This window comes from Geotrypetes seraphini, chromosome 7 (assembly GCF_902459505.1).
Source record: "Geotrypetes seraphini chromosome 7, aGeoSer1.1, whole genome shotgun sequence".
NCBI lineage: Eukaryota > Metazoa > Chordata > Amphibia > Gymnophiona > Dermophiidae > Geotrypetes > Geotrypetes seraphini.
Window position 1 is genome coordinate 170,732,340 of NC_047090.1, and position 523,785 is coordinate 171,256,124.

Sequence of the window (523,785 nt, forward strand, 5' to 3'; positions counted from 1 at the left end):
TACCTTCAGAGGTGCCCCTCCCCCGCCCTCATCTCCAACCCTCCCCCCTGCTCCTTCCCCAATTCCACCTACTGCACGCAACACCCCCCCCCCCCCCGCCCTTGTACCTCTAGTTGAAGTTGTTGCTCATGGCAATCAACAATGTGCTCCTTATGACCTTGTCAACTCTCTGATGTCACTTCCTACGTATGGTTCATGGAAGTGACATCAGCAGGAGAGCCAGCAGGGTCACAAAGAGCACGTTGTTGACCGCCGTGAACAACTTCAACTAGAGATATGGGGGAAGGGAAGGGGCGTGCATGTGGAGAGGTGGAATGGGAAGAGGCGGGGGGGGGGCAGAAAGGAGGAGGGGTGCTGGTGCCCCCACCAACATGGCACCCAGGGTGGACCACCTCCCCCTTACTACACCACTGGCTACCTTGGTGGATTGGTTGTTTCTTTTTGTCCTAGTGTAGAAGATACTGAGGGGACATATATAGAGACATTCCAAAGAAGAAATAATCTAATTCACTGGAAAGTAAGTTCTAGAACAAGTTGGTCCCTTGCCAGTCAGGTTTTTATGATATCCACAAGGGATATGCATGAAAGAGATTTCATGCATAAACGTCTCCCTCCATATTCGCGATTTCAGCAATCGCGGTTTCGATTATTCGCGGTTTTTCGCTTGCTGGCCCCCCCCCCCAAGTTACATCAGAGAAACCACTGATTCCCACCATTTACAGATAAAATCGCTGATTCCCAGCACTGCACAGATAAATTGCTGATTGTTATTCGTGGTTTCACCTTATTCACGATGGATTTTAATAGAAAACCGCAAATAACATATAAAAAAGTTATTTGCGGTTTTTCTGTATTTGCAGGTCGGTAAATCCCCTATCACCGCAAATATGGAGGGAGAAGAGTAATGAAGACAATGTATGCAAATCTATCTCATATTCATTGTGGATATCCTGAAAAACTGGCTAGCAAGGTGGGTACTCCAGGATTGTCTTGGGAAACACTTTTAGAATGATGGTTCATTTTATGAACCTTGCTTAGAGAGAATAAACTCAGAAACAAGACCAGGAAGTGCATACTATTTTTCCCAGTGCAGAATGCCCTCCTGGACAGGCAATGGTGGGTAAAATATTAATAGACTTTGAGAAGGTATGCAAGCAGCACAGACAATCCTTATTTGTGAAAAGAAAAAAGTGGAAAGGTTGCAGAAATCATTCCTACTATCAGAAAACCAGAATGTTTAAGTCTGATCGGCTGCAGTCCTTCAATCTACACTTCCCCCTCCGAATCCGCAATTTTAACATCCGCGGATTCGGTTATTCATGATTTTTTTTTTTAGGGGAGAAAAACCCCCAACAACTTTATTTCTGACCTTCCCCGCCTCCCTCCCGCCTCCCTCATGTTTTATTTAATATATGTATACTTTGTTTTAAAATCAATAAAAAAATATTTGAACTTAAAAAAGAAAAACATACTGCTTCAATGATTAAACAATGACTGTTGGGGTTGCCGGAATGAGTGACAGTGCGTAATGTGAAACTAAAAATTCCAATAGAAATTTAGGCAACTGCAGAGCCAGCTCTGTCTGGCAAGCTGGAGTGCGATGACAGAATTAACTAGCGGACCAATCTGGCTGCTGGCTGCATGTAATACCTAGAAGCACTAGTGGAAATGCAGAAGCTGAGGCAGGCTACACGGGATGCTTAGCACACCAGCTCTGGTAACTGCTTAGATTAGATTATTGCGACGCATTGTGATCATACTGGAGATAGAGCCCAAAAGGCCTCTATGATGAAAACAACAAGCCAGCTCAAGGAGTCGTGAGGAAAAGATGACAATCAATCAGCCGTGGACTATTCAGGATGTACTTTATTGATAGTAGCACTATATAGACTTGACACTGACAGTGTTTCGGCAATAATGCCTTTACCAAAAGTCTATTAAACCATACAAATAAAACCATACAAGATCACATAATATAATAAATATTGCACAATAACAATAGTGCTACTATCAGTAATGTGCATCCTGAATAGTCCACGGCTGATTGATTGACATCTTTTCCTCACGTCTCCTTGAGAAGCCTTGAGATCAGGCAAAGGGGCTGGGGGTGCTGGCTGTTACACACGCAAAATATCTGTCCCATAAAAAAAAGAAAAAATGTCCGCCACTGCCGATGACAGCCCTCCCCAATGACCCCGACAAAGGTGGCCCTCCTGAGCCAGGCATCTCTGAGCCATTGTCACCCCAAACCCAAAACAAAAGGCAGGAGGGATTCCCACTCCCTCCTGCCACGAAGGCCCCCCACATTAATCACCACCCTGCCACTCATCCCTTACCCCCCCCCTGAAAAAAAGTCAGTAGGGATACCCACTTCCTCCTGCCACTGGAGGCCCCCCTCATACTTTTTAAGTTGGGAGTAGGAGGGGTGCTCACTCAGTCCCTCCTCTGAGACCACCAAGTCTACAATACCAGGCCTTCCCCTCCCCGGTGCATCATGGGATGCACAGGGAGGGGCCTAAGGCCCTGATTGGCTCAGATGCCTCAGGCCCCTCCCCTTGGCAGGGGTCTTCAATGTCTGAGCCAATAGGTGACTTCTTTAAGCTCCTTCTGTATCCCGGATATGAGGGGGAGGAGCCTAAGACCCTGACTGGCTTGACTGAGCAGGGGCAGGCTTTTTTCTTTTTTTTTTTTTATGGGACAGATTGTGAGTGTGTAACACACACACAACATCTGTGCCATTAAAAAAAAGCCCTAACAGCAGTGACAGGAGGCTGCTTCCCCTGTCAGCATCCCTGGATACACACACAGCTGGCTTCTATACAGTGGCGTAATAAAGTGGGTACGGGGGGTGGTCCATCCCAGGCGCGGTCTTCCTAAGGACACGGCACCCCTTCTCTCTGCCCCCTCCCGCTCCTCTCCTTGCCATGCGTGTGCGCCCCTTGCCTTCCCCTGTACCTTTTTTACTTCCCTGGCGCGAAGTTATTGCCCGCGTCAGCATTGGCGCTGTCTCTGACATCCCTTCCGGGACCCGCACCTAGAAAATGACATCAAAGGGTGAGCCGACACCGACATAGGCATGCTGCTTATGCCAGAGAAGTTAAAAAGGAAAGGGGAGAGGGAAAGGGGGGCACGCTCGTGGCAGGGGGGCAGGGAAGAGGATGGAGGAAGGGCGCCACTACTACACCACTGCTTCTATGTCCTGTACAGTTATAAAGAGGAATAAACTATATAATCTTACTAGCAAATCCTAAAAAATAGAGAGAGTATATCCAGAAAACTGGCTAAGCACATTAGCAACTAAATCAGTAGAGACTGCACAAGTTTCAAATAGTGGAGAAAAAAGACCTCCAATATCTCACTCCAACAAATCCCAACTTCATGAGAATGAATATACAGTACTCCTCCGAAATTCACAGGGGTTCCGCTCTAGAAACCCCACGAATTTCAAAAAACCGCAAATGCAGTTTTTCGCCTGTCAAAAGGCAGGGGAGTCAGGAGAGGGCAGCTGGAGCACCGGCAGGTGAAGAAAACCACTCGCGGTCTGCTCCGACCACCTCTTCCTGTAGTAAAGTCGGGCTACACCAATCAGGAGCTGCTTTGACACGCAGCTCCTGATTGGCGTAGCCCGACTTTACTACAGGAAGAAGCGGGTCGGAGCAGACCGCGAATGAGCGAGTCTGTGATTCGCGAACCACGAATTGGTGGGGGAACACTGTATTTGTATTTTATATATATAGGAGCTTCTCCAGTGATTGGTCAAAACAACTCCACTGTAAGTATACCACTCTATTGCAGGCTTCAAAAAATGGCAAAAAAAATGTGTCTTTAAGCACAGTTCTCATAGACCCAACTCCATATCATTCACAACTCACAACCATAACAGTTGAAAAATAAAGCTATGTCTAGCCATATTCTTTATCTTGCATTCACAAAAAAGCCCAACAGCGGCCCTGTTTCGCCTCCAGCCTTATCAAGGGCTGCAGCATTAATTCTCCACCAGCAGTCTTTGCCAAACACAAAATTCTTCACTCTCACTAAGGGATTGCACCAAACGGCTCACAACACATATGAGTACCCCCTTGCCAGTCAGGTTTCCAGGATATCCACAATGAATATGCATAAACTTGATTTGCATACACTGCCTCCATTATATGCAAGTTTCTTTCATGCATATTCATTCTGGATATCCTGAAAACCTGACTGGAAAGGGGGTTCTCCGGGACCGAGTTGAGAAACACTGCTATAAACCACTTTAATTGTACCACAGAAAGGCAGTATGTCAAATCTACGACTCTTTAACCTCCCCCACTCCCCCTTGAAAATAAATCTTATCCCAAGGACAAGCAGGCAGGTATTCTCACTAGTGGGTGACGTCATCCGATGGAGCCCCGATGCGGACGTCTCACAAGCATACTTGCTTGTAGAAACTTTAGAAGTTTCGAGTCACATAGAAGATGACGGCAGAAAAGGGCTATAGCCCATCAAGTCTGCCCACCCTACTGACCCATCCTCTTAAGTCTATACCTAGCGACCGATATTCCAGTTCGACCCTCGTAGGGATCCCACATAGGTATCCCATTTATTCTTAAAGTCCAGCACGCTGCTGGCCTCGATCACCTGCGCTGGAAGCTCATTCCAACGGTCAACCACTCTTTCTGTGAAGAAATACTTCCTAATGTCGCTATGAAATTTCCCGCCTCTGAGTCACCCGCACCGTGCATGCGTGAGTGCCTTCCCGCCCAGTGCACCGGGCGCGTCTCCTCAGTTCTTACTTTTCCGCGGAGCCGAGAAGTCCGTCTTCGACTCTCTGCATGAAGTAACTTCACTTGTGTCTTCTGAGTCCGCGGTTTTGGGTTCTTTTTACTCATTATCGTCGGTTTTCGTCATGTTTCTTGTTTTAAAAAAAAAAAAAATTTCTTCCATCCGTTCGACCGGGCAGGCCACGTGGCCGCAGCCTCGCGGCTTCGATCTTGCGGCGGAGCTTTTTCGGCCTATGTCCAGGCCTATCACCGGTTTTAAGAAGTGTGTCAAGTGCCAGCACGCAATTTCGCTGACGGACCCTCATCGACGCTGTCTTCAGTGTCTCGGGCCTCAACATCTTCCGAAATCGTGCCGGCCTTGCTCCACACTTACAGCACGTGCGTTCAAGCGTCGCTGCATCTTGTGGGAGTCGCTGTTCAGCATGGAGGCTTCGACGGAGCTGTCCTCCTCGAAGAGCGTTACACCTTCGACTTCCTCCTCGACCATTCAGCCTTCCACCTCTGCGGCTCCGAGTCTGCTCAAGCCTACAGGCTGTATGTAATGCTTCTGTTTATATTATGTTCTGCCAAGTGGTGATTCTGTCTTGCTGTAGCACGCTCTCTGTTTCTTATGGACCGATCGTGGCTTCTGGTTTTTGGGTGCACCTTGTGGATTTCTTGCTCAGAGGTGGTTAGAGCACCCTTTAGAGCAGGGATCTCAAAGTCCCTCCTTGAGGGCCGCAATCCAGTCGGGTTTTCAGGATTTCCCCAATGAATATGCATTGAAAGCAGTGCATGCACATAGATCTCATGCATATTCATTGGGGAAATCCTGAAAACCTGACTGGATTGCGGCCCTCAAGGAGGGACTTTGAGACCCCTGCTTTAGAGGAACAGTGAAGAGCCGCCAGTGCTTTCTACAGCTGGTACACTGAGCTTTGAGTCATGACAATAACACCCCCGGGGCTTTTAGTCTGTCCCAGATTACTTCATTCACATGACTGTCTCACAATGGTTAGACAGTGACAGCTTAGAATAATACATGCCTCGTGGCTTCTTGCTGAAACAAACTCCTATATGAATTATTAACACAGCTACACATTGACTGGAGTTTGTCTACAGACTGGCATCCTAAATAATTTATCAATAAATAACCCCCTCCGTTTTTATTTATTCAATTTTCTATACTGTTCTCTCAGGGGAGCTCAGAATGGTTTACATGAATTTATTCAGGTACCCGAGCATTTTTCCTTGTCTGTCCACAATCTATCTAATGTAACTGGGGCAATGGGATTAAGTGACTTGCCCAGGGTCACAAGGAGCAGCGTGGGTTTGAACCCACAACCTCAGGGTGCTGAGGCTGTAGCTTTAACCACTGCACTACTCTATAAATCAAAATGTAGTAAAAATGAGCCAAGTTTAGGACAATCAAGCCATTGTGACATCACTGATGAGGTTGGCTCTTAGGCATTGGTGGAATGAGGCATTATGATGTCACAATACCAGCTCTGGTTATCAAAGCCTGAAACTTTTCACACTATTTATTTATTCAATTTTCTATGCTGTTCTCTCAGGGGAGCTCAGAATGGTTTACATGAATTTATTCAGATACTCAAGCATTTTTCCCCTGTCCTGGCGGATTCATAATCTATCTGGGGCAAGGGGGGGATTAAGTGAGTTGCCCAGGGTCACAAGGAGCAGCGTGTGTTTGAATCCACAACCTCAGGGTGCTGAGGCTGTAGCTTTAACCACTGCACCACTCTAGAAATCAAAATGTAGCAAAAGTGATCCAAGTGTAGGACAATCCAGCCATTGTGACATCACTGATGAGATTGGCTCTTATTGGTGAAACGAGGCATTATGACATCACAATACCTGCTCTGGTTATCAGAGTCTGAAACTTTTCACACTATTAATTTGTTCAATTTTCTATAACATTCTCCCAGGGATCGGTTTACATAAATTTATTCAGGTACTCAAGCATTTTTCCCTGTCTGTCCCTGTGGGCTCACAATCTATCTAATGTACCTGAGGCAATGGGGGGATTAAGTGACTTGCCCAGGGTCACAAGGAGCAGCGTGAGTTTGAACCCACAACCTCAGCCTCAATTGATCATGTAGTTCTACTACTGAGAAATCATCGCTGGCTCCCTGTTCATCTTAGAATTCGATTTAAATGCGTTTGTATGATATTCAAAATTATCCATGGTCTATTTTTGCCTATAGTTCTCTAACATGGAATTCTCTTCGGTCTGTTGTTTCAAGGAATTCTCACAAGTACAAACTTTCATTTCCTTCAGTGAAAGGGATAAAACTTGTTGGTAAAATCTCTCGCTTCCTTTCGTACAGGTTTACAACGATTTGGAATGAAAATCCTAGTTATCCCCCTCCTTTATTAACACGTAGCGTGGGTTTTAGCGCTGGCAGCGGCAGTAACCGCTCCGACACTCACTATGAGCAACGGAGCAGTTACTGCCGCTACCGGCGCTCAAATCCACCCTACGCATTAGTAAAGGAGGAGGTTTATTAGAACTCTTTTCTCTCTCCAGATTTTTCGTCAATCGATGAAAACAATGCTATTTCAACAGTTTTGGAGAAATAATACTAAGGAGTGTTAATTGTCTTTTGTTTAGTAATTCACGTTAGTTAAACTGATTTCCCTGTTTATTGAAGTCTTATGTAAACCAAGTCGAACCCCTACTTTAGGAGATGACACGGTATATAAATCTAAGGCTTAGATTAGATTAGACCTGGGAAATACGATTCAACCATCAGCTCGTTAGTCCCTAGAATGCAGAATCCAGGTAAAATGACATTTGTTGGGGGGAAAACAACCCCACAGTCTCGGCCCACACTTCCAGTCACTTGAGAAGTCATACCCTTAAATATGCTAATTGATTTTTTTTATACCTATAAATTGATCATTACATTGCCTTTTTAATGCTATGCATACAATTCACCTTTCCTTTATTTTTTGGACTATTTGGTAGGTTGAGTGTAACAGACTGACGTGAAGTGCAGTTAAGAACTGTGGTTCCCAACCCTGTCCTGGAGGACTACCAGTCGGGTTTTTGGGATAGCCCTAATGAATATGCATGAGAGAGATTTGCATATCATGGAGGTGACAGGCATGCAAATCTGCCCCATGCATATTCATTAGGGCTATCCTGAAAACCTGACTGGCTGATGGTCCTCCAGGACAGGGTTGGGAACCACTGGTTTAGAATATCTCATTACACAGGCTTACCACATCCTGGATGAAGTGACCTACAGGCGTTGTCGAGAGCAGGATTATTTATTTATACAGCTGCTTCCTGTCCCTCAGAGGTGGTGGCTCTTCCCCTGAGGGGCTCAATGAAAATGGGTGACATCTGGATAGCTCTAGGTCATGGAGGACATTTTGAGCCAGTCTGGGTTTTATTTCTATTGAAAGCAATAGAAGTAAAACACGAACTGGCTTATTTTCTCTTCCATGACCTGGAGTCATCCGACAACCCTACAATGGGGCACAAGATGAAACGTCATTCAAAGATTTTAAAGTTCCCATTTATAAACTCATCTGGTGGCCTTTAAAAGCAGGTTTCTCAAACCGTGGCATAGGTGCTTCTGGAGGTACATGAGACATAGGAAGAGGGTAGGCAGTGGGACCATTCTCCTCCCCAAACTTAGAAACATGATGGCAGATACAGCCAAACGGCCCATCCAGTCTGCCCATCCACCCTACTAAAGGGCTGACGCCGAGGCAGGCTTCTCCACCAAAGGGCCCTTTGTGTGGCCCTTCATGTGGACCAAGGAACCAACCAGGAAACTATCTCCTACTGGACAACGCCATCACTAACCTTACACATCACTACTACACAAATCATGCCTCCAGCCTTCCAGGCCTCCCCCCCCTCCTCCCCCCCCACTCCCACTACATCTCCAACTCTACTCACAACACTATACTTCACCATCTCCATCATCACAGGCCAAGGCAAACATGGTGACCTGGCCTCCCAATTCAGAAACAACCGAACCAGAAACCCTGCTAACCTCATCCCCATCCTACCCTCCCCGCCAGCCACCTCCAACAGCCCAATCAAATTCGCACTCATCAACGCCAGGTCAGTCTTCCTTCTCCACAATCTTGTCCGTGACAACGCCTGGGTTGCTCTCATGGTCACTGAAACCTGGCTCCGTGACAACGATGGGATAGCACTAGGTGAACTGTGCCCTCCAGGCTACCAAGCCCTGGCCTGTTCATGCACCACTGGGAAAGGAGGCGGAGTGGCTGCCATCATCATGACCACAACCATGCTTTGTGAAGAGAAATGCGGCTAGGAGGAAAGAGCCAGCCAGACCCTGCGAACTGCCTGAAATATAAATAAAATAAAAATTTCTATGCGGCCCAGTTCGGCACAGCCCACGGAACAATGGTTGGTGACCCCTGTTGTAGAGCTTTGTGTGTCTGGGGCAGAAGCATAGCCAGATTTTAATGTCAGAGGTAATGGACCTTTAATAAATTAGGCATTGATATGAAACTGGAGGGCTGATTCACATAGGTGCCATTTTATTCAAAATCTGCTCCCCTTGCCTCTAGTTTGGAGAGAAGGAGGGAGTTTATGTGTCTTTTTTTGCCCTCTCTTTCTTTCCCCCTTCCTTTTCCAAAACTATAGTGAAAAAAAATTGGCCCAAGGCACTTTGCACAGTGCTAGCAGTGACCCTCCTACTAAGGGCACTTCAGAAGTTCAAGGGCACTTGTTTCTTAAAAGGTTTAGAAATCCTGCTTGATTCAGAACACATATTTAAAGGTGAATGATATTCTACATTCTGATTGGAATTTTCCCCCAGGACAATCTGCTGCCAAGTCACAAGCAAATCTGCAGACAAGTGCCACAGTTCAGGTGACTAAGACACACACCTGCATGGATGTTTTAGAAGACGGATGTTCCCAGTTCTGTCACACAGATGTCCATGTCCCTTGCTTTCCTCCTTTCATAATTTGGATTTTGTGGTTTGCAAAATGGATGTTCGTGCTAGATGTCACCAGCATGTGGACATCCTTCTTACATGTATTTAGAACAGGTTGCACCCAATCTATATATTTTATTTTTATTTATTTATTAAAAATATTTATATCCCACATATCCCAAAATCTATGCGGGTTACAACCAAGATGCATAAACATAGACAAACAGCAAAACATATGCACATTAACAAAACATTCTCTTAAAATCTCCTCAAAAGTAATAAAAAAAAACCTTTAATATCTCCCCTATACACTACCAAAGGCTTCCTGAAAATAATAAGCCTTCAAGCATTTACGAAAGGATAATAATACAGGAATCTTTTTTATTTTTTTAATCTTTATTAATTTTCCACAATTAATTCAAAGTGCCAAGATTTATACAAACATTAATAATCAAAATAAGCACTTATATTCAATCAATAACAATGCAGAAGAAAAATATCCCTCCCATCCCTTCCAACACATTTAATCAAAGAATAAACCAAAGAAATATCCCCCCCCCCCACCCTGTCCTGGATGTGTATGGAAATAAATTAAAATTAAAAGACAACTATAATGAAGTAATGAAAGATGTCAACAGGCTCCAAACCAGTTTAAATAAGTTACTTTGCCCCAACATATCAGCATTCATCTTCTCATATCTATAGCACAAACATAAACTTGCCCACCAAAAAGGAAAATTAAAACGATTGCAATTTTTCCAATTGCGAGTTACCATTTGCATGGCTATCCCTGACATAATTAAGAAAAGCCTGCATTTATAGCGGTCCATGGAGGGCTTAATATGCAGCAATGTTCCACCTATAACTACCTCATATGTCAATGGAATTATTGATTCCAATATGAGATTAATCTGTCCCCATATTGACTTCCAATATAATACAGGAATCTGACGAATCTGCTCAGGGAGTGCATTCCACAATTGTGGACTTGTCACACTGAAAACTTGACAGATAACACTGATGAAAATATAAACGATATGTATTAAAACACCACCATCAGCCCGCCATTGCTATGTTTCGCCTCTCGCTGCATCAGGGGCTGAATCACACCAAGATCTCATTAATCTGGCAGTAACTGGCATGCTCTAGACTTGAATGGCAACAACTTATGAGATCTGGGATTGGCAATTTCTGGTGTGATTCAGCCCCTGATGCAGCCCCAAGGGGGAGCGAAACATGGCCATGTCGGGCTAATGGGAGTGTTTTAATAAATATCGTTTATATTTTCATCACTGTGACCTGCTGTGTTTTTGTTCAGACTGGATTGTACAGATTTTGCAGATCAGTTGGCTGTTTGTTTTTTTGACACTAAAAACTTGTACATAGATTGTAACCTTTGCAATAGCTTGTAAAGAAGGCCCTTCTAACAGGTGCTGAGATCCAGACCTCAACAAATGAGAAGGTACATATGGGGCAATGAAGGTACCCACAGATTTTGGCCTATCAAGGTTACCTAAGTGGTTTACTCAAGCATTTTCCCTATCTGTTCCTGGGGGCTCATAATCTATCTAATGTAGCTGGGGCAATGGAGGATTGAGTGACTTGCCGAAGGTCACAAGGAACAGTGTGGGATTTGAACCCATAACCTCATGGTGCTGAGGCTATAGCTCTAACCACTAGGCCACTCTTTCCTCCTCTAAAATATATGTGAGATGGATGTCTATTGGTGAATTTCTGAGTTGGACAGCCTCTCTAAAATGCCGCTCCACTCATTTACAGCAGGCAACCAATGTAAACTTTTTAAACTTGGAGTAATATGTTTGCCTCAGTGGCCTCCTGTTAATAGCTGGGCCCTAGCATTTTCCATCAGGTGGAGTGACATCAAAGATAAAATTAGTAAGTTACTAAAACAGAATTACAATAATCGAAAGCTGATCTAATCAGTCCTGAAATCATCATATGTTAAATACATTCTCATCTTATATTCACAGTTTAAACAATTAATTACTTGCTAGACCCTGAATATGTGGGAGCACAGACAAGAAAGAGTCTATCCCAGTACCCAGGGACGCACAGGGAATTACGAGGGGTGCTGAAAAGTTCTCAGCCAAACTTCCTACATTCTGAGCGTTATTTTGCCACTGAAGCTGAAAAGAGTGTTATCTTATTTTTTTAAAATGTTAATTTGCAGAAACAAAATTCTCTATTTTAACATTGTTTCAGATTATTGTTTGAACCATATCCACTTCATTCTCTTCTTGGTTGGGTTCAGAACTTTTCAGCACCCCCTGGTAGTGTGAAGACTTTCAGTCTCTGGTAACCAGAGCTGAGATTGTGATGTCATAATGCCTCATTCCACCAATAACAGCGAACCTCACCAGTGATGTCACAATGGCTTGATTGTCCTATACTTGGCTCACTTTTCTTGCTGAAAAGTTCTCAGCCCAACCACCCAACTTCCTAAATTCTGAGCATTATTTTGCCACTGGAGCTGAAAGAGTGTGATCTTATTTCATTAAGTGCCAATTGCAGAAACTAAATTCTATGTTTTGACATTGTTTCAGATCATTGATTGACCCATATCCACGTCATTCTCTTCTTGGAACATAACAAGTTATATTTCTAAAATTGCAATAATAACTGTTTTTTTTTGTTTTGTTTTTTTTAATTCAATTTTCTATACTGTTCTCCCAAGGGTGCTCAGAAATGTTATGTTCTGGCATAGAACAGATTGTCTTTGCAATCTTAGAAATGTATCCAGTTATGTTCCCAATGCTGTCACACTGACCTGATAATCTTGCTAGTTTGGCATTTGAGGGGGGGGAGCAGAAGCCACTAAGGGATTAAAAGGACAACCCTCCTAATCCCTCCAGTGTAGAGCAGTTCAGTAGCAGCTGTTAACCAAATCCTAAACATGATTGGAAGCAGGTGGAACTCCTGATGTTGATCATTTAGGACATTGTATCTGAAACTGTGTGCCATGGCACAGTGGCATGCTCTGAAGAGATTCCGTATGTGCCACGAGAGATTCCAGAATTTTACTTTATTTTTTAAAAATTCCCTTTGTAAGTATACACTAGAACGGATGACATGTACATCGCGTACGTATGGGTCTGTCAATGTTATAAGCATCCGTGTGCATAAGGATACAATCACCAAGACAAGCATCATTCTTTGACGTGATTGGCCCGTGAAAACTAACGGCGAGTAATTTTAGTTTTATTTTTTAATGCAGTAGTTATCCTAACTTGAGCAACAGAGCAATCAAGGCTTTGTTACAGCTTGGATCTTCTTATCTTTGTGAACTTGGATTTTCAGCTTTGACAGAAAATAAATTGAAAAAAAAAAAAGGGCGACTGCAGATGGTGGACGATGAAACGCGTGTTTGCTTGTCGACTGTCGAGCCTCATTTTGAGTTAAATTGCACTCAAAAACAAGCTCATCCATCACATTGTTTACTTTAGTATCACCAGTTTTACAATTACCCATATATAGTTTAAAGAACTTGAAATAAATAAATCTCAAATTTAAATTTTTGTTGGTCTTGAAATTTTATCATTTCAATGTGCTGCGAAAAACATTTGCTCCGTTTGGTGTGCCGGAGCTAAAAAACTTTGCCAGACACTGGTTTAGGACATAGATGTTTGGCTCCCGTTGCAGTGGAGACATAGCCTAATAATGAGAACATGGGGGACTGGCTTCAATTCCCATGACAGCTCCCTAAGACACTGGGCATTAACTCTCCTTTACTCCAGGTAGAAAAACAGATTGTGAGCTCAGTAGACAGAGAAAGCACCTGCACACATAGGCCACGGGGGCCATGGACTCTCCCAAAATTGGCGGTCAGTGGATGGTGCCCACCCTCCCACCTGTTTCTCAGTGTTGTACTTTACATCTTCGGGGCAGCTGCCGTACAGTGTCAACAAGCAGGCATGCCCCGGAACCATTCATTCTACTTCCGGGTCAGGCCTGCTTATTGACGCTGTGCAGCAGCTGCCCCAAAGATTTAAAATACAACGCCAGGAGAAAGTAGGGGGTGGAGTCGGGAGCTGGTGATGGGCCATGCCACAGGATTCCGCTGGGACTACAGCGGAATTTCTGGACCCCGCCCCCTCCCCTAAAAACAAATAGCATTTCGCTGCCTATGCCTGCACAGAATATATAAACTACATTGGTTGTACCACAGAAAGTAGATCAAATCTATGGCCCTTCTGAAATAGGAACTAAATACTTACGAGAGGCAGCTCCTAATTGGTGATGCCCGACTTTAGTACAGGAAGAGGTGGTCAGAGCATACCACGAGTGATTTCCTTCACTTGCCGGTGCTCCGGCTGCCCTTGCCTGCCTCCCCGGCTGCCCTCTCCTGTCTCTCCCGCTAAAAACCGTATTCGCGTTTTTTCCAACATTCGCGGGGGTTCCTGGAACAAAATATGAATTTATTCAGGTGCTCAAGCATTTTTCCCTGTCTGTCAAGTTTCAAGTTTATTAAAATTTTGATTAATCGCTTAATCTTGCTTCAAAGCGATGTAAAAGCGATGTAAAAGAAAATATTTAAATTACAACTTTAGAATAAAATTGCATTTTTAAAATTAACAATAAAACAATAATTAATATATAATCATTAAATAAAAAAATAAATAAAATGCAATTTAACAAACATGAATGAAGGGAAAAAGGGGAAATGAAATACAATTTATAATAGAAAAGAAGGTAGGGAAAAACATAAGGATGGGAGTTCAAAGAATTGTCAAAAACAGCATTATTGAATTCAAGGGAAGAACTTGTTAGTCAAAAGCATCTTTAAATAGGAATGTTTTTAAATTAATCTTAAATTTCTCAAATTCCTGGTGGACTTACAATCTATCTAATATACCTGGGGCAATGGGGGTATTAAGTGACTTGCCCAGGGTCAGCAGCGTGGGTTTGAACCCACAACCTCAGGGTGCTGAGGCTGTAGCTTTAGCAATGCAGAAAAGTGTGCTAGGCTTTGTTCTCTAGTTGGTTCAGCTTTGGTGTACAATTTTGTAGGTGTACAATATGAAAATGAGTTTTGTACCTGTGGACAAAGCTTTGTGTAGACATCACTGCACAGCACATTTAAATCCTTGCTAATGAATCTTATTAGGTAGTCAGTGCAGATGCAGAGAAGTGCAAAGAAGATTTAAAGGCTGAGCTCAATGTCAGGGCTTTAATGCAAGGTCTGAGGAGGCTAAAAGTTTAGCTTGTTCATGCCTTCTGGTTCTCTACTGTGAGCGTACAGACCCACAACTTTTTTCTGGGTTCCAAACAGGGTTTAAAAAAAAATAGATAGAGAACTGAGGGGGGCGTGCGCTGGAATACAAAGTGCTAGATTTGAGAACTGCATGTGGACACAAGTCTGAGCACAAAAAATTGTACTGACAGCCAGAGCTGCAGGCGTATACTGTACATGTGCTGCAATAGTATTCTAACTCGTCAATTCTTTTTTATACTATCTTTCATCTTATCTTCAACCAGAGACCTCAGAAACACCACTCCTCCGCCCCATACATTCAGTCTTTTTGCAGGGAGATTTATGTGTTAAATCTTCATAGGTCAAGGTTAGAAACATAGAAGATGACGGCAGATAAGGGCCATAGCCCATCAGGTCTGCTCACTCTACTGACCCACCCCCAAGTCTACTATCCTAGGGATCCCACTCCTTGGCTTAACTCTCTAAGCCTAAGGGATCCCACATGGGCATCCCATTTGCTCGTAAATTCTTGCACGCTGTTTGCCTCAATTACCTGCAAAGGGAGCTCGTTCCAAGGATAAACCACTCTCTCGGTGAAGAAATATTTCCTGGTGTCGCCATGAAATTTCCCGCCCCTGAGTTTGAGCGGATGCCCTCTTGTGGCTGAGGGTTGAGAATTCTATGAATGTATTCTAACTATTCCCTACCCCTGACCTAGGACACCAACACCAGCCATTGACCTATTGCAGGGGTAGGCAATTCCGGTCCTTGAGAGCCAGAGCCAGGTCAGGTTTTCAGGATATCCACAATAAATATGCATGAGATAGATTTGCATCTCAAGGAGGCAGTGCATGTAAATCCATCTCATACATATTCATTGTGGATATCCTGAAAACCTGACCTGGCTCCGCTCGCGAGGACCAGAATTGCCTACCCCCGACCTATTGCAACTGAGCACACCTAAATGTTTGCATAACAGCTTATTTAGAAGCACCTTATGTGTCATTTCAGTATTTGCTCTAAGTGTGCCCCATTGTGGCATCTACTTAGTGCCAAATTATAGATGTGCCACTTATATAAATATAACAACCAGCACTTAATACCAGGAGACTTCCTATCGCAGTACTCTTTGATGAAAGGCTTGGGGGGGGGGGGCAATTACGACCCCCCCATCCTCTGTGTGTGTGTGTGGGGGGGGGGGATTCCTGCTACTCTCTCTCTCAGCAGCCTAGCTCAGGACAGAAAGAGGGAGGTGTATGGTAGCAAGAACCACATGCTTGAAGGACAAGGTATTTCTCAATACATGAAGAGAATACGTTTGTAAATGCACTTTCTTGAGGATATGCCCAATGAAACGTATGAAGATGTGCAGGAAAGGATGGATGTGGCTGATTCACACACTAGTCAGCAGTATCAGTCCCCATGGAGGAAGATATTTGGTTGCTCTCCTTCAGCTTATTTGAGTGGAGTGGCCCCAGCTGAAAAACCATAGAAGATCACTGTTCTTCTATTGGGACATACAGTTTGGAGAATGTCTCTGGCTGGGGTGTGATAGACTATGTCCCCACACAGAAACTACATGTTAGCAGAATGCCTTCATAACAGAAGCAAAACCACGGAATAAGTGACTGCCAGACTGGAAATACTAACTGCAAAGCCCAGAAGTGCTGTGCCTACAACACTGGAGAAAGGGCCCCCTGAGAGAAACAGAGAACCTTGTTCAAAATACTAAAGGGTTCCTTTGACTAAGGTGCGCATGCACAAAATTACCACGCGGTACGCTTCTAGAATAACGCCAGCTCAATGCTGGTGTTAAGGTTTACCTCAGGGGTGTCCAACCCTGGGCCGCAATTGGCCGAAAAAAAAAAATGTTTCTGGGGCCGCGCAAACGCTGCAGCAAGACAGAAGAGGGAGCCGGCAAGACGGTAAACACCCGGGGGCAGCAGAGGAAAATCAGGGCTGTGGAGTCGGAGTCGAGGAGTCGGAGGAAATTTCGGGTACCTGGAGTCGGAGTCAGAAGTACAAAAAACTGAGGAGTCGGGGTCGGAACATTTATCTACCGACTCCATTTTTGAACTTGGCATACCAATCACGAGCGATTCTTTCAGCTATAGCACCCACTATATACACAGCACAAATGTTGCGAGCAGCTTCTGCGGCCTTAGAACCTTGATTAAAAGCAAAAAGAAGTTGGTGTCGAAAATGCTCATTTCTCTCAACTTGACATTCCATTTTAACGATCTGAAAATGAACCAGTGCTGTGGAGTCGGAGGAAATTTCGGGTACCTGGAGTCGGAACATTTATCTACCAACTCCATTTTTGAACTTGGCATACCAATCACGAGCGATTCTTTCAGCTAGAGCACCCACTATATACACAGCACAAATGTTGCGAGCAGCTTCTGCGGCCTTAGAACCTTGATTAAAAGCAAAAAGAAGGTGGTGTCGAAAATGCTCATTTCTCTCAACTTGACATTCCATTTTAACGATCTGAAAATTAACCAGTGCTGTGGAGTCGGAGTCGGAGGAAATTTCGGGTACGAGGAGTCGGAACATTTATGTACCGACTCCACAGCCCTGAGGAAAACACTGCATCGCCCTCGACAGGGGCCACACAAGGGCCACACAACATACTTCATGGGGCCACAAGTTGGACACCCCCGGTCTAGCGCGTGTGGCAATATAGCGTGCGCTATTCCGCATGTTAAGGCCCTAAAGCACCTTAGTAAAAGGAGCCCAAAGAAATCTACAGTACTTTCCAAAGCTGAGAAAATCCCAAACTGCCACATATGAGCAAAAAACCCAACAGCAACCGAGAAAGAGCATTGCAGTTCCCACTCCAGCAGCTAAATATGTCTACGGTGTCCTGCCAGCAGTCCAAGTCAGTCAAAAATACAATTTTCTTTTTTTTTTTCACCCAGCTTCAATTATTGCTTTGCCAACAACTGTTCGGCCCCTAAAGTTTCGGGTGTCGTTGGGTGGCTTCGGGGGCCGGATTTCAGGGGCGCCTGTCACTAAGGAGGAGGGCGGGAGGCGGGGACGAGCCGGGCCGCCTCCTCCGTTAACTTCGATCCTCGGCGTCCTAATCCCCCGAGCTCGAGAGGGGGAGCGAGAGAGGCCAGCGCCGGATCCGGTAAGTGGACCCCCCCCCCCCGGCTGCCGGGGGAGAGCCAGCCTCGACCGCCGCGGACGGGTGTCGCGTCTCCTCCAGGCGGCTGCTTGCCCTGGAGCATCCTTGGGGGGCAGGGCTCGAAGAAGCCAGTGCGAAGCCGAAAAAGTGCGAGGAAGCCGAAATAGCATGGCTAGATGGGGGGGGGGGGGAGATACACTGCAGCAAGGAAAGTGAAAGCGATCCCCCCCCTTAAGGAAAACCTTTCGCAGTTGTGTTTTGCAAATTTTCCAAGCTGGTTTATAGACGATTTATACTGTAGCGCCGGAGCTCGGGAGGAGGAGAGTGTCAGATCGTGTAGCGGGTATTTATATCTAGCAGCAGAGGGAAGGAATGGTCAGCTCTAGGGGGTGGGGGGTTGAGGTAAGGACTCGAAAAAGAAATCCTTGGTTCTGTGGGTGAAGGGCGCATCGCTGCTTTTGAGGGGAGAGGGCGGGAATTTTGAGTGTTCTGTGGGGGGGGGGGGGGATAGAGGCAGTTTCGGTTCTGTGATGAGGTGGGGGGGGGGCTCTCAAGTTCTGGGGATACTGGTGAATCTGCATGCTGAGAGTAGAGGGGATCTCCCGGGTCTAGAGGTAGAGGTTCCGGGTGGCCCCTTTTTTTTTTTTTTTTTCACAGGACATGTGGGGTGTTGTTTTTTTTTTTTTTTTTCTTTTCGAGTTGCATGTTTGCGATTCCGCTGTCGTTGTGACGTACGCGTGGGGGGGCCGCGCGCACCAATCCGAGCGCTTGGGGGTGACTTAGCAACGTTCCAGAATGGTCGGGCCCGGGAGGAAGGCGCGTGATAAAAAAAAGAGCGCGTCCGGCAAGACGACTTTGCTGAGCTCAAGGCCAGCGCTTGACTGGCAATACGGAGGGTTCAGAATTTGCCCTTAATGGCATCCAGTGGGGGGGGGGGGGGGAGTGATTGTACTGATCCTTTTTATTTACTGTAGGCGGGACATTGTGTGCAAATGAGATTGCAGAAGCCACAATTTTTGGAAGTTCATTTCCACAGTTTATAAAAACTAGAAATAGATATTCATAAATAAGAACAGCCTTTCCCTCCGACAAAAAGAATATATAAGCACACGGTGTCCTATCTTTCAGAAGTTGTTTTGGAAGATGACTACGCAGGATGTAGTTTTTTTTTTTTAACTTATTGTTTTTTTAAGCACATTATTTTTAATACTTGCATTTCTCCCTCTTTTTTTTTTTTTATAACAATTCCACCCTTGTAACTTCCTGTGACACACCTTGAGTCCTGTTGATCGGACACAAGCTTATGTACAAATTGCATTTCTGCAGACAACCCTGAGGCAATTCCTCCAGTGCATTAGTTGAATATTTCTTTGCTTGCTTTGACATCTGGCTCTGGCAAATACATTCCTCCTCGTTAAAAGCGTGTTGTCTAGTGCTGGATGATACACAGGTGCAGGTTTAGGATGTGATTACAGGCGGACTGGGATTTCTTAATGCAGGTGAATCATTGAAGGTGCTTCCCCAAGAACCAATCAGAGGCAGTTCTTCTGGAGTGTTTCCAAAATTAGTCACCCTTTACCTGGCAAATGAAAAAAAAAAAAATGCATACAAACCATTTACTAGTAAATGGCATACTCAGAAAGCATTGACATACTTTGGCATTATAAATAAAAACTTGAAATATTTACACAGAAATCTTCGTGTTGATCCAGACTGGGCTGGAATTTTTACATGCTGCATGTTTTTTATTTTATTTAATTATTTAGATTTTATTAACCACCCTTTTTATGAAGAGATTCACCCAAAGCTTTTTACAATGCATTGAATAGTAATTAGATGCTCTTAAGTCATTTCCCTATCTGTCCCTCACAGTCTACCTGGGCAATGGGGGGATTAAGGGCCACATTTTATAAATAGTACCTAAATTGGCAGGCACCTTGAACAAAGGCACCAGTCGTGTGTCAATCACAGGCACTGTTTACAGAATCATGTCTAACGGCGCCTATCACAAAACTTAGGCCAAGTAATGTAGGCCAAGGTTTTGAGAATCACGCCTATCTCCACCCCCAAACACACCCAATTAGAATCGGAGGGGCGCCTATTGACCAATTAAACGTTTTTTCCAATTATGAGTTTGTTAAAGCCTGTTTAGGTAATTAATATAAGCCACAATTTAGGAGCCTCTTACAGAATCTGGCCCTAAGTGACTTGGCTGCCTGAGAGTCACAAGGAGCAGGCTGGGATCAATTTCACAATCTCAGGGTGCTGAGCAGTGGCGCAGCCAGCGAGCCAATTTTGGACGGGCCTGAGCCCAAAGTGGGTGGGCATATTTCTCTCTTTCCCTCCCCGCCCCCTCCCCAGCCCATGCAGCCTCTCTTTCTCTTCAGGTCATCGGCAGCAGTTCCTACACGCTGCCAGCGGCTGACCCGGAAGCCTTCCCTCTGATGCAAAACACAAATGCGTCAGAGGGCTTCTGGGTCAGTCACCGGCAGCATGTAGGAACCGCGGTGACCTGTTAAATGCACGGGGGACAATTGAGCAGTGACAATTGTGCCCTGACATTTGCACGCACGGACAAATGTACGCAGCAGCGGTGACCGCCCTGAACTTTTTTGAGGAGGGGGTTGGGGGAACCCCCCACTACACTCAAAATATTCACTTTCAATCTAGTGTTAAGGTTAGGTTTACGGGGAGGGGGGGTTTAACCCTTTTAGGGGTTAGGGTTAGTGTTAGGTTTATGGAGGCCCTGATTTGCTCATACTCCTCAGGCCCCGTCCTTGGCATCTCTGTGCCAGCAGCTAAAACAGAGCTGCAAAGTTACCCATTCCAGGAGGGAGACATTTTGGCCAGTCCTGGATTTCTGTCAACCTCATCCTGGTGCATTATGGGACCTACATCATTGATTTCAATGGATAGAAAGGTGGACCAGAAATACTCCACTGCTTTGAGATGTAAGTTTAAAACCAGGACCAGCCAAGAAGTCTCCCTCCTGGAATGGTAACAGCAGCTCTGCTGAAACAATAAAATACAGAACTTGCTGGAGTGAGGACCAGCCGCAGGAATGAATTAGGAGAGCTAGAAATATTGATCAGCCAATAAGCTGCAGGTGGTAGCTCTGTATTGGACTACGTGAAGAACTTAATATAGCTCAATTGCCTTTACTGGGGTCATGGCAGAATGAGCTAGAGACGGTGGCGCTGGAATAGACAGCAAAATTACACTTTGGCGGTGAGGGGTGTTTGTTTTCAGATCTGTAAAACACCACAATGAAAGGGATTAGGGGTGGAGACGTGCAGGTGGAGGAGTGAGAAAACCAGCAGCCCAAACAGAATTTACAACTCCATAAAGCTTTAAAAACACCCACCACACCACCCTTGCAGTATAGCCTATAATCTCTGTGTACGTTTGGGCTATCCTGTCCCTAGCTCATTCTTCACTGGCCTCGTAAAGGAAGCGTAGCTTTCCAAAGCTAGTAAAATATATTGAGTTAGTACGTGTGTGTAATGCAGCACTGTACAGATGCTTGGTCCAGCAAGCTTATAGTTTAATGAAAACAGATCAGATAAATAAGTGTTTGAGGAGAGGAGGGACCAGATTTAAAGTCTGAAAAGTAGCAGACTTTTAATTCAAGAAGGGGCGCTTTAGCTAGGTGGGTTAAGTCCCCAGGACAGATAGGGAAAAATGCTTGAGTACCTGAATTATTTGTGATCCGCATAGAATTGTAGGATATGCTGAATATAAATAAAATAAGTCTGCAAGAAGTTGTTTTAGTTGATTGGTTTACTCCATTAAGATCGTTCATTAGTGCCTTTTAAATATGTAGGTGGAGAATATACTCGAATATAAACCGAGATTTTTGGGCCAAAAAAATGGGGGTCTCAGTTTATATTTGGGACAGCATTGACCCCCCCCCCCCCCCGAACCTCTTGCAGGCCTCTGCTAGACCTGCCGTGAGACCTGGTGGGCCAGGACAAGAGGGATCCCTTCTGTCTCCTCTCCTGACTGACTCTACTAACTTTTACCTCCCTCCCCCTCCCCTGTGTACCTTTTAAATCCCTGGTGGTTCAGTGGTGGGCCCCTGTCCCAGCCAATTCTAAGAATTTTTACTTACCTCCCGCCTCCCCATGTACATGTAGAATCCCTGGTGGTCCAGCAGTGAACCACAGCAGGAGCGACCTTCCTTCGCTCCTGCCCATGCAGAGCCGCTAGCTGATTGGCTGCCCTGAGCTCGCAGTGAGGGAGCTGGATGCAGAGCCTGGCAAAGCAGGGAGGGAGGGGAACAGGGTGCACAGCCTGGCATGGCATTGCACTTGAATATACATATATATTTTTTTATTTATTTATTTGTTACAATTACATAACAAAAATACAAGAATATCTACTTCAAACATGACATACAAATGCTCAAAAAAGTCCAAGGCAATAATTGTCAATGATCAAGTCCACAGAAATGCCAGAGCTTAAAAAAGAAAGCAATTGAATATTAAACACCCCCCCCCCCCCCCGGTTTATATTCAAGTCAACCTTTTTTCCTCTTTTTTTTGTGGGGGGGGAAAGGTTACTTCGGTTTATATTCGTGTCACAGTATATTTGAGTATATACAGTAACAGCTTTTAGTGTTGGGCGATAACTTTCTGTCAGGGGAGGATTCTGTGAAGGATCAGGTGGACCCAAGTGATGTGTCAGGAGTTCCCAAACTTGTCCTGGGGGGAAACCCAGCCAGTCAGGTTTCCAGGACATCCACAATGAATATGCTTGAACCTGGATTTGTATACCAAGGAGGCAATGTATATTCAGTGTGTATATCCTGAAAACTGGCTGGGATTCCTCCAGATACAGAACAATGAAGAAGGAAAAGACCTTATCAAGTTTCAAGTTTCTTAGGATTTTATATACCGCCTATCAAGGTTATCTAAGCGGTTTTTACAATCAGGTACTCAAGCATTTTCCCTCTCTGTCCCGGTGGGCTCACAATCTATCTAACGTATGTAGAAACTGAAGAATAGTGAGGAAATATGGTGACGGGGCAAAAGCGCGCGAGACTTCGGCGTGCCGACATTGCAGTGCAGACAATTAGACGCAAGACCCCCAGCGTGCCGTCTAAAAAGTTACTTTTAAAGAGCTACGACGGGGGGTGTGGTGGGGGAACCCCCCCACACTTTACTTCATACTCTTCAGAATTTACTTTATACTCTTCGTGCTGCCGTTAGGGGGGGTGCGGGCAGTGCAACCCCCCCACATTATAGAGAAAACTTAACTTTTTTCCTAAAAAATCAAGAAAAAGTTAAGTTTACTCTATAATGGAGGGTTCCAACCCCCCCCCAACGGCAGCGTGAAGAGTATGAAGTAAATTGGGGGGGGTTCCCCATTCACACCCTGTGTCGGAGCTCTTTAAAAGTCACTTTTTAGGCAGCGTGCTGGGGTCTTGCGCTGATTTGTCTGTGCTGCAATGTCAGTGCGCCGAAGCCCCGGTGCGAATGACTATGAACTGGAAATAGAGTCCAAAACAAGTCATTTTGGTTTTTGTTTTTTTTTGAATGTTTGCTTTTCTTTTATTAAGTAAATATTGCATAAGGACACAATAGAGGAGCTTTCTGCAGTTGAGTTACACAGGCAGCAGTGTTAATTATTTTACCTCATTTTAATTAATTAGTCCAATTTTTAAATGCATAAAACAACAAACAACCCCCCCCCCCCCACAAAAAAAAAGCCAAACCAAACAAGTGCTGAGCACGGTCAGCATAGACACTGATACGAAGCTTACCATCTTTATGTTAGCGGTTTTAATTACAAGCAGAGATGTACCACATATAACTGCTTGACAATAACTTTGGACTGAGGGCTCCTTTTACAAAGGTGCATTAGGGCCTTAACGCGCGGAATAGTGCGCGCTAAAATGCCCAGCGCGCTAACCGCTACCGCCTCCTCTTGAGCAGGCGGTAGATTTTCGGCTAGTGTGCGCTAAAAACGCTAGCGCACCTTTGTAAAAGGAGCCCTGAGTGACTCCTGACACAGCTGCGTCAAGTCCAATTCTTCATGTCGGGAACGTATGTAGTGAAGTGTAAGTTCCTTGTCTTTCTCACAGATATCAATGAACTTTTTTTAAGGACGTACAGTTCTTTTGCCGTTTTCGTTTTGGATGGCATTTCATCACTATTCTGTTCGTGGGGTTCCCTCAGGTTTGGGACTCACTGTCTCACTCACCAGGTGATACTGCTCTTAAGAGGATCAGGATCGTTATTCTGCTTCTTTGTTTTACAGAGGACCTGTATTTGCTCAGGCAAGCAGGGCGCAAGCTGGAAAAGGATCGGGTTGTACGAAGATAGGAGAACTTATCATTTATATCTAAATATCTGTAATGTGGGCCAGGCAGGAGAAGAAGGCATTCTTTGTAAAGAAAATGAGATTGTCTCCTAGTAAACCAAGAGAGTTATTTAGGACTAGTCTGTTGTGAGCCGCCTATAACTTTTTCGGTATGGTGGTATATAAGAATAAAATTATTATTATTATTAACAGGTGCTAGAATAGATGTCTGTCTGTCTGTCTGTCTTTCTGTCTGTCTGTCTGTCTTTCTTTCTTTCTGTCTCTCTCCTTGGCCGCTGTTTGTCTTTCTTTCTTTCTGTCTCTCTCTCTCTCTTTGGCCGCTGGCTGTCTTTCTGTCTGTCATTCTTTCTGTATGTGTCTCTCCCTGGCCCCCTGTCTGTCTGTTTTTCTTTCTCTTGCTCTCTCCTTGGTTATTGTCTGTCTGTCTTTCTTTCTTTCTGTCTCTCTCTCTCCCTGGCCCCCTGCCTGCCTATCTCTCTCTGTTGCGCCATGCCTGCATGTCTCTCCGTGGCCCCCTTCTGTCTCCCTCCCTGCGCAAACGAAGATTGCTGCCTGCCGCTCAGCACACCCCTCCCCCCAAAGCAGCCCCCTTTCCCTCTCCCCCTCCACTTCCCTGTGCAGCAGGAGCAGCCGGACGCCTCACAGCACCCTGTCCGCTTCACTGAAGGACACCCTCCTGCGGTTGCTCTCGGCACCGCTCCAACCGCCGCATGCACCGCAAGCCGCCGCACACACGGCAAATCGAACACAGCCACGGAGTCACAAATCATGGTGGCAGGGATCACGGAATCGTAAGTACGCATGCGCGGGTAAGGGTTTTATTATAGAAGATTGTAAAGAGGCTACTACGGCAGGATGATGAAGGGAAACTATGTGCCCTTAATGTATTAAGGCTGATACATTTGTTGTATTTTCTGGAGATAAAGTGAAAGTAACTGAGGCAGTGAGTAGAGTCTGGTCCAGAGTTTGTGATCAGGGTCCACACCTCCACAATAGTTGTCATTCTTGTGACGCTGTGACCCAAAGACAGGTTGGACAACTTCAAACAAACAAAAAAGTCTCAGGTGCTCTTAGTGAACCCATAATTGCTTTCCTAGTTGCATAATCTGTGATTTTTTTTTTGCTAGTAGGTTGGACTGTTAATGTTTCTTTGTAGGAAGGATTCTTTTTTTTTTCAGCTCAGAGAAAAGAAGCTATTGTAAGGCATGTTCTGAAGGACAGTGATTTAAGATCTATTAGTGCGACAGAATTGCAGGCAGATTTCCAAGCTGGCATTCCTTGAGAATTTGGTTGAGCAAGCGGGAGCATTACAGTTAGGTGAGATTTTAAAAATGAGACAGCTTTGTTGTCTATTAGAGAATGACACGGGGACAAATTTTTCCCCGCGGGAACTCATTTTCCTGTCCTATCCCCGCCCGAGTTCTTTTCCTGTCCCTGCCCCATTCCTGCAAGCTCCGTCCTCATCTGCACAAGCCTCAACCACTTTAAAATCATAAGTAGTAACATTCTAGAGCTCAGATTGTGATGTCATAATGCCTCATTCCACCAATGCCTAAGCTCCGTCCTCATCTGCACAAGCCTCTGCGTTAACTGCCCCGAAGCTCTAGGATTTAAAGGGCTTTGGGGCTTTTGCCTAGCGGCTTTGTAAAAGGGGGTTGGGGGGAATTTGGTAATGATTCCATTACACATGTTGCCGTCTTTCGGCACTGTGAACCGTGATTGCCTGATTAAAGGGCCTTAACGTTGAAAGCAATATTTTAAAATAGCCTAGTTCATTTTTGACTGGCAGTTTAGAGGGACATAATCCAAAGAAACGTCTTAAGTCCGTTTTGGGCCTTAGTCGCCAGTCGCCCAAAGTCAGCAGCATTTAAAGTCCATTCTTGAAAAATGCGTCCCCAATTTTTTTTTTTTTTTTTTTTCCGAGAATCGTCTAATTGTACGTCCAGCCGTTTCATTGGCCAGACCGCTAAGTCGTCTAACTTTATACCCTGTTCTCGTCCAAAAAATTGTCCAAGTCAAAAACGCCTAGAACAAGACCTTTTGGACTTGGGAGGGGTCAGCAAAGTGAAGGACTGGACACCCAGACATGGCAACAGAGCAGTGGGGCACCTTACAGGGCACAGCTGCGAACTTCACAAAAAGGGTGCCACATAAACATCTCACCACAACTCCCTTATAAGGTCATGGTGAGCCCCTCCAAAACCTACTAGACCCACCTGTCTACAACCCCAATAGCCCTTAAGGCTGCAGGTAGCAACTATATGGCAGTACAGTAGGGTTGGGGAGTTTTGGTGAGTGCACATGTTTCGCCATGAATGCAGTGCTTAGAGTGGCTTATGGGCCTGGGTCCTCCTCTATGGTTCACTAGCCCACCCTCCAGACTACTTAAGCCACCTCTGTTCAGCTCTGTTCAGTTTTTATTACGATTTTATGGCAGGGGGGGGGGGTATATCAGTGATCACTGGTCACTGGTTGAGTGTGTGGGGTCTGTACTTTCTCTCTACAGTGGTTATCTGGTCATTTTGGATACCTTCTGGGCACTTAGACCTGGTTTTAAATTGCCTAAGTTGCTACGTATAGTTCCGTCTAGGCAGCTTTGTTAAACTTTCGGTTATACTTGCAGTACGACTAAGGAGTAGCAACATTCCATGTCTTAATTCAAGAAAGCGTGGGGTAGGCGCATGGTTTAGGCACATGGGATCTCTTAAGAGAGAGGAAGAGATAATGGTTACTGCGGATGGGCAGACTGGATGGGCCATTTGGCCTTTATTTACCATCCATGTTTCTATCTGAATCTGTATTTAAAATCCATTGCAGATGTTTTTGAAAACCACTCTGAATTGACTCCCCAGTCATTACATTACATTACATTAGAGATTTCTATTCTGCCATTACCTTGCAGTTCAAGGCGGATTACAAAAGAGTTATAAAAGGTGGGTTACAATATTGGATCATTGGTAAATTCAAGAGAAGTTGAGAAGGCGAATTACAAAAAGAGATATAGGATGGGCGCGATGGAATGATTGTGGGTGAGACGCTCTTGGAATAGTTCCTCTACTTTACCTTTTTGCAAAGTGCCGAAGAGAAGGGGTAGAAGCGCAGTTGGAGCCTCGCGGCGTTCAGATACCCCTCCTACGGTAACCATAGACGAATTTCTGAGGCGCTTACAACAGGACCCAGCCTTGTCGGGGATTCGCCCGCTGGAAGTTCCGGCAACGAGTGAGGCGGCAGTGAACTTCCCTGGGCTTGAGTCGACGCTGAGCCCCGACGTAAGATCCCCGCCTCCACTGCCCCAGAGAGCCAGCTCACCGAGGGACGACAGTCTAACCGAAGTGGTGGACTCTCTACCCCGGGAGGCTATTCTGAGCTTGGCCCCGGAAGTCCTTAATCCTGAGGCAGAAAACAGCGGTGGAGCAGTCAGAAGAACAAGGCAGAGGAGAGACAAGCCCTGAGACTGGAGGAATTCAATCAATACAATCAGGTATATTTGCTTCAATAAAACCTACTAATGTCACCCTGGATTCAATTTGGGACCTAGTTGCAAGCTCGGGACAGACTTTATCTCCACAAATATTAGAATTGGAAAAGAAAGTTTTGGAACAAAAGGAAGAATTTAAAGTTGTGAAAGAAGATACTTCTCTACTGAAAACTAAAGTGGATTCAATTGAGAAGGAACTATTAGAAGTAAAACAGGTACAGGGTACTTTAATCAGAGATAATACCAATTTAAGAAGGAAAGTTGAAAGTTTAGAAAATACTTCTCGTTTAAATAATCTCAGAATTTTGAATTTTCCTAAAACTTCAACGATATCTGCAAAAGAAATGTTGAAAAAATATTTAATTGAAATATTAAATATTCCTGAAGATATGCTTCCTCCTTTCCTACAAGTATTTTATTTGCCGACTAAAATAAAAGAAGAATCTTCTCCGTTGGAACAAAATCAGAATTCTCAAATAGATGTAACAACAATTTTGGAAACATCTCTTAAGGAAATAGTAAAACCTGCTACTCTTTTACTTACGGTGGTATTAACACCTGATAAAAATTGGTTACTGAAATTGTTTTTCAAAAATAGAGACAAAGAATTTCTTGGTCATAAGATATAGATGTTCCCAGATGTGACAAAGGAAACCCAAAAACGTAGACGCTAGTTTTTGCTTCTTAAACCAGGGGTGGCAGCAGTGGGGGGAGTTTTCTTTTTACGATATCCATGTAAATGTATTGTAAAATATAGATCCAATACATATATATTCTTTGAACCATCTCAGTTAACAGGTTTTCTCACCATGAAACGCCTTGAAGGGGGTCCAATAACATCAAGTTAAATTTAATAGTTAATCCTGTAACCACAGTCAGAAAATTGCTATCTTATTGTTTAATTGGATGATTCCATTTTCCTCTTTTCACTCATTAATATTCTTGGATCTATAATAATGGACTAAAGATTGATTAAGAAAACTATTTTCTTTGTATTATATATTCATTTATTATATATTGTAATGTCTTTCTCAATATTCTGAACAAGAAGTTTTTTCTTGATTGTTTTTGTGTTAAATATAAATAAAGAATAAAAAAAACAACAACAAAAAAAACAACAAAAAGAGATATAAAAGAGATATAAATGGTGGGATACAGTAGATCATTGGTGAATTCAAGAGAAATTGAGAAGAACTGGTAGTATCTGTGGGGCGGGGTGAAGGCAGGAGGATGGTGGGTAATTGATATGTTAAGAGTGATTCAGTGATTTCTTGAAGAGTATCGTTTTTATTTCTTTTCTGAAGATCATTAGTAGCGGTATCGAGCTTCCAATAACGATTAAGATTCTATAAAAGGCACATGTCATGGGGCGCCCTTTATAGAATGCATGGATCTTTCTGGTGCCTGACTTTCAGCGCCATTCACTGAACCCAGCCCATAATGCTGCTACTGGATAGCTTTGTTGGAAAAAAATACTTTGGCATTCGGTGCAGTGCCAAACAGCTGATTGCTTTGTGATTATCATTTTCCTGTTGCTTAAGGTTGGAAAATCATAGTTGTTCTGTGCAGGATACCTCAGTGAGCTTAGAAGCCCTACTCCCTCTCTTCCTGTACATTAACAACACCGCCCCTTGAGCCCTCTAAAGTTTCATACGACTAAGCAAGCCTTTGAGCTGCCGCCTGCATTTCTTTTACTCATTAGCCCCCACCTAGCCTTACCACTGTACTAATTCTGCCATGAGTTTCACTCCCTGTTTTTATAAGCTTCTACTACCTCTGCCAGCTAAAATCCATACGTGCATACTTCTCAGAATCCAAATTCGCCCAGCTACTTTACGCTTTGGTACTATCCCGCTTAGACTATTGAGGTTGGCTCTGAGGCACTGTGCAATGATGACATCACAATCTCAGCTCTGGAATGTTGCTTTCATTGGGGTTCCGGAATCTTGCTATTCTTTGAGATGCTGGAATGTTGCTACTCTTTGGGTTTTGGCCAGGTACTGGTGACCTGGATTGGCCACCGTGAGAACGGGCTACTGGGCTTGATGGACCATTGGTCTGAGCTAGTATGGCTGTTCTTATCCTCTTACGTGTGCCAAGTAAGGACAATCAAGCTATTGAACATCCCTGATGAGGTTGGCTCTGAGGCATTCTGGTCGAATGAAGCATTATGACATCACAATCTCAGCTCTGGAATGTTGCTCTCATTGGAGTTCCGGAATCTTGCTATTCTTTGAGATGCTGGAATTTTGCTACTCTTTGGGTTTTGGCCAGGTACTAGTGACCTGGATTGGCCACCTTGAGAACGGGCTACTGGGCTGGATGGACCATTGTTCTGACCCAGTAAGGCTATTCTTATGTTCATATTGAAGTTTGTAAGATATATGACTATGTCTGTCATGTCCCCTCGTTACCGAATACAGTTCTCGAGCGCTCACCTTGTGTTCCCAGGCATTCATGTGTGGTGTGTAAGGGACAAAAAAAATGCTGCTTCTGTCCCTTTCCTACGTATTCTGCTTTATTGCAGCGTTTGGATGTTTGATTGTAGCTTTATGGTTGAATGTTTTATCAGTAAGATTTTTATTATTGCATTTAAATTTATATTGTGAAGGCTTTTGTTGTAAACTGCTTAGAATTTGTAGAATTGCGGTCTATAAGTGCATTAAGATGAATAAATAATTGAAATAAAACTTTGGCCCTTCAGTGCATGGTTAGAACCACCTCCAATCCTTGGTAAAAAAATGCTTTTTCAGTCTTCACATGCTGAGGAAAGTTAGATCCTGCTTCCATCAAAAACATTTTACCCTCTTTGTCCAATCCATCATCCTCTCCAGATTGGACTATTGCAACTCTATCTACTTAAGCCTAACTAAGAAAAACCTCCACAGACTCCAACGGATTCAGAATGCCGCGGCCAAGCTCATTTTCACTAAAAGTAAATTTGACCATGTCTCCCTGCTCCTGGCCAAGCTCCACTGGCTTCCGATAATCGCCAGGGTCCACTATAAATGCGCCTGTTTAACTTTCAAAATCCTATATGGTATCCTCCCTCCCTTTATCCCTCTTTCTTGGAATTCCTCAAACCCTAATACCACCAGATCCTCCCAGAAATTAAAACTATCCTTCCCCTCGCTAAAAGGCATTTCCCACACAGGAAAGCTAGGGACCTCCCTCCACTTCAAAATCACTGAGCTCTGGAACAACCTTACCTCCCCTCTTCGGAACTTGAGCTCTCTCCAAGTTTTCCGCAAACATCTGAAAACCTAGCTTTTCTCAAAAAAATGTAAGTCTCCCTCCAACTTAGGAATCAAGGAAACTCTTATATCTTGCCATCCCAAGTCCTGTAAATTTTCTTCCCACTTCTACCTCTAACCCTCTGTTGTAGTTCCTTCCTATTTCTCCTACTGTAAACCGCGTCGAGCTCTACGAACGTGGAGATGATGCGGTATACAAACCTAAGGATTAGATTAGATTAGATTAGATTAGATCCACAGCACTAAACTGAATCTGTGATTTCTAATTTCCTGCCTTCATTTAATGCTGACTGTCACATATTCATTCACATGAGCTGCAGACATGTGATGCCTCCTGAGATATTATGTACCTGTTGTAGGGCAAATATTTGCAGGCAGCTTAAAAGTCCACAAGTAAAACTGTTTTACATGTTCACTTTTGTTTGAAATTCACAAAGACGTTTTCATCGAAAGACTTGGCATGTTTAATTTCAAAAAAACCCCACATCCTGCTGCAGTTGTTGGTCGCAACTCGGTGAAGGCAGACGTGACCTCCCCAGACGATCTGGTTCTTCAGGAGAAGTTTAAGATGTAAGATTAGGGAAATTGGATTACGTGCTTATGCAGATGCTGCTTGAGCCCCATCTGGAACATGTCATTCTGGTGTCTGTAAGCTATGTCAAAAGGATTAAAGGGTGATCTGAGCTTAGACGTAGCCAGGTCCTCAGACATTGAAGCGTAGAACATCGTAGAGAAAAGGCAGAGCAAAACTTGTTCAGCTAAAGCCGGGGTGGCCCACCCTGGCCCTCAAGGACCGCGACCTAGTCGGGTTTTCAGAATTTCCCCATGCATGCACTGCCTCCATCACATACAGGTAGATCTCATGCATATTCGTTGGAGAAATCCTGAAAACCCAACTTTTGACATTTAAAACATGCAATGCAAATCTTCCGGAATTCCTAAACAGACTTTTTGATCCCTCATACCCAGGCTAGAACCCTGAGATCTAATGCCTAACACCTCTTACATATCCCGTCAATACGCCAGTTTAGCATGCAGCGATCGTCAATCTTTTCCATTATATCTCCCACGCTCCGAATGCTATGCCTGCAGATCTACGAGAAGAATCATCTTTTGGAACGATTTAAAACAAAATTAGAAAGATTTCTATTTAAAGACGCTTTTGACCTTTAAGATAACAGGCCACATTTACATTTTCTTCCCTTTATTGTGATTATTACTTACAGAAGGGTCCCATCCAATTGTTCGTCCCTTTATTGTCTCTCTTTTCTATAGGTTGTATGATTCTACCCCTCTTCCCTAGTGTACCAGTAAGTTACTGGAGGATAGCAAACGTCATACCAATATTCAAAAAAGGATCAAGAGGTGAACCAGGAAATTACAGACCTGTGAGCCTCACATCAGTTCCTGGGAAGATAATTGAAGCACTAATTAAAGACAACATTGTACAACACTTGGAAGATCACAACTTAATAAGGGCTAGTCAACACGGCTTTAGGAAAGGGAAGTCATGTCTGACAAATTTGCTTCAATTCTTCGAGAAGGTGAGCAAACAATTGGATAGTGGAGATCCAGTGGACATAGTTTACTTGGATTTCCAGAAAGTGTTCGACAAGGTTCCGCATGAAAGGCTTATGAGGAAACTACTGAGCCATGGAATAGGAGGAGAAGTGCACAGATGGATTGGCAAATGGCTAGAGAACAGAAGGCAAAGGGTGAGCATAAAAGGGCAATTCTCGGACTGGGAGAGAGTGACTAGCGGCGTGCCCCAGGGTTCGGTTCTTGGGCCTATTTTGTTTAATATTTTTATAAATGACCTTGAAGAGGAAACAACATGCAATATAACGAAGTTTGCAGATGATACAAAACTATGTCGGGTGGTTGGCTCTCTAGGGGACTGCGAGGATCTCCAGAAGGATCTAAACCAGCTGGAAACTTGGGCGAAAAAGTGACAGATGAGTTTTAACATAGACAAATGCAAGGTGATGCATCTAGGAAAGAAAAACAAAGAACATGAGTCTAAGATGTTGGGGGTGACATTAGCCAAATGCGAACAAGAAAGGGATTTGGGGGTACTGATAGAACCCTAAAGCCTTCAGCTCATTGTGCGGCGGCGGCGGCAAAGAAAGCAAACAGGATGTTGGGCATGATTAAGAAGGGGATCACGAGTAGATCGGAAGAGGTCATAATGCCACTTTACAGAGCAATGGTCAGACCTCACTTGGAATACTGTGTCCAACACTGGTCTCCATACCTTAAGAAGGATATAACTCTGCTGGAGAGGGTGCAGAGACGAGCCACGAAACTAGTCAAAGATATGGAGAATTTGAGCTACGAGGAACGTCTCAGAAAACTGGGACTGTTCGCCCTAGAGAAGAGAAGACTGCTAGGGGATTTGATAGAGACTTTTAAAATATTAAAAGGATTTGATAAAATAGACCAGGAAGCAGCATTGTTAACATTTTCGGAAGTCACACGGACACGGGGTCACAGCCTGAAACTGAGTGGCAGCAGGTTCAGGACAAACGTCAGGAAGTTCTGTTTCTCACAGCGAGTGGTTGGAGCTTGGAATGCTCTCCCGGAGGAGGTTGTGGCGGAGACTACTGTTCTGGGTTTCAAGTGCAAGTTGGATGCACATCTTCTTGAAAACCATATTGAGGGATACGGGAAATCCGGGTCTCCCAAAAGGTGTACTTAAATGGGCCACCGAGTGCGTGGATCGCCGGACAAGATGGACTTCGGTCTGATCCGGTGAAGGCATTTCTTATGTTCTTATGTTCTTATTGTTCGTGTCTACCAGATTTTACTTTTTAATGTAAATTTAATTGTACTCCGCTTAGAAATTCGATAAGCGGAATATCAAATTTTTAATAAACTTGGAGGACATAGGTTGCCCACCCATGAAATATAGGCTGTTTACGTGAAGAGGTAAAATTTTAGGAAAACACTGAAAATATTGGTTTTCTAAGAAAGTGGTTAGGACAGTGCTTCCCACACCTGACCTGGAGGCTCCATAGCAGTCGGGTTTTCAGGGTATCCAATTATTTCCTGCATACTCATTTTGGATAACCTGGAAACCTGTGGAGTCTCCAGGACAGCTATGGGAAGCCCTGGGTTTGGATGCAGTTTTTTTTGTAAACTCCAAGTTTCCGAGTTTCTTTGGTTCTTGATATACCGCATTGGCAAATGCATCTATGCGTCTTACATTTAAAATAGAAGATTAAAATCAGAGTAAAGATAGAAAATACAGTCCAGTAAGAGGAGAATTGAAGTTACATTATTCATAATAAAAGACAAGTTGTGTATAATAAAACTTAAGTGGGTGCTTCTAAATCCATATTGATCCTCGTTAAGTCCTGTCTGGAATATAAACAAGTTAAAATGAAAGCTATTAACTAAATGCATCTAAAACTAAAAAAAAAAGATTTTAGAATTCAAGTTGAATATGATTCGGGAGAGTGTTCCACGGTTGTGGACCATTCACCGAGAAAATACGTTCTCTAGTAGATGTGTATATGGCGTGTCTTAAAGATGGAATAGTAAGAAGATTTTGTTGGAAAGAGCAAAGCTTATCAAGATAAGGTGGAGTTTGAGCCAGTCGTGTCTTAAAAAATCAAAAGCAGAATCTTATATTTTTTCTTCCTGACCAGCTAAAGTCCTCTCTGGAGTTGAAAAAGATGACTTGAAGTTTTGACCCAAGAATGGCAAGCTAATTGCGTTAAAACCTTTCTTTATATTTTCTTTTCTTCTTATTTAATAAGCTTCTTATAACTCTGATCCAACTCCCTCCCCCCTTATTTGTGGTCTAAGGAAGGATAATCAGATATGCCACTGTTTTTGTTTTCTTTTGAATGTATAATATGTTTATGCTGTATTTCTCTAACAAGAAGTTAATTTTCTTGTAAATTGTTGAAAATATAAATAAAGAATTTAATTAAAAAAAAAAAAGAAGAATCTTATATGTCAAACTATGATTAATAGGTAACCGACGAACTGACTCTATGTTTGAGTGGGTTCATAAGTAAATGGAAGAAAGTCCACCCTCGTTTTTGGCATTGGAGGGCTGCATTTCATGCTCTTATGATTATGGAAGCTAGGGCGACCTCCCCATCTTATAAAAAACAGAGTAAATTTTGGATGACCTGGGAACCTTATATACAGCAATTATCAGTCAGAGCCCACAGTTTTATAGTGAACTCATTACATTTGTAATCATAAAGTGAAGCACTATTTATTAGTAATATTTGGAAATGGGATGGGAAGGGAGGAGGGAGTGTTGGGAGGTACTTTATCGTGTTTGTATTGTGATGATAATTGATTATTGATTTCTTTGAATTTAAATATCTACAATGTATTAACTGAGTTGAGATGATATTCTTTGTAAGATTTTTGTTATGTATATTTTATTTCTAAAGCTCAATAAAAATGATTGAACATTAAATCACTTTGAATCTTTACATTACATTACATTGCATCAGTGATTTCTATTCCGCCGTTACCTTGCGGTTCAAGGCGGATTACAAAAAGGATCTATCTGGCCATTTCCAGAGGAATTATAGGATAGTTAGGGAGTAGTCAACTTGGTTCATAGAGATGAGGTGGTTCTTGTGGCGTTAGGTTGTTTTAGAGAGTGGGGAGGCGTTAGGTTGGTTTCGATTGTTGGGTATCAGGGATTTTTTAAATAGTATGGTTTCTATTTCTTTTCTAAATGTTCTGTAGTCAGGGGTCGTTATCAGCAAAGTAGAGAGTTGGCGGACTAATCTCGCTGCTTGTGTGGCCAGGAGGCCATTATACAGCTTTTTCTGTTTGACTTCTCTGATTGGGGGGGTATGTGAATGGAGCGTGGGTTCTCCTTTGTCTGGTTGAGGTAGTTCGGATTAGACGGTTTAGGTATATTGGTCTGTTTCCGTTCATTGTTTTAAATCGAAGACAGTAGAACGTGAATTGTATTCTGGCTTGAACTGGTAGCCAGGGTGAGTGGAGATACGCCTCAGTGATGTGGTCATGTTTTCTCAGAGAGTAGATGAGCCTCAGGGCTGTGTTCTGGATTGTTTGCAGTTGTTTAATCATGGTTGCGGGACAGGGGAGATAGAGGATGCTACAATACAAGTGTATCGCAAATGGTGTGCTGCCCAAGATTCCAGGTGTGCCGCGAGACGCCAGGGAGGAGGAGAGGCGCCGGTGCCGGCGGACAGACCACAGGAAGTGCCTCTCGCGAGAGGCACATCCTGTAGGCAGTCAGCTGGCACTGGCGCCTCTCCCTCTCTCCACGCCTCTTCCCTTCCAGCACCCCTCCCCCACTGGCGTCTCAGGGCTCCGTCTAGAGGGACGTCGACCTGATGATGTCATGCATGCGCGTGACATCGCGTCAACATCCATGCACTTCCGGATGCCTCGAGCTGTGGCCACCACCTATAGTGAAACATAGAAACATAGAAAATGACGGCAGAAAAGGGCTATAGCCCATCAAGTCTGCCCACTCTATTAACCCTCCCTAACTACCCTCCTAGAGATCACACTCAGGTGGCAATACCTTTACATTGCCCTCGTAGAGATCCGACGTGGGCATCCCACTTATTCTTGAAATCAGGCACGCTGTTGGCCATGATCACCTGCTCTGGGAGCTTGATCCAACGGTCAACCACTCTCTCTGTGAAGAAATACTTCCTGGTGTCGCCATGAAATTTCCCGCCCCTGAGTTTCAGCGGATGCCCTCTTGTGGCCAAGCGTCCTTTAAGAAAGAAAATATCACCTTCCACCTCTACACGAGTGTGCTGCGGCTTTGCGGGCACAGAGCGATCCGCAAATCCTAAATTAGATTAGATGTGAATAGGGAATTTCACGTTGTAGAGTCCCTCTTCAAAAGCGAATGGCTGGAATCTCTTTCAGACATTATTGTGCAGCTGGATTACAGTAATACTTTTTTTGCCTCAAAGTTTCTTCTTTGTCTTTTTTTTTCTTCCAGTACTGAGATTCTAGTACCTTGGGGTTTATTTTCCCTGCTCTATTAGGCCAGCCCTCTTATTGTTCCGTCATTGCAGCAAAGATCTAGAGCAGGGGTGTCAAAGTCCCTCCTCGAGGGCCGCAATCCAGTCGGGTTTTCAGGATTTCCCCAATGAACATGCATGAGACCTATTTGCATGCACTGCTTTCATTGTATGCTAATAGATCTCATGCATATTCATTGAGGAAATCCTGAAAACCCGACTGGATTGCGGCCCTCGAGGAGGGACTTTGACATCCCTGATCTAGAGCCAGGAACCATGTACCTCGGTGCCTTTTGAAACCTGTATCCTGGGCTACAAATTCAGCCACAAGGTGTCACTCTTAACAGTGACGCTGACTCCCTTCCCCTACCATGGGCTGTAAAATCGCTTTTGCGGCACTCCAGGCCAGCTGACCCCATATGCAAAAGGCCCAGCAAAATAATCCTTCCTATAACAAGTCAGAAGTCTTGGCTGTGGGAAGGTTTGTTTTGAATGCTGAGCAGCTGTAGGTCACAACTCCATCAGAGCTTGCCTTTTTTTTAAAAAAAAATTTTTTGCCCGTGTGAAAACCAGCAGACAAACACATTTTCAAACGCCACTGAATTCTGCATTAGTGCGCTACTTTGCATATACCACTTCTGAAGCTTGGATATTGTAACCCCATTACTGAAGCTCTCGAAAACCGCTCAGAATTGACTTCCCAGTCATTAGTAGCGGTGTAGAAGCTTCCGATCAACAATATAGAACATCACAGCAACTCTTAAATGCAAAAATATTTTTAAAACTTTGCACATAGCAGACTTTGCACAAAACTTTACTGTTTACCAAAGGGATCTTTGCTTGTAAAAAAAAAAAAAAAAAAAAATCATTTGGCTTTGCAAATTTTTTCACATAAGCATATCGTTTGTAAAATATCTTTACAGTTTAGCAAATCCGCCTCCTAAGGGTCTTTTTATTAAGGTGCGCTAACCGATTTAGCACGCGTTAAATCGTAAGACATCCATTATATTCCTATGGGCATCTTAGCATTTAGCGCGTGCACGCTAAATCAGTTAGCGCACCTTAATAAAAGGACCCCCTAATGAGGTCTGCGGGTTCACTGCTTGTAGAAGAAATGTGACTGATTAAACTTGTATTGAAAATTATTCACGGTCTGTGTCTGTATATGGCCGTTCGGAGGATGGGCTGGGGAGGGCTTCAATGGCTGGGAGGGTGTAGATGAGATGAAGTAAGTCTTAACAGAGATTTCGGCAGTTGGAACCCAAGCACAGTACCGGGTAAAGCTTTGGATTCTTGCCCAGAAATAGCTAAGAATAAAAAAATTTAAAAATTGAAATTGAATCAGGTTGGGCAGACTGGATGGACCATTCGGGTCTTTATCTGCCGTCATCTACTATGTTACTATGAATTGTTGTATGTAGTGTTTTGTATTCGCAAATTTCAAAATAAAAATTTATTAAAAATAAAACAATACAATCTCACAACGGCAAAAAAAACCCCAATCCTACAAACAAACTTGTATTGAAAAAACTTGTACTATAACTAACTAGGACAACTTGTAACCCGTTAACTGTCTGGTCCTTTTACTGAGGCGCGCGCCAAATGCTAACGCACCCATTATATCCTGTGGATGCGTTGGCACGCTTTAGCATTTAGCGTGCGCTAAAACGGTTACCGCACCTTAGTAAAAGGTCTGCTGTATGTTATGTCTGTTAACCCGTAGCCCGTTCTGAGCTCTTTGGGGAGAACGGGACAGAGAATGAAATAAAGAAAGAAAGAAATGCAGTGTTTGACTGGGATACTCTCCAGATGAAAATTTATTTCCAAATGACAAAGAAAACAGAGCGGACTGACTCGCGCAACATCCACTCACTTCTCTTTTTGTATCCTCAGGAAGTCTGGCAGGCTCCTGTCAGCCGTTCATTCTTCTTCAAACAAATTAGCCATATTGTATTTGCATCTTTTGCAGCAGACAGGCTGGCAGTAGTTTGTTCACGCGAGTGGAGGAGGGGAGGGTCATGCCATCTGGGGGAAGGCGGTCAATCTGCAACCAGGCTTGGTTATTAGCAGTTTTGTTAACCTAGGTGTCAAATCCCAGCCTGGTAAGCAGTGGGTTCTGTATTAATGGCCGTTGCTGTGGGATTGTTAAGCTCTGCAGAAAATAGGCCGGGGAGAGAGAGACAGCAAGAAAAGTAGGCGGGATTTCTAAACAAGAAATCATTAGGTCCTCATATTTTCAGTTTCTGCGTGGGTGTAACTTGATGTCTTGTGCTGCCAAGATTCAGTTTTCATGGTGTCGGCTAATTAGTCAGATGCCTTGTCATATTTTTATAAATATTTTTATTTTTGTCATGGTTTGTGTCTTCCCATGTCTCGCCTGTTGCTTTCGGATATGACATTGTATGTATGTCATATGCATTACGTTGCATTTTATTGTGTGCTGTGTCCGTTTCGAGCTTCTGGGGAATGAATTTTGAATGGCAAACTTCTAAGACACGTGAAATGGATTGACTGCCAAGGCTCACCAGTTCCCCCTCCCTTGTTGTTGGTTTTTTTTTGCTATGCTTCCCATCAGTAATGTTGGCTTTACATACATGGTGATATGCATGAGCTTGAGCAATACCATACCCTGCGCACGGTCTTGAATTTCTCCTTGATCTCACAGACTATCCCAATAATTGATCTGTCTGGTTATCTTGGATTTCGAAAAGCTTTAAAGACCTGGCTTTCTGAATGTTCCTTTGCTGGATTTTAGGTCTTGATTTTAAGTTGTTTGGCAATCTTTTCTTCTATTTTTACTTGTATAAACTGCTTTAAAACTTCGGTACTAGAGCACAATTTGAACACACTCTCGAATTTCCTTATATTCATACCCATAGGAACCCTGAGGAAGACTTTAAAGATCGAAACACGGACCGTGTTGGGTCCTCTTCATTGATTCAATTTGTGGATGAACGTCACTGTTTCAAAGGTTGTGGATTAAGTTCTTGTTTCAATAAAGCCTGCATCAGTAACATCATATTCCACAGTTTCTTTTGCTTTGGGTTGTCGGTTGTACCAATGGGCAGACTGGATGGACTGTTCAGGTCTTTATCTGCCGTCATTTATTGTGTCACTAAGGACTCCTTTTACAAAGGTGCGCTAGCGTTTTTAGCGCACGCACCGGATTAGTGCGTGCTATATTGCGTTCTACCTGAAAAACTACCGCCTGCTTAAAAGGAGGCGGTAGCGGCTAGCGTGCGTGGCATTTTAGCGCGCGCTGTTCCATGCGTTAAGGCCCTAATGCACCTTTGTAAAAGGAGCCCTATATATATTACATTATTAAATCAAAGCAATTGGGTTAGGGCAGTGGTCTCAAACTCGCGGCCCCGCCAGGTACAATTTGGAGGCCCTCGGTATGTTTATCATAATCACAAAAGTAATATAAAACAGTTTCTTGATCATATGTCTCTTTAGCTTTAAATAACAATATTATTATTAAGACTTAGCCCAAAGTGTCGGCATCCATGAGACAAACTTGGTTTTTTCTGTTACATAGAGCTTTATGGACCCCTGTTCGTTTACAAAAATTGGATAGCTCTAAGTCTAATGAATGTTGGCACTGTCATCTCGAAGCAGGGACTTTACATCATTTATTATTCTATTGTCCATTCATTATGAATTTTTGGAAATCAATTTGGGACCAAATTAACTGTTTATTAGATAACCCTGTGGCATTATCATATGATACTGTGCTGTTTGGTATGGCAATGAGAGCAAAAAGTCAGATATCTACAAATAATAATAACTGGGGTTGCCTTTCAACAAATTACATATAATTGGAAAAATTGGAATAGATTAAATTATAATTTTTGGTGGAACTCCTTATGTCATATTTATAAAATGGAGAGACTTATTGCAATACAACAGGGTTGTTTCAGGAAATTTCAAGATATTTGGGAGCCATTAACAAAGTATTGTAATGATTAGAAAAAATCTTGTTTCCCTTAAATTTACAAATTCAATTATGGGGTGGGAGGGAGGGCATTTTTATTGTTACATGTTGTATAAGTATTGATTATATGATAGATAAGGGTGGGGAGGGGGGGAGATAAGAGAATATTATATGTATCATTGTTGATTATTAAGTGATATATTTATGGTTATTTGTATGGATATGTTATCACACTTATTATAAGTTTAAAAATGAATAAAGATTAAAAAAAAAAAAAGACTTAGCCAAAAGGAAAGATTAATAAACTATAAAGAGTTTTACTTAATGCAAAATTGTCATTTCTTTAATAAGATATTAACTATTTTTTTCTGAGGCCCTCCCAAGTACCTACAAATCCCAAAGGTGGCCCTGCAAAGGGTTGGAGTTGGAGACCACTGGGTTAGGGGCGTAGTTATCAACGTGAGCTGCCATTAAGACACGCTATTCTACCGCTAATTTGCGCCATTTTACAGCCGGACAACAATAAAATAATCTTATTATAAGTTTAAAAATGAATAAAGATTAAAAAAAAAAAGACTTAGCCAAAAGGAAAGATTAATAAACTATAAAGAGTTTTACTTAATGCAAAATTGTCATTTCTTTAATAAGATATTAACTATTTTTTTCTGAGGCCCTCCCAAGTACCTACAAATCCCAAAGGTGGCCCTGCAAAGGGTTGGAGTTGGAGACCACTGGGTTAGGGGCGTAGTTATCAACGTGAGCTGCCATTAAGACACGCTATTCTACCGCTAATTTGCGCCATTTTACAGCCGGACAACAATAAAATAATCTGTCTTAGCAGCTGCCCATGTTGATAACGTCCCCCCTGAATTAAACAAACAAGAAATGCCTTTAGAAATCAAAATCACTGCTATAATGTATATAAGTGAGCCATGCATAGGGCAAGGAAGCCATTGTGACATCACCGATGAGATTGTCTCTTAGACATTGGTGGAATGAGGCATTATGATATCACAATAGCAGCTCCTGATACCCGAGCCTGAAAGTCTTCACACTAAGGGGGGGAAGTTAACAATGTAGGCTCCCGTTAAGAGGTGTTAGTTTACCACGAACTTGTGCTATTTTAGCACAGGTCTCATTTTATGCAATAAAATCTAGTTATTAATAACAGGTTAATAGTAAAATAACCTGTCTCAACAGTAGCCCATGCAGGATAACTCTTTTCCCCTCCCCCACATCTTAATCCCCTATCCTGTACCTGTAGCTATACCTGTACTTTGTAATCACTCGTTTGCTTCAATACTGTATACCGTCTTGAACTGAAAAGGTATGACGGGATATAAATAAAGGTATTATTATTATTATTTTCCCCCCAGCATTGAGAAGTTGGATGAAGTACATCAGAATAGCTTTACTGGGTCAGACCAATGGTCCATCTAATCCAGTAGCCCATCTTCACTGTGGCCAATCTAGGTCATAAGAACCTGGCAAAACCCCAAATAGTAGCAACATTCCATGCTACCAATCCAGGGCAAGTAGTGGCTTTCCCCTTGTCTGTTTCAAGAGCAGATTATGGACTTTTTCTCCAGGAACTTGTCCTAACTTTTTTTTTAAACCAGCTACATTAACTGCTGTTACCACATCCTCTGGCAACACATTCCGGAGCTTAACTATTCTCTGCGTGAAAAAATATTGCCTCCTATTGGTTTTTGAAATTATTTCCTTGTAACTTCATCAAGTGTCCCCTAATCTTTGTAATGTTTGATGGAGTAAATAATTGATCTACTTATATCCATTCTGCACCACTCAGGATTTTTAGACTTCAATCATATCTCCCTTCAGCTGTCTCTTTTCCAAGCTGAAGATCCCTGCTAACCTCTTTAATATTAATTTCCTCATACGAATGGAGTTCCACTTCCATCCCCTTTATCATCTTGGTTGCTCTTCTTTGAATCTTTTCTAATTCTGCTATATCGTTTTTGAAATAAGGCAATCAGAACTGAATGCAATACTCAAGGTAAGATTGCACTATGGAGTGATACGGTGACGGGACAAACGCACGCCGACATTTGAGAATGGACAATTGAGCGCAAGACTTCAGCATGCCGCTCTAAAAGCTTATATTAAAGGGCTCCGACAGGGGATGTTGGGGGGGACCCCCCACTTTACTTAATACTGTTCGCGCTGCTGTGTTGGGGGGTGTGTGGGGGGGGTGTTACCCCTCACATTATACAGAAAACTTAACTTTTTATCTATTTTTTCGGGGAAAAGTTAAGTTTTCTGTATAATGGGGGGGTTACAACCCCCCAAGACCACCCTCAACGGCAGCGCCAACACTATTAAGTAAAGTGGGAGGGGTTCCCCCCCACCCCCCGTCGGAGCCCTTTAAAATAAGCTTTTAGAGCGGCGCGCTGAAGTCTTGTGCTCAATTGTCCACTCTCAAATGTCGGCACGCGTTTGTCCTGTCACCGTATCACTCTATAGTGCAACCTTACCTTGAGTATTGCATTCAATTCTGATTGCCTTATCTCAAAAAAGATATAGCGCTTCTGACTGTGAACCAGTGATACAGAGGCATTATAACATTCTTAGTCTTGTTTACCATCTCTTTTTTAATAATTCCTAACATCTTTGATTTTTTTAACCACCGCTGCACATTGGGTGGAAAGTTTCAGCATATTGTTTACAGTGATACCCAGTTCATTTTCTTGGGCACTAACCCCCAAGATGGACCCTAGTATCTGGTAGCTATGGTTTGTGTTATTCTTCCCAATGTGCATCACTTTGCATTTATCCATATTAAATTTCATCTACCATTTGGATGCCCAGTCTTCCAATTTCCAGTCTGCCTGCAATTTTTCACAGTCTGCATGCGTTTTGACAACTTAGAACAGTTTAGTGTCATCTGCAAATTTAATCACCTCACTCGTTCCAATTTCTAGATCATTTATAAATAAGTTAAATAGCGCCAGTCCCGGTACAGATGCATGGGACAGATTTGCATATCATACATATTCATTAGGGTTATTCCGAAAACCCGACTGGCTAGTGGTCCCGCAGAATAGCGTTGGGACCCACTGATGTAGAATAATAGAGAACCAATCAGAGAAGAGAATAAAACCAACTTAGATAAGTCGCAATATCCTACAGGCGGACAAGTCTGTATGACTAGCATCTGGGAGATGTCTTGAACCAGAACACTGGAGATGGAAAGAAACAAAATGGATGGGCTAGCTCGGGGTATTCCAATGTCGGTCCTCGGGGGCCGCAATCCAGTCGGATTTCAGGATTTCCCCATTGAATTTGCACGAGATCTATTTGCATGCACTCCTTCCATTGTTTGTGAATAGATCTCATGCATATTCATTTTGGGAAATCCTGAACACCCGACTTGGCGAAGGCTGCGCTGTCATCTACTATATATTTTACCAGGCTGGTGTTTGGAGCACAACCTTAAGAGGTTTATTTTTGAATTCATTGTCTTACCAAATGTTTAGGTGCTTGTTAGGGCCGTCTCTCTCCCTCACTCCATTTGGGTCAGGGGAGACTTTTTATCCTTACAACTAAGGATTAATCATACGTATCATTTAAGAAGGTGCAAAAAAAGAGATGGTGTTTCTTTTTCATAGATTTGTTTACATGATAATAACAATAAAATTTTATTTATAACCTGCAATACCTTAACAGTTCAGAGCGGTTTACATCAAGAGAATCTGCCAGACGCAGATGAAAGGTATAAGGATAAAAAGTCTCCCCTGACCCAAATGGAGTGAGGGAGAGAGACGGCCCTAACAAGCACCTAAACATTTGGTAAGACAATGAATTCAAAAATAAACCACTTAAGGTTGTGCTCCAAACACCAGCCTGGTAAGAAAGTTTTATCCAGAGACCTTTTTTAAAATATACATTGTGTTTCGATTCCTGACTAGTTAACTGTGGGCGGTAAGGACTGGATGTGTTGCAGTTATTCAGAGAATGACACATGTCCTTAGACTGAGGTATGTTGATGGTTGTTTCATGTTTTATTTATCTATTTAGAAGTATTAACCACCGTTATGAAGAGATTCACCCAAAGCGGATGTTACAGCATTGGCAGGATGCCACTCCGCCTGTGTTGTCATCCGATTTGCCGTTCATACGTTCAGGATGGGAGGAGGCTGGGCAGTGGGGTTTGTTTGCAGTTTGAAACAGGTTAGGTTGCATCAGCAGATGTTTCCCAGATCCTGTTGTCAGCAGTGAACATGTTTCTCTTTATGGTGTCAGTCTGGTGGCCAGTACAAACTGTCATACGATTGTAGCCACAAGTCTTTCATCTATCTCTCAGCCAACACATGCAAAGGGTTTTCTTCCCACACCACCTCTGTTTATCGAGCAAACAACTTGCAACAGAGCGTAGGCATCTGTATTCAAGCCAGAATCTCAGCGAACGAGGTTAACGATCATCAAAGCTTGAATGTTTTGTATTGCATGGACGTACATTAATTTTGATGTTTGATCTGCTTTGAGAGGTTCTGATAACATGGCCTTTAAGTTAAACAAATACATAAATTAATAGACTACTGAGAATTACAAAGCGCTGGACAGCATCCTTCCAATTTAGCCAAAGAGTTCCCAACTACCGTATAACATCCTCATAACTAACCTATTGGATACAGATGTCAGCAGTGTGTAAACCCCCATAGTCCAAGCAGGTCTTTAGCTGCCATCATTTAAGAACATAAGAACAGCCTTACTGGGTGAGTCCAGTGGTCCATCAAGGTCAGTAATCCGTCTTCACAGTGACCAATCCAGGTCACTAGTATCTGGGAAAAAACTATAGCAATATTCCATGCTACCAATCCAGGGCAAGCAGTGGCCTTCCCCCATGTCTTTCTCAATAACAGACTATGGACTTTTCCTCCAGGAAATTGTCTGAAACCCTTCCTAAAACCAGCTATGCTATCTGCTCTTACCACAACTTCTGGCAATGCGTTCCAGAGCTTAACTATTTATTCTCTGAGTGAAAGAATGTTTCCTCCTATTGCTTTTAAAAGTATTTCCCTGCAGTTTCATCGAGTGTCCCCTAGTCTTTGTAATTTTTGACGGAGTGAAAAATCGATCCACTTGTACCCGTTCTACTGCACTCAGGATTTTGTAGACTTCAATTATATTTCCCCAAGCTGAAAAGCCCTAACCCTTTTAGTCTTTCCTCATATGAGAGGCGTTCCATCCCCTTTATCATTTTGGTGGCTCTTCTTTGAATCTTGGAATCGCTGTATCTCTTTTGAGATACGTCAACCAGAATTGAATGCAATACTCGAGGTGAGGTTATACCATGGAGCGATCTTTCCTTTTATATACCACACCAGAGGTGTACCAAGGGTGGGGGGTGGTCCGCCCCGGGTCCAGAACCTCCTGAGACCAGCACTTCAGCACGGCTGCCGGTCCACCCCCACCACCAAGAAAAAGGCTAAGAAGCCGGTGTGAGCGGCAAACGCATCCTTTAAGGAACACCCTCCTGATCTGGCTCTATCCCGCCCCCTTCGTGACGTCACCAGACAGCGTTCTCAGCCATTGGTCGACTTTACCTGAGCGCTGCAACCCAGGCAAGGTTGACCAATGGCTGAGAATGCTGTTCGGTGGTGTCACGCAGAGGGTGGGATAGAGCCAGATCGGGAGGGTATTCCTTAAAGGATGCTTTCGCCACTCCCGCCGGCTTCTTAGCCTTTTTCGAACCGTAGCAGTTGTGTGCAAAAAAATAATGGGCCTGGGGTGTGTGTAAAAAATGATGGGCCCCTGGTGTCACATACCCTAGGTACGCCACTGTACCGCACCATCCTCATTTATCATGAAGCTTGACGCGGTTTACAATAAGAAATAGATTAGCCAATCTATTAATCAAATTTAATTTTAAACAAATCTGTTTTTAACTGCTTCCAAACTATTGAATAAGACTCGCATGTTCTTAACTGTACACTTCTTCCTCCGTATTCGCGGGGGATGCGGGCATAACATAGCCATGAATACCGAAAACCCGCGAAAAACTTTTTGTAAGTTATTCACAGTTTTTTGGTAAAATAGACCTGAAAAAGATAATAAATCCTGAATAACCCGACCTGCGATTTGCTCCGTAAAACACCGGGAGCAGCGATTTCTTCCATGAACCACCGGGAGCAGCGATTTCCAATGTGAAACGCCGGGTTCAGTGACGAAAATTAGGGGGCGGAGTCAGCAGCTGAAAAATCACGAATAAGCGAATCCGCAGATACGGAGGGAGAAGTGTAATGGTAAACCATTCCACAAAGCAGTGAACATAAAAGAAACAGAAGTATCCAAACCTTTAGGTTGAACACCCTTGATTGATAGAAATCCTAATGAAAATAGTAAAACAGATCTACGAGGCCTTTGCCCTGGTGTGTGAAAAGACAAAGATGCAATTTGATTACCTACTTGACCAAATATTAGCTTATAAACTATACTAGAGGTCTGCATGGGAACGGGGATCGCGGGAATCCCCCCTAACCCACGGGTCTCCCACGGGGACACCCCTTTAGCCAACGGGACTCCCACGGGGATGGAAGGCTTTGGAAGCAGGGTTCGTCCATATAATATAATGGACACGTCAGCCTTAGTAAAAGAGGGGGTTTATAAGTTAATTGCCTGAACAGAAAACAAAAAAATGGGTTCCACCAAAGAGATTCCACAAGGAAAACAGCAAAAGAAACTATGGAATTGATGATCCTGTCAGAAGTAATTGCTACTTTTTATGGGGACGGGCGGGGATGGAGGTAATTCCTTGTGGGGATGTGTGGGGATAGAGAGGATCCTGACGGGGACGGAGAGGATCTTGGCGGAGACGGGTGGGGATGGAGAGGATCCTGGCGGGGACGGAGAGGACCCTGATGGGGACGGGTGGGGACAGAGAGGATCCTGATGGGAACGGGTGGGGAGGCAGAGGATCCTGGCGGGGACGGAGAGGATCTTGGCGGAGACGGGTGGGGAGGCAGAGGATCCTGGCGGGGACGGAGAGGATCTTGGCGGAGACGGGTGGGGATGGAGAGGATCCTGGCGGGGACGGGCGGGGATGGGTGGCATTTCTGTCCCCGTGCAACTCTTAAACTTCACCATAGATTCAACTGGCAGTAATGTAAAGTTCTTAGCAAAGAAGTAACATGGTCAAATTTTGTTTTTTTGTTGACTATCAGTCTTGCAGCTATATTTAGTAGCAGCTGTAATCTTTTTAAATTCATTTTGCTAATCCCATAATAAACTGCATTGCAGTAACCCGGTTGAGCTAATATAATCGAGTGAACAAGGACAGCAAAATGACCTTGATCAAACGGTCAGCGTACCGATTTTAGTCTCCGCAAGCTTATAAAAGCCTTCCTAATCAGGTTGCCAATCTGTTTAAAAGATAACGTTGAATCTAATCTAATTCCAAGAATTCAAGATGATTGTTCAATGGATAGCTGTTCACCTGTCTCAAGAGGGATTTTGTCCGGCAGGTTTGGAAGATATGGGCCAAACCATAATAATTTTGTTTTAGTAGGATTTAGGGCTTCTTTTACAAAAGTGCGCTAGCGTTTTTAGCGCACGCACCGGATTAGCCTGTGCTATAGCGCACGCTACCCAAAAAACTACCGCCTGTCCAATAGGAGGCGGTAGCGGCTAACGTGCAGGGCATTTTAGTGCGCATTATTCCGTGCGTTAAGGCCCTAACGCATCTTTGTAAAAGGAGCCCTTAGTGTCATTAAAAACTGAGTAGACCAATTTGATAATCTTGAACTACAAGAAATTGTCTTTGCTGTAAAATAATTAAACTCCGGATTCACTTCTTGTAAAATAAAAATGTCATCTGATTAAGTTAAAAGAAATTCATCGGAACCTAAAGATAGCATAAAGAAGTCTTGTAGACATTTAAACAGTGTTGGTGACAAAGGGGATCCCTACGTACTCCGCAGCCTGGGGACCAGGATTTAGACGCTTTTTTTTTTCCGGACTGCACAGAATAAGATCTTAAAGTTAAAAACCCATGAAACCATTTCAAGAACATAAGAATTGCCGCTGCTGGGTCAGACCAGTGGTCCATCGTGCCACTGGTCAGAGACCAGTGCCCTAACTGAGACTAGCCTTACCTGCATAGGTTCTGGTTCAGCAGGAATTTGTCGAACTTTGTCTTGAATCTGTTATAGGTGTTTCCCCCTATAACAGCCTCCGGAAGAGCGTTCCAGTTTTCCACCACTTTCTGGGTGAAGAACTTCCTTACGTTTGTACAGAATCTATCCCCTTTTAACTTTAGAGAGTGCCCTCTCATTCTCTTTACCTTGGAGAGGGTGAACAACCTGTCTTTATCTACTTTGTCTTGAGTCCCTGGAGGGTGTTTCCCCCTATAACAGCCTCCGGAAGAGCGTTCCAGTTTTCCACCACTCTCTGGGTGAAGAACTTCCTTACGTTTGTACAGAATCTATCCCCTTTTAACTTTAGAGAGTGCCCTCTCGTACTCTCTACCTTGGAGAGGGTGAATAACCTGTCTTTATCTACTTTGTCTTGAGTCCCTGGAGGGTGTTTCCCCCTATAACAGGCTCCAGAAGAGCACTCCAGTTTTCCATCACTCTCTGGGTGAAGAACTTCCTTACGTTTGTACAGAATCTATCCCCTTTTAACTTTAGAGCGTGCCCTCTCATTCTCTTTACCTTGGAGAGGGTGAACAACCTGTCTTTATCTACTAAGTCTATTCCCTTCATTATCTTGAATGTTTCGATCATGTCCCCTCTCAGTCTCCTCTTTTCAAGGGAGAAGAGGCCCAGTTTCTCTAATCTCTCACTGTACGGCAAGACATTTCCACCTATACCTAATTGAGAGAAGAGATAGTAATATCGTATAGTCCACTACGTCAAAGGCAGCTGTTTGCTTTTTAATCCACCGCTGCACACGGGCGCAGAAGATTTCAGCATATTGTTTACAATTACACCTGGAACCTTTTCTTGGATGCTGACTCCCAAGGTGGACCCTAGCATCAAGTAACTGTGATTTGGATTGTTTTTCCCAATGTGCATCACTTTGCATTTGGCCACATTAAATCTCATTGCCATATGGACACCCGATGTTCCAATTTCCTAAGGTCTTCCTACAATTTTTCACAGTCCGCATCTGTTTTAACAAGTTTGAAAAGTTTGGGGTTATCTGCAGATTTAATCACCTCACTCGTCGTTCCGATTTCCAGATCATTTATAAACATGTTAAATGGCACCGGTCCCAGTGGCACTCCACTGTTCACCCTCCTCTACTAAGAAAAAATGGTCACCCAGCCTTACTATTTTCTGTGCAGTAACCAGTTCCTAATCTACAACAGAACATTGCCTTATATCCCATACTAGCTATAATATTCTTATTCTGTGGCTGTTTCTCCATCCCTTTAATTTGTTAACTTTGTAAAGTACCTAGATTTCTCTGGATAGATTAGGGGCAAATTAAAAAAAATTGAACTTTATCTTGATCTTAAATTGGCCTTCTGAAAAAATACACTGTGACTTTGATCTTCTGAAAGTGTTCCTTCCACATGTCTGTTTAGTTCAGGAATGTAAAACAGCATGTGTAGACAGCATTTTAACTCATCTCCTCTCTCCTCTGCTAATCACACAAATAGCAAGCCCAAAGTCTGTAGGTGGTTGTGACAATTGCTGAGTTTCCAAAGGAAAACTACTTGAGCAGTTTTCTAAGAACATAAGAATAGCCTTACTGGGTCAGACCAATGGTTCATCAAGCCCAGTAGCCCGTTCTCACGGTGGCCAATCCAGGTCACTAGTACCTGACCAAAACCCCCAAAGAGTGGCAATATTCCATTATTTAAGACTAAGCAAGATTCTGGAACCCCAAATAGTAGCAACATTCCAAGCAGAATCCTCAAAGAGTAGCAAGATTCTAGAATCCCAGAGAGTAGCAACATTCCATGCTACCGATCCAGGGCAAGCAGTGGCTTCCCCCATGTCTTTCTCAATAACAGACTATGGCCTTTTCCTCCAGGAACTTGTCCAAACCTTTCTTAAAACCAGCTACGCTATCCGCTTTAAAGTTCATGTGGTATCTGCACCCGAGTAACTTGCAACTGGTTGAGCTGTTCAGAATTTCTCCCTCGGTGAACCCTTGACACAGGCCGTTGCAGTTTTAGAAGGGTCTCTTCTTTCTGTGTTTTTAGGATTTGATACACCCAAATTCAAGTGTCAGGCACATTTCCAGTAGAAAGTGAATTGCCAGTTTCTAGTGTTGAAAAACAAGTCATCTCGTGAAAGGAAAAGCAAAATATAGCCGACTGAATGAGATCTTTTAAAATGTGTTCTACAAAATCTCATCAGCAGGGCAGAGTACGGTATTGAGGGTTTAAGAAAGGATTGGACTATTTCCTGCTGGAAAGGGGGATAGAAGGGTATAAATAGAGGATCACTGCAAAGGTCCTGGACCTGTTGGGCCGCCGCGTGAGCGGGCTGCTGGGCGCGATGGACCTCAGGTCTGACCCAGCAGAGGCATTGCTTATGTTTCCATGTTGGGTAGTAAAAGGCTTCTGAGCATGCTCAAACTGTGAGAAACTCAAAATACGTCTCATAAAAAAACATGTTCAAAAGCATTTAAGGGGCTCAAACCCATAGATGCAGTGGGAAGGCAAATAAAGATTAGAAATCTTTCCTATACCGTGCCAAGAAAATATTATTCTGTTTGTTAGGAGAAGAGAAAGAAAGTGATATTAGAGTCAAGAAAGCTTCTCCTTAACACGTCACACTTTTGAAAGCTCTCGGACTTTGCTAATGTTGGTTTGGAAAGAAGACCTGTCAACCTCCACAGATTTTGTGAGCAGTTATCCTGTGGCCCCGTGAAATCTAGCTGGTTTCTCAAAAGTTCTTCGTCAAGACGAGGAACAGGCCCAACACCTGCTGAGACGTATGGTTGTGAAGTGGAGGGGAGCTGTCAAGAGGTTTGATTAGGACTGGCATGTGGCTAGAGTAAGGAGCTACTAACTTCAGCTTGATTTCTCTCAGTCGCTGTGTGACCTTCAGCAGTCTCAGGTCATGTTCCTGTGCCCACACATAGCTCTTCAGGACATGAATATTAAAAATGCGAATTATCATGCCTTTGCATTTACTCTTCAATATAATCCTTCAATGTTAGTGGACATCAAAACTAATAAGAAACCCATCAAGTTCTGAATAAAATAATATTTGGAAGCCAATGCATCCATCCTCATACTTTCATAAGTTATTTTTGTACATTTTGTAAGGAAATGCTTAGGAATTATGATTAACAGAAGCCTTAGACATACCCCCCTTTTACAAAAGCGTAGTGTGGCTTTTTGCACCGGCCGTGGCGGTAACACTCATAGAATCCCTACGAGCGTAGGAGCTGTTGCCATGGCTGGCACTAAAAACCATGGTGTGCTTTATGTAAAACGGGAGGATAGTTTTAGAAAAAATTTTTGCAAACAACAAATGAGAGGTTTCTGGACTCTTAGAACTGAACTGGAATCTTCTTATTGCACCATCAAAATCGAATAGGTTATTACCTGGCTAATGACATCATAGTTTGCTACTCTTCATTGGTTGCTAAACAGTGATGTCATCGGTCTGTGACAATCGTATTACTTTGGGGGGGTTTATTTATTTATATTTTATTTTTAGTATTTAACAAAGAGAAGTAACTGAAGCTAAGTTTTGGAGAAAACATCTTCTTCCTTAAGTTCTAGTCACATTGGGCTACTGTTGCAGCCACGCGTAGGAATTATATGCCATATGGCAAGCGTTTATTTTTTTTGTTTCCTGTCAGTGAGTTACAAAGGCTCACAGCTGTTGACACTGTCCTTAAGTCAGACGTATGCATTCCGTGGTGTGTACCGACAGTTTCCTGAAATTCAGAATAAATTACGGACAGAATTTATCAACCCATTCTGTTTTCAGTAAAGAGCACTGAAGGCTAATTCCTCTTTGACAAACATTTGTCAGGGGTGAGAAGTTGCAGCATTCAGTCCCAGGATGCCTGCGAACACGTGTTTCATGAACTAGCTTGTTGGTGATACTTTGTAGTAAAGTCAGTTACATGGGAATTTTTACTACTAAAAAAAAGAAATATTACCATCAATCTCTCCTACCAGTTATATCTAGCAGCACTGGAACACTTTCCTGCTGTTTGTGCAAAGAGGCAAGAATGTTGGTTATTCTTGTAGGGTTGACGTCAAGATGATGAGTGATAGTGTTAAGAAGTCCTTGTTGGGAGCCAAGAGCTGATGATATTTATTTATTTATTTCGATTTCTAACCCGTCCTCCTGGGAGCTCAGAACAAGCCAACATTCACAGTATGTTACATTGGACGGTATGTTTGGCAATACAATACAATATACTACAATACAATACCATACAATACAGTAGCATAATGACAAGGCTGGACAGTACAGTAACTTAAGGACAGCTTGGGAGGGGACATTCATAGGAAATTCCTGGGGAGGTAATACAGTAGTTTGGGAGGTAATATAGTAGATTGGCCATCTTCCAATCCTCAGGTGCTATGGCTATTTTAAATGATAGGTTACTAATTCATGTTTGAGCTCTTCCAGAACTCTGGGGTGAGTACCATCTGGACCTGGAGGCATTTTACTCTTTGATCGGTTTTTCAATACAAGGCCCATGAATCAATGGTGGCACCTCACAGACCTTTTGAGTGGCCCCCCATTGACCACTTCTCCCAGTCCCTTGGGCATGATCCTGACACTGTATGAACCTCCCAATCCTCCACCACCTTCTAATGGCAGGAATGATGCCCAATTAATCCTGTTTCCAGCATCACTATCTTTGACGCCCAATGCATTGGTAAAGATCCACCATGTTGAAAGACGGTGGTGCTGGAGCCAGGATTGATTGGGCATTGCTCCTGCCTTTAGAGGTGAGTTGGAGTCTGGGTAGGGCGAGAGCATCTGATGGAGCGAGGGAGGAGCAGAGAAGGATAGCTGTTGGACATTGGAGCGGGGGAGGAAGAAAACGAAGAAGGAGAGCTGTTGAATCTAGGAGGGATGTTAAGCAGTATACCAAAGGACAGAGTTACATATGAGTTATGTATTTTCAATGCTGAATTTGTGTTGCAATTTGCATGTCTGTTTCAATGAAAACTTTAAAAAAAAAGAAAGCGTGAGACAGACTTCAAGAAAGCATGGGACAGGCACGTGAGATCTCCTAGGGAGAGGACGTTGCTGCGGATGGGCAGACTTGACTTGATGGGCCATTTGGCCTTTATCTACCATCAAGTTCCTGTGTTACTAAGAACCTTTTCTATTTTCCAGATTATCTATCATTACAGCTCTGTTTCAAAGTAGCAGCAGTAACAAAACTTCCCTTTTATGCATTCCCGGTCTAAATCATATATGGTGCTAGCTATTCTGATGCTGAGAGAGACCCCATTTCTTCCAGTAATACAATATCTACAGCTTCTGATTTTTACTCAGCAGTAGAGAATGACATGAGGACAAATCTTCCCCCATCCCCCAGGAACTCAATGTTCCTGCCCTGTTCCCGTGAGTTTTGTCGCTGTCCTTGCCCTACTCCTGTAAGCTCTGCCTTAACCACACAAGTCTCAGACACATATGATTTTAAAGCGCTTGAGGATGTGCAGATGAGGACGCAGCTTGCAGAAATGGGGCAGGGACAGGAAAAGAACTCGCCAGGACGGGATGGGAAAATGAGTTCCCGCGGGAGCGGTGAAAAATTTGTCCCTGTGTCATTCTCTACTTGGGAGAACCGTATAGAAAATGGAATAAATAAATAGTGTGAAAAGTTTCAGCCTCTGATAACCAAACCAGAGCTGGTATTGTGACATCATAAGGCCTCATTCCACCAATGCCTAAGAGCCAACCTCATCAGTGATGTCACAATGGCTTCACCGTCCTTTACTTGGCTCACTTTTACTACATTTTGATTTCTAGAGTGGTGCAGTTTAGAGAATGACACGGGGGCAAATTTGTCCCCGTCCCCATAGAAACTCAATTTCCCCGCCCATCTCTGTGAGTTTTGTCTCTGACCCTGTCCCTGCCTCATTCCTATAGGCTCTGCCTTAACTGCACAAGCCTCGAACACTTATGATTTTAAAGTGTTTCAGGCTTGTGCAGATGAAGTTGGAGCTTGCAGGAATGGGGCAGGTGCTGGAAAAGAACTCACGGGATGGGAAAATGAGTTCCCGCAGGGATGGGGAAAATGTGTCCCCGTGTCATTCTGTACTCAGCAGTACTCTCAGCAATGGGGGACACGAGAATTATGGTCTTGCTACAGGATTTTCTGACTCTTTTTTTTTTCATATTCAGTAGACTGAATAGGAGAGAAGCGCTGGTGAGTGAGTCAGTACTTTTGTGCAATCGAAGAGATTTCCCTTCTTTCCCCCTCAGACCTCCCTCCCCACTTCAATATTTAGAAAGTCCTTTAAGATTAAAACCATATGCCTGTTCTGTTAGGGCTGCATGCAGGATACAAGCCTTAAGAATAGAAACTGCTACAGCACAGGCAGAAATGAGTCACAGGAAGACAGTTCCATGCGTTGCAGTCCAAAAATGCCCACAACCGTTACAAGTCATGCAAAGCAATTGCTTTGAGTGGCAGCTTTGTTTAAAAATGTTTGCAGTGCATATTTCGAGTTTTGCAGGAGGGGCTTGGAGGGATACATGGCTGCCATCTGTTGTTCTTCTGTTCTGCAAATCCTGGGCTAGATATAAGAACATAAGACCACTGGGGGGGTGATAGTTTGTCATATGCGATGACGGTTAGTCAGGCAGATCTTAAAGAGTAGTTATCAGCTGAGCCTGACTTGGCGTCTGAGCTAGAGAGTTGCACGGGGACAGAAATCCCACCCATCCCCGCCCGTCCCCATAAAAAGCAGCAATTACTTCTGACAGGACCATCAATTCCACAGTTTCTTTTGCTGTTTTCCTTGTGAAATCTCTTTGGTGGAACCCTTTTTTTTTTGTTTTCTGTTCAGGTAATTAACTTATAAACCCCCTCTTTTACTAAGGCAGACGTGTCCATTATATTATATGGACGAACCCTGCTTCCAAAGCCTTCCATCCCCGTGGGAGTTCCGTTGGGCACTGAGTTTAATGTGCCTCGGCGTCAAAAAGTTTCTGGGATGCTGCTCTAGAGAAAGAAGATGTTCTCTGTTGAATGGCTCGTGTTTATATTTTTAATTTTTTTTTTTACTACTAACATAGTAACATAGTAGATGATGGCAGATAAAGATCCGAATGGTCCATCCAGTCTGCCCAACCTGATTCAATTTAAATTTTTTTTTTTATTTTTCTTCTTAGCTATTTCTGGGCAAGAATCCAAAGCTTTACCCGGTACTGTGCTTGGGTTCCTACTGCTGAAATCTCTGTCAAAACCTACTCCAGCCCATCTACACCCTCCCAGCCATTGAAGCCCTCCCCAGCCCATCCTCCACCAAACGCCATATACAGACACAGACCGTGCAAGTCTGCCCAGTACTGGCCTAGTTCAATATTTAATATTATTTTCTGATTGTAAATCTTCTGTGTTCATCCCACACTTCTTTGAACTCTGTCACCGTTTTCCTCTCCACCACCTCTCTCGGGAGCGCATTCCAGGCATCCACTACCCTCTCTGTAAAGTAGAATTTCCTAACATTGCCCCTGAATCTACCACCCCTCAACCTCAAATTATGTCCTCTGGTTTTACCATTTTCCTTTCTCTGGAAAAGATTTTGTTCTACGTTAATACCCTTCAAGTATTTGAACGTCTGAATGTTTAATTTGTGCTGCATCAGCACATAAGCAAGTACAACATACCACAAATTAGAAATCGGATGAACACAATGTCACAACTGGCTTTGCTTTATATAGATACACAAGGACAAGAAAAGTCTAGTGATTTATTTTCTCCTGCACCTTTTGGTTTCACCCTTTCAGATTCCTCTCGTGCGATGACTCAGCAGCTGCAGGATGAGTTTGAGACGAGCATGGAGAACATCGAAGCCTGGATGAAGGCCATCCATGAGAGGCTCCGGGTCAATGACAACACCCAGGGCCCTCGGGCTGCCCTGGAAGCCAGGCTGCGGGAGACGGAGGTGAGAGGAATAGCTGAGAGTGACAAATTTTGGGTGTTTCAAGTATTTTCTTTATTAAAGTAAGCCCCAGCTGCAAAGAGTTATCATAGCAGCATAACAAATAACAGCAGATAAAGGGGAACTCATTATGAATATACTTTGCAAGTAAGCAAGCTTATCATAAGATCTGGAAGTGTTTGAAAGCGAGCAGAAAAGTACCGTATTTTCGCGGATATAATGCGCACCATTGTAAAACGCGCACAGGGGTATAGCGCGCAGAAATCACGATGATATGTACAAAAACTTTTCTATACCGCGCTCAGGCATATAACGCGCATGCTGCCCGACTCTCCTTTCGCCCGCCCTGACTTTCCGTGCGCTGTCCTGACTCTCCGTTCACCCCCCCCTGACTTCCGTGCACTGTCCTCCCTTGAAGTCCTGTCCCCCCTTGAAGGTCTGTCCCCATCCTGAAAGCCTGATGCCCCCCCCCGACGTCCGATATATCCCCCCCCCCGGCAGGACCACTCGCACCCTCACCCCGAAGGACCGCCGACTCCCCAACAATATCGGGCCAGGAGGGAGCCCAAACCCTCCTGGCCATGGCGACCCCCTAACCCCACCCCGCACTACATTACGGGCAGGAGGGATCCCAGGCCCTCCTGCTCTCGACGCAAACCCCCCTCCCCCCCAGCCGACCCGCGACCCCCCTGGCCGACCCCCACGACCCCCCCACCCCCCTTCCCCGTACCTTTGGAAGTTGGCCGGACAGACGGGAGCCAAACCCGCCTGTCCGGCAGGCAGCCAACGAAGGAATGAGGCCGGATTGGCCCATCCGTCCTAAAGCTCCGCCTACTGGTGGGGCCTAAGGCGCGTGGGCCAATCAGAATAGGCCCTGGAGCCTTAGGTCCCACCTGGGGGCGCGGCCTGAGACACATGGTCGGGTTTGGCCCATGTGCCTCAGGCCGCGCCCCCAGGTGGGACCTAAGGCTCCAGGGCCTATTCTGATTGGCCCACGCGCCTTAGGCCCCACCAGTAGGCGGAGCTTTAGGACGGATGGGCCAATCCGGCCTCATTCCTTCGTTGGCTGCCTGCCGGACAGGCGGGTTTGGCTCCCGTCTGTCCGGCCAACTTCCAAAGGTACGGGGAAGGGGGGTGGGGGGGTCGTGGGGGTCGGCCAGGGGGGTCGCGGGTCGGCTGGGGGGGAGGGGGGTTTGCGTCGAGGGCAGGAGGGCCTGGGATCCCTCCTGCCCGTAATGTAGTGCGGGGTGGGGTTAGGGGGTCGCCGTGGCCAGGAGGGTTTGGGCTCCCTTCTGGCCCAACTACACAAAGGTACGGGGAAGGCGGGTGAGGGTGTCGTGGGGGTCGGCCAGGGGGGTCGCGGGTCGGCTGGGGGACGGGCGGAGGTTCTTGGGGGGGGGCGGTCGTTGGAGGGAGGGGGGTTTGCGTCGAGGGCAGGAGGGCCTGGGATCCCTCCTGCCCGTAATGTAGTGCGGGGTGGGGTTAGGGGGTCGCCGTGGCCAGGAGGGTTTGGGCTCCCTCCTGGCCCGATATTGTTGGGGAGTCGGCGGTCCTTCGGGGTGAGGGTGCGAGTGGTCCTGCCGGGGGGGGGGATGTATCGGACGTCGGGGAGTCGGCCGGGCAAGAGGGCTTGGGCTCCCTCTTGCTCCGATCGTGGATGCGGGTGCGGGTGGGAGCGCGTGCGAGCGGTCGTTCGGGGTGGGGGTGCGAGCGGTCCTGCTGGGGGGGGTGAATCGGGCGTCGGGCGGGGTGGGAACTATGTTTAAAAACTTTTGTATACCGCGCTCAGGCATATAACGCGCGAGGGGTATGCGCGGTACGTAAAATCACGTATAACGCGCGCGTTATATCCGCGAAAATACGGTACATATTTCACTTCTCATTGCTATTTTGGGTGCACAATTGAGTTAAAAAGTTAAGCACAACCGTGATGCACAAATAGAGTGAAGTATAAAATGTTTGCTACACCATATTCCAATAACAGTGATAATTTATTTTAAAGATTTATATAGCGTTACATACATAATTCAATAAAACAAGTAAAATCAAACAAACATTAACATATAATCATCAGAAAATCACTCTTCCCTGCCCCCCCTGTCCAGCAGCATCTCTTCCCTGCTCCCCCTGTTTAGTAGTAGGCCTTTTCCCCCCCTATTCCCCCTGTCCAGCATCATTCTGCATAATTCGGGTTAGCTGGTCCAATCAGACACTGAACTATGTGTGATGCCACATGTGGCTATTTAAGTTCTTCCTTGAGAAGCAGAAAAATTGCAGGGTGTCACTCAAAGAATAAAGCAAGGAAAAATTACTTGGGCTTAAAAAAAGGCTAAACGGAGGCTTATATTTAGATCCTAGAATCATTATAAGATGGCAAAGTGAGCGCATTATCATCGTTGTTGTCTGCCCTCCTCTTCAAAGCTGCCTGGTGAGGATCGTGGCCGGCTGTAGTGAACCTCGCAGGCCGCTCTCCACATTGGTAGCACGTTCCCTTTGACGCGATCCCATGCGTCAGAGGAAACGTGCTACCGAGGTGCAGAGCGGCCTGCGAGGTTCGCTACAGCCGGCCGCGATCCTCACCGGGCTACTTTGAAGAGGAGGCCAGACAGAAGAGCAGCAGCGTGCTCCCTGGTTGTTTTGGAGAAGTTTTCCGCTTCGATGGCTGGAGAGCAGGGAGGCCCGTGCTTTACAATCGGCTACTGGCACAGCTAAGAACACATGCGCACTCCTGCCGGCCACGGACCTACGGATCATGGATCACGCAGGTAGGAGTGTGCATGCGCGCTTAGCGTTTTATTATAGTAGATAAAGTACTAACCAACTCTGCATCAGTAATGTTTTCTTCAAATCTTAAGTTGAAACAACCTACCAGAGCCTTGAGATCTGCTCATAAACATTTACTGGACATTCCTTCTAGTCATTCAGTCAGACTGGAAGAATATAGATCTTAACTTTTTCTTCATTGTTGGACGTGGATTCTGGAATGCTTTACCTCTTGAGGTACATGAGTTGCAAGCATAAAGACATTTTAAGAAAGAGCTTAAAACAGGGGTATCAAAGTCCCTCCTCGAGGGCCGCAATCCAGTCGGGTTTTCAGGATTTCCCCAATGAATAGGCATGAGATCTATTAGCATACAACGAAAGCAGTGCATGCAAATAGATCTCATGAATATTCATTGGGGAAATCCTGAAAACCCGACTGGATTGCGGCCCTCGAGGAGGGACTTTGACACCCCTGGCTTAAAACTTTTCTCTTTTGACAGTTTTACGGAATAGTTTGAGATCTAATGAAGAGACTGGTTTAGCGAAAACTTGGGCCCCCTTTTATGAAGCCGCGTTAGGCTTGTTTTTTTCGCAAGCTGCGGCAGCATTATCTCCGACGCTCACAGGAATTCTATGAGCGTCGGAGCGTTTGCCACCATGGCCAGTGATTAAAAAAGCCTGAAGGGACTCCGAACTTTGGAGCAGTTTCTACAGATGGATGGTAGCGCTGTTCCTTTTTTGACTCTCCAGGCGTCCTGGTCTTTGGGGGCGACGGATCGGTTTGCTTATATGCAGCTCTCCCATTATGCAGCCTCCTTGCCCAGGGACTCATTGACCCAGTCTTTTGCTATCACTGTACGCGATTTTTTCTTTGATGCTCAGTGGGATTGGCTTTCTATCTCTCAATATCATCGCAGATTGGTGGCTCTGCAGCCTCGGCGGGATTATCAGCGGCTTTTGGCATCTTGGGCCCGGGACCTGGGATGTCGCCCGCGGGTGGCGTCCTTGGCTCCTCTGGTGCGCCGGATACCTCGGGTGGTGCAGAGCGCCGAGCTCCGGGAATGTCACTTTCGGGTTTTACATCGGGGATATGTCTCTCAGCAGCGGGCCTTTTATTTCGGATGTGCCCCTACGGCTATTTGTCTGAAATGTCACCGGGTTGATAATTCTTTGGCACATGGGGTGTGGCTGTGTATTTCAATTTCTGCCTTTTGGATGGAGGTCCGCTGTTATTTGGAATCTTTGGTTGGTTATCGGCTCCCCTCATCGGTGGAAGGGACTATTTTTTTGGCGGAGGGCTATTTAGGCGGCCTTTCTGCAGGGGATAGCCAGCTCATTCGTAAGGGATATATTGTGGGAATGAAATGTATTCTTACTCATTGGCTTCAGGACTCCCCGCCCACCATCTGGTATTGGCGCAATAAATTGCATCTTTTAATGGTCTGGGAGTCTATGTCCGCTCGGTTCTCTGGATCTCGGAGCAAGCTTTTTCTGTCTGTTTGGGCTTCTTATTTGGATACTCTGCCCCCTGTGATAAAGAGCCAGGTGGTCAATCGCTTGCGGAAGCCAGTTGCCCCCGTCTTGCCAGTGGGTTGAGGGTGGGGTTTTGGGGGTGGGGGGTGTTGGGATGGAGCGGTTGGGGGGTTGTGTCTAGTATGGATTTGGAGGGCTCCAGGCTATCAGAGTACAGGCCTGGACTCTCGCTGATATCTGAGATTTCTAGTTGGGTGTTACCATGTTAATCTGTATTGTGGCATTGTACTGAGAAAATAATTGTGTTCTCTCTGTTCTGTGTATATCTTTCATGTTGGTGAATAAAAAAGTTTATACTAAAAAAAAAAAAAAAAAAAAAAAAAAGCCTAACGCGGCTTCATGAAAGTTGGGGGCTTGGTCTGATTCATTTTCGGTCAGTGCTGGAATATGCGAGGTGATATTTTGTTCTGTGTTTTTGCAATTGCTTGTTGGCTGTTTTATGTTTTAAACTTTTTAAAGTTTGTTTGTAGTTTGTTCTTCGCTTTGCATATACAGATAATGCAGAATAATTAAGCCAATAAATATATAAATCTATACCGTCCCCTTATGTATTTTTGTCATTCATCTGCAGACCTACACCAACCCCCTCTTCTACTAAACCGCGCTAGCGGTTGTCGTGCGGGGAGCCGCGCTGAATGGCCCGCGTTGCTCCCAACGCTCGTAAGAACTCTATGAGCGTCGGGAGCAGCACGGGCCATTCAGCGCGGTTTAGTTAAAGAGGCCCCAAGTTTTTTCTTCCAGGAATACTAAACAGAAATCTTCATGGAGCTTTTCTGCTTTTCCCTCATCACGTTCTTCACATCAACCCTCAACACCTCTGAGTCTTGCAATTTCACCTCTGGCCTTCTCTCTTTCCCTAATGTACCTAAAAAACATCTTGTCATCTTGCTTTTTGGGCTTTTTTTTACTAAGGTGCGCTAGGGTGCATTGAGCTGGCGTTAGTTCTAGAAGCGTAGCGCGCAGTGCAGCGCGCGGTAATTTCCCGCATGTGCTAAAAACGCTAGCACACCTTAGTAAAAGGAGCCCTACATTTTTAGCCATTTTCGCTTTCATCCTTGCTATCCAGATTTCTTTCTGCATGTGGTATTCCTGTTTGTGGTCTTCTCTGTTTTGCGAACTGCCCTTTTTGTCTTGAATCCTGCAGCAACTTCCTCTTGGAGCCATATTGGTTTCATGTTCTTCATGCTTTTTATGTGCTTTCTTAAGATTAAGGTCGGTTGCCATTTTTACAGCCTCTTTCAGCTTTGCCCACCGTTTTTCCACCTCTCTTATTTCTTCCCATCCTGCTAGCTATCCTTCAGGTGCTTCCCCGTTTTACGGAAGTCACTCCGCCCAATATTCAGGCTATTACATTACATTAGAGACTTCTATTCCGCCATTACGTTGCAGTTCAAGGCGGATTACAAAAGAAGATTTCTAGTCATTTCCAGAGAAAGTAAAGAGTAGATCAGGTAGGTTCGAGGAGTCAGGAAGAAAATGGGAAGAAGGAGGTACTCGTGGTTTTAAGACTTTTTCAGGGATTTCTTGAAAAGTATAGTCTTTATTTCTTTTCTAAACATCTTGTAGTCTGGGATCGTTATCAGTAGATTGGCGATTTGGTTGTCTAGTTTTGCTGCTTGAGTGGCTAGGAGGCTGTCGTATAGTTTTTTTTCTGTTTAACTGCTTTGATTGGAGGGTGTGTGAATGGGGTGTGGGTTTTCCTGTGCCTGGTTGAGGTAGTTTGGATGAGGCGATTGTTTGGGTAGGTTGGGCTGTCTCCGTTTATAGTTTTAAATAGGATACAGTAGAATTTAAATACTATTCCTATGAATATGCGTGAAAGAGGTTTGCATGCACACTATTTCAGGTGTATGTAAATCTCTCTCCCGCATTTTCCCAAGCAGTTGGTGTCCACCCAAAGTCTGGTAGCACTGTTCCCTCTAAGCCAGTATATCGCAAACTGCCGCGGCACACCGGTGTGCCTCCTGAGATTTCAGGTGTGCTGTGACACACTGGCGAGGAGGAGAGTCGTCCACGCCGGCTGACTGCCTGCAGGATGTGCGAGAGGCACATCCTGTAGGCAGTTAGCTGATGGAGATGATGCTCCTCCTCTCCCCGCAAGTCCCGGATCCCTCCACCGAAGCACGCCGTGGCCAGATGGGCCTCTGTGCACTTTCTTTTTATTTTTTAAGCTCATGAAATTTTATTAGAAGATTGATATAACAAAGGAATACAAAAACATAACCACAAGAACAATCGTGAGAGAGATATCGTCACATACAGCTTGTAATAAGGCATAAATGAGTAATCATAGAGCATGTAATGCATATGAGAATAGCACCCCATGTGAGAATCAAACAACCTGGAGAGGGAACAGAGGATATCTCAATAATAAAACATTACATTACATTACATTACATTAGTGATTTCTATTCCGCTTGTGCCTTGCGGTTCTAAGCGGATTACATTAGAAGATGGCTGGACATTTCCAGGCGATGACAATACAATTATTTGTATAACTTTACAAACTTTGCAAACCTAACTTTACTTAACTTTTCGTACATAACTTTACATAACTTTACGTGGAGTTACTTTGTGTTACTTTACATTATCCTTACCGTGCTTGCATAACTTGCATTAAGTTTACATAATTTATCTTACATAATTTATCTTACATAACTTTACAAGACTTTACGTAGAGTTATTTTATGTTATTTTACCTTATTATTCCAGTACATTGCATAACTTACATTACATGATATTACAACGCATAACCTTATGTTACTTTACATAATATTACAACGCATAATCTTATGTTACCAAAAAATCGTCTGTTCCTAGGTTGCTATATCTGATTTTTTCGGTATTTGGGGAGACTGTGTTTCTAGATATGAATTGGCTTTTCGCCCGATGCAGCTAGATTAGATGTTGCCTATGGGGACGAAGTTGCAGTTGGTTGTGAGTTGCAGTAGGTTATGAAGGGAGGGAAGATGATGGTAGAAGGTATTAACCCTTGAGAGATCATAACAAAGATCAATATGAAGGGTGACAGCGAGAAAAAGTGTACAAGTACAGTGGTACCTCGGAATCCGAATGCCCCAAAACTCTAAAAACTTGGAATCCAAACTATTTTTTTTTTTTTAAATTAAATTTTGCCCCGGAATCCAGACGCTGCTTTGGAATCCGACGCAGCTTCCTGTTTCTGCCTGGGCGGTTCGTGTCAGAGGGAAGTTTTGGGCTGAGCACCGCTTGCAGTTGCCATTGCTGATCTTGCTGTTTATGCCGGGGGGGAGGGGGGGGCTAATCTTGCTGTCCATGCCGATCCAGTGTGTTTACTGTTAAATTTATTGGAAAATCTGAGTTTTTGGGACCAAGGAACAGATTAATCCAATCTCTATTATTTTCAATGGGAAAAACTGTCTTGAAACTCAAACGTTTTGGAACTCGAACGGGGTTCTGGAACGGATTAAGTTCGGATTCCGAGGTACCACTGTATAAGAATGGTGGTAAGATTATTGAAAAAGACATGGGGGAAGCCGTTGCTTGCCCTGGATTGGTAGCATGGAATATTGCTACATCTTGGGTTTTGGTCAAGTACTAGTGACCTGGATTGGCCACCATGAGAATGGGCTACTGGGCTTGATGGACCATTGGGCTGACCCAGTATGGCTGTTCTTGTGTTCTTACATGTGCCAAGTATAGGACAATCAAGCCATTGTAACATCACTGATGAAAGTGGCTCTGAGGCACTGGTCGAATGAGGCATTATGACATCACAATCTCAGCTCTGGAATGTTGCCCTCATTGGGGTTCCGGAATCTTGCTATTCTCTGAGATGCTGGAATGTTGCTACTCTTTGGGCTTTGGCCAGGTACTAGTGACCTGGATTGGCCACCGTGAGAACGGGCTACTGGACTTGATGGACCATTGGTCTGACCCAGAATGGCTGTTCTTATGTTCTTAATTGTCATGGTGAATATTATGCAGCAGGTATTTTATCTATTCTGCGTTGTCTATTGGAGATAGTAACTGCTTTAGATTCATGTAAGTGAGTTTCTGGCCACTTACATGAATCTTACGGGAACTCCCCACAGCCATTTCCTATTGGCGATCTACACGGGGCAGGAGCATAGGAAGATCGCTCCTGCCCCTAAAGCCTGCTAGACCACCAGGTGAGCCCGGGAAGCCGGGAGGAAGGCTGAACTATGGGGTTTTTTTTCTTTTTTTCCCCCTCCTCAAAAAATCGCGAATATGTGAAATCGTGATGCTGAAACCGCGAAAGGGGAGGGGGGAAGTGTATAATGTTGCTCTCTACATTGACAAAGTAACAACTTAGGGCTCCTTTTACTAAGGTGCGCTAGCGTTTTTAGCGCACGTGGGATTTTAGCGCACGCTAAACCCGCGCTACGCTTCTAGAACTAATGCCAGATTGATGCTGGCGTTAAGGTTTAGCACGCGCAGCAATTTAGCATGCGCTATTCCGCGCGTTAACGCCCTAACGCACCTTTGTAAAAGGAGCCCTTAGTATCATAAGCAAAAAAAAAAAAAAAAAAATCACTTATCTCGGATTGAAGGCGTGGTTTTCAGGTTAGTGACGCCGTCGGCGTAATTCTCTTTAACTGTGCGTACCAGTCTATTCAATAACTGATGACTCCCAGATCGACCTCTCCACGCCGGATATCTCTACAGGAGTTCAGGCCCGAATTTCAGCCTGCCTGTCCGACATCGCCGCTTGGATGTCTCGCCGCCACCTCAAACTGAATATGACGAAAACTGAACTCTTTATCTTTCCGCCTAAACTCGCCTCCCGCCGTTCTCTATCTCTGTGGATAACACTATCCTCCTCCCTGCCTCTCTCTCCTTCTCTGCTCAGATCCAACAGACTGCCAAATCCTGTCGCTTCCTCCTCTATAATATTACCAAAATCCGTCCTCTTCTCTCTGAACACACAACCAAACCCCTTGTCCACAGTCTCATCACCTTGCGCCTAGACTACTGCAACTTCTCTTGGGCCTCCCGCGCACCTGTCTCTCACCTCTTCAATCCATTCAAAATGCTGCTGCATGACTCATATTCCTTCAGAGCCACTATTCTCACATTACCCCTCTCCTCAAGTCACTTCATTGGTTCCCCGTCCCTTTCCGAATGCAGTTTAAACTCCTCTTGCTGACTTACAAGTGCATTCGCTCTGAAAACCCCCCAATATCTCTTATCTCTCCCTATGCTCCCTCCCCCCGTGATCTCCTCTTATCTGTACCCTTCTCTTCCACTGCCAACTCCAGACTCCGTCCCTTCTTTCTTGCGGCACCGTATGCCTGGAATAGGCTGTTTGAATCAATATGTCATGCTCTATCCCTGGCAATGTTTAAATCTAAGCTAAAGGCCCACTTTTTTGAAACTGCTTTCAACTTTTAACTCCCCCTCACTGCTGTCAGATACCTAGACCCACTATAATCTCCCCAATCCTGAAATGTCTTGTCTAAATTAGATTGTAAGCTCTTCTGAGAAGGGACTGTCTATTGTATGTTAAAATGTACAGCGCTGCGTGCGCCTTTCAGTGCTATAGAAATAATAAATAGTAGTCGTGTGGCATTTTTCCCTCCGCAATAAATCTTCCAGACTATTTAAATAACTAATTTGAATGTATTCCTTTTGTTCTCTTATTTAAGAAAATCTGCGATTCGGAGTCTGAAGGTCGATTAAAGATGGACATGGTGCTGATGAAAGCGGATGCTCTGCTCCATGACAGCGAGGAGGACGAGAAGCATGAAATCATGTCAAAACTGAAACACATTAAGGCGCTTTTTGAAGACACAACAACGTACATGACTCACTGCCATAGGTAGGATAGAGTCCCATAGCAGCTTATTAAAGTGGCCGTGTCACAGGTTTGCACTCTTTCACTTCAGTAGCACAAGGGGGGAGGAGAATGACCAGCATGGTGGAAATTCTGCTTCACAGCCCCTATACGAGGGCAATTCTGGAAATGGATGCCTAGAGATAGTAGATACTCTCTTAGGGTTTGCTAAATTGAAGAGAGGCTCAAAAACTGAAGGAAAAGGATCTCGGAAATCCACGCCAAAGATCATTGCAATCTCAAAGGCTTATATGTGGATGGGGGGGTTTCTTCATCGATCCTAAAAAAATAAACCTTCAGAGTCATTGAATTGCTATCTTTTTTTAATAAAATTTTTCTTTAAATCAATTTATTACTCAAATTTTTCAATACTAATGTGTCCCCAAATGAAATACTAATGCTTTATTTCCCAAAAATATAATCAAATGTGACAAAATATTAATGTGCAAGAAAAGTAAATCATAAAGCGCTTAGCTTATATAAAGCATGTGTTATTTTTGTTCTTATTCTTTTCAATCTGACGACACGATTCCTCATAAAACCAAAAGATAGGGGAATACAGCCGTATACACGGCCCGGATTCTGTAAACTGCGTCCCGATGGTAGGCAGCTGTAGGCGTCCTACAGCTGTCTGATCAGCCAATTGTGATGCACGTTTTTTAAAAAAAGAAATGCTCCCCAGGCAGGCCGCCTATGTTGAAGGTGCCTCTCGGAGTCTAGGGAGGCTCGCCTAAGGCTAGGCTGTAGCCTTAGGCGAACCTAGGCGGCCCTACGTGTCTCACTAGTAGAGCGGTAGACGCTTACAATGTAGGCCACCAAAATGCTGACCTACATTGTAAGTAGAGCAACTGCTATGCTTAATCGCGGCAAAGGATCTCCCTGCCGCAATTAGTGTAGCAGCTGCAGCTGCGGCCACCAGTCTCCCCCCCTCCTCCTAAACGAACGAGGCAGTAGGGATGCCCAATCTGACAATTGCCGGCAGGAGGGTGCCCAACCCCTTCTGCCGGTAGGCCCCCCCCCCGTCAATCACAGCAGGAGGATGCTCAATCCCTCCTGCCAGTAGGCCCCTCACCCTCCTGCTGGACCCCCCCCAATGAACCCCCATCCCCGAACCCCCCTAACAAAACACCCCCCCCCCCCAGGCTCACCTAGCAAGTTGGACGGACGGACGGGTCCTCGCACCGGCCGGCCAGCAGGTGCCTAAGGTCCCACAAAGACTACCGGACAGAGGGATTCCCAGTCCCACCTGCCAGAACCCTTGAAGCCACCCTCCCCACCCCCCCAAATGTCTGCGGCAGGAGGAGTGCCCAATTCCTCCTGCTACCACCTTGTCCAGACATCCACCAGCAGGAGAAGTGCCCAATTCCTTCTACAGGTACCCCCACCCCTCTAAGATCACTGGCAAGAGAGATGCCCAGTCCCTCCTGCTGGTACCCTCACACACACACCGAAGGTCCCTCCCCCAAGCCCATCCGACCCCACAATATCTTTTTTAAGTTGGCTGGCCGGAGGGATGCTTCTTCCCTTTGGCCAGCAGGCCCGCCTCCAACTGATGGATGCGCTGGGAGTGGCCTAAGATTCCGACTGGTCAGCTCATTTAGGCCACTCCCTTTGCGCCATTAATGCAGCTGATGTGATTTATTTGGATAGTCAAGGTTCTGGATTTTATGAACATATTTTTCCTATCAGACTCATTGCCTCATTGTTTTACCATGCCTGTATTTAGCTAACAGTTTATAGAATGAGGGGGCATGTTCTTAAGAATATAAGATGTATTTACAGTCTAGCTTTAAGATTTTTAAGAGTAGAGCATTGGATTACAGCTGTTAGGGTTTGCTCACTGTAGGATTTATTATATTAAAAGAGCTAAACTTAGTTTTGGAAACAATGATGGCAGATAAAGGCCAAATCCAGTCTGCCTATCTGCAACATCCACTATCTCCTCCTCTCCCTTGGAAATGCCACATGCCTGTCCCACGCTTTCTTGAATTCCTATAAGGGCTAATAATGGTGACTAAATATCCACACCTACCTACACTGTGATCCAGTGGCATAGCAAGACAGCCAGTTTTGGATGGGCCTGAGCCCAAAGTAACCGGGCCTGAGCCCAAAGTGGGTGGACCTCTCTCTTTCCCTCCCTTCCGCCCTCCCCCCTAGCCTGTACAGCAGATTCTCTCTTCCTTCCTTCCCACCCCCAGCCCTTATAGCAAATTCTCTCTCTCTCTCTTCCCACCCTGTGTACTATTTTTTCAGGTCACCGGCAGCGGTTCCTACACGCTGCCAGTGGCTGACCCAGAAGCCTTCCCTTTGATGCAAAATGCAAACACGTCAGAGGGAAGACTTCCAGGTCAGCCTCCAGCAGCCTGTACAAGCTACTGCCAACAGCTTGTAGCTACTGGGTGACTGGATCTGAAACCAAATTGGCTACGCCCCCTGCTGTGATCCTGGGCCCCCCCAAAAAAAGAGAAACTTGTTTGACTTTTAGTGTATATGAATGAAAATATGGCCCTCCTCATCAGGAATTTTCCCTTTCCCCAACAGCCGCATTGAGTGGGTGTGGTTACACTGGAGTGAGTACCTAAGGGCCCGAGATGAGTTTGCCGTGTGGGCCCATAACATGAGGCTGACTCTGGAACCGGAGGTCGAGCTGCAGCTGGGCCTTAAAGAGAAACAGTGGCAGCTAAGCCATGGCAAGGTCCTGATGAAAGACGTGAGGAACCAGAGCGGGCTGATGGATCGACTGCTGGAAGAAGCTTCCGCCTTGTTCAATAGGATCGGAGACCCCAGTGTGGACGAGAACGTGCAGAAGCAAATGAAGGCCGAATATGAAGAAATCAGGGCAAAAGCAGAGGTAGGATGAAGCCCAGAGGCATGAGCCGTTAGTCCAGGGAAAGGGAAATGTTGCACAGTATAGCAGTGGTCTCAAACTCAAACCCTTTGCAGGGCCACATTTTGGATTTGTAGGGCCTCAGAAAAAAATAGTTAATGTCTTATTAAAGAAATGACAATTTTGCATGAGGTAAAACTCTTTATAGTATATAAATCTTTCCTTTTGGCTAAGTCTTAATAATAATATTGTCATTTATAGCTAAAGAGACTTATGATCAAGAAACGGTTTTATTTAACTTTTGTGTTTATGATAAACATACCGAGGGCCTCAAAATAGTACCTGGCGGGCTGCGAGTTTGAGACCACTGCTATAGGCTGAGACTCTTGACATCTGCATTGTGATGTCATAGAACTTTATGGTGATAGAAACACAGTAACACGATGGCCATCCACAGCATCTACTATCTCCTCCTCTCCCTATTGGCTAAGGCTCTTAACATTTGCATCTCCTCTTCCTATAGGCTAGTGGTCTCCAACTCCAACCCTTTGCAGGGTCACATTTTGGATTTGAAGGTACTTAGAGGGCCTCAGAAAAAATAGTTAATGTCTTATTAAAGAAATGACAATTTTGCATGAGGCAAAACTCTTTATAGTTTATAAATCTTTCCTTTTGGCTAAGTCTTAATAATAATATTGTTATTTATAGCTAAAGAGACATATGATCAAGAAACTGTTTTATTTTCCTTTTGTGATTATGATAAACATACCAAGGGCCTCAAAATAGTACCTGGCGGGCTGCGAGTTTGAGACCACTGGTTTACAGGGACTTGCTTCTTAAATGACCAGATTTCTTTTTCCAGAGCAGGAATTGAAATCAGACCAGCCTTTTTGGCTTCAGCCATGAAGGGAAACCTGGCAACTCTGTGTGGCTTATGATACCACAGTCCTTAGTACACAGAAATTGCTGCAACCAAAACCAAATGCTTTGTTTTGTTATGTGCAAACTCATATCCCGTCAAATCCTTGTTAATTAGAGTCCTAGGCAGGTTACAAGCAGTATAGTGCTATGTAGAATTCTGTAAAGAGTTAAACATGTTACAAAGAATTATGCATGCTATAAAGAATTATATATGCTACATAAAATTATCAAATTGTGCACCAAATCACTGTGCTCTTCACCCACACCGTGCTAATGATGAAACGACAGGATGACCATAAAGTTCCAGCATTAGTTTTGCATCAATGAATTCTTAGTTGCTGTATCTAGCAGGGGTGGCCAGGGGGAGGGGGGAGTGAAGGAATATGGGGCTCATGTGAAAAGACTGATTGTGGGTGGAGCTGCATTTGCATATCTCAGTAGGGCCGTGTGCAAAAAACATAGGCCCAGATGCACTAAAGTCAGCGATGGTCTAATGATTGTTGCTAAACTGGTTTTGACTGGTTTAGCGACGATCGGATTTGCCGACCTGATGCACAAAACAGCTCATCGTGTGGTTTTCTGCACGATCGCTCATTCTCCGATCCGGCCATATAAATGAGGTCATTAATATTGAAATGCCATGTAAACCAGCTGAGCGATTGATGCTCTAACACTGCTTTGTGATGCACAAAAAAAGGTGATCGCTTTTAGCGATCCGAAAAAAGCGACTGGTTAGGATCAGTCGCTTGCAAAAAACAAAAGGAAATGACCCCAAAATATCCACAAAGAAGAAAATCCAGAGAAAACCAAAGAAACTCTGTGGAGTGACGATGTTCCTAAATGGACTTTATTTGAAAGTATCAAAGTTCCAAAGGTACATTAAAATCATCCACATAAAATAATTCCATCCACATAAGAGCCTTAAAGGACCTAGTCCGCTAGGGATACAGGACCCAACACGGTCCGCGTTTCGACAAAAAGTCTTCTTCAGGGGTCCCTGGGGGTCCTATAAAGGTGAATACGTGGGACACATAAAAGCCTTAAAAGACCTAGTCCGCTAGGGATACAGGACCCAACACGGTCTGCGTTTCGACAAAAAGTCTTCTTCAGGGGTCCCTGGGGGTCCTATAAAGGTGAATACGTGGGACACATAAAAGCCTTAAAAGACCTAGTCCGCTAGGGATACAGGACCCAACACAGTCCGCGTTTCGACAAAAAGTCTTCTTCAGAGGTCCCTGGGGGTCCTATAAAGGTGTGTACGTGGGAAACAATTGTGTGGTGAACCGGAAGTGAGACACTGCTTGCATTTGCAATGGAAAGGGCTTTTAGTCCATTTAGGAACATCGTCACTCCACAGAGTTTCTTTGGTTTTCTTAGGATTAGTCGCTTACCATAGTTCAGCCCTGAAATTAATATATTTATAACATTTACCATACTTTTTTTTAATCTGTGTCCATTAAAAGAAAAAAAAAAAAGATTTCATCCCCCAAACAGCTGAGTGGCAGGAGGCTGCTTCGGGGGTTCCCCTGCCGGCTCTGCGCATGTGTGAGAGTTGCTCTCACAGCAATTCATCAGCGGGTCCGGGGCGGTGATTGCGACGAACCTCCACTCAAATCATTGGCATGCAACCTTGTTTGAGCATCAATCGCGCTTTTGGAATCGCCCAAAAATCGGACCCCCATGCGGTCTTACCGACCCTGTTTAGAGCATCTAGGCCATAATGCTAGGGTTGACCCTGGTTTCCAGATATACCATCCGCCTCCGCTGACACAGAAAAGGAAGGGGGAGAGCCCCCCTCCGGTGATGTGGCCACCAGTGATCTCCTTTGAGCTGCACAGAATTCGTGGCAAGGTTGGATCCTTGAGAGTGGCGGCTTGGCACCCTCAGTGGTTCCCTGTCTCATCCCTCGCTTCTAATTCTCTGGAGCTGTGTACTGACTCTTTTAAATGGGACCATGTCAACCAAGGTGATAACTAGAGAATGACACAGTGACAAAATTCATCACCGTTCCCGTCCCCGCGGATAACCGCGGGAAACCATCTTCATGTCATTCTTTAAGGAGAGAGGGAAGAATCAGAGTATGAATGGCCACAACCACTGACCCGCAAGCTTTGCTTTGAAGAATGCTGGGGTAGAAGGACTGAGGTTGAAACAGACACTACAGAATGACAGTCTCTGGTATCCAGAGCAGAGATTGTGATGTCATAATGCCTAAGAGCCAATCACATCAGTGATGTCACAATGGCTTCATTATCCTTGGCTCACATAAGCACAGCCACTGACCCGCAAGCTTTGCTTTGAAGAATGCTGGTGTAGAAGGACTGAGGTTGAAACAGACACTACAGAATGACAGTCTCTGGTATCCAGAGCAGACATTGTGATGTCATAATGCCTCATTCCACCAGTGCCTAAGAGCCAATCACATCAGTGATGTCACAATGGCTTCATTATCCTTGGCTCACATAAGAATCAGAGTATAATTGGGCACAACCACTGCCCCGCAAGCTTTGCTTTGAAGAGTGCTGGTGTAGAAGGACTGAGGCTGAAATAGACACTAAAAAATGACAAAGGATTATTTCCCGCAGTTATCCGCGGGGACGGGAACGGTGATGAATTTTGTCACCGTGTCAGTCTCTAAGAACAAGCAGTTAAGAAAGCAGAGCTCCATAGGGTTCCAGAGCCCTACATCACCATCCACACTGCAGTTTTTTTCCCCCTCTTTCTCCACATCTCTCTCCCACAGCCCCTTGGAAATCACACATGCCAGTTAGAGTAGATAATACTGCATGCTTTCCCCTGACTTTTGATGGCGTTGGTTTCCACGCAGCAGGGCCTTTCTGTTCTCAGCGTGATCCTTTGAAGAAGGGCATGAATTTTCTGCAGGGCTTTTGTTTGTGTGTTTTTGATATATCAAAGACTTCTCTCCCCGCAGACTAAGAATGGGGAAAAGCGACAGCTGTGATGCCTCATGGCGCAGGTGTGTGTGTGTGTGGCTCCCATCCCAGGTGCAGTGTGGTGGGTGTCACGTGGAGGCGGGGGCAGGTCACGCTCAGCGTCTGCCAGCAATTTCCCCAGGCTCTCTGCATGCTTTCGCTCACCAGTCCTATCTCTGGGCCATTGGGGGGAGGGGGGGCATGTCTTCTGTGAGCCTGGATTCGATGACATCACCACTACACACTTTGCCTTTGCCATACTGAGGTGTACAGGTCATTAACCTGGTTTAATCATTTTTAACGATCAAATTAGTTTCTCCAACAGTCCACAGACTGGGAGATGGTTGCAGGACTGGATCTTGACTGATTTATGCGGCTGTTTTATGAGGCTTGTCAGTACAGTCTGAACTCTGAAAAGCAGGTTTTCCAGCTTTTTTTTTTTCATTTAGACAAAGTAACGTCTGCCCTCTCCTCCCATTAAAACTGACTCCTTCCAAATGCTGTTGAAAACAGAATTCCTGACTCTAGTATGTATCACATATCTCTCTTTCATCAATATATATCAAAGACTTCAATGCTAAAAAGTGTAAGGTAATGCTGGGTAAGAGAAACTCGCACAGAACTTACATACTAAATGGTGAGACCTTGGCTAGGACCACGACGGAACGTGATCTAGGGGTGATCATTAGTGATGACATGAAGGCTGCCAAGCAAGTGGAGAAAGCTTCCTCCAGGGCAAGGCAAATGATGGGTTGTATCCGTAGAGGTTTTGTCAGCAGGAGACCTGAAGTCATGATGCCGCTATACAGGTCCATGGTGAGGCCTCACTTGGAATATTGTGTTCAATTCTGGAGACCACACTGCCGGAAGGATGTGCTGAGAATCGAGTCGGTTCAACGAATGGCAACTAGGATGGTCTTGTGGCTCAAGGATCTCACGTATGAAGAAAGACTGAATAAACTGAGGCTGTACTCACTTGAGGAACGAAGAGAGAGGGGAGACATGATTGAAACGTTTAAGTACATCATGGGTCGTATCGAGTCGGAAGAAGATATCTTCTACCTCTTGGGACCCTCCGCTGAAAATCAGGGGAGGGAAGTTCCATGGCGACTCCAGAAAATACTTCTTCACTGAAAGAGTGGTCGATCATTGGAACAGACTCCCACTGCAGGTGATTGAGGCCAACAGCGTGTCAGATTTTAAGAGAAAATGGGATATTCACATGGGATCCCTAAGGGAGTGAAACCAGGGGGGCGGGTATTTGGAATGAGCAGACTTGGTGGGCTATAGCCCTTTTCTGCCGTTTGTTTCTATGTTTCTAATCTCATATCCTGTGCAGATTTTAATTTCCATGTTGGACAATACAGCTCCAACAAATCTTGAAAACATCCAGGGGTGCATGATATAAAACTTGATGTACAATCAAAAGCACTTTTATATTGAACTCTCTGTTGTAAAGAAAGTCAATGTAACTTTGCCCTTTGTGCAGAACTGCGGCTAAAATTGTGTTGTGGATCTTTTTAATATTCTTTGGGTGTATTAGCTAAATATTTGAGTGCTACAGTGTGACTACTACTACTACTAATTATTTCTATAGCGCTACCAGATGTACACAGTGCTGTACAGAGTCACAAAGAAGAAGAAAACAGTCCCTGCTCGAAAGAGCTTACAATCTAAGCAGCCAAGACAGACAAACAGGATGTCATGGATTCAGTTAAGGGGAAGGGTTAATCAGCTGGCTGGGTTGGAGGGCAGAGGGGAGTACGGGACAATCAAGCCATTGTGACATCACTGATGAGGTTGGCTCTTATTGGTGGAAGAGCCATTATGACATCAGAAGCTCAAAGATAAACAGGATGTCATGGATACAGTTAAGGGGAACAGTTAATCAGCTGGCTGGATTGGATGGCAGAGGAGTAGGGTTAAGGATTGAAGGCTATATCAAAAAGGTGGGTTTTCAGTCTGCTTTTAAACAAGGGAAGGGACTTGACAGACAGTGATTGAGGGCTTGTTGTTCCCCAAAACTTCACTCAGTTGCAAAATTCTGGGGGCCATTGCCTGGTTAGTCATTCCCTGAAGCCACTGTTGGTACCTGGGATAGCAAGCGCTTGGCATAAGATGTCATGTAGGGACTGCTGTACACCCTTTCTTATTTTGTGTGTACAATGGGGAGGAACTCTAGCGTTGCTGTTTTCAGGAAGGCGGGGGTGGGGGTGGGGGTGGGTGGGAGAGAGCTGTTATGTTATTACATTACATTACTGATTTTTATTCTGCCATTACCTTGCGGTTCAAGGCGGATTACAGAAGAGGATTTCTGGACATGTCCAGAGGTGTTACAGAGTAGAGCGGGTTGCTTCAGAGGATTGTGATGTTTCATACGGTGTTATGGCACAAAATATCCAAACAACAATGACAGAATAAAAAACCCGTTATTTTTGGTGTAGAAATTCAAATATGCAAATTTTGGAAACGTGAAATGTACCGTATATACACGAATATAAACCTAGATTTTTGGTCAAAAAATGGCCCCAAAATGGGGGGTCTCGGTTTATATTCGAATCTTACTGCTTAGCATTTCTGTAGTGCTGCTAGAGGCACACTAGCACTGTACGTTAAACATGTAAGAGATGATCCCTGCTCCATAAAGCTTAAAATCTAATTAAGACAGATAAACAGAACAAATAGGGGTTAGAGAAATTCTCTTTTAAAAAAAAAATTATTTATTCATTTTCTAATTTAATCACCAAACATAACGTGTACAGAAAGCAAATATTAGCTATTTATATACATCAAAACATAACCTTTCATAAACATCAAAAGAAATAAAGATAAATTTTTAGCCAATCATGCTCGAGTCCTCAATAGGATCCAAGATAATAACATTAGCAAGTGAAAACATACACTTTAAAGCATAATAGTGGCTACAACGCTGGGTACGGAGTTATATTCATTAATCAATAGGGCCTAAGATTTTTCTGTCTCCAGACGGAATAATGCCAAGAAAGATGGCAACTGGGTTGGCTCAAAGAAAACGTATTTAACAGTACAGTAACACACTATACGCTTACAAGGGTGTCACAAGTAAAATGTAGCACCCAAAGATATAACCCCAGGTTTCATCAAAAGAAATTCACAGCGACGCTTCTGCATCTCCCATGAAAAGTCAGGGAGTTCTATATCTATATTTCATATCCCATAAGAACATAAGCAATGCCTCCGCTGGGTCAGACCTGAGGTCCATCGTGCCCAGCAGTCCGCTCATGCGGTGTCCCTTAGGTCAAACACCATTGCCCTAACTGAGACTAGCCTTACCTGCATACGTTCTGGTTCAGCAGAAACTTGTCTAACTTCGTCTTGAATCCCTGGAGGGTGTTTTCCCCTATAACAGCCTCCGGAAAAGTGTTCCAGTTTTCTACCACTCTCTGGGTGAAGAAGAACTTCCTTACATTCGTACGGAATCTATCCCCTTTCAACTTTAGAGAGTGCCCTCTCGTTCTCCCTACCTTGGAGAGGGTGAACAACCTGTCCTTATCTACTTTGTCTTGAGTCCCTGGAGGGTGTTTCCCCCTATAACAGCCTCCGGAAGAGCGTTCCAGTTCTCCACCACTCTCTGGGTGAAGAAGAACTTCCTTACGTTTGTACGTGATCTGTCCCCTTTTAAATTCAGAGAGTGCCCTCTCGTTCTCTCTACCTTGGAGAGGGTGAACCACCTGTCTTTATCTAATAAGTCTATGCCCTTCATTATCTTGAATATTTCAATCATGTCCCCTCTCAGTCTCCTCTTTTCAATGGAGAAAAGGCCCAGTTTCTCTAATCTCTCGCTGTACAGCAACTCCTCTAGCCCCTTAACCATTTTAATCACTCTTCTCTGGATCCTTTCATAAGAACATAAGAACATAAGCAATGCCTCCGCTGGGTCAGACCTGAGGTCCATCGTGCCCAGCAGTCCGCTCACGCGGCGGCCCAACAGGTCCAGGACCTGTGAAGTAATCCTCTATCTATACCCCCCATGAATTCTTTCTGTCTATTTTTAAAGAAAAGTTTCATCAACAAACTTTATCAATGGAAAGAGCTACAGAAATAATCAAAGTAGCTGGGTCTGCTGCCTCTTTATCTGATTTCTCCAGTAATTCTGATACATTCAGTAATTCTTGGTCAGGAGACCATTTTTGAGATTGACTTTTATCGGGCAAATAATAAATTTGAGATAACGGGGGTAACATTTCTTCTGTGACCCCCAATACTTCAAGAGAATACCTCATAAACATTTCTCTGGCCGTTACTGCTGTTACTACTATTTATTATTTCTAAAGCGCTGAAAGGCTTACGTAGCGCTGTACATTTTAACGTACAATAGACGGTCTCTGCTCAGAAGAGCTTACAATCTAACTTCCCAACCAACGTTAGCCTAGGGAAATTAATCAGCCTTAAATTATTGTATCGAGAATTATTTTCCAGGTTTTCCATTTTTCTCCTAAGACTAATGTTGCCTTTCATTAAACTTTCTTGCATTTGTCTGGAAGTTCTTATTTCCTGTTCAAGTTTCTGAAGAGTGGAATTAGAAGCAGTTACTTCATTTTTCAAATCTTTCAGCTCTTTAGTATGTTTACGTTGTTTCCCTTCAATTTGTTGGAAGTTTGGACCAAGCCGGCCATAAGATTCCCATAGTGACTCCAGGGTTACCTCTGAAGGTTTCTCCAAAGAAATTAAAGGATAGGTAGTGGAATAGTGCTCACCAAACTGTTGCATAGCTTGTCGTAGTCCCGGCTGGCTCAATCCTCCCTCCGACATTGAAATTGCCCCAGAAACTTCAATTGGGCTCATAGTAACATGAGCACCTTCTTCCAAACTCTCCGATATACTACTGCTTGCCTCAGGAGAATGAGTCAGCCCGACTTCCGGGGTTTCCGCGCCCCTTGGAGAGTTGGTTGTCTGAGGCTGCGGGGGCAGAGCCCTTATGTCAGGGCTTAGAGTAGTTTCTAGCCCAAGAGGAACTGCCACGGTCTCGCCTGTTCCCTGAGTCCTCAGCGGGCTGCTTTCCGACGCCGACACTCCTGATATCCATCTGAAGAGCTCCTCGATGTTGCCAAAAAGAGGCATCTCAGTGCGCTGCGAGGCACCAGCGGCACTCTGGCCTCTTCATTTCGGCATACTGGTAAGAAGAAGATATCTTAACTACAAGAAAAATCAATTCAATAGAGCATTTCTCCGAGACGGCTCTCTCAGCGCATCTAGCCTGACACCATCTTGGATCGAGTTAGAGAAATTTTTACAGAGGGAATGATAAAACAGACATGGACCCATCTCAGGCCTCTCCCCAGGCCTACCTTAAACTCTGCCTGTCCAGTGGTGAGCCAGGGCAAGAACAATAATCCTATGCTCCTGCCCTGTGCAGTATTACTACTCAAAATGGCTGCCACAAGTTCCCATAGTAACCTTGTAAGACTACTGTGAGTTCCGAAGAGCAGTGAAGGCCTTTCTCTTCAACTAAAGGTCCATCCACAAACAATTCCCTCTGATCTCTTTCCACCAACAACTACCAGCTGGCAACCCCCTGGTTCAATCTTCTATAATGCCCCTTCATAAATTCCCTATGAATGTCCTCAAGTTACTGTACTGCCCAGCCTTGCCCTTTTATGACTGTATTGTATAGTATTGTATTGCCAAATGTACTGTCCAATGTAATTTCAGTGAATGTTGGCTTGTAACCTGTTCTGAGCTCCCGGGAGGATGGGATAAAAATTGAATCAAATAAATAAATTATATTCAAGTCAACCTTTTTTCCCTCTTTTGGGGGGGGGGGGAAAGCTTACCTCGGTTTATATTCGGATAGGTTTATATTCGAGTATATACAGTATATCATCTCTTCTTTGTAATGGGAATGGTTGAGATCAATTTCTGGCTCTGTTTCTCTGGTGTTGCACTACATGTCCAAGCTGGTTTCTTGGATTTTTCTAGTTCGGTGTTTGCACATCTCTATTTCTAATTTAAGGTGCTTATTTGATGAAGGTCTGTCCCTGTTTTGCTTGTGACTGAAGTAAGATGTTCAGCTGGTATAGCTGGTCAGGCTTCTTCTGTTTTCCCAATAGGAGGTGTGTTAGCGTTCTAGAAATTGTTTTATTTTTTTTAACTCTCTTTAATACAAAAGACGCAGTGGTTTCTTATCAGTATACCAATCAAAACATTATAAACCCAATTAAGAACAAGAATGAAACTGACGGTTGACCAGATTGGCAACATTTTCAGTTTCAGTGTCTTTCGTTTCCCTCTCCGATAACCCAGGTGCCTCAGCTGATGTCATACCTGTTAACTAAACTAGGCATAGTAATCCCAGGCTCCTTCACCCACCCTTCCTTCTCCCCCCTTCTCCCCTTCCCTCCTCACAGCAATCAAGTCCTCCCTTCCCCTCTACCTCTTTCTCCCCTCCCCCCTTCACAGCAATCAGTCATTTACAATCCTTCAATTCACCAGAGATTTGTGGCACTGATATATTCTGCTACAGGCAAAATAGCTCACTGATTTAAAACCCAGCTCCATTCCTTATGAGAGAGTATCTTCCAGAAAGGCCTTCATACTCTCATCTGGATTGGAAAGCTTCTGACATCTGAGTTTTCCCACACTCCTTTGCTCAGTTAAAAGCAGATTGAACATTAGCTTGTGCCTCTGTACCAAATCCAGAGCTGCCGCCAGTAAAATTACTTATTTATTTTTATTTTTTTTTTAAGCTAGCAGTAAAGCTTCTTAAACAACAGTCTTGTCCCTCTGGTAAAGCACTGGCTTCTTCCCCTCCTTGAAAAAGCATGCAGGTGGGTTGCGTAGGTATTTCCTAGTGAATTAGCATCTGCATTTTATCTTGGATCTGTTTCCAAAAGGACTTAACCCAGGGACAGTTCAAAAACATGTGGGCTAGAGTAGCTTTAGCACCCCTGCATTTAGGGCACGACCCATCTTTGTTGAACTTAACTTTAAAAGCTTTCTAGTGGAATATATATACTCTCATCAGGAACTTATATTCTAACGCTCTTAATAATGTACAGTACTATTGCTTTAGCCTGTTATATTCGTTACAGTAACGGGTGCTAGAATAGCCCCACCTATACCCTGACTCTGACCCCACCCATGCCCCGCCTCTATATTTAAGCAGCATAAATTTGTTCTACTCTTTGTCCTCCCTATCTCTCCTCTTTCCCTCCTCCCTCTCTTTATCCCTCCTATGGTCTGGTATCTTTATCCTCTTTCCCAGTCTGGCATCTCTCTCCCCTCTTTCTCTCTCCCCCCTTTTTGTTCTGGCATCTCTGTCTTTCCTTTCCCCTCCCCCTGCCTTAGTCTTGAACCTCTTCCCCCTCCTTTCTTTCCCTGGTCTGACGTCTCTCTATTCTCTCTCTGTCCCCCACCCCCACCCCCTTTCCCATCTAGTAGTCTTAATATCCCCTTTCCTTCCTCTTCCTCCCATGGTCTGGCATCTCTATCTGCCCCTTCCCTTTCTTCCCTAGCAGGTCTGGTCCTTTACTTTACTTTTCTCCCCATCCCTGAGGTCCAGCATCTCTTACCCTCACCATGCTATTCCTCCCCATCCCTCACTGTGTGATCCAACCCCATCCCTCACTGCTTGCTCACCGATCTCCTTGCGGTGCTGCTCTAACTCTTTGGTCGTAGGCAGCATGAGTGAAGTAAACACGCTGCCTCTGGTGACCTGGAAGCTTTCTCTCTGCTACTGTTTTCCGCCTATGTGGGGGCAGGAAGCAGTAGCAGAGGAAAAGCTTTTGGTTCACCGAAGGCAGTTTGGTTACTTCACTCATGCTGCCTATGGCCAAAGAGTTAAAGCAACAGCACTGCGAGAACGGTGAGCAAGCACCGGATTTTGTGAGGGGGGGGGGGGGTCGGCAGCAGGGAACTCCAGATAGGTGCGTTGGCCTTGCAGTGGGGTGGGTGGGCAGGGGACCTATAGCCGCCTGCAGCCGCGGCGGCGAACACTTTCATCTCGGCTGTCTCGCACAGGAGCAGCGCCCGACCCTCCGCCTGGCCCTGCTTGCTGTTCCGAGCTCGGGGCAGTTGTAGGCGCGCATGCGCACTTCTTCCGGCCACAGACATACGGAACACGCAAGTAGAAGTGCGCATGCGCGGCTTAGGGTTTTATTGTAGAGATTAACAGAAATTGAATTTATGCTCTAAAGAGTAGATATTCAGCCAGTGGCCCCGAGGCCATGATTCCATAAACGGTGCCTAGTTCCTAGACATTACTCGGCGCGGTTGTCAAGTTACTGGCTAGGCACCATTTATAGAATAAATTCATGCTGCGAACTATGAAAACCATCTACTTTGCATAGAAAATCTGATAGTTGTAAGTTAACGCAGAATTCTAACAGTTTTGTTGGCCACGGTATTCCCACCACTGGTCTAAAGTTCTCCGTTTTCAATAGATCTAATTCTATGGCCTTTGGTACAGGAGTTAGTATGATGGTGGATAAGGTTTCTGGATTCTGACCGTTTTCTAAACACGCACTAACAAGGTCTGTCAGCCATATCAGAAATTTGGAAGGGATACTCTAACATATTTGATGGACGGACTTCTGGACAACAATATATTTTTTTTTAAGTCTCTGCATAAATCTGAGATTATATCTGGCGTGACAATAGAAAATTCTTTCCAATATCTATCAACTGGAATTCATGTTTCCATATTATTATTGGAAACATTGGGAAGAATAACCTGAATCACAGTTACTAGATGCTAGAGTCCACCTTGGGGGTTAGCACCCAAGAAAAGTATCTGGGTGTCATCATAGACAATACGATGAAACGATGTGTGGCGGCGGCAGCCAAAAAAGCAAACAGGATGCTAGGAATTATTTTAAAAAGGGATGCTTAACTAGACTAAAGATATTATAATGCCTCTGTATCACTTCATGGTGTGACCTCACCTGGAGTATTGCGTTCAGTTCTGGTCTCCTTATCTCAAGAAAGATATAGTGGCACTAGAAAAGGTTCAAAGAAGAGCAACCAAGATGATAAAGGAGACGGAACTCCTCTTGTAAGAGGAAAGACTAAAAAGGTTGGGGCTCTTCATCTTGGAAAAGAGACAGCTGAGGGGAGATATGATTGAAGTCTACAAAATCCTGAGTGGAGTACAAGTGGATCGGTTTTTCACTCTGTCAAAAATTCCAAATTTTTAAAATCTTGAAAAAAATCTAGGCGTTTATCCTAGTCTCCTGAATCCTGAGCAGATATCACAGGGCCCAAAACCTGAATCCTGAGCAGATATCACAAAACCTTTGGGCCCAAGGCACAGTCTTAGTTTGTCTGTGCCTTAGTCCAGCTCTTATGGAATGGATGGAGGGGATAGACTTTCGCTTTTCCTCACCCCAAATGAAAGGGATTAGCATCCCCCCTCCAGGCTTGGGAGTATAAGTGACCCAGATTTACTATAAAGCTGGTAACTGTACGCAGATGAAAACACCTCTGGGTATTAAAACTGTCTCACAGAAGCAGACCGGAAATAATCACCATAATTAAAAGCCATAGGAGAAGTCTGTACGGGCTAATTACCCTAGTAACCAGAAAGGACAGAACACATTGAAGGTTTACATGGGGGCAATTAACAGTTGGATGACTCGTAATAACTTTCCTTAAATTTGTCCAAAATGGAAATAATGTTAATTGGACAAGATATTGTAAGTGCACAGCATGCCCCTGTTAGGTTTCTTTTCCTAGTAGCATTATAGGAATTATTAGTTGTAATACTAAGAGCAGGTTTCAAGCTTAGAGATTGTGTTACGATTCTCAACTTAATAAGCAAGCTCTAGTTACTAGGGTTATCTAGACTTTCTTTCATCAAATGAGGGCCTTGAGTAAAATAAAACCAATGTTGTCAGATTTGACTTTCAGACTGTAGTTCAGAGTAGAAAATGACACGGGGACAAATTTGTCTCCATCCCTGCAGGAACTCAATTTTCCTGTCCCGTCCCCATGAGTTTTGTTGCTCTCCCTGTACCTGCCCCATTCCTGTGAGCTCTGCCTTAATTGCACAAGCCTTGAACACTTATGATTTTAAAGTGTTTGAGGCTTGTGCAGATGAGGACGGAGCTTGCAGGAATGGGGCAGGGACAGGAAAAGAACTCGCTGGAATGGGATGGGAAAATGAGTTCCCGCAGCGACGAGGAAAAATTTGTCCCCATGTCATTCTCTAGTTCAGAGTTTGGTGTTAACATAATTTGATTACTCTAAATATTTTGTACATGGGTTTAACACAAGGCGATATGAGGCACTGCAGGTTATACAAAATTACTGCTCTAAGACTGCTGACAGGTCTAATTTGTCTTGATCATGTTACCTTGCCTATGTTATAATGGCTTCCTATTAATTCTAGAATTACATTTAAACTATTATTACTTGTTTATAAAGCATTGGCTGGTAGGGTGCCTTCTTATTTGATTCAAGCTGGAGAATGACACAGTGATAAAATTAATCACCGTTCCTGTCCTCGCGGACAACCACGGGAAACAATTCTGTGTTATTCTTTAGTGTCTATCTCAACTTCAGTCCTTCTATACCAGCGTTCTTCAATGCAAGGCTTGAGGGTCAGTGGCTGAGCCCATTCATGCTCTGATTCTTTTGTGAGCCAAGTATAGGATAATGAAGTCATTGTGACATCACTGATGAGGTTGGCTCTTAGGCATTGGTGGAATGAGGCATTATGACATCACAATCTCAGTTCTGGATTCTGCTACTCTTTGGGTTTCTGCCGGGTACATGTGACCTGGGTTAGCCACTGCTGGAAACAGGATACTGGGCTTGATGGATTTTCAGTCTGTCCCAGTATGGCAACGCTTATGGACTTATGTTCTACTCATCCCATGTCATTCTTTAGTGTCTATCTCAACCTCAGTCCTTCTACACCAGCATTCTTCAATGCAGGGCTTAAGGATCAGTGGCTGAGCCCATTCGTACTCTGATTCTTCCCTCTTTCCTTAAAGAATGACATGGAGATGGTTTCCCATGGGTTATCCGTGGGGACGGGAACGGTGACGAATTTTGTCACCATGTCATTCAGTGTCTTTAATTACGTTACAGTGTGGCTAGAAATGCAGCTTTCTCTATTGCTGGGCCTTTGCTTTGGAGCAAGTTGCTTCAGAGACTTCGAGAACTTATTCCTGATTTATTGTGTTTCAGCGAACAATTGAAAGCACGTTTATTTCTTCCAGCATTTTAGCCTGGATGAGGAAGAGCAGCTTCTGTGCTGATGTAGAGCAGTATAAGTATCCTTATGTGAAGTTTTGTGATTTTAATTATGTGTTTGTATCCTGCCTAGCAATGTGAAAATAAAGAAATAAAATATCACAGATGAACATTTATAATAATGTTAGGGCTAGCTAGTCTGTCATAATTGAAGTGTGCAAAAACAAAACAGGCTGTGGAACCAGCGTTCTGGACGGAAAAAGGTTTCTTGATATGGCAATGTTAGGAAATTCTACTTTACGGAGAGGGTGGTGGATGCCTGGAATGCGCTCCCGAGAGAGGTGGTGGAGAGGAAAACGGTGACTGAGTTCAAAGAAGCGTGGGATGAACACAGAAGATTTAGAATCAGAAAATAAGATTAAATATTGAATTGGGCAGACTTGCACGGTCTGTCTGTGTATGGCCGTTTGGTGGAGGATGGGCTGGGGAGGGCTTCAATGGCTGGGAGGGTGTAGATGGGCTGGAGTAAGTCTTAACAGAGATATCGGAGTTGGAACCCAAGCACAGTACCGGGTAAAGCTTTGGATTCTCGCCCAGAAATAGCTAAGAAGAAAAAAAAAAAATTTAAATTGAATCAGGTTGGGCAGACTGGATGGACCATTCGGGTCTTTATCTGCCGTCATCTACTATGTTACTATGCAAATATAAAACAAACCACACAGTATGGCTAATGTACAAGATAAAGGTTGCAAAACAAATTCCATTTAAAATAGCTGCTGTCGCTGCTAGAAACACCCAACTATTGCCGACCCGACACGGTCTGTGTTTTGATTAAAAAAATACCCTTTTTCGGGGCCAAAATATGGAAGCAACCATTTTAATTTGAATGTAGGATAGAATCCATATGTGAAACTCAAGGGAATCTCTGCACGCCAGCTCCCCCTACAGGCTACCACCACTAGCGCAGCAATTCCATTTTTGGAAGCTATTGATTGTGCATTAGCCATACTATTCGATTTGTTTTATATTTGCGTATCAATAAACTTTTTCATCCAGAACATCGGTTCCACAGCCTTTTTTTTTTGTTTTTGGACTTTCTCCCTACTGTGGAACCTCAAGATGTTTTTCTTATAATTAGATTGTAAGCTCTTTCAAGCAGGGACCGTCTCTTGCGTGTTTAATGTACTGCGCTGCGCGCATCGCTATAGAAATAATAGTAGTAATAGCAGCAAAGACAGGGTGGGAATGTAGCCGAATGGTTAGTGCAGCTGATAAGTTTAAGATCGATCTTAACACTTTCTTATTTGAAGACATTTATAAATTATAAAGCTGTAAGACAGACACTATGATATATAATGGCAGATCTAACAGCACAGGTAGAGTTCTGCAAAAGATAAAATTATCATATTGTGTTTTCCCACGCCTTCTTTATTATAAAATTATGTAGTTCAATTTATCCTAAATTTCTGTATATGTGAAACATGAGATTGTTTATTATATGTATTACGAGACTAAAGCAGCAGAATTTTCCAATAGAGCTCTTACTGTTTCTCAAATATGGGAATTTATACGACATTTTTTTCCATAATCGTTGACATTCTGGTAGATCAGATACGACTTTTCCTCTTCTTATATATGTATTACTGGATTTTAGATTGTAAGCCACCTAGAAGGACTATCCATGGTGCGGGATAATAAGATTTTAATAAACTTGGAAAATAAGAACCAGAATAAATGAGGCCCCGATGCTCTAGAATCGCCTTTAAAATCCTGTGGGTCGCTGTGGTGCCGGTCAATTGTCTGATTTGCAAACGACAATCAATGTTCAAACAACTTCGCATGCAGTTGAGGTTCACGGAATTCCACCGTAATCCCATTTGATCGCTCACAGGAGAAAGCGACTAACACATGCGCAGAATGGTTTAAGGATAAAGGCACAAATGTAATGTAATGTAATGTAATTTATTTCTTATATACCGCTACATCCGTTAGGTTCTAAGCGGTTTACAGAAAATATACATTAAGATTAGAAATAAGAAAGGTACTTGAAAAATTCCCTTACTGTCCCGAAGGCTCACAATCTAACTAAAGTACCTGGAGGGTAATAGAGAAGTGAAAAGTAGAGTTAGAGGAAAAATAAAAATAAAATAAACATTTTAACAAGACAGCATTGATCTAAATACTTTGGAAGATAGAAGAGAGGAGAGAAAGGAATAGAAGCAGAAGGGGGAGCCGTTGAACAGTAGAATTCTGGAGAAATTTAAATGATAGAAATAGAACAAAACAAAGACAAAAGGCAAAACAATAGATAAGATTAAAGATAAATCATAAGCTGGAAAGAAAAATAAAATAAAACTTTGTCTTCAATCCACGGTTTCAGCGTCAGTGATGAAGTGGAGCAAGTAAGTTTAGGAGGAGCGATTGACGTTTCCATGCGTCAGGAAAAGCGTGCCTTGGATCGGTAGTATGGAATGTTTCTGCTCTTTGGGTTTTGACCAGGTACTAGTGACCTGGCTTGGCTACCGTGAGAATGGGCTGCTGGGCTTGATGAACATAAGAACATAAGCAATGCCTCCGCTGGGTCATATCTGAGGTCCATCGTGCCCAGCAGTCTGTTCACACGGCGGCCCAACAGGTCCAGGACCTGTGCAGTAATCCTCTATCTATACCCCCTTTTCCAGCAGGAAATTGTCCAATCCTTTCTTGAACCCCAGTACCGTACTCTGCCCTATTACGCCCTCTGGAAGCGCATTCCAGGTGTCCACCACACGTTGGGTAAAGAAGAACTTCCTAGCATTCGTTCTGAATCTGTCCCCTTTCAACTTTTCCGAATGCCCTCTTGCTCTTTTAGTTTTCGAAAGTTTGAAGAATCTGTCCCTCTCTACTCTCTCTATGCCCTTCATGATCTTGTAAGTCTCTATCATATCCCCTCTAAGTCTCCTCTTCTCCAGGGAAAAGAGACCCAGTTTCTCCAATCTTTCTCTATCTATCTCTCTCTATTTCTGTCTCTCTCCCTTTCTCTCTCTCTCCCTCTCTATTTCTCTCTCTCTCTCTCTCTGTCTCCCTTTCTCTCTTTCTGTCCCTCTCTACTCTCTCTATGCCCTTCATGATCTTGTAAGTCTCTATCATATCCCCTCTAAGTCTCCTCCAGGGAAAAGAGACCCAGTTTCTCTAATCTTTCTCTATCTATCTCTCTCTATTTCTGTCTCTCTCCCTTTCTCTCTCTCTTTCTTTCTATCTCTCTCTCTATTTCTCTCTGTCTCCCTTTCTCTCTTTCTGTCCCTCTCTACTCTCTCTATGCCCTTCATGATCTTGTAAGTCTCTATCATATCCCCTCTAAGTCTCCTCTTCTCCAGGGAAAAGAGACCCAGTTTCTCCAATCTTTCTCTATCTATCTCTCTCTATTTCTGTCTCTCTCCCTTTCTCTCTCTCTTTCTTTCTATCTCTCTCTCTCTCTCTCTCTCTCTCTCTCTCTGTCTCCCTTTCTCTCTTTCTGTCCCTCTCTACTCTCTCTATGCCCTTCATGATCTTGTAAGTCTCTATCATATCCCCTCTAAGTCTCCTCCAGGGAAAAGAGACCCAGTTTCTCTAATCTTTCTCTATCTATCTCTCTCTATTTCTGTCTCTCTCCCTTTCTCTCTCTCTTTCTTTCTATCTCTCTCTCTATTTCTCTCTGTCTCCCTTTCTCTCTTTCTGTCCCTCTCTACTCTCTCTATGCCCTTCATGATCTTATAAGTCTCTATCATATCCCCTCTAAGTCTCCTCTTCTCCAGGGAAAAGAGACCCAGTTTCTCCAATCTTTCTCTATCTATCTCTCTCTATTTCTGTCTCTCTCCCTTTCTCTCTCTCTCCCTCTCTATTTCTCTCTCTCTCTCTCTCTGTCTCCCTTTCTCTCTTTCTGTCCCTCTCTACTCTCTCTATGCCCTTCATGATCTTGTAAGTCTCTATCATATCCCCTCTAAGTCTCCTCCAGGGAAAAGAGACCCAGTTTCTCTAATCTTTCTCTATCTATCTCTCTCTATTTCTGTCTCTCTCCCTTTCTCTCTCTCTTTCTTTCTATCTCTCTCTCTATTTCTCTCTGTCTCCCTTTCTCTCTTTCTGTCCCTCTCTACTCTCTCTATGCCCTTCATGATCTTGTAAGTCTCTATCATATCCCCTCTAAGTCTCCTCTTCTCCAGGGAAAAGAGACCCAGTTTCTCCAATCTTTCTCTATCTATCTCTCTCTATTTCTGTCTCTCTCCCTTTCTCTCTCTCTCCCTCTCTATTTCTCTCTCTCTCTCTCTCTCTGTCTCCCTTTCTCTCTTTCTGTCCCTCTCTACTCTCTCTATGCCCTTCATGATCTTGTAAGTCTCTATCATATCCCCTCTAAGTCTCCTCCAGGGAAAAGAGACCCAGTTTCTCTAATCTTTCTCTATCTATCTCTCTCTATTTCTGTCTCTCTCCCTTTCTCTCTCTCTTTCTTTCTATCTCTCTCTCTATTTCTCTCTGTCTCCCTTTCTCTCTTTCTGTCCCTCTCTACTCTCTCTATGCCCTTCATGATCTTATAAGTCTCTATCATATCCCCTCTAAGTCTCCTCTTCTCCAGGGAAAAGAGACCCAGTTTCTCCAATCTTTCTCTATCTATCTCTCTCTATTTCTGTCTCTCTCCCTTTCTCTCTCTCTTTCTTTCTATCTCTCTCTCTCTCTCTCTCTCTCTGTCTCCCTTTCTCTCTTTCTGTCCCTCTCTACTCTCTCTATGCCCTTCATGATCTTGTAAGTCTCTATCATATCCCCTCTAAGTCTCCTCCAGGGAAAAGAGACCCAGTTTCTCTAATCTTTCTCTATCTATCTCTCTCTATTTCTGTCTCTCTCCCTTTCTCTCTCTCTTTCTTTCTATCTCTCTCTCTATTTCTCTCTGTCTCCCTTTCTCTCTTTCTGTCCCTCTCTACTCTCTCTATGCCCTTCATGATCTTATAAGTCTCTATCATATCCCCTCTAAGTCTCCTCTTCTCCAGGGAAAAGAGACCCAGTTTCTCCAATCTTTCTCTATCTATCTCTCTCTATTTCTGTCTCTCTCCCTTTCTCTCTCTCTCCCTCTCTATTTCTCTCTCTCTCTCTCTCTGTCTCCCTTTCTCTCTTTCTGTCCCTCTCTACTCTCTCTATGCCCTTCATGATCTTGTAAGTCTCTATCATATCCCCTCTAAGTCTCCTCCAGGGAAAAGAGACCCAGTTTCTCTAATCTTTCTCTATCTATCTCTCTCTATTTCTGTCTCTCTCCCTTTCTCTCTCTCTTTCTTTCTATCTCTCTCTCTATTTCTCTCTGTCTCCCTTTCTCTCTTTCTGTCCCTCTCTACTCTCTCTATGCCCTTCATGATCTTATAAGTCTCTATCATATCCCCTCTAAGTCTCCTCTTCTCCAGGGAAAAGAGACCCAGTTTCTCCAATCTTTCTCTATCTATCTCTCTCTATTTCTGTCTCTCTCCCTTTCTCTCTCTCTTTCTTTCTATCTCTCTCTCTCTCTCTCTCTGTCTCCCTTTCTCTCTTTCTGTCCCTCTCTACTCTCTCTATGCCCTTCATGATCTTGTAAGTCTCTATCATATCCCCTCTAAGTCTCCTCCAGGGAAAAGAGACCCAGTTTCTCTAATCTTTCTCTATCTATCTCTCTCTATTTCTGTCTCTCTCCCTTTCTCTCTCTCTTTCTTTCTATCTCTCTCTCTATTTCTCTCTGTCTCCCTTTCTCTCTTTCTGTCCCTCTCTACTCTCTCTATGCCCTTCATGATCTTATAAGTCTCTATCATATCCCCTCTAAGTCTCCTCTTCTCCAGGGAAAAGAGACCCAGTTTCTCCAATCTTTCTCTATCTATCTCTCTCTATTTCTGTCTCTCTCCCTTTCTCTCTCTCTCCCTCTCTATTTCTCTCTCTCTCTCTCTCTGTCTCCCTTTCTCTCTTTCTGTCCCTCTCTACTCTCTCTATGCCCTTCATGATCTTGTAAGTCTCTATCATATCCCCTCTAAGTCTCCTCCAGGGAAAAGAGACCCCGTTTCTCTAATCTTTCTCTATCTATCTCTCTCTATTTCTGTCTCTCTCCCTTTCTCTCTCTCTTTCTTTCTATCTCTCTCTCTATTTCTCTCTGTCTCCCTTTCTCTCTTTCTGTCCCTCTCTACTCTCTCTATGCCCTTCATGATCTTATAAGTCTCTATCATATCCCCTCTAAGTCTCCTCTTCTCCAGGGAAAAGAGACCCAGTTTCTCCAATCTTTCTCTATCTATCTCTCTCTATTTCTGTCTCTCTCCCTTTCTCTCTCTCTTTCTTTCTATCTCTCTCTCTCTCTCTCTCTGTCTCCCTTTCTCTCTTTCTGTCCCTCTCTACTCTCTCTATGCCCTTCATGATCTTGTAAGTCTCTATCATATCCCCTCTAAGTCTCCTCCAGGGAAAAGAGACCCAGTTTCTCTAATCTTTCTCTATCTATCTCTCTCTATTTCTGTCTCTCTCCCTTTCTCTCTCTCTTTCTTTCTATCTCTCTCTCTATTTCTCTCTGTCTCCCTTTCTCTCTTTCTGTCCCTCTCTACTCTCTCTATGCCCTTCATGATCTTATAAGTCTCTATCATATCCCCTCTAAGTCTCCTCTTCTCCAGGGAAAAGAGACCCAGTTTCTCCAATCTTTCTCTATCTATCTCTCTCTATTTCTGTCTCTCTCCCTTTCTCTCTCTCTTTCTTTCTATCTCTCTCTCTCTCTGTCTCCCTTTCTCTCTTTCTGTCCCTCTCTACTCTCTCTATGCCCTTCATGATCTTGTAAGTCTCTATCATATCCCCTCTAAGTCTCCTCCAGGGAAAAGAGACCCAGTTTCTCTAATCTTTCTCTATCTATCTCTCTCTATTTCTGTCTCTCTCCCTTTCTTTCTATTTCTCTCTCTATTTCTCTCTGTCTCCCTTTCTCTCTTTCTGTCCCTCTCTACTCTCTCTATGCCCTTCATGATCTTATAAGTCTCTATCATATCCCCTCTAAGTCTCCTCTTCTCCAGGGAAAAGAGTCCCAGTTTCTCCAATCTCTCAGCATATGAAAGGTTTTCCATCCCCTTTATCAGACGCGTCGCTCTCCTCTGAACCCTCTCGAGTAACTCCATATCCTTCTTAAGGTACGGCGACCAATATTGGACGCAGTACTCCAGATGCGGACGCATCATCACCCGATACAACGGCAGGATAACTTCTTTCGTTCTGGTAATAATACCCTTCTTGGTCTGACCCAGTAAGGCTATTCTTATGTTCTTACGTCATAGTTATGAACGAACATCAATCATAGGCCCCCGTCATAGGCAGGCGTCATATGAGTTTATAGCTGGGGAGGGAAGGGATGGAGAAGGACCAGAACTGGGAGTCTGTTTTATACAAGCACAGGCACAACTTGGAGAAGAGGTGATATGATAGATGTCTACAAAATACTGAGTGAAGTGGAAAGAGTAGATGTGAATTGTTTGTTTACTCTTTCCAAAAATACTAGGACTAGGGGGCATGCGATGAAGCTACTAAGTAGTAGATTTAAAACAAATTGGATAAAATATTTCTTCACACAACGTGTAATTAAACTCTGGAATTCGTTGCCGGAGAATGTGATGAAATCAGTTAGCTTAGCAGGGTTTTAAGAAGGTTTGGATATTTTCCTAAAAGAGAAGTCTATAGGCCATTATTGAGATGGCTTGGGGAAATCCACTGCTTATTCCTAGGATAAGCAGTATTAAATCTCATTTCCTACTTGGGATCTAGCTAGGTGCTTGGGACCTGGATTGGCCACTGTTGAAAACAGGATACTGGGCTTGATGAACTTTTGGTCTGTCCCAGTATGGCAGCTCTTATATTCTTATGTGAGCCAAGTACAGTGGTACCTCGGTTTACGTGTGCATCGGTTTGCGAGTGTTTTGCAAGACGAGCAAAACATTTGCAAACTTGGTGCCTCATAAACCGAGCTTGCCTCGCTGTACGAGCGCCCCCCCCCCCCCGCGATCCAGCATCCCCCCAGCAATCTGGCATCCCCCCGCTCGCGTCTGCCCCCCCGATCATACATCCCCCCCCCGAGCACGGCAATGACATCCCTTGCCCCAACTGGGCACCAGTGCCGGTGCCCGAAGATCCTCCCTCTTCTGGCGCGGCCTGGGCCTGGGCTGGGCGGTGCGTCGGAGATCCTCCCTCTTCTGGGCTGGGCCGGGCTGGACTGGCTTTGAGCATTTGCACATGCTCAAAGCCTTCTGGTCTCGCTCTCTCCGAGTTTCTCAGATTCAGAATCTCAGAGAGAGCGAGACCAGAAGGCTTTGAGCATGTGCAAATGCTCAAAGCCACTCCAGCCCGGCCCAGCCCAGAAGAGGGAGGATCTCCGACGCACCGCCCAGGCCGCGCCAGAAGAGGGAGGATCTTCGGGCACCGGCACTGGTGCCCAGTTGGGGTAAGGGATGTCATTGCCGTGCTCGGGGGGGATGTAGGATCCCGGTGGAGGGGGGGGCAAAGCGAGCGGGGGGGAGGATGCCGGATCCCGGGGAGGAGTATGGAGCAGCATCGGTGGCCTCAAGGGGGGGGGAGGAATGGAGCAGCGCCGGTAGCCTCGGGGGGGGGGGGGAGGAGGTGGAACCAATCAAAGCGATTTTCCCTTACTTCCTATGGGGAAACTTGCTTTGATATACGAGCAATTTGGTTTACGAGCATGCTTCTGGAACGAATTATGCTCGTAAACCAAGGTTCCTCTGTATAAGATAATCAAACCATTGTGACATCACTGATAAGGTTGGATGTTAGGCATTGGTGGAATGAGGCATTATGACATCATAATCTCAGCTCTGGAATGTTGTTACTATTTGGGTTTCTGCCAAGTACTTGGGACCTAGGTTGGCCACTGTTGGAAACAGGATACTGGGCTTGATGGACCTTCGGTCTATACCAGCATAGCAATTCTTATGTTCTTATATTATATTCTTAAAGAATAATAATCGAGACATTGGCTTCTCCAGTTTTTCAAAGGTAAATTCTTGAATTGCATTAAATACAAAGATTGCTGATAATGTCTGAGGATCTGAAGGTGACGAAACAGTGCGACAAGGAGGTGGCCTTAGCTAGAAGAATGCTAAGCTACACAGAGAGATCAAGTTTTCAAGTTTTATTAAGATTGTTATCTACGCAATATCATATATTTCAATGCGTATAACATTTTTTTTAAAAAAGAGGAGGACAAAACAAAACATTGAGTACAAATTATATACGTTCTACTATTTAACTGGTACAGAAGGCAAAGGGGATGAACTATAATCTTTAAAGAAAGAGAGGAAACATTTAGGGAAGAACACATTTGATGGGAACACATAAGAAAAAAAAAGAAAAGGAATAAAAAGGATAATTTTGCGACCTACTCGTAGGGTTGATTAAGGTCTAAGAGAAGTTTTGTTGCCCCTGTACAAGTCACTGGTGAGGTCCCTGTGCTTACGTAAGAAGTCCAAAAAGTAACATTTATAACTCTTATGCCTTTTATAAAGTAGTCTTCCAGTCCCAGGAGTGTGCAAATTCTGTTGTACAAATTTACATATGCTCCAAAATGGGTTTAAATGTCTGTATGTATTCTCTCCATGAGTATGAGCACAGTTTAGAAAATATGCACTGTGACAGGCCTAGGTAGTGCTCTGTCTCAGACTTGCCACCAGAGGGAGCTCTGGTTCAGTGGTTTTCTTAATTCAAGCTAAAGTAGAACAAGCAAGAAATGGCATTTCCCCTTTAATATCTGGCAGGCATAGTCAGGGCCGCCATCAGAAATTTCTGGGCCCCTTTCTGAGCAATCCTATTGGGCCCCCCCATGCACCCCTTCCCCTCCCGACCCCCCTTCTTCCATGGGCCAAATACACACATACTTTTCTCTGTCGCTGCACTCTTTGACCAAAAGATTTGTAAGCCTGCAACCACGTCAAGGTAGACTCTTTCAGCAGGGCCCTAACCTAACCTAAACTAAACTAATCTATTCTATCTATTCTAAACTAACATATGTCTAATACTGAACTAATAACAAACCAACAAACATCTGCATAATAAATAACTAATAAATAATAGTGCTAGTAGCTATAATTCACTTTTGAATGTAAAATCTCAGTTAAGGATTTCTTTTGACCTTTGTAGGCCAGAAGTTGATCACAATTGCACAATATTTTTGTAACAAGTATTAAATGTGTTTTTATAAATACTGTAAGCTTAATAAATATATCAGAAAAAACTACATATCTGAACATACACATCTGTATGATCCCATCCTCCTCAGCTTGCCTATAGCTGCATCATGCATGTTAAAAATGTACGATATCTTGATATGTGCACCTTCCTTCCTTCCCATCCATCCTCCTCAGCCTGTCCTTACACATCCACAGCTGCATGTTAATGATGATGTATATGTTATGATGATAAATAAGTGCATATGAGCACATCATTAACATGCAGCTATGGATGAATATATAATGATGTTATGAGTGTGCACCTCTTCCTTCCCATCCTCCTCAGCCATTTCACATACAGCATGTTACATTACACAGACTTTGTGTAATGTAACATGCTGTATGTGACATGCTAAGGAGGATGGGAAGGAAGAGGTGCACACTCATAACATCATTATATATTCATCAATCAATCTGATAATCATCACCACCGGGCTGTGTGTGTTATGGGATGGAGGAAGAAAGGTGCATGTTTAAATTGCGCGGGGACAGAAATCCCACCCGTCCCCGCCAAAGTCCCACCCGTCCCCATGAGGACTCCCACCCGTCCCCGCGAGGAATCCCTCCGTCCCCACCCGTCCCCGCAAGGAATCCCCTCCGTCCCCGCCCGTCCCTATAAACTACAGAAATAGTTATTTCATTTAATTATGCTACTGAATTAAAGGCTCTGGTAGAAACCCATTTAAAAATAAGCAAAAAGACTTTATTAATTTGGAAATATTAATTGGGAAGAATACATACTTTGTAAACGGGTTTCTACCAGAGCCTCTAATGTTTATAAATTTTTATCAACACAATTAATATACTACTTTATCCTGAAGCAAAAAAAAAAAAAAAAGAATTTTTTTCCTACCTTTGTTGCCTGGTTTCTGCTTTCCTCATGTTCTCATTTAATTCCTTCCATCCACTGTCTCTCTTCTTTCTGCATCTTCCATTTGCTCTGTTACTGTGCCTCTCCCTTTCTCCCCCCTCCCAAATTGGTCTGACACCCATCTTCTTCCCTCCGCTCCCCCCATAGTCTGGCATCTCTGTCTTCTTCCCTGCCAGTGTCTTCTCCCCATTCTCTCTTCCCCATTTCCTTTCAGCGTCCTTCTCCCCCCATCTTCCCCATGTCCTGTCATCATCCTTCTCCCCCCTCTGTCTTCCACATTTGCTTTCAGTGTCCTTCTCCCCCCTGTCTTCCCCATGTCCTTTCAGCGTTCTTCTCCCCCTCTGTCTTCCCCATGTGCTTTCAGCGTCCTTCTCCCCCCCTGTTTTCCCCATGCCCTTTCAGCGTCCTTCTCCCCCCATCTTCCTATGTCCTTTCAGTGTCCTTCTCCACCCCTTTGCCTTCCCCATGTCCTTTCAGGGTCCTTCTCCCCCCTCTGTCTTCCCCATGTGCTTTCAGTGTCCTTCTCCCCCCCTGTCTTCCCCATGCCCTTTCAGCGTCCTTCTCCCCCCATTTTCCCATGTCCTTTCAGCGTCCTTCTCCAACCCTTTGTCTTCCCCATGTCCTTTCAAGGTCCTTCTCCCCCCTCTGTCTTCCCCATGTGCTTTCAGCATCCTTCTCCCCCCATCCCATCTTCCCCATGTCCTTTCAGCGTCCTTCTCCACCCCTTTATCTTCCCCATGTCTTTTCAGCGTCCTTCTCCACCCCTTTGTCTTCCCCAGTGCTTTCAGCGGCCTTCTCCCCCCTCAGTTTTACCCATTTCCCTTAAGCGTCTTTTCTTCCCCATTCCACCTTACCATCCTTTCTCCCTCCCTGACCCTTACCTTTGTGGCGCTTCCCCACCCGACAGACAACAGAACAGGCCCGGCCGACAAACCTCCCTGTCCTGTAGCCGCGAATCTAAATTATCTTCTTACAGCAGCTGGAGTATTGAAGCTGCTGTAAGAAGGTAATTTCGATTCACTGCTACAGGGCAGGGAGGTTTGTCGGCCAGGCCTGTTGTCGGTCGGTCGGGGGAAGCGCCACAAGGCTAAGGGGACCTGACCGGCTGTGTATACTCCCCCCCCCATGGCTGCACACGGGGCGGACCTCCCCCCCCTTCGGTACACGACTGCCTTTTCCCTACCTGCCCTGCCACAAGCAGCCGACCGGAAGTCTTCCCGATGTCAGCGCTGACGTCGGAGGAAGGGAGGGCTTTGTTTAAGCCCTCCCTCCAACGTCAGCGCTGACATCGGGAAGACTTCCGTTCGGCTGTGTGCTGCGGCAGGGCAGGTAAGGAGAAGGAGAGGAGACTATGCTTGCGACCCTGGGGGAGCCCGGGCCCCCTGTCAGCTCTGGGCCCCTGAATGCAGGACTGGTAGTACTGCCCTGATGGCGGCCCTGGGCATAGTACCTGTCTACTGGAAGAGTCATTGCCCTTTTAAGAGGGGAAAGGGGGATGCAAAGTACTAAGCCCCAGGAAGCTTTGCTAGGGCCAAAACTTTCTGAAGCTCAGAAGGGGGAAAAGCAGTTATGAAAGATTGATTGTTGCAGTTGTCCAGGTCTTTCCAACATTTCAGCCATCATGCTGTGGCTTTCTTCAGGTCAAAATGTCAGTTCTACCTACCCAGACATGACTAGACCAGGACAATTGTAACAATCATGACACCAACCGCGGAAGCCTAAGAGAACAGCAGGTAAGAAAGTTTTGGTCCATGCTGAAAGAAGGGTCCAGTAGGTAGGACGGTTAAAAGGAAGGGAGAGCTCTTGAGACCAGAGCCCTATAAAAGAAATTCCCAGACAGAATGCAGGCTGGAGAAGAATAGGAGATGAAGATGGACCCACTGACTGCTACTGGAGAAGAACTTGACTCTGAAGGACTGGATCTAAGAAAGTACAAACCTTATCATTTAAACTATGAACTTTGTTTTTGTTTGTTCAATTGATTGATTGATTTAGATTCATATCCTGTCCTACCCAAAGGGCTCAGGATGGGTTACAGTTTACATTTTGAGTTGGACTAACAGCTTAGGGTGGAGGACAGGACCATAAGGTCATGCAGAGGTTTGTCCTTTCTAGGGTTGGTTGCTGTTGGACTGTACTCCTAAGAGTTTGGTCCAGAAAGGAGTCGGTCTAGGTTTGGAGTGTGAAGGAAGAAGAGTTATCTAAAGTAAACATTCTTTCCTGGGGAAGAAAGTAAATTTGCCTAAGAGGTGGAATTTGAATTGATTAATTTGCATAAACCTAAGAATTTAAGACTAGCCTGTTTGATGTACCTTTGCCTGATGGAGCAACAGAGACTTGGAGCATTAAGGGTCCTGGTGTTTCCAAGTAGGAGCAGAAGTTTCTGGTGGAAAGAGGGTCCAGAGGAGTAGGAAGAAAAACTCACCCTGAATGGACAATGTGCAGGACAGAGGAACTACTGATGCTAGTTGGACTTTGAACTTCAATTAGAGCAGTAATTCTCAACCATATCCCCCTCCCCCTAGCCAGTCAGGTTTTCAGGATATTCCTAACAAATATGCATGAGGCATATTTGCATGCCCGTCTCCTTCATTATATAGAAATCTCTTTCATGCCTCTTCATTGTATATATCCTGAAAACCTGACTGATTAGGGATTCCTCAGGACAGAATTACAAACCACTGAATTAGAGACAAAGGTTCTGTTCCTACCATAGTATTGAAGGGCTGATGGCTAAACCTGTCTTCTAAATCCAAGGTAATAGGTTCTTAACTCACTTCTTTATGTGCTAAGGCAGGGGTGCCCACACTTTTTTGGCTTGTGAGCTACTTTCAAAACGACCAAGTCAAAATGATCTACCAACAATAAAAATAGTAAACATATACCCCCTCTTGTACTATGGTGCGCTAGCCGATTTAGCGTGTGCCCATTGTATTCTATGGACGCGTTAGCATTTAGTGCACGCTAAATCAGCTAGCGCGCCTTAGTAAAAGACCCCCATATTTATTTATATATATATCGAGTGCACCTCTTCTGTCCTCCAGACCTCGCTCCATTCCCCAACCAACATCTCTCTGTCCTTCCAGCTTTTCTTTCTCTCTCCTCCACCCCTATTGGCAAAATGTCTCCCTCCTCTGTTCTGATATTGCAACTCTTTGTTCTTCCTCAGGGTCTCTCCCCTTCTGTCTCTTCTGTCCCATAGCCCAATATCTGTCCCCTCTCTTCTGCCTTCCCTTTGTTTCAGGTTTCTCCCTCTCTATCTTCCTTCTGCTAACATTTTGAGTCCTCCCATCATTGGTCCAGGTCTTTGTGTCTCTCACTCTCTTTGTCTTCCCTCTCCCCAGGGCCTGGCATCTCTCTCTCCTCGGTTCAGAGTGTTTCAACCTTTCTAAGCCCTCTAGTAGTCCAGGATCTGCCTTATCTTCCCACTCCCTTTTTGTTCAAGGCTGCTTTCCTGCCCCTCCTCAAGGTCCTTTTGTCTCTTCTCTCTCCCCCCCTCCCCGATCCAGCGTCTCTAAGGCAATCTCCCTCCTCCTTCGCAATGGGCCCAATTTTACCCCGACATGTGAGACCTTATCTCTGCTGCTTCCATCAGACTGGATCATCGAGCTGCTTCCCTTAGACTGGATCCCTCACCTCCGTTCTTCCCTCTGGCCTATCACAGTTGAAAGTTCATTACGGCAGCCTGCAGAGCGAACGTAGCATGCTGCCATCAGCTTCTGTAGCACGTTCCCTCTGCCGTGGTCCCGCACCTCCTCTGACGTTGGGGGCGGGACAGCGGCAGAGGGAACGTGCTACAGAGTCTGACGGAAATCTGCTATGTTCGCTCTGCAGGCTGCCATAATTCCACTAGTTTAAAGGTGAGACAGTGACCGGGGGAATGCTAGGGAGAACATTGGCTCTGTGAGCTACCGGCGTTGCCTTTGCGATCGACCGGTAGATCGCGATCGACGTTTTGGGCACCCCTGTGCTAAGGACTAGGGGCATTTTTCTAATGTGGTATCTCTACCCTGCTGCATCCAAAATATGCATTGGGAATACCTATGTGTGGATTGTGTAAAACAAGATGCGCATATATAGAAGTCCTTTTCTACATGCATAACAGGCTTTCTGTGTTTGCAAAAACTTTTTAAAATTCGACCCTTTGGGCGTAATTCTAACATTTATACACCAGTTGGGCATGGAGTGTGTGAGTGGGTATGGGCACAGGCGAATCGATTTCTTACTCTATCAAAAATTACAAAGACTAGGGAACACTCAATAAAGTTACATGAAAATACTTTAAAACAAACAGGAGGAAATATTTTTCACTCAAAGAATTTATTATTTTTAAAATTTATATACCGTCTAAAACTAAACGGTTTACATGGCTTACATGGCTCCTTTTACTAAGCCGAGTTAGGGCTTTAACGCGTGGAATAGTCCACGCTAAATTGCTGCCCGCACTAGACCTTAATTCCAGCATTGAGCTGGCGTTAGTTCTAGCCACGTAGCGCGGGTTTAGTGTGTGCTAAAAAGCTGCGTGGGCTAAAAACGCTAACACAGCTTAGTAAAAGGAGCCCACAGTGTTAAAATGATAACAGAATAAAAACAAATAAATAATAAGATACTCATCTAATAAAGGTAAGATTACATTCAATCCTCAAGAAAATAGCATGGCGTAGCTAGCAGGGCTCATGGATAATTCATCAATTTTAGCTAAGTTAACTAAAAAAAGGCATCTACGAAAAGCTGCGTCTAGTAATTTTTTGAACCTACCCTTTTCACAGCAGTTTCATATTTGTTAATTGTTAAACTCTGGAACTCATCGCCAGAGGATGTGGTAACAGCAGTTAAAATTAATTTGGACAAGTTTCTGGAGGAAGAGTTCATGGTCTGCTGGTGAAAAGCCACTGCTTACCCTGGGATCGGTAGCATGGAATGCTGCTACTATTTGGGTTTCTGCCAGCGTCCTGGATTGGCCACTGTGGGAACAGGATACTGGCCTAGATAGATGGACCATTGGTCTGACCCAGTATGGCTATTCTTATGTGAGCCAAGTATAGGGCAGTCAAGCCATTGTGACATCACTGATGAAGTTGGCTCTTAGGCATTGGTGGAATAAGGCATTGTGACATCACAGTCTAAGTTCTGGAATATTGCTACTATTTGGGTTTCTGCCAGGTACTTGGGACCTGGATTGGCCACTGTGGTTAGGCAGACTGGATAGGCCATATAGTCTTTATCTGCCTTCATTTTTCAGTGTTGCTAGGATACTGGGCTAGATGGGCCAGTGGTCTCTCCCAGTATGGTGGCAGTGGCGTAGTGAGGATGAGAGGCGCCCCTCCCCTGCCCTCGTCTCCGCCCAACCCCACATGCTGCACGCCCCTTCCCTTCCCCCGTACCTCTAGTTGAAGTTGCTGCTTGCGGCAGTCAACACTGTGCTCCTCGCAACCCCATTGGCTCTCCCTCTGACATAACTTCCTATGCATGGCACCCGGAAGTGATGTCAGTGGGAGAGCCGACGGGGGTCGCAAAGAGCACGTTGTTGAGCACCGCGAACAACCACTTCCATTAGAAGTATGGGGGAAGGGAAGGGGGAAGCGCGCGTAGTGGGGAGGAATGAGAAGAGGCAGGTGGAGTGGAGAGGAGGAAGGGTGTCGGCACCCCAACCAACATGGTGCCTAGGGTGGTCCACCCTCCTTGCCCCCCCAGTTACTACTTTATGGCTGTTCTTATTTTCTTCAGATATATGCCATTCTGTACATATCTTAAATACAGTAGGTCACGAACTGCAAAATCAATGCAGAGAAATAAAAGGATCAGTCCGGCAGCTCAAACAAGGATCAACTGAAGTTTTATTGAAAGGTAATCAAACTGGAAAGTGGTTCGAAATACATATATCCAGACTTCAACCCAGCCCAACATGCCTCAGTGTTCACAGCTCCTGCATCAGGGGCAAATGTTACATAAGGCGAATGGGGACAGACTCAAAGACCCCAATCTGTATACTTTGGAGGAAAGGCGGGAGAGGGGAGATATGATGGAGACGTTTAAATACCTGTGTGGTGTAAATGCGCATGAGTCGAGTCTCTTTCATTTGAAAGGAAGCCCTGGAATGAGAGGGCATAGGATGAAATTAAGAGGTGATAGGCTCTGGGGTAATCTAAGGAAATACCATATTCTTCGCTCCATAAGATGCACTTTTTCCCCCAAAAAAAGTGGTTGGAAATGTGTGTGCGTCTTATGGAGTGAATCCCTCCCCCCCCCCTCCCCTGGTGCCTTCTTTTTTATCAGCAGGAGCTTTCCGCACTCCTGCCCCTCGCTGGACGGCTGCCTCCTCATCTCTTGCGCTCCTGCCTGGCCCCACACCGCTCCCTGAATGGCTGCCTTAGTAAAAGAGGGGGGGGGGTAAGTGTTTTCCTATCTGTCCCACTGGGTTTACCAATCTGACTTTGGTACCTGGGGTGATGGAGGGTTAAGTGACTTGCGCAGGGTTACAAGGAACAGCACTGGGATCGAACCCACAACCTCGGGGTGCTGAGCCAGCAGCTGTAACCGCTTGGCCACTCCTCCACTCCAATTAATTTGCAAGCGCATCTCAGGCGCTTTTGCTGTATATAGAATCTGATGGTATATACAAGGTGGGCCAAAAGTAGGTATACAGTATTTACTCATTATTTTTTATTTTATTTTATAGGCATCGCTTGGGTGTAATACACTAATCTAATCTAAGCTTTAGATTTATATACTGTGCCATCTCCTGAAGTAGGGGCTTGACTCATAGAAACATAGAAGATGACGGCAGAAAAGGGCTATAGCCCATCAAGTCTGCCCACCCTACTGACCCTTCCTCTTAAGTCTATACCTGGTGACTATTTATTCAGATTGACCCTCTTAGGGATCCCCTATAGGCATCCAACACGATGCAGGTCTCGATCATCCCATCAAGTCTGCTGACCCATCCTCTTAAGTCTATACCTAGCGACCGATGTTCCAGTTCGACCCTCGTAGGGACCCCACATAGGCATCCCATTTATTCTTAAAGTCCAGCACGCTGCTGGCCTCGATCACCTGCGCTGGAAGCTCATTCCAACGGTCAACCACTCTTTCTGTGAAGAAATACTTCCTGATGTCGCCTTGAAATTTCCCGCCCCTGAGTTTGAGCGGATGCCCTCTAGTGGCAGAGGGTCCCCTGAGAAAGAAGATATCATCTTCCACCTCGATACGTCCCGTGATGTATTTAAATGTCTCAATCATGTCTCCCCTCTCCCTACGTTCTTCTAGACTCAGTCAATAAACAGGGAAATCAGTTTAACTAACACGTGAATTACAAAACAAAAGACAATTAACACTCCCTAGTACCTTTCCCCCTAAACTGTTGAAATGGCGTCGTTTTCATCGGTTTACGAAAAAATCTGGAGAGAGAAAAGAGTTCTAATATGACTAGGGATTTAATTCCAAATCACGATAATCAAGTCAAAGCAAAATGATGTAACTGATAGAAAAACTTCACGCGGATGTTATTCGTGACACCTGTAAAAAAAAAAAAAAAAGAAATAATAAATACTGTACACCTAGGGCTCCTTTTACGAAGCCGCTTTAGCGGTTTAACGCGCGTAATAGCACGCGTTAAATTGCCGGCCGCACTAGACGCTAACGCCAGCATTGAGCTGGCGTTAGTTCTAGCCGCGTAGTGCGGGTTTAGCACGCGCTAAAAACCTGCGTGCGGTAAAATTGCTAAAGCGGCTTCGTAAAAGGAGCCCTTACTTTTGGCCCATTCTCTCTATAAATTTGGCAACTCATGTAAAACTGTCGTGCCTCAAGCTTTTTGCACACCATCATCTTTGTATCTCCGCTGTGGTTTGCTCGTTTCCGTTTGGCTTGTGGAGGACTCTCTCCTGGTTTGCTTTTCCGTGCCAATAATATTGTCAGAAGCTGATTCATGAGCAGGCAGGCAGGACTGTGCTTTTTTTTCAGGGCTCTCTGCTGCGCCGCATCTCCTATATCGCACGAAGAGCAGACCGTGCACGTTTGGGGTTTTAATTTGAGTACATACTTGCCTTTTCCAGATTTTTAAGCTCAAGAAAAATGCAGTTGCACAAGTTCCATGGAGGAGTGCAGGGCGAAGTACCTTGCCCAAGGTCACAGGGAGTGTCAGCGAGAGAAGCAGGACTCTTGTGTTGGCTTCTGCGGTGTTTAACCTGCTCCTATAACCACTGGGCTACTCCGCCACTCGTAGAGCAGTCATCACAGTCCTGGGGGGAGGGGGGGACTGCTCTAGGAAGTCGGAAGAACAGACTGGTACTGGCACTTTGAGTGAGACGGGAATTGAAGGGTTTCCAGGTAGTGAGGAATGGGGAAGTGAATTCCTGTGCTGTCTGAATTCCTTCGCGCCCACAAGTCTGTGTCTTCCTGCTTTTAGCTCCAGTGCCTTTGTGCAGGTAAGTGCAGCGTGGACTAGAATCCCTGTAAAACCTACACTCGAGCATGCCAGACCTGCCTCTTCACTTAACTTTACTGGCAATGATGATTTTACACCTATTGCCAAAGGAATGCATAAAGCGAATCAAAATAAAAGTTCAGGGTACGGAGGGCGATAACAAGGATGGCTTCTCGGTTCTGGCGCTGGTCCATATTGTGCCTGGTGAGGTTACGTTTGCTGCCCAAAGGCAGAATACATTATGTTTTGCTCCTCTAGCTGCGTTTCTACCCCCCCATCCCCCGGATTATACAGAGTTTTCACTATTTGTTCTTTTGTGAAGAGTCTCAAACCACGGTTTAGGTGTAGGCAAACCAGGCAGGTACCTCTGGTACCAAAATTTCCAGGACGCTGGTGCCTTGGTCTTTCTCTGAGCCTACCGGTAACCACTGGACTTCAAGGAAAGAGACCACGAGGCCTACAATTCAGGATACATCCTGTCAGGCCTTGCAGCAACCCAGCCCTGGCCAGAAGAACCCCATGTGAGAAGAGGGAACAGGGGGCTCCTTTAGGGCCTCTACTGGGTCACCAACCCCATGGGGTCTTTCCTCCAAGTGCTGCTGCTGTTTTGTGGCCTGATGGAGATCTCAGAGGGGAGAATCTGGACAAAGTCAAGTTCCTTATTCTGTTTTCTGGGTGTGGGCATCTCACTCTGCTCCTAAGGCGAGTGGGAACAAGTTTTTCAAACCTTGCCCTGGGAAGTCTTTGGTTTTCTTTCTCAGCTTTTGGAAATGTGCATATCTTATGTTTTTGTGTTTTGCATAGAATGGGAGCAAGTGCTTTTTTGTAGAGTCTAGGGGGCAGATCTATAAATGGGCGTCCTGATTGTAGACGGTGGTAGGTAACATAGTAACATAGTAGATGACGGCAGATAAAGACCCGAATGGTCCATCCAGTCTGCCCAACCTGATTCAATTGAAATTTTTTTTTTTTTTTTTCTTCTTAGCTATTTCTGGGCGAGAATCCAAAGCTTTACCCGGTACTGTGCTTGAGTTCCAACTGCCAAAATCTCCACTGTCTGGCAGCCAATCGGGATGCAAGTTTAAAAAAAAAAAAATCCCCGAGGCAGGCCCCCCTACACTGTAGGCGTTTGTCACGGGTGCAGGGAGATGCCTAGAGCCGCTTAAGCTTGCCTAAGACTGGGCGTGGCTTCGCCTGGAAGTGACTTTGGGCAAGCTTAAGCAGCCCTAGGCATCTCCGTAGGGCTGCGACAGATGCCTGAAAAAACGCAATCCATTTCAAATAGACGCGGGCGTTGAGCTGATTGCAGCAAGGGACTCCCCGATCAGCTGAGTTGTCAGGCCTCCCTGAAGCCACGGGTTGGGTTTTTAGCTGTTTCTTCAACCTCATACGATCTTTACACAGTCTCCAAAACCCCAGGAAGTGAATTCCAAAGTTTTGCACCAGCTATAGAAAACATGGAGTTCTTCGATCCTACATAATGGATTCTTTCTTCCTTGTCTAACGTGACCATTTATTTTTTTTCCTCAAATCGGGACTGGACCCCCGGATCCATTCATCTGGATCCCGGGTCCATTCCGGATCCCATTCAATATAGTGCAAAATATAGACAGCAGATCTCAAAAGTGACACATTTTGATCACTAAATTTAAAATAAAATCATTTTTCCTACCTTTATCTGGTGATTTCATGACTGGTTGCATTTCCTTCTGATTGTGCATCCTCTCTTTCATTTCTTTCTGTCTCCCTGCCGCCCCAAGCCACCCTGCTTTCCCTGCCCCCGACAAGCCAAACCAGCCTACTTCCCCAACACACCCTAGCCAAGCCACCCTGCTTCCCCGACGCAGCCTGCTTCCCTTGCCCCCCGAAAAGCCATCACCCTTCTTCCCCTGCCCCCATTCACCCTGCTTCCCTGACCCAGCAACATCAAGGTATGTGCAGCGACTGCACTGCACAAGCACCAGGCCTACAAGTCTTCTCTCTGCTCCCCCCCCCCCCACCAACATCAGTTCTGATGTTGGAGAGGAAGTTCTGGGCCAGCCAATCCCTGCCTGGATGGCCCGGAACTTCCTCTCCGACGTCAGAATTAGGAAGAAGGCTTCTGGGCAGTGGTGGCAGCCCGGGGAGGGGGTTTGAATCAGCGCTGGAGGGAGGCTGGCTTTGGTGCGGCAGGGAGAGAGGGGTTTAGGTCTCTCTACAATGTTTCGTCTACAGCTTTGCTAGGTGGGGGGGATGGGTGGAAAAATGTAAAAACTTGGGTTTGTTTGAGGCTGGGGCTGCTTGTTTTTGGGAATCTCCCCTTTCATGATGTATGGTTTGGTTTTTAGTATTTTCTGGTGTCTGTAAAGTGGACTGATGTTTTTGCTTGTACCTTGTCTCAAGTTCAGGTGGTCACATTAGGTGTCCTGACACTTTGGGATTCATTGTTTCACAGTGTTGCTTTTCACAAATTATTACTTCTAATGGCTTAACAACTTTGAACTGGACAGTAACTTGTCCATACATGTCCCGTACTTGAACAGAGCAGATGAAAATCCACTGACATATCAAATTCTGTGAAGCTACCTCTGTGTTCCAAGTAGAGATATGCATGGGAATGGGGATCGCGGGAATTCCGTGGGGGTCCCGCGGGAATCCCCCCTAACCCACGGGACTCCCACGGGGACCCCCCTCTGGCCCATGGGACTCTCACGGGAATAGAAGGCTTTGGAAGCAGAGTTCGTCCATATAATATAATGGATCCTGACGGGGACGGGTGGGGATGGAGAGGATCCTGGAGGGGACGGGCAGGGATGGGTGGGATTTCTGTCCCCGCGCAACTCTCTAGTTCCAAGTCAAAGGTGTTGTCAGAAAAATACAAAAAAAAAATGACGTACCGATAAAACTGATTCCATGTCAGTAAAAGGTCTGTGTCTCCAGCTCTTGTGAGGCTGCATTATTTGAGAGCTCATAAAGGGGCATCTATCGGCAGACTACCATAAATACCCCAGTAGGAAATATTAAAACATCAGTGAGGAAGTATGGTAAATTTAGCTGAGCTGGAAAAGTAAGCCAGCTTTGCCTTCTGGAAAGATCTGACAAAACTTGAAGAAAGTTGTTTGACTATTGCTGAATTTCCCACTGCTAAGAAGGCAAGTCAGTACCACAGTATTTTAGTTGAATGATAAAACGTGGGCATTTGGTTAGGCCTACCGGACCTCCGGATTTCCCCGGACATGTCCCTCTTTTCGAGGACATGTCCAGATGGTTTTTCAAAACCCAGCACTTTGTCTGGGTTTTGAAAAGCTTCCTCAAAATCGTGTCATGGATGCCCTCCTGCCCGACAAGAACAGACCCGGGGGTGTGTGTGGCTGGGGCAGAGCTAGGAAGGGATTGGGGGAGGGACTGGTCTGTACCAGGGAGGGGATGGGTGGAACTGGGCGGGCCTGGAGGCGGGTCTAAGGTGTCCGGATTTTACTAAAGTAAAATCTAATAACCCTACATTTGCTTAGACTCTTGGTTAAATGCTGACAGAGCTGGTCCTGTTCTCCATTGTTCCCGTGACCTGCACTTTCATACAGTGAGTTACACGCCAGGCCCAGTGCAGACATTTATCCTTTTAGAATGAAAGAATTTGGTGTAGGGGTTGAGTTTAGGCCTAGAAGAAGTGCCAGAGTCCCTCGCCTGAGTGATGCTCTGACACACAGTCGAGCAAAGCTTCCACGGTTTGTTCCCAGTCTGGTCAGTCAATGCTGCACTTCTCTGAACGAACCACCCACCTGCAGGGCTGGGCAAAGCATGTCTTATCACTGTTTTGAAAGCAAAATATGAAGTTTGCAGAACCTGTTGAACCAGGTCCTAACATGCCGTCCACATAAATGTGTCTCGTTAACAGGAACGCGTGAACCTGCTGGGAGACATCGCGAAGGACCATGAGCAGTACCAAGAAAATATAGAGCAGTTTCGGCAGTGGCTGAACAGTGTGATCGAAAAATTAAAAAACTGTGTTAGAAGGACTACAGAATCAACCGCAGATAGGCTGAAGATGCACCAGGTACTTATGGTACAGATGTGAAGAATGTGGCGACCTCTCACGTCACTGAGGCTGCTTACTGCATAGTTCAACTAGAGCACATGACCTTATCCTTTGAAAGATTCATCTTATCCTTTTAAAATAAGAGAGGAGAGGGCATCTGAGAGCATAGGAGCTCTGTCTCAGACTCTGAAATTCATTCTTTTGTTGTGGATAAGAAGTATGGAGACCAATCAGGAAGGTGGTAAATAAAGACTAATAAATATATGCCAACTAGCTAGGTGGGGGGAGGGGGTGTTTCTGGTTTGTTAACACTTCATGGCCGGGTCAGTTCATCATATGACACTTCTTCACCGTGGAACGAACAAACCAACAGTGGAGATATTCAAAAATCCAGGCCTGCTGATTTATTTCAAAACTCTGCCTAATTTACGCATGTGTTTCGGCCTAAACAGCCTGCCTCAGGAACCTACAATTTATTGACACACAAAAAAACATAAGAAAATGTTTTAGGTTCAAACAATTTTTATTGATGCAAACAACAACAAAGACAATGCCAAGGCACCCCAAGGTGCTCAACACAAACAAATATGCATCATATATAATAGCATAACAAGCATAGACAAAAGGAAAGGAACATCAACCAAACTCCCCCCCCCCACCCAGCCTACTCTACTGAAGGCGAACGAGAGTAAGGAGAGCAGAAAGGCACTTCGAAGCCCTGGACTCTTATAAGCCCTGAAATGCCACTCCACCCCCTCCCCCCCCATCTAATCCCCTTACCCTGTCCATATCTAGATCCAATATATATATTTATTTCATTCGTTTTCTATCCCTTCCTTCCCAAAGAGCCCAGGACAGGCTACAGGTCAGCATACACAATGGAAGATTAGGTTTCTATCTTTGATAATCCTTCTGTTAGTCCCTTTAGGACTATATCAAATTTTTTATTTTAGAATTTTTAGACCTCAGTAGTGAGTTCTAAAAAATTATAAAATAAAAAAATTTGGTATATCGGACATTATGTTATAATTGCTATATTAGTGATGGAAGTCCGCATATTAAATAAGCGTAATTATATAGCCATACAGTATTGAACACTGGTTAAAAGCGTGGCACGCACAGAGGGAGCTCCTGCTTCCAGACCCTCATCCAGCATGTCAGATTATGGCAGTGTATCTCAAACTGTGTGCCTGCTAAGATTTCAGGTGTGCCACGGTACACTGGGGAGGAGAGGTGTTGACTTCAGCTGACTGCCTACAGGACGTACCTCTCGTGGCGAGAAGCACGTCCCGTAGGCAATCAGTGGGCACCAGCACCTAGCCTTCTCTCTGGCCCTCTTCCCTTCTGGCACCCCCCACTAGCATCTCAGGGCCCCCCTGGAGGGCCTTCACACACAAGCGGGCATCGACATGATGATGTCACGTATGCGTGTGATGTCATCATAGCGATATCCGTGCACATCCAGGTGCCTCAAGCCAAGGCTACTACCTTTAGTGTGCTGCGGCTCCAGAAATTTTTGCGGGGACACTGGATTATGGGGAGCAGTAACAGGGTGCCTCTTTCTGTTCTTTAACCTGCTTTCTTCGCATTTTCCACGTAGGGCATTGCTGAGGATGTTAGACATGGGGAAAGGCTGCTAGAGGACCTGAAAGTGAAGTCTGCAACTGTGATTAGAAATACCTCGCCTCTGGGAGCAGAAAAGATCACCGAGGAGCTGGACGAACTACGGAAGGCCACGGAGAAGCTCAAGCTAATGAATGAAGAGGAAGAAGAGGAGCTTCAAAGAGCCCATCAGTCTGAAAGCACTTATCAGGCCCAGGCCAAACAGTTAGAGGCAGCCATCCGTGAATTTCGGAAAGGAATACAGAGGTTGGAAAACAATCTGGACTCTGGAGAGCAAGCGAGGAGTGCTGAAGAACTGGAAGCACTGTGGAGGAAGTGCACTGTAAGTTCCATGGTTTTGTCTGTAAAATACATAACACCAGGTAGAAGCGGTTGGCTTAGCAGGGCTTTAAAAAAAGGTTTGGTTAGCTTCCTAAAAGAGAAGTCCATAAGCCATTGTTAAGATGGATGTGGGGAAATCTATTGCTTATTCCTAGGACAAGCAGCATGAAATATGTTTGACTCTTTTGGATCTTACCAGGCAGTGTCTTAGTGAGGGTAGGTGGTGCCTCCCCCTCCCCCTCCCACTGCTCCGCTCTTTCCCCGCCATTCCTACAACAGACATGCCTTCCCACCCCCTTTTACCTCTTTAATGCTTCACCAGTACAAGCAGCACCTCCATCCTGCTGCTCACATCAGCCTCGACTCTCCCTCTGATGTCACTTCCTGGGTTGGCCACTGTTGGAAAAAGGATACTGAGTTTGATGGACCTTTGATCTGTTCCAATATGGCAGCTCTTATGTGAGCCAGGTATAGGACAATCAAGCCATTGTGACATCACTGATGAGGCTGGCTCTCAGGCATTGGTGGAATGAGGCATTATGACATCACAATCTCAGCTCTGGAATGTTGTTACTCTTTGGGTTCCTGCCAGGTACATGGGACCTGGGTTGGCCACAGTTGGAAACAGGATACTGGGCTTGATGGACCTTTGATCTGTTCCAGTATGGCAGCTCTTATGTGAGCCAGGTATAGGACAATCAAGCCATTGTGACATCACTGATGAGGCTGGCTCTCAGGCATTGGTGGAATGAGCCATTATGACATCACAATCTCAGCTCTGGAATGTTGTTACTCTTTGGGCTCCTGCCAGGTACATGGGACCTGGGTTGGCCACAGTTGGAAACAGGATACTGGGCTTGATGGACCTTCGATCTGTCCCAGTAGGGCAATTCTTATGTTCTTATTCTATAACCTGTATGCATAAGTGCTAGACATACCCCTGACCTACCCAAGCCCCCCTCCCTCTTGCAATTACATGTTATGAATTTTGTGCACTCAGTTTGTAGAATCCAGGACTAAAGGCTGTTACAAGTGCAATTGCAAATAAATGCCAATTAATACTAATTATAGCCAATTATTGGTTGATGCCAATTAGCATATACCGTATTTCTCCAATAATAAGATCTACCCCGAAAATAAGCCCTAGTTGGATCGACCTCCGAAGCCCCTTCCGAATGTCCCCGACACTCCCCGATTCGCCGATGGCAGCACTTTCTCACCCCCCCCCCCATTCCTCCCCTACTCCCCTGTGCAGCATCTTTCCTCCCCTCTCACCCATCCCCTTGCGCAGGGGGGCAGAAAGATGCTGCAAAAGGGGATTGGTGAGAGATGACCCCCCGAAAATAAGTCCTAGTGTGTTTTTTGGACCCCAAATTAATATAAGACAGTGTCTTATTTTCGAGGAAACACAGGAGTTTAACAATTAAGTTACACCTACAACTGACAGCATTCTATAAATGGAGAGTGCAATTTTGCAAGGCTAAGTGTTAATTGAGGCAGTCCTGAAAACCTGACGTGACTAGGTGTGTCCTGAGGACTGGCTTGAGAACCTCTGCTATAGAGTAAGACTGGTTGCAGAAGTTCTGTCCATTGATGCCTAGGGACGAGAAGGGTAGGGTTTGGTGATGGAGGGAAGATTTTTGGTTCATCCCTGGAAGGGGGAAAAGGCAGAGAGTGGGTAATGCCCAATCCACTTCCACTCTTGGGATGACCGCAACTCTAAAGTTCCCAGGAATGGCGGAGAAGAGTTTGGGTGGGGAAAGGGGCTGGGTGGAGGGATTTTTGGGGAACATAAGAATTGCCGCTGCTGGATCAGACCAGTGGTCCATCGTGCCCAGCAGTCCGCTCACACGGCGTCCCTTAGGTCAAAGACTAGTACCCTAACTGAGTCTAGCCTTACCTGTGTACGTTCTGGTTCAGTAGGAACTTGTCTAACTTTGTCTTGAATCCCTGGAGGGTGTTTTCCCTTATAACAGCCTCCAGTTTTCTACCACTCTCTGGGTGAAGAAGAACTTCCTTATGTTCGTATGGAATCTATCCCCTTTCAGTTTTAGAGAGTGCCCTCTCGTTCTCCCTACCTTGGAGAGGGTGAACAACCTGTCCTTATCTAGTAAGTCTGTTCCCTTCAGTACCTCCCTCTCAATTTCCTCTGTTTGAGGGAGAAAAGGCCCAGTTTCTCTAATCTTTCGCTATATGGCAACTCCTCCATCCCCTTAACTATTTTAGTCGCTCTTCTCTGGACCCTTTCGAGTAGTACCGCGTCCTTCTTCATGTACGACGACCAGTGTTGGACGCAGTACTCCAGGTGAGGGTGCAACATGACCCGGTACAGCGGCATAATAACCTTCTCCGATCTGTTCGTGATCCCCTTCTTTATCATTCCTAGCATTCTGTTTGCCCTTTTCGCCACCGCCGCTGCACATTGCATGGACGGCTTCATCGATTTGTCGATCAGAACTCCCAAATCCCTTTCCTGGGAGGTCTCTCCAAGTACCACCCCGGACATCCTGTATTTTTTCATGAGATTTTTGTTACCGACATGCATCACTTTACACTTATCCACGTTGAACCTCATCTGCCATGTCGATGCCCATTCCTCGAGCCTGATTATGTCACGTTGCAGATCTTCACAATCCCCCTGCATCTTCATTACTCTGAATAACTTCATATCGTCTGCAAATTTAATCACCTTACGCACATTATGTACAGATATCATACAGAAGAACTGTAACCAGATCTGGCAATGTTTTCTGAAGTAGGTTAAGTGCTGGTTCCATTCATAGATAAAAACAAAGAGGTTGTTGGGTTTTGAAATGAACCTGCGTTGAAGGAGGCCCTTGTGGCCAAAGGAGAATTCTAATGAGAGAATAAGGAGTGAAATGTGTCTAAAAAGTGGGTGAGTTGGCCAGTCAGGGGTGTGGCAGAGAGCTCTATCATACAAAAGCTACAGGTGAGGAGGAGGGAGGGAGTGAAGACCCCATTAGGAAAGGGAGAGCCCTCCCTCTTGATAGCAAGCCAGTTTTTTTTATGCCAATTCAGTGTTATAAGTTCAAATTCTGACAGCAAGGATCATCCTGTGTGATCTGTGAGAGGGGCTCGCTCCCTTCTCTTCCCCACAGAAACGTTATTTAGACTAGTGAGCATGACAAACCCTGAACACAGTGGCTTAGCGACGGTAGGAGGCCCCTGCGTCCTCCTCTCTGCCTCCCACTGCTCCTTCCATGCCAACCTTCCCCCCATCCCCTCCTCTCCACCCCGGCTCCTTCTGTGCCCTCACTCCACACTCATGCCCTGCCTTCCCACCCCGTTCCTCTTTAAATCTTCGTCAGCTCAAGCAACTTCTTCGGCCTGCTGCTCGAACTGGCATTGGCTTTCTTCTGACATCACTTCCTGGCCTCGTGACCTGGAAGTGATTTCAAAGGGAAACAAGCCGTCGCGAATAGCAGGCTACAGTAGTGGCGATGGTGATGATTTTAAAGAGGTACGGGAGGCAGGGAGGGCACGAGCGTGGCGGAGAGGTGCCCAGGGTGATCTGCACCCTCGCGACAAGGACCATCCCTCCCATCTTGGGCCTGCCGGGGCACTATTTATGCCATTGCCCCAAACCTCTCCCTATCTGAAGAGGGAAGGATGTTGCTTTTTTTTTTTTCCCATTGGGTACTGTCAGATGTCGTCCCTGCCTCAGGTGATCTGCTTGCTGTCTTGTCCTTAAGGCTATCAGCTCTGCTCTTGCCGAAGAAAAGTCTAAGGCGGAGGCGCTGAAGACTCGGCTGAAGGAGCTGTTCCGGTTCTCCCAGGATGTGGAGCCGCTCTCTGCCAGTGTCCTGTCTGCAATCCAGCAGTACCAGAGGTAATGGACTGGGGGGGGGGAGGGAGAGGGTCCGATTTAAAAAAATCAGGAAACTTTGCCATAGTATTGAATTTCCAGTTGGGTTGGGCTGCTCATGGAGTGAAGTTTGATTTATTTTATTTAACACCATTCATTGGACGTCTTGCAGGGGTTTTCAACCCAGTCCTTGAGATCACACGAGCCAGTTAGGTTTTTCAGGATAACCACGCTGAATGCGCGTGAGATAGATTTCCATACAGTGGAGGTGGTGCATGAATATTCATTATGAATATCCTGAAAACCTGACTGGCTAATGTGTCCCAAATATTGGGTTGAGAATTCCTGGTATATCGCAAGTATAATTAGTATTTACTCAACTCCAGAGGGTTATTGTCTAAGCATTAGATTTATTAATTTGTATCAGTGTACATGTTTTAAAATAAATTTTTATTAGAAAAAGTTTTCATCACGAATAGCAAGGATCGAACATTATATAACAACCTCTTCCTCCCACTCAACCTCCTCTCAAAACTTCTCCCCCCTCCCCACTTCAAAGAAAAATCAACAGTTGGGGGAACACAGTTCTGCAGTGCTCCCCCCCTGTCTGAATCCCCCTCTTATCCCCCTCCCCATCCCATCAGTAGTTATAGTATTAAGCTGGATTCATTCCTCCTGCTCATGGTCTTATCGTCAATAGTGCCCGATCAGTCAACTTTTCTAAATCCCCCAGAACTTTCAAAGGCTCGGATTCAATAAACGATGCCAATTATCGGCAGCCGCCTAAGAAATTGCCACTGATTGTGGCTCTGTTTGTAGAAACAAAGCTTTTTTTTTTAACACAGGTGCCTTAAATGTAGGCCATGTCTTTTGTATATAGCAATTCAATCCACTCAAAATTACTAATCCAAAGACCCACTACTCAAATAATCAGTGTACACTCGGTCCCTATGGATATAAACTTATATTCTTCCTAAAGAAGATTTTCATGGACCTCAGTGGTACCTTCTGTATGTATTAGACTTTTTTCATAGAGTATTGGCACCCAAGTTCGTCATTGATCCCAAAAGTATATCTCTCTATATTTTATCTCTATTCTTAGTTCTATGTCGGAGTTCCTGCCCCCACCCGCGTAGACTGAGATGAGTATTTATCTTACTAAGAATATTTGAAAATAGAGATAAAATATATAGAGATATACTTTTGGGACCAATGACGAACTTGGGTGCTAATACTTTGTATGAAAAAGTCTAATACATACTGAAGGTACCACTGAGGTCCATGAAAATCTTCTTTAGGAAGAATATAAGTTTATATCCATAGGGACCGAGTGTACACTGATTAAATGTAGGCCACCATTTTAAAGGCCTACATTTAAGGTGCCAGTCTCATGCCTAGGCAGGCACATAGGGATGCCTAAGGCCACTTCCAGTGCAAACCACTCCCCCGCTGGCCCTAGGCATCCCCATGCGCCTCCGTAGGCGCGAGACCAGCTCTTTAGAACAGTGCCTTTGTTCTCATTTCTCAGAATCTCATGATACCTGCTTAATTGTTAGACAGGGCTTCCCTGACGATATAATTTCAGCCCACACTAGCTGCTGATTTCTTTTACAGCGCTAAGGGGACAGTTTTTAAGCTGCGCACCACGGCAGAATCCGACCTGAAGAGGCACTTCAAGAAACCACTACGCGAGGTCCAGTGCTGGAAGGCAGCAGCTCAGAGACTCCTGGAAAGTACATCCAGCCTAAGTGATCCCCCGCTGATTCAGAACTTCTTGCCGCAGATCGAGGTAAGCAGTATTTCAGTCATGCAGGGAGAACAGTGTCTCCCTCAAGTCCGAAACGGTATTTAACATGGGTCATTTTAGCAGCTAGGAGACTTATTTCCCCAAGTGCAAGGAAAAAGTATTGAGGTTGGGAGCAGAGCCTCTAGTAGCTAAGCACCTGGGTGGGAGCAGAAGATTTTCATGGCTTCAAATTTTTCTGTTAGTCCCAAGTAGTGCTACCCGATTTCCAATTCGAATCGATTCAAGTGAATTGATTCGAATCGATTCGTTTGTACAAAAAAACGAACTCACCAATTCAAATCGGCTACTCGGCCCCTTTGTAGAGACCCATTCGGGCTTTCCTTCTGCTGCTGGAGTCCATCTAATGTAAATTCTGCTCTGCACACGCTGCCAAACCAGACGCCACGTGACTTGCTGAGATACCAGTGCAATGCGGTGCTTGTGGTTTTGGGCGGGTTCCTCCTCTGACCTTGCGGGCTCGCAGTTAGCTTAGTGCAGGGCAGGCTGCTGTATTAGCTAAAGGTAAGATTGGGAGGCCAGGAGGGAACATTCAGGCCTTCGGGGGGGGGGGGGCAGGCCTTCAGGGGAACATGCAGGCCTTTGGGGGAGGGGACCAGGCCTTCAGGGGGGGGGACACCAGGCCTTCGGGGAACATGCAGGCCTTTGGGGGGCATGCCTTTGGGGGGGGACGCACCAGGCCTTCAGGGGAACATGCAGGCCTTCGGGGGGGCCCTGGTGTAGAAGTACACGGAGGGAGGGAGGGAAGGGGTTTCAAACAGACGTGCATATACCAGACTTGGGAGGAACGGAAGAAATAATGGGTGTAAAAACAGAGGCGAGGGAGAGAGATGGTGGACAATGGGATGGAGGGAGGGAAGGAACAGAAAGAGAGAGAAGTTGGACACAAGGGATGGTGTGGAGGGGGGATAGAGATACTGTATAGGAGGGTAGTTGGGAAGAGAAAGGGAGAGATGGTGGACCCTGCGGTGGTGGGAAAGGAGGGAGAGATGCTGGATTAAAGGGTAGTTGAGAAAAAGAGAGAGGGGGGATCTGGGGATGGTGGGGGTCCATCGCTGCAGCTGCGAGGATGGAGACGAAAAAAAGGAAAGATGCCAGACCTCCAGAAAACAGGGTTAGCGCTTGATAACATGTAGACGCCACGTTGATCGCACCATGGACCGGCGGCTGAAGAAAACTGTCTTCTGCCCAGAGGACATGCCGGCCCTGTGGACCGGCACCGGTCCACGGACTGGCAGTTGAAGTTTCCAAGTTTATTAGTTTTTAATATCCCGACCATCAAACAATTGTCTGGCCGGTTAACAATAAAGTTAATAAAGAGTTTAAATGTAGTAGAATGTGCATAAAGATGTCTAAAATTAAACATAAATGACAAAGACTTGACGTACTGGAGTGTGAGGGCAATAAGGGGAGGAGAGGGAAAAAGTTACATTGTATAGATGAGATGGAAAGGGTGGGGGGGGATTGAACGAAGGGAAGAGGGAGCGTTAAAATGATGGATGCTTGCCTGATGAAAGAAAAAAAAAAAAATTTAGGTTTGATTAAAAGCGTCCCGAAATAAGAAAGTCTTTAGATTGGTCTTGAATTTGGCTAATTGTTGTTCGTCGCGGAGGTATTGTGGAAGAGAGTTCCATAATGTAGGGGCGGTTATAGCGAAATTTGTTTTGCGAGTATAATAGAAGTCTTTTAGGGATGGAATATAGAGAAGTTTGGGGTCTGATGATCTTAATGTATGAGTGGAACTTTGAGGTATAAGGAGTTTGTCGAGAAATGTAGGTTGGTGTAAGAGTTTGATTTTGAAAGTGAGTAGAATAATTTTATAAGTGATACGGTGGGAAATGGGAAGCCAGTGGGCTTCCTTTAAGAGAGGAGTGACATGATCAGATTTGCTTTTCTTATAGATAAGTTTTATTGCGGTATTTTGTATCAGTTGAAGGTGTCGTAATTCTTTTAGAGGGAGGCCGTTAAGGAGAGAGTTGCAGTAGTCTAGGTGAGAAATTACTAAAGAGTGGGTCAAGATGGTTATGGAGTCAGTATTCAGAATGGAAATTAATGATCTGATGATGCGGAGTTTAAAGAAGCAGACTTTTACGACAGAGCTAATATGATCGTGAAAGGAGAGATCTCTATCAATAATGACGTCAAGTAATTTAATTTTAGATTCCATATGTAGTGGGATGGATTTGATAGAAATAGTTCCTAGTAATGATTCGGATTTTTTGATGGGAAGTAGGAGCCCACAGGATTTGTCAATGTTAAGTGAAAGTTTGTTTGTGTATAGCCAATCGTGTATAGCCAATCAATGTATGAAGAACATTGATCTAAAGTACGTATACCTGCCTGCAGCCAATGCTTCCAGAGGATCTTAGACTTGCCAATTTGAATCTTGGAGTGGGATTTGTTTGTGAATTATGTCCGATTTTAAATTCTGGTAAGCTAGCCTTGGTGGTGTTACTTGATCTAGCTTGAAGGTTTTCTTTTTTTCCCCCTTTTCCCTAGTTTTCCTATATAATTTTTATTGTAACATTGTTTTTTTCCTTAAGTTTAATGATGTTTGTTTTTTCCCAATTTATTCTCATCGTAAACCACTCAGATTTTAACCTTGATTTTATATTTGCTGTATATTAAATAAATTGAACTTGAACCATAGGAGATATTATAATTACAGTACTTGGTTTACTGATTTCCTTTCAGGACAAATTTTTTGGTGATAGAAGGTATAAAGGTGCCTACTCCTAAACAAATTCTCTGTGGAGCAGCCCAAAGCTCAGCCCTCTCTGATTTTATTTCATATTTTAAGTTTTTTATTGCATGTTCTTTGCCCCTAGGTTTAAGCAGATGAACTTCTTTTGTTGGCACAAGTTTCAGTGAGTGATTATGATATAACTAGTCATTAAGCCCGTTACATTAACAGGTGCTAGAATATGTCTATCTGTCTTTCTTTCTTTCTATGTCTCTCTCCCTGGCCCCCTTTGTCTGTCTGTGTATATTTCTTTCTGTCTCTCTCCCTGCCTGGTAACTTTCATTATCCCAGGACAAGCAGGCAGCATATTCTTAACGCATGGGTGACGTCACCGACGGAGCCCCGGTACGGACACTTTTAACTAGAAAGTTCTAGTTGGCCGCACCGCGCATGCGCGAGTGCCTTCCCGCCCAACGGAGGAGTGCGTGGTCCCCAGTTTCTTCGTTTCCATGGAGCGAAGAAGTCGCATGTGTTGCAACGGCTGTTGAAAACTTAGTTCTGCCTTCCCGCTCGCGTACTTTTTTTCAGTTTTTTTCCTTTCGGATCCCGTTAATTTTCTTTTTACAAATTAAAAAAAAAAAAAAAAAAAACCGTCAAGTTTTCTTTATTTTTTAGGGCCGGCCCCGGCGGGGCCTGTTGCCACCATACAGGCCTCCGGCTTTGATTTTGCGGAGGCCGTGTTTCCCTTCATGCCCCCTCAACCGGGCTTTAAGAAGTGCCAGCGGTGTGCACGCCCGATCTCTCTTACCGACCCACACAATTGGTGCCTGCAGTGCTTGGGTCCAGAGCATCGGGCGGATACCTGCACCCGCTGTGCTACGCTTAAAAAGCACACATTAAAAAATAGGCAGATCCAGCAAAATTTTCTATTCGGTACCAGATCTGCCATGGAATCTGCCGCGACGTCGACGGCACCGCAAAAGTCGACACCGACTACTTCGACTCCACAGGATCCTTCTTCGGGGTCGCTGGCCCCAGGTAAGCCGGCTAAGAAGCCTTCCACTTCCCTTGAGCGCCCTCCTGCCACGGTTGCGACACCGGCAACCCTGGCACCGCATCGACCCCGCAAACGCTCCGCTCCGATATCGGTGAGTGCCTCGTCATCGGCCTCCTCATCGCCGGAGCGTAGAGCGGCACCTATGGTACCGAAAAAGAAAAAAGCGGTACCGGTGCCCCCCTGGACGACCGCATTGTGGCCATACTCCAAACCCAGTTACAGGAGCAGCTGCAGCAACAACTCCAACAACTGTTGCCGGCGTTACTGGCACCGCACCTTCCGGTACAGGACCGGTCCGAGCCTCGCACCATTCCATTGGTGTCGACCCCCTCAGTACCGCTCAACACTTCCATGTCGGTCCTCTTGGCTGAGCCACATCTTTCTCAACCTACGGTACAGACCCGCTCTGACGCCGATCCTTCTCGGTACCAGGTACGGCACCGGTCTTCCTCTCCCGGTACCGCCTCGGTCCGCTCTGGCAAGTCTCTCTCCAAAACCCGCCATGCCGAGCCCTCCACACCGATGTCCCGCTGTGCGCACCCCGACATCAGGGACCCAGACTTATGGGAAGAATCCCCACACGGTACCGAGGAAGACACTTCCTCCACGGAAGAGGAACCTTCAGTGACTGATACCGTTTCAAAACCTGAACAGTCCTCGTTCACCAAATTCCTCAGGGAGATGTCTGCTGCTCTTTCCATTCCCTTAGAGTCTGACTCTAAAAAGTCACAGGCCTTTCTCGATGCCCTAGACTTTGAGCAACCTCCCAAGGAATTCCTCAAGTTACCCGTACATGACATCCTACGGGAAACTTTTTATAAGAACTGGGAGAACCCCCTCACTGTCCCTGGGGCCCCTCGCAAATTGGATAGCTTGTATCGGGTCATTCCCATTCCAGGGTTTGACAAGCCTCAATTGCCCCATGAATCTCTCCTGGTGGAGTCCACCTTAAAGAAAACTCAGGGCTCCAGTGTCTATGCCTCCACCCCTCCTGGCAGAGAGGGAAAAACTATGGATAAGTTTGGCAAGCGCCTTTTCCAGAATGCAATGCTGGCCAACAGGGCAAATAATTACACCTTTCACTTCTCCTTCTACATGAAGCATCTGGTGCAACAACTCTCCGCCTTACAAAAATACATCCCTGAACGTAAGGTACCTCTTTTTCAACAACAAATTTCCAGTCTGCTCCAACTCCGGAAATTCATGGTGCGCTCCATTTATGATTCATTTGAGCTAACCTCTCGAGCGTCTGCCATGGCTGTTGCCATGCGGCATCTGGCCTGGCTGAGAGTTTCTGACCTCGACATTAACCATCAAGACCGCCTGGCTAATGCACCTTGTCTTGGTGATGAACTCTTCGGAGAGTCCCTGGACTCAACAACTCAGAAACTCTCGGCTCACGAGACCAGGTGGGACACCCTGGTGAAGCCTAAAAAGAAGACTCCGCCGGCTCGCCCCTACCGACAGCAGTCTTCCTACCAACGCAGGTTCTCGGCCAGACCTCTCAACCCGCCTCAACAGCAGCCTCGCCGACCTCGGCAACAGCATCAAACTCAGGCTCGCTCACAGTCTCACCAATGTGCCAAGCCTCTCCCTCCGTCAAAACCATCTCAGCCTTTTTGACTTCTTCCTCCAGGGCATAGCCAGTCTCCCACCATCATTGCCTCTTCCTCGGAGGTCGCCTCCAAATCTTCCTCAGCCGTTGGGAAGTCATCACATCAGACCAATGGGTCCTCAACATCATTCGCCACGGCTACTCTCTCAACTTCCAGACTCTTCCACCAGACAATCCTCCCGTAGAGTCTTCTTCTCACTCCTCCCAAACCCCCCTCCTCCTGAGGGAGGTCCAATCCCTCCTTCTTCTCAATGCCATCGAAGAGGTGCCTCCGGATCAAAGGGGTCAGGGATTCTACTCCCGCGACTTCCTGGTTCCCAAGAAGACTGGAGACCTCCGTCCCATCCTCGATCTCAGGGACCTCAACAAGTGTCTGGTCAAGGAGAAGTTCAGAATGCTCTCCCTTGCCACGCTTTACCCTCTTCTCTCTCAGCACGACTGGCTATGTTCCCTGGACCTCAAAGAGGCCTACACTCACATCCCAATCAATCCGACTTCACGTCGCTACCTACGGTTTCAGATACAGCACCGTCACTATCAGTACAAAGTGCTACCTTTTGGCCTCGCTTCATCGCCCAGGGTGTTCACCAAGTGCCTTATTGTGGTGGCGGCCTTCCTCAGGTCTCACGACCTCCAGGTGTTCCCCTACTTGGACAATTGGTTGGTGAAAGCACCTATGTCTCCACTTGTGCTACAAGCCACTCATCACACTATCTCTTTCCTCCATCTCCTGGGGTTCGAGATCAACTACCCCAAGTCGCATCTGCTTCCCACACAGCGACTTCAGTTCATTGGAGCAGTTCTCGACACCACTCTGATGAGGGCGTTTCTCCCCTCCGACCGTCAACGGACCCTGCTCCACCTCTGTCGTCAGGTGCTCCTTCATCACTCCATTCCAGCCCGACAGATGATGGTCCTCCTGGGCCACATGGCCTCGACGGTCCATGTGCTTCCTCTGGCGCGACTCCACCTCAGGACACCTCAATGGGCTCTTGCCAACCAATGGTCACAGAACACGGATCTTCTTTCTCATCCCATCTCTTTGACATCGTCTCTTCAGCAATCTCTTCAATGGTGGTTGAACTCCTCAAATCTTTCCAGGGGTCTGCTCTTTCATCTACCCCCTCACTCCATAATCATAACCACGGATGCCTCCCCCTATGCATGGGGAGCTCACCTGGGAGATCTTCGCACCCAGGGACTCTGGTCCCCTCAGGAGCGTCAACATCACATCAATTTCCTGGAACTCAGGGCCATGTTCTATGCTCTCAAGGCCTTCCAGCACCTTCTCTACCCTCAGGTTCTGCTCATGTGCACAGACAACCAAGTCGCCATGTACTACATAAACAAGCAAGGCGGCACCGGATCTCCCCTCCTCTGTCAGGAGGCCATCTGCATCTGAACCTGGGCCACGGCCCACAGTCTCTTCCTCAAGGCTGTCTATATCCAGGGAGAACAGAACTCCCTGGCCGACAATCTCAGCCGCATCCTTCAAACTCACGAGTGGACTCTTGGTCCTCCCACACTCCACTCCATCTTTGCCTGCTGGGGCACTCCTCAGGTGGACCTCTTTGCAGCTCCTCACAACCATCAGCTGCCCCAGTTCTGTTCCAGACTCTTCTCTCCTCATCGTCTGGCCCCGGATGCATTCCTGCTCGACTGGACGGATCGGTTCCTCTATGCCTTTCCTCCACTGCCTCTGATGTTACCGACGTTATCCAAACTCCGCAGGGACAGAGCCACCATGATTCTCATCGCTCCTCGGTGGCCTCGCCAACACTGGTTCTCCCTCCTGCTCCAGCTCAGCTCCAAGGAACCCATTCCTCTTCCTGTGTTTCCTACTCTACTTACACAGCAGCATCAGTCTCTACTGCATCCCAATCTGTCTTCGCTCCACCTGACAGCTTGGTTTCTCTCGGGCTGAGCTCTCCAGACAATCTGTCTCAGCCTGTCCGTCGTATTTTGGATGCCTCCAGGAAACCGGCCACCCTCCAGTGTTACCATCAGAAGTGTACCAGGTTCTCCTCTTGGTGTCTCCTGCATCACCACGATCCCACCTCATTGGCGGTGGAAACTGTTCTGGACTATTTGCTCTATCTGTCCGACGCTGGCCTCAAGCCTACCTCAATCAGAGTCCACCTCAGTGCCATCACTGCGTTTCATGAGCCTATCCTCGGAAAACCTCTCACGGCTCATCCACTGGTTTCCCGGTTCATGAGAGGCCTCTTCAATGTCAAACCACCTCTGAAGCCTCCTCCAGTCGTCTGGGACCTGAATGTTGTTTTATCAGCCCTCATGAAACCTCCTTTTGAGCCTCTTGCCACAAATTCGCTCAAATTTCTTACGTGGAAGGTGCTTTTCCTCATTGCCATCACCTCTGCCAGGAGGGTTAGTGAGCTACATGCACTGGTTGCCGACCCACCTTTCACTGTTTTTCACCATGACAAGGTGGTTCTGCGTACCCATCCTAGATTTCTCCCCAAGGTGGTCTCGGACTTCCACCTCAACCAGTCCATTGTGTTGCCTGTCTTTTTCCCTAAGCCCCATTCTCATCCTGGGGAGCAGGCGTTACACACGCTAGACTGTAAGCGCGCCCTTGCATACTACCTTGACCGTACCAGGGCACACCGCTCGTCACCTCAGCTCTTTTTGTCCTTCGACCCTAACCGTCTAGGTCGTCCTGTCTCTAAACGGACGCTTTCCAACTGGCTTGCTGCCTGTATCGCGTTCTGTTATGCTCGGGCCGGTCTCTCACTGGAAGGTGCTGTCACTGCCCACAGGGTCAGAGCTATGGCTGCTTCTGTGGCTTTCCTCCGTTCCACGCACATCGAGGAAATCTGCAAGGCTGCCACTTGGTCCTCAGTTCACATGTTCACTACTCACTACTGTCTGGATGCCTTCTCCAGACGGGATGGACACTTCGGCCAATCTGTGTTACAAAATTTATTTTCCTAATGGCCAACCATCCCTCCTCCCTCTCTGTTAGCTTGGAGGTCACCCATGCATTAAGAATATGCTGCCTGCTTGTCCTGGGATAAAGCACAGTTACTTACCGTAACAGGTGTTATCCAGGGACAGCAGGCAGATATTCTTACGTCCCACCCACCTCCCCGGGTTGGCTTCTTAGCTGGCTTATCTTAACTGGGGACCACGCACTCCTCCGTCGGGCGGGAAGGCACTCGCGCATGCGCGGTGCGGCCAACTAGAACTTTCTAGTTAAAAGTGTCCGTACCGGGGCTCCGTCGGTGATGTCACCCATGCGTTAAGAATATCTGCCTGCTGTCCCTGGATAACACCTGTTACGGTAAGTAACTGTGCTTTCTCGTGCGCTGCCTGCCTGGCTCTCTTTTGTCTCCCCCCAAAGCAAACCAAGATTGCTCCCTGGCCCCCTTTCCCTTCCCCCCCTCCCCCACTTCCCTGTGCAGCAGCAGCAGCATTCCCCTCCTTCTCTGTGTAGCAGCAACAGCATTTCCCCCTTCCCTGTGCAGCAGCATTCCCCCACACTTCCCTGTACAGAAGCAGCACTCTCCTTCCCTGAGCAGCAACATTCCCCCCTTTCCCTGTGTAGCAGCAGCATTCCCCCCATTCCCTTGCACCCACCCCTTGCCTGCTCCCCCTGTTCCCTTCCCCGTCCATCTGCTCCCCCTGTCCATCTGCTCCCCCTGTGCATACGCTCTACTTGCCTCAAAGAAAAGCGCTGCACTGCGCTGTTGCTGGCCTCGGTGTCTTCTCTACACTGCGGCCAACCCTAGCGGAAACAGGAAGTTGTGAGAGGGCGGGTTGCAGTGGAGAGAAGATAGTGAGGCCAGTGGTTAACAGTGTTAGTAGGCGAGAGGGAAGAGGGGGAAAAATAGATGGCGGCAGGGGGGTTTGGAGGTCGGGGCGCATGCGGCAAGCCGCCGCTCGTGCCTGAAGATTTTAAAATCTCCCCTGGATCGGTCTGCCCAGCTCCTTACCTTAGTTGAAAGACGCGGCGGCGGCGCCTCTTCGCAGGAGCAGGGCAGACCGAAGAACAGCACAGCCGACAGCTGCCGCGTCCGACATCCGCCTCGGGGGAGGAGAGAGAGTGTTTCGCGCGCATGCACACTCCTATCTGAGGTGCCCTATAGCGCTCGGAAAACGGAACACGCGATGGGAGTGCGCATGTGTGGCTTAGCCTTTTATTATATTAGATGGGCTTGCTGCGCTGTTTGCACACGGTGGCTACAAGGTTATATGAGGCTCAGATGGTGTTGAATAAGACTGTGGCATGCTGGGTAACTGGGAAGAAGGAACAGTCCAATATACCTGTGACATTATTACATGATACTGTTCCTATACACTTCTCCCTCTGTATTCGCTGTGATAGGGGATTAAGAGACCCGCGAATACAGAAAAACCGTGAATAACTTTTTCATATGTTATTCGCGGTTTTCTATGAAAAACCATCGCGAATAACATGGCGGGAGACCTGGCCTGTTCCTGAAGGAGAGGCAAAACACGGTGAAGAAAGTGCCGGGAATTGGCAGTTTTCTCAGTAAACGCTTGGAATCGGCGATTTCTCTATGCAGACTCACATAATTTAGGGGGGAGGAGCCAGCAAGCTAAAAAACCGCGAATACGGAGGGAGACGTGTAGTTGATACATTTAAGTATTTGGGGGTCTTGATAGATTTATATAAATGTATTTGGGGGTCTTGATAGATTTATATATGCAATAAAGATGGTAAGTGAGACCCACTGGAACAACTCCAAATAACAAAAAAGATCCCATTGTTCAAAACTGTGGCTGCCTGCAACATTTGAGGAATAAAGAGTCATAATAGATTTTTTTTTTAAAAGGAAAGGGGGTGGGGTTTCAGGATCAATGAATGAAACGTGGAACCTTGGCTGAGGCTTATTCCCTGACACCAAGCAGGTTTCTGAGATTCTTTTTCTCCCCTTTTTCTACACCTTATGCTTTAAACAGGGTAATGAGTCAAAAGCGCGCAGGACAGTTGCGCACCGACAAAGCCGCTCAGACAAATACGCGCAGGACGTCAGCGCGCCAGATTAAAACTTAACTTTAAAGCATTCCAAGCGGGGTGGGGGGAACCCCCCCACACACTTTACTTAGAACTTTTGTTGCTGCCATTGGGGGGGAACTCCCCCACACACTTAGAGAGGAAACTGTAATTTTTCCCTAAAAAAGAGGGAACTATTACACTTTCCTCTGTAATGGGGGGATGGTTCCCCCCCAAACTCCCCTCCCCACAGCAGCGGCAAGTAAAGTGGGGAAGTTCCCCCCCCCCAAAAAAAACCCTCGGAGCACTTTAAAGTTAAGTTTTAATCCGGCGTACTGACATCCTGCGCGCATTTGTCTGAGCGGCTTTGTCAGCGCGCAGTTGTCCCGCGCTCTTTAGTCTACCTTGAACAGTGGGATCTTTTTGTTATCTTGGTCTTAATAGATTCTTATCTTACATTTTCTGCCCATTGTATCGGCTAATTACGGCAGCCTGCAGAGAATCGCCGGTGCTGTAGCGATCCTAGCAGGCTGCCGTCAGCCTCCACAGCACGTTCCCTCTGCCGCGATCCCGCCCCCTTCTCTGACTTCAGGGGTGGGATCGCGGCAGAGAGAACATGCTGCGGAGGCCGACGGCAGCCTGCTAGGATCGCTACAGCACCGGCGATTCTCTGCAGGCTGCCGTAATTAGCCGATTTTTTTTTAACGAATCGATTCACCAGAGTGAATCGACGAGTTGATTCGAATCGGCAAATCGGGCAGCACTAGTTACGGGTGCTCCTCCTAGCTATGATCAATGCTTTTGTTTCCATTCTATCGGTTTCCTATTATCCACTGAGCAGGAGAAGATTCTGGAGGCCCTTTGATAAACTGCAATGCAGTGTTCCCCTGCAAATTCACGGTTCGCGGACTCGCTCATTCACGGTCTGCTTCGACTGCCTTTTCCTATAGTAAAGCAGCTTCCTGCGTGTCAAAGCAGTTCCTCATTGGTGTAGCCCAACATTACTACAGGAAGAGATGGTCGGAGCAGACCGCGAGTGATTTTCTTTACCCGCTGGCGCTCCAGCTGCCCTCTCCTGCCTCCCCTGCCTTTTCCTGGAACAGAACCCCTGCGAATTTCGGGGGAGTACTATATTTCTAGTTGTTAAGACAAAATCATGCCGCCCTCGTGAAACCCATTTGAAAATAAACAGAACACCGTTTGACAGATTATTGCTCTGTTTCTGTCCGCTAGGCTTCCTTGGAAGATAGCTGCCGCCTGAAGGAAGAGCTTCCAGTTTTGCAGCAGAAGAAGGACCTGTTGGAAAGTCTGTTGAATGTGGAGGAAGTGCAGGCTGTTCTGGAAGAAGCAGCACGCGCAGCCCAGGAGGTGAAGGCCCTGCACGCCAGCCTCCTGCAGCGGAAGATCGACTTGCAGGTAGAGAGCTGCACGGGAACGGGGATGACGGGAATCCCGCGGGACCCGCGGGGATCCCGCGGGTTCCCCCTTTGGGTCACGGGGATCCCGTGGGGACGCCCCCTAGGGTCGCGGGGATCCCGTGGGGACGCCCCCTAAGGTCGCGGGGATCCCGTGGGGACGCCTCCGAGGGTCGCGGGGTTCCTGCGGGGTTGGATCGCAGCGGGGTTGGTCGAGCCGCGAGGGTAGTCTCCTTCTCCTTACCTGCCCTGTCGCAGCACACATCCGAACGGAAATCTTCCCGATGTCAGCGCTGACGTCGGAGGGAGGGCTTAAGCAAAGCCCTCCCTTCCTCCGACGTCAGCGCTGACATCAGGAAGACTTCCGGTCGGCTGTGTGCGGCAGGGCAGGTAGGAAGAAGGCAATGGCGTACGAAAGAGGGGGGATGGGGCGGAACGCCCCGGAGAATGTGCACAGCCGGTCAGAACCCCCGATCGACCGACAACAGGCCCGGCCGACAAATCTCCCTGCCCTGTAGCCGCGAATCTAAATTACCTCTTACAGCAGCTTCACTACTCCAGCTGCTGTAAGAAGGTAATTTAGATTCGCGGCTACAGGACAGGGAGATTTGTCCGACCGGGCCTGTTCTGTTGTCGGTCCGGTGCAAAAGCGCCACAAAGGTGGAGGCAGGGAGGGAGGAAAGGTGGAGTGGAGAAGAAAAGACGCTTAAGGGGGGAGAAGGCCGCTGGAAGCACTGGGGAAGACAAAGGGGTGGAAGAGAACGCTGAAAGGACATGGGGTAAACGGGAGGAAGGGGGGGGGGAAGGACCCTGAAAGCACTGGGGAAGACAAAGGGGTGGAAAAGAACGCTGAAAGGAAATGGGGTAAACGGGAGAAAGGGGGGGGAAGGACCCTGAAAGCACTGGGGAAGACAAAGAGGTGGAGAATGCCACTGAAAGGACATGGGGAAGACAGAGGGGGGAGAAGGCCGCTGAAAGGACATGGGGAAGGCAGAGAGGGGAGAAGGATGCTGCCTGACAGGACATGGGAAAGATGGTGGGGGAGAAGGACACTGAAAGGAAATGGGGAAGAGGGAATGGGAAGAAGACGCTGGCAGGGAAGAAGACAGAGGTGCCAGACTATGGGGGGAGCGGAGGGAAAAAGATGGGTGCCAGACCAATTTGGGAGGGGGGAGAAAGGGAGAGGCACAGTAACAGAGCAAATGGAAGACACAGAGAGAAGAGAGGCAGTGGATGGAAGGAATTGAATGAGAATATGAAGAAAGCAGAAACCAGGCAATAAAGGTAGGAAAAAAATTCTTTTTTTTGCTTAAGGATAAAGTAGTATATTAGTTGTGTTGATAAAAATTTATAAATTAGGACAATCGATTTTTAGCTGTATTCTCTTACAAGGTGTTATTGATTATTCCTCTAAGGTGATATTGTAAGTCACCCTTAATACCTTGTAACTATAGTTACAAGGTATTAAGGGTGACTTACAATATCACCTTAGAGGGATAAAAATTTATAAACATTAGAGGCTCTGGTAGAAACCCGTTTACAAAGTATGTATTCTTCCCAATTAATATTTCCAAATTAATAAAGTCTTTTTGCTTATTTTTAAATGGGTTTCTACCAGAGCCTTTAATTCAGTAGCATAATTAAATGAAATAACTATTTCTGTAGTTTATAGTGACGGGCGGGGACGTAGGGGATTCCTCGCGGGGACGGAGGGGATTCCTCGCGGGGACGGGTGGGGACGGAGGGGATTCCTCGCGGGGACGGGTGGGGACGGAGAGATTCCTCGCGGGGACGGGTGGGGACGGAGGGATTCCTCACGGGGACGGGTGGGGACGGGTGGGACTTTGGCGGGGACGGGTGGGGACGGGTGGGATTTCTGTCCCCGCGCAACTCTCTACTTGCAGGTTGGCAGTCACTTTTGGGCATATGGACCTCTGCGAAATCACCCGCTCCTCTTTGGGGGATCCCTCACACCAGCGGTGTAGCGAGAGTGAGAGGCACCCGGGGCGGTGGGGCCCCTCCCCACCCTCTTCTCCGCCCCCACCGCACCTTTCTCGCTCTGTGTGCGCACACCCCTTCCCTTCCCCTGAACAGCATCGCCAAATTGCCGCTGGCGTCGGCTCTTCCCTCTGACATCACTTCTTAGGCGCGGGATCCAGAAGTGGTAACCCTTTTCGAGGACACGTCCGGGGGTCCGGATGACTTTTTCAAAGCCCGACCCTTTGTCCGGGTTTTGAAAAGCCTCGCTTCAAAATCGCGTCTGTGCGGACGCAATGCGGTGACGTCACACACCCATGTGCATGATGTCATTGCTTCGCATCTGCGCATGGGCGGATGCCGTCTGGGGGTGGGGCTGGGGCTGAACAGGATGTTGATCAATCAAACCAGTTCCAAAAAAGAAACAGATTAACCAAAACTAATAAGATCCACACAGGGTTAATAAAAATGGAGAATAAGTCAATTAAATGAAGGAAAAGAATCTCAGAGGTGCCACTCCATGGATCATAATAATATTACCCATATAAGGAATTGTGGCATGGGTGTCTTTCATAGATTCAAAAAACCTTCATATATTAAAAATGACTTAATTCGTCATATTTTTATATTTTTAATTACTGCTCAAAAACATTTTATTAATTTTTATTTTTTTCTCAAACCTTTTATCAAAAATACTATTATAAGTTAATAAATAGGCAGCTGATTTGTAGTTTTACTGTCCTAGGCAGCTCAAAGAGTTTGCTCATTTATATTTCAATGCTTTTCTTAGCAACTCAAAAAATTGCAACCAGCAGTAATCCTTATTTAGAAAGAAAAAAAGCACTTATCTTTTAGCTTTAATCTTTAGTGTGATGGTAGATAGCAAGCCGAAACAGCCGCTATAGCCCTCCTCGACGGCTTCTTCAGGTTTTTTACAATGGGCTTGCTATCTACCATCACACTAAAGATTAAAGCTAAAAGATAAGTGCTTTTTTTCTTTCTAAATAAGGATTACTGCTGGTTGCAATTTTTTGAGTTGCTAAGAAAAGCATTGAAATATAAATGAGCAAACTCTTTGAGCTGCCTAGGACAGTAAAACTACAAATCAGCTGCCTATTTATTAACTTATAATAGTATTTTTGATAAAAGGTTTGAGAAAAAAAATAAAAATTAATAAAATGTTTTTGAGCAGTAATTAAAAATATAAAAATATGACGAATTAAGTCATTTTTAATATATGAAGGTTTTTTGAATCTATGAAAGACACCCATGCTACACCCATGCTCGTCTATTCATTGAAAAAACATGATCACATTACTGAGGCATTCATCAATTCTCATTGGCTTCCAATCCAGGAAAGAATACAATTTAAATTCTACTGTATACTATTTAAAACTATAAATGGAGACAGCCCAACCTACCTAAACGACCGCCTCATCCAAACCACCTCTACCAGGCATAGAAAAACACCCCCCCCCCCATTCACTTACCCCCCAATCAAAGAAGTAAAACGGAAAAAACTATACAACGGACTACTGGCCACTCAGGCAGCGAAGATAGACAACCAAGTCTCCAACCTATTGACAACAACCCCAGACTACAAGATGTTCAGAAAGGAAATAAAAACTATACTCTTCAAGAAATCCCTTAATAAAGCTTAATACCATGATAAAGCTTAACCCCCCTCTTATCATCCCCTCCCTAACCCCAGATCCTACTTTTCCCTCTCTCGGAAACCTTCTCTGATCTAACGTTGTAACCCTTCTTCCATAACTCTTTTTGTAATCCGCTTTGAACCGAAAGGTAATGGCGGAATAGAAATCTGTAATGTAATGTAATTATTATGATCCATGGAGTGGCACCTCTGAGATTCTTTTCCTTCATTTAATTGACTTATTCTCCATTTTGATTAACCCTGTGTGGAGCTAAACAGGATGTGACAGACAGAACAGAGGCGGATCTCGGGAAAATCTGGTAACCCTAGGTAGATCAAGCATCCATAAAGCACTTGCTTTCTGAGCTCTTCTGCCACTGAGATGCAAATTGCAAAGCTGACTTTTCACGTGCAGAGAAGGAGTGCCAGGTGTAACAGAGAGCATGCTGAACTGATTTGGGTGTCACCCTCACCCTCTGCCCTCTCAGCTGGCTCTGCATTTCATAGCAGTAAGTGGCAGACATGCCCACCAGGCCCCCAGTAGAGCAGAAGTCTAATGCCGATGGTCCAGGGAAGCGTTTTGGCGCTGGGAAGAATGTCTACCTAGAATTGGCAGTTTATAAATGTTTGTTTTCCCATTTGAGTGTCTTCAGCGCTGGCTTCCCACTGAACCGAGGCTTCTTCACCAAACACTCTGAGCTTCCAGGATTTTGGAACTTAAAGAAGAGCCTGATGGGATTTGCTCTTCCTTTTTAGGGCTTGATCGATGAGAGTGCGGACTTTGACTTCACCCTGGAGTCTTTGCAGAAGAGACTGGCTGCACTCAGACAAGACGTGACAGCAGCGAGCGAGAAGCAGCCTGACCTGGCAGGGAAAGAGAAGCAACTGCAGAGCCTGCAGGTCAGTCCTGGTGTAAGACCCCCCCTCCCCCACTTCCAGGTCCCCCACGATGGACCCACAGCTTCCTGCCCTCTCCTTGCCATACATTAACATTTCTAATGCCGGTCCACGTTTTCGCTGGTCAGTTTAGCCTGATGGCCCATAATTCAGCAGTACCCAGTGGCGTCTTAAAGGGGGGATCCGCACTGGGCGCCATGTTGGTGGGAGCCAGGCACCCCTCCTCTTCTCCCCCCCATCTCTTCCCTTTCCTCACCTCCACGCACATGCCCCCCTTCCCTTCCCCCATGCCTCTCATTGAAGTTGTTGTTGTTTGCAGTGGTCAATAACGTGCTCTTCGCCACCCCGTCAGCTCTCCTGCCGATGTCAGAGGGAAAGCCGACGGGGTCGCGAGGAGAATGTCGTTGACCCCCGTGAGCAACAACTTCAACTAGAGGGGAAGGGAAGAAGGAGCATGTGTATGTGTGTGGGGGGGGCGTGTGTTAGGCGGGATCGGAGAAGAAGCAAGGGGGAGGGGCAGAGACGAAGGCAGGTGCCTCGCATCCTCACTACGCCACTGGCAGTACCTGCTAATTGGATAACTGCCGCTGACTAAGATATTCAACTATGGACAGTGCCTTGCTGCTGTCCAACTAGCGCTGGGCTGGGCGCAAAGTTACCTGGTTCGTGACGATCTTCGCTTCACTACTGAAGAGCCATCTGCATAAATTTAATAATAATAATAATTTTATTTCTTATATACCACCAAAGCCGTAGTAGTTCGAGGCGGTTTACAATAAAGAAGGGCTGGACAATCAGCGAATGGGTACAATCAGCAGATACAGATACAATTAATATATGTAAGCATGGAACAGGTACAATATAAGGGGTCAAATGTACGGTGAGCAGGAAGCAAGGTAAGAAAAAAAGAGATCTTAGGGGGCAAGGATCGGGTAAGGGGTCTTAGGCTACAAATCAGTTAAATAGGTTCGTTTTTAATAATTTTCTGAAGTTTAGGTAGGATGAGGAACGCAGTAAATTTGATCACGTCTCACCACTTCTGTCCAAGCTTCACTGGCTTCCAATAATCTCCAGGGTCCACTTCAAATGTGTCTGCCTAACTTTCAAGATCCTTCATGGCATTATTCCTCCCGTTATTCCACTATCTTGGAATTCCTCTAATTCTAATTCCACCAGATCCTCCCAAAAATTAAAATTATCCTTCCCTTCGACAAAAGGTATATCCCATGCTGGAAAACTAGGGACATCCTTCCCCTTTAGAATCACCGAGCTCTGGAACAACCTTACATCCCCTCTCTGAAATTCAAGCTCCTTCCAACTCTTCCGAAAACATCTGAAAACTTGGCTTTTCTCAAAAATGTAACACCTCCCCTCTCTCTGGTACCCAAAACCCCCCTTTTTTCTCCTTTACTCTTAACCCACAATCATCCTTTGGAGTTCCATTTTATCTTAGTCTTGTAAACCGTGCCGAGCTCTACGATCGTGGAGAAGATGCGGTATACAAACCTAAGGTTTAGTTTAGTTTAGTTTAGCTCAAAGACTTTTATGTGCTTAGCTGTTTGGATAGCACCAGCAGACATTGCCCTATCTGGATATTCAGCGTGAGGAACGAGATACCAACGCTGAATATTTTGATTTTTTTTTTTTGTGTAGCCATGGCACTCACCGCTGCGGCTGACTATCAACTAAAGCGCATTTTCTGCCACAAGCGCTGTTTCTCCCTCTTTTCCCAGGACACTACAGAGATTTCAGGCTCATTCCTTTGAGGGAAGCCTTTGATTTTCGCTCTCAGCTGTCAGAAATATGCATCTCTTGTGTCTTGTATTGTGCATGGTACAGGAGGAAGTGCATTTCTGATTTTATTTCTCCTGGGTCAAATTGTACACCGAGTCTGGTGTCTCAGGGTTTCTAGTTCAACGTCTTATTGTTTGGTTGGTGAGGCTCGGTCTGTGTTTTGTATGTAGGATTTATTTATTTATTCATTTATTTGGTGACCCGTCAAAAGTGCGCTGGACAAAAGTGTGCCAAGAATCACGCGCAGACAATTCCGCGCAGGACAAATGCGCACCGCCTTAAAACAGTTCCTGTTAGCGCTCTGATGGAGGGGGGAACCCCACTAAACTTATAAATCTTCGTGCTCTCGTTGGGGGGTGGGGGGGAACCCAAACTCACCCCCATTACAGTGGAAACTGCCGAATACCTCCAAAATGAAGGAAATTGGCAGTTTCCACAGTAAGAGGGGGGTTTCCCTCCACCTCCCCCCCCCCCCCCCCGCTGGAAGCATGAACACTTGTAAATTTACTGGAGGGTTCCCCCACACTACCACCCCCCTCAGAGCGCTAAAAGGAACTGTTTTAAGGCAGCGTGAATAAGTCCTTTGCGGAATTGTCCGCACGCGATTGTCGGCATGCTCTAGTTACGGTACCATTTATTTAGTCCTTCCTCCCAAAGGAGCCCAGAACAGGTCACAAGAGTGCAGTCACAGCACAAGCAGGACAAACTTTGGTGGGAAATACAGACTTGGTGGACATAGAGTGGTTTTTCCTTATACACATAGCCTGACATTTTTCCTTATAGACATAGCCTGACATTTTTTTTTATTTGGATTTAATACATTTACAATATTATAAAGATATCAAAGAAAAAAAAGTTTCCATACAAGTTTTCAGTACAACAAATAATACAAAAACAATCCTTTACAAGCCCACTAGAAGGGGAAGCATATTGCTTATTTATCAGTTAAATATTAAGGAAAAACAAAGAAATGGGTTGAGTTCCATTGAACCCAAATCATTCCCAACTAAACTTAGGACATTTTGACATTCCTACCCTAATTCCTCATCAATAAATGAAAAAAGAAAAAGAAAAGAAATCTCACTTCTGTTCACGAGCTACCAAAAATTGTTGCAATTGAATGGGGTCCCAAAAAACAAATTCAGTGTCTTGTATTTTAACCAAACATTTACAAGGAAACTTCAGATAAAATGAAGCCTCAAGTGCCAATACTCTAGTTCTCAATTTCAAAAATTCTTTTCTTCTAAACTGAGTAGCTCTTAAGACATCAGGAAACATACTGACCAAATCCCCACAGAACTTGGTCAGTCTATTTTTGAAATAAAGTTTCATTAACAACATTTTATCTGTTTCACTCGTACATGTTAGAATCATTATCCCAGGACAAGCAGGCAGCATATTCTTAACGCATGGGTGACGTCACCGACGGAGCCCCGGTACGGACCTTTTTAACTAGAAAGTTCTAGTTGGCCGCACCGCGCATGCGCGAGTGCCTTCCCACCCGACGGAGGAGAGCGTGGTCCCCAGTTTCTTCGTTTCCGCGGAGCGAAGAAGACGCATGTGTTTTCAACGGCCGTTGAAAAACTAATTTTTGCCTTCCCGCTCGCGTATTTCTTCACTTTTTTTCCTTTTTCTTATTGGATTCCCTTTATTTTTGTTTTCAAAAAAAAAAAACTCGTCGAGTTTTCTTTATTTTTTCAGGCCGGCCCCGGCGGGGCCTGTTGCCACCATACAGGCCTCCGGGTTCGATTTTGCGGAGGCCGTGTTTCCATTCATGCCCCCTCAACCGGGTTTTAAGAAGTGCCAGCGGTATGCACGCCCGATCTCCCTCACCGACCCACACAATTGGTGCCTCCAGTGCTTGGGTCCAGAGCATCGGGCTGACACCTGCACCTGCTGTGCTACGCTTAAAAAGCGTACTTTGAAAAATCGGCAGATCCAACAAAATATTTTGTTTAGTACCGGATCTGCCATGGAACCGGCTGCGACGTCGACGGCACCACAAAAGTCGGCACCGACGACATTGACACCACCGGACCCTTCCTCGGGGTCGTTGGGCCCAGGTAAGCCGGCTAAGAAGCCTCCTACTTCCCTTGAGCGCCCTCCTGCCACGGTTGCGACACCGGCCCTCCCGGCACCGCACCGGCCCCGCAAACGCTCCGCTCCGATCTCGGTGAGTGCCTCATCATCGGCCTCCTCATCGCCGGAGCGTAGAGCGGCACCTATGGTACCGAAGAAGAAAAAAGCGGTACCGATGCCTCCCCTGGACGACCGCATCGCGGCCATACTCCAAACACAGTTACAGGAGCAGCTGCAACAACAGCTCCAACAACTGTTGCCGGCGTTGCTGGCACCGCACCTTCCGGTACGGGACCAGTCCGAGCCTCACACTGTCCCATCGGTGTCGACCCCCCTCGGTACCGATTAATACTTCCATGCCGGTGCTCTTGGCAGAAACACCTGCAGTACATACCCGTGATGCTGCCGACCCTGTCCGGTCCCAGGAACGACATCGGTCTTCCTCACCCGGTACAGCCTCGGTGCGCTCAGGCAACACTCCTTCAAAGACCCGCCATGCCGAGCCCTCCACACCGATGTCCAAACATACGCACCCCGACGTTAGGGACCCAGATTTGTGGGAAGACTCCCCTCACGGTACCGAGGAGGACGCTTCCTCAACCGACGAAGAACCCTCCATGACCGACACCGTCTCCAAACCAGAGCAATCCTCTTTCTCCAAATTCCTTAGGGAGATGTCAGCAGCTCTTTCCATTCCCTTAGAGTCCGACTCTAAAAAGTCTCAGGCTTTCCTCGATGCCCTAGACTTTGAGCAACCTCCCAAAGAATTTCTGAAGTTGCCCGTCCACGACATCTTACGGGAAACTTTCTATAAAAACTGGGAAGCTCCCCTCACGGTTCCTGGAGCCCCTCGTAAATTGGATAGCTTGTACCGGGTTATTCCAATCCCAGGATTTGATAAGCCTCAATTGCCCCACGAGTCCCTCCTGGTGGAATCTACTTTGAAAAAATCTCAGGGTTCCAGTGTATATGCCTCCACCCCTCCTGGCAGAGAGGGAAAAACCATGGATAAATTTGGTAAGTGCCTTTTCCAAAATGCCATTTTAGCCAATAGAGCCAACAACTACACCTTCCACTTCTCCTTCTACATGAAGCATCTGGTGCAACAGCTCTCCTCCTTACAGAAATACCTTCCTGAACGTAAGGTCCCTCTTTTCCAGCAACATATTTCCAGCCTCCTCCAACTCAGGAAATCCATGGTTCGCTCCATCTACGACTCATTTGAGCTGACCTCTCGTGCATCTGCCATGGCGGTGGCCATGCGATGTTTGGCATGGCTGAGAGTCTCTGACCTGGACATTAACCACCAGGACCGCCTGGCTAACGCACCTTGTCTGGGTGATGAACTCTTCGGAGAGTCCCTGGACTCAACAACCCAGAAACTCTCAGCACATGAGACCAGGTGGGACACTCTGATTAAACCTAAAAAAAAGACTCCACCTGCTCGCACCTACAGACAGCAGTCTTCCTACCAATGCAGGTTCTCGGCCAGACCTCTCAACCCGCCTCAACAGCAGCCTCGCCGACCGCGTCAACAGCATCAAACTCAGGCTCGCTCACAGTCTCACCAACCTGCCAAGCCTCTCCCTCTGTCAAAACCATCTCAGCCCTTTTGACTTTTTCCTCCAGGGCATAGCCAGTCTCCCATCATCATTGCCTCTTCCTCAGCCTATCGGAGGTCGCCTCCAAATCTTCCTCAGCCGTTGGGAGGTCATCACATCAGACCAATGGGTCCTCAACATCATTCGCCACGGCTACTCTCTCAACTTCCAGACTCTTCCACCAGACAATCCTCCCGTAGAGTCTGCTTCTCACTCCTCCCAAACCCCTCTCCTCCTGAGGGAGGTCCAATCCCTCCTTCTTCTCAATGCCATCGAAGAGGTGCCTCCGGCCCAAAGGGGTCAGGGATTCTACTCCCGCTACTTCCTGGTTCCCAAGAAGACAGGAGACCTTCGTCCCATCCTCGATCTCAGGGACCTCAACAAGTGTCTGGTCAAGGAGAAGTTCAGAATGCTCTCCCTTGCCACGCTTTACCCTCTTCTCTCTCAACACGACTGGCTATGTTCCCTGGACCTCAAAGAGGCCTACACTCACATCCCAATCAATCCGACTTCACGTCGCTACCTACGGTTTCAGATACAGCACCGTCACTATCAGTACAAAGTGCTACCTTTTGGCCTCGCTTCATCGCCCAGGGTGTTCACCAAGTGCCTTATTGTGGTGGCGGCCTTCCTCAGGTCTCACAACCTCCAGGTGTTCCCCTACTTGGACGATTGGTTGGTGAAAGCACCTACGTCTCCACTTGTGCTACAAGCCACTCATCACACCATCTCTCTCCTCCATCTCCTGGGGTTCGAGATCAACTACCCCAAGTCGCATCTGCTTCCCACACAGTGACTTCAGTTCATTGGAGCAGTTCTCGACACCACACTAATGAGGGCGTTTCTCCCCTCCGACCGTCAACGGACCCTGCTCCACCTCTGTCATCAGGTGCTCCTTCATCACTCCATTCCTGCCCGACAGATGATGGTCCTCCTGGGCCACATGGCCTCGACGGTCCATGTGCTTCCTTTGGCACGACTCCACCTCAGGACACCTCAATGGACTCTTGCCAACCAATGGTCACAGACCACGGATCTTCTTTCTCATCCCATCTCTGTGACATCGTCTCTTCAGCAATCTCTTCAATGGTGGTTGAACTCCTCAAATCTTTCCAGGGGTCTACTCTTTCATCTACCCCCTCACTCCATGATCGTAACCACGGATGCCTCCCCCTATGCGTGGGGAGCTCACCTGGGAGATCTACGCACCCAGGGACTCTGGACCCCTCAGGAGCGTCAACATCACATCAATTTCCTGGAACTCAGAGCCATGTTCTATGCTCTCAAGGCCTTCCAGCACCTTCTCTGCCCTCAGGTTCTTCTCCTGTGCACAGACAATCAAGTCGCCATGTACTACATAAACAAGCAAGGCGGCACCGGATCTCGCCTCCTTTGTCAGGAGGCTCTCCGCATCTGGACCTGGGCCACGGCCCGCAATCTCTTCCTCAAGGCTGTCTATATCCAGGGCGAACAGAACTCCCTGGCCGACAATCTCAGCCGCACCCTTCAACCTCACGAGTGGACTCTGGACCCTTCAACACTCCACTCCATCTTTGCTCGCTGGGGCACTCCGTAGGTGGACCTCTTTGCAGCACCTCACAACAATCAGCTGCCCCAGTTCTGTTCCAGACTCTTCTCTCCTCATCGTCTGACCCCAGATGCATTCCTGCTCGACTGGACGGATCAGTTCCTCTATGCCTTTCCTCCACTACCTCTGATGTTGCGGACGTTATCCAAACTCCGCAGGGACAGGGCCACCATGATTCTCATCGCTCCTCGGAGGCCTCGCCAACACTGGTTCTCCCTCCTGCTTCAGCTCAGCTCCAGGGAGCCCATTCCTCTTCCTGTGTTTCCTACTCTACTTACGCAGCAACGTCAGTCTCTACTGCATCCCAGTCTGTCTTCGCTCCACCTGACAGCTTGGTTTCTCTCGGGCTGACCTCTCCAGAAAATCTGTCTCAGCCTGTCCGTCGCATTTTGGATGCCTCCAGGAAACCGGCCACCCTCCAATGTTACCATCAAAAGTGGACCAGGTTCTCCTCTTGGTGTCTACTGCATCATCACGATCCCACCTCATTAGCGGTGGAACCTGTACTGGACTATTTGCTCTCTCTGTCCGATGCTGGCCTCAAGTCTACCTCAATCAGAGTCCACCTCAGTGCCATCACTGCGTTTCATGAGCCTATCCTCGGAAAACCTCTCATGGCTCATCCACTGGTTTCCCGGTTCATGAGAGGCCTCTTCAATGTCAAACCGCCTCTGAAGTCTCCTCCTGTCGTCTGGGACCTGAATGTGGTTTTATCAGCCCTCATGAAACCCCCTTTTGAGCCTCTTGCCACAACTTCGCTCAAACCTCTAACCTGGAAGGTGCTTTTCCTCATTGCCATCACCTCTGCCAGGAGGGTTAGTAAGATGCATGCACTGGTCGCCGATCCACCGTTCACTGTTTTTCACCATGACAAGGTGGTTCTGCGTACCCATCCTAAATTCCTTCCCAAGGTGGTCTCGGCTTTTCACCTCAACCAGTCCATTGTGTTGCCTGTCTTTTTCCCTAAACCCCATTCTCATCCTGGGGAACAGGCGTTGCACATGCTGGATTGTAAGCGTGCCCTTGCATACTACCTTGACCGTACCAGGGCTCACCGCTCGTCCCCTCAGCTCTTTCTGACCTTCGATCCTAACCGTCTAGGTCGTCCTGTCTCTAAACGGACGCTTTCCAACTGGCTTGCTGCCTGTATCGCGTTCTGTTATGCTCGGGCCGGTCTCTCACTGGAAGGTGCTGTCACTGCCCACAGGGTCAGAGCTATGGCTGCTTCTGTGGCTTTCCTCCGTTCCACGCACATCGAGGAAATCTGCAAGGCTGCCACTTGGTCCTCAGTTCACATGTTCACTACTCACTACTGTCTGGATGCCTTCTCCAGACGGGATGGACACTTCGGCCAATCTGTGTTACAAAATTTATTTTCCTAATGGCCAACCATCCCTCCTCCCTCTCTGTTAGCTTGGAGGTCACCCATGCGTTAAGAATATGCTGCCTGCTTGTCCTGGGATAAAGCACAGTTACTTATCGTAACAGGTGTTATCCAGGGACAGCAGGCAGATATTCTTACGTCCCACCCTCCTCCCTGGGTTGGCTTCTTAGCTGGCTTATCTTAACTGGGGACCACGCTCTCCTCCGTCGGGCGGGAAGGCACTCGCGCATGCGCGGTGCGGCCAACTAGAACTTTCTAGTTAAAAAGGTCCGTACCGGGGCTCCGTCGGTGACGTCACCCATGCGTTAAGAATATCTGCCTGCTGTCCCTGGATAACACCTGTTACGGTAAGTAACTGTGCTTTGTGGACCGAGTCTGAATAACATCTTGAGAATCTTCTAAGAACTCTGTCAAGTTAACATCATCTGTTACCAGATGGTCCACTTTCTGTACAGTTTCTTTTTTTGGGGGGGGGGAATAGCCTGACATTGAAATATTCAGTCAGTGTGTGATTTCAGCGTAGGGGCCTGGCGCAATCCAGCTTGTTCTGTTTTCAAGTCTGCATCTCCCAATAGGAGGTATATTGGTGTTCTCGGGCATCATTTGTCAAGTCACTCCTGGAGTATCCCCCCCGTGCCAGTCAGGTTTTGGGATATCCGCAATGACTCTGCATGAAAGAGTTTTGCATACAAAGGAGGGAATGTATGCAAATCAATGTTAGGTGACGCTAAGCATGATTCTATAATGGGTGCCTAAGTTTTAATAAAACTGGTACTGATGTCGGTGCCTGACTTTGGGCGGGCTTTGTAGAATCAGGGCCATAGCGCATGTTCTATACAGGCAGTTCCCGAGTTACAGACGCCCGACTTAAGTACGACTCGTACTTAAGAACGCGGTTGCAGCTTCATTTGATGTCACTGAGCAGTATTTCCAGTGGCCTAGACTCCTACACATTAAGAACAGGGTGTGGTTGTGTGTGCTCTACCTCAGAGGGAACACTGGTACAGACGGTTGGCCCTTTCGTCAGCTGGGAGCAGAGGGAAGCGGCAAGAATCTTAAAATCTACATGTTCTGAGTCACGCAGAAATTCAACTTAAGAACCGCTTTAAAAACATGACTCGTTCTTAACCTGGGGACTGCTTGTAATGACAATTGTACACGGAACTACCATTATAGAATTCTAGCGTAAGTTCGCAGTTCTGCGCCTAATTTTTAGTCATGAGTACTTATTCCACGTCGAAGGCTGGTGTTCTGCCCCCATTGATGAGAGCAGATTGCTTAAAATATGTAAACAATGTGCACTGCTGGAGCCCCCCTGCTCCCAGTGTGCTTTGCAGCGGGCTGGTGCCCCCCCTTCTACCTAGGCTCGGAGAAGGCTCCATCTTAGTGGCACATGCTGTGCAGAAAATATAGAGAGGGTATTGTTTGTTTCCCAATCTGTTTTTACTCTGGGATTTGCTAGCCTTCTAATTTTGCATTTTGCCAGTCTCTTAGTTGTGAGTCTGTTAGTTGAGCTCAGCTTAGTGACAGAAGCTGTAAGAAACTATTGCCATTTCACTGAAAGGATCTGTGAAAAGACATCCCCAGCGTACCCTGATCTCAGGAAAGCTGGTTGGGTGTGACTGCCGTGAGAGAGAAATTCTCGAGATCATCTAACTGTAAGTCTGTTTTATTTCTTTAAGTTTTATTAAAGAAATCTGCTTAAGAAATCACAGAGTCTAGCCTGGTAATATTTAGGCTACAAGTTCAAAGTGTTTAAGCTGATTGACAATCGCTCGGAGCCAGTGTGAGGTCTTTAACAGCTGGTGTAAGTTCTCGCACCTATCTCTTGGCAGTTAGGCACATAAGGCCCTATTCTATAAAGTCCGCCCCTAAAATAATTGCTCAGTAGGTCTAATCAGGGCTGATATTGGCACTCAACAGCTCACAATTGGCTTTAACTTGAACTTAACCGAATGTTAGGCGCCTAACTCAAAAAACTCAGTTCTATAAAAAGTAGGCGCCTTGCCCAAAGCGCCTACACTAAAATTGGGTGTGGTTAGGGGGGCGGATTATGGGCATGTTTTCAAGTTAGGCACCTCTTTATGAATTAGGTGTCGATAGGCTCTGATACTTTAGGCATAGAAAAGCCTGGCATAAATTGGAGACGCCTAAATATAACGATGCTGAGCAACACTGAGCATGATTCTATAATGAGGGCCTAAGCTTTTATAGAATCAGTGCTGATATCGGTGCCTAATTGTAGGCGGACTTTATAGAATCTGAATAGGACTGAAGAGCATAAGAATAGCCTTATTGGGTCAGACCAACGTCCATCAAGCCCAGTAGCCCATTCTCATGGTGGCTAATCCAGGTCCCTAGTACCTGGCCAAAACCCAAAGAATAGCAACATTCCATTCAGAATCCTAAAGAATAGCAAGATTCCGGAACCCCAAGGAGTAGCCACATTCCATGCTACCGATCCAGGGCAAGTAGTGGCTTCCCCCATGTCTTTCTCAATACCAGACTATGGACTTTTCCTCCAGGAACTTGTCCAAACCTTTCTTAAAACCAGCTACGCTATCCGCTCTTACCACAAGCTCTGGCAATGCGTTCCAGAGCTTAACTATTCTCTGAGTGAAACATGTGGAGGAAGTAGGAAAGCAATGGGCTTTGACACATGCTGCCCTTTATGAAATGTTCACTTCTTATTTTGCCGGCCTCATTCCTCCTGTGATAACGATTTATTCATCACAATCAGCACGTGAACAGTGTTTAATCATTCCTCCTGCTTCACAGGCCTCTTTAGAAACCACACGTCGTTCAGCTTTTTTTTCTTTCTTTCTCCTTCATTTTGGAGCATCTTACCGGTTCATAGACAAAATTGCGCGAGACAACGGCGCGCCGACAACTGAGCGCAAGGTTGACGGCGCGCCGAAGAAAAGCACTATTTTAAAGGGTTCCGACGGGGGGGGGTTGGTGGGGAACCCCCCTATTTTACTTAACAGACATCGCGCTGGCGTTGTGGGGGGTTTGGGGGGTTGTAACCCCCCTCATTATACTTGAAACCAAACTTTTTGCCTGTTTTTTAGGGAAAAGTACAGTTTTAAGTATAATGTGGGGGGTTACAAACCCCCAAACCCCCCACAATGCCAGCACAATGTCTGTTAAGTAAAGTGGGGGGGGTTCCCCCCACACACCCCCTTCGGAGCCCTTTAAAATAGTGCTTTTCTTCGGCGCGCCGTCAATCTTGCGCTCAATTGTCTGCGCTCAGTTGTCGGCGCGCCGTTGTCTCGCGCGATTTAGTCCCGTCACCCATCTTGGTGCAGAATTAAAAAAAAAAAAAAAAAAAAGTTTCAATCCATGTTTAAAAAACTCATCTATTTTGTCTGGCTTTTGAGGTTCATCCTGGGTGTGGAGTTTCTCTGCGACCATGAAGCCTGTTAAAATTTTAGAACAATTTTAGAATAGATTATGGACAGTGAGGTCTTGTTGAGTGTTGCCTGTCCTGTTTTAATTGGAGTTCTTTTCTAAGCCTTCGAAGAACAATTGTGGGGGGGATTTTTTGTTTTATAGGTGATACAGCAAGTATAAACAAGCATAAATCTCTTACGTATTCATTGTGGATATCCTGAAAATCTGGCTGGCAAAGGGGGTACTCCAAGACCGACTCGGGAAGCAAAGTTGTAGGGCATGGTGGAAGGTTTGCCATTTGTAGTCCAGGATGTAAGTGTTAGGGTCCTGCCTCCATTTTGCCCAGTCCTTGGCCCTGTCTCTGGCGCACAGGGCTGCGGTAGAGCCGAGCTCTGCCTGCGCCGCTCCCCATGTTTTGTTGTGGTGTTTCATGTGCCACGGAGCACCGACATTGTCCCACAAGAATGCAGCGTTAATTGAGGAAGGAAGCCAGGTGACAAGAGGATATGAAAATGAGGGCTCCGGGCGCTCGGTGATTGCGTTGTTTTCCTTTCCTGCCGCAGAAGGTCGAGAATGAGCGGCTGAAACTCGGACTTCAGATTGAAGAATTTGAGACCTCGGCTCAGTCGCACCCAGCCCACCGGCACAAAATCAGCCAGCTGAACTCGGACCACCTGAATCTGAAGAGGTTGCTCCAGGTTAGCTGGGGAGTGGGCAGCGGGGTGGGGGCGGGGAGCTGGGTAGGTCACTGGAGTGAGCCACTTGCAGGATGCTTGCTGTGTTAGATTTTCCCCCCCCTCCCCCCACACTTTTATCAAGATCTGGCAGTTGGGTCAAGGTATCTCTTTAGCTGTGGGTAGAGTAATGCAGTGCATGACTTCCCTCCATTGCCAGCTCCATTAGAAGTAAAGGTATGGGTATTTGTGGTATTCTCTCTGTCCCTAGTGAGCTCACAAAGTTAGTTTTCTCCCCTCTCCAGGCCCCGACCCTTTAATCTCCCTCCCAACTCCACGATTCCCCTCCCCCCATCCCTTCCTGGGCCTACTAAACTACCTGGTGGTCCAGCGGGAGTCTTTGTGGCCAGAGCGCAGCCCTCTGACTCCTGCCTCCTCGCAGCTGCCTTCTAAAATGGCTGCTGCGACCTCTTGTGGCAGCTTATGGTACTGCAGGAAATGCCTCAAACGAGAGGTTGCAACAGCTATTTTAGAAGGCAGCCATGAGGAGGCAGGAGCGAAACGATCGCACTCCTGCCACAACGACCCCCCCACTGAACCACCAGGTACCTCGGTAGACCCGGGAGGGGGGATCGTGGGGTTGTGAGGGAGATGAAAGGGTCAGGGCCTGGAGAGTCGCAGCCACATGTGGTTCGTGAGCCGCAGGTTGCCCGACCCCTGGGCTAGTACAAAAGTTAGTGCTAAATTTAGCACCATGTACACTGCTTAGATAATTTATACAGCCTAAGCTACACCTTGCAGCTCTTTGTAAATCTTGGGTCAAACATTTTGGATAAAATGGCTCTTTGCTGTAAAAAGGTTGCCGATCTCTGTACTAGCCCATTAAATTCAAAAGGCTAACAAATGCTTTTGACAGTCACTCTTTAACTGTCATAGAATTTAGGGCTTACAAATTTAACTACACAGATTTGTCCAGTTAGAGGATCCATATTTTTACCAGATTTAACCCTATTAAAACCAAGTTCTAGACTAGATAAATCTTTTGCAAGCTGACCCCAGAACAAATAGCAATCCTCAACTGAGTGTAGTTATACTGTGCCACCTAGTGGAAGGTCTCAGAAAAGCATACTTGCATCAAATTAGGAGTAATGTATTCATCAACACACAGTCAGATCGTTAAGGCATGTGAAAAAAATGCACACAAAATCAGTTTAATGTACATTAACCTCCTGATGCCTGCTTATAAACTTCTAATGTACAGTAAAAAAAAAATATATATATATTGACACCCTGGAATAGGCCTGTGGGATCTCTTAGAGAGAGGAAGAGATAATGGTTATTGCGGATGGGCAGACTGGATGGGCCATTTAGCCTTTATCTGCCATCATGTTTCTATAACCATAAAGCTCTATGACCTCACAATGCAATTGTTAAGAGCCTTAGCCTATAACCATTTAGCGCTAAGACCTCACAATGCAGGTGTAAAGTGCCTTAGCCAATAGGGAGAGGAGGAGATAGTGGATGCTGCGGATGGGCAGACTGGATAGGTCATGTGACCTTTATCTGCCATCATGTTTCTATGCTTCTATAACCATAAAGCTCTCTGACCTCACAATGCAGGTGTAAAGAGCCTTAGCCTATAGGAAGAGGAGATGCAAATGTTAAGAGCCTTAGACAATAGGGAAAGGAGGAGATAGTGAATTCTGCAGATAGGTAGACTGGATAGACCATTTGGCCTTTATTTACCATCATGGTTCTATGGTTCTAAGTTAGAAATGGATCGAGGTGACTCAGTCTTTCCAATTGGTCTGGATATTATGGCTGCTTTCATTAGAGTTTCACATGAAATCGTAGTAAATTGCCTCCTGTCGCAGGGATTTAGATTTATAACTTGTGTGTTATGGATTTTCAAGATTCATAACACAGTCAAAAAGCATGATGCACTATCCCATATCTCCAAATTCCCCCAGAACAACTTCAGTAGGACAGACCGAAGAACCATCAAGTCCAGTGTCCTATTGTTTTGATCTTTTTATCTGTGGAGGATGACTTGACTATTGTAATGCCTTATTTCAGGGCATAACTCAAAAAGAAATAAAAAGATTACAGGTAATACAAAACACAGCAATAAAAATTATCACTAATTCAAAAAAATATGATCACGTTACACCACTTCTACAAGCAGCCCATTGGTTACCAATCACACATAGAATAACCTTTAAAATTTTACTGTTAACCTTTAAAATTCAACAAACTCATGCTCCAGTTTTCCTGCATCGTCTCTTGATACCGTACTCTCCATCTAGGGTACTTAGATCAACACAACAACATCTTCTGCAGTCTTATTCTATGTTTCTATTGACTATCCCTTCATTAAAAATACACTTCTCCCTCTGTATTCGCTGTGATAGGGGATTAACAGAACCGCAAATACTGAAAAACCGTGAATAGCTTTTTTATGTTATTTGCTGTTTTCTATTAAAAACCATCGTGAATATGGTGAAACTGCGAATAACATGGTGGGAGACCTGGCCTGTTTCTGAAGGAGAGGCAAAACACGGTGAAGAAAGTGCTGGGAATCAGCGATTTTCTCTGTAAACGCTTGGAATCAGCGATTTCTCTATGCAAGCTGATGTCATTTGGGGGGGAGGAGCCAGCAAGCTAAAAACCGTGAATAATTGAAACCATGAATGTTGAAACCGTGAATACAGAGGGAGAAGTGTAATAGGGACCAGGAGATGTACTATTTTCTCAGTCATAGCGCTCCAGCTTTGGAACAGTCTACCAATATATATTCGTACTGAATCCTCTTTAGAAAAATTTAAGCATTCCTTAAAAAGTTTCTTGTTTAAGGACGCATTTGAAAAATAGACAACATAATTTATAAAAGTAGACAACACTTTTTTTTGTGTGTGTGTTACCCACCATATGTGTTTTCCCTTAAATGTTTCCTTTCTCTCTTTAAAAATTGTAGTTCATCCCCCTCACCTTCCGTGCCAGCCATGTATTGGAATGTATAGAATTTGTATGTAATTGTATTAAAGAATTTTGTTTTGCCCCCCATTTAAAAAAAAATGTTATACGCATTGAAGCATTTGATACTGCGTACATAACAAATTGAATAATAAACTTGAAACTTGTTTGCTGGATGGAGGGATATAAATTTTTTCTTTCAATAAAATGTTATAAAGTAAAATTAATAAAAATTTTAAAAGTTTAAAAAACTAAAAAGTCTAAAAGTGAATCAGAAACGTTATCACAAACATCTCTACAAACTATAATCAGGTGTATCAGACATAACAATTTTTAGATTTTTTTTTTGCCTCTTTTAGTAGTCAGAAATCATAAAAGTAATGTTTTCTCTCCTCAAATTTGCTACTGTTCCATCCATGTATTCTCTCTGATCCCCCTCTCATTCAGGCAAAGTTAAAGATGTGTAAACAGGGCATTGGCGAGTACCAGCTGTTTGGGAAGAGACTCGCAGGCCTGCAGCAGTGGCTCACATCGACCTCAGGGAAACTCAAGGACATGACGGAGACGTGGGAAGAGGAGACCAGACTGAGGGAAGTGGAGGTGAGATATGCTCAGCGTACAATATATAAGGAACTATGCCGTGAACTGGCTAAAGCGCTTCTTGGCATGATACTGATAAAAATAGCGAGGTATGCATGAGGTAACGTGGTCCTAAGACCCAATTTAAAGAATTTGGGGAATCGAGGCTTCACAAGCCTTTGCTAAATATTCATTCTCAATAATGGCAATTCACTCAATCTCGCTATACTCTGAGTGATCAATCAAACATCCACACAGTAAGTCTGAGTCACACTTGAGTTCCCAGAATTAAAGATAAATTAGCATGACCTCAGTGACACCACTCCACGCTCAATAAGTTTATTTATTTATTATTTATTTAAAACATGTTTAATCTGCCTTTATCCAAGGCGGCTCACAGTATCACATACACATTTCAGGATTTAAACATCTTAAAAATCATATACATTAGCAAAAATCTTAAGATTATACTATCTCAACTTATAAATTGCATCTCAACCACTCATCTACTACTTAGCTTCAATAAAGCAGCACAAATCTGATAACCTACAAAAAAGATGATATTCAGAAGAAAGTATTAACTTAAAAAGCAGGATATTAGCTTAGAAAAGCTTGAACAAACTTTCTAAATTGCAATAGATTTCGACAAAAGCGGAAGGTACCAGCCTTATCGTCATAGGTCTTGGCTATAATTTTATAAATTTCATATAGTAAAGTATTATAAAAGTTTCACCTAGCTCTCATAATCATCTCGATCGCAAAATTCAGCATATAGTTGAGAATAGTTATAATTGTTATATATTTATTTATAGGGGAGTGTCCTTGATAAAGCTTTATGCGAAACATGTTGGACTGCAAATCTTCCCAGATAAAAATGATGCGATTATGAGAGCTAAGTGAAACTTTTATAAAACTTTACTATATGAAATTTACAAAATTGTAGCTAAGATCTATGACGATGAGGCACATAAAGCTTAACGCATGTTTTGGCGTCTTAGCCCCTGCATCGGGGGTGTCATTCACTAGACATGCAGATGACAACATATATACATTACACTGTTCAAAAAAACAGAGCCTTTCCCAGAACTTAAAATCAGCGATTTTGTTTTTAATTTCTTCATAACGTTGGAAACTGAATAACAAATGCAAGTGAATACAACTGCCACTTAACAGTTTCATCATTATACTTAATATAAATTCCCAGATTACTAACCCCTGTCCCCCCCCCCCTCCACATTGTACAGGTATCCCTCCTTTCGGACAGCAGGCAGTAGAGTACATTGCGCCCCACTCCAAGTCAAAAGTAATATCAATCTCATCCTAACGGCACAAAACCCTATTATTAACTAGTCCTGAGATAAACTCCCTCCAGTGAAGGAATAGAAGAAAATTAGCTGGCCAGTGTTAAGGGCGGTCAAATTTGTTATCAAAAAGATGTAATCCAACTTGCTGTGAACAACCACAAGTGGGGAGATGGGGGGGAGATGATTTTTTTCCATTCCCTAGGTAAAATCAATGATCTTCTATAATAAAACCCTAAGCACGCATGTGCGCTTAGGGCTTTGTGATCCCTGCCACCGTGCTGTGTGCCTCCATGCCGATTTCGATTTCCAAAACATGGGGCGGCTTGCAGCGCATGCAGCAATTTGAGCGGCGGTGGCGGTTTGACTCCTGCGCTGCCGCTGCCGGGACGCTTTTTCTCACCTCCGGACCAGCAAATGCAGCAGCCGTGGGGCATTTGCTAGGCCGGCCCACTTCGAGGCTGCCCGGGCTAGCAGATGCTGGACAGGGGGAGCAGGGAAGAGGTTCTGCTGGACAGGGGGGAGGTAAAAGGAAGGGAGAAGGCCTACTGCTGGACAGGGGGAGCAGGGAAGAGGTGCTGCTGGACAGGGGGGAGGTAAAACGAAGAGAGAAGGGCTGCTACTGGACAGGGGGGAGGTAAAAGGAAGGGAGTAGGGCTGCTGCTGGACAGGGGGGAGCAGGGAAGGAGTGGTGGTGGACAGCCAAGGAAAGAGAGAGAAAGAAAGAAATAAAGGCAGACACACACATCTATTCTGGGCTTAAAGACTAGTTTTGACATAAAGCATTTTTTCACATGCAGTGGCATAGTAAGGGGGGAGGGGTGGACTACCCTGGACCCATCTCTGTGGGGGTGCTGGCACCTTTCTGCCCCCCCCCCACACCATTCTCACACCCTCGCTTTCCCACCACACAACCCCCCAGTACCCGTTTTAAATCTTTACCAGCGCAAGCAACTACTCTAGCCTGCTGCTTGCAGTCTGGCTCCCTCAGAAATCACTTCCGGGTCAAGGGGCCAGGAAGTGACGTCAGAGGGAAAGCCAGCACAAGCAGCAGGCTGGAGAAGCTGCTCGTGCTGTTGAAGATTTAAAAAGGTACGGGGGCAGGGAAGGGAAGGTATGAATGTAGCGTGGGGGTACGGGAGGAGCTGGTATGGAAGGAGCGGGGGAGGGGGGATGGAGAGGAGGGTACGGGGGTAAGGTTACTAGATTTTCCTGAACTAAAATCCAGACCCATGGCCCCGCCCCCAGGCCCACCCAGTTTTGTCAGAAGGGAATCGGCGCATGCGTTGCTGTGACGCGATGATGTCACACACATGCATGTGACATCACTGCACTGCTTGCGCGGATGCCGTCCTGACGTGGCTTCTAGCTGGAAGCTTTTCAAAACCCGGACAAACTTAGGGGCCTGCAATGGACGGGAGGGTTTTGAAGGCCTACATTTCAGGCCCCTAAGTTTTTGGAGAATCGCACTTAGCGGCGCCTAACTCATGCTCCGCCCACAGGAACGCCCCCTTAGGCGTTAAGCACCATTAAGCTATAGGCGCTGCAATAAGCGCTTAGATTTTCTAGAATCGGAGAGGCGCTTATCGCCCAATAAAATTTTTTATAACCAATTATTGAAGCTGTTAAGGGTTAGGCGCCTAACTTAGGGGTCCTTTTACTAAGACGCGCTAGCCAATTTAGCGCAGACTAAACGCATTAGCATTTAGCGCACTCTAAAACAGCTAGCGCGCCTTAGTAAAAGGACCCCTAAGTTAGGCGCCTAATTTAGATGGTGTCAGGTCAAAAGCGCGCTGGGACAAAGGCGCGCCCAGACAATTGAGCGCAGCGCGGAGGTTCGCGCCGCTCAAAATTCATGTTTTTAGGGCTCCGACGGGGGGGGCGTGCCCCCCCACTTTACTTAATAGACATCGCGCCGCGTTGGGGCGTTGTGGGGGGTGTGGGGGGGTTGTAACCCCCCACATTTTACTGAAAACTTCACTTTTTCCCTGTTTTTAGGGAAAAAGTTAAGTTTACAGTAAAATGTGGAGGGTTACAACCCCCCAAATCCCCCATAATGCCGGCGCGATGTCTAGTAAGTAAAGTGGGGGGGTTCCCCAACAAAACCCCCCGTCGGAGCCCCTAAAAACAGTAATTTTGAGCGGCGCACGCCTCCGCGCTGCGCTCAATTGTCTGGGTGCGCCTTTGTCTTTCGCGCCGTTGTCTATGAACCAATTTAGACGCCCTTTATAGAATCAGCCCCAGTACATCTAGTTCAGGGGTCTCAAAGTCCCTCCTTGAGGGCCGCAATCCAGTTGGGTTTTCAGGATTTCCCCAATGAATATGCATGAGATCTATGTGCATGCACTACTTTCCATGCATATTCATTGGGGAAATCCTGAAAACCTGACTGGATTGCGGCCCTTGAGGAGGGACTTTGAGATCCCTGATCTAGTTCAAGTTCAATTTATTTGATATACCGCCAATAAAACCAAGGTAAATCTAAGCCAGGGGTAGGGAATTCCGGTCCTCGAGAGCCGTATTCCAGTCGGGTTTTCAGGATTTCCCCAATGAATCTGCATGAGATCTATTTGCATGCACTGCTTTCAATGCATATTCATTGGGGAAATCCTGAAAACCCGACTGGAATACGGCTCTCGAGGACTGGAGTTCCCTACCCCTGATCTAAGCGGTGTAAAATAAAAATATAATAAAATGTAAAAAGTAAAAAGTAAAAAATGGTAGGGAAGAAAAGTTATAACAAAACACAAAACTCAGACATTAAACAAATGGCTATGGAAACATGAGAGAAAGGGATGGATAGGTTACAATAACCCCCCCCCAAAAAAAAAAAGGTTGGGGGAAAGGGAAGAGAAAAATGATATGATTGAAAACCAAAACATTTTTTTCAAATCTATCTTTTTGAACAATTAAAAAAAAAAAAAATCGTCCTCAAATGAAAAATGCAGAGAACAAGCCACGGGGACGTAGGAGGGGCCAGCATTCTTACTAGTTTGACCACCGGCAGAGCAGTGGGGGAACCTTAGGGTGGTGGGGGCACTGCAGTGAACGCCATGTAATAATAATCATAGTAATTTTATTCTTGTATACCACCCCCACCACATAGTTGTGGGTGGTTCACATCAAAAAAGACTGTACAATCAGTGAACGTACATAATCGTAGAAATAGAATAAAAAGTAATCAGGTTACACATTTATCAAACAAATAGATTTTCAACAGCTTCCTAAAAGAATAATAAGACTGAGCTTGAGGAATTCATTTTTCCTGCCTGAAATGCAATTGGAAATTTTCTAAAAAAAAAATCTCTTATAGCGACAAGCTTTTAGGGTTGGAAACTTAAATAAGTTGATTTTTCTTTTTTTAAAATCTTTTATTCATTTTAAACCCAAAAATAAGTGCAACATATTATACAGTCATGTTATGCTTTAACAGCACTTAAATTCAATCAGAATTATATTCTACGACAAATACATATATCACCCCCCCTTCTAGATATCCGACAATTTGCACTCAAATTAAAAATATATCTTCCCACCACAAGTATATTTTTCGATTAATCTTGTTAGAATTCTACAATTCAAAATGAGAGGAAACCAAACAATGCTTTGAAGTAAACGCAACCAAATTTGAACAGCATAAAAGCTCCCCATCTCACCATAACCCCATCTGCCCCGTTGGCATGTCAAAAGCGTGTTGGACATTGGCGTCCGACATCTGTGCGCAGGACCAATGCGCCCCGCTGGTTCCGCCACTTTCACGCCTTACCGTTAGCGTTCGGGGGGGGGAACCCCCCACTACACTGAAAACTCCCAAACAGCGAGAGAATGGAACTTTTCAGTGTACTGGTGGGGGTTCCCCCTTCCAACCCCCCCTAACGGGAACACGACCAGTTCTAAGTGTACCAGGAGGATACCCCCACCCCCCTCAAAACACTAACAGCAAGGCGTGAAAGCGGCAGAACCAGCGGCGCGCATTGGTCCTGCACACAGATGTCAGCGCACCAGTGTCCTGCGTGCTTTCGTCGGTGTACCGTCTGCCCCTGTATGCCACTTTTGGGCCATTTTTTTTCTTTTTACAAAATGAGCCCCGAAGCGACTTGTCCCAAGGTCCCACCGGGAATGGCAGAGAGGAGTCATGACACCCGGGCGCTGGGCTCCTGAACTGTCTCGCTCTCAGGTTAACTTCTCCGATCTGCTTGAATACCAGCCTGACTTTCACCCCACTCACTCTGCGTCACAGAGCCTGCTGTCCGACCTCCATAACAGAGAGATTCAGCTGCACCAGCTGGAAGCTGGGGCCCAGAACATCGCGGGAAGCTCATCTGACGCAGGGGCAGCGCACATCCTGGGACGGCTGCAGCGGCTGAGGAGCTCCTGGGACTCGGTCAAGGAACAACTGGAAGCACTGGCAGGGTAATTACCGATTAATTCCTCTGCGTGCCAGCCTTTCCACCTACATGTAGGTGGCAGGTACACACATGAATGACAGGATTCTACCGATTCCTTGTGATTGTGAACACATATGTGCTTTTATGAGCAGTTTGGTATTTATTTGTTTTCTATCCCGTTCTCCGCAACAAGCTCAGAACTGGTTACCAGTTAACATGGGGAGAGTGTGGTGCAGTGGTTAAAGCTACAGTCTCAGCACCCTGAGGTTGTGGGTTCAAATCCACACTGCTCCTCGTGACCCTGGGCAAGTCACTTAATCCCTCCATTGCCCAAGGTACAGACAGGGAAAAATGCTAGAGTACCTGAACAAATTCATGTAAATCATTCTGAGCTCCCCCTGGAAGAACAGTATAGGAAAATGAATAAATAAATAGTGTGAAAAGTTTCAGCCTCTGATAACCAGAACTGCTATTGTGACATCATAATGCCTCATTCCACCAACCTCATCAGTGATGTCACAGTGATTGTCCTATATTTGGCTCACTTTTACTACATTTTGATTTACAGAGTGGTGCAGTGGTTAAAGCTACAGCCTCAGCACCCTGAGGTTGTGGGTTCAAACCCACACTGCTCCTTGTGACCCTGGGCAAGTCACTTAATCCCCCCATTGCTCCAGGTACATTAGATAGATTGTGAGCCTGAAGGGAAAAATGCTTTAGTACCTGAATAAGTTCATGTAAACCATTCTGAGCTGTCCTGGGAGAACAGTAAATTGAATAAATAAATAAAAATTAAGTTAGGTTGCAGGTACACATACACAGCAGAAAGCCACATTTAACAGCTCAGAGTAGAGTTTAAGAGGATCAACTCGAATTGGGGATTGCTTTTGCTATATTACAGATAGAAATGGACAGTGATCAGATTTTTTTTTCTGCTCGTTGGCATCACATTTTTTTTTTACGGTTGCTCTTTCCTTCACCTCATGTGCAGCGCTAGGCTCTAGTGGGGAGCTGTAGAGCGCCACATCTGAAGCAGAGTCAAGCCGGGGGAGGGGGGTCTCGGTTTACATTCAAGTCCCTTCTAGCCACATCCCCTCCCGGACACACTGCAGGCCTCTCCGCAGGCAGCTAGTCCTGCCCTGATGGTCCAGTGGTGTGGGGAGCTGGAGCTATCGATCCCTCACAGTGATTTTGCCTCTGTAACTAACCAGTCCACCCCTCCCCTCCCTGTCCCCCTGCAGGCCTACCTTAAGTCCCTGGTGGTCCAGCGGCGATGCGATGCAGGAGCGATCCTTCTATGCTACTGCCCATGGCAACCTTCACGAGACTGGCTCCTCGCACCACTGGACCACCAGAGCATTGTTGAAGTCCCGCAGTGTCTCCAGGATGTGGTGCGGATTGGCTGGCTGGCTGCAGAGCCGGCAGATAGGATACCTCAGGGAAGAGAGGAGGAGTTGCTTCTGCCCTTGTGCTTGAATATAAACCACCAGTTTATATTCGAGTTCAGATTTTTCCCCCCCTTTTTTTTAGGGGAAAAATGTTATCTTGGTTTATATCGGAATACATATATATTTGAGTGTATACAGTATTTTGTGAATGGTCTGTGGGTGGAATCAGGACTTAGTTAAATCCTGATGTTCAGCACCTAAGTTTGGTGGTTAAATCGGACTGCATAAGAGTAAGTCCTATCCTTATGCAGTGTTGCTTAAGCACTTAAGTGCTGAATTTCACACTTGAAGAGATCATTAACTGCATATTCAGTCCCAGTGCCTATGAGTAGCCCAGCATTGAATATCCAGGACTAATAATGGTGACAGCTAAAAAAAAAAAAAAAAGCTGAAAATCGAACACTACCCCCTCCCCCCTGTTTTTCAGAACGTGTGTGAGCAGAGTTCGTGGTAACATTCTTTTTTTTAACTAACAGAGCTTGCGAACACGGCTGACACATCTGGGTCTTTTTCTCTCTTTCAGTCTTCCCCAGGCAGATGCGCTGGGCTCTCCCTCCAAGAATTCGATGGATTCTCGCAACCCAGGAGAAAGGCAAAAAGTCCAGGTTGTAATTAAGTGTCACTATGCAGCGTAACAACCTCTCTTCACCCTCAGCAAATTATGGAGACAGGAAATGAGCATGTGGTGCAGTGGTTAAAGCTACAGCCTCAGCACCCTGAGGTTGTGGGTTCAAACCCATGCTGCTCCTTGTGACCCTGGGCAAGTCACTTAATCCCCCCATTGCCCCAGTACATTAGATAAATTGTGTCCACCGGGACAGACAGGGAAACATGCTTGAGTAATGAAGACCCTAGGCCTTCACAGACAGACCACTCAACTCTCTTTATGCTGGTCCAAATAATATGAATTTAATAATTAAGTAGTAATAGTTTACAGGAACAAATCACACAGCATACAGAGTGATAGAGCATACACCAGGCTGGCCAGACTGATGGAGAACTTCCGATGAGTTCTGAATCCTTGGTTCAAGGAGCTTTCTTTTATATGATTCTGGCAGCTCTGGCCCACATTGGTGTATGTTACATTTCACACTTTCATTGGTTAATCATATTCATTATTTCATATACAGTGGTGCCTCACACAACGAACTTAATCCGTTCCAGGAGCAAGTTTGTTATGTGAAACGTTCGTTGTGTGAAACGCGTTTTCCCATAAGAATACCTGTAAAACAAAATAATTCGTTCTGCAGCCCTGTTGTCCCATAAGAATACCTGTAAAACAAAATAATTCGTTCTGCAGCCCTACATTTCCCTCCCTCCACCTCACCTCACATGCAGAGCCTGCCAGCCTTCTCCCTCACCCAGCCGCACGATCTCAAAAAGCTGTGCACGCGCAGCTGCTGGAGTTGATCAATGTTCTCTCTCCTGCAACTTCCGGTTTCCGGTTGCGTCAGAGGAGAAGATTGAACAACAGAGCATGCGCGCATGTGCTGCTCTTTGAAAGTGTGTGGCTGGCCGAAAAAGAAAGCCGGAAAACTCGGTTTTTAAGGTAAGGTGGAGGGAGATGATGGAACACTGCATTCAGACAGGAGGGTGCTGCTGTTCCCGGCTCACATTAGAAAGCGGCGAGAGTAGTTCCGCCCCCTCCCGGGCCCCTCGGGCGACTTCGTTGTGTGAAACGAAGTTCGTTATAGGGAGCAAGACAAAAAGTTCGTTATGCGCAGCGTTCGCTGTACGAGGCGTCCGTTATGCGAGGCACCACTGTATTAAGCTATGGATTGGTTAATATAATTGAGTGATTCTGTGCCATGCCTTTCCTCATATGCTTCTCCCTCACTTCCCCGTAAATGTCCTTTTAATATACCAAGTTCCTCTTTTGAGCACCTGGGCCTAACGGTTTTCCGGCTGTGTGGTTGGTTTTTTTGTACACTTCTGTCCGTGGTTCGTCTTTCTTCTGGTGAAACTTTCATAAAGTTATCATGCTACTTATATTTTTCATCAGAATTGTTTTTCTCTATAACTACGCCCTCTGTTTCTAAGAAAAGGCAGAAGTGCCTTTCAAAGTTCACAGTGTCTTTCAGAGTTGACAATTTCTAGTCAGAGAGCCTATTTTGCTTTTTCAGCAACCATTTTAGGTCTTAGCTGTATTGGCCTGCTACTGCTGTGACAGGGAAATTCTCGGGGGTCCTCACCTGAGCTTACAGGACTTTTCCTCCCCCTCCTCAGTAACTGAATAAATTCATGCAAACCATTCTGAGCTCTCTTGGGAGAACAGTATTGAAAACTGAATAAATAAATAATAATAATCGCTTTATTTATATCCCGTCATACCTTTCAGTTCAAGACGGTGCCGATAACAGCGAGTTAACTTCGGTTGGAATTGGGAAAGGGTAAGTGGGTGGTTATGTGGTTGGACAGCATAGAGGGTGGGAGGGGGAACATGTAAGAAGCGGTAGGTGTTGAGCTTTTTTGGAGGTTCAGACAAATTTGTCGAATAAGTGTGTTTTTAGTGATTTTCTGAATATGTGGTATGTTAGTGAATTCGGGATTAGGTCGCTTAGGGTGTTGTTCCATATCCCTGCTTGGAAGGCGACAGTCCTGTTGAGGAATCTTTTGAATCGGCATCCTTTGGGGGAGGGGAATGTAAACAGCAGTGTCCTGCGTGGGAAGCGGAGTATGTCCTGTAGGATGAAGTGTTTCAGGAGGTAGGTGGGAGCAGTGCCGAGGAGTGTCTTGTCAAAAATGGAAAATAATCACTCAAATTCTAAATCATTAGGTACTTGCAATGATATACAACTGATAATGAATTTATATGCTCAGAGAAATGGAGGTGATAACAGGGAAATCCCAACACTACCACCTCACCGCCCAATCATCGCATTATTCACAGCACCAGCTGTGAAATTTTTAACTGTTGTACACGATTGCCTTCAGTGTGCCAATCGTGTACAACAGTTAAAAATTTCACAGTTGGTGCTTTGAATTATGCGATGATTGGGCGGTGAGGTGGTAGTGTTGGGATTTCCCTGTTATCACCTCCATTTCTCTGAGCATATAAATTCATTATCAGTTGTATATCATTGCAAGTATTTTCCATTTTTGTCATTACTTTTTGATCACTCTACTCTCATCTTTTTGAGAGATATTTGCCCTATTTTTGTTCATTTGAGGAGTGTCTTGTAGCAGGGGTAGCCAAATTTGAAGATTATTCTGGCCTCGATGGGTAGCCAGAGGAGTTTCTTGTAATATGGGGTGATGTGTTCAGATTTTTTCAGGCCAAAGATAAGTCGAATAGCCGTGTTCTGGATCAGCCTCAGTTTCTTGATGGATTTTTTGTGCGACCCTAGGTAGATTATGTTGCAGTAATCCAGTGAGCTCAGGATCAGCGACTGGACCAACAGTCTAAATGATGCGAAATCAAAGAATGGTTTTAGTGTGCGTAATTTCCATAGTAAGTGGAAGCATTTTTTGATTAGGATGTTGGTGTCAGTTGTTGATCTAAGGTGACTCCTAGGATTTTAATGGTAGGATCAATTGGGAAGTTTCTTCCATTTAGGTTGATGAAAAGTTTGGCAGGGTTGTTCGGAGGGGAGGCCATAAATATTTTGATTTTTTTCCGGGTTTAGTTTTAGTTTGGAATTTGTGGACCATTGTTCTACTTGGTCGATGATTGAAGAGACAAAATGCCTGGTTTCGGTTGATAGGGTGGAGATGGGTACTACGATTGTGATGTCATCTGCATAGATGTAAGATTGGAGGTTCAGCTTGGTTAGTTCTTGGCCTAGGGGGGACGCCGCAGGGGTTGATCCATGTCTGGAGTAGGTTTGTTCACTGATGACTTGATAGGATCGTTTTTTTAGGAAGCCTTTGAACCAGTTGAGTATGTGGCCCGAGATACCTTTGGAGGCCAGACAGCTGAGTAGGACGTCACGGTCCACCAGGTCAAAGGTACTGCTGAGGTCGAATTGGAGAATTAGTGCATGTTTCCCTGAACTGAGTAGGTGTGAGATGTGATCAGTGATGGAGGCTAAGGCTGTTTCGGTGCTTGAGCAAAATCCAGATTGGTAGTCGTGAAGTATTGGGAATTTTTCCAGATAGTTCGTAAGGGCAGCGTTGGTCAGGCCTTCCATGAGTTTGGTGAAGAAGAGGATGTTGGCTACAGGTCTGTAGCTGGAAGTTCCTGCAAACACAAAATTGCAATCAAGGGAAGGCTTAGACCGGTGCAAGCAGGGGGAATGTATTGCTTCTCATTTCCAGTGAAGGACTAAAGGATTTAACGATACTAGGAGGGTCAAGAGAGTGGCATTAAGTGACTCTCCCAATCTCCTGGAGCAGGGCTGCCCAAGTCCAGTCCTCGAGATCTAGTGGCAAGCCAGGTTTTCAGGATATCCAAAATGAATATGCATGAGAGAGATTTGCCTACACTGCCTTCTTGGTATGCAAATCTCTCTCATGCATATTCATTATGGAGATTGTGGCCTGCCAGTAATAATAATAATAATTTATTTCTTGTATACAGCTATACCAAAAGTTCGAAGCAGTTCACAACAAAAAAAAATACATACAATCAATATCTAAAATATAGAATAAACAGTTGATATCTGAATACAATAAAAAGTCAGTAAAGGAATGCATCTGATAAAAATCAATAAAAGTTAAGACAATAGAGGAGTTAAGATATAAAAAATTAATAAGAATTCGCGGTAGATTATGCAGTAACGAGACTAAGAGGAAAACATGTCAAACAAGGACCGGACTTGGGCAGCCCTGTCTTGGAGGAAGAGGTGTTGGGAGTCTTTAGATGGCAGGGCTTGGGGATCCTCACCAGCCACATCACTGTTGTGTCGCTGCTGGTTGAGCTTGAGTCCAAAGTGGGTGGATCTGGGCCCACTCATTGCCACACCACTGCTAAGTACAGGTTAGATCAGGGGTGGGCAACTCCGGATCTCGAGGGCCGGAATCCAGTCGGGTTTTCAGGATTTCCCCAATGAATATGCATGAGATCTATTTGCATGCACTGCTTTCAATGCATATTCATTGGGGATATCCTGAAAACCCGACTGGATTCCGGCCCTCGCGGACCGGAGTTGCCCACCCCTGGGTTAGATACACATTAGATCAGGAGGTCCCCAAGATGAGTGAACGGAACAAAACCCCCCGTCGTTGACATTTGATGTTTCTTTTTCTGGCTGCCGTTGTTTGCCTGTATTCAGACTGTATTTGCTTGTCTCCCTTGATAACTCCTTAATAAATATGATTTAAAAAAAAAACAAAAAGATCAGGGGGTCCCCAAAGTCCCTCCTTGAGGGCCGAATCCAGTCGGGTTTTCAGAATTTCCCCAATGAATATGCATTGAAAGCAGTGCATGCACATAGATCTCATGCATATTCATTGGGGAAATCCTGAAAACCCGACTGGATTCGGCCCTCAAGGAGGGACTTTGGGGACCCCCTGATCTAATGTGTATCTAACCCAGGGGTGGGCAACTCCGGTCCGTGAGGGCCGGAATCCAGTCGGGTTTTCAGGATATCCCCAATGAATATGCATTGAAAGCAGTGCATGCAAATAGATCTCATGCATATTCATTGGGGAAATCCTGAAAACCTGACTGGATTTGGCCCTCAAGGAGGGACTTTGGGGACCCCTGCATTAGATACACCTGTGTACAGGTTTTGTGTTAGAAGCATTTTTCAATTTGAGCATATTTCACCTGTCTTAATCCATCTTCATTGGCTGCCTATTGAATGGCAAATTTGCTACAAGATTCTTTTTATAATCTTCAAAATTGTCAATTATAATGCACCTGCAACTATTGCTTCAAGTTTGCCTACATACTAACCAACCCGGCTTCTCAGGTCAGCAACCTATGAGCTACTGCATGTTCCTTCTTTTTATTCAATTCAATTTCATTCAGTTAAACTGGATAAATATAGAAATTATGGGGTCAGTATTCAGCCTTTTGCTCACCGTTGACATTGTTATTCCCAGTGTGTCTGTCATAATTAGTGTAGATTGTAAGCTCTTTTGAGCAGGGACCCTCTCATGCGTGTTTAATGTACAGCACTGCATGAGTCTGGTAGCACTATAGAAATAATAAATAGTAGTATGCAAAGCCAGGATCTGTAAGGACTTTGAATATCCAGTTATTTTTAAGCTGGCTCACACATAGCTGCTTATTTGGCACTTAAGCAGCCATGGGTTAGCACAAAAAGATAGGACAGACTTTTATGCAATGCTATTTCCCCCCCTCCCCACCCTTTTACAAAAGCGGTTTTTAACGCTGGCCAGCGCACTGAATGTTCTGCGCTGCTCCCGACGCTCATACGAACGTTGGGAGCAGCAGAGAACGTCCAGCGTGCCGGCTGGTGCTAAGTTCAAACAATTTTTATTGATGCAAACAACAACAAATACATTAAAACTTGTATAACAATGATGATGCATCAAAAGGTGTAGTTACTTACCTGTAACGTAGGTTCTCCGTGGACAGCAGGATAGTCAGCCACATATGGGTGTGAGCTGTTGGGACAACACCCATATGTGGCTGACTCATCCTGCTTGTCCTAGGAGAAATAATAATATGATGAACATATTGATGTGGTCAATATTACATACAAGACCAAGGTGCTTAGTATAATAATGAAACTCAGAAAAATAGTGCACCAAGATTCAAAGACTAATCAATAAAGATTAATAAAGTTTAAATTAGCCACAAATTAGTAAAGATATATAGAAAACTAACCACTAGTTCCTCAGTTTGCCACACTATGATAACGTATGGTAGCTGTCCTCATAGGAACATTATAACGTGTATAGTTTTCATTATTTTTATACTTTTCATTTCCTTTATTTTATATTTTATTTGCTTATGAGATACTTGTGCCTAGTATAATAGCATTTATAGCAGAAGTGATGATAATAACAGTCACTTAGCTTTTATCTAGCTCTGGGTCTAGCTCAATCCCCACCGACGCGTTTCACGATTTCATCAGGGTCGGGGAAGGAGAACGCTGAAAAAAACAACAATATCAAATACATTAAAAAAGAGAGCTTTGAAAGTAGAAAAGACCCAGCAATAAAAAACAACTTGTAATAAATGCTACTAAGTTTACCAGAGCAGAATCTTTTCCTAGCAAAATGCTAGATCCATAATTAGAAAGCCGGAAGTGTAACCAACCCGATTTAAAGGGGCTAATAAACTAAAAAAAACCCGGTCACATGACCCAACCTTAACCTATGAAATCACCCCAAATCGATCTTAGGAAACTAAACCCAGTCTGTCCTGAAATCACAGTCATATGCTCGCTGTTAACCAATCACTAGATTGGTTCAATCCATGAGGATACATAGTGTTGAGATTATGCATCCACCGAAGTTCTTTAATATTTAAACTATGCTCATGATTTCCACCCTCCCACCCGACATGAACTGTGTCAATAATACGCCACTTGAGGTCCGAGATTTTATGTTTCATTAGGGCCCAATGGCGAACTAATGGGGCCGTTTCAGTTCCCGTATTAACACGTGATTTATGTTCGTTTAGTCTAATGTTCATAGGTCTGCTGGTGCGCCCAACATAGATTTTTGGACATGGGCAGACGATCATGTAAATAACATGATCCGTTTTGCAATTGGTCCTAGATTTAGCAGTGTATATTTGGCCTGTTTGAGGGTGACACCAAGATTCCCCCTCAAGAGCATATTCACACCATTGACAGTGGCCACATATGTAGTGGCCGTTGGTAATAGAGGAATCAATATGTTTATGGTGACTAAGCCCAATGAGTTCCCCTAAATTTTCCTATGAGGACAGCTACCATACGTTATCATAGTGTGGCAAACTGAGGAACTAGTGGTTAGTTTTCTATATATCTTTACTAATTTGTGGCTAATTTAAACTTTATTAATCTTTATTGATTAGTATAATAATGAGGCATCGAGTAAAATACATCCCATATAAACCTAGAAAATACCTTCATCCCCCATCAAACCCCACTCAATCTATATATGACTACATGTTTTAAATCATTTAATACCCTCTACCTTTCCTCCCCAAACCCTCCCTTCCCCATTCAAAGGTACTCTCCTTCATCCCCCATCAAACCTCAATAGGACTACATGTTTGAATCTATTTAATACCCTCTACCTTCCCTCCCCAAACCCCTCCCTTCCCTTCCTCTTCCAATGGTACTCTCTACCCATCCTCAATCTCAGTTAGGACACCCATCTTAAAACCACACTATGGCCTTTAGGAAATAAGGCTTGCAAATATGGATCCCATATTTGCATAAACAACATCTTTCGCTTCCTCATCCTTCCAGCATCTCTAGCTTCGAGGTGCTGGCCGGTGCTAAAAACCGCTTTCACGGTTTTGTAAAAGGGGGAGGGGAGGGGGGTTATGCGCTAAACCTGGCCACAAAAGGGCTGAATGCCAGCACTTAAGCAGTCAAGTGGTTTGGATGCCCTTTGCCTCTTTCGCTTCCTCAAACAGCTTCTTCCAGTGCCATGAGCGTTAGGAGTGCTCCAGCATATATTACATTTTGCTTTTCAGCCTGGGCGGGGGTGTTCATGTTACAGGACTCCAGAACTAAGAGCTGCTTTATCTGTTTTGCAGAGAATCCTAGTGGTGGAGAACAATGAAGATGATTACCAGAGGCGGAGGAAGGACTTTGAAGAGTGGCTGCAGGGGGAGAATGCCAGTCTGACCTCCATTCTGGCGACGGGCGCATCCTCCACTAGCAGCAATCCTAAAACGAGGCTCGGCACGCTGCAGGTAGGTTTTCGCCCACGAGGGCCCCGCTAGACCGCGTCCCAGGACAGCGATGTCACTTCCTTAGCCGTCACAGCACTTTTATGCACTGACCCAAGCATAAAAGCATTTCCTGTTAGGAACAAGGGCAGTGCCTGTTTTTAAAGGGTTTACAGAGCTTTCTTGAAACATAGAAATGTGATGGCAGATAAAGGCCAAATGGCCCACCCATCCGCTACAAAACAGCTTTTGGCCTTTTACCTAGTTACCTCAATCAACATTTCACTCTGAATCTCACCAACAAGAACTCCCGCAGAATCCAGTTGTTCGTCTTCCCCTCCATAAAATTATGTCACCTCAAAAGATTCCTTGACAAAACCTTTGCTTGCCAGGCGGCTAAGCTGAACCCTTGGCTAGCCCAATTGGTACTCGAGGCCCCTACCTACCTTAGCTTCAGAAAACTACTCAAAACGCACCTTTTCCGCGAACAGCTCCTATAACCCCTTTCCACCTGCAACTACCCCTTTCCCACTCTCACACCGCTCCTACTGCTCTCCCCCTTCCTCCTCCCCCTATCCTTGGTCTCCTCTCTCGTTTTCTCTTACCTTCCATCCCTACCTTCGATGCTCCTTGTACTTTTGATAAAACTCTGTTAAAGCGTCCCCACGCTCCCTTCTTCGTTGCTTGTAACTTTGTCAAAATTTTGTAAATCCGTGTGTCATCGCGGATCTTAATTAACGGATGTGAACCGCCTAGAATTTCTTGGATATGGCGGTATACAAGAATAAATTATTATTATTTATTAACCATTATCTCTTTCTCTCTCCGAGAGATCCCATGTGCCTATCCCAGGCCCTCTTGAATTCAGACACAGTCTTTCTCCACCACCTCTTCCGGGAGACTGTTCCACGCATCTACCACCTTTTCCATAAAAAAAGTATTTCCTTAGATTACTCCAGAGCCTATCGCCTCTTAACTTCAACCTATGCCCTCTCATTCCAGAGCTTCCTTTCAAATGAAAGAGACTCGACTCATGCTTTAAATATCTCACATCTTTACTGTAATTCTCTTGACCAGGGTATCTCTTAAAAAGAAATCCAAAGACTACAAATAATGCAAAATACAGCTGTAAAAATTATATACAAGGCAACGAAATTTGATCATGTAACCACTCTTCTTATAGACGCCCACTGGTTACCCATCGCTCATCGAATACCATTTAAAATTCTATTTCTCACATTTAAATCAAGGCTAGTATATTCTCCGGCTTTCAGTGACAGATTGCATTTTCCATATACAGTGGTACCTTGGTTTACAAGCATAATTCGTTCCAGAAGCATGCTCGTAAACCAAATTACTCGTATATCAAAGCGAGTTTCCCCATAGAAAGTAAGGGAAACTCGCTTGATTTATTCCCCCCCCCGCCCGAGGCCAGTGGCACTGCTCTACCTTCCCCCCCCGAGGCCAGTGGCACTGCTCTATATCCCCCCCCCGCGAACCGGCATTGCTCCCCCCCCCCGCTCACGAAGGCCCCCCCCGCGAGATCTGCCATCCCCCGCGATCCGGAATCCTCCCCCGCTCGAATGGCCCCCCCCCGCCACGATCCGATAGCCTCCCCGTACCCATCACCCACCCGAACGCATCACTTACCCCCCATTGGCACCCGGCACCAAGGCACAGGACATGCCAGTGCCGGTGCCCGAAGATCTCTTATCCTTTTTGCTGGGCCTTGAGCATCTGCGCATGCTCAAGGCCTTAGTTCCTACTCTCAGATGCTCAAGGCCCAGCAAAAAGGATGAGAGATCTTCGGGCACCGGCATGTCCTGTGCCTTGGTGCCGGTGCCGGATGCCAGATGGGGGGGTAAGTGATACGTTTGGGTGGGTGATGGGTATGGAGGATATCAGATCGCGGCGGGGGGTGACACGAGCGGAGGGGTGCCGGATCGCGCGGGGGAGGTGCTCGTACATCGAGGTAAGCTCGGTTTGCGAGGCACCAATATTGCGAATGTTTTGCTCGTTTTGCAAAACACTCGCAAACTGGTGCACTCGTAAACTGAGGTACCACTGTAATACACCCAGAGCATTATGCTCCAATCATCAAAACCTTCTTTCTATCCCCTCGTTGCATCATATCATTTATGACACTACTCGGAAATCCATTTTCTCTGTTACAGCTCCCTCCTTATGGAACGCCATGCCTTTTCCATCTTAGACAGGAAAACTCTCTAGCCAAGTTCAAATCAAACCTTAAATCTTTCTTGTTTAAAGAAATATTTCCCCCTTCCTGTTCTCTACTTTCTTTCGTATTTCTTTTACCTCATTCATAAGAACATAAGAATAGCCTTATTGGGTCAGAACAATGGTCCATCGAGCCCAGTAGCCTGTCCTCACGGTGGCCAATCCAGGTCACTAATACCTGGCCAAAACTCAAGGAGTAGTAACATTCCATTATTTCAGAGTAAGCAAGATTCCGGAACCCCCAACTAGTAGCAACATTCCATTCAGAATCCTAAAGAATAACAAGATTCCGGGAGGGAGGAAGTGACGTCATCCTGCCGAATGATCGCTTAGAGCAGGAGCTCCATCGGGGCTTTTGTGCAATATTGAGCATTGGGCTTCCCGAGCAAGTTTTCTGCCGGTATCTTGGGGAAGTTGTGCTCTCTTTGCCATGGTGACTCGGAAACGGTTTGAAAAATATAAATATTTCAGCGAGGCTGAGGACAAGCCGAGCTCTGCGGGGTCTGGAGGAATGGTGGAGGAAAAAAAAAGATGGCGGCGGGGCCGTCAACCCTCTCAGAGTCCGAAGATGAGGGTTTCACTGATCAGATGGGGGATGACTGCGAAGCGCCTAAGAAATCCATGACTTCATGGTTCAAGGAGTTGAAAGCCGAGATTATTGGAGTTCGAGGCGATGTTAAAGCGGCGTTAGCGGAGCTTCGATCAGAGGTCAGTGAGCTGGGAGCAAGAGTGTCGGCCTCAGGAGATCAAGTGGCGACCCTTTCTGCCTCAGTGTCCGCCACTAAAGATAACATGGATAGACTCTCCACCGAGTTACAGGATCTCCAGAATCAGGTTGAAGACCTTGAGAATCGATCTCGGCGCTGTAACTTGCGCTTCAAGGGTATACCTGAAATCGAAGCTCATAGAGACTGCAAGGCGGTAGTGCGTGATTTTTGTGAGCACCTCCTGCGGGCGGATGGAGCTGAAATACCTGCTTCTATTGTGCTAGTGCGGACCCATCGCAGTTTGGGACCGGTGCGGGGTCAGGGCACCAGAGACGTAATCAAGTTTCAAGTTTATTAAAATATTTTTTTGACTGCTTATTCTAATTTCTAAGCGGTTAACAAAATAAAATTACATAAAAACAAATTATAAAATTACATTGAGACGTATGAAAAACAAGGAAAAAGGGTGACGTACACAGACATACGGCAACATTATGGGATGGTAGGGAAGGACTACAATTGATATAGAATAGGCAAAACATAAAAGGATAAAACGATAGGTGGGTAAAAAAAATAACAAAAGGTTAAACTTTGATTATAAACCTAGCCCTTAAAAGGGCATTTTTAACCTAAAGCATCTTGGAATAGAAATGTTTTTAATTTTGTTTTAAATTGTTTTATATGTAATGTAATGTAATGTAATTTATTTCTTATATACCGCTAAACTCCATTAGGATTCTAAGCGGTTTACAGAAAATAGACAATAGAGTGCATTAAAATTATAAGTAATATAGATATCAGATTCGTAACGGAGATGAGTGGGCAATGAGTTCCACAGAGAAGGGGCAGTAACAGCAAAGTTATTGGAGCGCAGAGTATTGATTGATTTTAATGAAGGTATAACTAAAAGATTTTGGGAAGTTGAACGAAGGGATTTTGATGTGCCCTATGGGATTAAAAGACTATTAATAAAGTCAGGTTGGTTATTCATTAAACTAAACTAAACTAAACCTTGGGTTTGTATACCGCATCATCTCTACATTCGCAAAGCTCGACACGGTTAACAAGGGTTAGGGTAGAAAGGAACTCCAGTGAAAGGAAAAGACAAAATGACGAGAAAATTTAGGACAGAGTAAGTTGTAAATGTTAAAAGTAAAATTTTATAACTAATCCTGTGTTCAATTGGCAGTCAATGAGCGTTGATTAAGAGAGGGGAGACGTAATCGTATTTCTTTGCCCCGCTAATGATCTTAATCGCCTTTGAAGGAGCGCGTTTTGTTGGTGGGCCGCCGACAAGCAACGCTCCGGTGGAATGATCATCTTATGTACTTATACAGGAAAATGCTTATAAAGTGTTCACCGGGTGGTATTTCACTCCGGTGCGATTGCACCGTATGTTTCCCGGAGCTTCTGCTTTGTGCTGGAGATGCGGGAAGGCCTTGGGGACCTTTTTACATATTTGGTGGGAATGTACAGTATTGAAACCTTTTTGGAAGCAAGTGGTCTCAGTTGTTGCAACTAGAGAGTTGCGCGGGGACAGAAATCCCACCCGTCCCCGCCAAAGTCCCACCCGTCCCCACCCATCCCCGTGAGGAATCCCACCCGTCCCCACCCGTCCCCGCGAGGAATCCCCTCCGTCCCCGCCCGTCCCTATAAACTTCAGAAATAGTTATTTCATTTAATTATGCTACTGAATTAAAGGCTCTGGTAGAAACCCATTTACAAATAAGCAAAAAGACTTTATTAATTTGAAAATATTAATTGGGAAGAATACATACTTTGCAAACGGGTTTCTACCAGAGCCTCTAATGTTTATAAATTTTTATCAACACAACTAATATACTACTTTATCCTGAAGCAAAATAAAAAAAAAGAAATATAATTCTTTTCCTACCTTTGTTGCCTGGTTTCTGCTTTCCTCATGTTCTCATTCAATTCCTTCCATCCACTGTCTCTCTTCCTTCTGCATCTTCCATTTGCTCTGTTACTGTGCCTCTCCCTTTCTTCCCCCTTCCAAATTGGTCTGGCACCCATCTTCTTCTCTCCGCTCCCCCCATAGTCTGGCATCTGTCTTCTTCCCTGCCAGCGTCTTCTCCCTACTCTCTCTTCCCCATTTCCTTTCAGCGTCCTTCTCCCCCCATCTTCCCCATGTCCTGTCAGCGTCCTTCTCCCCCCTCTGTCTTCCACATGTGCTTTCAGTGTCCTTCTCCCCCCTCTGCTTCCCCATGTCCTTTCAGCGTCCTTCTCCCTCTCTGTCTTCCCCATGGCCTTTCAGCGTCCTTCTCCACCCCCCCATCTTCCCCATGTCCTTTCAGCGTCCTTCTCCACCCCTTTGTCTTCCCCATGTGCTTTCAGCATCCTTCTCCCCCCTCTGTCTTCCACAAGTGCTTTCAGAGTCCTTCCCCCCCCGCCCTTCCCATGGCCTTTCAGCGTCCTTCTCCACCCCTTTGTATTCCCCATGTGCTTTCAGCGTCCTTCTCCCTCCTCTGTCTTCAAGTGCTTTCAGAGTCCTTCCCCCCCCCTCTTCCCCATGGCCTTTCAGCTTCCTTCTCCCCACTCCTTCTCTACCGCCCCGGGTGCAGCACAGCCGGCCAGGTCCCCTTACTTTTGTGGCACTTCCCCGACCGACTGACAACAGCCCTGGTCCGACAAACCTCCCTGCCCTTAACCGCGAATCTAAATTACCTTATTACAGCTGCTGTAAGAAGATAATTTAGATTCGCGGCTACAGGGCAGGGAGGATTGTCGGACCGGGACTGTTGTCGGTCGGTCGGTCGGGGAAGTGCCACAAAAGTAAGGGAACCTGGCCGGCTGTGCTGCAACCGGGGCGGGGTGTGGCGGGGCTGACCGCCCCCTCCCTTGGTAGCCACTCGAACCGCGAGGCTACTCTCCTCCTTACCTGCACTGCCTGCAGCACAGAGCCAAACGGAAGTCTTCCCGACGTCATCGCTGACGTCGGAGGGAGGGAGGGCTTTGTTTAAGCCCTCCCTCCCCTCCGACATCAGCGCTGATGTCTGGAAGACTTCCGTTCGGCTCTGTGCTGCAAGCAGAGAAGGTATGGAGAAGAAGAGCCGCGCGACTGAGTACATCCAGCCCCGCAGGAACCCCGCGACCCTCGGAGGCGTCCCCACGGGATCCCCGCGACCCTAGGGGGCGTCCCCACGGGATCCCCGCGACCCTAGGGGACGTCCCCACGGGATCCCCGCAACCCTAGGGGCGTCCCCACGGGATCCCCGTGACCCAAAGGGGGAACCCGCGGGATGCCCGCGGCTCTCTAGTTGCAACTCCTTTTACGTTTTACTCCACGGGGTTGTTTACAAGGCCTTTATAAAGTGTGCACCCATACCTGGAAAACTAAACTTAGACGATGGGGCTTGGCAGAAGCTAAATGTTTGATTGCCACTCACTGGAAACAGCTGGCTGCACCTACCAAATTGGACTGGACCCTAAAACTTTGGACCATTAGTAACCTGGAACTTTCCATTGCAAAACGACACGGCTACTACTATACCTATACTCGGACTTGGACTCTGATTATGGACAAAGTAGATTCAATGCTTTGAGCTTACCTGTGTGGGAGGGGGGTGTTGTAGCTTGGGGGTGCCCTCCTGAAGAAACAACAGGAGGTTCCTCATTGGCGTGCTTAGGATTTTGGGGTTTGGGGAAGGGTTGTGGAGTTTGTTTGAAGCTGGATTCACGAATATTGTTGCACAGGTGGCTTCGCTTCTTGTGCTTTTTCTGGGTTTGCTACTTGTTTCTTGATTCTAGTGCTGTTTGGTATTTACGCTGTCAGTGATATCCACATTGATGTTTTATATTTCAAAATTTTCAATAAACATTTAATGATTAAAAAAAAAAAAAAGATTCCGGAATCCCAAAGAGTAACAAAAGATTCCAGGACCAGAACCCCAAAGAGTAGCAACATTCCTTGCTACCGATCCAGGGCAAGCAGTGGCTTCCCCCATGTCTTTCTCAATAACAGACTATGGACTTTTCCTCCAGGAACTTGTCCAAACCTTTCTTAAAACCAGCATTGATCTGCTTTTATCACAACCTCTGGCAATGCATTCCAGAGCTTAACTATTCTCTGAGTGATAAAATATTTCCTCCTATTTGGTTTAAAAGTATTTCCCTGTAATTTTTACTGGAGTAAAAATATCGATCCATTTGTACCGATGGCTCATATTATGCCAATTCTGAAGCAGTTGCATTGGCTTCCTGTACAGCAAAGAATACAATATAAAGTGTTATTGGTTGGTTGATTATTACGTTCCCTGTAATTGTCTTTTTAAATATTTTGATTTTATTGTAAACCGCTTAGACTTTTTGATGAGCGGTATATCAAAACTAATTAAACCTGAAACTGCCTGTGTATTGGTGAAGACTTCTGGTGTTCTGTCCAAATTCTGCCCCGTACGCACTTAGTGGTAGGATACACACATCCAGGTAGATTCGAGAAAGAACGCTGAAAGTTAGCAACAAAAAATTTGATTGGTAAGCAAGTACAGTGGAACCTTGGTTTACGAGCATAATTCGTTCCAGAAGCATGCTCGTAAACCAAATTACTCGTATATCAACGCGAGTTTCCCCATTGGAAGTAAAGGAAACTCGCTTGATACGTTCCCACCCCCACCCCCCGAGGCCAGCGGCGCTGCTCCACCCCCCGAGAATCTCGGAGAGAGCGAGAACCAGAAGGCCTTGAGCATGCGCAGAGGCTCAAGGCTCAGGCAAGAGGCAGGAACTTCTTTCACCGGCACCAGCATGTTTTGTGGGCATCGTGCCGGTGCCAGATGGGGGTAAGGTTCAATGCTGTTCGGGTGGGGGGGTGCTTGCAAATCGAGTCAATGCTCGGTTTGCAAGACAAGATTTGCGAGAATGCTTTGCTCGTCTTGCAAAACACTCGCAAACCGCGTTACTCGCAAACCGAGGTTTGACTAGTTTGTAACAGCAAAGTTGAGTGTTGAAGCCAAACTGTAGGCACAAGCATTTCTGCCACGTCAAAGGCTGGGATAAACGCTCACGCCGAAATACTGGCAGTGGCGCGCATAACTGACAGTTTTCTATAAAAAGCGCGTACTGTAAGGGCCTGATTCTCAAAACCGCACTGAAAGTTAGGTGGCTATAAGCGCCCTACCGTCGCTTAACTTAATTGGTTTAATTGGTGAGAAAAAAGCATCATTTAAAACCATTGTTGACGATACGTTGAAACCCTCGGCTCAATGTGCTGCCAAGAAAGCAAATAGAATGTTAGGAATTTTCAGGAAAGGAATGGAAAACAGAGATGAAAATGTTCTAATGCCCTTGTATCGCTCTGTGGTACGGCCACACCTTGAATACTATGTACAGTTCTGGTCTCCATATCTCAAAAAAGATATATCGGAATTAGAAAAGGTACAGAGAAGGGCGACAAAAATGATAAAAGGGATGGGACGGCTTTCCTCTGAGGAAAGGCTAAAGCAGCTAGGGCTCTTCAGCTTGGAGAAGAGTCGACTCAGGGAATTCAGGAAACGCCTAAAAACATACCTGTTCCAAAAAATACCTAAACAATTGACCCGCTCTCCCTCTCCCTCCCCCCTCCCTATTCCACCTGAAGTTACAGCACTGTTATAAATATAATCTGCTATCTTCATCTTATCGTAACTTTACGTTGCTATTTATCCCCAACAGGTCCTGTCGGACATTACCTACTAAAATGTATATATTACATTTTCGCTCAGCAAATTGTATTTCTATACTATTGCCTCCGGAGGTCTCTGATCTCTGTATTTCCTCTGAATATCTACCGTATTTTCGCGGATATAATGCGCACCCGTGTAAAACGCGCACACGGGTATAGCACGCAGAAACCACACTTGTATGTACGGAAACTTTTGTATACAGCGCTCATGGGTATACCGCGCATGCTGCCCGACTCTCCTCTGGCCACCCCGACTCTCCTTTCGCCCTCCCCGACTCTCCTCTGGTTGCCCCGACTCACCGTTCACCCGCCCTGACTTTCGGTGCACTGCCCCGCCTCTCCGTGCGCTGTCCCGACTCTCCGTTCACCTGCCCTGACTTTCCGTGCACTGCCCCGCCTCTCCGTGCGCTGTCCCGACTCTCCGTTCACCTGCCCTGACTTTCCGTGCACTGCCCCACCTCTCCGTGCGCTGTCCCGACTCTCCGTTCACCTGCCATGACTTTCCGTGCACTGCCCCGCCTCTCCGTGCGCTGTCCCGACTCTCCGGGTTGGGCCCATGTGCCTCAGGCCGCGCCCCCAGGTGGGACCTAAGGCTCCAGGGCCTATTCTGATTGGCCCACGCGCCTTAGGCCCCACCAGTAGGCGGAGCTTTAGGATGGATGGGCCAATCCGGCCTCATTCCTTCGTTGGCTGCCTGCCGGACAGGCGGGTTTGGCTCCCGTCTGTCCGGCCAACTACCAAAGGTACGGGGAAGGGGGGTGGGGGGGGTCGTGGGGGTCGCTAGGGGGATCGCGGGTCGGCTGGGGGGGCGGTCGGAGGTTCTTGGGGGGGGGGCGGTCGTTGGGGGGAGGGGGGTTTGCGTCGAGGGCAGGAGGGCCTAGGATCCCTCCTGCCCGTAATGTAGTGGGGGTAGGGGGTCGCCATGGCCAGGAGGGTTTGGGCTCCCTCCTGGCCCGATATTGTCGGGGAGTCGGCGGTCCTTCGGGGTGGGGGTGCGAGCGGTGGGGGTGCGAGCGTCCTTCCGGATGATGAATCGGGCGTCGGGCGGGGTGTGAAATATGTAAAAAAAAATTTGTATACCGCGCTCAGGCATATAACGCGCGAAGGTTATGCGCGGTACGTAAAAACGCATATAACGCGCGCGTTATATCCGCGAAAATACGGTACTTATTGTATTTCGCTGAATGTCCAGCACTCTTGATTGTAAACCGCCTAGAAGTCGCAAGATTGTGGCGGTATAGAAGAATAAAGTTATTATTATTATTATATGATAGAGGTCTATGAAATGCAGAGTGGAGTGGAAAGGGTAGATGTGAATCGCTTGTTCACTCTTTCCAAAAATACTAGGACTAGGGAACATGCAATGAAGCTATTAAGTAGTAGATTTAAAACAAACTGGAGAAAATATTTCTTCACACAATGTGTAATTAAACTCTGGAATTCATTGCCAGAGAATGTGGTGAAATCAGTTAGCTTAGCGGGGTTTATTATTTATTTAAAAATTTATATACCAAAATTACATGCATATATATTAAAAATACTAGAACATGTTTCAACAGAACAAACACAATAAAACATTAACTAACAGTATCATTATTAAAACCTTTTTTCAAATTCATCCAACAAGATGGAAAGACAAAGTCCCATAAAAACATTTACAGGACGGTAAGGCTTCAGCAGCAAATAGCATTAGCACATGAAGGCATTAACAAATAATTGCGTTTTCAACATTTTCTTAAAATTCAGTCTCCCGTCACAAAATCGCAGAATACCAGGCAGCTCATTCCAAAGCTTGGCACCTGCTACAGACAGCATTTGTGCCCCAATCTTCACCATGAGAGACTAACATCTAACCCTCCAAATTAAAAACGGTTTGGATAATTTCCTAAAAGAGAAGTCCATAGGACATTATTGAGACAGTTTAGGGAAATCCACTGCTTATTCTTAGGATAAGGAGCATTAAATCTCATTTACTACTTGGGATCTAGTTCTGGGTTGGCCGCTGTTGGAAATAGGATACTGAGCTCTTATGTTCTTATGTGAGCCAAGTATAGGACAATCAAGCCATTATGACATCACTGTTGAGGATGGCTCATAGGCATTGGTGGAATGAGGCATTATGACATCACAATTTCTGCCAGGTATTTGGGACCTGGTTTGGCCACTATTGGAAACAGGATACTGGGCTTGATGGACCTTCAGTCTGTCCCAGTATGGCAGCTCTTATGTTCTTATGTGAGCCAAGTATAGGACAATCAAGCCATTATGACATCACTGTTGAGGATGGCTCATAGGCATTGGTGGAATGAGGCATTATGACATCACAATTTCTGCCAGGTATTTGGGACCTGGTTTGGCCACTATTGGAAACAGGATACTGGGCTTGATGGACCTTCAGTCTGTCCCAGTATGGCAGCTCTTATGTTCTTATGTGAGCCAAGTATAGGACAATCAAGCCATTATGACATCACTGTTGAGGATGGCTCATAGGCATTGGTGGAATGAGGCATTATGACATCACAATTTCTGCCAGGTATTTGGAACCTGGTTTGGCCACTATTGGAAACAGGATACTGGGCTTGATGGACCTTCAGTCTGTCCCAGTATGGTAATTCTTATGTTCTTATGTAAAACTTGCCAAAATTAACCTTTAATATAAAATAATGATGAAATTTAGGGGTCCTTTTACTAGCCGTTTTAGCGCGTACTAAACTCTAATGCGTACAGAGACTATAATGGATGCGTTAGCTTTTAGCATGCCCTAAAACGGCTAATGCGCCTTAGTCAAAGGACCCCTTAATCCTTCTTCACTGACTCGGTTGAGCAAAGTAATGTGATGGTTGTTTTGTGGGTAACTCGCTCTTTCAGAAACTGCATTCCCGGATAGCAGACGGGCAGGCGCTCTTTCAAGCTCTTCTTGAGCCGCAACCGGTCCAGGGGACCACAGAAGACCTGCAACTGGAGGACCTGCGTTATCGCTGGATACTCTACAAGTCGAAACTGAAAGAAGAAAGCAACGTGTCGGTAAGAGGCGCTCGGAGAGGATGGAAAACCCTATTCCAGCCGAATTAGTAAATCAGAGAGAGAAGAGAGAATGCGGGGATTAGGCGACGTGTAAAGAAGGAGGAAAATGAACGCTCCAGGGCTGGTGCACAATGGGAAAAATCTCAGATTAGTCCCGTGCTGCTGGTGCTAATTGAACCTAGCATAATGATTTCTATACACTTCCCCCTCCATATTTGTGGTGGTTCGAGACAGAGCCGGCCTATGAATATGAAAAACCCACAAATAATATTCGGGCCGGTTCTGCCCCTAACCCCCGCTTCCCCTGGCTATTTTAAGCCTTGATAGCCTTTAAGCCTTACCTGGTGGTCTAGTGCAATGTTTTTCAACCTTTTTACACCTATGGACCAGCAGAAATAAAAAAATTATTCTGTGGACCAGCAGTTGAAGAACACTGGGCTAAGTCGTGGACCAGACCCCGCCCATCTCTACCCAATGTCCACCCCAGACCCTGCCCCCATAATTGTACTAATTGCACCTTGCGCATCCCTTGCCTCATCTGGAAGCCTTCCCTCTGACATTGCAACGTCAGAGAGAAGGCTTCCGGTTCAGGCGCAGGATGCCCGTAGGAGCCACTGCCCGTGGCTTTGTGCATTGAATCAGGAAGAGGGAGCTGGCTCGAAGATAACACCGCATCGATCGCACCGTGGACCTGCGGTTGAAGAACACTCTTTTGGGCCTGATGCACGTGCTGGCCCTTTGGACCGGCACTGGTCCATGGACCGGTGGTTGAAGAACACTGGTCTAGCGGGGTTTTCAGGCAGGAGCGATCTTCCCACGCTCCTGCCCCATGCAGATCGCTCACAGGAAATGGCTGCCTTGAGCTCCCATAGTCTCTCGAGCCATTTCCTGTGACTGATCCTGCCCCGAAACTTGCTAGACCACCATATAAGGCTTAAGGGGGGGCTTACAGGGCTTAAAATAGCCTGAAAAATGAAAATGCATTTTTTGGTTTAAAACCGCGAATAAGCGAATCCGTAGATACGGAGTTCGCGAATACGGAGGGAGAAATGTACTGCTACAATGAATGACTCGGGACGCTTTACAAAACCAGAATAAATATAAATATATCCCAAACCAAGAACTTACAACAGCTTAAATACAATAGTACTGTATATGAAAATCCTTTGAACTTAAGTCAAATGGATGCTGGTCACCTTCAATCACTCTTGAAACTATCAAACTCACCATAAATAATAGTTAATCAAAATTTTAATGATGGCCCTTATATACTACTACTATTAATTATTTTTATAGCGCTACCAGATGCACGCAGCGCTGCACAGAATTACATGGAGTAAGAAAACAGTCCCTGCTCTAAAGAGCTTACAATCTAAACAGACATGACAGACAAACAGGATGTCATGGATACAGTTAAGGGGAACAGTTAATCAGCTGGCTGGGTTGCAGGGCAGAGGGGAGGACAGGACAATGAAGCCATTGTGACATCAATGATGAGGTTGGCTCTTATTGGTGGAAGAGCCATTATGACATCACAGTCTCAGCTCTGCTTCCCAAAGACAAACAGAATGTCATGGATACAGTTAAGGGGAACGGTTAATCAGCTGGCTGGGTTGGAGGGAAAGGAGTAGGGTTAAGGACTGAAAGCTATACAAAATATATGTGTATGTTCTTAAATGTAAGGAAAAAGAACCCTTCTGCAGGAACCAAACTTCTTTGTCTTTCACTGCTAGGAACCCTCGGTTCAAATTTCATTCATTGGTCCCAAACAACTTTTCTTTTTTAATATTAATTTTGCTTAACTCTTATATTTAAATTTCATTCAGAAAGTGCTTCATTTTTAAATCAAACGTCCCAGTGTGTAAAGGTTTCATTCAAAGAATTACTTTAAAGTCAGAATTCCTGATGTGCAAATTGAACTGTACAGGGGCCCGTTTTAAGGCTTCATCAGGGCCAACACTAGCTTCCCTAGTTAATCGAGACCTTTCACGCTCAGTGCTTGAAAAGTTTACGTTTTGTTCCTCTAGAGCAGTGGTTCTTAATCTTGTTGAAGGTACTGTGAACCCCACCAGTTTCATATGCGTGTTCACCGAACCCTTCTTTATTGGAAAAATAAAATATGATTTTTACAAATTCAAAACATAGGTATACAGTGAGGGAAAAAATAATATCAATTTTGAAAACAAAAAAGTTCTCCTATGTTTCGAATAATAATAACATAATAATGAAATTTACTGCAAATCAGTGTGACTTCTGCTGTTGCCTCTCAGAGACCAGTTCAGAAATGCGCGGTTTTACCTTGGCAGGTGCCACTCTCATGTCATTTTCGCAACAAAGTCTGTTCCTTTTCTTCGTTTTTATGTCCAGCATCCTCGAAAAGGATTGCGCGCTATATGAGTCGGAGGTGTGTTTTGACCTCCGCCGAACCCGCGAGACTGACTCACCGAACCCCTGGGGTTCGGTCGAACCCAGGTTAAGAACCACTGCTCTAGAGTTTTGAGTCCTGCTCCGTATAAGTGCACAAACAAGTTTGGAGTTTGTATTTCCAACACAGTAGCGCCATCTAGTGGACCGGCTCCCACGCCCTTGAGGCATGCCTCCGACTGGAGGCTGAAATACAGACCGTGTCAGGTCACCAAAGACAAAGGATTCTATATTCATGTATTTATAAATGCATTTATTTTGACTTGAGTTTATTTGAATAAAATCTGTTAGTTCCAAGATTGATGTATTCGAACCCGCTCCCCACTTTTTTCCCCCATTTGTTTGATTCCGCGTGCGGTTGTTTCTCCTAGTATTCTTTGGTTTGTATTAGTTTCAACAATAGCTTCAACACATATTGCTGGTTGCTCTTTAAGCGACAAAGTGAAGGAAAAGATCTCAGAGTTGCCACTCCTAGGATCAAAAATAATATCATCCAACATGGAATTGTGGCGTGGATATCTTTCATTGATCATAAAAACCTTCACCTATGTGTAAAGATTTGACTTAATTCATCAACATTATTTTTGTTATCATTATGTTTAAACCACCCTACACTATGATTGTTTAGATTTATCTTGTGAAGTAAATAAATAATTAAATAAATTTTTATCTCATCTAGTTTTAGGACCGTGCATATTGGCATACATTGAAGCTAATTCATATAACATTAAAGTGGCTAGTGCATTAGCTTACTCACTGATTCCAAAGAACTTACGCATTTAAGCATGTTATAAAGCTGTAAAAATAGCAGCTGTAACATTAAAGTGGCTAGTACAATAACTGGCTCACTTATCACAAAAAAGATTGTGCAATTTAAGCAAACATCTAAAGTGGCTAGCAAACATCTAAAGTGGCTAGTGCTTTAGCTAGCACACTGGTGTCAAAGAACTTGTACAGTTAAACAGTTAGTAACTGTGCAAATAGCATCTAACAGACCGAAATAATAATCAGGCCACAAAATGGCACTTATCTTTTTTAAGTTCGATGTAAGAAGACTAAGACGGCATGACTTATATCATCAGAATTATTGCTCTTTGGATTAACTTTTTGTGGATCTAATTATTATTAGTTAATCTTTTTCTCCTTTTCTGTATTATTTTTTTTTTTATTTATTTATACAATTTTATAAAATTTTTCCAAGCATAAACATCTTGTACAGAAAAGTACGATCAAGACACTTCTATTTTAAATTAATTTTCAATTCTGAAAAGTAATTCATTCAAATTATAATAGGAAAAGAAGAAAAAATTCAGCTTCCCTTGATCACACACCAGTCCTCTAAATTAAATTAGATCCAAGATTTAAAGAGTATCTTAATTAAATGCAAACAAATATAAAGAAGCACTTTAACTACTACTAAAACAGAGAACTAAATTATTTTTTGATTAATGCTCTTTAAGCGGCCAAGACCAACCAGTGATATGTGTTGAAGCTAGTGTTGAATGAAACCTTTACACTGGGACTTTTGATTTAAAAGTTACGTACTTTCCGAATGAAGTTTAAATATACAGTACTCCCCCCAAATTCGTGAGGGTTCCGTCCAGGAACACCCACAAATTTTGAAAAACCACAAATGCGGTTTTGAGTCTGTAAAAAGACATGAGAGGGCAGCTGGAGCGCCGGTGGGTGCAGTAAATCATACCCGGTAAGCTCCGGGGTGGGGGGGGGGGGGGAGAGGAGGAGGAATCGGCAGTGCAGAAGGCTGATTAGCTGACCGGGGGGAGAGGAGGAGGAATCGGCTGTTCAGAGGGCTGACCAGGGGGGGAGAGGAGGAGGAATCGGCTGTGCAGAGGGCTAATTGGCTGACCGGGGGAGAGAGGAGGAGGAATCGGCTGTGCAGAAGGCTGATTGGTTGACCGGGGGGGGGGGGGAGAGGAGAAAGAATTGGCTGTGAGGAGGGCTGATTGGCTGACCGGGGGGGAGAGGAGGAGGAGGAATCGGCTGTGCAGAAGGCTGATTGGTTGACCGGGGGAGAGAGGAGGAGGAATCGGCTGTGCAGAGGGCTGATTGGCTGACCGGGGGGGGAGAGGAGGAGGAATCGGCTGTGCAGAAGGCTGATTGGATGACCGGGGGGGAGAGGAGGAGGAATCGGCTGTGCAGAAGGCTGATTGGCTGACCGGGGGGGGAGAGGAGGAGGAATCGGCTGTGCAGAAGGCTGATTGGCTGACCGGGGAGGGAGAGGAGGAGGAATCGGCTGTGCTGAGGACTGATTCGCGGACTCATTCCCTGTATTTTCTGACCGGAAGAGGCAGTCAGAAAATACCGCGAATAACTGAATGAGTTAAGCAAAATTAATATAAAAAAGAAAGGTTGCTTGGGACCAATAAAAGAGATTTGAACAAGGGTTCCTAGCAGAGAATGACACAAGGACAAATTTTCCCCTGTCCCCAAGGGAACTCATTTTCCTATCTCGTCCCCGTGAGTTCTTTTCCCCTCCCTGCCCCATTCCTGCAAGTTCCATCCTCATCTGCACAAGCCTCAAACACTTTAAAATCGTAAGTGTTCGAGGCTTGTGCAGTTAAGGCAGAGCTTACAGGAATGAGACAGGGACAAAACTCACGGGGACGGGAAAAGTGAGTTCCTACGGGGACAAACTTGTCCCCATGTCATTCTCTAATTCCTAGCACTGAAAGACAAAGAAATTTGGTTCATGCAGGGCGATTCTCTGAGGTCCCTTTTTCCGTTCATTATTTTGTATATAACAGCCATCATGTAAACTTTACTGCTATTTATACTATAAGAAAATCCCCATCAGCAAGATTAATCTTATCCCAAAACAAGACTCTCAGAGCTTAAAAATAACACTGAGTAAAATGCCAAAGTTTCAATCATTTTTAAACTTGAGAAAACGTGTTTCTGCACAGATTGTGACCGGGAGAGAATTCCATATACAGTACTAGGTTCAGCCTCCTTAAACACTACCTTGGATGAACTCCGCTTTCTCATCATAGAAGCAGGATGATGAAATTGGTGTGTATAAATCTGATGGGAAGAGTGAGACTAAGATTGAAATATTAAACACCAAGATAAATACAAAGGGCAAATACCATGTGTAATCTTGAAGGCCACACATAAGATCTTAAATTATATATGTGCCTCAATGGATAACCAATTGAGTCATAAATAAATGTGTTACTCTATCATATTAAGTCTTGTGTAACATAGTTTTGGCAACCGTATTCTGAACTATTAAAACGGCCTAATTGAGAAGAGGTCAAGGGCCTGAACAATTGTAAATCATCCCTAAAGAAATAATCATGAATTTGTTGTAAGAATTTCAGTTTACAAAATCCGATGAAAAAGTATGTCCTTATGGAATGTATCACCCCCCCTCCCTGTACATACACAAAATCAAGGTCTTATCTGTATTCAGTTTAAGAAACGAGTCCCTCACTCAATTTGCTATCTTATCAAAACAAACTTTAAATAAACCGCAGCGAGAATGATTACAGGAGCGGCCTGGGATGAGCATATTAGTTACCGACTGAAATGAGGATTGAGGATAAGGTTTTGATGGTTGTGCCCCAGGTGATCTATGGGGTGGCTCCCTGGCATTTAACTCAAAACGCTGAAACATTATACTCCTCCGAGAGCTTTGAGATCTCAATCGAAGCGCTTGGAGAGAGACCCTATAGGACAGCACAGAGGTGTGCAATTTCAGTGGCAGGGCCACGTTTGTGGAATGCCCTGCCAGGGTACCCGAGATTACGTAGGGACAAAATGGCTTTTAAAAAACAACTGAAAACCTTGTTATTTGTAAAGGCTTTTTATTGGCTTTACTGAGAAGGTTATTTTAGCATTTTGCTAGTGTACGTTTTACGGAAAACGTTTGATGAAATTGTTTTGCTATGTTCATATGTATTCCAGCAGTGTATGTTTAAAATGAATAAATAAATACATTCATATGATTTTTCTAAGGAATGGTGCATGGGAAATATAATTTGAATATCATCTGTGTAAATAGAAGATTAAGGACTCGACATTCAAAGGGGTTTAACCGAGCACACAAGGAGGCACCCGCTCAAACTCAGAGGAGGGAAATTTAGTGGTGACACCAGGAAGTATTTCTTCACGGAAAGGGTGGTAGATCACTGGAACAAACTTCCGGTGCAGGTGATCAAGGCCACCAGCGTGCTCGATTTTAAGAATAAATGGGACATCCAGTGGGATCCCTACGAGGGTCGAGTTAAGGAACTAGGTCACTAGCACTCAGACTCAATGGAGTGGGTCAATAGAGTGGGCAGACTTGATGGGCTGTGGCCCTTTTCTGCCGTCATCTTTCTATGTTTCTATGAGCAGGAATGGCTTGCTGAGTTGGCCACTCACTGATCATCTGCAGGTAGTACCGCTGAATATCTCCGCCCACTGGTTAAGTGAGGGGCGGTCTGGAGGCAGAGCCATTACTTAGCGGTCTGCAAATGGGATAAGTAAGAGCATAAAGTTAGGACAGCGCAAAGGCTGTCCTAGTTTTATCTGCCAAGTTAACTGGGAGGGTTTTATTTCCCCCTCTAGGCTTCGTGTCTTGCTGGACTCAGTTAACCTGCTCAGGAATCAGTAGTTTGCCTCTGCGGTCTGCTTTTCCAAACGTGCAAAAGAAAACAGTCCTAATGCACATCTTTCCGACTATAAATTTTTAATGATAATTACATTTCTCTCTTCTCTTTTTTTTTTCCCCCTAACAGTCTCTCCAAGCTATGGAAGACACAACAGACTTCGAAAAGGTATCACATTATTTTTATTGTGTCCGTTCTAAATAATGAGCAGGCGTGGCAGAATTTGTCCAGTAATTTGTGAGGCAACGGAAGTAAACAAACGCCTCCATCCGATTCCTCATACTGAGCTCAGCATTGAGATGAGGTGTCATGAGTAGATCCCAAGCTGACACAAATTACGACATTGCGTATGGGAGACAGTGCCCTCTGGTGGAAGGGAGTATAAAGACTTGTTGCCACCATGAATACAGGCCTGAAACATATAACCATTTGCTTTACCACAGTGTTCTGAATTCAACAGTAGATCCAGATCAAAGGTTCCCAGCCTTTATGGTTGTACATACCGCTTAACCTCCAAAAAGTTTAGAGACCACAAGTCATCCCCACAACTGTTCCCAGACCCTCTTCCTTTCTCTCAGTGCCAAACCTGTTCCCGTTAGCCCCCTTTATCTCCCATCCCCTACCTGTCTCTACCAGTCTCTTTCTCTCTCTCCCAGCCAGTCTCCAATAGTCTCTCTTCCCCCACCTGTCTCTCTCTCCTCCCCAGCCATTCCCCAAAAGTCACTCTTCCTCCCAAGCCAGCCACTATGAGTCTCTACACCCCTCTAGTTCCCAGCAGTGTCTCCCACCTGTATCTCTGTCTTCCCCAGCCAGTCACCAAAAGTCTCCCCCCCAGCTAGTCCTCACCAGTTTCTCCTCCCCCCACCCACCAGTCCCCAGCACAGCTGATACTCTAGTTCAGTGGTTCCCAAATCTGTCCTGGAGGACCACCAGCTAGTCGGGTTTTGGGGAAAGCCCTAATCAATATGCAGGAGAGTCATGCAAATCTTCTCCATACATATTTGTTAGGGTTATCCGGAAAACCTGACTGGCTGGTGATCTTCCAGGACAGGATTGGGAACCATGTGCTGGAAACCTGGAATGGAGCTTTGCTTCATGCCTTGGATCAAATCACCCCCGTACAGAGATTTACTACTTGGAGGCATCATAAAGTCCCCTGGTTTAATAGTGATCTTATCTCTTTAAAACGTACGTTTAGATGACATGAACATTCTTGGAGAAAATACCCCTCCAGCAATACATTGGAGAGATAGAGCATATCTCTTTGAAATTATAGAGCTCTTATTCTTACTACTGAACAGAACTACTTTAACAGAATCCTCCCCAAGCCAATCCAAAGAGTTATTTTTCATTGTATCCACTCTCAGTTCACATAATGGGTTTCCTCATTTTAGCGATTCACTGAATTGTCAGGGCTATGCCAATGGTTCCTCTGCCGGGATCTCCTCTATTAACATGCGTTTGCTACCAAAACCCTGCCCAAGGAGCCTCCTCCACCTTCTGAGCCAGAGCTACTATGGGAATCCTTCCACAGAGTAACGTCTCAAGATATTGTCCAAATCTTCTCATGAATCAACAACTCCCGTTGTGTTCTCGATATCTAATCTCCCGCGTTAATAAAAGCACTGAAAGGTCTTCCTGCCCATTTCTTTGCTGATACTATCAACAAATCTCTTCCAAATGGGAATGTCCCTGATGATCTAAAGTTTAATGGTTGTGAAGCCTCTTCTTAAGAAGCCCTCACTTAATCCCAACATAATGGATATTTATAGACCTTTATCCTCTTTACCTTTCCTAGTTAACATTCTTGAAAAAGTAGTATTTGACTAATTGATTGATTTTTTTTTTTGCATACTAACTCTATTCTTGACCCCTATCAATTTGGTTTCTGCTTACTTTTCACGACCCTGAGACCCTTCTTCAACTTTCTTCATCTTGGTTTTAGACAAGGCAAACACTTTCTCCTGGTAAGCCTAGACATCTCTGCCACATTCGATCCTATTCACCCTCAAGTCTTGCTAAATAGGCTACTGTCCATTGGTCTTTTGGGCAATACTATTCTGTATTGTCTTCTCAAAGTAGGTCTAAGGAAACCCATATTTCCAGTGGCGTTCCTCATGGTTCCATCCTCTCACCCGTTCTATTCAATATCTTTCTTCTGCCACTTTGTAAACTTCATATGAACCTTGGTATTGTTTACCCTCTCTATGCTGATGACATTCAGTTTTTGTTTAAAGTCAAACCCAATATGGATGAGACAATTACTGAGTTGCATTCGCACTTGAAATCGATAGAACATTGGCTGCATGATAGTTTTATGAAACTTAAGGGCAAATTCTATAAGAAGCGCTCAAAAGTTAGGCTCTGGTGAGACCTCATTTAGAATATTGTGTACAGTTCTGGAGGCCGCACCTTCAAAAAGATATAAAAAGGATGGAGTCGGTCTAGACTCTAGAGGAAGGCTACTAAAATGGTGTGTTGTCTTCGTGATAGGCGTATGGGGACAGACTTAAAGATCTCAATCTGTATACTTTGGAGGAGAGAGGGGAGATATGATAGAGATGTTTAAATACCTATGTAATGTAAATGCGCATGAGTCGAATCTCTTTCATTTGAAACGAAACTGCAATGAGAGGGCATTGGATGAAGTTAAGAGGTGATAGGCTCTGGAGTAATCTAAGGAAATACTTTTTTACAGAAAGGGTGGTAGATGCTTGGAACAGTCTCCTGGAAGAGGTGGTAGAAACAGAGACTGTGTCTGAATTCAAGAGGGCCTGGAATAAGCACGTGGGATCTCTCAGAGAGAGAAAGAGATAATGGTTACTGTGGATGGGCAGACTAGATGGGCCATTTGGCCTTTATCTGCTGACATGTTTCTATGTTTCTATATCTCCATGCCTGGCATAAGTGCTCATGCCTAGGCACAGATGTGTGCATACACCTGCTTATTCTAGGGTTCTATAAAGGAAAGTAGGTGCCTACTTTCCACTGTAGAATATGCACCCTCTGGGCACCTATGTATAGGCATATATTTATAGAAGTCATACCTAGTCTGACCTGTGCAGTGACAGTCCTCGATTGGGCACTATGGGCCAGAGCTCCTTCTGGAAGCCTGCAGTCAAGGATTCTGACTCCAGCCACTAGGTGTCGCCCTTGCGCAATAAGCATGACTTGATCCCATGCCTCCTTGAGTTTGTGAATGCTGCTTCTGCAACTTCCCCACCCCACCCCCCACCTTAACCTTGAAGCTAAAACCTAACTCAGGGATTGAACCATGGACCTTCCACTTAGTAATGTACCTCACTGCCAATAGGACACCTCTCAGACCTTGTTTCCACACAGACAGCCATTGAGTTTGAAGTGCTATCATATCTGTTTCAGCATCCTTAATGATAAAAAGATAACAGAGCAACTGGGATTCCTTTGCTCACGAGTGCTGAAAGTCTCTTTTCCTCTGTTACAGCGGAGATCGGGTCGGACGTGCGCCTTCCTGCAGCGGGTCTGCTGTGCGGCACTCCCACTGCAACTTCTTCTGTTGACGCTGCTGCTCGTGGCGTTTCTGCTGCCCCTGGCGGAGGAGACCCACAGCTGCACGCTCGCCAACAACTTTGCTCGCTCCTTCAAGCTGATGCTGCGGTATGAAGGCCCTCCGCCGACATAAATGCCCCAGCGTGTGTGGCGCCAAGGCTGGGCTCTGTTCAGAAACATATACTGGGCTCTGCACGGCCTTTGTGATGATCCTCTTTCTCTGGAAGCTCCTAACAGGTCACAGGGGCACTATCTGAACTGGAACTGTGGACAAATAGCACTGCTTCACATTTTGGCCTCGATAAATGTTCTGTCTAATGAAGCCAGGGTCATTTTTTTTGGGGGGGGGCTAAGATGGACTGCCCTTCCTAAGGAGTAGATGGAGGGTGGTGTGATGAGTTAGAAGCTCCAGAGGCTGTTACATTCCAGCCTTCCTCTTGGTCTTGCTCCTTTTTATCCAATGTGTTCCATGGCCTGGTTTTACCCCAGTGCATGAGGGGGAAGGGTCGTAGGCCTGCTTTTCCTGGAGAAAACCAGAGAGACTTCTCTATGCATGTGGTGGGGGTAGAAGCAGAACAAGCTCGACCTATCTAGGAAAAGTGGAGTCAGCTGGTAGCCTCATTCACTCAGCCATGCGGCAAACTTGGGCAAGTGACTATATTTCCCCATTTGCACAGTTTTTATCAAGGAGGGTAATCATAACACTTGCACTCTCTCTTTCTTTCTTTCTCTCTCTCTCTTGCCTTATTAGAATCCATCATGCACTTCCAGCACCAAAACTGGTAGCTGGAAACCTCAGAAGTAGGGTTACCAGATGTCCGAAAAAAACCCGACACGTTCTCTTTTTAGAGGTCTATCTAGGTGGCCGGAGGAATTTCCAAAAATCGGTACTTTGTCCGGGTTTTGGAAGGCCCCGAGCTGGGGGGCCGCATCCAGAGGGCCTCTGCGCATGTACGGACAGCAATGTGTCATGGCGTCAACATCAGCACGCACGCAGAGGCGCTCCAGACACGGCCCTGAGCTCGGGAAAGGAGAAACGAGGTTCGTCAGGGGGGCAGTACAGGGCGGGGCTTAGGACAGAACAGGACGGGATCAGATGTCATGGATTTTTTTAAGAGGAAATCTAGTAACCCTACTCAGAAATATCATTTTGAAATGCCTCAGATCTTTCCTGAAACAAAAGATTGCATAAAACTTAACAAAAATTATTTTAAAAAAAATAGAATAAAGGCTTCTAAATTTTTTTTAAAAAGGTAATAATATCTAGAAAACGCCCTATCTAATTTCTCTCTACTGGTCCCCTCTACTGGACTCATGTATAAATATATTTTTTTATAATCCTTCTTATTAATTGTACTTAGCTTGAAAGTGTGGAGGGTCTCTTTTCGGTAGTGACCTAGCAAAGCAGTACTTGCGGTTGTAAGCTACAATTCACCCAGACTGTTCTGGTACCCATGGCCTGGATTGGTCACTGATGGGAACCAGGATACTGGGTGAGATGGACCTTTGGGTGTCAGGTCAAAAGCGCGCCGGGCCAAAGGCGCGCACAGACAACTGAGCGCAACGCGGAGCCGCGCGCCGAAGAAAATGACTGTTTTAAAGGGCTCCGACAGGGGGTGTGTGTGGGGGAACCCTCCCACTTTACTTTATACAGATCGCGCCGCGTTGTGGGGGGGTTTGGGGGGTTGAAACCCCCACATTTTACTGAAAACTTCACTTTTTCCCTAAAAAACAGGGAAACTGTTAAGTTTCCAGTATAATGAGGGGGGTTACAGCCCCCCAAACCCCCCACAACGCCACCGTGATCTGTATTAAGTAAAGTGGGGGGGTTCCCCAACAAAAGCCCCTGTCGGAGCCCCTAAAAACACTCTTTTTTTCGGCGCGCGCTTCCATCTTGCGCTCGGTTGTCGGCGCGCGCCTTTGTCTTCGGCGGTTTTGTTTATGAACCGGACCTTTGGTCTGGTCCAGTGTGGCAGTTCTTATGGTTTTTTTGGGTTAACGAGGGAGGAAAATACAAAAGTGTTTAAAGATCAAAAGAAAAGCAAGACAAGATTTTGCACAAGATTTTGGGTGGGTCTTTGGTTAGCTGCATGTGACCATAGGTGTCGGAACGGGAGGGGGGCACAGGAGCTATGGCGGTCAGAAGTCAGTTATGGCAATACTCCCCCACTTACCTCCTCCCAGCCGCTGTAATTTTAAATCTTTGGGCAGCCGCCACGCAGCATCAACAAGCAGACCGGCCCCAGAACCCTTCATTCTGCAGCATCCCGCCTTAGCAGGAACAGGAAGTTGTTCTAGAATGAAGACTTCCGGGGCAAGCTTACTCATTGACACTGCGCAGTGGCTGCCCGAAGATTTTAAATTACATCGACCAAGGAAGGTAGGTGGGGGGGGGAAGCTGGAGAAAGAGGTCGTGCTACAGGATCCTGCTGGGGCTAGGGTGGAACTTTTGGGTCCCCCCCCAAAAAAAACTGTTCCGCTGCCTATGCATGTGACAACCATCAACCCTACATTACCCAGGTCAGACACAGATTGTATGGATTTATTTGCAAGGTAAAATCATGACCGACATAAAGTGCCTATGTAGGTACGATTCGCAGCATACATAGGCGCCGGAAATGTAGGCCTGGAAAACCCTTGCCTACATTTCTGGTGCCTATCTTTCGGGGAGGTGCCATTCTTTATAGAAACATAGAAAATGGTGGCAGAAAAGGGCCATAGCCCATCGAGTCTGCCCCTGCCAAGTATCCGCCCCTCTGAATTTACTCCCTCAAAGATCCCACGTGAGTATCCCATTTTCTCTTAAAATCCGTCACGCTGCTGGCCTTTATCACCTGCAGTGGGAGTCTGTTCCACTGATCCACTACTCTTTCGGTGAAGAAGTACTTCCTGGAGTCGCCATGAAACTTCCCTCCCCTGATTTTCAGTGGATGCCCTCTGGTGGTCGAGGGTCCTACGAGACAGAAGATATCATCTTCCGACTCGATGCGACCCGTGATGTACTTAAACGTTTCAATCATGTCTCCCCTCTCTCTTCGTTCCTCAAGTGAGTACAGCCGCAATTTTTTTAGTCTTTCTTCTTACGTTAGATCCTTTAGCCCCAAGACCATCCTGGTGGCCATTCGCTGAACCGACTCGACCCTCAGCACGTCCTTACGGTAGTGTGGTCTCCAGAATTGAACACAGTACTCCAAGTGAGGTCTCACCATGGATCTGTATAACGGCATGATGACTTCAGGACTCCTGCTGACAAAACCTCTACGGATACAACCCATCATTTGTCTTGCCTTGGAGGAAGCTTTCTCCACCTGATTGGCAGCCTTCATGTCATCACTAATGATTACCCCTAGATCCCGTTCTGCCATGGTCTTAACCAGGGTCTCACCATTTAGTGTATAAGTTTTGCGCGGGTTTCTCTTGCCCAGATGCATTACCTTGCATTTTTTAGCATTGAAGCCTAGCTGCCAAGTCGTTGACCATCGTTCCAGCAGCAGTAGGTCCTGTGTCATATTATCAGGTAACAAACTTTTGCCTACTATGTTGCAAATTTTCGCGTCATCGGCGAACAGTGATACCTTTCCGCTGTTACGTGATTGGCAAGCGATCGGCGGCCACTTTATAGGCAGCCGCGGATATCGGCGCCCTGCAGAGAATCCGGGTCTTAATGCGCGAAAACAAGAGGTTGTACACATGGGCAGGTCGCCGAGTCATGCCCACGTCTTATAGAATTCTATCAGTGGCGTACGTTGCAGGGCGCCTCTTTTCGCCTGTCATCAGGGGGCGCACCTGACCATCACTGTGCCAAAACCGTTGCATTCTAGTATTCCGAAATGTTTTAGGTGCACCTAAGTCTGCTGTGGAATTGTCGCTAAGTGCGCCCCCGTTTGGGCGCCAAGTTCTAAAACTGCCTCACACGTTTCTTTCCCAAGAGCTTACAGTCTAAGTGGCGACAGGAAATAAGGGGCCCCTTTACCAAACGGTAGTAAAAAGAGGCTTAGTGCACTTACGCGGATCATTTCCTTGCGTTAAGGGCATTTTTATTGCCGGGATAAAATGGCTGATTTTATGATTTTTTTTCCCTATTAATGGCCATGCGCTAATTTTCCCATTAGAATATGAGCCCCTACCGCTACCCATTATGAAGGCGGTAGGGGCTCGTGTGATAACCCTATGCTAATCGATTAGTGCACAGCAATGCCAATCCGCTAACTGATTAACGCAGAACACATCCATTCTCCGTCCCTAGACACACACTCGGCGCTAAAAATGTCATTTTATTTATTAGAAAAACACAATAAAAGTCTCCCCTAACCCAAAGATAGGAAGAAGGGCAGAGGCATCCGAACCCAAAAAACACCTAAAGCAAATAATTAGTGGTGGGTTTTTCTAGTATTTTATTTATTAGAGCATGGATAGCACACACACCTGCAAAAATTACTACGGGACACCTGAGTGCATCCCGTGGTAAGCCCTCTTTTTCCTGCAGAAAGCACCCGTTAGTTAAAGGGCCCTGAGTGATTTACCCGGCTCATAAGACATGGGGGAAAATTCATCTTAATCGCAATTTTCTGGTTCATGGCCTATTACTTTAACCACTAAGGCCTCCTTTTACAAAACTGCGATAGCAGTTTCTAGCGTGGGAAGCTGCGCTGCTCCCGATGCTCATTGAGTTCCTATGAGCGTCGGGAGCAGCGCGGGCCATTCAGCGTGGCTCCCCGCGCTGGAAACTGCTATCGCAGTTTCGTAAAAGAGGGGGTAAGCTTCTCCTCCTCACCTGGGTTGATCGTCGCTACCTGTGAAATTTCTTTTTTTTTCTCATCAGCTGTCTTGAATTTCCATTGCACACAACTGGAAAAAAAAAAATGCAATTTTAAGAAGCACGGTCATTATTGAATATGTCTATAACAGTATTATTATATCTCGTACACACACTGTATAACGTGAAACCATTTTAAATTGTAAATAGAAAGTTGAAAGATTAATTCCACATTCATTGGTATTTTAATTCCTGAAATCGACCTGCTTCTGATTTATGAGGTGGGGTCCATGCTAACTGTGCTTTAACATTTTATCTGTGGATATATTTGTGTTATATGTACTTATCAGAATAATTGTAAAACCACTTTAGAAACTTCTACTAAAAAATGTGTTAAATGTTGGGTATAACACATAATTTTAACATGCAGCGAGCCAAAACCAGTGCCTTATCAAGAAAAGGCCTTAATTGGCCAGGTATTCCCTTAGAAAAATCAATATATTATTTTATTAAAAATGTTTCTAAGGTACTCATCAAACTCCCCTTCCTAATTTAGTGAATGATTCAACCATTTCATTAATCAATTTCTAGAGACCTCGGAACCACCACTCCTCTGTCCCACCAAGGTGTTTCAACGGGGAGATTCCAAGTGGTGAAATCCTCACCGGTCTACTGTTTTTAAGTACTGTATATTTCTTATCATTTTTTACTTGTGATTACTTATCTCAGTAATGTTGAGTTATTCGTTTCTCAGTATGGACTAGCGGTGAGGATTTCACCACTTGAATCTCCCCGTTGAAACACCTTGGTGGGACGGAGGAGTGGTGGTTCTGAGGTCTCTAGAAATTGATTAATGAAATGGTTGAATTATCAAGAAAAGGGGCATTCCTAGCGTTGCCAGATTTTCCAAAAAGAAAATCCGGCCCCCCCCCCAGACCCGCCCTCCCGGTTCCACCCATCCCGGCCCTGTTACGCCCCAGTGTCACCCCCAATCCCACTCTAGCCACGCCCCCTCCCCCCCCCCCCCCCGCTGCCTGCTCTCGTCGGGCAGGAAGTGCGGATGCCCTCCTGCCCGACGGCGATTTGTTGGAAGCTTTTCAAAACCCGGACAAAATGCCGGATTTTGAAAAGCCGTCCGGACCCCCGGACAGGTCCTCAAAAGGACATGTCCGGGGGAATCTAGACATCTAGTAACCCTAGGCATTCCCAGTATTTTTTTTTATTACAGGTCAGCATTCAGATTAACCTATTGTACATGCTCCAGATTAACCCTTTAATTGGCAGATGGTGAAAATGGCTGCTTTACTTAACTTGAAGTTGAACTAGAGCAACGATGCCAAATAAAGGGTTAATGTGGAAGCATTATGTTCTTCCCATGTAGGAGGCAGTAAGGGCTCCCACTTTAACTCTTTGTTATCCAGTTAGCACATCTAATATAATAAAGCCCTAAGCGCGCATGTGCACTCCCACCTGCGTGCTCCCGTTTTCCGTGTGCTTTAGGGACCCTCAGGTAGGAGTGCGCATGCGCGCGGCAGCGCGGAGCCTGTCGACCGTGGCGGCTCTTGCGTTCTGAAGGATGTGAACTGGCCAGGGCGACATCAGCGGGGGCCGGAACGGACTTTAATTCCTGCCTCCCAGGCTTCTCCTGCTCCGGCTGGGCCCGCGTAAAAAACACAAATACCCCCAGAGCTCGCTTTGGGTCCGGCAAGGGCTGCGGGACCTGAAACCTTCTGATTCAAGCAGAGTCTGCAGCACTCTAAACACACTGCTTCGGGGCCTTCTACTGTCCTGATTTGCTGGGCAGTAGAAGGCCCCGAAGCAGCAGTGTATAGAGTGCTGCAGACGCTGCTGGAATCGGAAGGTTTGTCGGGACCGAGGGAAGGGAAGGAGGCGGCAGTAAGGGATTAAGGGAGCCGGCCAGACCGTGGGAAGGGAAAGGGGGGTAGGGGAAATGCTGCTGCTGCACAGGGAAGTGGTGTGGGGGGAGGGAATGCTGTTGTGGCTGCTGCACAGGGAAGTGGTGGGAGAGAAATGCTGCTGCATAGGAGGCTGGGAAAGAGACAGATAGATAGAAAGAAAAGAAGAAAGACACAGGGGCAGGGAGAGACACAGAAAAACAGACAGACAAAGGGGGCCAGGAAGAGAGACAGACAGCGGGAGGGAGAGAGAGACAGAAATAAAGACACACAGACATATATTCTAGCACCCATTAATGTAACGGGCTAAAATACTAGTAGTAATTATAATGCCCTAGCTGGCAAACACTTCCATGCCTATGCTTTGCCCATTCCACATCCCCTGACAGAAAAACTAACAGCAGCAAAGGCCTCCAGGTGATGGCAATCAATGTATATTTTATTGAAAATGAACCGACATGGGTTGTGTTTCGGCATATCTGTATGTCTATGAGATCAATACTAATATTTTACAATGACAACACCTCAGCCAAGCATTGTCTAGTAGTTGTAATAAAAAAAAAAGAATCTAAATCACAATTTTGCATGAGGTAAAAACTATAGTTTATAAATTTTTCCTTAATTGCTTCTGATAAATTCAGCTAAATGCAGCTGAAAGCAGTGCCACAAGCAGAAAGTGAAAAACTATCTAAACTTCACTTTCTGAATGTTGTACTGCTTTCAGCTGTGTAAAGCTGAAATTATCAGAAGCAATTAAGGAAAGATTTATAAACTATAACGAGTTTTACCTCATGCAAAGTTGTCATTTCTTTAATAAGATATTAACTATTTTTTTCTGTAGCCCTCCAAGTACCAACAAATCCAAAATGCGGCCCTGCAAAGGGTTTGAGTTTGAGACCGTTGATCTAGATCAGGGGTGTCAAAGTCCCTCCTCGAGGGCCGCAATCCAGTCGGGTTTTCAGGATTTCCCCAATGAATATGCATGAGATCTATTAGCATACAATGAAAGCAGTGCATGCAAATAGATCTCATGTGTATTCATTGGGGAAATCCTGAAAACCCGACTGGATTGCGGCCCTCAAGGAGGGACTTTGACACCACTGATCTAGAGGAATATTAAGGAGCTACAGGCAGCCATCTTGGGGGTGGAGGTGGTTGAAAGAATAGGCTCATTACAGGTGACACCATATAAAACCTTGTCTTCAATAATTTCCCGTAGAGTATACAGTAATTAATTCTGTGATTAGGAGTTTTAGCACTTAATGTAAATATTAGTTACAACCCCAATTGCGTAAAGTAGCGTAGTTGCAGTGTTAGTCCAGGGCACGATGGACCACTGGTCTGACCCAGCAGCGGCAATTCTTATGTTCTTATGTTAAAGATTAATAAATAGAAATACAATTTTAAAAAAAGAGAAAGAAGATTATGCTTTTTTATTGGATTAAATATATTATTCAGTGAGCTTTTGAAGGCCAGAAGCTGCTTCTTCAGGTTGGACAGTATGAGCAAAAGATGACAATATCAAAATATGTAAGCAAGACAGTCTCAGGGTAAATATCTCTGGGAGGGAGCACTTTTTGGGACCAGAGCATCTTGTCAATGACCTCATGGTCAGAATACTAAGAAGAATTTCGTTTTAAAGTCCAGGAACATAAGACAAGTGAAATTAAGACGATTATGTGCTTTGCAATTAACAAGAAAGACTGTCCGGGTTTTGGAAAGCCCCAGGCGCAGGGCCGCGTCCGGAGGGCATCTGCGCATGTGCCGAAGGCGACGTGATGATGTCTTGTGCATATGCGTGTGATGTCATCGCATCGGCACACGCGCAGAGGCCCTCCGGACATGGGGCGTCCTTTCGCATTATAAACCATTAAATTCTACTTTTTTGTCACCCTCTGATCTCAAGTTTAAGTTTCAAGTTTAATAAGGTTTTTGATTGATCGCTTAATCATATTTCTAAGCGATGAACATAATAAAATTACAATATTTGGGGAACAATACAATACTTAACAATAATTAAGTCCGACAGGACTATTAACAAACCCATAAACACAAGGAAGGAAAGGGAAGTGAACTACAAAATATTTAAAAGAAAGCAGAACAATCAAGGAAAAAACATAAGGCAGGGGAAACAGAAAATTTCCATAATATTATACAACAGAAATAGAATTAGCCAGAAAACTGGCTAATTAGTTATCAAAGGCATCTTTAAAAAGAAAGGTTTTTAAATTACTCTTAAATTTCTCCAGATTGCACTCTTCCCTTAAATAAATAGGAAGAGAATTCCAAATTTGAGGTGCTGTAACAGAAAAAAATAAATTGCCGTCTCGTATTAATAACCTTAAGAGAAGGGATCGTCAATAAATTCTGTTCATTGGATCTCAATGTTCTATTTGAAGTATAGGGGATTAATAGTTTATAAATAAATGCGGTGGTTTTGAAAGTAAGTAGGCATAATTTATATGTTATCCGGTGAGATACGGGAAGCCAATGCGCCTTCCTGAGAAGGGGAGTTACATGATCAAATTTCCTAGTTTTTGATATGAGTTTAATGGAAACATTTTGGATAATTTGTAGAAAGGGCGTTGCAATAATCAATTTTGGAAATCACCAAGGAGTGAATGAGAATGTTAAGAGATTTTGAGCAAAGAAATTGTGAAAGTGAACGGATTTGACGAAGCCTGTAAAAGGCTGCTTTAATAATACTACTAATGTGATCATGGAAAGTTAGTGTATAATCGAAAATAACCCCATCCATATCGCCCTGTTTCTCACCCCCCTACCCCACACCTGTCCTTGAAGCTGTTATTGGAACGATTTTATATTTCACTTATGTTTTCTGATATTGTCACCTTTTTGCTCATCAAGTTTCAAGTTTATGATTTGATAACATCGCTTTTTTCATAGATTACAAAGCGATGAATCTAATTTAATTTAATTTTTGAGTTTATATACCGATTCATCCCAACAGGCGGGCTTGACATGGTTAACAAAATATTAATAAAATTATACAGGAGCTTAGAACAGAAACTATATCTTTTAGGCCAGGATTTTATCTTTTTATGATTGATTATTTGAAAAAGAAGGATCATTAGTAAATTTCTGAAATAAATATATCTTCAGTACTTTACGAAAAGTGGGTAGATGAGAGAGAACTCTAATTATAGAAGGAAGGTCATTCCAAACTTTTATGAATAAAAAAAGAGAATGATCAAAAATTGCCCATAATTTTTATTCCTTTAACAATAAATAATGGGGGAGACAAACAATTTGGGGGGAATCACAGACATACTTTCGACAAGAGGGAAATGGAGGGAAGAACTACAAATTAGTATAGGGAAGAGAACAAAGATGGGAAAAAAAACAGAAGGAAATTTAGATTGATCAAAGCTTGCCTAAGTCAAGTGGAGATGTCTGGTGGACTCCAAAATCTGATTAATTAAAGGCTTTTGAATTTTACTTTGAACTTTTCAAGGGTTTTTTCTTCCTTTACCAGGGCTGGTAGTAGGTTCCAGATTGGAGGAGCAGTAACTGAAAAAGTGTGTTTCGCCTAGTGTTTATAGTTCGTAGGGATGGAATTGTGGGTGTCAGGTCAAAAGCGCGCTGGGACAAAGGCGCGAGCAGACAACTGAGCGCAGCGCGGAGGTGCGCGCCGAAGAAAAAGACTGTTTTTAGGGGCTACGACGGGGGGCGTAGGGGGAACCCCCCCACTTTACTTTATACAGATCGCGCGCGTTGTGGGGGGTTGGGTTGTAACCTCCCACATTTTACTGAAAACTTAACTTTTTCCCTGTTTTTAGGGAAAAAGTTACGTTTTCACTAAAATGGGGGTTACAAACCCCCCACAACGCCGCTCGATCTGTATTAAGTAAAGTGGGGGGGACTCCCCAACAAAACCCCCCATCGCAGCCCCTAAAAACAGTCTTTTTCTTCGGCGCGCGCCTCCATCTTGCGCTCAGTTGTCGGCGCGCGCCTTTGTTTTCCGCGTTACTGTCTATGAACCGGAATTGTGGGAAGATTTTTAACTTCTGATCGAGTTATAAGGGATAATGACTCTCCAGGAATAGTGGGGCTTTGGATATTAGGACTTTGTATGAAATTAGTGCCAGTTTCAAGTTTATTTAAAATTTCTTATGCCGCCCAATCAGCCTTCTAGGTGGTGTACAAATTCGTAAAAACATAAAACAAACTTCTGTGGTTGATGGGGAGCCAATGCGCATTCTTTAATAAGGGCGTAACGTGATCAGATTGCCTTTTTCCTGTGATGATTTTTATTACGGTGTTTTGGATTATTTGTCGTCATTTTGTCCTGATCTGAGAAAGGAGATTTCTGGCCCTGGAAAGCTAGTCACAAAGGGCTCCGTTTACAAAGGCGAGCTAAGCGTTATAGCGCGCGCTAACCACCCGCTAAACGCTAATGCGTGCATGTTAGTCTTTGGACGCGTTAGCGCGTGCTAAAACGCATAGCGTATCTTAGTAAAACAGGGGGACAGCACAATATAAAATGTATCATCTTATTTTTACTTTTCTGTATTTGTATTTCTATTTATTCAATCACAGTGCTATAAAATCTCAGAGGTATATGAAATATTTCAGGCCACCGCTATTGTGTATCCAAGCAGGGTTGGAATGCTGGTGAATTGCACTGATTTCCTCTCACTAACTTCCTAGCGAGCCCTTGGGATTTCTGGTTTCATACCTGAGTGGTTTATTAGGGGAGGGGGTTGGTTCAGGCGTAGCCCACTACAGTTATATGGTATCACACAAGTGAAGAGCATACTTTAACCCTTTCAGGACCAAGGGACATATTTGTCCCATAACTTTAAAATCCTATAAATTTTGATTGGGATAGTCTACAGTTCTAAATTTGATATGTACGGATTCCATATGATACTGCCTTTATGTAAACAAACTGGTTCCGACATTCATTCATTAGCGTCGTTGCCAGATTGACGAGAAGATTCACTTGCCACACTGTCCATAAGCCAGAAGTGTGATTTTTTTAAAAAAAAAATAATGATATTTCACAAAAAAATCAATTTTTTGGCATCTGCAAGCCCTTTTTACCATAAAAATGTCGTCAAAACCACAAAAATTGGCCTACGATCCTTATGGTCCTGAAAGGGTTAAGGGCTAATGTCAGACCCCCCCCCCTTCCTTGTATGAAAACCAGCATGTCTGTGCAGCTAGTAGAGATATAATCTGACCTGAATTTTCTATGCATTTTATATTATATAAATAATCATGTCCGTTTGATAGGGACCATATTTAACATTTTTTTTATATTTTATTCTATTGATGTACAATATATTTTCTCCATGCTATATCAGGTTCATGCTAAACAATTTTATCCTCTGTAGGTGGCAACAATGAGGTCAGTTTTATAAAGGGGGGGGCCTGAGTGGAGCCTGATTTATAAAGAAATATAGATGCATGCTATGCTGTATAGAATACTGGCAGGTATGGGGGGTTAGGAATGATCACTTACATCAGAGCTTGCACGAGATTACAAAGAGATGCATAACCTATGGAATTCTGTGAGTGATGTGCACTAGTCCCGCCCACGCTCTGCCAAGACTCCACCCATGTGTTCGCCCACCTGTTGCAGCCAGATTTTTTTGTCATTTACGTGCATAGGTAAACATCCGCACACTTAGGGGATCAATATTCAATGCAGTTTGACTGGACAGGAGAGGCTCCTGGCCAGTTAAATCACCCACGTGGGGCTATCAGGCAATAATCAGCAGCTGAATATCTCCTCTCATTGGCTAAGCCGAAGCAGGCTATGTGTGGGTGGTCTGGAGCGGAGTCAGTACTTTTGTGGTTAAGCGCCAATATTGAGCACTTAACCACATAAGTTAACCAAACAAACACAGTCCTATCTTTATCTGGTTTCACGTATCTGGGTCAAGGACTAAATTTTGTTCTTAACTGTGTTATCCATTCACACATACCCAAATTTCAGTGCCAGTGCCCAGGCATCAAACGTCTGTGCCTCTGCTATTCTAGTCATTTTCACATGTATTTGACACTTAAATAGCAGTGCCTTCTTTATAGAATTACCCCCAACGTGTCCATTTGCATCACATGGGTTTGGAATGCTTTGGTCCATTTCTCTTCATGCAAATTGTGAGCCTTGCAGGTTGGAGGGGTTTCTTTTAAATCAACCCGTTGTACTGTCAAACGTCACCTCTGTACTTTTACATTCTAAGGGCCAGGTTTAAGCTATGAACAAAAGCGATTCAAGGAAGTAGCACGCGACTTGAAGGTAGTGAGCGCATTGTGTAGAAAACAGTGCATCACCTAATCAAGGATTTCAGTTAAAGAATTCACAGACAAGACTTGTGTAAGCAGAACATCTTCAGAAAAGTCAGGGAGGGGAGGGGAGTTCAGCTTGAAAATACAAAAGGGGAAATTAAGCAGAAAGGCCCAGCTGGGTGACTCAGTGGTGACGGTGCACACTGCCATGCGAAGGACTTGGGTTGGGTTTCTAGGAGATCTGGGGAGACAGAATTCTCAGCCTACAGAAGGAGGGAATCTAAGGAGTAAGCAACAGTGACACCTAGTGGCTGGATTTAAGGGTGTTGGGTGTTTGACCATTACAGGGATGAGCTGGAAGGGGAGATAACAGAGGGGAAATAATTATTTGGGTACTTGTGAATGACAGTTTGGAGTGCTGGATACCAGTGCTCTGATTGAGCTAGAAGCCCAAAGAACAAGAGGAAACTGTTAAAAAAAAAACCCAAACAACTCCAAGCAGAGTTTCTTAACATAGATCTATATTTTTCCCTTCTAGAAGTTGCAGGGGATGGATTCTTTGCTATTTTGAAACTGCACAAACAAGTCCTCTGGCTGGCAAGTGCACTGTTACTGTTTGGTTTTGGCCCATAACTTATACCTGGCCCTAAACTATTACGAAAACTTGAAACAAACAGACTGTAACCACAGCATTTTTTTTTGTACTAAGTGAAAGTTGTGCTTTTAAAATATATATTTTTGTTTAAAGAAATGTAGTGTGTGCGTTTCCAAGTTGGCTTTTGACGGTCTTTTTTGCTTATAATGTAAACCTGTGTGTTTTGTGTCCTGGGACTGGCAGTGTGATTAGATATGAGGGTTGAGCCTTGGAAAAGATTTCCAAACCGAGGAATGTGTCAGTTGGGGAAAAAAATGGTACAGGTTTGGTGAAAAACATTTGGGATTTTTAAAAAGCAATATTAGTAATTACCATAGTAACACTACAGCACACTCACCAAGCATGCAAATGACATTAGTGATCAAAAACGAACGAGGGTTAGTTTCAAACACAGGAGAACAGAAATGGAAGACTGTGGGGAGCATTTGGGCTGCGGATTCTGTGTGCCCATGGATCTGCAAGGTCAGTGAAGTTCCGCTTAAACTTGACTGGCCACATACAGCTTCCAAGGATAATATTCGGCTCAAAGTGGTAAATGGCTTTCAAGCATGCATGGTTCCCAGCATTGAATATTCAGGTATTTATTTATTGGGATTGATTAACCACCGCCTTTTCACGAAGACATTCACTCAAAGTGGTTTACATTACATTGAATAGTGATCAGATACTCTTGGGTATTTTCCCTGTTAGCTTAGCAGGGTTTATAAAGGTTTGGATAACTTCCTAAAAGAGAAGTACATAGTAGACCATTATTGAGATGGCTTGGGGAAATCCACTGCTTATTCCTAGGATAAATAGCATAAAATCTGTTTTACTACTTGGGATCTAGCTAGGTACTTGGGACCTGGGTTGGTCACAGCTGGAAACAGGATACTGGGCTTGATGAACCTTCGGTCTGTCCCAGTATGATAATGAAGCCATTGTGACATCACTGATGAGTTTGGCTCTTAGGCATTGGTGGAATGAGGCATTATGATATCACAATCTCAGCTCTGGAATTTGTTGCTGGAGAATCTGGTGAAATCAGTTAGCTTAGCGGGGTTTATAAAAGGTTTGGATAATTTCCTAAAAGAGAAGTCCGTAGACTATTATTGAGATGACTTGGGGAAATCCACTGTTTATTCTTAGGATAAGCAGCATAAAATCTGTTTTACTACTTGGGATCTAGCTAGGTGCTTGGGACCTGGGTTGGCCACTGTTAGAAACAGGATACTGGTCTTGATGGGCCTTTGGTCAGTCCTAGTATGGCAATTCTTATGTCCCAGCAGGCTCACAAACTCCTGGGGCAATGGAGAGTCAAGTGACTATGTGAGCTGACCTGGCAGATAAAATGCAAATGCTGTCTTTGGCTCAAGGGTTGGCCATCAACATGTCATTCTCAATGCTCAGGGAGTTGTATAACAATGGACTTGAAAGTTAGGCCTACCACCTCCCATGTAGCCTTCCCTGATCAGCTATTGCCTCCCACAGCAAGGTCCCTATTACTCACCCTAGCTATCTAAGGTGTGTTATGGGGCTAACCTCAGTCCCAAGTTGTCCTCTATTGCCTGTTGCTGGGGGATTTCTCCTAGGGATTTCCTCCTGCCTTTGACGAGATCTACAGTATACCTCACCACAGAGTGTTAGCAGTACATTTGAGAGACAGAGAAGGTCATTGCTGTCTTGGTATGCATAAAATTAAAACAAAATCTCAATGAATATCAAGAATATATACAAATTTAGCATAAACATATTCAATATGGCACTACACAAAATATGCCTCAATAAACCAGAAAAGTTTTACCAATAAATAATATAAAAGATGAAAAATAATTGGTAAGAATTGTCCAGGATAAATCACCATTGGAGGCACGTGGCACTTTGAAAAGTTGGAAAAAAATATTACAAATAATGAAATAAAATCTAAATATCCCCTTAAATGACCAGGTCATTTAAGGGGATATTTAGATTTTGATAGTTTTGGGTTCTTTTTACACGTTTGTATTTTTCTTGGATTCCACATTGGATGCATGTTGCACTTTAAATTCATTTAAGGTTACATGATGTACGGGGCAGGATTTATTTAGACATTGTTCTAAGTGCTTGTTTACTCATGAATACCTGCCCGGGGCTGCTGTTCATTCGGAGGGAAACCTAAGCCCGTACTGAAACCTTTTACTTAATTCATTATTTTCATTATTTGTAACATTTTTTCCAATTTTTCAAAGTGCCACGGGCCTCCAACGGTGATTTATCCTGGACAATTCTTACCAATTACTACACAAAATATAACAGGCATATTCTCCACATTGGCTTGTTTGCATAACACCTCTCTTTTGTTATAACATATTCTTGTATGTCTTCCATGCTATATATATATTCATATATATATGGCTCATAGAGGGAACCGCGCGAGACAATCACATGCGGACAAACCCGCCCAGACAATCGCGCAGGACGTCAGCGTGCTGGATTTCAACACTATTTTAAAGCGCTGTGAAGGGGTGTGTGAGAGGGAACCCCACCACTGTAGTTAAAAATGTTAGCGCTCCTATTGGGGGTGTGGAGGGGGGACCCCTATTACAGAGGAAACAGCCTTTTTCCCTGTTTTATAGGGAAAAATTACTGTTTGCTCTGTAATGGGGGGGTTCCCACCCCACCAACGGCAGCAGCAACATTTCTAAATCCCACACCGCTCAGAGCGCCTTAAAATAGTGTTGAAATCCCACGCGCTGACATCCCGCGCGCAATTGGGTGGGTTTGCCCAGTATATACATTACATTACATTACATTACATTACATAACTGGCTTATATTCCGCCTGTACCTTTCAGTTCTAAGCGGATTACATCAGAACGATAACTGGACATTTCCAGGAAGAGAAATACAAATTACAATTAAGGCGTAAGGTCTAAAGCAATTTTGATGAGTAGCTTCTAAGAGGGGGAGAGAGGGGAAAAGGAAGGGATTAGGACGTTTGGGTGAATTTCTTGAATAGTAGGGTCTTGATTTCTTTGCGGAAAGCCTTGAGGTCAGTTGATGCTGTCAGTAGGTTGGTGATGGAGGGGTCCAATTTAGCTGCATGTGTTGCAAGTAAGTTGTCATACATCTTTTTGCGTTTAGTTCCTTTAAAAGGGGGGAAGGAGAAAGGGGATTGGGTTCTCCTCTGTCTGGCTGAGAGGTTCCTGTTTAGACGGTTGTTTAGGTGGGTGGGTGCCGTTCCGTTTAAGGTTTTGAATAAAATACAGTATAGTTTGAATTGGATGCGGGCTTGTATTGGAAGCCAGTGTGAGTCTAGGAAGGCGTTGGTGATGTGGTCAAATTTTCCAAGGGAATAGATCAATCTGAGGGCTGTGTTCTGCACGGTCTGTAGTTGTTTTATTAGGTAGGTAGGACAAGAAAGGTAGAGGATATTGCAGTAGTCCATTAGACTTAGGACTAGGGATTGGACTACGAGTCTGAATTGTTCTTTTTCAAAGAATTTTCTGATTTTGCGAAGGTTGCGCATGGTGAAGAAAGCTTTTTGTGTGATTTTGTTGATTTGCACCTGAAGAGTGCAAATATAATTTGATATACGAGGGTAAATCAAAAAGTAAAGGCAAGATATATTTAATGGCTTTAATAGATGTAACGGTGAGCAATTGAACATATCGCTTTTTCACATAGTCCCCACGCAAGAAGTTGTATCGCTCAACTAGCTTCTGCATTCCCGCAGAGAAGTTTTCCGGCTGTTCCCGAAGCCAGGTGAGCACCGCTTCCTTTATCTCGTCGTCGCGTTGATTTGGCTCTCCGGGAGCACTGAAAACCACGCTACCGTTTTGTAAAAAGGGGGAGGCGCCGTTAATAGAAACAGCCCCTGAATGGTTGTCTCCTAACCAACCTCCAATTGCCATTAACGCAGCATTCAACGTCACAGAAACGTCGAGGTGAGATTCCGCTTGCAAAAGCGCTTAAACGTCATTCGCATAAATTATGTATTGTAACTTCAGTGCACACAATAGAGAAGTTAACGATGACAAATAGATGTTATTAAGGATGGCAAGACATACCCTTGGGGGACGTCATGTTTTAATCATCTCCAGCTTGATCCAGTACCATCATTAAGCGCTAGTATGTAAAACACGCAAACCATTTGCTCACTGACCTCATCATTGTTTGCCGCTTCAAATGGGCGAGCAGTAAAGTGTGATTTATAATGTCAAAAGTGGCCGTGATATCAGCACAATTGTAACCTGACCACCCAAATCCAATTATATTCGTAAAGAATCCATTAGAGAGGTGAGCTGGAGCTTGGTCTGTCCATGCAATAATAACTTTCACTAAGACACACTAACTGATTTAACACATAGAAACATAGAGTATGACAGCAGAAAAGGGCCAACGGCCCAACAAGTCTGCCCACTCGAAGAACCCTCCCCCTAAGCACTTCCTTGAAGTGAACCCATACGTTTATCCCATTTTTTCTTAAAATTGAGCACGTTGCTGGCCTCAACTACCTGAAGTGGAAGATCATTCCAAACATCAACCACCCTTTCGGTGAAAAAATGCTTCCTGATGTCGCCATGAAATCTCCCACCCTTGATTTTTAACAGATGCCCTCTTGTAGTCGTAGGTCCTGTGAGGAAAAAAATGTCTTCTACCTCAATATGGCCAGTAACATATTTGAACGTCTCTATCATGTCACCTCTTTCTCTGCGTTCCTCGAGAGTGTATAGCTGCAACTTACCTAGGCGTTCTTCATATGGGAGATCCTTGAGTTCTGAGATTAGCACGTGCTCTAAATTGGTTAGCGCACCTTAGCGAAAGGCCCCTTTATTTTCTAACCAAAAATGCAAAGGCACTAAATAGTACTTATGAACTTATACAAGTACCCAATAATGTCTGATTTGAAACTGAACTTTATCTCAGATTTTCAACAAATGCTGTGACAGGGGAAAGGTGCCATACTGGAATATAGAGGGAGATCCCCATGAACAAATAACAGATGCCTAATTATCCAGTTCCAGGCTGGAGGCTTTTTGGCCAGTCCTGGTTTTGAACTTTCATCGCAAGGCAGTGTGGATTTGTAATGTCTGATCCTGCCCATTGAAATCAGTGCAGCAGGTCCCATAATGTTGACGATGGGTTAGTCGGACATCCAGGAGTGTCTCAAAATCACCAGGCGGGAACTGGGTATCTTGGCATCTCTGCAAATATTTAGGGCCCTTAAGATAAAAGCAAATACAAACACAGCAGTTTAAACTTGATTCTATTCTCTTTGGAGACGCAACAAAGATATCGTGTAATCAGACACTCTTTCCAGAAGCACGAGGGGCTGCTGAAAAGTTCTCGGCCCAACCAAGAAGAGAATGATGTGGAGCCATGAAACTTCCGAGTCATTCCACGCTTTGCTTGACCCTTTTCATTTCAGTGAGGCAAATGGATCTAGTAAATGGGCACAAGTATAGGGAAACCAAGCCATTATGACATCACCGATCAGGTTGCCTCTTAGGCATTGGTGGAATGAGGCATTATGACATCACAATACGAGGGGCCGCTGAAAATTCTCAGTCCAACTAAAAAGAGAATGTGCAAGTAATTCCACACTTTTTTAAAAAATTCTTTATTGATTTTCAAACCTTCAACAGTGCAATACAACAAATGCAACATATAATGATACAATAAAAGCACATTCAACTTTCACATGTTCATATAATCAACCATTTTCCCCCACCCACCCAATAATCTATAATATAATAAAACGCTAGGCCGTGCATGTGCACTTCCTATGTGTGCGCCGGTTTTCCGTGAGCTGTAGCGACACATAGGAAGTGCACATGCGCGGCTTACGGTCTGGCCTGGAGTCGGATGTCGGCCGCGGTGGCCCGAGTAGGATGTCAATCCGCCCCTTCTACCAAAGACATTCTTTCACATCTAAGATCACTTGATCTATTTCCTCTACTTTCAGTACCTACACACATAGCGGGTCACACAATCGATATGATTCTAACTTCTACCTCTTCATTTAATGAATTCCAAATTCAATTTCACTCTTCTCAACCAGTACCATGGTCAGATCATTTTTTAATAACAGCCACTTTTGAAGTCACATTGTCTAAACTAAAAGAAACTTCTCAAGTTAGGAAATTTAAAGATTTAAGTAAGCTATCATCAGAGTTAATTTTATTAAACTTTAGCCTTGACTTCGGAAATCTTGATTCTTTTTCAATAGATGATCTCTTATGTAAATGGCACGACTCTACCCAGGTTTTAATGGACAAACTAGCTCCAACTCAAACTAAAAATATTTCACCAAGAAAGAAAACCAATCCATGGTTTAACGCCGAATTAGATTTAATTAAAAAAACAACTTCGCTCATTGGAACGAACTTGGAGGAATTTGATCCACTTACCTTATTAAAATTTAAAGAACAGGCAACATACTATAAAGAAAAAATAGTTCAAGCAAAATCAACATACTATTCTAGACAAATTATACAGGCCAAAAATACATCCATGTTATATAGTATTTTAAAATCTATTAACCAGCAATCCAAAAACTCGCCTTACATTTCTAAGCCCCTCCCAACAGCTCAAGACTTAGCAGATTGCTTTGTCGATAAAATCAATCATATCAGGAAAAATTTCATCCAAAATCAACAATCTATATTAACACTTGATCCTGATAGTTCTTCTTCATTAACTTCGAAATGTTCTCACTTCAATCTTCCTAGTCTTAAAGACCTAGAATTGATCATTAAATCTGTTAACCTTAAAGGATCCTTTACGGAATCCATTCCTCCCATTACTATCAAAAAATATTTTTCTATCTTTGGTCCCTATATACACACTTTAATTAACATTTGTCTACAACAAAGTATAGTTCCAATAGCTTGGAAAAAATCAATCATTCGCCCAGTTCTAAAGGATCAAAAAATCAGTCCTGATATAAAAACTAACTACAGGCCAATTGCCAATATCCCATTTTTGGCAAAAATAACAGAAAAAATTGTATATAATCAATTATCAGAATACATAGAAAAAAACTAACGTATTGCACCCAAATCAAACTGGGTTCAGACAGAATCATTCTACAGAGCACTCTTTGATTGGGATGACTACAACGATACTTTATCATTTAGATCACCATTCTTCGGTTGTATTGATCTCTCTTGATCTATCCTCTGCATTTGATACCATTGACCATACTCTTTTAATACATAGGCTTCAGTCCGTTGGTGTGACTGACCAAGTCCTGTGCTGGTTCAAATCTTACTTTGAAAACCGTCCCTCTATTGTCTCTTTTAATAATACAAACTCTAACAGTTTCTCATTACCCTATGGCATCCCTCAAGGCTCAATACTTTCACCAATTTTATTTAATATCTTTCTTGCTCCACTTATGACTTTATGTCAATCCATTGGTTTCTCGGTATTCGCCTATGCCGATGATATACAATTATTACATCCAATCGATCCCAATAATACACAGGAAATAGCAGCAATAAATAACAAACTGGATCAAATTCATCAATGGTTGGATACTAACAAACTATCTTTAAATATTCAAAAAACCAACTTGATGCTCTTTCCATGGAAGGACTGCTGTACATTGCTTACTCCAATTTCTATTAAAGGCACTCCACTACAGATATATCAAAACATTAGGATCTTAGGTATAACATTTGACAATAGATTATCATACCACGACCACATAAGTAATGTGGTCAAATCTACTTTTTTCAGACTACGTCAAATTCGTTCTGTTGCTAAATTCTTATGCGCAAAATCTCTCAATATTCTAATACATTCTTTAGTCATTTCCAAACTTGATTACTGCAATGCCTTATTCAAAGGCTTGTCACAAAAGGAAATCCGACGTCTTCAAATAATTCAGAACGCCGCTATTAAAATTATTCACAAAGCAAAAAAATTTGACCACGTCACACCTTTGCTTAAGGAATCACACTGGCTCCCTATTGCACACTGCATTTTATATAAAATTTGCTTATTAACTTTTAAAACTCTAATATTTCAAACTCCCGCTTTTATTTTTAGAGTTTTAATTCCATATACTACTTCAAGAACACTGAGATCTCAGGACCAACATTTATTGGCCATTCCCTCATTAAGAGTCATCAATACGAGACGCCTCACTATTTTCTCAGTGACTGCTCCCCAGTCTTGGAATGATCTCCCACTTTACTTAAGAGAAGAAAAGAATCTAGACAAATTCAAGACTCAACTTAAAAGTTTCCTTTTTATCGATGCTTTTAACGAATAAATGATCCCTTTTTACTTTTTAGTGCCTTGTTTTTCAGTTCCTTTTCCCACCTAATGTTTTTTCCTTTGTATTTTAAATTTGATATAGATTGTACCCTTTAAAGAACTCCCCTATTGTTTCCATATCGTACTTAGAAATTAATATTTTATTTTGCTTGTGGTTCGTTTTTAAACTATTGTTTGTATATGTAATTCTCTATGTTTATAAACATTTGTACTATTTTGTACATCGCCTAGAATGTAGAGTAGGCGTTTAATCAAACTATGTAATAAACTTGGGAAACTTGGACCGGACAAGTCGCCCCGCTGCGTCTCTTCTCGGGGCTCGGAGGACACCTCTGAGGGTGGTTGGGGCCCAGGCTGCTCGATCCATGCGTCTGGCTGGCTCTCCCACCAAAGCCCCCCACAATGGCTGCTCCTCCCGCATCCGGCCCCGCATCCAAAGCCTCCCCGAATGCGGCAGCCCCCCAAAGAGCCGCACCAGCGTCGGAAACCCCTCCGACGTCACAACGTCAGAGACAAGGCTTCTGACGCCAGTGCGCCTCTGGAGAGAAGCCGCCGCCGCCGCCCCAAACAGCAACACAACATTTTCATTGGAGCCAGCCCTTGGAGAAGGCCAAGAGGAGACAACACCATGAAAAGCTCCAACAAGGGAGCCAACCAGACCGCGAGTGCGGGGCCGCTGTAAGCAGGGATCGGGTGAGGAGCAGCCACTGCCTGCAGATTTGAAATTTGGCAAGGGAGCTGGGCAGAATGGGGTGGGGGATTTCTAAAATGTAAGGCTGCATGGTTTACAGATAAGGGAGAAGGGTTCCTAATGGACAGTGGGGAACATACAAGTAAGGGAGAAGGGCTACTGCTGGACAGGGGGGGGGAGCAGGAAGTAAAGGAGAAGAGCTACTGCTGGATATGGGGAGCGGGAAATGGGGGGGGGTGATGCTGAACAGGGGGAGATAAAAGGAGAAGGGCTACTGCTATATAGGGGGAGCAGGGAATGGGTGGGGGTGCTGCTGGACAAGGAAGAGGTAAAAGTAAGGGAGAAGGGCTGCTAGCACCCGTTAATGTAACGGGCTAAACAACTAGTCATTCAATAAAACACAAAAACATATATTACCATAAAAACCTTACCCTTTTCTAAATAATGATATCTTCCCACCCATCCCAAGTGTGAATATTCAAAAATCAATTAATTCCACACTTCTTGACCATTCACAGAAAAAAAAATGGCATCTCTTGACGTGCTCATGGACTATTTCCCGAAAAGATGGAACTATGAGGAGTTGTTTATTCGCCGATCTTAGGGCTCCTTTTACTAAGGTGCACTAGCGTTTTTAGCGCATGCAGGATTTTAGCACGCGCTAAACCTGCGCTACACTTTTAGAACTAACACCAGCTCAATGCTGGCATTAAGGTCTAGCGTGCGCTATTCCACACACGCTATTCTGCGCATTAAGGCCCTAATGCACCTTTGTAAAAGGAGTCCTTAGAGTTCTTACTGATGTATACGGGCTTAACAGATGTACAAGATACCTCAAAAGTTATTAAAAGTAATCTAATATAATAAAACGGTAAGCCGCGCATGCGCAGTTCCTATTCGTGCGTCCGTTTTCCGTGAGCTGTAGCTAGGAAGTGCGTGGCTTACGGTCTTCTTTCTCTTCCCCCCCTCCCTCCCCCCTGCCGGAGTGAAGGGCCGGAACTTAGGGGAAGGAGAGCAGGCCCGGGGATTCGACCGGACACGGCCAGGCAAGACCCTCCTTCCCCGCCGCACCCAGCCCCCGGCGGTCCCTGTCGGCAGAGAAGGAAAGACAGCTCAGCGGCGGGTTGCCATGACAGCGCTAAGGCGGGTTGAGGCACCGCCGCAGCTGTCGGCATCGCTCTAAACTCCCATGCAGCTGACCATGGAATTGCGCACGGGAGCCCCGCCCCGCCTGCCTCCTCCAGGCCGACGCTGCGCTCGGGCCTAAGTCAGCCACCCAAACTAAAGGATCCGACACTGCAAAAATGGCCGATCACCCACTGCGCATGGGAGCACCGCCCCGACCGGCTCCTCCAGGCCGACTATGCCTTTAATAAAGGGGGAGGGAATGCTGCTGCTCAGGGAAGTGGGGTGGGGATAGGTAAATGTTGCTTCACAAGGAAGTGGAGTTGGAGGACATGATACTGCTGCACAGGGGGGGGGGGAGGAGGGGGCCAGGGAGAAAACGTGCTTTGCTTTGGGGAGAGGGTTGTGCTGGGGGGGCCAGGGAGCAATCTTGGATTGCTTTGGGGAGGATAAAGAAGGGGGCCATAGAGAAAGACAAAGAAAGGCAGGCAGGCAAGGAGCCACAGAAAGATAGAGGACAGGGAGAGAGACAGAAAGAAAGAAAGACAAACAGTGGGAGGGAGAGAGATAGAAATAAAGAAAGATAGACAGCAGGAAGGAGAGAGACAAAAATAAAAAAAAGAAAGAGACAGGGGTAGGGAGAAGCACAGACAGAAAGAAAGACAAACATACATATATTCTAATTAATGTAACGGGCTAAAATACTAGTTTGTATATAATTTGGTGTTTAACAGGAATGGAGTGATGCGGTCAAATTTACGAAGGTTGTGAATTAATCTGATATCAGTATTTGCATAATCTGGAGTCTATGTATATCTTTTTGACGTAGAGTGAATTACAGCAGTCAAGTTGTTGGATCACTAATGAGTGTGCAAGAATGTTCAGAGCTTCTGGAAACGGAAATGAGCGAATCGAACCAATCAGACCCAATTTAAAACATGAATTTTTAACAACTTTAGAAATTTGTGGGCGGTACATTAATTTGGAATCTAAGATTACCCCTAAAATTGTAGTGCTTGATACAAGTGGGATCTGTGTATTTCCCAACTGGATCTCGGACGGTAGGACTAGTTGATCGCGTGGAGTATCAAATGATTGATGTTGATTTTGTTTGGATGAAGTTTTGGTCTTTGAGTAAATAACCAATGTGTCATAATAATAATAATAATCAATTTATATACCGCAAGGCCGTAAAGTTGTTAAAAAAAAAAAAAAAAAACCCAAAACAATAAAAGAAATTGAATGAAGGGCAATTCGATAACTACCCCATCCATCCGTGAGATATTTTATGACACAACTCGTAAAGCCATTTTCTCGGTCACTGCCCCCCCCCCCAATCTCTGGAATGCCTTACCATTAGAAATTAAACTAGAATCTTCATTAGACAAACAAATCAGAAACCAAAACTTTCCTTTTCAAAGGTGCCTATAGCTCTTGAGACGACACCCCTTATGCAGGACATGCCATCGCCTCAGCAAACAAAGATAAATGCTTCCTAAGAAGCAAACCACCACCACCCCTTATGAATTTCCCTTCGTCCTCTTTCTTTTATTTTCTATCTCAATGTTTTTTTTTGGGGGGGTTAGCTTTCCCGTCCCCTTCCTTCACATTGGATCCACTATGTATACTTTCATCCGAGCTCTGGAACAACCTTACCTCCCCTCTTCTAAACCTGAGTGCTCTTCATCCCTTCCGTAAACATCTGAAAACCTGGCTCTTCTCCAAAACCTAACACTCCCCCCTCTTCTGACACCCTAGCCCTCTAACATTCTTCTCCCCTCTGATCTTCATCTAGCCCTTCCATGGAGTTCCTTCTCATTACAATTCCTGTAAACCGTGCCGAGCTCCACAACTATAGAGATGGTGCAGTATACAAACCCAAGGTTTAGTTTAGTTTAGTTTAGTTCATCCATTCTCCTTTACTATTTTATTTACTATTCTTAATTTAACTTTTAATTGATACATTTTTTATATTAGATTACTGTAAACCGTTTAGCTATCCATTGATAGACAGTATATCAAGTGACAAATAAACTTGGAAACTCATAATCCAGCGGCCACATTTATATTTCAATAAGTTTTTTTTATTATAGTTTGAATAATACATTATCCATTAATAACAGGAAAAAAAGAGAAAATCTACAGTCAAAATACATAATTTCATCATGCATAAATCCTTTTTAAGCCCACAAAAACGAGGGGCAGGATACTTATACAACAAGAAAAAGTAAAGGAAAGATTCTCAGCCCGCCTTGGCGAACCTTATTCAATCCTTACTATTATAGGGACTCATTCCTCCTCAAAATCTTAGAGATGAAACAATACAAAAAGAAATACTATTTCTGCTCACGCGCAACAAGAAATTGTTGCAGTTGAATAGGATCCCAAAAAACATATTCAACATCATGTAACTTAACGAAACATTTATAGGGAAATTTTAGGTAAAAAGATGCCTCTAGAGCCAAAACTCTAAGCTTTAACTTCAAAAACTCTTTCCGTCTAAATTGAGTGGCTCTAGAAACATCAGGAAAAATCCTGACTAAATCACCCCAAAATTTAGTTAACCTATTTTTAAAGTAAAGTTCCATGATTAACATTTTATCTATCTCACTCATGCATGTTATCGCCAGGGTGGACTGACTCTGAATCACATCTTGCGTGTCTTCCAAAAATTCAGTTAAATTAATTTCTGTAGGGACCAGTTGGTCCACCTCTTGGGCAGATTCTTTTTTTTTTTTTGCGGTACATAATAGTAATTATTTATTGGAAAATTCTCCGCATTGGGCAACCCGAGTATTTCTTAAAAAAATTTTTTTTAGCAAAATTTCAGCAGCCACATTTAAGCACATGTGACACCCAAGTGCCTAAGCGCATTTCTGTACATATTCCCTTAACTAACATAGCGTGTATTTGCAAGGGGGTGTACCCAGGGCAGGAGAATGGGCGGGGCTCCCATTTACAGAATGGCACATTTAGGGGATCACAGTTATGCCAACTCTAGGGCTGATGTTACTGCAAGAGCCTAAATGCCAGTACTGGGCGTCCACTATGCATTTTATAATGAAACTAGTCTTTAAGCCCGTTACATTAATGGGTGCTATTATAGATGTATCTGTCTGTGTTTCTTTCTCTCTCTCTCCTTGGCCGCTGTCTGTATCCTTCTGTCTCCCCCTCCCCCCAGAGCAAACCTGTCTGCCCCCAGCACCCACCTCCCCCCCAAATGTCTCTCCATGGCCCTCTTCTGTCTTCCCCCCAGAGCAAAGCTGTCTGTCCCCAGCACACCTCCCCCCATAGCAGCCCCCTTTCCCTATTTCTCCATGGCCCCTTCTATCTCCCCCCAGCACACCCCTCCCCCCTAACCTTCTCCCTGTCTCTCCATGGCCCCTTCTGTCTTCCCCCCCAGAGCAAAGCTGTCTGTCCCCAGCACACCTCCCCCAAAAGCAGCCCCCTTTCCCTATCTCTCCATGGCCCCTTCTGTCTCCCCCCAGCATACCCCTCCCCCCAAAGCAGCCCCCTTTCCCTATCTCTCCATGGCTCCTGTCTCCCCCCAGCATACCCCTCCCCCCAAAGCAGCCCCCTTTCCCTATCTCTCCATGGCCCCTTCTGTCTCCCCCCAGCACACCCCTCCCCCCAAAGCAGCCCCCTTTCCCTCTCCCGCTGTCCGCAGGTGGAGAGCAGTGAAGGGCGCGCATGCTGCCTTCCCCGCCTCCCTCGCCGCCTGACTGCAGAGCCGAGATTGAGGAGCCACCACCGGCTTGAAAGTTAGGTGGCCAGGCAACTTCCGTCTCGCAGCGATTCAGTTTGGGGTCAGGCGCTGGTGCGGCTCGCAAGAGGAGCCGACAGGAGAGCAGGATGTCCAGCACTGGGGTCCAGTCTGGTGATTCGCGCATGCGCACTCATGCGGCCACGGAACTACTGATCATGGAAGCACGCAAATAGGAGTGCGCATGCGCGAGTTAGCCTTTTATTATATAGGATTTAGATGCCTAGGTTCTTCTACTATAGATACACTTCTCCCTCCATATTCGTGATTTCGGCATTCGCGGTTTCACTTATTCGTGATTTTTTTGCAGGCTGGCTCCGCCCCCCCAAAATTGCACCATGAATAAAGTTCCTTTCCTTTTACTGTACTGTAAAAAAAGTTTAACGTCTACCAACATTCACTCTGCTTCCATGCCTTCTCCCACAAAATCGAAGCTTCAAATCTTTCACCCTGAAAATCGCTGGTTCCCAGCGTGCACAGAGAAAAGGCTGCTTCCCAGCATGCATGGAGAAAATTGCTATTACCCAGAAAATCACTGCTTGCCTGCCGAAAGCTTTGTGAATCGCTGCTTGCCTGCTAAAAGCCCTAACAGATCTGGGATATTGCCTCTCCTTCAGGAACAAATATTGTTATTCCACCAAAATTGCAAATTTTAATAGTAATAATAATGGCCGTCTCCAAAAACCACAAATAACAGCTGAAAAGTTATTTGCGGTTTTAATAACAAAAACGCTGGCTGTTACAAAAAAACGTGAATAACATAAAAAGTTCTTTGTGGTTTTTCCCTATTTGTGGTTATGTTCCACCGCGAATACAGAGGGAGAAGTGTATGATCCTACCATGTGTCCTGGGGGGGGGGGGGGGGCAGTTATAAATGGCTTAAAGAGGTTTTTCAATGGAGTAGACTTAACTAATCTCAGTTCAAGGTTGCTGAAGTCTAAAATTGTCCCCCCCCCCCAAAAAAAAAAAATCCCACACACAGAGGTGGGTGACGGTAATTGACATCCAAAACTTGGAATCCAGACAGAAAAGAACTTGACATTTGTTAGTCTGATTTCCAGGAAAGATATGGCTGCTCCCTCGTTTGGATCAATGAGGTTTTTCTGTCTTCCAAAAACTGTAATCCTGCCACAGATGCAAATCGGCTGATAGCTAAAGTATATGGAGCAGCGTCTCGTTTTCAAGGGAAAGAAAGAATTGTTACAATTCCATGTCAACGTCTGCTATAGAACTTGCCCAGAGCTATTAGTCTGATCAAGCGGGCCGCTGAACTTCATCTTAGCAGGAAAGTACAAAAAGGCTAAAAACCTCATTAAGAGCAGGCCAAGGGCCAATGCAAACTCCTTCCCTTTCCAGCTCTCCAGCCTCTTGGCAATGATGCTGCTGTCACTTGACAGTACGATCTTGGTTCTTAATTTTAAACAGTTCCAAAACGTTCTCTTTATTAAAACAGTGTGCCACATCCAGCCTGTCGGTTATCCTGTTTCAGATTCAGGCGCTGGAGATGGGTGTCGCAGGGATGGGTTTTAAGCCCCGAGGCAGGCAGCCGTCACAGCTAGGAACCCCATCAGATTAGCCACAGGCAGACAACAGGAGGGCAGACGAGGAACCCCCCCCATGACCCTATAGCGGGTGGTACATGATTTGTGTTTGATTTGTCTCTTGTTTCGCCCTCCCCTAATTAGGATTCCTCTCTGCCTATCCCGTACGTTCTTGATTTCTGACACTGTTGTCTTTCTCCCTCCTTCTTTGCCTCTCTACTGAGGACGAGATTCTCAAAATTTTACTTTTTTTTTTAAGTCTTTATTCATTTTTAAATCTTTCAACAAGTGTAACATAAGATACAATTATTTTATACTTTAACATCACTTAAAATACCATCAAAGTTTAACTCACATCAAATATCCCTCCCCCTTTATATCCAACAATTGTACTTAAGCATAATAAATCATAAAATAGTTTCTCCCCCCCTCCCCACCCTGGACGTGTATGAACAAAGGGAAAAAATAATATTCATTCTGTACAATATTTTGTTAATGGCTCCCAAACATCCCTAAATTTCTTAAAATATCCCTGCTGTATGGCTATTACCCGTTCCATTTTAAAGATTTGGCATAACGAATTCCACCAAAATTATAATTCATCCGATCCCAATTTTTTCAATTTTTCATAATTTGCTATATGGCAACCCCTGTCATGATGAGCAAAAGTTTATTATTATTAGAAGAGATTTGACTCTTGACTCTCATGGAAGTCCCAAATAACACAGTGTCAAATGATAATGCCACCGGATTTTCCAGTAGATTATTCACTTGGGCTCAAATGGATTTCCCAAAACTAAGTATCAATGGACAATAGAATAGTAAATGGTCTCGATTCTCAGAACTTTCACGCGGTCGCAACACTGGTTTCCGACGGTTTAGCCTGCAAGCATTTTAGCGGCGGACTATCATAACGGTTTATCTCTGTCTTTAGCAAACTTTCTAGCCATGCAAATGGGCTCTTCAACATTGAAATAATAATTATTTATTTCTTATATACCACTATACCGTGAAGTTCAAAGCGGTTTACAATAAAGATACATTTTGTCAGTACATGAGATACAAGGTGAGAGACACATGCGGTCAGAGCTTGAGATACAGGATGCAAGAAACATACAGTCAGTGCTTAGGATACCAGGTGAGGAACATGCAGTCCGTGCTTGAGATACAAGGTGAGGAACATGCAGTCTGTGCTTGAGATACAAGGTGAGGAACATGCAGTCTGTGCTTGAGATACAAGGTGAGGAACATGCAGTCCGTGCTTGAGATACAAGGTGAGGAACATGCAGTCTGTGCTTGAGATACAAGGTGAGGAACATACAGTTTGTGCTTGAGATACAAGGTGAGGAACATGCAGTCTGTGCTTGAGATACAAGGTGAGGAACATGCAGTCCGTGCTTGAGATACAAGGTGAGGAACATGCAGTCCGTGCTTGAGATACAAGGTGAGGAACATGCAGTCTGTGCTTGAGATACAAGGTGAGGAACATGCAGTCTGTGCTTGAGATACAAGGTGAGGAACATGCAGTCCATGCTTGAGATACAAGGTGAGGAACATGCAGTCTGTGCTTGAGATACAAGGTGAGGAACATACAGTTTGTGCTTGAGATACAAGGTGAGGAACATGCAGTCTGTGCTTGAGATACAAGGTGAGGAACATGCAGTCCGTGCTTGAGATACAAGGTGAGGAACTTGCAGTCCGTGCTTGAGATACAAGGTGAGGAACATGCAGTCCGTGCTTGAGATAAAAGGTGAGGAACTTGCAGTCCGTGCTTGAGATACAAGGTGAGGAACATGCAGTCTGTGCTTGAGATACAAGGTGAGGAACATGCAGTCCGTGCTTGAGATACAAGGTGAGGAACATGCAGTCCGTGCTTGAGATACAAGGTGAGGAACTTGCAGTCCGTGCTTGAGATACAAGGTGAGGAACTTGCAGTCCGTGCTTGAGATACAAGGTGAGGAACATGCAGTCTGTGCTTGAGATACAAGGTGAGGAACATGCAGTCCATGCTTGAGATACAAGGTGAGGAACATGCAGTCCGTGCTTAAGATACAAGGTGAGGAACATGCAGTCCGTGCTTGAGATGCAAGGTGAGGAACATGCAGTCCGTGCTTGAGATACAAGGTGAGGAACATGCAGTCCGTGCTTGAGATACAAGGTGAGGAACATGCAGTCCGTGCTTGAAATACAAGGTGAGGAACATGCAGTCCGTGCTTGAGATACAAGGTGAGGAACATGCAGTCTGTGCTTGAGATACAAGGTGAGGAACATGCAGTCCGTGCTTGAGATACAAGGTGAGGAACATGCAGTCCGTGCTTGAGATACAAGGTGAGGAACATACAGTTTGTGCTTGAGATGCGAGGTGAAAAACATTCGATCTGGAATTCAATTACAGTTGAAAGAGAATATAAATTAGTCTAAATTCTTCCCAATGTGTATTACTTTGCATTTGTCCACATTAAATATCGTCTGCCACTTGGACGCCCAGTCTTCCAATTTCCTAAGGTCTGCCTGCAATTTTTCACAATCTTTGAACAGTTGTGTCATTTGCAAATTTAATCACCTCACTCATCCTTCCAATTTCCAGATCATTTATAAATAAGTTAAATAGCACCAGTCCCAGTACAGATCCCTGTGGCACTCCACTGTTTACTCTCCTCCATTGAGAAAAATGACCATTTAAACCTACCTTCTGTTTTCTATCCGATAACCAATTCCTAATCCACAACTGAAGTTTGCCTCCTATCCCACGACTCTTTAATTTTCTCAGGAGCCTCTCATGAGGAAGTTTGTCAAAAGCTTTCTGAAAATCTAGATACACTATATCAACTGGCTTACCTTTATCTACATGTGTATTCACACCTTCAAGGAAGTCAAGCAAATTGGTGAGGCAAGATCTCCCTTGGCTGAACCCATGCTGATTTTGTCTCATTAAATCATGTTTGTCTACGTGTTCACAATTTTATAATTGTTTCCACCATTTTGCCCAGTACTGAAGTCAGGCTTACCAGTCTGTAATTTCCCTGATCTCCCCTGGAACCCTTTTTAAAAATCGGTGTAACATTGGCCACCCATCTTCAAGTACTACAGATGATTCTAACGACAGGTTACATATCACTAACAGCAGGTCAGCAATTTCATGAGCAGCATAAAATCTGTTTTGCTTTTTAGGATCTTGTCAGGTATTTGCAGTGGCGTACCAAAGGGGGGGCGGTCCGCCCCGGGTGCCAGCCCTGAGGGGGTGTTCCCGGCCTTGCCGCTCAGTCCCCCCCCACGCCCGAAGGACCGCTCGCCCCATTGACCTTCCAGCACACCTATGAAGCAGCCCGCAGCAGGATCGCGACGTCAGCAATCCCTGAGCTGCTTGGGCGCTGCTTCCTGTCCCGCGGTCCCGCCCCTCCTCTGACGTCAGAGTAGGGGGCGGGACCGCGGTGCAGGAAGCAGCTCCTAAGCAGCGCAGGGATAGCTGACGTCGCGATCCTGCTGCAGCTGCTTCATAGGTAGTGCGTGGAGGCCAGGGGGGCGAGCGGTCCTTCAGGGTGGGTCGGGGCATCAGGCCTTCAGGGTGGGGCTGGCGGGCAGGCAGGCAGGCAGGCTTTCAAGGGGGAGGGGGTGACAGGCAGGCAGGCCTTCAAGGGGGGACAGGCCTTCAAGGGGAGGTGCAGGCCTTCGGTGGGGGGGTGCAGACCTTCAAGGGGGTGCAGGCCTTCAAGGGGGGGACAGGCAGGCAGGCCTTCAAGGGGGGGACAGGCCTACAAGGGGGGGACAGGCCTACAAGGGGGTGGGACAGGCCTTCAAGGGGGGGGCAGGCCTTCAGGAGGGGTGCAGGCCTTCGGGGGGGTGCTGACCTTCAAGGGGGTGCAGGCCTTCAAGGGGGGACAGGCCTTCAAGGGGAGGTGCAGGCCTTCGGTGGGGGAGTGCAGACCTTCAAGGGGGTGCAGGCCTTCAAGGGGGGGACAGGCAGGCAGGCCTTCAAGGGGGGGACAGGCCTACAAGGGGAGGACAGGCCTATAAGGGGGTGGGACAGGCCTTCAAGGGGGGGGCAGGCCTTCAGGAGGGGTGCAGGCCTTCGGGGGGGTGCTGACCTTCAAGGGGGTGCAGGCCTTCAAGGGGGGACAGGCCTTCAAGGGGGGGACAGGCAGGCAGGCCTTCAAGTGGGGGGACAGGCCTTCAAGGGGGGGGACAGGCCTTCAGCGGGGTGCAGACCTTCAAGGGGGTGCAGGCCTTCAAGGGAGGGGACAGGCCTTCAAGGGGGGGACAGGCAGGCAGTCCTTCAAGGGGGGGATAGGCCTTCAGGGGGTATGCAGGCCTTCGGGGGGGTGCAGGCCTTCAAGGGGGGGGGACAGGCCTTCAAGAGGGGGACAGGCAGGCAGGCCGTCAAGTGGGGGGACAGGCCTTCAAGGGGGGGACAGGCCTTCGGGGGGGTGCAGACCTTCAAGGGGGTGCAGGCCTTCAAGGGAGGGGACAGGCCTTCAAGGGGGGGACAGGCAGGCAGGCCTTCAAGGGGGGGATAGGCCTTCAAGGGGGTGCAGGCCTTCAAGGGGGGGGGACAGGCCTTCAAGGGGGGGATAGGCCTTCAGGGGGTGTGCAGGCCTTCAAGGGGGTGCAGGCCTTCAAGGGGGGGGACAGGCCTTCAAGGGGGGGGACAGGCAGGCAGGCCTTCAAGGGGGGGGACAGGCAGGCAGGCCTTCAAGGGGGGGACAGGCCTACAAGGGGGTGGGACAGGCCTACAAGGGGGTGGGACAGGCCTTCAAGGGGGGGGGACAGGCTTTCAGGGGGGTGCAGGCCTTTGGGGGGGTGCCAACCTTCAAGAGGGTGCACTAGGCCTTCAAGGGGGGGACAGGCCTTCAAGGGGGGACAGGCAGGCAGGCCTTCAAGGGGGGACAGGTCTTCAAGGGGGGGACAAGCCTTCGGGGGGTGCAGGCCTTCGGGGGGGGTGCAGACCTTCAAGGGGGGACAGGCCTTCAAGGGGGGACAAACCTACAAGGGGGTGGGACAGGCCTTCAAGGGGGGTGCAGGCCTTCAAGAGGGGACAGGCAGACCTTTAAGGGGGGACAGGCTTTTGGGGGGGACCCTGGTTTAGAAGTACACAGAGGGAAGGGGGTGTTCAAAGAGACGTGCATATGCCAAACTTTGGGGGGGAGGAAAGAAATAATGGGTCTGAAAATAGAGGAGAGGGAGAAAGATGATGGACCATGGGATTTAGGGAGGGAAGGAACAGAAAGGGAGAGAAATTGGACACAAGGGATGGTGTGGAGGAGGGATAGAGATACTGGATAGAAGGGTAATTGGGAAAAGAAAGGGAGAGATGGTGGACTCTGGGGTGATGGAGAAAGAGGGAGAGATGCCGGATGAAAGGGTAGTTAAGAAAAGGTGGATCTGTGGAGGGAGATGAAAAAAAGGAAAGATACCAGACTTCCTGGGGAGGGAAGGGAAATGGAAAGGGAGGACAGAGTTGGCAGATGGATGGTTAGCATGCAGAAAGAAGAAAGAAGGAGACCCTGGCAAGCAAGTTATCGGAAGAAAACCAGAGCCTTGGACCAAGAAGATTTGAAATATAACCAGACAACAAAAGGTAGAAAAATTAATTTTATTTTCTGTTTTGTGATTATAATATGTCAGATTTGAAATGTGTATCCTGCCAGAGCTGGTGTTGGACTGCAAACGTGAGCTAGGATTTAACAGAGAGAGGAAAAGTCCTTTTTGTTTCTTTATTTTATTTACACCACAGCGCCAGTGTGGTTAGGAGAAGCCAAAGGGGGTGAAAAAGCTATAAAACCCACCAGGAGTTTTGAAAAAAATCACCCAACTGGGCAGGAAAATCGAATTGAAAAACCAATTCAATAGGCTGAATCGAATCGAAATTTTTTTTCCTGAATCTGGCAGCATTAGTTTGCGCTACTGTCTTAGACTTTAGGACCTGGGATTGGGGAGAGATGGCATCCTCGGTACTTTATAATGCAAGTGAAACGAGGATTTGGTCAGACTTTTGAAGGGTCTGCAGAAAAAAAATATTGTATAGGCCGCGGACATGAGACAGCAGGAAATGGGAACTTTTTTTCCTTCTATTTTTGTGAATGGAAAGGCTGAGGATGTCAGAGAGTTCAGTTAAAATATGTGCTTTATAAGAAAATATAATAATGTGTTTTATAAAGTTTATAGCATAGCTGGCCTACCCAGTGAGGTGTTCCTAGTGGTGGTGGTAGCAGCGTGTCAATGTGTTGAGAGGAAGAGGTGGTCTGGGAAATTCTGCTGAGCAAACTCCGGGCCCATTTCCACTCCCCAGTTAGTCCACTCCACTCAACTGGTTCACACACTGAGTGGGTCTTTGGGTGTTGTTTTGGAATCTCTTCCAGTGGTTTATCAGTATCTCCTTCTGGTCCAAGGAAGGAAACTTTGTTATCCTTAGCATTGACCTACAGAATATGTTTGTACAGCACTGCTTGTGTGGCATTAGGTTATGTAGTGATCGAAAGAAAAAAACAGACCTTTGCACATTTTTGCACTATATGGTGGGTGTATGAGGAGATTCACATTTCCTGTACAGCTAAGTCCATGTGAAGTTACCTTGTGCTGTATTTGACATCTAGCAAGGTCTCTGTTTGAAAGGAAAGATCTAAACTTAAAAATGAAGTGGCCAGAAGTTATGGTAAAAGCAGATAGTGTAGCTGGTTTTAAGAAAGATTTGGACAAATTCCTGGAGGAAAAGTCCATAATCTGTTATTAAGACATGGGGGAAGTGTCTGCTTGCCCTGGATCGATAGCATGGAATGTTGCTACTCTTTAGGTTTTGACCAGGTATTAGTGTCCTGGATTGGCTACCATGAGAATGGGCTACTGGGCATGATAGACCATTGGTCTGACCCAGTTAGGCTATTCTTGTTATGTTCTCATCTGTAGGGGCCTTTGTTTTCACTTCTTATTTTAATGTATTTTTTTTCTGGGAACTTATCAATGTTTTTTTATAATGGAAGAGAATTAATGTGTGTGGGATGAGGGGGTAACTAATTTCTTCAGCTAAATAATTCAATCCACCTCAAACAGACATAGGAGAACTCAAGCACCATTCACACACCCTCCAACCGAAAACGTCAAAAGAAAAAAACTGTTCGACAACCTCCTAGCCATTCGAGCTGCAACACTCGACCCCCAACTCTACAACCAATTGACATCGACCACAGACTGCAAAACCTTCAAAAAGAAATAAAAACCCTTCTATTCAAAAAACACATAAAACCGAACTAACACAATCAGAACTGTCCCAAGCATCACCTGCAACTACTCCATATGTACTTCTGATGTCATGACAATTCAGACATAATTTATGCTATGTTATGTTTGGAATATAAGAAAATTTTCACTGCCTGTTTCTATTCTGACCATTTATTCCGTTTCATGGTCATTACAAAAAATATTTTTTTACATGGGGGGGGGGGTGTCAAAAAATGATGGGCCCCGGGTGCCACATACCCTAGGTACGCCACTGGGTATTTGTGACCTGGGCTAGCACTGTTGAAACAGGATACTGGGCTTCATGGTTCTTTGGTCTGTCCCAGTATGGCAACTCTAATGTGAGCCAAGTATAGGACAATCAAGCCATTGTGACATCACTGAAGAAGCTCTTAGGCATTGGTGGAATGAGGCATTATGACATCACAATCTCAGCTCTGGAATGTTGCTACCCTTTGGGTTTCTGCCAGGTACTTGTGACCTGGGTTAGCTACCACTGGAAACAGGATACTGGGCTTGATGGACCTTTGGTCCCAGTATGGTAACTCTTATGTTCACCAACTGTAGATGAACATATAACAGCCTTTGAATATTAGATCTTCAGTATCTTAGAACCATATGGCGGTACAGGGTCATAGATTTGATATATTGCCTTTCTGTGGTACAACCAAAGTGGTTTACATATTATATACAGGTTCTTTCTCTGTCCCTAGTGAGCTCACAATCCATGGTTTTTCTTTGTACTTAATTGGAAAGACATGGAAAAACAATAACGTTATACAAGTTGCAAAATTCCTAACCAGTTCATCATTTGCAATAACTATGAACCAATGACCTCCACTTTAGTAATCTTATCTTCCCGGGCCATCTGTGAGCATAATTCATTTAGCCACAGAGCTAGAGAATAGATTTTCCAGAGTGGGAGAGGGTGTGTGTGTGTGAAATTATAACACAAGGAGAAGAATCCTCAACTTGCCTGAAACAACAACAAAAAAAGTTCAGTTGGCCTGTATGATTGATAAAATGTCCAAGGCTCAAGAAATTGCCATGGCGACTAGATAAACACATTTAAAGCCAGTTATAGCTCTGATACAGTAGAATAAGTTGGTGCAAAGGTTTATCGAGGTTGAAAGTAAGCAGACCTTTTTTGGTCCTGGAAATCCCTCTTGTAAATTACTGCACTTGGCTTGGAGGAAATTCTGCTGTAGATAACTTGGAAGTGAAGGAGGAAGCTGGTCTTCATTCAGACAGAGCTATGTTGATGGACGGTGATTACCTTTCTCTTCATAAGCCAGCTATGGAATGCCAGTGATCCATTTTACATAGCTGATTTGCATTAGGCCACAAGAGGCCTTGAGGCAAAAAGACAGATACTTAGAATTTTCTATCAAAATTGCATTCAAAGGTTTATGACCTTCGTTAATGTTAAAAATAGGTGCCTGCTCTGAATAGGTTCATGCAGTATAGGGAAAACCCAGCAGAGGGCAGTCACAAGTCATGAGCCATCTCCCCAGTCTAAAGGTTTCTGGAGAGAAATTTTCAGACCCAGTTACAGCAAAGAAAAGCAATGAATATACCCTTGTTCTGTGCTACAACCAAGGTGTTTTAAATATGTTTATATGGGTGCTTTACTCTCTTCCTAGTGAGCTCACAATCTAAGTTTTGTACCTGGAAAAGTGGCGTATTAAGAGGGGGGGGTCTGCCCTGAGCACCATCTTGAAAGTGTGTCAAAATTCCAGTCCAGCATCTCTCCTTCTCCTTTTCTTCCCTCCCCTATCCTGTGAGGGAAGAGAGAGGGAGCAATGCTAGACTGTGATTTTGGCACCCTTTGTCACTGGCATCTTGAGACAATGTTTTGCCTGGTCCATAGGTTGAAACAGCTCTGCCAGGAGATAACACTGGGCGCAGGAAGCAGAGGTTGATGATAGGGAAAAGACCAGCTGGTGTCCAAGCTGGACTTCATGCTGCAGTGAGCTGAAGAGATCACTAGGTGGCACTATTTCTTAACATCATGTATTATCCACACAACCTCAACTGCAAGCGTAAATACATAATGCTCCCTTTGAAAGAACTGGAGAAAGGGAGAGATAAGCAAAGGATTTGGTCACAGGATATGGGAAGTTTAAGTCAGACTATGGGATATGGCTGTTATTTATTTTATTGCTCTTCAAATTGCAATGGTTTAGGGTGAGTTACAACCAGGGCTCCCAGTAAGCCACTCTGAGTTGTGTGGGAAGCAGGGCTGGATTAAAGGGTAGGCCCAGTAGGCACGTGCCTAGGGCCCGAACTTTTCAGGGGGGTCCGCTGAAGGAGGGCAAACAATTAATACAGTACTTTCTTTTAATTCCGGCAGGGCCCACCCCCCCCCTGTACTTTTTTTAAACTCCTGATCTCTTCCAGCAGCGGCAAAGCAGCGCTCAAGGCAGGCGCTCGCTGGAACCTCAGCTGTGGTGTGCTTAGAAAGTCTATTGCTGTGAGCTATATGCGAGAGAATGCTGAGTAAATAGGACTCTGTAGTTGGAATATCCACAACTGATATGCATATATTAAATTTACATACCTTGGAAACGCAGCATGTACTCATTATCTTATGCATATTGACTGCCAATACATGTGAATGAATGGGGGATTTGTATAGTGCCTTTGGCATTCAAAGCGGTGGGCACTGGAGGATTAAGTGACTTGACCAGGCTCACAAGGAGCAGCACCGGGATTTGATCTCACAACCTCTGGGTACAGAGGCAGAAGCTCTACCAGTGAGCCACACCTTCAGTCTTTCTTAGTATGGCAATTCTTATGTGAACTGAGTATAGGACAACCAAGCCATTGTGACATCACAGATGAAGTTGGCTCTTAGGCATTGGTGGAATGAGGCATTGTGACATCAGTCTTAGTTCTGGAATGTTGCTACTATTTGGGTTTCTGCCAAGTACCTTTTGTGACTTTGGCATTTCAAAGTGGGGGGTAGTGGAGGATTAAGTGACTTGCGCAGGGTCACAAGGAGCAGCCCTGGGATTTGATCTCGCAACCTCTGGGTGCAGAGGCAGCAGCTCTACCAGTGAGTCACCTAGGCTTACCAGATGACTGGATTTCCCCGGACATGTCTGGGGGTCTGGATGGCTTTTCAAGACCTGGCAGGTTTTGAAAAGCCTCCAGCTAGCAGTGTCGTTGGAATGGCATCTGCGCATGCATGGATGCAACGTGGTGATGTCACGTGCATGTACATGACATTATTTATTTACCGTATTTTTTGCTCCATAAGACGCACTTTTTCCCCTCCAAAAAATTGGTGGAAATAAGGGAGCGCCTTATGGAGCGAATACCCAAACCACCCCCCCCCCCCCCCACCCACAGTTACCTTATTTTAATTTTGGTGCCCTCCCTCACTGGACGCAGCTGCCTCTCTAGCAGCTGAGCAGCGCACAAGGCTGCCTGCCTGGTCGGCTGACGCTTCCTTTCTCGCAGGAAATGGCGCGGAACAGGCAGACAGCCTTACGCGCCGCTCTGCCGCTGGAGAGGCAGCTGGAGACAGTGAGTCCTGCTTTGCACATGAGCAGCAGCTTCCCTGTGGGCCGGGCGCGAGCAGCAGCCATTGGAACTGGAAGCCACTGGGAATACCAGCATGGTGGTGTGGCCCTGACAAGAGCGAGCAGCTAAGGCAACAGCAGCAGCTGGTTCCAGCCTCCTGCTCTCCTCCCTCCCTTCCCCCTTGGCAGCGCTGGGTGGCACATCCGGGCCTCAGCTGCCTCCACCACTGCTCCTCTGACTTCCTTCGTGTTCGCCTCAGTCCCCGCAGCAGGCGGGACATAGAGGAACGAGCGCGTCAAGCTGCGCCGGAGGATCTAAAATAAGGTACGGGGAGAGGTCAGAGAGGGTACAGGGGGTCCCTGCCTGCCTACCTCGAGGTGAGGGGTGGGGCTGAGGAGTACAGGAGGAAGGAAATGAAGCTTGACATGGGGAGGGAAAGAGACAGAGCAAAGAAATGCAGAAGGAAGAGGGAGCATAGGGACAGGGGCATGGAATAATGCTGGAAAGGGGAGGAATAAAGATACAGAGATGTGATACTTAATGGAAGGGGCGGAAATTGTACACATAGATAGTGAAGAAGAGAAGAAAGATTATGAACTTTGGGGGGCCCTGCCTGCCTGCTTGCCTCGGGTTGGGAGGCCCTGTCTGTCACTAGGCCTGTCTGCCCTGTGCCCTGTCCCTGCCTACCACTAGACCACCAGAAGGGGGACAGGGTACAGAGCCTGGCAGGGAGAATTTGGTTTAGAATGGTTTTTTTTCTTGTTTTCCTCCTCTAAATCTAGGGTGCATCTTATGGTCAGGTGCGTCTTATGGAGCAAAAAATACGGTATTCAATTTTCTATACCATTCTCCCAGGGGAGCTCATAATGGTTTACATGAATTTATTCAGATGCTCAAGCATTTTCCCTATCTGTCCCAGTGGGCTCACACTTTATCAAACATACCTGGGGCAATGTGAGAATTAAGTGACTTGCCCAGGGTCACAAGGAATAGCATGGATTTGAACCCAAACCTCAGGGTAGTGAGGCTGTAGCTTTAACCAACACACTCCCCAGATGCCCTCCCAGAACAGGGCGGGTTTCTGGCAGAGCTGGGCAGGCCTGTAGGCCATGGGTCCAGACTTTCATTACAGAAAATCTGGTAACCCTAACCACACCTACCCCCTGACTGTTTATACATGTGGCTTTGAGGTCTCTGGAGAGGTTCCAGAAGTTCTGTGTAAGGTGTGTGCCAGAGCAACTAGAAATCTAGCCCAGAGGAAATTTCAATCCCTGAATCTTTCTCAGCGCTGAAAAATTATTTACATTTTCCTGTTAAATATTCCCTGGGCAACCAGGCAGAGTAATTGCTTGACAAGGCATGTTTCAGTATAGGCAATTTAAAGTGTTACATACCTTCCTAACATTTGTTTTGACTGGAATATACATCAAACTATAATTCAAATAAAGAAAGACAGAAGAAGAATTTTTTTTTAAAGTCCAGACAGAGTCAATGGGAAATGTTAGAAACATAGAAACAAAACCATAGAAAAATGACGGCAGATAAGGGCCATAGCCCATCAAGTCTGCCCACTCCACAGACCCACCCCCCTGAGTCTGCTCTCCTGGAGATCCCTCTCCTAATGACCCATCCTTAACTCCACCCTCTTAAGGATCCCAAATGGGCATCCCATTTACCCTTAAAATCTGGCACGCTGTTGGCCTCGATCACCTGTATCGGAAGCTTGTTCCAATGATCAACCACTCTTTCGGTGAAGAAATACTTTCTGGTGTCCCCATGAAATTTCCCACCCCTGAGTTTAAGCGGATGCCCTCTTGTGGCTGAGGGTCCCTGGAGAAGGAAAATATCTTCTTCCACCTCCGGATACGTCCGGAGATGTATTTAAATGTTGGGGAAGGATGCATTCTCGGCTAATCACAAGAAGGAAATGCATGTTAAAAAAAACCAGAGAAGTACGAATCTGGATATATTAGCGACAGCGTGGGCTGAGGACTTGCATTGCCAGTTGACTGCTCAACAGTTACAACGGGTCCTGAAGAACATTCAGAAGGTGTCACCCAATATTACTCACTGGGAAATGCAATTGAAAATTGTTCTTAGACTTTACATTCCACCGGAACGTGCAGCCCGGATGGGGATTACTGCGTCGCATTCTTGCCCGAAATGCAATCAGGCTCACGCATCTTTGAGTCGCATGTTTTGGACCTGCCCAGCAATCCAACAGTTTTGGAGACATCTTGGCCTATATACCACATCGCTTTGGGGAAGGCGATGGCTTCCGCAACCGAGGGCGTTATTTGGATTTTATAATATAGCCTCGCCCAAACCCAGGGGAATGTCAGCATTTATCTCCAGAGCCCTTTTGATGGGAAAAAAAGCCATCCTCACCAACTGGCTCTCCCGTGATCCCCCGTCATATGCACAATGGAGATCCCTAATGATAGTGCACGCAACACTGGAGAGACGCATGGTGGGAGACTTGACTCTTGGCCCGGGTCGCAAATTTTGTCAGGTGTGGGAGCACTTCTGGCAGGACCTCACACCGCGTGCTCGCAGTAGACTTTTGAATCTTTAAGATTTTATTCCCACTCTCAGCTGTTGGACTGGCCATGGACTCTTGGGGAGGGGAGGGGAGGGGAGGGGGGGATGGGAGGGGATCTGATTATATTGTTGAAAATGTTATTTCCTGAATGGTACTACTGTTTGTATTTGCTTCTTACTGCTGGAATAATAAAAATCATTTAAACAAAAAAACAAAACAGAGAAAAGACATTCAACCACACTGGGAAGGCAAAATAAGGTTCTTTTTCAGATAAAATCCAGGTATTATAGTATTGTTTGTAAGAGAACATGGATTACTCATACACTGCTGCATCACTTAGAAGAGAATTCAAAACATAATGGAACTGTAGGTTTATATGTTATTCTGGGGGAGTTGGTCTTACAGTCATTAACACCAGGGATTCTAAATAACCCCCCCTCCTTTTTACAAAACTGTGAAAGCGTTTTTTAGTGCAGGCTGGCGTGCTGGTTGCTCTGCTCCCGATGTTCATAACTCTCCTCCTTCTTTGCAAAGCCGCACTAGCGTTTTTAGCGCCGGCCACCGGGGTATCAGCTGCGACGCTCATGGACTCCCCCATTTACAAGACCGCGGAAGCGGTTTTTAGCACAGGCCAGTGCGCTGAATCCTCTGTGTGGCTCCTGACACTTATAGGAACTCTATGAGTGTCGGGAGCAGCGGAGAGCATTCAGCGTGCCAGCCAGCGCTAAAAACCGCTTTCACAGTTTTGTAAAAGGGGGACGGGGGGAGGGGGGGAGAATTCCTATGAGCGTCCCAGCTGTTTACTGCCACGACCAGTGCTAAAAATGCTAGCACGGCTTTGTAAAGGAGGGGGGGTCTATGAGTGTCAGGAGCAGCGCAGAGCATTCAGCGCACCAGCCAGTGCTGAAAAACACTTTTGCAGTTTTGTAAAAGGGAGGATTGAAAATATTTACTAGAGAATGACACAGTGACAAATTTTTCCCCATGTCATTCTCTAATATTTACCCTGACTTTTACTCATCCTCAGAAAACAGAAACATTTACAGCCAAAATATGTGAATTTGTCAAATAAAGCCAATTGTATTCCTTTCGAAATAAAGAAAGCCAAGTCTGGGCTTCTGAGTCACACATTTCCCAAATAAAAACAGTGCAAAGTTCTGCTAAGACCACATAATACTTTTTAATTACGCATGAACCTTAAATCTCTCTTTTTGGCTATTTGCCATCCCTCTCCTCATAGCGCCAGCATCTAGAAGTGGGCAGAGAAAGCATGATAAGCCTAATCCTGCTGTGATGTCAGACCTAAGTGCACGAAGCCCAAAATGTCTGCTTACGCTTAAGCCTATTCTTGTAGGAGTTCAAAAAAAGATATACTAAGTTGGCACTTCAGGATACTACTAAATAAATTATTACCAACTGTTTTAACTTCTTACTTCTTTTTTTTTTTTTTTTTTTTTCTTTTTTTTCTTTTTTTTTCAAATAATTTTTATTAACAGATGCAACACAGAAGATACAGAAATCCAATTCTTATGTAAATAAAAAACTTGAATTCTTTATTATTTGAAATAATTAAAAAGTATATGTTACCCATATATTATTATAAGTGCTCAGTCTTGTATATCCTACGTGGAAACCAAAGTAAGTTAACACAGGACCATCATTGCGCTTATATGTCCTATTTTAATATGCTGTTATTATCTCAAAAAAGCAATCCTACTCACTTTATCTGTTGTAATTCACTATAACTAGTACATAAGAACATAAGAAGTTGCCTCCACTGGGTCAGACCAGAGGTCCATCGTGCCCAGCGGTCTGCTCCCGCGGCGGCCCATCAAGTCCACGACCTGTGAAGTGGTTTCTGACGATTTCTGTAACCTACCTCCACTTCTATCTGTGCCCCTCAATCCCCTTTTCTATATAAAGTGGTATAAAGTGGTCAGTCTTTAAATCAAAGAATAGGAAATATAGCACTTATCTGAGTTATAGTCGAAAGTCCTGGTGTTGGTACCACGATCTAATTTTTTTGAAAAAGTTTTCTTCTTGATTGGTGAAATAAAAGTGCTTACACTTAAGAACATATGTAACAGATGCCCTGTAGGAGCCAAAAGCACCAAAAGAATCAATGGGGAAAAAGCAGCAAGATGAGGGCAGAAGTCTCTTAATTTTTATTCAGAAAACACTGTTGTGTAGTCTCTATGGGGTCCTTTGATTAAGGCGTGTTAACCGATTTAGTCCAGACTAAGGGCTCCTTTTACTAAGAGACGTTAAGGCCTTAACGCGCAGAATAGCGCCCGCTACATTGCCCAGCGCGCGAGACCTTAACGCCAGCATTGAGCTGGCATTATTCTAGAAGTGTACCGTGCGGTTTAGCGAGTGGTAATTTTGTGCGTGCGCTCAAAACGCTAGCGCACCTTACTAAAAGGAGCCCTAAATGCTAAGGCGCCCATGGAATAAAATGGATGCCTTAGCATTTAGCGCGCACTAATAAAAGCAGCCCTAAGTAAACTTAACTGGTACTTAAGCAAAGGCTTTGTCGCTTTTACTTGTAAAGAAGTGCGGGATCAAATATTATCGGAAAACAACTTGCTCAGCTTCAAACCGTGAACCTCCAACAACCGAGACAAGTTTATAGCAAAACAATCATGCAGATATTATCATGGGGAATGAACTTCAAACACCCGGAATAAACTGGCGTTTTGACTGGCGTAATGAACACTCGATGAAGTTACAGGGAAATACTCTTAAAACCAATAGGAGGAATTTTTTTTTTACTCAGAGAATAGTTAAACTCTGGAACGCGTTGTCAGAGGATGTGGTAAGATGCGGATAGCGTAGCTGGTTTTAAGAAAGGTTTGGACAAATTCCTGGAGGAAAAGTCCATAATCTGTTATTGAGAAAGACAAGGGGGAAGCCATTGCTTGCCCTGGATAGGTGGCATGGAATGTTGCTGCTGTTTAGGGTTCTGGAATCTTTTATTACTCTTTGAGATTCCAGAATCTTGCTATTCTCTAGGATTCTGAATGGAATGTTGCTACTCTTTGGGGTTCCGGAATCTTTTATTACTCTTTGAGATTCCAGAATCTTGCTATTCTCTAGGATTCTGAATGGAATGTTGCTACTCTTTGGGGTTCCGGAATCTTTTATTACTCTTTGGGATTCCAGAATCTTGCTATTCTCTAGGATTCTGAATGGAATGTTGCTACTAGTTGGGGTTCCGGAATCTTGCTTACTCTGAGATAATGGAATGTTGCTACTCTTTGGGGTTCCGGAATCTTTTGTTGCTCTTTGGGATTCCAGAATCTTGCTATTCTCTAGGATTCTGAATGGAATGTTGCTACTCTTTGGGGTTCCGGAATCTTTTGTTACTCTTTGGGATTCCAGAATCTTGCTATTCTCTAGGATTCTGAATGGAATGTTGCTACTAGTTGGGGTTCCGGAATCTTGCTTACTCTGAGATAATGGAATGTTGCTACTCTTTGGGGTTCCGGAATCTTTTGTTGCTCTTTGGGATTCCAGAATCTTGCTATTCTCTAGGATTCTGAATGGAATGTTGCTACTCTTTGGGGTTCCGGAATCTTTTGTTACTCTTTGGGATTCCAGAATCTTGCTATTCTCTAGGATTCTGAATGGAATGTTGCTACTAGTTGGGGTTCCGGAATCTTGCTTACTCTGAGATAATGGAATGTTGCTACTCTTTGGGGTTCCGGAATCTTTTGTTGTTCTTTGGGATTCCAGAATCTTGCTATTCTCTAGGATTCTGAATGGAATGTTGCTACTAGTTGGGGTTCCGGAATCTTGCTTACTCTGAGATAATGGAATGTTGCTACTCTTTGGGGTTCCGGAATCTTTTGTTACTCTTTGGGATTCCAGAATCTTGCTATTCTCTAGGATTCTGAATGGAATGTTGCTACTCTTTGGGGTTCCGGAATCTTTTGTTACTCTTTGGGATTCCAGAATCTTGCTATTCTCTAGGATTCTGAATGGAATGTTGCTACTAGTTGGGGTTCCGGAATCTTGCTTACTCTGAGATAATGGAATGTTGCTACTCTTTGGGGTTCCGGAATCTTTTGTTACTCTTTGGGATTCCAGAATCTTGCTATTCTCTAGGATTCTGAATGGAATATTGCTATTCCTTGGGTTTTGGCCAGGTACTAGTGACCTGGATTGGCCACCGTGAGAACGGGCTACTGGGCTTGATGGACCTTTGGTCTGACCCAGTAAGGCTATTCTTATGTTCTTAAAATCTCCCACAAGGACTGTGTTATATTTTACTAAGGTGCGCATGCTAAATGCTAACGCGTGCATGTTAGTCTATGGACGCATTAGCGTTTAGCTCGCTAAACGGTTAGCGCACCTTAGGAAAAGAGGGGGTAAATTATGTTCAAATTGTGCTAATACTCAGCTTTCACCCGACAGGAGCTCTCGTCGTTTCGCCTCTCAAAGCTTCGTCTGGGCCGTTTAAAGTTTTTTGGCCTTCACACTGTTATTCACAGCTGACAGCCCAATTCCGTAAGCATCACTGCGCATACGGTCTAAGCTCGCTAGCACATTTGAACCAATGTCAGCTAGCGTGCCTTAATAAAAGGACCCCTACGTAAACGCAATTGGTACTTAAGCAAAGGTTTTGTCGCTTTTACTTGTAAAGAAGTACAGAATAACATTTGTTACTTTTACTGCAGTAATAATTTTGCTAATTTTTTTTTTTTTTTACTCCTTTTCCTCTGATACCTCTGATGCTTGCAGTTCAAAGCAAAAATTAAAAGCGTAAGCGAGGCGTAAATTGGAGATTCCTCAGTAAACCAAATGAAGCGGCAAAACTGGGAACAGTGAGGAGAGATATTGTAAGTCAGTAATGGGGGCAGGATAGAGCCCCTCTCTTGCCCCTTGCCGCTGTAGCCGCCGCTAAGGTTTTATTCAACGTAGAATCTATTGGTCCACTCGGTGACGAGACGTCTGCAGCCCCAATAGAGAGGAATGTTCTAGTCTTTCTCTTGCCCGATCAGACCAGGAGAAAACAGGCACAGAAAGGAAAGATTTGTAGAACATAGTAGGCATTTACCTTCTTGCTCTTGCCAGGTTTCGGAGCAAAAATTCATTGTCTACTTTTAATATCTTCTTTTTTTTGTTTGTTTAATTCTTTATTGATTTTCAAATTTTGACAGTGCAATACAACTATTATTAAACCTGAGCATTATACATAACGCCCTTAAAATACACAAAATTAATCCATTACCAATCCTTTTCTCCCTCCCTTCCTCACATAACTATTACACTGCACATGCATATATTAGCAATCTCAAATACCTTCCCCTCCCCCACCCCATCCAAAAAACCAAAGAATAGTCTGAAAGATATTTGGAGCATTGAGACTAAGCAGTATATTTCTGCATCTCGATGGTCACGAATTTGGACTTGGAGATTACGATGTACAGCGTCAGCATCTATGAGACAAACTTAGTTATTCTTACTACATAGGATGTTTTGGACCCCAGTTTGTTTGAATAAGGTAGATAGTTCTAAGTCTAATAGATGCTGGCACTGTCATATTGATATAAGGATCTTAAGAACATAAGAAATGCCTGCACCGGATCAGACCTGGGGTCCATCCAGTCTGGTGATCTGCACACGTGGTGGCTCAGCCAGGTGTACCCTGGCGAATACATTAGTTACTCGTATCCCTCAATGTGTCTTGCAAGAAGATGTGCGTCCAATTTTCCCTTAAATCCTAGAATGGTGGTTTCCTCCACCATCTCTTTCGGGAGAGAGTTCTAGGCGTTCACCACTCGCTGTGTGAAGCAGAACTTTCTGACATTTGTCCTGGCCGTGTCCCCTCTCAGCTTCAGTCCATGACCTCTGGTCCGAGTCTAGGTCTGGGTCACATTTGCCAATGTGAATAACGTTGTTTCTTGCTCACCATCCTTTCCCCCTGGATCATCTGTTGTATTATTGTCCAATGATACTTAATTTCTGTAAGTCAATTTGGGGACAAATAAATATTATTCTTGAGTCATCAATCCCATTAACCTACGAAGCCATAATTTGTGGTACAATATTGCATATTAAGCCTTCTTTAGATAGATATAAAAGCTGGCTCTTCTTGATTATGACCAGAACAGCCATCAAGATGATTACAAGCAACTGGAAGAGTTACGACACACTGAATTATGCATTTTGGTGGGCAAATATTTGTTCCACGTATAAATACGAGAGAATGAATGCGGAGTGTTTGGGGTCTAGTATGACATTGACTGCATATGCTGAATTGCAATGAATGTCCGGTATTAGAGAATGACATGGTGACAAAATTCATCACTGTTCCCGTCCCCACGGATAACCGCGGGAAACCATCTTCATGTCATTCTTTAAGGAGAGAGGGAAGAATCAGAGTATGAATGGCCACAACCACTGACCCGCAAGCTTTGCTTTGAAGAATGCTGGGGTAGAAGGACTGAGGTTGAAACAGACACATCAGAATGACAGTCTCTGGTATCCAGAGCAGATATTGTGATGTCATAATGCCTCATTCCACCAGTGCCTAAGAACCAATCACATCAGTGATGTCACAATGGCTTCATTATCCTTGGCTCACATAAGAATCAGAGTATGAATGGCCACAACCACTGACCTGCAAGCTTTGCTTTGAAGAATGCTGGTGTAGAAGGACTGAGGTTGAAATAGACACTAGAAAATGACATGGGATTATTTCCCGCGGTTATCCGCGGGGATGGGAACGGTGATGAATTTTGTCACCGTGTCATTCTCTATCCGGTATCTCCCTTTTTACAGATGCCAGACTTTTAACATCTTCTAATATTCAACAGGACAGTTAAATACGCTTCATTAATTATTATTATTATTTTTTTTATTTATAAATTTAAAAGTTTACAATATCAAAGATATCGAGGATAAAGGTAACTTACATCAAATTTGACAATCATATACAAACACAAACATTCCTTTTCAAGCCCCACAATAAATGGAGAGGCATACCACAATCTAACCAACAAAAATTGAAGAAAACTAAGAATTGGTTTTGAATCGAAAAGAATCTTAACCATTCCATACTATTTGGGAATCTGAAAACCACCTATATTCTCCGTGTTGAGTCATTTGTAAACATTAAAGAAGAAAATAATTTCTGTTCTCGAGATATCAAGAATTGTTGCAATTGAATTGGATCCCAAAAAACATATTCAATATCTCGAGAACAGAAATGATTTTCTTCTTCATTAATTATTTAAAACTGTCTAGTCCTGACGAAAGAGGTTTTAACCTCTGAAAGCTGAGAAATATATTAGTCCAATAAAATGACAGGCACTAGGGGCTCCTTTTACTAAGGGGCGCGAGGACTTTAACACGTGGAATAGCGCGCGCTAGACCTTAACGCCAGCATTGAGCTGGCGTTAGTTCTAGAAGCGGAGCGCGCGGTAATTTCCTGCGTGCGCTAAAAACGCTAGCGCACCATAGTAAAAGGAGCCCTAAATTTTCTTGCCCCATGCCTCCTACCCATATGCAAAATATAAATTGGTGGACTTCCCAAAGCCCTGCCAGCTGAAGATCTCTTCCTCTAGGAAGGGAGGGGGGGGGGATTTGTTCAGAGATGTTTGGAGGTTGCATAGAAGAAAAACTGTACACTGGCATGGTAATCTTTGTTGTTTGTTTTGAATTTTAAAATAAGAGAAATAAAGTGGAAATAATAATCAGTTTATATACCGCAATAAAGAAGTAAATAAGAAAATGGGTAAATAAACTGGGGTGTGGTAGGGGGGGGGCGAAGCATGGTGGGGTGGGGTAGGACTTGTGTGCCTAGGGGCCCTCGACAAATTAATCCTGCCCTGCCGTCGCCATACATGAAGAAGGACACAGTACTACTCGAAAGGGTCCAGAGAAGAGCAACTAAAATGGTGAAGAGGCTGGAGGAGTTGTCGTACAGTGAGAGATTAGAGAAACTGGGCCTCTTCTCCCTTGAAAAGAGGAGACTGAGAGGGGACATGATCAAAACATTCAAGGTACTGAAGGGAATAGACTTAGCAGAAAAAGACAGGTTGTTCACCCTCTCCAAGGTAGAGAGAACGAGAGGGCACTCTCTAAAGTTAAAAGGGGATAGATTCCGTACAAATGTAAGGAAGTTCTTCTTCACCCAGAGAGTGGTAGAGAACTGGAACGCTCTTCCGGAGGCTGTTATAGGGGAAAACACCCTTCAGGGACTCAATACAAGGTTGGACAAGTTCCTGCTGAATCAGAACGAACGCAGGTAGGGCTGGTCTCGGTTAGGGCACTGGTCTTTGACCTGGGGGCCGCCGCGTAAGTGGACTGCTGGGAATGATGGACCACCAGTCTGACCCAGCAGTGGCGATTCTTATGTTCTTAGGAAAAAAAAGTCTCATTATTAATTGATAAGAGAAAAGATCTCATGTCAAGCAGCTCTTATGAGTAAATTATGAATCATACCCCAGCAAAAACCACCCCCCAAAAATCTGGGTGTTTGAGGTTCATTACTTATATAGGGGGTCCTTTTACCAAGGCGCGCTAGCCGATGTAGCGCGCGCTAAATGCTAACGCATCCATTATATTCTTTAGACACGTTAGCATTTAGCGTGTGCTAAATTTTCTAGCACGCCTTAGTAAAAGAGGGGGATAATGATGTAATAAGTCTGTTTGCATCTTGGCTCAGAGCTGTTTGCTGTATTTTTGGTTGAGCAAGATGGTTGGTTTTGTATTTTTGTGATTTGTGTCATATTTTTCAATAACATCCACACCTGGTGTATATTTTTGCCCTTTGTAGCTGCACCTTTAAGTTCTTTTTGACCATTCTCCTCATGTTATCATAGCCTCCATTTTTAAAGTTAAGTGCTGTCACATTGCATTTCCTGCCTAAACTTATTCCAGGGATTATATCAAATCTGATCACGTTATGATCACTGGTATCAAGCGGCCCCAACACCATTACCTCCCTCACCGATTCACGTCCTCCACTAAGAACTGGATCTAGAATTGCTTCACCTCTTGTCGGTTCCTGAACCAGCTGCTCCGTAAAGCAGTCCTTGATTTCATCAAGGAATTTTATCTCCCAGCATGCCCTGATGATACATTTCCCAGCATGCCCTGATGTATCATCAGGGATTGGATAGGTTAAGTAGAGATAAGGTTAGGCTGCATCAACCTTAGCTTTGCACTGAATTGCACGATTTTATTCCCACTAATATCTGAATCATTTTATGAATAGCTTACAGAACCCTATTGGATTCTTTGTAGAGTGAAGACGTAGCCACTGAACCAGCCTGTAACCGATCCCATGGTTTTATTTTAGTTGTAAGTAAAGCACTAGATTGGGAATTTGGGGAGAGGGAATGGATTTAGGGGGTTATATCTATAAAAGCAAAAACGGAACTAGCATCTCAGTTTGCATTAGCTGCCCATATATATTGTTTACGGCATAACTTAATTTTCTTTGTTCTATGTTGGCTAATCTATTTTCAATAAAAAAAAACTATTTTTAAAAGATTAGAGGCATATGTGACTAATGCAACACAACGATTTGAACTGGTTTCTCCTCATTTTGGAAGTACAGTCAAACCTCGGTTTATAAGTGCACCGATTTGCGAGTGTTTTGCAAGACGAGCAAAACATTCTCGCAAATCGTGACTCGCAAACTGAGCATTGACTCGATTTGCGAGTCCACCCCCCCCCCCCCGCCCGCTAACCAGCACCGCTCCCCCGCGCGAACTGGCATCCCTGGCCCAAACTGAAAGCTTACCCCCCCAATGTGGCACCGGCACGCAGCGCCAACCCACAGGAGGTGCCGGTGCCCGAAGATCGTGCCTCTCCTCCGACTGGGCCTTGAGCATCTGCGCATGTTCAAGGCCTTCTGGCTCTCGTTCTCTCCGAGAATCTCAGAGAGAGGCACTGGCACTGGCACCTCTTGTGGATTGGTGCTGCGTGCTGGTGCCACATTGGGGGGGGGGTAAACTTTCAGTTTGGGCAGGCGGTGGATGCCAGTTCACGCGGGGGGGTGATGCCGATTTGCGGGGGGGCAGCGTTTGCGGGTGGGGGGGCCATGCCAGTTCGCGGGGGTGGGGAGATGTGGATGCGCACCAGTGGCCTCGGGGGTGGGCGGATCTTTTGGGGATGTGGTGGGGTGGGGTGGAGCAGCGCCGGTGGCCGGGGGGGATGGGAGGTGGAACGAATCAAGCGAGTTTCCCTTACTTTCTATGGCAGGGGTAGGGAACTCCGGTCCTCGAGAGACGTATTCCAGTTGGGTTTTCAGGATTTCCCCAATGAATATGCATGAGATCTATTTGCATGCACTGCATGTTCTTTGGGGAAACTCGCTTTGATATACGAGTAAATTGGTTTACGAGCATGCTTCTGGAACGAATTATTCTCGTAAACCATTGGTTCACTTCACTTGGGAGCTTTTAAAATATGAGCCTCCACATTTATTGCAGCCACCAGTATCTGTTGGTAAGTGTCACATATGTTTAGAGGTGTTTTGTAGAACTCTTTGTTTAATGAATGATTTTCCTTTATTGGCTCCCTTAGGGGCCATTTTACTGCGCTAAAACGTGGTTTGTGCTGTCACTAGCGCAGGGCTTTCCCTTGCGTTGAGGTCACTTTTTTAGCGTGGCTGTAAAATGGCCACGTTTCCCATTTTCTCTATTGATAGCCATGTGCTGATTTCCCCATTAGTGCATGGCCATTAGCGTGCAAGCATTTACCGACAGTAAGGCCTCCCACGCTAACCATGCGCTAATTGGTTGGCGTACGCTGATGCACAGCTGCATTAATCAATTAGTACAGAATGCGCCTACTTTCCACCCCCAAATGCCCCAGTTCTAAAAAGTTCTAAGAAGCATTTTTTAGCACGTGGAAAGTGCACACTGATCCAAAAAGCACTGCGGGATGCCTGAGTGTGCCCTGAGGTATTGCTTTTTAACCAGTGGTAAGCATGCATTAGTGCTTTAGTAAAAGGGATCTTAAGTCCCTGAAGCAGATTGTCGAAATGCTGGCTGACTGGAGCCTTCCACTATTTGAGATGTGTTTATGGACCCCGGAAGGTCCCTCCTCTCAGAAACCGCCGGCAAACGCTCCTACAGCCACTTCATTCCCCAACTCTGGAACCAACTCCCCCCTCAACTCAGACTACAGAACTCACTAATGACATTCTGGAAAATGGTAAAGACCCTCCTCTTCAACTAAAGGTCACCCTCAATATACATCCAACCCCCTTAAACCCTACCTCTACCCTTCTTTCTCCATTCTAATCTTCTGCCTAAATTTCTGTATAGTCCACTCTCAGCCTATACTCAAATAACTTGTATCTAAACTAAACTACTTATATTTAAACTACTGTTCTTAATTTGCTGTATAGTCCCTATATTTACATTGCTGAACAGTCTCGTATGTCCAAGTATTTAAATCTACTGTATAATCTTGTATGTCCAATTCACTCCATTGTGAATGTTTACTTGTAAACCGTTCTAAGCTACTGGGAGGACGGGATAAAAATCTAAATAAATAATGAAATAATATATTGGTCATAAGAACATACTGGGTCAGACTGAAGGTCTATGAAGCCCAGTATCCTATTTTCAACAGTGGCCAACCCAGATTACAGAAGTACCTAGTAAGATCCCAAGAAGTAAAACAGATTTTATGCTGCTTATTCTAGGAATAAGCAGTGGATTTCACCAAGCCATATTAAAAATGGCTTTTGGACTTTTGTTTTAGGAAAGGGTAGATGTGAATCCCTTGTTTACTCATTAAACTAAGTAGATTTAAATCAAACCAGAGAAAATATTTCTTCATACAATGTGTAGTTAAACTCTGGAATTTGTAGCCAGAGAATGCAGTGAAATCGGTTAGCTTAGCAGGGTTTAAAAAAGGTTTGGCTAATTTCCTAAAAGAAAAGTCTATAGGCCATTATTGAAATGGCTTGGGAAAATCCACTGCTTATTCCTAGGATAAGCAGCAAAAAATCTGTTTTACTACTTGGGATCTAGACATGTAGTTGGAACCTGAGTTGGCCACCATTGGAAACATATGGGCTTGATGGAGCTTCAGGCTGTTCCAGTATGGCAATTCTTATGGTTTTGTGTTTTTTTTTTTTTTAAACCCTGCTAAGCTAACTGCTTTCACCGCATTCTCAGACAATGAATTCCAGAATTTAATTACACACTGTGGGAAGAAATATTTTCCCGGGTTTGTTATAAATGAACTACTTAGTAGCTTCATCACATGCCTCCTAGTCCTAGCATTTTTGGAAAGAGTAAACAAACGATTCACATCCACCCTTTCCACTCGGTATTTTATAGACCTCTATCATATCTCCCCTGAGCTATCTCGTCTCCAAGCAGATCTGAGACTTTTCCTCCTAAGATTAAGGGAGGAATTCATCCGTGTGTGCTACTGTTAAGACGGGCTATTTTACCACAAGTCCAAATATTTTAGCACAGGGGTCCATTTTATGCAATGCGATTTTGTGCTTAAACAGCCCGTCTTAACAGTAGCTCACACGGATGAATTTCCCCCTATGTTATTTTAGAGCGTGAAGTTTTTTTCTTCTTTGTTTTTCGGTATAAATTTCCCAGCCCTTTCTTACTCCCACCAATCCCCTTACATAAGCGACAATAGTCACGGCACGACATAAAAAAGTTTTGCTGTAAATAACACTGCCCTGGCATGGTGGGCCAGCCTTACATTTTTGTGTAGGCTGCTACGCTTGGCAGCAAAACAACAACACCATGAGTTTCTCATAAAATTTACATTTTATTCTAACAGGCTTTTGATGGTCCCTGACTGACGCTCAATGGAGGGATTGTGTGAAGAGATATTGTATTCGCCATTGTTCCACAGTAAAACAAATGTGTTCGTCATGACAATTAGCAGCTGGTTCTGGTTTTTAAATGGTATATTTTATTCTGAGAGAAAGATTTGATCTTTTTACTGTTTCAGGACATAATTGTGATTAGTTTTCACTGTGGCACAGTGGTTAGACCTGTAGCTTCAGCACCCTGAGGCTGTGGGTTCAAATCCCATGCAGCTGCTTGTGACCCTGGGCAAGTCACTTAATCCCCCCATTGTCATAGTAGATGACGGCAGATAAAGACCCGAATGGTCCATCCAGTTTGCCCAACCTGATTCTATTTAAATTTTTTCTTCTTAGCTATTTCTGGGCAAGAATCCAAAGCTCTACCCGGTACTGTGCTTGGGTTCCAACTGCCGAAATCTCCGTTAAAACCTACTCCATCCCATCTAAACCCTCCCAGCCACTGAAGCCCTCTCCAGCCTATCCTCTCCCAAAGGGCCATATACATAGTAACATAGTAATATAGTAGAAGACGGCAGATAAAGACCCGAATGGTCCATCCAGTCTGCCCAACCTGATTCAATTTTAATTTTTTAATTTTTTCTTCTTAGCTATTTCTGGGCAAGAATCCAAAGCTTTACCCTGTACTGTGCTTGGGTTCCAACTGCCGAAATCTCTGTTAAGACTTACTCCAGCCCATCTACAACCTCCCAGCCATTGAAGCCCTCCCCAGCCCATCCTCCACCAAACGGCCATATACAGACACAGACCATGCAAGTCTGCCCAGTACTGGCCTTAGTTCAATATTTAATATTATTTTCTGATTCTAAATCCTCTGTGTTCATCACACGCTTCTTTGAACTCAGTCACAGTTTTACTCTCCACCACCTCTCTCGGGAGCGCATTCCAGGCATCCACCACTCTCTCCGTAAAGAAGAATTTCCTAACATTGCCTTTGAATCTACCACCCCTCAACCTCAAATTATGTCCTCTGGTTTTACCATTTTCCTTTCTCTGGAAAAGATTTTGTTCTACGTTAATACCCTTTAAGTATTTGAACGTCTGAATCATATCTCCCCTGTCTCTCCTTTCCTCTAGGGTATACATATTCAGGGCTTCCAGTCTCTCCTCATACGTCTTCTGGCGCAAGCCTCCTATCATTTTCGTTGCCCTCCTCTGGACCGCCTCAAGTCTTCTTACGTCTTTCGCCAGATACGGTCTCCAAAACTGAACACAATACTCCAAGTGGGGCCTCACCAATAACCTGTACAGGGGCATTAACACCTTCTTCCTTCTACTGACTACGCCTCTCTTTATACAGCCCAGAATCCTTCTGGCAGCAGCCACTGCCTTGTCACACTGGTTTTTCGCCTAGATCTTCGGACACTATCACCCCAAGGTCCCTCTGCCCGTCCGTGCTTCTCTCCTCCCAGCATATACGGTTCCTTCCTATTATTAATCCCCAAATGCATTACTCTGCATTTCTTTGCATTGAATTTTAGTTGCCAGGCATTAGACCATTCCTCTAACTTTTGCAGATCCTTTTTCATATTCTCCACTCCCTCTTCGGTGTCTACTCTGTTACAAATCTTGGTATCATCTGCAAAAAGGCACACTTTTCCTTCTAACCCTTCAGCAATGTCACTTACATACATATTGAACAGGATTGGCCCCAGCACCAAACCCTGAGGGACTCCACTAGTCACCTTTCCTTCCTTCGAGCGACTACCATTAACCACCACCCTCTGGCGTCTGTCCGACAGCCAGTTTCTGACCCAGTTCACCACTTTGGGTCCTAACTTCAGCCCTTCAAGTTTGTTCAACAGCCTCCTATGAGGAACTGTATCAAAGGCTTTGCTGAAATCCAAGTAAATTACATCTAGCATATGTCCTTGATCCAGCTCTCTGGTCACCCAATCAAAAAATTCAATCAGGTTCGTTTGGCACGATTTACCTTTTGTAAAGCCATGTTGCCTCGGATCCTGTAACCCATTAGATTCAAGGAAGTACACTATCCTTTCTTTCAGCAAAACTTCCATTATTTTTCCAACAACTGAAGTGAGGCTCACCGGCCTGTAGTTTCCTGCTTCATCCCTGTGACCACTTTTATGAATAGGGACCACATCCGCTCTCCTCCAATCCCCAGGAACCACTAGCGTCTCCAGAGATTTGTTGAACAAGTCTTTAATAGGACTCGCCAGAACCTCTCTGAGCTCCCTTAGTATCCTGGGATGGATCCCATCTGGTCCCATTGCTTTGTCCACCTTCAGTTTTTCAAGTTGCTCATAAACATTCTCCTCCGTGAACGGTGCAGAATCCACTCCATTTTCTAGTGTAACTTTGCCAGACAATCTCGGTCCTTCTCCAGGATTTTCTTCTGTGAACACAGAACAGGTATTTGTTTAGCACATTTGCTTTTTCCTCATCACTCTCCACATATCAGTTCCCAGCATCTTTTAGTTTAGCAATTCCATTTTTCATCTTCCTCCTTTCACTAATATATCTGAAAAAATTTTTGTCTCCCTTTTTTACATTTTTAGCCATTTGTTCTTCCGCCTGTGCTTTCGCCAGAAGTATCTCTCTCTTGGCTTCTTTCAGTTTCACCCTGTAGTCCTTTCTGCTCTCCTCTTCTTGGTTTTTTTTATATTTCACGACGCAAGTCTTCCCAATACTGGCCTTAGTTCAATATTTAATATTATTTTCTGATTCTAGATCCTCTGTGTTCATCCCACGCTTTTTTGAACTCCGTCACCATTTTCCTCTCCACCACCTCTCTCAGGAGCGCATTCCAGGCATCCACCACCCTCTTCTAGGCAGTAAGAACAAGGAATACGAGTATAGAATGTCAGGTGCAACTCTGAGTAAGAGCGAACAAGAAAAGGACCTGAGTGTACTGATAGATAGGACCCTGAAACCGTTGGCACAATGCGCGGCAGCGGCAAAGAAAGTAAATAGAATGTTAGGCATGATAAAGAAAGGAATCACAAGTAGATCGGAGAAAGTTATAATGCCGCTTTTTAGGGCAATGGTCAGACCACACTTGGAATACTGTGTCCAACATTGGTCACCCAACCTAAGGAAGGATATAAAACTGCTGGAGAGGGTGCAGAGACGAGCAACGAAGCTAATAGGTATGGAGAACTTGGAATACAAGGAACGACTTAAGAGACTGGGATTGTTCTCCCTTGAGAAAAGAAGACTGCGAGGGGATATGATTGAGACTTTCAAAATACTGAAAGGCATCGACAAAATAGAGCAGGAAAATAAATTATTTACAATGTCCAATGTGACACGGACAAGAGGACATGGACTAAAGCTAAGGGGGGACAAGTTCAGGACAAATATCAGGAAGTTCTGCTTCATGCAGCGAGTGGTGGACACCTGGAATGTTCTCCCAGAGGAGGTTATTGCGGAATCCACCGTTCTAGGATTCAAAAGCAAACTAGATGCACATCTCCTTATGAGAGGCATAGGGTGACTAAAACTACATCAGGTGTACACCTGGCTGGGCCTCCGCATGTGCGGATCGCCGGACTCGATGGACCGTAGGTCTGATCCGGAGATGGCAGTTCTTACGTTCTTATGTGTTTTGTGATTCCGAAAACAATGCTCAAATATCATAATGGCTACACACAAATGTTACAAAAAGAATGGTTAAGGCCTCCATGGCAGCTCTAATTCCTATCCATTGTCATTGAAATTCTGAATGACATCACCAATTAAATTATACATGACATCACCAATAAAAAATGTGAAGAAATGTTTTGTGGTTCTCTCCAGTTCATGTGCCCTTATGCCTCTTGAAGTAGGCTTCATTAACTACTTCTGTCTCATGGATTCTGACCTTAGGCTCTTAGCCTCTTGTTTAGATTATTTTTCCCCATAGTCAGTGGCATCTTCAGACGGAAATATTTGGAGTAGTAACAGAGGTACAAGCAATATTTTCATACATCACAGCCCATTCTCCCATCGGCCTTTCAATTAAATAAAAGTCCCTGACCCGCTAAGCATAACCCCTCCCAGCTAGCTTTGATACCACACAATTGTTTCCCACGTACTCACCTTTAGAGGACCCCCAGGGACCCCTGAAGAAGACTTTTTGTCGAAACGCGGACCGTGTTGGGTCCTGTATCCCTAGCGCACTAGGTCCTTTAAGGCTCTTATGTGGATGATTTATTTTTATGTGGATGGAATTATTTTATGTGGATGATTTCAGTATACCTTTCAAATAAAGTCCATTTAGGAACATCGTCACTCCGTTTTCTCTGGATTTTCTTTGTGGATAGTTTGGGGTCAATTCCTTTTGTTTTTTGCTAATAATTACAACTTCATTCAACAAATTCTAGATTCTCTAAAGGATTGGATGGAATCTCAATAAAAACCCTGAACCTCCAGGTTTGATAACTCATTCAATATTCTCCACTATCTAGACATGTGCAGAGCCAAAAAAAGAGTTCAGTTTGTTTGCAAATGTTTCCTGGCTTTTATGGGGACACTTTTTAGACAGTGGGAGGCAGTCCAGTTACCTTCTGCAGCCTGTAGTGATCATGGATATTCAATACCGGGGCTGTGACCGAACACTGGCACTGAATTTCTGGAGCACAGTTTACCGCCTCGGACCTAGTCAGACAAGACGATATTCTTCAGCTAGCCAGCTATGTCAAAGCAGCAAAAGAAAGACTTAGAACATAAGAATTGTCATACTGGGACAGACCAAAAGTCCATCAAGTCCAGTATCCTGTTTCCAACAGTTGCCAGGTCACAAATACCTGGCAGAAACCCAAATAATATCAACATTCCAGAGCTGAGATTGTGATGTCATAATGCCTCATTCCACCAATGCCTAAGAGCCAGCCTCATCAGTGATGTCACAATGGCTTGATTGTCCTATACTTGGCTCACATAAGAACATTGGTCTGACCCAGTGTGGCTATTCCTATGGTCCATCTAGCCTAGTATCTTTTCCAACAGTGGCCAACCCATGTCCCAAGTACCTGGCTGGATCCCAAGTAGTAAAACAGATTTTATGCTGCTTAGCCTAGGAATAAGCAATGGATTCCCCCAAGCCATCTCAATAATGGCCTATGGACTTCTCTTTTAGGAAATTATCCAACCCTTTTTAATAATAATAATAATTTTATTCTTTTATACCGCCATTACCAGAAGTTCAAGGCGATTTACACTAAGAGGAACTGGACAGTCAGTGAAATACAATCATTCAGTATAATATTAATTACAATCTTAAGAACATAAGCAATGCCTCCGCTGGGTCAGACCTGAGGTCCATCGTGCCCAGCAGTCCGCTCTCGCGGCGGCCCAACAGGTCCAGGTCCAATCCTCTATCTATCCCCTTTTCCAGCAGGAAATTGTCCAATCCTTTCTTGAACCCCAGTACCGTACTCTGCCCTATTACGCCCTCTGGAAGCGCATTCCAGGTGTCCGCCACATGCTGGGTAAAGAAGAACTTCCTAGCATTCGTTTTGAATCTGTCCCCTTTCAACTTTTCCCAATGCCCTCTTGTTCTCTTATGTTTCGAAAGTTTGAAGAATCTGTCCCTCTCTACTCTCTCTATGCCCTTCGTAACTAGGTAATAAATTTATCAAAGAGAGAGGACTCACCACATTCTCTGATCACAAATTCCAGAGTTTAATTACATGTTGTGTGAATAAATATTTTTCTCCAGTTTGTCTTAAATCTACTCTTTAGGTGGGTCTTTCTAGCTACTAGCCTTAGCCAGCCAACCTATGAATATTGGTGTTGACTAGCTGGTCAGTCACCAGCCAATCCGGCGAGCCAGATATTCAGTGGTACTTAGCCAGCCTGGAGCCATTCCTGTTCCAGATTGTGACAGGGTGGTTAAAGGTACAGCCTCGGTACCCTGAACAAGTCACTTAATCCCCCCTATTGCCCCAGGTACATTAGACAGATTGTGAGCCCACCAGGTCACATAAGGAAAAATGCTTGAGTACCCAAATAAATTCATGTAAACTGTTCTAAACTTTCCTGGGAGAAGAGTAAAAAAAATTTTAAGAAATAAGTACCACTGAATATATCAGCCAATATCTTCTGCATTAATATTTTAATTTTACCTGCATGTACAACCAATTAGCACAGAAAATTTTAGGTACCTATACAAACCGAATACACAGTCCTGTCCAACAAGGGTCTATGGCAGTGGTTCCCAAACCTGGTCCTAGAGGCATCCTATCCACAATGAATATTTATGAGAGAGATTTGAATGCACTGCTTCCAATGCATGCAGATCTCTCTCATGAATATTCATTGTGGATATCCTGAAAACCCGACTGGATAGGGTGTCTCTAGGACCAGGTTTGGGAACCACTGGGCTATGCTCTTTACAAATCCCCAGAGGCGTGGTAAGGGGGGGGGGGCAGGAGGGAGAGATCACCCTGTGCATTATCTTGGCGGGGGTACTGATGCCTCCACGCCATGCTTGCAGCTCCCAACCCTGCCCCCCCCCATACCTCTTTAAAATCTCTGCCAGCACAAGCAACTAACCTGTTGCTTGCACCGGCCTGGCTCCCTCTGAAATCACTTCCAGGTCGTGGGGCCAGGAAGTGACATCAGAGGGAAAGAAGCTGCTCATGCTGGCAAAGATTTAAAGAGATACGGGAGTGTGGTGTGGGGGTGCGGAAGGAGTGGGGGGGGGGGGTACCCCAGGTGCCTTCTACCCTCACTATGCCCCCATACAAAAATATTAAAATTATGAGGACACAGGAGGAGTAGCACACACTCCTTCCATTACCGGACACTTTACAAAATAATAGAAAACCCTGCAAATAACTCTCAGGCTCAGGACAAATGTCAGGAAGTTCTGTTTCACACAGCGAGTGGTGGACGCTTGGAATGCTCTCCCGGAGGAGATGGTGACGGAGTCTACCATTCTGGGTTTCAAGCGTAAGTTGGATGCACACCTCCTTGCAAATCACATTGAGGGATACGGGTAATCAGGGTCTCCATCTGGGAGCACCTGGCTTGGCCTCTGCGTGTGCGGGTCACCGGAATAGATGGACCTAGGGTCTGATCCGGTGAAGGCGTTTCTTATGTTCTTATGTAGAACCTACTTAGTAAACCTATCACACCTTAATAGCTTTTATTATCAGGACTCAAACTGCAGCAACACTATCTAGTGAAGGGACAGCACTATAAATATTACACCAGACCCTAGAGTACCAATATACCTACTACAGGTAAATTAGAATAAGCTGGACTGTTAACAGATTCCTCTTAATGACCTACAAGTGCACTCACTCTGCAATCCCTCAATATCTCTCCTCATTTATCTCCCCTTATGCTCCCCACGTGAACTCCATTCATCGGGCAAGTACCTCCTAATCATATCCTTTTCCTCCACTGCCAACTCCAGACCCCGTCCTTGCTATCTTGCAGCGCCATATGCACGGAACAGACTGCCCAAGTCACTACGTCAGGCTCCATCTCTTACAGTATTCAAATCCAAACTAAAAGCCCACTTTTCCAAAGCTTCTTTCAATTCCTAACTCCTGTTCTTCCTATCATTCTCTCTTCAAAGAACTCCCCTACCCCTATATGTCCTGTCTGTCTGTCCAAACTAGATTGTAAGCTCTTTAGAGCAGGCACAGTCTATTACATATCAAATGTACAGCTCTGTGAACACCTTTTAGTGCTATAGAAATATTAAATAGTAGTATAGTTACAGTTATTTTGATATACCGCCATTTTTAACAAAAAACAAAAAAAATCAAATCAAAGTAGTTTACAAAAAATAAAAGCAATGGGCAATAATTAAAATCAATAAAAGCAAACAAGGGAAATAGATATAGACAAATTAATTAAACTGGATACAAGTAGGCTAACAAGGACAGGAAAGGTTTACACTTTACAGTATCATAAGAAAAAAGCAAACAGGATAAGAACAAGAGGAGGGTAGGTTAAAATGCAGAAAGGAAGAAGAAATAAAGAAAGAATTAATAAGCTAAGATATTGATTTCCAGATCGCAAATAACGAGAAAAAGTTGCAAAGTATCAGACTGTTAGGAACAAGGTTCAAACGCCATTTTCAAATAATACATTTTCAATTGAGACTTAAATGACAAGCGAGGTTTTTCAGAGCGCAAAGAGTTCCAAAGTGTTGGTGTCATTATAGAGAAACTAGAAACTCTGTAAATGTTCAGAAACATCTGCCTGGAAGATGGAATAGACAGTAAGGTAAATTCTGTAAAGGACATCTACATTTAGGCGTCATTTAGACGTCCAGCTGAGCGCGATTCTACAATGCATAGACGCACTATAGAGAATCATGCTCAGTGCCGCTCAGCACGGCCCAGTGAGTCTAGATGCATCTAAATAGTTAGACGTCCTTTACAGAATGTACCCCTCAATGCTGGTGGGAGGAATGCAGGACCCTCTTAGGTGAATATGGAATCAAATGAGTAGACAGAAATAAGGGAAGGCCAGAAGTCTGAATCTGTAAAGTAAGAATGTTATATTTGAAAGGTTCCCCGATTGCGGCGGTGGCGGCCTGTTCCCTAATGGTGGTGGCTTGGAGGAGGGCAGGGAGAAATAAAGAAAGAAAGGGGGGGACAGAGAGACAGAAAGAAAGAAGGGAGACGGGACACAGACAGAAAGGGGCATGGAGAGAGAAAGACAGAAAGAAAGGGTGGGCATGGAGAAAGAAAAAAAGAAAGAAAGGGGGCACAGAGAGAGAGACAGACATATAGAAAGAACGGGGGCATGGAGAGAGAGAAAGAAAGAAGGGGCATGGTGAAATAAATAAAAAGTTGGGGGAGGGAAGGAGACAGATGCCAGACCAGGGGAAAGGAAGGAAGGAAGAAGGGAGAGAAAGGAAAGAAAGAGATGTCAGACCATGGAAATAGGGACGAAAGAAGAGAGAGATAGAAGGGAAGGGAAGACATGGAAACGTAGGTTTTGAAAATAAAGCAGAAAAATTGAATATTAAGTTAATGCCAGGTTAAATCCACGTGGTGCCCTCCGGGCACTGTAGACCCTCATATTCAGGCCTTTGAGAATCTTGTACTTCAAGATATAGGGACTTTAGAACATCAGCAATCCCTCAGTAGGTTTAACCTCTCCCGTCCTCAGTTGCTAGCTTTGAATTCTCTAGCAACAGATAATAGCATCATCATACGCCCGGCTGATAAGGGAGGGGGTGTAGTCATTCTAGACACCGATCAATATGAGGCCGAAGCTTATCGTCAACTCACAGACACCACATACTATGAGGTCCTTCACATGGATCCTGTAGGAGATATTCAGGATGTTATTTCACATCATTTAATTCAGGGATTAGAGCAGGGTATTATTACAGATCGGGAATACAGATTTTTATTTTGTAAAAATCCTAGGACCCCTGTTATTTACTTTGTTCCCAAAATCCATAAGTCTTTGCAATCACCCCCAGGAAGACCCATAGTTTCAGGGATAGGGTCTATACTAGAACCATTATCATCCATGTTGGACTCTTATTTGAAGGATCGGGTGCCTTTAGCACCTTCATATGTCCTAGACTCAGCTTCCATCATCAGATTTTTAGACACATTCCACAACATTCCGGAGGGAGCTATACTTTTCACCTTGGACATTGCTGCACTGTATACCAATATACCCCAACGTGAGGCAATAGACATCATTAGAGCAGAACTGTGCCTTATGGACCTTTCAGACACCAGAATTGATTTTTTGACTACCTTGGCTGCCATTGCATTAGGCATGAATTATTTTCAGTTCGGTGATGCCTTTTATAAACAGGTAAAAGGCACAGCCATGGGAGCCAAAATGGCTCCATCTATTGCCTGTCTGTATGTTTCTAAATTTGAGAACAGTTTTTTGTATCCTTCAACTTATTGGCACCACATGCTGTTTTGGAAGAGATATATAGATGACATACTCGGAGTATGGTTGGGCACAGTCAGTGAGTTGCACCAGTTTTTGGAATGGCTCAACAATTGTGACGGTAATTTACAATTTACTATGACCATCAATTACCATCAAGTCCCTTTCTTAGACATTAATGTGTTACTGATTAATGGTCATTTTCAAACAACCATATACCGCAAACCTACGGATCGTAACAATCTTTTGGAATATGACAGCTTTCATCCTAGACACTTGAGGGATAACATTCCCGCGGGACAATTTTTGAGACTCCGGAGACTCTGCACTACTACACAAGATTATATTCAGCAATCGGAGGCTATGAAATCGAGATTTGAAGAACGAGGGTATCCAGCTGGAGTCATTCGAAAAGCATACAAGAGGGGGCTGTATGCTAACCGTTCCCTGTTGTTGGAGTCTCAACCTACAGTTGTAGAACAACCCCTGGTATGTGTTTTACCATACTCACATTTGGCTTTCCACATCAAACGTATCATTAAACAGAAGTGGCACATCATGCAGTATCACCCTGAGTTTCTGGCTGTTCCTCGTTTTGCCTTCACCAAGAACCAGAATCTTAAACAACGCCTGGTGCATTCACAATTTTTCAGCATACCTGCAGCAGCCTCCCCGGATGCGAGTGGGCATACACCGTGCGGCACTTGCAAAGTGTGTCCGCACAGTGTCCCCATTCAGGAGATGAATTTAACCACGAAGAAGAAACCCACCTCTTTGGCCTCTAATTGTAATACCAAAGAAGTGGTATACATCATCCAATGCCCGTGTGGCATGAAATATGTGGGCCACACTATTCGGAGCATAAAGACCCGCATAGGAGAACATCTCAGTAGAATAAGATCTGGTGTACAAGAAGCCCCGCTGGTTCAACACTGGCTTCATCATGCTCACAGCGTAGCTGATTTAAAATTTTCTATTCTGGACATTGTCACTCTACCTCGGGGGGGTGATGTACAAAGGACATTGTGGCGTAAAGAACAGCAGTGGATCTATAAATTGAACACTCTACACCCACATGGGCTCAATAGTGAAATTGAGTGGGTTGCGTTTTTGTGATTTCTTTTTCTCACTCTCTCTTTTTTCATTTTTTCTTTTTCAACATGCTTTATGTACAATGACAGCTGGCTTGTGTCAGCAGAAATAGTTTTGACGTTTTGCTGACGTCATCACGCTTCAACGGAGGTCACCTTCCCCTCCCCCTCTGTTTGATATAAATCGGGTGAGGCGGTTCGTGCTCCTTGTCGTTTGGAATTTTTGAATCTTAAGACCGGTATGTGAGTTTGTGCTCTTCTTTTCCTCATTGTTTTGCCATAAAAGATGTCAAGTTTTTTCTCTCTTTGCAGTAAGTTTGAGAATACTGCTGCGATGGGGGAGTTTTGTAACAATGTATACATATTTTCTTTCAGATTTCTCTTGGCAAAAAATTGTTTCTACTAAGTCTGCACAGAGGGCTTTAAACAAACACGTTTGGGTCTCCTGAAGCAGAAGATCTCGAAACGGGGCCACGTTGGGACCCCTGAGACTGTTAACCTTTCTAAGTCTTTTTGCAAGCTAAGTGCAATCTTATTTTGTCCATATAGAGAGTTTTCTGACATAACTTTTGGAATAATACTACATAAGAGTCATGAAGTCATATTTTCACCAGTGACCAGAGAGTGATTTTCTACATGTGAATGCAATGATTGGATGGTAAACTCTTCCTCTCAAGAGGTGGTTTTCACCCCCTCTTCAGGGTTTCACTTCTCTGAGCATTTTTTTGAATACCAGTAGTTCCACTCTCTTCTCACTGTTAAACATTATCATTACTATTATAGTCAGTCTGTTCTTTCTATCATTCAGTAATTTTCTGACTACATTAATATATCTCCCTGTACCCTTCTAACAAAGATGGATGCAAGGCAGAAAGTGAAGATGGAGAGAAAAACAGTCAAAAGACAAGAAGGCCCTGGAAACATAGTTAAATGCACAGAAAAATAAAGTCACCAGCCAACAAAGGTAGGGAAAATGATTTTATTTTCAATATAGTGATTGAAATGTGTCAGTTTTGAGAAACGAAAGATATTAAACTTTAAATGTGAAGGCCGCAGAAAAAATAGTTAATGACAATTTTGCATAAGGTAAAACTCTTTATAGTTTATAAATCTTTCCTTTAACTGTTAAAGGAAAGATAAACTATAAAGAGTTTTACCTCATGCAAAGTTGTCATTTCTTTAATAAGACATTAATTATTTTTTCTGCGGCCCTCCAAGTACCTACAAATCCAAAATGTGGCCCCACTAAGGGTTTGAGTTTGAGACCACTGATTTAGGAGAGCACAATCAGGGGAGGGGGGGGTTGGAGGGGGCAGCAAGGGCACAACAGTCAGCATCTCTAAATTAGACAGATGCTCAAGACCTGCTGTGTCCCATTTCTCCAAAACAGCAGGACACAGTAAGCCTTGAGCATGTATGGATGCTTGGTTGCCTTGAGTCTGTTTAGAGATGCTACCTGCTGTGCTGGTGCCACCCATCAAACTGTGCAGCCCTGAAAGGGGGTAGAGAAAGGAGGGGGATATGGACACTTAAGTGGAGGGCAGAGAAGCGAAGGGGCGATGCTGGACACCTTATGGAAGGGAAGATGCTGGAGACCTTGGGAAGAGGGGCAGCAAAGAGAACTTGAAATGCTGGGAACCTCAAAAGGAGAGGGTTAGAGAAGGGAAATGGAGATGCCGGACACTTCGGGAGGATAGGAAAGGGGAGAGGCTGGGCATTGGGGGGGGAATACGGAAGGAGTGATACTGAACTCATATTCCCGTCCCATTCCCACGAGCTCTTTGGTCCAATTTGCTCTGCGTAGCCACCTCTTCCACTGCTGTCATCCTCTGCTCCAGTTGATCCACCCGAGTGTTACTCAGTGCCATTTGCAGGGAGAGACTTGTCACTTCACCTTGAAGTCTAATAATTTTGAAGTTGTCTCCTTTAGCATTTCCTTAATGATCTGGAGATTAGCTACTACTTGCTCAATTAGTTCATAAGAATCCTTTGGCAAAGGAGCCTTAGATGGTGTAAGAGGATCAGATTTAGGCCTTTTGGCATTTCCACTTGAAGTACCAGCAGTGTCTCCCTTGCTTTGTTTCCCAGAAGCCATACTCAGCTTTAGTTAGACAATATTTCAATAAAAAGGATGTAATTCAGTCCTACAGAATGTTCATACGAGTGAGGCAAGGAGGAGCAGTGTGATCAAGCTGCCATCTCCCTCGTGGCCAAGCTTCCGGAATCCATCCCCACGAGTTCTATTCCTGTCCCTGCCCCATTCCTGCAAGTTCTGTCCTCATCTGCACAAGCCTCAAACACTTTAAAATCATAAGTAGCAACATTCTAGAGCTCATATTGTGATGTCATAATGCCTCATTCCACCAATGCCTAAGCTCCGTCCTCATCTGCACAAGTCTCAAACACTTTAAAATCCTAAGTAGCAACATTCTAGAGCTCAGATTGTGATGTCATAATGCCTCATTCCACCAATGCCTAAGCTCCGTCCTCATCTGCACAAGCCTCAAACACTTTACAACCATAAGTGTCCGATGCTTGTTTGGTTAAGGCAAAGCTTACAGAATTGGGGCAGGAAAAGAGACAGGCACAAAACTTGCAGGGACAGGACAGGGAAACTGAGTTCCCCGTGCCATTCTCTAACACTGATGATGGTGGTTACTTGGGGAAATAAGGAAGGAGAACTTGTAGACACAGGGGGGAAGATCATGTCCTGGGAGCATACAGCTGAAGGTACACCTAAGGCCCTGATTCAAATGTTGTCCTCGTCTTCACCACTTCCATTGGGAAACTATTCCATGCATCCACCGCCATTATTGGTGGCTCATGATTTTTATGAACAGAAATCAGGAAGTGATGCATGTGGGAAAGAGGAACCCAGACTATGGGCTCCTTTTATCAAGATGCGCTAGCGGTTTAACGCATATAATAGCACGCGTTAAACCGCCAGCCGCGCTAGCCGTTACCGCCTCTTCTTGAGCAGGTGGTAGTTTTTGGCCAGCGCGGGGGTTAGCGCGTGATGAAACGTCACGCTTGTTAACCCCGCTAGCGCGGCTTGATAAAAGGAGCACGATATCTATGCAATGCTGGGTTCTGTGTTAGGAATCACTGCCCAGGAAAAGGATCTAGGTGTCATTGTTGAGGATACGTTGAAACCCTCAGCTCAATGTGCAGCGGAGGTTAAAAAAGCAAATAGTTAGGAGTTATCAGGAAAGGAATGGAAAACAAAGGTGAGAATGTTCTAATGCCCTTATATCGCTCTATGGTACGGCCGCACCTTGAATACTGTTTGCAATTCTGGTCTCCATATCTCAAAAAAGATATAGTGGAATTAGACAAGGTACAGAGAAGGGTGACGAAAATGATAAAAGGGATGGGATAACTTTCCTATGAGGAGAGGCTAAAGCGGCTACAGCTCTTCAGCTTGGAGAAGAGCCGGCTCAAGGGGTGATATGATAGAGGTCTATAAAATAATGAGTGGAGTGGAAAGGGTAGATGTGAATCGCTTGTTTACTCTTTCCAAAAATACTAGGATTAGGGGGCATGCGAAGATGCTACTACCGTATTTTCATTCATATACCGCGCACCCGTGTAAAACGCGCACACGGGTATAGCGCGCGGAGAGAGCGAGACCAGAAGGCTTTGAGCATGCGCAAATGCTCAAAGCCTAGTCCAGCCCGGCACAGGAAGAAGGAGGATCTCTCTCGCACCGCCCAGCCCAGCCCAGCCCAACCCAACGAGGGAGGATCTTCGGGCACTGGCATTGGCACATCCTGTGCATTGGTGCTGGTGCCGGTGCCCAATCGGGTAAGAGTTGTCTTTGCGGTGCTGGGGGGGATGTAGGATCGCGGGGGAGGGGGGGGTGACGCGAGCGGGGGGGGGGAGGATGCCAGTTCGCAGGGGAAATGCCGGATCAGAATGAAAAAAAAAAGTTGTAAACCGCGCACACGTGTATAATACGCAAGGTTATGCACGGTTTGTAAAATCGTTTATAACGCGTGCATTATATGCATGAAAATACAGTAAGTAGTAGATTTTAAACAAACTGGAGAAAATATTTATTCACAGTGTGTAATTAAACTCTGGAATTCGTTGAATGCGATGAAATCAGTTAGCTTAGCCAGGTTTCAAAAAGGTTTGGATAATTTCCTAAAAGAGAAGTCCATTGGCCATTATCCTATATAATAAAACTCTAGAGCGCGCATGCGCTCTTGAAAAATAGTGATCCCTGGCACCGTGTTTTTTGATCCGTGGCCGCGTTCCATTTTAGAATGCGGCCAGGGATCACTCTGGCCACTCCCCTCCTCACTCACCAATCCAAAGCAAGCTCCTCACCAACCGGAAGCAAGCACCTCACCTCCCGCCCTCACTCACCGCTGCCGCTGCCGCTGATCCTTCTCTTCTGGGCAGCCTGCGATCGTGGCTGGCTTTGGCGGGCTTTGCGGGCCGCTTTCCGGCCTCGGTGGCACGTTCCCTCTGACGCACGGGATCGCGTCAGGAGGGAGCGTGCTTCTGGGTTGGAGAGCGGCCTGTGAGGTTCGCTGGGGCTGGCCGCCACGATCGCGGCCTGGAGCAGGCCAGAAGACGCTGGGATGCAGGGAGGGTAAGCAGGGGAATCAATACAGGGGGCCAGAGGGAGAGGGAAAGGGGGCTGCTTTGGGGGGAGGGGTGTGCTGAGGGGAGACAGAAGGGGCCATGGAGAGACAGGGAGAGGGAAAGGGGGCTGCTTTGGGGGAGGGGTGTGCTGGGGGGGAGACAGAAGGGGCCATGGAGAGATAGGGAGAGGGAAAAGGGGGCTGCTTTGGGGGGGGGGAGGTGTGCTGGGGACAGACAGGTTTGCTCTGGGTGGAACACAGAAGGGACCATGGAGAGACAGGGAGTGGGAAAGAGGGCTACTTTGGGGGAGGGGTGTGCTGGGGACAGACAGTTTTGCACTGGGGGGAAGACAGAAGGGGCCATGGAGAGACAGTTAGGGAGAAGGAAAGGGGGCTGCTTTTGGGGGTAGCGTGTGCTTAAGGCAAACAGCTTTGCTCTGGGGGGGAAGACAGAAGAGGGCAATGGAGAGACAGTTAGGAAGAGGGAAAGGGGGCTGCTTTTGTGGGAGGGGTGTGCTGGAGGCAGACAGCTTTGCTCGGGGGGGGGGGGGAGAGACAGAAGGACACAGACAGCGGCCAAGGAGAGAGAGATAAAGAAACACAGACAGACAGACACACATATATTCTAGCACCCGTTAATGTAACGGGCTTAACGACTAGTTAATAATAATAATATAACAGTTTATATACTGCAGGTCCGTGAAGTTCTATGCGGTTTACAATAATTAAAAGATGTTACAGATTGAATGGATTTAACAAAGTTAAAAGCTAGTGATTAACAGCTCTAGGGATCTATTGAGAAATGAGATTGTGCAGGTTAGTTGCCTAAGTACTTTAGGAACAGATATGTTTTTAGGCGTTTCCTAAATTCCCCATAAGTAGTAGACGTAAGCGATTGTTCTAGATTAGAGAATGACACGGTGACAAAATTCATCACCGTTCCCGTCCCCGCGGATAACCGCGGGAAACCATCTTCATGTCATTCTTTAAGGAGAGAGGGAAGAATCAGAGTATGAATGGCCACAACCACTGACCCGCAAGCTTTGCTTTGAAGAATGCTGGTGTAGAAGGACCGAGGTTGAAATAGACACTAGAAAATGACATGGGTTTATTTCCCGCAGTTATCCGCGGGGACGGGAACGGTGATGAATTTTGTCACCGTGTCATTCTCTATTCTAGATCTTTACCCCATAATGCTGCCTGATGTGAGAGGAGATGTTACATTACATTACATTACATTACGGATTTCTATTCCGCCTATACCTTGCAGTTCAAGGCGGATTACAAAAGAATTGTCTGGACATTTCCAGAGATGTAAACATTTCAGAGGAGATTACTGGACATTTTCCAGTGAGGATGCAATTTTTTTTTTTTTTTTTTTAAATTTTTTTTTGGGTAACTGGAATTTTCTGGATGAAGGTGAGAGGTTGGTGAAGTGAGTTGGTGGTAGGTAAGGGGGTTAGGGTTTTTGGATGAATTTTTTGAAGAGCAGGGTTTTGATTTCTTTGCGGAACATCTTGAAGTTGTCCGATGTTGTCAGCAGGTTGGTGACAGATTGGTTGAGTTTTGCTGCTTGGGTTGCCAGAAGGTTATCGAACATTTTCTTGCGATGTGTGCCCTTGAAAGGGGGGAAGGTGAAAGGGTTAGGGGTTCTTCTGTGTCTTTTTGAGGAGACCTGGTTTAAGCGGTTGGTTAAGTAGGATGGGGAAGAGCCGTGTAAAGCTTTGAATAATAGGCAGTAGAATTTGAATTGAATTCGTGCTTGTAAGGGTAGCCAGTGGGAGTCTAAGAAGGCAGCTGTTATGTGATCATATTTTCTAAGTGAGTAGATTAGTCTGAGGGCGGTGTTTTGTATGGTCTGAAGTTGCTTTATCATAGAGGCTGGACAAGGGAGATATAGGGAGTTGCAATAGTCCAGTAGACCTAGTACTAAGGATTGTACTATTAGTCTGAATTGTGTTTGGTTGAAGAATTTTCTGATTTTGCGTAGGTTTCTCATAGTTAGGAAGGCTTTCTGTGTTGTCTTGTTGATTTGGGAGTGCATTGTGCAACATCTGTCTATGGTAATTCCTAGTAGTTTTAGTTCGAGTTGTATTGGGTATTTGGTGTTTTTGATTATCAGTTCTGTGATGGTAGGGGTTTTGGCCTTTTCAAGCAGGAGGAATTTTGTTTTTTCTGGGTTTAGTTTTAGTTTGTGATCCATCATCCATTTTTCTACTGTATCTAAGGTTGTTTCCAGCTTTTCTGTGGTGGTGGGCTCTAACGGGTCGAAGGGGAGGAGTATGGTGATGTCGTCTGCGTAGCTGAAGGATGTGACGTTTAGTTTATCTAAGGTGGCTCCTAAGGAGGAGATAAAGAGGTTGAAGAGTGTAGGTGAGAGAGGTGATCCTTGTGGTACTCCGCAGGGGTTTGCCCATGGCTCTGATTTGGTGTCATTGTATTTTACCCTATAGGTTCTTGATTTGAGGAACCCTTGTAACCAATTGTAGACCTTGCCTGAGATCCCTATGGCGTCGAGTATCTGTAGTAATAAGGTGTGGTCTACTAGGTCAAATGCTGCGGAGAGGTCAAGTTGTATTAGTATCATCTTTTTTCCTTTACTGATGTGTTGCCGGGCTATATCTAGGAGTGAGATTAGAAGTGTTTCTGTGCTATGGTTGGTTCGAAAACCTGATTGTGAGTGGTGAAGTAGGTTATGTTTTTCCAGGTAGTTTGTGAGGTGTTGTGTAACAAGACCTTCTATTATTTTGACATACATTGGAATTGAGGCGATGGGTCTGTAGTTGGAGGGGCTATCTATTGGGCCCTTGTGATCTTTTATGATAGGGGTGATTATAATCTCTCCTAATTCCTGTGGGAATTGGCCTTCTGTTAGTGTGGTTTGAATCCATAGCATCAGGTTGGTTTTGAATGTGGTGGAGGCGTTTGATAACAGGTAGGTGGGGCAGTTATTGAGTTCGCTAGATGCATGGCTGTATTTATTGTAGAGTCGGTTCATATCTGACCAAAGCAGGATTGGGAAGTTGGACCAGCATCTGTCTGCTGCGATGGCTTCATCAGTTGTTGGGTTTGTTATTATTTTTTCGAGATGGGTGGGTGTGTTTATGAATGCAGCTCTGATATTTGTGATCTTATTTTTGAAATGATCTGCTAGGTGGATGGCTGTCGGTGGGTGGGTACCTTGAGTGGCCAGGTATGGTTTGGTGTCAGTGAGATTCTTTACTAGGTTGAATAGTTTTTTTGTGTCTGGGATTTTTGTGCCTATCATTTTGGAGTAGTAGGCTTTCCGTTTTTCCTTGAGTTTGATTTTGTATTGGTTAATTTGATTTCTCCATGCTGTTTTAGTGTGTTCTGAGCTCTTATTTTTTTTCCAGTCTCTCTCTAGTTGTCTGCAGTGCTTTTTTGCTTGGTGGAGTTCGGAATCGAACCATTTGTCAGAAGGTCTACTTATTTTAAATTTTAGTTTTTCTGGGGCTAGTTCATTCAGGATGGTTTCGCTTATGGTTCGCCAATGGGATATGAATTCGTTGGGGGTTGTGTTGGTGATAGCTTGGTCTGCTTTATCCCAAAATGTGAGGGGTTCGATTTTTTGGCGTATTTTGAAGGAGGTTTTTTTTGGAGATTGTTTGCTAATGTTTTGAGGCCAGTTGATGTTAAAGGTGTATTTGTAGTGGTCTGACCAGAGTGAGGGGCACCAGGCCCCATTTGAGATAAGAATTTCGGGTTTGTGAGGGTGTTGGGTCATGTAGGCAGCAAAATCTAGTTGGTGGCCTTTTTCATGAGTGGGTTGGGGGTTAAGGATCTGGTAGTTCAGTGCTTTGAGGTATGAGAGAAGATTTATTACTTGTTTCAAGGTGTGATCTTCAAGATGGAGGTTTATGTCTCCTAGGATTAGGTTGTGAGGTGATGTGAGGGAATTCTGGTAAATAAATTCTTCGATATCTTGTTTGTTATCATTCCACTTTCCTGGAGTTGAGTAACAGAGGATGCATGTTAATGATCCGGTGAGTGAGTCTTCGGATAGTTGGCAGGCTAGGAGGTCTAGGTGTGGTGTGGAGTGTTTGTCAAGGGTCTTTATATTGATGTTGTTTTTGAGTATGATGGCTAGACCTCCACCACGATTTTTTTTCCTACAGATCAATTCTATTTTGTAACCCGTTGGGCATAGTTCTGTGATGATGGGATCGGATTCTGAAGTTAGCCAGGTTTCGGTTAGGAATAAGCAGCTTAGTTGTTTTTTAACTATCCAGTCCTTAATAAGATCTGCTTTTGTGCATATTGATCTGATGTTCATGTATGCGCATGATAAAGAGATGCTGAGAGTTTGGGGAGTTGGTGAGCTGTTTGGGTGGAGGAGATTTTCTTTGGTTTTTGGATGACGGTTGAGGTTTTCTGTTTTTGGTTTTGGGGGTGGTCTTTTTCCCCAGCTGGTTGGTATGCTGATGTGGTTGAGTGAGGGGCATTCTATCAAATTTCTGGGCGAATGAATTCTTCTGGTAGGTAGGGGGGGCCTGCGGGATTCTGTTAAGGTTGGGATAGAGGATGTATGATAACTTTCTGTTTTTCTGTTGGTTAGGAGAAGGAAGAGCAGTAGTTGTAGGAGTACGCTTGTAGAGATATTGAGAGGCATAGTGAGTTTTTGAGTGAGGTGTAGGAGACTCTGCTGTTTGGTGACTGGTGTGAGGTGCAAGGTTCTGGGTGGTGTTGGGAGGTTAGGGGATGGGGGTCGTTTGTTCTGTAGTGTCTGTGACCTTCAGTGGTGAGTTCAGAGATGGGTAAGCTTTTCTTCCCTCTGTTGAGAGATGAGTAGCACTTCTTTGAGATTGTGGGGGTCCCTTCTGGATCGGGGGAGTGCTTTCAGGATTTGTAAGAACAGGAGAGCTTATAGAGGAGAATTAGAGTGTCATCAGTATTGGTTTGTCAATGCTTGTCAAGATGTGGGAGGTAGACAGTGCTATTAACTTATCAGTTTATACAAGTTATTTTGAAGTTAAACAGTGTTATCAACTTATCAGGCAATATGGAAGATGTATCGATTGTTTAGGAGTTGGATAATACTATCAGCTTATCAGACTCTACAGATTATAGTTCTTGCAGCTTATAAGACTAAACAGATTATTATGGAGATAAACAGTGCTAACAGCATATCAGACTGTACAGGTTATTATGGTGATAGACAGTAGTAACAACTTATCAGTCGGTATAGGTTATTGTGGAGAAACCGTGCAATAATCTAGTGGCTGTGCGTTGGGCGCTGCTCTCTTTTAAAAGTCAGCCCCTGCTGGACTCGGGGGGGGGGGGGCGGAAACGGCTCAACGCCCCTGCAGGATCGGCCTCCTGCCTCGAACTCCTGCTTGCCCGCTGGATCGGTGGTTGTAAGCAGCAGCTTCCACGCTGCTCTCTTTTAAAAGTCAGCCCCTGCTGGACTCGGGGGGGGGGGGCGGAAACGGCTCAACGCCCCTGCAGGATCGGCCTCCTGCCTCGAACTCCTGCTTGCCCGCTGGATCGGTGGTTGTAAGCAGCAGCTTCCACGCTGCTCTCTTTTAAAAGTCAGCCCCTGCTGGACTCGGGGGGGGGGGGGGGCGGAAACGGCTCAACGCCCCTGCAGGATCGGCCTCCTGCCTCGAACTCCTGCTTGCCCGCTGGATCGGTGGTTGTAAGCAGCAGCTTCCACGCTGCTCTCTTTTAAAAGTCAGCCCCTGCTGGACTCAGGGGGGGGGGGGCGGAAACGGCTCAACGCCCCTGCAGGATCGGCCTCCTGCCTCGAACTCCTGCTTGCCCGCTGGATCGGTGGTTGTAAGCAGCAGCTTCCACGCTGCTCTCTTTTAAAAGTCAGCCCCTGCTGGACTCGGGGGGGGGGGCGGAAACGGCTCAACGCCCCTGCAGGATCGGCCTCCTGCCTCGAACTCCTGCTTGCCCGCTGGATCGGTGGTTGTAAGCAGCAGCTTCCACGCTGCTCTCTTTTAAAAGTCAGCCCCTGCTGGACTCGGGGGGGGGGGGGGGGGGGCGGAAACGGCTCAACGCCCCTGCAGGATCGGCCTCCTGCCTCGAACTCCTGCTTGCCCGCTGTTGATGATGTCTTTAAAATTTACATCCTCTAACCGGAGGGGAGACAAAATTCAAGTGTGAGCTTCTCTTATATCTGTTGGCTGAGAAAGAGAAAAGGTCAGTTATGTATTTAGGGGCTAAACCGAATAGTACCTTAAAGCAGAAACAACCAAACTTGAACTTCACACGTGCCTCCATCGGCAGCCAATGCAGAAGTCAATTGGAAGGTGTAACATGGGGAAATCCACCTCTTATTCCTTGGATAAGCAGTATTTATTAATCTATTTTACTACGTGGGATCTAGCTAGGTACTTGGGACCTGGGTTGACCACTGTTGGAAACGGGATACTGGGCTTGATGGACCTTTTGTTTGTCCCAGTATGGCAGCTCTTATGTTCTTAAACAGAAAAATACAAATTTGTTCTTTATATCTCATTTATATCAGTTTAAACTTATCACTCTCTATATTTTTTTCCAGAAGTTTATGCATTCAGACACTGATTGTGTAAATATGACCATATGGCAGAGCAAAATAACAAAAGGAATTGACCCCAAAATATCCACAGAGAAAACCAAAAAAACTCTGTGGAGTGATGATGTTCCTAAATGGACTTTATTTGAAAGTGTCAAAGTTCCAAAGGTCCACTGAAATCATCCACATAAGAGCCTTAAAGGACCTAGTCCGCTAAAGATACAGGACCCAACACGGTCCGCGTTTCGACAAAAAGTCTTCTTCAGGGGTCCCTGGGGCTCCTATAAAGGTGAATACGTGGGAAACAATTGTTTAGACCCATTATTTCTTCCCCCCAAAGTCCAGCATATGCATATCTCTTTGAACTCCTCCTTCCTTCCTTCCCGCTGTGTACTTTTACACCAGAGCCCCCCTCCCCTGAATGTCTGCACTCCACCTCTGAAGGCCTGCATGTCCCTTCTGAAGGCCTGTACCCCCCCTGGAAGGCTGCATCTCCCCCCGAAGGCCTGAACCACCCTCCCCCCACAAAGGACTACACCCCCCCTTCCCCCGGAAGGCCTGCGTGTTCAACTTATCTAAATTCAGCAGCCTGCCCTGCAGAAGAAGATCGCTGGCTCTAGCAATCTTTGTAAGCTGCCATACGTCATCCGGGTTGTCTTCTCTCTGCCGCGGTCCCACCCCTTCTCTGACATCAGAGAAGGGGCAGGACCATAGCAGAGAGAAGACAACTCGGACGATGTACGGCAGCTTACAAAGATCGCTAGAGCCAGCGATCTTCTTCTGCAGGGCAGGCTGCTGAATTTAGATAAGTTGAACAGCAGCTTCTTCGATATTTCTGGGTCATAGACTGTGAAGTCCACCTGGTATTGTCCTAGGTTCCAAATGCTGAAGTTGCCATCTAATCAAGCCATTGTGACATCACTGCTGAGGCTGGCTCTTGGGCATTGGTGGAATGAGGCATTATGACATCAAAATCTCAGGTCTAGAATGTTGCTACTCTTTGGGTTTCTGCCAGGTAACATAGTAAATGACGGCAGATAAAAACCTGAATGGTCCATCCAGTCTGCCCATAAGTTATACCCATTAAAAAAATACATGATTATATTAACTTGTCTCTTTGATATTTCTAGGCCGTAGACTGTAAAGTCTGGTATTGTCCTAGGTTCCAAATGCTGAAGTTGCCGTCCAATCTCACTCCAGCCTATCCAACCATCCCGTTGTTTGCAGGATATCTACTGTAAAGTCTGGCCAGTAACATCCTCATTTTCCATATTAGTGGAGTTCCCATTGATGCCCACCCCAGCCCATCCTACACCAAAACACCATATATGGAACATATACCGTGCAGGTCTGTCCAATACCGGCTTTAGTTCTTTAATTTACATCCTTTGCTTTCTAATTAGAGATCCTCTATTTTTGTCCCATGCTTTTTTAAATTCCATCACCATTTTCCTCTCCACCACTTCCTTCAGGAGGGCATTCCAGGCATCCACCACCCTCTCCGTGAAGAAGAATTTCCTAACATTGCTCCTGAGTCTTCCTCCCCGTATCGTCAAATTAAGCCCTCTAGTTTGACCATTTTTTCTTCTCCAGGACAAACTGAGCAGTGCTTCCCTCCTGCTTCCCCATCCTTTTCAACGACCACAGACTAGAATCAACTGGCTACAGCAGGAAGTCAGGAGAGAGAAGCTTAAATCTTACTTTATGATCATTCATCTCCTTACTGAGATCAATGTATGATAAAAAAAATCAGTAAATTGCAGGTTGTTCCCACAAATTACATTTTCCAAGCTCGCCTTCTTATTCTATAGAATCATATTCCCTTCTGTAAGAACATAAGAATTGCCACTGCTGGGTCAGACCACTGGTCCATCATGCCCAGCAGTCCGCTCACGCAGTGGCCCTCTGGTGAGAGACCAGCACCCTAACTGAGACTAGCCCTATCAGTGTATGTTCTTGTTCAGCAGGAACTTGTCTAACTTTGTCTTGAGTCCCTGGAGGGTGTTTCCCCCTATAACAGCCTCCGGAAGAACGTTCCAGTTTTCTACCACTCTCTGGGTGAAGAAGAACTTCCTTACGTTTGTACGGAATCTATCCCCTTTCAACTTTAGAGAGTGCCCTCTCGTTCTCCCTACCTCGGAGAGGCTGTAGGAGCCATATTCAAGGACTCAAGTGCCACAACCTTTACATTCTACTCTGAAGGTCAGCATGACACCCCTGTAGATCTCTCCCACCACAATTTACAGAACTGCATTATACCCCTTTCACCTATAGATAATGTATCTTTTAGAAAGTCTATGCCACTTTGTTTTCTAATATGGCAATCATTACATCTTGTATTTCTAAGCAACCTCGGCTAAAGAGAAAGAGAGAAACATTACAAGGAGTTGCAGCTCTTGGAGACGGCTAAATAATGGCATATTATTTTTCTTTCAGTCTCAGTGTCTTTTCAAAGCCCATGAAAATGAATTCCTTTTCCCCCTTCACTCTGACCCCGACTATGCACAGAGCAGTGTGCCCCTGACCTCCTGGAAATGGCCCTCAAAAAGTCAGGAAGTGAGCTGAGCATTTGAAAGAAAACAAGTCAGCACATGTGGATTCAATTTATGTTTCAAAGGTTGAGAGGGGCTGGGGGGGGATCTTGAAAATATAGTCTTTTTAGAAGGTTTAACCGAAAACTTTCCTGGGTAGGATTGTGGAACAGTAGTGGAGAGACAGAATTTCACAGAGCATACCTAAAACGATATTTATATATTGAATTTTTATTGGAGAAACTACAATTTTTGAACAAAAGAGTCCAAGCAATCATTCTTAAGACTGCAACAATATTTCTTCCAAAAGCTGAACTTAACACAAACCCTGACTTGGTGACCTCACAGCAAATCAGGTTTTCGGGATGCCCACAATAATATATGGACACCCAGAATAGATCCCTTCCCCCTCCCCCTTCACCAAATGTACCTCTTTAAACATGGGGCTCACTCAATGCCTGGACAAAGCACCATGAACCTGTTCCAAATCCTGGCATGGATTCTCTATGGATTAGGGCAGTGGTCTCAAACTCGCGGCCCGCCAGGTACTATTTTGAGGCCCTCGGTATTATAAAGAATGATTTTTTTTATGGAAAACTTGTGCCTTAAGTGTCTGGCGGTCGTGTCCGGAGGTTGAGTTCTGGAACATTGCCCGCCTCACTGCTGTAACCTCACGCAAGCGCTTTCCTGCGTCTGTACACGATTGTCCTCTCCACTCCACCTCACAATAGCGTACAGACGCAGGAAAGCGCTTGCGTGCGGTTACAGCAGTGAGGTGGGCAACGTTCCAGAATGTAAGGTAGCCACTGGAGGCAGTGCAGCTTGTGCGTATGTCCTGTGCTGGTGGAGGTGAGAGCTGAAGACGGTCGTGGACGAGACTGGCACAAGTTTTCCATAAATAATCATTCTTTACAATACCGAGGGCCTCAAAATAGTTGGTCCAAAATCTTGTCTCTTGCAGTTGATACTTTGATAGTTTTTCACTTTCTGCATGTTGCACTGCTTTCAGCTGTGTATAGCTGATATTATCAGAAGTTTATAAATCTTTCCTTAATTGCTTCTGATGATTTAAGATTTCAGATAATCCACATTTTGGATTTGTAGGGACTTACCTCAAGTAAAGTTGTAATTTCTTTAATAAGGCATTAACTATTTTTTTCTGCGGCCCTCCAAGTACCTACAAATCCAAAATGTGTCCCTGCAAAGGGTTTGAGTTTGAGACCGCTGGATTAGGGGCATTTCAGCCATAGCAGTAGGGTTCCAAAATAAGACTTTACTAGGATATGTTTCTTCAAAGCATAAAGGTAGATCTGTGAATTCTCCTGTATTCCTGCTTTTGCAGGTCATCTTCTGCTCTCCCAACCAGCGGCCTCCGCCTCCATCAACAACAGGAGATACATTAAAAAGGCGTGATCTTCAGCTAACACAGGACCAGTCTAGCAATACGGGCTGCAAAATCTCACAGCTGTTATCGCGAGACTGGTTCTGTGCCAGATGATGTTTTATTAAGGCGTCTTCTGCTGCTGGAGGGCTAGGTGGCTTGTGATGCCACAGCTCAGGGCCAGCTCAACCATTTAACCAGGTGAGGCTCTGGCCTAGGATGCTGGAGATGGTGTGCCGAAACTCTGGTTCTTGAATTATCTGAAAGTGCTTCACCTAATCCAAAGCTTTCTCCCCCTTCTCTCCCCAACCCCTAGTCCAGCATTGCTCCCTGTCCTCTTTCCCTCCTACATCCCCCATGATCCTCTGGTTCCCAACCTTTTTTGAGTCAGAGCCCACTTTTTCAGTGAATGATTCGATAGCAACCCCCCTTGGGCAAACTATATTGTACATACTGTATATTGAAAAGCAAGGACAAATTTAAAAATATATATTTTTAGAAGATAATAACAATATTGATGTATTGCTCACAGTATGATTTTAAAAATATTTATTAATAAAATGAATATAATATTATTAGTGAGAGAGCTGAGCTTGATGTGATGAAATTTCCATCTATCGTCTGCTCCTTCCTCTCTCTCCACTTCCCTTCTGCGTCTGCTTCGCTCTCTCTCTCTCCTAACACTTCCCTTCAGCGTCTCTTACCCTTCCCCTCTTTCCCTCCAGTTCCCTTCAGCGCCACTCTACCTCTTCCCCTCATCAGGCCACCTTCCTCCCTTTCCCTCACCTTTGAGGGCGCTCTTCATATTTTTCTCTTTCTGAGGTGTCCGGACGCGGCAACATTCTCACCAAGTCCCACGCGACTGCCCTAAAGCGTCTCCTCTGACGCACTTTCTGTTTCCGCCTGTGCAGCTTGTGTCAGAGGAGAAGCTTTGGGGCAGTTGCGCGGGTGCTTGGTGAAAGCATTGCCGTGGCAGAAATTTGAAGCATCAAAAGTTGAAGAATCAAAACAAACACGACAGTGCTGCCATCAGTGGCAATTGGATTTGCCAGTTGCTCAAGGGAGCGGCGGCTGGTTCCTCAACACCCCCCCCCCCGCCCCCTTAATATGACTTGGACACAAAATGCCCCCTTAGACTTCTCAGCGCCCACTGGTAGGCGGTAGCACCCCCGTTGGGAACCACTGCTGTAAAGATTACCATGCTTGCCAGTAGCAACAGCATGCACAGGAAGCTGCTTTTGGCCAGCCCTGGGTCTTCCCTCTGCTATATCCTGCCTGTAATTTCCTGTCAGCAGGATGCGGCAGAGGGAAGACCCAGGTCAGGCCAAAATTAGCTTCCTGTGAATACTGTTGCTACTGGCAAGCAAGGTGATGTTTAGAGAGCCACAAAGGACATAGAGAAGGCGACCAGCGGTGATGTTTAGAGGGCCACAAAGGAAACAGAGAAGGCGACCAGCGGTGATGTTTAGAGGGCCACAAAGGAAACAGAGAAGGCGGCCAGCGGTGATGTTTAGAGGGCCACAAAGGAAACAGAGAAGGCGGCCAGCGGTGATGTTTAGAGGGCCACAAAGGAAACAGAGAAGGCGGCCAGCGGTGATGTTTAGAGGCCACAAAGGAAACAGAGAAGGCGGCCAGCGGTGATGTTTAGAGGGCCACAAAGGGAACAAAGAAGGCGACCAGCGGTGATGTTTAGAGGGCCACAAAGGAAACAGAGAAGGCGGCCAGTGGTGATATTTAGAGGGCCATAAAGGGAACAAAGAAGGCGACCAGCGGTGATATTTAGAGGGCCACAAAGGAAACAGAGAAGGCGGCCAGCGGTGATGTTTAGAGGGCCACAAAGGGAACAGAGAAGGCGACCAGCGGTGATGTTTAGAGGGCCACAAAGGGAACAGAGAAGGCGACCAGCGGTGATATTTAGAGGTCCACAAAGGGAACAGAGAAGACGACCAGCGGTGATGTTTAGAGGGCCACAAAGGGAACAGAGATGGCGACCAGTGGTGATATTTAGAGGGCCACAAAGGGAACAGAGAAGGCGACCAGCGGTGATGTTTACAGGGCCACAAAGGAAACAGAGAAGACAACCAGCGGTGATGTTTAGAGGGCCAAAAAGGGAACAGAGATGGCGACCAGCGGTGATGTTTAGAGGGCCACAAAGGGAACAGAGAAGGCAACCAGCAGTGATGTTTAGAAGGCCACAAAGGGAACAGAGAAGGCAACCAGCGGTGATATTTAGAGGGCCACAAAGGAAACAGAGAAGGCGGCCAGCGGTGATGTTTAGAGGGCCACAAAGGGAACAGAGAAGGCGGCCAGCGGTGATGTTTAGAGGGCCACAAAGGGAACAGAGAAGGCGACCAGCGGTGATATTTAGAGGTCCACAAAGGGAACAGAGAAGACGACCAGCGGTGATGTTTAGAGGGCCACAAAGGGAACAGAGATGGCGACCAGTGGTGATATTTAGAGGGCCACAAAGGGAACAGAGAAGGCGACCAGCGGTGATGTTTACAGGGCCACAAAGGAAACAGAGAAGGCGGCCAGCGGTGATGTTTAGAGGGACACAAAGGAAACAGAGAAGGCGGCCAGCGGTGATGTTTAGAGGGCCACAAAGGAAACAGAGAAGGCGGCCAGTGGTGATGTTTAGAGGGACACAAAGGAAACAGAGAAGGCGACCAGCGGTGTTTCGGCCGTAAGGCCTGCCTCAGGAGTCTTAGTCTCAATAGGAAACAATGTGTTGCAATTTTTCTCTCTTATAACTGAAAAACATAAGTTGAATCAACACACGAACACTGGAGACATTGATATACTGCTCAGCACAGCGGACATACCTTTTAACTGGTTGTTTCAATCACTTCTGGTTTGGGTCCAGTGTTGGACAGGGTCTGGCAGCATACTCCCCCCTCCCCCCCACCACCACCACCACGTTAACAATATAGTGATGCTTCACACTGCACAGGAGAAGGCAATGGCAAGCCACATGTATATCATGCCAAGAAAACTGTGTGTAAAGGGGGGGGGTGTGGTGTTCTCACCAGGAGTCCTCAAGGGCACATCTGGATCTGGAGTTCAATGGTGATGTTTTATGGGGAAAAGTGTTTTATTTCTCTTCTACTTAGAAATCAAAATCAAAGCAGTTGGATCCTCTGATCACAGGCTCCTCCTCTACAGGATTCTAGTTGGAGCGCTGAGCTGAGAACCAGGAAACCAGAAGCTTGAATCCTGCTTCTCTCACTGGCGCTCACTGTGATCTTGTGTACGTCACTCACCCTCCATCGCATCAGGTACAATGCAGTTTGCAATCCCTCTGGGACATGAATTTGTAATTCTCTTTCATCTCAGCTTTGGGAAGGTGAGAAACAAAATCTAAAAAACACATGCTGTGGAGATTTGGGGCATAATCAAAACAAATGTTTAAGTTCGTTTGGGGCATAGAGCGCTAGTCGCCCAAAATCAGCAGTGTCCAAAGTCCATTCTCGAAAAATACACCCCCCAATTTTATTTTGGGAGGGGAATCGTCTATATCTACGCCCAGCCCTTTGATCATCCAGACTGCTAGAACGTCTGTCTATCTTTATACTACATTCTCGTCCCAAAAATTGTCCAAGTCCCAAGCGCCTAGAACAAGACCCAGACATGGCAACACAGTAATGGACTGGCAATCCAGACATGGCAACACAGCAATGGGGCACCTTACAGGGCACTACTGCAAAGTTCACAAAAAGGGAGCCATATAAACATCTCACCAGAACTACCTTATAGGTCTTGGTGAGCCCCCCAAAACAACCCCAGAACCTACTAGACCCACCTTTCTACTACCCCAATAGCTCTTATAGCTGCAGGTGGTACCTATACGGCAGTACAGTAGGGTTTGGGGATGTTGTGGTGGGTGCACATTTTTCACCATGAATGTAGTGGTTAGAGTGGCTTATGGGCCTGGGTCCTCCTCTCTATGGTTCACTAGCCCCTCCCCCCCCCTGACTAATGAAGCCACCTCTGTGCAGCTCTACTAGGCTTTCCTATGCCCTGTGCTGATGCTCCAGAGGCAGGTACGTACGTTTTTATTCCAATTTTTATGGTATTGTGTGTCGGGGGGAGGGGGGGGTCAGTGATCTCTGGGGGAGTGTGGGGGGGTCTTTACTTTGTGTCTGCAGTGGTTATCTGATCACTTTGGATACCTTCTAGGCACTTAGACCTATTTTTAGTGGTTTAATAAAAAGGATGGAGGGTATATTTGTCTATTTTTGTATGCTATAAAAACCAAATACAGAGAGAGACTGAGAGCTGTTGACGAAGAGCTACGTGTGTGTCTTTCTTCGATTCCAGCCAGAATATCAGCTTTGTGTTCAGCCAAACAGGCCCAGGTTTCGCACTGAATAAAGTATTTTATAATTTTTCACTATTCTGTTTACTTAATATTTCATAATAAAGTAATTATAAAATACTTTCTTTGTGTTTATTTGATTCCTATTCAAGAGAATTACTTTATATATAGTCAATATAGGCACAGAGTTAAATTTTTTAACATTTTCTAATGGTGGTGTGCCTCGTGATTTTTTTCATGAAACAAGTGTGCCTTTGCCCAAAAAAGGTTGAAAAACACTGAGCTAGAGAATGACACGGGAACAAATTTGTCCTCGTGCCCGCAAGTTTTGTCGCTGTCCCTGTCCCATTCTTGTAAGCTCTGCCTTAACCGGACAAGCCTCGAACACTTAGGATTTCAAAGTGTTTGAGGCTTGTGCAGATGAGGACAGAGCTTGCAGGAATGGGGCAGGGACAGGAAAAGAACTTGCCAAGATGGGAAAATGAGTTCCCACGGGAATGGGGAAAAATCTGTCCCCGTGTCATTCTCTACTTAAAGCATTAAAGCAGAGTGCGACACAACCTTTAAAACAGTGCATAATGTTTCCACACAAATACTCCACAGGATTATCAATTCTAAGGCCACAAAGTGCCAGCAAAAAATTCTTTTCACCCTGAGGTGAACCCCCAGTCCCTTTGTGTTATCAAAACAAGGTTCACAAACCTGCCAAAAATGTGCTTCCAGAAGCTTTGGGAGCCAGCCCATCAAAGAAGACGTGTGATATCATCGCTTCGCATCTGCACACACGTAGATGCCTTCTAGAAGCAGTCCTGAGCTCAATGTTTTTCATAACTCAAACACACTGCCGGGTTTTTAAAACCTCAGTCCTCTAAAAAGAAGACATGTCCTGGTAAATCTGGAGACATAAAGAAAGACAGACAGACAGCGGGCAAGGAGAGAGACAAACAGAAAGACAAACAGACAGTGGGCAGGAAGAGAGACAGACAGAAAGACAGACAGGGGGCCAGGGAGAGAGACAGACAGAAAGAAAGCCAGACAGACAGCGGGAGGGAGACAGATAAAAAGAAAGAAAGAAAGATAGACAGTGGGAGGGAGAGAGACAGAAAGAAAGGAAGAAAGAGACAGAGGCAGGGAGAGAGACAGAATGAAAGAAAGACAGACAGACATATATTCTAGCACCTGTTAATATAACGGGCTTAAACACTAGTGTGGTTATAAAGTGTTACAGGCATTATTTATTCCTATGATGGTAAGTGTGGTCTGGGTTTAGTTAGTTGGATTCATTAAGTGCTACTGTCATACTGTTCCCATCACAACACAGAGTGACATGAGCCTCATGTCTGTTCACGAGGGCCCTTTCTCAAGGTCATATTTACATAAAAGCAAACTCTGCTGGCGCAGCCCTTGTTTTGCAAACTAGAAGCAGCCTCTGCGAGACAGAGCAGAGTTCCAGCACACAGGGAGATCTATGAATGCTCACAGCAAACCTGCTGAGCTCAACCTTTGGTCTGCTACACACAAGTCACTTTTTTCTCCCCTAGTCACATCGGGGCGATTCCTCTGCTGTACAAAATTTTCATCAACTGCTCCATTGTACCAGGAGGATTTCTGGAAAAGTTTATTCCAAAGCCCCCTGTGGGAATTACTGGGTCAGACCAATGGTCCATCTAGCCACGTAGCTCATCCTCATGGTGGCCAATCCAGGTCACTAGTACCTGGCAAAACCCCAAATAGTAGCAACATTCCATGTTACCGATCCAGGGCAAGCAGTGGCTTCCCCCATATCTTTCTCAATAACAGACTATGGACTTTTCCTCCAGGAAACTTTCCAAACCTTTCTAAAACCAGCTACGTGATCCGCTCTTACCACAACCTCTGGCAATGTGTTCCAGAGCTTAACTTTTCTCTGAGTGAAAAAATATTTCCTCCTATTGATTTTAAAAGTATTTCCCTGAGGCGAAGGACGATAGAGCCTCTGATCCAAGATGGCCGAATGCTAGTACGTCTGAGCACACTCTCCCCAAGCTCGTCTTACTTATTTTACTTTTCTGGGAAAAAATTTTACCTGCTTAGCCATGCCGAAGAGGAGAGGAAAGAGCGCTGGTGGAGCCTCACAGTGCTCTAGAATGCCTGTCTTTGGCAATATCGAGGAGCTTGTTCGGAGAATGCAGCAAACGCCAACAATATCGTCGGGGAGTTCCCTGCAGGAGGCGCGCAGTGGCGGCGAGTCTGCGTCGTTCTCCATGGGGCCAGAAACATCCTTAAGCCCCGACGTGAGAGCACCTCCCCCACGCCCTCAGTCTACCAGTTCGCCGCGAGCGGAGGTACTCCCGGAAGTTGGAGTTCACCTCCTCCCGGAGGCTCAGGAGATCAACGAGGGAACTGTGTTGCCGGGGCCCCTGCTGCTGCAGGGAAGCCCGAATGCGGAGACTGAGGAGGAAGCAGAGAGGGAAGCAGGAACCAAACACGACGTTGGAAGAGACAGTTTGCCAGTGGGTGAGCTAAATAAACTTAAGTTACACTTTCTTCAAATAGAGAAGCCCCAGGAGGTAACATTGGACTCTCTTTGGGATTTAGTGGCTAACTTGGCAAAGTCTATAAGTCCACAATTACAACTATTTGAAAATAAAATTAACAAACATGAGACTGACATTAAAGACTTAAAAAGTGAAATTGAGGACTCTAAGACCTCAATACAGAATGCATATCAAGATATAAAGGTTTCTAAACAAACTATTGAGACACTAATTAAAGATAATACTGATTTAAGAAGGAAAATGGAGGTAATGGAAAATTTTTCCCGGAATAACAATCTTAGGCTGATTAATTTTCCTAAGGTGCCTATGATAGCCCCTAGAGAAATGCTTAAGCATTATATGATTGAAATATTGGAGCTTTCTGAAGAAACATTACCACCATTTACAAAAGTTTATTACCTTCCAAATAAGAAATTGCAACAGCAACAACAACAGAATATGGGACAGGACTCTATGAATTTATCTAATATTCTGGAAACATCGGATAAAGAATTGGCTGAACCAGCAACTTTACTTATAACAGTAGCGCTCGCGCCAGATAAAAACTGGCTGCTGAGACTTTTCTTTAAGAATAAACAAAAATAATTTTTAGGTTGTAAAATACAGATGTTTCCAAATTTGGCCAAGGAGACCCAGCGGAGGAGACGTGAATTTTTGCTAAGGAAACCTGGTGTTATGGCGCTAGGGGCTACATTTTATTTGCGACATCCATGTAAATGTGTAATTAACTATCGTTCACATAAATTTGTCTTCTTTGAGCCATCTCAACTGACAACCTTTCTATCAACTTCATGTTTGGAGAAAGATGGAACATGAGTACTTAGATTAAGGAAAGGTGTATTTCCAGTCTACTAGTAATAATTTACTTAATTTAAATTTTCTTTGTATTACTTGCCCATCATCTACCTTGGATCTTAATTGTGGACTTGAGTAGAGATTTAGCTTATATTAGATGTTTGATTGAAGTATATGTTTAATTATTAATTCTTTTGCTGAATTTCCTTTCTGTACAAGTTATGCTTGATTATATTGAAAAAAATTCAATAAATATATATTTAAAAAAAAAAAAAGTATTTCCCTATAACTTCATTGAGTGTCCCCTAGTCTTTGTCATTTTTGACGTAGTGAAAAATCGATCCACTTGTACCCGTTCTACTCCACTCAGGATTTTGTAGACTTCAATCATATCTCCCATCAGTCGTCTCTTTTCCAAGCTGGATAGCCCCAACCTTTTTAGTCTTTCCTCATATGAGAAGAGTTTCATCCCCTTTTATCATCTTGGTTGCTCTTCTTTGATCCTTTTCTAGCGCCGCTATATCTTTCTTGAGATAAGGAGACCAGAATTGGACGCAATACTCCAGGTGAGGTCGCACCATGGAGCGATACAGAAGCATTATAACATTCTTAGTCTTGTTAACTAGAGAATGACACGGTGACAAAATTCATCACCATTCCCGTTCCCGCGGATAACTGCGGGAAATAATCCCATGTCATTTTCTAGTGTCTATTTCAACCTCAGTCCTTCTACACCAGCATTCTTCAAAGCAAAGCTTGCGGGTCAGTGGTTGTGGCCATTCATACTCTGATTCTTATGGGAGCCAAGGATAATGAAGCCATTGTGACATCACTGATGTGATTGGTTCTTAGGCACTGGTGAAATGAGGCATTATGACATCACAATATCTGCTCTGGATACCAGAGACTGTCATTCTGTAGTGTCTGTTTCAACCTCAGTCCTTCTACAACAGCATTCTTCAAAGCAAAGCTTGCGGGTCAGTGGTTGTGGCCATTCATACTCTGATTCTTATGTGAGCGAAGGATAATGAAGCCATTGTGGCATCACTGATGTGATTGGTTCTTAGGCACTGGTGGAATGAGGCATTATGACATCACAATATCTGCTCTGGATACCAGAGACTGTCATTCTGTAGTGTCTGTTTCAACCTCAGTCCTTCTACACCAGCATTCTTCAAAGCAAAGCTTGCAGGGCAGTGGTTGTGGCCATTCATACTCTGATTCTTCCCTCTCTCCTTAAAGAATGACATGAAGATGGTTTCCCGCGGTTATCCGCGGGGACGGGAACGGTGATGAATTTTGTCCCGTGTCATTCTTTATTGTTAACCATTCCCAGCATCTTGTTTGCTTTTTTGGCCGCCTCCGCACATTGGGTGTTAAACACAGGGGTGGGCAACTTTTATATACAGAGGGTCGTATGAATAGCAGTATTAACCCTAATGGGCCACACAGAAAATTAACAAATGTGCTCTTAAATTCACTGCCATCAAAACTCAATGTGTTTACAACAAAGACGCATAGTGATCTGAAAAACAGGGACCAAAATATTCTCTATTCGGATGACCCGACATGACCTGTGTTTGGGCAAAATGCCTGCATTAGGGGTCTTTAGAAAGATATGTCCCTCTAATATACCCTCAGCACAAAAACATCAGTCTTTCTGAAATTCCAAACAGTGTGTGAATATTTCATTAAACACCATCTCTATTCAATAACTTATCACAAATCTGAAAAACGAAAATGCTGCCATTGATCGTGCCTCTGCCCTGATGCAGGAAGCAAAACACTGACCATGTCGAAAAGTGGTCCGGCGAAGTGGCTGCAAGGCAAGGTAAGTCTTCTTTCTTTAAGTTCAATATATTACAAGATAACTTTGGGGAAAGTTTTCATGAAAAATCATGGTGAAGGCGAGAGACCAATGATAAAATGGGTGGTCATGAGGAAATCTTATGAATGGTTCCGCGTAGCCCAATACAGAGGATCTCTATACGCCAGAAGGTGATCAGTTATTAAATAGATGTTGTTTCATGAAATAGTCACTCACTGTTTGGAATTTCAGACACTTTGATGTTTTTGTGCTGGGAGTATGATCGAGCATTTACTATTTGGCCACTAACTGTAAGTGAAATTGACTCAGTTAAAATTGTTTGCCTCGGAACTAGAGAATGATAGGGTGACAAAATTCATCACCGTTCCCGTCCCCGCGGATAACCGCGGGAAATAAACCCATGTCATTTTCTAGTGTCTATTTCATTCTCTGTCCTTCTACACCAGCATTATTCAAAGCAAAGCTTGCGGGTCAGTGGTTGTGGCCATTCATTCTCTGATTCTTCCCTCTTTCCTTAAAGAATGACATGAAAATGGTTTCCCGCGGTTATCCGCGGGGACGGGAACGATGATGAATTTTGTCACCGTGTCATTCTCTACTCAGAACTTTAGGAAACCGCTGAAAAGACATCCTTTCTGTAAAATGAAATGTAGGGTCTGAGTTTGGTTGAGGGTGAAGGAGTGATGACTCTTGAGTGCTGGTCACGGAGGCGTTCGATGGTCTGGTTTGTTTTATTTGGTTTATTGATGTCTGTTATTGAGGCATCGTGTATGATTTATGGAATTTTATATTTTGATGTATGTGTTTGGCCAGTTTTGGCCTGAAATGAAATTTGTCGTTGATGCGACATGTGTGTTATATGCGTTTTGATTTGATATGTAAGTATATAATTTGTTATAATGTGTCTCTGAAGTGTTTTGTACGATGAATGTAAATCTTTTATTTTGTATGTTAATATGCAACTCGCCCTGAATAAGGGCGGATGAGATATAAACAAAAACCAAAACAAAGTTTATTTACTTATTCAATTTTTTAGCCCGTCTTCCCAAAGGAGCCCAGAATGGAGTATCCCAAATCTTGGACAATAAACGAGGGTGAGCCAACACTTAACGTGCTGAATCTAATACATGCTGGCATTGTCATGTTAATATAGGGACGTTGGATCATCTGTTGTTCTATTGTCCATTGATACTTAATTTTTGGAAGTCAATTTGGGGACAAATCAATGTTGTACTTGGGTCATCAATACCAATGACTTATGAAGCCATAATTTGTGGTACTCTATTACATATTAAACCTTTTTTGGATCGACATAAAAGCCGGCTTTTCTTGATAATTTATTTATTATTTTATTTCATTCAATTTTCTATACCGTTCTCCCAGGAGAGCTCGGAAGGGTTTACATGAGATTATTCAGGTACTCAAGCATTTTTCCATGTCTGTCCTGGTGGGCTCACAATCTATCTAGGGTTCATAGACAACGGCGCGAAAGACAAAAGCGTGCGCCGACAATTGAGCGCAGCACGGAGGTGCACGCCGCACAAAATTACAGTTTTTAGGGGCTCCGACGGGGGGTTTTGTTGGGGAACACCCCCAGTTTACTTAATAGACATCGCGCCGGCGTTATGGGGGTTTTGGGGGGTTGTAACCCTCCACACCCCCCACAACGGCCCCACAACGCGGCGCGATGTCTATTAAGTAAAGTGGGGGGGTTCCCCCCCACGCCCCCCCCCGTCGGAGCTCTAAAAACAGTAATTTAGAACGGTGCGCGCCTCCGCGCTGCGCTCAATTGTCTGGGCGCGCCTTTGTCCCGGTGCGCTTTTGACCTGACACCTCTATCTAGTGTACCTGGGGCAAAGGGGGGATTAAGTGACTTGTCCAGGGTCACAAGGTGCAGCGTGGGTTTGAACCCACAACCCCAGGGTGCTGAGGCTGAATAGCCATCCAGATGGTTACACGTAACTGAGAGAGTTATGGTTGACTGAATTACACTTTCTGGTGGGCAAATCTTTGTTCCAGTTACAAGTATGAAAGAATGAACGTGGAATATTTGGGATATAGTAACGCATTCAAAATGGTGTGGAGCCCATTGACTGCATTTATTGAGTCACAATAACTGTCATGTACCTTTCCTTTTATTTGACTTCCTTACACATCCAGGGTGGGTGGGGGGAGGGGAATGTATTATTGTTTGCTATACTTAATTATCTATATTATTGAAATTAAATATGTACTTCTATTAAGTATGGGGAGGAGGGGGCGGAGAAAATGATTGTTTTTTTCAATTATTTGTGTATTTAAAGTGCGTTCTGTGTAGTATTTATGTTTAAAGTCACTGTATGGCACTGTTAACATTTGAAAATTAATAAAGATTTATTTAAAAAACCCAAAAACGTGCTGAATCCTCTCTTCGACAGTTAAACAAAAAAAAAAGATCTGTTATCATATATTTCTGTATTTCCTAGCATTTGCTAACACTGTCAAATAAGTCTTGCATCCCACAGCGGTTCCCCTTACTGGTGCCAGGTCAAAAGCGCGCCGGGACAAAGGCGCGCGCAGACAATTGAGCGCAGTGCGGAGGTGCGTGCCGCAGAAAATTACTGTTTTTAGGGCTCCGATGGGGGGGGCGTGGGGGGGAACCCCCCCACTTTACTTAATAGAGATCGCGCCGCATTGTGGGGGCGTTGTGGGGGGTTTGGGGGGTTGTAACCCCCCACATTTTACTGAAAACTTAACTTTTTCCCTGTTTTTAAGGAAAAAGTTAAGTTTACAGTAAAATGTGGAGGGTTACAACCCCCCATACTCCCCACAACGCCGGCGCGATCTCTATTAAGTAAACTGGGGGGGGGCTCCCCAACAAAAACCCCTGTCGGAGCCCCTAAAAACTGTAATTTTCTTCGGCGCGCACCTCCGTCTTGTGCTCAGTTGTCGGCGCGTGCCTTTGTCTTTCGCGGGGTTGTCTATGAAACCCCTTACTACAATATTTAATTATGTAATTCATTTTCTATGCAAGTTTTTATCCTAACGTGACACATACCGAGGATCTACCCTGTTTCCCCGAAAATAAGACCTACCCCAAAAATAAGCCCTAGTTAAGATTGATCCCTGAAGCCACCCCGACACTCCCCGACTTCATCCATGACACTATTGCTGCCCGATTTGCCAATCATCTCTCCCTTCCTCTCCTCCACCCCAATTCTTCCTCTTTCCTTTCTCTACCCCCCACCAAGTGCAGCATCTTTCCTCGCCTCTCAACCATCCCCTTGTGCAGCAGCTCCCGAGGCCTCCAAAAACAGCGGCAGCGCTCTGAACGGGCTGCTTTGCTGCCTTCCCTGCCGAAGCCTTCCCTTTGCTGCTGTTTTGGATTCTTATGGAGTGGAGGTAGGTCAGGCTCATGGTGGGAGAGTCTCTGGGGTTCTGCTGCACAGAAGGATGGGAGGGAGGGCTAGAAAGACGCTGCAGAGGGAAGGCAGTTTTTGGAAGCCTCGGGATGGGTGAGAGGCGAGGAAAGATGTTGCAGATGGAGGGAGGGGGCAGAGAAAGGAAAGAGGAAGAACTGGGGTGGAGGAGAAGAAGGGAGAGATGATTGTCGTATATGGAAAAAAAATAAGACATTCCCCGAAAATAAGCCCTAGTGCGTTTTTTGGAACACAAATTAATATAAGACCTGTCTTATTTTCAGGGAAACACGGTAGTACCAATATACATTTCTTCGTAATCTATCATGGGCGGGAGACTTAGGGCTCCTTTTACTAAGCTGCGCTAGCAGTTTTAGCACGCACGCTAGCGCGCAGGGCAATGCAGCACGCCTTAGTAAAAGGAGCCCTTAGGTGAAGAGATATGTTTTTATTGCTTTCCTAAAGTTCAGGAGTCCTTCAAGGGATCTTATCTGCGGGGGCAGTCGATTCCAGTGAGTCGGTATGAAGTGAGAGTAGGAACGTCGTTTGGCGATTTGCAGTTGAAGGGCACGAACAGGGGGCGTTTTTTTGGCGTATTTCATCCTGGGAGCGGAAGGTCCTGTTCAGCATGTACGGAGGAAGCTTGGCCATCACGTAGCCCAGCACCATGGCATGCAAGGATTTGAACGCTAGCATCAGACCCTTGAAGACACAACATTTGGCAATAGGCAGCCAGTAAGCTGACGATAGAGCCCGAGAGACCGGGTTGCGGAGATGGAGGTTCTTTAGAAGTCTGATTGCCACGTTTTGTACATGCTGGAGATGTCATACGTTCTTTGCCGTGAGACCACTAAATAGCGCATTGCAGTAGTCTATGCAGAGTAGTCTAAGGCATAGCGCATTGCAGTAGTCTATACATAGAGTAGTCTAAGGCACAGTTCTTCAACCGCCGGTCCGCGGACCGGTAGCGGTCCGCAGGAAATTTTTGCCGGTCCGCACAGGACCGGCAAGATTGACTCATTTGAACTTCCTGCCGGTCCGCACAGGACCGGCAAGATCAGCATCGGAAGCGTGCGCTGGGCCGGAGAGATCTTGGGGAGCCTCCGACAGTGGCTTTCTCCCCTCTCTGCAGCTCTCCTTTACTTCCCAGCGCAGCGATTCACGAAGGCAGCCTCGGGGCTTTTGCTGAGTCGCGGCTGCCTCTGATGATGCAACTTCCTCTTTCCTCAGAGGCGGCGCGACCCAACAAAGGACCCGAGGCTGCCTTCGTGAATCGCTGCGCTGGGAAGTAAGAAGAGCTGCTGGGAGGGGAGAAAACCACTATCAGTCTGGGAAGCTGCTGGGCAGGGGAAAAAAGGGACAGCTGCTACTGGAAAGGGAGAAGGAGAGATGCTTCTGGGAGGGGAGGAGGGAAAGGAATCTGGGAAGCTGCTGGGCCAGGAAAAAAAAGGGACAGCTGCTACTGGAGAGGGAGAAGGAGAAAGAGAGATGCATCTGGGAGGGGAGGAGGGAAAGGAATCTGGGAAGCTGCTGGGCCAGGAAAAAAAAGGACAGCTGCTACTGGAGAGGGAGAAGAAGGAGAGATGCTTCTGGGAGGGGAGGAGGGAAAGGAATCTGGGAAGCTGCTGGGCAAGGAAAAAAAGGGACAGCTGCTACTGGATAGGGAGAAGAAGGAGAGATGCTTCTGGGAGGGGAGGAGGGAAAGGAATCTGGGAAGCTGCTGGGCTAGGAAAAAAAGGGACAGCTGCTACTGGAGAGGGAGAAGGAGACGGAGAGATGCTTCTGGGAGGGGAGGAGGGAAAGGAATCTGGGAAGCTGCTGGGCTAGGAAAAAAAGGGACAGCTGCTACTGGAGAGGGAGAAGGAGACGGAGAGATGCTTCTGGGAGGGGAGGAGGGAAAGGAATCTGGGAAGCTGCTGGGCAAGATAAAAAAAGGGACAGCTGCTACTGGAGAGGGAGAAGAAGGAGAGATGCTTCTGGGAGGGGAGGAGGGAAAGGAATCTGGGAAGCTGCTGGGCAAGGAAAAAAAGGTACAGCTGCTACTGGAGAGGGAGGAGAGATGCTTCTGGGAGGGGAGGAGGGAAAGGAATCTGGGAAGCTGCTGGGCAAGGAAAAAAAAAGGGACAGCTGCTACTGGAGAGGGAGACGGAGAGATGCTGCTGGGAGGGGAGGAAGGGAAGAGAGTTACTGCTGGACAGGAGGAGGAGGGAAAGGAGAATGAAAAAAGGAAGGAAACAGCTGGCAGAGAGATTAGAGGAGGGGAAGGGGAGACACAGGCATGAGAAAGTAGAGAGATTGATGATAGGAAGGGGTCAGCAGAAAAATAAGTAGAGGGACAAAGATGATAGATCTGGTGGAGAGATAAAAATGAAGAGAGCAGTGAAGCTGGAATGAATCATGTAAATAGGAGAGAGGGGCACAAGCTGGATGGAAAGGGGAGAGGGACATAGAAAGAAGACAGATACCATATGGAAGGGGGAGAGGACAGATAGTGGATGGAAGGGGCAGATGCTGGATTGAAGAGACAGAGAGGGCATACGCTGGAAGGAAGAGAGTGAAAAAAAGATTGAAAGCAGAAACCAGAGACGACAAAAGGTAGAAAAAAATAATTTTATTTCTATTTTGTGATTAGAATATATCAGATTTGAAATATATATCCTGCTAGAGCTGGTTTTAGACATAACTGGGGACTGCAAAACCCAGGCAGTGCTTCTTTAGCTTTCAGCTGGCTTAGGGCGCTCTCTGACCAGGGGGCAGTTGCCCTAGTTGCACTCCCCTAAAACTATTCCTGTCATGTGTTACTTCAGTATTCTGTTAGCATGATATTTTTGTGTAGCATTCTGTAATAATTTGGCTTGTTCAGTTTTCTTGATAGTAGAGGGGATATATGTGAAGGGGAGGGGAGACAGGGGTTTTGTTGATCCTTGCTCTGAATTATTTGTATTTATAAAATGACAATTCTACAGAATATTGTTTCTTTTTATACTTTATTTATTTTTTTTTTTTTCCATTATTTTTTATTTTCTAATTTTTCATAAAGTGTACATAATAATAAATTACAATTGATAAATGCATATTAGTCACTTTTATATCTAATACATTATATATCTGAATTTGATTTTCCCCCTCACCCTCCCCCCTCCCTTTCATTACTTTAATATAATATTTTAATTTTCAAATTTTTATAAAAAGTATACAACATATTAGAATACAATTGATAAATATTCAATAACTTTTTTATATCTAATACAATATAATCTAAACAAATTTTGTCCCATTTCCCTCCCCCCACCCTTTTATTACCTTTTATTCATACGTTATATTTTGTATAATATATTATAACATACTATATATAAATTAATTTTTCTTACCCCCCCTTTATGTGTGTCATAAAAAAAAAAAAAAAAAAAAATCCTTAAAAGAAGAAAAGAAGAAGAAAACATCATATTATTTATTCATTACAGTATTTTGTCAATGGCCCCCATATTTTTATAAATTTAGTATATGTCCCCTTTTGTATTGCTATTGTTCTTTCCATTTTAAAAATATGACATATTGTATTCCACCAAAATGTGTAATTTAGGTTGTTGTAATTTTTCCAATTATTAGTTATATGTTGAATGGCAACCCCTGTCATAATTAATAAAAGCTTATTATTTTCTGGTGAAATTTGACTTTTTATTCTCATCATTGTTCCAAATAAAATTGTATCATATGATATTGCAATATGATTTTCCATTAATTTATTAATTTGTGGCCAAATTGAATTCCAAAAAATTTTAATATAAGGACAATGATATAATAAATGATCTATTGTCCCTGGTTCTAAATTACAGTGCCAGCATCTATTAGACTTAGAACTGTCTAATTTTTGCAAACGAGTAGGGGTCCAAAAAGCTCTATGTAATAAAAAGAACCATGTTTGTCTCATAGATGCTGACACTGTACATCCCATTCTCCAAGACCAAATTAGTGGCCATTGAGATGCATTAATTTGATGTCCAATCTCAATGCTCCAAATGTCTCTTAGACCATTTTTTGGTTTTTTATTTAAATATCCAGATATTAATTTATACCACAATGCGGCTTGATGTCCTAGGAAGTCTGTTTTAAAGCATAAGAACTTTAAACTATATTGATTGTTTAATGATTTCCATTCAGGGAACCCAACCTGAATGGCCTGCTTCAATTGCAACCATTTAAAACTTTGTGTTTTATTGAGACCAAATCTATATTGCAATTGTGGAAAATCCAGCAGTTTACCTTCTGAGATAATATCATCTAGAGTTCTAATGCCTGCATTAATCCAGTTCTTCCAAAGGATTTGAGCTCCGCCAATTTTGATCTTGGAGTTTATCCATATGGATTGATTAGTTGATTTGTATATTGGGATGGGTGTTAATTTATCAATAAATCTCAATGTTTTCCAAGTATCCATTATTATTTTATTTTCTTTGTATCTTTTAGGTATATTAATACTTGGTAGATGAACTAAATTTAGGGGAAACATAAGGCGCCATTCCAAATATAACCAATCTGGTGCATTATCTATAAGTTCTGGGAGGATCCAATACATACCCTGACGTAGAATATAGGCTTGATGGTACCTATAGAAATTTGGAAAATTTACCCCTCCCTCCTTAATTGATTTTTGTAAGGTTACTAAAGCTATTCTAGGTGTTTTACCAAGCCAAAGAAATTTTGTTAAAATTCTATTAAGCTTTTTATAAAAGGACCCCTGAAAATAAATAGGTATCATACTCTTTTTATACTTTAATAAAATACATTCAATATAAAATCATAACTGAGGCTTGTGTGGATGGGATCAGATGATTTGTGGGGACCGAGCTCGCGGAGATGGGGCGGAAACGGGATTTTTAAATTTTAGTCCTAGTAGTTTGCCGGTCCACAAAATAATTATTTTTTTTCTGCCGGTCCACGGGTGTAAAAAGGTTGAAGAACACTGGTCTAAGGCATAGAGTAGCTCGGTGAAGTCAGACTCAGAAAAGTACCAGTAGTTCCTTATTTTTTGGAGTTGACGCAGGTATTAAAATGAGGAAGAAACCACCTGTGAGATGGTTCGTGGGCTGTTTTCTGGGTATACGTCCCATGATCTCACAGGCTGCATAAAATTCAATGGGGGGGGCCACAGGTTGCCCATCCATGCTTTGACAGAAGCTCTGGACAGAAGCTTATCCCATCCTAAACCCACTTTTGCCCCACTGTTTGTGATCTTTTTTTTTTTTCTAGCACTCTTTCATGACCATTAATGCTCAGCTTTGTAAATCACCGAGATATTTGTTTTTAATCAGGGAAGGGTGAGAATCAGGCAACTCAGTGCAAGTTCTCACTCTTTTAATACGAGAAGTCTAACAGGATCCAGCGGGAGAGATGAAAGGAAAACAGGGAACAAAGGCCATACAAGTAAAACCTGTGTCATATATTAGAGAGCGAATAATGCTGCTCACTTAGGGAATCATTAACAGGGCATACTAATGCTGTTATCATACCACAGGCCCCCTAGAGTAGTCCATGCACAATAACAGTGTTAGTGAATGCTGTTAGCAAACTGTCCCTATAGCGAAATAAATCTTCCTTGCACAAGTTTAGGATGCAGCTCTCATTGATTGGAAGTTAGGGTTACCATATGGCTCCAGGAAAAGGAGGGCGGATTGAGACATCCAGGTTTTACTTCCGCTAAAAGCAACGGAAGTAAGAAGGACAGACTGAGACGTTTATGCATTTGGTTTTATATCCTGTCCTCCCAGGAGAGCTTTGAACGGGTTACAGGTTTACATACATAATAATACCTGGTAAAATATAACACGGCAAACGTGGCACGGTGTGACACAGACAAACATGGAAAGGCAGCTTAGCATGGCAGACCGTTATATATATAAGCAACGGCGTAGCGAGGGTGAGCAGTGCCCAGGGTGGTGGCACCTCTTCCCCGCCCCCCCGCCGCGTGCGCCCCCTTCCTCGTACCTTTTTAACCTCGGTGCCAGCAGCCACCGACTTACTGCCCGCGTCAGCTTTGGCGCTCTCTGTGACGTCACTTCCTAAACGTGGGTCCTGGAAGTGATGTCAGAGAGAGCGCCAAAGTTAAAAAGGTATGGGGGGAAGAGGTGTGCGGGGCAGGGAAGGGGAGCCACCACCCCGCAGCAGGGGAAGGATTGGGAAGGGGGGGCAGAGAGGAGAAGGGTAGTCGGCGCCCCGAGGTAGATGGCATCTGGGGCGGACCGTCCCTCTCCCACGCCACTGTATACAAGCATTGCATAGCAAGTGTGGCAAACATAGCATGGCAGACATATTATACATGGTGAACATAGTATATTACAGTTCTCCCCTGAAATTCGTGGGGTTCCGTTCCAGGAACCACCACAAAGTTAGAAAAAACGCAAATGTGGTTTTTCGCCTGTCAAAAGGCAGGGAAGGCAGGAGAGGGCAGCTGGAGCGCCGGCGGGTGAAGAAAATTACTCGCAGTCTGCTCCGACCGCCTCTTCCTGTAGTAAAGTCGGGCTACACCAATCAGGAGCTGCTTTGACAGGCAGCTCCTGATTGGTGGTAGCCTGACTTTACTACAGGAAGTGGCAGTCAGAGCAGATCGTGAATGAGCGAGTTTGCGATTCGTGAACCACGAATTCGCGGGGGAACACTGTATATATATATATATATATTCGTGGTTCACGAATCGCGAATTCGCTCATTCACGATCTGCTCTGACTGCCTCTTCCTGTAGTAAAGTCAGGCTACCACCAATCAGGAGCTGCCTGTCAAAGCAGCTCCTGATTGGTGTAGCCTGACTTTACTACAGGAAGAGATGGTTGGAGCAGACTGCGAGTAATTTTCTTTACCCGCCTACCTTGGCAAACAAAGCATGGTAAACATAGTATTATATATACACAAGAGTAGCTTGGCAAATATAGCATGGCGGTCATTGTATTATACATGGTGCAATCAGGCACAGTACCACAAAGATGGAAATCAGCAATCATTAAGTTTCAAGTTTATTCTTAATTTGATATACCGACCATCACAAGTATCTGGCCAGTTTACAATATTAAAAATGTAAAATATCTTAAAAGTAAAATATCTTAAAAATGAGGTAGTGAAGACCAAGACACAGGTATAATTTGTGGGGAGCAAGGGGGGAGTTGTGCAGGGACAGAAATCCCATCCATCCCCACCAGAATCTCCTCCGTCCCCGCAAGGAATCCCCTCTGTCCCCCTCTAAAAATTACCTGTTCCCATAAAAAGCAGTAATTACCTCTGACAGTTTTGATTTTAGTTTTGAGTTTTATAGATAATTCAGAACAAAGTCAAACATCTGCCCTTCTCCCCAGTTGGGTGGGGTTGACATATCAACAAAATGCTATCCCAAAGAAGTAGATTTAAGGCAGAATTTGATGAACAGAAAGAAGATGCCCGGTGCAGTAATTCTCTCTCCCTCCGCTCTTTTTTTTAAGCTACATATTTACTGTTGGTACCTGCTGGGCTGAAGCAGTTTAATGCAGTGTAGTCTGGCTCCGGAGCTGCACAGTTATGCTGCCCAGTCTCTCCCATGCTCCTCTACACAGCCGCAGTGAGTCAACGATATTGTTGAGGGGAGGCCTCACGCCAAGGCTCACTACTGGGAAAGCTCTGCACATCCAACAATCTGGAAGCACTTCTACAAGGAAGTGCTCGTGATTGGCCATCAAGCTCCAGCTCTGTCTCCCTGATTGGTGGATGTACAGAGCTCTCCCATGTGAGTGGCAGTCAGCAACTGGTGCGCTGAGGGATCGAAGAAGCTTGGAGGTCACATTGGAACAAAGGTAGGCTGGCATTTCCATGGGAACCACAGAGAACCACACCCATCCCCGTGGGAGTCCCATGGACCTAGGGGGGTTTCCCGCAGGAATCCCATGGACTTGGGATTCCCATGGGACCTGCGGGATTCCTGTAATTCCCATTCCCGTGCAGACCTCTAGTCAGTACTTGGCCAGTCAAGTGCCGTTATTGAGCACTTACCAATCAGACATAGAATCACATACAAAATCCTATTGCTTATCTTCAAGACTAAACTAACACACACCCCGGGATTTATAGACAGACTACTCATCCCACACTGTTCATCTAGAACAGTGTTCTTCAACCACCGGTCCATGGACCAGTGCCGGTCCACAGAAATTTCCTGCCGGTCCACAGGGCCAGCACGTGCATCAGGACCAAAACAGTGTTCTTCAACCACCGGTCCACAGTACGATCGATGCGGCGTTATCTTCGAGCCATCTCTCTCTTCCTAACTGATTCAGTGCACAAAGCCACGGGCAGTGGCTCCTACGGGCATTCTGCGCCTGAACCGGAAGCCTTCTCTCTGACGTTGCAACGTCAGAGGGAAGGCCTCCAGATGAGGCACGGGACGTGTAAGGTGCAATTAGTACTATTATGGGGCGGGGTCTGGGGTGGAGATTGGGTAGAGATGGGCGGGGTCTGGCCCACGACTTAGCCCCATGTTCTTCAACCGCCGGTCCATGGACCGATGCCGGTCCACAGAATAATTCTTTTATTTCTGCTGCTCCATAAGTGCAAAAAGGTTGAAAAACACTGATCTAGAACATTCCAATCCAGCAACCAACATCTCCTTAATATCCCTTCTCTACCCCATCTCTTCTACGACACCACTTGAAAGAAGATCTTTTCTGTTACACTGTGGAACTCTCTACCTCCGCACCTTTGGGAAGAAACACCTATGGACAAATTTAAAGTAAATCTACAGACCTTCCTATTTAAGGATGCTTACGATAAGTCATCTTCAGATCGCCGAAAGAAGGAAGAGCATACTCCCTACCTACTGTATTGACCCTTATCGTTTTTCTGTCCTATTATAAATTGTATTTCTCCCCCTATCCCTCTTGTTTCAATATGTCATTTCAGACTGTTATGGTCTAATTATGTTTCCCCCAAGATTTATCCATTTGTGAGTCGGTATATTGCTTAGACAACTTTTTAAGCGGTGTATCAAATTTTAAAGAAAACTTGGAAACTTGAAACTTAACCAGCCAGGTTAACCACACAAATATGACCACATAAAAGTACACTTCTCCATCCGTATTTGTGGGTTCAGCAATTGCGGTTTCGATTATTCACGGTTTTTAGCTTGCTGGCTCCTCCCCCCCCCCCCCATTACGTCAGCTTGCATAGAGAAATCGCTGATTCCAAGCGTTTACAGAGAAAATCGCCGATTCCCGGCACTTTCTTCACCGTGTTTTGCCTCTCCTTCAGGAACAGGCCAGGTTTCCCACCATGTTATTCGCGGTTTCACCATATTCACGATGGTTTTTAATAGAAAACAGCGAATAACATATGAAAAAGTTATTTGCGGTTTTTCTGTATTTGCAGTTTTGTTAATCCCCTATCACCGCAAATACAGAGGGAGAAGTGTAAGTCCTATCTTTATGCCACAACCCATGGCTAGTTAAGTTCTGAAAATAGATGTGGAGGGGCATAATCAAAAGAAACTTCTAAGTCCATTTTGGGCCTAAGTCGCAAGTCGCCAAAAGTCGGACACGAGAAAAAGTCCATTTTTTAAAAATACGCCCAACATTTTTTTTTTTTAATTGTCCAACCATACATCCTGCTGTCTGATCATCCAGACTGTCAAGTCATCCATCTTTATACCCCATTTTCATCCAAAAATTTGTCCAAGTCACAAACGCCTGGAAAAAGACCTTTTTGGCGCAGGAGGGGCCATAAAAGTGATGGACTGGACACCCAGACATGGCACCAGAGTAGTGGGATACCTTTCAGCAGGGGTCTCAAAGTCCCTCCTTGAGGGCAGCAATCCAGCCGGGTTTTCAGGATTTCACCAATGAATATGCATGAGATCTACGTGCATGCACTGCTTTCAATGCATATTCATTGGGGAAATCCTGAAAACCCGACTGGATTGCGGCCCTCAAGGAGGGACTTTGAGATCCCTGCCTTACAGGGCACTGCTGCGAACTTCACAAAAAGGGTCCCACATACAGCTTCCTTATAGGTCATGGTGAGCCCCCTAAACACTCCCAGAATCTACTAGATCCACCTATCTACCACTCCAATAGCCCTTATGGCTGCAGGAGCCACTTATATGGCAGTACAAAAGGGTTTTGGGGTTTTTTTGGGGTGTGTGCACATGTTTCACCATGAATGCAGTGATTAGAGTGGCTTATGGGCCTGGGTCCTCCTCTCCATGGTTCACTAACCCACCCACAAAACCATTTAAGCCACCTCTGTGCAGCTCTACTAGGCTTTCCTATGCCAGGCTTCCAGGTGCTGATATTCTGGAGGCAGATATGTAAAGTTATTACGATTTTTAGGGGAGGGGGGTCAGTGATGACTGGGGCAGTGTGTGGGGGTCTGTGCTTTGTGTTGCAGTGCTTATCTGGTCACTTTGGTTACCTTCTTGTGACTTAGACTTGGTTTTAGATGGCCTAAGTCACAATGTCCAGGTTCCGTCTAGGCAGTGTTGTAAAACTTTCGGTTATACATGCAGTACGACTAAGTCTAGACGGCCCATGCCCCGCCCTCGACACTCCTCCTGACACGCCCCTTTTAGCTCTGGTCATTCAGCAGCACTGTGAAGGCCTAGGTCATTTTTAAATACGTCTAAAACCCCGTTCGATTATTGGCACATGGACGAAATGTCTCACTGATCGTCTAAGTGCTGATTTAGGCCGGTTTTTAGACGTATTTCCGTTTCGATTATGAGCCCCCTAGCCAGATATGTGTTCATCAATGTCACATAAACTGGATAGTCAATGCTAAAGTCCAGACGCGGCTTATCTGGGAATAATTCTGACAGCATTCAGCAAAACATTCACTGCTATCACTTGAATATTTACCCCTTTCTATGTAGTGATTGGAATATGCTATGTTTTGGAATGTACAGAGCTGGTATTAGACAGGGACCAAGCCTAAGGTAGAAATTTGGGAGGTGGCCCCTTAACAAGAACAGGCTGTGCCTTCTTCAGCTTCAGTTAGGTTTTAAATCCTCTACAACAGGGGTGCCCAACACGTCGATCGCGATCGACCAGTAGCTCAGGAAGGCAACGTGAGTCGATCGCAGACTTGTGTTGCCGTCCTGATCTAAGGGCCGATCAGCCTTCCTCTCCAGTGTTCTCCCTAGGGTCTTTTAGCTGGGCGGTCCGCCCAGCTGTCACCTGCCGCTGCTGAACATTAAAAAAAACCCCAAAAATCCGGCTTGGAGATTTCAGCCCGTAGCGAACTTATGCTCCGGGCTCTAAAGTGTGCGTGCCGGCTTCTCTTCTCTTCCCATCGAAACCGGAAGTTATGTCCGGGGGGAGGGGAGAAGGGAAGCCGGCACGCTCATGTTGAGAGCCCTGAAGCAAGCGTTCGCTACGGGCTAAGGCGGGAGACAAGTAAATGAAGCATTTCCTCTTCTTGCTGCCGGGTCCTGCCTACTTTCAGTTTCCGCGAAGGCAGGACCCGGCAGCATTTCCCCAATAGATTGATCACGATCTTGGGCCGATCAGCCTTCCTCTTCCCGACGGCAGAATTGACGTCGGGGAGAGGAATGCTGGTTGGCCGAAGCAGGGAGAGCTTGGAGCCTGTTATTGGTGGCGTTTGGGTCCTGGTCCCCGATGGCAGTGGCAGTGGCTTGGGGGAGGGCAGGGAGAAAGAAAGAAAAAGGGCAGGCAGGGAGACAGAAGGAAAGAAGAGAAACAGAAAAAAAAGAAAGGGAGGCAGAGCGAAAGAAAGGGCAGGGAAGAGGAAGGAAAAGTTGGGGGAAGGAATGTGGTCTGGAGGAGAGGAAGCATACAGGCTAAAAGAAGGGAAGAAAGATTGTATGCACAGTCAGAAGAAGAAAGTGCAACCAGAGACTCATGAAATCACCAGACAAGGTAGGGAAAATGATTTTATGTTAAATTTAGTGATCAAAATGTGTCTGAATTTATATCTGCTGTCTATATTTTACACTAAGGTCCCCTTTTACTAAACCGCAATAGAGGTTTTTAGCTCAGGGAGCCTATGAGTGTCGAGAGCAGCGCTGGGCATTCAGCGCAGCTCCCTGCGCTAAAAACTGCTATCGTGGTTTAGTAAAAAGGGAGGGGGGTATATTTGTCTATTTTTGTATGGTTGTTACTGAGGTGATAGTGCATAGAGTCATCTGCTTTGACCTCTTTGAAAAACCCTGGAATAGGAATGATAATTAACATTTTCTATGCGTACAGTGTGCGTTGTGTTTTTTTAAAAATTTTATTGTTGGTAGATCATTTTGACTTGGTCATTTAAAAAGTAGCTCGCAAGCCCAAAAAGTGTGGGCACCCCTGCTCTACAATTGCCCTGGTTGTGATCCCCTCCCCTCCCCCACTCCCAAGTGCTATCATAGCAGTATAAGGGGAATTTATGGCATTGCCTGCATGCAAAAGCCTGTTTTGGAGGGGTTTCAGTTGAAATGTTGTCTAAGAGGAGGGGCATAATTGAAAGAAATGTCCAAGTTCGAAAAGGTCCATTCTCAAAAAGTACTTCAAAAAGATTTTTTCCCCCCCCCCAGAATCGTCTACTTCTGCGTCCAGCCATTTGATCATCCAGACTGTTAGTACATCTGTCTTTATACCACATTCTCATCCCAAAAAATTGCCCAAGTCCCAAGCGCCTTGAACAAGACCTTTTGGATGGGAGAGGGGCCAGCAAAATAATGGACTGGCAACCCAGACATGGCAACACAGCAATGGGGCACCTTACAGGGCACTGCTGCAAAGTTCACAAAAAGGGTGCCATGTAAACATCTCACCAGAACTCCCTTATAGGCATGGTGAGCCCCCCAAAACACCCCCAGAACCTACTAGACCCACCTGTCTACTACCTCAATAGCCCTTATAGCTGCAGGTGGTACCTATACGGCAGTACAGTAGGGTTTGGGGATGTTGTGGTGGGTGCACATTTTTCACCATGAATGTAGTGGTTAGAGTGGCTTATGGGCCTGGGTCCTCCTCTCTATGGTTCACTAGCCCCTCCCCCCCCCCCCGACTAATTAAGCCACCTCTGTGCAGCTCTACTAGGCTTTCCTATGCCCAGTGCTGATGCTCCAGAGGCAGGTACGTACGTTTTTATTCTGAACTTTGTGGGGGTATGACAAGGTCAGTGAACACAGGAGTGTGTGTGTGTGTGTGTGTGTCTTTACTTTGTCTGGTTATCTGGTCACTGTGGATACCTTTTGGACACTTCTATCTGGTTTTAGATCGCCTAAGTCACAACGTATAAGTTCTGTCGAGGCAGTCTTGTTAAACTTTCGATTATCCCTGCAGAACGACTAAGTCAGCCCACATCCCACCCTAACCACTCCTCCAAATATGCCCCTTTCAGCTCTGGGCACACAGAAGGATTCAGGGGCCTAAAAAAAGTCTCTGGATACGTCTGAAAACCTGTTTCAATTATCGACACTTGGACGACCTGTCTTTTAGATTGTCCAAGTGCCGACTTGGACGGGATTTTAGACGTATTTTTGATTCAATAATTATGAGCCCCGTAATTCCTAGGTACAGTCCTCGATCTGTGAGTTTTGGAAGTTTTGCCAGAAGAGATTGGCTCCGTCTTGAGTGAATTTTTGTACACGTATGCATTACTTCACAGTATGCTTAGAGTTTATGCTGCTGTTACTGAGATTATATTAGAAGCAAATATATATTTTGGGGCAGCAGGTTTTGTGGGGAAAATGTCTTGTTCTTTCTTTCTTCATTTATTTAGCCCGTCCTCCCAAAGGAGCCCAGAATGGGTTACAAGAGTACATTCATATTATGGTTAGGACATAATTTGGTGGGAAATAGACTCTTCAGCATTTACAGTATAGACATAACATCCTCTATAATAAAACCCTAAGCGCGCATGCGCACTTAGGGTTTTGTGAGCCCTGCCACTGTGTTGTGTCCCTCCATGCCGAATTCCATTTCCGGTGCGTGAGGCAGCTTGCGACGGCAATTTCAGCGGCGGTTTGACTCCTGCGCTGCCGGGACGCCTCTTCTCACCCCCCAAACAGCAAACGCAGCAGCCGTGGGGCATGCTAGGCCGGCCCACTTCGATAATGCGAGGTGGGCTGGCCTAGCAAAAGCCCCGAGGCTGCCCGGGCTAGTGGATGATGGACAGGGGGAGCAGGGAAAGGAGAAGGCCTATTGCTGGACAGGGGGAGCAGGGAAGAGGTGCTGCTGGACAGGGGGGAGGTTAAAGGACGGGAGAAGGGCTGCTGCTGGACAGGGGGAGCAGGGAAGAGGTGCTGCTGGACCGGGGGGGGGGGGGGTAAAAGGAAAGAAGAAGGCCTACTGCTGGACAGGAGGAGCAGGGAAGAGGTGCTGCTGGACAGGGGGGAGGTTAAAGGACGGGAGAAGGGCTGCTGCTGGACAGGGGGAGCAGGGAAGAGGTGCTGCTGGACCGGGGGGGGGGGGTAAAAGGAAAGAAGAAGGCCTACTGCTGGACAGGAGGAGCAGGGAAGAGGTGCTGCTGGACAAGGGGGGAGGTAAAAGGAAGGGAGAAGGCCTACTGCTGGACAGGGGGAGCAGGGAAGAGGTGTTGCTAGACAGGGGGAGGTAAAACGAAGGGAGAAGGGCTGCTGCTGGACAGGGGGAGCAGGGAAGGGGTGGTGGTGGACAGCCAAGGAAAGAGACAGAAAGAAAGACAGACAGGAAGCGGCAAAGGAGAGGGAGAGAGAAGAAAGAAAGACAGACACACACATCTATTCTAGCACCCGTTAATGTGCATAAAGACTAGTGCAGACATAAAATACTGACTTAGTGGGCATAGGGTGGATTTAATTGCAGCCCATTCAGTGTAGATATCACATGGAGGTAAGATAGCTTTCTTAGTAAGTGGGTGCATGTTTGTTGGAGAATGTCGTAGTAATTCAGTGGCATGCGAGTATTTGTGAGATTCCATTTGGAGTTTTAGGTCATGGCTTTGAGATCCATCCGTCAGTTGTTGGGGGAGAGACCAAAGGATTTGGTGAATGCAGAATATCATATGATTGAATTTAATACTGTATGAATAGGTATATTGAAGTATTGTGGAGGAAGCTGTGGCTTATTGGAGGCTGAACTGGATCTCAAAGTCCCCTCTTGAGGGCCGCAATGCAGTCGGGTTTTCAGGATTTCCCCAATGAATATGCACTGAAAGCAGTGCATGCACATAGATCTCATGCATATTCATTGGGGAAATCCTGAAAACCCGACTGCATTGCGGCCCTCAAGGAGGGACTTTGAGACCCCTTAGACCAGGGGTGTCCAACCTGTGGCCCCGTTCCAGGGCGATGCAGTGTTTTCCTCTGCTGCTCCCGGGTGTTTGCTGTCTTGCCGGCTCCCTCCTCTGTCTTGCTGCTGCGTTTGCACGGCCCCAGAAATTTTTTGGGGGGCCAATGCGGCCCAGGGAAGCCAATAGGTTGGACACCCCTGCCTTAGACAATCCTTTCCCAGCCCTCTCAATGTGGTCTGCAGGTGCTCAATCCTGTTCTGCTACCTTCACTGCAGCTATGTGTTGGGGGGAGGGGCAGGGCGCATCAAGGTGGTTGCAGTGCTGAGTTTGTATCTTTCAAACAAGTTGCTGCCGAGGGTCTCCAAGCTCCGCCAGCTGCAGATATTGCCAGTCTGCCGACCCCCCTATTAAAAAAAAACAAATAACCTGTGGCAGTCGGTGAAGGTTCCCAGGCGTCTTCAGTTCATGGGTGAGCATGCCAGAGCAGTGCTTATGCCCACTGCGTTTTTTCTAAACTGTGGGTTGGTGGTCTGTGAACGTCTTCAGCTGGTGGGGTTGGGCTAAACTTGAGGGGGGAGGGCAGAGAAAATGCATGCTCACCCCCCTCCAAATTCCTTTCTGACCAGCCATTGGCAACTAGTACATAACGAATAATCAAATTACGGTAAAGTAGCGCAGCACCTGTTTCTCCTGACCCCTGGCCATATCGAAACTGGGTGGGGGTCAATCTTGGGGGGGGGCAGCACCTGTTTCTCCTGACCCCTGGCCATATCGAAACTGGGTGGGGGTCAATCTTGGGGGGGGGCAGCACCTGTTTCTCCTGACCCCTGGCCATATCGAAACTGGGTGGGGGTCAATCTTGGGGGGGGGGCAGCACCTGTTTCTCCTGACCCCTGGCCATATCGAAACTGGGTGGGGGTCAATCTTGGGGGGGCAGCACCTGTTTCTCCTGACCCCTGGCCATATCGAAACTGGGTGGGGGTCAATCTTGGGGGGGGGGAAACACCTGTTTCTCCTGACCCCTGGCCATATCGAAACTGGGTGGGGGGTCAATCTTGGGGGGGGGGCAGCACCTGTTTCTCCTGACCCCTGGCCATATCGAAACTGGGTGGGGGGGTCAATCTTGGGGGGGGCAGCACCTGTTTCTCCTGACCCCTGGCCATATCGAAACTGGGTGGGGGGGCGAGTGGCATGCCCCCCGTACACATGGTTCTGATAAACTATAACTTATAATCCAAACGCTGTAAAGTAGCAGAGCACCTGTTTCTCCATATCGAAACTGGGTGGGGGTCAATCTTGGGGGGGAGGGAAGCACCTGTTTCTCCTGACCCCTGGCCATATCGAAACTAGGTGGGGGTCAATCTTGGGGGGCAGCACCTGTTTCTCCTGACCCCTGGCCATATCGAAACTAGGTGAGGGTCAATCTTGGGGGGGGGGCAGCACCTGTTTCTCCTGACCCCTGGCCATATCGAAACTAGGTGGGGGGTCAATCTTGGGGGGGGCGAGTGGCATGCCCCCCCCGCATATGGTTTTGATAAACTATAACGAATAATCAAATCACTGTAAAGTAGCACAGCACCTGTGTCTCCAGACCCCTGGCCATATCGAAACTGGGGGGGGTCAATCTGGGGGGGGGGCGAGTGGCATGCCCCCCGTACACATGGTTCTGATAAACTATAACTTATAATCCAAACGCTGTAAAGTAGCAGAGCACCTGTTTCTCCATATCGAAACTGGGTGGGGGTCAATCTTGGGGGAGGGGGCAGCACCTGTTTCTCCTGACCCCTGGCTATATCGAAACTGGGTGGGGGTCAATCTTGGGGGGGGGCAGCACCCGTTTCTCCTGACCCCTGGCCATATCGAAACTGGGTGGGGGTCAATCTTGGGGGGGGGGGCGAGTGGCATGCCCCCCCCGCATATGGTTTTGATAAACTATAACGAATAATCAAATCACTGTAAAGTAGCACAGCACCTGTGTCTCCAGACCCCTGGCCATATCGAGACTGGGGGTGGGGGGGGGCAACTAGTAGTTGAGTGATGTAGTGGTCAGTCGTGGGGGAGGGGCATGACTGCTGGCCACGTGTCTTCTAACAATCTCGCCTTGCCCCTTCGCCTCCGGATCTCTGCTTATTACACAGTTTGGCTGCTCGCTCGCTCCGCCCCCCCCCCCCCGGCCGATCGTGGCTCTTTTTGCTGCTGGGGAGGCGGGGCCGGCGCGCAGGTGGCTCTCACGTTGCCCCGGAGGAGGGAGTCCTCTCTCTCTCTCCCTGCCCTCCGGTGCCCGCTAAGCCCCGCCGCCGGCGCGTCACCAGCAGGAAGGGAGACATCACAGAGGGAGGGAGGGGGGGGGGCGAGAAAGCGGGAGAGCAGCGGCCACCGGGCCAGTGGGGACGGAGCGGCTCCGGGCAGCAGCAGTGGCCGTGGAGCTGGTCGGTGCGATCGCCTCCCCCCTTCCTCGCCTTCCCGCATGCTCCGGGGCGTCGTGCGGGCAGCGCAGCGGCCGCCGGCCCCCTCGGCGCCCCCTCTCGGGGGTGCTTCTCCCGCGCCCCTCTCCCTCCCCTCCATGGCGGGCCACCAGCAGGCGGACTGGTTCCAGCGGGAGGAGCTGATCGGCCAGATCAGCGACATCCGAGTGCAGAACCTGCAAGGTAAGGAGGGGTCGCCTTGGGCTTAATTAGAACCCCGAGCTCGGGAGAGTCTTGACGTTCAACTTCGGCTCAGGCTCCGGGTCTCTCGCGGGGCAAGTTTGAGGATGATCACCAGTGTCAGCCGATCGTTTAGTTCTGTTCTCTGTCCCCCCCCTACACTTTATATTCCTGGATTTGGAAGGCTGATATTTTTAATCTCGTTTATTTACTTATGGAAGAAATCCAGGCACTTAGGGGGTTAATCCAGTTCTGTGACATATGGGTGATAAATGGTCCCAGCAGGAGATGAGGGAGAGCTTGGATTAGGAAGTTTGGGATGATGTAGTGCGGTGGTCTCAAACTCGGGGCCCCGGGGCCACATGCGGCCCTCCAGGTACTACTGTGAGGCCCTCGGTATGTTTATCACAATCCCAAAAGTAAAATAAAACAGTTTCTTGATCATTTGTCTCTTTAGCTATAAATGACAATATTATTATTAAGACTTAGCCAAAAGGAAAGATTTATAAACTATGAAGAGTTTTACCTCATGCAAAATTGTCATTGCTTTTAATAGGACATGAACTATTTTTTTCTGAGGCCCTCCAAATACCTACAAATCCAAAATGTGGCCCTGCAAAGGGTTGGAGTTTGAGACCACTGATGTAGTGCTGGCCTTTGGGAAAGCACTTTCTCTTTCTGGGGTGACATGGTTTTGCATTCAGACCTGCCATTAGCTCACACAGGAGCTGACAAAGTCAACCTGGAGCCCGGTCACCAAAAAGAAGCCTCAGAAGGGCTCTGCGCCCTCTTTTGCCTTTTTCCTCAGTGACAATTGAACAGGAAAACTAACTAAAACAATGGTATCTTTGTGTGTGTGGGTAAATCGGTTTGGTGCCACTGGTTTTTCTAAACCTCATATCCTGTGACCCAAAGCTGCTGATTTGACTTCTTGTGAGCTGATTTCTTTTTAATGCGCTGGAAACACTGCTGGTCACCTTTTTTTTCCTCTCACTGTAGATCAGGGGTGTCAAAGTCCCTCCTGGAGGGCTGCAATCCAGCCGGGTTTTCAGGATTTCCCCAACGAATATGCATGAGATCTATTTGCATGCACTGCTTTCATTGTATGCTAATAGATCTCGTGCATATTCATTGGGGAAATCCTGAAAACCCGATTGGATTCCGGCCCTCAAGGACCGGAGTTGCCCATGTCTGGTCTAGGGCCTAGGGGTGGCAAAGTCCCTCCCGGAGGGCCGCAATCCAGCCGGGTTTTCAGGATTTTCCCAATGAATATGCACGAGATCTATTTGCATGCACTGCTTTCATTGTATGCTAATAGATCTCATGCGTATTCATTGGGGAAATCCTGACAACCCGACTGGATTGCGGCCCTCGAGGAGGGACTTTGACACCTCTGCTGTAGATCATTAACCACAGAAAAAGTTGTGTTGTCCAGTTGTCAGTTTAAAGTTGCAAAAATCCTTTTCCCAGCTCCATTTAAAATCCTCGTTGCTTCACTGAAGGGGAATTTAGGCCCCGATGCTCTAAGCTTACTGCTGTGCCTTTAACGGTTGATGCAAATGCAAAACCAGATATAAACGGTTTAGCGTCAAAGTTTTTCCTCTACCAATGCCCAAAATGGCTAATTGTGTGGTCTTTTCCTTGCTTTGCAACAGCCTCCGATAATTGTATAGAAATGCATCAAAACGAGCTCATCGGTATTAAAATGAGCGCTCCGGCCAATGCCCAGACAAAATGAAGCGCAGTCTTTACTACTACTGCTATAAATTATTTCTAGAGCGCTACCAGATGTATTCAGCGCTGTACAGTCACAAAGGGCAGAGTACCTGCTCGAAAGAGCTTACAACCTAAACCAGTGTATCTCAAACTGTGTGTCTCCTGAGATTCCAAGTGTGCCGCACCTAGGAAGTGACGTCCGAGGAAGTGTCCTGCTTTCGCCAGCAGCAGGTTGGGGTTGCTGCTCGTGCTGAGAACGTTTAAGAAGTACGGGGGAAGGGAAGGGGCGCACGTGTGCGGCAGCAGGGGGCGCCACCTCCCCAGGTGCCTCTCGCCCTCGCGATGCCACTGTTTAGGCATGCTTCTTAAAAGGCGCATTTCATGCACGTTCGTTAAAAGGTGGGCTGCCGATTACAGTAAACCCCTGCAAATTTGCGGTTCGCAAATTGCGGACTCAGTAATTCGCGGTATTTTCCGACCGCCTCTTCCTGGTACTAAAGTTAGGGTTACACCAATCAGGAACTGCTTTGACACGCTATCTGGCAAATCAAAGCAGCTCGTGATTGGTGTAACCATGGCTTTAGTACCAGGAAGAGGCGGTCAGAAAATGTGCCCGACTTCGTAAGTACAATTTAAGCACCCGTTGGCGCTCCAGCTGCCCCCTCCTGCCTGTATTTGTGATTTTTCGAAATTCGTGGGGGTTCCTAGAACAAAACCCCCGCAAATTTTGGGGGAGTACTGTACATGAGTGTGGAAGCTGATGAGATTTAAGGGTGGAACATAAGGTATGTTAAAGAGAAGCTGTGTAGAAAACACCCCCATAAGTATTATCTTGCGTTTTCACATTTGCATGGCTTCCTGGTAGTTCTCCCCCTTTGACGTGTGCTTCTGACGTCCACAAATGATGCACTTCAATAAGGCACGCCTATGATTTGACACTCATGCGTGCCTACGGCGTAGCCTTTCCTGGCGCATGCGCGTATGTATGCCTTTTTTTTTTCCCGTAGACTATTCTGCGCACGTGTCGGTCGCTTTCTCCAATGACTGATCTGCCGGGATTTTCGTGAACCTCATTTGCACGAGAACGTTTTAGAACGGTCGCTCGTCTTTTATAAATTGGAAATTTTACCGGCACTGTAGCGGCCCCCCCCCCCCCCCACAGGATTTTAAGGTGGACTTCAGAGCGTCGATGCCTTTGTTCCTGGGAAGCAGCGTGGTGCACCGTTAGGACTGTAATGTAAATGGGGGAGGGGGAGCATTATGAACTTGAATCAAAAAGCGATATCTTCTAGGGCTGTGCGCCATGAGTCTTTGGGGAGGGGGGGTGCAACTGGCTATGATTTGTCCCCGCTTTAAGCCTTCTTCATTTCCTGTCTAGTTCAGCTATTAAAGTGGTGGTTCCAGGTCATGCGTCCTCAATCTTCCAAGGCAAGGAGGAGGGTTTATAAGTGCTGATCCTGACTCAGGAAATCACCCAGGCTCCCGCCTGCTCCCTGTCACAGTGACAGAACATTCTAACTGGCCCCAAGAAACAGTTAAGTTGCTAGGCGCAAGAGGGTAAGTACCAGCGCTGGGTGAGCAGTGCCAAGTCATTTGGCTGAGGTGAGGGACCTTCACGCCAGACCAGTGGAAAACTTCAGTCTAAACTAGAGGTCTGCACGGGAACGGGGATCACGGGAATCCCCCCATACCCCACGGGACTCCCACGGGGACCCACCTCTGGGCCACGGGACTCCCACAGAGACCCCCCTCTAGCCAACGGGACTCCCATGGGGATGGAAGGCTTTGGAAGCAGGGTTCATCCATATAATATAATGGACACTTCAGCCTTAGTAAAAGAGGGGGTTTATAAGTTAATGACCTGAACAGAAAACAAAAAAAGGTTCCACCAAAGAGATTCCACAAGGAAAACAGCAGCGCAAACACAAAAGAAACTGTGGAATTGATGATCCTGCCAGAAGAAATTGCTGCTTTTTATGGGGACGGGCGGGGATGGAGGTAATTCCTTGCGGGGACGGGTGGGGACGGAGAGGATCCTGGCGGGGATGGTCGGGGATGGGTGGGATTTCTGTCCCCGCGCAACTCTCTAGTCTAAACAGGAACTCGGCTGTAAAACCCGACAATAGTGTGATTGAACGGAAGGGCAGAAAGTAACCTGACCGAAGGTGTGTAGGAGACTCATGTTGAGAAGTAAACATGAATGTTTTTTCAAGGGTTACAACTGTTTCCAGGCTCTGCATCACCAAATCTTTGCTGCTTGCTTGCCCGTGTCTTGCCACACACCTGGAATTTGGCTCATGTCTTATGCACGGTGTTTGTTTGATGCAAAATATTTCCTTTTGGTTTTGGTTTGTTTTTGTACCTTTCCAGCCGGCTGGTCGAGCCTCGCAAATATTTGCACCTTTTGTTTTCTGTTCTGTTTCTATTCTCTGGCTTGTGGCCACCCTACCCCAGTAAAAGGCTTCTAGGAGACGCCCGTATATGTGGCATCCTCAGCCTTGTCATTACCCTGCCTTGTGTCTCCACAAGTCGTGATTGGGCCTGTTTTAACAGGTTGGGAAAATGGGTTCCAGAGTAGAGGAGAGAGTTCTGGGACATTAGCACAAGCTGAAATCTGTCTGCTAATATTAGCATATATATTGCAACTTTAGGGCTGATGTGCGACGCATTTGTTCCTATACGCTCAAGTTTTAAAAAAAAAAAACCTTTAGTTCATCAGAACGGTGTCTGTAATCTGCCTCCTCTCCACTCCCCGAGGCCACTTTTCCGGGGGTGTCGACCACAAAGACTATTATATTTCTATAGCGCTGCCAGGTCCACGCAGCGCTGTACATTGGACATGGAAGAGACGGTCCCTGCTCAATCTAATTTTGACAAGACACACAGGACAAAGGGGGAGTCGGAACAGTGCTCGTGTAGGAAATTAGAGGGGGGGCTGATAAGGTGGAATCACAAAGGATTAAAAGGCGAATCTGAACTTAGTGCAGTAGAATCTCGGTTATCTGGCACCCATGGAGACTGGTTCATACCGGATACTGTTTTGCTTCTGACGCATCGGAAGAAAGGACCTGCCGGGGCTGGCCGCAAGAAGCCTGTTTTGAGGCTGCCTCCTGCTGACCGGCTGCGCTCGGGTAAGGAAGCAAGGGAGCAAGGGGGTTTGCGGCTCAGGAGCGCCGCCTGCTTTTGCTACCAAAGGGCTTGAAGGAGGAAGCCTTTGCGGCTCAGGGACAGGAGGAAGGGGGGAGTTCCTCTCTCAGCTGCTTTGGGGGCATGAGGGAGGGAGGGTGGGTGGATTAGCAGCGCAGGATGCTGCCGCATTGGGTCGGGAGGGAGGTGGGGTTTGTGACCCAGGACTGTTGTGGCTTGTAGTTCAGGGCTTAAGGGAGGGCGGTTTGTGGCTCAGGACCGCTGCCTCTGGTGCTTCAGAGGTCATTTCACCGGCAATTTTTTTGCCAGTTGGTTGAGAGTGCTGGTTAACCAAGACCCAGTTAACTGAGATTCTAATATACTCATGTCTGTCCAAATTAGATTGTAAGCTCTTCTGAGCAGGGACCATCTATTAAATGCCAAAATGTACAACGTTGTGTGCACCTTTCAGTGCTCTATAAGTGATAAATAGTAGTAGAAGTAAGTTCCTTGTTCAATCCTTCGGTGTGTTTAAATAGAATATCCAACGTTCTTTTCTGTTTAATCTTTGTTCAATATTATGAAATCTAGTCTCACACCTAAAGTTAGGCTCACAGGAAATGGCTCAAGAGCCTACGGGAGCTCAAGGCAGCCATTTCCTGTGAGCGAACTGCACGGGGCAAGAGCGGGGGAAGATCGCTCCTGCCCCGAAAACCCGCTAGACCACCAGGTAAGGCTTAAGGGAAGCTTGCAGGGCTAAAAATATCCAGGGGAAGCGGGGGATAAGGGCAGAACCGGCCCAAATATTATTCATGGTTTTTCCATATTCGCGGGCCGCGTCTGCCCCTAACCCCCGCCAATACGGAGGGGGAAGTGTATACAGTGCTGAAACAAAGCACTATTCTATGAGGGTTCTTCAAAAGGTTTCCACACTTTCATATTTTCGCGGGAAACGCTTGGGGCAGGAAAAGTAGTAAGAGGGCGTGTCATAGATGATTGATTATGGCAGGGGTAGGGAACCGTATTCCAGTCGGGTTTTCAGGATTTCCCCAATGAATATGCATTGAAAGCAGTGCATGCAAATAGATCTCATGCATATTCATTGGGGCAATCCTGAAAACCCAACTCGAATACGGCTCTCGAGGACCGGAGTTCCCTACCCCTGGATTATAGTATAAATGTGTCTGTATTGAAAACCACTACCAGGTAAGGCTTAAGGGAGGCTTACAGGGCTAAAAATAGCCCGAAAATATTTTTTCTGGTCAAAAATCGCGAATAACCGAATCCGTAGATACGGAATTCGCAAATACGTAGGGGGAAGTGTATAGCAAGTGGTAATTTAATATCCAACTTGCAAGTTCTTCCTGAATTAATCTAGCTACCTCTCCTCCCTTGTAACCAAAAAAAACCTAAACAAAACTGTTGTAACTTCACTGGAAATGTCCAGTTAGCTCTTTTGTAATCCGCCTTGAACTGCAAGGTATAGGCGGAATAGAAGTCCCTAATGTAATGTAATGTATAAGGAAATGACACTATCTTATGCATCACAGTAAAAGGAGCCCTAAGAGCACACATAGAGTCCCTTTCGTTTCAGGCCGCTAAACTGAATGTATGGCTTGGAAAAATCATGTTAGAGGTTCCGCCTTATTCTGATTTTAGAAAATTGTTAAAGGCACAATTTTTTGATAGGCTGGTATCCTAATGCATCCTGTTTCTAACTTTTATCTGTTTTTCTTTTGCTTTCTGAAGTATTTTATCTGCATTATATGTATTCGTTCTATTGTTGTGAACTGCCTAGAATCTCGCGGTATATAAGAATAAAATTATTATTATTACTATGTTGAACACGGGTGCTTTTTGGTCCGTTGAGTTCTTGAATGTTTTTCCTTTTTTCTGTATTAATTGACAAGGAAACTACACATTGTCTGCCAAGAAACCATCACACAAGTAACAGCCCCCATAAATCATTTACAACTTGGTACAGTGGAACCTTGGTTTATGAGCATAATTTGTTCCAGAAGCATGCTCGTAAACCAAAATACTCGTATAGCAAAGCGAGTTTTCCCATAGGAAATAATGGAAACTCGCTTCATACGTTCCCTCCTTCCCCCCCCCAAGGCCAGCAGCGCTGCTCCCCCCCCCACACTCGCAAAGGCTCCCCCCGCGTGAATCGGCACCCCCCGTCACTCAAACAACTTGAAACTTACCCCCCCCGCCTGGCACAGGCACACAACCCACAGGACGTGCCGGTGCCGCTTGAAGAACTTCCTGCCTCTGCTCAAGGCCCGGCAGAGGCAGGAAGTTCTTCAAGCGGCACTGGCACATCCTGTGGGCTGCGTGCCAGTGCCAGATGGGGGGTAAGTTTCTAGTTGTTCGGGCGGGGGGGGAGCGATGCCGGTTCTCGGGTGGGGGGGTGCTGGAAAATTGAGTCAACACTCGGTTTGCGAGAGAAGTTTTGCGAGAATGTTTTGCTCGTCTTGCAAAACACTCGCAAACCGCGTTACTCGCAAACCGAGGGTTGACTGTACTTGCATATACTGTAGGTGACTGCTAGGCAGTAAAACGTTAGTGAAACTTAGAATGCCTAATTGCCAGCACCCCGTTTGCAAATGGACCCCTAAAACGATACTTCCCCCCTCCCCCTTTTCCAAAACCATAGCGCGGTTTTTAGCACCAGCCACGGCGGTAACAGCTCCGACGCTGGTAGGAATTCTCTTAGCGTCAGAGCTGTTACCGCCGCAGCCGGTAAAAGGGTTTTGTAAAGGGGGGGAGGTTATTTATTCATTCATTCAATTTTCTAAACCGTTCTCCCAGGGGAGCTCAGAACGGTTGACCTGAATTTATTCATGTTCTCAAGCATTTTTCCCCCGTCTGTCCCGGTGGGCTCACAATCTATTTAATGGACCTGGGGCAATGGGGAATCTGGCGACCTGCCCAGGGTCACCAGGAGCAGCGTGGGTTGGAATCTGCCACCCGCAGTTCTAACCGCTGCGTCACATTTACAGACAAAGTATGGTAAAGATAGCTCGGCAAATATAATCTGATAATGGAGAGGTGAGCTAAGGGAAGTGTCCTGCTGTGATCTCCTTTTAAGTAGACACTTGACAGTTGATTCATATTTTCCATGCTTTCTGCGAAAGAAAGGTTGGAAAAAGCTTTTCAGTTAATGCGCATATTTTTAGCAACAAGCTGCTAATGTTTTGAAGCAATCAGAATATTCTACTTCCTCTTTTCCAGGGCTGTGGATTCTGTGCACTAAACCTTAGAATCCTATCCTATATAATAAAACCCTAGCCGCGCATGCGCACTCTTAACTGTGTGCTTCCATGATCCATAGGTCTGTGGCCGCAGGAGTGCGCATGTGCGAGTCCCCAGCCTTACTTCTTCCCAGTACCTACCTACACTCGCCGACAGGACTGGCCGCCAGCGCTGGACTCCCTGCTCTCCACAATATTCGGCTCCTCTCACCAGCCACACCAGCGTCGGAGAAGGCTTCCGACGCTGGCGGGGATCGAGAGGAGCCGCGGCGACACCTCATGGGGCGGGAAGGGAAGCGCCGACAAAACACTCCAGCTGCTACGTTCTTCGCGGTCCCGACTCCAAACCTGCTGATTCCAGCAGCGTGTGCAGCACTCTACACACGCTGCTTCAGGGCCTTCTACTGCCCTGATTTGCTCTGCCGCATCTCTGATGATGTCATCAGGGACGTGCTAGAGTAAATCAGGGCAATAGAAGGCCCCGAAGCGGCGTGTGTAGAGTGCTGCACACGCTACTGGAATCGGCAGGTTTGTCGGGACCATGGGAAGGGAAGGGGGGGGTAAGGGAAACGCTACTGCTGCACAGGGAAATGGTTTGGGGGTGGGTTGCTGCTGTGGCTGCTGCACAGGGAAGTGGGGGGGATCGAAATGCTGCTGTACAGGGAAGTAGGGTGAGGGGAAATGCTGCTGCACAAGGACATGGAGGGAGAGGGAATGCTGCTGTGGCTGCTGCACAGGGAAGTGGGGGGGAAAGAAAGACAGCGGGAGGAAGACAGACAGAAAGAAAAGAAGAAAGACACAGGGGCAGGGAGAGACACAGAAAGACAGACAGACAAAGGGGGCCAGGGAGAGAGACAAACAGAAACAAAGACAGCAGGAGGGAAAGAGAGACAGAAATAAAGAAAGACAGACATATATTCTAGCACCCGTTAATGTAACGGGCTAAAATACTAGTATTATGTATATTTTTTTTGTCCTGGATCTAAGGATCCATATTTACTGGTACAGTATTTTAGATCCAGGACAAAAAAATATTTATCTAAGTATATATAACATGAAAAATTTACCATATATTATAACCTAAGTTTTTATTTTGAAGCTGAAGTCAGATTTGGAACATTTTTACCGACTCTGACTCCAACCAAAATGGCTTCCAACTCCGTGACTTCGACTCCACAGCTCTGTTTCTTTCGTAGCGTTTGTTACTTCCTTGACCTGTGGGTCTGCGTTATCAAAGCGGAGCTAGAGCCGGGGCCAGTAAGGGACTTTCAGAGAAGCCAAGAGCTGTTCAGTTTGGGCCAGGTGGTTAAGACCGTTTTCTGATTTTATGCTCTCAGTCGCTCCTTTGCTGCAACCTTGATGGAGTGGCTTAACCTTCCCAGGACCTGGCAAGGACCACAGGGACAAGAGTCCAGGAGGCTTAACCCCAAAATCCTGCAGAGAGGATCAGTTCTCCAAAGTTATCTGTAGTTTAGTTTAGCTAAATTTACGTCTAATATGCTTTTCCCAAAGCGGAATACAACAAAACTACACAGTTAAACAGCATACAATACACAACATCCCAATCCAGTACAAAATATCACAAAATAAAGTATAATACAATCTTCTACTCCATCCTAGCAACATCAGCACAGAACTTTCACATTTTTCTCCATATATATATCTCCATAAATTTCTCATCTCGCTTCAGCATCGCTTCAGCATTTTTTTTTTAATTGATTCTGTGTACATGTGTACAATTCTGGAGGCCTAACCTTCAAAAAGTCGGTCCAGAGGAAGACTACTAAAATGGTGTGTGGTCTTTGTGATAAGGCATAAGGGGACAGACTTAAAGATCTCAATCTGTATACGTTGGAGGAAAGGCGGGAGAGGGGAGATATGATAGAGACATTTAAATACCTACGTAATATAAATGTGCATGAGCCGAATCTCTTTCATTTAAAAGGAAGCTCTGCAATGAGAGGGCGTAGGATGAAGTTAAGAGGTGACAGGCTCCAGAGTAATCTAAGGAAATACTTTTTTACAGAAAGAGTGGTAAAGGCATGGAACAGTCTCCCAGAAGAAGTGGTGGAGACAGAGACTGTGTCTGAATTCAAGAAGGCCTGGGATAGGCACGTGGAATCTCTCAGAGAGAGAAAGAGATAATGGTGGATGGGCAGACTAGATGGGCCATTTGGCCTTTATCTGCCATCATGTTTCTATGGATATAAAGTAAAACCTGATTCCGTTCTCTAGGTCCTGCACAAGAAATAATTCCAGATCTGTAGGTTACAAATGCCACCAAAAATAGCCTTGTTATAACCCTTACAATCCACTGGCGTATATTCCACTGGGAATCTTCAATATATCCTCCAAACAATGTTCCTTTGATACCAATCTCGGCCCCAAAAACATTTTCAATTAATCATAGGACCTCAGCGATGTCAATCAAAAGCAGCTCAATATCTCATTGCTGCATCAAGTTTATTACCAAGTTTATTAAAAATTTGATAAAACGCTAATCATAAATTCTAAGTGTTTTACAATAAAAAATTAAAAAGGGGTCCAGTTAACAAACTTTTAATGATATAACATTACTTACATGGAACAATAGGGTGGTGGGGAGAAATTTAATATAAAAAAGAGAGAACAATTAAGGATAATAACATAGGGAAAGGGAAAAAATAAATTTTGAATAAAAAATGAATTTTTATATTGAAAATGAGCTAAAAAAAAGTCCCATAGACCAATTAACGGTCATATGCGTCTTTAAATAAAAAACTTTTAAGGCCACCCTTGAATTTATCTAAATTCTGTTCAGACCTTAAATATGATGGTAACGAATTCCATATTGTTGGGGCTATCGTTGCAAAAAAAGCCCTAAGGGTACTAATAATTTTTAGGGATGGGACATGAAGAAGGTGCTGTGAAACGGATCTTAGTGTTCTCGGAGGATCATGTGGAATCAGATATTTATGGATAAAAGTGGGTTCCTTGGTGTTCATGGTTTTGAAAGTGATTAAAGCAATTTTATAAGTTGATACGGTGATGGACTTTTTAACAAGGGAGTAACGTGATCAAATCGGCAACGGTCCACAACTAAATTTTATAAGTTCATTACTTTTGGATAATTTTCCAGTTATTTCCCTTTTAAGGTCAACTTTTCACATTCTTTTAACAAAAGAAAGCAGCATAGTTCAAATGAAAACTTATCTGAAAAGAATCTGTTTCGTTCATCAAACTCACAACTGGTGACTGTCGCTGCAGGTCGGTTTTTCAGGGTAGCCCTAGTAAATATGTATCTGATAGATTTGCCTACGTGGAGGTGGTATTATGCAAATCGGTTTCCTGCATACTAAGAACATAAGAATTTCCGCTGCTGGGTCAGACCAGTGGTCCATCGTGCCCAGCGGTCCGCTCACGCGGCGGCCCTTAGGTCAAAGACCAGTGCCCTAACCGAGACTAGCCCTACCTGCGTACATTCTGGTTCAGCCGGAACTTGTCTAACTTTGTCTTGAATCCCTGGAGGGTGTTTTCCCCTATAACAGCCTCTGGAAGAGCGTTCCAGTTTTCCACCACTCTGGGTGAAGAAGAACTTCCTTAAGTTTGTACTTAATGGATCCCCTTTTAACTTTTAGAGAGTGCCCTCTCGTTCTCTCTACCTTGGAACACAACCCATTTGTGCCCCTCGGGCAGAGGAAGTGAACACCTCCGTATGTTCTGGTTCAGCAGGAACTTGTCCAACTTTGTCTTGAATCCCTGGAGGGTGTTTCCCCCTATGACAGGCTCCGGAAGAGCATTCCAGTTGTCTACCACTCTCTGGGTGAAGAAGAACTTCCTTACGTTTGTACGGAATCTATCCCCTTTTAACTTTAGAGAGTGACCTCTTGTTCTCTCTGTCTAGAAACACAACCCATTTGTGCCCCTCGGGGGCAGGAAGTGAACACCATTGCAATGACCCCTCCCCTCCTCTAGAAGTAGCAAAATATTTAGAAAAGGTAGGACGCAAGTGAGAGTTTTACAATTTACAAAACAACATTTTATTATGTAGGCTGTGTTTCTGTGTTGGGTTTGGGGTGGAGAGTTTGATTTTGATAATGTTGTATTAATCTGATATGTAGCCTATTCCAGCACCCTGCACATGGGGGAGGGAGGGGGGAGAAAGGAAGGTTGAAAGGGGGATAGTTCTTCTTCACCCAGAGAGTGGTAGAAAACTGGAACGCTCTTCCGGAGTCTGTTATAGAGGAAAACACCCTCCAGGGATTCAAGACAAAGTTAGACAATTTCCTGCTGAACTAGAATGTACGCAGGTAGGGCTAGTCTCAGTTAGGGCGCTGGTCTTTGACGGCCGCTGCGTGAGCAGACTGCTGGGCACGATGGACCACCGGTCTGACCCATCAGCAGCAATTTTTATGTTCTTATGGGGGTTAGGGGGGAGTGTGAGAGAGTGACAGGAATTTTGTTTTTATTTTTTGTTCAATTAGCTATACTTTTATGTATAATGCTGGCAATTTATACAAGGGAATACTGAATTTCATTACGCCTACATATGAGTCAGTGATTTATAAGAGCCTTATTCTAGACCAGGGGTGTCAAAGTCCCTCCTCGAGGGCCGTAATCCAGTCGGGTTTTCAGGATTTCCCCAATGAATATGCATTGAAAGCGGTGCGTGCACATAGATCTCATGCATATTCATTGAGGAAATCCTGAAAACCCGACTGGATTCCGGCCCTCGAGGACCGACTTTGACACCTGTGTTCTAGACACTTATACATAAAAGTATAGCTAATTGAACAAAAAATAAAAACAAAATTCCCTTGTATAAATTGCCAGCATTATATGTGGAAGACACTAACCCCCTCTAATACTAACTCATAGCGTGGGTTTTAGCGCCAGCAGCGGCAGTAACTACTCTGTTGCTCATATGAGGGTCGGAGCAGTTACCGCCGCCGCTGGTGCTTAAACCCGCGCTATACGTTAGTAAAAGAGGGGGGGCAAGTGGTGCAGCTTTCTCTGCAGGTGGAGATTCCTGCAATTGATGCCCCCAGTGTACACGCGGACAAACACCTGTGGATTTGAAAAGTCCCTCTAAGATGTATCTTACAAAAGGCTCCATGTTCAGCGGAGCATTTTTTTTTTTTTTTAAATACTGGAGAAACTGTGAATGTCTGGAACCCGTTGCCAGGGGATGTGGTAAGAGCGGATAGCGTAGCTGGTTTTAAGAAAGATTTGGACAAGTTCCTGGAGGAAAAGTCTATAGTCTGTTATTGAGAAAGACATGAGGGAAGCCACTGCTTGCCCTGGATCGGTAGCATGGAATCTTGATACTTTTTGGGGTTCCAGAATTTTTCGTTACTCTTTGGGATTCTGGAACCTTGCTGCTCTTTGGGGATTCTGCATGGAATGTTGCTACTCTTTGGGTTTTGGCCAGGTACTAGGGACCTGGATTGGCCACCGTGAGAACGGGCTATTGGGCTTGATGGACCATTGGTCTGACCCAGTAAGGCTATTCTTTTGTTCTTAATGTCGTGACCTCAGTTGCAATTCATACATCAGCATCCTATGCGTCTCGCTTGTATACGATTACAGATCCTGGTCTGTTTTTGGGTTTGTTTGTTTTTTTAAACTTGTGTTCTTGAATTCCTTCACCTAATCTCATCTTTACTTCCTTTCCTCTAAATTTTCCTTCACTCTGCTCTCTCTGCTCTCCACTGAAGCCTCCCTCGTCCAGCTCTGTCTCTCTTGGCCTGCTGGGGCTCTTGAGCTTGCCGGCCCCTCTTCTGCCAGTGTTGCTCTGACCTCGTGGCTCCCATTTTTTTTTTTTCCAGGCAGTACTGCTCCACTCTCACACCCTTCCACTGTTACTCTGGGGTCTGTGGGCTGCTCTGGAGCCACGGCCCGGCTTTACTGACCAAACGGCCCCACTCTCAGCTGCTTGCCGTCATCTTCCGGACCCCACGCTGGGCCGCAGTACAGCAGAGTGCTAAGCGCACTCCGGCAGGCAGTGAACATGAAAAGTTGGTCACCCAGGCAACTAGGCACCTCGGATTTTCCAGCCTGTCTTTTTTCGAGGCTCTTGTACTGTAATTTTCTTTTTGAGGATTATAAGTTACTGGCTGCAAGCGTTCTTAGCTGGCTTGTTGTTTCTACCCCTGCAGACTCCAAAATATAAGGTTTGGAGGGGTGTCATTAAAATGTCACGTCAGAGTAGAAGTCAAATTTTGCTGTCACGGTACCAAAATGACTTAAGCTGTTCCGGAGCAGATTTTCTGGAGGCAGTGGAGAGACGTACTCGGAAGCGCTACTGCACTGTAACCCTTCTAAATTTCGCATCCTGGCTACATGAAATGCACGTATGACGCAAGAAATTTTGATGAGTTCACCAATATGTCAGCCGTAGGACGTGGTGCAACTGTAGCAGGCCGGCAGTGTCATGTGACTTCACGGAATCACCCTCGGTTTTAAATACTGTAAACTCTGGTGGAAAAAAAAAAAAAAACGTTGGAAAAAAATTCAACTCAAAAATAAAATACTCTTCACTAAACGTGAACACCAATAGCCAAAATATTGTATGGACACAGAGGGAAAAGCCTCGAACTACCACTGAGCAAAGCTTAAATCAGCTCGACCCGACTAGGATGAGCAAATTTATAATAGCACTACCCAATCAGGCATCACAAGCATAAAAAAAAAACAACCTCCATTTGCCTTACAGAAAAAAACTTGCAAAAAAAAACTTTATAGAAGGCCATTAAAAGAATGTCAAAGCATTAGACAGAACTTTCAAAACAGATCTTCGCAGGGGTAGGGAACTCCAGTCCTCGAGAGCCGTATTCTAGTTGGGTTTTCAGGATTTCCCCAATGAATATGCATTGAAAGCAGTGCATGCAAATAGATCTCATGCATATTCACGGGGGAAATCCTGAAAACCCGACTGGAATACGGCTCTCGAGGACCGGAGTTCCCTACCCCTGTTCTATAGGATGGATAGAGGGTTTTTTTAAATGCCTGTAATACCTGATTGAGTAGTCCTAGTCAGGTCAAGCTGGTTTAATTTTGCTCGCCTTCCATAGTAATAGGTATTTTGGCTATTGGTGTTTACATTCAGTGGACAGTATTTTATTTTTGAGTGGAATTTTAAGGGTTGCATTTTCAGTCCTGCATCTTCAGTGGTGTAAGGGGGGGTGGAAGGCGCCAGCACCTCTCCACCACCCCACTTCAGACTTGCGCCCTCCCTTCCCTTTCTAAATCTTCGCCAGCGCGAGCAGCTTCTCTGGCCTGCTGCTCCCCTCTGAAATCACTTCCTGGTCGCGGGGCCAGGCCGTGACGTCAGAGAGAAAGCCAGCACCGGCCGAAGAAGCTACTTGTGCTGGTGAAGATTTAGAAAGGGAAGGGAGGGGGGAGGGAGGGTGCAAGTGTGGGGGGTGCAGAAGGAACGGGGTGGGGGGGCACCCCCTCCTCTCGCTGCGCCACTGTGTATCTTACTACAAAGTTCCATGCATACTTTTTAACCCTGCACAAAACAACTCTGCTTTTCTGCTTCTGCCCCAACATTACGGAATACACTTTTTCTAACTCTTTCTTGAGGTTCATGTCGCTATTGAAAGCCTACTTTTTTCCAACGTGCTTTCCCATTATCTGCAGCCGAAATAGAGCCACATTTGAGGGCTTGTAGTAGCTGTCTCCTTTTATTTTTTTTCATTTTGCTTATGTTGTCATCTTTTCCACTTCTTTTGCTTCCTCTAATTAGGTAATTTAATTAATCCCATTCCCTCTCCGTATAAGGATGTAGTGTGATTAGTTTGTTCTTTGGTTTGTTTTCTTCTTCTTTTCCCTATATAATATGTCCCCCCCCAATAAGAAAGGGGCTTATATTAATTTGTGATCCAAATAATGCAGTAGGGCTTATTTTCGGGGAATGTCTTATTTTTTTTCATGTAGAACAATCCTCTCCTCCACCCCAATTCTTCCTTTTTCCTTTCTCCCCCCTCCCCCATGTGCAGCATCTTTCCTTGCCTCTCACCCATCCCCTTGTGCAGCCTCCAAAAACAGCGGCAGCGCTCTGAATGGGCTGCTTTGCAGCCTTTCCTGCCAGGAGCCTGGCCTTCCCTCTGCAGCGTCTTTCTATCCATCCCTCTGTGCAGCAGAACCCCTACCGACCCTCCCACCGTGAGCCTGACATACCTCCACTCACTCCGAAGCCTTCAAAACAGCAGCAGTGGCGGCAGCGCTCTGAACGGGCTGCTTCAAGGCCTTCCCTCTGCAGGGTCAAGATGGGGGGGGGAGAGAAAGGAAAGAGGAAGAATTGGGGGTGGAGGAGAGGAAGGGAAAGATGATTGGCAAATCGGTCAGCACTAGTGTCAGGGATGGAGTTGGGAAGACCATCAGGCTCTTTAAAGTTAGAATGACCGAACATAAATCGTGTCTCCATTTAACTAGGCAAGAAGCACCGTTAGTTTCTCATTCGATCAATTACAATGTATGGTTATTGATAAAGTTGTTGCATCAGTTCAAGGGGGGGGATAGGGGAAAAAAATTATTCAGAGGCCCTCCAGACATGGCTCCGAGCTCAGGGAAAATGAGACGCGGTTCAGGGGCGGGAAACTACGAGGTGACACCAGGAAATTCTTTTTCACTGAAAGAGTGGTTGATCGCTGGAATAGTCTTCCACTACAGGTGATTGAGGCCAGCAGCTTGCCTGATTTTAAGGCCAAATGGGATCGGCACATGGGATCTATTCACAGGGCAAAGGTAGGGGAGGGACATTAAGGTGGGCAGACTAGATGGGCCGTGGGCCCTTATCTGCCGTCTATTTCTATGTTTCTATGTTTCATGTGGGGGAAGAGAGGCGCCAATGCCGGATGCGTCCTTTTAATCCCTGGCAGCACACCCGAAATCTCATCGCGGCGCACAGTTTGCGATTCACTGCTCTAAGGATTGGCTGGGTGCGTGCAAATTTTTTTTCCGTGCGAGGGCAAGTTCAAAAAAAAATTTTTTTTTGTGCGAGCGGTGAGTTCTAAAACCCAACAATTGTCCAGGTTTGCAAGCATCTCTGTGAGCGACCACGTAAAAATCTGCGAACGATGCGCCTAGAACTTTATGAGCGATTGCTCACTGCTCCACCTGAGAGGGAACATAGGTGCACAGCTGAGATCTCCCTCACTATCGCTCCGCCCTTGAGGTGATCTTTCTGGGGTGCCATTAGTGGACCACACCTGTTTACCGATCGGTTCTTTTCATCCATCATTGCCTTTCTTTTCTCAATTTTCCCCTGTCGTTCTTAAAATCATCTTGCTATTACAGCACCTCGAGAAACTGTATGCATCAATTCTACAGTGCCAGCGGGACGCTGACGATTTTCTGTCCCTGCATTGCATTCGCTTAAATTAAACCTGGAACAAATTGTTATGTACTGAGAAGCAAACGTAACGCGGGCAACATTCAGCCTGCACAAAGAGGAATAAACTGTGGCCCTGCGAAGGGATGCAGAAAATATAAATTGGAAATCTTGTCGGCAAGATGAGAAGGGAAAACTACTTTGGACTGAAAAGCAAATTGAGGGCCATCTGCGGAAAAGTAAGAGCCATTAGCGTTTGATGGACCCAACTTGTGTCTTCTAACACCTGATCACTCTCACTTTTGTACTTTTTCTTGTGACATAGGGCTCCTTTTACAGAGGTGCGCTAGCGGTTTTAGCGTGCGCAAAAATGCCGCGTGCGCTAGCCACTACCGCCTCCTTTTAAGCAGGCGGTAATTTTTCGGCTAGCATGCGCTAATCTTGTGCGTGCGCTAAAAACGCTAGCGCACCTTAGTAAAAGGAGCCCATCGTTTATCTCGTCGATAATTTTCATTTATTTGAACTTTCCGTCAATGCATTTCGGTTCCTCTGAGTGCATTTTTTTGCCCTTGATCGGTGAGATTTACGACTTAATTTTTGAATTCAAAATCTCAGACATCAGGCCTTTACATTAATGATTCCTTTTGTACCTTTTGGTTTTTTTTTTTTTTAAATCTCCCCCTTTCTTTTATTTGATGCACTGTAACCTCCTCATTTGCCCATCTGTATCATGTTGTGTTTGTATGGTAATTGTGAATTTGTTCCCTTTATTTTACTTTTTTTAAAAACATCTTTTTAAAACTTTGTATTAATTGGAAACCGCTTTGACTATAAAAGCAGTATATAAAGATTTAAATAAACTTGAAACTAGAGAAACAAACTGGGGGCAGGGACGGGCAGGAAGGGAAATATATTTAGATGTTAGTCTCTCGTTAAGATTGGGGCAACAATGCCGTCCGTAGCAGGTGCCAAGCTTTGGAATGCGCTGCCCGGCATTCTGCGATTTTGGTGATTGGAGACTGTTGACAATGCAATTATTTGTCAATGCCTTCATGTGCTAATGCTATTTGTTGCTGAAGCCTTACCGTCCTGTAAATGTTTTTATGGGATTTTGTCTTTCCATCATGCCGGATGAATTTGAAAAAAAAAGGTTTTAATAACGAGACTGTTAATGTTTTACTGTCGAACATGTTTTAGTATTTTTTAACATGTATGCATGGAATTTTGTAAACCGCATTGGGCTCCTTTTACGAAAGTGCGTTAGGGCCTTAACGCGCGGAATAGCGCGCGGTATCCGCTACTGCCTCCTTTTAAGCAGGCGGTAATTTTTCGGCTAGCATGCACTAAAACCGCTAGCGCACCTTCCTAAAAGGAGCCCGTAGTATTTGTGCATTACATAAATTTTTAAATAAATAAATAAGTAAGCCTTCCAGGTGTCGGCTTTCTTAAATGAACGACCCTTATGTTTCATTTCATGGCTTAATGTTTTATGTTTTTTAAGATTTTTTGACCGCACTTCAGTTTGGCAACAGCGCAGTTTACCAATATATAAGAAAGAGAAAGAAACACCATGAAAACATACCCCCTCCACTTTTACTAAAGCGCAATAGCGGTTATTAGCGCAGGGAGCCGTGCTGAATGCTCTGCGCTGCTCCCGACGTTCATAGGAACTCTGAAAAAAGGGGGAGGGGCATAGAAAAGCAAAAAAAGATGAAAATAGAATCCAAAATTAAAATCAAAATTAATTGGAGTCTAAATAGTTGCCAGTATTTTCAAGGAATTGCTGGACCAAAGAGATGAGTCTTAACCATTGACCTGAATTTTACATAAGAAAGCTCAGAGCGAATCGCAACGGGAAGAGAATTCCATAAACGAGGAACAGATGCGGGAAAAAAAAAGCAAGAGTTATGTGTTGAGGCTAATCACAAATATGTCCCCGTTGTCAATCTCTAGAGTGGAGGAATAGCTTAGTGGTTAGACCAGCAGGTGGGGAATCAGAGGGTCCAGGTTCAAATCCCACCGTGGCTCCTTGTAACCTTGTTGCCAGGGGTGGTGCTGGCAACCTTACCCCCCCCCCCCCCCCGGGCCTGTTATGAACACTGCCACACTTGTGGCAGCAATGAGCACTTCACAGCTCATTGCTTATGGGCAGTAGAGACAAGAGAGAACCTTCCGGAACCAGGACTTGTTCTGGTGTCCCAAATCTCCATACATAGGGTTTCACCCCCACCTCCTCCCGTGTGCGCCTACCCTAGACACTAAAGGCAGGACCGTCGGCTCTGAACAATGGCCGATACGTTCTTCCCCAGGGACTGTGAATGTGGCCTCCTCCCTTGTCCCAACCAGCCTGGGGAATGGAAGGCCTCACTTGGAAATTGAACTGGTGACGTTATGACTGGCACTGAGCCACCGGGCCTACTCTTATTTAATTGATAATACTTTGAGCCAATGAGATTATGTGTTTTTTGTAAAGTAAGATTAGGCAATTTGTAAAAACATAATTTTGTGAACGAGAAGTTGGGCCTATCGACTATACAAATACTGTGAGTCATGCCAAAATGTTATTTTTATGTCTAAATACCTTTCTTGTCATTAAAGGCGTTGCCAAAGAGAACTGCAAACCGAAGCAACAGAAGCACAGATTTTCAAAGCACACAAAAAAACTACAAGGTCAATGGCAGATTTAAAGTCCCCCCCACCCCCGTTCCCTGTTGAAAACCCTGCCTCCCCCTCCCATCCTTCCCCTAATCTCCCAAACAATGAACTTGACCACTAGACCAGTGGTTCCCAACCCTGTCCTGGAGGACCATCAGGCCCATCGGGTTTTCAGGCTAGCCCTAATGAATATGCATGAGAGAGATTTGCATATAATGGAAGTGACAGGCATGCCAATCTGCTCCATGCATATTCATTAGGGCTGTCCAGAAAACCCGATGGGCCTGGTGGTCCTCCAGGACAGGGTTGGGGATCACTGCACTAGATTCCTTCCACCTTAATAACAATAGCCATTAGTCTTTTCTTTGTAATATTTTCTGTGAAATGCTATTTTTAAACGTAAAACCATATGAGCACAGCTAGATAAATAGCTATACTGCAGGTAACCTCTTGTGTTTTTCCCTACAGGATAGAAATCGACGTTTGAGTAGTTAATTTTAAAAATAAACAGAACTGAAAAGGGCTCGCGAGTGGGTGCAGTTGGAAAACATGTTAAGAGCAGCAGCTTATCAAAGGGGGAATATATAGATGTTCTATTGTAAAATTGCTGTTCATGCATGGATGTTTATGGGTGCTCTGAGTATAGGGCATTGGAACGGCGGAGGTCACGGGGGCCACAGCCTTCCCAAAGATTGGCAGTCGCCGGTCGGTTATGTCTCTGCTCCCCCACTCACCTCCTCCCGGCGCTGCATGTTTTAGAGTTGAAACAATTTTTATTGATGACGATGGCACAAGAAAAGAGCATCCCCGACTGACCCTTATGTCTGACCACTGGAACATAAACCCACCATACTTCAATGATGCACAAACCTACAAAGCTCTTTTGTCTAATCATGTATGTTTATTTTGTTAAAGTTACCATATGTTAAATTGTATTACACTTCCCTCTCCCTATTCGCGGTTTTGGCAATCGCGATTTCACATATTCACGATTTTTTGGGGAGGGGGAAAAAAAAAAGACACCCCCCCCCCACAGTTTAGTCTTCCCCCCGGCGTCCCGGCCTTACCTGGTGGTCTCGCGGGCTTTTGGGGCAGGAGCGATCTTCCTACACTCCTGCCCCTAGTAGATTGCCAATAGGAAATGGCTGTGGGGAGTTCCCGTCGTAGTCTCGAGAAACTACGGGAACTCACGGCAGCTATTTCCAATTGGCGATCTGCACGGGGCAGGATCGTAGGAAGATCGCTCCTGCCCCGAAAGTCCACGAGACCACCAGGTATGGCCGGGATGCCGGGGGGAAGGCAGGAGGGAGGCGGGGGTGAGTCAGAGCCGGACCAGAAGATATTTGCGGTATTTCACCATTCGCGGTCCGGCTCTGCCCCTATCCCCCGCGAATCCGGAGGGAGAAGTGTATCTGTTTTTACCCTATTTTAAAATGTATAACCACCTTGAAATAAATGATAAGGTGGTATATCAAATTTTTAATAAACTTGAAACTACCTTTATGTCAGGTTATGTCCGTACGAAAAATGACATGATTTAAATCACCATATGTCTTTTCAGAAAATGTTGCAAATTTAAAAACACCCTATGTCCAGTTTGGTCCCCTAAGTCTGTAATTCCAAATCTGTATGTTATGACGACACATTCCCTCTCCATAATCGCGGTTTCACAGTCCGCAGTTTCGGTTATTTGTGTTTTTTTGATCGAAGGCACCCCCCCCCCCCCCCCATTTACCACATTTACATCACAGGAAATCGCTGCTACCTGCGTTGTACAGAGAAAATCGCTGCTCCCAGCTGCACTTTCTTCACTGGAACACGTCAGGTTATTTGCGGTTTTGTGTCTTTTTTTTTCCCGAAAAACCGCGCATAACATATGAAAGATTATTCGCGGTTTTTCTCTATTCGCTGCTAAAGAGAAGGTGCCGAGTAAAAGAAGGCAGAAGAGCGAGTGGATTTGTGCTATGAGTGAAGAGCGTGGGACGGGGTGTAGGGAATGGTATGAGAAGATAAGAATAACGGAGTATCTGACTGAAGAGTACGATGAGTTAAGAGTAAGGATTTTAAATTTTATTTGCTGCGCCAACGGTAGCCAATGATATTTTAGGAGAGGTGTAATGTGATCAAAATGACCCGCTCTGCACAGAATCCTGAAGGCTGGGTTTTGAATCGATTGCACTCTTCATGGCAATGCCTGAGAGATTCCAGCGTCAATTACATTGCAGTAGTCCAATCTGCTAACGACTAAGGTCAGGAGGAAAGTGATTTACAAAGAAGAATCTGGAAAAGAAAAAGACCGAAACTGTTGTACTTACTATCGCTTAGTAAAAGGGTCCCATAACCTCTTAAATGTGTGATTTTTTTTTTTTTTTTTGGTAATGCTCGAGGAGACTAAAGAAATAAACATTATATTTAGTACTAAAAGGAAATCTGGTTTCCCTTTTACTAATTCCATGTGGGTGCCCTACATATGCCAAGCACAGATGCTTTAAAACATTTTTAAGATAAATTTATTCAACTTAAAACCAAGCAGTCCAAAACAAAGCAAGATTAATGTAGAAAATCAGATTTCCCTTAAAATTACAGGCTGAAAAAGTCAGTATTTCGGTTCCAAAGAACATTCGTCTCGAGAGAAATGATGACTTTGAACAAGGCTGTTGTATTAAATGCAATCTGGGAAAAACAAAGCTTTTTTTGCTCTTGTTTGGAAATATGTACCACATGAGCTCATTTTTGTCTCGGAAAAATGTTTTACCACTGCATGTCATAAGAACATAAGAATTGCCTTACTGGGTCAGGTAGAAAAATCAACTTGGATTAAAGAAAACAAAAATTTGTTCAAACAAATAATAATTGTATGAACCAGAGAACAAATTACACTTCCCCCTCCCCATTCGCGGTTCCTGCACTCGCAGTTTCATGTAATCACAATTTTTTCTGGGGAGGGGGAAAATTAAAAAAAAAAACAGTCTTTTTTCCTCCCTGCCGCCTTCCCGGCCTTACCTGGTGGTCTACTCTAGAGGACTTTCGGGGCAGGAGCGATCTTCCTACGCTCCTGCCCCGTGCAGATCGCCATGAGGAAATGGCTGCTGGGAGTTCCCGTAGTCTCTCGAGAAGGTCACATCGATACAGAGAAGGTCACATCGATATTGATAATCAGCCTTAATGCTCGCTAAATAAAAAACATGAGAATGAAAATGAGGTAAGAGTCAAAGTTTTTTAGGTAGAACTTACTTTGCATTTTGTTAAATTGAAACATGATAAATTGATTTAAATTGGGTAGATAAATAGTTCTACGAGGTGTTCGCTTTAATTAATTTATAATATTTATTCTTTAGCGAGCATTAAAGTTGATTATCAATATCGATGTGACCTTCTCTATAACACATGTGATTTTCAAATCAAATCTTTTCCTGCCTCTAACGTCGGAGGAGGGGCGGGACAGAGGCAGAGGAAACAGCTCCGAAGACCTATAGCAGTTGCAGAGATCGCTAGCCCCAGCAATCTTCTCTGCAGGCTGCTGCAAGTAGGTATATGGTGCGCGGGAGGCCAGGGGGGAAGCCGGACACCAGCACTTCCCGACTGACCCTCGCCCTCTAAAGCAGTTGCGGTAGTGGCCGACCAGCAAGAGGCAGCTTTGCCGCTCCTGCTTTAGGGGGGGAGGGTCAGTTACCGAATTGGGAGGACGAATTTTTTTTTTTTTTTTTTAAATAGCACACCTCAAAACTTGGGAGCAGCAGTGCCGATCAAGGGAGTTTCAGCCCTAAGTACCTTTAAAGTAAATATGTCAGAGAGAGAGAATGGGGACTTGGCTGTCACTCCTTGTCAATTTTAAACCTGATAAATTCTAATTATAGAACCTGGGTAGGGCAGGATTATGTAAGCCTTGAACTTGGCAGCTTGAACTTTTCTATACTGTGTTTGTCTGTACTTATGTAACTTTTGCACACCAGCAAACCAAATTGGCATTTCTGTGGAATGTTAAAAAGAACAGGCCCAAGAACCAAACCTTGAGACACACCACTGGTAAACTGAACTGAACTAAACTAAAGCTTAACTTTGTATACTGAGTCATCATTCTGAGAAGGCTCGACTCGATTTACAGCAATTAAATAAACAGGGAATGATTTACAAATGATAAATGGAAGCTAATAGCAAAATTTCAAAAGAATTAATTTTCAAAATGTTTGGCAAATAGAGTAGTTTTTAAAGATTTACGGAAAAATCGAAATGAACTGGAACTCCTAAAAAAAAGGGGAGATCATTCCAGAGTTGGGAGAATTTAAAGACCAAAGATTGACTGAAGATCTTGACTCCTTTAATCCCTTTTTTAGAAGGAAGGGAGAGTTTCTCTTGCAAAGGAGAATCAGTAAACATTCCAAAATAAAGGAATAAGAGGATTAAAGATACCATGTAGAATTTTAAAAGAAATATAAGCGCATTTAAATTGAATTCTAAAATAAACCGGGAGCCAATGAGCTGCGTGTCAAAGCAGCTCCTGATTGGATCAGGCCCGACTTAGCGCAGGAAGAGGCGGTCGGAGCATACAGCGAGTGATTTCCTGCACTCGCCGGCGCTCCAGCTGCTCTCTCCTGCCTCTCCCGCTGCCATCTCCTTGTCGGCCGTTCACGGCCAGAAAATACCGCGGATGACCTTGACAGCGAACTGCCGACCGCGAACGACCGGGGGGAACACTATACTGCTTTCCAGACACTGCCCCTTTTTCTCATTTGTATAAAGGTATTTAGTGATTCACTTACCTGAGGGCTTATATTTACCTGGGGGTTTTGATCATCCTTCTCCAACAATTCTAGCTTAAAGCCCTCTTCGGTAGGTCAGCCAGTCTGCTGCTGAAGATATTTCTTCCCTTCTATGCACACCATCCCCGCTCAGCAGCTCTTGGAAAATCATCCCATGGTCCAGGTAGCCAAAACGCTCTCAACGCCACCATTCACCTAGTCACGCATTCATCTCCAGGATGCAAGCTTCTCTGCCCTGGCCTTTACCCTTGTCAGGGAGGATGGACAAGAATATCACCTGCGCACCTAACTGCTTCACCTTCTCTCCCAGAGCCACAAAGTCACTTTTGATCCGTTTGCAGGAGTACCTGGCAGTATTGTTAGTGCCAACGTGGATGAGCAGCATCGGATAATAGTCATCAGGCTTGATGAGTCTCGGCAAGCTCTCCATAACATCTTGGATTTTGGCACCAGGCAGACAGCATGCCTCTCGTGACATCATATCTGGTCTGCAAATGGATGCCTCTGTACCCCTCAGAAGGGAATCACCAACTACCACTACCTATCACCTCCTTGTGGTCACAGATCCAGCAACTTTGAGGACTCTACGCTTTGGTCCTTCCCCTCCATGGGATGTTCTCCACTTCCAGAGCTTCCTTTTTCCTATGACCTTTCCTCTTCCTGTGCACCCGAGTATCCTCCTGACTTTGATAATCACCTTTTCTACCTCAGACGCAGTCAACCCCAAGAAAAATTATACATTTAGTTTAGACCTGTTTAACTTTGAGCCAGAACTAAACAAATAGGGCTGCACTGTCCATACATTCAGTGCTTATAGATAGTGACACTGAATAAATGGATTTAGATAAATGCTGACAACCTCACTGGCTGAAGAGGTGATGCCATTCAAAAAGGTGTGGGATAAACAGAGGATCCCTATTTGGCAAGAGGATGGAATAAAAGTATTGCGAGAGAGAGTTGTGGTAGCTTATAAGCACATAAGCATTGCCTCTGTCGAGTCAGACCATAGGTCCATCGTGCCCAGCAGTCCGCTCCCGCGGCGGCCCCCCAGGTCAATGACCTGTAGTGATCTATTACTCAAGAGCATTTTGTCTTGTATAGTAACCCTCTAATTGTACCCCTGGATTCCCTTTCCCTTCAGGAACTCGTCCAATCCCTTTTTGAAACCCAAAACCGTACTCTGCTCAACCACCCCCTCTGGAAGCGCATTCCAGGTGTCCACCACTCTCTGGGTGAAGAAGAACTTCCTAGCATTTGTTCTGAACCTATCTCCCTTCCATTTTTTTGAGTGCCCTCTAGTTTTTGTTGCCCCCGCCAGTCTGAAGAATCTGTCTCTCTCTACCTTCACTATACCCTTCATGATCTTATAAGTTTCTATCATGCTAGAGGGCAGCCACAATTGCCGTTCCCCCACCTCCTTGTCCACAAAGTCTGTTCTCCCATCACCTGTAGAAGCCTTGGTGGTCTAGTGGCCTCTTTGAGTCCAGTCACTCCTGTACAAACTGGCTCCACAGTCAAAATGGCTCCCTAGATTTCCCTCAGCAGCCTCGCAAGACAGCCGCGGAAGTTCATGGCAGCCACAGCATGGGCAGGAACAATCCCCAGTTGCTCCTGCCCATGCCAGCTCTAATCTCAAAATGGCTGCCGTGAACTCTTGTGGCAGTCTCGCATCCCACTGCAGTCATTTTGGTTGTGGAGCTGGCGTTGGCAGGAGTGACTGGGGATCGCTTCTGCCCCAAAGAGGTCCCTTTGTAAAAGTAGGCCCTGGAAGGGACTTTACAGTGGTGGGAAGGCAGAGTTTGTGGTCAGGAGGGCAGAGAGTGATCCCATTGTGGTCACGGGGGGGGGAGGTGGTGGTGGTGAGGGGAGAGTTTGGGTTTCAGCTGAAAATGCACTGAAACTGAAGCATGGCCGAACCTGGATTTCAGGCCGGGTTAGAAGTTGGCCTCTAACTTAGACAGAGCAGTAGGTGCAACCCATCCATCTTCATGGGTAGACAGGAAGGACCATGCTGGTATTTGTCTGCTATCATTTGCTGTGCGACTACAGTACAAATCCCAGTTTTTTAAAAAACTGCTTTCAACTCTTAACTCCCCCCCTCACTGCTGTCAGATACCTATACCCACTATAATCTTCCCAACCCTGAAATGTCCTGTCTAAATTAGATTGTAAGCTCTTCTGAGCAGGGACTGTCTATCGTATTTTAAAATGTACAGCGCTGCGTACGCCTTTCAGCGCTGTAGAAATAATTCCATGTGGGAATTATTTGACTTCTAAAGAGAGATGACTTCTAAAGTTGACTTCTAAAGAGAGATGTGCCATTTTTGCAAGAGCCACATAGAGCAATACATGCTCCAAGAATTTGCTTTAGAATTGATTAGCACGTAGGAGGCAGCCGTTCTCCCAACCCTCCTGGAATATGTCCATACATGCACCTGCTGGCACAGGGGCAGGGTCTGATGACCAGGTAGGCTTTGCACTCACAAGTCAGATATAGGCATGGGTGTCAACACACAGTGATTATAGGTTTCGTCTCTTGGATACAGGTAGGCCTGACTTTTTATTCTCAGCCACCCTTTCAGGCATTCTCTAAAGATCAGCAGGAGTGGTAAAATGGAGCACAGGAAGGAGCTGAATGGTAAGAGCTGCTTTATTTCAAAGATAAAAGCATTTGACGCAGGACTTGGCTAGAGTGGGCTGCTTCCTGCACTGGTTTTAACGTCCCAAGTTGATGTTTTCTGGCGATAAAATCATTTTTAAACCAGTTGGGCCGGTTTGAGCTGACTTTCAAAAGTGACTGGCAATTTGTTGCTGTTTTGGATTGCCTTTGAAGAGGACGGACCAGATTTTAAATGAAATCTTGATGTGGGTTGTTGTTTTTTTTTTTTTCGTTCTGAGGTTTGCTCGGCTGAAGAGAATACAGAAGTATTTGTGTCTCTGATGCCCAAAGTGCTTTGGAAAGTTCAGGGACATTCTAGGTCCTCCATGCACAGCCTTCAGGGTTATTGAAAAATGACATCTTTTGAGTGTTTCAAAGCTCCGATCCAGCTCATGGTAGCTACAACTGAATATTACATGTTTGGCTTAAACTATAAATAGCTGAACCTGCCTGTCTTGTTGTATTTATTTATTCAATTTCCTATATCTTTCTCCCAAGGGAGCTCGGAATGGTTTACAGCATGAATTTGTTTGGGTACTCAAGCATTTTTCCAGTGGGCTCACAATCTATCAAATGTACCTTGTTCACAGACTTTTTCGGGTTTTCCTGGGGGGGGGGGAGAAGAGGGTGAACCCACCCATTAACCCTTCTTTTCCCCAGGTGGGAGGCATCAAGCACCAACTGAGTGAGGGACCAACGGAGACTGCCTGGTTGGGGCCTGGACTCGGGGCTGCCCTGAAAGGGGTGTTACATAAAATTTTGGTCCGCTTGCTCTGGTCCTTGGCTGCTGTTTGATATACTCTGTCTCAAACTCGCAGGCCGCCAGGTCCTATTTTGAGGCCCTCGGTCTGTTTATCATAATCACAAAAGTAAAATAAAACAGTTTCTTCGTCATTATGCCTCTTTAGCTATAAATTACATTATTATTAATAAGACTTAGCCAAAAGGAAAGATTTATAAACTATAAAGAGTTTTACCTCATGTAAAATTTTCATTTCTTTAATAAGACATTAACTATTTTTTTTCTGAGGCCTTCCAAGTACCTGCAAATCCAAAACGTGGCCCTGCAAAGGGTTTGAGTTTGAGACCACTGGTCTACACCAGTGCACAAGGTTAGCTTAACCATTTAGGTAAGCCAGGCAGTTGCCTTAGAGAGCAGCTTTTAAGGGGCAGCATAGAGCAGGTGCCATCAAAGCAGAACAGTAGATCCTGACACGGGGACAAATTTGTCTCCATCCCGTCCCCACGAGTTTTGTACCTGTCCCATTCCTATAAGCCCTGCCTTAACGGCCCAAACCTCGAACACTTATGATTTTAAAGTGTTTCAGGTGGACAGAGCTTGTAGGAATGGGGCAGAGACAGGAAAAGAACTCGCCGGGACGGGAAAATGAGTTCCCGCGGGGATGGGGGTTTTGAAGAGCCAGTTGGACCCCTTGACATGTCCTTAAAAAGGAGGACACGTCCGGGGGGGAAATCCAGACGTCTGGTAACCCTAAATGTATCGGCAGTTGTTTATGGGTTTGGCTGTCACACTTTGGACACAATAATGGGACTCGCAGGTGCCAGAATTCCTCAGTTGCAGAAATGACTATCTGACGATACATGCTGAAAATGCAGGCGTGGGAGTGTGTCTGAGGCTATATTGGGCTTTGCCTCCCAGAAGTTTTACTCCAAACGAATAGTATTTTGCACATCGGAGGATATAACAAGGAAGTCTGTCGTGAGAGTCTGCTGAAAGTACGAGATCCTTTCTGAATGTCCCGTCACAACAGTGGTCTCAAACTCAAACCCCTTTGCAGGGCCACATTTTGGATTTGTAGGTACTTGGAGGGCCTCAGAAAAAATAGTTAATGTCTTATTAAAGAAATGACAATTTTGCATGAATTAAAACTCTTTATACTAGTTTATAAATCTTTCCTTTTGGCTAAGTCTTAAGAATAATATTGTCATTTATAGCTAAAGAAACATTTGATCAAGAAACTGTTTTATTTTACTTTTGTGATTATGATAAACATACCGAGGGCCTCAAAATAGGGCCTGTCGGGCCGCATGCGGCCCCCGGGCTGCGAGTTTGAGACCACTGCTTCACAAGGAAGTGTTTTGTATTCTGTAAAATGTTCCTGGCAATTAAAGGGTAAAATGATCTGCTCTCTGTTGTCCTGGGCAAAGTAGCCAGGCAGCTGATAGGAAATAATTTCTTTGATTCCTTTATCCTCCTCTTCTTTCCTGCAACAGAGATCAACATTCTTGGAATGTGCAGTATTTTGGCATTAATTACTAATTTAATTCTGAGATGAACTGCAGTTCAGAAGAACTTGTATATGCATGAGACAAAAAAAAAACCAACCCTCATACTTGGCCTACTGTCTAACTTAGAATTCTGTTCCATGCCAGTACACAGCTGATGCAGGCCCAGGGGAAATTTCGGAAGCTTCTAGAATTCCGAGTACCATTCACCATTTTAAATTACAAAATATTTTTGTTGAATGTGTTGTTTGGGAAAACCTGGGTCCTGGTCAATGCCTCCTTTGTAACTGAACCCAGCCAGGAAGCACAGGGAGGTAAAAGCACCTTGCTACATGTCATACAGGGCAGAGGGGACTCTTGAATGCACAGCGCAGGACTTCTCTAGGCCTAAAGCCCAGGGCTGCTCAGTTTTTCTACCTCAAATGATAACTAATTGATTTACTGCTTAATTGTAGACCTGATTGGGGGCTGGAGGGGGGGGGGGAGAATTTGGAGTCTGCAATTGCTTCTAAGCTGAGAAGGCGGCAGGACTGTACTCTGTGAACAGAAGAAAATAAGATACACGGGCGAAGTAAAGAAAGGAAAACAGGTGCGATAATGGAGATTTTAGGGAAATGCCATTATGTGTAGGTAGAAGTGGGGCGAATTTTTAGCAGGAACTAAGGGCTCCTTTTACAAAGGCGCGTTTGGGCCTTAACGGTGCGGAATAACGCGTGGGTGCTAGTCACTACTGCCTCCTTTTAAGCAAGCGGTAATTTTTTGTCTAGCGCGTGCTAATCTTGTGCGTGCGCTAAAAACGCTAGCGCATCTTAGTAAAAGGAGCTGTAAATGTTCTATAGCAGTGATCTCAAACTTGCGGCCCGGGGGCCACATGCGGCCCGCCAGATCCTATTTTGAGGCCCTCGGTATATTTATCATAATCACAAAAGTAAAATAAAACCGTTTTGATCATTTGCCTCTTTACCTATAAATTGCAATATTATTATTAAGACTTAGCCAAAAGGAAAGATTTATAAACCATAAAGAGTTTTACCTCATGCAAAATTGTCATTTATTTAATAAGAAGAAATTAACTATTCTTCTACGGCCCTCCAAGTACCTACAAATCCAAAATGCGGCACTGTTCTATAGGCTGTGTTTTAAGATTAGCAAGTATATATATATATATATATATATATATGTGTGTGTATGTATATATATATATATATATATATATATATATATATATATATTCCACACACATATACATACACACACATAGGGCTCCTTTTACAAAGGTGCGCTGGCGGTTTAACGCACGTAAGAACGCGCGCTGAACCGCCGGACACGCTAGCCGCTACCGCCTCCTCTTGAGCAGGCGGTAGTTTTTGGCCAGCGCAGGGGTTAGCGCATGATGAAAAGTCGTGCGTGTTAACCCAGCTAGCGTGCCTTTGTAAAAGGAGCCCATAGTATACGAGGGTTAATCAAAAAGTAGGCAAATACATTTAATGGCTTTAATAGAAGTAACTGTGAGTAATTGACCATATCACTTTTCCACTTAGTCCCCGTGCAAGATGACGCATTTGTTGTAGCGTTCAAGTAAGTTTCAGCATTCCTGCAGAGAAGACATTTTTCGGCTGCTCCCGAAGCCAGGCGAGCGCCGCTTCCTTTACTCCATCCTGCTTTGTCCAAGAGGGGACTTGATCGAAACATTCAAGATATTGAAGGGAATAGACTTAGTAGAGAAAGAGAGACTGTTCACCCTCTCCAAGGTGGAGAGAACGAGAGAGTGCATTCGCTAAAGTTAGAAGGGGAAAAGATTCCGTACCAAACGTAAGGAAGTTCTTCTTCACCCGGAGAGTGGTCGAAATCTGGAACGCTCTTCCGGAGGCTGTTATAGGGGGAAAGCACCCTTCAGGGATTCAAGACAAGGTTGGATAAGTTCCTACTGGGGAACAGAACATAATGCAAGTAAGGCTAGACTCAAATAGGACACTGGTCTTTGACCTAAGGGCTGCCATGCGAGTGGACTGCTGGGCACGATGGACCACTGGTTTGACCCAACAGCAGCAATTCTGATGTTCTTATGTTCTCGCCTTCATGTTCAGTTTGTCTGTCTTGACTAGACTGTAAGCTCTTTTAAGCAGGGACTGTCTTTCTGTATTTTGATGTACAGCGCTGGGTATGTCTAGTAGTGCTATAGAAATGATAAGTAACGTGTTTCCCTGAAAATAAGCCCTAATCTCTGGATTTGCCGGCAGCAGCGATTCCCTCCGCACCCATCGCGCATCCGAACCCCCGCTGACCCTCCCATCTTTTCATCTCTCCCTTCCATCCGAATCCCGCTGACCCTCCGACCATGAGACCTACAAAGAGCAGCGTCGGCAGCACTCTAAACAGGCTGCTTCGCGACCTTGTCCTGCCGGGACATTCTCTCTACCGCATCACTGATGATGTCATCAGCAACGTGGCACTATGGAAGGCACCATGGCAGGAGAAGGCCGCGAAACAGCCTGTTTAGAGTGCTGCCGAAGCTGCCTCTTTGCAGGGAGGTATATAGGTCTCGCGGTTGGCAGGGTTCGGATGGGAGGGAGAGATGGAAGGATGGGAGGGTCAGCGGCAGAGACGGGAAGGGGGCTGCTCAAGGGTTCTGCTGCGCGTAAGGGAGGGATAGAAGCTGGGCAAGGGTTCTGCTGCACGAGGGATGGGAGGTAGGGATAGAAAGATGCTGCAGAGGGAGGGCACAAAGAGATGGGTGAGAGGGGAGGAAAGATGCTGCACATGTGGGGGAGAGAAAGGAAAGAGGAAGAATTGGGATGGAAGAGAGGGTGGAGGAGATCATTGTACATGAAAAAAATAAGACCTACCCTGAAAATAAGATCTAGTGCGTTTTTTGGGGCCCCAAATTAATATAAGACACTGTCTTATTTTTGGGGAAACATGGGTAGTAGTATACCAGTGCTTAAGATTATGACACCAGTGCCTAAGTCGAGTTGGACACTGGTAAGCTTGATTCTATAAATGGTGCCTACTGATTTTAGGCGCCGTTTATAGAATCATCTTTGATTTCTGGTTCTGGTTCTGGTTCTGGTGGTATATCATGGCTTGGCTACACGTGCAGGGTTGTGATCTTTCTAGGCATGGACTGACCAGTCTATCAAAAGGGCATTGCCTGAGGCCCACATTAGTAGGGAGCCCATTTGCCCCTCACCAGGAATAGCCAATGATGGATGTTGGCTGGGTAGTTATTGACTTGTATTACCTGGTGGCCCAGATCGCTGCCAGTCTGCTGCTTCCCACTAAGTTAGAAATAAAGCTGTGACCTAGCCCCTAGAGTACTCAAACGCCACTGAAGTGTTTTGACTGTTAACTGAGTGCGGTGGGAGGAGGATGTGCATTGGGAAGGCCTTGCTCTGTTACAGTTAGCTGCTGATGTTTGCAGCAAATCTGAGCCTAAGTTAGTGTTAACTTATCTGTGTGTGATATGATGAACTGTTCACGAAGCACTAGTTACCTACTGCAATTAACAGAAGTCTAGATAAAGATGGCAGATCACTACAAGGCCCATTTTAATCCACTCTGTTTCATTCTTGGTACGTAGACATAGAACCCAGTTGATCTCCTATGAGCTTTTCACTTTTTTCCCCCACAAATAGTGATCTTCTGTGCTGGGCCTGAACTGTTACCATACCATACAATTTCTTATAAGCCACAAATTTCAGCAAGAATTCATTTTGGTTTACAATAAGATTCCTAGACCTATATTGTAGTTGCAGTAGGAGACCTAAATTATAAATGAATGAAGCTCTGGAGAATTACAGAGAGAAGAGATACGTCTTAAACAATTTTCTGAATTGATAGTAAGAAGGAAGTTTGTTGTAAATATAATGGCAGTCTATTCCAAACCTTGGGACCTTGATATTCAAAGGTAGATTCAAATAACCTTTTCCGGTGAACTTGTTGAGCCGAAGGAGAGTAAAGCATTGTGTTTATTCCTGAACTAGAGAAGGAGCTTGTGACGTTAATGTCAGATACTAGTCCATTAGAGTTCTTTCCATATATGGCCTTGTAGACCATACAGGCAATCTTAAACTGTGTCCTTTTTTTCATGGGCAGCCAAAATAACCTTTCAAGTAGCAGGCTAGCCTTCTCAAAATGACTCGATTGAAAAATCAGCCTAACCGCTGTATTCTGAAGTACCGTATTTTCACGCATATAACGCGCGCGTTATACATGATTTACAAACCGAGTATAACCATGCGCGTTATATTCGTGAGCGCGTTGTACACATTTTTTTTTACATAGTTCCCCCCCCCTGACGTCCGATTCACCTCGCAGGACCGCTCGCACTCGCATCCGCACCCTCACCCGAAGGACAGCTCGCACCCCCACAGCCTCCCCCCCCCATCATGGAGAAGCTGCCTACCGTTGTCCTGCTGCTTCCTCTGCTGGCAGTCCCGCCCCTTCTCTGAGCCCTGCGTCTGCGCTGCTTCCTCTTCCGGCGGACCCGCCCTTTCTCTGACATCAGAGAAAGGGCGGGACCGCCGGAAGAGGAAGCAGCTCAGAGAAGGGGCGGGACCGCCGGCAGAGGAAGCAGCAGGACAACGGTAGGCATCTTCTCCATGATGGGGGGGAGGTGGGGAGGATGTGGGGGTGCAAGCGGTCCTACGGGGTGGGGGTGCGAGCGGTCCCTGCGGGGGGGTGAATCGGACGTCGGGGGGGCATCAGGCTTTTAGGGTGGGGACAGGACTTCAAGGGGGAGAGGAGAGTCGGGGCGGGCGAAAGGAGAGTCGGGCGGCGACGGGAGAGTCGGAGCGGCATGCGCGGTATAAGGGTGTGCGCGGTATATAAAAATTTCTTTACATAAATTACAGTTTCCCGCGCGCTATACCCGTGTGCGCGTTTTACACGGGTGCGCGGTATATGAGTGAAAATACGGTAGTTTCAATCTCTGTTGTTCCTTCTTTATGATACCATAATACAAAGAGTTACAATAGTCTAAGTAGGGGAGGAATACAGCCTGCACAACTATCCTAAAACTGGTCTGGCTCAAAACAGGTCTTATTTGTTCTTAATTACCTTAATCTGAAAAAAAAAAAAAAGTTCTGACCAGAAAGTTAATCTGATTGCCAAAAGGTTGGGTAAGAATCTAGAATAACGCATAGGGCGTTTGATGTTTTCTCAATTGTAAGTTTCTCCCACGTAGTTAAGGTCAGTTCCGAATATGGTAGTGAGCTGTAGACATCAAACCACAGCACCTTAGTCTTCAGTTTATTACATTTAAGGAAGTTCTTTTTTCTCCACTGTGGCAGTCAAGGGAGACCTGACAGCTAGTCAAGCCTCTCTGAGCAGACACAGGTGCCAGCAAAAGGTTTTAATTAGAGAATGACACGGTGACAAAATTCATCACCGTCCCCGCGGATAACCGCGGGAAACCATCTTCAATGTCATTCTTTAAGGAGAGAGGGAAGAATCAGAGTATGAATGGCAACAACCACTGACCCGCAAGCTTTGCTTTGAAGAATGCTGGTAGTAGAAGGACTGAGGTTGAAACAGACACTACAGAATGACAGTCTCTGGTATCCAGAGCAGATATTGTGATGTCATAATGCCTCATTCCACCAGTGCCTAAGAGCCAATCACATCAGTGATGTCACAATGGCTTCATTATCCTTGGCTCACATAAGAATCAGAATATGAATGGCCACAACCACTGACCCGCAAGCTTTGCTTTGAGGAATGCTGGTGTAGAAGGACTGAGGTTGAAATAGACACTAGAAAATGACATGGGATTATTTCCCGCGGTTATCCGCGGGGACGGGAACGGTGATGAATTTTGTCACCGTGTCATTCTCTAGTTTTAATGTTCCAAAAACAGCACTCAAACTCTGTTCTCCAGTCAGGTTTATTCCTTGGATTAAAGCTTTCTTCTTTATAAGCAAATATTTGTGGTGTTTAAACAAAAAGAAGGCACCGTACAAACAATCAGAAAAGCTCAAATAAGCGTCTTCATTGCGGCAAAACATTCCTTTCAACTGAATAGTTCAACTTCCATAAAGGCAGAAACATTTCACTCATTACCACAGTTCAGCCTCTTAGCCAGAGCTTTGTCCACCAAAAGGAAAATAAAATATTGTCTAATATAGGCCCTGATCAGGCCTGGGCTATGCCCAAGCCTTCCTTCAGCAAGCAAATCACCTTTTTTACTCTTCTACTCTTCAGTTTGGTTTCAGACAGACAATCCAAGTAGCACCTTAAATTATTCTATTGAGCTTTCCACTATTTTAGCCTAGTGGAGAGGGAACAAACCACCCTTCAAGTTTGGTACTGCATTCCCTCCCAATTCCCTTTCAAGGTTTGCTATTGTTCTTTAAGCCTAAGTTTGGCTTTCTTTTTCAAAAAGGTTCAAATGTTAAACACTTTACTGTAGCTACTGAATTGCACAAGTCCCAGCTTTGGCTACACCGTCTCAACAAATCATATACTGCTTTTAATAATAATAATAGGTTTATTTATATCCCGTCATACCTTTTCAGTTCAAGGCGGTGTACAACAAGAGGACAGTGAGGTAACATCAATTAGAATTGGGGAGGGATAGAAAGACAGTTATGTGATGAGGTGGCATAGGGTAGGAGGAAGAGGCGTGTAAGATGAGGTAGGTATCGTGCAGATTTGAAGGATCAGGTAAATTTGTCGAATAGGTGGGTTTTTAGTGATTTTCTGAAAGAGTGGTATGTTAGGGAGTTCAGGATTAGGTCACTTAAGGTGTTGTTCCAGACCCCTGCTTGAAAGAAGAGTGTTCTGTTGAGGAATCTTTTGAATTTGCATCCTTTGGTTCACTTCAGTTTATCAGTAGCTCTATTAACATGGCATAAAACACAGACTGTCCTGGGGACCCCCCAGCCAATCGGGTTTTCAGGATATCCCTAATGAATATGCATGAGAGAGATTTGCATACCTGCCACTTCCATTATATGCAAATCTCCCTTATGCATATTCATTAGGGATGTCCTGAAAATCCGATTGGCTGGGGGTCCCCCCAGGACAGGGTTGGGAACCACTTGGTTGGAGGATTCTCAGGCTTGAAGCTTGAGTAGGAACCATCTGCTGATTTGAATAGGGTATTCCTTTTCCTGTAAGAACATAAGCAGTGCCTCTGCTGGATCAGACCAGAGGTCCATCATGCCCAGCAGTCCGCTCACGCGGCGGCCCATCAGGTCCAGGACTTGTATAGTAATCCTCTATCTATACCCTTCTATGCCCTTTTCCTTCAGGAAGACCATGGGTCTGATCCGGAGATGGCAGTTCTTATGTTCTTATGTTCTTGAACCCCAATACCATACTCTGTCCTATCACACCCTCCGGAAGTGCATTCCAGATGTCTACCACTCTTTGGGTGAAGAAGAACTTCCTAGCATTGGTTCTGAATCCGTCGCCTCTTAATTTTTCCAAATGCCCTCTTGTTCTTGTAGTTTTTGAAAGTTTGAAGAATCTGTCCCTCTCCACTTTCTCTATACCTTTCATAATCTTGTAAGTCTCTATCATGTCCCCTCTAAGTCTCCGCTTTTCCAGGGAAAAGAGCCCCAGTTTCTCTAATCTATCAGCATATGAAAGGTTTTCCATACCTTTTATCAATCGTGTCGCTCTTTTCTGGACCCTCTCGAGTATCGCCATATCCTTCTTAAGGTACGGCGACCAATACTGGATGCAGTACTCCAGATGCAGGTGCACCATCGCCCGGTATAACGGCAGGATAACTTCCTTCATTTCTGGTTGTAATACCTTTCTTGATAATACCTAGCATTCTATTCGCCTTCTTAGAGGCCGCTGCGCACTGTGCCTACGGCTTCATTGTCTTGTCCACTATTACCTCCAAGTCCTTTTCTAGGGTACTTTCACCCATCCCATTGTATAGCTGTACTTTGGGTTTCTGTTTCCTACATGCAAGACTTTACATTTCTCTACATTAAACTTCATCTGCCATCTCATCACCCACTCTCCTAGTTTGTTCAGGTCCCTTTGTAAATCTTAGTCCTCTTTAGTCCTAACTCCACTAAATAGTTTGGTGTCGTCTGCAAATTTTATTACTTCATCTGAGTACCGACCCCTGTGGAACAGCACTTGTGATCCTTCCCCAGTCAGAGTAGTGGCCCTACCCTTTGCTTCCTACCCGCCAACCAATTTTTGATCCATCTATGTACGTCTCCTTCCACCCCATGGTTCTTCAGTTTCCGTAGTAGGTGTTCATGGGGTACCGTGTCAAAGGCTTTTTGGAAATCTAAGTATACGTTGTTTATGGGGTCCCCTTCGTCCATCCGTTTGTTAATTCCTTCAAAGAAGTGCAATAAGTTCGTTAGGCACGATCTTCCCTTGTAGAAGCCATGTTGGCTTGTTTTCATCAGTTTATTCATTTCTAGATGCTCATCGATGCTGTCTTTTATCAGCGCTTCTGCCATCTTCCCAGGAATCGAAGTCAAACTTACTGTCTGTAGTTCCCCCCGGGTCACCTCTTGATCCTTTTTTTTAAAGATGGTGTAACATTGCTATCTTCCAATCCTCCGGGGTCACGCCTGTTTTTCAGGGATAGATTACAAACCTTCTGTAGTAGTTCCGCTATTTCCTCCTTTAGTTCTTTCAATACCCTAGGGTGGATTCCATCCTGGCTCGGAGATTTCCTGTTGGAACTTTCCATAAAGGTCTGGGGTTCTGAAGCCTTCTTTAATACCCTAGTGTCATACTTTTGGAAGGGTCAATAGGAAAATTCTTTTTTTCCTGTGGCTGCTGTATCTTACTGGAACCATATAATTTCATGACTGTAGGTTAGGATTGAGGCAAATGTGTTCCCTCGCTAAATGTTTTCTTTCTCTCTTTAAAGACTGTAGTTCATCCCTTTCTCCTTTCGTACCAGTTATGTATTAGAATGGATAGAATTTGATTGTAATTATGTAAAAGAGTTTTGTTCTACCCCCCCATTTTTAAAATGTTATACACTTTGAAGCTTTTGATATTGCGTACATAACAAAAATTTAATAAACTTGAAACTTGATTAGCTTGCTTACCCTCACCATGGGCTTTGTACTGGGCACTGTTGTGTTTCCTGACTTGTGCCTGCCACACCACGTACTTAGACCGTCGATAATCCCTGTCAGGGACTGTAGTGCATTGTCAAGATTTGAGTCTTCAGCTACACAGAGGAGGAAGATATCACCCAAGTAAGAAAATCTGTGAATTTGGGGAAGGGAGAATCTTTTACCTAAGGCTCTTAGACACACGTTAAACAAGGAAGGAGATAGTGGTGAACCTTGTAATACACCACATATAAGCATTCCGTCGATGGGATTTCCTACTACCCTGTCTTACTTGGTATGTTCTGTTCCCTAGGAATTCTGTGAACCATTTTAGTAATGCTCCATGTAGACCTAATTCGCTCTGCTTTAGCACGGTAATAATAGAGAGTGGTCCACTGCATCGAATGCAGCGCAAATGTCGAATTGCAACCTCTACATAGATAAGATTTTCCTTTTGATGTTAGTTCTAGTAAAGAGGGATTCTCTGCTAAGCATAGCCCTGAAGCTGTTCTAATGAAGTGCATCTGCCAGGCTTTAAAAGATCATATAATTGTAACGTTAATAGAGAATTCTAACAAGTTGCAGGTCCATGGAATTTCAGCATGTAGCATGAAATGATTTTATAATTCTGGTATGTTAAGTTAATGTTGCTGGGGTTGTGATGTGACATCACAATCTCAGCTCTGGAATATTGCTACCATTTGGGTTCTTCCAGGTACTTGGAACCTGGGTTGGCCACTGTTGGAAACAGGATGCTGGGTTTAATGGACCTTTGGTCTGTCCCAGTATGGCAGCTCTTATGTTCTTATGTAAGCCAAGTATAAGATGATCAAGCCATTGTGACATCACTGATGAGGTTGGCTCTTAGGCATTGGTGGAATAAGGATTATGACATCACAATCTCAGCTCTGGAATATTGCTACCATTTGGGTTTCTTCCAGGTACTTGGAACCTGGGTTGGCCACTGTTGGAAACAGGATGCTGGGTTTAATGGACCTTTGGTCTGTCCCAGTATGGCAGCTCTTATGTTCTTATGTAAGCCAAGTATAAGATGATCAAGCCATTGTGACATCACTGATGAGGTTGGCTCTTAGGCATTGGTGGAATAAGGATTATGACATCACAATCTCAGCTCTGGAATATTGCTACCATTTGGGTTTCTTCCAGGTACTTGGAACCTGGGTTGGCCACTGTTGGAAACAGGATGCTGGGTTTAATGGACCTTTGGTCTGTCCCAGTATGGCAGCTCTTATGTTCTTATGTAAGCCAAGTATAAGATGATCAAGCCATTGTGACATCACTGATGAGGTTGGCTCTTAGGCATTGGTGGAATAAGGATTATGACATCACAATCTCAGCTCTGGAATATTGCTACCATTTGGGTTTCTTCCAGGTACTTGGAACCTGGGTTGGCCACTGTTGGAGAACAGGATGCTGGGTTTAATGGACCTTTGGTCTGTCCCAGTATGGCAGCTCTTATGTTCTTATGTAAGCCAAGTATAAGATGATCAAGCCATTGTGACATCACTGATGAGGTTGGCTGTTAGGCATTGGTAGAATAAGGATTATGACATCACAAATCTCAGCTCTGGAATATTGCTACCATTTGGGTTTTCTTCCAGGTACTTGGGACCTGGGTTGGCTACTGTTGAAAACAGGATGCTGGGCTTAATGGACCATTGGTCTGTCCCAGTGTGGCATCTCTTATGTTCTAAAATTGTATTATGTCACTGTATTGTATTGTATTGTGGTACTGATTGGTTAAGCAGTAAAAAAATTGTAGAGCAAGATTACAAGAAAACCAGAGCAAGGGGGGATGGAGTTGGAGGGATCTTGAGACAACAGTGCATGTGGAAGATGATGGTGATTCAGTTAACTAGAATTGCAGATTAAAATTAGCTCCTTTCAGTGAAGTGATTCCGCATTAGGAGAAAAGGGGGAAAACTGGATCATTTATGACATCTCATTTTTAACTTGATATATCTTTGTAAGGAAATGGCTCTTTTTCTAGCGCAAATGATGCCTCCAGAATGCTGATGGAGTTCAATCCACATCATCTTTCCTACTTATTCAGAAACGGAACCTTCAGCCTCTGTGACTCAGCAGGGGTCAGAAGCCAGTCTGGGCCTGCCATGAAAATATATAAGCCAATTAATGCCTTTATTTAAAGCTATTTTTACCTTCAAAGAATAAATTCTACTATACACCCATAACTGAGCATTGCCAGATTAGCTTATCGTTTTTTTTTTGTGGGAAGGTGAGACCAGGAGTGAGTACGATTTATGCAATAAAGCTTCTCGGAATTGGTAAAGGTGATTGCGACAACCAGGATATGCTACATTTCTCAGATGCCAGTCCTCTGTACACATGGCACTGCTGCAGTGTGTTTGCTTAATGTTTACAAAAGTGTCTAAAATCAGGCTTGACTGGTGGACTGGGACCAGCAAACAGTTGAACGTGCTGCTTGATTCTTTCACTGAGCTGCTGCTGGCTCTCTTGCTTTTTAGTTTGCATTTTGGCCCTGCAGCAAGCTACGCGTGGCTGGGGTGGCCGCAGAGGCCGCAAAGAAGGTAGGGGCACCAAATCTGCACCCTGACCACTGGCCTTCCTTTGCTTGGCTGTGACGCAGTGGACGGGGCGGGAGAGCTTAGGGGCATCTTTAGGCCGCATTTCTGGGTTGCTGCCATAGTTGCCAGGTCTGTGGTTTTCTCGCCCATGTTGGGCTGCTTTGGAAGGCTGGGTTGCGGGAAATTATGAGTAGGCGGCGGGTGCAGTTTTTTGGGCTGGCTTTAGATTTTTGTGCTGTAATTTGGGCTGCATCACCGCACGATATTCTCAAGTCGACTCGGCATTCTGCAAACCAGCACTTAATGCAGACCATGTGTTCAGTATTCCACCAATGATGGCCCTTGCCTACCCTCTCCCCACAGCCAATCACAATCAGAGCCTAGCCTTGTGATTTTGAAATTGGAACGATGAGCAAGGTGATTTAAATTTGCAGATGACACTAGACTGTTCAAACTTGTCAAAACGCATGCGGACTATGAAAAACTGCAGGAAGACCTTAGGAAATTGGAAGATTGGGCGTCCAAATGACAGATGAGATTCAATGTGGACAAATGCAAAGTGATGCACATTGGGAAGAATAACCCAAGTCATAGTTATCCGAGGTTAGGGACCACCTTGGGGGTCAGTGCTCAAGAAAAAGATCTGGGTGTCATCGTAGACAATACACTGAAACCTTCCGCCCAATGTGCAGCGGTGGCCAAGAAGGCAAACAGGTTGTTAGGAATTATTAGAAAAGGGATGGTTAACAAGACTAAGAATGCTATAATGCTGCTGTATCGCTCAATGGTGCGACCGCAACTTGAGTATTGCGTTCAGTTCTGGTCTCCTTATCTCAAAAAAGATATAGCAGCACTAGAAAAAGTTCAAAGAGGAGCGACCAAGATGATAAAGGGGTTGGAACTCCTCTCATATTTGGAAAGACTAAAGAGGGTAGGGCTCTTCAGGGGAGATATGATTGAAGCCTACAAAATCCTAAGTGATGAAGAACGGGTACAAGTGAATCGATTTTTTTTTTTTTTTTTTTTACTGCATTAAGATTTACAAAGACTAGGGGACACTCGAAGTTACTGAGTAATACTTTTAAAACCAATAGGAGGAAATATTTTTTCGGTGAGAGAATAGTTAAACTCTGGAACTTCTTGTCAGAGGATGAGGTAAGAGCGATTAATGTAGCTGGTTTTAATAAAGGTTTGGACAAATTCCTGGAGGAAAAATCCATAGTCTGTTGTTGAGACAGATATGGGATGGTAGCATGGAATGCTGCTACTATTTTGGTTTTTGCCAGGTACTTGTGACCTGATTGGCCTCTGCGAAAACAGGATACTGGGCTAGATGGACCATTGTTCCTATGTAAACAAAGTATAGGACAATTAAGCCATTGTGACATCACTGATGAGCTTGGCTCTTAGGCATTGATGGAATGAGGCATTATGACATCACAATATCAGCTCTGGAATGCTGCTACTTTTGGGGTTTTTGCCAAGTACTTGGATTGTCCTCCACAAAGACAAGATACTGGGCTAGATGGACCATTGATCTGATCCAGTAAGGCTGTTCTTATGTTGTTTGTTGTGTGTATCTTGCATTTCTCTTTGTCACTTCTCTCTCTGTCTCCTTTACCTGAAGTTTGTTCTCCAGTAGTTCTTTGGCATAAGGAGAAACATTTTCCAGTTAAACCCTAGGAGGTAAAATTGCTCCCCCACAAGATGGCTAAATTTAAAGCATGGAGGGAAAAGAGACATTCCAGATAGAGAATGACACGGTGACAAAATTCATCACCGTTCCCGTCCCTGCGGATAACTGCGGGAAATAATCCTATGTCATTTTTTAGTGTCTATTTCAGCCTCAGTCCTTCTACACCAGCATTGTTCAAAGCAAAGCTTGCGGGTCAGTGGTTGTGGCCATTCATACTCTGATTCTTATGTGAGCCAAGGATAATGAAGCCATTGTGACATCACTGATGTGATTGGCTCTTAGGCACTGGTGGAATGAGGCTTTATGACATCACAATATCTGCTCTAGATACCAGAGACTGTCATTCTGTAGTGTCTGTTTCAACCTCAGTCCTTCTACCCCAGCATTCTTCAACGCAAAGCTTGCAGGTCAGTGGTTGTGCTCAATTATACTCTGATTCTTCCCTCTCTCCTTAAAGAATGACATGAAGATTGTTTACCGCGGTTATCCGCGGGGACGGGAATGGTGATGAATTTTGTCACCGTGTCATTCTCTAATTCCAGAGCTCAGAAAGAAGAGAGGGAGCATACACCGGATTTGATTGGCAAATAAATACAGCCTTTACCCTAGTTAAGACAAATACAAAGTGTTTTGAGTTTTTGTTGTACATGTGCAGGTTCTCTTTCAAAATTAGCCTATAAGTCCACAAGAATTGTTTCTCTTCATGGGGGGGACAAAGGGGGGGGGTGATCTTGGATGTTTTCTGTTTTCTTTTGGGAAGTGTACAGTACAATTCTGAAAATATCTGTGTTGTGCTGAAAAGTTCTCAGCCCATCCATCAAAGTTGCGGCAGTCTCCAGCGAGGGCTACACACGTAATACCATCGCGTTTCCACTTTTTTCATTCCGTTGGAAAAGTACTTGAACAAAAAAAAACAGCGGAAACTCGCTGAGTTCAATGTATAGCTAGGGCTGCCAAATTTTCCAGTCGGAAAATCCGGACCCCTAGGCCCACCCCCCAGGCCCACCCATCCCCACCCTATTCCTGCCCCCCCCCAGTCTTGCCCCCGCTGCCTGCTCTTGCCCGCCGCAATTTGAGGAGGCTTTTCAAAACCCGGAGAAAATGCTTGGTTTTGAAAAGCAGTCTGAACCCCCGGACATCTGGAACCCTATGCCTAGCCCTTGATGCAGACTGTCCCAACTGAAGTTAGTTGGGCTGAGAACTTTTCAGCACGCCGTCATACACTGGGCTGTTTTTTCAAGGTAATTGAGGCGGGATTATAAAAGGTATCTGGCAACACGGGTTGCTACGCTCCTGCTACATTGCAAAACAGTGCCAGCTCGGTCTGACACGCCTTGTTCTAACACATTCACATTTTATTATCGTGGAAAACTAGGCAAAGGGTGAAAGGGACATGCAACAGGTAACATATACACTCCCCCCTCCGTATTCGCGAGTTCCGTATCTACGGATTCGCTTAGTCGCGGTCTTGGATCCAAAAAAAATACATTTTTATTTTTCAGGCTATTTTAAGCCCTGTAAGCCCTCCCCCCCATAAGTCTTACCTGGTGGTCTAGCGGGTTTTCGGGGCAAGAGCGATCTTCCCACGCTCCTGCCCCGTGCAGATCACTCACAGGAAATGGCTCGAGAGACGACTTGAGCTCAAACGCTTGCAAATGAAGCCCAGGAAGACAACCCGGTGCATAGGCACAGTGAAAGGGAAATAGGAAGGGATTTGATATTCTGACTTTCTGTGGCCTAAATTAAAGTGTTTTACATATTGTTATAAACGGATACTTTTTTTTTTTTGTCCCTGGCGACTTGCCCAGTGGCATAGCCGCAGGGGACCTCGAGGGGCCTGGCCCTCCCAGTTTAGGCTCAGACCCCGTCCACAACCCAAAGGACCTATTGAACAGTGGCCTCGATAGCAAAGCAATCAGGGGCCTCCTTTCCAGACGCTGATGACGGTACTCCTCGCTCGTGCTTAGTTGGAGTACCAGTGGCAGTAGCTGGGAAGGAGGCCGCTGATTTCTTCACTCCTGAGGCAGCATCAAGGCAGTGGATCTCATTGTCCAGTGGGAATTGAGCGTCTCTGCCAGCAACGGTAAAATTATTAATAGGGTGTTGGGGGGAGGGAAAAGTAGAGAGAAAATGCATTGCCCCCTCCCCCAGTCCATCACCTGGACACCTCCAAACATTGAATCCTGCTGTGCCCCTGAATGACAGTAAAATTTGAACCTAGTTCCCCTGGTTCTCAGGCCATTGCACTAGCCGTTGGGCTGCTCCACTACGCAAAGTTCCCTGTTTTGTGCTCATGGTTTTTTTTTGGGGGGAGAGGGTTAGGTGGTGGAGTGCAGTGGCATAATAAGGCGGGGAAGGTGGACCACTCCAGGTATTGTCTTGGTGGGGGCACTAGTACCCCTCTGCCCCCCTCCATGTTGCGCTCGCCCCCTCCCTTCCCTCCCCCTCCCGTACCTCTTTTATAATCTTCGCCAGTGCAAGCAACTACTCTAGCCTGCTGCTTGTGCCAACCTGACTCCTTCTGATATCACTTCCTGGTCACGCGGCCAGGAAGTGACGTCGGAGGGAACGCTAATGCCAGCATGAGCAGCAGGCCGGAGAAACCGCTCGCGCTGGCAAAGATTTAAAGAGGCGCAGGAGTGGGAAGGGAGGGCGCAAATGTGGCGTGAGGCATGGAAAGAGTGGGCGGGGACCACCACCCTGGGCTCCTCCTGCCCTCGCTATTCACATGGTAATTTTCTCCTGCTCCTGGATTCCGGTGAAGTAGAACAGGGGTTGCAATCCAGTGATCATTTTTTTACTTGGGTGCTTCTTTCTCCTGTGTTATATCTGTCAATTTATAGCAAAATTTCCGGAAACTCCCTTGCCCTGGGCTGCCAGCCATGGTTGGTCACATTAATTTCCTTGTAACCTTCCACTAGGGTCTGAAGACTATTGCGTCTGCATGACTGCACACATCATTTGCAAGTACTGGAATTAGAACATTAGACTGTGCCATTCTGTCTTTGTTATGTTGGCCTTGTGGCTGGGTGAATCTGGGATTGTCTTTGTTCTACCTTGTTTACTTTCCGGGGTTTCCTCTGACCTGTGGCTCTACCACCCTCCACCCTAGCTTTGGAAAATGTGAATAACCACAAGCCTTTCTCACTACTGCTTTTGCTTCGGTGGGATTTTGTGAAAATTGAAAATAATTTAGGCCACAGTGCGTCCACTCAACACACCTACAAGTTGGCACTTGTAATTCCATTTGATGTATTTTATTTTCTATTGCAATGGTATTCATTCCCCAGCATTTGAGGGCTTCCAGTGGGTTGGGTTTTCAGGATATCCTTAATGACTGTGCATGAGAGAGTCACATGCAAATCTCTCTCATGCATATGCATTAGGGAGATCCTGAAAATGTGGCTGGTTGGCCACCCCAAAGGAGTAGGAGTGAATAACAGTATCCTGTAATAACCAGTATGATGGTAGCATGGTGTACCGAGGCTTAGGACACAGACAATGGCTGTGAACACATTATCATAATGATGCAATTATACAAAAAGAAAAGAACAATGCACCTTAAGAAGACAAAGCTCATTGAAAGCTAAAATTATCCCAGGACAAGCAGGCAGCATATTCTTTACGCATGGGTGACGTCACCGACGGAGCCCTCGGTACGGACCTTTTTAACTAGAAAGTTCTAGTTGGCCGCACCGCGCGTGCGCGAGTGCCTTCCCGCCCGACGGAGGAGTGCGTGGTCCCCAGTTTCTTCGTTTCCGCGGAGCGAAGAAGACGTGTGTTTTTCAACTCCGTTGAAATCCTCTTTTTGCCTTCCCGCTCGCGTTATTTTTTCGTTTTTTCACCTTCGGGTGCTTTTTTCTTTCAGTTTAAAAAAAAAAAAAAAATATATATATATTTTCTTTTGCTTTATTTTCGTTCCTGCCCCGGCGGGGCCTGTTGTCACGATCCAGGCCTCGGGTTTGATTTTGCGGAGGCCGTGTTCCCATTCATGCCCCCGCAGCCCGGTTTTAAGAAGTGCCAGCGGTGTGCACGCCCGATCTCCCTCACTGACCCACACAATTGGTGTTTACAGTGCTTGGGACCGGAGCATCGGGCGGACTCCTGCACCCGCTGTGCCACTCTTAAGAAACGCACTTTGAAGAATCGTCAAATCCAACAAAATCTACTTTTCGGCACCGGCCCGACTATGGACTCGACTTCTTCACCTGCGGCACCGTCGAAATCGGCACCGACCACTTCGACACTGCCTGAATCGACATCGGCGCCACCGGCGCCAGGTAAGCCGGCTAAGAAGCCTTCCACCCTTGAGCGCCCTCCCACCTCGGTGGCGACACCAGTCCTTTCGGCTCCACGCCGCCCCAAAAAACGCTCCGCTCCGATATCGGTGAGTGCCTCGTCATCGGCCTCCTCATCGCCGGAGCGTAGAGCGGCACCCATGGAACCAAAGCAGAAAAAAGTGGTTCCGGTGCCACCCTTGGATGACCGCATTGCGGCCATCCTCCAGGATAAGTTGCAGGAACAACTCCAACAGCAACTTAAGCAGCTCTTGCCCTCTATCTTGGCACCGCTGCTTTCGGTACCAGACCGGCCCGAGCCCCGCACCGTCCAACCGGTATCCACACCATCGGTACCTATGGACTCCTCCATGCCCATTCTCTCGGCGTCGCATCTCCATACCCATGCCGAGACCATCGCCTTGACAACGACCGATCCTCCTCGGGACCGAACAGGGCACCGGTCTTCCCGCGACCCTGACCGGCACCGTTCTTCCCGGGACCGAGACAGACACAGATCTTCATCCCCCGGTACCGTCTCGGTACGCTCCGGCAAGTCTCTGTCTAAAACTCACCATACCGAGCCTTCCACTCCGGTCTCTCGACACGCGCACACCGATGTCAGAGACCCGGACCTATGGGAAGAATCCCCTCCCGGTACCGAGGAGGATGCATCGTCGTCGGACGAAGAGCCCTCGGCCCCCGATACCACATCTAAACCTGAACAATCTTCCTTTTCTAAATTCCTCAGGGAGTTATCGGGGGCCTTATCTTTGCCTCTGGAATCTGACTCTAAGAAGTCACAAGCTTTCCTGGAGGCATTGGATTTCGATCAACCTCCCAAAGAGTTCCTAAAGTTGCCCGTGCATGACATCCTACGGGAAACTTTTTATAAAAATTGGGAGAATCCGCTGACTGTCCCTGGGGCCCCCCGTAAACTGGATAGCCTCTACCGGGTTATTCCAATTCCGGGATTTGATAAACCCCAGCTGCCCCATGAATCTCTCCTGGTGGAGTCCACCTTAAAAAAGACTCAGGGCTCTAGTGTTTATGCCTCCACCCCTCCTGGCAGAGAGGGCAAAACTATGGACAAGTTTGGCAAGCGGCTCTACCAGAATTCCATGCTTGCCAACAGGGCAAACAACTACTCATTCCATTTTTCGTTCTACCTGAAACATCTGGTCATGCAACTCTCCACCATGCAGAAGTACCTGCCGGAACACAAGGTTCCACTATTCCAGCAGCATATCTCCAGTCTGCTCCAATTGAGAAAATTTATGGTGCGCTCTGTCTATGACTCTTTTGAGCTCACCTCCCGTGCATCTGCCATCGCTGTGGCTATGCGCCGCCTGGCCTGGCTCAGGGTCTCTGATTTGGACGTCAACCATCAAAACGACTAGCCAACGCCCCATGTCTTGGAGATGAATTGTTCGGAGAGTCCCTGGATACCACCACGCAGAAACTCTCAGCCCATGAGACCAGATGGGACACTCTCATAAAACCTAAGAAAAAGGCTCCACCTGCTCGTCCTTACAGACCACAGACCTCATACCAGCGCAGGTTCTCCGCTAGACCGCTCAATCCACCTTCACAGCAACCTAGGCGGGCCCGCCAACACCAGCACACCCAGGCTCGTGCCCAGTCTAATCAACCTGCAAAGCCTCTTCCTCCTGCCAAACCATCTCAGCCCTTTTGACTCCTCTCTCCAGGGCTTAGCCAGTCTTCCACCCTCATTGCCTCTTCCTCAGTCAATCAGAGGCAGGCTCCACATCTTCCTCAGCCGTTGGGAGGTCATCACATCGGACCAGTGGGTCCTCAACATCATCCGCCACGGCTACTCTCTCAACTTCCAGACTCTCCCACCAGACAATCCTCCCGTAGAGTCTGCTTCTCATTCAACTCAAACCCCCCTCCTCCTGAGGGAGGTCCAATCCCTCCTTCTTCTCAATGCCATCGAAGAAGTGCCTCCAGAACAAAGAGGCCGGGGATTCTACTCCCGTTACTTCCTAGTTCCAAAGAAGACAGGAGACCTCCGTCCCATTCTCGATCTCAGGGACCTCAACAAGTGTCTAGTCAGGGAGAAGTTCAGAATGCTCTCCCTTGCCACACTTTACCCTCTTCTCTCTCAACACGACTGGCTATGTTCCCTGGACCTCAAAGAGGCCTACACTCACATCCCAATCAATCCAACTTCACGTCGCTACCTGCGATTCCAGGTACATCACCACCATTATCAATACAAAGTGCTACCTTTTGGCCTCGCTTCATCACCCAGGGTGTTCACCAAATGCCTCATTGTGGTGGCGGCCTTTCTCAGGTCTCACAACCTCCAGGTGTTCCCCTACTTGGACGATTGGTTAGTGAAAGCACCTACGTCTCCACTTGTGCTACAAGCCACTCATCATACCATCTCTCTCCTCCATCTTCTGGGGTTCGAGATCAACTACCCCAAGTCGCATCTGCTCCCCACACAGCGCCTCCAGTTCATTGGAGCAGTTCTCGACACCACACTAATGAGGGCGTTCCTCCCCTCCGACCGTCAACGGACTCTGCTCCACCTTTGTCGTCAGGTGCTCCTTCATCACTCCATTTCTGCCAGACAGATGATGGTCCTCCTGGGCCACATGGCCTCGACGGTGCATGTGCTTCCCCTGGCACGACTCCACCTCAGGACACCTCAATGGACTCTGGCCAACCAGTGGTCACAGACCTCGAATCTCTTTCTCATCCCATCTCTGTGACATCGTCTCTTCAGCGATCTCTACAATGGTGGTTGAACTCCTCAAATCTTTCCAGGGGCCTTCTTTTTCATCTGCCCCCTCATTCCATGATCATCACCACGGATGCCTCCCCTTATGCATGGGGAGCTCACCTGGGAGATCTACGCACCCAAGGTCTTTGGACCCCGCAGGAGCGTCTACATCACATCAATTTCCTAGAACTGAGAGCCATGTTCTACGCTCTCAAGGCCTTCCAGCACCTTCTCTGCCCTCAGGTTCTTCTCCTATGCACAGACAATCAAGTCGCCATGTACTACATAAACAAGCAGGGCGGCACTGGGTCTCGCCTCCTTTGTCAGGAGGCTCTCCGCATTTGGACCTGGGCCACGGCCCGCAGTCTCTTCCTCAAGGCTGTCTATATCCAGGGCGAACAGAACTCCCTGGCCGACAATCTCAGCCGCATCCTTCAACCTCACGAATGGACTTTGGATCCTCCCACGCTCCTCTCCATCTTTGCTCGCTGGGGCACTCCACAGGTGGACCTATTTGCAGCTCCTCACAACCATCAGCTGCCCCAGTTCTGCTCCAGACTCTTCTCTCCTCACCGTCTGGCCCCGGATGCATTCCTGCTCGACTGGACGGATCGGTTCCTCTATGCCTTTCCTCCACTACCTCTGATGTTGCGGACTTTATCCATACTCCGCAGGGACAGGGCCACCATGATCCTCATCGCTCCTCGGTGGCCTCGCCAACACTGGTTTCCTCTCCTGCTTCAGCTCAGCGTCAGGGAGCCCATTCCTCTTCCTGTGTTTCCTACTCTACTTACGCAACAACGTCAGTCTCTGCTGCATCCCAATCTGTCTTCGCTCCACCTGACAGCTTGGTTTCTCTCGGGCTGACCTCTCCAGGAAATCTGTCTCAGCCTGTCCATCTCATTTTGGACGCCTCCAGGAAACCGGCCACCCTCCAATGTTACCATCAGAAGTGGACCAGGTTCTCCTCTTGGTGCCTCCGTCATCATCACAACCCCACCTCTTTAGCGGTGGAAACTGTGCTGGACTACTTGCTCTCCCTGTCCAACGCAGGCCTCAAGTCTACCTCAATCAGAGTCTATCTCAGTGCCATCACGGCGTTTCATGAACCTATCCTAGGAAAACCTCTCACGGCTCACCCTCTGGTTTCCCGATTTATGAGGGGCCTCTTCAATGTCAAACCACCTCTGAAGCCTCCTCCGGTCGTCTGGGACCTGAATGTGGTTTTATCAGCCCTCATGAAACCTCCTTTTGAGCCTCTTGCCACAACTTCGCTCAAACTTCTGACATGGAAGGTGCTTTTCCTCATTGCCATCACCTCTGCCAGGAGGGTTAGTGAGCTGCATGCACTGGTTGCCGATCCACCCTTCACTGTTTTTCACCATGACAAGGTGGTTCTGCGTACCCATCCTAAGTTCCTTCCCAAGGTTGTTTCGGCTTTTCACCTCAACCAGTCTATTGTGTTGCCTGTTTTTTTCCCGAAACCTCATTCACATCCCGGGGAACAGGCATTTGCACAGTCCTTGATTGCAAGCGTGCCCTGGCTTACTATCTTGATCGTACAAGGGCTCACCGCTTGTCCCCTCAGCTCTTCCTGACCTTCGATCCTAATCGTCTGGGTCGACCGGTCTCTAAACGGACGCTATCCAACTGGCTTGCAGCTTGCATCGCGTTCTGTTATGCTCGGGCCGGTCTGGCACTGGACGGTGCTGTCACTGCCCACAGGGTGAGAGCTATGGCCGCTTCTGTGGCTTTCCTCCGTTCCACACCCATTGAGGAAATCTGCAAGGCGGCCACCTGGTCCTCAGTTCACACATTCACTACTCACTACTGTCTGGATTCTTTCTCCAGACGGGATGGGCACTTCGGCCAATCTGTACTTCAGAATTTATTTTCCTGATGGCCAACCATCCCTTCTCCCTCTTTGTTAGCTTGGAGGTCACCCATGCGTAAAGAATATGCTGCCTGCTTGTCCTGGGATAAAGCACAGTTACTTACCGTAACAGGTGTTATCCAGGGACAGCAGGCAGATATTCTTACGTCCCACCCACCTCCCCGGGTTGGCTTCTTAGCTGGCTTATCCTAACTGGGGACCACGCACTCCTCCGTCGGGCGGGAAGGCACTCGCGCACGCGCGGTGCGGCCAACTAGAACTTTCTAGTTAAAAAGGTCCGTACCGAGGGCTCCGTCGGTGACGTCACCCATGCGTAAAGAATATCTGCCTGCTGTCCCTGGATAACACCTGTTACGGTAAGTAACTGTGCTTTAAGGCCAAATGATCTCTGACTACTAGAGAATGACACGGGGACAAATTCTTCCCCATCCCTGCGGGGACTCATTTTCCTGTCCCGTCCCGACGAGTTCTATTCCTGTCTCTGCCCCATTCCTGCAAGCTCTGTCCTCATCTGCACAAGCCTCAACCACTTTAAAATCATAAGTAGCAACATTCTAGAGCTCAGATTGTGATGTCATAATGCCTCATTCCACCAATGCCTAAGCTCCGTCCTCATCTGCACAAGCCTCAAACCCTTTAAAATCATAAAGAGCTCAGATTGTTATGTCATAATGCCTCATTCCACCAATGCCTAAGCTCTGTCCTCATCTGCACAAGCCTCAAACCCTTTAAAATCATAAAGACCTCAGATTGTGATATCATAATGCCTCATTCCACTAATGCCTAAGCTCTGTCCTCATCTGCACAAGCCTCAAACCCTTTAAAATCATAAAGACCTCAGATTGTGATATCATAATGCCTCATTCCACCAATGCCTAAGCTCTGTCCTCATCTGCACAAGCCTCAAACACTTTAAAGCCATAAGTAGCAACATTCTAGAGCTCAGATTGTGATGTCATAATGCCTCATTCCACCAATGCCTAAGCTCCGTCCTCATCTGCACATGCCTCAAACACTTTGAAATCATACGTGTTCGAGGCTTGTGCAGTTAAGGCAGAGCTTACAGGATTGGGGCAGGGGCAGTGACAAAACCTGCGGGGACGGAATGGGGAAATTGAATTCCTACGGTGACGGGGAAAAATGTGTCCTCGTGTCATTCTCTATATCTGACCCCTTGCCCTCTACCCCAATCCATCCCTAGATACCACCAAACATTGAATCCAAGAAAACAATCTAGGTGTCATTGTTGAGGGTACGTTAAAACTCGCAGGTCAATGTGTGGTGGTGATTAAGAATGCAAATACAGTAGAATGTTAGGAATTATCAGGAAAGGAACGGAAAACAAAGATGAAAATGTTATAATGCCTTTGTATCGCTCTGTGGTACGGCCTCATCTTGAATACTGTGTGCAATTCTGGTTGCCCTATGTAATAAAAGACATAGCGGAATTAGAAAAGGTATATAGAAGAGTGACGAAAACGATAAAAGGAGTGGGACGACTTTCCTATATGGAAAGGCTAAAGCAGCTAGGGCTCTTCAGCTTGGAGAAGAGATGGCTCAGGGGTGATATGGTAGAGGTCCACAAAATTGGAAAGGGTAGATGTGAATCACTTGTTCACTCTTTCCAAAAATACTAGAATTAGGGAGCAAGTGGTGAAGCTACTAATAGTAGATTTAAAAACAAACCGGAGAAAATATTTCTTCACACAATGAGAATGTGGTGAAATCAGTTAGCTTACCAGGGTTAAAAAAAGGTTTGGTTAATTTCCTAAAAGAGAAGTTCATAGGCCATTATTGAGATGGCTTGGGGAAATCCACTGCTTGTTCCTAGGATGAGCAGCATAAAATCTGTTTTACTACTTGGGATCTAGCTAGATACTTGGGACCTGGGTTGGCCACTGTTGGAAACAGGATACTGGGCTTGATGGACCTTCAGTCTGTCCCAGTATGGCAACTCTTATGTAAGCCAAATATAAGATAATGAAGCAATTGTGACATCACTGATGAGGTTGGCTCTTAGGCATTGGTGGAATGAGGCATTATGACATCACAATCTCAGCTCTGGAATGTTGCTATTATTTGGGTTTCTGCCAGGTACTTGGGACCTGGGTTGGCCACTGTTGGAAATAGGATACAGGGCTTGATGGACCTTCGGTCTGTCCCAGTATGGCAATTCTTATGTCCTTATGTGAGCCAAGTATAGGACAATCAAGCCATTGTGACATCACTGATGAAGTTGGCTCTTAGGCATTGATGGAATGAAGCATTATGACATCACAGTAGCAGCTCTGGAATGTTGCTACTCTTTGGGTTTCTGCCAGGTACTTAAAACCTAGGTTGGGAACAGGATGTTGGGCTTAATGGACCTTTGGCCTGTCCTAGTATGTCAAGTCTTCTGTTCACTTATGGAAAAATGATGGCTAATCTTCATAATCTTTTTTATTTAGGGATCCATTTACTAAGCTGGGGTAAGCACTAACTCTTGCTTACTGCAGGGTAAAAGGCACTGCCACGGGGCACACTCGGGTATCCTGCAGTATTTTTCTGTTTGGCATATGCTGCCCATGCGCTAATAAATAGAAAATATTTTTTAGCCTAGGAGCGTGTTTAGGCGCAAAGAGGCACGGCTAAGAGAATCAAATCGTATTGCACGCAAACTTTCAAAGACGCCAATACGATTTGATTCTCTTAGCCGTGTCTCCTTCGACGCCAACACACTATTTGTCCGCGCCCTGAGGAAGGCATTGCCAGAGTGCCGAAACTGGGATCCCTCTTGGGACCTTAGGTTTTAAACCTTTGATGTCAATAAACACTATATGCTCGAGAGGGTCCAGAGAAGAGCAACAAAGATGATTAAGGGCATATACCGAAAGGCTAGAGAAGCTGGGGCTCTTTACCCTGGAAAAGCGGAGACTTAGAGAGGACATGATAGAGACTTTTAAAATCATGAAAGGCATGGAGAAGGTGGAGAGGGACAGATTCTTCAGGCTAGCGGGGACATCAAAAACAAGAGGGTATTCGGAAAAACTGAAAGGAGACAGATTAAAGACGAATGCTCGGAAGTACTTCTTCACTCAGAGGGTGGTGGACACCTGGAATGCGCTTCCAAGAGAGGTGATAGGACAGAGGACAATGTTGGGTTTCAAAAAGGGCTTGGATGACTTCTTGAAGGAGAAAGGGATTACAGGGTATAGATAGAGGGTAACTATACAGGGTACTTCAGAATTAGGGCACAAACAATGTAGGCGGTGGGAACTTAAAGGCCAAGGACCTGGGGGGCCGCTTCGGGAGCACGATGGACCCCTGGTCTGACCCGGCAGAGACAATTCTTATGTTCTTATGATTTGGACATCTTGCTTGCCGTATTTTTGTATGATTCTTTGATTGTGACATACGACGACTGATGGACATTATCTCAACAGTTTTTTTTTTCCCTTTTGTTTTTTGCTAGTAACTGAACAAGATCATCTTCTTATCTGTCCATTTGTCAAACAAAAGTTGCACAAAGGAGATTTTAGCACATGATTCTGAAACGTTCCCTCACAGTCCATGTTTTCTAGCCAAAATTGGCTATCGCGGGGCGGCTTCCAAACTGGCACTTAATAACTGGGCGAAGCCTTCGGACAACTCGAACATAACAGACATAATATTAAGAAAAACACTTTGGGGCCTGTCCTGAAAGTAGGCGCTTTATTTAGGTACCAAGGCATTCTGTAACTGCATCTGGGCGTTCAGATTTCAGTAAAGAATAATAATGTCACCCCAGTGCACAACCGGGAAGATAACATGCAGTCTCCCCGTTGTTAAAAATTCTCTTTTGTGCTGGCATAAACAGTTTGAATACTGGTGCCTTTCCTGACGAAGCTCTTGTAGTTTGAGCGAAACAGAGATCTTCCGTCGTCATGTCTAGAAGCTAAGTACTTCAGAATTCCTATATTGTTGAATGAGAAAGTACTGTTTGATAAATGAGGATATCACCACGTTAACAACACTTAAGAATGATTTGAAAAATGTTGGATGCAGCTAATATGCAAATAAGCAAATAGGCAAATAAGATATGGACCTGGTATAACTATTACAAAGAAGGGTCCCAACGGGTCTGCAGTGAAAGTCAAACAACAAAACCAAAAGAAGAACTGCAGAGATGATGTATAAGATGCAGGAAGTTTATTGAAGATAATTAACCTGTTGCTTTACAAAGAATGGTTCCGATTGGTTGGAAACTGGGACTCAACAGGGTCCGTGTTTCGAATAACATTTCTTCCTCAGGGGTCCAAGGTGTCATTAATCAAGTATACCAAGGACTATATGGAGTATAGCGGTAGGATATAAAATTTGTTAAAAACAGGCCCATATGGTTAGTAACATAGTAGATGACGGCAGGTAAAGACCCGAATGATCCTTCCAATCTGCCCAGTCTTAATTGTTTGAGCCTCTAGTTGGTCACTGGTTCTTGGCTTAAAATATGTAAGACACGGGGGCAACTGGTTTTGGTTTAAGTTTGGAGATTGATGCTAAGCTACCGAAGTGGCTACTAGATTATAGGAAAAGACAACCGGGAAGATTTGTTGGTCCACATAGGCCTTCCCTTCCATCATCTACTGCATTACAATAAGACACAATAGGGCAGGGGTCTCAAAGTTCCTCCTTGAGGGCCACAATCCAGTTGGGTTTTCAGGATTTCCCCAATGAATATGCATGAGATCTATGTGCATGCACTGCTTTCAATGCATATTCATTGAGGAAATCCTGAAAACCCGACTGGATTGCGGCCCTCAAGGAGGGACTTTGAGATCCCTGCAATAGGGCCTTTCTTGAATTGTCATCTGCAGGGAATCCCTACTAACAAGGGCTATTTCAGCCCCTTTTCTCGTGCAGTTTGCAAATCCTTTGAAAATCCAGAGCGACCAGTGCTTCAGGGCTTTCTTTGAACCCACAGGAGCTCTCACTGCCTCGTGACACCTTAGTTGTGGAGCTGAAACCGGATGTGTACTCAGGTACAGCGCCGCTATAAAATTTTATCAGTGGAAACGAAAACATATGCCAGTCACACCTCCTTTCACCAGAACTAGAAACTTGGCAGTCCAGCCAGAAAGGGCAGAAAGACAAACAAAAGAAAAAAAAAAGGATGACATAGTTCTTCAAGCAGGCTTTCTGCAGCTGGCATTGTGCTTGTTGCAGGTTTCTGGATCTCGCTGCGAGACCCGGAAAGCTGCAACAAGCATTACATAGTTCGCGTTAAACTATATTTTAAATTGGGTCGGATGTCTTAAACTCGAAAAGAGGAACTTGGAGGTAGGGAGTTCCTCAGAAGTGACTGTGCAGGGAGCAAGACTGTTAAAAGTTATGTTCTCTACAGCAGTGTCTCTCAAACTGTGTGCCCCGAAGAGATTCCGGGGGTGTCAGGTCAAAAGCGCGCCGGGACAAAGGCGCGCCCAGACAATTGAGCGCAGCGCGGAGGCGCGCGCCGCATAAAATTACTGTTTTTACGGCTCCGACGAGGGGGGGGGGTGTGGGGGGGAACCCCCCCAATTTACTCAATAAAGATTGTGCCGCGTTGTGGGGGTGTGTGGGGGGTTGTAACCCCCCACATTTTACTGAAAACTTCACTTTTTCGCTGTTTTTAGGGAAAAAGTTAAGTTTACAGTAAAATGTGGAGGGTTACAACCCCCCAAACCCCCCACAACGCCGGCGCGATCTCTATTAAGTAAACTGGGGGGGCTCCCCAACAAAAACCCCCGTTGGAGCCCCTAAAACTGTAATTTTCTTCGGCGCGCACCTCCGTCTTGCGCTCAGTTGTCGGTGTGCGCCTTTGTCTTTCGCGGGGTTGTCTGAACCGATTCCAGGTGTGCCACGAGAGATTCCAGAATTTGATTTTATTTAAAAAAAATTCCTTTCATAATTATACTCTAGAATAGAGGACATGTACATCGTGTACACAAGAGTCTGTCAATGTTATGAGCGTCTGTGTGCGTAAGGATACAACCGCCCAGACAAGCATCATTCTTTGACGTGATTGGTCCTTGAAAACTAAAGGCAAGTAGCTTTAGTTTTATTTTTTATGCATTAGTTATTCTAACTGGAGCAACAACATAAGACTAGCCTTACTGAGTCAGATCAATGGTCCAACCAGGCCAGTAGCCCATTCTCACGGTGGCCAATCCAGGTCACTAGTACCTGGCCAAAACCCAAAGAGTAGCAACATTCCATGCTACCAATCCGGGATAAGTAGAGGCTTCCCCCATGTCTTAATAACAGACTATGGACTTTTCCTCCAGGAATTTGTCCAAACCTTTCTTAAAACCAGCTACGCGATCCGCTTTTACCACAACCTCTGGCAAAGCGTTCCAGAGCTTAACGATTCTCTGAGTGAAAAAAATATTTCCTCCTATTGGTTTTAAAAGTGTTCCCTACAGTTTCATCGAGTGTCCCCTAGTCTTTGTAATTTTTGATGGAGTGAAAAATTGATCCACTTGTACCTGTTCTACTCCACTCAGGATTTTGTAGACTTCAATCAAGGTTTTTTTTACTGTTTGGATCTTCTTATCTTTGCGAACTTGGATTTTCAGCTCTGACAGAAATTTAAAAAGAAAAAAAAGAGAGAATGACTGCAGATGGTGGATGATGAAATGCATGTTTGCTTGTTGACTATCAAGCCACGTTTTAAGTTAATTTGAACTCAAAAGCAAGCACATCCATCCCATTGATTAGCAATTCTATTCTATCCACTTTATTTTCACCGATGTTACAATTACTCATACAAAGCTTAAAGTACTTTAAATAAATAACTCTCACATTTTTTGTTGGTGTTACAATTTTATAATTTCAATTATGATGTGCCATGAAAAACATTATCCCAGGACAAGCAGGCAGCATATTCTTGACTGATGGGTGACGGCACCGACGGAGCCCCGGTACGGACACTTTTAGAGTGATTGCACTCTAAGAACTTGGAAAGTTCTAGAGACCGCACCGCGCATGCGCGAGTGCCTTCCCGCCCGACCCCGACGCGCGGTCCCTCAGTTTCTTAGTTTCCGCGGAGCTAAGAAGTCGCATTTTCAACGGCTGTTGAAAAATTTTTTCATTCGCCTTCCCGCTCGCGTAAACCTTTCGAATTTTTTTTTGAATTCCTTTTTTCTTTCTTTTGTAAAAAAAAAAAAAAAAATCTAATTATTTTTTGTCGAGTTTCTTGATTTGCCCCGGCGGGGCCTACTGCCATCATCGAGGCCTCGGCCTTCGATTTGGCAGAAGCCGTTTTTCCGTTCATGCCCCCTCAGCCCGGGTTCAAGAAGTGCCAGCGGTGTGCACGGCCTATTTCCCTTACAGACCCACACAACTGGTGCCTTCAGTGTCTGGGTCCGGAACATCAGGCCTCTACCTGCACCCGCTGTGCCACTTTGAAAAAGCGGACTCTCAAAAATCGAGAAATACAGCAGAGACTGCTTTTCGGCACCGACATGTCCGACCCCACGTCTTCGGCGCCGGTCTCGGTACCTGTTTCGTCGGCACCCACCTCATCGACGCCACGCGATACCGCGTCGGCGTCGCAGCATGCAGGTAAGCCGGCTAAGAAGCCTTCCCCGCTGGAACGTCCTCCGGTCTCCATTGCAGAGAGTCCAATCCTGCCGACCGTGAGGCGCCAGCGGAAGCGCTCCGCCCCTATTGAGGTGAGTCCCTCGACATCGGGCTCCTCATCTCCGGGGCGTCGAGCGGCACCGCAGGTACCGCAGAAGAAAAAAGCGGTACCGGTGCCCTCCCTTGATGATCGCATTGCGGCCATCTTGCAGGTGCAACTGAAGGAACAACTCAAACAACTCCTTCCAGCTCTCCTGACACCGAGCCCTCCGGTGTCGGTCCCCACTGAGCAACCGGTACCGATCGTGGAACAGTCTGTATTGTCACCATCCACTCCTTCGGTACCGGTACACTTGGCCTCATCGGCATCGATGCCTGTCCTCGCACCGGAGCCCAGGTCTCATCACCAATCGGTACAGACTTCGGCTCCGGTGCGACCGATAACATCACCCGGTACTGCGTCGATGAGGTCGGGTAAGTCGGTACAGAAGTCCCGACACCGGGAACCATCCACCCCTGAGTCTCGGGACCGTGGTCCCCATGTTCGAGACCCTGATCTGTGGGGCGACTCTGAAGAACCTTTTCAGTCAGAAGGGGAGTGTTCGTCAGAGGAGGACGAGCCTGTTCTTCAGGATATTTCCTCCAAACCTGATTCCACCTCTTTCTCTTCTTTTTTAAGAGATATGTGTGAATCTCTTTCCATTCCTTTGGAGGCTGAGTCTAAAAAGTCCAAAGCTTTTCTAGACGCTCTTGATTTTGACCAGCCTCCAAAGGAATTCTTAAAACTCCCCTTACATGACATCCTGAGGGAGACCTTTTACAAGAATTTGGAGACTCCTCTTACTGTCCCGGGAGCTCCCCGCAAATTGGATTCCCTATATAAAGTGATCCCTATTCCTGGGTTCGATAAACCACAGCTCCCTCATGAGTCTCTCCTTGTAGAATCCACCCTCAAGAAGTCCTTAGGAGCTAGTGTCTATGCCTCTGTTCCTCCTGGCAGAGAGGGAAAAGCCATGGACAAATTTGGTAAGCGACTTTACCAGAATGCGATGCTTGCTAATCGTTCTGGTAACTATGCTTTTCATTTTTCTTTTTACTTAAAGCATCTCCTTACCACCATGGCTTCTTTTGAGCAGTACCTTCCTGTGGGGAATCGTGAGGCTTTCCATCAATGCTCCTCATCTCTCTTCCAGCTCAGAAAATTCATGGTAAGGTCTATATATGACACCTTTGAGCTTACCTCTAGAGCAACAGCCATGTCTGTAGCCATGCGACGTTTGGCCTGGCTCAGAGTCTCCGAGCTTGATGTTAATCATCAAGACCGGTTGGCTAATGCCCCATGTTTAGGGGATGAGCTGTTCGGAGAATCTATGGACTCGACGACTCAGAAGCTCTCGGCTCATGAAACCCGCTGGGATACCCTTCTTAAGACCAAGAAGAAACCCCCACCTCCACGGCCATTTAGACAGCAATCGGCCTATCAGCGGCGTTTTGTGGCTCGCCCCTTGCAGCCGTCCACTCAGCAACCTCGGAGGCAGCGTCAACAACAGAGGCAAACGCCTAGACCTCAGCAGCAACAACCAGCCAAGCAGCCTCCCCAGCAAAAATCGACTCAGCCCTTTTGACTTAGTCCTCGAGGGCATAGCCAGTGTTCACACATCTCCTCTCCTCCCTCAACCCATAGGAGGACGACTCTCTTTCTTTCTCAGCCGGTGGGAAGTTATCACTTCGGACCAATGGGTCCTCAACATCATCCGCCACGGCTACTCTCTCAACTTTCACACCCTTCCAGGCCAAAGTCTACCAAAAGAGTCTGCTTTGCACACTCCTCAATCTGCCCTTCTTCGTCAGGAGGTTCAATCCCTCCTCCTTCTGAACGCCATAGAGGAAGTTCCTCTGGATCAAAGGGGGCAGGGATTCTACTCCCGTTATTTTCTAGTTCCCAAAAAAACAGGGGACCTAAGACCCATTCTGGATCTGCGAGACCTCAACAAATGCTTGGTCAAAGAAAAATTCAAGATGCTATCTTTAGCAACACTTTATCCTCTCCTCGATCACAACGACTGGCTATGCTCTCTCGATCTCAAAGAGGCCTACACTCACATTCCAATCAATCCGGACTCCAGACAGTACCTTCGCTTCATGATCAATCACTGTCATTACCAATACAGAGTACTCCCCTTCGGTCTTGCCTCCTCTCCAAGAGTGTTCACAAAATGTCTGGTAGTGGTGGCAGCGTTCCTGCGCTCCCACCACCTTCAGGTTTTTCCCTACCTGGACGACTGGTTGATCAAGGCCATTTCATCTCAAGCTGTTCTTCTGGCCACCAACCAGACCATCTTTTTTCTACAACTTCTAGGGTTCGAAATCAATGTACCCAAGTCTCACCTTCTTCCTACACAGAGACTTCAATTCATTGGAGCGGTGCTGGACACTGTCCAGATGAGAGCCTTCTTGCCGGACAACCGTCTTCACAACCTCCAGTCGCTCTGTCAGCAGGTGCTGCCCCAGCACTCCATTTCTGCAAAGCAGATGATGATTCTCTTGGGTCACATGGCCTCCACAGTTCATGTCACACCTCTGGCTCGTCTTCACCTGCGCACTCCTCAATGGACCCTGGCCCTACAGTGGTCTCAGGCGACAGACTCTTGCTCACGACACATATCTGTGACATCGTCTCTTCGTCAGTCTCTACAATGGTGGTTGACATCCTCAAATCTCTCCAGGGGCCTTCTGTTCCATCTGCCTCCTCATCAACTGGTCATCACCACCGACGCCTCCCCTTATGCATGGGGAGCCCATTTGAACGAGTATCAAACTCAAGGCGTTTGGACTCCTCAGGAAAAGAAGCGTCATATCAATTTCCTAGAACTCAGGGCAATGTTCTATGCCCTCAAGGCCTTCCAACACCTTCTGTTTCCTCAAGTCCTTCTACTCTGCACAGACAACCAGGTAGCCATGTACTACATCAACAAACAGGGTGGAACAGGCTCTCGCCTCTTATGCCAGGAAGCTCAGAAAATCTGGTCCTGGGCAACCACTCGCCGCATATTCCTGAAGGCGATTTATATTCAAGGAGAACAGAATTACTTAGCGGACAAGCTCAGCAGAGTTCTCCAACCCCACGAATGGACTCTCGACCCATCGACTCTACAGTCCATCTTTGCTCAATGGGGCACTCCTCAAGTGGACCTCTTTGCAGCTCCTCACAATCATCAGTTGCCCCAATTCTGCTCCAGACTTTACTCTCCCCACCGTCTAGCAGCGGATGCTTTTCTTCTGGATTGGTCCAATCTGTTCCTCTATGCTTTCCCTCCTCTACCTCTCATGCTTCGGACCTTGTTCAAACTAAAGAGGGAACGGGCCACCATGATCCTGATTGCTCCACGGTGGCCCAGGCAGCATTGGTTCTCCCTTCTACTTCAACTCAGTTCCAGGGATCCATTTCTACTTCCACTGTTTCCCTCTCTGCTTACACAGAATCAGGAAACCCTTCTCCATCCCAACCTGCAGTCCCTACACCTGACAGCTTGGTATCTCTCGGGCTGACTTCAACTGATCTTATTCTATCTCAGCCTGTTCGCTCCATTCTGGACGCCTCCAGGAAGCCAGCCACTCTACAATGTTACCATCAAAAGTGGACAAGGTTTTCTTCTTGGTGTCTCCTTCATCATCATGATCCCAAGTCTCTGGCAGTGGAGACTCTTTTGGATTATCTGCTGTCTCTGTCTAACTCTGGTCTTAAATCTACTTCCGTCAGAGTCCATCTCAGTGCCATTACGGCCTTTCATGAGCCGGTCCAGGGGAAACTCCTTTCAGCTCATCCCCTAGTCTCCAGATTCATGCGAGGTCTTTTCAATATGAAACCACCTCTCAGAGCACCTCCTGTGATCTGGGATCTGAACGTGGTTCTCTCCACCTTGATGAAGCCTCCATTTGAACCCTTGGCTACTGCCTCTTTCAAATTTCTCACTTGGAAGGTACTTTTTCTTATTGCTCTCACCTCTGCCAGGAGGATTAGTGAGCTCCATGCACTAGTCTCTGACCCACCTTTCACAGTCTTTCATCATGACAAGGTGGTTCTACGTACACATCCAAAGTTTCTCCCTAAGGTTGTCTCTGAGTTCCATCTCAACCAATCTATTGTACTGCCTGTTTTTTTTCCCAAACCTCACTCCCATGCCGGAGAACAGGCTCTTCATACTTTGGACTGTAAGCGGGCTTTAGCTTACTATTTAGACCGTACTAAGCCCCACAGATCATCTCCCCAACTTTTTCTGTCCTTTGATCCGAATAAATTGGGACGTCCTGTGTCTAAGCGTACGCTATCTAATTGGCTTGCGGCTTGCATTTCATTCTGCTATGCTCAGTCGGGACTGACACTGGAAGGTTCCGTCACGGCCCATAGAGTAAGAGCTATGGCAGCATCTGTAGCTTTCCTCCGTTCCACGCCTATTGAGGAAATCTGCAAAGCTGCTACGTGGTCCTCAGTCCATACTTTTACATCTCATTATTGTCTGGATGCTTTCTCCAGACGGGATGGACATTTCGGCCAATCTGTTTTACAAAATTTGTTTTCCTAATGGCCAACCTTCCCTCCATCCCTCTTTTAGTTAGCTTGGAGGTCACCCATCAGTCAAGAATATGCTGCCTGCTTGTCCTGGGATAAAGCACAGTTACTTACCGTAACAGGTGTTATCCAGGGACAGCAGGCAGATATTCTTGCATCCCACCCACCTCCCCGGGTTGGCTTCTTAGCTGGCTTATCTTAACTGAGGGACCGCGCGTCGGGGTCGGGCGGGAAGGCACTCGCGCATGCGCGGTGCGGTCTCTAGAACTTTCCAAGTTCTTAGAGTGCAATCACTCTAAAAGTGTCCGTACCGGGGCTCCGTCGGTGCCGTCACCCATCAGTCAAGAATATCTGCCTGCTGTCCCTGGATAACACCTGTTACGGTAAGTAACTGTGCTTTTGCTCCGTTTAGTGTGCCTGAGCTAAAAAAAAATTTGAGAGACACTGCTCTATGGTAACCACCTTCTAACTGGCCTCTGGTCCTATTCTGCGGTTTATCAGACTTGTGGGGTGTGAAAAAGCCTATAGGGAGGGGAAAATGACCACCACATTGTTAGTTCTATTTATTTATTTATTTAGTCGAATCTCTAGCTCGTCCTCCCAGGAGAGCCCAGAACAGGTTACAAGTTTACATACACAGTAGAGGTTTAGCAACGAGGTTACAACTTCACATATAGCAGATATACAGAACTAGTGCTACTATTAATTATTTCTATAGCGCTACCAGACGCACGCAGCGCTGCCCAGAGTCACAAAGAAGAAGAAACAGTCCCTGCTCGAAAGAGCTTACAATCTAAACAGGCAAGACAGACAAACAGGATGTCATGGATACAGTTAAGGGGAACGGTTAATCAGCTGGCTGGGTTGGAGGACAGAGGGGAGGGCAGGACAATGAAGCCATTGTGACATCACTGATGAGGTTGGCTCTTATTGGTGGAATGAGGCATTATGACATCACAATCTCAGCTCTGCTTCCCAAAGACAAACAGGATGTCATGGATACAGTTAAGGGGATCGGTTAATCAGCTGGCTGGGTTGGAGGGCAGAGGAGTAGGGTTGAAAGTTATATCAAAAAGGTGGGTTTTCAGTCTGCCTTTAAACAAGGGAAGAGGCTTGACGGACAAACTCGGGTAATTTATTCCAGGCATAGGGGGGGGCAGCTAGATGATTTGAGGATGAAAAGCAATAGTAGAAATTCCTATGTACATGTTTTGGGGACTGAGCATGGTAACATGGCAAACGATGGGCAACAAGGATGCAAATTCACATACAAGATTGAAGAGAAGAGCATCAACAGAGGGAGAATTCTTCTGAACTGTATGGAGGAATGAATACATGTTTTGGGGGCTGAGCCCAGTAGCAAGGCAAGTATAACAGCTAGAAATAGAATGTATTCGAAATATAGGACAATTTTATGGAATTCTTGGTATAGGTACATGGGGGGAGGGGTAAGATCTTGCATAGTTGAGCACCGAGTGTGTGACTAGAGACTTGGGGTTCCTTTTACTAAGGTGCGCTAGTGTTTTCAGTGCGCACAAACCATGCGCTAAACGAAAAATACTAACGCAAGCTCTATGGAGTCGTTAGCGTTTAGCGCACACGCTAAAACCGCTAGCGCACTTTAGTGAAAGGAGCCCTTAGTTACACCTGTAAGTCGAGTGGAGCGCACATTCAGTGAGGCAGTATAAATTTGCTGGGGCAGAAAGAGGTTAGGGGTGTGTTTAACCCTTTCAGGACCAAGGGACATATTTGTCCCATAACTTTAAAATCCTATAAATTTTTATTGGGATAGTCTACAGTTCTAAATTTGATATGTACGGATTCCATATGATACTGCCTTTATGTAAACAAACTGGTTCCGACATTCATTCATTAGCGTTGTTGCTAGATTGACGAGAAGATTCACTTGCCACACTGTCCATAAGCAAGAAGTGTGATTTTTTTTAAATAAAAATAATGATATTTCACAAAAAAAATCAATTTTTTGGCATCTGCAAGCTCTTTTTACCATAAAAATGTCGTCAAAATCACAAAAATTGGCCTACGATCCTTATGGTCCTGAAAGGGTTAAGAGAGTCAGGGAAAAAGGTGGGTTTTTATCGCTTTCCTGAAATTTAGTAAGCCTGACCGTGATCTGATGTACTCGGTAGATAAGTGGGACAATAAATTCCAGTCTATAGACAGACTAAAAAAAATATTTGATTCAAACCAAACTCCTCACAGTGGGATCCTAAATATTAGCGTGCGTTAAAATGACCAGAGCGCCTTAGTGAAAGGACCTCAGTAATCTTTTGTTTTACATGACATGCTATGATTTTAGTTTTTATTGTATTGTAATACAGTGGTACCTCGGAATCCGAATGCCCCAGAACTCGAGCGATTTGGAATCTGAACACTGCTTTGGAATCCGAACTGCAAGCGGTGTTCAGCCCAAAGCTTCCCCTCTGATGCAGCTTCCTGTTTCCGCCTGGGAGGGAAGCTTTGGGCTGAGCACCACTTGCAGCTGCCGTTGCCGATCTTGCTGTCTCTGCCATTGGGGTCCCCGATCTTGCTGTCTCTGCTGCTGGGGGTCCCGATCTTGCTGTCTCTGCTGCTGGGGGTCCCGATCTTGCTGTCTCTGCTGCTGGGAGTCCCGATTTTGCTGTCTCTGCCAGTGGGGTCCCGATTTTGCTGTCTCTGCCAGTGGGGTCCCGATCTTGCTGTCTTTACCGCTGGGAGTCCCGATATTGCTGTCTCTGCCAGTGGGGTCCCCGATCTTGCTGTCTTTGCCGCTGGGAGTCCCGATCTTGCTGTCTTTGTGGGACCAAGGAACAGATTAATCCAGTTTCTATTATTTTCAATGGGAAAAATTGTCTTGGAACTCAAACGGAGTTCTGGAACGGATTAAGTTTGGATTCCAAGGTACCACTCACTGTATGTGCGAGTGTTTCTGGCTTTTATTGCTGATATTCAATTTAACATTTTTGATCGGTGGAGTATATAAATCCTTTTAATAAAAGCCAGAATCTCTTCCGCTGACTAGGTAAATTCATTTTGTTTCCAAGGTTTTTCATAACTACATCTTTAGAGGGAAATAAGAACATAAGAATTGCCTCCGCCGGATCCGGCCGGATCAGACCAGAGGTCCATCTCACCCGGCAGTCCGCTCCCACGGTGGCCCATCAGGTCCATGACCTATAAGTGATCCCTTATATCCCTAAGTCCTTTTTATCCTTCCTTATCTATATCCTGCTAACTGTACCCTTCTTCATCATATATCTTCCCTATTTATATCCTTCAATAACTTCTTCTTTCAAGAATTTATCCAATTTCTCTTTGAAACCCTGTAAAGTACTCTGTCCTGTCACACCCTCTGGAAGCGCATTCCAGGTATCCACCACCCTCTGAGTGAAGAAGTACTTCCTGGCATTGGTTCTAAACCTGTCCCCTTTTAGTTTCTCCGAGTGCCCCCTTGTTCTTGTAGTTCCCCGTAGGCTGAAGAATCTGTCCCTCTCCACATTCTCAATGCCCTTCATGATCTTATATGTCTCTATTATGTCTCCTCTGAATCTCCGCTTTTCCAGGGAGAAGAGCCCCAGTTTCTCTAGCCTGGAGAGACTTTGAATTTTGAAATCCTGGGAGTAACACATTCCTGCAAGTTAGTCAGTCCTTCCCCCCTTTGCCCCCTCATAAGCTACCAACTTCCTACATTTCTAATGGCACAACATACCACGAGTTTTGTGAATAAGAGTGCAGAACTGATGTAGAGAAAGAGACCGTTTCACATGACTGGGTTAGAGTTCAGTTGGCTTGCCAAGAACACAGATTAGCACGCTCTAGTCCTGACTTGGAAGGGGAGTACACACTTTTCCTGGTAAAGACAGCTTTTCTCGATAAATGATTAATTTCTTATACTCCCTTTAGGATCTTGCGGTCTGTGGATCAAAACTTTACAACACCCTCTCTAAAAATGATTAGCACAAGAAGAAATGAGATATTCTCTATGTATGCACCCCAACTGTGGAACTCCATGCCTTCTCCCCTTAGAGGTGTGATGGCTCTGGATAAATTCAAGAGTGCCCTGAAATCCTTCTTGTATAAAGACGCCTTTGAAACTTAAATCCAGGATCTTTGTTCAACTTTCTCTAAAGAATAAGAGCCTTACCCTTCTGCCCCTCTGCCAATTCCAGACTTTGTTCCTTTCATCTAGCTGCTCCCTATGTCTGGAATAAATTACCCGAGTTTGTCCGTCAAGCCCCTTCCCTTGTTTAAAAGCAGACTGAAAACCCACCTTTTTGATATAGCCTTCAATCCTTAACCCTACTCCTCTGCCCTCCAACCCAGCCAGCTGATTAACCGTTCCCTTTAACTGTATCCATGACATCCTGTTTGTCTGTCTTATCTGTTTAGATTGTAAGCTCTTTTGAGCAGGGACTGTCTTCCTTGTGACTCTGTACAGGGCTGCGTACGTCTGGAAGTGCTATAGAAATAATTCATAGTAGTAGTAGTAGTGTGAAGAGTTTCGGTCTTTGGGAAGCAGAGCTGAGATTGTGATGTCATAATGGCTCTTCCACCAATAAGAGCCAACCTCATCAGTGATGTCACAATGGCTTCATTGTCCTGTACTCCCCTCTGCCCTCCAACCCAGCCAGCTGATTAACCGTTCCCTTTAACTGTATCCATGACATCCTGTTTGTCTTGCCTGTTTAGATTGTAAGCTCTTTCGAGCAGGGACTGTTTTCTTATCTTTGTGACTTTGCAGCGCTGTGTGTGTCTGGTAGTGCTATAGAAATAATTAACAGTAGTAGTAGTAGTAGTAGTAGCCTTAAGATTCAAAGTTAAATGAGGCTTAGGATTTTTTCCCCTTGTAATCCTAATTGTACTTTCCCATATATGTTGCTTTCCTATAATTATTGTAGTTCTACCCCGGTGCTTTCTGTATCAAGTTAGTCCTTGGCTGATACTGTCTAGATTTTAAGCTGTAATATAATGACTATGGCCTCCTTTTATGAAACAGCGATAGCAGTTTCTAGTGCGGGAAGCCACGCTGAATGGCCCACGCTGCTCCCGATGCTCATAGGAACTCATTGAGCATCGGGAGCATCGCAGGCCATTCAGCACAGCTCCCTTGCTCTAGAAACAGCTATCTCAGTTTTGAAAAAAAAAAGGGCGTATGTTTTTATTATGTACATCACTTAGAAGCTTTATAGGCTATATTATCAAATTTTAAATAAACCTGAAACCTATTTATGAAGCCGTTGGTTGGGCTTTTTGCATTTCTCAGTTAATGGTGTTATAATGAGGAAGGTGGACTGCTCCCCATAATCCTCCCCAAGTGCGCTAAAGTCAGCGTTTGTCAAGGGGGCGCACTCTTTATTAAACTAGCAGCAAAAGCAAACCGTCACTGGAGCTCTCTAGGCAATACGAGAAGGGCTGGATTGAGCTGGACAGGTTGTGATTTCCAGGTCAGGAAGCACTGTCGCTCCAAATTAGGGGAAATGGATTAGGAGGTTCTCCAGCAAGATCCGTCCCTGCGATCTGGATGCGCGTCTTGTATTCATTTATCTTGCTGCAAATATAATTTTGAAAAATATAAGTGCATTAGTTTGTCCAAATAAATTGGACTTAATCTCTTCACATCTAAAACAGTTCATGTTAATATAATCAAATGGGAGAGATATGTAATTGTAGATGGGGGGGAAAAAAATCCCTTTTCAGTACAGAAAACTGTCCTGCTGACTGTGGTTGGAGCTTGGTATGGAGGCCTTGGGCTGACTTCAGTGAATGCAAGTCAGCATATTCCCATCCCAAGCCTTTTGGCTTCAAACTCAGCAGGAGACTGACTGTAATGGAGTTGAGTGGGCTGGAGGGAGTATTGCATGAGTGGGTGCATTGTGTTGTAGAGAGCTTGACAGCTAATACAGTAAATTGAGATTTTATTCTTTTCCGTCCAGTAAATTCCTTGTTGCTTTTTCTGCTTCAAGCTTGTCTTAAGATATACAATTTGCTGTTATCCAGGTTCCTGGTTTTGCAGCCAACTTTCTATCCTGTAGTGTAAAAATAAACTTCGTGCTATGAACGATCATTTCTTCCTTCTCGTTTAGGTTAGTATTTTGCTATCTGTTTAGCCTTTGCAGTTTGCGTGAATGTTTTATTTTTTTTTCCCAAGTATTTCTATACAGTCCTTCAATATAGTCTCCCTGCTTTGCAATGACCAAGTCCCAGCATCCGGGAAGCTTCATTATTCCATCCAAGACACCGTTTTGTTCAGTTGCCGAATGGCTCGGGTACCGTTAGAAGAAAGCTCTTCCAAAGATGCAAAACGATAGCCACGCATAGGTTGTTTCAACTTTGGAAAAAGGTCGAAGTCTGGTGGACTCATGTCTGGACTGTAGGGAGCATGAGGTAACACTTCCCAGCCGTATTCGTAAAGTTTTTCAATGACGAGTGGAGAGCTCCGTCTCCACACGACCAAAAACATTTCAACGAGCTCAATAAAAAGTCAAAACATGATGATTTTTGCTTATGATCATGAAGGCATTATCATTACAGACAAAGTTCCTTGTGGAAGAAGTGTCACAGCAGAGTATTATTGTGATTTATTTTGCAAAAATTCACAAAACCCAACCTCAGTTGCTCTTGGCTGGGCCACTCATTCTTCACGACAACGCTCGTCCGCATATAGGGAATGTCGTCATTGATAAAGTACACGAATACGGCTGGGAGGTGTTACCTCATGCTCCCTACAGTCCAGACATGAGACCACCAGACTTTGACCATTTTCCAAAGTTGAAACAACCTATGCGTGGACATCGTTTTACATCTCTGGAAGAGCTTTCTTCCGCCAGTGCCCGAGCCATTTGGCAAATGAACTAAAACGGTTTCTTGGATGGAAAAATGAAGCTTCCGGGACTTTGGGACTCGGTCATTGCAAAGCAGGGAGACTATATTGAAGGATTATAAAGAAATACTTGGGGAAAAAAATAAAACATGTCAATTAAAAAAAAAAGAAAAAAGTGTGCATTATTTATGAAATGGCCCTTATATATATATATATATATATATATATATATATATATATATATATATATATATATATATATATATACAGTGGTGCCTCGCATAACGAACGCCTCGCACAGCGAACGCTGCGCACAACGAACTTTATGTCTTGCTCCCTACAACGAACTTCGTTTCACACAACGAAGTCGCCCGAGCTGCATCCTTCTGCGCAGGCACTGCGCTTAACTGCCCTCTCTCCGCCTGGCTCCCTCTTGCCCCCCCCCGACTCCCCGACACGATCGGGGCAAAAAGGAGCCCAAGCCCTCTTGCCCCGCCGATTCCCCAACTCCCTGACAATATCGGGCCAGGAGGGAGCCCAAGTCCTCCTGGCCACGGCGACCCCCTAACCCCACCCTGCACTACATTACGGGCAGGAGGGATCCCAGGCCCTCCTGCCCTCGACGCAAACCCCCCCCCCCCCCAACGACCGCCCCCCCCCCCCCAAGAACCTCCGACCGCCCCCCCAGCCGACCCGCGCCCCCCCTGGCCGACCCCCACGACACCCCCACCCCCCTTCCCCGTACCTTTCTGTAGTTGGCTGGACAGACGGGAGCCAAACCCGCCTGTCCGGCAGGCAGCCAACGACGGAATGAGGCCGGATTGGCCCATCCGTCCCAAAGCTCCGCCTACTGGTGGGGCCTAAGGCGCCTGGGCCAATCAGAATAGGCCCGGGAGCCTTAGGTCCCTCCTGGGGGCAGGGCCTGAGGCACATGGTCGGGTTGGGCCCATGTGCCTCAGGCCCTGCCCCCAGGAGGGACCTAAGGCTCCCGGGCCTATTCTGATTGGCCCAGGCGCCTTAGGCCCCACCAGTAGGCGGAGCTTTGGGACGGATGGGCCAATCCGGCCTCATTCCGTCGTTGGCTGCCTGCCGGACAGGCGGGTTTGGCTCCCGTCTGTCCGGCCAACTACAGAAAGGTACGGGGAAGGGGGTTGGGGGTGTCGTGGGGGTCGGCCAGGGGGGTCGCGGGTCGGCTGGGGGGGCGGTCGGAGGTTCTTGGGGGGGGCGGTCGTTGGGGGGAGGGGGGGTTTGCGTCGAGGGCAGGAGGGCCTGGGATCCCTCCTGCCCGTAATGTAGTGCAGGGTGGGGTTAGGGGGTCGCCGTGGCCAGGAGGACTTGGGCTCCCTCCTGGCCCGATATTGTCGGGGAGTTGGGGAATCGGCGGGGCAAGAGGGCTTGGGCTCCCTTTTGCCCCGATCGTGTCGGGGAGTCGGGGGGGCAAGAGGGCTTGAGCTCCCTTTTGCCCCGATCGTGTCGGGGAGTCGGGGGGGCAAGAGGGCTTGAGCTCCCTCTTGCCCCGATCGTGTCGGGGAGTCGGGGGGGCAAGAGGGCTTGAGCTCCCTCTTGCCCCGATCGTGTCGGGGGTGCCAGGGACCACACGGAGTCACCCACCGTACCACCCGATTCGGGTAAGCGCAGGTATCGGTGGGTGGCTTATTTGCGGGGGGGTGCCTTATTTTACATTTTTTTCTAAAAAGGGGGGGCTGTCTTATTTGATGGCCCTGCCTTATCATCGGGGAAACACGGTAGAAAAAAAAAAAAAATGAACAGTTAAGTCCCAGTTTTTGCCGCTGAGACTCTGCCCTCTCTCACTGTAAAATTAGACTCTACTTAGTCTGTCTTTAAATTTTAAAAATGTGTGTTGTTTTAAAAAACAATTATGTTTTTAGATGTATCTAAATAAAAATAGTAACCAAAAATTTATCTTTTTTTATGTCACCTTAGCATATTTTATGCTACAGAACGAATTATTTTTTTTAACATGTATTGTTATGGGAAAACGCGTTTCACATAACGAACTTTTCGCATAACAAACTTGCTCCTGGAACGAATTAAGTTCGTTGTGTGAGGCACCACTGTATATATTTTCATAAATATTTTATTGACATTTTTAAAAAACATCACAAACAAATAATATCAACACAATATTAAAAAAAAAGAAAAATAAGTCATAGGGTGTCTTAGCGTATTTTTCGCTCCATAAGACGCACCTGACCATAGATTTAGAGGAGAAAAAACCAAGAAAAAAATATTCTGAACCAAATTGTGCCTCTGAACCCAGCCCCCTAGAAAAATATACAGATTTTGATCACTAAATTGAAATCCTACCTTTGTTGTCTGGTGATTTTTGGTTGCACTAGATAGTTCATTTTTTTCTTTTTCTTTCCTTCCTTACTTCCTCAGTCCCAACAATTGTCTCTTTCTATTCCCTCCCTCCCTTCATGTTTCCTTCCTGAGTTCTTGCCCCCTCCCCTCACTACCTTCCAGCCTTTGTCCTTCCTCCTTCCCACACCGAAGCCTGACAGCCTGCCTCCCTCCCACACTGAAGCCTGCATGCCTTCCTCCCTGCCACGCCGATTCCTCCTCCCTGGTCCGCCACTTGCCCACTCCACGAAGCCTTCCTTTCTCCCTGCCATGCTGATTCTTCCTCCCTGGTCCGCCAACAGATATTGCCACTGCTGCAGAACGACCCCTCTGAGCTCCACCACCCCTCCCTCCCCTGGAACCAGATTTTACAGCAGGTGCCATAAGGAGCACAAAAACCCCATTCACCAAACCCTGGTAAACCCCAACCTACCAACACCCCACTACCCCAAATAACCAGAGGCTCACCTCCCAGGCCATACACCAGTGCCACTAGCACTCCCGCACCAAGCTACACCCCCCTGAACACACACCCACCCCTGAACTTGCCACAGAAATGATCCTCAAGGCCCCCACCCCAGGAACTGCAGCACTTCCCACCTTTCAGGATCCTGAAGATCCCTCCACAGAAGATCAAAAGCCGGCTCCTCTGACCAAAACGAGACTCCTGCACTCCTGGACCGCAGAGCACACCCGACGCCGCAGCTGACATGGCAGCGGATGACTCCTACTGTCGACATGGCAAAGCGGCTGCCGACTCCTGTGTGCAACTCCACGAAGAGCCGGTGGCTTGCAATTGGGCCCACAAGTCTTCCTCCGACGTCAATTCTGGCGTCGGAGATAAGGTCTGGACCAGCGATTGGCTGGCCTGGACTTTCTCACCAACGGGAATTGACATTGGTGCAAGACTTGTGGACCCGATTGCACACCACCGGCCCTTCTCTTCCTTTCCTGCAGCGTCGAGCAAGTAAGAGGGTGGCGAGGGGATGGTGATGAGCAGCAGCAGAACGCCAGGGGGGGTGCGGAGGTATATTTGCTCCATAAGATGCACCCCCTTTTCCACCTTTTTTCTTGTGATAGAAAAAGTGCCTCTTATGGAGCGAAAAATACGGTAATCCAAACTAACCCCATCTTTTACGAAACTGCGATAGCAGTTTCTAGCGCGGGGAGCTGTTCTGAATGGCCCGCGCTGCTCCTGACGCTCATTGAGTGCCTATGAGTGTCGGGAGCAGCGCGGCTCCCCGCGCTAGAAACTGCTATCGCAGTTTTGTAGAAGAAGGGGGTAAATATAATAACATTTAATCCTTGATCTTAAATTAGCAATCCCATACTATCCTAAATTTCCTCAAATTACCACATTTAAGTGCATAAACCTTTTCATGTTTAATGTATAAACATAACTTATTCCACCATATATTATAATCCAATTTAGAAAAATCTTTCCAATTAATTAAAATTGTTTTTATTGTTATCATTCTTAAATTCTGTAATAATTGTGTTTTATAAGAACGTGATGTAGACTTTAACCCGAAACCTCCCAATACAGGGTGCCCACAAAAACACTCCTTGATTTTAAATGGTTACAAAATCAAAACCTATTGGGATGTGTTTTTAAGTAAGATGGCAGCAAATACAAGTCCCAAAAAGCAGGGTTAGCAAGTTCTTTCACCCTTATGAGCTGCAATTGGTGCAGAAGTTACAACCTTCAGACAAAATGACCAGGTGTTCCTCAAGTGTACCCCAAGATCACCGTCATTACTGTTTGTGACTTTTTCCTTGGGGGGTTCATGAAAGACAGAGTGTGTACTTACCTCCACTACCCGCAACTATGGATGATCTGCAGGAACGCCTCACTGAAGCTATAAACGTGATCACGCCAGATATGCTTTGGAAAGACCGCCTAAAAGGTGACCAATGCGTTGTTTAAGAGGTGACCAAAACGTGTGTGTGTAACGATATTGATTACGAATGTGGTATCTCGACCCTGAGGAAGAGATCTGAAACTTGAATTCATGTCAAGAAAGGTGGCCATTATAGCATATAAGATAAGTAATTTAACAGAATTTAATGATGCGGTGACTGGCGGCAGGAGCAACCTTCTTTCGCTCCTGCTAGTGCAGAGCTGCTAGCTGCTTTGCTGCCATGAGTTCTTGCGGTCCTGCGAGAATTCACGGCTGCCATGTAGCTAGCGGTTTTGCACGGGCAGGAGCGACGGAAGGTAGCTCTTGCCGCGATTCACTGCTGGACCACCAGAGATACTTAAGGTACGCGGGGGAGGCGGGAGGGAGATAAAAAATAATTAGAATCGGGCTGGTCTCATGGCAGGCTCAGCAGAGGCCTGCAAACAGGTTCGGGAGGCAGGGGGGAGGGGGCAGGTCAGTGCTGAGTCAAATATAAACCGAGACCCCCATTTTGGGGCCATTTTTTGGCCCCAAAATCTCAGTTTATATTCAAGTATATATGGTAAGCAGGATCCATTTTGTTTTGGGGGGGAGGTGGGGTGTGTGAATTCAGTCTGTTTGGATCATTGGTTTCTCCAACTGGTCGCCTAGTATTTTTAACGGTCCTATATAGCTTTAAGCAGGTATGGAGAGAGAGCATGACAGGAAGGTCAATTGGTCCCCTCTGGTGCCACTATTAAACCACGTTGCTCAGAAGCTACCCTGTTTCCTTAGGATTGCTCACCATCCGCTTGAATGTCGTGCAGGACACAAGGCCCTTCATCTGCACGGCTGCTCTCTTCTGTGTTTGGAATGCTCGATTAGCCTTCCGATGTACTCAAAATTAAAATTCAATCCAGCTAGGCTGAGTGCCGTCTTGGCTCTGCTTAGCCCTTCTGAAGCAGGGGTTGCTGGCGTTACGACCGATGCTTATTTGCCCTCATGGAGCCAAGTTATTTTCAGTGTGGTTAGTCTTGGATTTTCCGGTCCTGATTACGAGCTATGAGGATTGTACCAAGGTGGAATGCTAGGTTAACTGATTGATTTGTTCTTGCTAATTATTACAGCATTTGCAAGTTTAGGAAAAAAAAAACAGCTAAAAGATTGAAAAAAAAAAAAAAAAAAAGGCACTGGCACATGTAGCATATGCCCAAGTTAAATATGCATATGTTTGTTTCATGGTTTTTGTTTTTTTTAAATTATTGATGCCCTTACCACTGGTAAGGCTGTGCGAGTTTGCACATGCTTATAATTGAGTTTTTAAAGCTTTGCCTTCAATTTAGTTAGAGGACAATCAACAGTGTGTGTCATGATTTTAATTGCAACTGTGCTGAAGCCAGGAAGATCCAAAATCTAGCAGGATCCATGGTCCCATATGTTCAAATAACATTGGTTTAGTGACTGACGGAATTTGGCGACCCGATTCTCTGAACGGCTCACCGCCTGGTTTTCCGTACATGCTCCGATTCTGGCAAGCAAATGAGGTCATTAATATTAAAATGAACCATTCGAACGATGGCCTAACATTGCATGCTAGAATTGGATTGGTAATACTGATCCGAAAAAAGTGACAGGTCTGCTGGGTTTTTTTTTTTTTGGTTTTTTTTTATGGGCACAGATGGTGTGAGTATGTGTATGTGTGTGTAACATATACACAATATCTGACCCATAAAAAAAAAAATGAACTGCTGCCCCTCCCCCCACCGATGATGCCCCTCCCCCCCGAAACAACCCCCTGGAACCAAAGAATTGGCAGGAGGGATTCCCCCCCATGCCAGCCGAATCCCACCCCAGGATGTCAGTAAAAATCAGCAGAACTGATTCCTCCCCTGCCAGGAGCCCCCCTAAATCGACCCCTCCCCTTCCCCACTTTACCAAAAATCAGCAGGAAAGATGCCTACTCCCTCCTGCCACCAAATGCCCCCCACCCCCCGAACCTCAAAATTAGGATGCTCAGTCCCACCACTCCAAAATGGTGGGCCTTCCCGGTACTTCCCAGTTCAATCTTGGGGTGCTGAGCTCCTTTGCATGTGGGTGGGGTAAAGGAGGAACATGATATCCGCAGAGCCTATAAGGATGGCCAAAACCGAAATCTGCTGGGGCTTTTCCTTGGTACCTCTTCCTGTTTATCAGTGACTTTACACCTTTTAGAACTGGTGATAGTCTGTATAGCATTCAAGGAGCATGAAAAAGCCCATTGATATCCCAAACAAGGTCAATGTTCGTTCGGCAGAAAGTTCAGAAATCAGTAAAAACCAGTTCTGCAAAGTCACACTGAAATGCTCAGCTTTATGTTTCTGCAGTCAGACTTGTACGAGCCTGGATCCACAACTGGGGGTGAAAAATGAGGGATGTGGATTCTAGAAGTAGCAAAACCTTTCAAAATGAAAAGTTTGGTGCCCAGGAAGGTAGGATGGCAGCCTGCACCTGCTCCCAAAGTGGGAGGGAGAGAGAGAGGTAGAACATGGCTACGACTGGAGAGAGAGTGTTCAGGGCTTGTTTATGGTGAGGGTGGAGACGTAAGAAGCACAGAGCTGTGCAAACATGGGAAGTCTGACGGTTTTAAGACAGTTTGCCAACTCCGTAGACTCGGGGAGAGCAAGTAACTTAGACACAGGGTCTGATTCAGACAATAGAGGCCAGGAGAGGAAGGGCACGGGACTAGTTTTTTCTGGTAGAGAACCAAAGAAGCCTTATGCAGCATCAGACGGTGACGGGACAAAAGCGCTTGAGACATCAGCACGCCGACATTGGAGCGCAGACACCAGCATGCCGTGGAAAAACTTACCTTTAAAGAGCTCCGACGGGGGGGGGGGGGTTACTTTATATTGTTCGCGCTGCCATTGGGGAGGGGGTGTGGAGGGTGCAACCCCCCACATTATAGAGAAAAGTGAACTTTTTCTTAAAAAATCATAAAAAGTTCAGTTTTCTCTATAATGTGGGGGGGGGGTTGCACCCCCCAAACCCCCCCCCCCAACGGCAGCGCAAAGAGTATGAAGTAAACTGGAGAGGTTCCCCACTCATACCCCACGTCGGAGCTCTTTAAAAGTAAGTTTTCCTGCGGCACGCTGGTGTCTTGCGCCGAATTGTCTGCGTTCGTGTCGGCGCGCTGATGTCTCGCGCGCAAATGACTATGAACCACATCAGACAATAGAGAGGAAGGGCATGGGACTGGTTCCCTATGGTAAAAGAGACCCAAACCAGCTATATACATACAGTATGTTCTTTCTCTATGCATGAAGCACCTCTTCCTCTTTCTCTTTCATGGCTTTCTCTGGTCCACTGCGGCCTTCACTCTGTGCTTTTCTTGCTGATTTACTGCAATGCAGGAAAGGAATGGAAAAGAAAAGATGAAAATGTTATAATGCCTTTATATCACTTTATGGTACAGCCGCATCTCAAATGCCCTGTGCAGTTCTGGTTGCCATATCTCAAAAAAGATATAGCGGAATTAGAAAAGGCACAGAGAAGGGCGACGAAAATGATAAAAGGGATAGGAGGATTTCCCTGTGAGGAAAGGCTAAAGTGGCTGGGGCTCTTCAGCTTGGAGAAGAGCCGGCTCAGGGGAGATATGATAGAGGAGTGGAACATGTAGATGAGAATCACTTGTTTACTCTTTCCAGAATTACTAGGACTAAGGGGCATGCGATGAAACTACTAAGTAGTAGATTGAAAACAAACCGGAGAAATTACTCAACGAGTAAAGTCTGGAATTTATTGACCAGAGAATGTGGTAAAAGCGGTTAGCTTAGCATGATTTAAAAAAGGTTTGGATAATTTCCTAAGACAAAATTCCATAAGCCATTATTGAGATAGCTTGGGGAAATCCAATGCTTCTTCTTAGGATAAGCAGCATAAAATCTGTTTTATTCCTTGGAATCTTGCCAGGTACTTGTGACCTGGGTTGGCCACTGGATACCGGGCTTCATGGGTCTTCGGTCAGTCCCAGTATGGCAACTCTTATGTTCTGAAAAGGGATGGGATTTGATGTACTTACTGCCTTTCTGTAGCTACAATCCAAAGGGATTCACACGTTGTATTCAGGTACTTATTTGATACCTGACATAATGGAAGGTTAAGTGACTTACATAGTAGCAGTAAATGACGGCAGATAAAGACCCGAGTGGTCCATCCAGTCTGCTCCATAAATTAATTATTTGGTTTAAATGGTCCTTTTTCTTAGATATTTCTGGGCCAGAAACCCAGAGCTCTGCCCAGTAGTGTGCTTAGGTTCCATCTACTGGAGTCTCCATCAAAGCTCACGCCACCCATCTTAAGCATCCCAGCCATCGAAACCCTCCCCAGCCCATCCTTAACTGAATGTCCATATACAGGACGCACGGCGTGCAAGCCTGCCCAGTACTGGCCTTAGTTCCTCCACTATATACCCATTCTCCGATTAGAGATCCTCTGTGTTCATCCCATGCTTGTTTGAACTCTGTAATGTTTTCTTCTCCACCACCTCCCTCGGGAGCTCATTTCATGCATCAACCACCCTCTCCGTAAAAGAAGAATTTCCTAACATTACTCTTGAATCTACCACCCTTCAACTTCAAATTATGCCCTTTTCCTTTCTCTGGAATAGATTTTGTTCTACGTTGATACCTTTCAAGTATTTGAACGTCTGAATCAGGGGTGCCCAACACGTCGATCGCGATCGACCAGTAGCTCAGGAAGGCAACGTGAGTCGATCGCAGACTCGTGTTGCCGTCCTGATCTACGGGCCGATCAGCCTTCCTCTGAGTGTTCTCCCTAGGGCCTTTTAGCTGGGTGATCCGCCCAGCTGTCACCTGCCGCTGCTGAACATTAACCCCCCCCCAAAAAAAAACCGGCTTGAAGATTTCAGCCCGTAGCGAACTTATGCTCTGGGCTCTAAAGTGTGCTTGCCGGCTTCTCTTCTCTTCCCTCCGAAGTTATGTCCGGGGGAGAGGGGAGAAGGGAAGCCGGCACGCACATTTTGAGAGCCCTGAAGCAAGCGTTCGCTACGGGCTAAGGCGGGAGACAAGTAAATGAAGCATTTCCTCTTCTTGCTGCCGGGTCCTGCCTACTTTCAGTTTCCGCGAAGGCAGGACCCGGCAGCATTTCCCCAATAGATTGATCACGATCTTGGGCTGATCAGCCTTCCTCTTCCCGACGGCAGAATTGACGTCGGGGAGAGGAATGCTGGTTGGCCGAAGCAGGGAGAGCTTGGAGCCTGTTATTGGTGGCGTTTGGGTCCTGGTCCCCGATGGCAGTGGCAGTGGCTTGGGGGAGGGCAGGGAGAAAGAAAGAAAAAGGGCAGGCAGGGAGACAGAAGGAAAGAAAAGAAACAGAAAAAAAAAAGAAAGGGAGGCAGAGAGAAAGAAAGGGCAGGGAAGAGGAAGGAAAAGTTGGGGGAAGGAATGAGGTCTGGAGGAGAGGAAGCATACAGGCTGAAAGAAGGGAAGAAAGATTTGATGTACAGTCAGAAGAAGAAAGTGCAACCAGAGACTCATGAAATCACTAGACAAGGTAGGAAAAATGATTTTATTTTAAATTTAGTGATCAAAATGTGTCTGAATTTATATCTGCTGTCTATATTTTACAATATGGTCCCCTTTTACTAAACTGCAATAGAGGTTTTTAGCTTAGGGAGCCTATGAGTGTCGAGAGCAGCGCTGGGCATTCAGCGCAGCTCCCTGCGCTAAAAACTGCTATCGTGGTTTAGTAAAAAGGGAGGGGGGTATATTTGTCTATTTTTGTATGGTTGTTACTGAGGTGATAGTGCATAGAGTCATCTGCTTTGACCTCTTTGAAAAACCATGGAATAGGAATGATAATTAACATTTTCTATGCGTACAGTGTGCTTTGTGTTTTTTTTTAAATTTTATTGTTGGTAGATCATTTTGACTTGGCCATTTAAAAAGTAGCTCGCAAGCCCAAAAAGTGTGGGCACCCCTGGTCTGAATCATATCTCCCCTGCCCCTCCTTTCCTCTAGGGCAGGGTGTCAAAGTCCCTCCTCGAGGGCCGCAATCCAGTTGGGTTTTTCAGGATTTCCCCAATGAATATGCATGAGATCTATTAGCATACAATGAAAGCAGTGCATGCAAATAGATCTCATGCATATTCATTGGGGGAAATCTTGAAAACCCGACTGGATTGCGGCCCTCGAGGAGGGACTTTGACACCCCTGCTCTAGGGTAGACATATTCAGGGCTTCCAGTCTCTCCTTGTACGTCTTCTAGCGCAAATCTCCTACCATTTTCGTCGCTTTCCTCTGGACCGCTTCAAGTCTTTTTATGTCCTTCGCCAGATACGGTCTCCAAAATTGAACACAATACTCCAAGTGGGGCCTCGCCATCGACCTGTACAGGGGCATCAACACCTTCGTTCTTCTACTGGATACGCCTCTCTTTGTACAGCCCAGCATCCTTCTGGTAGCAACTAGAGAGTTGCGCGGGGACAGAAATCCCACCCGTCCCCACCCGTCCCCGCCAAAGTCCCACCCGTCCCCACCCGTCCCCGTGAGGAATCCCACCCGTCCCCACCCGTCCCCGTGAGGAATCCCTCCGTCCCCACCCGTCCCCGCGAGGAATCCCCTCCGTCCCCACGAGGAATCCCCTCCGTCCCCGCCCGTCCATATAAACTTCAGAAATAGTTATTTCATTTAATTATGCTACTGAATTAAAGGCTCTGGTAGAAACCATTTACAAATAAGCAAAAAGACTTTATTAATTTGAAAATATTAATTGGGAAGAATACATACTTTGCAAATGGGTTTCTACCAGAGCCTCTAATGTTTATAAATTTTTATCAACACAACTAATATACTACTTTATCCTGAAGCAAAATAAAAAAAAAAGAAATATAATTCTTTTCCTACCTTTGTTGCCTGGTTTCTGCTTTCCTCATGTTCTCATTCAATTCCTTCCATCCACTGTCTCTCTTCCTTCTGCATCTTCCATTTGCTCTGTTACTGTGCCTCTCCCTTTCTTCCCCCTTCCAAATTGGTCTGGCACCCATCTTCTTCTCTCCGCTCCCCCCATAGTCTGGCATCTGTCTTCTTCCCTGCCAGCGTCTTCTCCCTACTCTCTCTTCCCCATTTCCTTTCAGCGTCCTTCTCCCCCCATCTTCCCCATGTCCTGTCAGCGTCCTTCTCCCCCCTCTGTCTTCCACATGTGCTTTCAGTGTCCTTCTCCCCCCTCTGCTTCCCCATATCCTTTCAGCGTCCTTCTCCCTCTCTGTCTTCCCCATGGCCTTTCAGCGTCCTTCTCCACCCCCCCCCGTCTTCCCCATGTCCTTTCAGCATCCTTCTCCACCCCTTTGTCTTCCCCATGTGCTTTCAGCATCCTTCTCCCCCCTCTGTCTTCCACAAGTGCTTTCAGAGTCCTTTCCCCCCCCCGCCCTTCCCATGGCCTTTCAGCGTCCTTCTCCACACCTTTATCTTCCCCATGTCCTTTCAGCGTCCTTCTCCACCCCTTTGTCTTCCCCATGTGCTTTCAGCATCCTTCTCCCCCCTCTGTCTTCCACAAGTGCTTTCAGAGTCCTTCCCCCCCCCGCCCTTCCCATGGCCTTTCAGCGTCCTTCTCCACCCCTTTGTATTCCCCCATGTGCTTTCAGCGTCCTTCTCCACCCCTTTGTATTCCCCCATGTGCTTTCAGCGTCCTTCTCCACCCCTTTGTATTCCCCCATGTGCTTTCAGCGTCCTTCTCCCTCCTCTGTCTTCAAGTGCTTTCAGCGTCCTTCTCCCCCCCTCCTTCTCTACCGCCCCGGGTGCAGCACAGCCGGCCAGGTCCCCTTACTTTTGTAGCACTTCCCCGACCGACTGACAACAGCCCCGGTCCGACAAACCTCCTTGCCCTTAACTGCGAATCTAAATTACCTTATTACAGCTGCTGTAAGAAGATAATTTAGATTCGCGGCTACAGGGCAGGGAGGATTGTCGGACCGGGGCTGTTGTCGGTCGGTCGGGGAAGTGCCACAAAAGTAAGGGGACCTGGCCGGCTGTGCTGCAACCGGGGCGGGGTGTGGCGGGGCAGACCGCCCCATCCCTTGGTAGCCATTCGAACCGCGAGGCTACTCTCCTCCTTACCTGCACTGCCTGCAGCACAGAGCCAAACGGAAGTCTTCCCGACTCAGTCGCGCGGCTCTTCTCTCTACCTTCTCTGCTTGCAGCACAGAGCCGAACGGAAGTCTTCCCGACGTCAGCGCTGACGTTGGAGGGAGGGAGGGCTTTAAGCTTTAAGCCCTCCCTCCCCTCCGACGTCAGCGCTGACGTCGGGAAGACTTCCGTTCGGCTCTGTGCTGCAAGCAGAGAAGGTAGAGAGAAGAGCCGCGCGACTGAGTACATCCAGCCCCGCAGGAACCCCGCGACCCTCGGAGGCGTCCCCACGGGATCCCCGCGACCCTAGGGGGCGTCCCCACGGGATCCCCGCGACCCTAGGGGCGTCCCCACGGGATCCCCGTGACCCAAAGGGGGAACCCGCGGGATGCCCGCGGGTCCCGCGGGATTCCCGTCGTCCCCGTTCCCGTGCAGCTCTCTAGTAGCAACCACTACCTTGTCACACTGTTTTTTCCCCTTTAGATCTTTAGCAGCTTCAAAGTCGGATTTGAGGCTTTGTACCGTAATTTTTGAAAACGTAAAAAATCAATTCACTTTTACCTGTTCTACACCACAAAAGATTTTGTACTCCTCTGTCATAACCCCCCTCATCTGTCTCTTTTTCAAGCTGAAGAGCCCTAATTTCTTTAGCCTTTCTTCATATGAGAGGAGAACCATTTCCTAAGAACATAAGAATAGCCTTACTGGGTCACACCAATGGTCAATCAAGCCCAGTAGCCCGTTCGCATGGTGACCAATCCAGGTCACTAGTACCTGGCCAAAACCCAAGCAGTAGTAATATTCCATTCTACCAATAAAGGGCAAGCAGTGGCTTCCCCCATGTCTTTCTCAGTAACAGACTATGGACTTTTCTTCCAGGAACTTGTCCAAACCTTTCTTAAAAACCCGCTACGCTATCCGCTCTTACCACATCCTCTGGTTTTAAAAGTATTTCCCTGTAACTTCATCGAGTGTCCCCTAGTCTTTGTAATTTTTGAAGGAGTGAAAAATCGATCCACTTCTTCTCCACTCAGGATTTTGTAGACTTCAATCATATCTCCTCTCGGCATTCTCTTTTCCAAGTTGAAGAGCCCAAACCTTTTTAGTCTTTCCTCATATGGGAGGAGTTCCACCCCTTTACCATCTTGGTTGCTCTTCTTTGAACCTTTTCTAGCACCGCTATAGCTTTCTTGAGATAAGGTGACCAGAATTGAACACAATACTCCAAATGAGGTCGCACCATGGAGCGATACAGGGGCATTATGACCTTCTTAGGGCTCCTTTTACAAAGGCACGCCAGGGCCTTAATGCGCGGAATAGTACATGCTAAAATCCTTTATCATTTTGGTCGCTCTTTGAACCTTTTCTAATCCCGCTATAAATTAAATGCCAAGGGTGGATTGCTTCCTTGGAGTCTGCTTCAGAGAAGTTTCTTTCTAAAACACACACTCCTTTTAGTTCAACGAACTCAGCAAAAGAAGAAAAATCTATGCCGAGATTCATTTACTATTCATCAGAGGCAATCCTCAGGGATAGAAATTAAGTTTTTACAGCACTTAACGGTGAAACTTGAGACCATTTTTCAACCCAGCCTTGTTTTTATGCCCATTGCATCCTGAAAATTGATTTTTTTTTTTTTTTAAACTTAAGTTCAAGGACAGACCAGTTCTAACGAAAAGCATTCATTTCTGATTCACTGTCTGATTGAGCTCTTTTTCAGCCTTTAGGGTCTTTGTTGTAGGCACAAAATGGGCAAAATCCGGAGCGATGTTGGTTTTAGCAAGTCATAGTAATTCGGTAATGCAGTGTGGATTTAAAATAGACTGTCAGCCGGGATACTTCAGTTTAACTCAGACCCAGCTCTTAGCTCTTGTGCTTCTCATAAAACCCTCGCTGGACCTTACCTGCCATTCCAACTATTGCCTCGTCTCCCTCCTTCCTTTCTTATCCAAGCTACTTAAACGTTCTGTTCACCACCATTGTCTTGACTTTCTCTCATCTCAAACTATGTGTGACCTGCTTCAGTCGGGCTTTGGCCCTCTTTAGTCTACAGCATAACAGGAAATATGTCTCTCTTCATTATGAATACACTCAAGGCATTCACCAATGGGAGTAAGCATTTTTTAACACCCCTGGCAGCTTCCTCCTGCTTCCAGCTTAACTGGAATTTGCCCCATCTCATCTAGTGCAGTCATAGCAGCGTCAGTCCCCTAGCTCAAATGCTCAGACTGGCATGATCGTGCTCTTCAATCAGCCAGAAGGTGTCGCTGTGGATCAACAGCTGGTACTCCCTCCCTGCCTTTGGAGACTTTAATAAGGGCTTTGACACGCAGCTCCTGATTGGTAAGGCCCGACTTTAGTACAGGAAGAGGTGGTCGGAGCATACAGCGAGTGATTTCCTTCACTCATCGGCGCTCCCACTGCCCTCTCCTGCCCAGTCATTCGCGGTCGGAAAATACTGCGAATGACTGGGACGGCGAACCGCCAACCACGAATTTGCTGGGGAGCACTGTACCTTTAATGGCCTCAATAATCGGATAAAAAAAAATTTAACTGGGCGATTCTATAAAACATAGGCGCCTAACGCCTAAGTGGGCATTTCTATGGGTGGAGCGCGTGTTGGGCACCTGAAATGTAGGCCTTTAAAACCCTCGCTCACGTTTCAGGCGCCTAAGTTTTTGCATAGGCGCCACTAGCCACGGTTCTGTAAATAGCGCCTAAGTGTGACTGACCCGCGGCGGGCACCATTTAAAAATTTTTTTTTTTTAGGTGCCAGCCAATTTAGGCGTCGTTTACAGAATCAGCCCCTCAATGGTCATAGTGTAAGGAGGATGCCGCTTCCGAAGCAAGTACCGACCTGGCTCTGTCTGTGAACTGGGTCACTTGTAGCTCTGGAAAACTGCCATAGAGAGAAAAAAAGAAATCAGATTAGTTTCAAGCTTCCACTCATTAACCCAGAAGAACAAAGAAAGCTTATTTATGACGGAAATGCACAGGGCAAAAGATTTTGGTTAATTCTCTATTTGTTTTGGCTTTATTTTCCCCCGTTGGTGTGCTTTTTTGTTTTCACATATTCATCTTAATAAAACTGGAAAACATTAATGCGGTTCGTCCACTAAAACTGGAAAACATTAATGCGGTTCGTCCACTAAGGATAACTTCATTGTTTGTGTTCCCTCCGGTACGAGGATGTCTTTGCAAGAAGTTTTTTGCATTGAACGATTGCATGTCAGGCTGCTAGGTGGAATTGGGAGCTGCGTATTTTCTTTGCTTCTTCGATTTTCATATATGCATTTCCAAAAACTATTAAAGACATCTCTTTTTGTAAAATTCTTAGGAAAGTAAGGAAGATGATATGTCTCTTGTACTTCACTGTGATGTACTGTCTCTTGATGATGTAAACCGCATCGATCTGGAAGGTATTGCGGTCTAGAAAGTTATTTTGTAATGTAATGTGTGTTCAAAACTTCAGAACACGTGGCCGACAGATTGAAAGACATTTACCTTACACCCCTATAAATATATCTTTCCATTGCTGGTGGCTATGGACACTTTTCAAATTATGATGCTAAATACAGATATTTAAAAGGGGCTGACCTGATGGTTTGGCAATGTGTGTGCTGCTGTATATCGGATAGAAACATAGAAACATAGAAACATAGAAAAAAAGCGGCAGAAAAGGGCTATAGCCCACCAAGTCTGCCCATTCCAAGTATCCCTCCCCCCTGAGTTTACTCCCTTAACGATCCCACATGAGTATCCCATTTTCTCTTAAACTCCGTCACGTTGCTAGCCTCTATCACCTGGAGTGGGAGTCTGTTCCAATGATCCACCACTCTTTCGGTGAAGAAGTACTTCCTGGAGTCTCCATGAAACTTCCCTCCCCTGACTTTCAGTGGATGCCCTCTGGTGGTCGAGGGTCCCATGAGCCAGAAGATATCCTCTTCTGTCTCGATGCGTCCCGTGATGTACTTATACGTTTCAATCATATCTCCCCGTTCTCTTCTTTCCTCAAGTGAGTACAGCCGCAATTTCTTTAGTCTTTCTTCATACGTGAGATCCCTGAGCCCCAAGACCATCCTGGTTACCGCTCGCTGCACCGACTCGATCCTCAGCACATCCTTTCGGTAATGTGGTCTCCAAAACTGGACACAGTACTCCAAGTGAGGCCTCACCATTCCACTGCAGAGCCAGTTCCACTTCTTCGTGCTGGTTAGGGCTACAGGTGTTGTGGAGGCAGTGATCATAGCCTCCGGGAAACATTGGCTGTCACTCAGTAGCATCACCTGTCCAGGGCTGGCGTTAGACGTGCTGGGACCCAGGGCAAAAATTAAGGAGGGGGCTCTGCAATTCCTCTCCGCCCTGCCCCTCCCCACGATTTCCCCACTCACCAAATGCCCTCCCATTTTGCATCTCTCCCTTCCTTCTTTCCCACCTCCCCTCCCCCGGGTATGCCACATGCCCTCCCATCCACCATCTCTCCCTTCATTTAAAAACCAGGTGCTTTAGGGGTCCCCCGTTCCCCTTTCTCTCCATCCCATTCCAAAGCACTCCTCACTTTTTAAAATGTAAAGGGGTCACTGGTGTGGCAGTGATTCTCTAGTGCTGCTCATAGCTTCCTCGGTGCTGTTCCTCTGCCGCGGTCCACCTAAGTGGAAACAGGACACTGCGTCAGAGGGGAGTGGACCGCGGAGGGGGTGGACCGCGGCAGAGGAACAATGCCAATGAAGCTGAAATTATCGCTAGAGAATCACTGCCGTGCCGGCAGCCCCTTTAATTTTAAAAGGTGAAGTGGGCTTTAGAAAGGAGTGGGGAGAAGGGAAGGGAGCCCCTCTGGAGTAGGGTTGCCAGATTTCCTCTTTAAAAAAAAAATGAAGACACCTGGCCACGCCCTGTTCCTCCTCCAGCTCCGCCTCATTCCGTCTCCCCCCCCCCTGAACCTCCCCGAGGTTGCATCTGGAGGGCCTCTGTGCATGCGTGGACATCGACGTGGTGATGTCCCGCACGTGTGCTCATGCATATAATGTCATTGCGTCACCGTACGTGCATGTGCAAAGGCTCTCCAGACGTGGCCCTGAGCGCGGGCACTTCCACAACCCAGACAAGCTTCCGGGTTTTGGAAATCTCTCCGGGTACCCGGACAGTCTTCTAAAAAGAGGACATCTCCGGGTTTTCCTAGATGTCTGGTAACCCTACCCTGGAGCTGTGGGGTCCAGGACAGCTGCCCTGTTTGCCCCCCCCCCCCCAACGTCAGCCCTGCATCTATCAGCTTGCGTGCTGAACGTGCGCGTGGCCTTTGTTCGGCAGGCGCCATCTAGAGGCACGCTGAATTGTCATTGCGCTCAGTTATCGTTGCGCTCAATTGTCTGGCGCTGAGTTATCCTTGCGCTGAATTGTCTCGCGCGCTATTGTCTTTGCGTGGTATAGTCTTTGCGCTGAGTTGTCTTCGCGTATTTTGTCTGCGCGCGATTGTCTTGCGCGCAATTGACCTGTCACCATCAGCTTGTATAGAGTGCATGGGCTCTGGAGGGAGCTGCAGCCCATGCCGTCTGCTCAGAACAGCTGCCACAGTAGCCAGGCTGAGGCAAAGGAGTTTAATCCTGTAATCTGTGGATCAGAAGCACAATCCTGAGCAGCAAATTAGCACATCATCTTGCACTTTCGATGTATCAGGCATTGCAGAAGGTAATTCACGCTTACAGTGACTCGCAGATCTTGCAGCCTGCTTGTTCAGGTGGCTTGCGTCATTTCTTCCAGGTCTGTTGGTAGGTGGTGAACTGGGAGACTCGCTGGTTTATCGTTTATTGAACTTGATATACCCACCTTTGTTGCAGCTCAAATCAAGGCGGTTCACAATAACATTAATTGTAGAATCAGAGGTCAGACGCTGAAAGCCGTGGAGGGTCTCGGATCGGTGGAATAATTTTTTCGTAGCCCCCCACCACCAGCTGTGCTTTGACTCCCGAGGAGCAGGATGGCTAACCCAATCTCTGTGCCCAAGATGGGTTTCTGCATACATGGTAGACTGGGGAATCTTGAATTTTATTTTATTTTTTACCATTTCCATGGCCTCTGCGGTTCATCCCATCTATATATAGCACCTTCTGTTTTGGACTTGGTTTCCATAGAAACCAATGTTCCTTTATTTTCTAATGCGCTTCCTGGGAAGGTTGGCTTGGGAGAGAGAATGTTTATGTGGCCCGTGGGAGAAATGTAATTTTGCAGATTTTCTTTTCTTTGGGTTGAAATAGCATATGCCACTTTGGCTTTGCTCTGTCCTTAGGCTTCTGTATCAGTCATAGGAGTTGACTTTTCAGAATTATTGGGGGTGCTCAACCCAATGGAAATGACCTCTCCCTGGACACAGTCAAGGAGATTGTTCAATATTGGAGGTGCTCAAGCTCCCACAGAACTGGCTCTTATGGTGTCAATGAATGACTTGGCAACTTGTGTGTGGGGGAGGAGCTATTGTCAGCTTTTATATCTGAGTACCACTGTTTGGGTTTTATTTGCTGTGATTTGGTTGTCTAAACCGGGGGTCCTTAACCTTTTTTGGCTCCCAGACCCTTTTAACTGATCAATGAAATTCTTGTACCCTCTTCCCGAACCACATGTCTGAGAGCTACACATGACTACTGATATGTCACAGTTAACTGCTAACAGTGCAAACTGCTAAAAAGTCACTAAAATTACAGTAAAATCAACTCTAGGGAGTTCAAATCAATAGTGCTGTGATGTAACTAAAGTAATAACAGTAAAAACTTGGTTTGCAAGTGTTTTGCAAGACAAGCAAAACATTTGATTAAATTTTAACTTGATATACAATCAAAGTCTTGGAATACAAGTACATACAGTATACACACATCACAACTGAGCCGATGGTTCTTCTCTCTCTGACGTTGCAAGAGTGTAGTGACTGTTCTAAATGAGCAAAGTCTTGCAATACGAGTACATACAGTATACACGCGTCATGTCATCACAATTGGGCCGATGGTTCTTCTCTCTCTGACCCTGCAAGAGTGTAGCGACTGTTCTAAACGAGCGAAGTCTTGCAATACGAGTACATACAGTATACACAAATCACAACTGAACCGATGGTTCTTCTCTCTCTGAAGCTGCAAGAGTGTAGTGACTCTTCTAAACGAGCAAAGTCTCACAATATGAGTACATACAGTATACACACATCACAACTGAGCCGATGGTTCTTCTCTCTCTGATGCTGCAAGAGTGTAGCGACTGGTCTAAACAAGTAAAGTCTTGCAATACAAGTACATACAGTATACACACATTACAACTAAGCCGATGGTTCTTCTCTCTCTGATGCTGCGGGAGTGTAGTGACTGTTCTAAACGAGCGAAGTCTTGCAATACGAGTACATACAGTATACACGCGTCATGTCATCACAATTGGACTGATGGTTCTTCTCTCTCTGATGCTGCAAGAGTGTAGCGACTGGTCTAAACAAGTAAAGTCTTGCAATACGAGTACATACAGTATACACACATTACAACTGAGCCGATAGTTCTTCTCTCTCTGATGCTGTGGGAGTGTAGTGACTGTTCTAAATGAGCGAAGTCTTGCAATACGAGTACGTATAGTATTTTGCATTAAAGTTTTTGGGTTGTGGAACGAATCGTCTGAATTTCCATTATTTCATTTGGGGAAATTCGCCTTGATACACGAGTGTTTTGGATTACAAGCATGCTTCCGGAACGAATTATGCTCGCAAACCAAGGTTTGACTGTATTACTAAAATTACAGTAAAACATAGGGCTCCTTTTACAAATGTGCGCTAGTGTTTTTAGCGTACGCACCGGATTAGTGCGCGCTACCCGAAAAACTACCGCCTGCTCAAGAGGAAGCGGTAGCAGGCTAGCCCGCGGGGCATTTTAGCGTAAGCTATTCCGCGTGTTAAGGCCCTAATGCAACTTTGGAAAAGGAGCCCATAGTTATACTACCAATAACTGTGAGTGACTGTGGGGGTCCTGTGAACTATATGGCACAGTTTTCAGCTTGTTATATTGCAGGGATGTGTATTGTTCTCTTCCTTGTGAGCTTGTGTTGGGGAACTTGCTTTTCCCTAGTTTTTATTTCAGATTAAGTAGCTGTCAGAAGGCCAGCATGGGTGGAGCTGGGAATATTTTTCCAGTAGTTCATCCTCCTGGAGTAGTGGCTGTAGATCTTTTAAAATAATAATAATCATTTTATTCTTATATACCGCCATACCGAAAAAGTTCTAGGTGGTTCACAACAAGGTGAGCTAATACATGGGATACAGATAAAATACAAATTAGAATAATGGACTTAAAAACAGATAAAGACAGAAAGCATTTACAATCTAATGCAGAAAATACCGGCATGGCAGGGAAAGAAGTAATACATAGAACAGATCAAATACATCAAGTTGAATATAAGGAACTTGATTGAAAAAATGAAGCAGAACGCATTAAGATACCAGCCTATCAAGATTCCAGAATCCCAGAGGGTAACAAGATTCTAGAATCCCAAAGAGTAGCAACATTCCATACAGATTCTCAAAGAATAGCAAGATTCCAGAATCCCAGAGAGTAGCAACATTCCATACAGAATCTCAAAGAATAATAATAATTTTATTCTTATATACCACCATGCCGAAAAAGTTCTAGGCAGTTCACAAGGTGAGCTAATACATGGGATACAGATAGAATACAAATTAGAATAATGGACTTAAAAACAGATAAAGACAGAAAAAATTTACAATATAATGCAGAAAATACCGGCATGGCAGGGAAAGAAGTAATACATAGAACAGATCAAATACATCAAGTTGAATATAAGGAACTTGATTGAAAAAATGAAGCAGAACGCATTAAGATACCAGCCTATCAAGATTCCAGAATCCCAGAGGGTAACAAGATTCTAGAATCCCAAAGAGTAGCAACATTCCATACAGATTCTCAAAGAATAGCAAGATTCCAGAATCCCAGAGAGTAGCAACATTCCATACAGAATCTCAAAGAATAATAATAATTTTATTCTTATATACCACCATGCCGAAAAAGTTCTAGGCAGTTCACAAGGTGAGCTAATACATGGGATACAGATAGAATACAAATTAGAATAATGGACTTAAAAACAGATAAAGACAGAAAAAATTTACAATATAATGCAGAAAATACCGGCATGGCAGGGAAAGAAGTAATACATAGAACAGATCAAATACATCAAGTTGAATATAAGGAACTTGATTGAAAAAATGAAGCAGAACGCATTAAGATACCAGCCTATCAAGATTCCAGAATCCCAGAGGGTAACAAGATTCTAGAATCCCAAAGAGTAGCAACATTCCATACAGATTCTCAAAGAATAGCAAGATTCCAGAATCCCAGAGAGTAGCAACATTCCATACAGAATCTCAAAGAATAATAATAATTTTATTCTTATATACCACCATGCCGAAAAAGTTCTAGGCAGTTCACAAGGTGAGCTAATACATGGGATACAGATAGAATACAAATTAGAATAATGGACTTAAAAACAGATAAAGACAGAAAAAATTTACAATATAATGCAGAAAATACCGGCATGGCAGGGAAAGAAGTAATACATAGAACAGATCAAATACATCAAGTTGAATATAAGGAACTTGATTGAAAAAATGAAGCAGAACGCATTAAGATACCAGCCTATCAAGATTCCAGAATCCCAGAGGGTAACAAGATTCTAGAATCCCAAAGAGTAGCAACATTCCATACAGATTCTCAAAGAATAGCAAGATTCCAGAATCCCAGAGAGTAGCAACATTCCATACAGAATCTCAAAGAATAATAATAATTTTATTCTTATATACCACCATGCCGAAAAAGTTCTAGGCAGTTCACAAGGTGAGCTAATACATGGGATACAGATAGAATACAAATTAGAATAATGGACTTAAAAACAGATAAAGACAGAAAAAATTTACAATATAATGCAGAAAATACCGGCATGGCAGGGAAAGAAGTAATACATAGAACAGATCAAATACATCAAGTTGAATATAAGGAACTTGATTGAAAAAATGAAGCAGAACGCATTAAGATACCAGCCTATCAAGATTCCAGAATCCCAGAGGGTAACAAGATTCTAGAATCCCAAAGAGTAGCAACATTCCATACAGATTCTCAAAGAATAGCAAGATTCCAGAATCCCAGAGAGTAGCAACATTCCATACAGAATCTCAAAGAATAATAATAATTTTATTCTTATATACCACCATGCCGAAAAAGTTCTAGGCAGTTCACAAGGTGAGCTAATACATGGGATACAGATAGAATACAAATTAGAATAATGGACTTAAAAACAGATAAAGACAGAAAAAATTTACAATATAATGCAGAAAATACCGGCATGGCAGGGAAAGAAGTAATACATAGAACAGATCAAATACATCAAGTTGAATCTAAGGAACTTGATTGAAAAAATGAAGCAGAACGCATTAAGATACCAGCCTATCAAGATTCCAGAATCCCAGAGGGTAACAAGATTCTAGAATCCCAAAGAGTAGCAACATTCCATACAGATTCTCAAAGAATAGCAAGATTCCAGAATCCCAGAGAGTAGCAACATTCCATACAGAATCTCAAAGAATAATAATAATTTTATTCTTATATACCACCATGCCGAAAAAGTTCTAGGCAGTTCACAAGGTGAGCTAATACATGGGATACAGATAGAATACAAATTAGAATAATGGACTTAAAAACAGATAAAGACAGAAAAAATTTACAATATAATGCAGAAAATACCGGCATGGCAGGGAAAGAAGTAATACATAGAATAGATCAAATACATCAAGTTGAATATAAGGAACTTGATTGAAAAAATGAAGCAGAACGCATTAAGATACCAGCCTATCAAGATTCCAGAATCCCAGAGGGTAACAAGATTCTAGAATCCCAAAGAGTAGCAACATTCCATACAGATTCTCAAAGAATAGCAAGATTCCAGAATCCCAGAGAGTAGCAACATTCCATACAGAATCTCAAAGAATAATAATAATTTTATTCTTATATACCACCATGCCGAAAAAGTTCTAGGCAGTTCACAAGGTGAGCTAATACATGGGATACAGATAGAATACAAATTAGAATAATGGACTTAAAAACAGATAAAGACAGAAAAAATTTACAATATAATGCAGAAAATACCGGCATGGCAGGGAAAGAAGTAATACATAGAACAGATCAAATACATCAAGTTGAATCTAAGGAACTTGATTGAAAAAATAAAGCAGAATGCATTAAGATACCAGCCTATCAAAGAGTCTTTAACAATTTTCTAAAATCAAGATAGGAAGAGACCTCTAACATAATTTTTCCAAGCCATACATTCAATTTAGAAGGCTTGAAATGACTGGATTTTATAATTTTTCTCAGTTTTTCCAGCCACCATTTTACTCGGGGTTTTTAAGAAAATCAATCTTATAGTTTAAGGCAGTGGTTCTCAACCCTGTCCTGGGGACCCCCCAGCCAGTCGGGTTTTCAAGATATCCCTAATGAATATGCATGAGAGAGATTTTCATACCTGTCACTTCCATTATATGCAAATCTCTCTCATGCATATTCATTAGGGATATCTTGAAAACCCAACTGGCTGGGGGGGGGTCCCCAGGACAGGGTTGAGAACCACTGATTTAAGGAGACATGAAGAAGGTGTCTCCCTCATGGCATTCGGAGAGTGAAGTACTCTTAAGACTCTACTTTGTGTCCTTTTTAATGAAAATTTCTAAAGCTTTTTAGAGACTTTGTAGAGATCCATGGATTTATGATTTTATCTACATATGCAAATGATGCCTACATTATTTTTCTAATAACTTCTTCTGTTACTGCCCCATTCCACTTTGTTAATGATTGTTTCTCTAAAATATATTAATGAATGATTGCCTATTTGCCCAAATTGAATGCAGAGAAAATGTTGACACCCGTATTATGGGGGTGGGAGGATTCATCCTTTACCACATCTGAGATTAGAGTTAGATGGTAATTAAATTCTTTTGCAGATAACTGTTTAGAGGTTATGTTGGATTCAGCGTTGAATGGTGAGTCATAGATTCTCCACATTGTTTCTGAGTCTTTTGTTAAGCCAATCCTTATTAGTCAGATTTGTTCTTACTTTTCTAAAGATGATTTGCAGAAATTGGTTCGTGCTTTGTTTTTCCTTTCTTGGACTCCTGCAGTGCATTATATTCAGAAATGGTCTCATTTACCGTTGGTTCAAAGTATGGCATCCAAACTTGTTTTGTTCGCATCAAAGGCCTCTTTTTACAAAGCTGCGCCAGCTATTCTCGCACGGGAAATGCAGCTAAGCCCATTCGATTCCTCTGGACTTCATCACATTTGCTGCGTGGAAATCACAAGAGCAGCTCTGTGGAAGGAGCCCAGAGTTTGATAGGGTTACCTTATTGTTGATATCATTACATTGATTATCCATGAAAGTTTGTATTTAAAGTTTTATTTTTATATTTTAAATGAATCTAAGATTTTGAAACTGATACATTAGGGCAGTGGTTCCCAAACCTGTCCTGGGGGACCCCCAGCCAGTCAGGTTTTCCAGATATCCCTAATGAATATGCATGAGAGAGATTTGCATACCTGTCACTTCCATTATATGCAAATGTCTCTCATGCATATTCATTAGGGATATCTGGAAAACCTGACTGGATATCTGGAAAACCTGACTGGCTGGGGGGTCCCCCAGGACAGGTTTGGGAACCACTGCATTAGGGGATATATATGGTCACTTGCCCAGATATTTTAAGGACATTTTATGCATGTATCCACCTAGACATATGTTGATATCTGAAAATGTGAAGTTGTATATTAAGCTGAGACTGTGAAATCTTCAACCATTAAAATTTGGGGTATCACTTTTGATTGACAGCTCACTTTGAAGAACCAGATTGATACTGTAATTCGTAAGGGATACTATTCTCTGTGGAAATTGCGCACTATTAGATCCTGCTTTAAAACTGCTGCTAATATTTATTTAAAACACTTATAGCCCGCATATCAGACGTCTATGTGGATAACAGCAATACGTACGTAATTAAAACAAAATGACATCCTTAAACAAACAAAATATGGCAGATCATTATAAAATAACAACATACAGCAAACAGCCTTAAACCAGTACCTTAAAATAATTAAAGCCAAGCAATTACAAGATTACAAAATGGCCAAAGTTTAAAAGGCAAGCTGAAAAAATTAGGCTTTCAGACTTTTACGAAATGCCAGGAAATCAGAAATCAAACGGATGGAATCTGGAACTGAGTTCCATAGTAAAGGTCCAGCTACTTGGAACATACGTGATCAATTTACGACTTTAGTGACAGAACAAATTGTGGGAACACAAAAAAAAATCTCTTGTCTTGTGATCTCAAAGAATGAGAGGGTGTGTATATGTATATATATATATAAGAGAATCAATCACCTTAGACAATAGGTCACGTACAGATCTGTGGAACCTAGGCTCATTCCAATTATTCTGAAAGCATCTGAAAACCTGGCTTTTCTCCAAAACGTAAAGCTATCTATTTAAAATGTAAAGCTAGCTATCCTCTTCATAATCTCTAATTTCTTATTATGTCCTTCCCTCATTTATTGAATTACCTGTAAACTGTGTCGAGCTCTATTTTTATGGAGATGATGCGGTATACATACTTAAGGTTTAGTTTAGTTTAGACCTGAATACCAAAGTTAAAAGTTTGAATTGTATTCTCCATATAATCGGCAACCAGCGAAGTTCGGCCAGTACAGGTGTGACATGGGAATAGTGGGGCAATCTAGCTATTACCCTAGCAGTGGTATTTTGAACCACTTGAGGCGCTCTGAGTGATATCTTCGGCAAGCCACAAAAAAGAGAGTTACAGTAGTCTAGGTGTGGTAATATCAAACTTAAAAAAAAAGAAATAAACTTATAATTCAGTTGTTCTTAAGGATTTCTTCTTCCACAGAATCTACACTAAACCAGCACCTCCTAAAGTTTAGGGCAAGCTGGGAATGTATATTGATGTGGTAATGCTGTGCTCCAACTTCTCTCACTAAGCTGTATTTTGGCTAGCAAATTCAAAGGTAAAGCTAGGGGAGAACAATGCTTTTCCTATGTCCCTGTGCTAGCTAAGATGGAGTCTACTAGAGAGGTAGCCAGGAGAAAGGGGGGCTCAGCTCACCAGGCGAACAGCAGTGCAATCTGGGAGCTTATCTTAAATATGTACACTCGGTTTACATATCTAAAACACTTTCCACAAAACCCCCCAAAATGAAAGGATATTCAAAACACTGCACTAAAGAATACTTTCTTATTTCAAAGGCTATAGAGCAGGGGTGCTCACACTTTTTGGGCTTGCGAGCTACTTTTAAAATGACCAAGTCAAAATGATCTACCAACAAATAACATTTTAAAAAAACACAAAGCACACTGTACGCAGAGAAAATGTTAATTATCATTTATATTCCAGGGTTTTTTCAAAGAGGTCAAGGCAGATGACTCTATGCACTGTCACCTCAGTAACAACCATACAAAAATAGACAAATATACCCTCCTCCCTTTTTACTAAACCACAATAGCAATTTTTAGCGCAGGGAGCTGCGCTGAATGCCCCACGCTGCTCTCGACGCTCATAGGCTCCCTGCGCTAAAAACAGCTATTGCGGTTTAGTAAAAGGGGGCCATAGTACAAAATATAGACAGCAAATATAAATTCTCAAAACGGACACATTTTGATCACTAAATTGAAAATAAAATCAATTTTCCTACCTTTGTTGTCTGGTAATTTCATGAGTCTCTGGTTGCACTTTCTTCTTCTGACTCTGCATCCAATCTTTCTTCCCTTCTTTCAGCCTGTATGCTTTCAACCTGTATGCTTCCTCTCTTCCAGATCTCATTCCCTCCCCTAACCTTTTCTTCCTCTCTCCCTGCCTCCCTTTCTTTTTTTTCTCTCTTTATGCCCCCTTTCTTTCTTTCTGTTTCCCTTCTTTCCTTCTGTCTCCCTGCCTGCCCCCTTTCTTTCTTTCTCCCTGCCCTCCCCCAAGCCACTGCCGCTGCCATCAGGGAACAGGCCCCCAAGCCACCGCCGCCCCAAGCTCTCCCTGCTTCCCTGCTTCAGGCTGACCAGCATTCCTCTCCCCGACATCAATTCTGCTGTTGGAGAGGAAGTTCCTGGCGATCGACGTTTTGGGCACCCCTGCTATAGAGATATTCGTGTGCCTCTAGCACCATCCCAGACTTGGCGAAGAAGGAACATACTAGTAAACTAATAATAAAAAACATCTATGTAAATATATGTGTAGAATGAGGGTCCTTAGTTTTCACAAGTCACAAAGGGAAACACCCTCAAACAGGAATTGTCGGTTCTCATTAACCCACTTGGGTAACCTTTCGTGAAACATCCCAGGACCTCTCTTGTGCAAAACTCATGACAAATTACAAAATGTGTCCTTCTAATTAATCAATTAATATAGCTCACAGTCTGTATCTATATAATTACGTCTATGATAAGAATATAAGAACATAAGAAATGCCGCTGCTGGGTCAGACCAGTGGTCCATCGTGCCCAGAAGCTTGCTCCCACGGCGGCCCTTAGGTCAAAGACTAGTGCCCTAACTGAGTCTAGCCTTACCTGCTACGTTCTGGTTTATCAGGAATTTGTCTAACTTCGTCTTGAATCCCTGGAGGGTGTTTTCCCCTATAACAGCCTCCGGAAGAGCATTCTAGTTTTCTACCACTCTCTAGGTGAAGAACGTCCTTACGTTTGTACGGAATCTATCCCCTTTCAACTTTAGAGAGTGCCCTCTCGTTCTTCCTACCTTGGAGAGTGTGAACAGTCTGTCTTTATCTACTAAGTCTATTCCCTTCATTATCTTGAATGTTTCGATCATGTCCCCTCTCAGTCTCCTCTTAGAAGAGGCCCTGTTTCTCTAATCTCTCACTGTACGGCAATTCCTTCAGTCCCTTAACCATTTTAGTTGCTCTTCTCTGGACCCTTTTGAGAAGTACTGTGTCCTTCTTCATGTACGGTGACCAGTGCTGGACGCAGTATTCCAGGTGAGGGCTTACCATGGCCCGGTACAGCGGCATAATAACCTTCTCCGATCTGTTCGTGATCCCCTTCTTAATCATTCCTAGCATTCTATTCACCCTTTTTGCCACCGCCGTGGATTGCATGGGCGGCTTCATTGACTTGTCAACCAGTACTCCCAAGTCTCTTTCCTGGGGGGGGGGTCTCTCCAAGTACTGCACCGGACTTCCTGTATTCGTGTATAAGATTTTTGTTACCGACATGTATCACCTTTCACTTATCTATGTAAACTTCCTTTGCCATATCGCGGCCCATTTCTCAAGCGTGTTTATGTTCCGTTGCAGGTCTTTGCAATCCTCCTGTGTCTGCAGTACTCTGAATAACTTCGTATCGTCTGCAAATTTAATCACCTCACTCATCATACCAATTTCCAGGTCATTTATAAATATGTTGAAGAGCACGGGTCCAAGTACCGAACCCTGCAGCAGTCCACTGGCGACGCTTTTCCAGTCTGAGTATTGTCCATTTACCACCACTCTCTGTTTCCTATCCAGTTTTTAGTCCACGTATTTCTAAACTAACTAAACTAAACTAAACCTTGGGTTTGTATACCGCACCATCTCTGCAGCGCAGAGCTCGGTACGGTTTACAGAGTTAAGAGGAAAGGAACTACAATGAGGGGATATAGGAGAGGGACTAAGGAGATAGAGAGAGGACAGGATACTGGAGAACGGGAGGTGATTAGATTTTTGAAAAGAGCCAAGTTTTCAAGTGTTTGCGGAAGGATTGGAAGGAGCTTGAATTTCACCCTCGATTCCATGGCTTGCAATTTTTCAAAGCAGTCATTCATACGGGACCTTGTGGAACACCTTTTGAAAATCCAGATATACAGTGTCGATCGGGTCACCCTTGTCTATCTGCCTGTTTACTCCCTTGAAGAAGTGCAGTAAGTTCGTCAAGGAAGATCTTCCTTTGCTAAAGCCGTGCTGGCTGCTCCTCATCAGATTGTATCCGTCAAGGTGATCAATGATGCGGTCCTTTATCGGCGCGTCTACCATCTTTCCCGGTACCGAGGTCAGATTCACCGGTGATCCCATGTGCCTGTCCCACGCTTTCTTCAATTCAGAGACAGTCTCTATTCCATGCATCTACGACCCTTTCTGTAAAAAAAGCAATTCCTTAGATTACTCCTGAGCCTATCACCTCTTAACCTCATTCTAAGCCCTCTCACTGTGAAGTTTCCTTTCAATTAGGCCACGCTTCCACTCCTTTCAGGGCTCTGTAGAAGAATTAAGAAATGTGTATTTGTATGTTTTGGGGGAAGATATGGGAGATTTTTCTCCCTAAATTTCCCCTGAGTTGTACATTTTCTACACAGCCCCATTACTTTTTCCCGTCTTTCCTCTTCAGCAATGATAATTGGCAATGATAATTTCATGCTTGTGAATCTTGGCAGCTTAATTATATTTGTGTTAAAAACCATTCGACAGCTGAAAACACTCATGTCAGGAGGTCTGCGAGTTCATCATTCAGCCGACACATTTCAGCTCTCAAAAATGCAGCACTTGGGATATGGATGGACGCTGCTGCTTTAACCCAGTATCACAGAACTGGCGTTTTCACTGGCTTCTTGCTTTAGAGTTGGAGTGAAATTGCCTTTTTTTTAATCAATCCTACCTTTCACTGGTAAATACCAGCTCTGCTTCCAAAGAAACAGTGTCGACCACCATCTTACCACGTTCCCCTGGCCTTCTTTCCACGTTCTGGCCATGTTCCCCTGACCACCATCTTACCACATTCCCCTTACCATGTTCCCCTGGCCTTCTTACCACGTTCTGGCCATATTCCCCTGACCACCATCTTACCACATTCCCCTTACCATCTTACCACATTCCCCTGGCCTTCTTACCACGTTCTGGCCACGTTCCCCTGACCACCATCTTACCACGTTCCCCTTACCATCTTACCATGTTCCCCTGGCCTTCTTACCACGTTCTGGCCACGTTCCCCTGACCACCATCTTACCACATTCCCCTGGCCTTCTTACCACGTTCTGGCCACGTTCCCCTGACCACCATCTTACCACGTTCCCCTTACCATCTTACCACGTTCCCCTGGCCTTCTTACTACGTTCTGGCCACGTTCCCCTGACCACCATCTTACCACGTTCCCCTTACCATCTTACCACGTTCCCCTGGCCTTCTTACCATGTTCTGGCCACGTTCCCCTGACCACCATCTTACCACATTCCCCTGGCCTTCTTACCACGTTCTGGCCACGTTCCCCTGTCCACCATCTTACCACGTTCCCCTTACCATCTTACCACGTTCCCCTGGCCTTTGCTTCAGAGGATTGGACTGATTCTCTTCACATCCACCTGCCTCTTTGGGCTTCACCTGTACAAGAAAGTGCAGGTTTAGGGTGGGGTTGATCAGTCTTGCATCCTCGGTTCTATGTTCAGTCAGTTACTAGCAGTCTGAATGTGGACTTGTCCTCTTCCAATCACATTCACTGGAAAAAAGACCTCAGGAAAATGTGGCCTAGAAGAGATGGGAGAGTTAAGGTAACGGGGAAGAAACAAACCAACTCTTCAAGGGGCATTTTAAAGCTGAGCTCTGTGGTTTTGCTACATCTCTCTATGGTGGCCAGGCAGGGTCAGGTAAGCAGATGTAGCAAGCTGCTCACTTTAATTTAATTAGTGCTGCATTTTGATTATTTATTTTTCCCAACTGCTGGGTAACCCTCCATTGTTCAGAATCACAAGGAGCTTTGACACCAGTTCCTGATTGGTAAGGCCTGACTTTAGTACAGGAAGAGGCGGTGGGAGCATACAGTGAGTGATTTCCTTCACTCGCCGGCACTCCGGCTGCTCTCTCCTGCCTGGTCATTCGTGGTTGGAAAATACCAGGAATGACCGGGATCACGAACCGCCGATCGCGAATTCACGGGGGAGCACTATATATGGTAGAAAGTCATTTCCCGGGTCATATTTATTTGTATTGTCCTCTAATGTATAAAGTGTTGTAGTTGGAAGTTTGCTAAACCTATCTACATGTGTTCTCTGATAAGACTGGCTTTCACCCATAGTTGCCTGGCCTATTTCCAGTCCTGTAATAGGGACAGGCTTTTGTCATGGAGGAAGGAGAGAGAGTTTAAAAAATGTGGCTTAATCTTGGCCTAATCTGGTAACCAGTTTAGGCCAAGCTTATGGTTAAAGTCTACACAGAATGAGTGTCTCATGTACGTATGTCTCCCGCCCTGATTGATAAGTTATAATAATAATAAATAAATGTTATTCTTATATACCGCCCTACCAAGTGGTTGACATAAAAGAGCACTGGACATTCAGTGATACAAAGAAAAAAAGGGGGGAAACACAAAACCACAAATACAAATGCAAGAAAAACAGGAGCGGAAATGTCCAGATCAGAATGATGTGCACTAAAAAAGTGTCCTCCAATACATCTGATGGTGTGAAGATTTTTATTCCTCCAATGATGCAATGGTACATTCAATAACTCAATAGCTCAATGACTTGACTCGACATGTACATGTTTCGGCCCTCAGGCCTGCCTCAGGAGTCTTCAAAGTCACAAATGATGATATTCAAAAAAACTGCAATCCAGAGAGAGTTAACCAGACCAAAAAGAATGGTGTATCATTTTGCTGAAGTCACCGTACGCCTCATCCACGGCCTCAAAGTACTACGTAGGGCCGAATACAAATCACCTTAAACCAGTACAAAAAGCACGATCTGTAAATCCCTTCTCTGGGCTTTGCTTTGTACAAATACACGCTTGCCTAGCCTATCTGGGTTATAACTACCACGAGTGTAATCACCGGCCCATTCAGTGATACATACAGACAATTGAAAAAAACAAAAACCATCAATTTACATAAGAATGAATGCTGTACATTCAGCAAAGCATACAAACAGTTAAAAAGTTCATCAAGGGCTCCTTTTGCTAAGGTGCGCTAGCGTTTTTAGCACACGCAGGATATTACTGCGCGCTACGCAGCTAGAACTAATGCCAGCTCAATGCTGGCGTTAAGGTCTAGCGCGCACGGCAATTCAGCGTACGCTAATCCACGCGTTAAGGCCCTAACACAGCTTAGGGTTCCTTTTTACAAAGGCGCGCTAGGGCCTTGACGCGCGCAATAGCGCGTATTAAATTCCCAAGCGCGCTAGCCACTACCGCCTCCTTTTTAGGAGGCGGTAGATTTTCAGATTTTTGTGCGTGCGCTAAAAACCCTAGTTCATCTTCGTAAAAGGAGCCCCAAGTTTCACTTTTTTTCAAATAATTTAGTTTTAATATCTTCCTAAAAGGATAATAAGAATCGACTAAAGGAATAAGAGAGCTCAACCGAGCGTTCATTTTCCCTGCATGGAAAGCAAACATTCGTTCATGAAATCTCGAACAGATTTTAAAGATGGATACATAAACATGTTGTTAATTTGAGTATTCCTATTAGGATTGTATACTTTAAACTGAGAAGAAAGATATTCAGAGGCTAAGCCAAATATTGCCTTGAAACAGATATATCCAAATTTAAACTGAATTCTCGCCTCAAAAGGCAACCAACGTAGCTTTTTTAGAGAATGACACGGTGACAAAATTCATCACCGTTCCCGTCCCCGCGGATAACTGTGGGAAATAATCCCATGTCATTTTCTAGTGTCTATCTCAACCTCAGTCCTTCTACACCGGCATTCTTCAAAGCAAAGCTTGTGGGTCAGTGGTTGTGGCCATTCATACTCTGATTCTTATGTGAGCCAAGGATAATGAAGCCATTGTGACATCACTGATGTGATTGGTTCTTAGGCACTGTGACTGAGTTCAAAGAAGCGTGGGATGAACACAGAAGATTTAGAATCAGAAAATAATATTAAATATTGAACTAGGCCAGTTACTGGGCAGACTTGCACGGTCTGTGTCTGTATATGGCCGTTTGGTGGAGGATGGGCTGGGGAGGGATTCAATGGCTGGGAGGGTGTAGATGGGCTGGAGTAAGTCTTAACAGAGATTTTGGCAGTTGGAACTCAAGCACAGTACTGGGTAAAGCTTTGGATTCTCGCCCAGAAATAGCTAAGAAGAAAAAAAAAAAATAAAAAAATTTAAATTGAATCAGGTTGGGCAGACTGGATGGACCATTCGGGTCTTTATCTGCCGTCATCTACTATGTTACTATGTTACTATGTTACTATGTTACATTGTTCAAAGCAAAGCTTGTGGGTCAGTGGTTGTGGCCATTCATACTCTGATTCTTATGTGAGCCAAGGAGAATGAAGCCATTGTGACATCACTGATGTGATTGGTTCTTAGGCACTGGTGGAATGAGGCATGATGACATCACAATATCTGCTCTGGAATGTTGCTGCTCAATCTCAGCATTCTTCAACGCAAAGCTTGTGGGTCAGTGGTTGTGGCCATTCATACTCTGATTCTTATGTGAGCCAAGGATAATGAAGCCATTGTGACATCACTGATGTGATTGGTTCTTAGGCACTTGTGGAATGAGGCATGATGACATCACAATATCTGCTCTGGAATGTTGCTGCTCAATCTCAGCATTCTTCAACGCAAAGCTTGTGGGTCAGTGGTTGTGGCCATTCATACTCTGATTCTTATGTGAGCCAAGGATAATGAAGCCATTGTGACATCACTGATGTGATTGGTTCTTAGGCACTGGTGGAATGAGGCATGATGACATCACAATATCTGCTCTGGAATGTTGCTGCTCAATCTCAGCATTCTTCAACGCAAAGCTTGTGGGTCAGTGGTTGTGGCCATTCATACTCTGATTCTTATGTGAGCCAAGGATAATGAAGCCATTGTGACATCACTGATGTGATTGGTTCTTAGGCACTGGTGGAATGAGGCATGATGACATCACAATATCTGCTCTGGAATGTTGCTGCTCAATCTCAGCATTCTTCAATGCAAAGCTTGTGGGTCAGTGGTTGTGGCCATTCATACTCTGATTCTTATGTGAGCCAAGGATAATTCTTATGTGAGCCATTGTGACATCACTGATGTGATTGGCTCTTAGGCACTGGTGGAATGAGGCATTATGACATCACAATATCTGCTCTGGATACCAGAGACTGTCATTCTGTAGTGTCTGTTTCAACCTCAGTCCTTCTACACCAGCATTCTTCAAAGCAAAGCTTGCGGGTCAGTGGTTGTGGCCATTCATGCTCTGATTCTTCCCTCTCTCCTTAAAGAATGACATGAAGATGGTTTCCTGCGGTTATCCGCGGGGACGGGAACGGTGATGAATTTTGTCACCGTGTCATTCTCTACTTTTGATAAAAAGGACTCACATGATCAAACTTTCTTAGACCTAAAATCAAACAAACTGCCCTATTTTGTATTAAACGCAATCTGTAAGAGATCTTTTTATGGGACCCTAAATAGATTAAGTTACAGTAATCAAGAACTGATAGGATGGAAGTCTGAACTACTAAACTAAACGATGTTATATCAAAGTATTTTTTTATTGTTCGTGGTTTCCAAAGAATAGCAAAACATTTTTTTTAAATCAATAACTCTGTATGATCCTCTAAAGTTAGATGACGATCTAATGTTATTCCGAAAAATTACACACTGGAGCCATCGATACCATTGACGTATGAGGTTGTCATATGTGAGATGATATTACCTTATTTTCACCCATATACCGCGCACCCGTGTAAAACGCGCACACGGGTATAGCGCGCGGGGAACACAAATTAATGTAAAAAAATTTTAATATAGCGCGCACACGCGTATACCGCGCATGCTAAAACCTCCTCCCGCCTACCCGCGTTTTACAACTTTTTTTTTCAATCCGATCCGGCATCCCCCCTGCGAACCGGCATCCTCCCCCCCCCGCTTGCGTCACCCCCCCTCCCCCGCGATCCTACATCCCCCCCAGCACCGCAAAACATCTCTTACCCGATTGGGCACCGGCACCAGTACCAATGCACAGGATGTGCCAGTGCCAGTGCCTGAAGATCCTCCCTCGTTGGTTTGGGCTGGGCTAGGCTGGGCGGTGCGGTACAGGAGAGATCCTCCTTCTTCCTGCGCCGGGCTGGACTAGGCTTTGAGCATTTGCGAGATAATCTTGGAGAGAGCGAGACCAGAAGGCTTTGAGCATGCGCAAATGCTCAAAGCCTAGTCCAGCCCGGCGCAGGAAGATCTCTCCCGGACCGCACCGCACCACCCAGCCCAGCCCAGCCCAGCCCAAACCAACGAGGGAGGATCTTCGGGCACTGGCACTGGCACGTCCTGTGCATTGGTGCTGGTGCCGGTGCCCAATCGGGTAAGAGATGTTTTGCGGTGCTGGGGGGATGTAGGATCGCGGGGGAGGGGGGGGTGACGCGAGCGGTGGGGAGGATGCCGGTTCGCAGGGGGGATGCCGGATCGGATTGAAAAAAAAAAAAGTTGTAAAACGCGCTCACACGTATAACGCGCACGGTTATGCACGGTTTGTAAAATCGTGTATAACGCGCGCGTTATATGCGTGAAAATATGGTACATCTTAAACCCTCATTGGATAAATATAAATGTCGGCTTTTTCTTATTATGACCGGAATAGCCATGCAAATGGTTACTCACACCTGGAAAAATTGGGATTGCCTTAGTTTTACTTTTTGGTGGGCGAATCTATGCTTACGTTATAGGTATGAGAAAATAAATGCTGACATGCTGGGGCATACTAAGATATTCAAATTAGTTTGGGGTCCATTGATGTCTTATGTAGAGTTGTTATAGTTGTCCTTTATCTTTATTTCCCGTTGTTTTAGCACCTACACATCCAGGGGAGGGAGGGTAGGCGGGAGGGGGATGGGAATATATCTTTTGTTTGGTATTATTCCCTGATGGAAAATGTTGGACGGGAGAGGGAGTTTTATTTTTATATTGATACTGATTGATTATAAGTGCTTATTTGATTATTGTGTTTTTGTTGGATTTGAAAACTAAATAAAGGTGAAAAAAAAATTGATAGAGGTAAACAACTAATGCAAAACACTGCGGTCAGACTAATCTTCGGTCTAAAGAAGTTCGATCACGTGACGCCATACTTCAAACAGCTACACTGGCTGCCGATGGAAGCTCGTGTAAAGTTTAAGTTCGCCTGCCTCTGTTTTAAAGTTTTTTACGGTCTAACCCCTAAATACATCACTGACCTCTTCTCCTTTTCAGCCAACAAACACAAGAGAAGCTCCCACTTGCACTTCGTTTCTCCCCCGGTTAGAGGATGCAAACTAAAAAAACACCATGAGCATCTTCTCTCACATCAGGCTGCTCTATGGGGTAAAGACCTAGAACAACTCCTATTGCCCACCACTTATGAGATATTCAGGAAACGCCTCAAAACCCACCTATTCCCGAAAGACCTAGACAGCTGACCCACTTCTCTCTTTCCCCTCTCTAACGGTGTTCCTGCCCTTTCTCCCTATTGTTCCCACATCCCTTAAGTTAACTCAACTTGTACGTCAACTCAACTTGTACTTCTCTAATCTTTTGTAAACCGCATAGAACTTAACGGTACTGCGGTATATAAACTGTTATTATTATTATTAAACAAGTGAAAACTAGCCAGAAAAAAGTTAGGGCCTGTTTTACAAAGCCACACTAGCGGCTGCTGCGCAGTAACGGCCCCGAAGCCCATAGAGATTTAAAGGGCTTCGGGACCGTTGCTGCGCGGCTTTGTAAAACAGGCTCTTAGCTTTATCTGAATTAAGTTTAAGTTTAAAATGTGTCATCCAAAGTTCTATTTTAAGTAGAAGAAAGGCTACCTGTTTTTCAGGCCGACTGTAATTCCTGTTACTGGAATAAGAATAGCTCTTGTGTACATGCATCAGTCACATTCCTCTCCCTTCTTTATTTATTATAGGTATTTATATACTGCTTATCAAAGTTTATCTAAGCGGTTTATAATGAGGTACTCAAGCATTTTCCCTATCTGTCCTGGGGGATTCCCAATCTATCTAACATACCTGGAGTGGCTTGTCAAGGGTCACAGGTAGCAGTGTGGGATTTGAACCCACAACCTCAGGGTGCTGAGGCTGTTGCTCTAACCACTCTTTGTTCCTTCCGTTCACTTTACTAGCGCTCCTAAAATTTTCGTCCCATTTGCTTTGGGCATTGGGGAGGGGGCTAGTTATCAGCTGTATCCTTGTGCTGTGGGACATGCACTCTTGCCTCTAGTGCTGGAGTTTTGAGCATCGGCCCCTTAGTGACCCAGCTCTGCTGGGGATGAGCTGGGTCCCCTCTGGCGGCAGCATTGCGTCCTTGGAATTCTTCCATTGATTAAAGATATTGTATGGGGAGTGCAGAGGGAAATGGGAGGAATTTACACGTTTTCAGCTTTTTTTTTTTTTGCTATACTAATTCTATTCTCTTTTCTTCCAGTTGAAAGAGAGAATGTGCAGAAGAGAACCTTCACCAGGTGGATAAATTTACATTTGGAGAAAGTAAGTGCAATGTGCATGCAGATCATATATAAAAATTGCTGTGGTTTCTTTTCTGTCCCTTGTGCATTCAGTACTGCGTGGTTACACTGCCCTGTCACACAGTATGCACACACAATCTGAGTGGTTGAATATTTAACAGACTCGCCCAGGGTCAGGAACTGAATCGAGGTTTCTGCCAGTGCCAGGCCTGTTTAAGTGGAAATTAGCTGCAGTGAAATAATACAAGCATGCCCTTCTTAAGATATCCTCCTCCAGTCAAGGAGATCCATCACCCACCCTGGCCTCCAGACAGGCCACTTATTTCAAATGTACAGGATTGCTCATTCACTGGAAAGTTTTTGTTTCTCATGGCTGTTTTCAAACGTCTTGTGTAAAAAAAAAAAATTATAACTTTTTTAAGGAGTGTGTTCTGTTTTGTATTTTCTGTTTGAGTTCAAGCAATTCACAGTGCTGGCCATGGTGGTGACAGTCCTTCTTTGCTGGGAAAAAAAAACCACATCCAGGTCAAGGGTAATGCTCCAGAGTTGAGAAGAACAGCATGACGTGTATGTTTGTGTGTGTATGTGTAACACTTGTTTTTGAAATGGCCTTCTCCGGGGGATTCATTTATTACATAAGGATAGACCAGTAGTGGGGGAAATGGCGGAGAGACACTAAAGGAAAATATTGACCCTTTTACAGTGGATTTTCCCAAGTCCATCTTAATAATGGCTTAGAACTTCTCTTTTAGGAAATTATCCAAACCTTTTTTAAACCCTGCTAAGCTAACTGCTTTTACTACATTATTTAGCAACAAATTCCAGAGTTTAATTACACCTTGAGTGAAGAAATATATTATCTGGTTTGTTTTAAGTCTGCCATTTAGCAGCTTCCTAGTACAGTAAAACCTTGCCATAATACAGCTTGCCATAGTACAGTAAAACCTTGGTTTGCGAGCATAATTCGTTCCAGAAGCATGCTTGTAATCCAAAGCACTCGTATATCAAAGTGAATTTCCCCATTGGAAATAATGGAAACTCAGACGATTCGTTCCACAACCCAAAAACTTTTAATACAAAATACTATACGTACTCATATTGCAAGACTTTGCTCGTTTAGAACAGTCACTAACACTCTTGCAGTGTCAGAGAGAAAAGAACCATCGGCTCAGTTGTGATGTGTGTATACTGTAATAATAACTTTATTTTTATATACCGCTATACCACAAACAGTTCAAAGCAGTTTACAGAGGAAGAGACTGCATACAGACAGCGATATTACAGAAGACTTTTGAAATTACATTAGCATGTTAAGGTTAATCAGATTTGTCTGGAAATGTTTTAGAAATATATCAAGACATTGCTTGTATATCAAGTTAAAATTTAATAAAATGTTTTGCTTGTCTTGCGAAACACTTGCAAATATCTTTATTAGCAAATATCTTTATTAGCAATTGTAAAGGGTAATTTTGGAAATATTTTTATTAGCAATTGTAAAGGGTTTTTTTTGTAAATATCTTTATTAGCAATTGTAAAGGGTATTTTTTGGAAATATTTTATTAGCAATTGCAAAGGGACAAAACACTTGCAATCCAAGGTTTTACTGTACTCGTGTGCTGTCTTATAGGGTGCGTTGTGCACGTGAATGTGTAAGTGGTGCTAATTAGTACACTTATGTGTGCCTTTATATGTTCTTAAACGACAGCTGTAAATATACGTATATCTTTGATAGTGTGCACTTTGCAGGTAGACGTGGGCAGGGACTAGGCAGGGTGTGGGTGTGAGTGGGGTAGTAGTCACTTTATATGTGTAACTTATAGAATACTATAAGTTAAGTGCATATTCCCCAAGCCCCAGGTATAAGCATTTACATCAGCTCTATAGCTGGCTTTAGGTTGAAACAATTTTTATTGATGATAACGACCACCGGTGCGAGCAGCATCTTCTACTTGCTGCTCGTGCCGCCTTTGGCTCCCTTCTGACATCATATCCTGGTCCCGGGACCAGGAAGCGACATCATATCCTGGTCCTGGGACCAGGAAGCGACATCATATCCTGGTCCCGGGACCAGGAAGCGACATCGGAAGGGAGCCAAGGCCAGCGCGAGCAGCAAATGGAAGATGCTATGCATTTAAAGAAGTATGTGGGGAGCGGAGAGGAGGAGAGGCACTGGCATCCCCCGCAAAGATGGCGCCTGGGGTGGTCTGCCCCTCCCCCCCACTACACCACTTGCTGGTGCTTACCTTTCTTTCTAATGTAGGTGATCCTTTATAAAATTGGCCTTTTAAAGCCTGATATTAATTGTATAACTCCTTTTGAATATCAATCACAGGGTCCTCCGGATTCTATATGTGGTGCCCAAATTCAGCTGCTGAAATTTGCACGCAGATCAAAGATGCATGTGCAAATTAAGTAGTTTACAAATCGTTAACTATGAATATGAGGGTCATTTTATAAATAATGCACACTTTTTTTATTTACATGTTTGTTTGTTTTTTTTTTCAAGTACAGTGGAACCTTGGTTTACGAGCATACTTCGTTCCAGAAGCATGCTCGTAAACCAATTTACTCGTATATCAAAACGAGTTTCCCCATAGGAAGTAAGGGAAACTCGCTTGATACGTTCCCCTCCCCCATGCTCTCTCGGAGAGAGATAGTGAGAACTAAAAGGCCTTGAGCATGCGCAGATGCTCAAGGCCCAGCCTAAGGAAGAGGGAGGATTTTCGGGCATCTGTACCGGTGCCACATCGGGGTAAGAGATTGTGCTTGGGTGGGTGGGTGGGTGAGTGGGGGATGCCGGATTGCGGCGGTGGGGGAGGCGATATGAGCGGAGGGATGCCGGATCGCGGGGGGAAGGGGGGGGGCAATCGCAAATCGAGTCAACGCTCGGTTTGCGAGGTGCAGATTTTGCAAATGTTTTGCTCGTCTTGTAAAACACTTGCAAACCGCGGCACTCGTAAACCTAGGTTTGACTGTATTTCTTTACAATGCTTCCATATAGTCTTCCTGCTTTGCAATGACCGAGTCTCAACGTCCGGGAAGCTTCATTATTCCATCCAAGACATCGTTTTTGTTCAATTGCTGAATGGCTTGGGTACCGGCGGAAGAAAGCTCTTCCATAGTTGCAAAACGATGTCCACATATAGGTTGATTCAACTTTTGGAAAAAAAGTTGAAGTCTGGTAGACTCATGTCTGGACTGTAGGGAGCATGAGGTGTTCCCAGCCGTATTCGCGTAGTTTTTCAATGATGAGTGGACAGCTCCATCTTCCCCAGGACCAAAAAAATTTTGACAAAGCTCAATCAAAAGTCAAAAAATGATGATTTTTGCTTATGATCATGAAGGCATCATCATCCCAGACAAAGTTCCATGTGGAAGAAGTGTCACAGCAGTGTATTATCATGATTTTTCCCAAAAATGTGCAGAAAAATGCACAAAACCCGACCTCAGTTGCTCTTGGCTGGGTCACTCATTCTTCACGACAACGTTCGCCCGCACATAGGGAATGTCGTCATTGAAAAACTACACAAATACGGCTGGGAAGTGTTACCTCATGCTCCCTACAGTCCACACATGAGTCCACAAGACTTCGACCTTTTTCCAAAGTTGAAACAACCTATGCGTGGACATCGTTTTGCATCTCTGGATGAGCTTTCTTCCGCCGTTAACCCGAGCCATTCGGCAACTGAACAAAAACGGTGTCTTGGATGGAATAATGAAGCTTCCTGGACATTGGGACTCAGTCATTGCAAAGCAGGGAGACTATATGGAAGGACTTTAAAGAAATACTTGAAAAAAAAAAAAATAAATAAACATGTAAATAAAAAAAAAAAAAAGTGTGCATTATTTATGAAATGACCCTCGTACATTGATATGCCAACTAATAGGGAGATATACAATGTTATTCTGTGATGATTATTAAATCTCTATTTATTATTATCACAGCTCTATAAATAGTTATTAATTTTAATTATAATTTGTGAAGTGTTCAGACCAATACCCGTGCATTCTGTGATCTCACTGAACTGGGGTACATTTGGGACCATCATCACACTTCTAATGTCCCATTGCCAGCCTCCTTATTCTATATAATTGGTTAGATTTTTTGATACTCATTATATATGCTTGTAGATAGTTTTAAAAAACTTATCTTGATAGCTGTTCCAATAGGCTTGGCGTTATTCTCTTTAACTTCCAGCTGCAGCGAGGTGAAGTGCTTAAATCATAAAGTGCTTGTGCATATAGTGTTAACTTTTAACTTCCGTGTTCGCTAAAATTTATTAAGCCCGGCCCCCCCCCCCAGCGAACACGAAAGTTAAAAGTTAACACTATATGCACAAGCACTTTATGATTTAAGCAATTCACCTCGCTGCAGCTGGAAGTTAAAGAGAATAACGCCAAGCCTATTGGAACAGCTATCAAGATAAGTTTTTTAAAACTATCTACAAGCATATATAATGAGTATCAAAAAATCTAACCAATTATATAGAATAAGGAGGCTGGCAATGGGACATTAGAAGTGTGATGATGGTCCCAAATGTACCCCAGTTCAGTGAGATCACAGAATGCACGGGTATTGGTCTGAACGCCTCGTACATTGATGCCAGCAATCGATTTATGCAGTTAATTGACATTAACTGGATTTTGCACGCTATTCTATAACTCTGCTTGCCTAAATCCCCTGCTGCATGACTCAGAAGGGGCATAGCATGGGGCATTCCAAAAATTTGGGCACGGAGTTATAGAAAACCGCCATTTCCCACTCCCAAATGCTAAGAGTTGGGCGCTTAATAGCATATAAGACTTTCAGATGGCTATTTCAATGTCAATTCAATAGAAATAGGAACTTCTTCCTTATTCCAATTTAGCAATCTGTTATTGTCACTTATTATTATTAGACCCTCAGCGTCACCACTCAGGACTCAAACATATCACCGTTCTGAGCTTTACGTGACCAATCCTCACTGGGTCCAAGTTTTACTTATTTTTACTTTTTCAAGAGTTTATATATTCAAATACTTATATCTTTCTCAAGTTTTATATATTCAAATACTTATTCATTTTAGTTAGCTTATTTTACTTAGCTTTAATGTAGTTGTCTCTGGTAGAGATATTTTTAGATCAAGCAGGGTGACATAGCCGACATGTTTCGCGGGAAACCGCTTTATCAAGGCTCCACCCCTTTTAGCACTATCGACTTCCTCAACTGCTGAGGGTCTAATAATAATAAGTGACAATAACAGATTGCTAAATTGGAATAAGGAAGAAGTTCCTATTTCTATTGAAGAGTTGGGCGCTGGCATTTATACCAGGATTCCATTCGCATAAATACTGGCACCCCAAACTCGGGCGTAGGAATGGGCTCATCTCGGAGTGCTCTGTAGAGAATAGCAATCCACTCCAATTTTTTATCCAGCACCCAGATTTGGGCGCCATTTAAGGAGTCCGTTCTGTGCTTCAACGTGCATTTAACCTCCTTCCCACTGTCTCCACAGTGCAAGCCTCCCCTCCAGGTGCAGGACTTGTTTATTGATATCCAGGATGGGAAAATCTTAATGGCTTTGTTGGAGGTTCTCTCCGGACAGAGCCTGGTAAGTGCAATCTCGTTCAGTTTTTGTTTTCATGAGCTGTTGGTACAGTGGATCTGGCAGTCACTAGCACAACGCAGAGAATGACACCAGGACAAATTCTTCCCTGTCCCCGCAGGAACTCATTTTCCCGTCCCAGCGAGTTCTTTTCCTATTCCTGAAAGCTCCGTCCTCATCTGCACAAGCCTCAAACACTTTAAAATCATAAGTAGCAACATTCTAGAGCTCAGGTTGTGATGTCATAATGCCTCATTCCACCAATGCCTAAGCTCCGTCCTCATCTGCACAAGCCTCAAACGCTTTAAAATCATAAGTAGCAACATTCTAGAGCTCTGACTGTGATGTCATAATGCCTCATTCCGCCAATGCCTAAGCTCCGTCCTCATCTACACAAGCCTCAAACGCTTTAAAATCATAAGTAGCAACATTCTAGAGCTCAGATTGTGATGTCATAATGCCTCATTCCGCCAGTGCCTGAGCTCCGTCCTCATCTGCACAAGCCTCAAACAGTAAAATAATAAAGTAGCAACATTCTAGAGCTCAGATTGTGATGTCATAATGCCTCATTCCGCCAATGCCTAAGCTCCGTCCTCATCTACACAAGCCTCAAACGCTTTAAAATCATAAGTAGCAACATTCTAGAGCTCAGATTGTGATGTCATAATGCCTCATTCCGCCAGTGCCTGAGCTCCGTCCTCATCTGCACAAGCCTCAAACAGTAAAATAATAAAGTAGCAACATTCTAGAGCTCAGATTGTGATGTCATAATGCCTCATTCCACCAATGCCTGAGCTCCGTCCTCATCTGCACAAGCCTCACACACTTTGAAATCATAAGTATTCGAGGCTTGTGCAGATAAGGCAGAGCTTCCAGGAATGGGGCTGGGATAGAGACAGTGATAAAACTCTCTGGGGTGGGACGGTGAAATTGAGTTCCTGCAGGGACGGGGACAAATTTGTCCCCATGTCATTCTCTAGCATAAAGCTCAGAATTCATTCTGTGTATCAGCCTTTCTACCCAGATTTTCTCCACTTATGGTACTGAAGCAGGAGTGAAACAGGGCACACTAGATATATTTATTTACTTTGTTTTTAGCCCATCCTTCCAAAGGAGCTCCAAATGGGTTACAAATTAGGTAGTCAAGCATTTTCCCTATCTGTCCTGGCAGGCTCATAGTCTAATGTAACTGGGGTAGTGAAGGATTAAGTGACTTGCCCCGGGGTCTTAAGGAACAGCAAGGAGTTTGAACCCAGAACCTTAGGGTACTGAGGCAGTGGCTCTAACCATTACACCACATTCCCTTCTCATATCAGAAACTCTCTTTCAATGAATTCTTATGCAAAACCCTCCAAATCCTATAAAATAAGCCTAAAGATAGGGCCCTACATCAGCACGGGCGCCTAACTTAATAGAGTTATAGACTAAGTAATCACCGATAATCGGCACTCAACACCTCTTAATTGGAACTAAGTAGAGTTAATTGAAAAGGCGCCTAACCTTGGTAGGCAGAATTCTACAACAGGAAAGACTAAAAAGGTTAGGGCTCTTCAGCTTGACAAAGAGACGGCTGAGGGAAGATAGGATTGAAGTCTACAAAATCCTGAGTAGAACGGGTACAAGTGGATCGATTTTTCATCCGTCAAAAAGACCAAAGACTAGGGGACACTTGATGAAGTTACAGGGAAATACTTTTAAAACCAATAGGAGGAAATAATTTTTCATTCAGAGAATAGTTAAGCTCTGGAACGCGTTGCCAGAGGTTATGGTAAGATGCGGATAGCGCAGCTGGTTTTAAGAAATGTTTAGACAATTTCCTGGAGGAAAAGTCCATAGTCTGTTATTGAGAAAGACATGGGGGAAGCCACTGCTTGACCTGAATTGGTAGCATGGAATGTTGCTACTCTTTGAGTTTGGGCCAAGTACTAGGGACCTGGATTGGCCACCATGAGAACGAGCTATTGGACTTGATGGACCTTTGGTCTGACCCAGTAAGGCTGTTCTTATGTTCACATAGTTAAAAGTGGGCATGGCTAGGGGGCGTTTCGTGGGCATGTTATGAATTAGTAGTCTTTGGGCGCCTAACTTAGGCGCAGACATTTAGGCTAGAGAATGACACGGGGAAAAAATCTGTCCCCATCACCGCCCCGTCCCCGGCTCACCGTCTCCTTCACCGCCCTGTCACCGCCATCCCCTTCACCGCCCCGTCACCGTCACCGCCATCCCCTTCACCGCCCCGTCACCGGCACCGCCATCCCATTCACCGCCCCGTTACCGTCCCCGCAGCATCCATAGAAACCTCAGTACTGCGAAACACCATGAAGACAGAAGAGAGTCCTGCCACTACTACTACTGCACTGAGAATCTGTTTCAGTGCTTCTGCCCTGTAGTAAAAACAGAACATAAAATAAATCAATTGACTTGTCCTCCCTTTCAATGACGTGTCCCCCATGTTCACCTATAGCTCGAATCAGGTCAATTGTGCACACTAAAAATGCAGGAGGAACTGGAACGTGAGCGCAGGCAGGCAGTGATACAAAAACAGCAGACACCCGACCAATTGCAGCGTTCCGCCATCTCCCTCCCTCCACCTCACCTTAGATGTAGAGTATGCCGGCTTTCTTTTTCACCCAGCCACACGCATTCAAAAAGCCGCACATGCGCGGCTGCTCATTTGTTCAATATTCTCCTCTGACGCAAACGGAAACAGGAAGTTGCAGGAGAGGAGAAGATTGATCAACTCGAGCAGCCGCGCATGCGTGGCTTTTTGAACGCGTGCGGCTGGGCGAAAAAGAAAGCCGGCATACTCTACATCAGTGTTTTTCAACCTTTTTACACCCCTGGACCGGCAAAAATAAAAGAATTATTTTGTGGACTGGCAAACTACTAGGACTAAAATTTAAAAACCCCGTTTCCGCTCTATCTCCGCGAGCTCGGTCACCTCAGTAACTATAGAAAAATAGACAAATATAGGTGCAAAATATAGACAGCAGATATAAATTCTCAAAACTGACACGTTTTGATCACTAAATTGAAAATAAAATCATTTTTCCTACCTTTGCTGTCTGGTGATTGATTTCATGAGTCTCTGGTTGCGTTTCCTTCTATCTGTGTATCCTTTCTTTCATTTCTTTCTTTCTGCACTCAGACCCAAGAATTGTCCCTTTCTATTCCCTGCTTCTTTCCTTCCTATGTCCTTAGTGCCCCCAGTGCCTCCTTCCCATGTCCTTAGTGCCCCTTCCTGTCTTTAGTGCTTCCAGTGCCTTCTTCCCATGTCTTTAGTGCCCCCAGTGCCTCCTTCCCATGTCCTTAGTGCCCCTTCCTGTCTTTAGTGCCTCAGTGCCTCCTTCCCATGTCTTTAGTGCCTCAGTGCCTCCTTCCCATGTCTTTAGTGCCCCTGATGCCTCCTTCCCATGTCTTTAGTGCTTCCAGTGCCTCCTTCCCATGTCTTTAGTGCCCCCAGTGCCTCCTTCACATGTCCTTAGTGCCCCTTCCTGTCTTTAGTGCCCCCAGTGCCTCTTTCCCATGTCTTTAGTGCCCCCATTGCCTCCTTCCCATGTCTTTAGTGCCCCTTCCTGTCTTTAGTGCCCCCAGTGCCTCCTTCCCATGTCCTTAGTGCCCCTTCCCGTCTTTAGTGCCCCTTCCTGTCTTTAGTGCCCCCAGTGCATCCTTCCCATGTCTTTAGTGCCCCCAGTGCATCCTTCCCATGTCTTTAGTGCCCCCAGTGCTTCCTTCCCATGTCCTTAGTGCCCCTTCCCGTCTTTAGTGCCCCTTCCTGTCTTTAGTGCCCCCAGTGCATCCTTCCCATGTCTTTAGTGCCCCCAGTGCTTCCTTCTCATGTCCTTAGTGCCCCTTCCCGTCTTTAGTGCCCCTTCCTGTCTTTAGTGCCCCCAGTGCATCCTTCCCATGTCTTTAGTGCCCCTAGTACCTCCTTCCTATGTCTCTCTCACTGCCTTCCACACTTTATCCCACCCCCACCCCCGAAGCCTGCCTATCTACCTCTGTCTCTCCCTCCCTAGCCAAAGCCAGTCTGCTGCCTCCCTGCCACTCAAAAAAAAAAAAAGCCTCTTTCCTTTTCCCCTGCTCTTACTGCCATGCTGCAGCTGCTAAAGCCGACAGGAAGTCTCTCCGACGTCTATTCTGAAGTCGGAGAGGATGTTCTGGGCCATATAAAAGATTACATAACAAAAATTAGATAAAGAAAAACGTCATACAATATAAAATTTAAATGGCTATAATTCCCCTATAAGCCCACAATATTGGGGAGAGAGATTTCAGGTAAGGATGACATCTCCCAAGAGATCAAACAGAAGAAACCTACAACATACCCAAGAAGTCTCTTGGTGCTCAGGCATTTGTGGAGGTGTTCCGCCTTCACATCTACGGTAATCCTGCACGGTGCCTTTTTATCTAAAGCCCTTGTTTTTTCTTCTTTACAGCTGCATGAATATAAATCCTCCTCACATCGTATATTTCGGCTGAACAATATTGCAAAAGCGCTTACGTTTTTGGAGAACTGTAATGTAAGTATTTTATTGATTTGTTTTAATTCACTCCTTGACGCGCATTTCTCAAACAGATGTAGAATTAACAATAAATTAAGTGCGTATAATAACATCAAAGGTAAATCCTAATCAATTAATAAAAAGCAGACAGTAAAGGCATACAGAACATACAACTCAAATACTTTCATAGTAGTTGACACATAAGAGATTTAATGCAAGGTTCATTGATAAAGTGGGCGGTCCCTGACTGCTTAGTTCGCCCGGGACTCTGAGGGCCAAATGCTAAGATAAACAATTGATGAGTCAGCATTCAGCCACTAGTTATGACGATGAAAATATATATCTGAATATTCAGCACTCTTATTGGGATAGTACTAGGGCAGAGCCTGTGTGTTTCTGGAAAGTTCTGCACTTCTCCCTCCACATTCGCCGTTTCACCACTTGCGGTTTTGATTATTCACAGTTTTTTAGCATGCTGGCTCCTCCCCCCCCAAATTACATCATTCATGAGTACATTTCCGATAAAAATGTTGGCGCATTTTTCCCAGCACTTTCTTCAGCGTGCACAGAGAAAATCGCTGCTTCCCAGCACGCACAGCGTACAATAAATACTGTAAATGTTTTCACCAAAAATCGCGAATGTGAGCTTTTTTGTTATTCGCGGTTTCATCATATTCATGAGGGGTTTTAACAGAAAACTGTAAATAACATGAAAAAGTTATTCACGGTTTTTCCATATTCGCGGATCTGTTCATCCCCAGTCACCGCGAATACGGAGGGAGAAGGGTGGATTTATACTGCACCAGGAGATGCTCCTGAGGTTGCCCCTGACAAAGGTTACGAAACGGGGCTCTGTAGGGCAATCAGCTGGCACCCCGTATGAACAATAGCGGTCTACAGAATGAGATAAGTTCCTGGCTTTTTGGTAGCTTTAATAATGGTTGATAAACTGACAAGGTTGAGCACTACAGGAGCTTCTCAATCAATCAAATGTGCACTTCAGAAGCGATATTGAATTATCTACTTTAAATTCTTTAAATATATTGTACAGACACCAGGGTTTTTGGGCTGACTAGCTAGGTTTTGTAATAAACACAGTTTAAAAGAAAAAGAAACAAAAAAAATTTGTATTATTAATTATAAACTTTTAGATTGGCCCACAGGGTGTTTAAAGTGATGTGAATGGGTAACGTCTGCTGGGCACGTTTGTGCTATTGGTGGTATTGAACCCCGGTGAACTCAAAACAAATCTTTTATCCGAGTTCCTACCTACTGATTTAACACCCTGTATGGAATATTCCAGCATGATTTCTTGCAATAAGTCTAGTCAGCCCGTAACCCCATAGGTGCCTGAAGAAGAAGAGAGCAGGTCTCAACTTGCAGATCTAAGATTTTTTGACCCCTTTCATTTTGAGTAAGGCTCTTACAATTAGTATTTGATTTCATTCATTTTTCTATAGTGTTCCAGTGATCTACCACCCTTTCCGTGAAGAAATACTTCCTGGTGTCACCACTAAATTTCCCCCCTCTGAGTTTGAGCGGGTGCCCCCTTGTGACCGAGGGTCCCTTGGGAAAGAATATATCGTTTTCCACCTCGACACGACCTGTGACGTACTTAAATGTCTCAATCATGTCATAAATTTCTCAATCATGTCAGGTGCAGTTATCTAGGGAAGGTGCAGTTATCTAGGGAAGTGCTTTCAATATTGACCTAAAAGATTTTACCATTTTCCAAAATGATAGCAGAGCACCGGTTCATTGTCAAAAGCGCACGCCGACAACCCAGCACAGACAACTGAGCACAAGGCGGAAGCGCGCCAAAGAAAAACAGTATTTTAAGGGGCTCCGATGGGGGGTGTTGGTGGGGAACCCCCCCACTTTACTTAATAGAGATCGCGCCGGCGTTGTGGGGGGTTGTAACCCCCCTCATTTACTGGAAACTTAACTTTTTCCCTCTTTTTTAGGGCGAAAGTGAAGTTTTCAGTATAATGTAGGGGGTTACAACCCCTCAAACCCCCCCCAACGCCAGCGCGATCTCTGTTAAGTAAAGTGGGGGAGTTCCCCACCAACACCCCCTGTCGGAGCCCTTTAAAATACTGTTTTCCTTCGGCGCACTTCCGCCTTGCGCTCAGTTGTCTGCGCTCCTTTGTCGTCGCGTACTTTTGACCTGTCACCCAGAGTACCAGCCTGCCAAGCTGTCTGATAAATAGGGGGAGACGTTCAAAAGCTTGCTGTGGAAAAAAGACTGGTTGTAGCCAGTCTTACTTGCAAGGGAACTCAGCCTCCAATGCTCAAAAAGGTTCTCAGGGACTTTTACCGATTGCGGTAGCAGCCACTGGGAACCCTATGCAAATGCATTAGTAGGAGCTCATTAGTATTAAAATGAGCACTCCTTCTAATTCTCAGAAGGGAACGCCCGCCTCTTACCTTGTAAAATCTTTTAGCAGGTCTGGCGCTGCTGGTAGCTGTTTCTGCGTGTTTTGTGTGTGTGTGTTTCCCATGCCTATGGTCAGAACATAGTTTTTAGGTTACTGAATTGGTGCGTAGTCTTCGTCATAAGGCGCATGGGGGACAGACTTAAAGATCTCAATCTATATACTTTGGAGGAAAGGCGGGAGAGGGGAGATATGATGGAGACATTTAAATACCTGTGTGTGCTGGCGTAAATGCACATGAGTCGAGTCTCTTTCATTTGAAAGGAAGCTCTGAAATGAGAGGGCATAGGATGAAGTTAAGAGGTGATAGGCTCCGGAGTAATCTAAGGAAATACGTTTTTACAGAAAGGGTGGTAGAACAGTCTCCTGGTTGAGGGATACAGACAGAGATTGTGTCTGATTTCTAGAAAGCCTGGGCTAGGCACGTGGGATCTCTTAGATAGAAAAAGAGATAATGGTTACTGCGGATGGGCAGACTGGATGGGCCATTTGGCCTTTATCTACCATCATGTTTCTATGTTTCTATAACCATAAAGCTTTCTGACCTCACAATGCAGGTGTAAAGAGCCTTAGCCTATAGGAAGAGGAGATGCAAATGTTAAGAGCCTTAGCCAATAGGGAGAGGAGGAGATAGTGGCTGCTGCGGATGGGCAGACTGGATGGGTCATTTGGCCTTTATCTGCCATCATGTTTCTATGTTTCTATAACTATAAAGCTCTCTGACCTCACAATGCAGGTGTAAAGAGCCTTAGCCAATAGGGAGAGGAGGAGATAGTGGATGCTGCGGATGGGCAGACTGGATAGGTCATGTGACCTTTATCTGCCATCATGTTTCTATGCTTCTATAACCATAAAGCTCTCTGACCTCACAATGCAGGTGTAAAGAGCCTTAGCCTATAGGAAGAGGAGATGCAAATGTTAAGAGCCTTAGACAATAGGGAAAGGAGGAGATAGTGGATGCTGCGGATGGGCAGACTGGATAGGTCATGTGACCTTTATCTGCCATCATGTTTCTATGCTTCTATAACCATAAAGCTCTCTGACCTCACAATGCAGGTGTAAAGAGCCTTAGCCTATAGGAAGAGGAGATGCAAATGTTAAGAACCTTAGCCAGTAGGGAGAGGAGGAGATAGTGGATGCTGCAGATGGGCAGACTGGATGGGCCATTTGTCTATGACACACATGCACACAAAACATGGACAACATTTGCGTCCATATCATGGCTGAAACAACAACAAAAAAACTTTAGTGGAGAGCTCCTGCACACAAGAACTGTGCCTACTGCTCAGCTCTTGTGAGCAGGCATCAGGCACAGATTCTCCCCTTTTCACCAGGATACTCAGCACAAATAGTGTGTATATGATTTGCATGCTATTTGTGCTGAGCGAACCCCTGCAAAAGAAAATCGCTTCCAGCCCGGGATTTTTTTTAACCAGGTTGCCAAAGCTTTCTGCATTCTTCCCATAGAGTTTCAGAGCTGTGGACCAGCAAGTGAAGAGGAATATTTTCATGTCCTGTGAAGAGGAAGTACCCAGCAAATATTGCTCTACAGCGTAGCATTGCTGTCTACATGTCTATTTATTTTTAAAATTTCTATACCGTTTTATATCAAAATGGTTTACAAAATGGTTACATATATAAAATCTTAAAACAGACTAAGACAAGTAGAAACAGAAGGATTCAGTTCTTACAACAGAAAGATCAATCTTCAGAGAAATGCATCCGCAAATAATTGTGTTTTTTAGCAAGTTTCTTTTTCATCACCGTCATTTTTCTATCTTAGTTCAATCAATTATATTATCTTGTCTTGATTACTGTAACGCTATCTAACTCCGCATTACAAAAATTTGTCTTCATAGATTACAATTAATTCAGAATGCTGCTGCGAAGCTGATCTTTGGAAAACGTAAATTTGACCATGTGACCCCTCTGCTTCAGAGTCTTCATTGGCTCCCGGTTTATTTTAGAATTCAATTTAAATGCGCTTGTATTTCTTTTAAAATTCTACATGGTATCTTTAATCCTCTTATTCCTTTATTTTGGAATGTTTACCGATTCTCCTTTGCAAGAGGTATCCAACATATTTAAACTCTCCCTTCCTTCTAAAAAAGGGATTAAAGGAGTCGAGATCTTCAGTCAATCTTTGGTCTTTAAATTCTCCCAACTCTGGAATGATCGCCCCTTTTTTTAAGGAGTTCCAGTTCATTTCGATTTTTCCGTAAATCTTTAAAAACTACTCTATTTGCCAAACATTTTGAAAATTAATTCTTTTGAAATTTTGCTGTTATCTTCTATTTATCATTTGTAAATCATTCCTTGTTGATTTAATTGCTGTAAACTGAGTCGAGCCTTCTCGGAATGATGACTCAGTATACAAAGTTAAGCTTTTCTCAAGATGTTATTCAGTCTCGGTCCACAATGATTCTAACATGTACGAGTGAGACAGATAAAATGTTGTTAATGAAACTTTACTTTAAAAATAGACTGACCAAGTTCTGTGGGGATTTGGTCAGTATGTTTCCTGATGTCTCAAGAGCTACTCAGTTTAGAAGAAAAGAATTTTTGAAATTGAGAACTAGAGTATTGGCACTTGAGGCATCATTTTATCTGAAGTTTCCTTGTAAATGTTTGGTTAAAATACAAGACACTGAATTTGTTTTTTGGGACCCCATTCAATTGCAACAATTTTTGGTAGCTCGTGAACAGAAGTGAGATTTCTTTTCTTTTTCCTTTTCATTCTTTAATGAGAAATTAGGTTAGGAATGTCCAAGTCCTAATATAGTAGGGAATGATTTGGGTTCATTGGAATTCAACCTATTTCTTTGTTTTCCTTTAAATTTAGTTGGTAAATAAGCAATATGTTTCCCCTTTTAGTGGGCTTGTAAAGGATTGTTTTTTTGTATTGTTTGTTATATTGAAAACTTGTATGGAAACCTTTTTTTCCTTGATATCTTTATGATATTGTAAATGTATTAAATTCAAATTAAAAAAACAAAAAACTAAACAAAGTTAAGCTTTAGTTTAGTTTAAACTCCTATCGCTGCATTTCTGAATTTGCCCTACAAGGGTATTCCACAATTTTACTCCTGCACATGAAAAGGTCATTGCATTGGTTTCAGCATATTTTGGGTTAGCATTTGCAGAATTTCAGAGCGCAATGATCTTGTTGGTTGACATCTTGCTCTTAAAAAATTCCAGGATGGTGCCATATAAAAATTGGTGACAAATCATCATTGCTTTGTAGTGGATTCTAAATACAACTGGCCTCTTCTCCCTTGAAAAGAGGAGACTGAGAGGGGACATGATCGAAACATTCAAGGTACTGAAGGGAATAGACTTAGTAGATAAGAGACAAGTTGTTCACCCTCTCCAAGGTAGAGAGAACGAGAGGGAACTCTCTAAAGTTGAAAGGGGATAGATTCCGTACAAACGTAAGGAAGTTCTTCTTCACCCAGAGAGTGGTGGAAAACTGGAACGCTCTTCCGGAGGCTGTTATAGAGGAAAACACCCTCCAGGGATTCAAGACAAAGCTAGTCAAGTTCTTGCTGAGCCAGAACGTACGCAGGTAGGGCTAGTCTCAGGGCACTGGTCTTTGACCAAGGGCCGCCGCGTGACTGCTGGGCACGATGGACCACTGGCCTGACCCAACAGCGGCAATTCTTAAGTTCTTATGTTCTTAATATTGATATAATGTTGGATGTAATGTTATTGCTTTGTTTTGGTTTTTTTATTATTCTTTATTCATTTCTAAAATCAAATACATAGCGCAATCAAGTAATATAACATATTGCACTCTATTCCACAAAGTAATATACAGCTATTTAACCCCCCCTTCCACCCAAACCCTCCCCCCACCCCTCCTGGATGTGTATAACAATCTTTCATGAATCAATGGGAAATAATGTTAATAATTCAATTCATATACTACAATATATTGTTAACGGGCCCCAAATTTCCTTAAAGTTGCTATGATGTCCCCTCTGTAAAGAATTAATGTTATTGCTTTGAACGTAAGTTTGTAACCCGCCCTGGGTAACGGCGGGATATAAATGAATAAACAAACAAACTAGATTATTGTAACAGTCTATTACAGGACATTATGGGCTCCTTTTACAAAGGTGCGTTAGAGCCTTAACGCACGGAATAGCTTGCGCTAAAATGCCATGGGCGCTAGCCAGTGCTCCCTCTAAGCGGGCGGGTGTTGTGGGCAAAATTTTTTTCGCTGTGCGCTACAAATATCGGGCGCCAGCGCCAACTCGCCCGATTCTCCTCTCGCCGCCCTGCCATCTCCGTACGCCGTGCGCTGTGACGTAAACTTGTGCGCTGCGATGCAATATTTTGTGCGCCGGCGCACACCAGCGCAGCTTAGAGGGAACACTGGCCGCTAGCCGCTACCGCCTCCTCTTGAGCAGGCGGTAGTTTTCCGGCTAGCGCCTGCTAATCCGATGTGTGCGTTAAAAACGCTAGGGCACCTTTGTAAAAGGAGCCCTATATTGAAAGAAAAAAGTCGCCTACAATTAAGTTGAAAATGCTGACGTAAAAATTCATAACACCCCCCCCCCCCAAAATACAACCGTGTGACCCCTCTGCTCCCCATTTCTCACGGGATTTCATTCTCTCCTTAGTACTCAACTCCTCACAGCGGCAGCCCTTTATGTCTCTCCCGACACCCGATCCCGTATACGCCCTCCAGAACTTTCCGATCCTCTCGATCAAATCGACTGTACGGACCTTCCCTACCTCAGGTAGTCCACGATTTTACCCGAACAAAAATCTTTAGTGTTCAAGCCCCCACTTTATGGAACCTTTACATCTCAAATCCATTGTGGGAACAAGGAGAAACGATATGTTCTCTGTTTTAGCTCCCCAACTCTGGAACACTTTGCCTCTTTTTATTAGAAAGGAGAGAGATATTATCTCTTTTAAAAAACTCTTAAAAACTTTTTTATTTAATGACGCTTTTAATGAATAATTTTCCTTTTTTTTTTTTTTTTTTTACACCCCTGTTTTATGTTTTTTCCTAATATATGTTTTTTTCACCAATAGAAAATATGTAACTTTTCCCCCCTTTCCTCCCTTTTCATGTTTGTTTTTCATGTTTGTTTTTAATGTATTATTTAATTTAATTATTTAACAAATATGTGTTTTATTGGTTTTTTTTGTTTTTTAATGTTTTTTACTAATATGACTGAATGTTCTTTTATAACTTGTTTTTAAGTGTACATCGCTTAGAATGTTTTAAATAGGCGATCCATCAAAAATAAAGTGAACTTGAACTTGAACTTGACTCTTATCCCGACTTCCATAGTTTGCTTAAAGCCTTTCTCTTTCACGACGACTGCCCCGACTAACTCCACCGCTTCTATAATTGACACTTCCCTTCCACCATTCACCTCCTCTGCCTCGAGGCCTGTATTGCAGCACACAATAATAATAATAATAATTTATTTTTTTGTATACCGCGATACCAAAAGTTCAAAGCGGTTCACAACAAAGGAAAAATTACATACAGTCAATATATATAGAATACATATTAAAATATGGCAAGCACACCCATTGTATCTCATGGAGAAAATACATCTATATCAGGGGTCTCAAAGTCCCTCCCCGAAGCACCAGGACTTACCCTTTCCTATAATTAGTGGATTTCTCTCAAGCGGTACATCAAATTCTAATAAAAACTTGAAAAATATTTTCTCTAGTTTGTGTTAAATCTACCGCACAGTACAGTAAAAAAACAGAGTCCAGAAAAAAAAAAAAAAAAAAATCAAAGGACTCACTTTGTTCATTTTCTAAGAAATGAACTCCTCTACATTAAGGGATTAGAAGCTGCTGGGGAGGAATAACTGGAGGCTGAAGTTAGCAAAGCAATGCTGAGTCAGACCAAGAGCCATTGAGGCCAAAATCCTTTTCTATTTTGGCACTTGTCACAAGGAGGTTGTTTTTTTTTTTTTTATATGTTCTTTCCCTTAAAATAATTGTGTTGCAACATCTTATCTAAACTGCACAGAGTTGCTAGAACCTGCTGCTTCTCCCCCCCCCCCCCAAAATAGCATTTTATATCCTACAGAACATTCCCTGTAGTAGAGAATGACATGGGGACAAATTTTCCTCCATCCCCGCGGGAACTCATTTTTCTGTCCCGTCCACATGAGTTCTTTTCCTGCCCCTGCCCAATTCCTGCAAACTCCGTCCTCATCTGCACAAGCCTCAAACACTTTAGAATCCTAAGTAGCAACATTCTAGAGCTCAGATTGTGATGTCATAATGCTTCATTCCACCAATGTCTAAGCTCCGTCCTCATCTGCACAAGCCTCAAACACTTTAAAATCCTAAGTAGCAACATTCTAGAGCTCAGATTGTGATGTCATAATGCCTCATTCCACCAATGCCTAAGCTCCGTCCTCATCTGCACAAGCCTCAAACACTTTAGAATCCTAAGTAGCAACATTCTAGAGCTCAGATTGTGATGTCATAATGCCTCATTCCACCAATGCCAATGCTCTGTTCTCACCTGCACAAGCCTCAAACACTTTCAAATCCTAAGTAGCAACATTCTAGAGCTCAGATTGTGATGTCATAATGCCTCATTCCACTAATACCTAAGCTCCTTCCTCATCTGCACAAGCCTCAAACCCTTTAAAATCATAAGTGTTCGAGGCTTTTGCGGTTAAGGCAGGGAAACTGAGAGCGCCAAAACTTGCAGGGACAGGACGGGGAAATTGAGTTCCTATGGGGACGGAGAAAAACTTGTCCCCGTGTCATTCTCTACCCTGTAGTGACACAACAGAGTTCCCCTCCCCCTTACAAAGAAGTAGGGAGTGATAGGGGGGAGCAAGGTTTCATCCAGACACTTGTAAACTAGTTGGACACTCCTGCAGCAGGGAGTCCCCCATTTGGGCTCTGACGTTAGGCAATGGAATATTCCCAGAGAAAGATCCAGTTCCGCTTGTAAGCTGACCAGCTGTGTCTTTTACTGTAATGAGAAAGCAAAGTTACGAACCTGAGACAGATGTGTTCTGTAGACACAAGACACACAAGTGGGTTATGCACAAGTGGTGGGACAGAACAGTTCTCTCAGGGCTCTGAAGTAAATGTGAAACGTTAAGTGTGCACCTGCCTTCCTGAACACAACAGACTCTTCGGTCCTCAGTTAGCTCCATAGCTCAAATAGTGACGCAGTTTTAGGGGAGGTAGAAGGGATGGTGCACCAGATTAATTTTGCTCTCTGCAAGGCACATCTGTTACAGGTGAGCGACTGTGCTTTTTTCTGTGGACAAACGGGATCAGACACAGATGTAGGCGAATCCCGTGTTCAGGGACTCTGTTTCATTGGTAACATGCCCCTTTGTTCAGGAGCAGTCCACTGAGACGACAAAACAAGAGTCTGGGCATGACTGCATGGACTGGTCCAAAGAATAGTGGTAATGTAAAAATACGATGCAAGGACCAAGCAAAATAGGCTTGGAAGGCGCTATGGTAATCGCCATCACTTTGGTTTGATGAGGTCTGACCCTGTTTGTTAGAGGGATACTTGATATGGGAAGTTTAGCCCAATAGGTAGGGTTTGTGGTGTCTAGAGAATGACACGGGGACAAATTTTTCCCCATCGCCACGGGAACTCATTTTTCCCCGTCCTCTCGGCGAGTTCTTTTCCTGGCGGGGGCAGATTCTCCGACATAGAATCTATGTTTCGCTACTGCTTTTTCGAGGAAATCCCTGGGAAAGCACGACAAAATAATGTCAGAAAAATCTGCTTAATATTATAAAACTTTTCAATATTTCAGATCTCGGTGGAGAAGCATACCTTTGTCAGCCGCCATTGCCTCTCTTTTTCTTTCAAAGATGGCATTTTTACACTCTTATTTAAAGTTGTCGCTTTAAAACTTATGCTTCAGGAGATCACGTGACGCTATGTACAGGAGCAGACGGCGATTCGCGTCTCTCCTGCCGCCTGCCTGGAATCGCCCACTTTTCGCCGGTATTTTCGCCCCTGTTCGATTGCTGTTTCCCTGCTTGGGGCTTCCTAGTCGCGGCGCCGGTGTTGCGGAGTGCGAGCGGGGCTGTTTGGCGGCAAAATCAATAAGACCGCAGAGAGAGCGTGCCCGACTCGCTGAAAATAAAATGGCGGCCGCTAGCCCGGCGGGGCCCTCCGCTTCGCCCTCGTGGGTGGCGGAGATCACCATGGAGGTCACGGCGGCTTTGGAGTCAGTGCTGGAGAAGCGACTCAAGCCGCTGGACGATAAGCTGGAGCGGCTGCAGGGGAAGCTGGATGGAGTTGGCCGCGACCTGGAGCAGTTCCAGAGCAGGGTCGGTAAGGTGGAGGACCGCGTGGGTGGAGTGGAGCAAGCACAGAGCCAGCAGTTGCAGCGCCTGGAGGCCCTGGAGCTCAAGGTGGATGAGCTGGAAAACCGGGCCAGAAGAAATAACCTGCGCTTTGTGGGGCTCCCAGAGTCTTTGGGGGAGTCCGACTTACAGTCCTTTATGGAGCGCTGGATCCCGGAGTCTTTGGGGCTCTCGGCGGAACTGGGCCGCTTCCGAGTGGAGAGGGCCCACAGGATTGGAGCTCGGCGGGACGCAGAAGCCAGACCCCGAGTGGTTATCATCCGAGTGCTCAACTTTGCCTACAAGTCCGCGATCCTGCAGGCGCTGCGAGGGGGTCGTCAGCTGACTTATGAGAACCGTAAAGTATTGTGCTTTCAGGACTATTCTCCCCATGTGGCTCAGCGGCGCCGGGGCTTCAGCTCCGTTTGTTCAGCCTTGTTCACTCGTCGGATCCGGTTTGTTTTACTGTATCCTGCTCGACTCCGTGTCTCCCAGGGTGGCTCTGTTCGTTTCTTTGAGTCCCCATCGGCAGCCCGGGATTTCCTGGCCCAACTGGATGGCGGCGGTGGCCTTCCATTGTCCACTGCCCCTTGATCTGCTGTCTGGATGCTGGGACTGCTCGTTGGCTGGCAGTGACATTTGAACCTGGGGGGCCTTTATGGTATTGGCTTCCCCCCCTCTCCTTTTTCCTCACTTCTTTGGGGGGCGCCTTGCCCCCCCGCTTGGAGCTTTTGTGGGGGGTATGCGGAGCTCTGGGAGTGCCCTGTTTCCTCTGCGGTCCTCTGGTGGACAGGCTACTGCTTTGGACCTGTTCCCCGAGCTGCCTTTGTTTGACTTTATTCTTGGTTGGGGTCTCCCCTGGACTATGATTGGACTTTGTTGGGGGCGCTCGGGAGGGAAGGGGGGCTGAGTTTTGGGGGTTTGGTTGTGTGGATCGAGGGGTTGTGGAGTGTTGGGAGTGCGAGGTGACTGGAGTGCTGAGTGTTTCCGGGGGGGGGGGGGGGCTGGGTCCCTGGGGGGGGAGGTTTGACTGGACTTGTGGCGGCCTTTCCCCGGAATCTGTGAAGGGGGGACCGGGTCTCCCTGAGGTGTGTGGGGCTGGGTAGTTGCTGTTTGAGGGTATGGTTGGGCTTTATTCTTTGTATCGGGGGATGGGTGTTTCATAGGGGTTTTTAGTGTGGGTGGCCCAGGTAGGCTGGCGTCTTCACGTGATGGGTCCTCCTTTGAGGACCGGTCTGGGGAGATATTGGGGGGTGGGGGTTTGGGGGGCGGTGGGAGGGGGAGGTTGGGGTGGGGGGTTGGAGCGGGATAGTTTTGGCTCAGAGTGGAGGGATGTCGGGTTTTCTTCTGATCCGGAGTGGCTTGGGGGAGGTTGGTTTGGTGGGACACCACATTGTTCCGGAGCCCGCTTGCTGGGACGGTGCTCTGGAGTGCCCATGGAATTTTTTCACCTTTGTTTGGTGTTGTTGTTTTCTGTTTTTCCATGGTTCGAATGGTGACTTGGAATGTTGGGGGGGTCACGTCCCCGGTGAAGCGTACTAAAATTCTTCAAGCTTTACAACGCCTCAAGGCAGATATTGTCTTGCTACAGGAGACACACCTTACTGCGGCGGAGCATGCTAAACTCCAGCAGGGTTGGGTGTGTGTGTGTATGGCGGCTGCTGGCTCCAGTCGGAAATGTGGGGTGGCTATTTTGGTTCGTAAGGGGGTTGCTGCTCGTCTGGATACTGTGGTGGCTGATTCTGAGGGCCGATATATCTTTTGTAAGGCTCGGATTGCGGGGTCTGTGGTTCTTTTGGGTAGTGTTTATGCTCCAAACACGTACGATCGGAGATTTTATATGCGTTTACAGGCGATTCTTTCGCCCCATCAGGGTCTGCCGATGTTGTTGGGGGGGGGGGGATTTTAATTCGATTTGGGACCCCTCTTTGGATAGATCTACTGCGTTCCCTAATCGTCGGGCTCAGGATGGTAGGGGGCTCCCCTCCTTTTGTCAGTTCTTGGAGTTGGAGGACGTTTGGAGGATTTTACACCCGACTGAGAAAGACTTTACTCATATGTCACGGGCGCATTCCACGCAGTCCCGTATTGACTACTTGCTTCTTTCACGGGCTGTTTTTTCTCAGGTGGAGCGAGCGGAGATTGGTCCCTACGCGATTTCAGATCACGCTTGGGTGTGGTTGGAGTGGACGCCCCCGGGGCAGTCCTCCCAGTCCCGTCAATGGAGATATCCTCTTTGGCTTGGCCAGGACCCCAAGTTCTATGATTCGTTGGTGACGCGCTGGAAAGATTATTGCTTTCATAATGATCAGCACCGGGAGGACCCTGTTCTTTTTTGGGAAACCGCTAAGGCGGTTCTCCGTGGGCATATTATTAGTTATGTTTCGCAAGCAAAGAGGAATCGGGATCGGGAAATTCTTCGTTTGTCCCGGCTGCTGGGGACTCTTTGTCGAGCGTATGGCCGTCAGCCCACTGCTGTCAACCGGCAGGCCTTGTTGGATGTGCAGGTCGCTTTGAATGAGAAACTACACCAGCGGGCAGCTAAGAGTCTGGCCTATTACAAATATCGTCTTTATGCTTATGGTAACAAATGCGGGTGCCTCTTAGCTCGTTTGATTTCTCATAGAGAGAGCAGACGGAATATAGTAGCCCTTACATCTTCGGACTCCAGGCCTATTACGGCTGATGCGGACATTTGTCAGGCTTTTCGGGACTATTATGCTGAGCTATATGCAGAGCCTTCGGCGCACAATCTCCCGGGGGAGCTGTATTTGGACTCTTTGGATTTACCTGGCTTGGACCCGGCCCATTTGGAAACGCTGAATGCCCCGTTGTCGGAAGCGGAGGTGGATTCGGTTATTCGTCAAAGCCCGACTTTGAAGGCGCCGGGCCCTGACGGCTTTCGGGCGGAATTTTATAAGTTGTTGCGGGTAGATATTGTCGCGCCGCTTACGGCTATGTTCAATGTCATGGTGGATCGGAGGCTATGCCGGCTTACCTTAACTTGGCTCAAATTATTGTTCTGCCCAAGCCGGGGCGTGACCCCGCCAGGGTGGAATCCTATCGCCCTATTTCCCTGCTCAATTGTGAGGTGAAGATCTTGGCTAAGGTTCTGGCCAATCGATTGGCTTGTGTTCTTCCTGAGCTTCTTCATGAGGCTCAGGTTGGGTTTGTGCGGGGCCGTTCGGTCGAGAAGAATTTGAGACGCATTCTTGCCTCTTTGGAATTTTGCGCACGCCGCCAACTGCCTTCGCTTATGGTCAGCTTTGACGCAGAAAAAGCCTTTGACCGGGTGCGTTGGGATTTTTTATTTGCCACCTTGGCCAAGTATGGGTTTGCGGGCCGTTTTGTTTCGGCGTTGAGGGCCTTGTATGCTTCTCCAACAGCGGCCCTTATGGTGAACGGTTGCAGCTCTTCGTTGTTTGATATCTCCCGCGGAACGAGACAGGGTTGTCCTTTGTCCCCGCTTTTGTTTATTCTCACTTTAGATCCCCTGTTGCGTGCGATCCATTTGACTCCTGAGGTGCAGGGGGTTTCTTTTGGGTCCCTTTGTTTTAAGGTGGCGGCTTTCGCGGACGATCTCTTCGTTCATCTTACGGACCCGCAGCACTCGTTGCCGGCGTTATTGGAAACGATTCAGGAGTATGGGGACTTTGCGGGTCTTCGTCTGAACTTGGGGAAGTCGGAGGCTTTGACCACTTCGCCTGCCTTGCGGAATAACTGGGGGGGCTTCATTTCCGCTGCATTGGGCGACGGACTCCTTTTGTTATCTAGGGATTCGGCTCACGGCTTCTCTTGGTCGTCTTTATTTCGGGGCGCTTTTGGATCGCACGTCGCAGCAGTTAGATCATTGGAAAGATTTCCCCCTTTCTTTGTTGGGGCGTGTGGCGGTGATTCGTATGGTCATTTTTCCCCAGTGGCTCTACGTACTCAGGATCCTCCCACTGTGTCTTCTCAAGAAAGACTTGAGGAGCCTGCGACGGGTTTTGGCGAGGTTTTGTTGGCGTGGGAGGAAACCTCGGTTGCGTTATGATCTACTGGTGGGGGGGTGGCAGCAGGGAGGTCTTGGTATTCTGAATTTTGGTTTATATAATTTAGCATGTCTTTTGCGACATCTTAAGGATTGGTTGTTTGGGGATTCTCAATATACCCCACCTCGCTTGAGACTATTCTGTACGCCCCGTATTCTCTCCTTGCCTTGCTTCACATGCCTGGGGGGGCCTTGCCACGGGAGGTTCGGGGCTCAATTCTTTTTGCTTCCATGCGTGGGGCGTGGGAGGGTCTGGTTAGGCGCCTGGGGGGGGGACCCGCGGGTGTCTTCTCTGTTGCCCCTGATGGGCAATCCGGATTTTGTACCTGGCTCGGACAATTCAAGTTTCCGTCGTTGGAAAACGTTGGGATTTTTTTTGGTAGAACATCTGCTGACCGTCGATGGGGACCTGCGAACTTTAGCGGATTTGAGGGAGCGATTGGGGCAATGCTGGGGGGATACTTTTGCTTACTGTCAAGTTAAACATTATATTCTCACGCTTCCCCGGACTGCCCTTCAGCACCCGTTGGGGACTCGTATTAGGGATCTGTATGCCCAGGTTGAGCCTTTTCAGATTTCGGTGTCCGCTTTATATCGGGCTTTGCTTCCTTTTGAGGCTCCTAGGAACTGTCTGGGGGTTCGGGATAGCTGGGCCTCGGAACTCCATCTGGACCTTGCTTCTTGGGAGGTTTCCCGGAATCTGGCGGGCTTGCCGCATTTAATCCGAGGAGCCGTGTTGCAGGAATGTTATGCTCGTATTTTGTACAGAGGGTATATCACCCAAGCTCAACTATTCAAATTTGGTGGTGTTGCTTCTCCCCTGTGTCTCAAATGTGGTCGGGATCCGAACACGTTTGCTCATGCTTTGTGGAATTGTTGGTGTATTCAGGCTTTATGGGCAGAGGTTATCTCTTATTTGAGCTCGCTTTTGGAGACGTCGGTAGAGGGCACGGTTGAGCAGGTGGTGCTGGATTTACCGGGAGCTTTTCGTTCCTTGCTTCCAGGAGCTCGATGGCTGTGTCGTAAGGTGTGTCTCCTGTCCCGTCATTGTATCATGCAGCAGTGGACCTCCTCGAATCCTCCGTCTTTTTGGCATTTGAGGGCTCTTCTCCATGAGTTGGTTCTTCAGGAGGCCCGGGAGGTGGGGGGTTCCCTTAAGCGTTGGCGGAGCTTTTTGTTGATCTGGGATCCTTATGTCAATTCTATGTCTCCTAGGGGACGTGGCTTTCTTCTGAACACCTTGACTTGAAGCGGCTTTCTCCTGGCTAGTTCTGGATCTCGACATCTCTCTGCTCTGGGGGCTGGGGTTTGGGGGGGGGGTTGTGGAGGGGTTGGAGGGGTTCTGTTTAGAGGGGGGGGGAGGGGGATGCCTAGTTGGTTTGTTGTCCTAGGGTCATCAGAGTCCAGACCCTGGGGGGGGGGAATTTGGTTTGTGCTTTTCTAAGTCGGGCGTTCCACTTCCTTAGGGGGGCGGGGGGGTGCTGGGGGGGGGGTTGGGGGAGGCGGGATTTTGAGGTGGTTGGGTATTTTTCGGGGCTGGTATTTTTGACATGCTTCTGTATGCTTGTCTTTGTTTATGCAGCCACTGTATCTTTTTCTTTGTGCTGGCATTTGTTGTTGCTGTATTCACTAATGCGTGCCTGTTCTTTTTCATGTCAATAAAAATTGTTACAACCTAAAAAAAAAAAAAGAAAACTTATGCTTCAAAAATTTATTTTTTTTTCCCCATTCTTTATTCATTTTTCCATCTTCCACCTAGTATACAATATTACATAAATTACACATCACTTGAAATTCTTTCTAACATCATCTAAATACATAAATTTACCCTCTCCCCCACCCTCCCTTTTCACAGATATTATAATCTAAATTCAATATGCTATATTCACAAATACTGATTAAACCTATATTATAACTATATACCCCCTCCCATAATTATAATTATACTTTCATGTTGTTTAGTGATTGTATGGCATCTGATAGTGACCAGAAGTCTTACATCAGATTTTTTTGTTAGTCAAAAACCTTCCAAAATTTTTTTAAAAATTTATCTTTTATTGAAACAACATTACAGTAGTAACATACTGAAGCATCAGCTTTACAAAGTGAAAAACAGCAGTACAGTGCTAGAAACTCCGATCTCGCCTCCTCCCCCCAGCAATATGTCCTCAAAGTAAACAACATTAATTCCCAGTGCTAGAAATAAACACCAACTGAGGGAAGGGAAAAGGGAAGTCCTCCATCTGGAACTTAAAACTGATAAATACCATTCAGTGTTAGAAACATAGACACATGATGGCAGATAAAGGCCAAATGGCCCATCCAGTCTGCCCATCTGCAACATCCACTATGTCCTCTCCCTATTGGCTAAGGCTCTTTACATTTGCATTTCCTCTTCCTATAGGCTAAGGGGCTCATAATAAAAATTTTAAAACAGTTCAAAAAGTGGCCTTCATGGACAATCATAAGAACATAAGAAGTGCCTCTGCCGGGTCAGACCTGTTCCATCGTGCCCAGCAGTCCGCTCGCGCGGCGGCCCAACAGGTCCAGGACCTGTGTAGTAATCCTCTATCTATACCCCTCTATCCCCTTTTCCTTCAGAAAATTGTCCAATCCCTTCTTGAACCCTAATACCGTACTCTGTCCTATTACGCCCTCCGGAAGCGCATTCCAGGTGTCCGCCACCCGTTGGGTGAAGAAAAAACTTCCAAGCGTTGGGTTTGAATCTGTCCCCTTTCAACTTTTCCGAATGCCCTCTCGTTCTTGTAGTTTTCGAACGTTTGAAGAATCTGTCCTCTCTAAGTCATGAAGGTCAGAAAGGCAGATCGTTCAAGGACCGATAATCAAAGCTGGTTTTAGACGTATCTAAAACCAGCTTAGGCCTTTACCCTGCCTCTGAATGCATAGAGCGAAAAGAGGCATTTTTAGAGGAGGGGAAAGGGGGAGGTGGGTCGACCTAGACTTAGTCGTACAGCAAGTATAACAACTTTTGACAGGTTGCCCAGTCGGAACTTATCCGTTTGACTTAGACCAAGTCAAAACAGGGATAAGTTCCGAATAGGGGCCGCTGAGCTAAGAGATGCCCAATCTCTCCTGAAGGCACCCTCCAACAAAATGGTGATCGCATCTCTCCTGCTGGCACCCCCCCCTCCAACAAAATGGCAATTGCCGGCAGGAGGGATTCTAAGCCCTCCTCTGGCACTCCCTCTCAAAACCCCGAACCTTCAGGAGGGATCCCAAGCCCTCCTGCCGAAGATGCCCTCCCCGTGAATGCTCCCGACCCCCCCCCATTACCCCAGACACCCCCACTACCCCAAACCCCCCCACCACTAACCTGTCAGTTGGCTGGCTAGACAGGTCCTTGGTCCGTCCAGCCGGCAGGCCCGCCATCTACCAAATGGCGGGCCTGCCCCTTCCCGGTGCATTGTGGGATGCACCGGGAAGGGGCCTTGGGCCTGATTGGCCCAGGCACCTAAGGCTGGCCCATAGGAGGGGCCTTAGGCTTCTGGGCCAATCGAAATTGTAAATTTTAAATGGAATCAGGGCCAATGTTCTTTGCTTTTAATTCTTTCACTTTGCAGGTAAAGTTGGTGAGCATTGATGCTGCAGAAATTGCTGATGGAAATTCCTCTCTGATACTTGGGCTGATCTGGAACATCATTCTGTTTTTTCAGGTAAAACCATGTTCATAACAGAAGAGCCACACAGCCACCGCACTATTGTGTATAATGACTGGCTGAACTCATGCCACAAATACATAATCGACCCAGCTGCCATTCAGTTTCAGTAGATTACCTCCTAACCACTTATATACAAGAGTCAAATCTAGTTGTCTCTACACATTTTTGCATTTTCTTAAAAAGTTTTTATGTTGCACCGGAATAATAATGTTGATCTCTCCCACTTCTACAGAATTTCAATCATAACAAATCAGGTTTATATATAAGAACATAAGAATAGCCTTATTGGGTCAGACCAGTGGTCCATCAAGCCCAGTAGCCCGTTCTCACGGTGGCCAATCCAGGTCCCTAGTACCTGGCCAAAACCCAAAGAGTAACAACATTCCATTATCTCAGAGTAAGCAAGATTCCAGAACCCCAACTAGTAGCAACATTCCATGCAGAATTCCCAAAGAATAGCAAGATTCTAGAATCCCAAGGAGTAGCAACATTCCATTCTACCGATCCAGGGCAAGCAGTGGCTTTCTCAATAACAGACTATGGACTTTTCCTCCAGGAACTTGTCCAAACCTTTCTTAAAACCAGCTACGCTATCCACCTGATTCCAACATAGTTTGCAGTAAAGTAGTCCAGAATCCCAGATGCCGCCACCTCCTGGTGGATGGCTTGGTGGCACATTTCTGATGCTCAGTGAATGGACGCTTCCAAACAGGGTGAGAGGAAAAGGAGCAGTGATTTTTTTTTTTTTTACCAATAGTAAGGTCTGATCACTGATTAGGAGACTTTGTACTCGCATTTCTCCTCTTTTCCTCTGCTAATAATGTCAGGACACCACACCCTCTTTGGTTGACGTGTATATTTAGTCTTTTTTGCTCTTTTATCTCATTGGTGAAACCTGTTGATCCAGCTGATGTGTCTCTGCTTGTGGCAGTGTTCCCCCCACCCCCTCCTCACGAGTGAGCGGCACATGTTTGGAACAGCCCTGCACGGGTCATTCTCTACACACTCTTACACCGAGGATTATCTGGGAGGAAGAGACTGTTTCCTTTCACTTCAGACTTAAATGCTTTACAAAGTAGATAGTAATATAGGACCAATTGTATTCACTAGGTGCTAACATGTAGAAGATTAGTATTTACCCAGGGCTATGGAGTCGGAGTGAAAGCAATTTTGGGTGGAGTTGGAGTTGGTAAAAATGTACCGACTCCAGCTTCAAAATAAATTTACCATATATTATATTATAATTTTCTAGTGTAATAGGTGTTTCATTCTGGACAGTAGGGTATTCCGTGCAGAAGAAATCCATTTCAGATTTTCAACTCCTCCTTCTCCAGAGGGCTCTGCTGCCCCTTCAGTTTTTCCTTCAGTTTTTCCTTCAGCGCGTGGGCCAGAAGGTGTCTTGCTTATCTACTCTCTATATACAGTGGTGCCTCACACAACGAACTTAATTGGTTCCAGGAGCAAGTTTGTTATGCGAAACGTTCGTTATGTGAAACGCGTTTTCCCATAAGAATACATGTAAAAAAAAATAATTCGTTCTGCAGCATAAAATATGCTAAGATGACATAAAAAAAGATAAATTTTTGGTTATTATTTTTATTTAGATACATCTAAAAACATAATTGTTTTTTAAAACAACACACATTTTTTAAATTTAAAGACAGACTAAGTAGAGTCTAATTTTACAGTGAGAGAGGGCAGAGTCTCAGCGGCAAAAACTGGGACTTAACTGTTCATTTTTTTTTTTTTTCTACCGTGTTTCCCCGATGATAAGGCAGGGCCATCAAATAAGACAGCCCCCCCTTTTTAGAAAAAAATGTAAAATAAGGCACCCCCCCCCGCAAATAAGCCACCCACCGATACCTGCGCTTACCCGAATCGGGTGGTACGGTGGGTGACTCCGTGTGGTCCCTGGCACCCCCGACACGATCGGGGCAAGAGGGAGCTCAAGCCCTCTTGCCCCCCCGACTCCCCGACACGATCGGGGCAAGAGGGAGCCCAAGCCCTCTTGCCCCCCGACTCCCCGACACGATCGGGGCAAGAGGGAGCCCAAGCCCTCTTGCCCCCCCCCGACTCCCCGACACGATCGGGGCAAGAGGGAGCCCAAGCCCTCTTGCCCCCCGACTCCCCGACACGATCGGGGCAAGAGGGAGCCCAAGCCCTCTTGCCCCCCCGACTCCCCGACCCGCTCGGGGCAAGAGGGAGCCCAAGCCCTCTTGCCCCCCCGCCCCCCCGACACGATCGGGGCAAGAGGGAGCCCAAGCCCTCTTGCCCCGCCGATTCCCCAACTCCCCGACAATATCGGGCCAGGAGGGAGCCCAAGTCCTCCTGGCCACGGCGACCCCCTAACCCCACCCTGCACTACCTTACGGGCAGGAGGGATCCCAGGCCCTCCTGCCCTCGACGCAAACCCCCCCCCCCCCCAACGACCGCCCCCCCCAAGAACCTCCGACCGCCCCCCCAGCCGACCCGCGACCCCCCTGGCCGACCCCCACGACACCCCCACCCCCCTCCCCCGTACCTTTCTGTAGTTGGCCGGACAGACGGGAGCCAAACCCGCCTGTCCGGCAGGCAGCCAACGACGGAATGAGGCCGGATTGGCCCATCCGTCCCAAAGCTCCGCCTACTGGTGGGGCCTAAGGCGCCTGGGCCAATCAGAATAGGCCCGGGAGCCTTAGGTCCCTCCTGGGGGCAGGGCCTGAGGCACATGGTCGGGTTGGGCCCATGTGCCTCAGGCCCCGCCCCAGGAGGGACCTAAGGCTCCCGGGCCTATTCTGATTGGCCCAGGCGCCTTAGGCCCCACCAGTAGGCGGAGCTTTGGGACGGATGGGCCAATCCGGCCTCATTCCGTCGTTGGCTGCCTGCCGGACAGGCGGGTTGGCTCCCGTCTGTCCGGCCAACTACAGAAAGGTACGGGGAAGGGGGTTGGGGGTGTCGTGGGGGTCGGCCAGGGGGGTCGCGGGTCGGCTGGGGGGCGGTCGGAGGTTCTTGGGGGGGCGGTCGTTGGGGGGAGGGGGGGTTAACGTCGAGGGCAGGAGGGCCTGGGATCCCTCCTGCCCGTAATGTAGTGCAGGGTGGGGTTAGGGGGTCGCCGTGGCCAGGAGGACTTGGGCTCCCTCCTGGCCCGATCGTGTCGGGGAGTCGGGGGGGCAAGAGGGCTTGGGCTCCCTCTTGCCCCGATCGTGTCGGGGAGTCGGGGGGGCAAGAGGGCTTGGGCTCCCTCTTGCCCCGATCGTGTCGGGGAGTCGGGGGGGCAAGAGGGCTTGAGCTCCCTCTTGCCCCGATCGTGTCGGGGGAGTCGGGGGGGCAAGAGGGCTTGGGCTCCCTCTTGCCCCGATCGTGTCGGGGAGTCGGGGGGGCAAGAGGGCTTGGGCTCCCTCTTGCCCCGATCGTGTCGGGGAGTCGGGGGGGCAAGAGGGCTTGAGCTCCCTCTTGCCCCGATCGTGTCGGGGAGTCGGGGGGGCAAGAGGGCTTGGGCTCCCTCTTGCCCCGATCGTGTCGGGGAGTCGGGGGGGGCAAGAGGGCTTGGGCTCCCTCTTGCCCCGATCGTGTCGGGGAGTCGGGGGGGGCAAGAGGGAGCCAGGCGGAGAGAGGGCAGTTAAGCGCAGTGCCTGCGCGGAAGGATGCAGCTCGGGCGACTTCGTTGTGTGAAACGAAGTTCGTTGTACGAATCAAGACATAAAGTTCGTTGTGCGCAGCGTTCGCTGTGCGAGGCGTCCGTTATGCGAGGCACCACTGTATCTTTATTGTTTTTGTTTTTTTTCATGGTCTTTGCGTCTGTTGGGGCACCAGAGTTCCCCAGTATGAGGGAAAGCTCTGTCTGCATGGAGAAGAATAAAGACTTGGGCCTGCAGCCGGCAGGTTAATCCCTTGGGGACCTGTTTGGCCAGTCTGCAGAGAACTTTGTAGAGTATGGAGGTCCATTTCCCTAGTAGCTTAGCTCGCCTAATGAACTGCAGGGGCTTGAGCGCAGGCTGTCAGGCATCCATAGGGGGCTCAGCGGGGTTCTGCAGGGTGCCTGCTTCAATTTCACCTCCTCCCTTCATGTACGCGAAGATCTCCTCAGCATTTTGGAGGACTGAGGCAAGGATTCTTCTCCCAGATCCAGCTACTGCTTAGAGCTGAGGCAGGCTGCCAACACCTTCAGAGCACGTGCCACAAATTTTAGTGGAATTGAATAACTGAAGGGTCCTAAGTAGCGGTAAAAAGAGGCCTTAGCAAGCCTATACACATGGTTAGGCCATTTTTATTGCAGCCGGAAAATGGCCGATTTTCTAGTTTTTCTATTAATGGCCATACACTAATGTTACAACCGTATAGGGAGATAACTAATTTAAAGCTGTGATGAAAATCACCATTAGCACGTGCCCATTATAAAGAATTACCTTGGGAGCACATAGCCAACACCTATTTTGTAAGTGGAAAAGGCTCGTGTGGTAATCCTGTGCTAACCGGATAGCATAAGGTAATGTGGATATACTAACTGTTTAGTGTAGGAAAGCCCATTCTCCACCACCACCCCCAGACATGCCCCCAGTGGCGAGCGGTGAGGGCTTTCAGGGGAATCCCCAGCTCTATAGCCCTAATTTTTAATTTTTTCATTTACTTTTTGATTGATGCAGTTTGATTTTTTTTTGAGTAGGCAGCCTGCTCAACCAGTCAAACTGCATCAAACAAAAAGCAACCCCTTCCCCTCCCCTCCCCCCCTAAAAAAAGCAGGGCTCTTGGGCTGGGGATTCTCCGAACCCCCTTAAAACCCTCACAGTACTGATCTGAATTTGATTGGCTGAGCAGCATCTGCCTGTCCAATCAGATTCAGAGCAGTGCCCTCAGGGCCTTTAGGGGGGGGTGGGGCGAATCCCGTGAAGGCGCTGACCGCATGCCACTGTGCTCCCTCTAACAAAAATGTAAAAATATGTTTTAGTGCGCAGGTAGTATGCGCAGACTTGGAACTTACCGCAAGATTCCCGGGCACGCGAGCCATTTTAAGCTGTGGTAACCGCACATTAGCAGCGCCTAGCGCAGCTTAGGAAAACGACCTCTAAGATCTCCACCCTCTGAAGGGCCAAAAAAACTTTTATAGCCTTGAAGATATTGAGCAGATAAATGTAAGAATGCATGAGGATATAACCTGGAGATTGCATTTAGAAACGAGGGAGGCAAATAATCATTAACCATTGTGTATATCGGATCATTAATGTAATGTAATGTAATGTAATGTAATTCATTTCTTATATACCGCTACATCCTTATATAAGAAATAAATTACATTACATTACATCCGTTAGGTTCTAAGCGGTTTACAGAAAATATACATTAAGATTAGAAATAAGAAAGGTACTTGAAAAATTCCCTTACTGTCCCGAAGGCTCACAATCTAACTAAAGTACCTGGAGGGTAATAGAGAAGTGAAAAGTAGAGTTAGAGGAAAAATAAAAATAAAATAAACATTTTAAAAAGACAGCATTGATCTAAATACTTTGGAAGGTAGAGGAGAGGAGAGAAAGGAATAGATTACTAATGCATCAGCTATGTCCCACTGGTTCCACTGCGAGAGCCTCCATCTGTAACCAAATTATGCAGCCTATGTTCCTGCTTTACAGATTAAAGAATTTACCGGCAACCTCAACAAGATGGTATCATCTTCCAGCCTGTCCTCCCTGCTCAGCTGCCCTGATTCAGACACTTCTCAGCCCAGCACGCCCAGCACAGAGAAGAGCGTGTCGATGTCCATCCGAGATCAGCGAAAAGCCATCAAAGCTCTTCTAAGCTGGGTGCAAGAGAGGACAAGAAAGTAAGAGAAGCCCCCTTTCTGAAGGCAAGGGGATTTTTAAAAGAACTGTACTCTTTTAATAGGCAACTGATGCAATTTTGGGTACTGCTAGAGATTTCAAACGTGCACAGCAGGAAGAATTAAAATAAAAGGTATGTTTCATCTAAGCTATTCTTAACGGAGACAAAGAAAATGTGGTCGATGGGCTTGTGTTTTCTGTTCCTGCCAAGTGGGAATACCACCCCCCCCCCTGTCCACGCAGTTATAAATGCATCCATTGTAGAGCAGTTTATGGAAATTGTATGAACGTTGTGAAAGTAATCATGTGCTATCAGGCAGCTGAAAGTCTAATTATTGGGACCCATCAAAAAGTGCAGTTCTGTAATTGGGCACCTGTATTTACCTCCCCCCCCTTGTACCTAGAAATATTCAGTATACCAGCACAGTTGCATGGGGAAAAAATGCAAGGGGACATTTATATGGGCGGAGCACTCACCTACATCTATAACTTTTAGAGTACCGTTAAGTTAGGCAGGCCCTTGCCTCATTTGGCGCCTGTAGTCGGTGGTGTAGCGAGGCTGAGAGGTGCCTGGGATGGTGGTGCCCCTCCCCCGCCCTTGTCTCTGCTCCCCCCCGCTCCTTCTCCGATGCCGCCTGCAACAGACTCCCCCCTCCTTCCCCGATGCCGTCTGCCACAGGCTCCCCCCTCCTTCCCTGATCCTGCCTGCCACACGCTCCCCCTTCCCTTGTACCTCTAGTTGAAGTTGTTGCTCGCAGTGGCCAACATCGTGCTCCTCACGACCCCTTTAGCTCGTCCTCTGACGCCACTTCCTATACGCAGCACCCGAAAGTAATATCGGCGAGAGAGCCGACAGGGTCGTGAAGAGTACGTTGTTGACCACCGTGAACAACTTTAACTAGAGGTTTGGGGGAAGGGAAGGGGGCGTGCATATGGAGGGGAGGAATGGGAAGAGGCGGGGGGAGGGGCAGAGAGGAGGAGGGGTGCTGGCACATTAACATGGCGCCCAGGGTGGACCGCCCCCCTCTTACTACATCACTGCTTGTTGTTATCCCAAGGCATACCGACACCAGGTTATGCTTGCAATCTGTAGCAGAATACAGTGTTCCCCCGTGAATTTGCGAATCACAGGTTCACTAATTTGCGATATTCTCTGACCCGCCTCTTCCTGTAGTAAATTCAGGCTACACCAATCAGGAGCTGCGTGCCAAAGCAGCTCCTGATGGGTATAGCCTTAATTTAGCAACTGGAAGAGGCGTTTGGAGCGTACCACGAGTGATTTTGCATCCACTGGCATCCCATCTGCTCTCTCCTGCCTATAAAAACCATATTTGTGGTTTATCAAAATTCGTGGGGGTTTCTGGAATGGAGCCCCTGTGAATTTCGGGGGGAGTACTGGAGTCTCTTACCATGAAGCATCAAGGACTCAAAAGGAGGTGCCCCTATAACCTCTTATATTGTCTACATAGATCTGAACTAAGCCTCTGAAAGTGTCTTCTCTCTTACAACATAGGGATAATACCGTAATGCTTTTTCCACACGTGCAACTTGTTCTTATACAATAGCGTCCCCCAAAATAGGTGCATTGCAAGAGTCGCCTCCATTTCCTGATCTGCGCATAGCTGTTCGTGGGAATGAAGCTTGGATGGAAGTGGGGGCACCATTGTGATGCGTGTTTTAAAATACACGGGTGCACGCAAAAGCCCTGATTCTATAAAAGGCGCCTACCGGTAGGCACCTAGATTGGAGCGCCTACTGAGTTAGGCTCTTAACTTAAATTTTTAAAATAGGTTTAATTGGCACTGATATGAGTTGAAAGTGCCATTAAAAACCAATGTAAAAAAATAATTAGCCAGAAGGCGTCTACCACATGGTTAGGGGCAGAGTTTGGGTGTTCATTGAGTTAGGCCAAGAAAACCCTGGCTTAATATATCGGCACCTATCATTGTGATGCCTACCAGAGCTTAAGTTGAGTTAGGCATTGCTAGGTTCAGTTCTAAAAATGGCGCCTAACTTTGATTGACAAGTGAGTTAGGCGCCATTTATAGAATCTGGCGCACACGCACGCTTGTAGCTTTGTCATAGGAGGTACAAATTAGTGTGAGGGCATCTGTGACCCTTACCCCCACTTGTGTAGGTTGATCTACGCAAGAGTCTCATTGTATCCTGCAGTGCAGTCCATTGAGTGAAGAGCACTCCAAAAACTTGAAAAGATTTACCGTAACTACCAGTTCTACTGATTTGCTGCGTAACTTAAGCCAGAGAGGCTACACAGGCGGCCGTTAAATATTGCCAACCATTTGCAGAGTTAGTACCAGGGCACAGTGTGGGCATTCTACCTATCTGTGTGGATGGTGCCACTGAAATTTACAGATGGGGCACACACGCGTATCGCAGCAGCTACTGTATGGATAAGTGCTTTTAAAATATGTCCATTTTATTGTTTTTATATCTGAGAATCCCTGGTATTATTCTGTAGGCCCAATACGGGTCTATGTAAAGTTCCATTTGGCTTATTTCAGCAGGATCTGTACATTGCATAGGATTTATCCCAATTTGACACATACTAGGGATTTAATACCAAAGTACATAATATGCAGTTTACAGGATAAATTTTGACATAGTTACAGTACAAGATTTATCAATAGAAGTTTTTATCCTAATGTGACACACAATCGACATACTTTCGGCCTTAGGCAAGGGAGTTAGGTAAAGAGGTGTGTTTTTATTGCTTTTCTAAAGTTGAGGCGTCCTTTAAGGGCGGTATTTCTCACCTCGGTCCCGGAATACCCCCTTGCCAGTCGGGTTTTCAGGATATCCACAATGAATATGCATAAACTTGATTTGCATACACGGCCTCCATTATATGCACATTTCTTTCATGCATATTCATTGTGGATATCCTGAAAACCCGACTGGCAAGGGGGGACTCTGGGACCGAGTTGAGAAACGCTGCTTTAAGGAATCTGGTCTGTCATTGTCGCTCTGTTGAGTGTTTTTTTTTTAACCCTCCTAGAGGGTAAATCTATAATGATGGGCAAGTCACTTAATCCCGTCATTGCCCCAGGTACACTAAATAGAGTTTGAGCCCACCGGGACGGATAGGGAAATATGATAAAGTACCTGAATGTAAAACCACTTTGGATATAAGTGGTATATAAATAATTAAATAAATATATTTAGGTGCCTATTCTAAACAGAAAAGTAGGCACATATTTTCCTGTATGTAATATCTAACTTAGAATTGAGGCAAGAGCCATTATATCAGCCATAGAACTGGTGTAAGTGCATGCACCGAAACCCCAGAGATCCGCATGTAAGTTATAGTATTGTATAGATTACACGCGTGTGAGTCCTGCTTGTGTGGATGCCTACCTGTAAAGTATGCGCTGTGTAAGATACTCGTAGGTGCAAATTTACAGAATAAAGCTTAAGTCAGGGGTTTTCAACTCAGTCCTCAGGACACACCTAACCAGTTAGGCTTTCAGGATATTCACAATGAATATACATGAAATACATCTGCACACATGACCTTCCTTGTATGCAAATCTATCTCATGCATATTCATTGTGGGCATTCTGAAAACCTGACTGGATTGAGAACTCCTGCGTAGCCCTTTCAGGACCAAGGGACATATTTGTCCCATAACTTTAAAATCCTATAAATTTTGATTGGGATAGTCTACAGTTCTAAATTTGATATGTACGGATTCCATAGGATACTGCCTTTATGTAAACAAACTGGTTCCGACATTCATTCATTAGCGTCGTTGCCAGATTGACGAGAAGATTCACTTGCCACACTGTCCATAAGCCAGAAGTTTGATTTTTTTAAATAAAAATAATGATATTTCACAAAAAAAAAAATCAATTTTTTGGCATCTGCAAGCCCTTTTTACCATAAAAATGTCGTCAAAACCACAAAAATTGGCCTACGATCCTTATGGTCCTGAAAGGGTTAAGAGGATAGTCAGCATTTGTATGTGTCTGTGCGCGCGCACATGGCGTGTTATATGCGAGTCTTCTAATAATTTGTGCACGTATTTGACGTGTAAATATTAGCATCGAATTAACCCCGTAGTGACCTGTTCATTAGTGGTGTCTCTCATTTTCAAAAACCAACATTTTATACAAAGTGGGCGATTCGACAGCGTGAAATTGCCGACTGTTGTCAAACTCAAGTGGGGGTCGTTTGTAGAATCTGAACGTTGCAGGTGAATTGCTATAGAACATGTGCGTGTGCTTTTTGTGTCTCAGGTATGGCGTTGCCGTTCAGGACTTTGCTAGCAGTTGGCAGAGTGGGCTGGCTTTCTTAGCCGTGATAAAGGCGATCGATTCCAGCTTGGTAAACATGAAGCAAGCCTTCGAAAGATCGCCACGGGAAAACTTAGAGGATGCGTTCAACCTTGCATATGACAACCTCAGCATTCCGAAGCTTCTGGAACCAGAAGGTAACGTAGTCAAGGTTCCCTGTTGAGCAGAGAGACCAATCAGATTTTAAGAGTTGTGCAACTTTACCAGCCAAAGTGCAAGGTGGACAAATAAAGCTCGTACTGCTGGCTTTGCTATATAGTCACCTTGATATTTGTTGAATGATGGCATAAGAACATAAGAATAGCCATACATGATCAGACCACTGGTCCATCTACCAGTATCCTGTTTCCTCAGTGGCCAATCCAGGTCACAAGTACCTGGCAACAACCCAAATAGTAAAAATAGTCCATGCTACCAATCCCAGGGCGAGCAGCATCTTCCCCCATGTCTGTCTCAATAACAGAATACGGACTTTTCCTCCAGGAACTTGTCTAAACCCATCTACATGAACTGCTACCACAACCTTGGGCCATGTTTCCAGAGTTTAACTATTCTCTGTGAGAAAAAAAAACATTTCCTCCTATTGATTTTATGTTCAAATCTTTTTTATTTTTGTGAAAGCCAAAACAGAACATAAGAATTGCCACTGCTGAGTCAGACCAGTGGTCCATCATGCCCAGCAGTCCGCTCACGCGGCGGCCCTCTGGTCTAAGACCAGCACCCTAACTGAGACTAGCCCTACCAGCGCACGTTCTTGTTCAGCAGAAACTTGTCTAACTTTGTCTTGAACAGAGTCCATCCAAATCAAGATCCAACAAGTACAATTTTTATACTTTTCCCCCCATCTAAACCTTTCCCTAACTAACCAATCCCCCTGTTGACCCCCCTAAGAAAAGAAGAGAGAAAGGAAAAAAAAAATACCCTCCTATTGGTTTTAAAAGTATTGCACTGTAACTTCATCAGGTGCCCTCTAGTCTTTGTTATTTTTCATGGGAGTCTTTGTAATTTTTAGCATAGGGTCCCATTTTATGCAACGAGACCCTGTGCTAAATAACCCAACGAGTAAAAACAAATCAATGTGGGCTACTATTAAGTCGGGTTAACTCCCCCCCCCCCATAGTCACTTTTCAGATGGCGCCTACAAAATCTGCAGTGAGTACCACTGGTTCTCTTATTGATGAACTTAGGGCCTTGTGAGGCCTAACTACTAAACACTATGGGCTAGATTAACTAAGCCTGAGCCAATCTGGGCCTTAGGCTCCTCCCTGTGCATTAAATGATGCACCAGGGCAGGCCTAAGACCCAGGCAGACACATCGCTGTAGTCGGGAGGAGCAGGAGGGACTGAGCACCCCTCCTGCTCCCAACTTGGAGGTACAAACGGTGTCGGGCAGGTCGGGGAATGGGCCTTGCTGGTTGGGGGGTGGGCCATGCCAGTCGCAGGAGGGAGGCCTATGGAGCAGGAGGGACTGAGCACCCCTCTTTCTCCCAACTTTTAAGTACGGGGGTGTCGGGCCGTGCTGGGGGGGGGGGGGGTGCCGTGCCGGTTGGGAGGCTTTTTTTTAATAGGCCTGATATTTTGCAGCCTATTAAAAAAATTTTTTTTAAAAAGCTGACAGAAGCCCTGACAGCAGTGACAGGAGGCTGCTTCTCCTGTCACTACTGTCAGGGTCTGCACATGCTCAAGGATCGCTCTCTAGCGATCCGTGCCGTGGGTGGGGGGGGGCGTGTTAACAATTGTCCCCATTTGCATGCAAGCCTTTTGTGAATTTGTCGGCCTGCATGCAATCGGGAACGGATCGGACACGGGAATCGGGGGTTAGTGAATCTAGCCCTATGACCCTACTTATTAATTCTAATCTAATCTAATCTTCAGTTTATATACCGGGTCATCTCCCAAGGGAGCTCGACTCGGTTCACAAATGATTAAGATAACATATTAACATAGAATTAGAGCCTAAAAAGAAAATGCTATTAATGCATCATTTCCAGAAAACACTAATAGCTAAGACTGAGGTATAAAATTAGATTAAAAAACTGAAGGAATTAAATATACTATTACTGTGGCATTTCAATAGGTAAGCCTTTAAGATACTGTATGAATGGCCAAGTTTTTAAATCTTTCCGAAATTGTTGTAGCTGACCTATCAATCTAACGGAGTCAGGAAGTCTATTGCAAATTTCTACCAGTTTAAACGCCAAAGATTTGCTAAGCTTCCCCGCAGATTTGAGTCCTCTAAAAGAGGGAAACGATAATTTGTATGTCGTTATAATCCTCGAATGACAGGATCTATTAGTATTCCAACATAAAGGGATTGAAGGGTCAAATATTCCATAAGGGAACTTAAAGATGACACCTATGCACTTAAACTGTATCCTAAAACGAACTGGAAGCCAGTGAAGCTTTCTCAATAAAGGGGAAACACGATCGTACTGGCAAAGATGGTTCGGATAGGCTGGAGTGGGCTTCGACTTCTGTAGTTGGAACTTAAGGACAGCGCCAGGCAGACTTCTCTGGTCTACGTCCCAGAAACGCCCTGATGCCTATTAAATCCCTATGGGTGCTGGAGCGATTATCGCAGCGGCAGCTGCTACCGCGGATTTGTAAAAGAAGCCCTTAATTATGACTGCTACTACTCCTACTATTTATCATTTCTATTGCGCTAAAAGGCGTATGCAGCGCTGTACATTTTAACATACAATAGACGGTCCCTGCTCAGAAGAGCTTACAATCTAATTTAGACAGGACAATCTGCTGAGAAGATTGGATGGACCCGGTCTTTTTCTGGCGTCATTTACTATATTGCTCTGCAACTATGATTGCACAGCTATCCAGGTAGTGTCTGACTATCACTGGCTACCATACGGTTAGGCGGAAGGCCTATGCGCAGTCCCAGGATTCCTTTTCAGGTATCCAATGCTGTGGAATGAGAGCCTATTCTCTACCGGCATCTGGGTGTCCAGACTCCGTTACAGAGCACTAGTGTTCAAATCCCCCTTTCTCCTGCTGGTACTCTTTGTGAAATGAGACACTCTACTTCACTTTCCATTGCCATTGGGCTTTACTAAATGGCGCTAGATGGTTTTTAGCGCGAGCTAGCGAGGTAAATGCTCCGATGCTCATAGGAATTCCATGAGCGTCGGAGTAGTTACCTCGCCAGCCCACGCTAAAAACTTCTAGCGCCGTTTAGTAAAAGGAACTCTAAGCCAGTTTGAGCAGGGAAATAACTCCTGTACCTCCATATGTAGCTCGCCTTGAGCTCAGATTTCAAAAATCTAAAAATTGAAAATGCTTACATTAAAGACACACATACTAACAACCTGTAAAGCTCTCTTCTTTTTCGTCCATCCAGACCAGCACAGATGGATGGGTTTACACTCCTCTGCCAGCAGGTGGAGACTGAGAACACATTGACTTTTGGCAAGTGGGCTGTGCAGTCCCACCTACAGTCAGTCTGTTCTCAGCCTCCAGCAGGTGGAGGTGGTAAGCCTTCTTTTCTTCCTAAGGTTGTTTCCCATTTTCATGTGAATCAGACAGTGGCCCTTCCGGTTTTGGGTAGGCGGGAGGGTACTTTGGAGCAGAGACAGTTGCACAAGTTGGATGTCTGCAGAGTCCTCCGTACTTATTTGAACAGGACTCGGGAGTTCAGGCGATCTGATCGTCTTTTTGCTCTCCTGGTGAGCAGTTGTAAGGGGGAAAATGCCTCTAAGGCTTCGATCGCCTGCTGGATGAAGGAGATTATTGCTTCGGTGTACCTTCTTCAGAAGAAATCAGTTCCAGATTTTCTCAAAGCTCATTCCACTCGAGGGCTGGTGGCTTGCTGGGCTGAGTCCTCTCTTGCGTTCCTGGTGGATATCTAGAAGACTGCGATTTGGTCGTCTTTGCATTCTTTTGTGCGCCACTACTGGGTGGATGTTCAGGTGCGTCGGGACGCTGTCTTTGGTGAGCGCGTTTTGGTGGCAGCCCTTCGGGGGTTCCACACTTGATGGGTACAGATTTGATACTTCCCATCTATCTGTGCCGGTCTGGAGGGACGATAACGAAGGAGAAATTAGGTTCCTACCTGCTAATTTTCTTTCTTTTAGTCCCTCCAGACCAGCACAGAACTTGCCCTGTCGTGTTTTTTTCCTCCGCTCGTTTGCGAAGAGTCGGTTTTTCTATGATATCTTTTCTTGGTTTGTTTTTGGGGAGTATAATAAGAGCTGTGGCATCTGATTTAGCTGACGAACTATGGGGACACTTTGAAGGTATCCAATAATGTCCGGACAACCATTTTTTCTTCTCCATATGTGTGTGGAGTGTTGTGTTCATAGTTTACAGTTCTTAAGTTCTTAGTTAGTTCCTGCTTGACTAGTCATCAGATTGATTGCAGATGGGACTGCACAGCTCACTTTTACTACAGCCAAAAGTCAGTGTGTTCTCAGTCTCCACCTGCTGGCAGAGGAGTGTAAACCCATCCATCTGTGCTGGTCTGGAGGGACTAAAAGAAAGGAAATTAGCAGGTAAGATCCTAATTTCTCCTTCATTTACTATGAAGGATGACATGCAAATTTGTGAAACGTTCCATATTTTTAAAAAATAAAACATTTTATTTACAGTATATTTTTAATTGTTTTTAAATCTCAAAAATACAACTGGAAAAAAACACAATCATCATAATAATAATTAATACAGACGCAACATATCCTTAAAAACTGTTCTAGCATAGACATAACACATGAGTTGTCATACTAGGACAGATCAAAGTTCCATCAAGCCCAGTATCCTGTTTCTAGCAGTGGCCAATCCAGGTCACAAGTACCTGACAAGATCCCAGAAGAGGAAAACAGATTTATTCTGCTTATCCTAGAAACAAACAGTGGATTTTCCCAAGTCCATCTTAATAATGGCTTAGAACTTTTCTTTTATGAAATTATCCAGACTTTTTAAAAACCCTGCTAAGCTAACCGCTTTCACCACATTCTTTGCCTACAAATTCCAAAGTTTAATTACACGTTGAGTGAAGAAATATTTTCTCTGTTTTGACTTAAATTTACTACTTAATATATTCATTGCATAGCCCTTAGTTCTAATATTTTTGGAAAAATAAATGTATAGACCTCTCAGCCCTCTCTTCTCCCAGTTAAAGAAACCTAGCCACATTAGCCTTTCCTCATAGGGAAGTTGCCCCATCCACTTTATCATGCTTGTTGCTCTTCTCTGTATCTTTCTGATTCTGCCATATCTTTTTTGAGATGCGGTGACCAGAATTGTACACGTTCTTTTTTTTATTTTTTTTTATTTATTTTTTTATTAAAATTTCTTCTTATAGTACAATAATTAGAAATCATAAGAAAATACAGAAATTAAAATCAATTATAGATTGATAGATTACAGGAAATAAACACATTTCAAGCCCACTTCATGGTGATGAGGTAAATTCCATATGCTGCAGAAATTAAATCTTATTACCCATTTAAACCCAATGGAAGAAAATAATAAATCATCTTTATTTAACTTTAACTCTCAATCTTACTAGCAAGAAAAGTTTCTAAATGAATCGGTTCCAAAAAGACATATGATTTAGTTTGCCAAGTGACGAGACATTTACAGGGAAATTTCAAGAAGAAAGTACCTCCTCCAGCTAAGACTTTAGGGGTCAGCTGATGGGGAAGGCCTTACATCGACATTGAGTCTGTCTAGACACATCTGGGAAAACTGATACTGTTTGTCCATAAAACATCATTTTTTTTAGGAAGATAAGATTTCATTATTATTCTTTTCTATAGATGACATCGTTACTAGTAGAGTGGATCTTTTAGTTATAAATTTGTGAATATTCTCTAGAAAATTAGCAAGATCCAAACTATCTGGAGAATTTATAACGTCCATCTATCCCTCTTGTTTCCCTTCTTTAACCCTATGTGGCACATAATATACATTCAGGATCTTTTTCACATCTATACTTAATTGTAGAAACTCCTTCAGATATAACTTAAAAAATTCTTTAGGGGAGAGAAACTGAGTTTCTGGGAAATTCAATAGCCTTAAGATCGATGCCCTAGACATATTTTCAAATATTTCCAATTTTGAATGAATGATCAAATTATCCTTAATCGCCGAGGCTTGTACCGATTGACAGGCTCTAAGCCGTGTTTCTAATTTCCCCAATGATTTTTCCACACCTGACAATCTAGTATCCTGTTCAGCAAGCTTAACTGAAGTAATTTCAGGATACTTGCTGAAAGTTTGTCAGTTGTCTTGCAATGTTTTAACTAAAGCTCTCATTATATCTTTCAGAGATATCTCTTTATTATCTTATAATGGATCCTCTAATGAAGAATAAGGAAAACCAATCGGGGGAGGAATAGAAGAATACTGAGTCACTCTGGTCTGAGAAGTTTGAGATATATCTTCCACTTTTTGAACTTTCAACAAGTCCTAAGAAACATCACTAATATCTGAGTTCGAAAGTTCCAATCTTTCATCCATGGGTTGTGGGGGTGGGGTAGGTCCCCCCCCCCAATGATAGGGAAGTTTCTAGGAGGTTCAGGGGACTTACAGGCAAAGATGTAGCAGCCGGGATCAGATGTTTGCCCATTGGACATTTGCTCTCGGCAGATCCAGATTTCCCCTTTATACCTCCTTTCCTTTTCCCCATCAAAATACGGGGCAGAGCAATGCTTCCAAGGTGCTCCAAAGGTGTGTGCCCCTTTGGACATGCTCCTTCGGGCATTCGCCCTCGGGCATGCAGCTGCATTCTGCGGAGCGGGCACTAGTTGTAATGTCCCAGAAAGTCCCTCCGACGTGCATCTAGGGTAGCCAGGAAGGTGCCTGCAGCAGTGATGGTGTCTACCACGCTCTCTGAATTGCACACAATATTCGAGGCACGATCACATCTTGGAGCAACACAAAGGCATTATAATATTCTCGTTTTTGTTTTCCATTCCTTTCCTTAGAATTCCTAACATTTATTTGCTTTCTTAGCCATCGCTGCACACTGAGCATAGGTTTTCAATGTTTCATCAATCATGACACCCAGATCCTTTTCCTAATTTGGAACCCTGCATCACACGACTATAGTTTGGGCTCGTCTTTCCCACATGCATCACTTTGCACTTGCTCACATTAAGCATCATCTGCCATTTGGATGCTCAGCTTCGTAAGGTCCTCTTGCAATTTTTCACAATCCTCTTGCGATTTAACAACTTTGAATAGTTTTGTGTCATCAGCAGATTTACCCCCCCCCCCCCACTTTACAAAACTGCGAAAGCATTTTTTAGCACCGGCTGGCACGCTGTATGCTCCGCGCTGCTCCTGATACTCATAGAGTTCCTATGAGCGTTGGGAGCAGTGCAGAGCATTCAGCACGCCAGCCTGCACTAAAAATCGCATTTGCGACGGTCCTAGCACAGACCCCTGGAGAGATTACTGACCATTTAATCCCACAATCTTTTCTATTTTTTAACCAGTTCCTAATCCACAGTAGGACTTTACTTCCTGTCCTATGACTTTATAATTTCCTCAGGAGTCAGTCATGAAGTACCATATATACTCAAATATAAACCAAGATTTTGGGTCCCAAAAATGGGGGTCTCAGTTTATATTTGGGTCAGTACTGACCTGGCCTCCTCTCGAACCTGTTGCAAGACCTGGTGATCCAGCGGTGGGCTGGGACAGGAGGAATCCTTCTCATCTCCTACCCTGGCCAACTTTAACAACTTTTATCTCCTTCCCCCCCCAGCCTACCTTTTAAATCCCTGGTGGTCCAGCAATGGGGGCCAGGACAGGAGGGATCCCTTCCGCCTCCTGTCCCGGCCAACTCTAGGAACATTTACCTCCCTCCCGCCTCCCCGCGTACCTTTCGAATCCCTGGTTATCCAGCGGTGAACGGCAGCAGGAGTGACCTTCCTTTGTTCCTGCCTGTTCAGAGCCACTAGCTGACTAGCTGCCGCAAGTTCTCGTAGGGGTGAAAATTATAGTGGTGGCGTTTTTGTCCTTTGTTGTTCATGGTTTGGTTGATGATGTACGTACTTTGTTCAAGATTGTGCTTTGTTGGTTTATCTCTTTAATAAAATATGACTTAAACATAAATTTTAACCATGTTCTATAACTATTACAGATGTTGGTAAGTGTTGCAGAGTTTTCTAATAAAGGGCAAATGTCATATGGGTTATGCATCCATTTATCTTGTTTTCCCTTATAGATCTAATAGTTGAATCACCTGATGAACAATCCATTATAACCTATGTGGCGCAATTTCTTGAACATTTCCCGGAGCTGGAGGGGGTGAGTTTTTAATCAGGATCATGTAGTTCAGTGGGCTCAAACTCAAACCCTTTGCAGGGCCGCCTTTTGGATTTGTAGGTACTTGGAGGGCCTCAGAAAAAATAGTGAATGTCTTATTAAAGAAATGACAATTTTGCATGAGGTAAAACTCTTTATAGTTTATAAATCTTTCCTTTTGGCTAAGGCTTAATAATAATATTGTAATTTATAGCTAAAGAGACATATGATCAAGAAACTGTTTTATTTTACTTTTGTGATTATGATAAACATACCGAGGGCCTCAAAATAGTGCCTGGCGAGCTGCATGTGGCCCCCGTACCGCGAGTTTGAGGCCACTGCTATAGTTTGTACTTAAGTTGCAGATGCTCTGGACATGTTGTGTTCATCTGCTGGATTTTTCTCTCTTGGCTGTAGCTCTTCTGTATAGGGGGACGGTAGGAGTTGGTAAACTCAAGTTGGATTGAATCAAGTTTCATAAACTGTAATGAAGTCATATTAGAAGATCAAATGTGGACTTGCCACCCAAGAAACGCTGGCACGGTTTGTGCACGATGAGGACATTTTGCAAATTTTGATAATGTGTCTGAGATGGAAGGGTAGAATTTGACTGTCTCCGTGAAAAGCAAATTCAGTCAAATTTGTGGTGAGGTTTAAATTAACTACAGAGGGGTTTTTTTTCCCAGAGATGTACCAAACAAATAGGATTCAGAGGAGAAAGGTCTCTAATTACAGGCCTCGGTGCCAGTAATATGCTTCTGACTCATTTCTTATTTAGGTTTTGAATAGACTGGGGTCAGTATTCAACCACAGGATATCCAGTTAAGACAACTGGATAGTCAAAAGCTTAATCCAGTTAAATCCATGGAGCTGAAAGTCCCTGGATAAAGTTATTCGGTTAACTTGGGAACTGCAGTTTTTCTGACCAGTCTTAACTGGTTATTTTTGACTAAATAAAGTCCAGTATCGGCTAAAAGATAACTGTGCCCACTGTTCCCTTTAAGCTGTGGATGAGTCCTCCACCTAGAGTCCTGCCAGAGGGGGGTGCTGTTTCAAGATCACATTTCCAATAGTGAGGGATAGGCAAGCTCTGTATTTTATTTTATTTATTCAATTTTCTATACCGTTCTCCCAGGGGAGCTCAGAACGGTTTACATGCGTTTATTCAGGTATTCATGCATTTTTCCCTGTCTGTCCCGATGGGCTCACAATCTATCTAATGTACCTGGGGCACTGGGGGGATTAAGTGACTTGCCCAGTGTCACAAGGAGCAGCCTCCAGGCCTCCAGGGACCCTGCTTTTCCCTAGTAATTGCCCCCCACTGGCAGCAAAGCAGTTGGAGGACTACCACTCAGAGGAAACAGTGACTGCGCCCCTGGCATGACTCCAGTCTTAACGTGACCATTTATTTTTTTCATCAAAACGGGACATCTATTAATATTCAGCCCCGCCCCCATCGCGCCCTAGCCCCGCCCCCAATTTCATCCATTCATTTTTCACCCTCTTCCATTCAATGTCTGCCCCCTCCCCACACTTCTATTCAGCATCTGTCCACCCTCTCCCCCACACTTCCATTCAGCACCGGTCCCCCCTCTCTCCGAATGACATCATTTCCTGTTTCAGATGCGAAGGAAAGCCAGTGTGTGCCATGTTAGAGCCCCGTGGCCTGAGTTTAGTTCACTTGCAGGCAAGAGGGTAGTGAGGGAATAGAAGGGAGGGAAGAAGACCTCACCAGACATTTGGGGGGGGAGGGGCAGCCAGGCCCTGCCCTGCCCTTTTTGCTCCCCCCCTAACGCTGGTCCTGGGGCAGGGAGACAGCCCATTCTCCTGCGATCCCCTGTCCCGTTGGCCCCACACACAGCTTCAGGACGCCGTCTCTGAAAACGGGACTTTTTGGCGTCCCGAAGCTATGCATGGGGACAACAGGACAGGGGAGCTGAAAAAGGGACAGTCCCGTTCAAAACGGGACGTATGGTCACCTTACTCCAGTCTCCCCTGCTTGAACCTGCTTTTAATATGGCTAGATATCAAGTTAAATATAAAAAGGAAAACAGAAAAACGACAGGGTACAGATCATTCAAATATCAGCTATCAAAGGTTCACTCTCTTCTGGAGAAAGGGAAGCAGTAGAAACTCACAATACAAAAAGATATAGAAAACAGGTGGAGAAAAAGGCCTCAGTTAAAGCCCAAAAGGACTGGGGAATGCTACTATTCAAGTATACTTCATTACAAGCCAAGTAGACAGTCTCGTAACGGTCATAGGCCATAAAAAAAAACTCCACCCGTTATATTCATAAGTTATTCTATGAAGTACCTCCGCACCAACCCCAGGAATTGTAGAGTCTATTTAAAGCATAAACAGGTCCCACATATATACTGTACAGCGTCAAATAACGGCACAAAAAAGCTTCAAAAAACCCGCCACTTATCTTGTGCTGCTCCTCTTCCAGCTGCATGCAGCATCCACCACACTTCAAGTCTTTACGGGAGAACCCCGTTTCGCAAAGCGCATCCTCGGGGGAATATGCGGAGCAAGTGTGAATTATTCCCCTGAATAGAAGTTATTTATTTTCATGCCTTGCCTTTTGGCCTTAAAAATATACGCAATAATAAACACATAAAATACAACTAAAATACACATCCAGTTCAAATGAAAAGCACAGTCATATCTTAAATACCAGCAAAGGAAGACCCCACAAAAGCTGCCACCTATGGGTCCTTTTACAAAGGTGCAGTAGCCGAATTAGTGCATGCTAAACGCTAACATGTCCATAGACTATAATGCGTGCGCTAAATTGATTAGAACGCGTTAAATCAGCACACGCCTTTGTAAAAGAGGGGGCTAGTCTTGCGCAATAGTTGGGCCAACCCTGCATAAATGTTCACAATTCAGTTCTTTCTTAGAAACCTTATCCTTGGTGGGCACAGAGGATGGGATAGTTAGTTCGGAATTTGAGATCATCTGATGCTCATCAATTGTCAATGCCTTCAGCGCATTTAACCCCCACATTTTTACAAAACCACAAAAGCAGTTTTTAGCACAGGCCGGTTTTGTAAAGGGGGGGTGTTTAGTTAAGATCTACTCGTAATTCTGCCTTTTTTGCCTCCGTTCCGTTCTTATGGAACTCTCTTCCATTTGAAATTCTATCTGAATCATCCTATTCTAAGTTTAGAGTTCTTTTAGAGACTCCTCTTTTTAATTTAGCATTTCATTAGAGATTTCTTTCATTCTGTTTTTGCAGGCATCAAACTTTTTAAAAAAAAAATCTTTCCTTTTAATTTAATGGTGTTCTTTTGCTTCCATTGCTTTTATGTAAACTGCATTAACGTTAAAACAAAATGCGGTCTATAAATTCTAAATAAACATAAAACTGACATCTACTTTTCCTCTCTTGTGTATGTAAGAGTCCATTCTGGTGCTTTGTTTTGAATATTTACCGTATTTCCCCATGTTTAGGCCGCGGCCTATAGGTGGATTTTGCAAACCGGTCTAGTGGGTGCGGCTTGCTTAAATGGGGCGGCCAATACATAGAGAAATACATCATCCCCCCCCCCCCTTAAATACCTCCTGGACTGCCGTGCCTACCTCATCCAATCACACTGTGCAGGGCAGGAGCGACGTTTGCAATCTCAAGCCTCGCCCCGTGCCCTTTCTGATTGGCTGCCATCGTAAGAACTGACGGCAGTCAATCAGGAAAGGCAAGGGGCGAGGCTTGAGATTGCAAACATCGCTCCTGCCCTGCACAGCGTGTTTGGAGGAGGTATTTAAGGGGGGGGAATGATGTACCAGTGTAGGCTGCCCTATTGTATAGGCCGATTTAGGTTTCTAAAACGCTTAGATAAGCCGCGGCTAGTAACATGGGGCGGCTTATCTAAGAGTTTTAGAAACCTAAATTGGCATTTCCTGCGGCCTATACAAGGGGGCGGCCTATATGTGGGGAAATACGGTACTACTGTCTGATTTCAGAACTCGCAAGGGTCATTTGGTCACCTTTTTAGCACTGAGACACTTTTAAAACAGGTCTAGCTCCAAATGTCTATTACAAAAAAAAAAGTCCAGGACCTTTTGTTAAAGATTTCATTATGTCCGACGAGCATCCGAGTCCTAAGCCCGTCCAAACACGCCCCCTTAAGATTTGGATGCACTGGAGACAAAACAACCCGAAAGGCGTCTAGAAACTCTGTTTTGATAACGCCCACTTGGACATTTTAACTAGTAAGACATCCAAGTGGTGGTTTATGCTGTCTTTTGGACATCTATCTTTTTTGAAAATGAGCCCCGTAAGAATAATAATAAAAATTTATTTATAACCCGCAGTACCTTACAGAACCGAGCGGTTTACATCAACAAAATTTGCCAGACGCAGAGAAAATACATTTCTTGAACATATTCATTACATGACAAAGTTTCTAGACAAATTGATCAAATAGATAAGTTGTCAAGGATTTTCTAAATGTTTGATAAGAAAATGAGTTTGAGATCAAATCACTCAAGAATTTGCTCCAAACACCAGCCTGATAGGATAGAGTTTTATCCAGAGATCTTTTAGAAGTACACCCTTTTATTTATTTATTTAAAAATTTCTATACTGCATACAGCTGTGGGGTTTCCATATCACATACATAAAAATCTTGTTTCCCTCCGATTATCACATATAACATAGACATGTCTAAACAACATCGTTAATCGTCCCTGTTATAATAGGGCTAGAGCACAAATTCAATCAATTCTGAAATACTTTAAATCATACATTGATGTCAGAAAAGTTCGAAAAGGCGATTATCAAGTGAAATATATCTTAGCATAAGAAGGCATTGGCAAATAATTTTTTCAGCATTTTCTTAAAATTCATCCTGGCAGAGAACCAATAAGGAAGGAAACAAAACCAGGCTCGGATAAGAAGAAATACCCTGTAAGTCATCTTTCTTTGGCTGGTGGCTAGGATATATTCTCAGTGTGGACAATAATATCTGGGCTGACTGGACGGATCACTTGGATTTTTTTATTTTCTGCTGTCGTACCACAGTTACTGTATTTTTCGCTCCATAAGACGCACTTTGGGGGTAGAAATAAGGGTGCATCTTATGCAGCAACTATCACACGCCCACGCCCCCACCCCCGGTAACTTGATGTAATCCTGGCGGTCCAGCACTACATCAGCAGGCTCCCTTGTTGGACGGCCGCCCGAGTCCCCATCTGCCAGGCAGGCGCGAGCCCCGAGTGCGCCTGCCTAGTCCTGGGCCGCCGCCCGAATGGTATCAGCTCAGCCCAGCACTGCATCGGCAGGATCCCATCTGCCACAGAAGTGAAAGGCGGGCGCAAGCCCCGAGCATGTCTGCCTGGTCCTGTGCCACCGCCCAAATGGTGCTGTTGGTTCTCGCGAGACTCACGGGAGCTAACAGCACCATTCGAGCAGCGGTGCGGGATCAGGCAGGCGTGCTCGGGGTTCACGCCTGCCTTTCACTTCCAGCGCAGATGGGGGAGCCTGCCAATGCAGCGCAGGACCTAGCAGCGGCGGCATGAGACCAGGCAGGTGCGCTCGGGGCTCGCGCCTGCCTCTCACTGCTGCGGCAGATGGGGACTTGGGCAGCTATCCAGCAGGGGAGGCTGCCATTGCAGTGCTGGACCGCCAGGATTGCATCAAGGTACCGGGGGGGAGGAGGGTCCTGTAGAAAGGTACCGGGGAAGGGGGCCCTCCTGCTGGAATTGCAGTAAATTAACCACTAATTTAAATTTACAACAAATGTACAGCTGAGGCAAGAGGCCTTGTGCTGGACATGTGAACTGCTTTAAAAAAAGTTAAAAAGAGGAAATAAAAATGTAAAGGCATTAGAGAGGTGCATTTTCCAAAGCTGAGCAGGAAACAGAAAGAGTTCCTTCCTGCCCTGTCCCTACCTGCCTGCCAGCCACTAGGCACTGCCCTGTGCCCTGTCCCAGCCTACCACTAGACCACAAGAGGGGGGACAGGGTGCAGAGCCTGGCAAGGAGCGTGGGGTTGTGGACAGAGCCTGGCAGGGGGAATTTGGTTCAGAATGGGTTTTTTCTTGTGTTCCTCCTCTAAATCTAGGGTGCGTCTTATGGTCAGGTGTGTCTTATGGAGCGAAAAATATGTTAGATAACAATATAATATTAAACTAAATCATGATAATACTTTAATCATTCTTAATGAAGAGATATAAATTTTTGTTGTTCCTTATATTTGTGTAACAAGCTGTATTTTTAACCCTTACAGGACGATATCTCTGAAGCTAAGGAGAACAGCCCAGTTGAAACTACTTACGTCCATATTAAAGATGGGCCCCAAGAACAGGAGGGTACCGTGTTTATTGTTAATGAAAATGGAGACTGTGCCTTCACTATCTGCCATGAAAGCACGCAACCACCTGCTCAAAAAATCCATCTTTGCACTGAGATGAATGTCAGAGACAGACCCCAGCCAGCCAATGCACAAACCAAATCTAACGGCAATTTGACTCTCTCACTGAAACGTCCTGCACAGACGCCAGTGGAAGAAGAGGAAAGCCTTCCAGCGGAACCTCACAGATCTAGCTCATGGCATGCCTCAGGAACTGTCTCTTTTAAATCGGATGACTCCTGGCACGATCTTGGTAATAAACGGCCTCACTATGAACAGATCTCAGAAAATCACACACAGGAAATCAGGAGGGATGATGTATTAACCGTTTCTCCGAATGGGAAGAAGACGGTGGATGAAAACAATTCTGAGCTGCTTTCTTTGGAGGTGCCCACAAATTGCAACAGTGAAGCACTGCACTCTTCGGACGCATTGAAACAAAGCCGCAAAACTCAGGACTCTCCTCTGGACAAGCCTGGCGTTTTGGACAGTGAATCATTCTGCGGTGCAGTTGACAAACCAGATGGTGCGGTTGGTCAAAGACATGGACATCTTTCAGAAGAAACTTCACCCATAACAACACCTCTGATAGAGGAAAATAATCTCAATGTTTTGATGACACCCAGAAAGGAAGAAGAGACAATTAAATACATTTTGCATCTGCAGGAAGAAGAGGTGCTGAAAAAACCATCAGTAGGGTATGAACATCCACCACAGATGTCAAATCTTCAACTAGTAAAAGTAAATGCTGGTTTAGCTAACGATTCTAGAGAAAAAGGTCAACCTGATCTGTTCAGATCGACAAGATCAGAAATCGTAGCCAAGTCAAGTCAAAGTCACGAGCCTCCTCCCTCAGGCCATAATGGAGAAGGACCAGCCTCACCTGGTTCTACCAAAGTTTCTGTGATTCCACATGATCTTTTTTATTATCCACATTATACTGTTCCCATAGCGGATGTTTTAGATGCATTTGTGAATCCAGGTCCTTACGATTCCAAGAATGACGAAGTGAGTAACCAGCTGAACGGTGTACAGGAGCAAGAGAAAAGCCACGGGGAAGGCCAGCAGACACTTAGAAAGACCAACAACACCGTTCTCCCAGCACAGGGGGACAAATCTATCTCTAGAAACATTGCATCCGACGTCTGCTTAGGTGCGGAAGTTCAGGAAGTTGGTCGTGAACATGCTAACAGTTCTTTCAGTGACACGGATACAGACCAGAAAGGGAAGACGGATTCAGTCAGTCCTGTGGCCCAAAATGTATTCTCTTCCGAAGAAGCAGATTCTGTAGTAAGAAAGAAGTTCACAGACAGTGAGCTAAATTATAGCGTGTTAACTAAAACAGACTCTACAAGCAATGGGACAGCAAGAATTTCAGAGAACGTGGAGGTAAATGTGTCTGAGGACTTGATTACCATAATAGTTACATATTAGGATGAGCTGAGTTCCTTAGGAGCCACAAAAGACTGATCTCCTCATCCTTCCTTCCCCCAAGTATATTATCATATTCAATATATAAAGGCAGCCTGTAACTTTTCTTGTCATACTTCCCAGGCTCAATGACATCATAGTGCAGGGGTGGTCAGCGTCAGTCCTCAAGGGCTACAACCTTGTCTGGTTTTCCACAATGAATATGCATGAGATTTACTTCCATATATTGGGGGCAGTGTATGTAGATAGATCTCATGCATATTCATTGGGGGAAATCCTGAAAATGTGACTGGGTTGTGGCCCTCAAGGACCACAAGATGAGTAAGACTCTGAGAGACTCTGAGTAAAGTAATGCAATTAAAATGTATTTACTTTTTGGGCCCAAAAAGGGTGCCCTCTCTGCACAAAAATTGGCAAGATGGACACACTTGGCATAGTACAATCTTCAGTTAGCCCCTCCTGCCTGTCTGCTCATTGGATAGAGCAGTACAGTTCACAACCTCTCAGATCCTTCACACCTGCTTCCTGTCTCTCCACCCCTAATTACTTTCTCCCATTCCTCTTGTTCTTAAGACCCTCAACCATATTTATGGGTGTCCATATTTGGACACTGTTCCCTTGCTTCACATGCTCGCCCCTCATGTGACATGCTTAGACCATTTTTTAAACAATAGTCTTTATGAATAGTTTTGCTGACACCACCAATACAATGTTCATTCATCTGTAGGCATTGTATTCAGTGTCCCAGGAATGCTCCCCCTCCCACCTTGAGTCAGCAAATGCTTTTTACTTGTATGCGCACACAGTGTTAGACAAACTCCTTCTGGAATTTTACTACCCTGTTTCCCTGAAAATAAGCCCTAGCACGATTTTTAAAGATGCTTCTAGTATAAGCCCTACTCTAATATAAGCCCTACCCCAAAAATAAGCCCTAGTTAAGATCGACCCCCGAAGCGTCGTCCCCCCTGAATGTACCCGACACTCCCTAACTCCATCCCTGACACTAGTGCTGTCTGATTTGCTGAAAAAAATTGGGTTTGTCGATTCAGCAACCCCCATCCCTGCTGCTTTAGGAGGCCTCGGAACAGAGATATGTCAGTCTCAAGGAGAGAATGAGGTGGAGCCATGGAACCTACACGTCGTTCCACATTTTTCCTGACACTTTTTGCATAAGTTGTAAGCTTCATGGCTCCACCTCATTTCTCTTCTTGGTTGGGCTGAGAACTTTTCAGTGGCTCTTCATATTGTGATGTCATAACGCCTCTTTCCACCAATGCCTAAGAGCCAGCCTCATCGGTGATGTCACAATGGCTTGGCTTCTCTATGCTGGATGCATTGGCCTCATTGAAACGAAGTGTCAAGAAAAGTGTTGCCTAACTTGTAAATTTCATGGCTCCACATCATTTCTCGTCTTGGTTAGGCTGAGGACTTTCCGTGATCCCTCATAAGAGATGTTTAAATACTTTTATGGCATAAATGCACAGGAGGCGAGTCTCTTTCTGCTGAAAAAAAGCTCTGGAATGAGGAGTCATAGAATGAAGTTGAAAGGAATAGACTCGGAAGTAGCCTGAGGAAATACTTGTTCATGGAAAGGGTGGTAACTTAAACTGTGACTGAATTCAAGAAAGCATGGGATCACTAAGGGAGATGAAGGGATAATAGATGGTGTGGATGGGCAGACTGGATGGGCCAAGTGGTCTTTATCTGCCTTCATTTATCCATGTTTCTCTTTAAATACCCCTGGGACAGTGCAGGGAGTAAGGGGAGGGAGAGGGCATGAATGTTTTTCCCAGCCGATGAAACTGTGGAGGGCCAGAGAGGGGCGAACAGAGAATAGTTGTATGGCTTAATCAGGCTTCAGCCTTACAGAAGAGCTGGTTATATCCTTCATGAGTGATTTGGCTGCATCAGGCTTATAAGAAATCTGAGCAAGCTGCATGGAGCCGCCACTAACCCAGTGGTGTAGTGAGGGTAGGAGGTGCCCGGGGCAGTGGTGCCTCCCCAATCCCTCCTCTCTGCCCCTCCCCACGCCACATTTGTGCCCTCCCTTCCCTCTTGTACCTCTTTAAATTTTTGCCGGCACGAGCAACTTCTCAGGCCTGCTGCTCGCACCAACATTGGCTCTCCCTCTGACGTCACTTCCTGGCCCCGCGACCTGGAAGTGATTTCAGAGGGGAGCCAAGCCGGCGTGAGCAGCAGGCTGGAGAGGTTGCTCGCGTTGGAAAAGATTTCAAGAGGGAAGGGAGGCCGTGAGCGTGGCGTAGGGAGGCAAACGAAGTGCCGGCGTCCCCACCAAAGATGGTTCTCTCCCCCTCCTTACTAGGCCACTGCACAGACCGCAAGCACGGGTTTTGGTCAAGAGCCTCTACTTCTAAAATACTACAAGACTGAACTGTATGTACAGATAAGAGACTAGAGAATGACAGGGTGGTTGATACCCGCGGCAAGCCATGGTCTTGTCACCGCAGTGAAGGGCACACGATGTGCGGTCAAGAATTGCACGGTCTAGGAGCCCCCTCCCGCCCGATCGCCGCATCCTGCCATTTCTCTCCCTCCCTCTCCTTCACATTATGTGCCTAATTATTGTTCTCCCAGCGGCACGCTTTCAACAAGTTGCGCGTGGCTGCTTCAGTTGAATCCTCCTCTGACGCAACTGGAAACAGGAAGTTGCGTCAGAGGAGAGCATTCAACTGAAGCAGCCGCGTGCGCGCGACTTGTTGAAAGCATGCTGCTGGGAGAAGAACAATTTGGCACACAAAGTGAAGGGAAGGAGGGAGGGAGATGGCGGGACGCAGCGATCGGGCAGGAGGGGGCTGCTGGACCGCGTGATCCTTTGTGAGGAAAAAGAAACTTAAGTTTCAAAGCTTGAAACTCAAATTTCTTTTCCCTTACAAAGGTTTTTTACCATTTCAGACCTCTTTTACAGAAATCAATACTGATTTTTAATTGCATGTCACTCAAAACCGCTTGCGAAACGCGTGCTATTGATGGCTGCACAGGGGAGAAGATGCATTTTCATTTAGCCCCACAGGTTCTAGGGCAGGCAAAATATGAAGTAACATCTGCGCAGGAATCCAACCCTTGCACAAATGAGCCTTTCTGTGGCAGAAGAAGAATTCAGGAAGACCAAATACTATAAGGCGACGGGGGGGGGGGGGGGGGGGGGGAAGGGAAGGGTGTTTTTAAATTTTCTTTCTCCAGGCATAAATCCATTTTTATCCCAGGACAAGCAGGCAGCATATTCTTAACGCATGGGTGACGTCACCGACGGAGCCCCGGTACGGACACTTTTAACTAGAAAGTTCTAGATGGCCGCACCGCGCATGCGCGAGTGCCTTCCCGCCCGACGGAGGAGAGCATGGTCCCCAGTTTCTTCGTTTCTGCGGAGCAAAGAAGACGCATGTGCTTTCAACGGCTGTTGAAATCTCTGTTTTTGCCTTCCCGCTCGCGCTATTTTCTTCCTTTTTTTATTCTTTTTCCTTCGGATTTCGTTTTTCGTTCTAACTTGCAAAAAAAAAACTTTGTTTTTTCTTTATTTTTCGGGCCGGCCCCGGCGGGGCCTGTTGCCACCATACAGGCCTCCGGTTTTGATTTTGCGGAGGCCGTGTTCCTCTTCATGCCCCCTCAGCCGGGCTTTAAGAAGTGCCAGCGGTGTGCACGCCTGATATCTCTCACTGACCCGCACAATTGGTGCCTACAGTGCCTGGGTCCAGAGCATCGGGCTGACACCTGCACCCGCTGTGCTACTCTTAAAAAACGTACTTTGAAAAATAGACAGATCCAACAGAATATCCTTTTCGGTAACGGATCTGCCATGGAATCGGCCGCGCCATCACCGGCGCCGCAAAAGTCGGCACCAACTACTTCGACGCCACCTGATCCTTCCTCGGGGTCGCTGGCACCAGGTAAGCCGGCTAAGAAGCCTTCCACTTCCCTTGAGCGCCCTCCTGCCACACCGGCGACGCCGGTCCTCCCGGCATCACGCCGACCCCGCAAACGCTCCGCCCCGATTTCGGTGAGTGCCTCGTCATCGGCATCCTCATCGCCGGGGCATGGAGCGGCACCTATGGTACCGACAAAGAAAAAAGCGGTACCGGTGCCCCCTCTGGACGACCGCATTGCGGCCATACTCCAAAGCCAATTGCAAGAGCAACTGCAACAGCAACTCCAGCACTTGTTGCCCGCAATTTTGGCCCCACTCCTTCCGGTACCAGACCGGCCCAAGCCTCGCACCATACCGCTGGTGTCGACACCATCGGTACCGTTGAACACCTCCATGCCGGTACTCGCGGCTGAACCACTTAATCCTCCAGTACAAACACGCTCTGATGCTGACCCTCCCCGACATCGAGACCGACACCAGTCCCCCCGAGACCAGGACCGGCATCGATCTTCCTCACCCGGTACCGTCTCGATGCGCTCTGGCAAATCTCTCTCTAAGACTTGCCACGCTGAGCCGTCCGCACCACCGTCCCGTCCTGCGCACACCGACGTCAAGGACCCGGACTTATGGGAAGAATCCCCACCCGGTACCGATGATGAGGCTTCCTCAACGGACGAGGAACCATCGATGGTCGATACCAGTTCCAAACCTGAACAGTCCTCATTCACAAAATTTCTCAGGGAAATGTCGGCGGCTCTGTCGATCCCTTTGGAATCCGACTCTAAGAAGTCCCAGGCTTTCCTGGAAGCCCTGGACTTCGAACAACCTCCCAAAGAATTTTTAAAGTTACCCGTCCATGACATCTTACGGGAAACTTTTTACAAAAACTGGGAAAATCCTCTCACGGTACCGGGTGCCCCTCGAAAACTGGATAGTTTATACAGGGTCATTCCTATCCCGGGGTTCGACAAACCTCAACTACCCCATGAATCCCTTCTAGTGGCGTCCACCTTGAAGAAAACCCAGGGCTCCAGTGTTTATGCCTCCACCCCTCCTGGTAGAGAGGGCAGAACAATGGATAAATTTGGCAAGCGCCTTTATCAGAATTCCATGCTTGCCAACAGGGTTAATAATTACACCTTCCACTTCTACTTCTATATGAAGCATTTGGTGCAACAACTCTCCTCCTTACAAAAGTACATCCCTGAGCGTAAGATCCCGGTTTTCCAACAACAAATCTCCAGTTTGCTCCAACTCCGGAAATTTATGGTGCGATCCATTTATGACTCTTTTGAGCTGACCTCTCGAGCATCTGCCATGGCTGTTGCCATGAGGCGCTTGGCCTGGCTGAGAGTTTCTGACCTCGACATTAATCACCAAGACCGCCTGGCTAACGCACCTTGTCTTGGTGATGAACTATTCGGGGAGTCCCTGGACTCAACTACCCAGAAACTATCAGCACACGAGACCAGGTGGGATACCCTAATCAAACCTAAAAAGAAGACTCCACCTGCTCGCCCCTACAAACAGCAGTCTTCCTACCAACGCAGGTTCTCGGCCAGACCTCTCAACCCGCCTCAGCAACAACAGCCTCGCCGACCTCGTCAGCAGCACCAAACTCAGGCACGTTTACAGTCTCACCAACCTGCCAAGCCTCTCCCACAGTCAAAACCATCTCAGCCCTTTTGACTCTCTTCTCCAGGGCATAGCCAGTCTCCCGCCATCATTGCCTCTTCCTCAGCCGATAGGAGGCCGCCTTCAACTCTTCCTCAACCGTTGGGAGGTCATTACATCAGACCTGTGGGTCCTCAACATCATTCGCCAAGGCTACTCTCTCAACTTACAGACTCTTCCACCAGACAATCCTCTAGAGTCTGTTTCTCACTCCTCTCAATCCCCCCTCCTCCTGAGGGAGGTCCAATCCCTTCTTCTCAATGCCATCGAAGAGGTACCCCCAGACCAAAGGGGTCAGGGATTCTACTCCCGCTACTTCCTGGTTCCCAAGAAGACAGGAGACCTCCGTCCCATCCTCGATCTTCGGAACCTCAACAAGTGTCTGGTCAAGGAAAAATTCAGGATGCTCTCCCTTGCCACGCTTTACCCTCTTCTCTCTCATCACGACTGGCTATGTTCCCTAGACCTCAAAGAGGCTTACACTCACATTCCAATCCATCTGACTTCACGTCGCTACCTCCAATTTCAGGTACAGCACCACCACTATCAGTACAAAGTGCTACCCTTTGGCTTCACATCATCGCCCAGGGTGTTCACCAAGTGTCTTATTGTGGTGGCGGCCTTCCTCAGGTCTCACAACCTCCAGGTGTTCCCATACTTGGACGATTGGTTGGTGAAAGCTCCTACATCTCCGCTTGTGCTACAAGCCACTCAACACACCATCTCTTTCCTCCATCTCCTGGGGTTCGAGATCAACTACCCCAAGTCACATCTCCTCCCCACACAGCGACTTCAGTTCATTGGTGCCGTCCTCGACACCACTCTGATGAGGGCGTTTCTCCCCTCAGACCGCCAACGAACCCTGCTCCATCTCTGCCGTCAGGTGCTCCTTTGTCGCTCTATTCCGGCTCGGCAAATGATGGTCCTCCTGGGCCACATGGCCTCGACAGTCCATGTGCTTCCTCTGGCACGACTCCACCTCAGGACACCTCAATGGACTCTAGCCAACCAATGGTCACAGACCACGGATCCTCTTTCTCATCCCATCTCTGTGACATCGTCTCTTCAGCAATCTCTTCAATGGTGGTTGAACTCCTCAAATCTTTCCAGGGGTCTACTCTTTCATCTACCCCCTCACTCCATGATCATAACCACAGATGCCTCCCCCTATTCATGGGGAGCTCACATGGGAGATCTTCGCACCCAGGGACTCTGGACCCCTCAGGAGCGTCAACATCACATCAATTTCCTGGAACTCAGGGCCATGTTCTATGCTCTCAAGGCCTTCCAGCACCTTCTCTATCCTCAAGTTCTTCTCCTGTACACAGACAACCAAGTCGCCATGTACTACATAAACAAGCAAGGCGGCACCGGATCTCCCCTCCTTTGTCAGGAGGCCATCCGCATCTGGACCTGGGCCACGGCCCGCAGTCTCTTCCTCAAGGCCGTCTATATCCAGGGCGAACAGAACTCCCTGGCCGACAACCTCAGCCGCATCCTTCAACCTCACGAGTGGACCTTGGATCCTCCCACACTCCACTCCATCTTTGCTCTCTGGGGCACTCCTCAGGTGGACCTCTTTGCAGCTCCTCACAACCATCAGCTGCCCCAGTTCTGCTCCAGACTCTACTCTCCTCATCGTCTGACCCCGGATGCATTCCTGCTCGACTGGACGGATCGGTTCCTCTATGCCTTTCCTCCACTGCCTCTAATGTTGCGGACGCTATTCAAACTCCGCAGGGACAGAGCCACCATGATTCTCATCGCTCCTCGGTGGCCTCGCCAACACTGGTTCTCCCTCCTGCTCCAGCTCAGCTCCAGGGAGCCCATTCCTCTTCCTGTGTTTCCTACTCTACTTACACAGCAGCATCAGTCTCTACTACATCCCAATCTGTCATCGCTCCACCTGACAGCTTGGTTTCTCTCGGGCTGACCTCTCCAGAGAATCTGTCTCAGCCTGTCCGTCGCATTTTGGATGCCTCCAGGAAACCGGCCACCCTCCAATGTTACCATCAGAAGTGGACCAGGTTCTCCTCTTGGTGTCTCCTGCATCACCACGACCCCACCTCGTTGGCGGTGGAAACTGTACTGGACTATTTGCTCTCTCTGTCCGATGCTGGCCTCAAGTCTACCTCAATCAGAGTCCACCTCAGTGCCATCACTGCGTTTCATGAGCCTATCCTCGGAAAACCTCTCACGGCTCATCCACTGGTTTCCCGGTTCATGAAGGCCTCTTCAATGTCAAACCACCTCTGAAGCCTCCTCCTGTCGTCTGGGACCTGAATGTGGTTTTATCAGCCCTCATGAAACCTCCGTTTGAGTCTCTTGCCACTACTTCACTCAAATTTCTGACGTGGAAGGTGCTTTTCCTCATTGCCATCACCTCTGCCAGGAGGGTTAGTGAGCTGCATGTGCTGGTTGCCGACCCACCTTTTACTATTTTTCACCATGACAAGGTGGTTCTGCGTACCCACCCTAAATTCCTTCCCAAGGTGGTCTCGGACTTCCACCTCAACCAGTCCATTGTATTGCCTGTCTTTTTCCCTAAACCCCATGCTCATCCTGGGGAACAGGCGTTACACACGCTAGACTGTAAGCGGGCCCTTGCATACTACCTGGACCGTACCAGGGCTCACCGCTCTTCACCTCAACTCTTTTTGTCCTTTGACCCCAACCGTCTGGGGCACCCTGTTTCTAAACGGATGCTTTCTAACTGGCTTGCTGCCTGCATTGCGTTCTGTTATGCTCGGGCCGGTCTCTCACTGGAAGGTGCTGTCACGGCCCACAGGGTCAGAGCTATGGCTGCTTCTGTGGCTTTCCTCCGTTCCACGCCCATCGAGGAAATCTGCAAGGCTGCCACTTGGTCCTCAGTTCACACGTTCACTACTCACTATTGTCTGGATGCCTTCTCCAGACGGGATGGACACTTCGGCCAATCTGTGTTACAAAATTTATTTTCCTAATGGCCAACCATCCCTCCTCCCTCTCTGTTAGCTTGGAGGTCACCCATGCGTTAAGAATATGCTGCCTGCTTGTCCTGGGATAAAGCACAGTTACTTACCGTAACAGGTGTTATCCAGGGACAGCAGGCAGATATTCTTACGACCCACCCACCTCCCCGGGTTGGCTTCTTAGCTGGCTTATCTTAACTGGGGACCACGCACTCCTCCGTCGGGCGGGAAGGCACTCGCGCATGCGCGGTGCGGCCATCTAGAACTTTCTAGTTAAAAGTGTCCGTACCGGGGCTCCGTCGGTGACGTCACCCATGCGTTAAGAATATCTGCCTGCTGTCCCTGGATAACACCTGTTACGGTAAGTAACTGTGCTTTATTGTAGAACTACCTGCATGGCCCTTTTTTCATGAGGTAGATCTTTGGTATTTCTGCAGCAAGATTTAGAAAATTCTGTAGCAATTCAATAGCAGATTTGCATACGTTTTTTACATATTTTATGAGGGGTGGGAGGGAGGAGGAGGAAGCCATGAGGAGGAAGCCAGGGGAGGAAGACAGAGCAGGCAGGAGGAACCGGGGTTGCGGCGAGAGGTAGCTCCGCCCACCCCCCACCGCGTCACAGGTCACATCGGCGCCCGGGCTCCCCTTTAAGAAGAAGGGAAGCCAGGGCACGAGGCAGACCTCGGCAGGTTTAGCGTTTTTTTTCCCCTTTTTTCCCCCTTTCAGCAGCGCAGAGGGCAGGAGGAGGAAGCCACGAGGAGGAAGCCAGGGGAGGAAGACAGAGCAGGCAGGAGGAACCGGGGTCGCGGTGAGAGGTAGCTCCGCCCACCCCCCACCGCGTCACAAGTCGCATCGGCGCCTGGGCTCCCCTTTAAGAAGAAGGGAAGCCAGGGCACGAGGCAGACCTCGGCAGGTTAAGCGTTTTTTTTTCCCTTTTTTTCCCCTTTCAGCAGCGCAGAGGGCAGGAGGAGGAAGCCAGGGGAGGAAGACAGAGCAGGCAGGAGGAACCGGGGTCGCGGCGAGAGGTAGCTCTGCCCACCCCCCACCGCGTCACAGGTCGCATCGGCGCCCGGGCTCCCCTTTAAGAAGAAGGGAGCAAATGGCGCCCAGCTGTTCGGCGCGCAGCGAAGGCGAGCGGCAAAGGCGCTCGCCTTAGCGGGAGCGCCTTTGCAAAGGAGCCTTGAGAAGGAGCCCAGGCAGCCCAGCAGCAAATCTAACTTCTAAAAAAAAAAATATATTTATTAACGACCTGGAGGCAGGAACAAAACTTCTACTTAGCTGTACGACGTGGAATTATGCTCTCAACAATAACTTCTTTTTAGCATAGCCTTGGTGCTCCGTCCACATCAGTCTGCTGTTATCCTACAAGAGCCTTGTATCGCTGTGACTGGCTGCTTCAGGGATATCAACTGGGTACGCCCTTTGCCACTGGCTGGTGACATATCTTATACCTATTTAATTTAAACGTCTCTATCATATCTCCCCTCTCCTGCCTTTCCTCCAAAGTATACAGATTGAGATCTTTAAGTCTGTCCCCATATGCCTTGTGATGAAGACCACGCACCATTTTAGAAGCCTTCCTCTGTACTGACTTCATCCTTTTTACATCTTTTTGAAGGTGACCTCCAGAATTGTACACAAAATTCTAAATGAGGTCTCACCAAAGTCTTATATTAGTAGCCGATGAGCTGATTCACCGCAGCATGTTTTCGACACCCCCCCCCCTTCCAGAATTGTGGCTGGCTGGTGGAGATGCCCAAGCCCTAGCAGCTGAAGCGGTCCGCTGCCTGAGGCCTAAGCTCCATGCTGCCTGGGCAGCGAGGAGGTCACCGGCCTGCATCAGTCGCTGACGCTATCTTGCACGTGTCCAGCTCACGTCGAACCGAGCAGGCGCGGGAGTGCCAGTGTCGGCGACCGAAGAGCCATTTTGTTCACTGCTAAGGCAGCATGGAGCTCAGCCATTAGGGGTGGGGGGAGGGGGAAGTCCTGAGAGGAAATATGTAGCGTAGGGCGGTTATGAACTAAGAAAAATTGGAAGCCATTGATCTAGCATATCATCACCATGGCAGAGCTGAGAGGATTCGGGGAAACCAGACCCATGTGCTGGAAAGCACATGCTTCAGACGGAAGAGTCTGTGGACTTTACTGCCAAAAAAACAGCAGCAAAAACAAACAATGTATGCGTTTAATTTTCACAGTGTATTAAGGAAAAATGCTATAATATAAATGTTAGTGTAACCCAGTGTGTCCCACACTACGTCTGTGTAATAGGTGTAGGAAGAGGCCTGGATGTCTGCCTAAAGCATTTTTTTTTTGTCTTTTCCTTGGCGCTGTATATCTCATACACTACCAGGGGGGGTTTCATTTAACTCTTTATTTGCCTGGAGAAGGAGAGAGCAGGAAGAAACGCTCTGTTAGAAACTCTCCAACCCCTATATGTCCTGTTTGTCTGTCTAAATTAGATTGTAAGCTCTTCTGAGAAAGGACTGTCTATTACGTGCTAAAATGCACATGTACAGCGCTGTGTCCGCCTTTTCGGCACTTTAGAAATGATAAATGGCAGTGGTAGAAGAGGGAAGACACGAGAGGATTTATAGCTTTCCTGCAAATTAAAAGTTGTGTCAATAGTCTTAACATCCCGATGCACAAAAGCTTTCCATGGCAGTAAGAATCATAGGCCGACAGTAAATGACGGTAGATAAAGACCTGAACGGTCCATCCAGTCTGCCCTTTAGTTATTCTCATTAAATATACATAATTAAATTAAGTTGTCTTTTCTTTGATATTTCTGGGTCATAAACTGTGAAGTCCACCTGGTATTGTCCTAGGTTCCAAATGCTGAAGTTGCCATCAAATCAAGCCATTGTGACATCACTGCTGAGGCTGGCTCTTGGGCATTGGTGGAATGAGGCATTATGACATCACAATCTCAGCTCTGGAATGTTGCTACTCTTTGGGTATCTGCCAGGTAACATAGTAAATGACGGCAGATAAGACCTGAACGGTCCATCCAGTCTGCCCATTAGTTATACCCGTTAAAAAACACATGATTAAATTAACTTGGCTTTTCTTTGATATTTCTGGGCCATAGACTAAAGTCTACCTAGCATTGTCCTAGGTTCCAACTGCTGAAGTTGCCGTCTAAGCTCACTCCAGCCTATCCAAACATCCCGTTGTTTGCAGGATATCTACTGTAAACCTCCTCATGTTCCAAGTTAGTGGAGTTCCCACTTAATGCCCTCCCTAGCCCATCCTATACCGAATCACCACATACGGCCCAATACCGGCCTTAGTTCTTTAATTTATACCATTTGTTTTCTAATTAGAGATCCTCTGCGTTTATCCCACGCTTATTTTTCCTCTCCACCACCTCCCTCGGGTGGGCATTCCAGGTATTTACCACCCTCTCTGTGAAAAAGAATTTCCTAACACTGCTCCGAAGTCTTCCTCCCTGCAACCTCAAGTTATGCCCTCTAGTTTTTCCGTTTTCCCCTCTCTGGAAAAGATTTGGTTCTATATCAATACCTTTCAAGTATTTAAACGTCTGTATCTTATCTCCCCTGTCCCTCCTCTCCCCCAGAGTTTACATATTTAGATCTTCCAGTCTGTTCTCATACTTCTTTTAGTTCAGACCCCTTACCTTTTTCGTCGCCTTCCTCTGGAGCGCTTCAAGTCTTTCTATATCCTTCGCTAGATTTGGCCTCCAAAACTGAACACTGAGTCAATAAAGCAGTCTTACTGTCACGGAAAGCTCTCCTCCCAATACACAAAAGGGCTCTCTGTGGCCGGTAATGATTGCTTATCGGGCAGTCAATTCAGAGCGGTTTACATGAGCTTCTGTAATGGTGATATAATATATGTCTCTCTCAAGGTGTTGCAACGTCTCTGGGACGTTTTCAGCTCTAACACCATTAAGCCATCAATGCACGAGCTTCTGTAAATATATTCTATACAGCGTTGGTGTTACTGAGATGGTTTACATTAAAATATATTGACATAATTAAACCACAGAGCCACTCTGCCATGGTTTTGCTTTTTATCCAAACCAACTTTAAAGCACTAACTGAACATTTATCTAACAAGCCTGGTGACATAACAAGTGCTTCAGCTGGATCCTCGTAGTAGCCACTGAGAACCCTATGCAAATGGCATCACAAGGAGCTCATTAGTATTCTAATGAGCTCTCCTTGTGATGCACAAAGGGGAATGCCCTCCTTTTAAGTTTCCAAGTTTTATTAAAACTTGATAAAAACGCTTATAAAAAATTTCCAAGCAATTTACAGTAGTAATCAAATATTCTTTGAGACAAATAAACAACAGACATTACTCATGGCAGACTCTAAGGCAGGGGTAGGGAACTCCAGTCCTCGAGAGCCATATTCCAGTCGGGTTTTCAGGATTTCCCCAATGAATGAATGAAGCAGTGCATGCAAATAGATCTCATGCATATTCATTGGGGAAATCCTGAAAACCTGACTGGAATACGGCTCTCGAGGACCGGAGTTCCCTACTCCTGCTTTAAGGGGAAGACGGAAGGCGGGAACCACAATTTAGATAGGAAAGCACATAAAAGGGAAAAACATCAGGAAGGGGTCAGGAATTAACTAAAAGTAATTGTTGTATGCGTTTAGGCCCTGACTATAATTAAGATGCAGACAATACATGCACAACAGCTGCACAACCTTTAAAAAAATGTGATAGCCAGCAGCCCTGCCTGCTAATCAGTTGAGCCAGCAGGGGATGCCCCGAAGCCACCTATCGGCAGCTTCGGGGCGTCCCCTGCTGCTCAGCTGTTTGGGGTTTCCCCTGCTGGTTCAGTTGCTATAAGCTGATTGGCGGCTTTGGGGCATCCCCTGCCAGCTCAGCTGATCAGCCAGCAGGGAAAGCAGCAGAAGCCCCCCAAACAAAAACAGTAGCCTCCCTTCCCCCCTCCTGCCTCCGCCAAGCTCCCTCCTCCTGCCGTCTTCAAAGCATGATAGTCTAGTGGGCTGGGCCAGCTTCCCCAGCTTAGGGGCTGCCCCCCCAACCTGGCTAGATACCCCCGACAACCCCCCACCATACTGTAAATGAAAGAAGGGGAGGAGGGATACCCGAGAAGGGGAAAGCCCACTATAGGCATCCTTCCTGCCCTTCTTTCATGTAAGGTACGGGGGGGGGGGGGGGGGGGTTTATCGGGCCAGTATGACCAGGTAGGGAAGGGGCTGGCCCCTGAGCTGTGGAGGCCGGCCCATTCTTCTAGTTCACCAGCCTTTGAAGAGAGCAGGAGGGGGATTGGGGAGCTATTGTTTTTGTTTTGGGGGTATTGGTGCACTTTGCTGTTCTCTGTGATGGCTGAGCTGGCAAGGGATACCCCAAAGCCGCCGCCGGCTTCGGGGAGTCCTGCAGCTCAGTTGATCGGGGCAGCAGGCCTGATAGGAGGGAGGAGCTGTGCCTAGCTCTTCTGAGCAAGTACCAGGCATAGTTCCTCCCCCCTTTCATCAGCAATTCTCCACACAAATAGCATGCATATAATTTGCATGGTATTGTGCTGAGCATTGCCAGTAAAAAAAAAAAATTGCTCCCACCGCAGTATTTTTTTATGCCATGGTGTCGGAGCTTTGTACATCCTGCCCTAAGTTTTCCATAGTTTTCAGTGGCAGGAACTTAGGTACCTGACAATGGTCCTTTATTTGCTTTACAGCTAAACTAGGATAGATATTCCCCATGGCACTGCAGGATAAACTCCTTCCTTCACACAATGTCCAGGTATAACTCATCTGAAAGGACAAAATGGGTAAAAACCTTGCCTCGAAATAACATCATGTTACTGGTTGGTTTGTTTTTTTTGAATTGTAGCCTGTTGAAAACCAGTTTGAGGATACATCTGCCGTGGTGCTGGACCGAGAAATCTCTGCCAAGATGATGAGTCAAAAGCAAAATGGTGACGACATTGAACAAAAAGGTTTTCCAACCTGGGAGAATAGATCTATTCATTTACCTGAGAAAGCAGAGAGCAACAGCTTTGCAAACGTCTGCTTTTTAAGGTACTGTATGCTGGTTTTGCCCTTGTGATTCTAATGCCTTCTGTAAAAAGAAAGTTAGTGAAACCATTTCATGGTGAAAATTTAGGTGGTTTTTTTTTTTTTTTTTGGAGGGGGAGCGAATGAACTTGTTTGAGGTGGGCTCACACTGGGAAAAGAGCTAGTTTAGGCAGATGGAGGTTTTGTGACCTCATTTATTGACTGCTGTGGAACTGCTACCAAGGAATAGAAATTTCCGGAAGCAGCTAAGTTTCGAGTTTTTATTAAAATTTGAGGCAAACGCTTATCAGTCTAAACCAGTGGTTCCCAAACCTGTCCAAGGGGACCCCCAGCCAGTCAGATTTTCAAGATATCCCTAATGAATATGCATGAGAGAGATTTGCATACCTGTCACTTCCATTCTATGCAAATCTCTCTCATGCATATTCATTAGGGATATCTTGAAAACCTGACTGGCTGGGGGTCCCCCAGGACAGGTTTGGGAACCACTGGTCTAAACGATGTACAATAAAAACGGAGACACGACAGCAGGAATGCACTAATACAAATAAACTGACAAAAATAGACTGACTCAAAAATCACGGAGGGGGGGGGAGGAGAATGGCAATGGTTAATTATAGGGAACAGTCACAATCTCTCAATAAGTTTGTAACAATAAATTAATAAGTCTTAAATATTTGTAAAGTGCTCAGACCCTGTAACCAACTGTTTAGTGATCGCACCAAACTGCGGCAATTATTGGGACCGTCATTGCCTTCAGTCCCAATAATAGCCGTAGTTTGGTGTGATCACTAAACAGTTGGTTACAGGGTCTGAGCACTTTACGAATGTTTAAGACTTATTAATTTATTGTTACGAACTTATTGAGAGCTGTGATTGTGATTTGGTTATCTCCCTAGAACAGGGGTAGGGAACTCCGGTCCTCGAGAGCCATATTCCAGTCAGGTTTTCAGGATTTCCCCAATGAATATGCATGAGCTCTATGTGCCTGCACTGCTTTCAATGCATATTCATTGGGGAAATCCTGAAAACCTGACTGGAATACGGTTCTCGAGGACCGGAGTGTCCTACCCCTGCCCTAGAAGATTGATAGACAGAACATATATGTGCTGCCACAAAATAAGCACTCCCTCTACCACAGTGTTCTTCAACCACCGGTCCATGGACCGGTGCCGGTCCACAGAAATTTCCTGCCAGTCCACAGTGCCGGCATGTGCATCAGGCCAAAACTGTGTTCTTCAACTGCTGGTCCGCGGTGTGATCGATGCGTTGTTAATAAGATTATATTGTGTGTATATATGAAAAATGAATGGAAAAAATAGTGTTACAATTAGGACTATGGGGGCAGGGTCTGGGGTGGAGATCGGGTAGAGATGGGCAGGGTCTGGCCCACGACTTAGCCCAGTGTTCTTCAACCGCCAGTCTGCGGACTGATGCCGATCCACAAAATAATTATTTTATTTCTGCCGGTCCACAGGTGTAGAAAGGTTGATGAACACTGCTCTACCACATCAAAAAAGCTGTTATTTATTTGACAAGAAGCTGCTTAAAATGCAGAGTCTGGAATTCCCTCTTAGCTGCTAGATATGTCCAAATCAGAGCAGTCATAGTTTGGTAAATGTATTTGCTTGCTGAATGCCTTTCCCCTGCAGCCTTGAAAAATTGCTTACTGACAAATGCGTCGTTAACTTCAGACGTCTGCTCCCGTCGCTTTTTGGTTTCGAGCTTCATATTTTGGCCATAGCATTATATCGCTACTGCTGATAACAGGATATATGAGCCACGTGTGATTAAGGGGCAGGTTTACTAAAGAGTTGAGGGCAAAGCTAACACCTCTTAAATGCAAGGGCTCTGCGGTAACTATTGGGGGGCATGTCTAGCATCCCCTTTGCAGTTGCCGCATGGAGGTGCAAGGAACACAGAGGCACCTGATGCCATCTATTGAGTTAGGTGAACCCATGTTGACTGCATATATGACAGTAGCTGATTGCAGTGTGCAGTCCCTCTCCTATCTCTAGAGGGCGACAGAAACCAGGGTTCTCAGTTTCAACTGAAATTGAATCGGCAGTCAAAATTTGCTATTCGGTTTCGGCCAAAAATGAAACCAAAACCAAACACAATGCCTTTCTTCCAGGCAGAGAGCAGGTCCTCCCGGGCTATCAACCATCCCCCCAGAAAAGGGCGGGCTCTTTCAAACTGGCCGGCTGGCCACCTGCCCCCACCAGCCACAACTCCTAAGCCCTCCCTCCACCCAAATGACCTTTCCTGGAACTACTGTTAAATGCCCTGGTGGTCTAATTGCCCCAACCAGGCAAAAGCGATTCCCATCGCTCTTGCTCCTGCCGGTTCCTCAGCCAAAATGGATGCTGGGCCCATGTGTAGCAGCCTCGCGAGACTGCTGTGCAAGGTCCCGGTAGCCATTTTGCAAATGGAACCGGCCTGGGCGGGAGCCAGTTAATTGCAGCATGCCATTTCAAATTACCATGCCGGTTCCAATCGCAAAATGGTTGCCGGGACCTCCCATGGCAGTCTCTGCATTCATTTTGGGCTGAGGAACTGACGGAAGAAACAGCAACTGGGATCACTCTTGCCTAGAGGAGGCAACTAGATCAGTGGTTCCCAACCCTGTCCTGGAGGACCACGAGGCCAATCGGGTTTTCAGGATAGCCCTAATGAATATGCATGGAGCAGATTTGCATGCCTGTCACTTCCATTATATGCAAATCTCTCTCTCATGCATATTCATTAGGGCTAGCCTGAAAACCCGATTGGCCTGGTGGTCCTCCAGAACAGGGTTGGGAACCAGTGAACTAGACCACAAGGGCACTTGAAGATGGGCCCGCGAAAGGCCTTCAGGTGGTGGGAGGGCAGAGGGATTAGGGGCAGAGGGCAGGGCGGTGGGTGACTGACTCAGCAGGACCTGCTGTCAACAAGGGCAGGGGTGGGGTTGTGGCTGGCATGGGAATACTTGCTCTTGTCGTGGAGGTGGTGGGAATAGGCAGAAAACAGTCAGTCGCAAGTGAGCCTGATCAGACTCAGATTTCAGGCAGTTTTTGGCCTCAAAACTGAAATTCCGTCAGCCTTTATATCCTGTCCTGAGTTAGCGCTGGACTTTTACTGTATTGGCTGTTGTAAGACCTGCTAGATGTTAGCATGAGCCAGTGCTTATGGTCAGCACACGCTAAAACCCGTGCTAACAGCTCACCTCACCTTAGTAGGCAAGCATGCTGATTCAGAGGAGAAGAAAGTTCGTTCTGAATTCAGGTCAAGATTTGATCGGATTCCGATAATGTGTTCACGATTCAGTTAGACAAATTCCTGCCGAACAAGAACGGGCGCTGGTAGGACTAGTCTCGGTTAGGGCGCTGGTCTTTGACCAGGAGAGCCGCCGCGTGAGCGGACTGCTGAGCACGACGGACCACCGCTCTGACCCAGCAGCGGCAATTCTTAGGTTCTTAGTTTTGCAGACTTCGATGGGGGTTCACGGAAGCCAAGTGGCGAAATTATGAGCATTTGCTTTAGAGACGTATCATCCGCAGAGCTTTCTTTGAGCGTTTTGGGGCTGCAACTCGAACATTTGCCCATTCGGGCCTTGAAACTGGAATAACTACGGCATTGAGTTATAAATTGCTGTAGTTCAGATCTTACCCTAGATCACAGGTGTCAAAGTCGGTCCTCGAGGGCCGCAATCCAGTTGGGTTTTCAGGATTTCCCCAATGAATATGCATGAGATCTATTAGCATACAATGAAAGCAGTGCTTGCAAATAGATCTCATGCATATTCATTGGGGAAATCCTGAAAACCCGACTGGATTGCGGCCCTCGAGGAGGGACTTTGACATCCCTGCCCTAGATGAAACTTTGTGTTGTGTTTTGTTTTTCAGACCCACATCAAGTGATACCAGCATTAATTATCAACACTACAACAGTGCAGCATCTGACATGGTTAGTAAGGCTAATACATCCCATTAATATTACCGTATTTCCCCATATATAGGCCGCCCCATTCTGTAGGCCGCAGAAAATGCTGAATTACGTGTTAAAACTGTTAGATAAGCTGCCCTATGTTACTAGCCGCGGCCTATCTAGAGTAGCTGAACTTTTTAGAAACCATCCCCCCCTCCCCCGTACCTTTTTAAATCCCCATTAAATCCCTTCCTCGCTGGACGGCTGCCGGCTGCCTCCTCCAATCTCGCTGTGCAGGGCAGGAGCGATCTTTTCGATCTCCAGCCTGGCCCCCCCCTCCCCCCCCCCCGCCGCTTCCTGAATGGAAGTGGCGGGTGGCCAGGCTGGAGATCGAAAAGATCGCTCCTGCCCTGCACAGCGAGATTGGAGGAGGGAGGGATTGAAGAAGGGGATTTAAAAAGGTGGGGGGGATGATTTCAAAAGTAGATTCATTAAGGGGATTGAGGGTGAGAAGGGGGGGAACTGGATGCACAGAGGAAGGGAGAGAGATACTGGATATAAGAGGGGGAGTGGGGGAGAAGAAAAGAGGAGACACGCTGGCCTAGATGCAAGAGAAAGGAGAGATCAGGATAGAGCTGAGAGGTAGCAGATGAAAGACAGAGAGAAGACGACAGATAAACAATGATTTAGGCTTGATTTCAGGGGTTTTTTGTTTGGTTTTTGGTATATTTTCTTTAAAATTATCTTTTTTATTAATTGTGACTAATCACGATTAATTGCTGACACACAACACAATGTATGCATACACACATTTGGGTATGTCGTCTTTTGTGTACCGTACTGAATTATAGTTTTCATGTCTTTAGATAGGCCACACCCAATACACTGTGTGTAAAACCCATGTATAAGCCGCGGCCTGTATATGGGGAAATTACAGTAATATATCTTGTTGCTGTAATTTATGTGTTGATATTAATAAGAAGCTTATATAAAGAGAAGGAAAGCAGCTGTTTTTGGTTTTGGGGTTGTTGTTTTTTTTTTTGCAGTTGCATTATTTGTTGTTACAGTATTGTGTTAGCGGCCACTTGATCCTCTGTCATTCTAATACCTGAACTCTAAAGCATTTTCAACCGATAGCACATCCCGTTGCATGTATCTGCCGTAGATGTCTCATAACCTCACTCTTAGATTACAGCAGTCTACTTCTAACTGGTCTCCTGCTGTGCCGCCTCTCCCCCCCCCCCTACAATCTGTGCAAAACTCTTCTGCACGGCTCATCTTCTACCAATCTTGCTACACTCATGTCACCCCTCTCCTTAAATCACTCAACTGGCTCCCTATCCGCCAAGCTCCTATTGCCGACCTACAGGTGTGTTCATTCTGCTGCCCCTCAATATCTCTCCTTTCTTCTCTCTCCTTATACACCTCCCAGAGAACTCCGTTCCTCAGATAAGCCGCTCTTAGCGTTACCCTTCTCCTCCACTGCCAGTTCCAGACTTCGTTCCTTTCTTCTAGCTGCCACTTATGCCTTAAATAAGCTACCTGAGTTTGTCTGCATGCTTCTTCCCTTACCTTGTTTAAAAGCAGACTGAAACCCACCTTTTTGATGTAGCCTTCAATCCATAACCCTACTCCCCAATGCCACCAACCCAGCCAGCAGATTAACCATTCCCCTTAACTGTATCCATGACATCCTGTTTGTCTGTCTTGGCTGCTTAGATTGTAAGCTCTTTCAAGCAGGGACTGTCTTCTTTGTGACTGTACAGCGCTGCGCACGTCTGGTAGCGCTATAGAAATAATTCATAGTAGTAGTAGTGTGAAGAGTTTCAGTCTTTGGGAAGCAGAGCTGAGATTGTGATGTCATAATGCCTCATTCCACCAATAAGAGCCAACCTCATCAGTGATGTCACAATGGCTTCATTGTCTTGTACTCCCCTCTGCCCTCCAACCCAGCCAGCAGATTAACCATTTCCCTTAACTGTATCCATGGCATCCTGTTTGTCTGTCTTGTCTGCTTAGATTGTAAGCTCCTTCGACAGGGACTGTCTCCTTTGTTACTCTGGACAGCACTGCGTATGTCTGGTAGACCTGTAGAAATAATAACAGTAGTAGATCATTGTCTTTAATTATCAAACACTGTTCAATTTTAGGATCTGAGCAGTGAGATTGGTCAGAAGGACAAAAGCGTACTCCAAGAAACAAGTGTCGCTCACAGGTAGGTCATTTCATTTATAGAATCGATTCTGTGTTATACACTGCACCCAGCTTTTCCAGGTGGGTTACCAGTCTTGATCGAGGGTCATAAATAAGAACGATGGAAGCTGTAATGTGACATCAAAGATTAGATTGTTAGTCAAACATCCTATATAATAAAACGCTAGCCACGCATGCGCACTCAGACCTGCGTGATCTGTAATCCCTGATCCGTAGGTCCGTGGCCAGAGTGCGTATGCGGCGGCTACACAAAGCGGGAGAAACAGACTCAGGATGGGAGGATGCGCCGCAGCAAAGTGCTGCAAAGGTACTGCAGGGGAAGAGACACATAGAAGACACATATCGCTTCTACACAAACATCCCTCCAGCTTTGGCAGTCGTAGCACGTTAAACAGGCTGCTTCGCGACTTTCTCCTGCAGTTGAGTCCCTCTGCCGCGTCACTAATGATGTCATCAATGACGAGACAGATATACTCAACGGCAGAATAAAGCCGCGAACCAGCCTGTTTAGCGTGCTGCCGCTGCCAACGCTGGAGGGAGGTTTGCTATTAAAGTCGTCTCGCTGGGAGGGTCGCAAAGTCAGCGGGGGTTGGGCTGGGAGGGGAGAGAACCGTCTGCCTCGGGTGCTTCAGGCAGCAGCAGCGTTTACAATTCGCTGCTGTTGCGGCTTCAGGCCTTCCTCTCTGGCGGGTCCTGCCTACTTCATGAACACAGGACCCGCCAGAGAGGAATACCTGAAGCCAGCAACAGCAATGAATTGTGAATGCTGCTGTTGCCCGATGAAGTAGTTGAAGGAGGAAAGTGAGCACAGGGGAGAGTGGCTTGGAGGGAAGAACAGATGGCAGGGCATGGAGGGAAGGAGGAAGGTATGCCAGACCAAGGGAAAAGGAAAGAGGAGATGGAGAGAGGCCATATGGGACAGAGAGAGAGGGGGGCGCACACTGGATGGAAAGAAAGAGAGGGCAGTGAATGGAAGGGGCAACATAGAGGGTGAACAGTATTCTAGCACCCGTTAATGTAACGGGCTTAATGACTAGTTTCAAATAAGGTCTTATGTGAGTCAACCAACTACCGTGTTTCCCCAAAAATAAGACAGTGTCTTATATTCATCTGGAGCCCCAAAAAGGCACTAGATCTTATTTTCGGGTAGGGCTTATTTTTTTCATGTAAATGATCATCTCTCCCTTCCTCTCCTTCACCCCAATTCTTCCTCTTTGCTTTTCTCCTCTCACCCATCCCCGTGTGCCTTCCCTCTGCAGCATCTTTCTATCCCTCCCGTCCCCCTGTGAAGCAGAACCCTTGCCCAGCTTCCATCCTTCCCTCCCTCCCGTCCCTCGTGCAGCAGAACCCTTAAGCACCCGCCGCGCAGCCAAACCGTCGCTGACCCTCCATCCTTCCCTCCCAACCGATCCCCGCCGACCGCGACCATAAATACCTTGCTGCAGAGGAGTGTCGGGCTAGCAGCATTCACAGGCTGCTTCGCGTTGTCCCCCGAAGAGCTCAGAACAGGTTACAGGTTAAACATACATAGTGTACAGTCAACAGGTTACAATACAGAATTTGCCATGCCATTAAGGCCGTGCAAGTTTTCCAGTACAAGTTTTATCCTAATTGACACAGAGCTAGTTTACAGGTTGGCTTTACCGTAATTAACACCATGTTTCCCTGAAAATAAGCCCTACTCCAAAAATAAGCCCTAGTCCCTCTTCGCGCCGCTACACCAAGGAATAACGGCCTTGGGTGCAGGAGGGGCCTTGTCGCTGCCCCGGCTGACAGACGGAGCTTCGGAGCGGGGCAGCTCAGCTGCTGGGAAGATGGAGTCTGCGAGTGTTTTTGAACCCGAGCCTTATACCTTTGCCATCACTGGGGGGGGGGGGGTGGCGGCCGTTTGCTGGGTAGTGCGTGCGCCGCTGCAGCGGGGCTCATGACCAACGGCCGGGCACTCCCCCCCCCCCCTCTGTCAAGATCCTTGACTCAGTGAGGACGAAGGGCTGAACGGAAGCGCCACTGTCATGGCTGTGACTCGGCTTTGGCGGCCCGCCAGGTTCTCCATTTCGTTTTAAAGGGTTTTTCTCGCTCCTCTTTGCCCTCCCTTCTTCCCAAGCTTGTTTGAGTCGGCGTGAGGGTGATGGATGGCGTAATGACCAATCGGGGAAGCGTTTCGGAGTCCCCTGTGGTTGTTCCTCAGCGGGTCAGCGGGGGGGGTCCGGCTGCGTGGCGCGGGGGTGCTCAAGGGTTCTGCTGCACAGGGGGATGGGAGGGAGGGAAAGAAAGGTGCTGCAGAGGGAAGGCACAAGGGGACGGGTGAGAGGGGAAGAAAGATGCTGCACATGTGAGGGAGAGAAAGGAAAGATGAAGAATTGGGGTGAAGGAGAGAAAGGGAGAGATGATCATGTGCATGAAAAAAAAAAAAACTACCCCGAAAATAAGACCTAAAATTATTTTCGGGGAAACACGGTAGTACAAGATTTTACCTTACAAGCTTTCCATATGTGACACAAACTAGGTTCTGGCACCAATGTACATTTCTTTGTAATCCATCAGTCAGGGGCAAGTTTTAGGTGAAGAGGTAAGTTTTTATTGCTTTTCTAGAACTGAGGAGTCCTTCGTAGGATCTGATCTTCGGGGGGGGGGGGGGGAGGGCAGTCGATTACAAAATATCCAAAATCAGACGTAGATGACCCTGCCCATGTGGACCGATGGGAATAAAAAAAAAAAAAAAGACCATAATCTGTAAGGAGTGATTGTTGATTTCCCCTTTTGATAATACACGTCCAGGGTGGGTGGGAAGATTTATTTTTTTTTTTTTTTTTTAATTTTGAGTGCAAATTTTTTGATATATAGAAAAGGGAGGATGATATATGTATATGTCATAGAATATAATTCTGATTGAATTTAACGGCTCCTTGTACTAAGGTGCGCACGCACAAAATTACTCCGCGCTATAGCGCACGCTAGCAAAATTATTACCGCCGGCTTAAAAGGCGGTGGTAGTGGCTAGCGCACGCGGCAATTTAGCACGCGCTATTTCGCGCGTTAAGGCCCTAGCGCAGCTTAGTAAAAGGAGCCCTAAGTGCTGTTAAAGTGTAAGATGACCGTATAATACGTTGCGCTTATTTTTTGCTTTAAAATGAATAAAGATTTACAAAAAAAAATTAAAAAAAAGACCATATGTTAATGGTTTGCCTATAATTCTTCTTACAGGAAGAAAGTCAAATGGGAGGATGAACCCGAAATAAAGATTTCTGCGGAGCCAGAAGCTCTCTCCCTGTCGGAGCACTTTCCCGACATCTTGTACTTCCTCCTGCTGCTCTGGCTTCTCATCTACCTCCTACTTATCCTTCCAGAGCTGAGCATCGGCAAACTTAGGTTCCTCCAGCAATAAAAGCAGTGATGTGATTAAACTATACAAATTCATGAAGCGAGATGATGATACAGATACTCAGAGCTAACAGATATCCCCTATTAACCCATTTACAAATTAATGGTAAAGTTTCAGCACATTCTCTTTTTGCAGACATCTGAGAAGAAAGAGAGAGCAGAGATCTTTATGTCCTATGGGCCTGCAGTTTGGTCTTTCGGGGCCTTTTTTTTTTTTACTTAAATAGCAGGAAAATGAACTCTGATTGGAAAACCCCCTCCCCCCCAAAGAAGGCTGAATAAATTGTGCTGAAATGAATTCTTAAAAAAGACGTCTTCATTCCACAGTACCGGCTATGCTCATCCTTTCAGCACCGTGGATTTGCATGGTGGTTAGATTGACGAGACGATACAATTTCTGTGTGTGTTTGTGCCTTGCCTTTTTTAAAACGCTGAAGAAAAACTGGTCGTCCTGGAAATGGACTTGCACTCAATTCTGCTAACTGGTGGAGCTTGCACGTCCGCACCCCTGAAGCTAAGGAAGAGGGGTGAGAGCTGGCTCTGCATCTTTCAGGGATTATCTCCGCTTCCTGAATTCTTTATTTCTTGAATGGAGTGGTGTAAGTAAGATTCAGTTCTGACGACGGACCCCTCACTGGAGGAGCTCCTAGAGACATCTCTTAAGATGAGCAAAGAGCGGCTTTCTACCTGTCAATCCAACAGAATCCCACGGTAAAAGAAAGACACGTGACTAGGCTAAAGACACAAGTGCTCTGTGGAATATTTGGAGCTCACTGTGACTGGCTGGTAGCAACCCAGACTGGCATCTTTTCACTTTCACTGTATAGTCTGGCCTGTGATAAGTGTTTTGCAGAGTACACCGACCAATGAGTGCAGGACAATTGCGCCTTGTCAAATGTGGGACAATGGCACCCCCCAGTCAATTGCGCTAGTTAATATTTTAAGTGTAGTGGGGGGGAAATTCCCCTTCCCCTCAAAAAAAGACAAACTAGTATCCACTGTATGGAGCGCAATTGACAGGGTGCCATTATCCTGCATGCATATGTCGGGGCCACGGTTTTGCAGCTGGTATTCCCACAGGTAGGTTGTGTTTGGACAACCTAAGTAAGTAGTGTAGGACCACAAAGCGCAGACAAACTTGATAACTGCAGGCAGTGGAGAGGGCTTCCAAAAATAAGCTTGCTTTTGAGTGTACAAGCAAGCCTGAAAATCATTTACCCCTCCCCCCGCTTTATGACGCTGCATTAGTCGGGGGTTTTTTTTTTTATCACTTGCTGCAGCGGTGAAAGCTCCAACGCTCATATAATTCCTATGAGCATCGGAGCTTTTACCGCCGTGGCTGGCGATAAAAAATGCTAATGCGGTTTCATGAAAAGGGGGAGGGGGAAGTTAAAGATTTAGGGGAAGATTAAAAAAATTGTTTTGGTTTTTCTTTCTTACTCCCCCCTCTTCTACAAAACTGCGCTAGCAGTTTTTAGCGCAGTGAGTCACGCCCAATGGCCCGCGCTGCTCCTGACACTCATAGGGCTCCTTTTACAAAGGTGCGCTAGCGTTTTTAGCGCACGCACCGGATTAGCGCGCGCTAGGCAAAAAAAAACTACCGCCTGCTCAAGAGGAGGCGGTAGCGGCTAGTGCGTGGGGCATTTTAGCCCGCGTTAAGTGTATAGAGTTCTTATGAGCTTCGGGAGCAGCGCAGGCCATTCAGCGCGGCTCACTGTGCTAAAAACTGCTAGCGCGGTTTCGTAGAAGAGGGGGTTAGCTTTATCGCTTCATAAAGACACAGGGTTGCTGGTTACTTAAAAAAACATAGGCCTTGTACAGTTTTGATAACTAGCAAACTCTGATTAAACATATACATCACTTGTGCAGCCTTATCCAGGATAAGACACCCGCCTTGCAATATTTGTATTTATGATGGATTGCAATATGAAATGTGTATTTTAGGGACTGGGAAATTGCTATCAAGTCTTAGAGGGTGAACCGAGAATAGCTATTTTTAAAAAGAATGGAATTTTCTAGCATAACAATCTATTTTGTGTATATTTGATATCGATACCAGTAGAGCTGTATAAAAGTCATTTTGAACTCTGTTGTACACTGTTGTGTGATACCCTTTTATTTATTAAGAATATTGTGGTAAAGACCTTTCATGAAAAGGAAGCCGAGTTGGTATTTTTTTTTTGCACGACGGAATTGCAGCCTATGGACAGGAGCCAGTAACGGAAAGAGGCAGCGTTGGGGCAACATTTTGAGGGTAATTTTATGAACCATTTTTGTGGTGTAAAATACTGATTCAAACACATATAAGATCATGCCTACAAGTATGTGTAGTGTAAGCTGACATGTTCAGGGGAAGAGTTTGGGGAGAGATGCAGCTTATTTGATTGTTCAATTTTTTATACCGTTCTCCCAGGGGAGCTCAGAATGGTTTACATGAATTCAGGTAACATAGAAACATAGAAATAGACGGCAGATAAGGGCCACGGCCCATCTAGTCTGCCCACCCTAATGTCCCTCCCCTACCTTTCTCTGTGAATAGAGCCCACGTGACGATCCCATTTGGCCTTAAAATCAGGCACGCTGCTGGCCTCAATAACCTGAAGTGGAAGACTATTCCAGCGATCAACCACCCTTTCAGTGAAAAAGAATTTCCTGGTGTCCCCGTGCAGTTTCCCGCCCCTGATTTTCCATGGATGCCCCCTTGTTGCCGCGGGACCCTTGAAAAAGAAGATATCTTCTTCCACCTCGATGCGGCCCGTGAGATACTTGAACGTCTCGATCGTGTCACTCCTCTCTCTGCGTTCCTCGAGTGAGTACAGCTGCAACTTATCCAGCCGTTCGTTCCTCGTACGGGAGATCCTTGAGTCCCGAGACCATCCGGGTGGCCATTCTCTGGACCGACTCCAGTCTCAGCACATCCTTACGGTAATGCGGCCTCCAGAATTGCACACAGTATTCCAGGTGGGGCCTTACCATGGATCTATACAATGGCATAATGACTTCAGGCTTACGGCTGACGAAACTCCTGCGTATGCAACCTATGATTTGCCTTGCCTTGGATGAAGCTTGCTCCACTTGATTGGCAGTCTTCATGTTTTCACTGACGATCACCCCTAAGTCTCGTTCTGCTTCAGTTCTTGTTAGGATCTCGCCATTAAGGGTGTAAGTCGTGCATGGATTTTGGCTGCCCAGGTGCATGACTTTGCATTTTTTGGCATTGAAGCTGAGTTGCCAGGACCTAGACCAGCGTTCCAGGTTGACTCACAATCTGTCTAATGTACCTCGGGCAATGGGGGGATTAAGCGACTTGCCCAGGGTCACGAGGAGCAGCGTGGGTTTGAACCCAGAACCTCAGGGTGCTGAGACTGTGCCATACTCTCTCCCTTATACATGTACTTTAATAAGTAATACCAGGTGCGTTGCATCTGTTTTCCAGTAAGTGTCATCTCTGTGCCTTCAATTAAGATGCAGTTTCTGCAGGATTTGTTCTAGTCTTTTATAAAGACAGGCAGCTGAAAAATAAGAGCTTTTCTGTCTAATTAACGTAACCCACATGTTAGAACATTACCCTCCATGTGCACTCTTGAATATTAAACTTGCTTTGTAAAAATGTTTGTTACTGTATGTGGGAATCCTTGCAATCATTTTCTTTTTAAAACCAATAACAGGAGATATTTTTTCACTCGGAGAATACTTAAGCTCTGGAACGCATTGCCAGAGGTTGTGGGTAAGAGCAGATAGTGTAGCTGGTTTTAAGAAAGGTTTGGACAAGTTCCAGGAGGAAAAGTCATAAGAACATAAGAATTGCCGCTGCTGGGTCAGACCAGTGGTCCATCGTGCCCAGCAGTCCGCCCACGTGGCGGCCCTCTGGTCAAAGTCCAGTGCTCTAAATGAGTCCAGCCCCACCTGCTGCGTACGTTCTGGTTCAGCAGGAACTTGTCTAACTTTGTCTTGAATTCCTGGAGGGTGTTTCCCCCTATAACAGCCTCCGGAAGAGCGTTCCAGCTTTCTACCACTCTCTGGGTGAAGAAGAACTTCCTTACGTTTGTACGGAATCTATCCCCTTTCAAGTCCATAGTCTGTTATTGAGAAAGACATGGGGGAAGCCACTGCTTGCCCTGGATCGGTAGCAAGGAATGTTGCTACTCTTTGGGTTTGGGCCAGGTACTGGTGACCTGGATTGGCCACCGTGAGAACGGGCTACTGGGTTTGCTGGACCATTGGTCTGACCCAGTATGGCTGTTCTTGTGCTCTTACGTGAGCCAATCAAGCCATTGTAACATCACTGATGAGGTTGGCTCTGAGGCACTGTGGAATGAGACATTATGACATCACAATCTCAGCTCTGGAATGTTGCTCTCATTGAGGTTCCGGAATCTTGCTAGTCTTTGAGATGCTGGACCAGGTACTGGTGACCTGGATTGGCCACCATGAGAACGGGCTATTGGGCTTGATGGACCATTGGTCTGACCCAGTATGGGTTACCCACCATTCCCTATTCTCTCCTTGTGTTTAGACAGATGCCCCCAGATAATTTTGGGTCGTTTTTAGCAAGCCGCGTTAGAGCATTTTAGTGCAGACCAGCGAGGTAAATGCTCCAACGCTCTTTCAATTTCTATGAGCGTTGGAGTATTTTTCTTGCCGGCCTGCACAAAACGCTCTACCGTGGCTTGATAAAAAGGGACCTCTATATATTGCACTGAAATTTGGACATAGCTACAAGATTAATACCTCCATGCCGATTAATACCGATTAAAACAGATTATCAGGCTGTTAACTATCAATTCATTGTCCTTAGCCATCAATTATTATTTATTTATTTTTAATTCTTTATTCATTTTTAAACATAGAATAAGTGTATCCATATGTTAAAACAAATTAATCATAAATATATCACTTAATAATCATCAAGTGTAGAAATAATATGCTATTATCACTCACCCTTCCCACCCTTGCCATTATATAATCAAATACATTGTACCATATATAATAATTATAATAATTAATATATAATAATTATTGACGCTAATTTGCTCCAATTTGGTTTTGTGTGTACATCTGCCTGTGCACTCTTCTACAATGGTGGGTGCTTAAATCCCATAGTAAGCAACTCAAAAGGAGCATGGCCAGGGGAGGGGCCTTTGCGGGCTAGGGGAGGGGCCTTTGCAGGTCAGGGAGGGGCCAAAAAGTTGTAGGCGGTGTTATAGAATAACGCCATTGATGCCTTGAAATGCTACAATAATAATAACTTTATTTTTCTATACCGCCATAGTCAAAGTGACTTCTAGGCGGTTCACATAGAAAGAAGGCTGGACAATCAGCGAATTACAAAATGCAAGAAGAAGGATGTTACATAATAAATTGGAGAAACATGGGGAAAGAATACATGAGAGAAGAAAGATGTTACATAATACATTGGGGTTATAAGGGGAAAGAATACCTGAGAGAGGTCATCTGATTAGGCAAGGAATTTGTCAAATAGAACAGTTTTAATTGATTTTCGGAATGTGTTGTAGGTCTGTCTGGCTTTATTTATGTGGTTTCGCAGCCAGGATTGCTGTCTGTTTGCTTGGACTATGAAGGTTCTGTCTAGGAAGGATTTGTATTTGCAGCCTGTGATCTTTGGGTATGCAAAGATGTTTTTGTTTCTGGTTGTACGTGTGGGGTTGTGTAGAGTGAAGTGTGTTTGCAGGTAGGAAGGTGCTAGGCCCCAGACTTGTTTGAATTAACAGATACAGTGGTGCCTCACACAACGAACTTAATTGGTTCCAGGAGCAAGTTTGTTATGCGAAAAGTTCGTTATGTGAAACGCGTTTTCCCATAACAATACATGTTAAAAAAAATAATTCGTTCTGTAGCATAAAATATGCTAAGATGACATAAAAAAAGATAAATTTTTTGTTATTATTTTTATTTAGATACATCTAAAAAACTGGGACTTAACTGTTTATTTATTTTTTTTTTTTGTATGAATGGGAGGGAAGGGAGAATATTTTATTATGAAATCAAATTATGAGCTCAGAAATCAAGGACAACTTTGCTGTTTCTCTCTCCCTCGTCCATGTCGTTCTGCTGTTTCTCATAATCCTCTCTCTGGTAAACAAGGCGACAGATGGAATAGTCTATCTTTTGGATGGATAAGGTTCTGCTGATTGTTCTTGTATTTAGAAGAAGCTCAAATTCTCAGGTTGTAAAGGGGTCTGGATGTTCAGTTTCCTGCCTTTACTGTCTTTGTCCACAATTTCCAGTCGCAGTGTTGGGGCTTTCTTTGATTCTAGCCCCAGAGGGAGATTGTCTTTGGTCTTCAGGAGATTTTTGTCTGAATCGTCCACAGCGATACGCAGCGTGCATCCCCAGGACAAGAGGTTCTGCTCATAGGCTGCAGCTAACTGGTTCACAACCCGGCGTTCAACCTCATGTTTTATGGATCGGGCTCCATAGTGCAAATTGTAGCCATCTGCTAATACATCCATCACTTCCCGATCCCACACATTTTTTTTTTTCTAGCATCGGGGAAGCGGCGAGAGTAGCTCCGCCCCCCCCAACGCATCAGCAGTAGGCGCCGGGCCCCTGCGAGCCGACGGTCCGCCACTGCACAGGGAGCCAGGCGGAGAGAGAGCAGTTAAGCGCAGTGCCTGCGCGGAAGGATGCAGCTCGGGCGACTTCGTTGTGTGAAACGAAGTTCGTTGTAGGAAGCAAGACATGAAGTTCGTTGTGCGCAGCGTTCGCTGTGCGAGGCGTTCGTTATGCGAGGCACCACTGTACATGCAAATTTGAACAGCATTCGTGCCTCCACTGGTAGCCAGTACAATTATTTGTAATAGGGGCTAATGTGGTCTTTTTTTTCTCAGTCCGAAGATCAAGCGAACTGCAGTGTTTTGCACTAATCTTAATTTTTGTACTTTTTTGGGGGGATACCCAGGTAGGCGATGTTGCAGTAATCTAGGATAGATAGGATCAGCAACTGCGCCAGTAATCTAAAGGATGTTATGTCAAAGTATGAGTTGGGCTCCAGTGTTTACACCAGGTTTCAGCTGGTATAAATACCGAGAACTCAAGTGGAGGTGCAAGAATTTGCTCTAAGTGTGCAGGGCATGTTTCCTGGACCATTCTTTGTAGAATAGTGCTTAGCACCGATTTTTTTTCCAGCATCAGTTTTTCAGTGATATTTCTAGAATTCCTCCTCAGTATCTCTGTTCTCTTATCTCTCCTTCTACCTCCCAGGAACTCCATTCATTGGGTAAATCTTTTTTATCTGTACCCTTCTCTTCTACTGCCAACTCCAGACTCCGTCTCTTCTATCTTGCTGTGCCATATGCTTGGAACAGGCTGCCTGAGTCAGTACGTCAAGCTCCGTCTCTGGAAGCCCTCTTTATCAAGGCTGCTTTAACTCCTAACTCTCACTCACTTGGAAGTACCCATGTCTGTTTTATCATTCCCTCTGCGAAATTCCCTAACCCCTATTTAGCCTGTTTGTCTGTTTTGATTAGATTGTAAGCTGTATCAAGCAGGAATTGTCTCTTACATAGAAACATGACGGCAGATAAAGGTCAAATGGCCCATCTAGTCTGCCCATCCACAGTAACAATTATCCCGTTCTCTCTGTGAGAGATCTCACGTGCCTATCCCAGGCCCCCTTGAATTCAGACACAGTCTCTGTTACCACTACCTCTTCCAGGAGACTGTTCCAAGCATCTACCACCCTTTCCGTAAAAAAGTATTTCCTCAAATTACTCCGAAGCCCATCACCTCTTAACTTCGTCCTATGCCCTCTCATTCCAGAGCTTCCTTTCAAATGAAAGAGAATCGACTCGTGTGTATTTACACCATGTAGGTATTTAAACGTCTCTATCATATCTCCCCTCCCACCTTTCCTCCAAAGTATACAGATTGAGATCTTTAAGTCTGTCCCCATACCCGACGAAGACCACACACCATTTTAGTAGCCTTCCTCTGGACTGACTCCATCCTTTTTATATCTTTTTAAAGGTGCGGCCTCCAGAATTGTGTACAATATTCTAAATGAGATCTCGTCAAAGTATTATTCAGGGGCATCAATACCTCCTTTTTCCTACTGGCCATACCTCTCCCTATGCAAACTAGCATCCTTCTAGCTTTCACCTTCACCTTTTCAACCTGTTTGGTCACCTTAAGATCATCATATACAATCACTCCCAAGTCCCGCTCTCCTGTTGTGCACATAAGTTCTTCACCCCCTAAACTGTACCGTTCCCTCGGGTTTTTGCAGCCCAAATGCACGACCTTGCATTTCTTAGCATAAATTTTAGTTGTCAAATTTCAGACCATTCAAGCTTCGCCAGGTCTTTCTTCATGTTATTCACACCATCTGGCGTGTCTACTCTATTGCAGATTTTCGTATCATCTGCAAAGAGGCAAATCTTACCCGACAACCTTTCAGCAATATAATAATAATAATAATAATAATAACTTTATTTTTCTATACCGCCATAGTCAGGTGACTTCTAGGCGGTTCACACTGTAAGAAGGCTGGACATTCAGCGAATAACAAGGTCACAATACAATACAATAAGTCAACATACAATACAAGACAAAACAATACAATACAATACAATGAGTGTATACCACACAGTACAATATAATACAACGAGTCTAAATATAATACAATACAATAAGTCTAAAGACAACACCACACATAAGTCTAATACAGTATCGTACAATGAGTCTAAATATAATACAATAGTGAAGAGGGGAAAGTTACAGATTGGGGTTCAATGGGTAATGAGTAACTGAGTATTTCTTTAGAACTTCCATTTGAATTGGAGTACTATGGATAGCGAATATCTGAGTACATGAGGGGCATCTTGAGAAAGAAAGAAAGGCGTTTAAAGGGAGGGGAGTCCTAGTGCGGGACTGAACTGAACCTTGAGGCACACCACTGGTAGCATCCCTTTCCTGAGAAGTACATTATCAAAGTCCACAGGTATCTGCAATTTCCATCGTAGGGGTGTTATTATGGAATAAATTGATAGGGCCACTGAGAGCACTTCTGGATCTACAAAAGTTTTAAGAAAATACTTAAAACTACTCTGTTTGTGGAGGCGTTTAAATGAAAGAATGAATATTTTATGGAGATATTAATGTTATTGGATGGGGAGGTGTTTGAATGAATGCATTTAATTGCATGGAGATTGACATTATTGTATGTTACTTGTATGTATGTCTTATTATTATGATTGTACTGTTGTAAGCTGCTTAGGTATAAGTGAGTAAGAAATCTTTTAAATAAATAAATGAAATAAGCATTCAAACTACAAAAACATTGTAACTGGAGGCACATACATAAATGTTTACAAGAAGGAATACCTATGGAATCAAGCTGAACTAATCAAATCCTTTGAAATAAATGTACATAATTAGTGTGACTAACTCCCCCTTTTACAAAACCGCGAAAGCGTTTTTTTACGCAGGCCAAAGCGCTGAATGCACGGTTTTGTAAAAGAGGGTGTATATGAGGATAACGCAAATCTTGAATGCTGGCGATAACTTCAGGAACATAAACACTGAACTAAAAATAAAGTTGCCGACGAAAATCTAGCAAGGCACATTCTTGTTAACCCTCCCCTGCATGCTAAAAAGAAAAATGCCGGTGCCATTGAAGAGAAATGATCATTAACCCTTCCATTGCCGCAATCGGCTGCAGTGGGAACAAAACTAAATAACGTACCTGTGTTTGCGTGATTAATCGCAATTGCAAATTTTAATCAAAATGCAGCTCTGAAAACATTTAGGGCTCCTTTTTACTAAGCTGCGATAGCGTTTTTAGCGTACGCACTAACCCCCGCACTACGCCGGAAAACTAACGCCAGCTCTATGAAGGCGTTAGCATCTAGCGCGCGCGGCATTGTGCGTGCTAAAACCACTAGCGCAGCTTAGTAAAAGGAGCCTCATCCAAACCACCTCAATCAGACATAGGAAAACACACCCTATTCACCCCCTCCCCCGATCAAAGAAGTTAAATGGAAAAAAAACTGTACGATGGCCTCCTAGCCACTCAAGCAGCAAAACTAGATGACCAGATCTCCAATCTACTGACCCCAGACTACAAGATGTTCAGAAAAGAAATAAAAATTATACTCTTCAAGAAATTCCTGAAACAGTCCTAACATCACATACACCGTCCTCCCTCTTCCCGCCACACAGAAACTACCTGACCTACTCTTTTACCTTCTCTAGAAATGACCAATGATCTTCCATTGTAACCCACCGTTTATAACTCTTTTGTAATCCGCCTTGAACCGCAAGGTAATGGCGAGAATAGAAATCTCTGATGTAATGGAAAAGAATAAAAAGTAATGGAAAGATAAGAAACAAAGATACAAAACTGAAAAATTACAAATTAAAGAATCCAAAATGGCAGGCAGAAATAGCTATAAACAGCTTTACAGTTTTCACAGCCGACTTCAGAAAAGCAAGCCTAAAAATAAGAGTAAAAGCAGAAAAATCAAATACACGGAGAAAGTTAAAAATTGGGTTGCCATGGTAGCTAAAACAGTTCTCCACCCTACCAAGAACCCCTCCAGGAATATAATGTAGAGCCTCCACTGTGCGAACTAGGTCAGTCACACTTGTAATATGTTTGCCATGCCAAGTCTTGCCGTACTATGCCGATCATGCTATGACAAGCCATACCATGTTTTGGTCATGTTATGTTTTTACCGTGATTTGTTAACTATGTTTTTTGCCATCTTTCTCAGACAATGTCCTGCCATGTCATATTTGTCATCACTTTGTATAAATACACTTTATATTAATTTTGGGCCCTAAAAAGGCACTAGGTCTTATTTTCGGGGAGATCTTTTTTTTTTTTTTCATGTACAATGTCTCTTCCACCCCAATTCTTCCTATTTCCTTTCTCTCCCCCCACATGTGCAGCATCTTTCCTCCCCTCTCACCCATCCCCTTGTGCAGTATCTTTCTATCCCTCCCTCCCATCCCTTGTACGGCAGAACCCTTGCAGCTTCTATCCCTCCCATCCCCCCGTGTAGCATCTTTCTATCCCCCCCCTCCGCTGACCCAGCTCTCCCTCCCATCCGAACCGCGAGACAGAAATAAATGTACCTTATAACAAACTGGTAGCGTCCCTTCGCGGCCTGGGCTGTTCCTCTGCCACGTTGCTGATGATGTCATCAGTGATGTGGCAGAGGAATGGCCCAGGCCTCGAAGGAGCCTGTCTAGATTGCTGCCAACACTGCCGGTTTGGTATAAGGAACACCAAAAAGGAACTGGCCTGTATAAATGGCTAACCTATGAAGGGTGATCAAACAAGTTTATAAAAAAGCTCAGATTCGAAACTTGTTTGATCACCCTTCATAGGTTAGCCATTTATACAGGCCAGTTCCTTTTTGGTGTTCATCATAGCTTTTCTGGCTCTGTGTCTATAAACCTTATATCCCTGAATGCACTTTACTAAATTGGTTTGGTATAAGGTACATTTCTTTCTCTCTCGTGGTTTGGATAGGAGGGAGAGATCCAAGGGGGGGGAGGGGCGCTGCTGCCAGTGACTAAGGCTTATTTTTGGGGTAGGTCTTATTTTCGAGGAAACACAGTATGTATGTAAACTTATAACCCGTTCTGAGGTCTCCTGGGAGGACAGGATTTAACCTAAGTAAATAAATAGTTATAAAATAATAAAATAAAACTAAAAATTTTGTCCAAAAAATATCAATAGCAGGGAACAAAGAGGAATGTGACCTCCTCTGCCCTTTGATGCCATCGACAGTCCCTATGGTTTTCTGGTTTCTCTTTGCACTAGGTGTCATTCCCTCTCTGCTAATTAAAATCAATTACAAGTTACGTGTGTAAACGTAGGCATTGGATCTGCACCTAAATTTTACACACAAGTCAAGGAGGTGTGGAAATGAACGGGTCATGGGGTGGATGGGAGGGGGGGAATAACTTTAAGCTACTTGCACTTTCATTTGGTACAAATGGCTGTACACACCCCACAGAGCTTGTATATTTACGTCGTCAAGTGGCATTTTGTTATCTTTGAACCAACGTCCCCTGAGGAAGGCGGCGTTCCACAAGCCGAAACTAGGATCCTCGCTGGGACTTCACTTTCGAATAAAGACCATTTAGGCTGAAAGGACGCCTCCCCTTGCCTTTCCGTTCTGCTGTTCACCCAAAGGCCGAGGCGGTGTTCTTTTGCCTGTCTGCACTTAAATTTAGTCACGATTCCTGGGCGTAAGCACTCTTCTGTAAACCAGTGCCTTGCAAATCTCGGGAGCCGCGGCCGGAGAGCATCTGGAAAAGCGCAGACATCAGCGCACTGATGCCACGCACCTGCGTGACATTATGTCAGTGTCATCGCATGTGTGGAGGTCCTCCAGACAAGGTTCTGAGCCGCCGGGCGGGTGGGGGGTGGAGAAGCAGAGGCACTGGCTGACTGCCTACAGGATTTGCCTTGCCGTGAGAGGCACATCCTGTAGGCAGTCAGCCACTGCCTCTCTTCCTCACCGGTGTCTCGTGGCACACCAGGAATCTCGCCAGGGCATAGAGCTTGTGATACATTTCTATAAACTGTGCCCCTAACTTTAAGTTCGGTTTATAGAATAGCACTGACTTTTGGGATGCCATATACAGTACTCCCCCGAAATTAGCGTTGGGGGGTTCCGTTCGATGAACCCCTGCAAATTTCTAAAAATTGCAAATGCGGTTTTTCGCCTGTCAAAAGGCAGGGGAGGCCGGAGAGGGCAGCTGGAGCGCTGGCAGGTGAAGAAAATCGCTCGCAGTCTGCTCCGATCGCCTCTTCCTGTAGTAAAGTCGGGCTACACCAATCGGAAGCTGTTTTGACACGCAGCTCCTGATTGGTGTGGCCCAACTTTACTACAGGAAGAGGCAGGTTGGAGCAGACCGCGAATGAGCGAGTATGCGAACCGCGATTTCACGGGGGAACATTATAAAATTTAGCCCTATGTGAATCTATGGGTCACCCAGGGTCACCCAGATTTATAAAAGCCCTTTCCCAGTGGTGTAAGAGGGATTGGAGCGCCCCGGGCGCCGTCTTGGTGGGGGCACTAGCACCTCTCCTCCTCTCTGCCCCTCCCCCTGCCTTCACTTCCCCCTCCCCCCAAACTACCTCTAACTCTTTGCCGTCGCGAGCAGCATCTTCAACTTGCATCCCACACCTGCATTGGCTCTCCCTCTGATGTCACGACTAGAACAGCTGCCTACCCTCTTCTCACTGCCTTCTGGCGTCACAGTGCAGCTTCAGTTCTCAAGCAAAGTTCTAGGCATCATTATCGACTCTTCTCTTTCCTTCAATGACCATCTCAACTCCTTGGTAAAATCATGCTTCTATAACCTCCACATGCTGAGGAAAGTGATATCCTGCTTCCACCAACAACATTTTGCCATCCTTGTTCAATCCATCATCCTCTCCAGACTAGACTACTGTAATTCCATCTGTCTAAGTTTAAGTAAAAAAAGTCTTCAAAGACTTCAGCTAATTCAGAACACCGCAGCCAAGCTGAGCTTCACAAAAAGCAAATTTGATCATGTTTCCCCACTTCTGTCCAAACTTCACTGGCTTCCAGTAATTTCCAGGGTTCATTTTAAATGCGCCTGCCTAGCTTTTAAGATCCTACACGGCATCCTCCCCTAATCCCACTATCTTGGAACTCCTCGAGTCCTGATACCACCAGGTCCACCCAAAAACTTAACCTATCCTTCCCCTCGCGAAAAGGTATCCTCTATGCGGGAAAATTGGTGATATCTCTCCTCTTCAGAATCACAGGGCTTTGGAATAATCTCACTGCCCCACTACGGAACTTGGGTTCCTTCCAACTATTCCAAAAGCACCTGAAAACTAGGCTATTCACAAAAATGTAATGCCCCCAATACTCAACCTCCACTATGCCATTCCTTCTTATATTAAGCTCTTGGAAACCGTGCCGAGCTCTATAATTATGGAGAGGATGCGCTATATAAACTTAAGGTTTAGTTTAGTAGTTATGATGAGAGAGTGCAGGCGCGGGCAGCAAGTTGGAGATTCTGCTCACGCCAGGGAAGCTAAAGAGTTACGGGGGAAGGAGCATGCAGGGGGCACCTCCGCCTCGGGCACCCCCCCACCCCTCCCTCGCTGTGCCACTGCCCTTTCCCACCTGTAATGCAGGCTTCACACAAGGAAAAAGCTTTATAAAATTATTCTCTAAATGTTTACTGGCTGTTTCTTCCAGCTCCTTTTTTTTTTTTTGGGGGGGGGGGGGAGGTGTTAAATGCGAACCAAAGTCAGAGATGTCTCTGGTTGACTTTAATTATCTAAATAGTCTGTCGGTGTTTTTTGTGCAAAGGAAGTGAGAGATCATTAGATTCCAAATAAGCTAATTTGTATTTACTAAGCACGTTTTAAATGTTCTTTCTTCTCTATCGCCTCCCTCTCCAGGGCTTAATGGGTACAGATTTTGATGTGAAACACTAACGTGTTACATAATCAGCTGTTCTTTTTTCTTATTTTTCACTGGCACGACTGATCAACGAATTCTAATGCCTCGAAGCATGAAGGAGGCGTTGAGAAGACAATCGCCGAAGCAGAGGTGAAACACTAAGGGTTCCTTTTACGAAGCCGCGCTAGCGGGTTTAACGCGCGTGCCTTTTCATCACGCGCTAACCCCCCCCCCCCGCGCTGGCCAAAAAACTACCGCCTGCTCAAGAGGAGGCGGTAGCGGCTAGGGCGGCCGGCGGTTTAGCACGCGCTATTACGCGTGTTAAACCGCTAACGCGGCTTTTTTGTTTGTTTGTTTAATTCTTTATTGATTTTCAAATTTCGACAGTGCAATACAACTGTTATTAAACATGAGCGTTATACAAAATTAATCCATTACCAATCCTTTTCTCCCTCCCTTCCTCACATAACTATTACACTGCACATGCATATATTATTGCAATATTATAGATAAATACCTTTAGCAATCCCAAATACCTTCCCCCCCCCCACCCCCCCCGGATGTGTAAGGAATCTGTACAAAGGCTAGCGCGGCTTTGTAAAAGGAGCCCTAAGAATTTTAAAAAATGTAATAGGACCTTGTTAGCGTCAGTGCAGATCCAGTTTGGGTTGAAACGCTAGTTTTCTGATTAGATTTCATTTTGTGCAATACCTAAGGACCCAATTGGGGAAGAAAGCTGCTTCTAAAAGCCATTTACAGGGGTTTCGTAATGGCTCTTTTCTGCATACCAAACCCCAAAACGGTGAGCTAGAATGGAATTGCTGCCTACTTTGGAATGAGTTTTAGGACAGTGTTCTTCAACCATCGGTCCATGGACCAGTGCCGGTCCACAGAAATTTCCTGCCGGTCCACAGGGCCAGCACGTGCATCAGGCCCAAAACAGTGTTCTTCAACCGCCGGTCCACGGTGCGATCGATGCAGCGTTATCTTCGAGCCAGCTCCCTCTTCCTCACTGATTCAGTGCACAAAGCCACGGGCAATGGCTCCTACGGGCATCCTGCGCCTGAACCGGAAGCCTTCTCTCTGACGTTGCAACGTCAGAGGGAAGGCTTCCAGATGAGGCACGGGACGTGCTAGGTGCAATTAGTACTATTATGGGGCGGGGTCTGGAGTAGAGATGGGCGAGGTCTGGCCCACGACTTAGCCCTGTGTTCTTCAACTGCCGGTCCACGGATCGATGCCGGTCCACAGAATAATTCTTTTATTTCTGCCAGTCCATAGGTGTAAAAAGGTTGAAAAACACTGTTTTAGATATCAAGAACCAAGCTGTTTACCGATCCCAGGGCAAGCAGTGGCTTCCCCCACGCCTGTCTCAAGAGCAGACTGTGGACTTTTTCTCTAGGAACTTGTCCAAACCATTTTTAAACCCAGCTGTGGTGACCACTGTTATCACATCCTCTGGCAATGAGTTCCAACAATATTTCCTTTAAAAGTATTTCCATGTTAACTTCATCGAGTGTCTCCTGGTCTTTGTACTTTTTTTTTTTAAAAAGTGAAAAATCGATTCACTTTTACCTGTTCTACACCACTCAGGTTTCTTTAGACCTCAATCATATCCCCCCTCCCCCTTCAGCTGTCTCACCTTGAATATTGCATTCAATTCTGGTCGCCATATCTCAAAAAAGAGCGGAATTAGAAAAGGTTCAAAGCAAAGTGACCATGATGATAAAGGGGATGGAACTCCTAGTATGAGGAAAGACTAAAAAGGTTAGGGCTCTTCAGCTTGGAAAAGAGGCAGCTGAGGGGGGAGAAATGATTGAAGTCTACAAAATCCTGAATGGAGTAGAACAGGTACAAATGGATCAATTTTTCCACTCTGTCAAAAATGACAAAGACTAGGAGACACTCGATGAAGTTACAGGGAAATACTTTTAAAACCAATAGGAGGAAATATTTTTTTCACTCAGAGAATAGTTAAGCTCTGGAATGCATTGCCAGAGGTTGTGGTAAGAGCAGATAGCGTAGCTGGTTTTAAGAAAGGTTTGGATAAGTTCCTGGAGGAAAAGTCCATAGTCTGTTATTAAGACATGTGGGAAGCCACTGCTTGCCCTAGATCGGTAGCATGGAATGTTGCTATTGTTTAGGGTTCCAGAATCTTTTATTATTCTTTGGGATTCCAGAATCATGTTGTTCTTTCGGATTCTGAATAGAATGTTGCTACTCCTTGGGATTCTAGAATCTTGCTATTCTTTGGGGGTTCTGCATGGAATGTTGCGACTAGTTGGGGTTCTGGAATCTTGCTTACTCTGAGATAATGGAATGTTGCTACTTGTTGGGTTTTGGCCAGGTACTAGAGACCTGGATTGGCCACTGTGAGAACAGGCTACTGGGCTTGATGGACCATTGCATACCCAAAGATCACAGGCTGCAAATACAAATCCTTCCTAGACAGAACCTTCATAGTCCAAGCAAACAGACAGCAATCCTGGCTGCGAAACCACATAAATAAAGCCAGACAGACCTACAACACATTCCGAAAATCAATTAAAACTGTTCTATTTGGCAAATTCCTTGCTTAATCAGATCACCTCTCTCAAGTTTGTTTGTTTTTTTTCCTCCCCCTTATAACCCCATTATATTATATAACATCTTTCTTCTCTCATGTATTCTTTCCCCATGCTTCTCCAATTCATGATGTAACTTCATTCTTCTTGCATTTTGTAATTCGCTGATTGTCCAGTCTTTTTTCTATGTGAACCACCTAGAAGTCAAAAAATAAACATAGAAACATAGAAATAGACGGCAGATAAGGGCCACGGCCCATCAAGTCTGCCCACTCCAGTGATCCTCGCTGTCTATCTTTGCGGATAGATCCCACATGTCTATCCCATCTGGCCTTAAAATCCGCCACACTGGTGGCCTCAATAACCCGAAGTGGAAGACTATTCCAACGATCAACCACCCTTTCAGTGAAGAAGAACTTCCTAGTGTCACTGTGCAGTTTCCCGCTCCTGATTTTCCACGAATGCCCCCTTGTTGCCGCGGGACCCTTGAAGAAGAAGATGTCCTCTTCCACCTTGATGCGGCCCGTGAGATATTTGAATGTCTCGATCATATCTCCCCTCTCTCGACGCTCCTCGAGTGAGTAGAGCTGCAAATTCCCCAACTGCTCCTCGTACGGGAGCTCCCTGAGTCCCGAGACCATCCTGGTGGCCATCCTCTGGACCGACTCCAGTCTCAGCACATCCTTGCGGTAATGCGGCCTCCAGAATTGCACACAGTACTCCAGGTGCGGTCTCACCATGGATCTATACAGTGGCATAATGACTTCAGGTTTACGGCTGATGAAACTCCTGCGTATGCAACCTATGATTTGCCTTGCTTTGGATGAAGCTTGCTCCACTTGGTTTGCCGACTTCATGTCTTCCCTGACAATCACTCCCAAGTCTCTTTCTGCTACAGTTCTTGTCAGGATCTCGCCATTTAGGGTGTAGATCTTGCATGGATTCTGGCTTCCCAGGTGCATGACTTTGCATTTTTTGGCATTGAAACTGAGTTGCCAGGACCTAGACCAGTGCTCCAGCAGAAGTAAGTCATGCACCATATCGTCTGTCATTGCTTTTTTGTCTGTTGTGCTTTTGCTCACTACATTGCACAGTTTGGCATCATTGGCAAACAATGTTATTTTACCTCGAAGCCCTTCTGTCAGGTCTCTTATATAGATGTTGAACAAGATCGGGCCCAGGACGGAGCCCTGTGGCACTCCACTTATCACCTCCGACATCTCGGAGGGAGTGCCATTCACCATCACCCTCTGAAGCCTACCTCCAAGCCAGTTCCCAACCCATTTGGTTAAAGTGTCGCCCAAACCTAAAGAACTCATCTTGTTCAGCAACCTGCGGTGTGGCACGCTATCAAATGCTTTGCTGAAATCCAGGTAGACGATGTCCAGGGACTCACCAACATCCAGCTTCCTCGTCACCCAGTCAAAGAAGCTGATCAGGTTGGATTGGCACGATCTCCCCTTAGTAAATCCATGTTGGCGGGGATCCCGCAGATTCTCCTCGTCCATGATCCTATCCATTTGGTGTTTGATTAGGGTTTCCATTAGTTTGCTCACTATTGAAGTGAGACTCACTGGTCTGTAGTTTGCCATCTCCACCCTGGAGCCTTTCTTGTGTAGTGGAATGACGTTAGCCGTCTTCCAGTCCATCGGGACGTTACCTGTACTAAGGGAGAGATTAAAGAGCGCGGATAGTGGTTCCGCCAAGACATCTCCCAACTCCCTGAGTACCATAGGGTGTAGGTTGTCAGGCCCCATTGCCTTGTTGACCTTGATTTTTGACAGCTCGCAGTAGACACTGCTGGGTGTAAATTTGAAATTACTAAACGGGTCTACTGATTTAATCCTTGTATGTGGTTGAGGGCCGATTCCCGGCACCTCGCGGGTGAAGACTGAACAGAAGTATTCATTTAACAGTTGGGCCTTTTCCGAGTCCGTCTCCACATGGTCTCCGTCTGGTTTTCTGAGTCGTACTATCCCACCTGAGTTCTTTTTCCTGTCACTAATATACCTGAAGAAGGATTTATCTCCCTTCTGGATATTCTTTGCTAGAGACTCCTCCATGCGGAATTTGGCCTCTCTAACTGCCGCTTTGACGGCTCTTGATTTGGTCAGATAATCTACTCTGGAGTCCTGTGTCCCTGATTGTTTGTAAGAGATGAATGCTTTTTTCTTCTCTTTGATGAGGTCTGAGATCTCCATAGAGAACCACTGTGGCTTGTTGTTCCTACTCCGTTTGCTTACTGATTTAACATAGCGGTTTGTTGCTTCCTGTATGGTGGTTTTCAAAGTTGACCACATTTCTTCCACGCTGTCGGTATCTGCTTGGGTTTGTAGCGCCTGGTGAACGAAGTCTCCCATGTCCTGGAAGTTTGTGTCCTTGAACTTGAGAACCTTGGTCAATGTGGTAGATTTTGTGAAACCTTTCCTGAGATTGAACCATATCATATTGTGGTCACTGGAGGCCAAAGTTTCACCCACCGAGACCTCTGTGATACTTTCTCCGTTGGTAAGTACCAGGTCCAAAATTGCCTGATCCCTTGTTGGCTCAAATACCAGTTGCCTGAGTCCTGCTCCATTCAAAGAGTTTAATAGCTTCCTGCTGCTGCCGGAAGCAGAGGAAAGCGTGACCCAATCCACATCGGGCATGTTGAAGTCACCTACCAATACTGTGTCCCCCCGCAAGGTGATATTCTCTATATCTCCGATTAATTCCAAATCTAGGTCTTCTTGATGTTTTGGGGGTCTGTATACCACGCCAAGATATAGGCATTTGTCCTTCCCTCTGGCCAAATTTACCCAAAGGGATTCCCCAGTGTACTGTACATCTGTGATTCTGGTGACCTAAAGTTATTATTATTATTATTATTATTATTATTATTGGTCTGACCTAATAGGCTATTCTTATGTTCTCCTTTTTCCTACTGGCCATTCTTCTCTCAGTGTATCCAGCCATCCTCCTTATCTTCCTATTTGGCTGCCTTATACGATTATCAGATATGATCCTTAATTCACAGAACTTCACTTCTTTGCTTTTTGCTCTGCTTTTGTATACAATACAAGCTTCTATTCACCTGCAAATACATTTCAAATGCCTGCCCTCTCATTTATTCCTCTATATACTGTATGTATTTATTTATTGGGATTTATTAACCATCTTTTTGAAGTGATTCACCCATAATAATAATAATAATAATTTATTCTTGTATACCGCCAAAGCCATAATAGTTCAAGGCGATTTACAATGAGAAGTACTGGACAATCAGTGAAAAAAATACAATACAAATCATCAGAAATACATATGATAAAAGGATAAAAGATTAAAAACAGTGAATCAGGTTCAAATTGATCAAACTGTGTTTTTACTAATTTTTTAAAAGTAATAAGATGGAGCACGCATAATATTACCCAACCAGTCATTCAATTTGCCTGCCCAAAATGCAAGAGTTCTGTCCAGAAATCTTTTAAAGCGACAAGCATTTACTTATGGGTAAGCAATCATAAACTGTAGATTCTGCTTGTAGGCCTGTTAAAACGGTCTAAAAAAAAAAGAGAGACCAGGAACTTAGGAGCCATACCTGTTGTAAGAGGTAGGCAAGAAAGGTGACCATTCCTGGTTCTCAGCCAAGTGGCACAACGAGGGAAGATTGCACCCAGCATTGCTATACCATATGACCCCCCCCTAGCAGTGGACTGGGGTCTCTTAAATGCACCCCCTTCCATCTTACCTTTTCTAGTTTTCACCGGCAGTAAGCAGGATCTCCTATCTGATGCTCATCCCTCTTATGCCATTTCCTTTCAGCAAACAGGAAGTGATGTCAGAGGGAGGGCCGAGGATGGCATAAGCAGCAGGGAGTAGCTCTTGCTCATTGCTGGCAAGACTAGAAGATATACATTGAATGTCCGTGTCATACTGTCCATTGTAACTTCCTGGGTAACTGACCCAACCTCTTGCAATGTAATTCAATAGGTAATTGAATAGGTAAAAGCAAAATGGAAAACCTGATTAACATAACATGGGGGGAGGGAGTGCATTTAAGAGACTCATCGGTGGCTAGTAAGGGGGTGTGGGGGCAGACTTGCCCCGGGTGTCGTCTGGGTGTAGGTGCCCACCTACCTCTTGAAATCTTCTCCAGCTGCAAACAGCACCTCTTCCCTGCTGCTCACGCTGGCCTCGGCTCTCCATCTGAAGTCACTTCCTGGTTGTGAGACCAGGAAGTGACTTCAGAGAGAGAGCTGAGGCCGGCATGAGTAGGAAGGAGGAAGTGCTGATTGCTACTGGTCAAGATTTCAAGAGGTACATGGGTGGGGAGCGCATGTGGCCAGGAAGAGTGTGAGGATGCTCATGTGGCGGTGCTGAGTGCTTTCCTCCCTCGCTATGCCACTGCCTTCCATCGCTGGGGGAGGGAGAGGAGAGATGTCAGTGCCTCTGCCAAGATGGCACCTGGGGCACTTCCCCCTTCAGTCCCCCTTACTAGGCCACTGGCTAAGCCATATGGCAGAAATCCAAACCAACGAGACTGGAAGTACAATGTTCTGGGACCTTGGAGATAATTTATTTGAAATTTCCTTGATAAAAGCAATCACAGCAATAAAATAGTTAAACAGTTAAAACCTCAAACCACGTGTGTCTTTTTTAGAAGGACCCAGGACTGAGTTTTTAACTGTTTTATTGCTGTGATTGCTTTTATTAAGGAAATTTCAAATAAATTATCTCCAAGGTCCCAGAACATTGTACTTCCACAGTCTGGTTTGTTTGGATTTGTTCATTTCCTGTGGAAACTTGGGTCTTCTTGCTTTTGTTGTTCCTAAGCCATATGGCACACCATGTTAGCTCTTCTGAATCAGTCCGAATATGCAAGCACGCAGGCCTGAAAGAGAAGAGGGCTATTTTAGCCAGCCACTGTCCTTCCTACATCCCTCATTTATACTCTTCTTCACACTTCCCAGTTTGCTGTGCTGTAGGCTTGGACTTCCTGAATTGCTGTGTTGTGCTTCCCCTCTGGTCATATTCAAATCTAGCCTAAAGCCCTACCTGTTTAAGGCTATTTAAAAATCTTCCTCATTTCTCCTACTTAAAGCCATGTTTAGCTGTAACCTTTTTCTGTATGAATGCCATAATTAGATTGTAAGCCCTAAAAAGCAGGGACCTGCCTACCTGCCTTTTACTTGTATTTATACAGCGTTGCATGTCTAGTAGCAGTATGAATCTTGTGTGTGTTTGGGGGGAGGGGGGATCATGTTAATAAATTGATTTTCTGAAGAAAGATGTGAAAATGTAATTTTTTTTTCAGTTTGAAGATAATATGTATATCTGTAGGAGAATCTGGGGAATTGTTTGATATTAGTCCCTGGTTTCCCAGTTATAATGCTGAGTGTCCTACCGCCCACTGAAACCCCTTTTGGAAAAAAGATGGATACTGTGCAAGACCATGGTGCACTTTATAACATGCCTTCCTAAGGACAGCTTCAACGAAAGGAGTGTTACAAAAAAAAAAAAAAAAAAAGCGCACACGCAAAAAGATCCAACAAAACTGCAGTAATAAGTCAAATAGCAAACAAAAAAGAGAACTGCAGAGATGATGTACAGAGTACCAAGTCTTTAATCAATAAATAAGCAGTTTGTATCCAAAAAATATGGTCCACACAGGGTTATAAACCGTGACCCGACACAGTCCGTGTTCTGAATAACGCTCCTTACTCAGGGGGTCCTAAAGGTTTTAAAACCACAATCTAGGGCATGGGTGCCCAAAAGGTCGATCGCGATCGACCAGTAGATCGCAATGTTGCCTTTGCGTTCCCCTTTCCCGATGCTGTAACAGGCTAGCAGCAACTGCAGAAGGGCCGGGCACACCAGCCTTCCCCTCCACGCTCCCACGTCAATTCTGCAATCAGAGAGGAAGTTCTGGGCCAGCCAATCACTGCCTGGCTGGCCTAGAACTTCCTCTCTGACGTTAGAATTTATGTCGGGGGGAGGGGGGGAGGAGGGAAGGCTGGTGAGCCCAGTGCTTCTGCAGTTGCTGCTGGCCTGTTGCGGTGTTGGGGAACATAGTGAACTTGGTGGCTTAGGGGGCCTGTTCCACAGTGGTGGCTTGGGTAGTGAGAAAGAAAGGAAAGACAGAAAGAAAGGGGAGGCAGAACAGGGAGACAGAAAGAAAGAAGGGCAGGGAGAGAGAAAGACAAAGAAAGAAAGGGGTAGGGAGACAGAAAGACAGAGAGAAAGAAAGGGGGCTGGGAGAGAGGAAGAAAAAGTTGGACTTATGGAAAGACAGAGATGTTGGTTGGGGACTAGAATGAGGTCTGGAGAAGAAGCATGCAGGAGGCAGAAAGAAGGGAAGAAATATTGGATGCACAGTCAGAAGAAGAAAATGCAGCCAGAGACTCATGAAATCACCAGACAACAAAGGTAGGAAAAATGATTTTATTTTCAATTTAGTGATCAAAATGTGTCCATTTTTAGAATTTATATCTGCTGTCTATATTTTGCACTATGGCCCCCATTTACTAAACCATAGTAGTGGATTTTAGCGCAGGGAGCCTATGAGCATCAAGAGCAGCAAGGAGCATTCAGCGCAGCTACCTGTGCTAAAAACTGCTATCGTTACTGAGGTGACATTGCATATTTTAAAGTCATCTACCTCGACCTCTTTGAAAAACCCTCAGAATATAAATGATAATTAACATTTTCTCTGTGTTCAGTGTGCTTTGTTTTTTTAAATTTTATTGTTGGTAGATCATTTTGACTTGGTTATTTTAAAAATAGCTTGTAAGCCAAAAAAGTGTGGGCACCCCTAGTCTAGGAATACAACTGGATAAAAATGCAATTTGGTGGACAGAAAAGCGAAGGAGCTTTCCAGATTCACTTTTCTGTCCATCAAATTGCATTTTTATCCAGTTGTATACCAAATGGTTCCCTAGAATGTGGCTTAAAAACCTTTAGGACCCCTGAGAAAGGAGTGTTTTTCGAAACACAGACCGTGTTGGGTCCTGGTTTATAACCCCATGTGGACCATATTTTTTGGATACAAACTGCTTATTTATTGATTAAAAACTTGGTACTCTGTACATCATCTCTGCAGTTCTGTTTTTTTGTTTGCTGTTTGACAAAAAAAAAAGCACACCATTTGCAGAATTACAGCCTCCTAAGTTAAATGGTTGCAACAACCATGAAATATAAATGCAAGGCCATCAACTTTGATAAAAAATAAAACCAAACACAACAAAGAGCTCAAAAAAGACAGAAGAAGCTAAAACAGGCCAAGTGAGAGCTAGTTTGTCTTATATGTCTTGAATAGCAAGAAAACCAAAGCAGATTAAAAAAAAAAAAAATTATGAGTATTATACTTGTCTTTAGATTTTGCTGAGATTTCATAGATTTGCTTCTTAAACCAGGAGCTAAATTATCAAGGCAGTAATAATATTCCAAATGCATATAAGGGGAAATTCAGTAAATATCACTGAGATTTTGTCACTGAAAAGAATCAGCACAGACCACTATTCTTTAATCTCTGCCTCAAATTGAAATCCTGCAACTGTACCTTGGATCCATTCCCCGCCTACCTTTACGAGAACACTCCCCCTCAGGCCATCTCTTACCATTCTCATAAATTCCGCCCTCCATTCGGGTCTATTCGCCCCAGATATGGGCCATATCTCCTTAACCCCACTACTGAAAAAACCTGATCTAGACTCCTCCACACCATCCAGCTACCATCCAATAGCAAACATTCATCTCCTTACCAAGATGCTAGAATCCATCATATCCACTCAACTATCTTCCTACCTTGAAAAATTCACCATTCTTCTACCCTACCAATATGGCTTCCGTCCCAACTTCAGCACCGAATCCCTTCTGACCTCCTTAATCTCAGAAGTTCAACATCTCCATTCTCGCAACAAGTTCGCCGTCCTTCTTCAATTCGACCTCTCTGCAGCTTTTGATGTCGTCCATCATGATATCCTAATTTACCAACTCACCGAGATAGGCATCAACTCCACAGTCCTTGATTGGTTCTCAAAGTTCTTACGCTCCCGCTCCTACACAGTCAACATGAAGGGCACTTCTTCCTCCCCCTGGAACCCGATATGTGGAGTCCCACAAGGCTCACCTCTCTCTCCTATCCTCTTCAACATTTACATGTCCTCCCTTAAACTCCTCCATCTCTCCCCACTTGAAACACTTTACACTTACGCAGATGACATCTTTGTTCTCCTCGAGACCGACCGGAACCTCACCAACCTCTCTGCGAACATATCCTCATTTATATCGAACCTTCAATCCTGGGCTCACACTGTGCAATGAAACTGAACAAATCCAAAACAAAACTTCTCTGGCTCGGCCCAAAACTGGACCAACTGCCCACCTCCATCCCACTGTCCTCTGGCCCCACCTTGCATCTTGAATACTCAAGTAAATTCTGGGAGTCATCATTGACTCTACACTTTCCTTCAATGATCACCTCAACTCCCTAATAAAAAAATGTTTCTTCAGCCTTCACATGCTAAGGAAAGTGAGAACCTGTTTCCATCAAAAACACTTTGCCGTCCTTGTCCAATCCACCATCCTTTCCAGACTGGACTATTGCAACTCTATCTACCTAAGCCTAACAAAGAAAAACCTTCAAAGACTCCAGCGGATTCAAAATGCCGCTGCTAAGCTTATCTTTGCAAAAAGCAAATTCGACCACGTCTCACCACTTTTGTCCAAGCTCCACTGGCTCCCGATAATCTCCAGAGTCCACTTCAAATGTGCCTGCCTTACTTTCAAGATCCTACACGGCATTCTCCCCCCTTTTATTCCTCTTTCTTGGAATTCCTCTAACCCCAATTCCACCAGATCTACCCAAAAACTGAAATTTTCCTTTCCCTCTCGAAAAGGCGTTTCCCTTGAAGGAAAACTAGGTTCCTCCCTCCCTTTCAGAATCACTGAGCTCTGGAACAATCTTACCTCCCCTCTTAGGAATCTGAGCTCCCTCCAAATCTTCCGTAAACATCTGAAAACCTGGTTATTTTCAAAAATGTAACTCTTCCTCTCTCTGGTTACTCTGTCCTAAATTTTCTCGTCATTTTGTCTTTTCCTTTCACTGGAGTTCCTTTCAACCCTAACCCTTGTTAACCGTGTCGAGCTTTGCGAATGTAGAGATGATGCGGTATACAAACCCAAGGTTTAGTTTAGTTTAGTTTAGAATATTGCATTTATTCCCTTTCCCCCCTTTTTGTGTCTCTATTTTAATTTGTTCTACTGATTATATGTCCTAATATGAATTTTTTTCCTATCCTCCTATGTTTGTAGCAATTTTTATTCTTGTGGAAACCACCTAGACGTAATGATAGACAGGTTATCGAATACTTAATAAACTTGAAACTTCAACTTGTTTTCTTTCCTTCTATAACACATTTTTCTGTTCAGTAGATTTCGTTTTGTTTTATTTTGGCCTGGCTATTCCTTTCTGCTGCTTTGGACTTCTGCCTCAGTCCAAGACGATGTCCGCAATCCAGAAGGCACCATGGTTTGTGGCCCCTGGCCAAAGGACCTAATTAATAGCAAAGTAGATGATGGAATATAAAGACCAAAATGGCCCATCAAATCTTCCCAGTTAGAACCCAAGCCATCTCACTGGGAACACTGGATGAGACATTTCATATAAAGTATCTTGTCATCATCCACTACATTAGTATGGAGTCTTTTTACAAAGATGTGGAAGAAGGGGCCTTAGAGCACCCATCCTTAAGTCCTGTGCGCTAAAGCTAGCTGGAAAATGGCCAATTCCCAGTTTTCAGCATTAACGACCCTGTGCTAATGTTGGGTTTTGTATTTTACAAGCCATTAGCACTTGGCCATTGAAAAAGCCCTTACCTCATTTATAGGTGACGTGGGTTCACATGCTAAGTGCACGCTAATCAGTGCCGACATGCTAACTTTAGAGTAGGAACGTCTAATCTCCGCACCCAGACTTGCTCCCTTCCTGAAAAAAAAAAAAAAGTTTTTAGCACATGGTGTGCATGCACAAGAGTGCAAATGTATTTATTCAATTTTCTATGCCATTCTCCCCAGGGAGCTCAGAACGGTTTACAGGAATTTTATTCAGGTACTCAAGCATTTATTCACGTCTGTCCTGGCAGGCTCACAATCTATCTAATGTACTTGGGGTAATGGGGGATTAAGTGACTTGCTCAGGGTCACAAGGAGCAACATGGTTTGAACCCACAATTTATTTTTGAAATAAATATGATAGAGGTCTATAAAATACTGAATGAAGTAGATATGAATTACTTGTTTAAGAACATAGGAACATAAGAAGTTGCCTCCACTGAGGCAGACCAGAGGTACATCTCGCCCAGCGGTCCGCTCCCGCGGCGGCCCATCAGGCATATTGCCTGAGCAGTGGTCCCTGACAATCCCTATGGCCTACCTCTACTCCTTCCAAAAATAATAGGAGTAGGAGGCATGCGATGGAGCTACTAAGTAGTAGATTTAAAACAAACTGAAGAAAATACAGTATTTCTTCACTCAATGTGAAATTAAACTCTGGAATTTGTTACCAGAGAATGTGGTGAAAGCAGTTAGCTTAAAGAGTTTAAAAAACATTTGGATAATTTCCTAAAAGAAAAGTCCATAAACCATTATTAAGATGGACTTGGGAAAATCCACTGTTTATTTTACTCTTTGGGATCTTGCTAGGTACTTGTGACCTGGGTTTGCCACTGTTGGAAACAGGATACTGGACTTCATGGATCTTTGGTCTGTTCCAATATGGCAACTGTTATGTTCTTAGCTTACGCAGAAGAGCTGGTGGCAGTTGGAAGGTGGTCATGGGTTTACTCATACCACCTTTCCGTGGTTCAATCAAAGCTGTTTACAATTCTAGTGTATGCTGGTATTGTTTCAGTACCTAGTGGGCTCACAATTTAAGTTTTAGTACCTGGGGCAGTGGGTCTCTATTGGGAGACTGTTCCACACATCTACCACCCTTTCTGTAAAAAAATATTTCCTTAGATTACTCCTGAGCCTGTCACCTCTTAACTTCATCCTATGCCCTCTCAATCCAGAGCTTCCTTTCAAATGAAAGAGACTCAACTCATGCGCATTTACACCACGTAGGTATTTAATCTAATCTAATCTAACATAATCTTCGATCATTCTCCAAGGGGACTCAACTTGGTTAAAAAACTTTAAGTTAATAATACATTAGTGAAACAGTAATGAAACTAAAAAAAGTAATGAATATTAACATTCATCGACTGATTAAAGAAATTCTCAAGAGACATCCTTTTTTCAACTATCTGTTAGGAATTTCGTAAACAGATACGTTTTCAGAATTTTTCTGAAATTGGTCAAAGATAAAGAATTTCTAATAACTGAGGGAAGATCATTCCAAACTTTCACCATAATATATGCCAAAGAATGTGAGAATTGACCTAACAGAAGGAAATTTAAATTTACACTTCTCCCTCGTCATTTGCGGGGGATACGAGCAGAGCTGGACCGCGAAAGCTGAAAAACCATGATTATCCGGCTCTGACCCACCCCCACCTCCCTGCCGCCTTCCCGGCCTTACCTGGTGATCTCGAGAGACTACGGGAACTCCCAGCAGCCATTTCCTCATGGCGATCTGCACGGGGCAGGAGCGTAGGAAGATCGCTCCTGCCCCGAAAGCCCTCTAGACCACCAGGTATGGCTGGGAAGGCGGCAGGGAGGAAAAAAAGATGGATTTTTTTTACATTAAGACTGTTTTTTTTTTTCCCCCTCCCCAGAAAATATTGCGATTATATGAAACCGCGAGTGCAGGAACCGCGAATATGGAGGGGGAAGTGTATGTATATTCCTAGTAGACTGAAGACGATGTGAGTTAAAAGAAAGAGGAAACAGTGGGGAAAAAATCCCATATAAACTCTTAAAAACATCAGCACACTTAGGGTTCCTTTAACGAAGCCGTGTTAGCGGTTTAACGCGCGTAATAGCACGCACTAAACTGCCGGCCGCGCTAGCCGCTACCGCCTCTTCTTGAGCAGGCGGTAGTTTTTAGGCTAGCGCGGGGATTAGCGCGTGATAAAAAATTGTGCGCGCTAAAGCCGCTAACACGGCTTCGTAAAAGGAGCCCTTAAACTGAACTCTCCAATATATCGGAAGCCAATGTAATGCCAACAATGGTAACATGGTCAAATTTATTTTTACCAAAAATCAGTTTAGCAACCGTTTTCTGAATAAGCTGTAATCTCTTCATATTACATATTGCTTAAACTGATGTAAAGAGAATTAGCATAGTCTAAATATGCTAAAATTATAGCCTGGACTAAACTAACAAACAACGAACCCTCCTTAGCATCTTTATCATATCTCCCCCAAAGTATACAAATTGAGATCTTTAAGTCTGTCCCCATACGCCTTATGACAAAGACCACTCACCATTTTAGTAGCCTTCCTCTTGACCGATTCCATCCTTTTTATATCTTTTTGAAGGTGCAGCCTCCATAATTGTACACAGTATTCTAAATGAGATTTCACCAGTCTTATACAGGGGCATCAATACCTTTTTTTTCCCTAATGGCCATACCTCTCCCTGTGCACCCTAGCATCCTTCTAGCTTTCGCCGTCACCTTTTCAACGTTTGGCCACCTTAAGATCATCACGTACAGTCATACCCAAGTCCCACTCTTCTGTTGTACGCATAAGTTATTTACCCCCTAAACTGTACTGTACCCTTGGGTTTTTGCAGTTCAAATGCATGGCCTTGCATTTCTTAGCATTAAATTTTAGCTGCCAAATTTCAGACCATTCTTCAAGCTTCGCCAGGTCTTTCTTCATGCTATTCATACCATCCTGGGTGTCTACTCTATTGCAGATTTTAGTATCATCCGCAAAGAGACAAATCTTACCCGACAGCCCTGCAGCAATATCGTTTATAAAAATGTTAAAAAGAACAAGCCCAAGAACAGAACCTTGAGGCACACCACTGGTAACATCCCTTTCATCAGAGCGAGCTCCATTGATCACTACCCTCTGTCGCCTTCCAGTCAACCAATTCTTGACCCAGCCTGTCACTTTGGGACTCATCCTGATGGGACTCAGTTTATTTATTAGACATCTGTGTGGAACACTGTTAAAAGGCTTTGTTAAAATCTAAATACACCATATCAACTGCATTCCTTCTTTCCAATTCCCTTGAAGGTGAATCCTTTTCAATCTTCTACAAGTGAAGGTATAAGATTTTGGGGCAGCAGCAAAATTGCTTCTTCAGGAAATTTATGACCGTCAATAAGGAACCTCTTTATCCTTTACCTGCGTCAGCATTATGTGCATTGAAAAAAATTATGCAAAATTCAATTGGATACTTTTTAGATTAGGAAGGTGTGATCATGTATCAGAATGCTATATAACGTTGTACTGGCTCAAATTGGAGTACCAAATTCATTACAAATTGTTGCTAATGATTCATCTTTGTATATACCATAAGGCACCAAAGTACTTAGTTTAGCATTCTGCCATATGCTCCGCCATGCCAGCTGCGTTCTGTAGACTGGATTGTTCTACTTATTCCTACAGTGAAGCAATTAAGGTTAAGTGTCCAGGGACAGTATGTTTTCATGTATATGTCAAATCAAAACAATCCACAAAACAGAAAAGTAAGGTGAAACTATATTCAATGCTGAAAAGGAATGAAGAGCCTCAGAAAATGGAGCTCATAAACCCAATACGGGTTCTTTTGTGAACGTTCACTGGCTCCTGTTCACATCACTGGCTCAAAATTCCACCCTACCACCAAATATAGCAGGAGCCACTGAACGTGGCAGCAAGGGCAACACCCAAGCTATGGCCTGGGAGAATGCTCATTTGCACTGAAGACCTGAGAGAAACTCTTATTGGCTTTCAGTTTGCTCGTCACCATCTGTACAGGCAAAGTAAGAAGGGAAAACAACTCATGACAGAACCAATTTGTTTTATGTGAAGTTATTCTGCTTTGAGTTAAGTTCATATTTTGTTGACTTTGATCTACATTACCATCTGGAATCTGTCCCAGAATCTATGTTGGATTTTAAACAGAAAAGGCAATGGAGAAAGGTAACGCTTAGAAGCAAATGATCAATCTAGTTTAGATTTCATCTAGAAGTCAGAATGAGGTTAATTGTCCAACACTGCAAAAACTATAGGGGGAAAAATGTGTAAAATAAAATAACTCCACATCATCTTGACTTGTGTAATTTCATTAAGGATTCTGTGATTTTGTCTTATTTCATAAAGAGATTCCAAAGAAGATCAAGAATCACTGCACTGCTTAAACTTGACACCACTGAAAAACATGATGCTTGGATCATACTAGAGGATGACTGAAAGCAGTGTTCAGTTCCACCTAAAATGGAATCTGCTGACAAAATTTGCCAATTAGTTTTGGCTGGAACCAGAGCCCAACTCTGTCACAAAATCTGTCCTCCTGGGCCTCCCACCAACTCCACCCTCCCTTCTAAAACCTCTAGCAGGACGATCGCAAATTGTTTCTGCTGTTGCCTGTGCTGTAGTGAAAATGGCGGCCAGAATGTCTTGCAGCAGCCTCACAAGACAGAGACTTCGGTGATGGGGGATTGCTCCTGTCGGTTCCAATCCCATAATGGGGGCTGCAACTGTGAGAAGTCGCAGCCATGGCCTTGTGAGACTGCTGTGGGAAGTCATGGCCGTCAATTTCACTACACAGCAGGTGGGAATAGAAGTGACTCGGGACTGTTCCTGTTCTGAACAGGCACTGGCATTTTGGGCCAAAACCCGAACTGAAACTTGTCTTGCTTCCAGATCGGTGCTTCTCAACCCAGTCCTTGAAGCAAACCTAGTCTAGTTAGTTTTTCAGGATATTCACAATGAATATGCATGAAATAGATGTGCATACCAAGGAGGCAGTGCATGGATATATGCACAATCATTATGGATATCCTTTAAATCTGATGCGACTAGGCAGTGGCATAGCGAGAGTAGGGAGCACCCCCAAGCCATACTCGCACTCTCCCTTTTCCCCCAATAACTCTTTAAATCTTTGTCAGCGTGAGCAGCTTCTTCGGCCTGCTGCTTGTACCGGCCTGGCTCCCCTCTGAAATCACTTCCTGGTTGCGGGGCCAATGCCGGTGTGAGCAGCAGGCTGGAGAAATTGCTCGCATTGGTGAAGATTTAAAGACATACGGGGGGAGGGCGTGAGCATGGTGAATAGGTGCCAGCACCCCAACCGAGACGGCATCTGGGGTGATCCACTCCCCCTTCCCGCCCTTATTACGCCACTAGGACTAGGTGTGCCTCAAGGACTGGATTGAGAAGCACTGCCCTAGATCAGGGGTACGCAATTCCGGTCAAGAGCCGGAGCCAGGTCAGGTTTTCAGGATATCCACAATGAATATGTATGAGATGGATTTACATGCAGTGCCTCCTTGAGATGCAAATATATCTCATGCATATTTATTGTGGATATCCTGAAAACCTGACCTGGCTCCGGCTCTCGAGGACCGGAATTGCCTACCCCTGCCCTAGATCATACTCCCCACACACCATTCCGTCTCAATTTCAGGATTCATATCAACACTTTTGAGCTGAATATAAACACATAGATCTTACATCTGCACACATTTTGTATCCTAGGTCTTGAATTTATTTCTCAGTATTATTATTCTGTTATATTTTCAGCTTACCTTTACCATTTGTCCTCACATCTCCTTTTTTTTTTTTTGCACTACTTTGGAACCCAGCACAATTAATCACGCCAAGACGTGTATTTTTTGAATCTTTATTTTTCAACTGGTCAAGCAACAAACTGTACTAAAATAAAAATGGTAATATTATAACAAAGGCTGCTGCCAGAATCACAAGTCCAAAATCTCATTCATTGAATTAAATTCCTTGAACTATTTATAGTGGATCTCAAGTGTTCACAGTTATACCACCACTAGAACAAGTCCCGGCGTATAACTATCTTGTGAACTATCATCGGTCCACTAAATTATTTATTACACTGTTTAATTTAATTTTTATCTTCTTTTATATCATATTGTACCATACACTAAGATTATTTAATTTAAATAATCTTTCTATATCAATATCGTAATAGTACTTAGCTCGGGTAGTACATCTATACCCGAGCTAAGTACTATTACGATATTGATATAGGAAGATTATTTAAGTTAAATAATCTTAGTGTATGGTACAATATGATATAAAAGAAGATAAAAAATTAAATTAAACCGTGTAATAAATAATTTAGTGGATCAATGATAGTTCACAAGATAGTTATACACCGGGACTTGTTCTAGTGGTGGCATAACTGTGAACACTTGAGATCCACTATAAATTGTTCAAGGAATTTAATTCAACGAATGAGATTTTGGACTTGTGATTCTGGCAGCAGCCTATACATTTTCGGAGTAGGAGTGCGTAGCACAACATTGTTTAAGGAGTAATTAAGTATAACAAAGGACAGGTCTCAATGACGGGAGGAAAACACACAACGGTGGAGTTGTGAGGATAAGATGTCAAGCGATCAGCCAGGGAAGGGTGTATGGATCGAAAAGTCACTTTATTGACTCATATGCCACAAGGGTTCAAAGACTCGACACTTGCAATGTTTCGGCTCCTGTGCCTTTATCAAGAGTCTGTCTTGGATGTTTGGCACAATATATATGGACACTCTGGGTAAGACGCTGGTAAAATGTCAGTGAAAGTAATGAAGAAATTAGTGTCACTCGTGATCTTCAGCTTCGTTTTGGACACTGGTTTCTTCATTGCCTTCACTGACATTTTACCAGCGTTTTACTCAGAGTGTCCGTGCATGTTGTGCCAAACATCCAAGACAGACTCTTGATAAAGGCACAGACGCCGAAACATTTCTAGTGTCGAGACTTTGAGCCCTTGTGGCATACGAGTCAATAAAGTGACTTTTTGAACCATACACCCCTCCCTAGCTGATCGCTTGACATCATATCCTCACGACTCCACCGTTGTGTGTAAGATTATAACAAAAACACCATTTTAGTACTTGGTTAATAAAAAACAAAGGAAGAAACTAACATGACATTATGAAAAAGCATGCCGAGTATTGTACACTTTCTTATGGATATCCCCATATAGCAAATATGGTATTTATCATATATAATAAAACGCTAAGCGCGCACGCGCACTCGCGCCGCGTGTTCCCTGATCTGTTGTGGCGGCACGAGTGCGCATGTGCGCCAGACAAGCTTCCCTGCTCTCCACCTCACAATACGGCCCTACCGGCCGAAGTGTCTTTAGATGCTGCCGCGGAAAGGCAGTGTGGAGTGGCGGCTGCCGGGAGGAGGCCGCAGTGGCTTGAGGCGAAAGGCGGTGCGGCGGCTGCCAGCCGCTAGTACCCCCTGCCCTCTTTGTCGCGGCTCAGGAGAGACGTGGCAATGCAAGGCCTGGACGTCACCGCTGTGCGATGCGACGCCTGCGCGCTGCAGTAGGAACTGTAGAGGAAGTGGCTAGAAGTGCAGACACCAGCTCCCCGCGACACGGCAGGGGCCCCGCACCAGAGTGAACTCGCGCTGCCACCCAGAACTCCCCCACCTGACCCTTGCCCCTGCCTGTCCCACAGGGCACCCCTGGCAATCCTGGCCCACAATAGTCGGCCCAGACCCAAAGCAGAAGAGACACTGGAACACCAACAATGCAACAGGTACTCTAATGATGCTGGATGGGGTGGAAATAGGAAAGGTAAAAGGGAAAATGGGAATATTGGTAGGTAAAAAGAAGGGAGAAGGGCTACTGCTGGACAGGGGGAGGTAAAAGGAAGAGAAAAGGGCTTCTGCTGGACAGGGGGAGCAGGAAAGGGGTTCTGCTGGACAGAGGGAAGGTAAAAGGAAGGGAGAAGGGCTACTGCTGGACAGGGGGAGAGACAGAAAGAAAAGAGAGAAAGAAAGGGGGGCTGGGAGAAAGAAAAAAAGACACACATACAGAAAGAGAGAAAGAAATGCCTAAGTCTACACATCTATTCTAGCACCCGTTAATGTAACGGGCTAAAAAACTAGTTTAAAATAATTAAATATCAAACATAAAAAATCATAAGAAAAGACAATCACCACACAAAATAATAATATAGGTCTCAACCAGTAAACACAATAGACACTAACATCCTTTTCATGGGCGGCATTAGATATTAGCTTAAACCAAAAGCAAGATGGAAAAAATAAGCCTTTGTTGTCGTCTTCCTCAAAGACACCACATAGGTTTTCACTAACAGCCTCCGGAACAGCACTGTATCGACAACTGAAAAAGAGAAAAACGATTAGACACCTTATTGAGTACTGCAGTTAAACTTGTCTGTACTTACAGGAAGGACTTATCGTAAGTCTCTCATGCGCATTGGTGGAATTTATTATGTCTCACTTACAGATATGAATGTTATTCTATCAAGCATCATTGTTCAACTACAGCTACTGTTCCTATGCCCTCAATGAAGAAATGGTCTGCTCTTAAAGACTATTTGCAGCTGAGTTCTGATTCTTGTATAAATCAACCCGTTTCTAGTACATAGCATGATTGTACACTTGCATTTTCATGATCTGTATATCCTGATATACCTTCTGTTATGGTTTTCTTTTTACTTGTTGTTGTATATTAAAATTTCAATAAATAAACTAAGACAAAAAAAAAATTGATAAAAGTCAAAAGAAAAAAATGTCCAACAGTCCTGACTGTAAAAGATGATTTATATTAAGAAACTGCAGACTTAAGAAGGAACATAACAATATAAAAGGGTTCGAACCCTGCACTGCTCCTTGTGACCCTGGGCAAGTCACCTAATCCTCCACTGCCCCAGGTACATTAGATGGACTGAGAGCCCGTCGGGACAGATAGGGAAAATGCTTGAGTACTTAACTGTAAACCTTGTCCAAGTGGTATATCAAATTCCAATCTTAAGTTTTGTATCTGGTGCAATGGAAGGTTAAGTGACCTGTCCAAGGTAACAAGGAGCTACAGAACCCAACTCCCCACATTCTCAGACTCTACCTAACCATTAGGCCACTCTTCCATATGTTGTTTTAACAGATGGGGAAAGCATGCAGAGCATGGCAACCCCTCTTAATGCAAACACGTGTATCTCTGTAGTGTGTTACACATGGGCAGTACATGTGTTGTATGAAGGGGAGGGGGGAGCTGAGGATGGTGATGATGCAGTTTGAGTGAGATATTTTTTGGGGGGTGTTCAGGGTGATTGCAGGGGTACTAGTGAAGTTGCAAGGGCTATTTTGTTAAATGAAGGGGCAGTTTGAGATGGGGCAGTTATGGGACTAAGATAATTGTGTGGAGGTAATTTTTGGGTGTGAGAACAAGAGAGAATTTTGGATGTGCAGTGCAGCAGTTAGGATGAAGAAGCAGTTGTGGGGAGTAATTTTAAATGGTGGGGCAGTTTGTAAGGTGGTAGTTTTTGCGGGGTGGGGCAGTTAAGTTGATGGAGCAGTTGCAGGTGGTGGTTTTGGTGGGATGGGCAATTTGTTGTATGGTGAAGCAGTTGCAGAAGGCTTATTTTTGTGGGTGGGACAGTTGTGGGGAAGTTTTTTATGAAGGTGAGGACACTTTGGGAGATGGTACGGATATTGCAGGGATAGTTTTTTGGGGTAGGGGCAGTTGCACTAGAGTATTTTTAAATGCAGGTAGAGGGAAGGGGGGTCAGTTATGGTAGGGTAGATGTTGGGGATAGGGAAGTTTGCAATATAATATATCATTAATGGTAGTTGCTGGGATGGTTGGGAAGAGTAATTCTTGGTAGTGAGCAGCTGTTGTGAGGTAGTTTAGGAGGATGGTGGAGCAGTTGTGGTGGTAAGTGTTGGAGGTGGGGAAGTTTGTGCCAAGAGGTATTTTTAGAGTTTGGGGACTTAGGAGAAGAAAATAGAAACCAGTGAGAGGCAGTTTGAAAAAACTCCTGAATTATGTTTCACTGTTTATAGGTTTTTGAGTTGTTTTGCCACAGACCTAATTTATAGAAATGCTGCAAGCAGGTTCAGGAATGATGTAAGAATAGAGTGTGGTTATGAATACTTAAAGCAGGGGTGTCCAACCTGTGGCCCAAAAGCTGCATGCAGCCCCCGTGAAGTATTTTGTGCGGCCCCAGTCGAGGGCGATGCAGTGTTTTCCTCTGGTGTTTACCGTCTTGCCAGCTCCCTTCTCTGTCTTGCTGCAGCATTTGCTCGTTTGTGTGGCCCCATAAACATTATTTTCGGCCAATGCGGCCCAGGGAAGCCAAAAGGTTGGACACCCCTGACTTAAAGGAAACACTGGTAGGGACAGTTGGCTCTTTTGTCAGCTAAGAGCAGAGGTAAGCAGCAAGAATCTTAAAATCTACACATTCTGAGCTGTACAAATCCGACTTAAGGACAGCTTTTAAAAAATGTTCTTAACCCGGGGACTGTCTGTACACAGCTCCCCCCAAAAGTAAACCACTTAAGTACACCTGCTCTCCTTTTAAGTTCAATTTATTTATTGAATAATGAAGAAAAGGAAAAAAGTACATCATAGAACAATAACAGTATACAGAAGTTTGGCATTATATGTCACAATATTATATAAAATAAGATGTCCAAAATTACATGTAGAATGATGTTTTCTTCCTTTAAAATAGATTTCTGTTATTAAATAGTGCACCTCTTCTTTTAATGAGGGCTAGATGGAATTTTTTTTTTGTTGTTCAAAATTTTTTTATTGCAATTTTAATTCAGTAACAGAAAGAAAAAATATAACATACTTCAAGGTGTTCAACTACAAAACTTCAGTCCAGTAATGTACAAGAAAACTATCTGTACCCATACATGTGTATAGATGGAATTTCTGATTTTGTAATGATAAGAATTATGCAAAATGATTTGTTATGTTTCCATATCCTGTTATGTTTCTTTGTAAACATTATTAGAAATAATAAAAAA

General features: G+C 45.4%; 1 protein-coding gene across 2 annotated transcripts; it reads left to right on the top strand.

The window, feature by feature from the left end:
* The first annotated feature begins 17,922 nt into the window (after nucleotides 1-17,922).
* LOC117363385 lies at nucleotides 17,923-486,893 on the top strand. Of its 2 annotated transcripts, none has more exons than XM_033950994.1 (30): nucleotides 17,923-18,033; nucleotides 56,928-57,085; nucleotides 67,027-67,199; nucleotides 69,756-70,065; nucleotides 108,452-108,610; nucleotides 110,193-110,537; nucleotides 114,250-114,386; nucleotides 115,977-116,151; nucleotides 127,736-127,918; nucleotides 132,305-132,448; nucleotides 144,848-144,982; nucleotides 148,379-148,531; nucleotides 154,052-154,224; nucleotides 156,171-156,252; nucleotides 164,259-164,417; nucleotides 175,884-176,039; nucleotides 183,206-183,244; nucleotides 278,142-278,199; nucleotides 407,105-407,166; nucleotides 412,640-412,735; nucleotides 417,169-417,252; nucleotides 435,606-435,698; nucleotides 441,308-441,498; nucleotides 445,753-445,946; nucleotides 453,995-454,077; nucleotides 460,310-461,821; nucleotides 476,207-476,394; nucleotides 480,276-480,336; nucleotides 482,448-482,512; nucleotides 485,716-486,893. In XM_033950994.1, exons 2-30 carry the CDS (start codon nucleotides 56,942-56,944, stop codon nucleotides 485,894-485,896), a joined length of 5,535 nt encoding a protein of 1,844 aa, XP_033806885.1. In that variant the 5' UTR covers nucleotides 17,923-18,033; nucleotides 56,928-56,941; the 3' UTR covers nucleotides 485,897-486,893. The 2 variants fall into 2 exon arrangements, with proteins under 2 accessions (XP_033806885.1, XP_033806886.1); XM_033950995.1 differs by having other exon boundaries at nucleotides 127,736-127,870.
* The last annotated feature ends 36,892 nt before the right edge of the window (nucleotides 486,894-523,785 follow it).

Bases quoted from the DNA above. Each gene is read 5' to 3' on its own strand.
- LOC117363385 (XM_033950994.1), top strand. From the start codon at position 56,942: ATGACTCAGCAGCTGCAGGATGAGTTTGAGACGAGCATGGAGAACATC. The intron at 132,449-144,847 runs GTCAGTCCTGGT...TTCCTGCCGCAG, and splicing joins AGCAACTGCAGAGCCTGCAG to AAGGTCGAGAATGAGCGGCT. The intron at 144,983-148,378 runs GTTAGCTGGGGA...CCTCTCATTCAG, and splicing joins ATCTGAAGAGGTTGCTCCAG to GCAAAGTTAAAGATGTGTAA.